This window comes from Carettochelys insculpta, chromosome 11 (assembly GCF_033958435.1).
Source record: "Carettochelys insculpta isolate YL-2023 chromosome 11, ASM3395843v1, whole genome shotgun sequence".
NCBI classification, from domain to species: domain Eukaryota; kingdom Metazoa; phylum Chordata; order Testudines; family Carettochelyidae; genus Carettochelys; species Carettochelys insculpta.
This window is the reverse complement of record NC_134147.1, coordinates 31688433-32265148: the sequence shown is the minus strand read 5'-3', so window position 1 is coordinate 32265148 and position 576716 is coordinate 31688433. Positions and strand designations below refer to the sequence as shown.

The window sequence follows — 576716 nt, the reverse complement described above, 5'->3', positions numbered from 1 at the left end:
CAGTATGGGTTGGATTAAAACGTTCCTTGGGTCCCTCTAAAGTTTCTTCTTACTCCTTCATCCTAGAGGAGAACAGCCTCCATAGGGCACTACTTCTCCTCCCATGAATATGGGTGGATCTAGGTTTCTGAACCCCAAAGGTATTTACCAGCACATCTGAGCCAACCAGATGTAGATCTGACCCACGTTACTTTTACCTGCAACCAGACTGTTACTGAAGCTACTCCTGGGGCAGTGTAATGACATGGGCCGCGCCTACACGTGCACGCTACTTCGAAGTAGCGGTGCCAACTTCGAAATAGTGCCCGTCATGGCTACATGTGTTGGGTGCTATTTCGAAGTTGAAATCGACGTTAGGCGGCGAGATGTCGAAGTCGCTAACCCCATGAGGGGATGGGAATAGCGCCCTACTTCGAAGTTGAACGTCGAAGTAGGGCATGTGTAGCCGATCCGCGTCCCGCAACATCGAAATAGCAGGGTCCGCCATGGCGGCCATCAGCTGAGGGGTTGAGAGACGCTCTCTCTCCAGCCCCTGCGGGGCTCTATGGTTATCGTGTGCAGCAGCCCTTAGCCCAGGGCTTCTGGCTGCTGCTGCGGCAGCTGGGGATCCATGCTGCATGCACAGGGTCGGCAACTAGTTGTCGGCTCTGTGGATCTTGTGTTGTTTAGTGCAACTGTGTCTGGGAGGGGCCCTTTAAGGGAGCGGCTTGCTGTTGAGTCTGCCCTGTGACCCTGTCTGCAGCTGTGCCTGGCACCCTTATTTCGATGTGTGCTACTTTGGTGTGTAGACGTTCCCTCGCAGCGCCTATTTCGATGTGGTGCTGCCCAACGTCGAAGTTGAACGTCGACATTGCCAGCCCTGGAGGACGTGTAGACGTTATTCATCAAAATAAGCTATTTTGATGTCACTACATCAAAATAAGCTATTTCGATGTAGCGTGCACGTGTAGACGTAGCCATGGTGTGGCTCTCACACTGGGCTGGCAGCAGAGCCATGTGCTAGGTCCACATACAGTGGGTGCCCAGATTCTATGGTGATGAGGACCATACAAGAGAGGTAAATCAATGCAAAGAACCAGAGTCTGATGCTGGGTACGCCCCAGGATAATGGAGTCAGTGCTCCATATAATGGTCAAGATTTACACCAACATACCAGCACTTAGAATCTGGCCCCAAAAACACGCCTGGGGGTCTTTCAGAACACTGCAACGGCCAGAGCTGTAATTAATGGAAGGAACAGCTCAAGGAGAAAAAGGCATTTAAAAATAATTAAGTGACCAAATGACTAATGTTACCTACAGGCCAATAAAAGGCAATGGGCTAATCACAGAGCTGATGGGCTGAGGTCTCCCTCGTACAAAAGCCAAGAGCATTTACATAAAGCTCACTGGTGATCAGCTGATGGTCTGGAATGAGACGATGCATCAAGGGGACCAGATGGGGGCAGACACAAAGAATATATTAAAGAGGATTCCGCAAAAGGTAAACGTAAATCAAACAAATAAAAGCCAAGGCCCCCTCTAGCTGACAAGGCTAGAAAAAGACTGTGTCAAAGGGCAAATTGCTCCATAATTATTTCCTCAAGGGTTTCTTAGGTCTGACTGCAAAGCAGCTGGTGCTGGCCACATCTGTGGACAATATACCGTACTAGATGGAAATCCTCCCCATGTTCCTCCCAGTAGGGCAATTCCTCTGCTCTTAACACCTCGTGACTCATTCTGCAAGGGTGCCCCACAAACCAACTGCAAGACAGACTCCTTGTCCTGAGTAGCTTACTCTCAACATATACAAGAAATGAAGGATGGGAGGAGAAACAGGCACAGAGCCAGGCTGTGATTTGCCTAAGGTCATACAGCAAGACAGCAGCAAAGCCAGGAACAGAACACAGGGATTTGCGCTCTAGTCTAGTGTTTTAGCCTTGAGGGACTTTGAAGCCTCCTCTGAGAGTAGTAATACAGGAGACCATCAGAATGGAATGCCCCTCATTAAATCCATCTGCCACCCTAGGTGAGCACCTGGATTGCAAGTTTCTCCCTTAATTCATGCTGTTTTAGTACTTTCCTGGCTGGGGATTGTGGCAGCACCTCTGGGCCTGCTCACACAATAATTATCTTACACAGTGGAATTTCTGCTGCCTGGCCCTGTCTCAGAGCTCCTCTGTTCTCATTGGGGGGGATTTAAGCCTGTTAAATCCCTACCTATATGGGTTCCACCTCTTCTGTATGTCATTGATAGCCCCATTTGAGCCATAGCAGTTGGTGGGGCAGGGCGGTAACTGCATTCAATTCAGCAAACAGGGAAAGTTCAGACATGAAAATAAAATAGAAATCTCTGTAGCACAGCCACGATCGGCAAACAAGGCTCCTGTCAGCGGCGAGTGCCAGGAGCTCGGAATGATTTCCTTCCTCTGCGTGCTCAACTCCTGCTCCTCCACTGCTCTCACAGAGCTTCCACTCTGGGCTGAAACACAGCCTGTTTATTTCTGGTATGATTGGAGGGAGGGGGTAGGGCTCATATTTCATAATCAGTCTCTTTGCCCTTCACATTCTTCCCTGCTCAATAATGACATTCTCTAACCTTCTCCCCATCCCCAGCCTGCTCTGTGGTTTGGATTGGCTGGAAGGTTGCACAGCATGAGGACAGGAGTCCACACGCACAGGGAGCCAAATTCAGGGTCACGAAATGTACTGCAGCTCTTTTCCAGCACTCTTAATATGTCCCTTGCCCTCTTAGCAGGCCAGTGCTTCAGCTTGGGGATACTGATGGCCTCCTTACTCAGAAAGGATGGCGTGCAGGTGAGGTGATGTGCAGCCCCGAGTGTCAGGTCTATCCTCACCACGCTACAACTCACAGCTGCTGTTGTGCATACCTAGCATACCCCTGCAGTGTACGTCATGGATCCTCTGCCAGTGAAATCTGGTGGCATGGAGTTCATCTGACTCTACAATGCCCCCGGTGTAGGGGAGATAAAGGAGTCACCCTGTACCAAGCAGAGAGCTCCCCACTGCTAAAGGAATTGTCTGTTGCTAGTCATCTGTAGCCAGATCAGGCCGGCAAAAAGTATTGAATACATCAAGGAATTCTGATCCCACTCCAACCCAGCTAGAAGCAGGTCCCCGCAGGCTCATCACACAACAGTTACAGCAAATCCCAGGCTTTTTGGAGGCCCTAAAAGTTTCAGATGGTTTAAATCAACATCCAAGTGTTTGTGTGCTTATTACCAGAACTCATATGTACTTCCAGACATGTGAGCTTTGCTCATCACTAAGTCTTGGCATTAAAGGGAAAAAGTTTATTTCCCCCTTTTGCACTTCTCGGGTCGTAGCAAAAACCCATCAGGAAGATGATGCAAAGGTTCCAATTCTCAGAGTCAGCCAAGATCTACTTGGCACAGGCTCCTAAGTTCAGTGAAGGTGGTTTTATCTCAACCTTTGCAGTAGCTCAGCCCTAGGATCAGATCCAGATCGGTAGCCGTGGACTGCCAGAGCACAAAGATACTTTTGAGATTCTCACAGCTTGAAGATAACAGAGATTGTGCATGGTCTGTAATTTACTGAGGAATAAGTCACATTCAGGCCAGGGACTTCTGTTGTTAGACTCTCAGATGGGCATTATTCCTGTCTGCACAACAGTGATTTTGCCTTTTCATCTGGGCATACTCCCTGGCCAGGATCTATAATGGGTGAGTGGTACCACCAAGAGATTCCCACCACTCCCATTGACTGCTGTACTTAGCTGACTATTTAAGGTGACTTCATGGTTTCTTGGCAGTGCCACGGAGTCATTAAACTACTTCAGAGAATTCCATCCCATATGTCTGGCTGGTGGGTATTGTCCACATGCTCACGGTCTATCTGATCACTATGTTTGGGGGCCAGGAAAGAATTTTCCCCCAGATAATTTGGCAGAGTCCCTGAGGGGTCTCGCCTTCTTTGGCAGCATAAGACACAGGTCACTCGCAGGTTTAATTAGTGTAAATGGCAGATTCTCTGTAACATGAAGTCATTATATCTTGATTTGAAGATTTTGGTAACTCAGCCAGAAATTAGGGAGTCTATCACTAGAGTGGGTGGTGAGGTTCTGTGGCCTGCAATACACAAGAGTTCAGACTAGATGATCACAGTGGTCCCTTCTGTCTATGAGTCACAGTGGACTACATACAGAAACTGACTAGGAACTGAGGACAATGTTTTCTCTTCTCCACTTCTAGGAAAGGAGTCAATTAATTAGTTTTATTTCAGTAGCACAGACTTGTATACTGAGGGGAAGTTTATTTAAGCAAGGTGAGTCTTTCCTTTATCTCTTGTTCTAATACAGGTTACACCCCTCTGGTCTGGCTCCATCAGGACCTGAGTGGTCCTGACCCAGGGATTTTTGCCAGGGTAGGTTAATGCTTCCCTGCTGGTTGCCAGCCCCGCTCCTGGGCTTCCCTCCCAGCTTCCTGCGCCCCAGCCCTGGCTCCCTGACACCCCAGCCACTGCCAGCTTACCACAGCCCTGGCTCCCCACAGTCCCAGGTCCTGTTGATCACAGCTTCCCTTAGCCCCAGCTGTGGCTTCTGTTTCCTTGGCTCCCGGTGATCTAGCCACTGCCATCTTACCAGAGACCCAGCTTTCCCCATCCCCAGCGTCTAGCAGCTTCCAGCAGCCCTGGTTCCCTGTGGCCTCAGCCACTGGCAGCTTCCCATGGTCCCAGCTTCCTCTGGCCACAGCCCCAGCTTCCTCTGGCCACAGCCCCAGCCACTGCCGTCTTGCCCTGACCACAGCTCCCACTCTTCCAGCCACCAGCTTCCTGGCCCTAGCCAGGGCTCCTGCCACCACAGGACTCTCAGCTGGCCCCTGTTCCTGGCCACCAGGGCTCTCTAGTCCAGAGAGTCCCAGGTTTCAGAGGTTCAACCTGCAGCAAACGCTGCACTGTGCTTCAGATCAGAAGATGGAAAAGACCCATCAAGTGACCCAGTCAATGCAGGATGCCTTCCTCTAGCATGTTCAGTGTTTTGTTAGCCCAGTTTTAATAGCCCCAAGTAATGGGGCTTCCATCACTCTGCTTGGGGCTGCCACATACCCCACAACAGGAACATGAACCCAGGAACCAATCCCTGAAACAAACACTGTTGCCAATTCTATCCATAAATCTTACCTAGTGGCACCATCATAGGACCTAATCACATCAGTTATGCCACCAAAGGCTCCCTCACCTGCAATAGTGAGATATATGCCATCATATGCCAGCAGTGCCCCTCTGCTAGGTACATTGGACAAACTGGACTGTCTCGATACAACAGAATACACAGACACAAATCAGGCATCAAGAATGGTAACATACAAGAACCAGTGGGAGAAGATTGTAACTTCGCTGAACAGTTACAGACTCAAGCAAAAAAACCTCACCAAAACAGGCTGCAATATGAAACTGCTGAGCTTGAATTTATGTACATCCTTGACACCATCAGAACTGGTTGAATAGGGACTGGGAATGGCTCTCTCATTACAGTAAGTAATTTTCCACTTTAGGTATTCTCACCTTCTTATCCACATACACCCTGATTAAAATAGCTGATGTACCACTCCGGTCTTTATATCCCTACTATCGGTTTCCTTTTTTTTTTTTTTGTCATTTCATGCATCTGACGAAGTGAGTTGCAACTCACAAACACTTATGCCAATTTTTTAATCTTTACAGGTGCCCCGGGCTCCTTGTTTTTGCTGAAACAAACCAACATGGATTCACTCTTACCCTGTGAACAATCCAGACAGATTTGTAGAGACGCCAACACTTTACCCACCTGTGATGGGTCTTCAGAGAATTTTGTGGAATACTTGTTTGCTTCAGACTAGTTCCCAGTGAACAAGAATCCACCTTACAAGAAAACACCACCGCTGTTGCTGTTGATCCAGCACCTTTAGCAAGCAGTTGAATAATAACTAGAAAATGGGAGATGGTTTGCAGAGGATGAGGGTGGTATCTGTTCATGGCACTCTTCATGCTTTATAAGTCATCAGAAAACCCACCAGAGCAGCAATATGTAAGTAACTAGGTAGAGCATCACGAATAACAAGCAGTCCTGAGGCACCTTAGAGACTAATAAATTGATTAGGTCATGAACTTTCATCTGAAGAAATGGATCTTACCCAGGAAAGAAGCAAAGGTCTAGCACGTGTACGTATATTTAATAAGCATGGTTATCTGGAACCCAAATATGTCTGTGAGTGATTTCTTCATACTGCATAAAGAGCAAAAGACCCAATAAGCAGGAAATCACAGACATTTTTCCTATTTCCCTCCTCTTGTTTTATTTTATTTAAATTTTGTTTCAAAGAAAAATTCCCAGTCAACTCGAGCAGCCACTAAATGCAATCAAAAGGAACTCTCTTCATAACTGCCAACTGCTATAATAATTAATTTCACTGGGGGCATACAAAAGTTTTGAGTAAATGAAGATGTGAGGAAAATATGTAAACTGAGAGCATACAGAAAATTCATTTAACAGGATTTCTTCTTGGTCAGAGATTTAGTTGGCACATTGCACAGCAACTGAACAGCAGTCCTTCACCACGCAGCCAATAACCTTGACGCCAGTCTAAGAAAGAGAGACCCTCTAAAGTAGGGGGAAAGGTGCAAAGGAGAGGATCCTGTTACATGGTGTGCACATAGAACACATCTAGCTACTATTTCTGATGGTACTGAATCTGTTGGCAAGTTTACCATCCTAAATTGTAAATACAAAAAAAATACCATAAAATTAGAGGTGGGTGAGAACCAAACACTTCATTGTTAATGTTTGCTCAGTCCCATTTATTTCTGTGTACAGAAGAACAAATGGAATGTGATTTTGGTTCTTTGGTTAACATTAAAAGAGAGTTCAAGTTTGTGGGGAGGGTTTAAATTAGAGAGTGTGATACATGCATGAAAAGCAGACAAAGTTGCACCAGCTGATTCTGTTCTGCTAGAACATCAAAGTTATGCCACAAATGACAGAATATGAAATGTAATGCTGGTTTCATTAAAAATCAGATCAGTAAAAATGACTTGGGCACTTGTAGACAGAACTAGATTGTGAGCACTCTGAATTAATGATACAAAAGATTAGATACAGAAATTTACCAAGGAACAAATCACATTCACTCCTAAGACTGGCTACTGGATTCTGACATGGTCAGAGCAGGGAAGTGCCAGAGTCTGCACTCCCCCAAGAAGTAAAGGATGTCCAAGTGCTAATCTCTATGACATAAAAAGGCTCCTTCTAAAATTTCTAATTGTTTCTTTCTTTTATTTTCTTCTAGAAGACTTATCTGGCATCGCTCGGGCCCTTCAGGACAGGTGACTGGTAGTGTGGGAAGTGCAGTAGTCAGGGAATGTGAATGATGGAGCTCAGGGCAAGAGGCTGGAGGTGTGCCGGCAGGAGTCAGGGTGTGGATAAGGAGGAGCCCAGGGCTGGGGGGTGGTGGTGCAGGAATCAGGGCAGGGGACTGGGAGGAGAGGGAGCTCAGGGAACGAGGAGTGGAAGCTCAGGACAGGGTTAGAGGGGTGGCCACCAGCTTCTCCCAGGGGATGAACAGTGAGGACTGCACATGCCACCTGCTGGCTTGTCCCTGGGGTGGGGAGGGACTGTGCACCACGTCCTCCAGTTCTACCCTCAGCCGGGTCAGGGAGAGGGCATGCACCCTGCCTGCCAGCTTGTCCCCAGGAGAAGGGGGCTGTGCACTAGGCCTGACAGCTTATCTCTAGGGGTCTGGGTAAGGGAAGCTCAGGGCAGAGGTGGGGGAAGGAGAAGGGTTGTGCTGGGCAGCCCAGTGATGCTGAGGCTCCTCTCAGGGTGGCATTGGTTTTCTCTCCCCACCCTCAACTGGTCTGGCAGGGGCTTTTTCTCCCCCTCCCCCATCCAGCAAGGCTTTCTCCCACCTTCCTCATAACCCCCATTCCAGCATTGCAGCCAAGGGTTGGGGGGTCACTTACCCAGTCTGGTGACTGGCAAGATTGGAAGCCCCAGCCCTAGCTGGCTATTCTCTTGATTGTGCAACTGCCCCCAGTGGTCACTCTGCAGTATTGCTGTCCCCCATGCTTGCTGCTGCCCCCCAGTGGCCTCTGTGCAGTATTGTTCTGCCTCCTCTCAACCCCCTCCCTTTCCGTGTTATGGAAATCTATCAGATTCCAGGCACATCCCATCTTCCCAGCACAACCAAACCCTTCTTTTAAGTTAGGATAAGAGGCAGCTGCATACTAAATTTGGTGGCCCTGGCTCTTGCAGTTTAGGAGGAGTTCTTCAACAAATGGACTCACAGACGGACAGAGTCACACAGAGAAATGCATTCTAAAATATATAGAGAGATTATGAAAATAACAAAAATCCTTATCTTTCCTTCACGGCATCTCATGTCGCCGAATAACATTTAACTGTTAACAGACTGAGTCCAAGGTTATGTTTCATTGTGCTCTTTTCTGCCTAGGATCTCCCACCAAATTTTGTAACCAAATGCAATTCCTGTCCTGGAGCTGACACCCCAGTCCTGAAGTTCTAACTCAGGGAATCCTCCTACTGACCTCGAGAGAGACTCAATTTTTTTTAAATAGATTCTTAAGAACAGAATGTTGCCAGAATAAAATGGATTTTATGACTGACTTAGGCTCCTTCCAGCTTTAAAAATTCCCTGATTAAGTGGTAAACATTTTTAGAATCATAAAAAACTAAAATTTAATTCCATATTAATTGACTGCTGGATCTCAGATAGATGTTTTCTGATAACCATCTTGACTCCCAGCTTTGCAATCTGCATAGTACAAGAGGCTTGGAAAAGTTAGCACTTGAAATCAAGTTCCTTTACAAAGGGAACCATGATTCTGTATGTACTCCCTTTAATATATATGTGCAGAAGCAGAGGCTGCAACCCAAGACGTCAGAAAGGCAGATTATTTTATCTGGCTGGTTTTGCATGGGAAATTATTTTATCTTGGATTTTTTGCCTATCTTCTACGCTTCCTCTTTTTGCAGTGAATCTGCAAAAAGCTAAGCAGTCACATTGGAATATATGTACACACACTCAAATGTATATACCTTCCCATGAAAATAATTTATAGGGCTGAATGAAAAGCCATTCAAATTAGTGGACAAGCTCAGTGGACTTTCAATAAGACCCTGCAAAAAGAATAGCAAAGAGACAATCATCTAAATATGGACGCTAGAAGTCTATATAGCTACATGATCGTTATATCTCAAATAGTAGCTATTACTTCTTTTAGTATTTTTATTTGTATTACACAGCACTTAGGAGCCACAGTCAAAAACCTATTGGACAGCACCTAGCATAAACATATAACAAAAAGAATCCCTTCCCCAAAGTGCATAGATAGGAAGGATATCTATCTACCTCCCTGATACACTTGGCTTTACATCAACCAATATATCTAGTGTGAAGTATAAGTATGTAGGTGATAAAATGTATTGCATTTATGCTAAGTGCTACTTGGTAACATATGTAATACATGAAAGTCTGTGGTCCAAAATATTTCTTTTAAATTATCACATCTATTTACATTCTGTTGGCATTCAAGAAGTAGCGCTACACTGAGCTTAAGTATTTTTAAAAGATATGGGTTAAAAAAGTATTGGAAGCACAGGGTGAACCTCTCTTGTCCGGCACCCTTGGGACCAGAGTGGTGCTGGATGAGATATTTGGCTGGATCGCAGGAGGTAAATATTGTCTAGCAGCATTACCAACACTTGCACTGCTTATTGGGCTCTTAGAAAACATTTAGGGGTAAATTAGAGCTAAATAACAGCACAGAACACTGAGAGCCAGGACTGGTGGCTATAAACAAAGTTTATGGAACCACAGGAAACTTGGCCACATCCATGATAAGTGGTTGTCCAGCAGACTAAAATCATGCCAGAGTACAGATGCCGCTGGACAAGAGAGTGCCATATTAGAGAAGTTCAAAGTGTAATATTATGGGATCAGCTGACCCCCGCCTCCTCCGGTAGATGCAAACATTGCATAGAAAATATTCTTTGAATAGATCATTTTATTTCCATAAGTCTTAAAATCCTCATGCTTCACTGATTATAGCAAAAGACCAAATATCCCAGAAAGAAAATGTTTGTCTTTCTATCAGCTCACATACAGGGTGGTTATGGTAGGGTTGCTCATATTGGCTACGTCTACACTTCAGGGGTATGTTGACAGAAGTTACTGCCAGAAAAGATCTTCCATGAAAACCTCGGTCGACAGATCATGGCCACATCCAAAAGCAGATTGAAAGAGTAAGCCACCCTGTCAACAGAAAGTAGCCAGACTGCTTGGCCACTCTCTTAACAGAAGAGCCAACCGGAAGCTCAGCAAACAGGGCTGCCTATGAAACGAGAAGCCCTGTCTGTCAACAAAAGGGCCTGCAGAGTGTATACATGGCTCTTATGTTGACAGAAAACCATCAACAGGCATTATACCTGAATATAGAGAGGCACAACGCCGCCAGCAGATGTGCTGGGTTTTGTCAACAGTCTGTAGACACAGCACATTTTGCGTGTAGATGCTCTGCAGTTTTTCTGACAAAAGACTGGTTTTGCCGGAAAAACTCTCTTGGGTGGACGTAGCCATTGAGTATTCATGTTTGGTTGGGATAGTATGGATTTTATTTTGGAAAATATTTGGGAAAAGCCAGACAGGGAGGAATCACATTGGCTTGCAAACACATAAAAGAGGAAGAGCCCATTGGCTTGAAGATAAGAATAAGTGTTTCTCATTGAAAAGAAGTGGATAAGAAAGTTTCACATATCAAGTACTTTTTGAAAATTTATTTATTTTCTTAAGAAGGGACATTTTGGTTTAATTTTGAATGTCTGGAAGGGGGTAACTAGTGGCGTTCCCCAAGGGTCAGTCCTGGGACCAATCTTGTTCAACTTATTCGTCAATGATCTTGAGAAAGGGTAAGCAGTGAGGTGGCAAAGTTTGCAGATGACACCAAACTGTTCAGGATAGTCAAAACCAAAGCAGACTGTGAAGAACTTCAAAAACATCTCAGCAAACTGAGTGATTGGGCAGCAAAATGGCAAATGAAATTTAATGCGGATAAGTGTAAGGTAATGCACATTGGGAAAAATAACCCCAACTATACATACAATATGATGGGAGCAAATTTAGCTACAACAGATCAGGAAAGGGATGTTGGAATTATAGTGGATAGTTCTCTGAAAACATCCACGCAGTGTGCAGCAGCAGTCAGTAAAGCAAATAGGATGTTAGGAATAACTAAAAAAAGGGATCAAAAATAAGACAAAGAATATCTTACTTCCCCTATATAAAACTATGGTACGCCCACATCTCGAGTACTGTGTGCAGATGTGGTCTCCTCACCTGAAAAAAGATATATTGGCACTAGAAAAAGTTCAGAAAAGGGCAACTAAAATGATTAAGGGTTTGGAATGGGTCCCATTTGAGGAGAGGCTAGAGAGACTGGGACTTTTGAGTCTAGAAAAGAGGAGACTGAGGGGCGATATGATAGAGGTATATAAAATCATGAATGGTATGGAGAAAGTGAGTACAGAAAAGTTATTTACTTTGTCCCATAATACAAGAACTAGAGGACACCAAATGAAATTAATGGGTAGCAGGTTCAAAACTAATAAAAGGAAATTTTTCTTCACACAGCGCACAGTCAACCAGTGGAACTCCCTCTCAGAGAACGCTGTGAAGGCCAGGACTCTAACAGAGTTTTAAAAAGAGCTCAATAAATATTTGAAAGTTAGGCCCATAGATGGCTATTAACAAGGGGTAAGGTATGGTGCCTAGCCTTTTGTCAAAGGCAGGAGATGGATGGCAGGAGACAAATCGCTTGATCATTGTCTTCGGTTCACCTTCTCTGGGGCACCTGGCATTGGCTACTTTGGTCTGACCCAGTATGGCCGTTCTTATGAGATGTTCAGACTCCTTCATATCAGGTAAATATCGCTTTACATGGTTCAAAAGACTTCCTTCAAAGAAAATATGTTCCAATTGAAGTCTGAAGCATTAACCTTAACTCATGTGGCTTTGCCTCTTAACTATACCGTTGCAGAAGTCTCAGCCTCATCCACTAGCTTTCTACACGTGGAGCACTGGCCATAACTCTGCATTTTCTGGCATTAGGTCACTACCCAAGAGATACATTCTCCAAGCATTGCGTGGTTTTAGCCATCTGGCTACCATTAAAGTCAAGGGGAGGCATGCTGCTAAAAACTCCCACACAGCATGTTAAAATGCATGTCTGGGTTTCTACGTAAATGCCAGCAAATGCAGACCTAGGGACAAGATTCCTAGAGCCAGTACTTCAGCTGTTGTTGATCAGTAAAGTGCCTTGCCCGTCAGTGAACTTGCACTATGTTATAGCAAATGAGGACCTGGATCACTCCTCTGGATACCAGGTATTGCAGAAGCCTGAGGAGTAAAACCCGACCTTTTTAATCAGGTCAAGCTCCATTGGTTTCAATAGGAATACCTGGAAAAGGGTTTGAGGAATTAGCCCCGGCATGAAAAATGAGTGGTCGTTTGAAGAGCTCTATGCTGCTCAGGCCTGTGCGAGAACAAGATTTTACTTCTGCAAATAATTTCAGGATTTGGGGAGGAAAAAATGTCTTTCCAAATCAGAATGCAATCTCAAATCCCCATGTTTTTCACCAGCAGGAAAAGGAGAGAAAAAATGCCATTTGGAGGGAAATGAAAGGGAATTGTTTAGCTTCCCAGCTGCCTGCTTGGAGGGTGGGCAGACAAATGGCTCAGCTCCCCAGGCTCCACGGCAGTCCGTCTCACTCCGTGGCTGCCCATCTAGGGACCTGGGCCAAAGCCTACAGAAATCAATGAAAGAAATGTCCATTGGCATTCATCGTTGTTGGATCAGGCCATCTGTTTGCAAGCCCCTGCCATATTCTGTTGTGTTATCCAGCCTAACACCTATGAGCAACCCTACAATAACAAGCAGCCTGTGAACGTGATTGGGTGTGGTGGGGGCAATGATTTTGTGGGACATGAACAGATTTCAATTTCAGTCCCCCATGGGATCTTTAATGACATTACACTCTTTTCTTTTTACTCTGCTTTAATGTAACAATCAAATTTATTTCAGTTGCTCGCCATGTGCATTCATCAACAACAATAACAACCCAAATAAGTACAATGCCATATTGCCTGCCTTTGGACCTACCCTGAGATTAACCTGACCTGGGAACATACTCACATTTAGTCACACAAACAGTTTCCTATGGCCAATGGCTTCACGCACAAGGCTCCAGGCTGTGCTCGAATATGCAAACACAGGGCTGACTGCTTTATGGTTGGTTCATGCAGTGCTTGAGGTGAGCAGCAATGATTAGGTAATCTGAAACTGACTAAACGTTAGGCCTAAATAGCTTAATATGCATTGGCCATCATGATCATATACTACTATATATCTTTTAGAGCAATTCAGAGGTACACTACTCTGTCCCTCCAGGAAGTTTTTCTTTAGAAGGCAATTTCCATAGTACTCAAACAAGCTGAGGTGCATATGTGTTCATCAAGATACATCTGGTTCACTTTTCAGTGCTGATGGTACCAATATGTTAGTCAAAATAGTCCAGTTTATGGATGCACCATTTTATGACCTATACCACCAAACATGTATCAGTGGGGTGGCCTTGTTAGTCTATATCTGCAAAAACAATGAGGAGTCCTGTGGCACCTGTAAGACTAACACATTTATTTGGGCATAAGCTTTCATGGGCAAAAACCCACTTGCATGTGACAAAAGTGGGATTTTGCATAGGAGCAAATGTTCAAGTAAATGTGTTAGTTGTTGAGGTGTCACAGAACTCCTCATTGGTTTTACCACCAAACAGGTTACACTCTGTGTGTGCAAGTGCCCACGTGTGTGCTTTCTTACACGATGTACTGAATATACAGGCTCAAAAGAACCTTGCAAGCATCTGTCAGTTGAGTTCTCTGAAAGACTTTGCAATTTCTCCTAAATTCCGTAAATCGTTTTTCTTCTCCATGCAATTGACATACCGATATTGCACACCCTATTTGTCTTATCTTTGGCTAAATCGGTAATGGCTACTTTGCCCAGATGAAGGCTTCACTAACAGAAAATGCTGCATAATGTGGCAATCTTTAGTTTAATTAATGAGATCTGCAGAGACTACAAATCCCAGCATGCACTTCTCAGTCTAAACCATCTTCCCCCCCTTGCCAAGCCATCTTCCCCCTTTGCTATTACTGATGGGCTAATGTGTGACTGCAGCAAGCACTAAGCAATGGAAAAGGTCATTCAAATGAATGCTCTAGGTTGGAACATTTTTAGCAATAAAAGCATCAGTGGGCAAGAGATAGGATGATCATATTTCCCAAAAGGAAAAGGGAACACTGCATGAGCCCACCCACACCTTACCCCTCGCAGTGGGACAGCTCAAGCCCTGCCTGGCCTCCACACAAAGCAGGAGTCAAGGTAGCTTCTCACCCAAGCCCTGCTGGACCACCACATGAGCCCTGCCTCCCTCCCTCACACAGGGATGGCATTGCTAGTCCAACCCCATAGGTTCCTCTGCACCCCATACCCCAGTGATTTGAAAAAAGTGGGTATTTGTCTTGTTTGCTCTTGCCAACTCATCAAGAGCCAAGAGAAGAAATGCCCACTTTTGCCAAAAACAGTTGGAACAGCCAGGACAGGGCTTAAACAAGGGACTGTCCCAGCCGAAATGGGACATACAGTCACCCTAGCTAGCAACTTGTACACTGACCATAATAAGATAGTTAAGCAAGTCCCCGAAAAGGAACATGTATTACAGCAATCACAAATAGGAGAACAAAGGAACATCATGCAAAATAATCTTAAATTCTTCTACGTTAACAAAGCACAATAATTTTACATACTTGGCCTAAGATCTACTATAGCCTTCTTCAATCAAGTGTCTAAATGCATGCAATTTCCTGCTAAATGTCAAAGATTCTGCCTTGAATTTAATATTTAAAACTCTGCAGACATCTGGATGGTAGATAATGATAATATTTTTCAGCAGGAGATAACAGATAATTTAAAAAACTGGCACCGTGAGACAGTAAACCATAATTTTTTTATGTTCAAAGGTTCTTTCAAAGAGGTAATTATTTCTTAAATGGAGCAGTAGATAATTTTAGTTTGAAACTCATATACCTGGAAGGGATGCAATTACACAAGAACCTAAGATCTCTGTTAAGATCTGCTTGTGCTACCAACCACACAATAAGAAGAGCAAGAACCAAAGAGGTCCTCTTGCAAATCAGTTCTCTTTCTCTCTCTCTCTCTCTCGCTATCTGGACATTTTTCCTCTGTTTTTTTTTTTTTCACTTAATAGCCGCGTCTACACATGCCAGCTACTTCGAAGTAGCCGCGCCAACTTCGAAATAGCACCCGCCACGTCTACACGGGTTGACATCAACGTAAGGCGGGCACGTGTAGCCGAAGTCGAAGTAGGGCACGTGTAGCCAATCCACGTCCCGCAACATCAAAAGAGTGGGGTCCGCCATGGCGGCAATCAGCTGAGGGGTTGAGAGACGCTCTCTCCAGCCCCTGAGCTCTATGGTCGCTGCATGCAGCGGCCCCTTAAAGCTCCCCACCCCCTGCCTTCCTGTGCAGGAAGCTGAGAGCGCATGCAGGCAGCAGCATTGCCACGCAGCTAGCCTGCACGCCTCCCTGCAGTCCCAAGACACACCCCCCCGGCTGCGATGGCCACCCGCCAGCCCCCCAAGCGCCCCCAGGGCACCCCCCCCAAGGGGAGCCAGGGCTCCCAGACAGCCAGCCAGTCTGGGAAGAGGCAGCGGGGCCCCTCCTGGACGGAGGCCGAGATCCGGGACCTGCTGGGGCTCTGGAGCGAGGAGGAGGTGCTCCAGGTAATGGGGAGCAAGAGGCAGAACGTGGATGCATTTGCTTGGCTGGCCGAAGGCCTGGCCGCCCGGGGTCACCCTGCCCACACTCCTGACCATGTCAGGAGTAAGGTTAAGGAGCTGCGGCAGGGTTAAGCCCGGGCCCGGGATGCAGCCAGCCGATCTGGGGCCACCCCCACCACTTGCCCCTTTTACAGGGAGCTCAGGTCCATCCTGGGCCCCAGGTACACCTCCTCCCTGCCGGCCACTCTTGACTCCTCAGCTGATGAGCCCCAGCAGGCCCCAGAGGCAGAGTCCGCCTCGGAGGCAAGCCCCGCACCCCAGGGGCCCCCCACAGGAGCCCACCCCTGGGATGCCGGAGGAGGAGGAGGAGGGGGAATCCTCCTCCAGCGACGGGGGGCTCCACATAATCCTGCCGTCCCAGAGCTCCAGCAGGGCATCCGCCCAGAGGGTGTCCCCCGACCGTGGGAGCGGACTGTCAGGTATGTACCCCCCCGGGGTTGAGGGGCAGGGACAAGAGACATGACCAGGGCCCTCCACATGCCCAGATGACCATGGCCCCAAGGACAGCAGTGGCATGTCCCTCAGAAGAGTGCCTCAGCCCCTGCCCCCCCAGCAGGACAGTGCCATGCCCCATCCCTGGGGATGGGGGGAGCGGAACCTAGGGTCCCCCGGGGGGGCAGGTGTGGGACACCCATCAGCAGCAGCAGCAGCATCTCCCCGGGACAGGGATGGGGAACCAGCAGCAGAGGGGTGGGGGGACAAGGGCCACGGCTCAGGGGCCACACCCTAATGGCTGTCTCCACTCTTCTTCCCCCCGTGTTCTGCAGCTGCACCATCGGAGGGCCCGGAGAGCACCAGCAAGGTGTCAGTGGTCCCGGAGAGCCCACCGGGGCCATGGCTGCAGGCCAGCCCCTCGGCGGAGCACCAACCAGCCCCAGGGTGGGGCCGACAGCGGAGCCAGCACCATCCGAGGACGGCAACGGACCCCCAGCTGCTCGCGACCCTCCGGCGTCAGCTGGAGGTGTCAGAGCAGCGCCTGCAGGTGGACGAGCGGTGGCTGGAATTGCAAGAGTGGGCACTGGCCTGGCGCCAGGAGGCATGGGGGGCCTTTATGCGCATGTTCAAGTGCATAGTGGACTACATGGCCCCTCATGCCATGCCGCCCGCCACTCTGCCCACCCTGCCCGCCGCTCCACCCGCTCCTCCACCCACTGCTCCGACCGCCATGCCACCACTGTCCGCCACCCCGGGGCCTTCCACCAAGGGGGACCTAGGGCCTGCTGACACCTGCCGGCCATACCTGCCAGTTCGCCCGTCCCCCAGCCAGCCTTGGCCAGGGCTGAAGCCGAGGCGAGGGTCATGCCCGCCCACCCCGGGCACTGGACAGTAGAGGGGTGCGGGGCCCAGGACATGGCCCCGCCCTCCCCCTTTGTACATATCCCCCATCATATATTTGTTGTATATAGTTTGTGTTAGACCCCTGTTCTTCTATTGTACCTGCCCCCCCATGTAAATAGTTCCCCCCTTTTGTTCTTACTTACTCTCTCTCTCTCTCTCTCTCTCTCTCTCTCTCTCTCTCTCTCTCTCTCTCTCTCTCTCTCTATATATATATATATAGTTAGTTATTTAGTTAGTTAGTTAGTATTAATATAAGAGAATTCACTGCTTTTTTTTGGTTTCAAAAACAACAGCTCCATTTTTATTTGCAAGAAAAGTGGCGGGGCGTGCTCTTGGGTGCTCTGTGGTGTGGGCGTGGGGGCAGAGAGTATTGTGGAGGATAGGGGGTGCAGTGGGGGACCTGCCAGTGTTCACCCCGCGGCCTGGTCGAAATGGGCCCGCAGGGCCTCCCAGAACCAGATCCCCTCGGGGTCCACCTGGCGACTGGGGGCAGCGGGTGGCTGCATGTCAGCCCTGCCAGCCTCCACAGCCCAGCCCTGAAAGAATGCCTCCCCCTTGCTCTCGACCAGGTTGTGGAGTGCACTGCATGTGCCCACAATCTGGGGGATGTTGGTGGGGCCCGCATCAAGGCGGGTGAGGAGACACCTCCAATGCCCTTTGAGGCGGCCAAAAGTGCGCTCAACCACCTGGCGTGCATGGTTCAAGCACGTGTTGAAGCGCTCCTGGCTGGCTGACAGATGGCCTGCATAAGGGTGCATGAGCCAGGGCCGGAGGGGGTATGCCGCGTCTGCGACGACGCAGAGGGGCATAGTGGTGTCCCCCACAGGGATCTGCCACTGGGGGATGTAGGTCCCCGCCTCCAGCCGGCGGCACAGGCCCGAATTCCTGAACAGCCGGGCGTCGTGGGTGCTGCCAGGCCACCCAACATAAATGTCCAGGAAGCGGCCCCGGCTGTCCACCAGGGCCTGGAGGACCACCGAATGGTAGCCCTTCCTGTTCAGGAAGCGTCCTCCGCTGTGCTCCAGAGCACAGATGGGGATATGGGTCCCATCCAGAGCCCCAGAGCAATTTGGGAAGCCCAGGCTGGCAAGCCCCGCGATGGCGGCATCCGGGTCTCCAAGCCGCACGAGCCTGTGGAGGAGCAGGGCGTTGATGGCGCGGACAACCTGCAGAGGAAGGACATGGGAGAGCACCAGTGAGGGGTGTGCAGGGTGTGTCTGGCCCTCCCCCCCAGGGCTCCCTCCCCCCGCAGGGCTCCCCCCACCCCCCTGTGGGTCCTCTTACCTCCATGAGGACAGCCCCGACGGTGGCCTTGCCCATGCCAAACTGCTACCCCACGGATCTGTAGCTGTCTGGAGTGGCCAGCTTCCAGACAGCGATGCCGACCCATTTCTGGACACTGAGGGCACGCCGCATGGTGGTGTCCTGGTGCCTCAGTTCGGGGGTGAGCCACTAGCAGAGCTCCAGGAATGTCTGCCGGCTCATGCGAAAGTTCTGGAGCCAGCGCTCATTGTCCCACTCACCAAGCACCAGCCGCTCCCACCAGTCGGTGCTCGTGGGGTAGCTCCACAGCTGGCGGCGTGTGCGGCAAATGGGGGGCGGGAGCGGAGGACAGCAGGGTCTGTGGCTGCTTCCTCCTCCCCTGGGGGCAGCTCCTCCTCTGTGAATAAAAGATGGTCAGCTGCCTCTTGCATAGCATTGCATAGCTGCAGGGGCGGGTGTGTGGACCTCTGGCTGCTGCTGCTGCTGCTGCTGCTGGGGGTCCATACTGCTTCGACGAGGTGTGCGTGCCTGTGGCTCTGCAGACCGCGTGCTGTGCAGGCTGAGTGTGTCTGGGAGGGGCCCTTTAAGGGAGCGGCTAGCTGTTGCCCCAGAAGTGCTAGTCCGCCCTGTGACCCTGTCTGCAGCTGTTCCTGGCACCCTTATTTCGATGCGTGCCGCTTTGGCGTGTAGACGCTCCCCGGTAGCGCCTACTTCGATGTGGTGCTGCCCATCGTCAACGTTGAATGTCGACGGCACCAGCCCTGGAGGACGTGTAGATGCTATTCATCGAAATAGCTTATTTCGATGTCGCTACATCGAAATAAGCTATTTCGATGTAGCATACACGTGTAGACGTAGCTAATGAGTTTTTAGACTTGAATGCTGTAAATTACCGACATGTGTGCCTACAAGCATAATGCTTAGCTCTCCACACCCATGGATTCAAAGTCCATGTAACTTGAAAAGTCATTTACTTAGAAAAATCTTTTGGGCGAGAAATTAGTAAGTTTATGTATCTTTTCTACTACAGATAATAAAAGATCTTTTTCAGGGAAGGGAAAATGGCATTAGAAATTATGGTTGTTGCTAAGTGTCCCATTCCATACACTGAAAAGCCTGTATTTCCTCCTTATTTGAGCATCCTGGCAGATCTACTTCTAATATAGTTACAGAATCTCTAATTTGTTTTAATAACTATTTGGATTCATAAAAACACCACTCAGAAGCTATCAGAGAGGTAGCCATGTTAGTCTGTATCTTCAAAAACAAGAAGTCGTCCTGTGGCACCTTATAGACGAACAGATATTTTGGAGCATAAACTTTCATGGGCAAAGACCTGCTTCGTCAGAAGCTGTGGTGCTAGGCATGTGTCACAGTTACCACCTTTGTCACCACACTGGGTATCACACCAGTGCTCTTCTGAACTGAAGGCAGGAGTTACTGCAGGGCGAACTAAACCACTAGGCCTGCAGCAGATTGATAACTCTTACAGACTGCATTAGGAAAGCATCTGACAAAGGGGGTCTTTGCCCATGAAAGCTTATGCCCCAATATCTCTGTTAATCTGTAAGGTGCCACAGGACTTCTCGCTGTTTTTGCAAATGCAGACTAACATGGCTACCCCTCTGATTCTTAGATATTGGGCTCCACTAAGACACACTCACTAGGCTTCAATAGCCTTAGTAGACAGAAAGAAAACAAAACTGATTGCCCCCCAAGGTTCCAACACAAAACACTTCCTAAATATCCTTCCACAGTGAATTTCAGCATGTCTCTCTGTGAGAAGTAAATAGGCAGTCTTCCCCCCTTTACAGTACACTTTGTCTTCATAACTCATCTGTCTTGTAGCTGTTCCACAGCTCCCGCCGTTCCTGGGTCGTCTTATTTCACATTACAAAATAAGAAAATTTACTCTCTTTCATCTCTCCCATGTGAACTCTAAAGGGCTTGACCTCGGCCAGACACTTTAAACATTTATGTCTAAACCCTCTGCTTTTGAATGATTCCCTTTTGTGAAACACTTAGCAGCCCCACATGATATTTTTGATGTGGTTACTTCTCCCCTCAGAAATAATTCTGTCCTGTTCCTGTGAAACGACCAAAGTTTGATCTGGGTTTTATTTGTATTTTGGGGGACACAGGAGTGGGGTTGGTTATTTTTTGTTTTTTGGTTTGGTTTTTTTGGCTCTAAATCACTTGTTCTCAGATTCTTATTTACACAATTGCTCAACTGAAATCGACCTAATAATCCTGAAATGGGTCAGATTAGATTTAAAGATGTGCATGCTGCTGCACAATGCTTTGAGTTACAGCTGTTCAGCATTTCTCTTCACTTTGCAAAGCTGTATGTCCTGATCTCTCCTTACATACATTTTCATATACCTCGGTTGCGCTCTGTTTTAAAGCTGACCTTCATTTCACCAAGTTAGACTGGATTTCTAGGAAGAGGAAGAGGAAAAACATCTACTGCATATCCTGCCAAAGGGGATTGTTAGACCCAAAGAGACGTTTCATCCAGGCAATCTCAACAGATTTAAAAACACTGAAGTCTAGGACGCAAAGAAAATCTCAAAAATACAGCTCCTACTTCTGAGAAAGTTCTAAGCAAAAAACTTTTTGACACTAGGCAAGTGTTCCTCGTCCTACTCTGTGACTGAACTGACCTTGTCAACTCTGGCCCTCCTCTTGACTGGGACTTCCTCCTTTTCATGAGCCTATAAATTTATACCCTCCTCTGGAACCCCCACTCATGCATCTGATGAAGTGGGTCTTTGCCCACGAAAGTTTATGCTCCAAAATATCTGTTAGTCTATAAGGTGCCACGGGACTTCTTGTTGTTTTTGACGATACAGACTAACTAGCTACCCCTCTGATACTTGTCACTATACAGCAACACCTCTGAAGGAAAAAAGTCAAGTTCAGAGCTCAGTGCCTGACATTCATGTTCCATAGGTGCTGGCACTAGGGGAGGAGGGGCAGCTCTAGCACCCCCTGGCTTGAAATGGTTTCTGTTATCTACAGGGTTTCCAGTTGGGTTCAACAGCTCTCAGCACCCTGCTACAAAAATTGTTCCAGCATCCCTGTCATTCAAATCTAAGCTGGGTTTATTTAGCAAGATAATTAACTGGCTAAAGAGACTGGGCTGGATTCTCACTTATCCTCATTTTTCCAGTTGAAAATGTTGTCATGCTGCTCTCTCGCAGACAATGGATCTTATTGCTAAGGCCTGCTATCTCCACTGCGGACCTTCCATGCACTTTGCACTGTACCATTTCATAGACACATTTCCATAGACAAACAGTAACGGCATTACTTTGCAATCACATGCACCTTCCCAGTGGGTCTACAACCCCAGTCTGTCAACTTCACATCTTTGGTGTAAAACAGCTGTCAACGTACACAGCAGTTCTCTGCATGCTCACGTTCACTGGGATCACAGCCATGATTAAGTGGCCATATCTGGCAAATTCATCCAATTTACTTTTTTGAACTGTCCAACTGATTGTTATGGCTGGAAAAATATAATACAAAGTGTAGAACTTCTGATCTGAACACAAATGAGTATATTTGCCCCCATTAGGCACTGCACTGACTTCCTTTCTGGGCTAGCTGGCCCCTCCTGGATAGCCAGTCTCCAAGGCAGATCCTCAGTGGGTGTAAGTTGTCACGGCTACACTGTTGCTAGGTTTCTTCAACTATGCTAAGCAATGGTGGAGATAGTTCTCAGGTTAAACATCTACTGATGCCAGAGTTGTGTGAACAATTTTGAATAGTTTATTTGACAAACTGCAGTTTTGACCCAAAGCTTTTTCACAAATTCAGACTGCAGCAAACCAACTACTTTGAAGTTTCTTCCCAACTCGGGGTGTGAGCCACATAAACTGGCCTGGCCAGGTTCAAGCGTACTAGGCAGACAAAGAGGTTTGGTATCAGAGAGGTAGCTGTGCTAGTCTGTAGCTTTGAGAACAACAAGAAGTCTTGTGGCACCTTATAGACTAACAGATGCATCTGATGAAGTGGGTTTTTGCCCATGAAAGTTTATGCTCCAAGATATCTGGTAGTCTATAAGGTGCCACAAGACTTCTTGTTGTTCTCAAAGAGGTTTGGGTCTCACAAAATGTCTTTCCCGATGCCTGGGAAGAGAGAGAAACAATGGCTGGGGGAAAGCAGTTTGAACCCCTGATCCCTGACAGTGGGGGTGGACGAGCTCTCATGAAGCATTAGGTAAGACACACATGCATGTCGACTGTTTGCCATGTTAAAAACCCTTTGCTCTCATTCTGTTTTCTTCAATCTGTGAGATTAGCCACCACTTTGTTTTCTTCACACGTGGGTCATGGCTCCCAAAAGGAAGATTTGCAGGTTCAAACCTCAGCAGGCCTAGTGTGGAGTCTGTTGCTGCACAGAGCTCTGCCAACTCTGAGAAGGGTGCAGCTGTGGAGCCTGTCAGTGAGTACTAGTGTATGGTCAAAGGTGCTGCGAGCTCTGAGTCCGGATAATAGACATTAGATGATAATTTATGGTCATTAGCAGCGGGGTTGACAGTCTTGCTGGGCCTCTGGGCAAGTGGAGGGGAGGGGCTTCTCTGTGCACCTGGAAAGGACAAGGCATTGGGTGGAAGGGGCTGGGCCTGTCCTCAGCCCTGCCTAGATCTCAGCACACCCTCTCACCCCTGCCCTCAGCGCTGCCCAGAGTGTGCTGTGCAGAACATCGACAGCGATTTAAAGAGTCCAGAGATAGAAGCTCCAGGCCCTTTTATATTACCAGGCCCTAGTGAACTTGTCCTTCTCAGAGGTGCTAGAGGAACTCTCTCCAGGAATGAATAGGTCAGCCAGTTTCTATGCTCATGGATTCCTTGGTGGCTTGCAAGCAAAGCAGACACTGCCAGCTGGAGCTAATGGTGGTGGTAGGTTTTGTAATAAAAACACTGTCTTAGAAACATGAGTGGGGCCCACCAACAAATTTTACATTCTCCTTCACCCTTCCAGGACCACATGTGCAGCAGAGCTGGGGAGGAGGTGTGAGGGGGAATGGCACCATATCACGGGCAACTCAGGAAGCCCTAAACAGCCCAAACTAATTCATGACAATCTATGGCATGCTTTAGATTCTGCTGCTGGAGCAATCCTATGGGGACTGTTGTGCTGACACAGTATCAGCATTACCTCTTACCTGCCAGGCCCCACCCAGAGAGGGTTTGTGTGGTGTAAATCTGACCACAGCTCTTTCTCATCTGACAACTTCAATCCCAGGGAAAAACCCTCAGCAACACCATCTGCAGCAAACCAGCTGCTTTGAAGACTCTTTCCAACTCCTAGGGTGGGCCACATAAACTGGCCTGACCAGGTTCCAGAGGATCTAGGCAGACAAAGTAGTTTAGGTCTCACAAAATGTCTTTCCCAATGCCTGGGAAGACATAGGCACATTGTCTGAGAGAAAGCAGTTTAAGGTTCCATTGGCCCACTCCAGGGCCACACAGGAACACACAGTAAAGGCCAAGGATCACACTCCAGTTTTAGCATGTTAATGTTCCTGATACTTGGATACAGACTCATTAATTCACGTGCAAGCTAAATTGCTCTGATTCATTGCCCCTTAGGAAAAAAAAAACTGGCATACTAAATTTTAGTAAATATACCTCAGCTTTTACTTACCTGTGCTCATTAAGCACACGGCATGTAAGAGTCAGCCCCGGTGTCTCGTTTTAACTGTAGCTTTTCCTCGCACTCTAACACACCACATGTTTTGGTCATGCTTAAAATACTAATGCTGAATGTCTTAGATAGTTTTGCACTACATTTTAAGCCATTAGGCATGGGAGAAGGCAACAGCAAGAAATTTCAAGCTTTTGTAAGACTTCTGAAGCTACCACAGAGCTGGTCAGTTTGAGAAACCACCTAACACATGTAGATAAATAATTCCATAATAATTAAGACAACACCCCATAAGACCCCAAAGTGCTGTTAAACTCAGTGCTACATAGCTATGGGAGATGCAGCTCCCAGAAAGATCAGCCAAATTAAAGCACAATCTTCAACTCCAATAAAATATTTGGAGCTTTGACGTCCTTCATGGTCTGCAGGAATAAACATTCACCTTATGGAAAATCCCTTGTCACCAAAAATCCCACCAATCAAAATCCCCACTCACAGGTCAAGTCATTCTGAGAGCTATTCACATGGCATCCAGCAGTGGTTCTCCTCTGCTTGGGGCCTGAGATAACTGCTCTGCCGGGTCACACACTGACATGCTCTGAAGTGTAGTTCAGTGATTCAGCTCTGCTTGCACTAGCTGAGTGTTGAAATCAGCACTACTCCATCACTAACAGACCCATTCATCTTCCCCGTGGAGTCAGCTTCCATCACTGATCTAGTCCAGCCTCTGTGAAGTCCTCTCTGCTCTGTTGCTGGCCCAGTCAGGCCTCTTCATGGAATCACACTGTTTTACAGCTGGCCGGGTCTTGGAAAGAACTATGTCACTACTTCCACCTCCTTCCACAAAAGAATGAGAATCTCCACATTAGCAACTCCAGCACAAATCAGGTCTGTAGAACAGGCTACTTTATGATGCCCCTGTCCACACCCCACCATTTTTTTGGCTGGATCCAAACTACATTACCCACCTAAACACCATTGCTAGTCCACTCCTGATGATCCCTCATCCAAGATGTGTCCTGCCCAGTTCTTTTGCCCTTTCACTGGACAATACGAATTATCATCTACTTTACGCATCAACACATAAGCAAATACCAACCAAAACCACCCATCTCTGAAGGTGGAACTGTAAGTAAATAAGATGTAAATGAAGCTGGCAGAGTTTGGCTTTTTCCTTTCTCCATTCTTCAGCTTTTCTGGACATGGATCTTACAAAAACATGTAAGCAAACTGAGTGCTTATGAAAGTGGGAAACCATTTACCCTACTTTTAGTAAAGGCCAAGCTGTGCAAGCTTCATTCAAACTGTTTAGCCTTAATCTTGACCTACAATGATCCTGAGTCCAAGCAGCATAGAGATCCCAAATTCCTATTGTTTGGGAGTTTCATTTCCCCCTCCTGCTATCCACACTAATCTACAAACTCTGCTCACAGGAAGATCTAGTGGGAGAGAGTAAAATAAACAAATACCTTTTCACTCCTCTAACATCCCATAATAGTCCCTCTGGTGTCAAAGAACCTTGTTGGGAAAGGCATAATAATATCTGTTGGAGATCAGCCCTTCACACTAGTTAACGTCTCTCTCCTCTCCAGTGTTTTACAGTCACAGAAGCTCACCATATAACTGCTCCAATATTACCTTACAATATGGGATATAGACATTAATGCGTGCAGCAACTCACAAGCATTCAGCAAAGTGTAACGACTAATTCTGATGTTTAACAATACAAACACAAAGGTGAACCCTGCTGAGGCTAGCCACGTATGTGTCAGTGTTCAAACGACACACACCCACAGGGACTTTGGCATGAGCTGGCACTTGGTCTGCCAGAATCACACAGGGGTCAGGGTCTGGGAAGTAACAGAAAGCAACCCCAGAAATTCCATCACAGGACTGTTGGTGACAAATCCCTCATAGTTTGAAGCCAGCAGAACAGAAGTAAGGAGTTAGACTTTTTACAGTAAATGGACCATTTGAACTACTTTCTTCACAGGACTGCAGAATGGGAAGCTTCGTGCTTTATTTCACTGCATGACAGCAAACTGCGTGGCAGAAATCTCACCCTAGCCAAACAGCAAGCAAGGGAGATTTAGAGCATGGCTCCATCTACTAGCACTCTGGGTAACCCTGATAACCCCACAATGATCACTTTACTACATTCTTGAATTGTACCAACATCTGTTTTCAATGTCTTGGCTGATTATAGAGAAGAATGATTGCGCTACAATACATGACTGGGGATCAGTGATTGCCTAATCATTCCTGCCTCTGCCTCGGACCGTCTATGTCAGTTACTTAGGCCAAGATTTAGGAAGCTGGGTGCCTAAGCTTACACATCCAAATTCCTACTAAGATACTTCATTAAATGGTCTGATTTAATGAAAGCCAGATGCTCAGAACTTAAAATGGGGATAAAAATCTTTCCCAACATTCAAGGGCGTTGTGAGCTCTAATTCATGTCTGCAAAGAACTTTAAGAGCCATGTTTGGAAGGCTCAATAGAAATGCAAACCATTGCTATAGTTTCTTCCATTTAAAATACTGCATATTGTGTATGCTCATCGTGCCATAATGTTGGCTATAAATATTGGATTATCATAATTACATATGAGAGACATGTACTGCTATTGGTCTCCAGAGATTGTAAGCCAGTTCGCCACTGTCACCTCAATAGTCTAGAAGAAATTTTCTAGCTACTCTGCTTCAATTTTCCTACCTGTAAAACGGGGTCAATGATGTTGCATGGATTAATTAACACTGGTATATTGCTTCACTGATTAGCAGGTAGTAAGAGTGTTAAATATTCTTACAATTCCATTTATTCTATACACTTATCAGATCCATAACAGAAAAATGAAATATATTTATAAACAGTCTTTGGAAAATATGCGCATACCAACTTAGGAGCCACGCTGACTACAAGTTAATGCTGATCTCTGCACCATTTGTCTAGTCCCACAGGTGATAGAAGGCAGGTTCTAAGTCAATTGGACAAACAAAGGCTTCATATGCTGCAGTCTCAGGTAATATGTCCAGAGGCAGGAATCTAATAAAACCTGTAGGAGAAAAGAAGCCAGACAGGGTCAGAGATGTAGACTGGACATTGTGGAGGCATCCTTAGTAACCATCTGCAGAAATCTTCACTTTAAATTGAAACACTAGGGTGAGACCCGAGGTCATAAAATACACTCTTTCTCTTCATTCTATACAGTCAAATTTCCATGCCAATACGTACAGTGAGTGCCCAGGCTGTGAGTCAAGGACTTCTGCGAAGGAAAGCAATCCCACATGCCTGCTTGTGGAGCTTCTCTGGGCCTTCTACTTAGATTTCATCCTGCAATTCAGTACCACACCTCCTCTCATGGCAGATGCCACCCTCCTCCCACAGTGGATTCACCCCATCTCCCTGGTAAATAGTCTCAGACAGAGGTGGAAAAAGAACCCCCAAAGTTACTTCAGTAAAAGTGCAGCTACTTTCACTTCTGTATATTTGAGTACAATCAAGATGTGACATGTGCACGTGTGTGTGCTTTTACTCAAGTAGTTTTCAAGAGGGACACTCGTGACTTGCACTTAAGTACATTTCCTCCCCACCACACCACCACCAAAGCTGCTGCATTTTCACTCAGATAACTTTTAGGTACATTTTCCACTTCTGGTCTCAGAGGGGTAGCCATGTTAATCTGTTGCTTCAGAAAAAAAAAAGGAAGTCCTGTAGCACCTAAAAGACTAATAGTTTCATTTATTAGGCAATGAGCTTTCATGGGTAAGAGCCACTTCTTCAGATTTTGGAGCAAGAATGAGAAAACAGGGTGTGTATATACACATATATTATATGTATTTTTACACACACACACACACACACACACACACACACACACGCAGCATCCAATATATATATGGGAGGGGGAGAAAGAAGAAGGTGGGGGAAAAAAGAAAAGAAGCCAGGGGTGGAATCGCCTGTCATTAATAGGACGTCTGGAAAGACTAAATTAAGTAGGATGATAATGCAATCAGTGGCCGTCCCCCACCCTTGAAATCCCCCACTCTGCTGGAGGGGTGAACGAAGGAAAAAGAAAAAGACTGGAGAATGGGGAATCTCTGACCATGTCCCCTAAAGTCTTTTACTTTGCACTGAGCAAATCACGCTGCCCTCGCAGATGTTGAAGGAATCAGAGTTTTCTATCCCTCACTTGTTTATCCCTGCTACTGCTGTTTTGCTTTGCACAGGCCCAGAACAAGAAAGGAACATAATTAGCCATTCATTCCAAAATGCTGATATCTTCTGATAAAGTCTGTAACTAAATGAAAGCAAAGGTGCCAGGCAGTTTCACAGAGCTCAGGGTCTCTACATCTGCTGAGCAATGTGGCATACAGCCGGTCCAAAGCCAAAGCTGGAAGTGTCACACCATGCAGAAGGCCCAGTGTGCCACTCAGGCTAATGTTCAGAGCGATAAGGCTGATGTGATAAGATCCATTTAATTAACACATCACCCTCAAAGGAATTCTCTGTCCAGGGCATGACTGTTCTCAAGATTAGAAGAGTGTAGGGGAAAGCCAAGGATGGAGTTATCATGCAGTTCCAAAATAGAGGAATAGAGAGAAATTTAGTGTTGTCATGAGAGGTAAAGACAGAACATGCAGTAACCACATACCCAGCTGTTTTACACCCAATCTTGCAAAAAGCTCTGAAGTAACTTTTCCCACCCCAATCATACAGAATCTTTCCGCTTATTCAGTAAATGACAATCACTGTAAAGGGAAACGGAAAGTTGGTTTCATTATTGCTAAGAGTGTAGTTACCTATCAGAAATGTGCTATGTCAATATGAACAAATAAATGAAAAACCAGACACCAAAGTGAGATGCTTTACCTGATGGAATCCAGGAATGCCTGGTATGCAATCCACTGTTCTATTGTTATTGATTATTATATTCATGCTACCTTCCTTTGCTTCCTCTCCAGGGTTTTTGATTTTCTTATAGCCATGGGTTGCCAAATGGGTGGATGGGAGGTGGTGATTAGAGGTGGAAAAAATACCCCAAAAGTTACTTGAGTAAAAGTGCAGCTACTTTCAATTCTGGATACTTGAGTACAACCAAGTTGTGACATGTGTGTGTTTGTACTTCTTCTCAAGTAGTTTCCCAGAGGGACACCAGTGATTTGTATTTAAGTACTTACTGCCTCCCAAGCATTTGCATTTTTGCTCAAGTAAATTTTGGGTATTTTTTCCCACCTCTGGTGGTGATAACCTTCAAAATTCTGCAGTATAACAATCAGGAAAGAAACTCAAGTTTCATCAATACCTGCCCACAAAAATGCAGAAGAAACACATCACTTTTAATCTTGACAATATAATTCAAGACACACACCTAAGTGATTGCATTTTCTAACATTTCTCAGATTCTCCTGAAGCAATCTGACTCTACATGTATTATTTTCTTGTTTTATATTGATAGATTAGTCTGCAGTACAACCATGTTTGATGCAAAGACATTCTGGCTGATTAGCTTATGTACAAGTATCTTCAACACAGGACTTCTGGTTTTAAAGAATGCATCTAACCCCAAAAGACAATCTATATGGTTTTCATTTAAACCATGTAGAACTGCTACAGCTAATCTCTGGTGATTTTTACAGTCCTTTGAAAATGTAAACGTTGCTAGGCAACATTACTTATGCTGATTCATTAATTCATACCAGCCCAACACAATTCAATTTGGTTGCTTTCCTCTGTGCTTTTACAGCCTTCTTGCAATGGAGGTGGGAATTCCATTAATTCAAGTAAGTAGAGAAAGCAATTGCGTATGGCTCATTAGGATCTACTTTATTACTATGATTTTTTTCTACAGTGACTTAGATCCTATCAGACCTTGCCAAATGTACACCAGAAAGTGCAAGGTTGTTGCATTGCATAGCCTTTCTGAAGAGACTCCAGGCATTAGTGCAAGAAAGTATCAGAGCCTTAGCACCAGGTAGCACTAACACTGACACCTCTTGCACGTTCACTCCTCTATGGCTTGTCTACACTGTAGAATTTTTTTGTTTGTTTTTTTTTTTTTGCAGGATAACCCCTTTCTTCCAGAAAAACAAAACAAAAACAAAAAAACCTTGCATCCACACTGCAAAGCCTGTTATTGTGGAATAAGAGGACATTTAATGCAAAATAGTAACGCCACGAAAACGAACAACTTTGCTGACTCCATCCCCCCATTTCAATTTCGAAACTGACTGTGTGTACTAAGCAGAGGCAATTATGACTTACTTGACCTCCAGGGAGGCATCCCATCACTGCTCTTACTGCAAAATTGGGCTCTCTAGCATGAATGCTCAGTTTTGAAATGCTCTTGTAGTGGGAGCGTCAAAATAAGTTATTTCAGAAAAATCCTGCAATGTAGATATAGTCCTACTATTAAAAGCTCAGGGTGAAAATTCATCAGGTTGGGAGTGGCACACAGAGACCCACTGACTTATCTGTAGGCTCAACATGCAGATGAGCTGCTTAGCTTCCTTGAACCTATTGCTGTTATTAGCCAGAGATACCTTAGTGTCCCACCCTCAGCTCTAATTAATGTAGGGTAAGAGTCATGTGGTCCTTGCTCTCTGCTCAGTACTTGTGCTTATGCGAGCCATGCTCCGGGTCTGCACTCTGCAGAATCAAGTCCAGCAAATGTGCTGTATCACTACAGAAAATTTGTTTCTACCCTGCTCATTTTCAAGGCTCACTTAAGCAGAAATGACCTGCTCACACAGCAGTGCTAATGGGTTGCATTAAGCCAAACAGCTTTGCCATGAGTGGTGGCTATTTGCAAGCAATTAACCTGAGTCTGTGGGGTGGGGATCTGGTCCTGACTCACTGGTAGCTATTTCTAAGCTGACTCCCCGAAGAATTGGTAAATGAATCCAGTTGTGATTCTGAACATGCTTTGCCTTAGCAAAGAAGAGAAGCAAGAAATCAGCTTTCCATAAAAATCCCTGTAGGGCTAAGTGGAGGTATCCGTTATGGATGGACAGAATACAAATGTGGCTGCCTCCCCGAGGAGTAGTTTGCTATCAAAAGAAGCAGGCCAGCTGCTGTTCCAAAAAGTGAGGTCAATTAGGAATATCTCAGACCCACTGAGAGCATATCATAGAATGTGCGTCTACACTGGGGAAACCAGGGGTGTGTGTACTTAACTCAGGTTAGCCATACTTCATTAGTGGACTTGGGTTAACACAGCAGCAAAGGCCAGAGATTCAGCTTTTAGTTTGGGTTAGCAGCTTCAATTAAAGCCCACAGAGAAGCCTCGGTTTGAATTCACTGCACTGAAAGCTCACTTGCTGTATAGTCACAGATGTTTTAACTGTTTGCTTACAGACATTAGCCAACCCAAAGTAAGAACACGCCTCTTTTCTGCAGTGGGGTTTGCCCCTTAGGCAGGGGACACTTCAAGAGAGAAAACTGACAATAAGAATTTGAATGGCGAGCAAGCCCTTTGCCAACAGAAGTAGTCCCCAAGATTCCAGAGCTGCACTTAATGATTGTCGTCAGTATTTCTCTGAAAGAAGCTGAAGTGAGAAAGGCCCAGCCTAGAGATTCATCTGCAGCCTCACCCCAAGTTACAGCAGCAACAGTGTCTTCCTGCTAGCAAAACCTCTGAAATTTTTATCGCTTGGTAGAGTGCCTGGTCTTAACAACATAAAGATGACTCAGAAGATTGATTTTAGACAAGAGGAACCTGACACAAAGGTGAATGGAAATATCCAACTGGGAAAAAAAAGTTACAGATGTAAGGGGACCCCAACTGTTGTGTTTCCGAGCAACTGCTCCTGCAGGTGAATGGAGACATGCAGAGGTGTTGAGCTACAAAGCCTTCTCTTTCTAATAGGCTCTCTGTTTCCTTCCAAACAGTTTCTTTGCAGCCACATTTTTTTCACCTCCTTTCCTCCCCCATCTACCCACTTTGGTTCTTTTCAATAATGGAGTAGTCAGGTGATATGGGCATAGAGCTGAAAACTACAGGGCTCTTATCTGACACTCATATCAATAACTTTGCCCAAATCACTGAACTCTCGGTCTCAGTCTAAGATGTTTTATAGTACCTCACAAGGCACACAGATACTAAAAACGCTCAGCTATCACAAAAATATGAGAATTGGTATGGCACCTTAAAAGACTAGGGACAAATTTATACAGACATACATAGGTGGGAGTCTTACATTACTATGCTGACAACCAGTGCTAAAGAGGCTAATTCAATTAGGGGGAATGAGGCCTACTCCCAACAGATAAGAATGTGAGAAAACCATCGGGGCTCCCTCACTTGCACATCTACAAACATGATATATCCCATCATGGACCAGCAATGGCCCTTTGCCATATACATTGGCCAAATAGGATTGTCTCTGTACTAAAGACTAAATGGAAACAAATCAGACAGCAAGACAGATAACATTCAGAAACCAGCAGGAGAGCACTTCGACCTCCTGGACACTCAGTAACAGACTTTAAAGTTGCCATACTTAAGCAAAAAGCTTTGAAAACAGACTACAACCCGAAACTGCAAAGGTGGAATTCATGCATAAACTTGACACCATCAAAATGGGTCTGAATAGGAATGGGAAATGGATAGCTTTTCCCTCTTTTGGAATTCTCACTTTCTTATCCCTGCCAAACTGAAGCTTCTACTTCATGCATCTGACGAAGTGAGCTGTTGGCCACAAAAGTTTACACCCAAATAAATGTGTTAGTCTTTAAAGTGCCTCATTATTTTTGCTGAAACAAACTAACAAGGCTATCCCTCTGAAACTTGTTAGCTAACACAGAGCAAGAAGCTGTGTGGAACAGAACAGTATATTGAAAGAAAAATGGTTGCAAAATACTTGGAATATGCAGTTCATACGAGGTACTAATATTAGCAATAACCAATAACAAGGGCTAAAGAGCATCTCTAGCCCATACAAAATAAAGCCAAGGAGGTTGACAAAATGTAATTTATGTAGCTAGTCCAGATATCATCAATGTTTATCACTCCCACAGATTTTCATCTCCTACACATCTTAGTGATAGTTATAACAAATTGCCAGGCAACTAAGATGACAAATGTCACCGATTTGAGAGTTCTACTAATGAAGATGTTTCATGCAGCACACAGTAACTGTGAGATGAAAGGTTACATGTTCCATTTCAGTTCATTCATCCATCACACCATAAAGCAAACATTGCAACAGTTTATTCATCAATGTGTAAACCTGTATTGATGTAGGTGTCTTAATTCTGTATTACTGATGCTCTATTGGAACCACTCCTACCACTGATTAGCAGATGAGCCTGACAAATGAAGTGCTCTCTGAATCAGAAGGCTGTGGAATTTAATTAAAATTAGAGCTGAATTTGGAGCCAGTTCTGATAGCACTTTCCAGTGGTAACAGAAGATTAAATTAAATAACTATCATCTGAAGAATCAAACCCAAGACCAGCCTCTCTTTATCTACTGATAACTTTTTACATATTAAAGATGATCTCATTGATGGAAATCAGAACAGGGTAAAAATGTCTGGCATCTTTGCCTCGCAGGTAAAACCAGTCTTTACAGTAACTCTTTCTTATCTGGCAGCCCTGGGACTGGGAGGTTGTTGGATATTCAAATGATCTGGATAACAGACAGGTATACTTAGCAGTGCATAACATTAAAGAAAAAAAAGATTGGCTATTAAGAAATTATAAAAATGTATGCAGAGTACTTTATTTACAAATAACAGTAGTATTGTACACTGTAAACATACTGTATTTGCTTTATTTATTTGTATTTACTTTCACTACACTGTACTTACAGAAAACATAACTAAAATTTACTTATTGTAAAAATGCGGGTTATTTGCAGGTTTAGAATGATAGAATGCCAGATATGAAAGACTTTACTGTATATGGGATCTCAGCAGGACCTATACAGTTATTCAGACCTATATTCAACATGTTGGCCAGCCAATAGGTACAAGTTGCCCACATAACATAAATGCACAGATAAATAAATGTCTTCTGAGAAACATTCAAGCATTCCTACAATAATACAATGAAGTACAATTTCACTTTTGGTGCTTAGACCCAACACATTGTTATGAAACTGCACAGTTTGTTTAGACTACTACCGTTCAGAAACCATCTGTAGAAATCTTCCCAATTTTACAAGATATAATGGGGTTTGAGGTGTCCCCAAGCTCTGCACCCCATCTGAAGCCAGGAGTGACTCTCACTCAGCAGGTGGAACAGAAGGTTTATTAGGTGAGAGAGGCACAGCATGATACAGGCTTGTCAGTACAGCAACCAGAAGTAGTCAGTTCAATTCATGTTGGGGGAAAAGGAGACTCCAAGAGAAGAACCCCAGGCCTGGGATCCTGCATGCTTTGTTCCTCTCCCACCTCCAGACTAACTCTCCCTAACTGCCCAGGCTTCTAATTAAAAAACAGCCAGTCTCCACCCCTCTCTTTGTCTAGCTACTCCGAGAAGCAAAAGCGCTACCTGGCTGCCCATGTTACAAATGGACAGGCATGGTTGCCTAGGTTACACATGGACAAGGCTAGATCACAGCCCGCAGAAATTCTATACCCTATGTGAGGTACTCACACCCACAGATACACACCCCACTTTGTCACACAAGGCAAGAGCCAACGGGCTATTCTGGCCGGGGACTTAGCAGCACCATACGTCACAGTCTTCTTCTTGAGAAGAATTGATTTTGATTATGACTAGCAAAGAATGACATTTTTTTCCCTTTCTGGGACCCAATGTGTCCCCAGATGTGGTACCTAAAGGCTAGTCACAAGACAAGAGGGACTCAAATCCTTGTTGTACCTATAGTAAAGAAAAAGAACCAACATACTTAGCATGGATAATGAAACTTGGGAGTTTCACAAGAAACATGGTGCAGAAAGACCTCATCCAAAACAGGCAAGATGTGTTACTTGGCAGTGACCATAGAAACATGCTGCAACAATTTCTAACTTCTGCTAACAGGGGTTCATCCACCTTGTTTTTAGCACTAGAGGCATCACTCGTGGAGGGGCTAGGCCATAGGCAGCTAGCAACTGATCTGTTTCCCACGCTGCTGACCCCAATAGCGCTAAATTTGTGTTAGTACAGTGGGAACATTTTCCCTGGTGCTGATAAGGTTTTTGAGGTTGAGTATTTCAAGTATATTCAACACAGGCCATACTGTCTGCAACATCAACAAAAATAAACTTTGCTCCAGTCTTATGAAACCATGATGTGGGAATAATTAAAGCCCTTTTTGATGTTTTCCAAATATAATTTTTATTAATATAAATGCTTAGGCAAGATCAGATTCCAAGAACCAGATTACGATTCAAAAGGCTCTCTTAGCCTAAACATGTAGCAAAAACAAGCTGCTGTCACACCAACTTACCAGCTGTTTAAGTATCTCCAAACTGCTAGGTAGATCCCCTACCCGTAAAGCAATGCAAATCTTGATAATAAATATTATTCCCCTAAGAGTAGATAGGGTTTTCAGGGCATAACAGTCACAATTAGTGCCCTGACATACCTTAGTCTAACACTGGTTTTCCTTTTTTTTTTTTTTTTTTTTTAACATCTTCTGGGAGGTAAGGTTGATGCCCAGTGTATATCGAAATCCACTAATTGCAGGTTTGAATAATTTTCATGCTTATTCCAACGCTAACAAGTTTGTGTTCATATATTTATCTTAATGGCAGGTTCACAGGGAGTTTTAAAGGTCATTCCATCATTGTCAATGCCTATGTCCCTGGGCTAACTGAAAAAAAGAAGTGGAATTCACGGCACTTTTAATGAGGCACTTATGTATTCACATGGGGAGAGTCACCTACACTCTTAACAGCTCCCTTCTCATTCCTGTACAGGGTTATACTGCAATGGGAAAAAAATTACATAAGGGATTTTCCAATTGATAAACTTTATTGTGTTTCATTCAGCACCATAAATAAAGCTCCTTGTTGTCATCTGGGCAAAAGAGTAACAGAGGAGCCCATATAAGAAGAAGGTGAAAAATACAGAGCAGAGCAGGGAGTGCAGAAGAATGCATCTCTGCATTAAGGATAATATTGCTACATGCACACCAAATTACTCCTTGCCCAGTAGCAATGATAAGGGCAAAGACAGCAGCTAATAGCTAGGTGTTTATCTGCACACATAGGATCACAATTCAACCCATGTGCACTCAGATAGGCCCATTTACCAGCCACAATTCAACTTTTGATTTTTAACCTGAAGGTCTCAAGAGTAAAGGAGTGGACATGCAACAGGCTTCAGAATTATCGCTGCTCAGGATGAAGACGACACACAGCACTCAGTGCTGTTTGGACCACACACATGGATAGTGTTGTGCATGCCCCAGAGAACTGCAAGATGCAGGCCTCTGTCCAAGGCAACATGTTACAGTGCATGAAGCTGAGGACCTGCATTTAGTCCCCTCCTTGCACATCACCCACTCTTTGATCTTGGACAAGTGCTTATTTCCTCCGTTCTTTAGATGTCCCATCTAGAAAAAGAAATTGAGGGTTATGTGAGACCCCTTGAGCTGTGGCGATCATTCAACACAGAGCTGATCACACAGGCCTAAAATGCCCTCTACCTTTGTTTTCCATTGGACAAGGGAAAGGTGAGCATAGTGATGCTTTGTTGCCAAAAAAAAAAAATCAGAATGGAAAGAGATACAATGGAAGGGCAAGGAACTAAAAGGAGTTGATCTGGAACTTCACAATGGCACACCAGCTTTAGCAAGCCAGTTGTCTTGCTGGGAGCCCCACAGACAAATTTGATCACATATCCTGAGGTCACACTTTACAAAGTGAAATCTAAATGGGAATGATGACTGCTGGCCACACAGCTGATATTACACCCCCCACCACCACCACCACTATATTTCTTCACACAATTTTTAATTTCCCAGTATCCTGCTTACACAGATGTTGACATTTTCCTTAGGTGCAATTAAATTCTCCTGGGAAGAGCAAATCTACCATGCAGACAGCAATTTGGAGTTTTGAGGAACTGTTCAGCCTGGGCAGGTGAAACATTTTCCTTTAGCAGCAAAATTGCTTGCTTTAAGCTTCATCACTTTGCATGAAACAATAGGAGCTCTCCCAAACACAAGTACAGAGTTTTACTGTGTGATGTGGTATGCTGAACGCTGTTCCTGATTTTAACTTAAAGCCATACATTTTATTTGTTCTTTCCTCTCTCATTTGAATAAACAGGAAGGGAGGCACCAAACCACATTTTTTATGTTTAGAATAAAAAAATGAAGGGAAAGGATAGAACCTTCATGCTTTAAGCCAATCTCTGACTGGTAGAGATCAAGATGAGACCAACATGGGGTCAGATTTCACATCCAAGTCCAGCTTTAAAGTTAGGCCTGAGCAGACCTCTACCTGTAGCATGCAAATGAATGCAATGGGATGAGAAGTTAGACATAAGCTGAGTGCTTTCCCTGATGCTGACCTTTACAGTGGGAATCACAGTGCAAAGCCTGAAACTGGTAGTAAGTCATCTGCTCAGAGCAGCCTCTCTAGCAACAGCCAGGCCTCAGAGGTGGAGTGATCTGTAAAAAGACCCATGGAATTATGGTAAGCATCATTCCCACACAGGGGCTGACTGCAGAACGACATGAGTTGCAATAAGCAGGTTTCCTACATTTGTGACTCATAGGGCTGCACCGAGAGCAGGTGTTTTCTGCATTTCTGCTTCACTCTCCTTCACATTCATCACCAGCCAGGACTTAAGGTCAATGTGCATCTAGTGACTTCTCTGAAACATGAGTCAGATGAACCACAGACCCTTTTTCAAGGCAGTGCCAAGCCACCTCTATGGCTCTCCAGGCCACTGGATACAGAGATGGATACACCGTGGTCTCTGATAGCTTTGTCTTCCTCTTCATACTGGAGTAGCATTTTTTTAGCTCCATGTAGCAGGAGCTGTACAATGTCACCATGAGAGACAGGCACCATTGCAAGCAATCCAAACAGACAAAACAGAGAAAGGATGTGAGAAGAAAGATTTAGAGGGGCAAAAATACTTGTCCAAAGTCACACAGCAGGTCAGCAGCAGAGGCCAGAGATTCTTAATGAAAACTAGACAACTCTTTTCTTTGCAAAACCTGTTGTTTTTTTAAGACAAATGCAGAATTTTTGCTGGTTGACATAATTCACAAATTTAGTTCAATTTCAACTAATCATTTTGCTTGGGGAAAAAATTGTCAAAATGCACTGTCCTACTCCTGGCTTGACCTACGCCCTCCCACTTGGCTTCAAATTCAGGCATGCTACCTTGCCAGAGCTATGAAGAGGAGGAAAGTGAAGGATAGAGAGGGCCAAGCACAGGAGGCAGATCTTGATTTTTCTTAAGTCTACTCTGCAATGGTGGAGGTGGCTCTTTGCATATGCAGGCTGAGCAGACCAGACAAAGGAGTTGGGACTCAAAAGGCACTTGACTATTTTACAAACCTTAAAGTAAGCTATTAAAAACACATTTGATTAGTTATTTTGAAACTATGATCACACTGGGACTATGGGGTAAATTGGGCCTTGGAATTTGAACACCTTAGTCTGGAGTTGACTGGCCAGTGTTGAGAACCAGTGACAGCTCCTCCCACACCCAGACTGCACAGTTGCTGGGCTGGCACTTCTGATTGTTTTCCCTGCTTCTGAAATCAGAACAAATGTCAGCTTTAGGGCATAGTTCTGCAGACTGCAAAATCCCTCCCAGGAGATCCATAGGTCCCAAGAGCATGCTTGAGAATACTCAGAACTTTGCAGGATTAGGTTAACGAGCTGCAATACTTACTTAGGACCCAAGAGCAAAAATGTTTAGTCAATTTTATGAGCTGATTCCCACACTAATCCTTCTCTTTGGCTCTTCAGACTGCCAAGATGCCAGCCACATCCCAGACCAGAATAGCAAGCCCCAGGCTTAATGAGGCTCTGCTGTCAGCGTTCATGTTATGCTCGTTTCTTTATTCTAGCTGAACCATAACACAAGATGGAGAACATATCTGTGAAACCAAACTTTCTGGGGTTTTGATTGGTTTCATTCACAATGCATTAAAAAAATAAAGAGCCCAACAATGCTACTTGCGAGAACCATTCAGAGCCAGAAAACGAGGGAGAGGGGGCAAGGAGAAAAGGCAGATCTTAATTTTTTTTTTTTAATCAACTTTGCAATGGTCGAGGTGGCTATTTGCCAGCCCATGTGTACATTGGGCTCTTGTACATTCTGCAACCCTACATTGGTAATTCCAATTCATAGACGTGAATATGTATCACTCATGCAACATGCAAAGCTGGAGAGACACAGAAATGCCTGACAAAAGAATTATAACATACTTGGACCTGTGTTTAAATGTCTCTTCTCCATTTACCCAACATGTGTAACCAACTGAAAATTCAACAGGTAGCTTTTGCATGGGATCTGTACAGGTTTTTAATTATGTTAACTGTAACAATTTTGAAACCCAAGTTAAGGAAAAGTGACAGTCAGTGGTGCCGACAGCTGCCATGGGCCCACAGTGCTGGGCCTGCTCCAGATCCCTCACAGCTGAGCACAGCCAGAGCAGTGCTGCCATGACATTTCAAAGAGGCCCGAAGCACTGGATGCTACTGGTGCCAAAGTAGCACTGGCAGGAGCTCTGGGCCTGAAGGCAACTGCCCCACTGGTCAGAGGCCTGGTGACAGAGTCTGAAATGGAAAGAAATAATGAACCTAAGCAACCCTCACCTTCACCTACTGGTAATCAACATGGCCCCAATTAGGTCACCAGAGCTACCTGGACCCCAGCTGAGGAACTGCTCCATTGTCTTTTGAAAGAACTCCAATTACAAGGTCAATCTTCCCAACCCCAGTCCACAGTTAAAAGTTAGATTGACTTCAGGGCTGTGGAAAACAGTGTGTCCTGAGCACCATAGTTATGTCATCTTAATTTGTCCTTTAACCTAGCTGCCCCTTCTAAGAAAGGTGGATCAAACTACAGCAGGAAAAACCCATCTGTTGAGGTAGGAGGAGTACATGCTACCACAGCACAGGGGCAGCCCCAGACTTGTGCCTCTGCAGTACAGGCATGGCCTCAGATGCCTTCAGTTCTCAGACAATTTCATCCTACCTGCCCCCCTTTCAGTTTTAGATGACTTTCACCTGTCTGTTTGTTTGGTTTTCCACCCATTTTCATTTTGCTTCACTTGATTTGTGCCATTTACGTCTACAGTCTCATCTGTGTTGTCTTTTCCGACCCATGTTCCTCCTCTTGGAAGTAAACATTTGCTTACATTACACTCCCTATTGCTTCCCCTTGCAGTCAGTGATCTGTATTTCTGGATGAGATGCAAAAAGAAGTCCTGACCTGCTGTAGCTCTCTTTGAAGCTCCCACAGCAATTTATGCCAGCTTGAGTCATTCCATTCTACCAGTCTAAATTGTTTGTTGCTTTGCTCTTAGTTTTAAACTTCACTTCCCATCAAACTGTAGCATAACGATGATACAAGCTATTGAATTGCTGCCAATCTGCACCCAAGAAGTAGGAGCATTTCATTTGCTGGTGGAAGCAGTGAAGTCCAAAGGAGTTCTGCTACGCATGCAAGAGCCAAACTTGACCCTAGATTTGTAAAGCACTTTGGATGACAGGTTACATATAGAGCTAAGATTATTATTCAATCACTTTATTTTCCATTTCTTTACATTTTTTCAGGAGACAGACAGGCTGCCTCCAAGGCACATACCCTAGGCCTGCTATGAGGAATTCTAGTCTATGTCTGTAGACAGCCTACTGCAGTCAAAGTTTAATTTTTCTAACATCTGAGCTAAATAGACTTCACAGTGTCCCTTTCATATAGGGTAATACTTTATCAATTATTATTTTATAAGCCCAAAATGTGTGATTGGCCCATGCCATTAAATATGTCACAAGGCACTTTTTCTGGCAGACATGGCATGTTTACTCTTCTGTTAAGCCTCTCAAAGCCATTCAAAGCAGGCTTACTTCGATTTCCATAAAAGGAGATCTTCTAAAAACCAAAAACAGTCAGGCTTTTCAAACCAGACCAGCTGTTGTTGGGGGCTGTCACAGAGCGCATTCACCTCACACATATATCCTCTTGTCCAAAAGGTGCATGCCTGCAGGTTTTCCTCTCATGGTGCCCACTCTGGGCTGCCAAGCTTGAGAAGTAGGTCTTCGGTGACTCAGCACTCTGGCCAACTCGCACACAGGTCATGTACAAAACAAAACCCTTCCAAGGCAACCAGGCCTATGTCAAAGCCCTCAGTATCCTCCTGCACCCTATCCCTAAATGATCAATGGTTTAATAGTCCAACAGGGCCCATCACAGACCTTTCCAGTTGATGACATTGTTACAGTCCACCCTAGGCTCCATCTTTAGCTAGTATGTCCATCGCAGCCCATCACAGTGACATTAGTTTGCTTTGGTTCCTTCTCTGTGCAACACTGCCCCTTGAGTTACTTCCCCAGGGTCCTCAGTGACCCCAGCTAAGCCACACCCTGTGAACTCAGCTCACAGTCCCCAGCTCACCAGCTGAGTCAGGTCAGTTCAACCCCCTCCCATGGTGTATTAAAGTCCAACAGCCAGTTCCTTCCCTGGGCCTGTTTTAGTGCCCTTTCTCAGGGCTTAGCTAGTTCCCTACTAAGAGGGGACATTGGGTCACCTGCTATTTTGGGCCTTAGCACAGAGACCCTCCAAGAAGCAACCATGTGCCACATCCCTCTAAATAACTGCATTTTCCTGGGCTATTTCTATGCAGCCCTTATTGTCTTCTAGGCCCAGCAGCCAGCCAAGAGCATCTCTCTTGCTTCCCCAGTAATTATTTGCCTAGTCCTAGCAACCATTCAGGAGCCCCTTCTTTGTTTTCCACCGCCTCTGTCAGCAAAATTACCTGGCCCTGCAGTTCCTTTTATTTACGCCTGCTAAGCCCTGATTGGCTGCTTCCCATGTAACCTCATTCTGACTGGCTGGCTTCACACTAGGCAGCCACTCTAGGCAGCCTGGAGACTCTACTCTTCTGCTCTTTCTGGGTAAGGGGGAGTAGGATGATAAGACTTCCATGCAGGGAGCCTCTGGGTCTAAAACAACCCATCACACTGCCCCAGAATAACAGGATATTTATTTATTATTTAATAACAAGATATTTATTACTAGGGTGGCACAGATACTCTTGGGAACTTCTGTGCCTCTCTGAGTGCACATATTTAACGAGCTTTACGAATTTTTAATTTTTTGTGACGAAAAAAGCTTCTGCTGGAATGTTGCTGCAGTTCTGCCTTTTGCCCATCAAAGAGCACTAGAACAGACCAGCTGGTCCCAGCCAGTGACAGAAGAGAAAGAGACTGTAGAGCCTTCAGAGGGGGGCTGCTGCGGGGAGTCAGACAGGAGCTCAGAAGAGCTAGTGGGTTAGAACAGACTGGGGCAGCAGCTGAATGGAAGTGGAGGCATTGGGAAGGGAGATGCATGACCACATAAGGCAGAGACAAAGGGGGTGCAGAGGTACAGAGGGAAGAGGTGTGGCTGAGCAGGAGAACAGAGATACATGGGGATGGGGAAGGGTATGTGTAACTCGGATGGAGGGACACATATGGACAAGGGGTTCACAGACACAGACAAATGTTTCTGCGTGCCTGACTGAATGGGAGAGGTTAAGGATCAGCCAGGACATGCATGAAAAAAAATCCTAGCACTCCTTCCCTGCCACCACATCCCCTTCAAATCTGTTCCCTGCTTTTCCCACCCAAACCCAAAAATATCCACATTCACAGCCAGGCTCTTTCCTAGCAGTTATTTTACTCTCCCTCAGCTCCTCCTTTATGACTGACACCCCTGCAGCCTCTCATCTACTTCTGAGGGGTGTGGGAAATACAGCCATGTACTGTAGTTTAAATGAATTATTATTCAGAGTTATTTAATATGCCTAGAAAGGAATTTATTTATTAAAAAATATCTGAATTTTTTTCTGTTTTTATTGTTACAGACACAGCTGCTGACAGATATTTTGAACGAAAAGACCAAAAACAATTGAAACTGGCATGATTACAGTATGCTATATTGACAAAGAAAATATGAAGAATTTTACAGAATTTGAAAATCCTGTGCATAGATTACTAAAATATTTTGGTGCAGAACTCCCTCATAGAGTAGACAGGGGAAGGGAATATCACATTTAATATTCACTTTTCTGTTTAATAGATCACCATTGTATGCACTAGGACTGGCACTACAAAACAGAAACATTTATTCTGAAAAAGATCATTCATTTCTTTATTACTTCAGGAAATAAACTTTCCAATTTTTTCCAAAGTTAAATTAATGCAGATGTGGTTACTGAACAAACCGCTCATTTTAGTCATATTAAGTCAGATCATTAGCTGGTGTAAATCAGCATAGCTCCACTCATGTCAGTGGAGTGACTTTTGATCAAAGAAGAATCTGGCCTGTTCATCCACATTCAAGAGAAATGTTCATCTCTTACTACAGGTTGAACCTCTCTAATCAGGAACTCTCTCGAGTGGCAACATCCATGATCCAGCATGATTCTAGTTAGCTGGACAACCACCTATCATGGTTTCCAGTGGTCTCATAAAGTTAGTTTACAGCCACCAGTCCTGGCTCTCAGTGTTCTGCGCTGTTATTTAGCTGTAATTTACCCCTAAATGTCTTCTAAGAGCCCAGTAAGCAGCAGAAGTGCCAATAATGCTGAGCTCATCTAAATTGTATTTCACTAGTTTATTTGTAAGAAGGTCATGTGAGACTGAATCAAATGCTTTACTAACACCTAGGTATGCACATCTACCACTTCCCCTTTATCCACAAGGCTTGTTATCCTATCAAAGAAAGGTATTAGATTGGCTTGACATGATTCATTCTTTACAAATCCATTCATATTATCTTATTATCTACCAGCTGTTTGTAAATGGACTCCCTAATTACTCGCTCCATTATTTTTCCTAGCAGAGAAGTTAAGCTCAGGGGTCTATAGTTTTCTGGGCTGTACTTACTTCTCCTTTTATAGATGGGCACTATATTTGCTCTTTTCCAGTCTTCTGGAATCTGTCCCAACTTTCATGACTTTCAAACATGACATCTAATAGCCCAGATACCTCATCTATCAGCTTCTTGAGTATTTAGGATACATTTAATCAGGCACTGTTGACTTCAAGACATTTGGCTTTTCTAAGTAGTTTTTAACTTGTTCTGTTCCTATTTTAACTTTTGAACCTACCTCTTTTTCTCCAGCACTCACTACACTAGGTATCTAATCACCAAAACTTCTTGGTGAAAACCAAAGAAAAGACGTCACTACACACCTCCTCCATTTCCACATTTTCTGATGTTTTCCCCTCTAACAGTCCTACACTGTCCTTGTTTGCCTTCTTGCTTCTAATATATTTGTAAAATGTTTTCATGTAGCCGTTTAAATTTCTAGCTCATTTGAGCTTGTTCTGTGCCTTTGCATTACTAATTTTATCCCTATATACTTGTATTATTTGTTTACATTCATCCTTTTTAGTTTGACTAGGTTTCCCTACCTGTAGGAGTTCCTTTTGATTTTTAGGTCATTTAAGATCTCCTGGTTAAGCCAGGGTGGTCTCTCGCCATACTACCTCTCTCTTCTATTCAGTGGAATAGTTTGCTCTTGTACCCTTAATAATGTCTCCATGTGATTTGATAACAATTCACACCCATTTTGAACAGAAGAAACGACATATGTCATGAGGTGTCACAAATGTCATAAGGTGTACGACAAGCAAGAATCAGACCCAGTTTGATTAAATCCCTCCCATTAATGATAAATCTGGATGGTTTCCCCCATGTTAAAATTACCTACTTTTCACAACATACAAATGGTCTTCAAAAATTAAATGTCACAATGTCACCAGCTGGGAAAGACAGTGGGTTCCCTGCTGTCAGCCGATGCAGGACTGTGCTTTTAAAATGTTAAATTCATCTTGATTAACATTTCAGATTATGGATATATTTACACACATATAGTTATGGCATTTTCTTTAATGAGACTCAGGTTGAGTGGGTCTTAGTCCAATTCTCAATGGACAACTGTTCACATCTCAAACACCCCCACAGCTGATGTTAATTGGCATAGTCAGAGGTTAAAAACCTGCTATTAATATTTAAGCCTCATCATGACTCAATCCCCACTTATTTGCAGAGTTTGGTTTGTGCCTATGTCACCATGCCTACCTGAAATTCACACCATATGCCAGCTCAGCACAAGGTCTGTGCATCCCCAAAAGTCCCACGGATACTCTCAAAACGAAGCCGAAGTGGGGTATCCCTATTGCTCCTTCTCCTGAACAGATGTGAAAGCTGCATTGCTGGTTTATTTGGTTATTTCAAATCCCAACTTACAGCAAAATTATTTTGTCCTTATTACATTTTTCTTTCATTCTAGCTGTTCTGTTATGAGCTAGTACGAACACCACTAGCGTGGTCTACCCTATGAGGTGCTGCTTTAGCTATGCTATTTGCATAGCTGAAGTTGAGATACTTACTGCTACATCTTGCATGTGGTAAAGATGGTGAGGGCTGCTCTCCAGTTGATGCCAGCTATTCTTCTCATTTTGGTGGAATACCAGTGCCAATGGGAGCGAGCTTGGAGAGTGATTTATCGTGTCTACAACACATGCAATAGGTCAATGGTTGGTGGATTGATCACAGCAGTGTCAATCACCAGCTTAGTGTAGACATACCCTGAGATACATGCTAAAGGAGTTATACAGAATAAATCAAGGAAAATTCATCAGAATTCCAGCAGAGATGTTGCGAGACCAAAGTGTGTGCCAAGTTTAGCACATGCTTTTTTTAGTGTTCACAGAAGAAGCTATAAAATGCCTTACAGAAATTACAATGGCCTCAGGACAACCGTGTCATTTTGCTAATGCAGAGACAAAGCCAAATGTGGCATTTTTAAAGCAATGACAGAGGTCCTCTGCCAAGCCTTTCTTCCACAGATGCTTCCATTATGCTGAATGTCTGATACGTAATGAAATCATTTTGCTCCATGAATGCTAGCGGAGTGCAACAACTCCCACATTAGAATAGTTATTTCTATCACCATAGGGTATACAATTCTTATTTCTTTTATCACAGCATGTAGCATGATCATGGGGCAAGACTTCCTTGTGCTATGAGCTGTGTGAACAGATTGCAAGCTGCTGTGGGCAGTGAGTATCCTTCTGTTCTCACTGGAACAAAAATAACAACCAATAAGCACAGACAGGAAGGTGAATACAAAGAACCAGAAGAGACTATTGGTCCACATGCCAGGTTTTGGTCTCAGTATTCCAGAAGCCTGTCCTGTTTTTTGTGGGCTTCATTGCAAAGCAGGTACTTAAAGGGGGATAATGAGTTGGTTTTGTGGATGTTTACAGAGATGTTTTCCCAAGTGTGAGGAGCAGCCTGGGAGAATGCATAAAAATGCTTGCTTGAAAACTGAACAAGGGGGTGATGGAGGTCAGCACCATGTGCAGTCGGAGGTGATAGTTGACCGCTCACTAGCAAATGAGAGATGATAGGTGAGTTGAGGATCGCTGGGAAGAGCCTTGAAGGTGCAGACAAGTAGCTTATGCTGATGTGATAAAGAAGAGGCAGTGAAGGGATGCAAAGAGAATGGTGATAGGGTCAGAGCTATAGGCCAGAAAAATTACCACTGCAGCAGCTTTTTGACCGTGTATGAGTGGGCCAAGACAGCCTTGGTCAAGGCCAAATAGAAAATATTGATATAATTGGCCTGATGCAATCCAAGAGAAGCTAGTCTTATTGGGCCACTTTTAGAAAAGCTGAAAGTTCACCTTCCCCCATTAGCAAAGCCTTTTTCCTCATGAGAGGAGATCCAGATTTTGTCTTGGGGGGCATATGGGTGAGAAGGGGGTCCAACTTGAGTATCTGCTGGTGCTTTCTAGGAACTGAGCCGGAGGGAACTCTAAGATGAACTGGTGGAATAGAACATGGTGAGCCTGCAAATCTTGCAGTCCTTCCCTAGAAGAGCCTTCGTTAAAGTCAATAACCCAAATCCCAAGAGGTGCTGAGTCTTTTCAACTCATTTAAATGCAGTGTGAGGTGTGCAGCCCCTCTCAGGATTTGGCTGCTTGACTTTGTTGAAGACTGCTGCGAGTACAGACTGAAGGAGTTGGAATATGGATAGAATACGAGCATAGGTTCTAATTCCTTTCTCCTCCCACTGATTTGTAAGAGAATCCTTTGAGAAATGAATCCATCAAGAATAAACAGAAATACTACACTTAAGGACTGCAAAATCTGAATGAAAGTGTGCAGGAAAGTCATGCCTGCTCTTTTTCTGAGATAACCAGGAAATAACAAACAATGTCAATCAGTGACCTCGACCTCCAATACCTGTGGCAAGGTCTTCCAACGGTCCGAAGCAGAAGAGCTCCATTGACACCAATGGTTCAATGTCAATTTCTGCCAGCTGAAGATCTGGCTCATCAAATGCATTTTCTGCAGTGGAGCCAACATCTTCCACACGCCTCCAGGTCCAGCTCTGAGCACTCTGAGCACTTGCAAGTCACTCTCACCAGGCTCAAGGCCTTAAACTCAGACCCCACCAGGCAAAGAAAGGACCAACTAGTTTTCAGATAGTTTGTGTTCACATTTATTTGCAAATAAATTTAGTCTACCCAGCTGTTCAGCAGTTTCAGTTTGCAAGGGTGTATTGTGAACAGTCCCACCATCAGGAGCGGGGCGCAGGAGTGGCAGTTGCTCTAGGGCCCAGTGATTTGAAGGAGCCTGAGGATCCTGGCCACCACCACTGTTATTGTGGTGGTGATGGCTTGAGCACCAAGCCCTTTCAACTGTTGTCCCAGTGCTATGCTGTGTGCTCCATGCAGCTCTGAGGGTCTGGGATGGGGGTGGGGGCTGCTCCTTCTCGGATCACGGGCTGCTCCACACACACATCTCGCCCAGGGGCCTAGGAAGACCATTCAGCTCCCCTGGTTCCAACTGGATATGCTTGGTGCATTAAGAATTGGCAGGTGCCTTCAACCTGAGGTAGAGTGACTCAGTAGATGCATTCTTCCCAGTGCATGTAGGTTTGCAGGAAGGGTCTTCTACATTCCTGGACCTGGAACATTTGCAGCACATGCATTCTATCTCTCAGGAGTGCCTGGAACATTCACCATTAGTCACATAGGGAGAAAGGATTCCTGGGATGTAAATGCAATGGAAAATTAAAGAGGAGAAAGGATCGTACAAAAACCCTGTGCACTGAAAGCCAGTGCACACAAATATAACTTCCAAAAGGCAGACTTGAGTCTGGGACCTCTGGAACTTAATGCAGGAGCCACTACAGGTTGGGCTAGTCAGCGACAGCTATAGAGGAAACTCATTCTCTCTCTGTGTAAGTGCTCTAGGTGCCACTGCATGGGACAATGAGCCACACTCCTACGTGTGAGTTACACAAACACTAAACAAATTTGCATATACCATTTCCCGTGCCCCAGACTCTCCAGAATGTTGCTGGTTGGCTCTCTGTGAATCACGGAAAGGAAGTCAAACAGTCCTCAGCAAAACCTAATGAGACAGGAAATGCAATGTCAACATTTAAAAGATGCCTTTGTTACATACAGCAGGTTGAGGTCCAATGCCTGTTTTTAAATTGCATTAAGAAAGGACATGTTGATGATCCTTTGTGTTGTTTGCAACCATACACTGCATCTGGTCAACTCGAGTCTATCACGACTTCTGAGTCATACAGCCTTGTAGCTTGCTGCAGCACATGGCAGAGATATCTGCTCTGCTCCTTCTTTCTGCACTAGAAAATCTTTTCAATATGTAGAATTGAGTGCCAGGAATATTTTTCTCTATTTTCATCATTTAAGAGGTTTTGGTGGTTGTCTTGTTTGTTTTTTTAATATGGGAAGAAGCACATTTTTCCCAAGATTCCTTCTTTAAGGCTCAATTTCAATCTTCTTCAGACCCCAGGATGTCACTTAGGTATTAGAGAAGTGATCTATTTCAGAAGCTGGATTTGGGTAGCAGCATGAGGAGTTTAAACTATGGCCAAAACTCAAGAAGATGAAAATATAAAGTGGATATTTCTTTTTCCATTAAGAAATACCTTAGCAATTGTTCTATGAGGTGCAAAACAAGACACCGGTGTGACTATGAGCTCCACAAAAGTTAACTCTTTATGACCGCCATTACCATTTCAAGACAAGTTCATTGTAGACCCCATTTTCTCATTCCTTAGGCTGTCTCTGGGAGATGTTTTCCTGCAGTAGAAAGGGACTTTTCTGGTAGCTGGCATCATCCTCAGCTAGAGAAGTAACTTTAAAGCTTCAGCTGAGACCAGCTCTGTTTGCAGTAGCCAGAGAACTATGGAGGAGAATACAATCACATCTTGAGAAGGAGCAAGGAGGCATCCCAAAATTAAGAAGCTGTTGAAACCCCTCTTGCTCTCCACTCAGCCTGCATCACTGGTTCCCAGATGCAGTAAAGCGAGAAACAACCTATACCAAGGGGGCATGAAGACCCTCAGGAAAAGTAAATAAATCAAAAGCACAGAAACAATGGGCCTTGATAGATGCCCAGTGCCATCAGGTCCTATTGACAGCAGTAGAAGCTGAGGATGAACACTTCCAGGAACACGCCCAACAGATGCCAGTTTTTGTTGAGTCCCCAAATAGCAGAGGTTACAAACCCCAGGGTTCTGCACTGTGGTGGCAGCAGCACACAGGACAAAAGCCCACCAGTGGGTCGTTTGTCACTGACACCCTTCTTGAAAAGACTGATTTTTTTAAAGCTATTACACCAACGTAATAAACAACTGCTATTTATGACAATTTTGCTGATTGCCTTGGGAGATATGGAGGCTGCTGGCCTTGAAGCAGCGATGCCTTCACAGTCAGGAAAGGAAATGAGAAATCAGAGTGGGCGGGGATGATATTTAGCAGAGAGTCGTAATAAAAAATAATTGGCATTTCCACACAAAACTTCCCTTGGACCCATGTGTTCATCCCAGCTGAAGGAACTATAATGGCTCATGAAAACTTAAAGAGCTTGTTTTTATTTGATCAGATGTGCAATGCTAACACCAGCATGCTGGGCATGAGACAGAGAGTAATCTAAGGGCTGGAAGAGCACACTGCAAAGTAAGAAGAGTCCCAGAACTTGGAACGTACTGTTATACTTATCTACATGGGTGTTCACGCAGCCCTCCTCACTGCAGCACCTGTGTGCCAGTGCTGTTTCTCCTGGAATTTCTTTGCACATTGTACTGCTGTGAAACGGAGGATGGCCAGGGGATTCACAACCACCCCAAAGTCTGCAGGAGGAATAGACTCTGAGGACCTGCAGCTCAGAGATGCTGAGCACCTCCTGCACTTTTAAGTTCAGTTGGAACCATGTGTGTTCAATACCCCAAGAAATCAGGTCCCAGGGACCTGAATCGAAGCCAACCAAATTCAACAAAAGGTTCCCACTGATTTCACTGAATTTTGAGTCAAAGCTCAATGTGGGTCCTTGGATTGTTAAGTACCTGTTCACAGTGATGAGCCAAACAAATGGAACCTAGTAAGTGGGGGTGGGGGGAAGTTTCTGAAACAAAAAACTCTAGATTTAAGCAAAGTTGGAAGTTGTTCCTTCCTTCCCCAGTGCTACTCCACAGTGGTGCCATACCCTTCTTTCTCTTCTGAAGGCAGGCCTGGCCTGGCATAATGCACCCTAACACAGAGCACTGGGTGGGTCTATACACACCTCAGACACACAGGTCCTCCTCTTCTGCCACACAGTCCTGACTGAGGGAGAGAGATATCCCGGCCTCAGCGATTCCAATGCACTTGCCATAGCAGAGAGCTGCTGCCTCCCTCCTGCTAAGGTTGGGCTGACAGTTCTACCTAGCACCTAGCTCAGGCAAGACCTCACTCTGCCACAGTGACAGAGTTTTCCCTATTTAAAGGCATCATCAGTGGAAAGTCTGACACCTCACAGCCTTGTAGTAAGAGAAATCAGCAAGTTATGCCATTGGAGAGGGAGGGTTCCCAGCTTCCCAGTGTGAGCTTTGGGTCTCACTCTGGAATCCTGAGAAATGACATTTGACAGCCATGACATTTTAAAGTACGAAAGAGCTATTTTAAGTGATCTCAGTCTTTAATGTTTTCCTCTGAGTTTTATATGTTTTCCACTAGGGGCAACTAAGACCCCCTCAGGGTGTACAGTTAGAAAGATACTAAAATGGCCCTAGTATGATTCCAGTCTCTGAGGCTATCCTTCATGATTCACATGACATAATCAAGCACTCAGTTGGTTTGATTTGCAAAACTCATGACAATAAGGCTTTTTGTCACACCACCATACCATCACATAAGCTCTTGTATAGAATTGTAGAAAACTAGAACAGGAAGGAACCTGGAGAGGTCAGCAAGTCCAAACCCCTGCCCTCATGGCAGGGCCAAGCACCATTTACAGTATCCTTGTCAGGAGTTTGTCTAACCTGCTCATAAAAATCTCCAGTGATGGAGATTCCACCACCTCCCTAGGCAATTTATTCCAGTATTTAACCACCCTCATGGTTAGGAAATTTTTTCTACTGTCCATCCTAAACCTTCCTTGCTGCAATTTAAGCCCATAGCTTCTTGTCCTATCCTCAGAGGTTAAGGAGAATAATTTATCTCCCTCCCCCTTGTAACAACCCAATACACACATACACATTATGAATGAACAAAATAATATTTAGCTCTTTTTTAGAGCAATGCCACAGCTTCCTCCCTGCAATTTGACTGGTGCTTTTAAATCTTCTCTCCAGCTTACTTTCTGCAATCCTGTGGTATTGTTTTAGGCCAAGAGCTAACAAATGTTACATTGTTTCTACATCAGTCCTGCCTCTGGCATCTCATACGTCGTTTATTCTCTAACATGGTTTAATTCCTTTCACCTACAGAAGCTTATGCTTATTTGCAAATAAGGTATTTGTTCCACTGTAGAGTGGACATTTCCTGGAAGAGTCTCAATCTCTTCCTGGATTTGTTTATTTGGAGTTTCGTTAGGGAAGGACACGAGCTTTACACACTAACTATAATATAGACAGACAGATGTTAATGGATGCCATCAAGCACTAGTCTTCAATCCAAACAATCACAGGCCCAGTTAAGTTAGAGGGTGTGTGCTGAGCACACCTTCAGCCTCCTTGGAATCACTGAACTCCTTTATGTAACAGACAGAGTTACAGACAGTGGAAGTACTGCCTGACCCACATGGTAGATTAGAGTGAAGCTGTATGGATTGAGGGCTGCCAGGGACAGTAGATGCAGGGGGCAAGGAGAGTAGGTCTGCTACCTTTGTGTATTTAGAGGCAGAAAAGCCAGCAGGAAACATGGAGATGTGCTGAGAGGAGCTTTTGGGGAGGAGAACACACCGGAATGGTATAGCTGGGGGATTTCTGAGCAAGGAAGTGGACTGTTGCTGATTGGTTTTACTATGTTCTGGGAAACTGGACTTGTTGTGCATATTTTACAAATAAACCCCATTACACTGAGCAGTATAATGTGGATTCATATATTGTAAGGTCCCTTATCCTAACAAAAGCAACCCTGCACCCTCTCCGACACACACAGGTTGTACTGTATTTCTCACTGGCTAGAACACCAGCCAGGGTTAACACTTCCAGCCCCTCTGTACTGACAACACTGGGCAGAGAGTCCATAGCAGACATGTTCCAGACTGAGTGCTTGGGTCTCACCCACTTGTGATTTTGGTGGTCACATCTGAAGCTGCAATACCAATGTCCAGCTCCTGAAAGGCACCAAGTCACAAGTCCTACCCAGAGGCAGCACAAGACCCAAACTGCAGCCAGGGTTTCCTCGAATTTTTCCATCCATGGGCAGAATAAATTTTGTTTCATGCACCAAGTCAGGTGCAGATGTGCACCACCAGTAAAAACACTTGCTTCCCGCTGTGGGTGGCTGTGGGCACTCTGCTGATCAGCTGGGCAGCACCTGAATCTCTCCTGGACAGCCACCCAAGCACTCAGCTTCCAGGGACCACTCCCTACAACTACTCAGCTGTAGCAGCGACAGACGCAGGTCGTCACCTGGTGGGATTGAACCTGTAGCCTTAAGAGCAAAAGGCACGTGCCTCTACAGCTTGGGATCAAAGCCAGCTGACTCTCAGCTGAGGCCATCAAGCAGACGTCTATCTCCCTTGTCAGTGGCCTCAGTGCCTCTGGGTTACACCGTCATGAGACCCCCACCCACACTCCAGGCCTCTGCTCTGTCTGACTGACATTTGTGTTCCGAAGAGGAAAGGAGCCAATTCATCCCTAGCTTTGCAACCACTTGACTTCATTTTAATTTCCTGCAGTGGCAGTCTAGTCCATGAATACTGACAGAAAGCAGTAAAAGTTAACCGAACATGGCAAGACTTTGAATCTTCCACCTACACATACAGAATTAGACGAACTTGCGGCAGAGCACTTGAAAGAAATGTTAATGCAAATGCGCCCCCGATCTATTATCCAACCTCTTGAAAAGAAAAACTACTAGAGGAGCACACATATACCCTGGCAGATAGCAGATGAGTGAATTCATCCATTTTAAGCTGCCATCGATGTACACAAGAGCAAATTTAACTCAGAGAGAAGGTTATGCTTTCATACCTGCAAAAATCCATAAAATTTGGATGCATTATTTCTACCACAGTGGCAAAGAACTACGAATGTTGCGTACGTGTGCAGTTTGGCTTGGAAGATAACAAAATGCTGCCCACTTCTCCAATCACAAAATAATTGAATCTTGGCACAAGCTGCAAGCCTGAAAGGATCCAGATAAATAGATAGGACAGGATACAGATCTCACATAGATGGAGCTCTTGAACCAATGGAGTTAATGAGGAACAGCTGATCCAGCATGACTCCCCCTTCCACCAGCCTTTTACACTTATGTAGAGCTTTTTCATCCATCGATCTCAAAGCCCTGTACAGAAGAGTTTAGTATCACTCTCCCCATTTTGCAGAAAGGTGAAGTGACTTATCCAGGGTCATGAACAGACCCATGGGCAGACATGGAAGTAAGTTGGTATGGCCCAGTACACCACACAGGCAAGGTCTGGTATGCTGCAACAGCTATTTATAGCTGATACAGAATATCAGAAAGACACCCAACATCCCCCAGGCCCTCCCAGAGCTGCCTCTCCTCCAGCTCCCTCTGTACAGCACCAGCCTGCAGCAGAACAAGATGGGTGGGGATGTGTGGAGGCAGTACAGCAGGCAGAGCAGCTGCCAGAGTTCTGCTCCTGTCTCTGTGTGTTGCTGCCCCTCCCAGCAGGCAAAGGGACATAATCCCCAGCCCGGTCCTCTGCTGCCTGGGGCAGAGCAGAGAAATGGCCGGCAGCTCCTCCAGCTCTGTACCACCCACAGGCTCCTCTCTCCCTAGGTAACATGGGATGGGGAGGGGAGGAGAAGAGCATAGGTGCCTAAGCGGTGGGTGGGGGAGAATCATGTTGGGAGGGTCAAATGGGGAGGTCACGTACCCTCCATCCCCTTAGCTGGTGTGCCATCTCCCACTCCATGCCAGGAAGAAAACAACATTACAAGCCACGGAAGGAAGAGCTCTCTTGCAGCTCTGACTCACACTCTCTTCCCCTCCTTTGGTCTCCCTTCCTGTGCCTTCTGCACCAGCACCATCTGGGCTAATGAGCGAAGAGTCTTAACTCTCTCCAGCCCAGCCCAATTGATCAAGTGGCACTGCGCTCATAGGAAAGTGTGCTCTGGGACAACTCACTAGAACGGCAGTGCTAGCTCAGAGGCCACTGCTCAGTCCTCTGTCACTGCAAGATCAGAATTGGGTCCATTATAAGGTGGTTGAGTACCTGCAGCTCTCACTGAGTGGAGAACCAGAGCATTACTTTACATTTAAAAACTCTCAAATAAAACAATATAGGAAAGAAAAAGTCCTGGAATCAGAGGCATTTTTATTGGCAAACCTCTAGCTCCAGGGGCAAGGTCTGTATCTGACGATTCCTACCATTATTCTCTGATGCACTGTGATGCAGAATAGATTTTAACAGAAAATGGACAAATTATTAAGATCTGGACTTTTTTGATTACCATGAGGGCACATGGTATCATGCCAGCTTCAGGCACACTTTTGTGCCCATAGGCCTCAATCCTAGAAAGACATATTTTGTTTTATGCCATTGATTTGGGTGCCCAAGAAATATCTGGTGCAGAAACCTGAAGGCAGACACTAAAAAGATGGGATACTCCTGCTCAGAACTGGAAAAGACTGGCAGGAGAGGGAACACTGACCTATGCTCCAAGGTGTACTTACTACAACAACTACAGAAAGTCTTTGCAGAATTGGGCCCACATTCAGGAAAAAGGACTTTGAATATCTCACAATGTTGGATATAAAGACTTGTAAATGTGCAAAACATTTACTGCTTTTTTACATCCAGACTAATAATCTCCCAAAGCATTAGAGAACACTATCCACCCATTCCCCAGATGGCAGATCAGTGTAGAACTGGGCACACACCACATCCATGAGAAGGGTATACCTGACCAAAACCAACTCATTCTAAGATGCAAAAAAGGATTATTCAAACGGCAGTTTTCATTTCACTTCAGGAAGACTCAGCAGGATCTTGGAACTGTCCAAAAATTATGGTATTATAATTAGGTGCCTCTCAACATCTTGAATTTGTCCCATTAGGCCAAAAAGAATATAAGACTGCATTGGAAATGTTTTCAGTTCCAGCTTTTTTTTTTTTTTGAAAAGAGGGACTTAAAGGCACTGCTTGCGTATTCATTTTGGCAATGGATGAAACTGAAACAGTGCCACTCAGATAAACATCCAGAAATTTGGATGTTGTTTCCAAAATTCTTTGGCTTTAAGCAGGCGCAATTAGCATCTCTCTGCCTCTGTCTAGATTTCTAGGGTTTGCTGCTTTGAGACACATCTGAAATAGCCGAAGGCTTTCTCATGAGTTACGGGTATTTTATTTACTGTATCAATCTGCGCTACAAAGTGCAAGACGACATTTGAAAGACATTAATATGATTGGACTGTTTTGTTTGTCCCCAAACAAAGTTCCAGAATAAAGTCATTCTGCAGACATTAGCATTTCCACTGATGTAGTTCTCCCATTCCCATTTTACATAGGATATTTACATGTGATGTGTTTGTAATTGAAGATACTAATATATCACAAATACAAAGCGATAGAGCTGATTTGGGCAAAACCTATCAATCATTTTCTGTGAGTTTCCTTTCAGATTTCATTCACATATTCAATTACGTTCACTTGGGCTGCATCTACACTAGAGAGTTTTGTAGACAAAACTTGCAAAGCACATACATACCTAATGTATGTTGTAGACAGAAACTGTTGACAAAAAGGCTGTGTGTACACTCCGGGAGGCCCTTTTGTTGACAGAGAGGATCAAAAGATTGATCCATGTTTATGTGTAGACACAATCTGTCAACAGAAGTTTTGTCAGAACATCCCTTCCAACAGTAACTTCTGTAGACAGATGCTTCTAGTGTAGACGTAGCCTTGGGATATAAGTCATGTCTTATTGTGCTGACTTTCTGAGAATATGCAAGGATCCTGTTTGACTGAGATGACAACACATTATGCACTTCTGCCACCATAGAATGTTGTGAAGTAATGTAAAATAATATAAAAATGAAAAAAATTCAAAATGAATACTTCACGTAGAAACTTTTCCAATGTGGAAAAGAAAACATTTAGAAAATACTTTTTTTAATGGGAAATGTAGTCAAACTCTGACTCTTGCAAAAAATCTCAGGTTTGTCTAAGCAGCTACTTTCTCTCTCTCTCTCCCCCGCCACCCCTTTTCTAAGGAAAAGCGTTCTGACAAAACATTTCCAACCAGCTCTAATTGTGAATTGTTTGCTCAGTTCTCATCAGAAATCATACTGGGCATTTAATAATTACCTTTTGGTAAGCGCACTTTCAGCTACAAATGATCCCAGCAATTAAAGAGCAAGGTGGACTGCTACTGTAACAGCATGCTCCTCTCTACTATAATTTTCATGGGGACATTATTTTTAATGGCGTCCCCTTATTACTGCAGATGTCTCCATTATATTCAATACATGAGGCATCCTACTCCATTCATACCATCATAAAAAACACCATGGGAAATGAAATACATCCTTTTGTTTCTAGAGCTTTTGAACTGTGAAATGATTTCCAAACTGCTGCACTAGTCCTGTGGACCCATTGCTGATTATTTCATTGTGCGACAAGGAGCTGAGGGTATTAATGATTTTCAAATGCGTGTGCTTGGGATTTCCTGTGGCCCTTTGCCCCACAATTAGAATACAACACAATTTGTAATTGCCACTGAGAAACAGCTCCTCCATTTGTTCCAATGGAAAAGGTTAGCCAAGTGCTAATCTCCTCAACAGTACAGTGGGAGGATAACATACCTACCGTGGTACAAAAGCACCAGTGAGGAAATCAACCAGCACGTCTTTTGGGAGTCTGCACTAGGCCATTGTTAATGAAATAGCGCTTTGTCACCCACCAGCAGGAGAGACAGGAACAGACACATCAGGCTGATTTCATACAATATGTAGACAGAGTAGGAGCAAGGGGCACATTCCCCAACTCATTAAAGGCAGGGGTGAGGACCCTTTTTTGGGCCGGGGGCCACTGACCCACAGGAAAATCAGTCTGGGGCAGCATGCAAGTGAGAAGCAAAAAACATGCCCCTCACGGGTCCCCCAAATCAGGAGGAAAAAGTACCTTTCACAGATCTGGCCTGCGCTACCTTGAAGCTCCACCCCAAAGCTTAGGGGGACAAGGCCTAGATTTTGTAGGGCCCCCATAGGCTCAGGGGTGGGACCAAAATTAAGGGGTTCAGTGCACAGGAGGGAGCTGGGCAGGAAATAGGTTGCAACAGTTGGCTGGGGGTGGGGAGTCTGGGCAGGATGCAGGAGCAGGCTGGGGGTGCGGGACAGATCCAGAATGCAAGACATATGTTCCCCACCCCTGTTCTAAGGAACCATCTGCAGTATAGGTTGGCTTATTCCTTGAGGTCTGCCTCCTTTGTGTTCAGCTCTGACAGCTAGGCCCGCCCCACACTGGTGGAGATGAGACACACTGCTCCTGCAGCTCACAGTGCAGTGTGCCCACTAACAGCCTCCTTTCAGACTATGCATTACGGCCCGGACCCTTATGCCAGACTTCTTCTGCTTCTTACCACAAGGGCATGGGGGAACAACGGTCTCGATTCATTCTGGCCCGTTAACACTCTTGGGGCAATGTGTGCTCTGGAAAAGAATGGAGAGTTCCAGCCCTCACCGTTGCGAACATGGGGACTATGGCAGGCCTTTGCCATGGCTATGTAAAGGATCAGGGAGGCTTTTTCCAACCCCTGCTGCACACCCACCTGTGAACTTGGTAGAATCCGGACCTATGAGGAGGCAGAGCATGGGCACGACCTCTGCATGAGATATGTCCCCCTAACCTGCTAACAATCCCCCTTCTCCGCAAGCCATTTGCCAGGATCATCTGGCTCTGCTTGACTTAATCCCCTGCCATTGCAGGGGCCTCAGGCACTGGTGGACCTCAGTCCCTCCTCTTCTCTGCCCATGTCACATAGTAGTAGTCTAATTTCCTGTGGGCTGCAATACTGTGTTTTAATTTCAGCAGTTGGTGACAGCAGAATGGTGGTGGTAGGGGCCTGTGATATGCAGAAGGTTAGATGAGCTGATGTGGTAGTTCCTTCTGGCTTTAAACTCTGAGAAAGTTACAGTTCTGGGGCATTTTCACTCCAGCTTGAGTCACATGGTTGAACCTTTGGGACGAAGTCCTTATTCTCTTTTCTGCAAATTTACCCACAATGCAGGAAAAACCCTCACTCACTGGGAAAATGCTGTCACCATGCTGCAAATTAGGGAGCAGTCAAAATTAACACAGGGAACATTTCTAGATCATACTTATTCATGAATTCTTCTGCTTTCTACAACTTACCCACATTTAACTCTAACTAGCCTGAGGCCACTTTAGCTATTGGAATTTTTCTCCTGGAATATGACACTCTCCACACTTTACGTCTGCAATGGAATCCAGGTGGAAGGAGACAGCTGAACATAGCTAGGGCCTTATCTACACGGCCCTGGTCTTCAGCCCTGCTGCCAGCAGAGCTACACTAAGCAGGTTTCTGGAAATTTCAAATGGCTTCCTATTTGCATACTTGGATACCTAATTAGCATAGCTGTGCAAGAGTTCAGCCTCAGCAGAGGGTGGTGCTGGCAGTAAACATGCCGTGTGGACATGCCTTAAAAGTCCTGAGTCATCTTATATTGTCCTTTTTTATAACATAAATAAGGATCTTAAGTTCATGCCTGGTATAAGCCAATTGACTGCAGTAGACTTTCACCAGCCTAGCCTTGTATGAACTATCAAGACTCACATTCATATATACAGGAAACACAATATTGACCTTAATGTATTCCCCCGCTCTCCCCCCGCCCCCAAACGAACTGCTCCCCTGAATTTGTTTCCATGACTTACTCCCTTTGCAGACCTGGGAATTGTTACTGCATATCTCTACAACGATTTCAGTGGTGCAGTGGTCAGATCTCCACCCTCAGCTCCAGCCTTTGATCCTTTAAGCTGAATGAGTCACAATTTCAGAGGGGGGAACTTGTCAGTGGCAGTTTACAGTCTCGCTAATGTGTCCAGAGCACTCAGAAGAAATTGTGGCAACTGAAAGAGAAAAGAAATTACGATAGGCAGGAGCAGCACATGTAAAACAGCTATTCAGCTGTCAGCCCAGGAACATCTTAGAACACCCTCACAGAGATGTCCTGAGAGTTGGGACGCATAGACAGCTTTTTGTTTATTACAATTTATTCGGTGAGTAGAAATCCACCTGGCTAAACCAAGGGTGGGAATGTCACAAATACTCAGTTTTATCACCTCTACTCCCGCTAAAATTAGTAGGAATTTTATCATTGACTTCAGTGGGACTAGATGTAACTTGACACAAACAAATTGCTTCCCTTTAATCTTCCCACGCAGGTTTACAAAAATTCTAATAGTCCTTTTCCAAATTAAGTAACTAATTTCTCCTGAGAGTTTCTATACAAAGAACGTGTTTGGCACTGCTTGTATTAAATGTGAGCTTTTTTCTCAGACGTAGCTCAAAATATAGCTACTTCATCACTACTATAAAAATGAGTTATGAGGAGAAATAGGGTCCAGCACATAAAAATGAAAATTACTTTCACAAAAAAAAAAAAAAAAAAAAAAAAAAAAGGTCAGGCTAAATTAATCCCTGATTCATTTGCACTGAGTCACTCCAGTGATGAATTTTGGTCCAGCTCAATCACTATACATAATAGAAACAGTTCAAATGTCTCTGCAAGACTCTGTGGGGATGCTTTTGCCGGCCTATAGACCACTGAACATGAATTTCATGTCCTATTAGTACACTCAGATCATTTCAATTCCAGTTAGCGTGTACAGAACACGTGGAAGTAACCACAAGAATGTAATTGAAAATGTTGGTCAGCTCCTGTTGTATTCATTTTGATCAAACAAATAGGCCCAAAAACTCAAAGGGGTTAACATGACCCTGTACCTACCCAACATTAAGCAGTTTTAAACAAGGATCTCATCCTGCATAGTAGTATGGCAAATACCCCATTAAAATGCGTTTAGCCTTTTGTTAAAGATATAGAAAAGAAAGAAAACTATCAACACCTTTGACATATTTATGTAAGATTTTATTTTACCAGCACCCCTTCTCCTTGACTCATTAGCTGCAGAGAGTTGTTAAGAAGGAAACCACCCCTATTCGGCAATATTTTAGATGGTATCTAGGGTTACGATATTTGAACTTTCAAAAAAAAATGGACCCCCCCTGAGGAGTGTGTCTGCATCAGTATCTACCAACTCACATTGTATTCATGTGTTATGTACCTAGTACATTAATACAACATGAGTTGGTAGATACTGATTCACACATACTCCCTCTCAGGGCATCCTCTTTTTTTTGAAATTTCAAATATGGTAACCTAATGGTACCAAAGATGATTAAAAACCAGCCTTTTGGGGAACAGAGAGGTTAGCTGAGATGCGCCAGCACTGTAATTGCTACTGTTATTATTAATGTCTTGCCCCACTGCCTAACAGACAAACCAAAGAGAACATACGAGAGGAGTGAGAAAAGAATAGCAAAAGGAAGATGATACAGCTTCTGTCTCTGGTGTTGATGCTCACTGCTGGAAAAACACAGACACAACATGCCGCAATATCAGCTTCTCCAAAAAATGACAAACCTGTACCAGCATCAAACTATTTATTGCACTGCATTTAGTTGCCTCTTTCAGATCACAGGCTTACAGCAATGTTGCAAAACATACCCTCTTGACTGGGTAATCTGTCATCATTTTAAATAGAAGGCAAAGGGAAAGGAATGGGGAAAAGAAGAAATTAGGTAGAGAAGGAAAATGAAACACAGCGGGAGAAAGGAGTGACAAATTCACACATCCCCCTCAGAAGGTATTTGGGATTCAGCCAAAGGTGATCATGGTGAACATAGGTGCCGACACTGTTGGTGTTAAGGGATTGGAGCAACCCTGGGGAAGAATTGGTGGTGCTATGTTCCCACAGGCAGCCCCATATTTGTCCCCCCACACCCACTTGCTGGTGGACTCCCTGGATCAGTGTCTCCCCTCGTCCCTCAACATGTCTCACACTTACTGAGATCAGCTGTTTGGCAGCATTCTGGAGTTTGGTGTGGGGTGGAGGGAATGTTATGAATGCAATCCTTGAGAGATATCAATACACACCTTTTTTTTGTTTGGACTCTTTCAGCCTGTCTGCCTTTTGCACCTTTCCCAGATGACAGTTGCCAGTATATTGTGACATTCTATGAACTTTCACTCACTTCTTGAATTTTCTGAGCCCACATTTAGGGCAAATTTCCACACCTGATAATTACAACACTCCCTAGCCCAGAAAGTGCAGCTTTCAAATATCTTTAGATGATGCTCACAATTAGTTGGTAAATTGTGAAGTGAGTCAAATGACACAATCTGGCACGGTCCAAGGACAGAAAGGAACCTACCCAATATGACATTCTACTACCATAAGACTGTGCGTCAGTTAATTAACAAGGTTTCAAAAATTGTCCTAATATCTATTTATGTCACATACACCCATGTATCAGAAGAGCTAGTACCATCTGTTGTCTAGATAAGTACTTAAATTGCTCTCACTTTCAATAAGATGTTTAGGCATGTGTCTATTAGTCACCCTTGAAAACTTTTCAGAATTGCCTTAAATCTATACATACATATTTTAGAGTGTGTCTGTCTGTGAGTCCTTCTGTTAAACAACTCCTCCTAAACAGTAAGAACTAGGACCATCAAATTTGATACACAGTTCTCTCATCTTAACTTAAACCAAGGTCAGGACTTGGTTGTGCCAGGAAAAGCAGGAGTGTTGGGATTGAGATGATTTTCCATAACATGGAAAGGAAGGGGGCAGAGAGAGGAGGAATGTGAAAGGGAGGGGCACAGACGGGATTGACCTTGATACTGAGATGGCCACTAGAGACAGCCGTACCACCAAGATACTGGCCAGCAGGGCTGGGGTTCGGGCTCCACCATCTTACCCACCACCAGACAGAATAAGTAGCCTCTCTGCCTGAAAACCTTTCCCCCAAACACTTCAGCCTGCAGATGCTGTGGGATGTCGGGAGAGAGAGGAGGTCCTTGCCAGTCAGCGTAGGGAGTCAGGGTTGGGGAGAAAGATGGTCCCATCCAATGGGACCTCCTGACCTGAGTCTCTCCTCACCCCCCAAGCCCAAACCCTCCCAGATCCCCAGCATCCTGCCCTGCCCTCCCCCATCACCAAGTCTATGCCCCAGACTCCTTCACACACCCCCAACTCCAGCGCCTGGCCCTGAAGGACACAGGCTATGCTGGGTAAGTTTTCTAGTAGCTAAATAAATGTATCTCCATATTGCTGGTAGATAGGAATACCTCAGGGGATACTGCAAACTGGCAGGCAGCCTTACCTACATATCTAATTTAAAATCAGAATGATTTTAAAACTAAGCACTCTAGCTGACCACAATATTTTAGACAAAAAATATATTTATGAAAAAATATTGTTTTGTGGAAATGTGTCACTTTCATGGGAAGTTTCTGAGGCTCAGGGTCAACTCTGTGGTAAATTTGTACTGAAGAGAGAGAGATGAAACCAAATCTAAAACCACGCCTTTTTGATCTGAAAACAGAAATTTCACCACAATTCCATCGCATGAGAAGTCTGAGGACTTGTTTGTGAGGTTTTATTTCATTCCCTTTGTCAAACAAAACCAGATTTCTCCCTGCCGAAAGGAAGCACTGTGCAAATGGAGGCCCTGATTAGGCAATGCAATGCTGCGAGCACTGCTGCCTGCAGACTTCTCCAGAGTCCTGCTGATTTCAAGGGAACTTTTACAAATATTCCCAAACAAACGGGTCTTTATTTTTTAAAGAACTTCCAAAAGCACTCATTAAGACTCTAGACCTCTGAGGAAGGTCAAGAGTACTATGTAAGCATGTATCTGGTAGCAGAAACTGAGGTAATGAGAAGTTTAGTGACTCATCCAAGCTCAAGTAGCTAGGAAAGATCAACATTTTTCTTTTGAAACTTTGTTGCTAAGTAAAATTAGTATTTTGGATTAAACTAAAATTTTCATTTGAAAGAGGATTTTTTCCTCCAAAAATTGTGACTATGAATTGAAAAAAATGAATGTTTGAAAATGGAAATGTGTCAATACTGAACATGGGCCATTGTGCCTCTTGGAAGTTGCAGTTCAGGTGCCTCATGTCCCCATTTTCTTTTTATGGGCCAGATTCCACAACCAGATTCATCTCCCATGACGTACTGCAGGAACATGACTTCCCACAAGGAATGGACTCTTCTCACCAAGAAGCTAAAGGACAAAGGTGAATGATGGAAGACTCAGTCTGACTAGGGAGCCCAACTTACAGAGAAGAAAGAAGCATGAAGCACCTAACTACAACTCCCATGAAGCAACTGGTGGCATTTTAGAATCAAACAATATAATTTGGAGATGAGGACTTGGATTTTGATTTTTTACTGAAAACTTGACATTTCCCCATTGTGTGATGAGCTCTAGACATGGCTAGAAATACCTATAGGTGCTGGAACCACAGGTGTGGGGGCACTGCCACTTGAAGTGATGGTTTCCATTATATAAAGGATTTACTATTTGGTTCAATGGCTCTCAGTGCCCCCACCACAACAATTGTTCCAGCACCCCTGGAAATACCACATAGACATTTTAACTCCCAGTTTTTTGCGTTTACTACATAAAAAGCATTCTCTTGGCTAGTAATGGGATTTATTACCCAATGCATAAGCATAGTGTATGAAGAAGGTAAATTTAACAAACTAATGATGACACAAGAGGGATTTTGAAAAGCAATATTTGAAAAGAGCTGCTTCACTTGGATTCTAACATTTATGTCAACTGCTGAAACTGATCCAGCTATTCTGTAGTTTGCTCCAATTAAACACAAAACCTATTTACATTTTTAGGTGCTCAGACCAACATTCTCCAAGCATGCGGACAAAATATTAAAATTGTGATTAAAGAAAAGAAATCACAGCACTTGCTCATTTGCTAAGAGGTGCTTTCCCTAGAAGGCCCCATCATGCTGATAGTCCTTCAAAAACATAAAACCACCAGAAAGTTTGGAAAAAAATTGATGACACAATTTTATATCTGCTCTGGGCTCCACTGATTGTACACAGAGAGCCTAGAAGAACTTTAGGGACTGCAAACAGCTTTATCCCTTAAAATGAAGGGATTATATGATGTAAAGTTAATTTTCAGGCACAGGAGAGGTGCACATCTTTGAGGCCTGCATTCACAATAGTTGAGATAAATATGAATTACTCTTTATACTATCATAGCTAAAGCAATATTTTGACCATACTCCCTTTCAAAAAAATTACTAATTTCCTGTTTCTCCACCTAAATACTCTCAATCAGAAATAAACTGACTGGATGAGCAAAAAAGATAAAAAGAAAATGTTTTGATGTCTCTTTTAAGTGTGTTTTAGATGTCAAGACAGGTCCAGCCACATATTATTGTGTTGCTTTTTTAAAGTATGCCACATATGCTCATAATATTCTTTTGCATATATTGCCATTGAATGTGGCCCGGTCATTAGCTAAGGAAGCTGAGATATGTGATCAAATGTGGTCCATTATCAGGGCCTGATGGGGTAACACTGGTCAAACAATGTAATTCAAATTAACCTGCCCTCTTAAAATATTAGAGCCCAAACAACTAATGCAGCTCTGAATGCGGAAGGCAATATAATTAAAAGAACCATACATGTGAAACATCCAGACCTACTGCCATTACGCTCAATAAAAATATCTTAACCAAAACTATCTTAAAATAGATCGGGCCTGATCTGATGCCAGTGGATTCAGAATTGGGTCCTTAACCCAATTATTGCTATTTCTTTGTCAAATTTTAATATTCACAGAGAATGATCACGTAAGTAGATGGGGGGACCACTCCACATTTATGAAGTACTGATTGATTTTCTCTTAAAATAGAAATTTGACTAGCACACAACTGCTCCACAACATTCAAACTTAGATGTTATTAATTGAAATCACACCTAAAAATCAAAATTTTAAAAATGGTTACTTTACTTCTTTGATTGACTGTGCAAGCAATTCACTATTAACTCAGTAAATTCATCAGGTTGTAGTAGCCACATCTTCAAGAGCATATCTGTCCTTACAATGTATTTACTGACTGTACTTAGTTGTCATTTTTATTGATTTATTTCTATTGAGCTGTGACATTGCTATAGGTCTCAAAATTTGTGGTGCAATTATTCCCTTCATTGTGTCATCCTTATTAAACGTTTTATGAGCTGTGCTCTAACTTATCCCTATGGCCCTACCAAATTCACTGTCCCTTTTGGGCAATTCACTATTGTAGATTTTTAGAAATCGTAAATTTCATCTACTTAAATCTGAAATTTCACAATGTTGTAACTGTAGGGGTCTGACACAAAAAGAAGTTGCAGGGTGGACTCAATATTATTATAGGGATGTTTGTGGCACTGCTATCTTCATTTCCAGGGGCTGGTGCTGATTTGTGGAGTGTGAAGAGTAGTTTGTGCAGGTAAGGTTTGGTAGAGTGAGAAAGACCCAGACTGTGACAGGCAATGGCAAAAAAGGTTTAGGATGTTTGGAGGTCAGCCTGTGTGTTGGACAAGAATGACACAATCATCTGCCTGCTGCAGGTCAGTGATGCCAATTCTCGCTATTCTCATGGATTTTGTTTGGCAACATTGAAGATTGAGGGGCTGACAATCCATAAACTACTCAGTCTGGATTCTGTCAGGAAGGTGATCCCAAATGAGAATCAGGACTGGAGAAAGGTTAATGGAGCAGAGTCTTGGAGGAATGGCACAGCTCTGCTTGACACTGGTGCGAATGACGAATGGTTGGATCTCTGAACCATTGCACAAAATGGTGGCACTCATCCCCTCATGGAATTTTGTTCACTGGCACATTATTAACCACTCTAGATTTCAACATTTCATACTTTCAGCCACAGCAGTTGGCATTTAAGTTTTTGGATGGCAAATCTTTAGCACATGACCATTAGATTGATCCAGGCTGGAAACACAGAAGTTTAGATGTGATCCCCTTGGCCAGGAAAATGTTTCAACAAGTTCTTTCAGTAATAAAACTTTTTTTTTCTAGGACAATCCGTATGTTGGAACAGTATGGGGTGGGCAGTGATGTCCGTGAGGCTGGCTGGCATCTGCTCTAGGAACATATCTTCCAGTGTTCATGTCCGTCTTTGGATCTGTGCCAATCTACCAGCTGGAGGGGGGTGACAAGAGGTGGTCAAAGGGCCCATGGTTGCGCACACTGCAACAAAACCTCAGGGAAGGCCAGACACAATCATTTTACTGTAGAGGAGATCAGTTTCACAGCCCACAATGGAATTTCATAAAAGCTTCAGTGGCAAACAATAGGGATGTGATATGTACAAGGACAAACTTTGGCTATTAAGTGTCTTCTGTGCAGCAGGTACCACAAACCTTGTAAGGGGCCTGCTTGATTCGATTCACTTCGAGCCATGGTGAGGCACAGACTGCAGCTCCCTTTCAAGCCTGTGATTGCAGAAGCAGTTTCTGTAGCTGTGTGTGCTGCAGAAGGGCAGGGGGGAGCACCATGGTGGCTTTTGGGGTTATGGCAGTTACCATCACTGCATGCTTCCCCTCCCTGCTTTGCTGGGATAGTGAGAATTTCCCCTTCCCCAGGGATCTGGGGAAGGGAACGGGGTGCGGGGGCAGACATGGCAATACAACTTGTGCTATCGGGGCTGTGTGGCTCTCGAGCATGCCATGTGATTCTCCTCCCCACTCTGCTGGGACTGTGAAAGTTTACCTCCCCCCGGCCCAGCACAGCCCACAGATGGGCAAGACGTGGCAGAGCAGACTGTGCTTTCCTCTTCGGGGCTGTGTGCGTGGCTCTCATGGTCACCACATGCTTCGCCCCCCGCCAGTCACTTTGGCTGTGACAGTGAAAGTATCCCTTCCCCCAGGAGCCTGGGGAAGGGAAGGTGGTCGTCCAGGCACAGCAGAGCAGCTTGTGCTGCATAACGCTCTCTCCCCTGCTTCTGCTAGATTGCAATGTGAGATAGCAGCCTCCTCAGAATACCACACACAGATAAGGAATGGACGCTGACTGAATGCGGACAGAAGGCTGGTTGGTATGATGCACAGCTCTGTGCAGCAAGGACACCAGATTACTTACTGATGGCTTGGTGTGGAAAGGTGCCCTACTATGGAGTTGGGAGTAATGCAGGCCTCCCCTGAAATCTCGTCAGAAGGATTAAAGAATACCTAGCTGAGAACTCTATGGAGATGTGCAGGGAGGATTGCTGCTCCATCCCCAGCCATAAGTTGTTCCAGGGGGCCCGTGCTGTGTAGGTACAGAGGCTGCTGCAGATAACATCCAAAGTCCTTAACCCACTTGTAGCATGATTAAAAAAGAGAACTCACCAGAGGTGCCTTCCCCGTCATTAGGGCCTGGCTGCAAAATGTCCTGCGAGGAAGGGATGAAATCCAAAGTTAAAAAAAAGTTCCTGGCTCTCAATTCAATCAGCCACTCCATTCGCCTGCTGACCTTTGTCATTTGCCTTCTCTTCTTCACCCACCACGTCTTCCCTGCTGTTGCCAGAAGCTGCCTCTTGGGAGGAATGCCCAGACTGTTTGGGGACAGGGGTAGGGTTCCTCCCTAGAATCTCATGCAGCTACTTGTAGATAAGGCATGTTTGTGGCAATGACTCAGGACATCCATTTGCTTCCTCTGTTATGCCAGCCTGAGTTCCTTTATTTTCATGTGGAACTGCTGGGAGTCCCTGGTCTATGCTTTTTTATTTCCACCAAGCCCTGTGAAATCTTGGCACAGACATCTGCACTTCTTCTGTTGCTTCATAGTTCTGCCAGCACAGCTTCATCCCCTGCCACACAACAAGAAGGTCAAGGATTTCCTGCATGCTCTATGCTGGTACTTGTATCCAACCCTGAGAATTCATGGTCAGATATGCTGCTGAGGTTGCAATATGCACATATATCTATCTCAAAGAGCTGGAAGGGACCTTCAGAGGTCATGGAGTCCAGTCTCCTGCCCTCACAGCAGGACCTATCACCTTCCCTGACACATTTTTTTTCTGTCATCTGTTGACCTCCTCAAGGACTGAGCTAACAACCCTGGGTTTAGCATACCAGTGCTCAAACCGCTGAGCTATCCCTTCCCACTATGCTACCTGCTTCACTTGCCATGCTGGCCAAACACGAAATGAAGTTCTAACTTTCCCGGTTGTTTGTGGCACACCTGGGCTGTTTCTACACAGGCCACTTCCTTTGGAAGTGGCATGCTAATACACAGAGCAAAATATGCTAATGAGGCATGGATGCAAATTCCCCGTGCCTCATTAGCATAACATCACGTGATTTGGAGTCCGGAAGACCATTCTTCCAGACTCCAAAATGCTGTGTAGATGCGTGGCCCCGGGGGAGCTTCCGGAAGGAAGTCCTCCTTCCAGAGTCCCCTTCTTCCCAAAAATTTTTGGGAAGAAGGGGCCTCTGGAAGGAGGACTTCCTCTGGAATCCCACCCGGGGCCGCACTTCTACACGAAGTTTTGGAGTCCGGAAGAACGGTCTTCCAGACTCCAAATCACCTGACATTATGCTAATGAGGTGCAGGGAATTTGCGTCTTTCACTCCATGTATTAGCATGACACTTCCGAAGGAAGTGGCCTGTGTAGAAACGGCCCTGGAGAGCAGAGAAGCTGAAAGTGGTGGCCAGACTAGTTACATAGGGGCACTGTGGGACACCTCCAGGAGGGTGAAGAATGTCAAATTTGACAATGCTCCATCTGCACTACTCTAAAGTTGACTGTGCCAGGTCAAATTTGGCATCTCTCTTCTTGAAAAGCAGGAGTACCAAAATCAACCTGAGGAGCCCTCAAAGTCAGTGAAACAGACCTGTAGATTTATTGCTTAGAAAATCAGCCTAAGTCAGCTAATTTCAACCTAATCTCCAACTGTAACCAGGCTTAAGGGGCAGAATAGTTCTTGGTTCCATTAAGACTGTCTTACATAACTTTGTTCTGGTCTCATAGTAACATAGATTGTGATTGTAAAGAATTTAGTACATAACATTAGTGACAATACAACTATATCTGATACCTTAAGTAGCATCTTCACCTCAAATCTGTTAAGTAATTAACACACCACAAAACACTCCACAGCATTTCTAGCTGTGCATTTATAAGGGCAGCATTTGAAATATTTCTAAAGCAAGAGGAATGGGTTTATACAGCATCAACAAATACACAAACAACTGAGACTGTCACATTTAGCATACCAGTGGTTGGAAACACATTGCACGCACAACTCCAGACAAACTGCCAATATCCCAGTGGAAGGACTTTCCCACATTGCATGAGGAGTAATGCATTGTTCATGGGATACCAGGAACAGAGTCTTTTTCATACTTACCACAAATCCCTCATAAACAGATGATACTGACAGCATTCCAACACAACATGCAAAGGCAGCTTCAATGGAAAAAAGCTATTCAAACAAGGTACAGTTGCTTTATCCCCTTCTATAACAATTCCTTAGCATTAACAACTATTTATGGTTACCCAACAAAAGATAAGCAGCTAACAATGACAAGGTTATAGGTTGTTTCCTGGTGCTCACTACACCAGCTGATGTTTTAATAGGACTCAACTGACCATAATAGTTTCAAAAATATTAGCAAACACATAATACTAGAAACATGTTAGCTAATACAATCTTAAGCATTAGCTGTTTTCCTAGTCTAGCTATATTCCTAATCCTTAGCAAAAAACTCTTCATCATACAGAGTATTTAATTATTCATTTCATTTAAGAGGAAATCACTTTTGTGCACAGAACAGATGCTGTCCCTCTGTACTCTTTGAATGCTGCAGTATTTAACCACCAAAAACCACCACAGAGTTCCCACACAAGTCATTTCTTGAGAATGTTTTTGAGGAAGGATTCTCATATGTGATACAATATCTTCATCCAACATACCTTTCAAATGGGCATGAAGGAGATAGAGTTTAGATTTCTTGTATCTGAGCTGTGAACAAGCTAGGGATTTTTCCAATACATTAATTAAACCATCATGCTTTACTCAGTAAGGCTACATCTATACTGCAGTTAGATTCCCCACAGCTCATCCATGCCAGTTGACTTGGGCTTGCACTCTGTGGCTGTTAAATATACTGTAACCAGACTCGGCAACAGAAGGGAACAAAGGGAGTAACTGCTACAGAACCCAAAAGGGTACATGTCATGTGTGAGTCCAGATGGCAGATGACTTTGTAACATACTGCTTTTATTTCTGTGGTGAGGGTGGGGAGCATAAATGAAATACCGTGAAAGATGCCACACTAAAAAGCAGAGACAACATGACTGGGTTTATATGCTTCCATCTACACTGCCACAGCAATATCCTTCAGCCCTCACCTGGATGGGATACCACCAGGAGAGATGAAATAGTTTCCATGTCCAGTCAATACTTCTCTTCTACCTAGATTGTCAACAAGAATATGCACTGGGAGGAGCATAGATTTCACATATATAATCCAAGCCATCGGACAGGATGATTTTAGCTTTCTAAGAACCTGCGCCACATATCCCACTGACAATTCCCAAAGTCAAACAGTCCCTCTAATTCTATTTTTTGTTACCGTGTGTATGGTAACACCTCTTAGAAAGATCAGATGATCCTCCCAAGCCAAAAATTATCTTAGACTTGCCTAACTTTCTAAAAGTGAAGAGTGTGTGGCTCTCTTTCATTTCCACATCCATGGAAGGATTTAATTTGCAAGTTCTGGATAGAAAAACACGTGGATGGTGTTCACCAAAATTAAGCTATTCTAGGGAAAAACAGCAATCTAGTGTGTGTTTTATGAGTTTTCAGTACAAAACTAAAAAAAGCCAAGAAACAAAATTATTAATCGGGACAGTGCTGTTACACAAAACCCTTCAAGATTGTAGAGCGATAAGCAACAAAACAACAAAACTGGAAAGACATGGTTATAAAATTATGTTGATGGGAGCTCTGATGACAAGAGCAGAGCATCCCTATTGCAATGATTATGAATGTGCTGGGGAATATAATGAACTCCACCAAATCATATTGGGAAGCAGCCAATCCCTGGAATGGTCAAATCACACATCACTGCCCTGTAGGATATGCATACCTATATGATTCTTTATTGGTACTTTAGATGAGGCTGAGTATGAGGCAAAACAATGGCAAATACTTCAAGCCCTGTTTTCAGAGTTAAAAAATTGGGATTTTATCATCATGCTCTTCATGACAGTGTTTTAAATATGGGAGAGTAAGGCTGAAAATGGCAAATAAAGAGACATGGCACAAGTTAGATTCAGACACAGACAAACTGCTTTATCCTGCTGGTTTTCTTTCATGGTCCTTTTTGAGTGGCTAAGATGATGCAAAGACAAAAACTTCAGACCTTCGCAATGCTTGCTGAGGTTTGCTTCCCCTCACCCCCATGCCCTAGAAGTTAATGTCAAAGCTTATTGATGATCCTGTGTCTCACGTGTGACTGAATTTAATTGATTTAACATGGCATACTGTGGAAAGGTATGAATGCTTCAGTGGTAGGGAAGTTTCAGCATTGATCATGAATAATTCATTTTGACAAATAGAATTGTTAAAAGGAATGGAAAGTGAAATTTGAATTAAATTAACTGAAATTTAACTGTTTTTCACTGCAGGCAAAAGCTAAGATGATGATGCTCGAAAAAAATTACATTTTACAGGTCGCTGAGATATATTTGGCAGGTCTGACCAATATAGAGGCCAGTGGTGATTGTGTCACCCCTGAAAACGAGGAGACCCCTGCTTCCATTACCAAAGAATTATAGCATAGAAGAGTAATCAACAGAAACACTCCATTAGAGGATGCATTGTTGGATTTCCAAAAGCACAGCACTCTTATCTAACAGCTGCCACTAAATTCAATATTAACACTTCAATTGACTGTATTAGTCAATACAGCATTAGGAGAATGCTTAATGGTTTATTTGCTTTTTTTTTAATCCCAAACACTTTGGGGGGGAAAATGACCATAACAGACCAATTATTGAAAAAAAAATGGCCCACTGTATACTCTGGGTTGATGGGAAAAGAAATGGAGAGAACGTACTGACTCCTTCACTCATTGTTTCAGGGGTTGTTTCCACTATGGGGTGGATCAGTGCTGCCACAATTGATCTATTGGAGGTTGATTTAGCGAGCCTAGGAAAGACCCTTTAAATTGACTGTTGATCATTCTCTTGTCGACTCTGGTGCGCCAGCAGAATGATGGAAAAATGGAAGTTGACAAGAGATCCGTCGACCCCCTGATATACAGAATCCATTGTAATTAAATCTAAGCTATGTTGATTTATGCTACTAATTTAACTAATTGCAAAGCTTAGATTGGCCTGTCCTTGTAGTGTAGATCTGTCTTTATACTAGCTTGTCCCCCTCAGTGTTCTTTTACACAATAAAGGAACGCACGGATCCATTGCATCCCATATTAAACCATTCCGAATGATACAGAAAATAGACAAGAGACTGTTGCATTTACCAACAGGAGAGGATAAATGGCATCATACAACATTTACAGGTAATGTTATACAACACAATCGACAGTTAATCATACTGTAATTACTAGCTCTCAGAAAAAGAACACTGCAGACTGTATGGTAAAGATAAGTTTTATCATTTTGTTCTTTAAGTCAAGCATTTACCTGTATTTCAGTTTCAGTTGGGACTGGAAAGAGGATTCAGTAATAATGGATAGCTTCTATTTCATTGCTATATTGGGTAGACAAGATGGCTGAGGTAAAATCTTGAACCAACTTCTGTTGGTGAAAGAGCTCCTCCTCAGATCTCAGGTGGTTCAATAAAAGGTAAAAGGCAGGTACCTTACCTATTTTGTCTTTCTAATATAATGAGACCAACATGGCTACAATGTTACTGCAAACAACATTGTTGCTTTGGTCAGTTATATAACCAAACTGATCTACGGGGGCATGGTAGCCAAACCAAACTTAAGTGGAGCCAAGGAAGCTACTTTGTTACATGACTAAAAGATTATTATTATTTACTGCTCAAATTGATTTCTTCCACGATGTCCCAAAAGAATTTAAAACCACCTCTCAATGCCCCATGTGGCTACTTCATGTCTGTCCTCTGTCAGTGTTTTGTTCTGTGTAAATTCATTAATTATTAGCGGAGGTCACCAGAATGGGTGCAAACATATAAAAATACTCAAAATGTTAAAGGACTAGAAACACAACAGATGCAGGCAAGCAAGGGAAGTTAGCTACCCATACAATCTTACAAAAAAATAAATGAGCCTCATAACAGAAGCATTTTTATCTAATTTTATTACAAAGAGACATTGGCAGGCAGGCAGTATCACAATTTACAATAAAAGTAATCTGCCATGGAAACATAAATTGGAAAAACATATAAAAAGACTAACCAGCAGATTTCATCTTTTAATTATTTTATGTCTACCTTACCATATTGTTGGATTTGACTTTGCTCTAATTTAATTTTTTCTATTTTCCATCTTGTATGTAAAAGACATAAGGTAATTTTGATGTTCAAGAAACAGAGTGTACTGAATAGATCTCTGGAACACAAGCTTCAATTATTCACATGATTTTGCTAGAATATCCTGAATTTTGCCATGTATTTAGCTTTCACACAATACTAGGTTTAACACATTTCATGGTGACTGCATCCAAAACTGGCTGCAGGATATACAGAAATAACCAAGTGTATCAGTGATATCCACTGCAGAAGGACCATACATCATGAACAACTCCAACTCAACTCCATCAAGACATTCTGGTGTGCATCAAGATTTTTTTTTTTTTTGGTTTGCATCCTCATATGTTGAATTTTGCAAACACACAACTCTAAACACAAGTTGGCAATTCTAGAAACAATTGCCTATTGTGCCACTATTAACAAACTAAAGATAGGCACTACTTCAATTCATCTATAATTCTCATAACATTTCAGTGAAGTCAGAGCCTCATTAGCAGAACTAGTAACATTAACAATCAATGCAAAGGCCCAGATGTCGTTACTCAAGTACCATTAAAATTTAACCACAGAGATAGGTTTGAAAACATTGTTAAATATGTCATAGTACATTACATTTTTCTTGAGGCAGTTGTCCATGCCTAGCAATGGCGTAAAACAATGTATTTTTAACTACATATGTTACTAACCCCACCACACCGTAAATCTATAGCAATCAGAAGCAAGGACCCGGTACTGTAAACCCATTGGAGTGGGGGTGGGGGTGCATCCTCTGCTAATGTAAACTGTCAGACCTCCATTAAAGTCAAGAGACGTTACCTTATATTTTGTATCTTTCTTTACACAGTTGTGTAGGTTTTAAATCCTGCTTCTGTTAATTGTCACAACTAGCAATATAACTTAATAATATCTTGTCCCAAAGGGATTGTTTGAATTGACTAATGTAACATCCAATCTCTTATTTCTTATCTGTGCTATAACAGTTTACACTTGCTGCACACATGCCCATCAGACCAGGTACACTGCTTACTACCATGGGTTGAATGGGTTCTACTATTAGGTAGAAGCAGATGTAATCTCAGACCCTAAAACTGTAATGCATCATAAAAATACATATAAATTTCAATGATTGAAGTCCTTAAGTGCTCTTTGTACGTTGGAAAATAATAGGGAAACTGTTTGGAAACATTATAAAGCATACAGATGACTGCATAGATTTAGAAGTCAGATGACCATATTGCTAGTTCTTCTTCCGCTTACTCCTGGGAAGCACCTCACCACTTCCTGCTGTTTTGGGGCGACGTGATTTTCGTTTACCAACTTTCACATCTGGAAGGCTGCTGCAAAAGAAGAGAGAAAATGAAATGCATTTTGTAATCTGTTGTAAATGTAACTAAAAACTGAGTGTTTCTACTAAGAACTATAAGCACCTGTCACACATCCTTGCTCTGTATTCTTTGGGAGGATAAAACATAATGCTGCTTTAATTTATTTTATCTGCTTCTTACGCGTCAGTTCATAAAAGTAAAGTGGAAAATAAAGCTCTTGGTATCGGATTCCTCCTACAAATACCACCAATCCAAAAGAACAGTTGTCAATATAGATGATCTCTTCTGCATGTAAATTGGCAACTCTCAACCAGCCAGTGACTATAAACATTTATTACCATGGAGAAAACCACAAACTCTTAAAATGTGGAATAACTGTTCTTCAAAAACACTTCCATGAACTCCAGTGTGGTAAGCCTCTTTCCAATATCATGTTTCATGCAAAGTATCACTTCTCTTGGCTACACAGACACTCAACATAAAAGTAACAAGCTGGATTGTACAGAATTGAAGAGTAAACAGTAGCTCCTCTGTTTAAACCTTGAAAGAATACTTCCCTTGGTCTCTAAAAATTGTTCTCTAATTAGTAGCATATGGTGGCTTCTTTACCTCTCATAACTTTTCTTAACATAAGACGACATCAAAACTTTGGGATCACAGCCACCAAATGTGGTAAACCCCAATCTATGAGACTGAGGCTGTTTCTACACTCTCACTCTCCTGTCAGAGGTGGCATGGTAATGAAGCAATTCAAAGCAGACTCATGAGGCACTTGTGTGTATATTTGGCACCTCATTAGCATAATAACAGCCGTGTGAATTTCAAAGTACAGACTTTGAATTGCAGATTGACAATGTAGATGGGAGCAGCTTCAAAATAAGCACCCCACTTCGACATTCCCTTATGCCTATAAAACTAGATTGGAGAAAGGGAATGTCAAAGTGGGGTGCATATTTCAAAGTTCCCCCTACCTTCGCTGTCAATCTGCAATTCGAAGTCTGCACTTTGAAATTTGGGTGGCTGCCATTATGCTAATGAGGTACTGAATATGCACATTAGCACCTCACTAGCCTGCTTCAAATTGCCTCATTACAATGGAACCTCCGATAGGAGGGTGAGAGTGTAGAAGCAGCCTCTAGCACTTAGGTCCACTAAGCCTGAGAGAATTTGAACGTGACTCTATTATATGAGAGCCCAATACTTCCCAAAGCAAAACAAAAAAAAGACCATTTCATGAAAAGTAGCAATCGCACAGCTCCCTAGAGCTCTGACCCAAAAAAGGTACGGAAGTGTATGCCTAATCTGAAGTACATAGAACCCCATTGAAGTCAGTAGGCCAGTTCCTAAACTAGTGCAAATGGACATAGCTAATATTCAGCAGCTGAGGATCTGGCCCTCATGTTACAGTAAAATATGTGGGCTTAAATGCCAAATGGGACTGGTGTTAGAATGCTCAGTACCCTCCAGGATCAAGTCCTTACATTTGTGAATCACTTAGTGTCTTTTCCTCACTTTTCCTACCAATAAGGTGGAAATAATACTTCACAGAAGTGTTGCAAAAATTTATTAGTTCTATTTTAGGTATTTCCAAGGCTCTTCTCTCTATAATACCTTGTCTAAAAGGGGAGATTTGTGCACAGTAAGTTGAAGTCTGAATTAATGGCACATTAGCGCCTTCACACTCACTTCCCATATAAACACTCTTATTGCACTTTAAGAATGCCTGTAAGTGATTTAGCCTAGTACATGTCCAAACTGCAATAAGCTAATGTGCGCAAAGCCACTCACTGTGCAGTATAAGTGTCCACACAGGGAGTTAGTGAGAAGTAGCTAGTGCACACTAGACCCTGCAGAATTTTTCCTTGCATAGATAAGCCCTGAATAGTGTTATTATTTGAGTTATATATGGCAGGAAGAAAAATAAAACTTTGGAGGTTTGACAGACCAAAATAAATAAATATATATATCTTTAATTTAGTAATATAATTCTGAGGACAGTCTACTGTTTTCTATGTACATTTTATCAGTACCTTATCAAATTATTTTAACTTGCTTAACTGAGAAAATTAACCCTTTTAAACATGATTTCTATGGTCTTTATAACACAAGTACATCAATACCCAAGTTTATGCCATTTATTTTACACACTGACATATTTGCTTAACGTTAATTAATACTGTTAAAAAAGGTAGGAAAATATATTACAAGTCAAAAGATGCAACTATTATTAAATTATTACCTAGCCTCCTTCATATGTATGTGGCTGCTGTTATTCTTCCAATATTTGGTAACACCAAGAAAGTGCCTGATGGATGCGTTTCCAAGAAGCAATAAATATCTAATTTCAGCTGAGGCAGGGCCTTGTGAGGTAAAATAAGTCAGCTGACCTGGAAAACAGACTCCAGTTTAAGGTTTTAAAGAACTTTTCTAAACCATATCTGCATATGAGCTCTTCCTTCTGTGGAATTTTCCTTTGTAAACCCTGCTTAATTTATCTCATTCCATGTTAACAAAATTACTTTGTACTGCTGATTAAAAATGAACATCATGCTTCAGTCTTAGCACTATAATCTTTTTATTTGCAAGCCACAGAAAATGTTTACTGATGCTAACAGGCTAGAGATTTTTTTTTACTCTTTTTTTGGGGGGTGGGGGGGGGGGGATAAATAGTAGTTAAAATAAGGGAATTTAACATTTACTGAGAATCCAGCACTACAATGATACAGAAAGCATCTAAACGCAGCACATGAAAGTTACTTATTGTATAATTTAATCCATATATTTTTAAAGAAGTATTTAATAAAAGACAATATAAATATTGCTGTTCACTCATTCTTTTAGCAATACACGACATTTGGGAGTTTGGGGGAGGAAGAAAGAGAGGTGATGACATTGGTAACTAAACAATTTCTCCTCCAAAATGGGGGTTGGGGTGAGGTGGATGGGCATTTTCTCAGAACTGCAACCACTCATGTTCTCTTGGTAATGCTCAGGGTATGTCTACACTTACCAGGAGATCAACCCACTCAGGGTCGATCTTCTGGGGTTCGATTTCATGCACCTAGTGGAGACGTGCAAAATGGAGCTACCAGGGCTCAACAGTCGACCCCTGTACTCCTCATTGTAGCAAAGAGTAAGGGAGGCTAATGGGAGTTTCTTCCATCGACTTCCCTCTGTGAGAACAGCCAGATAAGTCAATCCTAAATACATCAATTCCAGCTATGCAATTGTCTAGCTGGTACTGTGTATCTAGGATCAACTTTCAGGTCTAGTGTAGATCTGGCCTCACTTCTTTTAGCATACCCAGGGCAACACACATTTTTATTGGTTTAAGTGACTACAGCCACTGATGGCTGATCTGCACTATTGGCTTAGGTATCGAGCTTTAGGTCAAATGTGTAATGAGGGCATCTACACTGCCACTGACATAAAGGTCTTTTGAAATCAACTCTTGTACTCCACCTCAAAGAGTGGAGTAAAGTCTAAGGTAATATTCCTGCCTCAAATTGAGGGTACCATATAGTGCAATTTAGAGTTGCTGGCCTCCAAGTTGTGATCTAGAGTGCTCTGTTGTGAATGCTCTGGAGAGTGCTTTGAAACATGATACTCTTCAGACAAGTGAGCAGGAAAAGTCCTGGGAAACTTTAGAATGTTGATTTCCCATTGGGGCAGCGTGGAGAGTTCACCAGCACACCCGAGCAAGGATGCCCAGGGTCACAAATGCCCCCAGCCTGGAATGTTCAAGAGACAGTGGATCTGCCTGCTGGAGTAAGGAGGAAGAGTTTGTGCAGGCAGAACTCTGAACCTGCAAAAGAAATCTTGATACCTATGCCAAAGCCACATAGGGCCTGGTGGATAAGGGCTATACCAAGGACACACAGCAAGGCCACATGAAAATAAAGGAGCTTAGATAAGCATACTACAGGGCAAGGCTGGTTCTGAGCCACAGACATGGGATCCTGATGACATGCACCCATAGTGACCTACAATAATACTTTCATCCCATGACGCACTGGGACCCTCGCCCAGAATTCCAATCTGTTGCAGGAAATGTGTAATATCTACCCCCAGTGCATCATTGCTAGAGTCAATGCAACCCCTGGCAGTAAGAATGTCCTTCATTGACCACTGACATCTTGTGGGGACTTGCAAAAACTGCGTAAGTTAATTCGGATGCTCAAAGTCGAATTAAGTTATATCGACCTAATTTTGTAGTGTTGATATGCCTTGAGTTTTGAAAATAAATGAGGAATGGGATCAGAGTGAGGAAATGATCAGCAGGAAACACCAAGATTTAGCATAGGTGTTCCAACTACATGACACAGCTGAATACACAATGGTGGGGGTGGTTGTGTGGGAGGAACCGAGTAATTTGGGCTTTCATTCCCAATTTAAACACCCACATGCACACACAGTCATTTTATTAGCTAGTAGTATTACAATATCAGAGTAAGAATAAATTGAAGCCCTTTTCCACAAAGAAAGATAGTTGCTTAGGAAGCTAGCAGGCAAAGTTACAGAGGGTATGTTGTTTAGACATCTGTAATTTGGGGATGTAACATTTAAAAGGCAGGCAGATTGGGAATTTGTACTTCATTTAATGACATACTGTCTCAACAGGAGGTAAGAATATTTTGTCAATGGATTTAAAAAATAAGATTCAGCGACTGTTTGTGCAAAAGGGAAAGGATACTACAGAAAGAACAGCAACACTGACTCCACCTAAGCACTCCCTGGACCAGCAAGCTGCAAACCTAAATTCTTCACGAATCTGACTTCTGCATGTGTGAAGGAAAGGGAGGGAATCGAAACAGTGGCTAGATTTCCCTCTTCCAGACTGCCCGAAATTCAGTCTGGCTTCTTTTGATCCCCAGCCCATGTTAGCAGAAGGGAACATATTAGCTGTAACCAGATTAAAAACAGTACATTTAAAAATTAACAAAATAGGATACACAGACACCCCACCTCCTTTGCTGTTACAGATCACAGTCCTGGCATCATTTAAATTCAGTGCAAGCAGCGTGAAATATCTCATTACTCTAACACACTGCTAAAGGCAGTTCCACATTGAACTGAAACACATAAGCCAACTTATGGAAGTATTCATAACAGATCTAGGTTGTTGCAGCTTCTTTATAATGTTGCCAAATTCCAAAATGTCATTTTTGAACATCAGCATCAGAGTTATTTTTCACTTTTTCATAAGACATAACATGCAGAAATGGTTTATTTTGTATCTATTAACTGGAATCTTACAAATTAACCAGTTTCAAAGAGCTCTCTGTACAAGTGACATACCTGCAAAGGGAAGGGATATAAAATTTCATGCTTCAAGCATTACCCAATCTCTAATTGCTGGGAGTTGGGAGGGTGGAGGAGAATTCTTTTAGGAGCATATTAACCAATAACTATCCAGGGTATGTGCCTTTCTCCACAGCAGTTACTACTAGCCACTGTCAGAGAAAATACTAAGCTGGATGGACACATGGGTCTGATTCTACGTGGCATATCATAACCACACTAGCATTTTCCCAGTCCTACCTCTGTTCTCATACAGGTAAGAGCTTATCTGACCTGCAATAATTTTAAGAACCTCTTTGCCATGGCTCATAACCTCCAGCAGTGGCATCTCCATCTATGGAAGCCCTCTCTCTACTGGAAAGATCATTCAGTGTTTACTTGTGCCTTTGGAGCAACACAAAGCTTTCCTAATGTCAGAGAAGACCTGGTTTATAGACTTAAATCCTTAATTTATCCACAGGCCAGGTACAGCATGAGCAATGGAAACACAAGATTCATCACCTTACAAAGCTCTTCACTCTCTTTTAGAGGAATCGTCTCTGCAATAGGATGGGGAAAGAGATTGCTGCCCATGGCCTAGGAAGGTGTGTCAGCAAGGATGTCTACTGATACTGCAGTTTTGGAATACAGCTGTCTCTCAAATCAGAAACTTAACTGTGGGTACTAGTTCATTTTACATAAGCCCCCATAGCGTGTTCAGACAACAGTGATGTCTGGTCCCTCTGGACCAGGGACAGATTCCATCCAGTGACTAGAGATTATAGAGTCTCTAGAGCCAAATACCAATGACCTGTATATTGATGTCCTTCCCTCTCAAAAATGGATTAGTATCAGAAGTGAGGCAACATAGTAGGTAATTATAAAATGGGAACACAATTAGTATTTCAAAATTAACACTGAGGATCAACAAGAAGCTATTTTGTCCATTTTCATTTTATACGGCTTAAGTCAACGTATCTTACTGTTTTAGATTTCACTGGCCCACATGGATGGAATCAAATAAATGAAAGCCCAAAAAGACCCAGAAGGTCATCTAGAGCAGGCTATTTCCAAACTTTGATTCAAGGACCATGGATGCTATGCAAAGTACATGGAGCTGGTTTCACACGCTTTTTTTTTTCAGATACTAATTATACGACATATGTTACATACTTTTGGAATATTACTTTTCCTGTAAACAAATGCCATAGTTGCCACAAGATGTTATTTGATTGTAAAGAAGAAGAAGGTGGACATGCTCTATGGAGAAGTTTAGGAACAATTCTCTTCCCAATGCAGGTTTGTTTCTTGAAGTACTTTTATGAGTACTGTGCTGGGTCTAGACTGAAGTTATTTCCTCAGCTGAGACAGACTGATAGAACTGGTGTGCAGTCTTTTTTGATATTTACCCTATTACTGCTATCAATACCCTGCTTTTGCACTATCCACAGTAATCCAAATAATTTTGTATCTACACTATTCACATGCTATTTTGAAATAAATTCAAAATAGCGGGTGCATTTTTTGAATTTTGTAAACCTCATTGTAAGAGAAAAGATGCCTATTTTGAAATCGCTTTTTCAAAATAGGCACTGTTAAGAACCAAATAGCACTATTTTGAAATAAGCCATAATGGCATCCAATGGCACTATTTTGAAACAGGCACTGTGTATCCAGACATGCTGTTTCAAAATGCATTCTTATGTGTAGCTGTGTTATTTTTAAACAAGCTATTTAGAGTAGCTACTCTGGAATGAATTATTTTTAAATAATGCCAATGTGTAGACATAGCCCTGTGGACCAATGCATCAATCTATAATGGATTTTGCCTTCCATAAATTTGGAAAGACTGGCTACCAATGCATCACATAAATTCAAGACATGCGATTCTCTGCTCTCATTCCTTTTGTTCTGTTTAATAGCAATTTGTGCTTAATTATTTATTTAAATATCCATGATATTGTAAATTATTCCCCACTAACTAGCCCTTCAGCTTAGTGTGAAAAGTAAAAGCCTGCTCCCTCTCTAGTGCTATCTCTTTCAAAAAACTCATTGGAAAACAATTTGTTTACTTGGCTTTAAAAACATTTTTGGAGTACTAAATTTATTTGCATTTGAATGAACATTACATACAATCCTGCCCCCTCTATCCATATATTTAAGCCAATTCAAAAATATTTTTCTAAAGCCATCCAAAGAGTAATTTCTTTCATCTTGTGCTACACTACTTATATACAATTTTGTTTATAAATAGCATACTTTAAAATTAACTTAATATTGCTTTTGCTGTCAGTGGCAACATTAAATTAATTATAAATTTATTTTGCAGAAAACCCCTTGGAGTATTTTGGCAAAACATTTGTAAAATATTAAACCACAAAATAAGGGTTCACAGTCAAATAAAGTTTTGTTCAAAATGTAGGGTTTAGAACAGAAAAATATTATTCAAAAAAGATTATATAAATCAGGGCCCCATACAAGTTCCTTTATTCAATTTTATTTAAGAAGCAAATATCTATTACAATATTTGCAATTCAAATATAGCAGAATTTAATTTATGCGTGAAAACCAGTGAAATTCCCTAGGAAAGAAACATTAACCAAGTTTATTTTTTTGTTCTGCAAACTATGTGGTGATCTTTATCAACTGACAAAGTAATGAAGCACTCAAACCAAAGTACTTCTGTATATATAGGCTACGTCTACACTGGCGAGTCTTTTTTGAAAAATCCTGTGGAGCATCTACACACAAAATGCATTCCTTCAATATTAAATTGGAAGAACGCAGAACTTCCTCCACCTGCTCTCTTCCTCTCCCAGTTGAGGAAGAGTACCTTTTTCTGAAAGAATCTTTCAGAAAAAAAAAATGTGTGTGGATGCCCATGAGACTTTTCAATCCCTGGCCCATTCTTTCGAAAGAGTGGAGGCTGTGTGGATGCCCTCTATTGAAAGAGTGGATTGATTTTTTCAATCTGTTTTTTGTGTATGGACACGTTCTATCAAAAGAAATTTTTTCAGATGAGATCTTGCAGAAGAACTTAGTATAGACATAGCCATACAGAAAGCAACAGCATGAGGCCTCAATTCAGGAAGTATACTTAATTTTACAAACATGACCATGTTTCAAAGAAGGGAAGCTCACACTTAACATGTGCAGGCATGTGACTTTCTGAATAAGAAACACTGAAACTTCACAATCACCACTGAACTGGAACAGGTGTGTGCTACACAAACTTTTTCCAGCTACTAATTGATTGAAAACAACCCAAGTCCCACTCAGCAAACATTCATTCACATGGCCTTTGCCTTCAGTGGGGCTGTTCATTTCAGTTAGCGTTTTGCAGGATTAGGACAAAAATATGGGGCTCTGGGATCTCAGCTTTTTTTTTTTTTTTTTTTTTTTTTGTGAAATAGCTGTGTGGCTAGATTATTACCACACAGTACAGTAGACCCCTGAGATACACACATTTCAGTTGCACAAATCTCGGACTAACGTGATTCTGAGTGCCGGGGAGCTGACGACTGGCTGCACACTGCCTGCCACTCAGGGGAGCTGGGAAACTGACCAGTGCAGCAGCGCTGTTCAGTTTTGCGACTCCTGCGAGTGGTGGGCAGCCAGGAGCCAGGCACCAGCTCCCAGCCACTCCCAGGAGTGGGAAAACACACCAACACTGCTGCGCTGGTCAGTTTGCTGGCTCCCCCAAGTGATGCAAAATTTACTTACACAGCATTGTGCAAGAATGCAACCTCCGCGGAAGTCGGGAGTCTACTATATTAAAAAATATACCATACCCTGGAAAGATGTACTAGAACTGTTAAAAATATTACAAGTCAGGCAGTAAGACATATGCATAGCTGTCTTGGAATATGCAACATTACTCACATGCTGGACGCTTAATTCAGCCACTGCAAAACATCTCATTTTTATAATGCTTAAATCAGGAAACAATTTAAAAAAAAATCAAATTACTTAAGAACCAACTATTCAGGAGTAATACTTGAAGTCAGACAGAAACTAGAATTTGAAACCAAAATTTTAGATTGTGATCCCTTGTACCAAATACCCAATGATGAACATTGCCCGTGGTCTGGCAGAGACAGAGCACAGTCACACTGACCCACAGTGAATACCATATTTACACAGATACATTTAAGGATGGAACAATTTTCTCTGTAACAACTTTTTATTATCAACCAGAATTTATAAATTGTAGACACATCCTTTAAATCATCACACTGCTTCACTGCCAGAGCAGAAATTAGATAATTTGCCAGTACTACAGAATTCATTAGTACAGAACATTTATATTATGCATGCCACAAAATGTGAAACGCAAGACTGATGAGATTTTAATGTATTTGAAATAAAAAATTCAGTGTAAATGAATATATTTATTACGTGGTACACATTAGTGCTCATGATGTCTTTAAAATGAACAGACATTGCAGAAACCCAAACATTTAATTCTATCGTGGCTTTTTATAAAAAAAAATCTTATTTTCTTCATATATTAACGATACTAATTAGCATTGAAAACTCTTTACTGCCTATTAAACGGATAGTGATGGTAACAGCACACATACTTAAACTGTGCTTGTGAAGAAATCCTTCCATTCACTTCAAACCAAAAAGTAGAAACATGAACTGAGCTCTTGCAGCATTTCACTATTCTCAACCAGCACTCAGAGGTGTTTTGGCATCTTACAATTTACTTAAAACCAGATTATTTTAATTCTGAAAGTCAAGACCAGTTTGACAAGGCACAGCATGTCTGCAAAATGAACTTGTTAGTTTATGCTCAATTTTTATCCTGTGGGCTACTAGCGATGGTCCAGTAGGTTAATGCACTAGCTTCTAACCCTCTGCCATCCTAGGTTCAAAGAGTTTAGCTATACGAATAATTTCACCAAGTTGAGAATGGCTCAATACACATTTATACTCGTTAGCAACCAGCACACAAATGACAGTTTTTGTAAGATCACATGTTCCAGTTCAGGAAAGCTTCCCCATTCGGGTCAGTAGCAACACACATGTGCACCCGAAGTCAATGGGAGCTGAGCAAAAGCTGCAGTGTTTTATACATATCTCATAGACCTGGAAGGGACTTCAAGAGGTCATCAAGTCCAGTTACCTGACCTCTCAACAGGGCCAGGCACCATCCCTGAGCAATTTTTTTTTCCCCTCAAATCTATTTGCCCCAGACCCTTAAACGGCCTGTTCAAGAACTGAACTCTCAATCCAGGATTTACAAGGCCAAAGCTCAAACCACGGAGCTACTCCTAAAGCAAGGCAAACGTAGGAGTAATGCAAAGTCCTGCTCCTGCAAAGACTTCCACATATGCTAACATTATGCACTGTGAGTAGTAACATTAAAAATCAATGAAATTATTCAGAGTACATAAAACAACACACATGCATAAATATTGGGTAGGATCACAGCCTAATTTGGTTATGAAGTAAACTGATTAAAAAAAAAGTGTGCAAGGTAAAACTTGAATGGATGCCTGTCCCCCACTTTCCTCAATACTAAAATTTATCATTTAAAAATTAAATCATATTCAAGGTCACTGAGTAAAAACAGATTTAAACATAAATAGCTGAGGCTGCTGAGCAAGTTTATAAGTAGTAGTTCATTCCAAGTATACATTTCCATTGCATTACTCTTTCCATTTGTGGTACGCTTGCCAAGGCTTCTAACAGTTATATGTTCATGAAATGACTCTAACATTGCCAGCATTAGAAGTTACTTACTCTACAGTTCACGGCAGTTCTGTGAAATGTGTTGTGTGCACAGATTCCACTGTTGGCACCCAAGTGCACCGCCCCCCACACAGACAAAAGGGCAGTTCCATTGTAATAGCAGTGTCCACTGGGGCAACTCTCAATCACATTTTCTGTAGCAGAGGAACTAAGGGACAGGGTATCGTCCACCGATGACCAGTTCCTTTGCCAATAAAAATCCCAGCCATAGGACTCTGAGAAGCATGGACAGAGGATAGGATGTGGAATCTGTGTAGATCACACATCTAGAACTACTATTAGTCTTGGCTAAGAAAGTATATTTCCTTCGAGTGACTGTCCACACAGGTTGTATTCCTTGTGATCAGCACGTAGTCCTTTTGAAAGCTGGGAGGCAAGTGAGTGACTATCTACTTGAAGTGTGATTACAGGAAAACCCCCTGAAATCTGTATCCACCCTGGAGGCATCTACCAAGGAGTAACAGAAAGTAAAGGTGTGGGCTGAAGCATAGGGAGAGTGAGCCCTAGCTGTACTGGTAAATCTTTATTAGCTAAAGTAACAGTCTGAGATCCATTTGGATCATCCGTGATTATACTTATTAACCCTCTCAGCAAATGCCCCAAAGATTGGGCATGCAGCTGTATGGTTTGGATCTAGCCAAATAAATCTCTAACAATATCTAGCATATGAAATTTCTCTTCATCTAGGGAAGAACAGTGTTTGAGAAAGAAATCGAAATGGTGAGTGTGCTGGCTGACGTGAAAGTCCTATTTCAGCATAGGCTGAGAGTTGGTTCTAAACCTGTGGGGGATTCTCCCATAGGTGACACACACATGGATAGTACACCCACCAGGAGATCTTGCATCTCCATTATCCTTCTAGCTGAGATGACCAGCACCAGCAAAGTGGATTTTTTTTTTGTTTTTTGTTTTTTTTTGACTGACAAGCAACAAAGAAAATTTGCAGCCCTGGGCTTAAGAGGCAGGGACATATCAAGGAATACTGTATGTGACAGGTCAGACCACAGAGATCCCCTGAGACTGTCACCAGATGTGCTGATCATACCACTGATACCTCCTAACTGCCCCCGAATCACCTCACCATGTCCTGTTGCACCAGAAGCTCGTCTCCTGCAGCAGAGACTCAGAGCTGGGGTCACAACCCACAACACAGTAACACAGACATTGAAACACCTCAGCACAGTTATAGGGACTTGACAGAACCCAGAAGCAAAGCCCTAAATAAGACCAAAACCCAAAATAAATCCATCTTAATCTGTATCAAAGTTCCACACAGAAAACGCTCATAAAATTCACCTTCCTTCTCAATGAAAGACAAATATGCACAGCTGTTTTCTCCCCCTAAGTAATAATTATTTATACTGGTTTTGAGATTTAAAAAAATGATTTCATTAAGGGTAAAAAATAGAATTTAAGTGATTGCAAGTAACAAGACACAGAATGAAGTGAATTACTAAACTAAAATAACCAAAACACATCAGCTACGATTAATACACTATAGCTGCGTCTACACTAGCCGACTATTTCGAAATAGCCGGCCCAACTTTGAAATAGCGTGCAGCGCGTGTGTGCTATTTCAAAGTTGAAATCAACATAAGGCAGCGAGACATCGAAATCGCTATCCCCATCAGAAGATGGGACTAGTGCCCTACTTTGACATCCAACGTCGAAATAGGGCATGTGTAGACAATCCGCATCCGGCTACGTCGAAATAGTGGGGTCCTCCATGGTGGCCATCAGCTGAGGGGTTGAGAGATGCTCTGTCCAGCCCCTGTGGGGTTCTACGATTGCCGCATGCAGCAGCCCTTAAAGCTCCACGCCCCGGGATTTCCTGTAGCAGGAAGCTGAAAGCGTGCAGGCAGCAACACAGACACGTTCACACCCTGCACACTCTCTAGATGCCCCAATCCACCACCCATGGCAGCCAGCCAGCCCCCGAGAACCCCCAGAACACACCCCCTGGGGGGACCCAGGGCTCCCAGCCATCCAGCCAGGGGGGAAGAGGCAGTGGGACCCCTCCTGGTCAGATGCCGAGATCCAGGACCTGCTGGGGCTTTGGGGCGAGGAGGAGGTGCTCCAAGTAATGGGGAGCAAGCAGCAGAATGCAGATGCATTTGCCCGGCTGGCCAAGGGCCTGTCCGCCCGGGGTCACCCTGTCCGCCCTCCTGACCATGTCAGGAGTAAAGTCAAGGAGCTGCGTCAGGGTTACGTCCGGGCCCGGGACATGGCCAGCCGGTCTGGGGCCGCCCCCACCGCTTGCCCCTTTTACAGGGAGCTCCAGGAGATCCTGATCCCCCAGTTCACCTCCTCCCCACCGGCCACCCTTGACACCTTGGCCAATGGGTCCCAGCCGGCCCCAGAGCCAGAGTCCCGTCCAGGATCCAACCCTGGACCCCAGGGACCCCCCAAGGAACCCACTCCTGGGACAGGGGAGGAGGAGGGCTCCAGTGACTGGGGGCTCCTGATTGACCTTCTCTCCCACAGCTCCAGCAGGGTGTCTGCCCTACAGGAGTCCCCCAGCCGTGGGAGCAGACCGTGAGGTATGTAACCCACGCACACACCCGTGGGTTAAGGGGCGGGGGCAAGGGAGACGACCAGGGCCCCCCACACATCCAGCTGACCCCGGACCACCCCGGCTCAGCCAGACCACGGCCCCAGGACAGCAGCAGCAGCATGGCCCCCAGAGCCCATCAGCACCTGCCCCTAGGACAGTGCCAGGCCCCATCCCTGGAGGTAGAGGGGGCAGAACCCCTGAACCAGATCACCCACAGAGGCATCACACCCGTCATCATCATCATCATGGGACAGGGGACGGGGACCCAGCAGTGGAGGGGTGGGGAGCGTGGGCCGCGGGTCAGGGCCCAGACTAATGGCTGTCATCATCTTCCCTGCTCTGTTCCACAGCCACACCATGTGAGGGCCACGACAGCGTGGGTGCCGCGTCCATTGCGCAGGACAGCCCACACAGGACAGCCCACCCAGGACGTCGCGCTGTTGCAGCCAGGTGACCGAGCAGGGACCAGCCCCAGGATGAGCCTGCCACCGCCAGAGCCAGCCGCGGGTGGTTGCCGACCCCCAGGTTCTTGCCACCATCCCGCGCCAGGTGGAGATGTCAGAGCGCTGCCTGCAAGTGGAGGAGCACCAGCTCCACTTGCAGGACAGAGTGCTGGCCTGGCATCAGGAGGCCTGGGAGTCCTTCATGTGGACCTTCGAGCAGATCGCCAGGACCCTGGAGTGGATCGCCGAGCAGATGCTGCCCCCGCTGCTCCAGCCGCTGTCACTCCCAGCCGCTCTCCACCTGCGCTGGAGCTCACCGAGGAGGAGGACCGTGGGGCTCAGGAGCTGGCCCGGCCATACCTGCCAGTCATCCCACCCCCCACGGTGCCTCTGGCCCAGGTGTGGGTTGCACCCCACCCCCCACTGGGCGCTGGACAGTAGGGAAGGGGGCCAAATACTGGGACACCCAGGCCCCCCTCCTTTGTACATAGTTCCCCCCTCGTTGTACATCATTATCATGTCCCACCCCGCTCCTGTTTAAAACTATTTATCATTTTTGTTGGTTTCAATAATGTTCGGGTTTATTTTTAAAACAAAAACGTCGTGTGCTCTCAGGGCGCAGTAGTGTAGGTGTGGGGCGCAGTGCGTGGCCCACCGGGATGGCCCTGCCAGCGCTTACCCCACAGCCTGGTCAAAATGGGCCCGCAGGCCCTCCCGGACCTGGATCCCCTAGTGGTCGGCTTGGCGGCTCGGGGCAGAGGCTGACTGGGGATAGGCCGTGCCAGCTTCCACAGCCCAGCTCTGCACAAAGGCCTCCCCCTTGCTCTCCACCAGGTTGTGGAGTGCGTAAAACATGCCCACAGCCTGGAGGATGTTGGGGAGCCTCGCATCCTGATGGGATGCACCTCCAGCGACCATTAAGGTGGCCAAATGTTTGCTCGAGCACCTGGCGTGCATGGCTCAGGCGGGTGTTGAACGACTCCTGGCTGGCACTGAGGTAGCCCGTGTAGGGGCACATAAGCAGGGGCTGGAAGGCGCAGGCCACATCCACCATGAGGCAGAGGGGCATGGTGGTGTCCCCCAGAGGGATCTCCCTCTGGGGGATGTAGATCCCCGTCTCCAGCTGGTGGCACAGACCCAAGCTCCTAAAAACGCAGACGTCATGGATGCTGCCAGGCCAACCAACATATATGTCCTGGAAGCAGCCCTGGCTGTCCACCATGGCCTGGAGGACCACCGAGCGGTAGCCCTTCCTGTTCACTAAGTGCCCTCCGCTGTGCTCCGTGGTGCGGATGGGGATGTGGGTCCCATCCAGTGATCCGAAGCAGTTAGGGAACCCTGTGCCGGCAAACCCCGCGATGGCCACATCCAGGTCCCTGAGCCGCACGAGCCTGTGGAGCAGCAGAGCGTGGACCACCTGCGGGGGGAGGACATGAGCACCCGTGAGGGGTGTGCAGGGTGTGCCTGCCCCCCCGAGCTGGGCCCCCAGGCTCCCCTCCCCGCCGCCTGGAGTTCCCCCTCCTCTGCCCCCCCCCCCCCCCCGCCGACCTCCTTACCTCCATGACAACAGCCCCAACGGTGGCCTTGCCCCCACCAAACTGCTGTCCTACAGATCAGTAGCTGTGTGGAGTGGCCAGCTTCCAGACAGCGATGCTGACCCATTTCTCGATAGTGAGAGCACGCTGCATAGGGGTGTCCTGGTGCCTCAGGGCAGGGGTGAGCCATTGGCAGAGCTCAAGGAACGTCTGCTGGCTCATCCGGAAATTCCGGAGCCAGTGATTGTTGTCCCACTCCTCTAGGACCAGGCACTCCCACCACTCTGTGCTGGTGGGGTACCTCCATAGCTGGCAGCGCGCCCAGGGCCCCATGATGGTCTGGGGCAGCTCCTTCATCCCCCGAGGAGGAGAGCTCATCTTCCAGGAGGTGTTGGGCGGCCTCCTGAGTGGCGCCGAGCAGGGTGGCCCCTGCCTCGGATACAGCCCTGAGGGCATCTGGCTGCTGCTGCAGCTAGGCGTCCATGCTGCATGCACAGGGTCTGCAACGTGTTTTCCACTCTGTGGACCTTGTGCTGTGGAAGCTGAGTGTGTCTGGGAGAGGCCCTTTAAGGGAGCGGCTTGCTGTAGCCCCAGAAGGGCTAGTCCGCCCTGTGACCCTGTCCGCAGGCTTTCCTAACCCCCTTATTCTGATTGGGGCTGCTTTTGTGTGTAGACGCTCCCCTGTGGGGCCCATTTCGATGTAGCGCTTTCTTACGTCAATGGTGAATGTTGACGGCACCAGCCCCGGAGGATGTGTGGACACTATGCGTCGAAATAGCTTATTTCGATATTGCTACTTTGAAATACGCTATTTTGACATAGCATCCCAGTGTGGACGTAACTTATGAGAAATTGTTATAGGTCATAATTTCTCACCCTAGTCCTTATTCCAAGTAAAATCCTTCAAGACAGATCTTATCTTTTCTCTGACATGTGTCTAACAGCTTCTCCTGTTGTCAAAATTCTTTTCTTCCCAGGTCCTTTCAAGTTTTCCCTTGAGGTAGAAAGCACTATGTGAAGCCATCTGAAGACTCGCATTGTTTGGTTCTCGTTCCTTAGAAAGAATTACCCCAGGCCAGGAACTCTTTGTTCAATTCCTCCCACCCACCAAGAGTACAAAATTCAAGATGGATGCCAGCACCAGGTAGCATGGTCACCTCTCTTTGTTGGACCAACCACAAACCAGGCTTACTGGAAAAAGAAGACATTCATAGATCATCATTGTGAGCACTGGGCCAAGTTCCTAGAGCTACGTATACATGGCCCCTCCCTTTCAGAAGGAGCATGCAAATGCAGCTGATCGGAAATGCAAGTGATGCAGAGATTTTTTTTCAGGAAGAAGGGTGCTTTCAAAAGGGAGGCTTCCTTTTGAAGGAACCCCATCCACACGGCTGCTTTGGCTTTCAGAAATGGCTCTTCCAAAAGCCAGATCATGTGGGAATATGCAAATGAGGTGCTTGATGTTTAAATCCACACCTTATTTGCACTTCTGATCAGTCATATTTGCATGCCCCTTCCAAAAGGGAGGAGCCATGTAGACGCAGCTTGGGGCAGATCATCCGGAAGATCATCTTTCAAAAGAGCGCACCCACACACATAAAAGCAGATGGAAAGATTGATCCACTCTTTCGACAAAGCGCGTCCACACAGCCCCCGCTATTTCGAAAGAACGGAACAGAGATAGAAAAATCCAGCACCACGAGGAATGCTTTTTTGAAAAAAGGGCCTGAAGAGCATCTACACATGCTTTTTTTCCCCCCCAAAAGAAGCTTTCGAAAGGAGGAGCTCTTCCCAATCTGGGAGCAGAAGAGGGCTTCCGGAAGAAGAGTCACATTTTTTTTATATCAAATCAAAAGGGTACATTTTGTGTGCAAACACGCCATGTGCTCTTTCGAAAAAGGGCCTGATTTTCTGAAAGAACTTGCTAGTGTACATGCAGCCTAGAAGACCTAGATTAACAAACAGGTTTTCACTTCATGTTTCTAACTTCACATACAAGAATGATATATGCACACAAACAGAATATACGCACTGAGCAGACTACAAGCTTTTCAATGAGAAATTACATGCCACGTTTTGCATGTCATATTTGACTTATGTATATTCATATTCAACATAAATCCACAAAAACACAGGGGCATATCATCACACTGCAAACACAAAATTAAACCGTGTACAACTGGACCCCGGAGTGAAATACTATAGCTTTGAGGATCAAAGCTATTTTCTCCGTGAAATGAAGAGGATGCTCCAGTTCACCATACTAGTACAGTAGTCTCCAGGGACCACATTTTCACACATAAGTTAAAGGCCTAGCAGGATTTCCAAAGCATATAAACAGGTAAAATGCTTAACTCCCATTGATTTAAACAGGGCATAGGCACCTAACCTGCTTATAAATACTTCTAAAAATCTCTCCAGGAACTTAAATGTACCTTTCAGCTCTTAAATATGTTTGCAAATCTGGCTCCAGGGCCCTGTTCAATAAACTGAGGAAGTTACAGTTTCCTAACACAGGCCTCTGGGAAGTATTTCTATATACTAGGTATAAATGAAATTGAAAGCTCCCAAAACAACCCCCTGGAAGCTGAGTGAATAGAGTCTTCTCTGACATTCTGAACATTATTTAAAATTACAGGAATATTGTTTCAGCATTTTTTTTAACCTACTATGGTTTTAGGGAACAGTGAAGATGATTACAGTTGAATGAACTTAGAGAAAAATACTTGAACGTTTACAGTTTGTTCTTTTGACCACACTATAGAGTTGTCTTCACTGGGATTTAATGGTGCATAATTAGAAAATGTTAGCTAACACACACTTTAAAAGTATAGTGTAGACAAGGCAGCATATGGCTGCCAACAGTAAGTGTTTAAAAATCATGAGTCATGTTATCTTTTAGTCTTTTAGTGTTTTAATCTTTATGGGTCGTATTTTTAAAGATTTCTCTGAAACCATGGATAGAAATTCAGTTTTCATTAAAAAAAGAAAAAGAAAAAGAGAAAGGTACATAATTACATAATGACAGAAAGCAGAATTTGGAAAAAATATATCAAATATCTTGAGAGTTAGCAACTATAGATTCTTACTTGTCATGCTGAAGCACAGGCTCCTCCAGAAGTCAAGCTGACCAGCTGCTACATTAGCTATAAAATAAGTGTTAGCTGACGTGATTTATCCACACCTTTACTGAAATCAAGGCAATCCTCGTATGTATAAGTCAGTTTCATAAGCCTTTGGCTCATGGATGGTATTTCCTGTCTCAAACACTAGTAGTTGGGTGACTAGCTATTTGTGAAAGAGCTGTGGGTTTTATAATAAACATATAAAATGTACCAGTATTAGGGCATGACAAAATATTTTCATGTATGGAGACATCACCAACTCAGGCCACGTTAGTTGTGACATACATTTTAAAATGTGAATGCATTTTTCTGATAGATTTTGTTTATGGCATGAAAATATCCCAGTGAGTTTTCATTTTGTACATTTATATGCATATTGTTTTATGAGTCCCACAAACTAAAGTAATTAATTGTGATGGCTTGAAATTATACAAAAATATAAAGACTTATTCTGTAGGGTATGAAAATATTATATAGAAAAACACAGTAAGTTTAAAAGTTTCTGTTCATGAACTGAAAGTTACATTTTTCTTTGCTAACAACAGTATTTTAGATTTATCTGTGAATAACAAGATACTGCTGTGTCTCAAGGAGACTGAAAAGGAAGCTTAACTAGTCCTTTTACAATAAACATACTATTATTCAGCTCCTGATCCCACTGTGTGTGCTCTGAATGAGCTAAAATTAATGGGGCTTCTGATCTGAGTGGTCAACCTATTCAGAAACACCTTGTATAATCAGGGCCCTAGATTTCACTTGCTAAAGATTCTTATTTTAAAACAGACTCAAGTACACCATATGTTCATTTTAATTATGATAATATGTTTGTTCACTTAGGCCCAGATCCACTATAGAACTATAGATAAACTGGTGTCACACTAATAAAATCATATCTCAAACAAGTGCACTTACACTTCTGCTAACAAATAACAATTTTAATATTTTAAAGAAGAAAATGAGGTAAAGAATCTATAGGGTTTTTAAAATATGTTTATTTGATTGACTACCTGATGGAGGAAGGGAAAGGAAAACAGAAAAAAAAAAAAACCACCCCAAAATCATAATCTCAGAGTACAGAGATGATCATCTCCATATCATAAGGAGTGAAGTCTACATATGCTAACACAGGCTATTAACAGAATCACGTAAAATAAATGGGCCCTTAAATATTAAACAATAGCCATTAAACAACAGCCTCATCGATACAGCAATACACATGACTGGTGCACCCTGATGGCATCAAAAATTGCCAGTTAAGCTATGATGTCATTGAGCAAATGTCTACTGAAACCTATTATGCTTTCAGAGCAGCAATGTCAGACCACACATGAATTAACTCTGCACCCATCAGTTTAACTGATTAAAAACAAACTAAGCTGAAACGGACATAATGAATTCAGCTAACGAGATTGTACATTGCTCAAGAAGCCAGTCCAAAACAAATCATTTGGGTACCAGAGTGGAAGAACAAGCAATGAGCAGTCGCTTTATGGGATTTTTATGGAGCAAGAGCCTTTAAGGAACCAAGAAGCAATTAGCAGCTGTAAGATAATAAAAACCTTTGAGAAGGGCATAGTAAGTGCACAAACTCAATACAATTGGAAAATACCAGATCCTGCACAGTGACCCAATTTTGATGGTCCTGACAATCTGTTATTAATCAAATGTATTATAGTACAAGGGTAATGAAAATGACTGTTTTAACTCACCAGTATCAAATTTGACACCTTAACACGTGGTTTCAACTGGGATGCGAATTTTCTAGCTCATTACACAGGCTATTTTGCATACTAGGCTTTATCTAATTCTTTACTTCCCTTCCCCCGCTCTTCTGCCCCTCTGCTCTCTGATTTGCCCACCTTGATAATATTTTTCTGATCTGTCAACCTTGATTACTATTTTTGGTTCTCTGTGCCTTAAATATTGAGTCTGTTCTGGTACGGGTATGATCTGAAGAAGTGGGCCTGTCCCACGAAAGCTCATCACCTAACAGATTACTTTGTTAGTCTTTAAAGTGCTACTGGGCTTCTTTTTTGTTTTGATAGTATATAGACTAGCACAGCTAGCTCTCTGTCAGTATTGATCAAAATCTATTGTGTATTTAACCAAACTAGAGATATACTCAGATGGCCTATTATGTAAAACTGGTTCCTTATACTACAGATTTTCTCTGCATGTCAGAATCATATCTGCCTATTCATGGTTGTTCCTCAGGCAATGAGTTGTAACACGGGTGATATAACACTAAAGTCAATGCGAATCTGCCCACAAACTCTGCATAGTAGGCATTAGCTCTACTGGGAAAATGTCGGTGTAGGAAGGTAAAGCTGGATTCACCATTGTTTCATAACTGCCTCCAACAAAATTTGACATTTATATTCTAACTGCAGGACCTTTACTCTTGGTAACAAATCATCCTGTTGCCATCAATAAAACTGTTAGTAGTGCTCTGGTTTGGCACTTTGACTTTCAAACTGTTGTGTCTGAACAAAGTTAATGTCACTGGAGAAGTTGGTAATATCACAACAACTTTAAGCTATTGGAAAGTAAAAGGTCTAGAATTCAATTAAAATCCCCAAATTACAGTCTCAACCATGGGTTATTATTTAGACCAGCCTCTGGAATCTCCACTACGTGCATCTGACAAAGTGGGTCTTTTCCCAGAAAAGCTTATGCTCCAAAAAATCTGTTAACCTATTAAGTGCCACAGGACTTCTTGTTGTTTTTGCAGATACAAACTAACATGGCTCTCCCTCTGATACTAGACTCAATTATGCTCTTTCTTGATCTGCCTCAGGAAGGAATAACCAGCGTAGATACCCGTGAACAGAAGGATATAGATTGCTATGTATCTTCTGATTTTTTAACTCAAAGGACCTTACCTGTTTTGAAATTTGTAACATATCTGTTACCCCTCCTACTATGTGTACTCCCAAACAGTACGAAAAACTATTGGCATGAAATAGTCAAAAGAAAGACTCTGGTTTTGCAGCAGCTACTCTTTGCCCTTTACCCTCAGACAAATTTGTCATAGCCACTAACCCTGAATATAAAAACAGGTTAAAAGGTACCAGAAACATGCCCTGAAGTGTGCCCGCAAGACTGGCCTGCGGTATACCATGGCAAAACCAAGGACACCACATTGAAAGCACTGTGCCATCCAGCTTCATGAGTTCAAACAAAAGAATCCTAGCTGATTGTTCCAACTCTGAGTGGACACAAAGGAGTGCATTAGAAAAAGTAAACTGTATAGTAGTATCCAAGCCTGATTTCCCATTATAGAAATATATTTCCCTCCTCCCACTTCCACCCATACCAAGTTAAATTACTGAGCTACCCTTTTACTAATCAACACAAAGCAGCCAGTTGACATTCACTACACAAGTTTTAGCATATCTTCATCATATCTATTCAGTCACAAAGGAAACCTTAATTGCCAACAATAAAAATCATTAGGGTGGAAAACAAAAAAAGCCCATTCATTAAAAGGTTAGAATATTGTTAAATGTTCTAAATCAGACTTGACAGAAAGAATGGCTATTTAGCTGAGGAATAATCATTTCTCTATTAAGACTTAAAAAATCATCCTGCTTCAAAGACTATAAAAATGAACATCAGCTGTCCCTAACAACATAAAAATGTATGAGCAGTAATATTTACTAGACTCTTTTTGCATATTTTTGACACATGCTGTTTAAAAGAAGACTATCAAGTTCAAAAACTTCTTTATTATACCATCATCCACCGTGGGCTCAGCGCCCGTTGGTGTCTGATGCCTCTCTTACTATTTCCTTCCATCTTTCCCTATCCAGTGCAGAGTGGCTTAGTTTCTATAGACTAGCTCTCCACCAATCTACTACATCATCTACCCATTCTCTGTGGGGTCTGCCTCTCCTATTTGAACCATCCATTATGCCAAATACTAGGGTCTTGATTTTTCATTCGTCGTTCATTCTGCATCTTTATTATACCCATCTAACAAATAAGGCAGACAAGGTTCCTAGACAGTTTCACTCTACAGATCCTCACATTCTAGCACAATACTGTAATGTTGGATTTGTAAATACTATGGCCTGGTCTACACTAGTGGACAGTGTTGACCTAAGGTACGCATCTTCAGCTACACAAATAGTGTAGCTGGAATCGATGTACTTTCCAATCAAGTTGTTCTAACTGCAGGGGTGTCAACGGGAAAAACTCTCCTGTTGATTCCCCTTACTTTTCTTGCTCCAATGGAGTCCTGGAATAGACAGAAGCATGATTATTGGTCAGTTTAGTGGGACTTAATTAGATTTGCTAAATCAGCTCCCGAGAAACCAATCTCCACAGCATCGACCTCCCCAGAAGCGTAGACGAGGCTAAAGTGGGTAACCATTATAGTTGGATACATATTACTTATTTTTTTTCTTATCATAAAACTTACATTTTGGGTCTGATCACAGAATCATAGAAATGTAGGATTGGAAGGGACCTAGAAAGATCCAAACTGAGGCAGGACTTCATTTTTACTAGAGCACCCTACCAAACCAGTTCTCAAAAAACTCCAGTGATGCAGAGTCTATGACATCCTTAGGTAACTTGTTCCACTGGTTAACTATCCTTACAGTTAGGAAGTTTTTCCTAACGTGCACAAACTTAAATCTTCCTTACTGCAATTTAAGACAATTACTTCTTGTCCTCAATGGTTAAGAACAATTTCCATACTCTTTATAACAATATTTTACGTAGTTGAAGATTATTATTGTGCTACCCCGTCAGCCTTCTCCACACTAAACATAGGTTTGGATGAGTTTGTTTAAAAAAAAAAAAAAAAAAAAAAGGCTTTATCCAACTCTTCTTTCTGGTTAGGTGGTCTATGATAAGACACATTGCATGACATCACTCTTTCCGGGGAGGAAAGTTTTGCTCCTTTTTATCCAGAGGATTTCCAACAGGTCTGCCTCCCACTTCTACTTCATCATATGAACATAAACACAATACTCCCTCAGTGCAAGCATATGTATCTCTGATATACAAGGTAAAACCTCCTCCTTTTTCCCCCCAGCCACTCCTTCCCAAACTAGTTGTACACTTCTATACCAATATTCCAGTCATGTCAATTATCCCACCATGTTTCTGTGATGTCAATTATATCATAATTGTGAATATTCACCTGTATTTCTTGTTGTTTTTCCCCATACATCTTGCATTAGTAAAAAGACATCTTAAGTGTTCATTAGGTTTCCCCTCAGAATTCCCTATAATTTCTCCTTTGTACCTATTGTGACTGTCCATTTTCCCTCCCAGACTCCTGTCTTTCACCCAAGTCCCTATGTTTTGGGCTTACCTGTGGGCTTTGGTCTTATCCTAGTTTAAAGCTTACTTCACTAGGTTACCCAGTCTATATCCAAAGGTACTCTTCTGCTTTCTTGAAGGGTATCACTTGAACAATTTTTTATCTTTCAAAGTTGACCTAAGTGCCTATGCTGCTTTAGAAAAAAGGTATCATTTATATAAAAGTTCAGAGTTAACTTTTATCTTTGTTTCATAGAGTAAAAAGCATTTTTCTATACTTATTTTCTTTTTAATACACTCTAGATACATGATGACAATATATTTCACAAATGTTGCCTTCTGTTTTATGAAGTGGCTAAACTATAGCCTAGTATATGGCTAAGAAACACTGATCAAAACTGTCTACTATGCCAGTTGTATCATATTACAAAGTGCCGTTGCCAGTTGAATCTATTTTTGTCCTAGCAGAATTGACTATTGTGGCAAAAATAATCACTCAAGTCACAGAATAAAGTTGAAATCTCTTTCTATATAAATATTATACTACATTTTACTATGAGAGCTTTACTGACTGACTCCTTTCAAAAGAACAGGCTGTTCACCACTGTGACAAACTGTACCCCTATGTTTACATCTTTTACAAGTCTGATAAATGCTATACAAACTATGCTTTGTGAGTTGTCATTTGAACACTCAATTTTTTGATTGATATTGTAAAATATGTATATTGCCTATAAATAGTCTACTGTGTGAGGTTACTAAGCCATATTCCAAATCTGGAGAACCAGGTAAACCAGTTCCTCAGAGACAAATGGCCAAGTGATCATCATCAAAAGGACTCTCGCCAGGGTAAGCGTGCCATATTTTGGCAGGATGAAGTGTGTGAGCAAGAAATGTACATTTTTGCAATGGAACAGGTAGAGGTTACTATGTAAGCAGACAGTTGCCAGCTGGAGATGATTCTCAAAGAGGAAGAAAAGATAAAAATGAGGAACAGAAGACAGAAACTACATTTCTCTCTTTATCACTACTCATGGCATCAACAATGTTTAAAGATAAAGGAAGCATCATTTAAATGGAGATTTGGTCCTGGTTGTAAAAATCCAGCCAGCCTGCCATGAGAGCATATGGTGAGAGAGCCCTTTTGCTTTAAATCCACTTCGCTAGTTAAGCCTAGTAAGTGTTTGCATTTTGCCTTTTATTTCTATGTAACGAATTCTGACTTTTATGCTTCCTTTCTTATAAAAGCTATCTTTCTGTACTTAATAAACTTGTTTTATTTTATCCAAATCAATCCAAACACATACTGAAGTGTTTGGAAGCCTCCATTTGAAGTAACAGGGTTTGTGCATTTCATTGTCTATTAATGAAATGATTGACTTTTTATGAGCTTGTACTGCACAAAAGGAAAGAGCAAGGTGGTAAAAAGTACACATCTGGGGACAAGTCTGGGACTGGGAATTTGCTGGTACTGTCTTCCACTACAGAACACTGCCAGAAAACGTGCAAAGAAGCTAATGGTTCCACTCCCTTAACTATTAGACCTCTCCTCAACCATCACCAACCATTGGCACTTGCTGGATCACTGTTTCAGTGATGCAAAAGGGAACCTATGACTGGGTATTTGCTGGTGTCACTCCAGAACAATTCAAGAGTCAGGGGGTGTAAGTACTCAGCTGAGAGTAATTCACATGCTAGAGAACGTGTGTGTGTGAGCAAAGCCACTGGTTGCTCTCACTGTGAAGCTGTATAATAGGCAAACCAGATTGTTGAATTGAGTTCAGCAGTCCAGATTGAGCCTTGGGGAATGTTACTAATGTCTTATTCACAAACATATAAAGTGAAGTTTTAAAACATACAGCCAAAATCTATGACCTACTCATCTATCATTTTACTTAGTATCCCTCCTCTTACAAATATTTATAGAAAAGTATGTGATAAAAATAGTCTGCAGTTGGCTTGACTGATTTTAAATAAACTCTGTTCCAGACACATGCCATTCTGGCAGTTTCTACTTGTGATTTTAGATAATAAACTCTCAGGGTAAGGCACTTGCTTGACACAGTTTAGCTATTGAAAAGCTCAGTGTTAACTTACCGAAGTGTAAATAATGTTCTATAATTAATCTGAACAATATTAAGCATAATCAAAGTTGCACTTGAGTTTCTGCTCCAGATCCTGGTACACCAATCAACTTGTCCACATGTTACTACAGCTTGGCTAAAACAAACCAATCAAATGTTTGACTACATTCTCCAGTTAAGAAAATTACTGAGAGTAAGAAATGATTTTTCCACAAACACATTGCTAATATTAATTTCCAACACTGCTGTGCAGAAATAACCTGCACAAAAGAACAAACTCTGCAAGTTTGAACTCTGTCTTTCACTAAAGAACATGGTCTGCAAATGCACCAAAACACTAATGGTTCCACTCACTTAACTATTAGATCTCTACTCAATCACCATCAATTGTTGGCACTTGCTGGATCACCATTTCAGTGATGCAAAAGGGAACAGAGGATTTTTATTGTTATATGCTGGGGAAACTAGCTGCATGTCACCACCTGGTAGTTTAAAAATGGTGGCCCTCCATCAATCACTCAGCGAACAAATGATGATGTTGGGGAAAATAAGAGTCCACTGGGGAAGGAATTTTAGCTGTCCTATTAATCTTTGCATGAAGCTCTCAAAATACACGCCCGTGATAGACTGGATAATACTCAACAATCAAGAATGGCTTAAGAAAGAAAAATAATCAATGCCTTGTTTCCACTAAGAAATAATTGTTTCCAACTACCAAAATATTTAATATTGAATATTTAAAATTTAACAATAGGCTTCAAATGTGGAAAGAGATGGGGAAAAAAAGCTATACTGTATCCATAAATAAGGTGCGACCTGGGCAAATTATGGACACAAAAAAATCTCCAGAATGTACACTGAAATATCCTCACATGGAAAGCATATATCAAATACAAGTAATTTGCTTGACAAAAAAAAATAGGACTGTGATTAAGCCCCACAGAAAAATGCTAAAAATAAATATACTATTTCCTGCGATATAAGGTGCTAGTGTTAGTCCATGAGCTAAAAATATGAAAAAAGGAAAAGGAATACACCTATCTAGTGGAAGAGAAATAATAAAAATGTGAAAAGGAATGAAAAATACAAATTACAGTTATCTGCTTTATTCAGGCATATACTACTACTTCACATGGTCACTGTGGAAGTAATGTGTTCTATGGTCTCAGAAGTGGTCTGGGAAGCAAAATATTGTCTGCATCTCACAGCCCTCAGTAAGCAGTTTGTGCTCTGGGCATACTACAGGCAACTAAGGGTTCCTTTGTTCCTCCACCAAGTGGAGCCACCCTGCAGCTGCTGATGCAGTAGAACCCTCTAGCACTGGGCATCGCCATTTTGCTTCATCATGCTCCCATTCAAGCCAATGGAAATTTTGCCATTCATTTCAGTGACAGTACCACCCAGGTCCATTGTGTCAAACTCTTAGCAGATTTTGTTTTGTTGATGTTATGAGATATTACGGACACTAAACCCATTGATAGAGATACATTTTCTAAAATCTGGAAACTACTTTTGAACTAAGTACATTTAGCTTATAACAGCTCCTACTTCATTAAGGATAATGAGTGAAATCTGCAGCCTAAGGAAATGCAAACATGTGTCCTGATGTGATTTTCTGGTTTGCTTTTATACATTTTATCTAATTGTATTATGCTGTCATTGAGCATAAAATATGTCTATGATGATTTCTCTTAAGAAACTGTAACCCATTAAGAAACATGAGCAGTGATGGTCAAATGTCATCCTTCAACATAACCATTTAGGACAAATCTAAAGACTTCTCCAATTTCCTTCCTTCATCTGATAGTCAGATCATCATGTTTGCCATTTGCAATAATCTCTCTGATGATTCATACGTGGAACCCAGAGATGTAGTCATGGACAAGCTGAACCTCTCTTGTCCAGCACCCGGGAGATCTGACCAGTTCCGGATCCAGAAAATCTGCTAAACCACAGGAGATCAACATTTTTATGTCACTGAGGCAAATAAATGGAACAGCACTTGCAAAGATGCTTGGTATTGTGTGACTGTACTGATACACCCACAATAACCCCATGCCTAGCCAAGGCTTATCAGGTCTCTTCATAACCAAGTGCTAGTTTTGCTCTACAACTTTACTACACTGGCACAAGAAAATCAGTAGATAAATCATAAAAACATGCTCCCTCTTAGCAGCATTACCAACACTTCCACGGCTTGTATGTGTCTTAGAAGACAGGTAATGGTAATTTACAGTAAACCTTCAATTTAATGGACTAATGTGGGATAGGGGGGTCAGTTAATGCTGAAAGTCCATTATATCCAAATGGTTATACTGTATGGTGATGCACTGACTTTCCCAGCCCATCACTCACTTCTGTCCTCTGCCCCCTCTTCCCTTCCTCTCTCCTGCCCCCATTCGTCCCCCTCACACCTCCATCTCCCCTTCCCAACTACCAGGTGAGGAGCTGAATGTCAGTCTGGCTCCTTTCACTTCCTGCAGCTCTCAGCGCTGCAGCTCCTCTAGCTCCCAGCTCCGATCTGCCCACGCAAAGGCACAGCATGGCTGCCCACAGCCTGCCAGCAGGCAGCAGCCTCCGACACCATGGCTGCTGCGCAGCACCACTGAAGGCAGTGGTGGCTGGACACCAACATTCTCCGCACAAAAGGGGCTGGGGGAAGGAGAGCTCCTGCACCCTGCCACAGCCCCCTCTCCCCTGGCTCCTCCAGGCCTGGTGGCCCCCACTGCTGCAATGGCCTCTCCAGCCCTGGCGGTCCCAGCCACTCCGGCAGTTCCTCCAGCCCTGGCAGCAGCTCTGGTAAGTATCCAACATTTATGGGGAGGGGAGGGGATGTGACTGACAGATAGCATCCTTTGTATCAGTGTCCGTTAAATCAAGGGTTTACTGTTTAGCCACGTACCAGCACAGAACATTGAGAGCCAGGACTGGTGGCCATAAACAAAATTTACAGGATTGTGGGAAACCTGGCCACACCCTAATAAGTGGACTACCAACTAACTAAAAATCACGTCAGATCACAGTTGTTGCTGAACTATAGAATGCTGGACAAGAGAGGTTCACATTGTAGTAAGTGTCAGTCCTCAATCCCTTTTATTAAGTGCACCAAGTGTAATTTGTTGATCTGAATGTGTCATTTCACAGAAATATTTCAAAGGTTATGGACCAGTTCTGCACAGGTTTGTGATGATGTGGAGGAAGGGTAGGTGTTCTCCCCTCATATGCCCCCCACCTCAAAAAAGGCAAATACGTAACACTATTTTCATGCTAATCAAAAAGCTAAAGAGAGAGACAGATAGTTTCCTATCAATCAATCAAGATGAAATACTTCACACACCTCTCCCCCGTCATTAACAAGATCTCAGAGAAACGGACATTCTCAATTTTGTAGCTTCTTAGCAGTATAAATCTGTCCCCGAGCCACGTTTGTTACTTTCTTAGCCTGACATTTTTAGGGAGGTGATTATATGTCCCAGATAAGTTTTTATGGATATTCCAATTTTCTAAAAAACAGATGTAAGATAAATAAATACATAGTTTGCCAACAGAAGGTGTAAGAAATCACAACAAATCACATTTCTATTGGGTTTGGAAAAAATGACAAAATATTTCATAATTTAGCCCCTGAAATTATTAGTTTCATCCCATTTTCAAGTGCATTGACAGACTAAAAAGGCACAATCTACCCTATCATCTTCAACCCCAATGATAAAATAAACTGCTAACCTAGTAAATGTCAAAAACAGGATCTTACATTTATGTTCAAATTACACTCAAAATAGCTGTAAATAAGTAAAGGGGAGCAGTAAGGCTGTGTCATTTCATGCTAGATAATGTTATGGTCCACGTGTTACAATTCATTTGAAGGAGTTTGCATCCCTTGTGTTGCCAACACTGCTTACGTATCATACAATGACACTCCCATATGTTGTTTCAGGAAGAAGGTTGTGAGGAAGGAGTCAAGTGGCCCATGCATGAGTATACCTGAAACATAAGGAGTTCTAACTCCTGTCTACTCTAAAGACAGCTACAGTTGCTTGCTTCCATTCTGGGTTAACATTCCAGACAATCAAAACAGCAGCAGAAAAAATCTTGAGGAAAATGTTATAATGCAGACTACAGAACTGGAAAATAGGTACAAATGAATATTTTATGCTGGTGCTGTCAGAAATTATGCTTATGAACATTCCTCTTCTAAACATCACCCATTTTTTTTTAACCACAAGATTATTATTTTATACTTTCCTACTGAATAATATTCTCACTTGTTTTCTGGCACCGTTACAGTCAAGACCTTGTCAGTGTATCCATTATCAAGTGTTATTATCCACTACAACACCATACTTCATCGATTAAATAATATACACACTTATGAGTTCCAAATATCATTTCAGTTATGGCTTACGAGGTTTATGAAGAGCTACCAGTCTAGTGAACACACGTGATTGGATTATTTCCCCAGTTAACTTTTCTAAGGACTTTGAAAATTCATTCACAATTAAATTTGATGTGATTCCTCTAATATCACCCTCTTATGCTCAAATATTGCAGCTGGCATGCTATTTAAACAAGGATTCCAGCACGTACACGAAGACCTTCCATACCAAATTTGTTGTGTACCCTGGGTATATCGGATTTTTCAGGAATACTAACTAGTACAATAATCTGATTTAAAAAAAAGTCTCAGTCCCACATGACAAACTGAAGCATTGTTGCAGAACCCTTCCCAATTTTGATTCCTATTTCCCCTTCTGAGGATTTTAGAACTTTACAGCGGTTAGGGCAAAAATTGGGACACTGAACACCTGAATTCTATTTTTAGCTCTGCCACTTTTGTGTGATCTTGGGAAAACCATCCATTACTCTGCACTTTTTTCCCTTTCCACCTGCTGTGTTTCCTATTAATTTACACTATAAGCTTTTGGAGCATGGACTATTTCTTATTACATGTTTATACAATGCCTAGTACAATTAAGCCTCACCTCAGCTGCACCCACTAGACATTACTGTAACACAAATAACAAAATTGATTTTCTGTTTTAAAAAAATGCTTTTAAACGCAGAGAAGAGGACTTCTCACTCCACACAGAAGAAATTCAGAATGAATATTGTGTAATCCAAAGTGTGCTTGCTTTGTAAAGTTTGTGATGCCAGGTCTTCAAGCATTTCCAATGCCACCGTAGCAGCCTTAATTTCAAGTTTTTTCTTACTTGTTCATTTGAACCATGTCTTTTTATTCATACAGAGCAACTAATTAAATGACCTAGACTTGTCTCAGCCAATTACCTCAGTCATCCATTACTGTACTCACTTCTCTGATGACTCTGAAAACATCTCAACTTCTTGCAGATCTCTCAAAATATCTGAACTGGAGCTGAAAGGATAACGTAAAACAACATTTAGATTATATAAACCTTCCTCAACAATTATCTAAAACTGGATTTACAATAATAAATTAATTCTCATGGAACTTATTTGATTCTCAATATGGTTGCTAGCTGATCCTATGCTACAGCATAGGTCACTGAGGCTGAAGGAAGACACACTAGCTCACCATAGTGAGAATACAGTATGCTCTGGCCACCTCCCCTTCCCACTCCAGACCTGTGTTTGAGCAAGGAAAAGAAAAATCAGCCATGGTGGTGGAATTCTCAGTTGGCTTGATCCAGCTGCTTTTGTGCCTCTTTGCACAAATCAAAGAGAATGGGAGGAGGGCATATTAGAATAAAGTTGTCATTTAGGGGAGCATGAATAAAACAAAAACTCAGTTTTTTTATGTGAGCATCATGTTGGAGGTGGTTGGATATAAAGAGATTGTGTCCAGTTTGTTTTTCAAAAGGTAAACATTTTCCTGTCCATTTTTCTGTCAAATCTTTGATAACAGAATATCAAAATGTAAATTTATTTACAAAATCTGTCACCTCTGTTGAAGAATCACAAATTAAATTTAATTATCCAGATATTAAATTGTCATATTCCAAACAAACCACTGTACTGCAGTTTTGGCATTATTGTACTTCTTGTTCACCTGTCACCAGTGTTTTTAAAAAAAAAGGGAGAGAGAGAGAGAGAGAGAGAGAGAGAGAAGCAAAGCCAGTACTCAGATGGCTTCTCCACTCTCCATTCTACAGCCAATCCCAAGATTGGGGCTACCGAGGGGCCAGTACTCAGTACCAGCAAGTACTGGCAAAAAGCAATGCCTCTCACAATCATTTCACAGGGATTTTGCAAGCGTAGGCAACTTGTTTATGTTATGGTGAATAAACTCTTGTAGCACTAACATCATATAACATCATTAGAGAGAAATGCTTTTTTTTTAATTATTTCTATGTAGTAGATCGAAAACACTGAAAATGTAGGAGTATCTTAAGCACAAATAAAAAAAAAAATGAATTACAAATTCAAATTACAGTTTAAGTACATCCTGGTCACTGTTGGAGCATTGCCATACGTCTTTTGTTAAGAATCAAAAATTTTATTCCTTAATGTCTCCCATTCCACCTGAATCATTCTTCCACCCACCAAATAATTCCTTCCTTCTCAACATTCATATTGCCACTGCATCTGTTCCTTCTAGCCTAAAAAATAATCTACTTTCTATTTCCTCCTTCCTGCCAACTGCTGCTCCAATCTCTCCTCTTACTCTGTTTTCACCCCTCTCCAGTGCACTTTCATGATAACACAAAGATAGTATTTAAGCATTTTTGACAGTTGAAAAACTGAACATCTCAAATGCATTTGGGAACAGAATTAGAATTCAATGACTTATGCCTAAGGTCAATCAAAAAGTTAATTATTCTACAAAGGAAATATGATTGGTCTCTGGGGACGAATATAAATTTGATTTACACAGCAGATACACAAATGGTCTCATATTATACAGTAAAACCTCAAAATGCGCAATTTCAAGTTGCATTTAACTTGCACTAACACAACTCAAAATCTCGCTCCCCCTGGCCCTGGTTCAGCACCTTCCCGCCACCCTCCCCAGCCCCACTCACCACGTGCATTTGGCTCTGGCTCAGCACAACCCCACACATGGCTCAAACTCAACCCCTTTGGCCCTGCTTCAAACCCCCACACATGGCTCCCATTTCATTCTCTTATCCTGGTTCAAACCCCCTGCAGCCTGGCTCACCACCCCAGCAGGGCTCTGGCTCACCACCCCATGCATGGCTCTGCCTTGACCACACTGCCCCTCCCCACCCTGCGTGCAGCTCCAGTTCAACTCCATCCTCCACTCCCCTGCAGCCCTAACCCACCGCATGCTTAGCCCACCTGCCCCCGCTCCACAGCCCCAACCCCAACACTTACCATTCTGCTGCTTCCCCAGCTGCAGAACATGCATTTTGCCAGGGAAAAGGCCACCCCCTTACTTACACAAAATTCAGGTTATGCAAGGGTGCGTGGGAATGGAACCCTTGCATAAATTGAGGGTATATTATATTGTCACCACCTCATTGGAATCTACTATCCCAAAGGTTTCTACATACACAACAATACGTGGAAGAGCATCCAAAAAACTTTACAGCAAAAGAGATAAACATTAAAAATATCTGTTGTTATCTTTTCCACTGGATTTGGTCCTCTAAGCTTATCAAAAGCTCAATACACGTATCTTTGTGATCAGAATCTCTGAAATTGGCAACAGAACACAGTAGATAAGTCTGTTTAACAGTAGTACTGACACACCAAGAACTGACTCTTTATTAGAGATGTGTATGTGTGCTACTGCTTTCACTTGCTTGGTTTGCTCTCAGCAATGAAACCAGTTACAAAAGTGAGTTTGGATGCAGTGAGAAAGTTTGCTGTAATTGGCTTTTACACAGATCTTAATTTCATTTGATTTTTTTAAGTACAGCTTTTACTTTTATATATCTATATCTATCTATAGACACAGATATACACATATAGAGAAAGCACATTAAATAAAGAATAAGTCTCATTAAATTTTGCTACACTCAAGGACAAAACTTATAACTAGGGTGTGTAAACATTATAACTACAAAACTATTTCTATTTTGCTCTGTTTTCATGCGATTCCAACTTTCCAAAATATTCCTTTCAGGGACTGAACACTGACAAGTAGCAATTTCTTCTACAAAGGCTGATCTCAGGCTCTTTCACCATGTTGTAACTGAGGAAAGCATGCTTATCTCACTCTGAAATAAAAGCCTTCTGAACATAATTTCACAGACAGAGTTACAGTAAAACTAGCTCAGTTTGAGTGTCCTCACTGATGACTAAGGTTAAGTTTTGTGTCACAATTATTTTGAGTAAAAGTCACCGCTAGACTGAGGGCAAGAAACAAAAACTCACAGAAGGCCACAATTTGTCTAACTTTTATTACAAATAATGTAGGGGGAAGGAGCTGAGAGAGGGCAATGGAAGCTTGAAGTCCACAGAGGGATACCATCCCAAGCCCTGCTTTAGCTCTCTGGCACCCACTGTCCATGGCACCCAAGAGCTCCAGAGCCCCCGGCTGACATCTCCATACCTGCTGCTCTGGGTCTGGAGCTAAAATGGAAAATGTCATGGTGGTCTCTGAAAGCCAGAAAATGTATCATGTCCATGACCTCCATGACAACTCTTATCCTTACTGAAGACTCATGAGGGTGCTTGGCTTGAAACAATACTGGAGGTCACATCCATCCTAGCTGGAATGTAGATGAGTCACTACTGCTCACTGATCATGGGCAAATTTAGAAAAGATAGACAGAACATTTTATAAGGTTCTAAACTGCCTATCTACTACATCAGCATCAGCGCTTGATGACCATGAACAACATTCAATTAAAGACCAACTCTCAATTCCATCAAACATCTCTGAAGTATGAAAAGCTTTTAAGCAAATGTCAGAACAATTATACAGAGAATCCAGACGGTATTCCTGTGACAATATTCAGAATTGGGATCACGAGCCAATCACAAAGTTCTTTGGCTTCTAACTTTAGATTTTGGTAACAGGAGGCTAACGCAGAGGAACTTCAAGATGCCAATATTATTCAAAATTTATTTAAATGTATTTAAAAATAATAAGGCTATTAAATGTCTTGTGCAAAGCACTGTGACATCTGGTTATTTGTCACTGCAGGAAAAAATACCCAAGTAATGCTAAACTTGCTAACTGCTCAATTAGCAGAAGCAATCCTGGCTGAAATCCAACATGGCTTCTGTTCCAGACTTAGGACTTAAGTAACAGTCTTTGCACCTCAACAAATTTAGGCAAAGGTGTCATGAGCAGAATCAAGATCTATACACAGTTTTTGTTGACCTTATTAAAAACTTAAGTCTGTAAATCAAGATGTCCTGTGGACATTCCTCTGCACATCTGAATGCCTCAGTAAGACTGTGTCTACACATGCCTCTCCCTTTCAGAAGGGATATGTTAATGAGGCGCTGACATGCATATTCAGTGCTTTGTTAGCACAATGGCAGCCAGTCACGCTTCAAAAGTGCTGCTTTCGAAACACAGACTGGGTGTATAGACAAATTGAAAATAAGGGAATTTCGAAGTGTGGGGTTTATTTCAAAGCACCTGCATCTATATAGCCAGTCCGCGTTTCGAAAGCAGCGCTTTTGAAGTGCAACTGGCTGCCACTAGGCTAATAAGGTGCTGGATATGCATGTCAGTGCCTCATTAACCTGTTGGAAGTGCCCAACTAACCTGCCCCTTCTGAAAGAGAGAGGCATGTGCAGACATGGTCAAAGTTTGCCAACATGATTAAATATTTTCATTTTGGAATTCAGATTCATGTCCTTGACTGGGGGTGATTCTCAGTTCCCTGTTGTACACAAATGAAGTAAAGCAAGTTTGTGTTCTTCTGATTTCATTAGCATCATGTTTGCCCATGTTCTAATAGATGCCTTCAGAGACACTGAGTGGACATATGCGGTACTGTCTGAATGGAGGTGTCCTGAATCTGCATCTCTTGTGTGTAAAAGATAGAAAGGCATGAAGAGAGTTATTTGTAAATTATTCTTCACTGATGATTGCTCACTGGCTACGTATGTGCAGCAAAACATTTTGGCTTAACTATCAGCCCAAAAATGACAGAAGTCATGGTCCAGCTTCAACTAGGAAGTAATGCAACTACATCCATTGATGATCACAGACAAATGTTGCTACCTAGGTAGTGTTATTTCATATAATATAATGACTACCCCACCTCATTTCATAATGCTGCAATCAGACACACCTTCAGAAAACTTCAGCATGGTGTTTAAAACAAACATTGATGTTGTCTTGCTGTCATCAAACCATGCTCCACTACAGGGGAGATACATGGACTATTTCTTAATGCCATGTAAAACACTTGGATTAATTGCATGCACACACACAACGTCTATGGAAATCAGTAGGTATTAAATGGCAAGATTTGGTTCCAAAACACCTGAGATATGAAGCATCATAAGCAATATATCTTTTATAGTGAGAGTTGAGCTGAGAGGGTGTTGTACTGCAGCCTTTAGGTTCAACAATAAAATACCAAAGACTGTCTGCTGTGTAGAATTGCAGACTGGAACTTGTTGTAAAGTCATGCTAAGGAAACAATACAAAGACACTTTAAAAATCAACGTTCAACCTTGCAATATTGGCCTCCACACTAAACACTTCTTGTTCACAGATTGCTGTAATCAAAAAGAGATGTGCAAGCCATAAAACTAAAAGCAATCAACAGTTATCTAAAATTGTTTTGCCTGTGGCACGTGTAGACAGGATTGCAGGTCCAAAACTGGTCTTTCGTCTAATTTCAGGACAGACAATAAGTGACTTTAGTTCATCTGTCCAACTTGACATGAGACTCCATTATATCATTACTTTTTAACTTGACTGTCCCTTTGCCCATTTCGTTTGGAGGTTAGTAGAAACTGTTGCTGGCTGGTAAACTTCATGTTTTCTAAATAAAAAGGGGCATCCTACACCCCCTAATTCTGCTCATTAATTTGGCAGACAAAATATCCATCTTGGGAAAGTACTTCAGCACATGCTTAATTGTTTTGCTAAATATGTTCAACAGAGCCTTGCCTTGAATCATAAGAAGTTAATGCCAAGTCACCAAGTGACTTCAATGGGATTTGGATGAGGTTTTAGTACTAGGGATCAGAAGCTCAGAAGTTTACATTAGCCCTGATGCACTGACTCCAATGAAACTAAAACTGATTTATACCAGTGAGTTTAAATCCTTCTTTTATTATTGGACCCCTACAAATTTTTAACGAAGGTATAGACCACTTCGGAAATCTTAGATGTACTATTGGGATCCTGGATTGAACACTGCTGATTTAAAACATCTGAGAATCGGTCTCTGTAAGAATCTTCTCTCACTTCAGTGAGAATTTCAAATTAAGTTGTCATATTTCATTAGACACTATAGCAGCTTAGACTGCTGGTTTAGCCACTCCAGCAAACACCAGCTATAATCTCTGGTAACACACAAGTGTAACTCCTGTCACCATTAATGGATGCCTCCTTCACCTCAAGAGATTTTACAGAGTAGTTTACTTGTTTGTTTGTTTTTAAGACAAAGATAGAAAAGTATTCACCTTAAAACCATGCTTTAAAAAGGGATGGAAAATTTTAACTTTTACAGCTGATTCACTGATTTAATTACCATCTCCTAAGGTTTTTTTTTTTTGGCTGTGTCTATACAGGGACAAATCTTTGAAATAGGCATATTTTGAAGATTACTAATGAGGTGCTGAATTGAATATTCAGCATCTCATTAGCATTAGGACACTTCCGGCCGCGGTGCTTCGAAAGCCCCTTTCGAAATCACCTTATTCCGATCGGACCTTATTTTGAAAAGGACCCCCATGTAGCCACGCCGAGCCACGCGCTTTCGAAAGCGGGGCTTTCAAAGCGCCACGGCCGGAAGTGTCCTAATGCTAACGAGGCACTGAATATTCAATTCAGCGCCTCATTAGTAATCTTCAAAATAGCCATTAGCACGGCTATTTCGAAGATTTGTGCCCATGTAAACACACCCTTTGAGTCCTCCTAATTTGGAAGTACTTGTAGAAAATATGGCTTTGGTTCAGAAAGTTAAGGAATAGACCACAACTACTAATACAGAGCACAGCGATTCATGAAAACTATACAGATGATTTCATTTAATGTTGCTGTAAGAATTTTCCTTTAAAAAGTCTACTATTTTGTTCAACTAGCATGTTAGATTTTGTTCATTTGCATGGCTTTACCAATTGATGAATAACACCTAACATGTTTGGATTACTATCTTACTCCACAATTAGGTACTTTATTAAAAATCTTCAGACTTGACAAGTGGCCTTCACTCTCATTTCCTCAATTAAAACCATTTGTATGCATCTGTAAAATAGTATCAAGCAGATCAGTACTAGGTAAAGTCATAATGTACTAATTTCAATCACTGATACACTAACCCCATGGCCACAGATAAATTTATAAAAAAAAAAAAAAAAAAAAAAAAAAAAAAGGACTGGTGTTAATCTGTTACTTAAATGTGTGTTTCTAGGACTGTCACAAAACAGAGATGATGAACTTACCTAGAGTACAATACTCACCAAAAAAGGCAAAAACCATAACTTTTCTTAATATTTAACTGTCTTTTTCTCAAAACAATCTCTCTTGCTTTATTCCTCTCCTATAAATATGTAACATGTAGGTTTGACTTTTAAATGTACCGCACATGCTAGAGGTCATCTTTGACTATGGCTAGAAGATATTCTATTATCAAAAAAATGTAACAAAATCAGGATCTTGCAAAAATATCCAATGTTATTTAAAGCAAAGTTCTAAATTATTCTTTTTTCTTAAAGCCCTGTTCAATTTACTCATATCTGATTACATATTAACACTGTGGTTTCAAGAACCAGATAGGATACTTTAATTTCATGCTAATCACATCACCATCTTATTACATTCCACCAAACATCATCTTGCACCAAAGGACCTTAAGGTATAAAGAATCTTCCCTACAATCTTCCTTCAAATGTGATTGAGTTGTTTTTTTTAATTCACATCAAGCATGAATGAATAGTAAAAAGAGACATAAATCATGGTGTTTCACAGTTCTGCAAAAATCAATACCTTGAATTTACATAAGTATTGATAAAAAATACCAGACTGTTAAATCAAACGTAATGCATGAATTCTGGTAAATAAGACTTCCAATGTCAATAGCAATTTTTACTTTAACAAGAAACCTCTGGGGCAGCTAGTTAAGCCTGCAAAACAGCAAACAAAGAGCTGACTAAAAGAGGGTTACAAGAAGGGAGAAAACTTGTTGTCCTTGGCCTCTAAGGATAAGACCAGGAGCAATGGGCTTAAACTGTAGCAAGGGAGGTTTAAGTTGGACATTACGAAAAACTTTAAAACTTCCTAACTGTTAGGGTGGTTAAACTCTGGAATAAATTGCCCAGGGAGGTTGTGGAATCTCCATCACTGGAGATATTTAAGAGCAGGTTAGACAGACATCCACCGGGGATGGCCTAGAGAGTGCTTGGTCCTGCTGTGAGGGCAGGGGACTGTACTCGATGACCTCCCAAGGTCCCTTCCAGTTCTAGTGTTCTATGATTCTATGACTATATTAAAAAGAAATGCCTGTTTTCCCCAACATGAATCAAGGTGCTCCCTCCCCATATTTACTACAGGAAACACCCTGAGCACTGCAAACACTGAAGCTACACATATGTTAATACTTAGTTGGGGCGAGACCATCCATAGCCTAGATGCAGCTGAGCAGGGAAGAATGTTCTTATTCTTCCGCTGTGCAGCTTGATGAAGGCTGCATATACTGCTGTTCTGGATGTCGGGAAGAGAGAAGGCAATAAGTATCCAAAGCTCCCTACTGTTAGCAGGTAGGCAAAGCAAACCGCAAGTGTTGCACCCCATAAAGGGAGCCAGGATGGAAAAGTGACACTTACTTCTTGGTGCTCCTCCCAAGGTGACACTGCTAGGTACTAGTTCATAATCAGGCCTGAGTTTATATGCTCATTTACTTTATGTCCACCAGCATAAGGAGGGAGCAAAAGACAGCAGTGCAAACTGAGAAACAGATCCAGACACTGACCTAAGAAGGACTGGCGCAAAAAGCAGTCTCCTGAGGTTCAAGAACTCCGTAGTTCAGGCCTAAAAACAAAGATAGGCTGTAAACACAGCTGCAGCGTCAAACTCCTCAAGGGGCATAAAAAACAGACTGATGTGGGGTTAGTACTCATATTTCTGTTTTAGATTATCCCTCAGAGTAACTGAGAGGAAACACAAGGGCAAACGGAGCCCAACTGAGATGGATCTTCTTGCATCTTTGGCTGCTATGTTTTTCCAAAGAGATCCTCCTTGCTAGGTCAGGGAAGGTGGAAGAGTTGTTTTAAATCACCAAAACTTCTGATGTGTGTTTCCTTGCAAGGGAAAGGGTTGTTCCGTACAATCATTGTGATTCTCCCAGAAAAACATATCGGGTAGGCTTTTCAAAGTGTAGTTTGGTGAGCGGAACACACTGGTGGCAATGGGCTGTCGCCTTGCACATATCTGCAGTTGTTTACGTACTTCACTTAAACCTTCCTTGTTTTGTTAGCATCAGTCTCACGCCATGTCTGATGAAAAGAAAAATTACAAAATGTGGTACTAATTGTCATGTCTGAATTTGTGTGTATTGCAGTTTAATATATGACCTGGCCAAACTTTTAAAGATCTTTAAGAACAACTGCAGTATCTGGGTATTAAGGTTCATAATTTAAAGTAGCAAGCTAACCTGAATTAAAAAAAAACAACCAAAAACTAAAACAAAAACAAACAGGGAATACCCCCAAAGCAGGAAAGATGAAGAAAAGCTCTCAAACATTCCGAAAAAACACAGTTCTTTGGAGTCCCTAGTCACTCCGCAACAACTCAACATGGAGCTGGATCAAAGAGTAAACCACAGACAACTACTAAACATTTGTTTTTCAAAAGAAGGTCCAGATAATTGCAGAGGATACCTCATGCTGTTTACATCTGTGAGATTATGGGTACAATTCAAGAACTCATGGATATTTTTTATTCTGTTTTTGCACTTCAGGGAGCGATTTTAGTCTCCATAAAAAGCAGGGACAAAAACACTATCTTTGTCTTGGCATATATTCTGCTAGACTGGGATTATAAAATACATTCAGATTATTAGTAACACCAGCTCTAATATCCTTTACAAGACTTTTTTTTACAGCAAATACTGAAGTTTATACATTTAAAGTATAGTATATACAACTTCAAATGTGCTGAAGAGTTCTGGGGAAGAGCTTCAGAAAAACTGAGGAATTGTCTCTTACTTCTCCCATACTCCAGAAAGGATCATCTCACAACAAGGAATCTACACATATCCCCAAATCCACTGGAAAGTGCCTTTATGAAGCAAGCTGGACATTCCACCAGCGAAGTCTCAACTGAATCATGGAATAGACAAAGCGCACAGCCTGAGAAAACCTACTTCAATACATGAAAAAAAATTCTTTTGACTGCAAAACCCAAGCTGTCACCTACAACCCCCCATGCAGGAACCCATTTCGGACATCACTAAATTACTGCAACACATACCCAATGGGGACCACACTCTACAAGAAATCTTCTCAGAATCCCCTCTTCTAGCCCTCACACCACCTTCATCATCAGGTGCAAAGTCCCCACATACCAGTGCCTACCAACTCAAAGCAACATCCAACCATGCCAGAAAAGCAGATGTGAAACCGGCTAACATACCTCTGCTGCTAACTAACAAATACACTCCACACCATGTCTTTCAAAATTAACAGTCCTACACGTCTATCACAACATGTGGTGCACCTGATCCAATCCATTAAATTCCCCAACACCACCACCACATGATACCAAACAATCCAAATGCTCTGCAATGACCTCTCACAGAAAAATCATATAGTACAAAAAAACCACATGTGTAGGCAAACACTTTTCACTATACAGTCACTCCATATCTGACCTCTCAGTCCTTGTCCTCAAAGGAAACCTACACAACACTTCAAATTCACTACCAATACACTAAAAATCAAGATCTTAATAAAGACATTTGATTTATGTTTTATTACAACATCTGTAACCCACCAAAGCCCCCTTTTTTGTCCTATGATTGGAGAGGTGTTTTTTTTGTGGGGAGGACCTGAGAATGTGGGAAGGCACAAGCCTGCCCACAAATAGAAGATCCCCCCCATAAGGGGGAGTCCACTAAAACAGGGCCCCCAAATAAATTTGGGGGACAACTAAAAAGAAAAAAGGGATGGGCATGGAGGTCAGAGGGCCAAAACGAAGAAGCTGGATGGGGGCACCGAGCAGAGCACCTCAGACAGCGCCCACTGCTCCCTGAAGACGTTGAGAGAGCCAGTTGACACTGCTCAGAGTAACTCTGCCCTGATGCATGAAGGGAGCAAGGAACGGGAGTATGTCCCACAGTCGCAGTCGCCCCAGTCAGACAGCCTCCTTTCCCCGGTCCTGTAAAGGGACACCTTGGCCATAGCCAGGAAGAGGCTGATGAGGAGGTGCTGCAACTTTGTGGGACCACGGATGGGGTGTGAAAGGATCAGGAAGTGTGGGGAAAAGTGCAGCCAGAAGCTCGACAGGAGGCACTGGAGGAGCTGGAAGAGGGGCCATAACCTGGCTCACTCAAGGTAGATGTGCACCAGGGTCTTGCTCATGCCACAAAAGGAACAAGTTGTGGGGAATGGGGTGAATCACACCAAGTACACGCCTGTGCTCACTGCACCATGGAGTATCCTCCAGCTGATGTCCCCGATGGCCGGTGGGACCAAGGCTGAATACAGGCTGGCTCTCCAGAGCTTCCCACTCTCTAATGCTGGCACAAAAGGTCATGCCACTTAGTGTCTGGGCAGGACACGAGGGTGAGGAAATGGAGCATGTGAAGCACGAGAGTGTACAGGTGACGTCTTGGCACAGTTTGGAAGGGGACTGGCTACAATGCATGCAGCCAGCTCAGGTGATGAGGGTGAGGTGGCAGGAAAGGCACACAGGGCTGGGGGCCTAGAGAGAGCTCCGACGTGCTGGGGTACACCCTCTAGCAGGACCTGGCTGAGGTAGACTGGAGCAATGGGCGATAAAGCAGCCCTCACCGCCTACAGTACATGCTGGTACTGCAGAGGGTGGAGACCCCCATTGCAGAGGTATTAATGGGCAACTTCACATATTCTAAGGGACCATTCAACGTTATCTACTTACGGTAAACAATTTGTTCCACTTTGTATTTAGCTATAATAATGGGAATATGTTTCCCAGAGCTGAAGAAGTTGGTCCAGTAAAAGATATTACCTCACTTACCCTGTTTCGGTTTAAAACCTAAGGCAGAAAGAGAAATACAAAAAATGGTTTGGCAGGACAAAAAACAAAAATGTCTTGAAATATCATGTATTAAACCATTTTATGCCCAATTTCAACTTACCTTTTATACACTTTTCATACCAACCCTGGAAAATGCCTCAAACTTTACATTTGAGGAACAAGAAACACATAAATGGGTAAAACAATTTTGTACGGCACTTTCAGAAATAAAGTGTGCAGATCTGAAGAAGTGGGTCTGCCCCACAAAATCTCATCATCTAATAAATTATTTTGTTAGCCTTTAAAGTGCTACATAACTGCTTTTTTGTTTCAAGAAAAAGAGTGAAAAACAATGTAGAAAAGATTCCTGTTATTTAAATACTTACACTGTGATGCTTGTACAGTTTATTTTATTTTAATATATTCTGTTAAAATAGCACAGTAAAAGCAGATTAATTTGTTTTCACTACACAATGACGTAAAACTAGAGAAAGTACCCACTCTATAAACAGACCACGTTAATAAATCTGTCTGCAAACGGACTTACAGATAGTAGCCAATGCACTTTAAAAAGTTGTCTGTAACTGGTGTTCTCATTACTAAACATATTGTCAAGCATACAAGTACAATGAAATTAAACACAGGCAACAGTTTGCATTCAACTCTACAGCTATTTTCCTTATGTGCGTGGGTGGGTAGATGGATGGATGCACACAAAATTAAATTACTCAAGCTTTCATGACATCACAGCCATTTAAACTGGTGAGTTTCCTCTATTTTCATTATCTTCAACCACTAACTATATGTGGTGTGTTATAGAAGCTGAAGAGGTTTTAATTTTCAAATGACTACTTATCTGTAAATCATCTCTATGATGTTAGAAAGCATAAAAAGATGCCATAGGGATAATTATCAGAATGTATAAGAGGAAATAATAAGAACTGATATGATGTATCTTAAAATTAAATTAGATTAAAAATGACAGTAAATACCATCATCCTGAGTTTTAATAGGACTGTGTAGTTAATATCTCCTCTATTAATCTGCACATACTAATTTTCTTAGATTAAGATACATCACCACTATTTTCCATTACACTCTCAAGCTAAATTACGATTCCATTTTCAATTTTTTAAAAGTAAAAAAGCACAATAAAATATACATTCTTCAAGAGCAGCACTCGAATCGCTCTGTGTTCAGTTATCCAAACAGGCCATTTGAATTTCCCTAAACAGAACTCAACAGAAGTTGAACAGAGTGAACAGAAGGCAGAACAGTTCACTTGAGAGGCAAGAGTGTTCGCAACCTATTCATTCCTAGCCATCTGTTTATGGATTAAATGTTTGGTATTTAAATGATAGGCATACAGAAGTCTTTATACTTTACTCTGAGCTACAATGATCTTTCTAATCAGTAATACAAATCATACCTGCATAAATTATTGACAAATAGTTTTACATAAGCATCATGCTTATGGATTAACAAAAGCTTCTTAAGACAGTGAAAGAAACATCTGTTCCTCAACCATTGTGCAAATTCACATTGCGGAAGTGTTTTAAAAAATGCTAAATTCCCCCCTACCTTCTGCAAAAAAATTCTTCTGTATATTTCATTCTCTCATGTGTTTGTGTTTATAACTATTAAGGTTGTCAAGTGATTAAAAATTAATCACTGCATTGTTAAACAAGAACAGAATACCATTTATTTAAATATTTTGGGATATTGTCTACATTTTCAAATACACTGATTTCAATTACAATATAGGATACAAAGTAATCACTTTTATTCTTGATTACAAATACTTGCATTGTAATAAACAAAATGAGTGAATTGAAAAATACAGTTGAAGTACATAGAGAACTCTCTTTATCACGAAAGTCGAACTTACAAATCTAAAATGATGTACAAAAAATAAGCGCATTCAAAAATAGAACAATGTAAAACTTTAGAGCAGGGTCTCAAACTCAATTTACCTTAGGGTCAGTGCCAGTCTTCAAATCCTCTTAGTGGCCCAGTGGGCACCCCTCTCTGGCAGGGCTCCAGGGAGTCTCCTCGCATTTTCCCTGTTCCATGCGTCCCCCAGCCGTTCCTGCTGCCCCTAGGTGATTTAACGCCCCCACCCCCAGGAGAAGGCGGAACAGCACCTTTATCCATAACAAAGCAGGGTTAGAGTGGCTGCTAGCTCTGTGACACTCCCAGCACATCACTTGGGTCAAGGAGGAGTACGTGCAAACCATAGGATGGTTTGGTACGGCTGCCCCAGCCCCATGCCTCAGGATGGCCCATGGCAGCCACTCCAGTTGTCTTAAGAATGGGATGGTCGCTCACACCCAGGTTAGACTGAGGGGCTCTGGGTGGGCTGGGGCCAGAAGCAGGGGTCAGACACCTCTGCACTCACAGTGGCAGCAGGAGCTGTGGAGTAGCAGAGCTACACAATAGCCTGCTCCGCTCTGCTGTCACCTCCCAATCTTGGGGGAGGGGACTTGAGGGAAAGAGTGCAATGGGGGAGAAGGCGGAGCAGTGGTGGGAAGGACCTTGACTTGGGGGAAGGGTACAAACACACCCCAGGGCTCCAAGGACTCATGTGCCAACAGCCCTGTGAGGGCCAGACTGAGGAAATGCTCGGGCCACAGATGGCACCCTCGGCCATATGTTTGAGACCCCGCTTTAGAATCTAGTCCACTCAGTGCTACTTGTTGTTCAGCCAGTCACTCCTTCATTTACATTTGCAGGGGATAATGCTGCCTGCTTCTTGTTCACAATGCACCTGTGAAAGTGAGAATAATTTCTGATGTGGGGACAATTTATACCTCCAGATTAGTGGAACTGCTACGGGCACCCGCATGGCCCCACAATATGCTAACATATTTATAGATGACCTGGAACAATGATTCCTCAGCTCTTGTCCCCTATTATCCCTCCTCTACTTATGATACATCAATGACATCTTTATGATTTGGACGCATGGTATAGAGACTCTAGAAGAATTCCACAGAGACTTTAACAATCTGCACCCCACCATCGATTTATGCCTCGACTACTCCACACAAGAGATACATTTCCTGGACACTATAGTATGAATCAATGATGGCCTGATCAGTACCGCATCCTACCGGATACCCACTGACCTACATACTTCTAGCTTCCATCCTGCACACACAACTGGATCCATTGTTTACAATCAAACCCTTAGGTACAATCGCATTTGCTCTGATCCTACTGACAGAGACAGAAAACTACAAGATCTTTACCAAATATTCATAAATCTGAATTACCCACGAGGAGAAATAAAAAAAACAAATTGACAGGGCCAGACGGATACCCAAAAATCAGCTACTCCAAGATAGGCCCCGAAAAGCCAAAAGCAGAACACCACTGGTATTACCTACAGCCCCCAACTCAAACCACTGCAACACGTTATTAAAGACCTACAACCTTTCCTTAATAAAGATGCCACAATCCAGAAGGCCCTAGGTGACAGGCCTGTTCCCTCCTACAGACAACCTCCCAACCTTATGAGGATTCTCACCAAAAACCCCAGACTATACCACAAAAATACCGGTCCTGGAACTTTTCCTTGCAACAACCCCCATTGCCAACTTTGTCCACATATCTATTCTGGAGATACCATCACTGGACCTAACCAGGTTATTCACAGAATCATGGGCACATTATCATGTTCCTCAACTAACATCATATATGCCATCATGTGCCAACAATGCCCAGATGCTCTGTATATTGGACAGACTTCAAACTCTCTCAGACAAAGAATTAACGGGCATAAGACAGACATAAAAACACTCCTGATTCACAAAACTGTCAGCGAGCACTTTATTGGAGTAGGACATTCTGTTAATGACCTGAAAGTCTGTGTTTTAAGGAAAAGGAACTGTAACAGCCATTTGGAAAGAGAGGCTGTTGAACTCTCATTTATATTCAAATTCAATACATTAACACTTGGTTTGAACCGGGATGGCAATTATCTGGCTCATGGTAAGGACTCTTTTACATACTTTGCTTTATCTAATTCTTGACTCCCCCTGCTCTCCCCTACCCCCCGCTTCTGCCCCTCTGCTCACTGATTTGCTCATCTTGATAATATTTTTCTGATTTGTCAACCTTGATTACTATTTTTGGTTCTCTGTGCCTTAAGTATTGAGTCTGTTCTGGTATAGCTATGACCCGAAGAAGTGGGTCTGTCCCACAAAAGCTCATCACCTAATAAACTATGTTGTTAGTCTTTAAAGTGTTACTGGACTCCTTTTTGTTTTCACAATAAAGAGATTGCACTAGAGAACTTGTATGAGGTGAATTGGAAAATGCTATTTCTGTTATCATTTTTACAGTGCAAATATTTGTTAAAGGCCATGTCTAGATTGCAGGCTTCGGTCAGCAGCTCGGAGGTCTCCTGACAGAAGTCTGCCACTCCAGGAGCCTTCTGCCTCCATCCTGGTTATCCTCATTCCATGAGGAAGAAGGGATGCGTCAGAAGAGGGAATTTCATGACATTTGACCCCATGTAAATGGGCCAAATGTCAGGAAAGTCTCTCCCAACAGAACCGTCAGCATGAGATAAGCAAATGTATTCCATAATTTGCATATCTTTTGACGACAGAGCTCTTCAATCTAGACATAACCAAAAAAATGTAGTGAGCACTGTACATTTTGTATTCTGTGATGTAAATGAAAGCAATGTATTTAAAATTTAGAACAAAATCCAACAATATTTAATAAATTTCAGTTGGTATTCTCTTATTTAACAGCGCAATTAAAAGTGTGATTGATTTTTGGGGTTAACTGTGTGAGCTAACTGTGATTAGCCAACAGCCCTAACAATTATTTTGACTGTGTCTCCAAAAAACAAATCAAAAGAAGTGAACACCACAAAGTTCAAATGGAAAAGTGCTGATTGCACATATGTATGCAAGCATATAGGCTACAGCCCAATATCATGTGCATATAGTTACACTAAACTAATTCAAAATATTAAAAAGATATGCTGTCATAGCTGGGCTGGCCCTATAAGAGGTGTTGGTCTCAGCTCCACCTATGACAGACCAAATACCACTGCACTTTTCTACAACCTGATCAGCTTGTGATCAGGTGGCTCAGCACAATCACACTCACCCAAGGAAAAGCTGTGTGATTTCCACGAAAGGGCTAGAAGAACTTAGTGGGAGAGGATGGCTGCAGAAGGGAGCCTAACTATCACTGCCCCAGAAATGGGCTTCTGTGACAAGCCCTGGAAAGCACTAAATTCCAGGAGAACAGCCTAGAGATGACTAGACTGGGGGAAAAAGATGGTAGGGAAAAAGCCCAGTAAGGTCAGAACTTGGAGATGGCAAGGTAGGCCAGAATGGGAAGAAGACCCATTTGTTTCATGCTTTTTGAACTAAACACCGCTACTTGACAGGTTCACCCTGAGAGAAGGTAGGCCTGTTGCAAAATATTGTTGGACTAGGTGGGAAACACAGGCAGAGCCATTGCCACAGGAAACACAAGGGGGTGCAAAGTGGATACACTTCCTGATAGTCAAGGCTTCTTTCAATAAATCCTGTAAGACTTTCCCAGTTCAGGTTTGCATGTGGGTATGCATGTGCACACGTGCTTTGTCAGAGCACCTACTCCATTCACATTTCAAGCACAGATGGCAATTTAAACTGGATATTCAACAACCTACCTATATACATACTAGTCGATTAATATGAACTCTTTTTAATAGTGCCACATCACGTAGGTTGCCTCAATGGCTACTGCAGGACTACTTGTGAAGTAAAGTAGTCCTCAGCCTGGCTAAAGGTGACAAAAACTGGACCTATGCAATTAGAGCAAAAAGATAGCAAAATAAACTTATAACTGAACTTAAAATAATTACTATGTCAACTTGGCAGGCGGGCCAAAACTTTTTGAAAGACTAAAGTACCTGTATACTAGGTACTAAGTAAAGTATAGCTAGACAATAATCAAAATTTACCCAAAGAGCATACGGCATAATAGCCCCCTACACATCGACAAAAGACAAACACAACAAACTATCTCCCAACTCTAAAATTTTGGCTACTACAAATTTCACAATTCCTTATTTTCAGTGTGTCTTTTAATTAAATACAGTTGGGAAGAATGGATAGGTTTAATTTTCATTTTTTGCTGTTGTCTGTACATTTAAGCAGTGAACAAGAACAAAGCAGCCACATTCCCAATTAAAGCATAAAACTATACATAAAACGTAAACAGGAAGGTAACTTCTCTGACAGCAAGATCCTATAATTCATACATAAAAACAAAGTCCATATTGACAGGGAAGGCTGTGGGAAAGAGGCCTAATACCTAGGGCATATCTTAACACCAAATTCGCAACAGAACAGAAATTTAATGGTTCAGACAGTTAGTGATCCTTTACATGCTATTCCTTACAGTTGAGGAAAGTCTTCTCATTTTGAAAGCATTAAAATTCCTGATGCGCTGAGGATGTTAAGGCCAAACAGCTTGAAATCAATAAAACAAAACAGATGAGAAGTAGGCCCTATTTTTCCACTCATTAGCCTGATATCCCCTCTACAGTCTACTTGGTGGAACTCAAAGAGCAAGTAGAAGTCCTGGGGCAGCTATGGTAGCAGTAGTGTTCAGGGCAGGAATCCCCCTTTGAGATGTACACTTGTAAAACTTGACCCTGGAACTGAACTTCATGGGGTTGGACCGCCACCAAGCCCTGTGAACAGGCTTCCAATTTGCAAACTACACAAACTGAACCTCTGGTGTTCATGCTGCTACATGTTTACTAAAAACCCTTTGTTAACTAAGAGTTGGTCACATGGCTCTAAATTATACTGGGCTGCAGGTTTGAAACACAGGGCTCCAGGAAAGAAAGAGACATGCAGCCAAAACAACACACACAAAAATGTGAATAAAGCAGGGCTGATTCCAACTGCATGAAGTCCAGTGAAGGCACGAGAAAAGCTGGTAAGAGGACAAACATGAGGGGGCGTTATTTGTAGGTCATAAGAGGTTCATAGGAAATAAGAGGTTCATATTGGCAGATGAAATGGGAGGAGGGACTACCCCTCAAGACAGTGCCAATAGTAACAAAACCATTGACAAGGACAAGAAACAAAAGACAAATGGTACAATTAAAGGTATAATATATGCAGCTTGTCTATCGAGCATGTTTTCTTTACAGTTATGCTGTTTCTTTAAAAAGAGAACACACCTCATATGCTTAACATATACATATCCATGTGCTATGAAAAGTAATAGCTACTCACTTCCTCATGAATGGTGAAGCCAGTTTCTCTTTTCTCTTCCATTATCTAAGGCTGTTACCTCATTTATTATTTTGAACTTTGAACAGCTTCTTTTAAATTTAAAAAGGAAGGTGATTTACTTAAACTGCAGGTTTTTATTTCTTCTGAATACAGAATAAGCTTAGAGCAGTGTGATGTTTTAATCAGACCAGGAAACTGGCAGGTAAGAGTCCTGAATTCTTTTTCTACTGCCAGGAACTTGCAGCAGAACTTGAGGCAAATCATTTAGTCGCTACACTTCATCTTCTTTACGTGTAATGTACTATTAGAGCAATTTGCTGAATATTAGTATTATGTGGTCTTACCGAATCGCTATTTCATTAATCGCTATATAACCATCTAACCCCAGTTCCTAAGATTTGGTTTTGCTTTTCTCTTAATGTTTGTCACATCCAGAGCGGTGATACTCAGACTGAAGCTCAAGAACTTCAAGTGGCTGATTAATGTGTCTCCTGCAGCTATTTGCAGCACATCATATTAAAACACTGTGTGATTTAATTATTAGCCAGTCACAGGCTGCTTGGTCAGTCATGCTGCTGTTCAAATTATATCTGTAAAGTCATTGTTTAATTTCATAGAATCAAAGGACTAGAAGGAACATCGGGAAGTCATTACGTCCAGTCCACTACACTCATGGCAGGACCAAGCACTTTCTAGACCAGGGTCAGGCAAAATACCGCTTGAGGGCCACATCTGGCCCATCAAGCGTCCCAGCCTGCCCCTGCCCCTCTCCCCCTCCCCCATCCCTGCTCAGGAAAGCAGCTTCAGAGCCCTGTTTATTTCTGAACAGTTGTGAGATTGGCCAGGGGTGGCACAGAAGGTTCATGTGCTGCCCCCCATTATTAGCACGATCCCATTGGCTGGGTTCTTGCCAATGTGAGCTTCCTGTTTGAAACTCTCCTACCTCTCCCCTCCAGCTCACAGCGATTCACTGAGCACAAGGCCAGGATGGCAGGGTGTCTGCCTAGGAAACATGCTGGGCTGATGACCAGAAGCTACCCAGGTAAGTCTCCAGACCAGAGCCTGCATCTGGCATCCCAGCCCCGCCATTCCTGCCCCCCTACTCCACATAAACCAAACCCTCTGCCTCTCCTCCTAAATCAATACCCCCTTCTCAGACCCCCTGCCCCAGGTAAAACCCCACGTGTCAAAGCCCAAATCCTTGCACCTCCTCCTGCGCTCCAGTCCCCTGACCCAAATCACAACCCCAACCCCTGCACCGCAGTCCCAGGCCCCAGGTCACAATCACTTCCTGCACCCAAACTCCCTCCCCAGACTCCTATCCCCACACCCTAATCCCTAACCCCAAACTCCCTTCTGCACCCAAACCCTGTCCCAGACCCTGCACCACCTTCATTGATATCATGGAAGAGTGCAGGTCTTGACCACTTCCCAGATTCTTGGAATGCCCCACCCCCCCACTTCAAAAATTACTGCCCAACCCTGACACATTTGTCTAACCTGATCTTGAAAATCTCCAATGATGGAGATTCCACAAACTCTCCAGTCAATAATATTTAAAAATACCAAATGAAACAATGAATTCACATTAACACAGCTCTTTTGGGTAATAATGGTTGCTAATTTAGCTCTTGAACCACTGAGATCTGAGTATCACTGCCTCAGAGTCTTGAAAAGTAGCATAATTTTATTATCAGATTTTTATAACAGAAACCCTATATCCACCAATATTTCATTCTCCTCTCCTGGGAAACATGTACTATTGCTATCATCTCTCTGATGTTTTTCTTTTTAAATAGCAAGGCAAAGAATTTAACTCCCCTTACATGAATTTACATGTTTGACTCTATGTTCTTTTCCATCATTAAATTGGTCATCATCCCTTGGAAGATCTACCACCTCTATAGCCCCCACTACATTGTTCATTAAGTAAGTGAATGTCTCACTGCCTAAGAGGTTAAGAAACAATCTTGCTTTTATTCTCCATATTTGTGTTGAGGATTTTTGTTTTGTTTTTAGTTGTGTTGTATAAATTTGCTAACTCTCCAAATGTACCAGATATTTTACATCACTGAACTAGTTTTTTCAAAACCTCTATTGTCCAGCTGCACCATAAAACCCCTCTGATATTTCTCAATGACAGTAATAAGGGAAAACAGCACGGTCTTGCAAAGGTTAGGAACTGTGTGGCCTAATTCTCAGCTTCTATTGACTGCACTGGGATTTGAGAGCATACAGCACCACTGGAAGCCATGCCTGCTGAATTTATTGCCAGCGCTTCCAGAGAAAACTACTAATACAAGTCACAAACTCTCAGACCTTATCTGTAAAACAAAGATATTTCCCTACTTAACAGGGAGGGAAAATTATTGTTTGCATGATACTTTGAGATACTCAGATAAATGGTGCAGTGCAAAGTTGCATTTAAAATGTTTGCTATACATTAAAATTAAATTGCTAATGTAAATATTTCCTTTAAGGGCATGTCTTCACTTACAACAGCAGCCTGGACAGACAGTTTATTGCAGTTTATAAATGATTGCTGAACATACATTCCCAGTTAAATCTAGAAGGTCACAGACATATCCAAAACTAATCAGGAAAACATACAGTTCTGACACTGGAATGGATGACAGATTAATTGTTAGACAGCAAACATCCCAAACAGGCAATAAATATATCAAACAATGGAGAGAAGTGGTCAATAAAACCGGTTTTACCTGAGCTAAGTAATTCATTGCCCATAAAAACACAACCAAGTTTCTTCTCAAAAATATATCATTACTAGAAGATTTACCCAGTCCTCCTCAAGTCCTTAACTCAACATTTTGTTTTTCTTCATTTTAATTGCTGGTCGGGGTGGCCCTGGGGAAAGAGGAATTCAGTATGCAGACTGCCGTGCGGGGAGAGGACAACCCCAGACCTCTCTTACTGCAGTTGTTTGGGACTAGGTGGGAAGTGCCTGTCCATGGCTGCAGCAGCAGGCTGAGCTGGGGGAGGGGTGCATGCCCCCTGAGCAGAGGACAGACACAAAGAAAAACAAACACTCTGATGAAGATAATAGATAGTTGTCCCTTTCTCCACCCCTGCTGGCCCAGTGGAGTTACAGCTATCCTAGTCCCCACCGCTGGACCCTTGCTGCCCCTGTGGTCATTCTGCAGTATAATTATCCCTCCAACCAGACTCCCCTCACACACACTTCCCATTTTATAGAAACAATGGCATTCTAGGCACATCCCATTGTCCTAGCACAACCAAACCTGACCTTGCTTTAAGTTATAAGAGGAAGCTGCATACCAAATCTGGTGGTCCTAGCTTTTACCGTTTAGAAGTTCTTAAACAAGTTCGTAAACAGACACAGTTTCTAAAATATATAGTAGACTGGAAAACACACTAATTTGTAACATTACTTCCAATTAAGTCCCCAACTTCATGGTACCAAAAAAAAAAAAAAAAAAAAAAAAAAAAAGATCATTGCTAACAAGCTGAAATAAAAACACAGACAAAGGCAGGATTTGGCTGCTATCACAAGGCTTCCTACCTTTGTTGTCAGGGCTATCATGAGTTACACTGTGAAGGAAAAATAGAAAATACAAATTGTTATGCCACCAACCTTCTTGTTGATCCTGATGATTCAGACAATGCAGGAGAAAGCGATTCGGAGGATGCAGCTGAATTATAGGATTTGCTTGTGTCAGAACCAGGTGTTTCTATTTTGAGTACCTGGTCTGTTACAGAGATCTGATCTGTGCATTTTTTTTTAATAATCTGTTCTCCTGGCAGAAATAATACAAGACAGAAATAACAGAGTTTAATGCCTTGTAGATCGTTCCATTTCCATTATATGTTTTTTTGTTCCTGTTTGTTATTCTCTAGCTTGGAAAAGGCAAATTTGAAAAAAAAAAATCATTTCAAACATATTTCCTTGCATCCCTTGACTGCCCGTGCAAGACTTCTATATCACAGTTTCAGTAAACTGCTTCATTTCTTTCCCCACCATAATTAACATCCACCTTGAACCAGAGATAACAGCAGCAACATATGTCCAACACCTACTTTAAAAAAAGAGTGGGAGAAACTACAAAGGGTATGTAAGTGCACTTGTTTCCAATTACAGGAATTGACACTACATTTTAAAAATCAGCAGATACTCAAAATTTGGCAGTTCTGTTTCCTCGTGCCCAGTATGAATTCACTTTATGGCATAACAGTTTAACAACTTGGAAGTTTGAAAGCTCAAGGTAATTCGATTGCTATAAATAAAACTAAGCCAATGATTTGCTATGCCTGTGGAAAAAACAGAAATGTCAATCCATTTACTTTTTTTTTTTTAAGTTAAGAAAGCATGTGTATGAAATATTTTTCTAAAACTATTGTGGCATTTTTATATTTGATACAGTTTTATCAGTTGTCATACACACTGACCTCTACTCTACCCAGGGGTGCTTGATCCACCACGCCTCACCCTCACCAGCTGCCTCTCCACAGCAGTCCCTTCCCTGCCTCTTCTCACCTGCTTCCCCACACCTCCTCCTCAGGCCCTGTCTTCCCTTCTCACGTGTGCTTCATCCTCACTCCTCTCCCACCCTACCAGAGCATCTCAAAGCCACAAAACAGCTGTTTTGCAGTAGAGAGAGGAACTGGGAGGGAGGGGAAGGAATATATAAGTGGGAACGCCAGCAGGTAACAGGTGCTGAGACAAGGGAAAGGTTGCTGACCCCTGACCTACGTGAACAGTGAGCATTTAACATTGTTTAACTGGGGCCTTTGGGATACACGTGCATGCATACTTTCTTAGGGAAAGGATTATTTTTATTTTCAGATGTGTTAAACATTACTCACCTGCATCTGCTGCCTGTTCTTCAGCAGTGAGTGATTCTCTCTCTTGGAAACTCTCTATTTTCCTTTTACCAGTTTTTTTCCATCGGTTATTTATCTGATCCACTAAAAACTGAAATTCACTTTTATGTTTATTCCCTGAAACACAAAATTATGCCCTTTATGAAAACAAATTGCTTGAAGAAATGGCAGAATCACGAGTGCGCAAGGGAAGAGTGAATAGAAACACAAATGAACAATGAAAACATTTCTCAATCAAAAAACCACCAACTGATTCAATGTCATAAACTTTTAATTGTTCTATTTAAAGGCACAATTATGAAAAGTACTCACTGAAGTCAGTAGGAGTTTTGCCATTAAGTTCAGAGGCTCCAGCATTTCACTCACTCGCTACTTAAATTTGTTTTTTGATCAAGTTGGTAAAAACCCCAGAAACCACATAAGGTTTTGTATTCAAAATAATTTCCACTATTTATTCTGGTTAGTTCAGGCAGTTATTTTACATCGCTGATTACTAGGTATAGAATTACATGATACATTTTTTTAAAAGGTCAAAAATTGAAATAAGAGACTCATGCATGCATAGGACAAGAGAACACGCAAAAAGAAATGTTACTAAACCCACTGGCACTTTGCTAAAAAGCATTTTAAACTTTGTTCAAACTGATGTGCAATAGAACAGAAACATCTGTTCATTCAAAAGCCAGGATAAGTGTGCAAGCACACTGGAATTAAGTAATGTTTTTTTTTCCCTGATACCATCGTCTGCCAATTTAAAAAAAGCTTCTGAATAATATAGTTATTTTTGCAGTAACGTTAGACAATGCTGTTAAAGAATTCTAGCTTCCCTGGGATTTTATGGAGTTCTTGTTGTGCGTGAAGGTCTAGATAGTTCAGTGAATTGATTATTAAGTGGGATAGCAAGCTTCTGAACTCTGTAACTTGTCCTAATATATACCGAGACAATATTTAATTAAAATCGTAACTGATCTGTTCAGAGGTCTATGCAGAAGATTCTACAGAGAGATTTCAGTCCATTATTACACAATGGAAAAACTATCTAGATTACATAAGAATAACCATATTAGGTCAGACCTAAGGTCCATCTAGTTCAGTATCCTGTCTTCGAACAGTGACCAATGACAGACGCCCCAGAGGGAGTGAACAGAACAGGTAATCATCAAGTGATCACTCTCCTGCCATCCATCTCCAGACAGAGGCTAGGGAGACCATTTCTACCTATTCTGGCTAACAGCCATTGATTGAACTAATCTCCATGACTTTATCTATTGAATTATTATTTATTTCAGACAACCACTATGGCTAGCACTATCTGACAGAAAAAAAGAATGGTCATGCAGACTGGATTGCCTCTCTTACTCATAGCTGTGGTCTCTTCTACTTCCAGAGGTATTTGCACTGCTGCTGCTCTACCTGTTCTATGCATAGAAAATTGAGTCCTCAGGATGTTCTTAAACTGTATGTTACAGGGGACTGTTCAAACTTAGCAGAGAGAGATGTAACCAGCCAACTCTCAGTGAATCACTGCTAATCCAAACCACAACTGGGAAACCTCTGTTTTTCTTGTTGGAAAAAAAAAATGTTAAGGCATTCTCTGCAACTAGGAAAGGCGAAAAAACACCCAGAAGAAAACTTAAGGCCACACGTCACTGATGTTTTTTCACTGCAGATGTTCACAGAGCTTTCAGAACCACCTTCTCTATACACACAGTCATGGCTTCCTGTTAACTGGAATACTGATGAAGCTCCACTAATCTTTTTGGAATTTTGTATTTACTAACTTCTCACCTCACCTTCCGCAACCTCACACGAGTGGGGACTGCCACAATAAATTACAAGCCAACCCAGAACTAACATCAATATGTCTGCAAAATAAAGTGCTAGTTTTGAATTGCCTATCTCCTCTTTCTGAATGAAAGCGTGAATTTGGAAAGACAGACATAAGGGCTACGTCTACACTAGCACACTACCTCGAAGTAGCCTATTTCAAAGTAAGAACATCGAAATAGGCTACTTCAACGCGTATCGTCTGAGTCCTCCGGGGCTGCTGCCGTCGACGTTCAACGTCGAAGTGGTGATGGGGAACGTCGAAAGGAGCCGCCCCAGAAGGAAATGCAGAGCATCCACACACACAAGCACTCCCCCATCAAAATAAGGGGCCAGCAAAGCCTGCAGATGGGGTCACAGGCTGGACTAGCCCTTCTGGGGCAAGAGCAAGACGCTCCCTTAAAGGGCCCCTCCCAAATACACTCGGCCTGCACAGCACGAGGTCCACAGAGCTGACAACTGAGTGCAGACCCTGTGCACACAGCATGGACCCCCCAGCTGCAGCAGCAGCCAGAAGCCCTGGGCTAAGGGCTGCTGCACGCAGCGACCAAAGAGCACTGCAGGGGCTGGACAGAACGTTGAATGTCGAAGTAGGGCGCTACTCCCATCTGAAGATGGGAATTGCGATTTCGACGTCTTGCCACCTAACATCGATTTCAATGTCAAAATAGCGCACGGCACGTGTAAACGCGATGCGTGCCATTTCGACATTGTGCCAGCTACTTCGAAATAGCTGGCTAGTGTAGACGCACCCAGGTAGTTTTGCAAAAAAAAAAATGCTAAGTGTCCCAAGGAACAGATGTCTAGTTTGCTTGTGTTTATAATGCACTGAAATTCATTAAAGTAAAATATTTTATATTGTACACAGACACTAACACCGTTAAGGTTGCCAAGTATTAAAAATTAACGAAATGCTAGAATGCCCATGCAGCCTTAATTCAACTCCCCTGAAAATGTGGCCTTTATGTTATATAAAAGGAATCACTGATTGTGCTTAAGGAAGCAATATTCTATTCTCAGCTGTTTCAGTACCAACACACCCTACCCATCACTGTCTTATCTGGATGCCTTTCTTGCCAAGCTCCAGCCTTCCATTTCAACTTTTAGACTCAAAGGAAACAAAGATTTTATGAGGAAAGTTTGCACAATTTTCCTTACCTTCCCTCTAACTTAATATGTTTCAAAAGGGGTAGTGAAATAGATCTCTACATACTATGTAACACAAAAGCCCAGTCAACAGCCTATAGATACAGTCTATACAGCAATGTTAAATATACTGAGCATAGAATGATATTCTTCATTCTAATGCGACTCACAGTTGTAATTCAAAATCCATGTACTCTGTTTTTGAGTAACTTTGCCAAATGGATTTTATGTGCAACAGATCTTTTGTCAAATAGAAGCATATTTTTAATAAATATTACTGCAGAGATTTAAATTTTACAACTACATCTGCTATTTTATGTTTAAAGGAAAAAGATCTTTCTGTTCCAAAATGTTAAATTTTTCACTGCAGAAATTTTTAATACACATCTGTGTATTTTATTTATGATACCTCAATGATTCAGAACTTTCCTAATCACTGCCCAATGCTGCTCTTTAGTTATGTACTCATTGCATTTTCAATTACTTAGCACGTTTATGAACAACTTATGGTATTCAGTCAAAGCAATGCTTCTTATATATGGATATTCAAAATTCTCTTATTAAAAGGCTGGTAAAATGAGAAGTTTGCACAGACAAAAGATCACGTAGATTACAAACTACCTATGCAGGGAGAGGAGAGAACTTACCGTTTATTCTAAAAAATGACATTCATAAGAGATTTGACTGTAATAAGCAGTGGTAAGTAAAGCCATGAAAATGTCTTGGTATCTGTAGTATGCTTTGAATTAATTCTATTGCAACTTAAAGGCAGGGTTAGGCTACCAATTTTGTCCTGCTGAAAACCCCCAAATTCTAGATCTGACTTGAAAATATTCTTTTTTTGACTTTCAGAATAATTAATATTTAGGACTAGCTAACCTGGTGGAAGAAGTAGCTTATTTTTTAAATTTCAATACAATAATGAAGATCTGTTTTCCGTAACACAAAAAAAAAAATCTGTGTTCTCTACAGCTCTACATAAATATACCCAAAGAGCCCATCCACAGAGATTTCAAGGTAGCCAAATCACCAACAAAATAGAGCATGAACAGATGTACAAGTTACATGACTTGATGACTATCCCAAAATCAAAAACCAAAATATTTTTCTGTGCTTCATTTACCAGAGGGAACTCTGAGAAACAATGTTGCTCTTCTGTCACTACTTATTGTAACAGAAGACTGGTGGTAACACAGGTTGTATGATCTGTAAGTGAACCATTACTCAGAATAGTAGTATATCTAAATATATTTACACCTTAGAGAGTTTGCCTGTCCATCCCTTTGTTCAAGAATTCCTCATAAACAGTAAGAGCTAGGACTCTCAAATTTAGGACTCTCATGCAGCAGCTTCTTATCATAACTTAAAGCAAAGTAAGGGTTTGGTTGCACCAGAAAATGATATTTGCCTGGAATGTGATTGTTTCTCTTAAAATGGAAAAGGAGAGCTCTTGTAGGAAGGACAGTTATACTGTATAATGACCACAGAGAGGCAGCAAGGAACCAAAGATGGGGACAGCTGTAACCCCATTGGAGAAACAAGGGACAGTAGTGGAGTAAGAGACAGCTCTCTACTAAATATTTCAGAGAATTTGTCTATCTCCCCACCTGGGTGACATGCAGCCCTTCCCCAGCCATGGCCGCTGCAACTGCTGCAACCATGGAGAGGCGTTTCGTACTTGGACCCATACTGCTGAGGTGAGAGAGAGCTGGGGGTTTGTGTCTCCCCGGAGCAGCCTGCATACTGAACCTCTCGTCCCAATCCCCAGAGCAACGATGTAAATGAAGGAAAGAAAACAAATATTTGAGAGAAGGATCCAAGCAGTGCCAGGTGAATCCTTTAGTAAACAAATAAAATAAACGGAGGTTTGATTCATTTTTTTTCATCTAGAGACAAATAGTCTTAGAAGTGCCTCGTATGACCCATACAACAAGCTCCTTCCACCTGACTTCTTCAACATTACTTTTCTTACCAAAGATTCCTCCTCTACATCTTGCATCAAAACTTGTCATAGGCATTCCATCTCTTCACACACCACTGGGGTGGATGAGCTGACGAATTTAGACAAATAAAACTATCTAATGTAATGATGCTGTATATTCAGTGTTCTTTAAAACATCACGTGTATTTAAATAAAAATACATTTATTTAAACTACTAGAAGTCTTATCCAGTATTGCCTGGGTCCGTCAGGGCAAGGTACTGTTGGTGTGGGGGCTGCAAAAGTCAGGGCAGGGCAGGGCAGGAGGCCGAGGGCGTGGCACAGTGAAGGTTGGGTGGGGGGGTGAGGAGGTGGATGTCCTATCCAGCAGGGCTCCCCCTCCAAACACCCCTCACTTGCCTTTTCTCCCTCTCCAGCCTCCCCACAGCCAGCAGAGGTAGGGAGGGAGGGCTTGGGACACTGGGGCTACCTACCCAGTCTACTGTCAGGCAAAATGACAGAGCCCCCGCCCTGCTATGCACTGTCTTGGTGGTGCTGCTGCCCTCAGTGGCCACTCTCAATATCACGCCCTTTCTGTCTGTGCCCCTCCCTTTTGAGTCCTTCCCTCACTGGCCCCTCTCCTTCCATGTCTGGGAAAATGGCACCATTTCTGGCCCGTCCCATTTTCCTGGCACAACCAAATCCTGACCTTGCTCTAAGTCAGAGTAAGAGCAAGCTAGATACCAAATTTGGTGGTCCTACTTCTTATGGTTTAGGAGGAGTTCTTGAACAGACAGACTCACAGACACACACAGGCAGATTTTCAGACACATAAACTTTAAACATATATATCTAAATGAATTCAAACTCTGCAATACTGACTTGACCTAGGTAATCCTAACTGACTTCTTCTCTACAGAAGAAAAAAAGGGAATGCACCATTTTTAATTCCCTTTATCTTGTACATTTGACACTATTTCTTTTGCTGCAGCTGGCAGAAAAAAAGCACCCCATCAACAATTATATTAATCAAAAAGTTAGCATATAAAAAGCCTGAATTAAACCAATAAATATTGGTTAAGGTTTCTCCTGACTCTCTGCATTTTTCCACTTCTGTCAGTATTCTTTTAGTTTATGGTACAGCTACAGAGCTTTTAAATCAAACAAGTGATGTCCTGGAAAACAAAGCACATCCAGCACATAGTATAAAACACTGCTGTGCAGTCTCTGAAACTACACCGTGCACATGTTTAAGAATGATGTGTGTTTTGGTAATACAACTGCAAATGCAATTACACAAGTTTTTTTTTTAAAAAATACCCACATGACATCAATCACTAAACTTCTCTCTTAAGATCACCACAAGGCAAACAAAAAGATTGACAACAAAAAGGTATAGTAGAAAACAAACTTTATTGTACAAATCAAAGAAAAAAATGGAGCCTGATCCTGTAAAGAGCTGAGCACCCTCCAAGCTCCAAATTCAATTTTAAAAAGGTCCTATCCTTCTGTCATTGAATTCAGTGAGAACAGCAGCACTTACAATATATTACAGGAAAGAAAGAATTGTTACTTACCCAGTAATTGTGGATCTTTGAGATATTGTGGATCCTTTTGTAGGTGTACATTCATCACATGTGCACGAGCCGAGACTCTTCTGAATAGTAGTGAAGTGACCAGTGTGGCCACAGAGCTTACCCTATGTGTCTTCATGCTCTTGTGTAAGGCTGCATCTACACAGCATTCCTCTTTTGGAGGTGGCATACAAATGAGGGAAATTGAAAATGAAAATGAAGCCCTGGTTTGCAAATCTCGTGCTTCATTTGCATAATCTCGCATAATCGTGTTTCCAAAAGAGACTTTTTGGGGGGCGGGGGGGAGGCAGCAATGTAGCCAGGGTTCCTTTGGGGAGGGGCATTTTTGAAAGAGCCCTTCCTCCTCATTCATTTCAGGACCTCCTTCATTTGCATTCCTCCTCCGAAAGGGGAATGGTGTGTAGACATGGCCTAAGGGAATAAAGGGCAGAGTAAGTGCAACTCTCCTTCAGTCCTCTCATGACCTGAAGTTCATGTTAGCTGCTTGACATCCTTAAGTGGGAACAGAAGATACACTATGGAACTCACACAGACATCTTGATGAACCACTGTTGGGGTATGATGAGTAACTGTTCTCTCTTCTTTGAGAATGGGTGAGTATGGATTCTACCGAGACCAATAAGCAGTAATGTCTTTGAGATGGTGGGGAAAAAGGAGTAACAGCAGCAATCAATTAGAGATGAGTAGCACCCTTTCAAATCTGGCATAGGACCTAGTAGCCAAGTCCAGGGCATAACGTCTCACTAATATGAGCACATTCCTCCATGTAGCAGCCTTTAGATGTCAGCACCTTCAAAGACAAGCTCAGGATATTATTTGGGCTGTAGTTGAGACAGTCTTGATAGTTATTGGTGTGGAGGGCAGCACATCTGCCAGCTGAAAGCATAGTGAAGTACACTGAATTATCGAGCCTAGACTTTGGAAAGGCTAGCTGGACCTACAAACTGCAAATCTTTCGGACTGTCCCCACATCTGAGACCCCAGTGTATGGCAACAGATTTGTTTACATGGAACTGAGAAATCACCTTAAGAATAACTTTCATACCAGCTTGTCTTCATGGTACACAGGCTCAAAGAAAGGCACCATCAAAAGTTCAGCAGGATGATGCTGAGATCCCATGCCAGAGTGTGTTTGGCAGCCAGTGGATATGTACACACCAAGCCCTTATGGAGTTGGATATTGCTACATGAAAGGTGACAAACAGCAACAGTGTCAAAGTATGATTGCCAATTCTACCACAGATTTTAACTGAACTGAGAATACAGCGTGCTTCAACCACAAATCCAGACTTTTCAGTATCACTGTCTATAACAGGTGTAGGCAAATAGGAGCATCTTTTCCATTTGAAGAAGGGAGTCTTTCTTATGAATGGTTTTCAATCTGACATTATGAAGGAGCAGAGAAGCTTCTTGCATGGTGTTCAGCCATCCAGCATCCAGACTAGCAATTGTAGCATCATTCTACAGCATCTTTAGGTCTGACGATGACATTGAAACTTCAGTTGCCAACAGTTCCAAAGCACGATTCAGGGGTTTCAAGAGCATTCTGAGCAGCCCTATCAGCTAGAAAGTCTTGGCTGTTGGGAGACACAGAAATGTCTTTGACCTTATCTATTGATTTGACAGTCATTCTGGTATCAGTAGAATTGGCAGGAAGGCATAAAAACAGACAAATGCTGGACAGCATTCAGTAGTGACCAGGTGGGATTGGTGGCAATTTCTTAACTTAGGAAAGCCAAACTGTTTCTCAACCCAAGGGATGCAGGGCCACCAGGACCATACTGCATAGGCAGTATAAATTCCATAGCTCAATCGCCTCTTCACTGGGCAGGGGAAGGAGGGTTACCCCCATTCTTGATCCACTTTCACTGATTGATTCTTCATTCTTTTTGCTGATGTATGATCTGACAGCACCTGTTAGCGCACAGGACTGGAAGGAACACCATGCACACCAGTATGATGGATATCAGTTCTAGGACATCTACGTGTAATCTTCAGTCATCTAGGAACCATGTTACTCGTACCTTCAGTAGAGCTCCCAAGATGACCAAACTCTCACCGCACCCTGCCCCCCACCAAGCCTGCTCCAGACTCATCTACCACTAGTGCTCTAAAATGGGAGTGGGTTTTGAGTGTTCTCCCTTTCTGGCCACTGCTGAGGTATAACCACCAGCTCAATGCCCTGAGGACAACAGCCAGAATTACGACTCTCTTGCTCAGCTTATGCCTAGTGGGGAAATACACGGATCTGAGCCAAAGTTCTAAGTGACTCAGGTGAAGTCTGTCAAGCATCACAGATGTACCACAGATTCATGGCCTAATAATGTAGGCATGTCCACAACATCATAACAGGACATTACTAAACAGGGTGATGGCATAACATTAGCTGAGACAAACCTGCCCTGAGGTAGATACATGCTCACTATTGTGGTCTCTACCTTGACTCCACTGCTCTTTGCAAGCTCTGCATTTGTGTGGCTGCTCAGGAGAGATTCCAATGCCACCCAGATGATTAGCGGAGAACCCACAGCTAGGTTTTGTGTTTCTCCTGGTGGTGTACATCTGTACATCATTTGGTGCACATAAAATTTATCCTGCACATGGACAGAATGATTAGAGAAAATATTGCCTGACTTCTGTCATCGAGAACGGAAAGAAAGATCATTTCTCATATTTCATCAGGAGACCCTGTTGGGTAAACAGAATGTAGTGCCACAATTTCAGAGTTAATGGTATCTTTGATTCCCACTCTCGGTTTTTTTTGAAAGTCCGCACTTCAGATTTGAACCTTCCCCTCTGCCATCTCTCTTGGAGCAGACACTCATGTTTCTCTCCCTTCACACTGTGGATTTAGGTTTGCAGTCTCTCTGCATCTCACAGTTCTTCCCACTTGGTGCGATTAGGGTCCAGCACTTGCAGTGAACTCTTTCTCCAGTGGGCACAACAGTGTATACCAGTTACCAACTTTCATAAAGCAAACTGCATTTAATTCTTAACACAAAAGCATTACAGAGAAAACAAACATAATAAAAATTTATATGCATACTAAAAGCTTACCACAGCTAACTCAAATCCTGGTATTCTGGACCCCAAAACTGGGGTTTCTTCTCCCCTTGGTTATATATTCATGTCAGTTTTTAGGTCAGGTATGTTTTGAGACTTGTCCTCAATATCCCATGAGCCTGGGTTCAAAAACACCATTTCAATGGCTGCTGGATCAGTCTCTTAAAGAGCTACGATTAGCAGTCGGCATTAGGAAAGTATGCCTTTTAGAGACGATTCCTCTTAACAAAAATCTGAATTTCTGTTTCCCTGAATTGCACTAGTAGAGATTTTTGCACAGAAGCAGAAATATTCATGAATTGCGGCTTTTGACTTAAATGAACCTGCTTAAGAACTAAAACCTGAAAATCTATGTATGTAGAGTTTTAAATAAATACACCTGAAATAAACTGTTAAAATAAAAGAGAAGGATTGCCTAAAAATACATACCCAAATTCAGCCTTCACATAAGCGGTTACAACATTACAAACATAATCAGAATTGTATCTAGTAAATACAGAGTTGTATTAATATAGGGACTACTTTGGTATTGAGGCATTGGATGAAAGATACGAAGCAATAGGAAATGTGGCCACATTTCAGTTCTAAAATAATCATTAAATATAACCAAGACAAACTACTACTTCATTGCTACTCCACATTTAAAATAGGAGACATTAAAATGTTATGTCCCTGAAAAATACCAAAAATTATATTGATGGGATATGACTTACGATTGTTTAAATCTTCAAGCAGAATTGAAATCACTGGGGTAAATGGAAAAGGAAAAAAAAAATCTAAGAACAAGGGAGATAAACTCAAGAGCTACAGCTAGCAAATGCTCTTAGTTTTACTTATATGTCACGGTGAAGAGTAACATAAATCAATATATTTACTGCAACTTCTGCAGCAAGTTATTTTAAAGCAGATTGCAAGTCCAGCAATCAAGATGGAAGGATGCATCCCAAACAGCGCTGAGTTCCTAATCCCTTCTCTCAGAAGATGCTTAGAACTTTGCAGGATTGAACCACAAAAGGAATAAAATGCACATTATCTAATAAATTTGTATCTGGCATGCAAACCTCTCTTTTTTTGATTGCAAAGTCCAGTAAGTAATCAGACTTGTAAATAGAACTGAACATTTCCTTTCTGCAAGGACAGATTCATAGATTTTGAGGCCAGGAAGGACCATGGTGATCATTTACTGTAAGTTCCTCTGTAACAGAGAGGCCACAGAATTTTCCCCCCAAAATTCAAAGAACATTTCCTTTAGGCAAAATGTTCAAGCTTGAATTAAAAATGGCCAGTGATGGAGAATCCACTAGGATCCTTGGTAAATGTTTCCAATGGTTAGTTACCCTCACTGTTAAAAAAATTAACTTGATTTAGGTGCCAAGGTATCAAAGAAAAGATTTGCAAAATCTTCCTCAACACATCAACTGCTGCTGGGGACATATGATCTAATTACTCCTGAATGAATCCTCCATTTCTGAAGTAGGTTATTGGGAATGTAGTAGTGAGACAGAGTCCTTCAACCTTGGGAATCCTTGAGCCCTATCAGCTTGGGTTGAAGCCTGGGTCTGGCACAGAAAATGTACTGGATGTGTTATCCTCCTACATAAGGGAGGAAGATCATGCTGTGCCTACCTAAGACATATAGCCAGTGACCCCTGTAAGTTGAGTACTTGGGAAGCTGCCCAGGAGAAATTCAGGTGCCACCTAGATGATTGGCAGAGTGCCCACAGCTACCCAAGCCAGCAGTATTTGTTTCTATTGGCGGAGCACATCTGCACTTGCCTTGGTGTCCATAACAAAATTTATTCTGTACATGGATGAGAGTTAGAGGGAACATTGGCCTCCCCCCACACTGAGTGCCTCAAAATACTGAATATACATTATTGCCTCACACCACCCCTATAAACACAGAGAAATATTACTGTATTTTTTCACAGATGGGGAAGTGAGGCACAGCAAACATATTTTGCTATTTTTATGCATGCCTACAACAAACCAGAAGATTTTAAAACACAAAATGCATAAGTTGTATTACTTACGATAATCGCTATGAAGCTGATCTATTTCCTTTTCTGTCTGGTCCTTTGTAAATGTCATACTCTGCAAAGACATACAACATTTTTATTTGAAGAAGAAAGTGAAGATATAGTCCCATGTTAAAACCACGAGCTTTAATGTCAGAAGATGAAAGAAACTTACCTTTGAACCAGAAGAAATATTATTCCTTTTTACCCCCTACTCTTTAGACACAAAAACAATCAGTATTGCTCTCTCGTAAGGACTATGTCAACCCTGTATGGGAGAAGATCATTTCTCCAACTCTCTCCCACCATCTCTAATCAGCTCTACCTGTTAACATTTAATATGTACCTGGGCTGTTTAAAATGTGACCCTTTGTTCTACTTCAATAAGGGCAACAAGAGAATGCCAAGGAGACTAAAAAGAACAAAAAAGAAACACCCCCTTAAGGCCTCCCTCCAGTCTTCTGATTGGTTCAGGGCCAGGTCAATATCTTTATCTCAATTTATAAAAAGCCCTGGGAATCTTTATAAATGGTCAAATGTGAGTGGTTTGATCACAGTGACATCAGTATGACACAAACTAGAATTTCCCTTAACTATAAGGGGTATGACATTTTAACTGTAAGTTATGTAACACCAGTTGTTTAAAATACACATGCCCAAATACCTTAAATATGCTACTGCTGGTTAATTTAAATTTAAAGAAATGTAGCATCTTGGCACTCCCCGCCCCCACCTCCACCCCACAAGCCATCTTGCCATTTAAAGAGCACTCCTGTTAGAAGTACTAATAACAGCATGATTCCCTCTTCCTTCAGAGAAGTACTGAGTCAGGTAGGATTCAGCCCCAAATATAAATGGTTTTCCAATCAGATATTTTAGCAGACTGAAAGAAACCAACAATTTCTTCAATGAAGAAATATGTAAAAATGCTTCATGTCCCACTCCACAATTCTTTTAGTACAGAGAAATAACAAACTTACGTTTTCACCAGCTTTATTAAATTCAAGTTGAGTCCGAGTTTTCTCATTGTTTTCAAGCTCTTTCACTATTTCAGCAACTGTTGATATCAACAAGTATTATAAATGACAGAACCACAATACGGCAATTAAGATAAAAAACTAAACAGCAATGGAAAGCAATGTTCTTCAGGTTATATGACATTCAGGACTAAATGCATTAGGACACGCTGTCTGAAATCCAGATTTGAATCACAAATGAAAACTAAATGTTTTATCCCAGTCATCTAGTGTCCATTTGCTAGAACTGCAAAACCATAATGTGCAACAGTTCAACAGCATTGGTCATCTGGGTACAAAACTCAGGAAGAGAACACAAGGTCAAGAGCGTGAGGTCTTGGCACAGATACCTTGAGGAAAGTTACACAGTGCCTGCTTTCAGATGGCTCCTAGCCAGTTCCAGGACATTAATCTCTTATTTCTTCTGGTATTAAACAAATCTATTCTATATTTGAGAGTGTCTGTGAGTGTGTTTGTTCAAGAATCAAGAGATGTGGCTAGGATGGGATTGCTTCTTATGAAACTGAAAGGGAGGGATCTGCTATAATATGTCCATGGGGGAGAGCAAGGAGCCTGAGAGGGGGACCAGGACAGCCATAACCCCCTTTGAAATGCAGGGGAAAGGGGTGAAGAAGGCGACAGCTATCCACTATATACCTGAACTTCTGACAAACCATACAGAAAAGAGACAGAACTAGCACACAGGTGAAAGGGGCTTGACAGGAGCGCCTCCCCCTTCCATCTTGGACTGCCTCAGCCCCAAGCCTCCCATCCCCAGGCACACTTTAGGGAAGGCAGGGTAAAGGGACTGAAGTTCTTCCTCACCCAGTTTGTACAGGGACATAGCAGGCTGTTCCTCTTCATCAGTAAGCAATGGGAAAGTGCACAGTTTGCTGCATTCCTCAATTCTGTCTGAGGAGCACAGGGGGGCAGATGAAACTGCACCTTCCACAGCCACAGTGTACGCACCCCGCCCCGGGCCATGCCTGCTGAAGCTGCAGCAACCATGAAGAGGCACTTCTCACCTGGCCCCAAGCTGCTGCAGTGAGTGTGCTGAGGTCGTCCTCTCTTCATGGGACGGCCTGCAGACTGAACCCTTCATCCTCACCCTCACCCCAAAGCAATGTTTACATGAAGAAAAGCAAAAGTTACTTGAATTAAGAACCTGAGCAGCACCAGGTAAATCTTCCAATAAATAAATAAATACACAGAGAGAGACAGACTGATAGACGTATTACTTTTTCATTGGCAGTTGCTCCAGCATATTAGAATTTTATGCTCTATAGATGTATTTGTGGAAGTCTGCACTTCGTAGCACATATTTAAATGAAAGAAATTAAATTATGAAATATGCTCTTTGTATGCCTTTTAGGACTACTTTCCAAATGGAAAAGAAAACTAACTGTGGTGTCGGTCCAAAATCCATTATCCACAGGGAGATCACATATTATTTCTGTACAAATTCAATAAAACACATCTACTTATAACAATCAGACACAGTTGGGTTTACAAGCCATGCAATACTTTATTTTGCCATTTAAATTACTAATTTCTCTCTATACCTACATATATCTGCAAGGCCACCAGTAAATATGCATGTATACGAATATTTTCATGAGAATTAAATGTTTGGCATTTGGACAGAGAATAAAGAGAAAAAATTGGACAGAACCAAATTTAAGTCAAAATCCAGGAATTTGGCACACATTGTCTTTCAGTAATTCAGCTACGCTTACTTCACAATGGTTCCAGAACCACTACTATAGGTGAGAATGAATTAATCTTTCCACTACAAATCCTAGGATTTAATATTCCAGCTTTATAAGAACCACACTCAGTCCAAACTTGACAAAGGTAGTAATGCCTCGTTTATGGACTGCTACCTCAAGTGCACAGTAATCATTTCAATACTATTGGCAACGTACACAGATAAAGACTTTGTGGTACTTCACTACACTCTGGCTACCTCTGCACATGCCCCTCCCTTTCGGAAGGGGCATGTAAATGAAGTGGGTCAAAAATGTTAATGAGGCACCAGTATGAATATTCAGCACCTCATTTGCATAAGGATGGCCATCAGGAGCATCAGAAGTGCTGCTTTCAAACCGCAAACTAGCTGTGTAGACCCAATTTTGAAAGCACTCTTCTTCCCAATTTTTTCCTCCAAAATCAGGGTTTCCTTTCCAAGGAACCCCATCTACACAGCTAGTTTGCAATTTGAAAACAGCACTTTCGATGCTCTGGGTGGCTGCCAGTATGCATATGAGGCACTGAGTGTTCGTATCAGTGCCTCATTAGCATTTTCAACCCACTTTATTTACATGCCCTTTCTGAAAGGGAGGGGCATGTGTAGACGTAGCCTCTGTGAAAAATCACCCTCAGAATAGTGAAATGCCCAAAACCTTGGAACTGTAATACAGAAACTGTATTACAACACCTACTTCAGGGGGTTTTGTGCAAACACGCTACTGAAGCCTTACGAGAATTTGGTTGCTTATGTTGTTCTTGTCACAACAAACCCTGCAGCAGTAAAGATCCCACTCCCATTAACTTTTTCTTTCCACTCCTGTGCTCCTGCTTGCACTTTCTGAATTCACTGTCTAAACCTTAAGCAGCTGCACCCTTCCCCTACTTACCACATTTCCAGTCAGTTCATTACAAAATATTTTTAATCTTTTTTTTTAAATAATGTGAGCAAAATACAGTAAATACAACTGTCCTCTGAAGAGTTATACTAATTCCCAATACTAACACGAGGCAATTAAATTGTAAATTGGCAGTTTTAATCCTAATTTAAGGGCAAACCTCAAATACCTTAAAGAGGGAGCTGCTCCTGAGCCTTCATAATTAAATGAAGGTATCTGTAATCCAAGTCAATTTTAAACTTAGCTGTAGGAACACAGGCCTTGAATACTGGGTGGGGCACTGCCAGCTGTGCAACGCTCACAACTGGAGCCCCTCCACTTGCACTTGCTGTTGTCTGGGGCTCAGAGTAGCAGGGCCAGGCTGGAATGGTGAAGTTGACAAGAATGCCAATATCACTGCTTGTCGGCTTCCTGCTGTGAGACGTACGCCTCAGGGAATTCAGCGCACACAAAATTTCAATTTTGTTCAGTGAAGAAAATTCACAGAGTGAGACTTTTTAAAATTCTGCAAATTTTGTCAGATCAATAAATGTGGAGGCTGCAGCAGGGCAGTGGGATGCACATGCGCTGACCACACAGAGGTGGAAGATTACCCGGAGCCCTGTCACAACTCCCCAGGACACGGACTTGGGAGTGAGGCTGCACCCAGCCCTGACTCAGCCCATGGTCCAGACCTGATCGGCCAGTTAGCCCTCCTCCAATTTTTCCACTGTAGACCCAGAAGTGTCTGCAGTGGAAGTGACTAAAAAGAGCAAAATGTGGACTATATATACACACACATCGGTGAATATGCCTAATTTCATCTACAAAACTGACACGTGCCTACAAAAGGGATAATCAGAGTCAGTAAATCATAACCGTTCCAGCAACATCTTACATACGCCAGCTTGCATAAAGCACATCTCAATTATGTCATATTCATATGAAACATTTTCATAAAGCATATGGAATATTTCATCACACCCACCACAGCAGTATCTTCATAAAGCCCCAGGGCAGGCACATGACCTGACATAAGTTCTTTGCCCAAAACTCCTTTTATCCTCTGGTGCCAGGAGGGCAGCGGGCTCCTCCCCTTTTGCTACTTCTTAGGCAGCGGCAAGGGGGAAAAGGGCAGCAGGCAGAGCCCAGTGCCACCCATGACCTTAACATCACGTCAAGTCACTGGCTATGAGGTCCAAGTGGGAGGGCCACAATGCAGGACAAAGGACAGCCATCTCGAGAAGAGCCCTCAAGTATCTAACCTACTCCTTGTTGGTTCTAAGGCATAAGCTTTTACAGATTCTACATTCGTTCTTTCTATGGGACTCCTCCAAGTACTTCAAACAGATATTAGTGGGATCAAGGGGGTGACAAATAGGCATCACCCTGCCAAGTATGGTTTGAAGCTGAATTGAAGAGGGGGGAAATGGAGCTTGCCCCACTCTGGGAAAAGTACCAGCCGAGACTGACTACCAAACTAACCTAACTCTTAATAACTAAGTACCCACTAACTATATACAACCCATCACAAATTTTATTTGTAAAGAGCCACTAACACTCTTGAAGTAAAAGATAAGTCACGCTAACCAGTAAGAAGGAACTGAGAGGGCGTAAGGTTGACAGTGCCTAATATAGCACTGACAGCACAAGATCACAGCACTCAAAGGGGCACCACGCTCAACCCTATGGATGCTGCTAAGGCTAAAATCTTCACAAACTATGCATGTGGGTGCATACACCTAGAATGGAATCAACATAAGCGAGTATCCACATAGTATTCTTTCAGATGCATTTCAATATTGTCTTTTAAATAAAAAAATCTTTGCATGCTGGAAGTATATTACACAAGCAATAATATATAATATATATATTTAAATAAAGCGCCATCATTCTGTTGTGGATTTATGGCAAACAGATTAAGGATCTTCACCTTCATGTTTGTTCTACATACAAACCAATTTATAACTTGTTTTCTTTAAGGAATGACTACCTCTTTACTGCTTACAGCCTAGTCCTCTCTCCTAAGCACACTGTTGTACACTGAGAACCTCTTCCTCAACAGCAACATATAGATGATTTTTCCTTGATTTATTTTTCCCCACTTACCTTTCTGTTTGTTTGCTTTAAATGACTGTCTTGAACTCTTTAGGGTTTGTTTACACGAACAATTAATCTAAAGCAGGCTAGGTGAGAATATACCACACTTTACCTTGTTACTACCTATCTTTGTGGCCCCAACTGAGTGCATTAACAGTTTCTGGACTAGATCAAAGTGTGTTAACCCATGGTTGTTGCATCTCAGCAGGGTCCATAAGCACAGTTAGTCTGGAGCAAACTAATGCCACAAACTAATTGTTCATACAGACAAAAAAAAATTAGGGCTTGTCTCCACTACAGCCAGAATCAAGACTGTGGTGACTTACGTACTGGGGGTTAATTTAGTGAGTCTAGTGAAGTTTTGCTAAACAGATCACTGATAGCTTGGATGCCAATGGCAGTACTCCACTAGAATGAGATGAGTAAAGGAAATTGATAGAAGGGTTTCTCCAGTCAACCCAGCATGGTATGAACTCCCAGGTAAGTAAATCTGTTATGTTGACTCAAGTTGCACTACTAATATAACTCAAATTGCCTGTTTCAGATCAACTTGAACTTATAGTGTAGACCTGCTCTTAGTTTTTGTGGGCACTTTCTTTAGCATTCATTATTATCATTCACAAATTATTTTCTTCCTTGTGAAATATGCTCTCTCATTCCCTAGACTCTGCTTCTCTAGCAAACAGCTGATAATTTGATCCAGTATGCTGAGAATCAGGTTAGCTATTTTTATTTTAATGTACATCTTCTTCCTGAGTATTTAAATTCTTCTCCCAGTATGTGTACTAAAGAAAAACTAATGACTTGAAAGGTGCCTATAGCACTGTGGGATTCCAAGATTTTTAGCGCACTTAATTTTTTTTCCCCCTTAAACTATCTGCCAGCACTGCAAACTTATCTTAGAATTTAAAGTCAAGCCATTTTCTTTCTGGCTCACACGCATTAACCAATAAAACACTCTTTCATGATGCTCAAGCCAGACTAAAATCCAGTTCACTCTCCAGTAGTTTTATTGGTTATGATGCACAAGCAGAAGTAAAAGGTAGGAGGAATTCATTTCTCAGACAAACAAACAGAGGTGATTTGAAATACACACAGGGAGCAGAGCTATTAAGAAAAAATGCAGCATGCATCTGAGAATAAGTCTTCTGACCATAACGATACTTTTAATATTTTCATGTTGGTTTACAAAAGATATATTTGAATTTTATTTGCGAGAATTGGTGAAGGGAAAATGTTTTTGACAGAAGGAGCATAATTCTCTATGTATTTATAGATTTCACTGGTCTCCTATCTTTGCCCACAGTTGCTAAGTGCTTCATTTTACAAAACACCTCAACCATGCTGATTCATGGCTTACACCAGGATACAATCAGAGCAACTACACTGAAGTTAATGAATACCCCAACACTGAGAGGAGAATCAGATCCTACTTGTTCTACAATCATCAGTGTATTTTTTGTGTTTAGCCTGAAAAATACACATGAAAATAGAAAGCTTTGCTATAAACTGTATAGTCCTAAACTATCAGCAAGACAAGACACCATGTCATTAGCTACTAGAAACTGCCATGTACGTTCATGGGGACATGTAAACAGTCATATCAGACACATTAAGTTGTATTCTTTGGCTTAATAATTTTGTCTCCTTTACATGCTCAACAGTTTATCCCATAACCTTGTTTCTACACTAAGACATAAAAAGGCTTAATGGTTTTACCCCTACTTGTTTTTCTAATTATTTCTGGTTTTCTGCCTGGTGTCCCCATCAGAACATGTCAAATTTCTGTGACTGACCATAGCTCACCGTGACTTCAGAGGGAACTGTAACCCACTCCCGCCATTGCTGAATTTGGTCTTCAAATTAAAGCTAGTTTAAACTACACTGACAGTCATAAATCACTTCCAAAAGCCAGCAATAAAGTAGCACCTCTTCCATGTAAACCACTACAGTGATTAAAACAGCTGCCAACATCATTCACCTCTCTAACCATATAAATCTGTTTTCAATCAGTGTGCTGGCTTCCGTTTCTAATTCCACAGCATATTCAAGCTTCTCACTTCCAGAAATTTTATCTCCAACTCCTTGTCTTTAACTCTCCCTACCCCACCTATGTTTCTCTCCAATCTTCTTTATCCATTCCCTTCTTCCAGGCAACCCATTCACCTTGGAACAGCCTCCCTACTGTGCATTACCTTTTCCTCTCCTACTAAAAAGCACCTCAAAATCCAACAGAATCATACTGTATCACGAGTATTACCCCAATTATGTTGCTTCAGAGCACTATGTTGCATCCATTGCTAACTTCAGATGCAAGGAAGCTTTCAAGGCTTACTTTTGTGCTTAGTTATGGTTATTTTAGCTACTAGAAATTGCCATGTACATTCATGGGGACATGTAAACAGTCATATCAGACACATTAAGTTGTATTCTTTGGCTTAATAATTTTGTCTCCTTTACATGCCCAATAGTTTATCCCATAACCTTGTTGCTACACTAAGACAGAAAAAGGCATAATGGTTTTACCCCTACTTGTTTTATCGAATTATTTCTGGTTTTCTGCCTGGTATCCCCATCAGAATATCAGACCTAAGCAATCTGGGCTCATGCACAAATGTAACAAACATATTGTTGCAAAGAATCTTACATCAGTATCCATTCTGGTGCCCACCATATGTCTGCACGAGATCATAGGCTGAAGTTCAACATTTTTCTCCAGATATTTAGGTGGTATGGGAAACTTATTAAAAGGCAGACATCTCTAATAGATAAAATTATAAATTAGCCATGAGTCATTTCTCACCCATAGTTATGGGCCAATCTTAACAGATTAGCTTAAAACAAGCTTTAATTCAATGAAGGACATGATGCTTAGGCTTTACCTACCCCTACCACAACCACCCAGATGACTTCTCAGAAAGCAATGTAGTAAACTCTTGGTGCTCACAACCTCCCCTGATTTTCATTCCAAACCCCAAAGGCTGAAAGCCCATGCTTTAGGATAATGTTATTTTTCTCTCTGGGAATAGGATACCAGCAATTTTTTGCTTCCTGTTTTCCTAAATATGGGGCAAGCAACTGTATTTCATTTTCACATGAAGGATGGATGATCTGGCGATTACAGCACAGAACAATCATGGGACATGGGCTCCACTCCTGGCTCTGCTACAGAGTACCTATGTGATTTTGTGGAAACCAAAGAGTAACTTTATTAAAATATGCTTTTTTAGGCCATTGAAATTATTCATGACTAGGACACAAACCTGATGAACAGTTTCAGGACTAAAAAGCCAGTCACAGGGCAGCTGGGGGTAGGGGTGCCACAGCCTCCCTTCTAGACTTTAGATTATAAACTCTTCAGAGCTGGAACTACCTTTTTGTTCTATGTTTGTAGCACTCACAGCATACTGGATTATAGGCATTACAGTAATACAAATGATATTCGATTGGGGGGAGGGATAGCTCAGTGGTTTGAGCATTGGCCTGCCAAACCCAGGGTTGTGCATTCAACCCTTGAGGAGGCCATTTAAGGGTCTGGGGCAAATACACTAAAAAAAAAATCTGTCAGGGATAGTGCTTAGTCCCGCCAAAAGGGCAGGGGACTTGACTTGACTTGACCATCTGAGGTCCCCTCCAGTTCTATGAGATGTGTATCTCCATATATATCTTAAGTAGGCTGAATTGTAGAAATATAATAAAAACAGATTAAATGCATGATGTCTGATTTATGGTTAAGTTACCTTACTTTTTCAGACAAGAAGGGCCTATAAAAAGTTGGTAAGGAAAAAGACTTAAGAACTAATTTTTTAAAAACTAAAGAAAGATTATTTCTGACAATTATCTTTGGGGCTCGAATTCTTTTCATACCATTGTGCCAAATGTGTTATACGTAAGAGACATAATTGCCTCCCTCTAACTTACATACACTACTCAGAAACAACAGGGGACAGTCACGTTGTCTATAAAGCCAGAAGAAACCCAAGGGTGCCAACATGCCCTTGTAGAGATTGGGAGGCCAGGCTGTATTTCAGTCATGTCTCAGGCTATGTGTAGATTGCAGGCTTCTGTCAGGAGCCTGGAGATCTCCCAACAGAAGTCTGAAGCTCCGGGAGCCTTCTGCCTACATCCCAGTAATCCTTCTCCTGTGAGGAAGAAGGGATGTGTCAGCAGAGGGGTTTTTCCCCCAACATCTGTCCCCATGTAGATGGGCCAAACGTTAGGAAAGCCTCTCCCGACAGAACTGTCAGCAGGAGATACGCAAATACGTTGCACAGTTTGCATACCTTTGCTGACAAATCTCAATCTAGACATAGCCTCAGTGATGGCACTATATGAAGAGAATGCAATGCACTCCAGACACAAGCAATGGTTTGATGCTTAAAGAATATTTACAAATTAATTTAATTAGATGTAAGAATTAATGCCATTGGACAATAAAGCAAAGGAAACTGTTTAGCAAGATCTATGGTTACAGTTAATTATGTTGCAGAAAAGTCACATATCTGTATTGATGGAAGAAGTATCCTTAGCAATGCACTTTCTTACTTATTAAATTTCATACTTTCTGCATTTTCTCCTCTGTAAGTCTAAACTTGAGGCTAAGACAAAAATATACACAGACCACCACACTGAATGGGACGAAGAAAAATTCAAAACAGAAATAATTATTAATCCTTTTCCCTGGCGTTCTTAAGATCCTCTGATATTTCTTAGCTGGCTAGTGATGACGCAGAGTTTCATCTGGAAACATCCTCCCTTCATTATTCACATGTAGTACTAGTAGCATTTTGGAATTTATTGGGCAAAGTAGGAGTGTCAGAGAATTTTATCAGAGTGGAAAAGAAGGAGAGTTGTTTTGGTTTTTATTTAATAAAGTTAAATTACAAATTGTTTGTGCTGGATGCTCTCCTAGTATGTCTCAACTAATTTTGCCCTCATAGCTTCATAGTTCATATTTGATATGATTAATGCACATTCTTTTAATCCCCACATTCTCCCACAAGGCCCCAAACTGTCTTGCTCTTACTCTGAGAGTTAATTCAGTTTCCCACATGATCAAGAGGAAGATTATTTCATGAAATATATTAGGAACTCTAGAAGGAAACATTATACCTTTGCCATCCTACCTGATTTGGGATTTAAAGAATCACACTGAGCATTATGCATATGCACAAATTCTTGATGTCTTTTAACGAGCTGCTGCCTGGTTCCTTGGATAGATAGACCACGTTCTTTTAGTTTCTTCTTCAAATCACGGTCAGAAAGTAAGTTGTAAACAACTTTAGGTAGGGATTTCCTTTTGTGACCAGAACTGCAGGAGAGAAACAAAAAATGTAAAACGAAGAAATTCTGTCATGTAGCAGGAAAACAATCAATGACTTATCTATAAAGTGCTTTGAGATCTTTCTGGATGAAAAGCACTATAAAATTGTGACGCTTATAACAATTATGTGACACCCCCCTCCCCACACACATACACGCATGCTGAAGTCTACTGCTAGGGTGTAATGTAGTATCTACAGCAATATTCCTATGAAGTTGGAATACCATATCCATCTAAAGCTGGGGTGGAGGGGTATTAAATATAGAGAATGCAATTGATCTAGTTTAAATTTCCTCAGGAAACACCTCCATCTTGTATAAGAAGCTGTAATGAGTAAAGACTTCAAATTCATATCATCTGCTACTCAGAGACCCAGGTTCAGCATGGACTCAGAGGGAAGTACACCATCACCTGAATTAACAACAACTTTCCGGAAGTGTCCATCCATATACTGGCTGTTTCATCTGAACAGCTCATGAGATTTTAAAAGATCATAACCCCTAGATTTATGCTAGCACACTTTCCAGTTTTCCAAAAGAAATACCCCAAGAAGGAACCATCAAATAACTATGCTGAAAGCAAATTTGTAAATGCCACCTGATAATTTTCGTAATATAATTTAACAGTGCTCTCAATGAATCACCTCCTACAAAGGGTACCACTTCCTGATGTTGCCTAGTGTAAAATAAGAAATGAACACTTCCATTCTGCTGCCGCACAGGGGCTTAATTACAGGAAATAATAGAAAATAGCTCAGTTTAACATTTAGCTCTTTGAATAAGCCTAACATTCTCGTTGCACAATCTTAGAGATAGGGAATGCCATAAAAGTGCACATGTGTGTTCCAGTCACCTTGCTGGTGGAATTTGTACCTGAGCTGATTAGACTTGAGTAGTAATTCATACTAGTTCCTAATTAACCTTCAATTTAAATAATCTATGCTAGTCATACAAGAAGAGAGGCCCTAACAGTTACTGATGGAGGTGGTTTTCTTTTCAGCAGCAGACCACAACTCCCCTGCAGAAATTTAACTATGGCCTCCTTTATCAGACATAAAGGAATAGCTGTCTACCTCTAGAATAAAAGATAGCTTACTTTGCATATGAAAAGTGTACTTTCCAAGTAATTTTAGCTCATAACACTGAAAATAAATTTAAAATCACTACAAAACAGGTTTCCATGATAATCCTAATTCATTTACTTTAATCTCTTACAACCACTGCAAAACACCTGGCAAAAAGGTCTATTGCCTCACAATTACTTTTAAGAAAAGAGGGCTTAAGACGGTATTGAGAACAAACTTTCCATTAAATTACATCTTTTCAAACCTCAGAAAAAGTTTAATACCTATTTTAATATATATGCTCCAAAATTTAGATTTGAGAGGACTGAGAAGAAAGGTGGGGCCAAAAAGACGACTACATGATAACCCTGCTATTTCACTGCAGTGCTGCGTCTCTACTGATGCGCTGGGGGCTCAGTCCTCAATAGCATTCTTATGGTTACCTATAATTATTAATCTCCTGTACATAATTTACAACTAAATAACAAGGCTCACTGAAATATTAGTCACTTCTTAGAGCATTCTATATGCCATTAATTTAAAACCAAGAAGAAACTAAGCAAATTCCTCAGAGGGGAACTAAAACATATGAAGTGTTACAGAAATCGAAAGCATTATTTCAAGAAAATAAAAATATTTTCCAAGTCACACTTAATTCCACAGTAACTAATCCCTCATCACAATATTTTCTTGGATACTCTTTTAAACTCTAAGAAGTCTAGATGAAAATAAATCAAATTATACAAAGAAGTGTAAATTCTTTATATTCTAAAGGGAGCATGCGTTTCAACCATGCACTCATCATGAGCACTTAACATCTGCAACTAATAAAAAATTAACTAAGGGTCAAAAACCTGTCAAAATAATAAGATATTAGTGCCTGTTTGGAGATACACAGTATACTCCTGTGGCAATAAGACTGATTAAAACCGTTTGTCATCAAGGGGACAATGACAACGGATGCACGAACACACATAAGCTATTGTCTTAAACACCATAAAAGTTCTTTATTTACAATCCTGTATTTAACAAACAAATGAAAATTTAGCCCCTTTTCTCATTTGCCAAAGAAGGCATGAGAAAACAGTGAGAGTAATCTCACTGCGCAGGAAAACAGTGCACAGGGCTTTCAATTCAATTCCAAAATTTTAAAGCCTTTATTCACTTGTGAACACTTCAGCTTCTAGATTTTGTTGTAGTAAGCAGCAGAATGCAGAACATAAATTTCAACCTGCACTGAATAAAGCAGACATTTTATTATTTTCAGTTTTGGCACAACAGTGTGTGTCAGGGACCCAAGGTTCAATTCTGGGCCACCAAAGTCTCAGAAATAGTGCTCAGAAACTGGAAGAAAAGGAAGCATTTGTTTCTTGCACAAACAACTTGCCTCTGGCAAAAACAAGGCACTGGTTGACATAGCCTCTAGAAGATGCCTTACCTAGCATTGCAAGGCTATCACAGAAAGAAGAAGATTAGGGAGGAGTTAGAGGACACTGAAAATAAAATTAGAATGCCAAAGGTGTATGCAGCAGAATTTCTGCATAGCACAATGTTCTGTAGCAGTGGACAGTTAATAATCCTACTAAATTTAGGTAACTGACAACAGTGAAGGATAAGACTTCCCACACTGTTGATATGAATAGAGCAAAAGTGGTACGTTATTAGCAGCGTACCTGTAACAGAACAATGGCCCTAGGATACATGCATAAAGGTAAGCATGTGCACAAGTCTTTGAGGTATCAGGGCCTCAAAAAAGCCAGGTGCACCAATTGTACATTCTACTTTTTAACCTGAGCACTAAAAAAACACGGCTCTACAAGCTCATCTGAACCAGGTGAAGAGATTAATTTTATTAAACTTGTTATCCCTGGTCAGAAGCAGAACTTCAAAGAAGAAAATTTGAAAGGCCCCTCCTCATCCACTGGGATGGCGGGGGAGGGGGCGGGGGAGAGAACTCATCTAAATAGAATTTCAGAACTACAAAAACACTAACATACATGACAACACTGAACACAAAAACCTACACAATTTAAACAAAATGCCCTATCTTCATAAAACTTTGACGCAATTACAAGAAATAAGATTGGTAGTGAATGATCTTTTTGAGAGAAGAAAATCATCATTATTATTTACATAGTAACTTTGACATCCACAGCACATAACAGAGAAGCCAGACAACAGTTCATTATTATATATTATATTATATCTCACTACAACAGTTGAAGCAACTGGCCCAATTCACATATAAGTTCTTTGATTTTGGTTTCCTACCTTCTGAGACTGTCCTTCTTCTCATCTCTTGTCAAACAACTATCTAGATGTCTGTTTATATATTGCTCTGGAATAGACACTTCACATACAGGACAATCCACTGAAAATAAAAAAAGGGGAACAATGTGGTTTTAGTCAGTTTTTAGTCTTACAAATACAGAATTTATTTTCATTTTGTCCTTTAATGAGGACAATAAGGTAAAACAAGGATGTGAAAATTAAGAAGATTCCACTGTCTTCTTTAGCAGATCACAATTATTCTGAACATTGAAAATAATATTTTGTACTTTTAGCACTACAGAGGAAAGATACCTACACCATGGTGAAGTATAATATTTTTCTGGACAGAGTATCAATAGAATTGCTAACTAAGATGCAACTTCAGATAAACAACATACCTATATGCAGTTAATCTTCAACTGCATTATAACTACATATTCAATACACTCCTCTAGGGTCAGGCTGAGCAAGGATGTGAGAGCCAGAAAGAACGTAATGGTGAGACAGCTAATATCTTAAGGAAAGCAAACACTTGTAACTAAGTAAGTTTGCTATGCAATCCTAATGTGCCTTTTAAAATATACTTTGTTTTTAATAAGTGTTTTCTTGGAGCTGAACTACATTTTATCACTTGGCACTGGTCCAAGTCCCTCCCATCAAGCATCAACCTGATTAAACAACAACAACCAATATCATTCAGTACCCTCAAAGGGTATGTCTTCACTGCAGTTAGACACCTGTGGCTGATCTGTGCCAACTGGCGTGGACTTAAGGGATTCAGGCTAATGGCCTATTTAATTGTGATACAGATGTTTGGGCTCACCTCACAAGGCCCTAGAGCCTAGGATCGTATCCAATCCTGGACAGCTACACTGCAGTCAAGCACCCTTAGCCCAAACCCCGCAAACCCAAGACAGTTGGCATGAGCCAGCCATGGGTTTTTACCTGCAGCAGAGGCAAACCCAAAGCTGTCACAATAATGCAGTCCTCTGGACGAAGCACAACCCTCTTAAACATAGCACAAGGTAAACAAATTTGTACCTTTCATCTCAAAACAATCCAGAAAGATTAATTTTACATCTACACCCATTGAGGCAGGCAGCATATATCTAATATTGGAGACAAATAGGATAGAACATTTTGGCTCATACAACAAATTGAAGCATGGAATGAGAACGACAACATAATCAACTCACCTTTTGTCACCACTTTCATCATAGATGTAGAAGGCTTCTCATGATTCTTCATGCCCTTGCCACTTGTGGTTCCCATCCCTTTACTAATCACTCCATGAGTCTCTGAAGAACTACATCTATTATCTCTCTCTTGTTCACTGTTGCAATCTTTACATTCCATCTCAGCAGCAAAAGATGTCCTTTCCAGGGTCTGAGCACTTTCCTTTATCAGGAAATTGTCTATATATTGTTTGTGTTGTTTTAAACCTGAACCAACCCTGGAACCTGCTCCATGACCTCTGCCAGTAGAAGAGTTGGTATAATTTGTTGAAGGAGAAACTGATGGTGAATCCAAGACCAATTCGAACAATTGTTGCCTAGAAATACCCAAAAGGTAAACATATTTTTAGATAAACATATTATTGTGTCTTTTAAAAACCTTTCCTCTACCCTTCTTTAGAAAAAAGAAGTTGGGGAGGTTACCAGGGAAAGTTTCCTTCAACTGTAGTTTCCATTCTTTGTCATTATCCTGCTTGTTAATAAAACACGGCTTAAGAAATGCAAGTCCCCATGTAAAGTAGGAAGTGCTCTCACTCAGAGGTTCTAATGAATTCTTTACAAATAAGAAATGTCCAGCACAGAGAAGCTACTAAACATTAATCAAGTGCAACCACTGTGCTAAGCTTCCTAAATGTACAGATGGAGACAGTGCCCCTGTGGATGCTAAGAACCCCATGAAGCTAAAGCACAGTGAAAACATTTAAATGAAAACTGCTACAAAGAACCCTGGGGAAGACTTTCCTTGCTACTATAGGCCTTTTATGCTACTGAACAATCCCACATTTCAGTTACGCCTCCAGAGCTAGCCTGGGTAAACTGCTTCCTGGACCACATTTGCACAAGGCATCTTATATTGCCCAGTGAAGCGACTGCACCTCAAATCCCAGCACAAGAGTCAGGGACATTAGGAATGTGTTTGCAATACATGGGACTGCTAGAATTCTAGGTGACCCTGTGTCTATAGGAAGTGGTAAACTGGCTATGGAAATCCCTAGGGCTTTCTTACATTATATCAGAGGTCTTGTTGACCCCTTCCACTGTCTGGGAATTACTTGTTTTTGTGCTGCATGTTTTAGTCAGGTAACATAAAAATTATACCCCCTAAAGGCACCAGGGAAACTAACAGGAATGAGGTCAATTTCATTCTGTTCAAGTTTGGGAAAGCTTTGAATTGTAACAGAGGCAAGCATTTGTGCTACTTTTAGACAATAACTCATCAGTAAAGGCTATGAATAGTGAACACTGGCACATATCTTTTCCATACCTGAAAAGTGAAGGAAGACAACATATGCTGCATATATACCTCTAGCCCCCCTACAGAAACACACACACACCTTCTAGGCTGCCAAAAAACTGGGAAGTGGTGGGAATGGTGAAGAGAGATGGAATCATCATTCTTCTCCAGAAGAATCATAGAACACTAGGACTGGAAGGGACCTCAAGAGGCCATCGAGTCCAGCCCCCTGCCCCAATGGCAGGACCAAGTACTATTTAAACCATTCCTGATAGACATCTATCTAACCTGTTCTTAAATATCTCCAGCGATGGAGATTCCACAACCTCCCTTGGCAATTTATTCCACTGTTTGACCACCCTGACAGTTAGGAACTTTTTCCTAATGTCCAACCTAAACCTCCCTTGCTGTACTTTAAGCCCGTTGCCTCTTGTTCTATCCTCAGAGGCCAAGAACAAGTTCTCTCCTTTTGACTCCCTTTTAGATACCTGAAAATCGCTATCATTATCTCCCCTCAATATTCTCTTTTCCAAACTAAATAAGCCCAATTCTTTCAACCTTACAAAAGCTTCTAATTTAGCAGATGTCTCATCTCTGAAGACGGATGCAAAACACTGAGCTCCCCACACCCATACCACCCACTCTGGAGTCCAGGAGCAGCCCCCCGGCCTCCCCCCAAGTAAGAATCCCAGAGTCCTTCTCTTCTCCAACACCTAGGTGAAGGAAGGGAACTGTTGGCTTCTCTTTGGAATGTGGTCTGTGGAAAATTGGTTTCTAACCTTCAACCACTGTATTGGTTGCTCTAAAACAGTGGCTCCCAACCTTTTCACTAGTCCTGACTCCCAAAACATTTGCAGACCCCCTTCAATGCCAATTCCAGCTGCTACGTACACTTCATTAAATGAAAAAGGAAATCACAATATAGGTTTTCAAACAGCCATTAAAAACATTATTGAATATATTTAAAAATAATAGTTGATTGTAACTTTGAAATTTATTTAAAATTTATTTTGTATGACCATTTTTATTTATATTATTTTTTTCACAGATCCCCTACTATACTCTCGCAGACCCTCGAGGAACTGCAGACCGCAAGTGGAGACCAACTGGTCTAGAACAGCGTTTCAACTTTATTTTTTTTAAATAAAGTACCCCTTTTTATTAAAAAAAATTATAAGTACCCCCAGACTTCTCTTGTGTACCCCTAAGAATATGTGTACCAATGGTTGAGAAACATAGTCCTAAGGTAACAGATATTTTTGAGGTGGCTGAGTAACGAGGGAAAAAATATGTAATGGAATAGGTAAAGAACACAAGGCAGAAAAGACTAAACAGAGAAAAGGCCACTAGAGAAAATAGAGATGCACGATAATCTATTATGAAAACAAAGCAGGAAAATAGTGTTACATCCAAAAAGAAAAAGCCTTTTGGTTTGGATTGGGCAACTAGCAATAGTCATATCAAAGTAAACAACATACAACTGTTTCACTCCTTTGAATGGAAGGGAACAGAGATACCAGGTATTTTTCTTACCCTCAGTTGAAGTAGCAGTATCACTATTTTCAAAATACAGATATAAGCCCATGGGTACTGCATTCTGCATCTGTGTCTCAAGAAACAACCAGGGATCATCTCAAACACAATGTCATCGCACCATATGTACTAGCAGCAGTTGTTTCTCTGTATTTATCCTCTGCATAACCTGAGGATTGCTACTCCTTGGTACTGATTATGACTGTACACTCAACAGAAAGACCCCATTAAAGCAAAAATATGCCCAATTCAAGACATCCTTACACTAGACTGACTAGGTTAGTCTGTTTTATTATTTATTTAAGGTGAGGAGTTGTGCATTCAGAGACAGCATCTGCACAAAATCCTTTAGTTGGTTGGGATTTTTTTTAATCCATACTTCTGCCATCGGATGAACCTGCAATCATACTAGTTAATGACTCAACATTAAATGCAAGGATCACAATTACAATCACATTGAAGCTGATGTACCATTGGCACAATTGTAATAATTACTTACTTAAGAGACATACAGAGAACCCACAGCTCTCATTCTCATTTTTCTGCATTACAAAAATCAAATTTACACCTGTAAAATGACATTTACAATAGTCCCAGGGCATGATGAAATTGTACAGCACAAACAAGAGAAGCAACAGCAATTAAGTGTACAACAACAAATGTACTGCTGCCTCCTGTCAAATGTGGACTAAGTTTCTAATGGTTAAAGAGCTGTTATTCCATGACAGATGTACAATTACAAAAAACTCTAGCTACTGTTGTCAGAGGATTAAAAGAAGGAAAATTAAGAGCTTGCCATTTCAGAACATAAAAGAGTGAAATTCACCTGAAAGCAAAGTCTTTCTGACATAATTATGCTCCCTATTAAAATCTTATATGAGATTAACTTTATCCTAAAAGATCAGAAAACTTAGAGAGTATATCCATTTATACTTTAACTATCAACAAAAATACACTATAATTGGTATACGGGAGAGCAAGACAAGTGCAGGTATGCAGTATTCTTCAAAGTAAGTGTAACTGCTGAAATTTTAGAAGATCTGTCACATCCTGCCTCAAAGCTACAAAGAACAAACTACTATTCATAAATATTTAGACACAATCACTAAGAAGAGTTATATCAGTGTGTCTTGACAATGGCATCTTTTGGGGAGGTGGGTGGAGTGCAGGAGAAAGAGAAGATGGTCATGGCAATACGTTTGTCTTACTATCATAAAATGAACATTTTTCAAAATCGACCATAAATATGTATTCACAGTCACTAAAACAATCTTTTCAAATTATTATTTTATACAGAAATCAAGTAGATACCGTTCCCTCCACTGCACCAAACTAAACTATGTGCTGTTCAGATAACATAAAATCAGAAAAGACAATCATTTGGTTTTCTACTACAGATCAGCTCTCACATGTTATTTCTGATAATAAAAAACTTCATACATTCTTACAAATAAAATATGTAAAAGTTTACCCAGTGGTCCATAACTCAATTTTTTTAAATTATGAGGCTGAATCTACTCCTATCTTTTCAGCTTATTCTCCCATATTTCCTCATCAAAAATGTGGTTTATTTATCAAAATTTTTTTCTTTCTTTACAGTTGGCAGAGATCCACAATTCATGTGTATATGTACTAAACTCACTCTTCTGAGCACCTTATCTACTCACCAAAGTTTAGGTTGATAAGTATAAGAAAAAGAATAAAATCTCTTTCCAGGGAAACATCATCATGCCTGACTACAGCTTGTACTGTCTCACCAATATTATAACCTTTTCTGGGAAGGTATCATCTTGTATCTCTAAACAGTGGCTAGAACAGTAGGGTCATGATCCTACGTAAGTACAACTAAGAAATAATAATGTACAGAGAACTATCCTGTACACAGCTTTTGTAACTCCAGCTCTAATACTAAAAATGAAAGCAATGCCAGGGACAATGACTTGGTGGCGAGTGGGGCGCACATTATTTCTGAAAAGTAAACACAGATACCTAGTTTCACTATCAATAAAATGGAATAAACATTCTACATTAACTATAAAACATCTGAAAGAACCAAATATTTTCTTTTAAAAAAAAACAGAAAAAGATGTTTTATACAAACTCTTTTGCTCCACTAAAATACTAATAACTATACCACAAATTACATGGGATAAAAACAATCTATCCTTCAAAATTAACTTGTAAAATTTGCACATAATTACATCGATCACACAACTAAAGTCTGAACAATGATCATTTATATTCTGAGTGTTTTCACTCATGTTAAGTTAGATAATCAGGATTCCAAACAGACTTTCTAAAGACATAGGGTAATCACACTTTGAACTACACACAATAAAAGAACTTTACACCTTCAAAATTCATACTTCCATGCTCTGATTACTATATTGTAACTTGTCCACTAAGAGACAAACAGATGAGGTCAGTCTACACCCATTTTGTAGAAGATTCACAATATTACTAAACTGCAGAAAGAAGACAAAAGTCACATAATGGCATTTTCTGAGTCCACTGTTTATTTGACAGCATACCGCAGCTGTGGTGACATCTAGTGGCTATACTGTGTGTGATGAACCAAATAACATCCCCAACACAATGCCAAAATCCAGTGAAAGGTCATAAGTATGTTTGATTGTTAATATAATACATAATACGATCCCATTTACCTAACCAACACTACTTGAAGCTTTCTTTATTATTAACTGCTACCACCTCGTCTTTCCACCTACTGAATCCCAGTTATCCCAATTACATGGGACTGCTATAAGTGTATGGCATGGTATTTATATCCAACTTACACAAATTTTCTTCACAGCATACATCTATATAAAACATTTACAGCATCTTCAAATGACAGTTATTTATATCTGGGAAAAGGTTGTATTTCCTCCACTGAAACCCTCTGGTTTACATGTAGTCTTGACTAGAAAACATGAGTGGAGGTTGTCTCTTTATCACATACATAAAGAACAATCACCATCTTCAGTTCAGACCAAATAAATTTTCTGTTTTTTGTGATATGCAAATCGACAGATCATCTTCACCCAAATGACTACTATTATTGAGTCAGGGCTTATCTTCTCTGTCTTGCTAGCTCAATATATAACATGTTTTACCCCAGACCAATTGTGGTCCACATACAAAAATCTCCTGGAGTTCAAGCTGACTGGCCCATCAGGAGGCATGGGTTGGACCTCCAATGCAGCTTATACTCCCACTAATAATGGACTAGGGATGCAGCAGCGGCATTATTAACACATCAACTATTAATCAAATTAACCTACATGGCTTGTGTGCTGTTTCTCAGTTGGCTGCTTTCTCAAGGTACATAAACCCAAGTGGAGTAACCTGACTGTATTAACCTGACCTAACTGTTATAGTGAAGATAAGCTCTAAGGCAGATGAGTTCTTTTTAATACCTCCACCCCAGGTTATTATTTTTGATTATTTAGAAACCACTGTTTTATGACCAATGATGCAGCCCAGCACTAGTAACACATGACAGCATTGACAGCAGTCTATTCCACCCTAAAGGCCTGTTTGAGGGAAATATTTGCATCTGTGACCCATAGAAAAATGCATTTGTTTAACCTGAACCTAAAAAGGCTGGAGCACGTGGGCTCTAACTGAAATCAATACAAGCTGCAGGTGCTTGGCGCATTTAAAAGTCAGGAACTTGAGAGGGCTTTTGTTTTGGTTTGATTTGGGTTTTTGGCAGGGGGCCCCACAGGTAGGAAAGGGATGACAGAGAATAGAAAACGGAAAGGGTGTCCTGCACACACCCCTCAAGGCAGAAACTGGCCATATTTATCAAAAAATGGAGCTAAGAGTTGCACACAACCCACACGCAGATAGTATTTCCACTGGAGTCACCTTCAGCTGCAAAGGAACTGCCATGTCATTCCATAAATGACTGACCACTGCAGATATGTTTGGCTACGTCTACACTAGCCAAAAACTTCGAAATGGCCATGCAAATGGCCATTTCGAAGTTTACTAATGAAGCTCTGAATACATATTCAGCGCCTGATTAGCATGCGGGCAGCCACGGCACTTCGAAATTGACGCAGCTGGCCGCCATATGGCTCGTCCAGACAGGGCTCCTTTTCTAAAGGACCCCGGCTACCTCGAAGTCCCTTATTCCCCATCTACTCAATTTTGAAGTGCCGCGGCCACCCGCATGCTAACGAGGCACTAAATATGTATTTCAGCGCTTCATTAGTAAACTTCGAAATGGCCATTTGCATGGCCATTTCAAAGTTTTGGGCTAGGGTAGACACAGCCTTTGTTTTTGTAACTGCTGTCATCTCATAGGCAATCCCCGAACTCCTGCATGCAATTTCAGCATCACCTACAGCTGATTAAGAGATTACTTTCAGAATTTTAAGCCCAGTCTCAAAACATATATGTGTAAACTGTGCATCCCACTGACACACTCATTCTCTTTCGTGCTTGACAGTAACACACAGGAGACTGGTAACCCTGAGGCAAACAGGTGGTTTCTGCTCTTGCGTGCATCCACAGAGAGCTTTTTTGGGCAAACATCATACACAGGAACACCACATTAAATTTAAGCAATACTCTCCACTAATAGAAAAGATTTTTGACTTAAGAACTCCAATGCCCTCAGGTGGCACAGTCATACCCTACTCAGAAGGCCTCCAAGGCTCACATTTTGTTTTCCCTCTGATGAACAGCCCTTTCCACAGGTAGCATTCAAAACGTGCACAGCCTAATGACACTGCTCTTTATACATCAGGACAGAGTCAACCAGTCCCCACCCCCTTGAAGCTATATGTACATCCCTTTTAAGACTGCCAGCTAATTCCAGAAACCCAAACACCCTTGCCCCATCCCCCCTATTCCCCTCCAACCCTGCCCCTTTCACTGAAAGGCCCAAAAAGGCAGATCTATTGTTTGGACAGATGTATTATATTAAGTTCATGTTTTATTTGTTACAGGACACTAGAGCTGGCAGCAAGTCAGAAAGGATATGGATTTTTTCCTGATTCCTTCTTTCCCCTCTTCCCATCCTTTGGAACCAGCTCCATGGTTTTTGTTCACTATAGTTATTGAAATTTTACATACAGAATTAGGGTAGCACATTAGCACAGCTGCAATGGGTCCATTAGAGGTCCACTCCTGAAGCTCAAATGCAAATCCATAGTGCACAACCACAGAAATGCACCTGTCCAGATGCCTATATAATTAAATCTGTAGAAACTGATTCCCATACCTATATGCAAATACACACATGTACACATCTAGTATGCACTGACACATCTACTTCCACATTATTATTACAATTGTTGGTTAGTACCTAGAGACCCCAACTAAGATCAGGGCTTCAGGGTGACAGTTGCTGGACACACACATAGAAAGAAAGCCTGCAACAAAGAAAATAATAGGCAAGAGGTGGGCAATAATTTTGATGGGGGGACATTCCAAGAATACAGTAACTGGTCAAGGCTCACGCTTTTCCATGATATTAATGGAGGAAGTACAATTCTGTGATGGATGTTGTGTGCAGTGGAGAGTTCTGGGTAAGGGACTGGGGTACAGGGAAGGATGTGGGGTCCAAAATCAGCTACCTGCAGTTAATGCTGTTCCCCTGCTTTCCAGCCACTGTATTTCCACAACGAGGCTACTCTCCTTTAGGCCACTGTCTATTCTAAGAACTGAAAGTGCTTGTCTTCACTTCCAAGTTAATTGGAGTTATAAATCTAGTGTTATTCTTAATTCAAGTCCCATCCATGAACAAAACCCATTAACTCATGGTGCTGGTGCTTTTCACTTGAATTGGCTGGACCACATGGCAGGATTGGTTTGAACTTGAGTAAGCACAACCTGTCAGCTGCTAACATGACCACTCTGTAGTATAAACACAAGCGAAAGACACTTCAGAGCTACTAATCTCCAATACATTTCTACAGTACTTCCTCCCCTCTCATCATGTGTACCCAGAAAGGACCAACAAGTTCTCCCATAATTCAGTATGAAGAGTTCATTGAGCAGTTCAGCTTCCTGAGGCTCTACAAATCATGATACGTATTCTAAGAAGTCTTAGAACCACACAAGTGAATACAAAATGGGCCTGTCATATCTCCCCCTACCCACTCTCCTCTCACTCAACGTACTGCTGAATGCTTCTGCACACACTTTTAAAAACATAAGGCTGCCAAACTTCAGATTAAAAAAAGAGAATTGTAAATTTACAAGAGTCTCAAAATAGGGTCTTACAAAAGAGTTTAGAAGTCATCAACTATGCCTATCCTGTGCCCGCACAATAGAAAGAAGATAAAGACTGAGCACCAATTAATCATAAAACTGGAAAATAATGGAAAACAATAAACTCACCCATTTAATGAATGTGATGTATTTCTATTGTAGAGATTTGCAAACAAAAATATTGCTGAAGGCTTGTCTACACTACGCGTTAATACGCACTATAGGAATGTAAACTTGAGTGTGTCCTAGCATGACAAACACTCATGGCACATATGGATCCTGCTGGCAAGAATTAGAAGTTTTCTGTGCACACTGATATGTTCTAGTTTCACATTAGTATTTACACTCTCTGGAGTGGACTAAACCATCACATAGACAAGCCCTTATATAGTCTTCCAAACATAACTTCAGTACAAAATTTAATATTTGCACTCATTAAATGCTTTTGAGAGCATCTTTCAAATTTGGCTTAAAATATTTGATGATGCATACTCCTCTTCTATGCCTCAAGAAACTTCCTGCACCCTGACAGTCACCCAGAAAAACAGTCATCTACGAAAGTGATTTGGGGAATTCACAGAAACCACAAAGGTCAGTAAGAAACAGTATTCAGTATTGATACATTACAAACACTCCTTTCTCCTCCATGAAAGGGTTTTTCAAGTCTATTTTATATGCTTCCCAAGCTGTTAGAGGACACTACTGTTTTAGGTCGATTGATACAGCTCTATGTTGAGAAATTTCAAATCACTATTGACTCTCTGAACTGTAAGATTTATATTGACTCATTAAAGCAGTCAAAAAAGGTTTAAGAGACATTATAATAATGGATCCAAGTCAGCACTGCTTGTTCCCTGCATAATTAAATGCTAACCAAAAACAAACTTCCATTTGTCACTAGAGAGAAAGAGCAAAATAATATTTTGGAAATATTTTAAATATAAATTTTAAATATTTTTAAAATTTATTATATCTAATTGTAGCCCTATAGAACATTAGTTTTCCAATACATATCACCTCTTTCTCAGGAGACGCACACAATGAACAAGAAATCCTGGCATTATTTTTGCAGCAAAATTTCTCATTGACCTTAAAGCAAAAGGTCAGCTTTAAAACAAAAAAAAAAAATACAGCCATGTTTACTTCCCATAACTAAGTATAATTAAGAAGAGGTGCAAAGAATAAAAACAACCAATATCTTACTCCTTAGTCTGTCCATTTCTCTTTCTTTAGCACAAACAATCTGACACAGAAAGGCATATGCACCCACACCATGGTAAATTCTATACCAATGTGTTCTTTCGCTGTTCCCTTTAGTCAGGCCTACAAAATAAATCCCTAAGGCAAATCAAGAGCAAAGCAGGAAAGAAGATGACGACATCCAAGTGAAGGTACAATATTCCTGCCAATCTATTTAGTAATTAGCAAAATATTTTTTATTTCAGTTAAAAATGGTTTTCAGTGTCTGTCATAAAAAAAGCAAAGTATTTAATAGGAAATTTGGGGACTTTTTTTGAAATCTCACACAAAACCAGTATTTTTCTATATGACTTTTTAAAATCAAACATGTGGAACTGTACTGAAATCATGATTTAACTCCCTCTTTCTATTACAAAATTAGTGTTGTGTCAGTTAAACAAAAACATATTATTCGCCCAGACACAAGTTATAAAAGTGTGGGGGGGGGGTGTTAATCTATGGTTAAAAAGTATTGTTCAAGTAAACTGATTTAAATTATGGGTCACAATGGTGTATGTTCTCTTTTCCCATCCTCACCATGTCACAATAATTACACTGATTCTAGAAGTAGACTTTCCAGGTCTTGTCTGGCTCACAAATTCTCCCACAAGAATGAGTGAAAGAAATAAAATTTAAATTCAGTGAGGTTTTTTCTGTGCCTTCATAAGGGATCATCCCTAATGCACACTGGAACTTCATTAAGTCCCCTAAGTACATAAAGCAGCTGCTGCCAGAACACATGGCAATCTAGGTTTTCAGAGTCCATTTTATTCTTCTCTTATCACTGCTGACTTTCTTTCCTCCTATTATTGTCTCAGGCATCTAACAAACAGCTCTCTTGTGGTTTCCATTACAGCATCTCTGCTACAGAAAGAGTTTCTTTCTGCTCAGGAACACATCCGTTTCCACAGAACATCAACAGTATCACTCAAGTCTGTAAAAAAAATATTTTGGAGAAATTTCCTTTCACCTAGGAATGGGACTTCCCTGAGCTGGTTCCAGAATACAAGTCCTTTTGAGTCTGTATCACTACTACCAACTATCTTTCAGCACTTTTGTAGAGGGCTCCACTACCAAATACAAAGTGCCTAGTCAAATGCCTATTGAAATCCATGCAAAGGCTCCCTTAGACTTCAATGGGCATTGGGCTAGACAATAAGTACGAAGACTACAAGCACAAAAAGGTGTAAGTAAATGTACCTTTATTTGCATTTGCACTGATGCACCACAATAAAGTGGAACAGATTCCAGCAGCTAGTATCTTTTACAAAGATTATCCCACAGTCCGGAATTAATTTTTTCAAGTGTTTGTTGATAAACTGTGAGCAAGTTCTCAAAATGGCCACGTGCCTCAAGTCAGAATACCTAATGTGGTCAATTTGGCAGGACAGAATGAAACTATGTAACTTGTAGGCTATGTCTACACTTGCACACTACATCGAAATAGCTTATTTTATTATGTAGCGACATCGAAATAGTCTATTTGGATGAATAACGTCTACACGTCCTCCAGGGCTGGCAACGTCGATGTTCAACTTCGACGTTGGGCAGCACCACATCGAAATAGGCGCTGTGAGGGAATGTCTACACGCCAAAGTAGCACACATCGAAATAAGGGTGCCAGGAACAGCTGCAGACGGGGTCACAGGGCAGACTCAAAAGCAAGCCGCTCCCTTAAAGGGACCCCCCCAGACACAGTTGCACTAAACAACACAAGATCCACACAGCTGACAACTGGTTGCAGACCCTGTGCATGCAGCATGGATCCCCAGCTGCAGCAGCAGCAGCAGCCAGAAGCCCTGGGCTAAGGGCTGCTGCACACGGTGACCATAGAGCCCCGCAGGGGCTGGAGAGAGAGCGTCTCTCAACCCCTCAGCTGATGGCCGCCATGGCAGACCCTGCTATTTCGATGTTGCAGGACGTGGATCGTCTACACGTGCCCTACTTTGACATTCAACTTCGAAGTAGGGCGCTATCGCATCCCCTCATGAGGTTAGTGACTTCAACGTCTCGCCGCCTAACGTCGATTTCAACTTCGAAATAGCGCCCAACACGTGTAGCCGTGACGGGCACTATTTCGAAGTAGCGTGCACGTTTAGACGCGGCTGTAAAAACAGAAGAGCAAAACACACTTTCTTCACCACCTCAATCTTATTTATTTTAAGGATAGATTATGCATACAGCTATGACAATGATGGGCTCCTTACAAAAACTTGTAACACTATATCTTTTGCCAAGGTGAGTTTCCACTGACCCCATCTACAATTAAGTGTGCAAAAAGCACATTACAATCCGGCCCTTTCTTTCCTAAAATTAGTCCATCCTTGTGGCATCTGTATGACAAATTAAACATTAATCTGCCCACATACACTTATTAATTGATTAATCTACTATTTGAGATACAGATGTGAAAATTTTCAATAGTTCATTGTATTTGGTTGCATTATGACATATGGGCTTGGGTTTCTAACTCAAAGCACATATACACTACTGCATGTAACCTGGGCTAAAGGAGTAAAGTGACTTGTACATCTCTGACCATGGAAGCATATGTAATATTTGTAATATTCTGTTGTACCTTGCAGAACTGAAGTTTTTTACCAGCTCATCTAATACCCGATTATTTTTCAGGTCAGGTTCTGTGACAGCCTACGAAAGAACAGAAATAGACAGACAGTATTCAAGCAAACACAATTTATGTTTCAGATGTGTGCTTCATACACCGCCCTACTACAACCACCACCCCTCAAAAGTGTAATGTCAAAAAAGTTACATAAAAACGAAGTACAGATACCTTCTACTGAAAACCATCTAAGATCCTTGGGTAAGCAAACCCCAAACATGTGAGGGAATAGCCAGAAGTACAGGTTGAACCTCTTTAGTCCAGGACCCGCAGGATCTGACCAACATCAAATGAGAGAATTTGCCAAACCACAACAGCATTACCAACACTTCTACTGCTTTCTGGCCTCTTAGAAGACATTTAGGGGTAAATTACAACTAAACAACAGCACAGAAAATTGAGATCCAGGACTGGTGGCTGGAAACTAACTTTGTGGGACCATGGGAAACTTGTCCACACCATGGTAAGTGGTCATCTGGCTAACTAAAATCATGCCAGATTACTGGCATGGACAAGAGAGTTCAAGACTAAAGAGGTTTAACCTGTGAAGATAAATATGACACTTTGTTCTAAGACCAACCCCGTTAACATTAATCTCCAACAATACTTGATTGCACCCTAACTCCGATCATTTTGAAAGAATAATGTTAGCTTCTAAGGATGTGATGAGACCATTAAATAAGTAGTAAACAAAGAACGATGTTCTATTTTAATTTTAGTCCTGTATTACCATAACAGAACTTCCTTTGCTCTTTCATCGATCAATGGGACTTTTAAGAAGGCAGGAGGACAGATACAAAATTTGAAGTCCAGAAATATATACCAAGAGATCTGTACTGTGTAACTGTTAAAACACTGACAGTATGGTACAAACGGACGTTTCTGAATTCTGGCCTGGAATGGAATCTAGTCTAATTCATGCTTTAGGAATATGCAATGAAAATTACCTATATTTTGTGAGGACTTCTGAAATACTGTTCATTGTGTTCAAGCAGCCTATTATTTCAATACATCCAGTAAAACCCAACTGGCTTAAAGTCAAATGCTATCTTAAAGCCTAAGATGAATGGTCTTCTGTGCACTTTATTAAGGAGAAGACTTTCAGATAAGGTGTTAATAATGAAAAAAAAAAGTTCTACACGAACTGCAGGGATATTTAGTGGCCCTCACAGCAGTTTTCAGGAGAGAAGGATTTATGACAGAAACCATGGCCAACAATTCCCATCCCTCTGCTGTATAGTATAGTGCCAGCCTTCACCCCAGAAGTGGGCGCATTGCACATCTAACATGTTGTATGGAATTCATTTTCCAATGTAAGTGTCAAATAGATTAAACTACTTATGCTACACAATAGACACAGAGGACCACACAATCTGCCCTATGCAAAGAGTCCCAGCAGCACTGACAGGACTAAATTGCAACTATAATGCTGAAAATCCTCTCACATAAGTACACTCACAAGTGAATTTTGTTATTTGTAAAGCTATACATTCCATCCCTAGCCATCCACATGTGACATGCACAATTCAATTTAAAGTAGGGGTTGGGGAAAAAGGAAAGACTCAATTAAAACCATTTTTATTGGACCTAGATTTGGTAAAAGCTTATTTTTACTAATACTAGATTCTGGATCAAAAGCAGCCTGACAGTGTTCCATTAGAAGATCAGTGATGTGAATCAAACGCTAGAAAAGAATTAAATGGACCTTTGTGGAGTAAATGCAACATTTTCAAACTTGAGTGCCTAGAAATAAGTGCCTAAATCTGTATTAAGCCACCTATTTAGGTGCCTAAGATTGTAATGACTTCAATGGGAGCTGTGAAGAATCAGCACCTCTGGAAAAAAAATGTCATTAACTTATTTATGGCAGCTATAGACTTCTGGTGTTCAGCTTGAGGACAGCAAGTTGGAAAATACCAGGAGAGGTGAACAATGTAAGCAGCAGTCCGGTACATCTTACCATCACCTGACTACATCCAAAGAGAAAAAGGTCTTAACACTAACAATTTGCCCAAAACAACACACAAGAGAAAAAACAAAACCACTTACCACACAACACGTTGGACACTGAGTTTTGTAAGACAGAAATTTGCGTATACAAAGGGAACAATCTGGAAAAACAAAATCCCAAAATGTTACATCCCATACAGTGTATGAAGTTCAGCTTGGATGAATACACACTGTTTAGTAACTATATTCTTTAGATCTAGCAAAATATGAACTAAAGTAATTATAGAAATAGGTAAAAACAAATATTCACATAAATTCTATTCTATGTTAATGGCATTTTTATTAGCATGTTTCAGCACTTGATCTCAGTCTTTGAATCCATTTTAAAAAAACACATTTAGCAAACATATTCCAATGCAGCTGCAGCTACTGTTGTTTAAGTAACATGGTTCACTAGGCTAACATTCAAGTTTGAAATAACTATTTTTCCTAGAACTACAAAGTTCAAATCCCAGCAAGATCAATTAAGGCCATGTCTACACTAGCACTTTTGTGGACAAAAGTTATGTCACTTATGGGCCGTGTCTACACTAGCCCCAAACTTCGAAATGGCCATTTACATGGCCATTTCGAAGTTTACTAATGAAGCGCTGAAATGCATATTCAGCGCTTCATTAGCATGCGGGCGGCCGCGGCGCTTTGAAATTGCTGCGGCTGGTCCCGACGGGGCTCCTTTTCAAAAGGACCCCGCCTACTTCAAAGTCCCCCTATTCCCATGAGCAGATTAAACTATTCTACATGAGCAGATGGGAATAAGGGGACTTCGAAGTAGGTGGGTCCTTTCGAAAAGGAGCCCTGTCGGGACAAGCCGCATCAATTTCGAAGCGCCACAGCCGCCCGCATGCTAATGAAGCGCTGAATATGCATTTCAGCGCTTCGTTAGTAAACTTCGAAATGGCCATTTGAATGGCCATTTCGAAGTTTGGGGCTAGTGTAGACGTAGCCATGGTGTGAAAAAACACAACTTTGATCAATATAAATTACACTGACAGAAGCACCAGTGTGGACTGCCCTATGTTAGCCAGATGCTCTCCTGCTATAGCCACTCATTGCAGACTATGGGAGAGCTCTCTCCCATCAGCATAGACAAACTACATGGGAGACCTTACAGCAGCTCAGCTAGCCCCGTAAGGCTTTGTTTACAAAGGTAAAAACAATTCCATGGAATTTTGGATAAAATCTTAAAAATTCAAGTCCTGCTCGCACAACAATGGGTGCATGAAACTTTTGGAACTATGAGGAGTTTCCCTGGCCCAAAACATCTTTCCACATGTTGGAGTACGCTGCATCACCAGGCTATCCTAAAGGTGACTGTATTCCCTATAAATACTTTATTACGTGACATGGGATATTTAAGTAAAGTGTAATCACCACTATCAGGAGGATATACTATCCACCAGACTTCTGCCTGAATGTTTATTCAGCATCAAAAATAACTTGAAATAGCTGTAACTACTCATTTATGAGCTTGCACGCTAATTAATATTGACTAGGGGCACATTATTTGAATACATTTTGATGCTTACCAGTATAACTGATGCTCATTTTGCTAGCTTCCCACAGTTTCTGCATTTATACATAAAGTGCTGGCAAATAATCAAAGAATATTGAGTTAGCCAAACACGCTCCTTATACTCTTACTAGCAGAGGGATCCAGCATCGCTCAGCTCTGTAACTGATGTAACGTTTTTGAAAATTAATAAAAAATGTACTCTTTTTTTCAATGATAGTATTTTTAAAAAATAAAGGCTGGAGTGAGAGCTCCAAGGTGAGGAGGGACAGGGTATGTGGAGGAGGGCAGAGAATTGGTAGGATTGCAGAAGGCAGGTGGGAGGTGCAGAAGTTGGGGGGATTTACTGGAGTCACCTGTGCAGTGAGGGTGATGTTGTTACAGCAGCAGCAGCTCCTCCCAGGGGACCAGGGGAGCACTCCCCATCCAAAAAACTCCTCCGGGGAGGGAGGGAACCAGGGCTGCATGATTTTCAGGTGGGAACTGAGGCTCTGCAGACCAACCACAGCCTCTAGCTGCTTTCCCTAGCTGGCAGCACCTGGGTGGGGCAGCATTCTGTGGTCAGCCGCCAGCCTGCTGTTACATCCCAGGCCTGCAACTTCTCTGGGCCCGGGGGTGGAGGGGTGTCTTTGCTTGGGGGTAGTGGCCGCCTCATTCTGTAGCCTCCAGGCTCTCCGGGGGGGAGAGGGGGAAGCAGGCTCCATAGGGCTGCCCCCTACAAAGGCACCCCTGTGGCCTACAGGCTGTCAGGGTGGGGAGCCTGGCCCCAGCGGCAGTCCTGCCATTCTGCAGCCTACAGTCTGTCAGGGAGGAGCTAAGCTCCAAGGGGCTGCACCCCTCTAGTGGCCTCCCATTGTGTGCAGGCTGCCAGAGGGGGGCCAGATGCTGGGGGCTGCTACCCCTCCATCAGCCTCCCCACCACGGCCTGCAGGCTGTCTGTGTGGGGACAAACTCTGGGGGTTGTCCTCAGCCTCCAGTGCCCCCTCCCATGGCCTGAAAGCTGTATGGGAGTTGCCCCCCTCCAGCTGGTCATCCCCAGTTTGTAGGCTATCAGAGGGTGGGGGGGCAGACTCCCCCCTCCAGCTGCTTTCCATGGCTGCTGGCTGGTAGGTGGGGGCAGGCTTCTGTGGGGTATTCCCCTCCAGCTGCCCCCTGACAGCCAGCAGGTTGTCGGGGGGGACAGGCTCTGGGAACTACTTCCCGTCTCCAGCTGTCTCCTCCCTCCAGCAGACTCCTCCACAGCCTGCAGGCTGTCTGGGTGGGGTGAGGTTCTGGGGGCTGCCCCCCTACTCCAGTAGCCCCCTCTGTGGCCTGTAGGCTCTCCACAGGGGGGCAGGCTCTGAGTTTGGGGTGGGGAGGGGTATTTACTGGACCTTTGTGGCAGGCAGCATGGAAGAATCCCAGCCATACTGGCTTCTCTCTTGCTGCTGCAGCCACCCTCAGTGGCCACTCTCAGTATCCTGTCCCTCCTATCTCTCCCCCCTCCCTTTCCATGTTGTAGGATTTCAAGTGTTCCCCACTTTCCAGGGAAAACTGAACCTTGATCTTGGTATAAGTTAGGATAAGAGGCAGCTGCATACCAAATTTTGTGGTCATAGCCCTAACAGTTTAAGAGGAGTTCTTGAACAAACACAGCACCAGAAAGACACACAACTAAGTCTCAGAAAAACTTGACATATTAAAAAAAATCTCATTTAACATTTACAACAGCTAATCCATTCGAGTAGTCAATTAAGTTTACACGATAAGCTATATATGGCTGTATCATTCCTCTATGGACATCTGTGTAACAAGAGAGACTCTTTAATTGCATTAATATGATTCAACATAATTGATCTGCACTGCCAGCCTTAAACAACCAATAACTTTCAGCAAGTGGTAGGGCTGATTTATGTTTGCAAACATCCTTATTCACAGCCAGAGTAGCTGAAACGCAGCCAAGGAAAAAATGGAGAAACTTCTGGTCCTGACTGCATGTGCACAAGAGGATAAACTGTTGCATTACAGTTCATTTATATTTCCAGCAACACAGTAAATATACATGTGTGAATCTAACACATGAATTATGGCACTGAACTGCACTACCAAATCACGTCTACACACGTGCAGACATGCAGAATTGGACAAGAGGCTTCCATACAACTGACATATAGGAGACTCTTGAGTTAAGTAGACACGTACAAAGCATTGTTAGCCAACCAATACCATCAAGTTGAAATTAGTATCCACAAGCACTGATAGAACAAAGAAGAATAAAGTAAATGTGGAACAAGAACATTAAAACTTCTGTAATAAACAGGCTGCTTGATTTCACTAACACTTTGCACCAAAAAAGCCAATTGCTTTTTTTTCCAAAGTGCTGTGCAAACATTAATTAATAGGGACGTAGGTCACACAACCAATGCACGGGAACCAAATTAAATAATACAACTAGAAATAGGGAAAAAGGCTGCAAACAGGAAAATCTGAATTATATAAAATGTGGTAACAAACGATCTGCCTTCAACTCAGTAGACAACTGCAACTACAAATAAGAAACACTGATGTGACATTGGCTATGTCTACACCAGCCCCCCACCTTTCGAAAGGGGGATGCTAATGAGACACTTTGGCAGATGCTAATGAGGCGCTGCCATGAATATGTAGCACCTCATTACCATAATGGACCCATGGTATTTCAAAAGTGCCACTTTCGAATCGGGCGCCACCCTTGTTGATGGGAGCTTTCTGAAAGGACCCCCCAGTCTTCGAAAGCCCCGTATTCCTAAAGCCAAATAGGAATATACTCCCATAGAGCATGGCTACAGAATCAAATTCTGTAACTGCTCAATGTAACCACTGAGCCCAAGTGGCAGGTGTTTTATATAATCTTTACCAACCTAGCACATTAGTCACAGGACAGCAGGCATAGGTTTGCCGTAAAAATCAAAGGAAGTAAAAAAGTTCATCTGCATGCAACAAACCCTATGAGTATGTCTAACTAGCAATGTAAGGCCACAGTTAGTGGGACTTGAGTCAGCTCAGCCATGTTAGGGAATTCTGGGTTTGTACATCTGCACTGCATTTTAACTATATATCAATAATTTTCTGACATATGCTAAACCTAGAGCTCTAGAGTCCACATCTCAGTGCACAGACCCACAACACCCCTATTTTTCCCCACCAGTGTTTCCTCTAATTTTTCTCACTCCTGAGCAGAATGATTTTCTCACGGGCACCAATCTGGAAATGACGTGAAATACATCACTTTCATATTACTGGGCATAACAAACTTTGTGAGCCAGGGAGAAGAGGTCATAGTATGAGAAGGGGGCACAGGTGTAGGGCAGAGGGTTGTAATGCATAAGAACAGCTTTGCTGGGTCAGACCAAAGGTCCATCCAGGCCAGTACCCTGTCTGCGGACAGCAGCCAATCCCAGGTACCCCAGAGGGAGTGAACTGAACAGGTAACAATCTCTCTCCTGCCATCCATCTCCAGTCTCTGACAAACAGAGGCCAGGGACACCATTCCTTACTCATCCTGATGAATAGTCATTAATGGACCTAACCTCCTTGATTGTATGTAGCTCTTTTTTTAAACCCTGTTATAATCCTAGCCTTTGCAGCCTTCTCTGGCAAAGTGTTCCACAGGTTGATTGTGCACTGCGTGAAGAACTTTTATTTGCTTTAAACCTGCTGCCCATTAATGTCATTTGGTGTCCCCTAGTTCTTTTATTATGGGAAAAAGTTAAATATTTTTCTTTGTTCACCTTCTCCACACCACTCATTATTTTATAGATGTCTACCATATCCCCCCTTAATCTCCCCTTTTTTAAGCTGAGAAGTCCTAGTCTCCTTAACCTCTCTTCATATGGGACTCATTCCAAACCCTTAATCGTTTTAGTTGCCCTTTTCTGAACCTTTTCTAATGGCAATATGTCTTTTTTGGACTAGGTATATGAAAGGATGTTAGAGTTCCCCCTAGGAGTACAGGCTATGGGTGGAGCCAAGTTCAGGAAAGGTCTGAGGTAAAGGAGGGTGCTCTGGGGCTACAGCAAGGAAAGAGAACTTAGCCAGCTCTCTTGCGCTGCAGCAGCACCTGGGCCTTTGGGGGGGGGGGGTTTGGGGGCAGCACATCTCTCCACCACAGAAGTTCTGGGGCCAGCCCTCCCCAGCTGTAGCAATGTGGGGATGGACAAGATCAGGACTGGCCAAGATGCCCAGTCCACCCCAGCAAGACCAGGGCAGAGCAAGTGCCTAAGGAGATAACATAAGGGATGAGAGTCAGTCACTAGTGAGGGATACATAGACAGACCCGTGAAAATACTGCTGTACTTACAATTATGCGAACACTGTGGTATGATCATCGCAATATCAAAGTAATCAAAGCATATTCCACATCGCAATAAATCATCTACTGCCTGAAATGGGAAAAATAAAAAGTAAGGTCATTCTAAGGCATCATAAAGATCTCTTCATATGACTACACATAGGATATAGAAAATATTAATATGCTTTCAGCCTCATGTTCTTGTCCCATCATTTCCTAAACTCCACAAATGAAAAACAAATTCATCCGTAAAGATGCGAGAGATTTTTAACAGTTTTACATCAAGAGCTGTTACGCTAAAAGCCAATATAAATGCAACATGTCAACATGCTGGTCAGTAGCCGCTTACTGAACACAAATTCAATAAAAAGTTTTAATTGAGAACAACTTCCAAAACCATTTCTAGTGTGCATATTTAATCCTCAGCACCTGTGCTAGAGCTCAAAGGTCTAAAGGGGACAGCAAGCGAGGGAAGGTCAATTCGTAGAGCCCTACATGGATACAAAATTTGTATCTGTATTCTCATCAGTACCTGCAAAAATCAGCCCCAGATATCTGCACTGACAACAATGGATGCAAATATCCATGGCTATAAAGATGCAAAATTTGTATCTGCATCCACATTCACAGACGTGGATACCCATGGTTATAAAGGGGTATCTGCAGATTTTCTAGTAATTCAGTATTATCTGATAAAGTCTCCCCATCCAGCTACATCCCTAGGAAAAGTTAAGGGCAACTCCATTTAAAATCAAGGGGCCTGCTCTGCCATTGAAAAGTTTTTGAGAACAGAAAAAATAATTTCCAATATAAAGCCAGCAATCATCCGCTGATGGTTTACATAGCTCCTTGGTCATTCTTGGGAGCCTCTCTGAATCAAAATGCCAGTTCTAACACTTGGTCAGTTATGCAGAACCACTCTTTTATGAATCTCACCCCTACCTATGAGCACCGTTGATCCTAACTCTATTACCACCACCTCCCAATAAGCATCTGTTCACACAGGTGCATTCCCCAGCTCTCACTGTGCAGCACGCCCCGGAGAGCAGAGGCATCCACTCAGCTGTCACTGTGCAGCCCTCTCTCAGGCCCCACGCTCTACCCCCATCTCACTGTGCAGTCCTCCCTTAGTCCCAGGCTCTGGGTCTCTCAGGGGCCAGGGTCCCCCGAACTTTCACTCTGCAGCCTCGGCCAGGCCCTCCCCGCCCCAGCTGTCACTGCGCAGCCCGCACGCCCTCGCGCACAGCTGGGATCCGCGGCTCCAGCGAGCTCCCGCGGCCCATCCCCGGGGACAGCGACGGAGCTCGCGGCTGCCCCGACGAGCCTGCCTCCGCCTTACTTTGAGCAGGGAGAGGTTCTGCGGCCAGCACGGCTCGGCCAGCGCCATGGTGCCCGCCCCAGGCAGCGCCGGCCCCGAATCACCCGCGCTTGGCTCCCGACAGTCGCCGGCGCGCTGACACTTCCGCCTCCGCCCCGGAGGTTGCTGGGAGATGTAGTCTGGGCCGTGGCTGGGACAGGCCGGGATGGGGCCATGTGTTGTCGGGGAGCGGGATTCCTGCTGCCCTACTTACCGCCCCCCAGATACTGTGCCAGGCCTGTGTTTAAAATACAGGGGTCAGCAGGTCCAGTGGGACCCTCCTCTTGTCTCCATACGGGTGTGTGGTGGGATCCCCACCCTTTGCAATGAATCCAGCATCATGTTCCACTGCTGTGAACCCAAACATGCAGGAATCAGCCACCCCCACCTTCCACATCATGAGACTGGCATAAATATCACAAAGTACTACTTTAAAAAAATAAGTTTGGGCTGTTTTTAGATGCCTCCAAGCCTCGTGTTTTTCATCTTTTCTGGCTCCTAGGATTGTGAGGAACTAATTTAAAAAAGAAACAAGTGGAGAGCTACGCCTAACCAGATGATTCCAGGAGCAAAGGCTTCAAGAAAAATGCCAAATAGTGCAAGACCAGAAATAGAGCAGTAAGCACAAGCACTAGTGTAACCTGCCAAGCATGCTACAAGGCCACTAGTTTCCCCATGATTTTACCCAAGGAGAAGTAAGTGGAAATCAGTGTATCAGAGGGGTAGCTGTGTTAGTCTGGATCTGTAGCAGCAACGAAGGGTCCTGTGGCACCTTATAGACTAACAGAAAAGTTTAGAGCATGAGCTTTCGTGAGCATCTGAAGAAGTGAGTTTACTCACGAAAGCTCATGCTCTAAACTTTTCTGTTAGTCTATAAGGTGCCACAGGACCCTTCGTTGCTGCTGGAAATCAGTGGTGACTTTTGGAGTCACAAAAATACAAGACTAGAAGTAGGGTTGCCAACCCTCAGGGATTACCATGATGTCTGCAGGAATTAAAGATTAATCTTAAAGATAATGTTATGTAACAAGATCTTCAGAATTCATCCAAAATTGAAAACCCTAAGAAGAGACAACCAGATCGCCTAGTGTGACCTTCTGGACACCAACATGAGCCATGCATTAAACTGAAATTAGACAAAGTATTATAGGAGACTATACTATTATATCCCACAGCCAGAAAATAGGAGGGGCTATGGTGCCCCAGCGCCCAAAGGCAACCATAATGGCAGGGGAACAATTCAAACTCACATGCTGCAGAGAAAGGCAAAAATCCCAACAGTCACTGCCAGTCTGACCTGAGGGAAAATTCCTTTTCCACCCCATTTACTGCAATAAGTTAGAGCCTGGGAATGTGAGCAAGAGCCACCTGCAAAGTATTAAAGAGAGAGACTGCTCATTGCCACCTCAGAGTCCTGGTCTTCTCCCTCCAATGTCCCATCTCCAGGCATCCCTGCTGTGTTGGAGAAAGGGGACAAAAACCAACAAATAAATAAATAAATAAACTGAGAGCTCAGTTACCAAACTGATAAAAATCCATATACATACCTAGATAGATTTAGATGTGAGGATTTAATTGACCCATAAGATTTTCAGTTGGATCCTTCTATAAACATTGGATCTAATGTGGTATTTAATTATATATTGCTGGAAAACATTTTTAAGGCAATTAAGTAACTTAGTAAAAAAGGAATTTTATCTAGCACGAAAGGATAAAGTCTGAGATTGTGTTTATTTTTGTGTAGATTTTTTATGTTTGTTTTCCCTTTGCTTTCTGTTTCATCTTTGACTCTATGGGTTTTTTTTCCTATTAAGTAAACTTATTTGCTTATTTTCACTGCAAAATGTGTGGGGACTGTAAACTGTTATCTGGAGGGCTAGTTTCATATTCTCAGGCATCATGAACAAGAGGGGAAAGGTCAGCGTGTCTGATAGTTAAGAACTTAGGGAGGATATATTTGTGGGGAGTCAGGACTGGAAGGGCTGTTGGTATCATCCTGCAAAGATTCAATTGGCTGGTGAACCCAGGGTGAGACTTTACGCTTGGAGGTTGGCAACGTGTCTGAGATCTCAGCCATAGCCATGCAGCATTAAGCTACCCAAAAGTTACTGAGCTTTTGACCAGAAGCTCTGGTCTCCCTGAAGCAAAGCACAGAGTTTGGGTTACCTCCCGCTTGCAGAGCAACACAGACTTGGAGCCAGCTCAGTTCTGGGGCTATGTCTAGATCAGACCGATTTGTAGACAGACGCTTTTGTCGGAAGATATTTTGTGACAAAACTTCTCTCGACAGATCACTGCAGAGTGAATCGCTTTTTCGATCTGCTCTGTTGACAGAGGAGAGGCCACCATCTGGATGCTCTCCCAACAAAACGGCCACCCGGAACCACAGCAGACAGGGTCGCAGGTCAGCATTTCCTTTTGGGAGCTCTGGTGAGATGCACCCTTAGACACCCCCCAGGCAGGCAGGGAGTCCTGCCACGGCTGGAAACAGGCTAGCCACAAGGGTGATGGCTTGACCCCTGCCGTACCAAGGAGCGCAGCACCCGGCACGCAGGCATGCCCACCGGCAAGAGGCAACATCCACTCCCACAGACAGTGCTGCGAGCCATGGGTGTGTGTGCGCGTACCAGGGAGGGCCAGGCTCCTCCCAGTTCACCCACCATCCAAGGGGGAACCCTTCTGTGGGTGGACACCCCCACTTGGCCAGTAGCCCCTCAAGCAGGGGGCAGGGAGCTGCTACGGTCAGCCCAGTCCCGGAGGCGCTGTGGAGTCCCCATGCAGCAGGGTCTGCTGTGCAGGCCACACCTGGCTCTGCCCCTGGGACATACCAGGAGCGTGCTTCAAGTCAGAACTGGGCCTATAGCTTCTGGGAGGTTTTTCAGAGTTCTTTGTTTTCAGATTTTTTCACTTGTATCCTTTCAGGGTGGGTGAGGCAGTTTCAAATGTTAGCTGAAGACAAAGACCTGATTGCTTTCCATTCCATAAGGTTTTCCCCCAGGATGGGAATTATTTGTTCAGTCTCCTCATCTCCATTGAAAAAAAATATAAGATTCGAGAAGGATGCCAGTAGTGGGTAGCACGATCACTTGTCCTTCTAAGACCAGCCATAGTTGGGGCTTACAGGAAAAGCACATTTAGAATTACAGCCAGATTCACAATTCCTGTTTCTTACTTCGCGTACAAGAATGATACGTGCACGAAAATAGATTATACAGATTCAGATGATTGTAACCTTAAAATTATATGTAATGTAACTTGTTCTGCATGCAAATTCATATTCCTAAGCCAATTTTCATAAAGCATGGGTGGCCGTGACAACCTTCATTTGTAAAATCTCTGAATCCTCCTCTGTCCATGGGGGTGAGTGTGTCAAGAGGTCAGAGCAGGAATCTGGGGCACAGATACCTGGAGCTATTGTCAGTTCTGCCAACAACTTGAGTAATTCACAGTCTTTTGGGGCCTTGCTTTACCCACCTAAAAAAAGGTGAACTACACAATAGAGAGTTTAATGTTTGTAAAGTACTTTGAGATTAGCCAGTAGAAGATGCAACTGTAGTGTGCAAGCATAATTAGTCATTCTCTTCTTCCTCTTCTTTCATTTACATATTACCTTTGTCCTACATATTTTAGTAATAATTCTAAGTTTAACAATGTTAAACCTTTTCTCCTCTATTTCCAGTACCATTTTCATGCTAGGCAAGTATGGAGTACAATAAATGTAATCTACAAGAGAAAGCTGTGGCTGAGTGTAAGGCACTTATGTATTCTAATATTTTATCTCAGTCATGGACTCTCATTTTTGACCTGGACCAAGTAATTTAATATGTGCCTACTTGTAAAACTGTGATGATAATACTTACCCATCTATTCCTTAAGGACATTGTGAGGGTTCATTAGTTAATGGTTAAACTAAAAATGAGGTTTGGTTTGGGTACAGTTTGAATGGAAGCTACTCATATAGGGTCACACTAGTTTTCGTTCAAACTACATCTGAAGAACATTATAAATCATCTTGTACTTGCTGGAGATCCACAGAAGGCAGTGGTTCCTGCACATTCCCCTGTAATAGTATCACAAAAGTGAAAATTTTAGTGAGTGTCCCATCGTTTTAGAATCTGACCTTGCAGCTGTATGGATAAAATGTTATTTTTGTGCTTCACTGCAATAACTTTTACAGGCCATTTGACTCCATCCAGCTGCCTGGTCTTAATCATTGTGCTATTAAATCTACAAGCATTAACACTGTTGTCCGGGTTTTACAATAACTTGCTATAATTAAATTTGTACTAGAACAGTGCATTGCTCACATAAAGATGTCATTTATTTACACAGGATTTAGTCTAAAACAAAACAGTGTCCCACTATTTGACTAGTCATGTCCACAGCTTTAAATAAGTACAGTAAAGTAAATCTGTACAGTGTTCAGCAGCTGCTGTCCACTTCACCTGGTTATGCTTTTACTTGAAAACTGCCCAGATTCCCATTATTCTCATCTTCGCACAAGCTTTTAAAAAAGTGATATATAAGTTCATGGAGAGTAGGTCTTTTAATGGCTATTACCCAGGATTGGTAGGGATAGTGTCCCTAGCTTCTGCGTGCCAGAAGATGGGAATCAAAGACTGGGGATGGATCACTTGAGGATTACCTGCTTCGTTCACTCCCTCTGGCGCACCTGCCATTGGGCACAGTCAGAAGACAGGATACTGAGCAAAATGGACCTTTGGTGAGACCCAGTTATGGCCATTCTTATGTTATTTACAGTAAAGTCACTTTAGGTGATTTCCTTCCTGTTCCACAGTGAGATGATTTCTGATAAAATGAAAAAGTCAAGCTTTGTATACCAATAGTGAAATACTTATTTAAGAAAGTTTGTGACCTCTCTTATGCAGGAAGGCAGATTAGATTATTATTGTAATGGTCCCTTCTCACCTTAGAATGTATCATTCTGTGAACTTACATAGCTGAGAAGACACTAATTATTTACAGAGATTCAGAGATCTGTAGTGAGACCCTACAGGATAATTTTCATGGCAATCAAACTGCCCTCTATTAACATTTTCAAAAATGGTTTCCACCACGTAATATTTTCTCTTTCTTCTTCAGCTGTGACAAACTTGTTTCAATTTCTTACAACTTGTTTTTTAAGCTCTCTATTCTTTGGCTCTCTCTCCCACCTGGTGACTATCTTCCTCCTATATCATGCAACCTATGACATAAACCATTGGTTTGTAATTAGATGACACCATCCAAGAATGACACAATGGTTCCATTGCCATGGGAGTACATCTGCATCTCTCTTTGATATGATAATCAGAGGGCAGACAGCAAGGTCCAAATTCTTCTTGAGACTCCTGCAGCTCTTGCCATATAAACTGTTGTTGAGCAGGACTGACTGCCAAATATTTCCATGTTTAAAGCACCAGGCCAAACACACAATGTTCTTCTAAAACTATGACCATGTCAAAACAATCTCTTCATAGTAGATTTCAAAGAGCATCCATCTTCTTAGGCAGTTTGACCAAATTATCCCCACAGGCCTCACAGTATAATAACGTCACAGGGGATGATTCTTCATTCTGGCCTCACTACTTTGTTCCAAAATTTTACAGCTCAGTACTACTTGACAAAAAGAGACTCCTGCTAGCAAAGGGAGTGGTTTACCCTGGACAATCTTCTTCTGCCACTTAGTTCTGATATTCATATCTTCATCAAAGTTATTAGCAAGCCAGGGCACTCTTAGGGCAGACAGTTGAAATGCTCAGGAGATCATCTTACCAAAATGCAGTGTGTATAATTACAACAACAAAACAACATAAGTCTTGTGATACCTCATAGACTAAGATATTCTGGACCATAAGCTTTCGTGGGCAAAGACCCCCCCAATGCAAAGATGCATGAAGTTAGCATGTGGTTTGTGGATCAAGAATACCCATAAAATTGCTTGTAAGTCCCTGTTTCATAGTCAGATTTCTTGTCTGTCAGTTTCCTCTAGCAAGGTGTAGCAAGCATGCTACAAAGAGTCATCTGGACCACTCAGTGAGTAGATCCCACACCAGCACTGGGTGGCAAGGCCACTTATAAATATGGCATTCCCCATTTCCGACTGGTGTGGCAATGAGAAGTTGTTGAGGTCACCCAGAGGGTGAACGCACACTTCTGGAGAGTGGGAGGCCAGAAGGAGAGCAGGGAGCTTGCTATTGCTGCATGAAGCTGTTGGGGCACAGGAAGAACTCAGCTCAAGAAGCTGGTTGTTCTCAGCCATGAAGGAAATGCCACCAACACTCCAGAAGGATGCTCACAATACATCAGTCATTAACCTGTACAGAGAGAGAGCGAGGCTTGGAGGCAGCGCCTGTATTGCTACAGGCTGGAGATGTTGGGTGGCTGACCCACACACAGGCACAGAGAAGACATTCTCAGAAGGGCCAGTGGTAGTGAAGTGCTACACAAAACCCTGGGTGCCCCCAAGGGACACAGACATGCACCCGCGCACACACACACTAGGAGCCCCTACAGCCCAGCATCCTGTAGGAGAACCCAAGTGAATCTGGCCCATTGTCTGGTCCCAGCCCATCTCCCCTTTCCCTCCCTCCCTTGGTTTTCTGTTCTGGCAGCTGTAGGTGATAGGGCTGCCTTCAGACATGGAGGAATTTCACAGCTTTACACTATTGCGGGGGAATCTGCTGACAAAAGGATCTGAGCCTGGTCCGCTCTGCAGCTCGTTAGCTGTGAAAGTGCTTCCACACCTAACCAAGGCCCTACTTTGTTCCCATTGCCAGCTTTCCCAGTCAGCAGGTCTGCCAGTGCGACAGGGCGCTGTGCAGAAATGCAGCAGAACCAGCCCTCTGCCTCATCACCTCCATTTCGGTAAATAAAGGAGGGTGGCTGGAAAGGGCTTGCCCTAACTGGGGAATGAGAGCAAACTGCCAGCCCAATTAGCCCAGACAAGGATATCAGTGCCAGGATAGGGAAAGCAACAGCTGCATTTAAGACTCTTTGTCCCATACGGAGATCACAAATAATATTTGCGAAGATGAAACTGCAGCTTTTCAATACGAATGTGAAGCATGTGCTCGTGTACGGAAGCGAGACCTGGAGTACTAAAGTCTTCAAATCCCAAGCTACAGACATTGATAAACAGATTCCTGAGGTACATCTTTTGCATCAAATGGCAAGACTTTGTCGCCAATAAGGAGCTTTAGAACAGAGGAGGACAACAACCACTTGATGTTCAAATCCAGAGAAGAAAGTGGGGATGGCTAGGCCTCACTCACAGAAAACCATCATCCAGCATAGTCTCTCAAGTTCTCACATGAAACCCGTGAGGAAAACACAAAAGAGGAAGACCTCAGACAATGTGGAGAAGATCTACTGAGACTGAAGGACAACAACTGGATATTCCTGGAGTCAGCTAGAAGTTTTGTCCTGAGACAGAGTGAAGTGGAGGAAACTTGTAGATGACCTACGCTCCACTAGGAGTACAAGAGTTTAAGTAAGTAAATAAGTACGAGAGGCAGGGAAGAAGGAACCTGAGATGGAGGTGAGAGAAGACAAGCAAGGAGCAAGTCCTTCCTGCCTGGATTCAGACACAAGGACTCTAGAGCTGCATACGTGTAAGGCAGGAAGGTAGTGGGAGTACAACTGCAAAATAAAAGCCCCAGTTGTTCCTGCACTCCAAGTGATTTCATCTGAGCTTAGGTAGGGCAGGTGCTAGGAGAGCCACCTGTGCTCTCTTACCACTCCCAAGTGGCAATTTACGGAGCAGCAGTGAGGAGAGTGTGCGTGGTGACAATCAAGGAGTTGCTGTTAAACACAGGATTATGACTGTTTACAGTGCATAGTGCCAAACCCCGTTGCAGATACATGAGCAAAGGTGTACCTTTGGCTCATGTGGCATGGCTTGGGAGAAACACTTCAAAATTGCTTGGGGATTCAGGAGGCCAAGGCAGGTAAGAACTACAGTAATGGATCACCCTGATAGATAAGATATGTGGGGATGGGTATCAGGCCTGCAACCACTCCTTGAGATATAGGGGTAAGGGGGAGAAAGAAAAGCAAGCAAGGCCCTTCAAGATCGTCAAACAGTTTCCTAAAACTTTACATTGTACAGCACACTTTCATATCCAGCATTCTATTATCCAGAACTCTCAAATAATCATCGTTTTAACCATGAGTAGATGTTAGTTACTTTTTCCATAAGTACAGTATAATGAAAGTAAATACAAATAAATATAGCAAATACAGTATCAGTTTACAGTGTACAGTACTACTGTTGGTAAATAAAGTACTCTGCACATGTTTGTTTGTTTCTTAATATCTAATCTTGTTTTTCTTTAGTGTTGTGCATTGCTAGGTATACCTATCTATTATCCAGAATATTTGAATATCTGGCAACATCCTGGTCCTGGGGCTGCTGGATATGAAAGAGTTTACTGTAAAAACATGTTTTCAGTCAATTATAACTTTGCCAAACTAATGGTTGAGACTGAAATTTTCCCCAGTTGGTGTCTGCATCAGGTTGAATTTTTTTTGAAAGTTTTAGCAAAAACAATGGATGAGCCATGTCCATGACCAGAAAAATACACTGTTGACCCATGTTAATTTTTAAACAATTATGCAACCAGAATTGGCCTTATAGTGATTGGTATTTACAAAGGCTCTTTGGCATCTTCACCCTCTGGCATAATAATCTTTTAAATCATTTCATGGAAACTGTAGAGAGGCCAGGAGCTGCCCATGTACTTACCCCTTGGAGTGGTTATTGTGCATTTTCCATCCTCCCTTTCATGGCGGTGAGATCCCACTTGTGTATTACATCCCTGTACCAATTAGAGAAGCTATTCAACTGGAAAAGCAATACTAAGAATAGTAATATTAGGAAAGTACTAATATGTTCCATAGTTTTTACTATGATTTATCAGCTGGAAACAGGAAGGGGGCATTAAGATTGTGACCAACCAACTCTCCGTGGACATTAGTGGTCCATATACCATAGACTGAGAACTACTATGTGATGGGTTCGATCACAGTGGTTCCCTTGGGACTATCATCTGATGTGCTCATTGTACGACTGAGCCCATCCTACCTACCCTCCACGATTAATTACTATCCTGTCCTGCTGGGCCAGAAGCTCTGGTCTCACCCAGCCAACGCACAGAATTGGAGTAACAGCCTTCCCACAGAATAACACAGACAGTAAGCTCAGCTATGGGAGAACTCAGCTGTAGGGCTTTGACAGCACCCAGGAACACAGACCCAAAGAAGGACCAAACACCCAAGTAAATTCATCTTGCTGCATATAAAAGTTTTATACGATGGAGGCTCATATGGTTAGTCCTCTTTATCAATGAAATAGATACAGACAGTGATTACCACTCCCCCCCACGTAACATTATTTACATTGGTCTGGTAATAAACAAATTTATTAAATATTAAAAGTAGGATTTAAGTGATTACAAGCAAAAGCAGACAGATCAAAGGAAGACTATGTCTACACTAGACATAGCCGTTGATTGGCTGATATACCATTTTTATGGCAATTGCGTAGCTAAAATCAACTTTCCAGACTTTGACTTCTGTGGTGGTCTTCATGGAAGAAGCTCAATGGGACCTTCCTTAATCCTTGCAGCTCACAAAGAGTTACAAGGCTGACGTTGACCCCGGAAAACACTGTTTTGGACATATGCAAAACAGCACCCCCAGAAGATCAACCCTCAGTGGATCGATCTTCCAATGTAATGCAGACCTAGCCTGAGTTACTAAGTCAAAACAAATAAAACAAGCCAATTAAACCTAACAGACTAAGAGAATTTTTTTTTAGTATATTCCTCACCCTCATCCTTATGTCAGGTAAAATGCTTGAAGACAAAGTTGATTTTTCCCTACCTGGGTCTACAGCGTTTTAGAGTTCCTTAGAGTGCTTTGTTCTCAGGTTTCTTCATGTGTATATTCTTAGGGTGGAGAGGCAATTTCAAAAGTCAGCTGAAGACAAAAGACTGATTGCTTTGCATTCCTTAAATAGCCTTTCCTCACAGTGGGAATCCTTTGTTTTGTCTCCCCACCCCCCATGAAAAAGTATTACATTCAAGATGGATTCCAGCACCAGGTGGAATGGTCACATCTTTCTAGGACCAACAACAACTTGGGCATAAAGGAATAACAAATCCATTTACAGATCACTGTCTTGAACACTGAGCCATTAAGTTTCCTCAAGTACCATTAATGTTTTTCACTAGAAGACTTAGATTAATAAAACAGGTTTACACTTCACATTTCTAACTTCACGTACAAGAATGACGTGCAGAAATAGCATATACACATTATGCGGATCATAAAGCTATAAATGATATGTTGCATGATATATTTTGCCTAAAGTATCTTTCAGTTCTGCATATTCATAAGAAAACACTCAGAAAGCATGCCAGGGAGTGACTCCCTGCTTTCTATAATGAGATGCAGTTCATGTTTTTATGTAGAGTCTTGCATGGACACAAATATAGACCCACAGATGTGGATATACACAGACTGAAATTGGTGACATCATCTTCAGGTAGACTTTTTTATCCACACAGGGTTCTATTTTTCTGTGCCTCATGTCAGTTAAATGAGTAAAAATACCGGAGAAAAGGGCGTAAGAAATTAGGAAAGAACATGACAAACCAGGGCGATGTCTGACTTCCATGCCAGGTTTTTGTATGCCCCTTAAAGTGCCCTGTGCTGTGTCAGCATCACGACAGCACCTATCACTTCCTTTTGCTAATGATTTCGTTTGCTTAATTTGTGTGTTGCAGATTGGAATGGAAATCCTGCAGACAAGGCAGCAGAGACCTTGACTGTCATGAATAGCTACGCAGAGGAGAAACAGGGAGTGCAAGAAATAAATCCATCACCCTGCTTATGAATTGCCTTTGGTGACAGATATATCCCTGTTATGCATAATCCCAGACAAGGGACACTATGATTTGCCTGGGTATAGCTCTGTGCCCCCAAGGGGTTTATCTGACAGATTGATTTGTTATTTCAGACCAAACAAGAGAACTGGTAATTTTCTTAGAGCCCAGTCTTTGAAATATTATCTTTTAAAATACAAAGAAGATTTTTAGCCATTAGTTTTTGGGGACTCAGTTATGCAAGTCTCCCAGTGCAGTGTGATCCATGGAAGACTGAAAGAACTGGGCTTGTTTAGACTAGAAAAGGAAAGACAGACAGGACATGATAGCAGTTTTCAGGTACCTTAAAGAGGGTTACAAGGTGGAGGAAGAAAAGCTGTTCTCCTTGGCCTCTGAGGATAGGGCAAGGAGCAATGGACTTAAACTGCAGCAAAGGAGGTGCACTGAACCCTTGTAGGATAAAGGCCCATAGAGCACTTCCCATTTCTCCATGACCTTATCAGTGAGTCACTAGAATGAGACAAGCATGACTAACCCAGACCTAGGCCAATCAGTTCCTATATCTATGTAGATTTTGATAAAGTATTTGGTGCGGTCCAACCTGTGACATTATTCATTCCCCGGAGAAGACAGGGATTAATACAAGAACTGAAAGATGAGTGAGGAACTAATTATAGGGGAGACTACATCAAGTCATGCTGAAAAGTTAACTCTCAGGCTAGAGTGAGGTTACTAGAGCAGTTCATCCAAGTTTGGTCATGGATCCAATCTTATTTAACATTTTCACTAGAGAACTTGGCACAAAAAGTGGAAGGTGCTAATAAAGTGGCAGATGACACACTCTTGGGAAGTATTGTCAATACAGAGGAAGACTGGAAATCACACGAGAAAAATGGATGACCTTGGAAATCAAAGTGGTAAAAATGGGTTGAAATGTATAGTAAAAGTGCAAGATCATGCACTGAAGAACTCATAAAAAGAATTTTTGCTATAAGTGGAGGACATAGCATTTGGAAACAGCAAAGGAAGAGAAAGATTTCTTCAAGCACCAGTTGACTATGAGCTGCCAATGTGATGTGGGAAGAAAAATAACTATTGCAATTCTGGGATGCCTCTGGCATATTTCCAATAGAGATAGGGAAGTGTTATTGCCACCATATATGACACTGGTGACACCTCATCTGAATATTGTGTGAAATTCTGGTCTCCCATGGTTAAGAAAGATAAATTCAAATTGGAATATGTGCAGAGAAGGGCTGCTAGGATGATCAGAGCAATAGAAAACTGACCTTGAAACAGAAGACTTAAGGAGTTAAGCCTCACAAAATGAAGTATGGCGGGAGATATGATTACTTTCTGTCAATACATCAGAGAAAGAAATAGCAGCTTGGGAGAAGAGATATTTATGTTAAGGCTAACATTGTCACAAAAAGAAATGGCTATCCACTGCCCATCAGTAAGGTTAGGCTTGACATACAATGAAGATCTCTAACCCACAGAGGATTAAGTTATGAAACAGCCTCCCAAAAGGAGCAGTGGGAGCAAAAAACCTAACTTGTTGGAAGACTGAGCTTGATAGGTTTATGCAAGAGATGGTATAATAAAGTTGCCGACAGTGGCCTATGGCTGACCCACAACTGCGCTGCTATTAGCAAATATCTCCAGTTACCAGAGACAACATGACTGGGTGGGCTCTCAACTACTACACAGAAGCTTTCCTAGAGATGTGGCTGGTAGGTCTCACTCACATGCTAACTCACTGCCTTATTTGGGGTCAGGAAAGAATTTCCCCCAAAGTCAGATTGGCAGAGCCCCTGGGGGAAGGGAAGGGTTCTCCTTCCTCTGCCATGTGGGGCAAGTGTTATTTGCCAGTTTGATCGCCCGTAAATGGTGGATTCTCTGTTTCTTGTAATCTATAAATGAAAATGGGAGAACTTCAATAACTCAGCCAGCGTAACCTGCACTGGAGAATTTTGTAGACAAAACTTGTGGAGCATCTACACACAAAGGCTAAGTCTACGCTAGAAGCATCTGTTGACAGAAGTTCCTGTTGACAGGGTAATCTCAACAGAACATCTGTCAACAGATTGCATCTGTCGAGGCTTTGTCAAAAGAACGCTTTAAGAGTGTAGCCGCTCCCTGAGTTATGTCTACAGAAGGCCCCTTCTGTCGACACAACTCTCCAGTGTAGACCTAGCCAAAATGTATTTTGTAGATAAAAACTGTTGATTAAAAAAATCTCTGTAGATGCTCTGGGAATCCCTTTTGTCCATAGAGTGGATCAAAAGATCAATCCACTTTTATGTGTAGCCAGGATTTGTTGACAGAAGTTTTGTTGCAACATGTCTTCTGACACTAACTTCTGTAGCCAAATGCTTCTAGTGTAGATGTAGCCTCAGTGTTTACAGGCCTACTAGAGGAGTGGGTTGGTTATCTGGCCTGCAATGTCCAAGGTCAGATTAGATGATCCCTTCAAGCCCTTGAAGTCTATAAACCTAGGACCGTGCAGCTACCAAAATGTCTCTTAAATATGAAAGCAAAGGTTTTGGTTGAGTCAGTATCCAGGATTTATATGCTGCACTGTTCTTTCTAGCAGAGTTCTGTAAGCAATTTATATTGTAAACTGTAAAAATCAATAAATATAACCTGATTGTCACTCACAGAATCCCAAGGAAACATTGAGCTTGAATACAAATGCCTCGTTTCACACCAACTGCTGTAGGTATATGAGTGTATTTTGAAACACTGAATGGAATAATTATACTGTAGTACCATACTCCATTGGTAACATGTAATCTTCCAGAGGCATCTGCAGCATTACCAACAGACACCACCACACTGAAAGGCAAAAAAGTGATTGATTTTGCTACATAGGTCTGATTGTCATGTATTTCTCAGATAAGTAGGTTTCTCAGATAAGTAGGACAAAAGGGGAATAGGAAGTCATGGCAAAACAATTTCCAATTCATTATTAGCAACTTTTTAAAAAAAACTCTAGAAGACAAGAGTTACAATTCAGAAAATTGAACTGGGATTACAGATTAAAATTCACTGTGGGATCTGTGAGGATATGTGTTCTGTTTCTTTAAATCTCAACCAAGCAGCCAGACAAGAAGGATTTGAGGAAGATTCTAGACAGAAACACTACAGTGAAGCAAAAGAAAGAGCAGCTTTAGGGCTGAGACTGTTTTTCTCATTCTAATAAATCATTTTTCGGTGTTGGACAAAAGCAATGCATTAGGCTCTATTCTGCCAGCCTGGGACTACTTGCAGAGATTGAATAAGGCATGAATAAATGCAGCAAAAACAAGCCTTCTGTGATATTTTTACAATTATAACATGACAGTATTTAATAGCTCACATCTTCCATTAGGGACTAAATTTTGCTTTACAAGATACTTCACTTTCGTAGTGAATTGCTATGATCCTATGACACAGATAGCTGCTATATGTCTACATCCACTTTCCACAGCTTGTTCTTCACAGGGAGTTTTAGGAGTCAAAAAGGGCCTCAGCCGGTTTTTGTTATTTTTGAGACAGAAGGTGTTGTAAGCAGCATGACTGTGAAGTATACTTTCATCCTTCATTTCCTTTCCAGACTTACTGTGAGACACGGTCCTAAATGCCAAGTTAGAGAAATAAGTTCATAACTCAGACCAACTTAACAAAAAAACGATTATTCCTAGTTTCCATTCAGAGCCTCTGAAGAAAAATAAGGCACTGAGCAGTTTTAACATTTCTGCCTCAATGAATTTTCACAGCAGCAGAATTATTGCTCTTTGGATACCTGCCTGTCTCTGTTTCACCAAGCAGATTTTGTCAATCTCCCTGCAGTTCTGAGTGCCAGTCAGCCACAGCTCATGGTATCTGGCTGAATTTACAGCACTATTTTGCATGCGCACGACCCCAACCAAAGCAGTAGGGTTGCCAGGGTATACTCCATGACCCATTTTTGATCCATGGAGTTTGGTTTGCCAGATATAATAAGAAGAGGCTTCACTTTCCACTGACCCATTCAATTATTTCATGTTTTTAGTTGAGCTCAGCATGGAAGAAGGGTGTGCTTACATTAGAATAAAAGATCCTCCTAAACAGAAACACTCCTCTTAATAAAAGTCTCCAGCAAATAAACAAGTGCCACTTTTAAATTAATTTATGCAGCTAAGGCAAAGGAAAATCTATTTCAATGAAAATTTGTGGTTCTTTATCCTTCACAAACACAAAATAACTTGCACTTATATATATATATAACATGCACTTATATATATAAAATCAGTGTTTTTTTGTGCTGGTACTTTTTTGTGCCAGTATCGAGTACCAGCATCTTAGCAGCCCCAGCCATGGGACTTTGGCTGTGGGAGAGGAATAGGTGAGCTGGCTGAGTACAGGCTTCTTTTTTTTTCCAACAAAAAAGCAGTGTGTGTGTAATACTTAATTGTGTTAACGTGGTTGATATAAATATTATTGCTCATTTAAAGTACGTTATGAAAAGAGTGTGCCTTCCTTTTAACTTTATATGCTGCATGTTTTATAAGAGTTAAACATTGTAAACAAAATATTCAACTTAATTAAAATACTTTAAGGGTCAAAGAAAACCTACAATAGTTTTGTTTTCTTTTGCAAATGCCTGTGTGATTTCTAAAGCAAAAAGCAACAAGGAAAATTCAGCACATATAAATACTAAACTCCAATCACTGAAATCCTGTTCAAAAGTTCTGTTTAACTGTAGTATAAAATAAATATTCTAAGAAAGTAAAAATAAAATTATCTGAATAATTTCAAATACAAAAATAAAATGTCCTAACTTAAAAATAGGTTAAAATAATTTAAAATTAGTTAATTAAATGATTGCACAAAAAGTTGTTTGCCAGTGTTACTAAATTTTACTAATCTGCAGTTACCTAAAAGCTGTGCCTACTAAAATTGGGTAAAATGTTATTAAACACCATTAAAAAAAATTTCTAAAATAAATATGTACTTTAAAATACATAGTACTGCCAAATGGGGGGCAACTACATCAAAAAAACCCTGATTAGAATTAGTGCAACAGCTAACCTGCTTAAAATTAGCGTGTTATTCTAAAAGCAAGCTAACATACAAATGCTGTTAAAAACAAACAATTATTTCAACAAAAAGCAGCAAAATTACTGCATCCATTGAATAAGGAAAACCAAAAACCCATTGAGGTCTGTGAATTTTATGTAATATACATAATGTCATAACTGCTTTTCAAAATAGAATATTAAGTCAAAGTGTTTTAATAATGTCATGTGTAGCATGTGAAAGTACAAGCTATATGAAGTAAAAACACTCTTCAGTAATATAAAGCAAAAGCTTTCCCTTTATCACCACACAAACAACCAGTTAATACAAAAAGTAGCACTAGCTGGTGCGAAGTAATAAAAGTAAAACAGGTCCAATGCCATAACATAACACCACAGCAGCCCATACGGCTTGCTTGTCCTCCTCAAATACTGTTGCAAAACCATGCAAAATCTGACAAGTCCCAGACTTGTGCTGCTGCTTGTGCATGAAGTACATTTACATGTAGGTGTACTATCTTACAAAAGTTGCCAATACCTGGGTGCATTCGGATGAAAGAGTCTCCAAATTACACAACGCAGTTAAAACGCTAAAACCCTGATAAAATACAAACTGCCTGTGCTAGTAATGACAAGTATTGCACCTTAGTGAAAAAAGACCACTGCTACTACGAACTCGGGGAATGTTATTTCAATTGCCGCATGTTCTGTTTCATGCCTCAATCTCCTTTAGTAATAAATTAAAGTATGCATATATTGTACCAATTTTAATAACATAATTAAAATAAAAGCAACAACAAAAACAGTTATAATGTAACACTTGCATCCCCTGATTCATGCTTTAAGCCTAAGATTTATAACTAGAAGATTTACCCACTGTTGTTTGGGTCCTTAATTAACTGTTGTCTTTTGGGAAAAAAAATGAAAATGTATGTGTTTCATTTGGATCATTTGCTCTGGGGTGAAGCTGGGGATGAGGGGTTCAGTCTGTGGGCTGCCCCAGGGACAGAGGACAAACCCAGCCCTTCGTCTCTGCAGCATCTTGGGGCCAGGTGAGAAGCACCTAGCCCCGGCTGCTGCAGGTCCAGCAGGCACCGCCGGGGAGGGGTGCATGTCCCCCACCAAGGGCAGGTCCAGGATGGTCTGCACCCTACACTCCCCAGCTCAAGTGAAAAATGCAGCAGTCTGTGCACTTTCCCCTGGCTCCCTGATGAAGGGAAACAGTCAGGAACTTCTCTGTATGAATTAAGGGAGGGGATCTTCAGCGCCCTCTGCCCCCTCCCCCACCTCTCTAAAGGGCACCTGGGAACTGGGAGGCTTGGGGCTGGGGCAGTCCTAGACAGGGCAGGGGAGAGGAAGGGGCTGGGGAAAAGGGGCAGCAGACCGTGATTCCTGTTCACTGTACAATGGATGGGGAATGGAAATAGTCTGCTGGGTAAACTGCTATTTATTCTTCAATCAATATGACACTACCATGAGCCCTGTAATTGATCTGATGTCAGCTCAATGGTGTAGACAAACTATTGAGTAATAGATCAGGACAAAAAGGTCAGTTCACCTTTGTACTGCCATCTGACTGCAGGAAATGCTTGGAGTTCCGTCACCCCTCCCACCCAGAGGAGGACAGCCCCGACAGCGCAGCACCCCCTATGGGAGTGACTTGAATTGACACCGACTCATCACCACCATTTCTCTGAGTACACTGGGAGGCTCCAACCCAAATGCTGGCCAGACAGGGCCCAAAGAAAAAGGATCACAGCCCTGAGAGGAGACTAGCAGAATGCCCAGAGCCTGATCCCATCCTTGGTGCCTCGGCACTGAGGTCTGGCACTGCATCTCAATATGCGCCAGATCTGGTTTTTCATTTCTGCCAGTATGTGTGTCCTTCCTGGACCCCAGGCAAGGTGGAAAGAGAATCAGGGATGTAAGAGGAGGGGCTCTATCTTGTTGGGATGGTCCTGACCAATGAAGCTGACATTCTCACCGTGAGGGAACCACACGGAGAGGAAGTATCCCAGTCTCCATAGGTGGTTTTTGAGCGTTTGTGTGGGGCAGAGAAGGAATGGTGTGAATGGGTAGCAGTTGGGGATGGGACCCCCACAAAGGTTGTGCAGATGAGTACCTCCCCCTCCATTAGAATATTAAACAATCCACCTGAAATCACATGGGAAATGGGGATGTTTCATCCCCAGTGAACAGATCCAGGCATGGTGGGATTAGGCCATGCAATCAAACCGGGGGCTTGAGGACAGATCTTGGAGTTGGTGGTTGTTTTCTCTGCCCAAGCAGAGTAAAAAATAGGAGCATCCCAGTGCCCAAACCCTTTAGAAGCACTCCTTGTTGTGTCCAGACCCTTCTCCACTGAACACCCACAGCACTACCAGGCCTACCGTCCCCAAAGAAAGAGTGCACCCCATATGTCTGATCAATCTCAGGACCAGCTCCCTGACAGCACCAGAGCACTGAGTTAGGCTGAGAGTGAAAAGAATCCTGAGTTTTATTACCAAAGTTTAAGATTAAAGAGACGATGAGCAAGGATCATGGAAACAGAACGGTTACCTGAACCTTTCCCCCTCTCACATCCAGAAGGTCAGCACATGGACTGGCAGCTGTTCCCAGGAACAGCATGGAGCCCTTCCACTGAGGTGTGCATGCTCTTTGAGGACAGAGACAGCTTCCATTCTCTCTGTTCAGTACCTAACAAGCCATGGCCTGGTCCTCTGGCAGGACTGCAACATTAGTAAGTGCACTGGCTGTAATTCAGCCTCATTCTGGTTTGTGCTGTGTTGTCTAGCCAGACTCACAGCATGTCTAGACCAACCAGTAGGAAAAAGGCCCGATCCCCAGCTGCATTTACACCTATATTATAAACTCTGCAGAGCAGGGATCACTCCCTGGAAACGAGGGCACTGTAGAGGTCAGTGACGTAGGAAAGCAGGAGCAGGCATGATCTGACCATCACCAGCTTCTTAATGCAGCAGCTTCGTGCTCCAGCCTCAGGTTGAAAGCAAATGAGCAAGCAGGGGCTCAGGGCTGGCAGTGCTGCTGGTGCTCAGGACCCAACTTTGATGGGAGAAGGCACTTTCCAGTTCTAAAGGCAGAAAATTGACCCGAGTGTCAGTTGTCATGGTCACTGAAAAGTCTCTTCAACCTCACTCTATTCTCCACTTGGAGCACAAGGGTTTAAGTCAAGCATCACAAAGTCACACACAGCCTGAGCTTGTGATGGGTGTCCCCATCTCAAAGGGTCATAGAAAGGAGGGCTGGCTCATTCTTCTCATTTTATAGCTGGCCCAGGGATGGCAAATGACAACCAAATCACTCAGCAAGCCAGTTCAGGAAGAGAACTCGCATCTCCTGAGGGCTTATCCTGTGCCCCTCCCACTAAGCCATTTCCAGCGCTCAAGATGTTTCCATGAAATCTTTAAATGAATAAATTACACCAGACTGCTTCAAGTATCTGAGCTTCACCCGCAGCCTGCCACACTGCTGCATTTGGCTAGTCCATGGACACTAAGACATGACACTGACTAGAAACAAAGCATGAAACTGACTAATCCACTCTTACCTTCCAGGAAGAGATGAATGCAAAGAGCAAACAAATGACAGCAGGAAAAAGAGTTTTTAAAAATCACCAGTTTTTGAAAACTATCTGGTGTGTTAGTAAGGCAGTGAATGAATTAATAACGTTTGGGGTACTTCCTCCCCAACTCTGTCTCACTATATGCATCTGAAAGACTGTTGTCCAGCTGTTCTTTCTGGGAGCAGAAAGATGTTGACATGTATAATGGGTCTTCTGATTACACTTGGTAACATACCCTTGTGTCATCTTGGCAAGCTGCTTATCCCATCTATATCTCAGTTTCCTCCTCTATATTAAGGGACTTATGTGCGTCACAGGAGTATTGTGAAGCTTTATTCATTTATGACTACAAATATAACAATTATTTTACCTACTTGTTACAATAATACCTTTTAGTTATGATTACAGTAGACCCCCAAAATGCACAATTTTGAGCTGCACTTAACTCACACTAATGTGCAGCATTCCACTGGAGAAAAAAGCTGCCCTCGACTTAGGTGAATTAATTATGCAAGGATGCGTGCGACGCAACTCTCGCATGACTCGAGGGACTACTGCATATGTGAATCTGTAGCATTCGACCAAGAACAAGTAGGGTGAGATGATATATTTTATTGATTCCACATTAATATGGATTTTCCTTCCCCTCCAATAGGAGATGATCATCCAAGGAGAAAGTAATGAGAAATAAGTAGATGAAAATGTTGGATAAATCCCTGGAGGCTGTTGCTGGGATCCCTTAAACCTGATGGAAATGTGAAATCTGTGTGATTGGAACATCAAGAATCCATATTAACAGGCTGAACTCCCAAAGAATTCAATCACTTTGCCTGTGTCAGAAATACAGGGCCAGGCTTTATCAAAGATTCTTTTAACTACACTGAGCCTTTCCTTTGAAAGCCAAAGTAGATTAAAGATGCAATGATAAATTTGCCTTCTTTTAGTATTGATAGAACTAGAATGGGCAATGTGTTCTGCCTGACCTAATCTAGCTAGCCTCAGAAAATCAAGGGAGGGAAGCAGATGTCTGTGATAGGATTCTGAAAGGGTCATGACTGAGACAAATCAGCAAGTTGACTTCAGGGCCCAATTCTGTTTCCTCTGAAGTTTCTCCATTAACTTCAATGGCAGTAGGATCAGCCCATCGGACAAGTAGACTTCTTGGCCACAACATACCCTTCTTTAAACGAGCTATTCAAATCAATGTGCTTATGATAAGGTCACGTTCATTGCTGAAAACTACAGTGTTGCTATTTGGGATTTTTTTATGTGAAAACAGAAAGTTGAAGCCTTGCTAATGGACAGCCTGAGGTAAAGTCTGAATTTATTGTAGAGCAAAATTAAATGACAGCACTGCACTTTTGATTGTTCCATGAGCTCATATGGATTCCAGCAACTTTCTCTTTCACTGCCTCTTCAACCTGTCCCCTGCTTGAAATATGTCACCAGCCTCTTTGAATCTTACCATTAGCTCCCAGCCTTGTATTGCATCAAATTCAAGCACCTCATCTATCAACATCTACACAGCCTTGCATTTCTGCTCTTACTTTGTACAATGGAACGCTAATTTGTTTTATACTATTCAGCCACTAGTTGGCACAGAGTATAATGTACCTCAGGTTTTCCAAATTCCCCACATCCCCACACCCGCAGACCACTTGAAAATTGAAGATCCTGATGAACCACTTATATGCATGCTTTCTGAGTTTAAGCTCATGAAGGATTTCTGTTGTAAGCAAAGCTGGTTGCCTACCATATTTGCTTTTCTTATTGCGCATCGGAATGGTTTGTTCCTATGCCTTCAGTAAGACCTCTTTAAAATACTGTTAGTTTTCCAGAACTCCTTTCCCCTTCATATTAGCTTCCCAGGGATCCTGCCCATCAGTTCTCTCAGGGGGTCGAAGTCTACACTTCTGAAATCAAGGGTCTGTATTTTACTGCTCACATTTCTTCCTTTCGTCAGAATCCTTAAATCTACCATCTCATGATCGCTGCAGCCCACGTTGCCACTCACTTCTATTTCTCCTACTATTTCTTCCTTGCTTGTGAGCAGCAGGTCAAGCTGCATACAGCCCCTGGTCAGTTCCTTCAGGAAGTTAACCTCAACGTTCTCCAAAAACTTCCTGGATTGTCTGTGTGCTGCTGTATTGGTCTCCCAACAAATGTCTAGGTGTTTAAAGTCTCCCATGAGAACCAGAGCCTGTGATTTGGAAGCTTCTCTTAGTTGTCTGAAGAAATCCTTGTCTACCTCATCTCCCTGATCTGGTGGCCTACAGCAGACACCAACCACAACATCATTTCTGTTGCTTCCGCTTCTAAGCTTAACACAAAGACACTTAACTGGCTTTTCTTCCTCCATCTACTGAAGTTCTGAGCTCTCTCACATAAATCACAACTCCTCCTCTTTTTCTTCTCTGCCTGTCCTTCCTGAACAGTTTATACCCTTCCGTTACAGTGCTCCAGTTATGTGAGTCATCCCACCAAGTCTCCATTATTCCAATCACCTCCTACCTCTTTGACTGTGCCAGGACCTCTAATTCCTCCCATTTGTTTCCCAGGCTTCTTGCATTTGTGTACAAACACCTTAGATACAAACACCTCTTGCCACAGTTCAGTACAGGCAGCAATGAAAGCAGCTGCTGCTCTCTGGACAGAGAAAGGGCAACTACATCCTGCTCCCATCTCCATCTTACCCCAGAAGCCCCTTTTCAATTGCAGTGGCCTGTAATGCGTGGCCTCTGAGAAGTCTATTGTGGAGGAAGGGCCATTCTGCACACTCTGAAAGCCAGGCAGGATGGCCTTCAGGGAGAGAGCCAATCCACTGGATCCCAAAGCCATTAGAGGTAGGAAGAGGTGTGAGGGGAGGAAGGCAGGTGTTGAGGGAAAGCAGACAGACTACCTGGGGGGTGGGGAGGAGAGCTGTGGGTGGGTGGATGTGTGTGTCCATCCAAATCAGGAACGTTGCTCAGTGCTAATGAACACAATGATCATTGAACACCAGGTTAAGTCAAAATGGCTTAAGGTTCCTTTGAAAAGGTCATGCTAAACTAACAGACATTACAGAAAACTGGCATGTCTAGCTCTAGAATCTCAACACACTTTGCCAATGCTGGCAAAGCTTTACAACATCCCTTATTAGCCACACTTGGTGAAACTGAGTCTTCATCATTCTGTCCTTCCGAGAAAAACATCTGGTCCAAGCAGGCTCTGCCCCAATGGGCCCTCTGCCTGCTTTAGCACATCTGCTCCACCCCAGGGCAATGAGGTACTCATGCTGCACAATTTCTGTACAAGTTCTGAATTTCAGGGTACAGTATTTGGGTTTGGGGTTTTGCTTGGTCCTACTGGAAAGGTAAGGGGCTATATGCAAAACCTGTGATTCCCACATTCAAAGTTGTGATTGATTCCCAGCCATGTCATTTGCAGTATGTGCCCCAAGCAGAGGTGGAAAAAGTACCCAAAAGGTTACTTGAGTAAAAGTGTAGCTGCTTTCACTTCTGGATACTTGAGTACAAAAAAGATGTGATGTGTGTGCATGTACATTTGCTCAAGTAGTTTTCCAGAGGGATGCCAGTGATGCGTACTTAAGTACATTCTCCCCAAAGAAGCTGTACTTTTTACTCAAGTAACTTTTGGGGTACTTTTTCTACCTCTGGTCTCAGGACACGTTTACGCTGTAGGCAGAGTGCATGATTGCAGCATGTGTAGACACACCTGACCTAGGTTTAAACCAGCTAGCACAGGTACCAAAGCATCAAAGCTGCAGCAGCCCAGGCTGTACAAGCCTGATTGGACAAGAATTCAGGCCTCATTCTGCCATGACTTCATGGCTATCGGTATGTGAGCTAGCTAAATTAAATCACCAGGAAATCTCCAGACAGATTATGCAGTAGGAAATCCTGTTTAATCTGGGCCTTCTTTAGGTAATAGGAGACTTCCATTCCTCCTCTATTGCACTCTTATGAGCCCATGTTTTACCCCAGGTGTACCCAACCAGTTAGAGACTAAAAACCAAAATAGCTGTGGACAGAGTGCAAACAGCCACCAGATGGATAGATAGATGGTTCAATGCCCTCGCCCTCCCCTAGAGCCAGGCACCCTCAGCCCCTCAACCCATTCTAAGCCAATGTCTGGGTCTCACTGGAGCTGCCACAGGCACATGCTTCTCCCTCTAGGCATTGGGGCGCATGGGGAGAGCAGTGGTAAGCAGTCCAGACATGCAGCTCCAAGAAGGAGCTGCATTCCATTGAACAGAGCCATGGGTTGGCCACGCCTGTTTCATACCCTATGCCAGACACAAATGCAATGGATTAAGGATTAAGTAAAACTGACGGCAGTTTTCCCAGTTTTTTGGGTAAAACAGGTCCTTACCATTAGAATAACATTTTTACACGTTTTTAAAAAGATAATGACTATTTTTGCCAAGCAGACAGACGGAGCTGCTTGAGCAAGGTAGCCATGAAATTGGGTGCCGACACCAGCACCTGATAAACTACACTTCAATCATGCTGATGAAGTAAGTCTTCAGACACATAATTTGGTCTATTTGTTCGGGCGCTGTGTGGTAAGACATCATTTTCTCACACACCCTGCTGGCAACTCGGAGATTAGGCACCTTATTTATTTTCCATGTCAAGGCTTTTCGTCTTGGCAGAGAGAAGCTCCCATCTGAGTTTCAGTCCCAAAAGATTTGTGATGGTGGAGATATTAAATCTCTGCAGAGATAATAATAGGAGAGTCATCTCATCCTTCACAACCTGTGACACTGCCACAAGGACTGTCACTCTTCTTCCCTTCCCACCACATTGGTACTGAGCTGGGAACATTGCCACTCTTACTGTTGTTCCACATTGCAGTCTTAGGCTTGGTCTACACTAGGGAACAAAGTCAATCCCAGATACACAATTCTAGCTATGCCATTATTGTAAGTAGAATCAATGTTTCAGGATTGACTTTGTTCTTTTGTGTAGATTGGGCCCTTCTGGCTGGCACCAACATCCCTCACTTCACGTAACAGCATGGAGTACCAGGATTGACAGCTAAGCCCAAAGAGATCAGTTTTGCTGCATCTTCACAGACATGGCAAAATCAAACTCCATGGGCTCAATTGTGGCATGTCAAACATGCAGTAAGTATAGACATATCCTCAGTGCTGATGGGATGCAATGGTTTCCTTTGAAGTGGGCACATTAGGGGCTTCAACCAGCAATGGAGCATCCCTCAAGTACACAAACACCATGCAAGGCCAAAATTTCTCAAAGTGGCAAGTGGTTTTGGGAGCCTAAAACCTAACTTGAGACACCATGAGAGAGCTGAGTGCCTGGTTTATGAAACTCAGACTTCTTCAAAGTTTTTTAGGTTGGAAATACAAAAATAAGGCATCCAAAATTTCTGAAAATATTGGCCCAACTAGTTACCTCAGCTCCAAGAGATCCGGCCCTAGTTGGTCTGCAGGAGAAGGAAGGTGTCAGGAAGCTAGACAAGGGTTTTAGCTTGGGACACGTGAAAGGGTAGGGAAGTGAGGAGGGGAAATGGGCCGCCTTTCTCCCTCTTTCAGAATGAAAATCCTGGGACACATTTCAGTAGAAGGGCAGGGTGTGAAGAAACTATTAATTACCATATGACCCTGTCACTGTTTATTCCTGAAGCTTTCTTTTTCCTCACTCTCAGTAATATAGATCTCAGCTTCTAATGTCCCCTGTATGCCTTATTCACACCCTCCTTCTCAAACACCACCAATTTATTCCCAGGCTTATCCTCCAAAATCATCCCCGTCCATACATGTCCCCAGTCCCCTTACCCTGGAACCTGCTCAGCTAAACCATCTTCTCAGTGCTTAGAACTCCCCAGGCTCCCTCACCTCATTCATTCCAACCCAGCCCGCTCCTGCCCAGAAACCTTCTCCCCTCCAAACTCAACCTTCCACCCCTTTTCTCTCCCTTAGGTTCAGAAATTTCCACCTCCCAGGCCAAGAACCTTCCTCCCACAGCATCACACAGCTCAGCCTTCTTCCCACCCAACCTTCTCACTAGTTCAAAACCACTCCCAGTTCCACTTGGTTTTTCAGACGCACAACCTCTCCATCCCCTCACCCCAGACTCTGTGTACAAGCAAAAGCAAAAAGATGGCCCAGACCCAAAAAGCTCACCATCTGGGACAAGAGACAACAGATGGATAGATAAGAGTACAAGGAAACAATGAGATAACAGTGACCAAAATTACAGTTCTCTGCACACCAACAGTCTATCCATTGTTATGGCTTGTGGGTTTGGATATGTTTTTAAAAAATATCATAGTGATGGATATGTATCAGAAAGGTAGCTGAGTTAGTCTGTATCTTCAGAAAACAACAAGAAGTCCTGTGGCACCTTACAGACTAACAGATATTTTGGAGCATAAGCTTTCATGGGCAAAGACCTGCTTCATCAGTGATGGGGACTTTTAAAGAGGGAGTGGAAAGAGGACAATAAGTTGACTTTGGAGACATTTATGAGGCACTCTTCTCACTCAGGAAGGGCATCATGGGGGAAAACATAAAAGTGCCTCATTAATTAACAAGTGGGTGATGAAGACAAGCATCACTGGCAGAGCTGGATACTCCATCCCCACCTCTAGGCTTAAAATTATCCTTATCCTCTGACCCCATTACTGCACCTGAAGGACCAAGATCAGAGGTAGCCAAGAGCCTATGGCTGCAGACAGAAGTGATCAGATGCTAGGTGACCCACATATTGCCCAAAGACTTCATCTGTGAGCCTCTATCAGACCTTTAATGCTTGTTCTCCACTTGCTTCTTTTGCTACTTGCAGCTCATGTGCTACCAGGACTCCTAAGGGGATCAGAGCAATTTTACGCATGCAAGTGAGTGACACTATATGGGTATGGCCAACTGCACAACTATACAAAGAAATAGATGCTCCTGTACTCTGGTTTGTTTGCTCCGCCCTTGAAGAGCTACTCATGGTCGGGGGTTTGATACGTTTGTCACTCTCCGTTTTTGACCCTTGACCTTGCCTGCATCCTTTTGTTGTTATTCTCCATTTTAAACTTAGTGGCAGATTGCTGCCCAGAGCAATGCCACACATATACGTGCAGTTGTTCTCCTTGAGGCCTAACTGAACAAAACAGATGTTTTCCTCTCACCAAGGGACCTCCCAACAGGTACAAAGAATGAAGCATGGCAGTATTTCCTACCCCTGGTAGCTGAATATTACAAAATGTTTTGGCACATCATTAGGAACCACAAAATGAAAACAACTGTGACCCTCCAAAACAATGAAAGAGTTTCACTCACAACGGTCTCCAAGTGATAAGCAAACAAACCTCCACACACCCGCCAAAGTATGGTTTTGCTGATCTGTATAATCACTTTCTCTCTGATAAGGAATATTTTCTGACAGATTTAGTGAATGTCATACTGTACAACCTGCTACCCCAGCAACTAAAGCTATCAACCAAACTTCCTTTTCAACATCTGGTTTCTGTTCAGCTCACTTATTAGAAGATGCTACATTATTAAAATAAGCTTGGGCTTTTGAGGACCTCACTATCCCAAACAACCTCATAAGGTACCTACATTTTCCTCACTGACAGCAAGATTAAATGAGGAGGAAATTCACACCACCCAGCCTGATCCACTCTTCTGCAGTGGGAGCAGACAAACCTGACCTGATCCCTTTCTCAAGCATTTTAGGGGCCCCTTATTAGGCCAGTCCACTGGAGCACGCAATAAAATTTACCTGTATGTCATCAGACCAAATCTCTGCCTTCTAAAGAAACTTCATACTGCTTTATTCATTAAATTATCCTTTATGTGGTATATTATTAACTTCATTTTAATGAAGAGAGTGAAGCCTGCAGCTGTTTTGGAGTTAAAATACGACAATGCAAAGGCAACAACGGTTTTCATAGCATTCAGGTCAATTCAGATGATGGCACTTATCAGCCATAAAAAATGACATTCTTTTTGAAAGAGGAAAATTAGCAAAATGGTACCTTCCTGTTCAAACCCTGGATTTATCTTTCATGTCTTTGTTTAATCCACTTTAACAGCTACATTAACGCTGCTGTGAGCAAGGATACTTTAGACACAGTGGGCAATGAAAGTGCTTTGAAAAGTACAGAAGGTCAAATACAAGGGCACACAAAACCGTGCTGGATCCACGGTCATTCTCTCCTGCATTTGAAAGATGGTCTTGTATTTTATGGCCAGAATGAAGAGTTTGGAGATCTGCTTTGGCACTAAGTCACTATGTTGCCAGGAGCAATTCACACAAGGCAACATTTTCAAAAGTGCCTAAGTGCTTAAGGAGCCTACATCCCACTGACATTCAATCAGACAGGCTCCCAAGGCCCACCTCAAAGGTATTTAGGCACCTAAACTCCATTTAAATCAATACCTTTGAAGATCTGGACTCTAAGTCAGGCGTGAGCAATAAGCAGCCTGTTGGCCAGACGTGGCCTGGCTGACCTTTGAAAATGGGACTTGGGCTACTTGCCCACTTCCAGAGTGTTGTTTGGCTTAATTAATTAACTTTTATAGATTGCTTTAAGAGCTGGACATGGAAGATGCTGTATAAGTGCAAAGCATTATTAAAAGGTGAGGAAAAGTATTTAAAAGTGTTTTCTCCTAAGTGTGATTCTTGTTGGCCAAAAGCCCTTTGGTATAATGAAAATTTCCTTCCTCTGCTATTATTTTCTTGAGGTGTACCGGTCTGATGTGTAGCAGTGCACAGAATGTAATACAATCAATTTTCAGGTCTGTAATTTCAACAGGAAAATGCTAATAACCTTTCATCTTTAAGAATGTTTAGAGCTCCTTTTGCTGAAAAATGAGTTCAAACATTTTACACCTGAGGCTGCCCTGGGATACCACTGAATATAAATTATTTATTTTACAGCTCACCCTGTAGTACTAGATCTCTGTGCCAAAGGTTCATGAATTTCCAGCAGTTTCACACAAAAATATTGCCTGGAAAATGCAAAGAAAATCCACATTTAAAACATATATACTCTAGTGATTTTAGGCCAATATAAACCAATGGAAAATCATACTGTTCTCTACACGGCAGTATGGAAACTTCATATTGAAAATGGGCTGGAGTTAACATCTAAAAGACCTTTTCAGAAACTGCCAGGAACAATATTTAATTTTTCTCTGTAACTGTAGTAAATGAAACAGACACTGGAGGGGAAACCACATTATGCATTTCATAACAAACAAATGCAGCTCTACTTGGATCTAATCAAATATCAGCAAGCTGGTAGCTCTCAGATGAAAGACTGTCTAGACAACAGTAGACTAATACACCACCTTTGTACTTGAAAAGGCAGGAGTTCAAATCCTAGTCATTTGACCACAATAAAAATGTCTTTGCTGATTTTGGTCTGACTCTTTGGTAGGTGTTGTTATGGAACTGTCACTTGAGCACAAATGGCTGCTTCCTAAGGCCTGCTTTTAATCTTATTAGTAACTCATCTTAAATCACCAAAATTATAAAGCTTACACTCAAGCTAAGAAAATTACATAGCAAAACCTGTGGTTAAGGTTGCAGAATTGTTTCTCTTCTAATGGAACATTTCTAATTGCTTGTGTCTTTCTCCATCATTTTTCCTTTCAGGACAAAATATTGAGTTTATTTGCAGCCAGCAATTTGTTTTATTTTGTTTTGTTCAGGTTGAGTAATTTTGCAAAGGGAAAAATGCAGATGTAGAAAAACAGTCATGGACTCCAACCCTCTATCCATACCCCAAAGATGAGAGAATGATTGCTCATGCTACTAGTTTAGCTTGTCTGTTCTCCATCTTTTGGGGGCTTCACTTTTCAGTGTGAACTTTGCTTCCATGTCTCCATATGGAAATGATTATTTGAGGCTTAAGCTGGCATGGTACCTAGATGCTTCCAGCTGAAGGCAGATCCCACTGTGCTTGGTTCTGTACAAACAAATGGTCCCTGCCTTAAAGAGTTTAAAATCTTGAAAGACAAATAACATATGAAAGAGGTGATGACAGAAAAAATAAATCAAATAGACATACATTTATTTTATGCACTTTCCCCCCAAATTATAGATAGATAAAAACAGTCAACTTTCCCCAATTGCTCCTGCATCCAGCCCTCATTAATCTGCTCATTTCTAATAGGCAGAAATGTGTTTAGAGTAATAAATTGTAGTCAGGTTTTGTGCAGTGGAATATCAGGGGAGAAAGCAGTAAGTCATGACTGGGGTGTGACTGCCCAAACTATGAAAAGCAGCTGAACTAGGATTACCGTATTTGACCTTTCAAAAGAGGATGCCCCAGAGAGGGAGTGTATCTGTATCTACCAATTCACCTTATATTAATGTACGATATATGCTATACACATTAATACAATGAGAGGTGGTAGATACTGATACAGATACACTCCCTCTCATGGATGTCTTCTTTTTATATGGTTGAGGAACATGAGAATGTGCCCGTGATTCTGTGAATAACCTGGGTAGGTTATTCACAAACCTGTTAGCCAGTATTTTAATGGAGTGGGCCATTCTGTTAATGACTTAAGAGTTTGCGAGTTACTAAAGAGGAATTTTCACAAAACTCTTCAAAGAGAGGCTTCTGAACTCTCTTTTGTATTCAAATTCGACACAGTAACACATGGTTTGAACCAAGATTGGAATTTTCTGGGTCACTATAGGGGCTCGTTTGCATACTTGGCTTAATCTAATTCTTGTGCCCCCCCCAACGCTCTGATTTGCTCACCTTGATATTTTTTTTTCCGATTTGTCCACCTTGATTACTGTTTTTCATTCTATGTGTCTTAAATATTGAGTCTGTTCTAGTATGGCTATGGTCTGAAGAAGTGGGTATGTCCCACAAAAGCTCACCTAATAAATTATTTTGTTAGTCTTTCAAGTGCTACTTGACTGCTTTTTTTCTGAGGTCTATGAATCACTTTTGAAAGTCCCTAACCTTATTTTAACCAGAAGCAACATCTTTTTAATTAAACTAACAACATTCCCTTTCCATACCAGCAGCCTTTGCTTATGCTTGGGCAACAGCTGATTGCATGGCTATCACCTTGCTTCTATCTTACAGCAAAAGCATTGCTACCTGTCTGCACAGTTTCTATACTTCATTCTAAGAGAGACCGCCTATTTTAGCTTTCAGCACTGAATAATATATAGATTGCAGAATTACTGCATGCTCCCCTGTCACCAAGCTACATTTAATCAATACTCGCAACTCTGGACTACTTGCCCTGGTAGTTGCTTATTCTGGCATCAGTTTTGCTGCACCAGAATGTATTTGGAGCCAATTGTTTAGCATAAATAGCTAATGTATATTTGAAGAGGCAATTCAAGGTAAAGGGGCCTATTAACACCCCTTCAGTCATAGTGGGGAAAAATGGGGAGCAGGAAAACCAGTTTCTGTGGTAAATAACCTGTTCCAACTTGTGTTGAGCCGTGACACTCTGACTACTCTCCCCAGCTCTAACAAAGAGCTTTGTGCAAGCTCTAAAAATCGCAACATGTCCTGGGACTGACAATGTGCCATGACAGAAAAGTGCAATTTAATGTTGAACTGATTCAAATGGAAATATTTTGTTTCAGTTTTACAATGAGAAAAATTAAAACATTTCTGAGAACAGCTATGACAGCACTGAATATTGCATATTATGCCATATGCATTTCTGGGATAGCCAGTAAGCTCAGAGGTGAAACCTTAGACCCATTAATATCAATAGAAAAAATTCCCAGTAAATTCAGTGGAGCCTAGATTTCACCCTGCGGGAGGATTATATCTCAACAATAATCTGAACAAGGGGTATGTTATTTTAAAAAGTTAATTACACGTGGGCCTGGTTTTTTCACACATTAAATGCCAGCATAATGCAGTTATTTGCTGCTTGTCGTCTCTGATGCCTTTGATTTGCCGTTCAAAATGCTAATTATTTGGACTGTCTCTTTTTATGAGAGATAAGATTAGACTCCACAAAGCCTGGTGCTAGGTAGGATCATGTTATGGGCATATCAGCCAACAAGGCTTAGTCTGGAGGCTCGGGACTGTGCTAGGGCCTCACTAAGTCCAGGCTGTGGTGCAGGGTGGGGCAACAAACAATAGCAATTCAAAAAGGCCAGGCTTGCTTGCAAGGGCCAACAAACCCTGGTGTGTGCCTAGAACAGTGAGAAGGGAATACTGCCACCCACTGCTTAGGAGTGGCAGTGGGGACACAGTTCCGCCCACTCCACCGCACTCCAGCCTAGGGCCCTATCAGTGGCAGAGCAGGCTGCTGTTGGAGTCAGCAGGAATCCAAACCGCTGCATGCTGACCCAGCCGTCCCCGAGCCACCTCCAGACTCCCCCTCTGGCTCATACCTCATGGGGCCACAGCTCAGGGTCCTCCATGCCTGGGTAGTGGGGGGTTCCATTCTGGCTCACAGCTCCTCTTCAGTCAGGCCCTGACCAAAATATGTCAGGGATATATTAACAAGAGTGTTGCAAACAAGACATGAGAAGTATGCCACAGGACCCTTCATTGCAAGACGTAAGAAGTAATTCTTCTGCTCTACTCTGTGCTGGTTAGGCCTCAGTTGGAGTACTGTGTCCAGTCTGGGGCACCACATTTCAAGAAAGATGTGGAGAAATTGGAGAAGGTCCAGAGAAGAGCAACAAGAATGGTTAAAGGTCTAGAGAACATGAGCTATGAGGAAGACTGAAAGAATTGGGCTTGTTTAGTTTAGAAAAGAGGAGACAAAGAGGACATGACCGTGGTTTACAAATACCTAAAACAGTTACTAGAAGGAGGGGAAAAATTGTTCTCCTTGGCCTCTGAGGAAAGGACAAGAAACAATGGGCTTAAACTGCAGCAAGGGAGGTTTAGGTTGGACATTAGGAAAAACTTCCTGTCAGTGTGGTTAAACATTGGAATAAATTGCCTAGGGGAGTTGTGGAATCTCTATCAATAGAGATATTTAAGAGCAGGTTAGACAGACATCTCTTGGGGGTGATCTAGATAGTATTTAGTCCTGCCCAATAATAAAGATCCTTAACTGGTAACAGAGAGGTAGCCATGTTAGTCTGTATTCTAACAAAACAAGCAAGCAGTCATGTAGCACTTTAAAGACAAACAAAATAATTTATTATGTGATGACCTTTTGTGGGGCAGACCCACTTCTTCAGATCTGGAAATAGTGCTGAACCGGAAATGGCATGATGGTTTTATAACACAGAGATCCAAAAAAATGAAAGTAAAAACTGACAATTCAGATACATAGGACAGAAGGCGGGGGTGCGAAGGGTGGGGAGGAGAGGAGTAAATTACTAATTAAGTGTCCTTCCTGAGATCATTGTGAATATCAAGATGGGGAAGCAGTCTTTGTAATGTGTGAGGTAATTGCTCTCTCTATTATCTCTATCTCTATATTGAATTTGAACATAAACTGCAGTTCACATTTCCCTTTGTAGTCTGCTGCTGAAGTCACTTTGCTGTAAGATGCATATTCTCAGGTCTTTAACAGCATGGTGCACTCCACTGAAATGCTCACTGGTAGGTTTATGTGTATTCAGATTCCTAATGTCTGCTTTGTGTTCATTCATTCTTTGGCAAAGTGCTTATCCAGTTGGTCCAACATACATAGCAGGGGGGCATTGCTGGCACATGGTGGCATATATAACATTAGTAGAGGTACAGAATGAGCCCCTAATCCTGTAATTAAAATAGTTAGGTCCAATGATGGTGTCTCCAGAATAAATATGTGGGCAAAGCTGGCAATGGGTTTAACTAAAAAGCCTTAATTGGCTTGAACATAGGGCATCTTCAGACAGGTATCCAAACCACATTCAATAAGGTTTAATACATGTTCAATGCAAAATGAACAGGGAACCTAGTAGACAGCAAACAAGAGGCACTGAACACTGTAGGCCTGTAGCAACGTGGCATGTGATTACACTCTGGAAGGGAAGAGATGGCTGCCTTCCCTCCTCCAGTTTCGATGAGATTCTATTTGCAGTATTAAAAGGACTGGACATGCTTGTCCAGCAACATGATACATATTTGCTCCACTCACATCTCTGAAGTGTTTAGGCAAGAGACTCAGGCCAGCTTCTCAGCTGCTATAAATCAACATATCTCCATTGACTCCAGTGGAGGTTCTTACACCAGGCACTGACATGTCATTCTATGTCATTCTTGGAATACGAGATGCAGTATTGTATAAGTGTGGGAGCTGGAAACTTGAAGCAGGAAGGTCCACTGACTTCCTGAGAAACCTCAGATGAGTCATGTCAATTTTGTCCCGCAATTTTGTCCTGCATGTAGCAAACAGAAATAAAGCCTACCTTTGTACAAATCCTAGACAGCCACTGGAGAAAAGCAAGATTAAAACATTTTTATTTCTTTTAAGCTTTGAAATGAAATACACGCTAACCTCTAGTCACAATTTTTTCTCCCTGGAAATGGATTATGGAATTAAGACAAAAGGTTAAGTCATCTGGAAACAATTTTTTTTTTAAAAAAAGGCAACATTTCGAATTTTATCCATGCAGATTATTTGACCATAGTAGCATTTTAAAAGCCTACTTTTTATGGATCAACATGTTATAAGGCATTGGTTCTTTTGCCATTTACCCAACTGAGTCAGAAATCGCTCCCTTCTAACTGCATTATAAAACAGTTACAGGCAAGACATCCTGAGCCCGAGCACACAGAACAATAATTTGTTTCTCAGCATTGGCACTTAATTATTCATACATTCCCAACAAGTCTGTGTTCCCTACCTAGGACAATCAGAGAGGTGGCATAGTATTATCAGCTTTCATTACTTTTTCTATACAGGTAAGAGAGGGAAAGCGAAAAAGCCCACATTACTTACAGGATGCAAATGAAACTGCTACTTCCCATTAGACATAACATAAACCAACAACCCGCCCCAGTGCTAAATGGAAAAGCCAAGAAATTAATGCAAATACAAAGTGCATCAAAGGAAAAGCAAAGTGGAGTTAAAGTAATGCCGAGATTAAACTACAGGTGCCTACAGAAGGAGCATGTCGTTCAGGCTGTCTCCACTACACATTAGGCATAGCATGCCCTCTGTTCATGTACACACACATTCACGCTAGCTCTCATCCATTTAGCACCAGTAGCAGCAGCAGCAGCAGCAGGACGGCTGAGTCATTGCAAGTACACACTCATCGGTTCCAGGCAGGTTTGTACCTGACACAGCTCTCAGCCTTGCACCACTGCTACAACCCATGTTCCCTCAGTTACACTACAATTTATACCCCTCCTAGTTCTCATCAAGTGAGTACAAGTGTATTTACGTGAGCAGGGGAAGCTTGAGATGTGGACAGCTTGAGATGATGACCTAGGCTCAGAAAGTGTTCTACCTAGAAAGCAGATTGGTTTCTGGGTACATTTCCCCTTCTCTTTTTGACCAGAGGCACAGCTGTTTGGAAAACAGTTTCGTTTCGTGCAAATCTTTCAATAACTACAGATCATTTGTCAACAGCCAAATAAATCCTACTCAGCCAAAAGGCCTTTTGAAGCCAGTGGGAGTTCTGAGTGTGTGAGGTGTAGAAGATCTAGCCCTAGCTGAAGTTATGGCCAGAGTTATTTGACACGTCTGGTATCTGGCACCGGTTCAGTCTCAGCTGCTTTTAAACACACTTCTCAAAATGAGAACAGCTTTGTTAGATTTTCGTTTTGAGCTGTTGATGTTCCAGAAAAACTGGAAGTCCATCTCTTTTGCCAGCGGACAGAACTACCCATATGTCAAGGGCAGAACTCTGCAGTTTGCTTTAGGATTGATTTCAGCTTCTGGGAAAAAAATCACATAGAGTGGATCTTCTGAATCTCTGGGTAGTTAAGTTTAAGGGTATGACTTCACTATGCGGCAGATTGGCCTGGTCAGGCCCACATTATTTACAATTACTTACTGCCAATGTCCTGAAGTGGCAGGGTCTTTGGGGGTGACTGCTGCATCCCTACCCCAGAATCTCTTAAATGACACCCCTGCCTAAGAAGGAGCTTGTGATGATCTCTAGAGGTTTGAGGTCCAATAGCACTATTACTAGGTGGCCATGGGTGTACTGGTAGAATTGTTCGACTCCCAGTGCCACAGCCAGAGGCTCTTTTTCTACATGGGGCATCCCTGTCCAGTCTGACAAGGCACTTGCTGGCCTAAGTGACCAGTTGCTCCAGCAAAAGAGTTCCCCCAATTGTTTCTCCATTGCATCACACTGGAGTTTCAGCATCTCTCCTGGCTGAGGGCAGCTCAAGACAGGGACACCCAATATTATTTGCACCAGTGTCTCAAATGCTTGTTGTGAGGCACCTGCCCAATCCCTTCAATATCCTGCCCTGTGAACTGATGTCTGGGTTCCATTACTGCATCCAGGAGTGGGAAAAACACAGACAGTACACGTCACTCGTATGAAGTGCTGTACCCTGTTCACATCCACAGGCGCTAGTGTGTCTCAGACTGACGTGACCAGGTTGGGGTCTGCTTTAACTCTTCCTAATGTGAGCAGATGGCCAGCATGTGTCACCTCATGCTGGCTGAGTCATATTTTCTGGGATGAGTTTTGTGTTCATGATCCTGCCCTGCTGTAGAAAAGCTAATCATTTTCTGTCATGGTCTCGGTCAACTTCTGAGCTGTTCCTTTTCCCCACAATGTGGATATCACTGGCAGGTTTTTTTTTTACCCTCGTGCTTGGATGTGTATTCTCTGGAACATCTCCAATCGTCAGGATATGTCCATAGGCATGTGCAGCCACTGGTAGGGACCAAACGTGGTGCAGAAGTTGTCAGCATGCTGAACTCCATCCAGTCTCAAGTGCCAACACCTGTTTCTCAAATCGCAGACTGTAAAGAGTCTGGCTCTGGCAAGTTCCGGCAAGGTGTGAGCAACTGTGGATAGCCCAGTTCAGTGGCATTTTCTTAGGCTCTAGCCAGAGTTCCCAGTAAGCAGAGCACTTGGGCAGCCACCCAGGAGAGATTCAGGGACCATCCAAATGATCAGCAGAGTGCCCACAGCTGCCCACAGCTGGTAGCTTGTATTTCTATTGGTGGTGCACATTGGCACTTATCTTGGTGCACAAAAATTTATTCCACCCATGGATGGAAAAAATTAGAGAGAACACCTGTCTGTGCTGTTCAAAATATGGATGATGGCTTCTTTCCCATCAACTCAGAGGGCTTTATCCTCTCTCTGGTGGCTTCTGCTGCACATCCAATCTCTGAATATCTGTCTAATGAGAATTACCTTCCCAAAGCAGCTGCTTTCAAGGGTCACAGACTGTTCAGTACTGAATTAGAGAATCTGACAAGTCTCCAGAATTGGATTTAGCAGATGGGCTATAACATGGAGGTATATTGCTTGCCCTTTGGGTTGGTCTGTAGTTAAAAGCCTGTATCATTCAACAGCGACAGATCTTCCAGGAGCATGGTGCAGCCTGGGGCAGCTGACGATCAAAGTGCTGCAGATGTCTCTGCCTTATTCCCCCAGAAAAGTAAAGTAACACTTTCCTGCTGTTGTCATCCTCCTGCCAGGCCAGGTCTATCTTAAGCTCAACATGCACGGTCCGCTGCTGGGCTCAGTTTCTGTTTGCAGACTCCAGGGCTCCTGGGGGCTTCAGAATACATCTCCTGGTTCATTGCCATCTGCTAGACTGCAGATAACTCATTGCCACATGTTCCCTTACCAACGAGTGCAGCTCGTTGAACAAGTGACTCTTTTAAACCTCGTGAACTGCTCCGTCCATGTGGCTGAGCTGCATCCTGCTTAACTTCACATTTCCTGTTCCGCTCATGTACCATCAACAACAGTCCGAAAAGGGAGCACTGGTCTTGTGACTCCAGCTCCACCCGTTGTAATACAGATATTACTTATCTTCCTCCTGGCATGGTTGTGGAGCTTATTTAACTACATTAGACAAGCACATTGGAATCCTGATGGAATATGGTAATATAAATTATAACATATCACCCTGAATAATAAACTCTTGTCTATCTTGTTCAGAACTCTCCCTACCCATAAGCCAAGGTCCTCGATGAATGCCAAGAATTGTGCAGCATTAGTTCAAGAGTGAGGACAAAAGCGGTGATCTCCTAGTGTAACTAAGAGCCACCTTCAGGCTGTTCTAAATTACACCAGCTGCCAACAGCTGCAATAGAGCAACATAGCACCTGGTGATCACTGAATTGTACGGAAAATTTCAGTCACATCCACTTTGCAGAGTGGGATGGTACCTAAGTCACTACCGCATCTGGGACTCCCTTTATGCCAGTGGTGGGGGAGAAATATGGCAGGACAGAACAATATGGAAAAGTTTCCATGAGTCAACTTCAGATGTTTATATAAAAGACCAGCTGTTCTTTAGGCCTGGAACTGACGAAGTTCCCCCAGAAGAGGTCTCCATATTTTTTGAATTACAATACAGCTGCAGCTTATTAACATGAACTGTAATATTGACACTTTGGCAGACTTGAGATCCAGTTCTGGGCTGTCCATCCAGGAGGAACAGCGCATGAGGCACAGCCAGGAAGGGTGGAGTGGATAGATGGATGGATAGACTTAAATGTGGTTTTGCACTGCGTTTACACCCTCTAGGTTGCTGTCGGCACTGCCCCAAAATGGCTCCTGGAGGAGTCCCAGCTCTACTTACAGCATCCCATTCTGTGTTGTGCGCTGACCAGAATCCCAGTAGTTCCACGAGCTACAACTTCCCGCACATCTTCCCTTCCTTCCTTCCATCCACTCCCCCAGACCTTTCAAGGAAATCAACACTGGGTCACCCTGGCAGCCCCTGGATGTTCCTGCCCTGGCACAGTGGCTACTGCCAGACACTGTCACCTTTTTAACAATTCTTATTCGTCTCCCCCAAGTAACATATAGAGGCTGGGGAAGAGGGACGGAATCTGTCTGCTGGAGTATTTTGGTCAGAATCTCTAAAGCGGTGGGTTAGAGCCTAGCGTGGGTCATGGGCTTGGGGACCTTTGGGTCTGACTAAAGCTGGGTCGTGACCCACACTTTGAAAACCACTGAGGAGTCCCTACTTGTTCTGACCTGGAAGCAGCCACCAAATCAGACTCCTAGGCAGGGGGACCACAGGCTCTGTGCTCTGCCCCCTCCCCGAGCACCAGTTTTGCACTCCAGCCAATGGGAGCTGGGTGTCATACCTGAGGACAAGAGCTGCACAGAGCTGCTCCTGGAACTCTGCCTAGGAGGAGGATCTGCTGATGGCCACTTCTGGGGCACACCATGGTCTGACGGGAAGCCGGCATCTGCACCCTTGCTGTGCCACAGACCAGGAGGTACCAGAAGTATGTCCAAATCCCACCACTGTGCCCCAATCCTCTGCTCCAGGCCTGACCCTGCAAAAAAACCCAGAGCCCCTTCCTACACTCCAAAGCCTCTTCCCTAGCCCTCACTCAGAGTCCAGACCCACTCCAGCACCCCCACCCCTGCTCTAACCCAGAGCCCCCTCCAGTGCCCTGAACCCCTCATTCCCAACCTCACTACACAGCCCTCTCCCACACACACCCCAAACCTCTGTCACAGCTCCCTCCCCAAATCCCTCATCCCCAGCTCCACTGGGTCAAGGACATCCACAATTTTCCTCCACTGGGTCACCAGGAAAAGCATTTGAAAACCACTTCTCCAAAGCCTATGCTCTTTGGTTGACTCCCTTTTACTCATCTATATTGGCATGGAAATGGTTCCCTGTCCATTTTGTTTTGTTCACTTTTCTGCACACTGTAATTTGAAGAGAACAATTACCTTAAATGACAAAACTCAAAATATATGTAGCCTTCATGCTTTGTAAACTTTTAGCATAACTTAATACCCTTTGTGGGTAGATGGGTATCTCCTAGCAATCTGACACTTTGTTTTTGGAATTTGAAAATAAATTGCACATTGATTAGTTTTCTTGTCTCAATTTGTTGTATATTTTAATCTTCTTGTGAGGCACTAAGTGAAAGCTGCTTTTAATTACGTGCTGTCCAGCATTAATTTAAATGCTGAAAATGAAGCTGCTTTTGGATCCAAGACATAGGACTTCCAGACTAGAGAACTGCAACAGGACCTATGTAAAAGGCCACGTGTGTATTAGTCACTGAACCATTTAGTTACTTAGAAGCTTCCTAGTGATCATGAAATAGGAAACCACCCATTCGAGAAGGGAAACTTTATCCTTTGTGAATGGGTGGTTAAATGCAAGTTTCCTCTCCTAGCTATTAGAAGTTGAAGGCTGTGTCATAGCTGACTAGAAAAGTTAATTTCCCCTATATTTTATAGCCTCTCAGATTTGATCCATTGTTCTAACGTTGGGTTCTAACAGTGGCTGTTGGAAAAGGTCACTAAGTATTAATGATTTCCGCACTGTTGTTTGGATTTGCTCGAATTTTATTCAAGACCACACCCTGGACAAGATGAATGTCCATCAAAGGCACAGATACAGTCTGCACTTAACAAAATGATCAGTGGATCCCCCCTCTTCTTGTTCAAGTCCAGCTGCATCACTCCAATGAGTCATGAAAATGGACAGAAGTTACTAAAGGTTGAACGTCTCTAATCCAGCAACCTCGGGACCTGACCGATGCCCAATAAGAGAATTTGCCAAACCACAGGAGGTCATTACCAACTTTTCCACTGCTTACTGGGCTCTTAGAAGACTTTTAGGGGTAAATTAGAGCTAAATAACAACACAGAACACTAACAAAACAAAGCAGCATAAATGTAGCACTCCCACGCCCTTCCTTTAATCCTACTGGATTTGTCAGTTTTTATTGCAATTTTTTTTTGGTCCTCTGTACTTATAAATGTCAATCTGTACTGGAAATGAAATTGATCTGAAGAAGTGGGTCTGTCCCACAAACGCTCGTCACCAAATACATCATTTTGGTAGTTTTTCAGGTGCTACATTTCTGCTGCTTTGTTTTGTTGGAGTCCAGACTAACACTGCTGCCTCCCTGCTACTATTCAGCCGAGAACACTGAGAGCCACGTCTGGTGACTATAAACAAACTTTATGGGACCACAGGAAGCTTGACCACACCCATGATAAGTGGTCATCCAGCTAACTAAAATCATGCTGGATTACAGATGTTGCCAAATGAGAGAGTTCCAGACTAGAGAGGTTCAACCTATGTAACAAAGTGGTCACCAAAGTGACACAAACAAAGTGGCACATGAGGATCCTCACCCTGACTCATGAGGCATGTGAATGCATAGGAATCTCAGCTTCCAACTGCAAAAAACAAGAAGGGAGTTTCTAACCCTCTTGGTTGCAGAGCAAAGTTTGGCAATGGCACCCAAAGGGCTCAAACACCAAAAGGCAAATAAAATTTGGGGAGTTCTTTTTAAGCTTACAACTTTAAGACAATCTCCTGATTCTTAAAGGCTTCAGCTAGGCTACAGTTGAACTAGTATGGAACCTTCCCCCTCTCAATGTTCATTGGCAGTTGAAAACACTAACAATGTCAGGAACCACTTACAAAAGGGACAGATAATCAGACAGTAAACAAGATATTGCCATGGTATAAATCTATGATCTGCCCACACAGAAAATATCAACGTGCAGTACTGGAGACCCCATCTCATATTAGAATTAGAAAAGATACCAGGAAGGAAAACAAAAGTGATTGGGGGCATGGAACAGATTCCATTGAGCAAGAGAGTAAAAAGCCTGGGTCCATTCAATTTACAAAAGTTGAACTAAGGTGTGGCCTCTCACAGCATCTACAAAAATCATGAATGGTGTCGAGAAAGTGAATACCAATTGTTATTTACCCTGCCAGTAACACAAGAATTAGGAGATCATCCAATGAAACTAATAGGCAGAAGGTTTAAAACTAACATGAGGAAATACTTCATATAATTCACAGCCAGCCTGTGGAACTCGTTGTCCTGGGATGCTGTGAACGCCAAAAATATAACTGGGTTTTTAAAAGAATGAGGTAAGTTAAGGGAGGATTGATCCGTTGATGGCTATTAGCCAAAAGAGTCAGAGATGCAAACCCATGTGGTGGATGTCTCAAACCACCAACTGCCACAAGCTGCGCCTGGACAACAGGGAATGGATCACACAAAACTGCCCTGTTCTGTTCATTCCATGTGACATGTCCAGACCTGTTCGCTGTCAGAAGACAGGACACTGGGCTAAATGGACCTCTGGACTTACCTTTCTTCTAATTCCACTTACACACCAGACACACACAGCTGGACTTAGGAACTATATAGTACAGTAAACCCTTGATTTTACAAACCCTGATTTAGTGGGGTTCGGGAACGATGGACCCACCCCCCCATGGCCTTACCGCTGCAGAGCTGCCACAGCCTGGAGCAGCTGCTGCCTCTTTTCCCAGAGCCACCATGTGCTCCTCCCACCAGGGTGGGTCACGTACGCAGGCAGACGTCGTTTGGTGGGAGCAGTGCGTGGCAGCTCCAGTGGTGGCATTGGTGGCTTTTCCAGGGGGTGGTGGTAGCTCTTGCTGCTGTGCATGGCAGGGCTTTTGCTGCTGCAGCAGGATCCCCAACCATGGTGGGGCTCCAGCGGCTCCTCCTGTAGTGATCCGTAGCTGGCATTTCGGAGGGGGGAGGACTGAGGGAGCCTGGCGGCGGGGTGGGTTGCAGTAAACCCTCTGATTTAATGGACGTCCAGGTTTAATGGACAGCCCTCTCCCCATTAGTCTCTTAAATCAAGGGTTCACTGTAATATAAATCTCAGACCACAGAAGCCAGGGAGCCCCACCCAGGCCGCAGACCACTTTCTGGCCAGCCAACACCCGACCAGCGCTGCTACCCTAGGCACTAGATTGTGACACCAGTCTATCATCATGGAGAAATAGTGGGGCCAAATTTGAGTAAGAGGTGATGCAACCTAATGCTGCACAGATTTGGCCCGGCAGCCTCTCTGTCATAATGTGGTCAAATCTGAGAGAGAAGGGGTATGACCTAGTTTCTGGCCTGAACACCAGGTCATGATATTGTTCACTCCTGGGCTGCTGCTGGCTGTGAGATCATTGTCTTTAAAAAGTTGTTAAATTATATAATCACTGATAATGCAAGTTCCTGATTTAGCAGAGGTAAACAGCAGAGGGAGCACTAGTTAACTATCAACGGCTATTCCTAGCACACTGCTGAGATGTATTTTAGATTAATGGTGATGCTTTTAAGAGAAGAAAAGCAAATGATTAATTGTCTTACTAGCCTACGCTCCTTAGAAAATAAAAGTTATTTGTACTGACAAACGGAGAATCTCAGAAATGTCAATCTTCTAAGAAAGAATTATAGTCAAGAAAATATTTTTCAGTGTCCCTTTCAAGAGTTGCTCAGTACCAATTAGCATACATCAGTGAAGGGCTTTTGTCTGTTTTCTAATTAACTATTTTAAACTATTTATCATTCATGAAGGTGAAGAAAGTGCTTGGATAATTAGGATCTGGATTCAGAGACCTCTCTAGAAAATAGTTTTAGAAGGCAAGACATTGTGAGATGAGATGTGTACTGGAAGTCAGGGAAGGAGTTAGGCTTTTGGACATCTAGAACGGGGAGAGTAATTCAGCCTCTCTCTCCCTCAATATCTTCATCTATATTTAGCTCATAAGTGCCTTGAGATTCTTAAATGAAATCTCCAACATCTACTATATATTTGAGTGTTTGTCTGTCTGTCTGTTTGATTCAGAACTCCTCCTAAATGGTAAGAGCTAAGACCACCAAATTTGGTATGCAGCTTCCTCTAATCACAACTTAAAGCAACATAAGGGTTTGGCTGTGCCAGGAAAATGGGCTGTGCCCAGAATGGGATTGATTCTTGTAAAACCAAGCAGGACTCTGCTACAGCCTGCATATTAAGCAGCAGGCAGACAGGCAGGTGAAAGGGGCTGGCTGGGGTGAGCCTCACCCCCAACATCCAGGACTGCCCCAGCTCTGTGCTTCCTACACTCCCCTTACCCCAGGCACCCTTTAGAGTGAGCAGGGAGGTTGAATCTTCCCCCTCCAGATTTGTGTTGGGATGTTGCCTGCTGTTCTCCCCTTTGGCACTGTCAGGGAACAAGGGGGAAAGTGCACATTTTGCTGCATTCCTGTCCCTCTGGCTGGGATGGGCAGAGGGCAGATGAGCTGGGCAGTCTGTTCTCGCTTCCTGACAGGGACTGGAAAGGAACAGCAAGCAGCTTCACCTCCCCTGCCCTCCCCAGGCACCCTCCTACACATACAACTCCCTGCGCTTCTTTTTCTCCTTAATTTTTGAAAATGTACAATCATTTAAATAAAGCATGTACGTTTTCATTTTATTTTATTATAATAAAATAATAATAATAGAGTTGAGGACCTGAGCAATGCTGTATACATCTGCTAGTTACAAATAAAACAAAACATAACGGTCCATTTTCAAAGGGATTCTTCTGAGTTAATCAGTGATATTTTTTAGGCTATGAATTAAAAACCAACAGCTTCTAGCATGAAAGAACACTTCAAAATTATTCATTAGAACAGTGATTTACACATGCAATTGTTGAACGCTAAAAACCAAGAGTTAGTTCTGAACAGTACTGAAGACAAAACAAGCAGAATGAGGAACACATATCCAATATCCCTTATGTGCTAAAGAGCTAATATTAACATGTTTATTCAAGAAAGTTCAAATAAGAGTTAGATTCTCAGTGCAAATACTGATGAATATTAAAACATGATTTTAATTACAATTTATTTAGCTTGGCTCAGTGGTATTTTAAGAAAATATCACACGTCCTTGTCATGCCTCTTGCTGAAATACCAATTCTGCAAGGTGCTGAACCTTTGCAACTCCTACTACAGTCAGATAGCTGTCCACCCAGGCACTCACTCGCTCAGGCACCTGAGGAGAACTGCCTAACTATTCATGCCTGTGCCTTCCCAGGACTTCAAGGTAGAAGCAGAGGAGCTATATGATAGAAGATATCAGGAAATGGTTTTTGTTTTTGTTCTCATGAAAAATTAACAAAACAAAAAATTAACAAAAAGGGGGAATGTTGTTTCTGTCAACACTTTTCTTCAAAAGTTTGTGGGTTTCCAGACAAAAACCAAAGAAATTTTTTCCAAAATTGTTCAGTTTTTAGTTTCTGAAAAGCCAAAAACTTTTGGCCTCAGGTGTTTTGTTGAAAATGGACATTTCCCACCAAAATTACATTTTTGACAGAAACAAACAAAAAGCCATTCTTTTAAAAATCAAACATATTTTCAATACATTTTGACCACCTTTAGTTTGTATCCAACTTCTCTGGGGAGTTGATATATCTTCCCTGAATAAACCTACATTTCCTCAAAGACAACACGCTCCTCAAGGATTGCCCATGCATTTGTGTGTCTGAGATGTGCTGTCCGGTAGACTGTATGCTTCTCAGGGTAGGGCCTGTACCTTATACTGGGTAAAATGTAACACTCTATTCATAACAGAGTTTTATAAGCAGGCAGAAGATAAGTCAAACACAAAGCAAATTACAAAAGATCAGAGTTTTCGACAGTTTAGAAGAAGCTTAGTCTAGAAGGGGAGAGGTGGGAAAGTAACTTTGAAGAGGTGGAACAAAATGGGCCAAGTAATATGTGGACAGAGAAAGCCAAAATCACTAGTACAATATATAAATTCAGCATCAAGTTATGTACAGGAGTGAGTTCGCCCTGTGGGTCTGCTGGCACAGATCAGGCAAACCTGGTTGCTGAAAAGTTCCTCTAAAGAAGGGGTTAGCAACCCCTGGCACAGGTGCCAAGAGCAAGACACAAGCCAATTTTCATCAGCACACAAGGCAGGAGCTCAGCCCTGCCCCTCCTTTCTCATGCAGCCGAGAGCTTGCTCAAAGCCATGCCGCCTGTGGATTAACACATGGCCAGCTAATACTACCCACTACCACCTAAACTAAGACACAGAACTTTACTGTTTATTCATTAAGCTGTTGTAAGTAGGACTATTAGTGGACTTCAAAAAGCATCACTGGCACTTGGACCAGACACAGAGGTCAAAAGGTCAAATTTTGGCACTCCGCCTCAGAAAGTTTGCTGACCCTTAATCTAAAGGGTGGGGCAGCAACATTCACGGTTCTTGGAACCTGTCAGCCCACAAACTGTCTGAGAGAAGGTCAGTGCTTCTCCGTAGGCCAAATGCCCACCTGCACCTCACGAGACTTGCTCAGTATGAGAAGCAGGACAGGCCTCAGAAGACTGGTCTGGCTGCTAGAGCCATGAAAGAAAGGGAGATGTGATGCTTTAAAAACAGTTACTCATATCTGAGGCCTCAGTCAGTTTCCAGTTAAACTTCTAATGAGAGGAGAGTAAATATCAACAGAGACTTGTGAAAGTGCATTGTCTACACAACAAACTAAGGGCCTAATCCAGCAAGCATCCAAGCACCTTACAGGATCGAGTAAGTGAAAATAACCTACTCTGTCTATTTCAAGTCACCAGCAACGTATGCTTTATCTTTCCATGGCATCATCACCTTGACCTTATCTTCATCTCACTACACCGTGTTCGACGTGTATTCTTTTCCACTCCAGACTTGGCTGTAAAATAAACATCTCAGTTGTTTAGAAATATGGAAACCCTTGATCTTCACAGTCTCCAAAAAAATCAGACCTCTTGCATGAGGAGAGTGACCTGAAGTTTCTTTTTTATCCATGAGAGGATGTTTCATGAACAATTTGGGCTTTCAAGCAAGACTATGTCTATGTCTATGTCCAGGAGCATTATTTCAAAATAAGCTATTCCAGAAGACATTTTCTGAAATAGCTAATTTTTAAAATAATGCTGCTACACACAAAATGCATTTTGAAATAGCCCTCAGCTATTGCAAAATAGACTGGCTACACACAATAGAGCCTAGTTTGAAATAGTGCCTTTGGACGCACTAAGGCTTATTTTGAAATAGGCTCTATTCCCTGTCACACAGCCCCTAGATCAAAATAGCAATTTTGAAACAGGTAAACCCCATTCCACAAGGAATAGCACCTATTTTGATACAAGCCAACTGCTATTTTGAAATAGCAGTTGCATTGTGTAGACTAGCAATGTTATTTCAAAATAATGGCTGTTATTTCAAAATAACTTTGCTGTGTAGGCATACCCTATGAATTTTTTAATTTGAATGAGCTGGAAATAACACATTTAAAAATAACGTAGCACCATGTGAACTTATAACAGTGCCTGTAAAGAGTTAAAATATACAGTAACAACATCTCTTACAACAACATCAGTCACAACCCCCCCACCTCATCCCCCACCCCAAGTCATGCATCTGATGAAGCAGGTCTTTTCCCATGAAAGCTTATGCTCCAAAATATCTGTTAGTCTATAAGGTGCCACAGAATTCCTTGTTGTTAACATCTGTTCTCTCCCCCTTGCTCTAACTCTAAGCAAGCTCCTCCCAGCCACTAGAGAACACTAGTCAAATGTACTTCAAGAACATTAAGTACTGTTTAGATACACAAGTAATATCTATGACTGCAATTTTCTGTTAGTCAAGCATGCTGATCATCACTGAATGCCTTGTGGCAACTGAGCTTTTAGTTATTCACCTGCTGTGGTTTCAGGTTTGTAATCTCTTTAAAATACTACATTCTCCAGATGGAAAGATGAGACACAACACAATTAGTAAATTACTTTGCACTTACGTGAATGTAGCACGTTTAGATCTGATCTCCTACAATTGTGCAAGCATCTTTATGGCCACTGCACTTTTGTAGCTAAGTACCATTAGGCTCATTTTACAGATGATGAAACTGAGGTACTGAGAGAAGAACTGATTTGCCCAAGGTTACAGAACAAGTCAGTGGCAGAATGCAAACTAAAAGCTAGGCATTTCTAAATTTTAGTAATTGTTATGTTTACATGTTATGTGATTTGGGGTATTTTTCTCTGTGTTTCAGGTTTTCCATGTCTAAAACATGGTCAATAATATTTTCTGACCTCACAAGAGTATGGGGTGATTAACAGCTTTAAAAATGTAGCAAACACACAAATAGCATTAAAACAATAGCAGAATCAGGAACAGGATACAAGCATCAGTCCCTTACATTGATCTGTAGCATAACACTCCCTGAGATATAATAAATAAGTGCCAGAACCATAAGGCTAATTAGTAGTCCAATTCCTTCAATGGGTATCTATCCTTAAGAGTTCCATTGTGTATCAACCTAACACACGGGTGGCCTATGGGTTAGGGAGTACAAGCCATGGATAGAGTGCAAAGAGCCATGCAGTATATATTCATTTATCTACCGATAGAGAAAAATAAATATATGTTATGTGGTTCAATACCCTCCCCCAGAGCCAGGCACCCCCAGCCTCACTCCAACTAAGTGCCCTCCCACTCCTCCAGAGGGAGGCGAGGCACTCCCAGTCACCCCCACCCCACACACACATGCTCTACTTTATGCCGGTGACTCACTGGAGCGGCTGTCGCCACCACTGCAGCTGCCGCCATGCACAGCTCCCACCAAGCACTGAGCTGCATGCGCAGAGCAGCAGACAGCACTCCCAGTGCACAGGTCTGAGGAGGAGCCACATTTAATGGCTCAAAGAGCCACATGCAGCTCGAAAACAAACAGGTTGGCCACCCCTGACCTAATACTTTACACAATGTTGTTATTATTTTTTCCAGAGATTTTTATTCCAGTTGATAGAGTTTTGTTTGGATTGCATCAAGCAGAATACAGACACCAGCCTGTGCAACACAAGAGATGACTGAAACATTGCACATAGTTTTAGCAGACTCGTGCGCTGAATCTCTCAGTTTTCAGGAACAAAACTTTGGGGGGCACATGAGACTTGTGTTGTCCATTAGATATTTTGAACAGGACTATAAGCTCTTTAGTAGCTTTACACTCAGAGAGACAGCCCCTCCCTACTCGCCTGTTCATCTGCTGGATACCAGGACGAGCAGCAGCTTTGGCCCCAGCCATTAATTCTTTCACACGAAATCCCAGCTGGCTTTTAAAAAGCAAAGGGAACTGGCTATTCCCAGATGCCTTTCAGGATCATTCGTTCCCTCCCATAGTCTGGTGCCAATGTTGTCTGTTACTCAAGTAACCACTATCAACAAACATAGTTAGCAGTACACCAGTGAAACAAGCCCAGTCTCAGAGGCAGCAGTAAATAGCCCCAAGCAGGTGCTTTCCATTAGCTATGAAATGGGGGGAGGTCTTAAATCCAAAGTTAAAATGACTAGACAGACAGACCTTGTTGCATAACCTTTTAAAAATCATTTTAAAGGAAAATAAAATAAGCAACATGCTATGTGGTCTTCCCCAGTTTTACACTTGGGCCTGAAATCTGGAGATTTTCACTTACTTATGTCCTTTTTTTTAAAGCTACAGGGGCAAAGGTGGATCAAAGACCTTAACTGATTCTCCCACAGACTCTCTACTGTGTGTGAGCCTCCATGTGTTCCAGTTGTGCTTACTGTAAAATGGGGGGTGAATGATAGTGCTCTGTCACTTCTGAGGAGCACCTTAACCCATGAATGAATTCCAATGAGTGAGACTAGAGGCATCATCAATCATATAATACTTGGATCTTAAACATTGCTTTTCATCTATACAGTCATGTTATTAAGAGGGACCATTATCCCCATTTTACAGAGGGGAAAACTGAGGAATGAGGTAGTGAAATGATTTGCCCAAGGTCTCCTAGTAAATCATCAGTAGATCATAACTGAATCTTAAGTCTCCTTAGCCACAGGCCAGTGAACTGTTTACTAGACTACATGCCTTCCCTTTATAGCTCCTAACATTCTCAACCTTATGGTAGCCTCCCACATGCATCATTTGCAGCTCATGTATTGGTTACACTGACAGAAGACTCACGTAATTCCTACATTGCAGCTAGATGTTAACTTATACAGTAGCTTTCTTAACAAGGTTAAAATGATGTACAAATTTTATTTGGGAACCCTCCTTCAGCCAGCTCTGAAATGCAGCCATCTCTGGGTTGAAATGAAGCAACCGTTTAAACAGCTCACAAGAACCCAGCTGTTTAGAACAGAAAGTGAAGACATATCCTGTCTTTTTGAAACAACCACTTTAGAAGATTGGCTAACTAATTTAACCATTGGATTTATAGTCTGCTGGGGCCCTTGCAGCACCCAGAGATCATGGGAACAGTGGTAGTTTCAAGTCACCTCACCAACCTCAGCTTCAGTAAAACAAAGTTATGGATACAAAAATAACAGAACTGTTAAATTTTGCCCAATATTCTGCACAATGTTTCTTGCTGTTTCTCTTTGAGCAATTTTGACCGCTGACTCACCTTTTCAAGGAAATGGCTATTTGCACATAGAGCGCCTATGCAAATTCAAATGCTGAACTCTGGTTTTTTAAGCCAATGGATTGATTTTTCCCTTTGGAAAAGAAGCCAATTTTCAAGCCCAAAAATTAATGCCAAGTGGGCAATATTTTGTAATGGAAAAAGGCCCATTTTTGTGTTCACAGTTAAATGTAAAGAGGTCGCATTCTGAGCAGCCCAGGTTCTTTCGTGGTGGATAATTTACACATGTCTAGGTATGAACACATTCTGACTGAAAAAGTCATTATTCATATGTGGAAAATGGCCAGTCATCATCCCACAACCAGAGTGGCTGGCACACACTTTCTGATGTTTGTAACATGTTATAATTAATAAACCACTCTGCTGGAGTTTGGCTAGATTTTGCATGAAGGGAAAATATTAGTAAAAGAAATATGCTTTTTTGTTGGGACCATTAGTCATTATGCTGGCTATCTATTCTAAATTAATGCCTTTTCATTTCACAGATTTCTTGGAAATCATATTTCTCTTTCCTAACCATGCCTGATGACATTTTGTTTTCCTCACATAAACACGAAGAAGAAACAGCATTCTCAATACTTGGGCTCCATTTCATGAAAAGCTGGTCTCAGTAAAAGCATTCCAGAAAGTGTTTGTGCTTGGCTGGCACTAGATTGCCATAATTTGAACCCTGCAGCTAAGTAATAGTAGATAGTTGAAAGTCAGCGGGTAAAGATTAGAAACTTGAAATGTGTGTCTGTCCTATACTTAAGAGTATTTTAATGAGAAGCAGAGAATTGTCCCACGTAGCACTACAACTTCCAGAAAACACTGAGCTTTGTCAGATTAATATATCACTACGAGATTTATGGTTTTTTATGAAGTTTCCTTCCATTGTTAATATCTACAATTGAAAACACTGTTTCTGAGTAGGAGTTAGTAATTACAAACAAACCCTGCACTATAAAACAAATTATCAGTAGCCTACTGCCAAAATGGTGCTGATCTTCCAGTCATTCTAGAATTATGACTGTCTGGCTTATACTTCTGAAACTTCATTTGTAGCACAGAATTTTTCAAAATGTTATGTTCCCTTCAGCAAAATTCTAGCTGCAGAAAGGAAAATGTAGGACAGAGTATACAAATTGTATCAAATGGAGAAAGAAATGATGAAGTTAGCAGTGGAAAAAAGCATTTTATTGAAAACAGACTTATACTTCCATCATGATTTTTCCTGGAGGATAGGAAACATCTGATGGGCCCATTTCGTGTCACAAGAGAGGTCTGACAATTAAAAAGCCTGTACATAGATTGAATTTTTATTAGTATGCTGTCAGCAAGCCATGCGTTTCCTGTCCATTTTTATAGCTTTGCTAACGTGAAAAGTTTAAAAATAATCTTCAAAATTTAGAGAGTAACAATGCATTTCATCAGTGCATCCTGATGAAGATTACATAAAACAAATAGGACTATATGACATTTACCTTATAGATCACAAAAGATTACCAGTAAAACTGAAAATGTGTACCTCTGTCTTCTGGGGGTTTGTTTGTTTTGGTTTTTGTCTTTTTCCCTCCCAGCCTCCTTTCTCACAATAATATTTTTGACTGAATCCCAAACTTAGTCTTGCTTTCCAATAGCCATAAACAATAAACCACTGTCCTCTGTTTCCTGCTGATCTAAAATTCCCTTTTATTCCTTGTTCTCCTTAATACTACCACAGCCTTCTACATGAGCTTAAATTGCAGGAAGGAAGGTTTAGAGTGGACATTAGGAAAAATCTCCTAACTGTCCAGGTGGTTAAGTACCAGAATAAATTGCCTCTGGTGGTTGTAGAATCTCCATCATTGGAGAGATTTACGAATACATTGGATAAATATCGAATGGGAATTATACAGATAGTGGTTGGTCCTGCTGTAAGCGTAGGGGACTGGACTTGATGACCTTTTAAGGTCCCTTCCAATTCTGGTATTTTATGATTCTATGATGGAGAGCCTCCATGGTTATGGATGTGTCTCTGATCCACTCCTGCCTATCATATGTTTCTCCTTTGCACCAATTACCATTTTATCACATGTGTAGTAGGACTTAGTGCTAGGAGCCCTCACTCTTTCCTCTCTCCTTCTGATAATACATCTCCAGCCAAACAAGAAACCCTAATGATGCATAAGAGGTTCATGCCATTCGCTGTCTGAAGTTTGGTCTACTCTTAAAAGTTACTGGCCTCAGAGGGAGTCTTACCCACAAAAGCTCATGACCTAGTAAATTTGTTAGCCTTTAAGGCTATATCTGCACTATGGTAGAAAGTCTTGACACACATGGCAAAATTGAGCTCTGGATGCTCAATCTTCCCAAATCAATTATCCAGAAAGTATAGATTCACCCCAGGGTGCAACATGACTACTTGCTACTACTTGTTATTATTAAGTCAGGCCAACATAGCCACATCAGTCCGGAGTGTGAAAAACCACTCCCTCCTAGGCAAGTTGATCTTACCTCCAGTGCAGACACAGCTAAGCTGATGGAAGAATGCTTCAGTCAATGTAGCTAACTTTCATCTGAAGAGGTGATCTGCCTGTCCTGATGGGGCGGAAAGAACTCTTCCATTGGTGTAAGATGTGTCTACATAATGAGGTTAGAGGCCAGCAGTGCTAGTAAGGCCTCCGTAATGCAGACATAGCCTTAGCTGAAGAAGAGAACTTCAGAAACCTGGGAAACCCTAGACCATCTCTACAGTATGGGGAAAAAAGCAACACACCTATGGGGCTGTTGCTATGCTGGCATAACCCTATCGCGTAGCCGCAGTAGACAACAACAGAAGGGGTCTTTCCATCCATGTAAGAATGCCACCTCTCTGCACAATAGTGAAGCGAGCAGATGCCTTCTTCTGCTGACACAGCTGCATATGCATCAGTAGGTCGATCAGCACAGCCCTTGGGGGTGTGGATTTTTCACACCCCTGCATGCCCTATTTATGCCAACCTAAATTTTATGCATAAATGAGGCTCCAGACAGTTTGATGATTTATAAACAAAAACAAAAGTGCTTTTTTCCTGCTATTGACTCAAAGCACCACAAGGGAAATGCATATGTCAGCTCCTAGGTAAAAGAGTAAAAATATTCTCAGACACCTGTGATACAATTGTCTCAGATAAATTATTGAAATGAAATGGGAAACTGAAGCAACAATGAACATGCAGCTTCCTGGCTGCTCACATTATCTCTTGTCATAGGTTTTAGTGGGAGTGGTTTAGGAGGGAAGTGATACTCAAGGTGAGTAAGGTTATTGGAATCTGGCCCTCAGTTGAATTTTGTAATGCTTTTGTCTCTTCACAAAGGCTCCGTATTGTAATTCTAACATTTTCATCTATGATACTCAACCTTTCCAGTTCCCTTTGAATGTCCCCACCTAAAAATATTACATGTATTGATTTCACAATGCAGCAGTTGAGGAATTAGCCTGTACCTTTTGCTAAACAACTAGGATAAGAACTGTATAGAATTCCACTCCACACAATAATTCAAAACAAGGTAGAAGTGCATCTGATTTTTGGCTATTAACACCGCAAAACCCAAAAAATGCAGATATGGTTAGCCAACAGTCATGTAATTCAATCAGTCCCCAAGCTCTGGTGCTGACAAGAGTGATTCATGATGAGTAGAAGAAATAGATAAGGGAAAAAGGTTTGTTCACTGGTACGAGGATTTAAGAAACTTACAGATCTAACGCCAAAAAAGGGAGAATGAGACCATAGATAAGGCACTGGACTGGAACTCAGAAGATCTTGGTTTCTAGTCCCAGCTCTGCCGCAAATATCCTGTGTGACTTTGCTCAAGTTATTTAATTTTTCTGTGCCTTTGCTTCTCATCTGTAAAACTGAGCTAAATGATATTTGGCCATATCATCAAGTTGCTGCAAAAAGACACTTAGTAACGTGGTGTGAGCCAAAGAAAAGGCCAAATGGAAATAAAATTTATTCATTCTTAGGTCTATGGAAATATTGTGCCACAGCCACTTTGGAAAAAGAACTCTGGCCTTTGTACTTGTCTCCCCAGCCCCAGCCTTCCCTCATAGCCCATGCTTGTGGGATTCCAATGGTACACTGGGCTGGAGAGATGAAGGATTCGCTGAAAGGATGCTGAAGCCAAGCAGGAACTTAATATCATCGCCCTCCTTTGCTGACTTCCTCTCCAATATCATCTTGGGGTCACTGAGCTGCTTGCTCTCTCCTGTGTGTTTTCTGTTTCCAGCATACATGTCAACCTATCCCATGTTCCTAGCACATTTTGGAATCTGAATATTCAAGAATCTGACAATCTCTGCAAAAACCATGCTCCTGGAGTTGCTGCACCCTGCTGAAGAACAGATATAGGTAGTGGCTGCACATTGATTCTGCACACAGTTCCCTTTAAATGATCTGAATAGTGGTGTGGGGGAACCCAGGTTAGGCAACATTTCTAAAACAATGAAATCAGTTACTCACCAGTTCACTCCTTTAGCCAATGGAGTGCTGTGAAGCATCTAAATGAAGTTTTCCCACAGCTGATACTATATTTAGATCCATCGCTGCTGAGAAATAGAGTACGTGGAGCAAATCCAGTTCTTGCTCTTAGCTTTTTTCATATATTCTTTACCGTCAGAGTAGATTTTTGCCCTTGGATTGAATTTCACTTGCAAAAGTCTCCCAGAGAGCATTTGACTGTATCTGTGCTTAGATGCCAGGCTTTTGTAAGCTGTATATCTATCATATCTATTCATTTATTATGTGCCATGGATACCTATTCATTTATTATAGGTCAATCTGGCTTTAAAACAGGGCTTGTATTATTGAGGAAGAGATGGGGCTGTGCTCCAAAGGGGCCCCCGGAGGAATTCTTGGTAAGTCAGTCACCTTTCTCCCTGGTACACTGTGCATAACTCCTGCAGCCTATGAAATTGTACACCATGTGCTCTTCCCTGGCACTGGCTTACGTCCATGGCAGGACCATGACCACACTCCCCTTCTACCTCCTCCCTTCTACTGCCCTGGTTGGGGGATGAGTCCCTTGTGCTCTCCCCCATTCTGCACACCCATCCATCTCCAGCCACAGCCTGGTAAAACAAACCATTTGTGAGCACACTTCGTATTAGGGATCCATTTATAAACAATTCCTCATGGGCCAATAAATGATTAATCAAAAATTAACCAATTGCTAAAGATTATTAGAGAAACCAACAGGATGCGTAGAAAAACTACCTAGAATACCTCCCACCAATGGGCTTGTAACTATTTAGGACAGTGGTTCCCAACCTGGGGGGGTCCATGAGGGTATGGCAGGGGATCTGTGGAAAAAAAAAGAAAAGATAAATAAGAATTGCTAGAATTGGCTTTGAGGGGGGTCCACGAACAGTTTTGGAACATGGTTGGAGGTCTGCGCTAGTGAAAAGGTTGGGAACCACTGATCTAGGACACGTACTATTCATGTCATCTTCATGTTTATAATGTCATTAATTAAGTCTTTATAAATTATATATAAGTGAAACTTTATATTAAAGTATAACTCAATGGGCATTATTCCCACAGGAACTCACAACTTTTGTGTACAGTATCTTAAGAGGAATGCGCCCTCAGAGGCCTATTAAGCTTGATTAAATGATCACTGGAAATGCTCACATAAAACCTCTCTGTTTGGTCCTGCCTGTCTTATGTTTCCAGCAGTAGCAGTGGTTAATAATGGTTTGTTTACCCTCAGCAAGCCATGTAACTACACTTGAATCCTCAGATGTAGGGTCAGTCATGTGAGCTGTACACCTGCCATCGCTGAATCAGAAAATCAGCTGGAAGCGACAGTGACTGAAACATGTGGTGGCTCATCTGAGAGATTGGGAAGACTGGCATGCATACATCAGTCTAGTGCTCCACACATTACATCACCTTCCATTTAAAGTCCAGGGACAATAGAGTCCTAACCAATATTTTTAAAGCTCTTCTGATAATAAGTGAATATGAAACCCAGATTCAAACTCACCAGGGACAGATTGGTAGCCAGTAGATGTGGAACTGGGCTTCTGAAAGAGACCGGCTGATCTTGGGTCTGGACACTGTTAGAACACAGTCCTGCTAAGCGACACTGCTAAGATAAACGTGCAGAGATTCTCCCCAGTAATGCTCTCTTTCGGGCAACCATCAGGACTTCACCACCATAAATCAGAGGCTTCCCTAGGGGAAGGAAGGAAAAGGTAATTGATATTTCTTGTTCTTTCTAAGGCCTCCTGGATTTGGTAGGTGTAGTATTAAAAACGAGATTCATTACAACGTATGATTCTGTCATGATACAAAGTTTTGCAAAGTCACCTCAACCTAAACTGGCAAAGATTCATACTGGTAACTCAGTAAACTTGTCTCTCCACTGGAGTTTACATTTCTAGATTGTTGTGGCCAATAGGTTCCATGGTCACTAGTTAGACTCCTTGAACTCTTCAGTGTAATCTGAATTATTTATAGTACTCAAATCCCATTTGTCCTCATCCACCTGTAAATCAGCCTTTCCAGGAGCCCTTGCCTTTTCATAATCAGCTGTAAATTATTCGTAAGTTAGGAATAACTGTAGTATGATTCAAGAATGCAGAAATATCCATGTGGGAATCTGAACCTATAACTCCCCCAGAAGTATTCAGTGTTGCATTTGCCTCTGTTGTGTGTGTTTGAGTTCTGTTGACGTGTGCACTTCCATAAAACTCAGCAGACACAAGCATGGCTGCTTGTGATCACCCCTTACCCTGACATCAAAGTGCTCCTTTTTATGACTCACTTAAGATTTCTGTCACCTAAATAGATAGGAAATTTGCAATATTCTGTTTCATTCTCAAATACTTAACCCAGGCTGATGGCTCAGTCTTTTTTTGTGTAAAACTCTTTGGATACCTCTGAGTCTCACTGATGTTTTACTGTTGCAAAGCATCTTTTCTTTGCTGGCATTTCACCCCCACATTCACTAGTCTTTCACTTCTATAGAAATAAAGAGGTGGGTTTTACATAAGCTTTAGCACATCCTGTATTTTAAAATCCTGCTGATTTTAACAGGAGCTGGTGCCTAAATACATTTGAGGATCTGAGACATAATTTGTAGTAAATAATTTGCGTGCATGATCTGGGCCATAACATTTAGATTTATTCTTTAGCAGTGATGTGCAAGTTTTGTCACCAAAGAATTATTGATCTGCGAGTACTTCCAAATATTCGTTATCTTCTCCAATAGACTGGGAAGGAGTTAGTAGAAACATTCTGTGGCCGGAGCTAGTCAGTGGTCTCCAGCTTCTCTTGACCATCACACACCTGGCAGTGGTGGGCTCTGCTGCACCTCTTCTCTATTCTTTTTGTATGTCATGAGTTGCCCTCTCCTGTGTGTGTAACAACCTTCCTTCCATCCTTATTGATCCAGCTGCACTGCATGTTGGCATTGCTTTATCTAATGTCCTACAGCTGTCCATTGCAATAGCAATAACAATCTCTCTGGCTATGTCTATACTACTGTGATCGGTCAACAGAAGTCACTGTTGGAAGAGATCTTCCAATACAACATCTGTTAACAGAGTGTGGCCCCACACAAAAGTGGATTGACAAAGTGATCCGCTCTGTTGGCAGAGAGCAGACTGACTACTTGGTCCTCTCTCAACAGAGCGGCCAACTGGAAGCACAGCAAACAGAGTTGCCCGGTGAGCCGGAAGCCCCCTCTGTAGATAGAGGTCCCTGCCCAACCCCGGAGCATCCATATGGCTTTTTTGTTGCGAGATTGTCAAGGAAGGCATCCTGCCTCATGGGGGAAAGGCAGAACTCTGTCAACGAATTCTGTGTAGACACTCCGCAAGTTTTGTCAATAGACGCAGGGTCTGTGAGCCAATTGTAGGACTAGGAAAAACCTAAATTCGTGGTTACTCCTGACCCGTAACAGAATTTTAAAAAATACTGGGAGAGGGAGGGGGAAATCAGAGTCCACTTCCTTTTTGATAATCTCCTTCTCTCCTTTTGTTATCTAGATACAAGCTCCAGAATTTCCTTCTGTACGAAGACTATTATGTCTGATATATGGAATGTTTCTTCCTTCCACAGGTGCCAACTCTTTCAAGCTCTGGCCAGTTCCCCATACACCCAATTCCCATTCAAGTCAGCAAGAAAAGTCAGGTTATTCAGACTCAGCTCTTTACAGCAATTGGACTCAAATGTCAATATAAAGATGCGTCAGGGCATAAGATGATCTTGAACTTGGGTCCAGAAACAACAAGGAACCCTGGAGCACCTTAAAGACAAACACAAATCGGTTCATTTCTAAGATGCCAAAGAACTCCTTGTTTTTGCAGGTACAGACCAGCATGGCTACTTCGCTGATACTTGTGTCCAGCAGTACCTTGCCAACCTACCATAAGCACTCAGGTAGAGATGTAGCCGGTACTTAAGGATTGCTATTATTGTCCTTACTAATGTTTTCTCATTGTTTGAATCATAATAAACTCTTGGCCTCAAAGCTATCAAGTGGAAATGAATCCAATAAACAATGTTTATTGTGGTAAAACTATTTCCCTTACTCCTTAACGGCCACAGGTGATTAGGCAGTAAGTTCAGCCTTTTATGTTAGAGATTGCATCACTAACAATATTGCACCTCTTAGCACCATACGGGCTTAATAGTGACTTGGAGGAGAAAGTGCACTTAGTAAAAATCATGAGCACTACTTCCTATCATGCCCAAGCACTCCTTAGAACTGCCTTTCCAGGACCTGACCCAGATGAACCCTGCTTTATGAGTGAGTTTTAAGAGTATCACAGTTCAAGATGGCATTGCTTAATCTCCAGGAGAAACTACTTTTGCAACGGTCAGGCAAAATTCCAAAGCTGTCACTGAAATCCTTCCATTAGGAAAGGCAAAAAGAGCCCATATTTTAAATCTAAAAGCATGAAGTAAGAATGTTTAATTTCTTACAGAAATAGCATTTCATATGGGGAAGTGGTATCTTACCTCTCATTTTGCTGTGATTATCTTATGTGTATTGCAATCACCGGGTTTGGCTACAAGTTCTGTCAATAGATCTTCTCCCAAGATTTTTCCTAATAAACCAGCCCACTCTTAAAATGTGAAATGTCATAAACTAATCAGAGAATTGTAACAGAGAGGTAGCCGTGTTAGTCTGTACTCCAACAAAACAAAGCAGCAGAAATGTAGCACTTTAAAGATCTGAAGAAGTGGGTCAGTCCCACAAAAACTCATCACCAAATAAATCATTCTGTTAATCTTTAAAGTGCCACATTTCTGCTGCTTTGTTTTCATCAGAGAATTGTTTACCAGCTACCGGGTTCCATTTACAACAAGCTGGTGAGTGTATTGCCATTGAGGTTTGATACAGTTCCAAGTTTTTTTGTGCACTTCATATAGCATTGAACAAAACCAGATGGAGGGCTTTTATTTGTATGCAAATCCTGCTCTAACTGATAATCTCAATAAGCTCCATTGTCATGTGAGCATAGTATCATTATTGGTTTAATATAAATGTTTTTCTTTTCTTTCTTCCCCATTTTTGCATATGACTGTCTCTCCCCCCCCCCCCCCGCCCCCCGTGCGAGAAACAAATAGCATAAACAAAGGAAGTGAAAAGACTAAGCAGGTGTTCAAAGCAGGGTATTTGTCTGAGACAGCCCCTTAGGTAGTAAAGTGATGGGTAATTTTGTCACAGAACCGTGTGAAGAGCTTGGCAGCTTTAATCACAGGTATTACTAACTAGAGAACCAACTTTCCCCCACAGGCCTGAGTATTTCTGTCTGTCGCTGTCACTACAAGGTATTGAACACTCAAGGGCTTTTGTCTGAAAGAGAGCAACCTCCTCATCAGTCACCACTGGTTTTGGCCAGATCCAAAGTTCAACTAATGCATTTCTAAGGAAGCAATCAAACTTGGCCTCCACCCCTAATCTCAGCCGAGCTTGGTTTAGAATGAACCACTCATGTCCTCTGGCCTGGGTCAAATGAGTAGTTTTAGTCTGGTTCCCAGGGACCTGCATCAACAGCATCCTTTGGCAACAGTCTCAGGAATGAAAGGGCCATGCAAACTGAATCACCAATCAGGTCTTGAGATTATAGCCGGGACCCACAGGTGAGGTCCCTGCGAGTGGCTCACTATTGCTATTGTTTGTGCCATGCCGTTTCCAGCAGGAAAGGGCCTCAGCCTTCAGGGTTGCCAAGCCAGTACCTCTCATCAACACTGCCATTTCCCTGCGCTGCAACTTTACAGCTCAGGGGTGTGAAAACACACACCCCCAGTGCAGGAAGTAACAGCGCTCTTAAGTGCCAGTGTAAATAGGCTCGCAGTGTGATTAGCGACCACTTTTGTGGAGGTAGTTTACACAGTGCGCTAGGAGAGCTCCCTCTCAGAGGTCACGTCATAGCCACACTTTCACTTTAAAGTGCGTCCTAACTATGCTTTAATTTTAGACAGGTAAACAAAGCCCATGTGGCTGTGGGAGGCTTTTACAGTAACGAGCTGCTTGTGGTATTTTTAAAAAATGTTCATTCCTCACCAAAAACCCCATCCCGGGTGCATCTACGCTAGCCAACCACTTCGAAGTAGCTGGCACAACGTTGAAATAGCACGCACCACGTCTACACACGCTGTGTGTTATTTCGACGTTGAAATAAATGTTAGGCGGCAAAACATCAAAATCACTATTCCTATCCGAAGATGGGAATAGCACCCTACTTCGACATTCAACGTCGAAGTAGAGCGTGTGTAGATGATCTGCGTCCCACTACATCGAAATAGTGGGGTCCTCCATGGCGGCCATCAGCTGAGGGGTTGAGACACACTCTGTCCAGCCCCTGCAGGGCTCTATGGTCACCACGTGCAGCAGCCCTTAGCCCAGGGCTTCTGGCTGCTGCTGCTGCAGCTGAGGGTCCATGCTGTGTGCACGGGGTCTGCAACCGGTTGTCGGCTCTGTGGACCTCATGCTGTGCAGGCCGAGTGTGTCTGGGAGGGGCCCTTTAAGGGAGCAGCTTGCTCTTGCCCCAGAAGGGCTAGTCCTGCTTGTGACCCCGTCCACAGTCTTTGCTGGCCCTTTATTTCGATAGGGAGAGCTTGTGTGCGTGGACGCTCCGCATTTCCTTCTGGGGCGGCTCCTTTCGATGTTCCCCGTCGCTACTTCAACGTTGAACGTCAACAGCACCAGCCCTGGAGAGTGTGTAGACGATACGCATCAAAGTAGCTTATTTCAATGTTCTTACTTTGAAATAGGCTACTTCAACATAGTGTGCTAGTGTAGACATAGCCCCCATGTTTAGCCATCCACTCTTGTTTACACATGAAGATGAGGTGCCACAGCTACTTACCTCATGGGCTCCATGAGTATCACAGCAGTGGCTGGCAGCTTTGTGGATAGCGGAGATTTAGGTATATGCTATTTGAAGATCTCACTGACATCAAAGCCCTTTTTCCCTTAGGGTTTACATTGTGCTTAATGTCAGAGGAAGAATTTTCTAAATGCACCTTTCCTTGGGTTCTGCTCTATTGTATGTAAACAGAGAATAAAGGTCGTTGCTAAAACAATCAATGAAAAAGATTAGTCAGGTCCTGCCCATTGTCGGAGATATGATCCTAGAAAGAGATGACTCGGAATAAAATCCCGGCTCTGATTATCCCCAAGCATCAGAGCTGTTTGAAACCTCAACCCATCACCAGAGCGAACATCTGTAAGTGATTTCTGTATGTACTGAATAATGAGCTGGATTTAACCTGCAGGTTCCAAACTCTCCTGAACTGAGTACATTTGAAATCTTGGGATTTTTGCAGCTTGGACCCCATTTCCAATGCTTATGGTGATAGGCTGATGTTCTGCTCCTATATTAGGAAACCCTGTATTCCTATAAAGAGATAAGACTTGTATTCACTAGCTCACACTGGGCGAAATTCAGTCCTTGGTGAGTGGGTATAATTGCCATTTAGTCCCTTGCATCTGTAGGCATTGAGTCCAATTCAGTACAGCAAAGCATGAAAAGAAATGATTAAATTGGAAGACCTTGCAATTATCTGGAATATGAGTTGAATTAAGGATGAAGCGGCAGCCTACTTTCACAATTTCTTGCCATTTGTCTCAATTAGAATTCTAGGGTCAAATGTTAGCCCTGGATACATGCACACAAGTTCCAATCAAGTTAATGGGCACCATACAGGTGTAACCAAGAGAAGAATTTGGCCCTTATTTTAAATAAGTTTAATAATTAGACAGTGTATAAATACTGTCAGTTCAGATCTGATTTTCAACCTAACCTAACAGGCAGAGTGTCAGCAAGTTTTTCCAAACAAACCAAGGAGTCAGATCTCTGGCAGACCAACGCACTGCGTTCATTTGCTCTGTTAGAACAGATTGGACAGCCATATACATACACACAACTTGGGAAAGTGCTTTTTGAGATGATGTGAGAATAGTTTTGCCATCAGCCACATATTAATATATTTCTTCTGGCAAACCAAATGATCTTTCTTGTCTCTGCTTTTTTTTGATACTTTTTCAGTTTCTGCGTTCACAGCTTCTAATGGCTTGTGTTTTATTTTTACTTCCTTGTATATTCACAAGAGCCTCTGCTGCCTTTTACCTGTTTAATCTGAACCTGGATGAATTTCAAATGTGGCTTAGTTAAAGATCTTGATTAGAAAGTTTCAGGTGTGTTTTGCTGAAAGTATTTCACATTCTTGCCAAGACAGGTTTTCTTTGGGAACTACTTTATTATTTCAAGGCTGAAATTCATGCCTGTACAAAGGACCCGCACATGATTTTATACACCTCTTCACCCTAACAGCATAATCCCAAACCTGACAATATGGCTATGACCACCCAACCATGCCTCTTCTACCACACACGCTGGAAACCACAGCCTCTGCTAAGAATTCACATCAATGCTGCACTGTTCTTTTCATAAGGACAGAGCAATGTGTATGTTCCTCCACTCTTAACCACACAATATTATTTCCAAAACATGACTGCAATGGTCTTCTCTGGCCTGAAGATAGAAACACCAAGCTGCCCCAGATGACAGATTTTCCACAGTAGCAAGGCAACATTTAAGGAAAGTAACACTTCTGAAGTTATTGGCATTGCAACGGAGAGCACTCCATCAATAGTGTGAACAAAGTTGGGCATGGTTTTACTTATCACCCATCTGAATGATTGTGAAGAAAGGTTAATTGAGGGCATTATCAAAATCTCATTAGATCATGCAAACTAAGCAGGGCTTCTGGGCACCTATAGGGCTTGGAAGTGTCATATCTGCATGAGGTGCAAAACATAAGCCCCAACCTTTTTTCATTCATTCAGATCCCATGAACTTTTTGGCTGTCTGACTTGGTGCTCTGCCCAAATTCCCACTCTCTACCAAACTCAATTCCCTCTTATTTTTGACTGCTATTGCTATTCTTTGCTTCCTGCCCTAAACTGTTGTGTAACATTCCTGCATTATTAAACAGCTGCCACGTTTTACAGTGGAAGTAAGTGAACTTCAGTAGTAGGTGAAAACAATTCTTAAATCTATGGGGTTTCTAAAAGGGTCTTTCATGTGTCATGGGGTTGATCTAGATGAAAGGCACTATCTAAAACAGGGGCAGCATTCTGGCCTAAGAGCCACATTAGGGTTCAGAAACTGTATGGAGGATTGGGTAAGAAAGGCTAGAGAAGACTGTGGCTGCATCTACACTAGCAAGTTATTTCTAAAGATTTTTCGAAAGAAGTGGACTCTTTCAGAAGATCCAAGGGCGTCTACACACAAAAGTGTTCTTTCAAAAGTAAATCAAAAGAATGAGGCGCTTCTTTCAAAAGCGCCCTTCCGCTCCCGTTTCAGGAAGAGCACCTTCTTTCTAAAGAAAATGTGTGTAGATGCTCCACAGGGCCCTTCTTTTGAAGGAGCAGTCCTCATGGCACCTCAATCCCTGGCCCGTTCTTCCGAAAGAGCGAGGGCTGTGGGGACATGCTCTTTAAAATAAGTTCTTTCGGCAGAGATCTTCCTGAAGGGCTTCTTTCAAAAGATCTCTGTAGCACAGATGTTGACTGTGCCTCCCTAAACATCAAGGCTTCACCTGGACCCCACCTTCTATCTGTCCCTCAACTGCCCCCCAGACTTTCCACCGCCATCAAACTCCCCTGCTCCGTCTTTCAGCACCTCCTTCCTCCTTTTCAACCTCTCTCCAGACTGTCCACCTCTACCCAGCCCCTGTGCCCCTTCACCTAACTGCCCCTAGAACCCTTTGCTTCCTATCCAACCCCACCCCCTGCCCCAGCAACACCCTCTGAGGACCACACCCAACCATGCCATCTGCAGCACTGGGGCTGGTGACCCTACAGATGTATCACCCAGCTGAAGCTGCAGCTGCACCACTCAGGTGCTGGGGCAGCTGAAGTTGCAGAGGGTGGAGAACAGCAGGGGAGGACTCAGAAGGAGCTAGGCAGAAGGGTCTGGTGGGCCAGATGTGACCCATGGGCAGTGGTTTGCCCCCCTCTAATCTAAATCAGAGCCACCAAAAGGGGGAAGGTGCAAAAGGGGGCAAATGTCCTGAGGTCTGGCAATTCCAAAGGGCCCAGCTCTCCTGGCAGCTGCTACCCCTTCTGCCTACGGCCTGACCCCTTCCAAGAGCATGGAGCTGTGCCCCCAGACTTGCTCAGGGGGCTAGCAATTCTGTCAGCTCTCCTGATCTAAATGCAAGCTGTTTTATCACAGTAAGTAACGGTGCTGTAGTTTATGTGAAATGCGTTTGCCACGGAATTTCTTCCATCGTTTTTTAAAATTATGATTATTAATGTGTTTTTAAAAATCTTTTGTTCTATAAAAACAAAAAAAACTTTTTTTTTCTTTTATGGGCCTGTCTTTTATCTGGAAGAATCATTTCCATATACCCATCTTCCTTAAGTCTCATTGACTACCATCGCATCCAGGGATGAAAATAAAGCTGAAAAACTGGGAGTCCTTTGACACCAGCAACTGTTTCTGATATTTCTTGCTCTTAATATTAATGCCTAATTTACTCAACCTTCCTTGAGCAACTGAGATCCAGGGACAGATGCATTCAGTCCAGAAACAATGCAATGGCATGACTTCAGTCTTAGATTTTGAACCTCTTTGCAGCATGTGGGAGTTAGATTTGTTTGTTTAAGCAACCTGGAGTACAACAGGCTATATCACAATTCTGTCTTGTTAATATGATTAAAAACCAATTCAGAGTTTTAAAAGCCTACTTTTCTAGCAAAGAGCACAGAAGAGGACTGAGTTGAGACAGTCCTTTGGCCAGTTCAACTAACTGTGCAGCTTTACGGTTTGAAGAATGAAGTGTTGCTGCCAGCAGCAGTAGAATTGCAGCATTTGTGGTTGATTTAATTAGTTTCTGTTTGTACAGCACTTTGAAACCATACACACTAAGTACAAAGCACTGCTCTTGGTCATGGCAATCACTCGGCACCCTGGAGAAACTAGCATTTTGACCCAAATGCAACCTCCCAAATGCCAGCAAACTCAGAAATGTAGATTTTTTTTCCTGTTCATTCAATAGATTCTGTAACAAGAATAAGAAGAATAAAAATGCAGAAAGCCCCATTTTACATAAATAATCCAGCATAGAATAAACATGGAATTTTAGAGCTAACATTAGAAAGTGTAGTATCCCAGTGAGTCAACACAGATTGAATTGCAGGCTTTTAGTTTCAAAGCTCACCCTTCTAGCTTGAACTAAAAGGGCTAAAGTCAGGTGAAGCAGGCTGTTATCCTATTTAGATCAGTCCTAGGCTATGTCTAGATTGTTGAGAACTGTTGGCAAAAGATACACAAATTGTGCTACATATTTGCGTATCTTTTGCTGATAGTTCTGTCAGGAGAGGCTTTTCCAACATTTGGCCTGTCCCCTCTGTCAAGACATCCCTTCCTCCTTGTGGAATGAGTTGTACGGGGATGTCAATGGAATGTTCCTGACCAGCAGATCGCTGCTGACATATCTGCAGTCTGGATGGGTGCTCTGTTGACAAAACTTCTGTTGACAGAAGCCTACATTCTAGACATAGCCCTAGAGCAGGGAGATGTAACAGACTCTGACGCTGTCAGGTTATGTCTACACTAGAGGGTTTTATTAACAAAACTCATGGAGTGTCTACACACAAAATTTTGAACCTCTCTGCAGCATATGGGAGTTAGATTTTTTCCACCACCAGTGTTCTGCCTCTCCATGATGAGGAATAATGCCTTTGTCAACAGTTTGTGTTGAAGAAAAAGCCATGTGGATGCTCCAGAGGCCCCTCTGTTGACAGATAGGGCTTTCAGTTCACCAGGCAGCCCTGTTTGCTGAGCTTCTGATTGGCCATTTTGTTGAGAGAGTGGCTGGGCAGTTGGGCCACTCTCTGTCGACAGAGTGGATTGCTCTTTCACTCTGCTTTTGTGTGTGGTCATGACCTGTCGACAGAAGTTTTGCTGGAAGATCTCTTCCAACAGTAACTCCTGTTGACAGATCTCAGTAGTATAGACGTAGCCTTACAGTTCCACGCACTCCTCCAACAGCTCAAGCAGTTCTGCAGAGGCTGCTGCTGTTCCTCCTCCCCTTCCACCCAGCTGGGGCAACAGTGCTGCACTGACATGCTTCTTGCCGCCCCCTTCCACCCCAGCAGCTCCAACAGTCTGGATCCAGCCCCAGCTTGCCTGATGCAGCCCGCAAGGCTCAGAGCTCCATACATCCGACCCCACCATGGCCTGGATGCTATAGATGGGACCCCCAAGCCCCAGGATGCAGATGCAGGCAAGCCACAGTTAGGAGTCGGACCACGGGCCGGGGATTTCCCATACCTGATTATATCAACTTACCTGAATATTTGTCTCATTTTCCAACAGGCTATATAAAGAGCATCAGTGAAGTCAATACAAAGTGGGCCAGACAGAGCAATATGTAACTCCTGTTCTGTCAGGTCAGGGGTCAGACACCCCCAGCATGGTTGCCAAGAGTGGCACACAAGCAGATTTGCATTGGTATGCAAGGCAGCAGTTCAGCCCCGCCACTCTTCCCCCATGTAGCCGGGAGCGTGCTCAAAGCCATGCTGCCTGTGGATTAACAAAATACAAGCTAATGCTACCAACCAACCCCTAAACAGTAAAGCTCTGCATCTTACTGTATTTATTAATGAAGCTGTTGTAAGTAGGACTACTAGTGACTTTCAAAAGTATCACTGGCACTCAGACCACACACAGCGGTCAAAAGATTAAATTTCTGCACTCCACCTCGGAAAGGCTGCTGACCCCTGCATTAAGAGTAAGCTCGTCCGAGAGGGCTGCATCAGCTCCTCAAATGACTTTTCTTTCTCTAGTTCTCAACTTCTTCTCTGTTATTCTTTCACCTCTCTCTTTCAATTTCCTCTCTTCTTAATCATTCTCGCTCTTGTGCAAGTGGTCCAGGGAGAACCACTATTTTTCACACCCAAAGAAAAGATTGCCAGAGTTCAGCTATCACTAGCACCTGATCTCTTCAAACACTGGAAGAAAATTAACTAAACGTCAACAGTATGGACTGCCCAATCGTGGCAAAAAGTCAAGATGCTAAAAAGTAAACAAGTAAATAATGGGCTTAAAAGAAGACATCAGGCACCAATATCCACATGAACAAGAAAATAGCTCCAGATCATACAAGATTTCAGTGTTAGGTGCCTGTTCTTTGAATCATTCCCTCTTAGTTTCCAAAAAGGAAACTAACAATATTGTTATTTTCCAGGAACTTGCAAACACCCAGAACTGAAAAAAATAAAATCCCTGTAATTTGAAGAATTAGAATTTAGAATCAGCAACAAATTTAGGGAAAGCTGTGTTGCCTCAGTTTACAAGGGCTTTGATCTCTTTAAATATGGTCAGTCTCTCACCAAACTCCCAGATGTTTCCTTCTCTCTTAGCTGAATGAAACTGCCATTCATGGTCATGGAACTACATATCAAATTTTCATACATTGATAAAGGCTTTATCTTTACATCAGCTTTATTTAACTGTAATACAGTTGGTAGAGGAAGAGAACGCTGGAGAGCAGTACTGCATTTCTGAAGCAGTTCTTCAAATAAGTACATCTTTATTGTTGTTAAGCTGATTAGATGACTCATTGTCCAAGTCAAATAAAGTACTACTTTAAAGCAGATGCAGGTCTGGTGTGAAAAGGTTTATTAAAAAGAAAACAATATTTAGGACAGATCAACTTGCCAGATATGATGATTCCATCCCAGCAGCTGCTGATATAATATGAGCCATGTCTACACGTGCACGCTACTTCGAAGTAGCGGCACTAACTTTGAAATAGCGCCCATCACGGCTACATGTGTTGGGCGCTATTTCGATGTTAACATCAACGTTAGGTGGCGAGACGTCGAAGCCGCTAACCCCATGAGGGGATAGGAATAGCGCCCTACTTCGATGTTTAACGTTGAAGTAGGGACCGTGTAGTCGTTGCGCGTCCTGCAACATTGAAATTGCGGGGTCCTCCATGGCATCCATCAGCTGGGGGGTTGAGAGACACTCTCTCCAGCCCCTCAGCTCAATGGTGGCCACGTGGAGCGGCCCCTTAAAGGTTCCCTCCCCCTCTCTTTCTGTGCAGGAAGCTGAGAGAGCGTGCAGGCGGCAGCCCAGACATGCGGCCAGCCTGCATGCTCTTGAGCAGCCCCAAGAACCCCCAACCGACCTCATGGCCGCACAGCAGCCCCCCCAGCGCTCCCAGGGGACCCCCCCCAAGGGGAGCCAGGGCAGCCAGGGCAGCAAGCAGCAGCGGGGCCCCTCCTGGACGGAGGCCGAGCTTCAAGACCTGCTGGGGCTCTGGAGCAAGGAGGAGGTGCTCCAGGTAATGGGGAGCAAGAGGTGGAATGCGGATGCATTCGCTCGACTGGCCGAGGGCCTGGCCACCCGGGGTCACCCTGCCCGCACTCCGGACCATGTCCGGAGTAAAGTGAAAGAGCTGCAGCAGGGTTACGCCCGGGCCCAGGATGCAGCTGGCCGATCTGGGGCTGCCCTTGTCACTTGCCCCCTTTACAGGGAGCTCAGGGACATCCTGGGCCCCCGGGCACACCTCCTCCCCTCCAGCCACTCTTGACACCTCGGCTGAGGAGCCCCAGCAGGCCCCGGAGCTGGAGTCCGCCCCAGAGGTAAGACCCGAACCCCGGGGGCCCCCCCTGGAGCCCACCCCCAGGGCATCGCAGCAGGAGGAGGAGGAGGAGGGGGACTCCTCCTCCGCTGAGACGGGGCTGCACATCCTCCTGCCCTCCCGGAGCAGCAGCCGGGTGTCCGCCCCCCGGGTGTCCCCGGACTGTGGGAGTGGACCTACAGGTATGTACCCCCCCGGTCTACACCCCCGGGGTTGAGGGGCGGGGGGTAATAGATATGTGGCCAGGGCCCTCCACATGCCCAGATGGCCATGGCCCCAAGGACAGCAGTGCCATGTCCCTCACAGGAGGGCATCAGCTCCTTCCCCACCCCCAGCACGACAGTGCCATGCCCCATCCCCGGGGCAGGGGGGAGCGGAAGCTCTAGGGTCCCCCGGGAGGAGGGGGTGGGACACCCCGCAGCAGCAGCAGCAGCATGTGATGGAGTGGGGGGAGTGCAAATGCGAGACTCGGGCTAGATATGAGCAGCAAGCTGAATAGTTCCCAGGGGCAAAGGATGATCCTGGGGCTAAAACTGGCAGGTGACAGCCCTGCCCTGAACAAAGAGGGGGGAGGAGCCGAGCTGGCTTTGAATCGGGGAGGGGGGCGCAGGTAGAGGCTAGGGGAAGGGAGAGCTGGAAGGCAGCCAGCCTGAGGAGAGGGAAAGCTACACCCCAGAGGGGCACCCCTTGGGGTCTTCTCCCCAGGACGGGTTGGAAGGACTGTCTCTGACTGCTGTACTGTCACTCCTGGGAGAAACTGGGCATCTGTGGCCTAAGAAACCTCTCCTGTCAGACCCTGCTGAGTGAAGTGAGAGTCACTCCTGCCGGGGGACGGGGTGCAGTGCAGGGGGACCCGTGAACCCCATCACAGCAGCATCTCCCGGGGACGGGGACGGGGAACCTGCAGCACAGGGGTTGGGGGACAAGGGCCACGGCTCGGGGCCCACACTAACACCTGTCTCCACTCTTCTTCCCCCGCTCCTGTGTTCCACAGCTGCACCATTGGAAGGACCGGAGAGCGCCGGCGAGGCATCAGTGGTCCTGGAATCCCCTCTGCAGCCATCGCTCCAGGCCAGCCCCTCGGCGGAGGACCGACTGGCCCCACGGTGGGCAAGACGGCGGACCCAGCAACACCACACAGGAGCAACAGACCTCCAGCTGCTGGCCATCCATCGCCAGCAGCTGGAGGTCGCAGAGCAGCGTCTGTGGGTGGAGCAACGCCGCCTCCACCTCCAGGAGCGGGCGCTGGCCTGGCGCCAAGAGGCATGGGGGGCCTACATGGAGACATTCAATCAGCTAGCGGACTACCTGGCCCCCCATGCCACGCCGGCCGCCACTGCGCCCGCCCTGAGTGCTCCACCCGCCGTGTCACCCGCTGCTCCGCTCATCGCCGTGCCGTCCCCCCGCCACCGAGGGCCAGACCACCGAGGGACACCTGGGGCCAGCTGAGACTCGCCGGACGTATCTTCCGGTCCGCCCGGCCTCCAGCCAGCCCCGGACAGGGCTGTGGCCGAGGCAGGGCTCCCAGCCGCCCACCCCCAGTGCCAGACTATAAGGGCGTGGGGCCCAGGACATGGCCGCCACCCCTTGTATATAGTTGGACTTATGTATTTGTGCCCGCCGTTTCCCAGTCCCACCCCCCATGTAAATAGTTCTCCCCGTCCTTGCAATCCCTGGTTTTCTGTTTTTTGTTACATGTAAATATATGGAAACTTTTTTATTATTCACTTATTTTATGGTTTAGTTAGTAGGTCTTGTACATAGTTTTGTCGTTATTAGTTCAAAAAGCAGTTAAAAAAAGAAAACCAGTTTCATTTTACCAACGAGTGAGTGCTTTTATTTGTCCAGGAGAAGTGTGGGGGGGGTGCTGTTGGGTGCTCCGTGGAGTGGGCGTAGGGGCAGGGAGTGTTGTGGAGGAAGTGGGGGTGCGCAGTGGGGGACCTGGCAGAGTTCACCCCGCGGCCTCCTCGAAGTGGGCCCACAGGGCCTCCCGGACCTGGGTCCCTTCGGGGTCCACCTGGCGACTGGGGGCAGTGGGTGGCTGCACGTCGCCCCTGCTGGCTTCCACAGCCCAGCCCTGAAAAAAGACCTCCCCCTTGCTCTCCACCAAATTGTGCAGGGCGCAGCAGGCACCCACAATCTGGGGGATGTTGTTGGGGCCCGCATCCAGGCAGGTCAGGAGACATCTCCAGCGCCCTATGAGGCGGCCAAATGAGCGCTCCACCACCTGGCGCACGTGGTTCAGGCGCTGGTTGAAGCGCTCCTGGCTGGCAGAGAGATGGCCCGTGTACAGGTGCATGAGCCAGGGCCAGAGAGGGTATGCCGCATCGGCGATGACGCAGAGGGGCATGGTGGTGTCCCCCACAGGGATCTCCCGCTGGGCGATGTAGGTCCCCGCCTCCAGCCGGCGGCACAGGCCCGAGTTCCGGAAAACCCGGGTGTCGTGGGTGCTGCCAGGCCAGCCCACATAAACGTCCTGGAAACGGCCCCGGCTGTCCACCAAGGCCTGGAGGACCACTGAGTGGTAGCCCTTGTGGTTGATGTACCGTCCTCCACTGTGTTGCGGGGCGCGGATGGGGATGTGAGTCCCATCCAGAGCGCCGAAGCAATTAGGGAAGCCCAGGGTGGCAAAGCCCGCGATGGTGGCATCTGGGTCCCCCAGCCTCGCGAGCCTGTGGAGGAGCAGGGCATTGATGACACGCACAACCTGCAGGGAAAGCACATGGGAGAGCACCAATGAGGGGGGAGCAGGGTGTGCGTGGCCCAGCCCTGCCCTGCCCTGCCCGGGCCCCCCTGCCCTCTCCCCCCGCCCCCCGTGGGTCCTCTTACCTCCATGAGGACAGCCCCGACGGTGGCCTTGCCGACTCCAAACTGCTGTCCCACGGATCGGTAGCTGTCTGGAGTGGCCAGCTTCCAGACAGAGATGCCGACCCATTTCTCCACTGGGAGGGCACGCCGCATGGCAGTGTCCTGGTGCCTGAGTGCGCGGGTGAGCCACTGGCACAGCTCCATAAATGTCTGCCGGCTCATCCTGAAGTTCCTGAGCCAGCGGTCGTCGTCCCACTCCTCAAGCACCAGCCGCTCCCACCAGTCAGTGCTGGTGGGGTAGCTCCACAGGCGGCGGCATGTGAGGCGGGGGGGCGGGGTCAGGGTGCTGCAGGGTTGGGGGTTGAGTCCTGCTCCCCTGGGGGCCGTTCCTCCTCTGGTGTGGCAAGGAGGTGCTCAGCTGCCTCCCGCATGGCATGGATCAGGGCGAGCCCTACTCCTACAGGGAGGGCTGGGTGGACCTCTGGCTGCTGCTGCTGCTGCTACTGCTGCTGCTGCTGCTGGGGGTCCATGACTGCGTCGCCCGAGGTCTGCGTGCCTATGGCTCTTCAGACCGCATGCTGTGCAGGCTGAGTGTGTCTGGGAGGGACCCTTTAAGGGAGCGGCTAGCTGTTGCCCTGGAAGCGCTAGTCCGCCCTGTGACCCTGTCTGCAGCTGTGCCTGGCACCCCTATTTCGATGTGTGCTACTTTGGCATGTAGACGTTCCCTCGCTGCGCCTATTTCGATGTGGTGCTGCGCAACGTCAATGTTGAACATCGACGTTGCCAGCCCTGGAGGACGTGTAGACGTTATTCATCGAAATAGCTTATTTCGATGTCTCCACATCAAAATAGGCTACTTCGAAGTAGGCTTCACGTGTAGACGTAGCTATGGTGTCTTAGGACCCAGTCCTCACACTAGTAGGGCTTTTGCTTTTGTTACACCAATGGCCTTCTTGATGACCAAATGCTGGTTTTTGGTATAGCTGCCATAAAAACTCTATTTCCTCCAGTACATGAAAGTATTCTCAAAGTCATCTGCAGTAATAGCATGCAAGATGCAGGAACATACCAGCTGGTCCATATATCCTTCTGGCATAGAAAAGAGTTTAACGCTGATTTGGTTAGATGATTAATTACATATTGGGCCCAATCTGGTTTGCTTTATTTCCATGATAATCCCATTGGCTATGTCTACAGTATGTCTACAGTAGACACGGCCATTGTGACTTTGGCAAAAAATGGGCTACAGTAGGTTTAGACGCATGAGCAAGGTGAACAGTCTTGGGACCATTACCTTGACAATAAATGCCATTATTTCAGACTCTGACTACATTAATGTTGTAAGTAAATAGAATGGAGTGTATTAAGCCAATTCTATACTATGGGGAAAAGATACACAACTCAAACTGCGGGATTTGCATAGCTAAATTGATTTTTCCTATTGTCCCACAGCGGGAAGTTGATGGGAGAAACTCTCTCATTGACTTTTCTTACTCCTCATAACTGCAAGGAGTATCAGGGTCAACAGGAGAACCCTGATGGTTTGATTTAGCGTGGCCCCACTAGGCATGCTAAATCAAACCCCAGAAGATCAACCGCCATCATATTGATCTTCTGGTAAGTGTATATGTACCCTTAATAAGGGTACATGTAACTGGTTAAAGAAACAATTGCATAAGGAGGAGGGAAAGGTTGAATGCTCACGTGTCTTTGGAAAAGACAACATTAAATTTAGAGATCATTCCGAGGTGTGTTAGAGGTAACCATATCCCAAGGCCCTGGGGTATTTCATGGCTTCTGTCAAGTAAGATCACAACAAGAGCAACCTGGAGCACTCACTGTTACATGGAACCTTCTGGCCTCTCCTGGACCTTGGAACATTCTGTCCTTTCTTGCAGGGAGATAAATTAGGAGTCACTGTAGGGCTTCAGAATCAGCTACAGAATAGCTTAATTCCCTTTCCTATGCATCTTCCCAGCATGGTTACTAGAAGGCTGGGTTGGGGCCTCACTGCCTAGCTAGCCCAAGGATGTCAACGCTATAAATCAAAGGAGCTTTGCTTCAAAATCTGTCCCAGTGAGGTGAACTTTGCAGAAACACACTCCACTGGTAAACAGTGCCTAGCTGTTTTTGAGGACAGCAGATTATGAAATGGGTTGCTATCAAATAAGTAAAAGCATAATCCTGTTAATGAAGCCTGCAAGGTAATGGATACTTTGAATAAAGCAGAGTTTGTCCCCAAAGGAGCTATAACCAATATTATTGTTGTTATTACAAGAAATACCCTTGAATCTTGGTCACCAAGAGGAGGAAAGTCATAAATCAAATGCTTTGATTTATCCTTTTTCTTTTCTTTTTTCTTTTAAGATAACTCTCACTCCAGTACATCCCTGCCAACAATGCTATCCTATGTCCTCCTATCCATTTTCATTTGAAGATAATGACAGCTTTACTTGAAGGTTCTCTTCCCTCACATTACTGCGTGGTATAGTTGGTGAGTTAATTAACTGAAGCAGCACCCCCAGTCCATAGGGAGGGAAGGACTAGTTTGAAAAACATTGTAATGTGTTTTATAAGAACATAAGAACAGCCATACTGGGTCAGACCAAAGGTCCATCTAGCCCAGTATCCTGTCTTCCGACAGAGGCCAATGCCTGATGACCCAGAGAGAGTGAACAGAACAGGTAATCACAAAAGTGATCCCTCTTCTGACATCCATTTCCAACCTCTGACAGACAGAGCCTAGGGACACCATTCCTGCCCATCCTGGCTAACAGCCATTGATGGACCTAACTTCCAGGAATTTATCTAGTTCCTTTTTGCTCTCTGTTAAAACCTCAGTCTTCACAACCTCCTCTGGCAAGGACTTGCACAGGCCTGCTATGCACTGTGTGAGGAAAACCTTCCTTTTGTTAGTTTTAAACCTTTATTTTCATTTGGTGACCTCTAATTCTGAATTGCCGCATTTGGGTTTGGAGACTTGAATGACCCTCTGACCATGCAAGGCGCTCTCAGCAGAAAGCGTGTTTGGCTCTGGTTGGATTCCATGGCAAAATAGCAAATTATCTGAAAAAACATTTAGTAAATTCAATGAGCTGCCATTTTGCATTTTCGAGATTGCTTATTTGCCTCAAGCTGTCAGCACCAGGGGTCACACTGTAGACACAGCCAGTGAGTTGTGGCCGATTGTATCTCGTTTTGATAAAAGTTTGTCACCATGTAAATTGTGCCACATCTTGAATTCATCTCTAAGCTTTTCAGGGCAGGAACAGTGTCTTTGTAACTGCTTCTGTGAGGAAACTCATGTTCTTTCGGGAAGCAGAAAAATAATAAATATAGGTTGAATATAGTCCAGCACTCTCTTGTCCAGCAACAGCCATAATCCAGCATGATTTTAGTTATCCAGATGACCACTTATGGGTGTGGCCAAATTTCCCATGATCCCATAAAGTTTGTTTACAGCCACCAGTCCTGACTCTCAGGCTACGTCTACATGAGCCAAAAACTTCGAAATGGCCATTTCGAAGTTTACTAATGAAGCGCTGAAACAGATATTCAGCACCTCATTAGCATGTGGGCAGCCACGGCACTTCAAAATTGACGTGGCTCGCCACCCTGCGGCTCGTCCAGACAGGGCTCCTTTTTGAAAGGACCCCAGCTACTTCCAAGTCCCCTTATTCCCATCTGCTCATAGCCATGCATGGCCATTTCGAAGTTTTTGGCTAGTGTAGACATGGCCTCGGTGTTCTGCACTGTTAGAAGACAACTGGGGTTAAATTAAAGCAAACTAATCTAATGTTCCTCACTCTCAGACTAACAGCTTTTGAACTCCCTAAATCCACCTTTAGGAGAAAACAGTAACATAAAACAATTTTGTGGTATTAACCATAACAACATATTCAGTCTAAAGGGTTGCCTTTAATATGTTGCATTTTTAACATGTCAAACTGATTAATGAAAAATGTTATTTGAAAAGTAATACCTTTTAAACCTATTTTAGGTTTGTAATAATCAATAGACATTAATTACATAAATTAGAAACAGTCAAGGGAAACTCACATCAAATCCATATTTCAAAACCGAAACAAAAGTATTATCACCGCCTGGTGCATAAAAGCCAATATCCAGAAAACAAATTGATATACATGTTTCCGTATTTAATACTGAAGCTGTTCCATCGAGATCACCTGGATGGTCCACAAAGAGCGAAAAAGCCATGTACAGAAGTAACTGATGTTTAACAAACCATTCGGATTATCAGACGTGTCTGTGGGTAACTTGGACTCAAACTCACATCTTGGCTGGTCCTAAAACATCTAGGCCATAATCCTGTAATTGGCTGTATACGGATGGCTCCTGTGTCCATACAGAGTCCCCGTGAAGTCAAACTAAACTCCCTCCCACGTGCATGGTCCCATCCATGAAAAGCCAGTTGTAGAATCAGGGCTTTATTCATGTCGTCTCCCATTGCACTCTACAAAGAATTACCTTCCGAGGGACAAAGAAGAACCATAAACAAACAGGAAACAGCAATTTGTAGAAAAGCACAGTACAAGGTGGAATTAGCAGTCACCAAGTGGAGCACCTATCTAGCCAAATGGTATTATCACACACTGTCACCCTAAACCCCACTCCTGTACTGCCCTTCTACCATCAGTCTGTTAAAACTTGATTCTTTGCTGGTCAAAAAAAGGTGGAATTAGTAGAAGATCTATGTGGAATTTATTTGAGCGTGAATGAAAATTTATAGATTTTTGGACATTAAGAACAAACATCTCAGCCATATGACTTTATTTTCAGTTCATGAATGTTAATGAAAGATAAAAAATAAAAAGGGACAGGAAAGAAACTGCCTGGGGAATTTTGGATGTTGCAATAGAATTAACTCCCGAGTAAGAATTTGTCCAGAAAAACTTGGCTATTCCTTTGGAACATGTTAGGGAGAACTTTAGTGAGTATGAGTGGTCAGGATTTTAGTTTTACAGCTCTCCTAAAATACTGCACCAAACCATAGTATAGGCATGGCACCCTGCCTCATGCTGGGGCATTGCGAGTGTAGCAGAAACTCAGTGTGGGAAGTGCCCCCTACTGAATCACTAATGTCCATCCCTGGCTGCAGCGATAGTCTGCAATAGTTTGGATCAAAGTAACCATGCCCTGCTCCATTCCTGGTCTGTCCTAGCCAGCAAGCACTAAATGAAAGTGACAATGCAATCTTAGGGATCCAGTCATATGTTTCCAGTGAAGACTGATGTACATTTTAAGAACCTGTGACTTTTTTCAAATTGCCACATCCATTAGTTTCTTTTTCATGTTCTTCAAGCCGCCAATGTTTTATTGCTGACATTAAAGGTCATTCTAATAGCTTCAGGCTTGCTGGCTCAGAGTCACATGGGAATGGCTCTGATTTCTACTGACAAGTGTTTTGACTCAGAAGTGGGCACCAAGGCAGCGTCTGGGAATCCCGATCAGCATATTGAGCCCCTCAGACTCTGAGGGGTTTCAGAGAGAGCCAGGCTTGTGGTCATACCAGGCATGGAGTCGCACAGAAGAGATCATGTGACCTCAGGCCCTCAGAGAGGCATCCAGCAGATGCAAGGGGTAGAACACCTGGGCAGGGAGACAGACAGTGGGTGCAGAGTGAATTCCGCATTACCAGTGTCCTCCGTTGTGTCAGCAAGGGAACAGGCACACTGCAGCTGCCTTGACTAGCAAAAAAGGGAGGGCTGTTTGAAGCAAGTGACTCAACAAACCACACAAGGTAAGGTTAAGATTATGCAACAGAAGGCACAGAATATGTGACATGTGACACTGGGCCATCCCCCAGCTAACCAGCCACTGTTGGCAGCAAGGGTTCTGCAGCTATCCAGCCACCATCTTTGGTAGGGCTGCACCTACCCTGCAGCCTCTTAGTCACTGCAAGTGTAACTGCCCACAGGCAGACTCAAACCTGGGAGCTCTGAAGCTTAGTGCGGGCACCTCAACAGCTTGAGCTAAAGGCCAACTGGCTCTCAGCATAGGGCTGTAGAGGACACATTCTCTCTCTGTGAGGTCATCTAGGTACCACTCCATGGAACAGTTAATCACACCTAAGTGTGTGAATTACACAAGCAGCTGCCCCACAGCTCCCAGCCACAGCAACCAGGGAACTGCTCAACAACCATGGGAGCGGGGCCTGCTGCAGCTCCCCAGCCTCCACCACAGGCAGGGACCCCCACGCACAGCTCCCATCCCCAGATGGAGACACCTCCCAGCCACTGGGCAATAGGGTCCCTTACAGCTCCCAAGCACTGCTGGGGGCAAGGTGGGGGGTTGGACCCTCCTCACTTTATCTGGGATGTTTTTAATAAGAGTCAGGAGTGGGTTACAGCTTCTGTGGTTTTTTATTTATTGCCCATGACCTGTCCGACTTTTACTACAGCCTAAACTACAGCTAAGGAGGAGCTTTCCTGTCATCCCTCCAACATTCCCTGTCTCCATCAACGGGTCCCCCTGTTTTCCTTCACGACAAAGGCAATGGTTAAGGTGATAAGTAAAACTAGCTTAGACCCTAATCAGAGAGGGGGTCCTGTGGGGAGGAAGGGTAATCCTGTCTGTTCCTAGGGAAAGTGGAGAACCGATCCAGTTTCACTTCAACAGCAGCCTGAAGGAGGAAGGGAAGGGAAGAGAAGGAGGATTGTGCATACACCAGTGGCACTGGAACTGTTTTTAGGGGGGCAGTGCTGAGCTGAGTCCACACCCATTCATCCCCCTCACTGCCACAGACTAGGGTCACATATAGGGTTGCCAACTCTCCTGGACCAGATGCCATTGCTGCAAATGGCATCTGGAATGTCTGGTCCAGGAGAGTTGGCAACCTTAGACAACCACAGCTCCCTCTCTGATTCATTTCATTTGGTGACCCTAGTTTGTGTGTTATGGGCAAGAGAAGTAACTTTTACATATTGACTTTGTCCACATCAGTCATGATTTTATAGACCTTAATTATATCTCCCTTTAGCTGTCGCTTTTCCAAGCTGAAAAATCCCAGTCTTACTAACCTCTCAGATAGCAGCCATTCCACACCCCTAATCATTTCTGTTGCCATTTTCTCAACCTTTTCCAATTCCAATATATCTTCTTTGAGATGAGGTAACCACATATGCACCCGGTATTCAAAACGCATACCATGGATTTATAAACATCAATAAGATATTTTCTGTCTTCTAATTCAGCCATTTCTTAATCATGCCCAACATTCTGTTTTGCTTTTCAGACTGCTGCACAGTGAGTGGATGTTTTCACAGAACTATCCACAATGACTCCAAGATCTTTCCTAACCTGTGTGGTGTCATGGACATGGAAGCAACACTTATGAATAAACAGTTTCACTGGATGGGTCATGTTATGACAATAGAAGATACATCGTTACCAAAGATGGTATTCTCTGGCCAGCTTGCTAATGGAAAGTGCTCTATTGGCAGTTAGTGTAAGCGCTACAAAGACATCTTAAGGGGCCAACATAAAGTCATGAGGACAAGTATCATGAAAGTTTATGCTCCAAAATATCTGTTAGTCTATAAGGTGCCACAAGACTTCTTGTTGTTCATAAAGTCATGAGGTATATCTCACAGTGATCCAGAAATTCTAGTTCAGGACAGATTGTCCTGGCAGTAAACCATTGGACAGGCTCTCAACTGCTTCAAGAGAGTCATCACATCCAGTCACTACAGGAAAAATCATAGGATCCAGAAAAAACGTACAATGCCCGCATTTGGCAGGGTTTTATGTGATGTTTGTAATCAGCTCTGCTAATCAAGGACTTGTTTACTTGCTCACCAGTGGTGTTGTAGAAGATGAGGTCCATTGATCGACTGCTCGGTTCACACATACTGAGTAGTTTTGTATCATTTGCAAATTTTGCCATCTCATTGATTACCCCTTTTTCTAGATCATTCATGAATATGTTAAATCAGATTGGTTCCAGTACAGATCCCCAGGGGACACCAATAATTACCTCTCTACATTCTGCAAACTGACTATTCATTCCTGCCCATTGTGTCCTATCTTTTAACCAGTTACCAGTCCATAAGAGACCTTCCCTCCAATCCCATGGCAGCTTGCCTTGCTTAAGAGCCTTTGGTGAAGGAGCTTGGTTTCTGAAAATCTAAGCACACTATGTCCACTGGATTCCCCTTGTTCACAACCTTGTGGACCCGCTCAAGAATTTCTAGTAGATAGGCGAGGCATGATTTCCCTTTACAAAAGCCATGTTGACTCTACCCTGACAAATTATGTTCACCTATGTGTCTGATGATTCTGTTCTTTACTATAGTTTCAGCCAGCTTGCCTGCTACTGAAATCAGATTTATCAGCCTGTAACTGCCAGGATAATCTCTGGAGCCCTTTTTAAAAATTGGCATCACATTAGCTATCCTCCAGTCATTTTTATACAAAAGCTGATTTAAAGTATAGGTTACAAATCAGAGTAGTAATTCTGCAATTTCACATTTGAGCTCCTTCATAACTCTCAGGTGAGTGCCATCTATTCCCCCATCCCACCCCAAGGGAATCATCCAGTCTCCTGTGAGGCTAGCAGCAGGCTGGCATCCAGGTCCAGGGACTGTCTGCTGGGTCCAGGTGGTGCACACTACCCTGCACAGGGCTCCACACACCACAAGCTTTCTCCCAAGCAAGCCATGCGATGTTCACAGCACACCCTTTCTGTGCCTGTCTCCCACCCCTGGGGTGTATGACGTGCAGGGTGTTCACCAGAAGGGTCCTTGCCCAGCTCCAAGGACACCCAGGAGGTGAGCTGGCTGGTGGGGATCGGGTCCAGGATGATGGTCAGGGTGCTGCTGATCTCCAAGGCTGTGTCAGCCTCTAGCTGTGGTGGGGGTTGGGGCTCACAGGCCTGCTCCTCCTCCTGCTGGCGCTCTAGCTGTGATGGGTGGGGGATCCTCCAGTGCTATGTTGATGGTGCAGGCTGGAGGTGATGTGTTCCCCTCCCTCCTCCATGCAGGATGTCATGGAGCTTGATGTAATAAGGGAAGGTGGCAGGTCATGCCATATAGCATCAGGCAGCATCCCATGCCTGGTTGTAGCCCTGGCTAAGCTCCTTCACCTTTGCGCAGACCTGCTCCATGGTTCAGGGCTGGCCCCATTCTTCCAGGGTGGTGGCCATTTGGGCATACAGGGGACATTCCACTGCTTGGCTTTGGTGACCTGCAGTATCTCCTCCTCTTCCCACAGGTCCAAGAGGACCTGGACCTTGTCCCGGGTGCAGGAGGTGACTCCTGGGACCCCCCTGGCTGGTCTCTCAAGGGCCCAAGTGGGTCATGGAGTGCCTGCTGCTTGGCCATCTGGGAGGCTTCCAGCTCCAGTGTAGCTGTGAGGGTGTGGGGGATTGCAGCCTGTAGCCCTGCTGCTTCCACACGCTCAGCTTCCTGCCATAGGGTTTCCCAAGCTCCATGTGGCTTTAAGAGGGACCAGTGGCAGGAACCATAGATTGCTGATTGCTGTGGATTGGGTGTCCCTTGGGGCACCTGTGCAGCACTCTGTAGGCCTTTTCCGTTGACAGAAGGCTACCTGGAACATCCAGACCTGCCTTTTGTGAACAGATCTCTGTTCAGAGGCTTTCTTCCCATGGGGAGTGGGGTGTGGATGTTGACAAAAGTGCTGTGCTCTGTCAACTTACTGTTGACAGAAAACGCTTGGGAGTCTGGACACTTCCCAGGTTCTATTGACAAAACCCTCTAGTGAAGGCATAGCCATGGGTTCTAAGATTAGCTGCAAAAAGCAGGCAGCTAAGGTGTCAAGAAACTTTGCCTCTGCATCTCATCCAGTTAACATGGGGATAGCTGAAATCCCCCATTGTCATTGTGGCTGGTTTTTGTTTTTTTGTTTTTTTTTTTTGTTTTTTTTTTTTAATGTTTATAGCCTTTCAAATCTCCCCGAGCATTATACAATCACTATCATCCCCCTGGTCAAGGTGGCCAATAATACATCCCTACTGCTATATTCTTATTATTCGAGCATGGAATTACCATCTATAGAGATTGTATGGTACAGTTTGGTTCATTTAAGATTTGTACTTTCATTTGATTCTACGTTTTATTTCACATATAATGCCATTCTCCCACCAGCACAACCTGTTCTGTCTTTCCCATAGATTTTGTACCTTGCTATTGGTGTGTCCAATTGATTATCCTCATTCCATCAAACTTCTGTGATGTCTATTATATCCATACCCTTATGCAATACCAGGCACTCTAGGTCACCCATCATATTATTTAGACTTCTACTATTTATATATAAGCACTTTTTAAAAAAAGCTTGTCACTTTTTAGCTGTCTGCCATTACCAGCTCTACCTGGTTCCTAAGAATATCCCATTCTTCAATTTGGAAGATGCTGTAGCAGTTCAGAATAAATATCCCATGCTAATGAGAGCCCATACTTTACAATCACATCTCCAACGGCAAACTTGAAAGAAAACCAGGAAAACAGAGGTATAATTTTGATGCTTTTTAAGTGCATGGGTCAGTATGGGCTCATACCTGCTCTCAAAGAGGCCCATGACAGCAATCTCATTGATTTAGTAGATTTTAAAAGGCCAAAAGGGATCATTTTGATCTAGTCGGACCTCCTGCATAACACAGACAGGAAGTAAATTCAAGCTGTAAATAGGAAACATAAGACAACAGAGTAAAGATGAGAAATGCCTGTCAGGGATTTTACAGACAGGCTAGGTCCTGCTTCATCAAGGTAAGGGGAGAGCAATGGAATAAGGTGACCTCTCAGATTCCCTATCAGACCAATTTTGCTAAGATTCTCTCATGGCACGTAAGCCATTTTGTGAAATCCACTCGTAATTTAAGTAATTGCTATCAACAGCAACAAACTATGTTTCTTGAAGGATGAGTGGGCAAACTGTTGTGTGTTTAACTCACAGAAATGGGTATTAAATGATTTAGATTCATCCTGTTCTCATCCTCGGCCTGAATATATAATTTTGCATCTGAAAAATGGAACTAATAATATTGACTTAACTTAAAAGGGAGGTTAAATATGTTTGTGTTTATGAAATTCACAGGCACCATAGTAATAAGGCTCAGAAGATAGAAAGAAAGTCAGATTTGTGGCTGAAACAGATGGAAGCCAATTGCTATAATCGTGTACTCAGATTAATGAATAGAAGACTAAGAATGCAGATGCTCTAGAAGATGAAAGAGAGATTTTTTTTTCATAAGTTCACATAGCACAACACAGTGCAATTTGAGACCAATAACGAAAATAAGACAAGCGAGTGGTGCCACAGGTCCCATCAAAACTGCGGGAAATTATGCAAGCTTTCTTGATTAAATGAATTCAGGGAACACTCAGACTCACAGACAGGAGAGGTAAGACGCATGTTGAAATTTACTGCTTCTCAGGGAAAGCTAATTAGTAGCTTTCTTTTAGGATCAGTCTGTATAAGTGCTCATGGTTGCCCCAACTTTTTACAGTGCTCTGTTAGCTAAGCTTGACTGCTTTTGCCTGGCCACCATATTATCTTTTCTCTCACACTGTGATGCCGTTAAATGAGAGATGACCGAAGCCAGTCATAAGTGATTAGAAATCATTTGGGTGCTGGTAACAATGAATGCTATCTTATTTTACATGGTGCATTTCCACACAAAGAACAGGACCCATATCTTCACTCTAAAGTGACTTATTTTACATTAAGGAACACGACAAGACCAAAGGCTCCATGAAAAAGTAGGCAAGTGAGCCTCATCTGTAACAGGATGACAACAAAATGGCTCCTCTTCTCAGCACACAGAAAACAAGAGGCACTGCAGTTCCATCACTACAGACCGCACAGATGACAAAGGCAATCACCCTGTTTTGTAGGATGTCAACTTCCTAATCAACAAAACTGAACACCATTTCCCTGCCCGCTACCCTGCCCATCCTGCGAGGCCCTGCCCCTGCCTGCGCCTTCTCCCCAAGCCCCGCTCCACTGCATTCCCCCCTCCTGATGCTCACCCTCCCTATGCTCACTCACTCCCTCGTTTTCATTGGACTGGCTTGGGGACTGGGATGTGAGCTCTGGGGTGGGGCCAGGGATGAGAGGGTTGGGGTGCACCGGGGGCTGTTTGGTGTATGGGAGGAAGCATAAATCTGACTCAGGAGGGATGTGGGGAGGGCAGAGGGTACAGGATGGGGCAGGGGGTTAGGATGGGAGGGTGTAAGAGCTCTAGCTGAGAGTGCAGACTCTGAAGCGGGGTTGGGGGCAAGGGGGTTGGGTGCAGGAGGGTGCCCCAGGCTGGGACTGAGTGAGTTGGAAGGCAGGAGGGGGATCGGGACTGTGGCAGGGGGCTGGAGCATGGGGAAAGGGAGGGGGTTACAGCTGAGGGTGCAGACGGTGGGTGGGGCAGGGGATGAGGGGTTGGGTGCAGGAGGTTGCTGTGGGCTGGAATTGAGGGATTTGGAACCAGGGCTGAGGCACAGCTGCAGTCTCCGGGATTCAGGCTCTGGGCAGCGCTTATCAAGAGCAGCTCCAGAAAGCAGCTGCATGCCCCAGGCGTGGTTCCCAGCCAATGGGAGCCACAGATCTGGCACCTGGGGTGTCAGCAGCATGCGGAGCCCCCTGGCTGCCCCTCGTGTAGGAGCCAGAGGGGGCACGTTCTGCTGCTTCCAGAAGCCACACACAGCCATAGGAGGCAGTGAGCCTGCCTTAGTCCTGACATGCCACTGACCAGACTTGTAAGGGCCCGGTCTGTGCTGCCTGGAGCCGCTAAGGTCCCTTTCCAACTGGCATTCTGGTGGAAAACCAGACACCTGGAAACCCCATCATGTTGTCCTCATGTGTGAGCTAGCAAGAGAGGATATTCATAGCAAAACACACAAATGGCCACCATCCGCCCCGGTTCAGTTTTAGCATCTTTCCATCCGGTAGGGTAGAAGACCAATGAATTACAAAGTGCATTTACCGAGGAAAGCTGCTACGTGGCTGACAGTCAGCATTTGGAAGGCCACAATTTAGTGCCCAGTTTTGACCTGCTAGTCTTTCCCATTAATAAAGGTCACACAAAATATGGTGAGATGTACAAAGTAAGACGACACACCTAAAAGAACCAACCTGCTGCCCACAGCACGAAGACGTGTTCAGAGGTGAAAAGGAAAAGCATATTAAAGAGTTCAGCATCTACCAATCGGTAACAGCCAACTAAGCTCAGAAACCACCTTTACTTGAATGTGATGTGACCAAAAACACCAGCTGTAGTAACAATGACACATCTCACCCACAAGCTGGATGTGGCAATCATGTAAAACCAGGATGAGGAGCCTAAGGCCTGCCAGGCAGGCAAGCCCTGCAGCTTGCCTTGATCTGGCCTGCGGGTGTTGGCGCTTCCCCCAGTCCCTGCAATGAGGTGAGCCAGGGCTGGTGTTCCAGTCATGAAGTAAGTCTCTGTCCCTTGGTGCTGTGTGGCTAGAACACCAGCAACGGCTCTCAACTGTGGGGTGGGGGAGTCCCAAGCCTTATGGGCCAGATCAAGGCGACCCACAGGCCTCATCCAGCCTGTGAGTGCTGGCTAGCAGGAGGAGGAAGCAGCTCAGCGTGGTAGTGCAGAGAAGCTCTTTCCCACTCGCGTGCAGGCTCCACCCCGATTGCCCCCACTAGCCAGGAACCACAGCCATTGGGAGCAGCAGAAGGTGGTTCCTATGAGTGTAAGGCAACACAGCACCAACTGTACCCTTGGGAAGTGCACCAGATAGGCAACCCAATCCCCCACCTCTCCTGTCTAGACTGCCCACTTCCAGCCCACTCTCCCACTCAGACCCTACAGCCGCCAGCCCATTCCCGCACCCTACCTGCTGCTCAGACCCCGCCCCTCCCACCCATTCCCACACCCTGTCTCCTGCTCAGACCCCGCCCCCCACAGCCAATTCCCACACCCTGCCCCCAACCAAGACCCTGCATGTTCAGCCTAATCCTCAGAACCCCGTCTTCCACACTCTGAACTCCTCAGTTTGGCCCCATACTGGGGGGCCCACAGAATCTACTAGCCCTGGGACCCCTGAAAATCCAGCCTGGGGGGAGGGAAGCCCTGAGTCCCCTACACACAGACACACACCATGGAGCTGGGAAGTGAGGGAAATGTCTTTTTCTGCATCTCAGTTGGGGGCCAGATCAGCAAGTGGCTTTTATTTTTTGCTCATTACTTGTGTATAGACCTGGACTGATTTTTCTGTGGATCAGCAGATCCCAACCCAACCCAACAAGTTTCCCCATCCCTGCCATAAAAGTGATCTCCATTGAGGAAACCCCTTTTACAACTACGTCTGTGCTTTGTTTTCTCAGTAACTCCAGCCTATTTGTCAGCTCCTTCTACAGTCAAGCAGATTAGGCGAGCCCTTTAGAAATGGACCTGTGCAATGTAAAGTAAGCATAGGGTAGACTTGGCCTCAGTTAACAAAACACTTGCTTTGATATAACTACATCACCCAAAGGTGTGAAAAAATCCATATCCCCAAGCAACATGGTTATACCAACCTAACCCCGTGTAGACAGCTTCTTCCATAACATAGCTGCCACCTCTTATTAAGCTGTTGGAAGAGCTCTCATCCACCTGCTTAGAGCACCTTCACCAGAAGTGCTACAGTGCAACTGCATTCATGCACATTGGTAGCATAGCCTGGCCCTGATTCAGTGGGGTTCATAGCTCTTCCTCCTGAAAGACGACATCAGTTGTGTTTAAAAAACATTCTGTTTCATTACTCTGATCAGTAGATTTTCAAATCAAGAGAAGGAAGTGGGGATGACTAGGCCACACTCTCAGAAAACCATCATCTAGCATAGTCCAACTAGGTCTCACATGGAACCCACAAGGAAAATGCACAAGAGGAAGACTTCAGACAATACAGAGAAGATCTACTGAGACTGAACAACCAGGGTACTCCTGGAGTCATCTAGAAGTTTCGTCTAGGAGGATGAAGTGGAGGAGACTGGTAGGCGAGCTATGCTCCACTTGGGAGTACAAGGGTTTAAGTCAAGTTAAGTCTGTAGTTTTCCCATCTTTACTGATTTTAGCAAGAAATACATGTGCTGAATTACCATATGCTGTTGAGCATCTTCAAGTCCCAGTACCATCAAATTAACATTCACAGGCACATGCGCCATGTGCTTTACTATTCTGGATGGTTGATTTTAATTCAGGCTCTGTCTACACTACATCATTTACAGAAACCTTTCTGCACCGATACCACTCCACTACTGTCATGCTTCCGGTGAGGACATTCTAAGGCTATACCACTGGGGAAGAGCTCTCCTTTCAGATTGATAACTTCCTCCTCTGTGAGAGGTGATAACTGCAGCATTAGGAGAAGCCCTCCTGCCACCACAGCAGTCTTCAAGGGCACATGGGTCACTATAACTAATGTCACTCACGGATGTGGATCAAAGTTGTACCGAAAGTAACTTGCAGTGTAGACGTAGCCTCTGTGCACATCCATTGCCTGTGAACATTTGGTAACTGAGCTGCATAGGTTGACTGTACATTAACCTGAAAGTTGCTAATGGCTGCCACCAGGAGAGTCGTGGATCTAAAGATTATCACAGACAATATTTAGGCCAATTACTGTGCCAAGCACTGTCTCTCATGCTCAGCAAGAGGGCCTGTCACATCCTTGGAGGTGGTAAAAACAGCTTCACATAATACAAAAAAGCAGTAAAGTAGCACTTTAAAGAGTAACAAAATAATTTATTAGGTGAGCTTTTGTGCAAGGGCACCAGCCAAAAACTGCAGGCCATTGGCAGGCCAGAGATTTCCTTGGTTGCAACTGCAGAAACTAGTGTATTGGGTGGATGCAGAAGGAGTTGCAGGTGTGACCCTGAAAGAAAGGAGAAGCGCAGAGCTTTTTAGGCACAGAGGTCACTGGGATCGTAGATTTGGACTTTTCAGAGCAAGAAAACTGCCATATGTTTCTTTTATGCTCCAGTAGACAAGACTTTGTGCACCTGTTTTTAAATAAACAAGATTTTGCCAAGAATATACCTGACATGTACCTCTGATTTCTCATCCTAACAGACACAGCCATGCAAAGCTTTGACTTTTGACTAACCACTCAGGCTGCAGGGGAAACCTGAGGTCAGATAAAAACAATATTGTTTTGGTTAGCTAGCCACAATACTGCTTCTGAGCCCTGAGTGGACAGGGCTGCAATTTTTTTCTGGCATGAAAATTCCTACATATGTAAATTTAAGATTAGTTTGTCATGAATACTCTCACATGGAACTCACTCATATTTTCCACTGACACTCCTTTTGGTAACGGAAATCACAGGACAGAAACAATGACAATGTGCCCCTTCCTCCTTTGTGCTCACTAACATTTAGGAGAATTATACAGGAGGAGAATTAAAGAAAAATCACAGAATAGTTCCCCCTACAGTCCTGTTTGCTTGGCTGGAAAGATGCCATAGCCACTCAGTCCTGCCTGGCATTTGTAGAGTATCACTCATTTAAAGATATCATCACACATTCCCTTATGCCTAAACATTGTTAAAACATTCTTTGAACAGGCTGGTATGGGAAAAGAGTTGCCCCAGACCTTTTCTACACTAATTGACAAAGACGCTCTGAAGTATTTGTGGGGTAACACCACACAATCACCATATGTCATTTATGTTTGTATAGCACTTTCCATCTCTGGATCTTAGAATGAACACCACTGAGGAATTTAGCCTGAACACATTCCAGGGAGGAAGTGTGATTACTTGCATTTTGCAGTTATGGGCAACAGAAGTAGAGAGCAAATAAGGGGAAAGTCTCACTGTCTTTAGTGGTTTAAGCTGAAAGAGACTTGCTGAAGATCACATGAGAGAAGTTTGACTCAGTCCTATTCCTTGTCCAGGACAGCATTGGGTATGTGTGTGTTCTCCCTAGTTTTACCCTCACTGCAGATGGAAGGACAAGTCATACCTCATCTGTATTTGTCACTTCCACCTGAGCTGTTTTATCCCGAGAAAGTCGTTCCTTAAAAATAAAAACATTACTCCTCAAAGAAATAAAATAAATGTTTTAAATAAATCAATAAAAATTACCTTCAGAACCAATATTGTCTAAACTGGGAGGTCTACCATAAACCAAAGATGATACAGCCTCTGCTTCAGTTAAATGCTACATTTATTCCTGTTCATCTGGGCAGAACGCATTCCATCCCTGGCTCATTTTCACTTACCCACTTAATAGCAACATGGTCACCACAAGCCTCTGAATAATATAATATTTCAGGGAAGCTGATACCTATGTATTTTGCAGTGGACTGGGCTGCTTCAGCTGGCATGAGCCAATTTAAAAACGAAGAATGCTCTACTCAGATTTCTTCCATTTACAAATTACCATCAACATTGCCCTGACAAATAACACATTTCAGGGCCATGGGGAACAAAGTATCTGAAAATTTGGTCTGAAATAAGTGTCATATTTATGAGAGTTAGAATCCAGTGTGGGAAAAAATATTTTCTCTTTGGAAATAATGCATGTTACTGGCACTGCCAATCCCATGACACTGTTCAAACAGAAATGATCTCTTGGACAAATCAAGACCTGGGGCACAGATCCCCCTAGCTTGAGCCATTGGGGTTTGGACTAGTGTTTGCCCAGGCCTGCTAACAAGGGAGGGGGCCCCTGGCATTTCAAAAGGGTGCGGAGCTCTGGCCACTACTGTTGCTACTTCAGCAGTGGCCGAGCTCCACACCCCTTTGAAACACCATGGCAGTGCAGCTGCGCCACTCCTCATGGCTCTGAGGAAAGATGGGGACTAGCAAACAGTGGGCAGGGCTTAGTGCACTTAGCTCTGCCCCTTTCACCCTTGGTCCCGTCCCTTCTGGGGCACAGAGCTGGGCCTCCCTCCCACCTTTTCCCAGGCCCATGGTGGCTGTCACCCCTGCTGCCCTTGTCTCAATTTAAACACAAATACTTTCTCCTGGTTTTCTCTGAAACCATGTCCCTTGAACCTGGGTTAATGAGAGCCTATAGGAAAAAACTTCAGACTGTTCAAGGCAGCAGGGGCAAGTGAAGACAAAAATCCTGATAACACCTATTCTCTTCCAGGGACTTAGACACCTGAGAAAAAATATTGAAAACCACATGGAAGTATCCAAAGCCATGTGTTTTTCCCTTGCGTAATTACACTTTGTCTTACATTTCAGATAAGCCTTATGTGGTCACGGCTACTTTCTTAGCCCAGTGTTGGGGCCTCTAAAGGTTTACACTGAGCTGTCCAAAGCAAGACTGCAGTAATCTTGTGTTCAGGGCTTTTGCTCTTTACAAGTTTCACAATACTGTATTAGCATCTGTTCACCTCTGTGGAATTTGGAAAGACAGAAGCTGTAGACAAGGGCACCATTTTGGGAGGGCAGGAGCCATGCATACCAGGACACTGCTTGCTCGTCTTCCCATGCCGCCCCCTTAGGGAGGAAGAGGAACGTATACGGCTTGTGTACATGCCTCTCACTCCTGGCTGGTGAGAGGTGGGGGCAGATGAGTAATCCACACTTTCTCCACACTCCCCAATAGTCAGGAGACCAGAATGAAGAGCAAGGAGCACCCCAGTACACACAGCTGCTTCCCCCTGACCTCCTGAAATGGTGCCCGTGGCCATAAAGAAAATAAATGTCAGGGACTTAGCGAAAAGTGACCAATTCTTTAACAAAGCAAGCTTAGTACATCAGTGTTCATTTTGGCTAGACTTTAGCTCAGCGCCTAGCTTCTGTATTTCAACTGGGCTCATATAAAATGGTTCAGCTTCTTTTCTAGCTTTGGAATAACTGAGTGAATTCTTGGAAATGTCAGGTCCTGTGTTAGCTACTTAATTACTCTACAAGAACTTCCCCTGTTAGAACAAGAAAAGCTGTCAAGTAGCACTTTAAAGACTAACAAAATAATTTCTTAGGTGAGCTTTCATGGGACAGACCCACTTCTTCAGACCATAGCCATTCCAGAACAGACTCAATATTTAAGGCATAGAGAACCAAAAATAGTAATCAAGGTTGACAAATTGGAAACAAAATTATCAAGGTGAGCAAATCAGAGAGTGCGGGGGGGGAAGGTCTGTTAGGTCTCAGTTCAGACAAATAGGCCCTGTCTTATTTAAACTCTGATATAGCTACTTTCTGTCTCTCTATAGATCACCATCACAGGCAGGCTGTTCTTTGTAGCAGCTTGTAGTTTCTCTCAGACTCCCAGTGAGGGGAAAAGCAGGGCACAGAGAAAAATGATTATTCCTTCTGGAGAAATTACATATTCCTGGAAACTAAGCAACTACTGCTGTAGTTCAGGATTTGACAGAAAGCTAGCACCGAACAAGACATAAATCAGTCACTTCTCCATCCACACAAGTTTAACACTTCCACTAGACCACAAAGGCCTTGCCCTCACAAGGAAAATGGTGCGGTATTAAGTACTGTTAGCTAACAAAAGGTAAAATCCTACTGAAGACAAAGCAGTTTATAGTTTTCACAGGAGTTGGTAGATGAAGTTGAAGGCTGCGAGGGAACTTACAGGTTTACTATGACCTGCAAAGATGACATGTGAAGTCTATAACCTGATTTGTCTTCACTCACTTTTCCTTTGGGGAGACAATCACAATTCTTGTGCAAGTCACAGTGTTATATGTGCCCTTATGGGAATATCTTCACTAGGAAAAAGGTGTCTTCTCAACTCAAATCAGCTTGTGACAGGGAGAGATGCTTGTCCTCTTCCACAGATCTTTCTCCTGCAACAGATGGACTTAAAAGGCCTTTCCAAATCACTCTTAACACCACAGAAAACCAAGCAGTCCTGGGTTTCCTGTTGGCCTTTTTCTTCCCTCTCTAGGAGAAGTAGATGTGGGTGGCAAACTGGTCTGCAGTGATCACGATGTGGTAGATTTCAGAATCCTGACAAAAGGAAGAAACAGCATGAAAATATACACACTGGACTTCAGAAGAACAGACTTTAAATCCCTCAGAGAGCTGATGGGATGCTACCAAGAAGTGGAGAGGAGCCAGGAGAACTGGCAGTATTTTAAAGAAGCCTTATTGAAGGCACAGGAACAAGCCATTCTAGTGCATAGTAAGAAAAGCAAATATGGAAGGTAAACAGCTTAGCTTAGCTATGAAATCTTAAACACAAAAAGGAAGCTTATAATAAGTGGAAACTTGGACAGATGACTAAGGAGGAGTATAAATATATTGACTGAGAATACAGGGGAGTAATCAGGAAGGCAAAAGCACAATTGGAATTGCAGCTGGCAAGGAATGTGAAGGGCAGCAAGAATGGTTTCTACAGGCATGTTAACAACAAGAAGGTTATCAGGGAGGCATGTGGCCCTTACTGGATGAGGGAGGTAACCTATAGACAAATGATGTGGGAAAAGCTGAAGTACTCAATACTTTTTTAATCTGTCACCACAGACAAGGTCAGCTCTAGGTAATGCAGTATGGGAAGGAGGTGGGCAGCCCTCAGTGGGTAAAGAACAGTTTAAGAACAATTTAGAAAAGCTAGATGCACATAAATCAATGGGTCTGGATTTAATGCATCCAAGCATACTGAGGGAGTTGGCAAGTGTCATTGCAGAGCCTTTGGTTATCATCTTTGAAAATTCTTGGAAATCAGGAAAGGTCTCAAATGACTGGAAAAAGGCAAATATAGAGCCCATCTTTGAAAAAAGGAAAAAAGGACAATCCAGGGAACTATAGACCAGTCACTCTTACCTCAGTCCCTGGAAAAATCATGGAGAGGATCCACAAGGAATCCATTTTGAGGCACTTGGAAGAGGGGAAAGTGATCAGGAGTAGTCAACATGAATTCACCAAGGGCAAGTTATGCCTGATAAATCTGATTAGCTTCTACGATGAGGTAACTGGCTCTCTGGACATGGAGAAGTCAATGGATGTTATCTACCTGGACTTTAGCACAGTTTTTGATAGTTTCCTACGGTATTCTTGCCCACAAGTTCAGATAGTATAGCTTGGATAAATGGATTGTAAGGTGGCTAGAAAGCTGGCTAGATTGCTGGGCCCAATGGGTAACAATCAACAGCTCAATGTCTGGTTGGCAGTCAGTTTTGGGTGCAGTGGCCCAAGAATCAGTTCTAGGGTCAGTATTGTTCAACATCTTTATTAATGACATGGATGAGGGGATAGATTGCACCCTCAGCAAATTTGCAGATGACACTAAGCTAAGGGGAGGAGTAGGTACAATGGAGGATAAGGATATGTTCCAGAGTGACCTGCACAAATTGGAGGATTGGCTCACAAGAAATCTAATGAGGTTCAAAAAGGACAAGTACAGAGTCCTGCACTTGGACGGAATCCCAAGCATTGTTACAGGCTGGGGACCAACTGGCTACGTAGCAGTGCAGCAGAAAAGGACCTCGGGATTACAGTGAATGAGAAGCTGGATATGAGTCAACAGTGTGCCCTTGTAGCCAAGAAGAGTAATGGCATATTGGGGTCCATTAGGAATAGCTTTTCCAGCAGACCTAGAGAAGTTATTATTCCACATTGTTCAGCACTGGCGAGGCCACATCTGAAGTACTGCATTCAGTTCTGGACCACCGCCTGCCAGTATAGAAAAGATGTGGATGAACTGGAGAAGGTACAGCAGAGGGCAACCAAAATGTTTAGGAGGCTGGAGCACATGACCTATGAGAAGAGGCTGAGAGATTTGGGCTTATTTAATTTGCAGAAGAGAAGAATGAGGGGTAATTTGATAGCAGCCTTCAACTTCCTGAGGCTCTAAAGGGAATGGAAAGAGGCTGTTCTCAATAGTGACAGATGGCAGAACAAGGAGAAATGGTCCCAAGTTACAGTGGGGGAAATCTAGGTTGGCTGTTAGGAAAAACTATTTCACTAGGAGGGTGGTGAAGCACTGGAATGGGCAACCTAAAGAGGCGGTGGAATCCCTAGAGGTTTTTAAGTCCAGGCTTGCTAAAGTCCTGGCTGGGATGATTTAGTTAAAGTTGGTCTTGCTTTGGGCAGCGGGCTGGACTCAATGACCTCTTGAGTGCTCTTCCAGCCCTAGGATTCTATGATTCTCCACACTGTTGTTGATCCAATCTGATCTGACCCAATCCGATCTGGCCCAATCCACCTGCATTTTGCAGAAAGCAGTGTTCTAGTCATGCTGAGTGAGACTTCTTGCTGCCGATGGGGTCATCCAGGTCAGGAATTTGAAAATGAAGCAGGCATGGACAGCTGGCACATTCTGCACCCCCAACATCATCTTTCAAGAAAGCAGTAATTTTAACACACAGCCCTCCAACACAGGGCTGTATTATCAGAAACTGTAAATTGCTTCTGATTTCACAGGTAGGAGAGGAAATTTCAGGGTTAATATTTAAATCAAAGGTTCAAGTGTTTTGCTTTTTAACCTGCCCACATGCAAATGAGAGCTTGGTTGGTACAACAATTACCTGGCCTATGTATTCTAGTCAGGTAACTGCATACACATGCTGAAACACACAGCCCTGGCCATGTGCATTCATGGTTTTCTAATTTACACATTGAATAGTGGCATCTGCAGGCAGGCTGTTTAGAAACTCAGGTTCCTTTACTATGGCACAGTCAAAATTCTTCACATTGCTAACTCCACAGTAGCTCTGTGAAAATCCATGCAGATAGAGTCTGGTCATCGTTCCAAAGGACCCAGACCAGACGCTAACAGTTGTCTGGTTTCAGAAAAATCAGCACTATTGTTAAGTTGTCAGGAAATGTACTTGGTAAAATGACAAAAATATAATAAACAGCTTTTTGGAGGGCAGAACCCTATAAGCTAACGATTACAGCAGGTGACTGAGAGCAAGAACTCTGTGTTTCTCCTGGCATCACCACTATCTCATGCAGAGATTTCACATAAATCTATTAACTTCCCTATGCCTCAGTGGGCCGCCCCGTAAAATACATTGCTGCAGTGGTATTATAGGGCTGATTTGTAAAACAGTTTCAGGTTCTTAGCCGACAGCTGAGTTAACCCTTCAACCCAAAAACTCCATATTTTTTCCTGGTTCATTTTTGTGTTTTGTGGCATGCTGCCTCTTGAACCTGGCTTGTGTCTCCCCTGCAGGCTGGGCAGAACAAAGCTTTGCTAAGTGTCTAACAATTACCCGTGTTAAGCATTTGTAACTCCTGCACAACTAGTACTTAGGCATCTAGTGGGAAGACTTATCAGTGGTAAAGCAAGGGGAGATCCAGACTCAATGATGAACAGAGCTAAGGCAGGTAAAAGAGAGGTATAAGGCAGAGAGGTAGCAGAGAAATCCCAGGCGCAGCCTGCTGCTGGGCTCAAATCCAAAACCCCCTTTAATTCACCTCTGATAAGAATAACAACACACGAAGGTGCCAGGATGTTGCAGTTCATCTTGAATCAGAGGATGCAAGGCTAGTTATTCAACATGATGACTGAAGTGATGCAGAGACTCGCTGAACATTTGATTTGTATGCCCATCTCCACTGAGGAATTCATCCCCACATTCTCTCCCTCCTGCCCTTATCATGACTTACACATGTTGCCTTTGTTCTTCAGAAAAGATGAGTGCTCTTGGCAGAAAGGGGAGATATGTTGCATTGATGAGCATCTAAAACTGTGAAATAAATATTGATGAATTCTCTTTTACATGCTGGCAGACAAAGCACAATTTAAGTTATGTAAATTGCATCAATCTTTCTGTCCATTGACTTGAATAAAGAAACTCAAGTGTACATGTAAATGCAAACTAGCACACCTTGCATTTGCACACAGATTGATACTGCTCTCAAAAATGCAGGAACCTCAGCTAGAGGGGGCCTGGCAAAGAGAGACTAATTCATAGGTCAGTGTAAAAGACAAATATCTATCTTCAACCTCATGGCTGATATTGAATCAGGTACTGTAAGCTCCGTCTTAACTGGCATTCTATCAACTGCAACTCTCAACCTTAAGTAAGCTTTAGTTACATTTTCCATAAGTACAGTAAAGGGAAAGTAAATACAAATAAATACAGCAAATACAGTATATGTTTACAGTGTACAATACTACCGTTGCTGGTAAATAAAGTACTCTGCATACATTCTTGCTTGTTTCTTAATATCTAATCTTGTTTTTCTTTAGTGTTATGCATTGCTAAGTATACCTCTCTCTTATCCAGAATATGTGAATATCTGGCAACCTCCCAGTCCTGGGGCTGCTGGATATGAAAGAGTTTACCATAGCAGAATGAATGAAGACACTGCAACATCTGGATATGACATTCCTGCATGTAAACCCAGCATGTGAAAGTACTGCAGTCGTCCATTGTGTGTGTTCATCCACTGCTAGCAGAAAACCAAATACCATTACATAGCTAGAAAGAACATTAGGCCCTGAGAGGCAAGGCTGCAGGCTTGCAACACTGCAAATCAGAATGGGAAGAGAGCACAGGGAGCTCATCTCCCATTAAAATAGAATGACTGTTGGGCAGCTGCTCTTGGTTTTAAGTGCCCCTGATATATGTTTTGTTTTTATGACTGGCAAAGCTTGGACAAGAGATAATTAGTAGTTTGCTGAAATCAGAAAAATTGATAAGCATCCAGGTGTTACTATGGGGACCCTTTAGGAGCTGGATGGGGAAGGGCCCCCCAGTGGCTGGCTGCTGATTCTTCAAAACTCTCTCTCAAACTTTGGTAAATATAAAGTTTTGGGATGCTCTGAACTCACTGCTCCAGCCCATCTGAGTACACATGTATGCATGCACATCTGAGACCTATTAAAGAGTAGGTTCAGGTAAAAGCTTGCTGGTTTGTATTACTTGTTTATCAGAGGAGTTGTGTGGAGAGAGACAGTTAAATTACCACTGCTTTGGGTTCTGAAAATCCTGGATACCACCACCAGGGACCTGTACAGAGTTGTAGATGGTATTAAGGATTCAAACCCAGGGTTCGTCCTTTCCCAGGGCAATTTCAAGGGGGCGGGGGGGAAAAAAACAAAAAAAACATCAGAACAATCCACACATGCACTGTCCAGCACTTCTAATCCAAATTGCTACTTCACATAGTCTTACTTCTGGATGAGACTCCTATTTCATCCCTCTCACCGTCTGACCCTGCTCATTGTCTCTCTTCACCTCAGAACATCTTCAGTCCTCATTCTCCCTTTTTATGCTGGTGTAAACTGGGAGTAACCCCACTGATTTCAATATGCTACGCTGGTGTGAGAAGTAAAGCAGTTCCCAGTAACAATTTTCCGATCTCAGGTGAAGAGACCTAAGTTCTCCTTTCCCACAGCTATAGAGAAATTATTTTTTTCTCGGCTATTAATATTCAACTCTACAAGCATTTGAAGGATTGGTCTGTACAAGAGATGAACACGTAGGATAGCTCAGCTAGCGGAATTCACCCTCAGGCTTCCAAAGCAAACAGAAGAGGGTGAAAATTACTTGGACCAGTCTTATGCAATGAGGACAATACAAATCAGTATCACCCTAACGTCATGCAGTTTATTTCACAGTAGAGTGTTCTGGGCTAAAGCTCCAGCATTATTTAGAGAGGCAGTGTACCTGTCACAAAAGTTTGCAAATAGACCTTATGTGTGGTGCATGCACTGGGATTTTCCCACATCAACACTGTTTTTTCATAACAAGATATTTTCATTAGCAGAATTTAAATTAGGTTTTGTTTATGGTTCTACCACTAACTGTGTGGCTTTAGGCAAGTCAGTTAACCACTCTGTGCTTCAGTCTCCAATGCTAGTGAGCTCTTTGGGCCAAATATAGTTATTTACCATATGTCTGTACAGTGCTTAGCATAATGAAGAGCCTAAGTGCTGTTATAGTCTACTGCAGGTAATACCCATCTACAGAAAACTGTTTCATACCCAGCATTCTATCATCCAGAACTTTCAAATAACCAGCATTTAAACCATAAGTAAATTTTAGTTACATTTTTCATTGGTACAATATAGTGAAAGCAAATACAAATAAATACAGCAACTACAACATAAGTTTACAGGGTAGAATACTACTGTTGTTGGTAAGTAAAGTACTCTGCATACATCTTTGTTTCTTAATATCTAATCTTGCTTTCCTTTAGTGTTACGCATTGCTAGGAATACCTCTCTATTATCCAGAATATTTCAATATCCAGCAACCTCTCATATCTGGCAGCCCCGGCACTGGAAGAGTTTACTGTGTCTAAGTCACAGGCTTGATTCATATTTCTGAAGTGCTTTGAGAGTCTCCGCTAAAATCTGGTGCATCTTTAGTCATGCAAAATTGCCATCAATTTCAATCCAAAGCAATGACTAAAGGGTCTGGTCTTAGAAAAGCAAAGTACAGGTGCAGCCTCTGTAATCTGCACTTCCCTAGTCTATCAACACCACTTGTCTGGCATCGTTGGTGACACCATAGAAGCACTCACAGGGACAAAACAGCAGGCTCAGGCCAGGAGCATAGCTGGACTAGGAGGCTGGGCTGGCCTTGACCTCCCCTGGGCCATCAAATTCTCTGGTTTGGGACTGGTCAGATCCCAGGGGTGCCAGACCAGGAAGGTTCAACTTGTATTCTTCACTACTGGTCTCCTTCTGGTGACTTCACTGGATTCACGTTTTGAAACATGATCTAAAACTATAGTCAGGTTTTCCAGGGATAAGCTTCTACACAAATATAACCACAGATGAGACTTTCTAGCACTCAGTGCTTCACAGGTGTATCAGCTCAAGAACATCTTTTCATTCAATCAACAAACCAGCAACACAGCTGTAGCATTGTACTGGAATTTGCTTTCTCTGCTAGATGGCATCAAGAGAACTGTCAGAATTCAAATGAGGATGAAGTTAAAAACCACACCTGCTCGTTATACCACTTACACTTAGGTTAATTATGATGGAAAAATATCTCAGCCACTGTACAACAATCAAGTGACTTGCAGAGTTCTACATGAAGCCAGAAAATGAGTTCTCAGGTCCTTCTTCATTTATTATAACCTGTTAATGTTTACCAGACTCTGTACAGAGTAGTTTCTTCTAGACAGGCTCCAATACCACCCTCAGCATTGCGGTCTCTGGTCATCTTCCTGTAATGCATCAACAATGTGACTAATATATAGATACATATACATATCTCATAGAACTGGCAGGGACCTCAAGAGGTCACGGATTCCAGTCCCCCACCTTCACAGAAGGACCAAGCACCATCCCTGACAGATTGTTTAAAAAAAAAATCTATTTGCCCCAGACCCCTAAATGGCCTCCTCAAAAACTGTACTCACAACCCTGGGTTTACAAGGCCAATATCTTTCCTATGTGGTTCATTCTCTCTCTCTCTCTCTCTCTCTTTCAGACTGTTCTCTGGCAAAGTGTGTGGACACTGTGCCATTTTGTTTCTGGTGTGGTTGTTTTAAAATATACAGACTGCTCTGTGTTTACATTAGGAGATGACAGGGTGGAGAAGTGCAACTTGCAGCAGGAAGGTTTGCAATTTTCCCTAGTTTCAGAGTTGGTTCCAACATATCTAACAAGCCTCTGTGAAAGTCCTGTCTTCTCTCCAGATGGTAGAAAGCTGCATCATACTCAGACTATGTTCTCACACTTATCTATTCAATCACTTTAATAAGTAATGCCTTGTATGCCCTTTCCTGGCTGTGGGGAAGTATTTCAGGATTTGCAAATAATGAACATTGTATTTTATTATGTACTTATACGCTATTTCTACTTTGTGAATGTATTTATGTATTTCATTACAAGTTCTTATTTTACATAAAAATAAAGTTTGTAAGTTCTATTGTGCCAGGGGTGCAAAATTTATGGGGAGGGTCTTCAACCCAGACTTTTGGATATGCTGAACCAGGGCCCTGAGAGGCTTAAGATAAAGGCCTGAGCATCCCTGGGCCAGACCTTCAGTGGATGTAAGTCTGAACAGTTCCACTGGATCTGGCCTGGTATTTTAAAGTTCTGTTATCCATTGTCTTGATACATTTCCAGCATTCCAGAGAGATATTTGCATTTTTGCTCTTCTCTATTTTATTTAGCATTACTTTCCATATTTTCATTGTCTTCCCTGTAAGGATTTTTATCTTGATACTGTATTTAGTTTACATTCCCACTTTGACAGAACTGCAGCTGTTCCCCCAACCTTCCCCAAAACACAAATTTCCACAAATGGGCAGCTCGCATTTCTTTTTTCTTTCTTTTCTGCAACAGAAATGAAAGTCAACATTCACGGGAGACAGTAAAAATTATTTATTAAAGAAGAAAAAAGGTTAATCAGATTAAAATAGAAGGACAATTCCGCAAAAGGCATTGGAGCAGTGCCATGTTTTTGTCTGGAAAAATCTGTTTTCCTTTGGGAAAGATAAGCAATGTTAACTCCTTAGCACTAGTGACTTTCTATTGTCCATAACAACTATGACTCCTTCCAGGGAAAAAAATCAAATATGAAAAATGGTATGAAATTAACAGTAAAGCAAAAAACCTAATAGCATGCAGTCCCTTATCCCCTGCCATATCTCTTAGCACCTCTCTCAACACAATCACAAATTCAGGGGGGCAAAAATAGAGTCACTAGCCAATTATAAATACTGTTCCTGACCTTGGACTCTTATCTTTACCAATCTTTAAAATAATCAGCGATAACACTAATCTAACCTTCAGATGGGGCTCCAGGGGATGAAAAGAGACATTCTTTTCAAATAATCAAGTATCAACAGAGTCTGGTTTACACAGAGATGGGGCTGGTGTGTTTACCTCCTCCCATGCTGGGTAGAGCTTGAATGAGCTAGAACATGCCCCATTGTTTTCCATTTTCTGAAGAAAATAATATGGTGAAATCAGAGAAAAAAAATCCCTGGGGTTATTGTATTGTACTAGGATGTGATCCAGGTCACCAACATGCAAACTTCCTTTTTCCAAACTTAGAATCACAGGGCTGGAAGGGACCTCAAGAGGTCATCGAGTCCAGCCCCCTGCCCGAAGCAGGATCAACCCCAACTAAGTCATCCCAGATATGACTATGTCAAGCCAGGGCTTAAAAACCTCAAGGGATGGAGATTCCACCACCTCTCTCGGCAATGCATTCCAGTGCTTCACCACCTGCCTGGTGAAGTAGTTGTTCTTAATATCCAACCTACTCCTCTCCTTCTGTAACTTCAGACCATTACTCCTTGTTCTCCTATCTGTCACGACTGAGAACAGCTTCTCTCCATGCCTTTTAGAGCTCCCCTTCAGGAAGTTGAAAGCTGCTATTAAATCACCCCTCAGCTACTCACTTAACTATTTTTAAAGGGTTCAGTCCTTAAGCAATGCCAGCAAAGCTACTTTATAAAATTCTGTAGGGCAAGGTGGTGATTGTAGACCTAGTCTGACCCTGGGCCACACACAGGAGGCCTGCACGGTGTCTCTGCATTGCAACACCCCTGGATTCTGATAATGGAACCTATATAGCCAGCATCAAGAGGATCACTCAGCTTAGGATCATGGTTCATACCACAAAAACGCTCCAGGATGTCTTCCCAGGGCTTGTCTTTATTAACTTAGAAGACAATATCCAAATCAAAACAAAGCTATCAAGACCATCTCACTGCCTCTCAGGGGCCTGGCTGAGCCTGTGTCTTGGGGGCTCTACATACTTTATAGTTCTTCTTACAGGGCTTTGCCCTCCTCCCAAACTGATGCGGCCTCTCAGGCAGCTCCTGCGTTCTCTTATACTTTCTTCAGCACAGGTGCAGACAGCCTCATAACCAACCCAAAGTGTCTCTTCTCTGCTCCCTTGCCTAAGAGGCAGGAACCCTTTTATGCAATTTCCCATAGCACACATGTCTAGAGATAGCCATGTGACCAACACAACTGCCAGCTGCAAAGGGCCTATAGACACCAGATCCCCCAGCCAGGCTTAGTGAATCATAGAATCCTAGGGGTGGAAGGGACCTTTGAAGGTCATCCAGTCTAGCTCCCTGCCTGAAGTAGGATCAGCCCCCACTAAATCATCCCATCCAGCACTTTGTCAAGCCAGGATTTAAAATCCTCTAGGGATGGAGATTAGACCAGTGGTAACTCTCAGGGAAAATTCTCTTTTCAATGGCAATCACTGTATCATTAGTATTAATCCTCTTTCACTTTGCCATTTCTCGTTTTGAAAGGCGAGTAATAGACCAAAATACTACAATTTCCTTGTGCTGGTTTCTTCTGAATATTTGCTTATACCAGCCCATCCCGCATGATCATTATGCTGTAATATCTTCTCCTAGGAAAAGGAAAAATACAATAACATTTGTCATACTTATTTTGGCCTTCCTAGCCTCAACATCAATCCTAGCATGCATGAACAATGATGCAGTTGGTAGGCACAGGGGATCAAACAAAGGTAAGAGCGGCTAAAACTCCTGCACTCACTATACCTTCAGGCCCATGATGCAACAGAAAGAGCTCTACACAGAAGTCAGGTGATCCCTGCACTGGCTCTGGTTTCCCTGGGCAGGGATGGCTTGTGGCTCTGTCTGAGAGAGGGCAGAGTGGGCCCATTGATTTTACTACCCCCATGGCCCAGAATTCCTGTCAGTGGGGCCCGCATGTGTTAGATATTAACAGCATGATGTACATGTAACACAGCACACACCTGATCTTGAATCTGTCCTTATTTTAGAAACAGGTGTGAATGCTTTATCAACCTCTTTTATTTTACCTTACGAGGGCCTCATACATCAGATGTTCTTAATTCAATGTCACTATTTTGAAGTAGGATCAAAATGTTATTGTGAGAAAAGGTACCAAATGTATACCCTAAGCAACACTTGGAATTACAGACTTAATGTGAACCAAAATTTCCAAAGGTTCATTGGAAAGGATAAGGGATATAAATTGTCTTGAATCTATGCATAACTGAGCCACTAGGTATGCAAAAACTTATGAAGTTATTCACTTCCCTGTACACAAAATACTCCATACTTCATTTCTTTACACCTATTATAGCATCTTCCTCTGAAGCACCTCCATTTTAGCCACTGCCAGGCTAATCTAGAATGAATCTAGATAAAATGGACCAGTTTACATTACTGATATGATCGATCAATAAAAAAAGTTGAAAGAAAGAAGGACACCCATCAAAATTAAAGATTAAAAAAATTCTGTACCTTAATCGGGCAGCTAGAAAATCTCCTTCATCCAAAGGAAATGTTTCCATAGAGAAATTGCTCTTGATGTAAGTTTTATAGAGCTCTATATAGATTATTAAGCAATGGGAGGGACTTTGCTTTTGAAAGTCCATACACAACAAGTTTCAATAAACTTGTGTTTGTTGCCATCTACTGGCAAAAGAGAGAGAGAGATGCTAGACAAAAAAATTAACAAAAGTTTCTAGTCTCGTGTTGGATAGAGAAAACATGATCTCAATGTAAACTCTCGTCACTGAAGAACTGCAAGGGGGAAAAGGGGGAAGCTATTGCTTATTTTTAAAATTTCCTTTTGAGGGACCTGACTCAGAATATTTGAATCCTTGAGGTTGGCAGAGCTGTATTCCTATTGCACTGGTTTGGATAAAGGAGGCCAGCAGCAGACTCTGTCGAGTTATCTCAAAGAAACTTTACTATGCTTGTGCAGGGAGGCGTTCCATTCCCTGAGCCTTTCTACCAGTGAGCTGTGAGGCAGGGTCCTGGCTGACCCCCTGGTAAAGTGGATGGTGGAAGATAAGCCACTTCTCAGTGCTTCTTCTGCATATAGCCCCCTCAAAAATCACGGCCACTTTCAGTTCTACTCACTGGGGCTATCGCAAGGGCTTCTGGGACATGTCATTCATTCTCATGTGAGTGCAGCTAAACGAGTTTGTTGCTAGGGCTTTCCTTTCATACTGGGTGCACCTAAACACCAAATGGTCTGTAAAAGAACTCAGCATTTTAGGTATTTTTACTCTCATGATGTGTAAGCCAATGTCATTCTTATTGTGTTCTTCATTCATGACTTTTGAATGCTTGGAGTTGGAAAGTGGGTTTCTATTAGTTGCTGTTGTTTATGAGGAAATTTTCTAATGTAGGGCAGGCCAAAAACATGTAATCAGCTCTAATGACTTATTTGACTTAAACCCTTGTACTCTGAGTGGAGCATAGGTCATCTACAAGTCTCTTCCATTTCACTCTGTGTCAAGACAAAACTTCTCCCTGACTCCAGGAGTACGCCTGTTGTTGTCCTTCAATCTCAGCAGATCTTCTCCACATTGTCTGAGGTATTGCCCTTTTGCATTTACCTTGCAGGTTCTATGCGAGAGCTTAACGAACTATGCTGGATGATGCTTTTCTGAGAGCGTGGCCTAGCCATCTCCACTTTCTTCTCTTGATTTGAGCATCAAGTGGTTCTTGTCCTGCTCTGTTCCAAAGCTCCTGATTTGTGACCAAGTCTTGCCATTTGATGTGAAAGATGTACCTCAGGCATCTGTTTATGAATGTCTGTAGCTTGTGATTTGAAGACTTTTTAGTATGCCAGGTTCCTCATCCTTACAAGAGCACATTCTTCGCATCTGTGTTGAAGAACCCCAATTTCGTCTTCACAGATATTATTTGTGAACTCCATATGGGAAGGAAAGTCTTAAATGCCGCTGTTGTTTTCCATATCATGGCACTGATATCCTTGTCTATTCTTCCATCTCTGCCCATAATACTCCCCAAGTTAAGTGAACTGCTCCACTTCTTCGAGGCCATCCTCACCCAGTGAGATGGTGGTATTGTTGGCCTGGTCGATGCTCATTGTCTTTCCCTTGTTAATGCTCAGTCCAGCCCTAATCATGAATACCAATTGTATGTGAAAGGTGGTCCTTAAATGTTGATATTACCAAGGGGTTTTACTATCTTGGTGTTAGAAAATTCATCACATTAACCCCAATAATCTTACTAACCTAGTCAACCTTGCTGCTTCATTGTGCATACGTCAGGGGAATCGGGGGAGAGAATTGTCAAGGACTTTTCCTGTCCTAATGACTAGCTGCCTTTGTGAAAAGAAGGCGGCCAATCACCTCATACCACTTATAGGATCATTTATTCTCCATTCATTGCCTCCATGTGCTACTAGAATACAAATAATTAATAATGTATAAGATGTGATCAGTCTTAGCTTAGCCAGGCTGATTACGTGGTTTCATCATAAAACTCTTGACCCCTTCCACAACAGATGTTGGTTCTCTGTTAGGGAAATTAGTATGTGAGGTAACCATGACTACTGAGATTTCCCTTTGGGCCCTAGAGGTTCTCCACAAAAAGCCACATAAAAATAATTGTAAACAATCCCTAGTCTCTGTGGACTTCACTGCTGACACTTCACTACACACTAAGGTGACAGCACTTTACAGCAAAAGAGCACAGAACCTGCTGTATCAAAAGCAGAGAGCCCTAGTACTTGAGGATGATAGGACTCTCTCTTTGCCATGAGTAATGTACATCACAGGCCCTGCAACTATTTCTGATTCTCTCCAGTTGAGAGCAGCAAGAGATATATGTACACACTAGCAAGTTCTGTACCACATAATGGAATTTAAGTCTGTCCCACATATTACCTGCTGTTTTGGTATACGGAGTTCACTACAATCACAGTAAAGTTACGGCTTTCCAGTTAAATAAGTGTTTGGCCAAGACACTCTGTAAAATAGGAACATAAGGACTGAGAGAAGATATTTCCATCGCCCACCATACCGTTTCTGTTTTATACTACAGCAGTGGTTCCCATTGTGATGTCCCCAAGCCCTTCGGTGTTTGCTATGAATTATATGGGGAATGGCCATCCCTTGAGCCAAAGCCAGGCCATGATGGTACAGTGTTCTGGAATTCTGGCCATATGGAAGACAGTGTTATGTTCTCAAAATAGTGGCCTCCATCCAACATGACCTCTTTACTATCCAGGAGAGGTCATGCCAATGGATATATTTCAGTAATATTGAGAATGAAAGAGGTTCGGGACCTACAGTCAGATTCCAAGGGGCCTGAATCTGTTCCCACTAAAATGGTGGAAACAATTAACTATTGTATGTACTTGTCAATTATCCCCTTTGTTTATAAGCCCCAAGACAGATAGGTAAACACGGTAAAACAGTAAGACAATTTCAGAAGCCAACCCCATATTTCAGAGGCTGGCAAACTTTGGCTCCCAGCCCACCAGGGTGAGCTGCTGTGCACATGGATGTTTTGTTTACTTGGAGCTTCCACAGGCACAGAGACCTGCGATACCCAGTGACTGCTATTTGCCATTCCTGACCAACAGGAGCAGCGGGAAGCAGAAGCCATCACATCGCTGGGCCCATGCCACTTCTCACAGCTCTCAGTAGCTGGGACTGGCATATTGAAGCCACTGGGAGCTGAGAGGCTCCGTGTTTGAGAGCACTCCAGGTACACAAAACATCCTGGCACGCCAGCAGCTTATCATGATGGGCTGGGAGACCAAAGCTTGCTAATCCCTGGTGTAGATCATGGAAGAGGAAAGGTCAATTCTGGACTCACTTCATTACAAAAAAGTGTGCTAGAATTTTATTTTTACTTTTATATTTATTATAATTGAGAGAAAAGTAGTATTAATATAAATGAAATCTATGGATATTGACAATATGATTTTTCTCAGTTCCTGTCCATGTAAATAAGTCACTTAAAAACTATGTGCTTCCCCAAAGTTCAGTTTTCCTTGTACTACCTGTTTGTTTTTCCTCATATTGGTCTATTCATGGACTAGATTGTACTTACTGGGATTTTTATAGGGTGCACTTATATTGATTATAAAATAAATTTATTGATGTCAATATTGCAGCCATTTAAAATTTCAAAAGGCTTTATTTAGTAGACTAGATTGGCTTGAAATGAATACTGAAAGAGTGGTGCTAGATTTCACAAGACAATCAGAAAAATGCAACGAACAATACACCAATAAAAACTCGCACAGTAATTTGATCTCTTCATGCATGTCAACCACTGGACCTCGTATGTCTTGAGTCAATCTGAAAATAAATGCACAGAAGTGAAGAAATCTGAAATAAAATGTAAATAGCCTTTTATGGCCACAGACATTGCAATCAACAGGGCTGTTTCAAAATAAACAAAGAATAGTAACTTTAGAGTAATAAAGCAGGTAACAGTCCCATAAAGTCCTACAAAATTTATAGCTAAATGATTTTCTATGATTTTCTTATTACTGTTTAAAATAAACAGTGAAATCAAAGGAAACCAGTCTGTTTATAACACAAGGGTTAAACTTAAAGTTGCTGAATGTGCAGGAGCAAACAATAATTGTGCTGCTGCTCTCAACTTCTGTATCAATGAGAAGTAAGTAAGATAATGGTGAAAAAATAAAACACTAGAAGACATGCGAAGAAGCAAGGCAAAATGTCCAAGGAGAGGCACTTCATTTCCTGAGCTAGAGAAAGATTTCAATGATTGGAATGGTTAAATGTTGACAAAACAGGTGCCTCATCACTAGAACTGGCATTCGTCTGCATGCTCTGCAAATGTCAAAAGACGACAAACACAAGTCATTAAAGCCATCAATATTTGCTGCATCAAAGGGTTTAGTGTACTAGCTTCAAGGACCATCACAGTCTGTCTTCATCAGCGAACAAAAATAGCACAAAACTGCCAAGCGATCAGGAAGAAAAAAATTTAATCTTTCCAGGGGTTTATTGTAAAACAACAAAAGGAATGTGCATTTCAGCTCTCACAAATCGGAAATGTGGGTGAAACACTGGTGACGTTTGTTCTCCGGAGCAACAGAATCATAGTTGGTGTTGGTGAAGAAGCAGTTTTAATTAGAATCACTGGCCATGAAAATGATCCAATTTATAGTGGTATGATCATGTTTGGCCAATGGATCAGTTACCTCTGCTTATTTTTGAAAGAAAAACCTAGCCAAAAGTTTAAAATTTCCTGCTGAGATCATCATATACATGCATAAAAAAGAATGGATAGATGCAAGAAAGAGGGACTATTGAATGGCTGGAAAAAGAGTAGAATAACAGACCAGGAACACATCTCAAGAAACCTGCTTTGCTTGTTGGGGACATGTTCAGGGCACCACAAGGCAGATGAAGTGAAACATGTGGCCAAAACAATGAAGACTATTTTGGCTGTAATACCTGAAGGCTTAACTTCTGTTCTAGAGCCTCTTGCTAGCTGCCTGAACAAATGCTTTAAAGACAAGCAATGCAAAATGTCATCTGACTGGATATGCTCAGGCATGGCAAAGTTGACAAAGGCAGGAATCCTATGAAGCCCGAAACAAAACGGGTCATCCAGCTGGTCAAGGATACACAGGAGTCCATTCCCTCAGAAATGACAGAAAAGTCATTTTGGAAATGCTGTAACAACGCACTTGAGTGGTCAGAAGATGATGCCATATTTGATGATGACACAGTGGAGGCTGCTGCTGCTAAGGAAGATGAGTTTGAAGAAGACATTGCTGACATCTACGATGACAATGGAGGAGCAGCCGTGATGGAAGACAAGTTTAACGAACTGTCTGGTGAAGTGGAGACCACTTCAAACTGTGAAGGTTTTTATGAATTTGTAAATAAGTGCATTACAATGATACTGGCTGCAATTTTGAGAGTACATGAATACATATAACAACAACAATAGATATTTCATTTCTCTGCATTAGAATAATTCTAGTAAAATGTTTACATGTTTCTTGGACTCCAACTTTTTAAAATACAATGGGGTCGGCAAACTTGCGCTCCTGACCAATCAGGGTAGGCCACTGGTGCACCAGGGTGTTTTGTGCACCTGGAATGTCCACTGGTAGGGAGCTCTTCAGCTCCCAGTGGCTGCAGTTCATCATTCCTGACCAACGGGAGCTGCAGGAAGTTCAGCCTGAACCACTTTCAGCAGCTCCCATTGGCTGGGAATGGTGAACCACAGCCACCAGGAACTGAGGGACTCCCAGCCTGCAAACTTTCCAGGTACATAAAATGTCCTGGTGCACCACTGGCTTACCTCGACAGGCCAGGAGCCACAGCTTGCTGTGGCATCTACTATGGCAATGCAGACCCATTGAGAAGCTGACTCTCACTTTTTGATACTTGATTTTTTCCCCAAAAGAATTGGGCTTATGAACAAGTATATACAATGGATCCCCAACTCTCACTGTATCCCAAGTTGAAAATCAAACACTGGAGGCAGTTGGAGTGTTTGTCGGTTCCGACGTGTTTCATTTTGAAATCCATTCAGGGTCTACAAGACTCTGCAGTAAAACAACAACATGAGGCTCCATCCCTGCAACGGGAGTCATGGGACAAGACAGCACATTGCATAAAACTACTATAGATGCACAGTATAAACTTTGGAAAATAGGTCTCAGGCCAATGGCCTCAGGCTCAGCAGAAAAGGGAAGCAGCCCACCACGCATGAATGATGGATACAAAGTCTAGTCTGTGCATTCTTTGCCTCCCTGGCTAGACAGTTCTTAGTAGTTAGGTTAATAGGTCAGAGACTCAGACTGCTGGACTCACCCCAAGACAGAAACCTCCATGCAGCTCACCCAGCCACTTGTTTCTCCAGACCAGGCCTACTACCTCTCATGCCCCTTCATAATACCTTGTGGCCTACTCACAGCCCCTTCCCAGAAACACATTCCACTCCAGAAAGGACAAGAGGGTTCAGTTTGCAGAAGGCGTAACAGTTAAGTACTTTCTGTGGTATTATTTGTAACCTGCAATTGTAACAGACTCCCATGAGATGGCAGCATTTCACCATCAGTTGATTTACTGCACAAGCCACACGCATTATGCCACTTTGCAATTGCTGCTAGCAATAGGGCACTTTCCTTTGTAATGTAACCAGCAGATTTAAGATGCACAAAGACCATTTGTGCCAAGATTGTGACTATTGGGAATTAAATGAGCAGAAGATATTCAGCCCTAGGTATTTGGACTGATAGTACAACTACATTGCTGCAAAAGGTGTACTGAAGCAGAACACAGTACAGTTCCATAAATAAGTGCTTCTCTCTGACAAGGGTATTGCGAAGCCCAATTTAATTGTATACACAACAGCTTTTCTCCAATTTAACTGGATATTGATATCAGAAGTTTGAGAAATAAGCTGTGCGCCATTCCTGAAGCGAAGCCATAGGAAAGCAAAAAATTCCACTCTTCTTAAAATTAAACCTCAGTATCATGGTATTAGTACAATAGCATTAAGGTATGCAAATTAGATGATGAAATTGACCCAGAAATTCAAAAAGCCATAGCAAGAATACAACTCCAGGGAGTGTTTTGTGAATGGACTTTCCATAATCTGTCTGTTCACCAATAAATGTAATTTATATATGCAGGTTGAACCTCTCTAATCCAGCACACTCTCGTCTGGCAACATCCATAATCTAGCATGATTTTACTTAGCTGGACAACCACTTATCCTGGGTGTGGCCAAGTTTCCCGTGGCCCCATAAAGTTTGTTTCCAGCCACCAGTCCTGGCTCTCAGTGTTCTGTGTTGTTATTTAGCTGTAATTTACCAGTAAATGTCGTCTAAGAGACAAGCAAGCAGTGGAAGTGTTGGTAATGTGCTAGACAATATTGACCTCCCATGGTCCAGCAAATTCTCTTGTCCAGCACCAATTGGGTTCCAAGAGTGCCAGATTAGAGACATTCAACTTGTGTACATACATCAGCTCTCTAGTTGGACAGTTGGGATCTTTTCAACTTCCTGAGGTTTTCCTCTGTCTCTGCCTGTTAGTGATTGCTGCCAAGGGGTCTAGCTTTGTGTGAAAGAGTCAGCATGGCAGGCAGAGTTAGCAAAGTGGACATCAGTCAGAAAGAGTTACACTAAGAACTGAATCACAAATATACCATTGTAGATGGGATAATAATTTGCATTTGTCCTTTAAACTCCACTCTCTTTAGAGTCATGCTTCAGTAGGGACAAAGAGCTCAAGAACAGGACAATTCACGGGTTATGGAAATGTTTTCTAGATTGTAGCTTCATTTATAATGTCAGGAAGCAAAACCCCGACGGCAAACACCTGGCTGGCACACTTGCCGTTAAGCACAGTTCTACTAACACTACTTACAGTAAACTCTTGTGTACCCAGTATGTCATCAGCCGGAACTCTCAGATACCTGGCGTCATGCCAGCAAACCCTGAGCCATGATGTGGCTTCCCCTCCTCTTTTTTCTTTTTTTTTTTTTTCCAGATAGTCTGCTGTGCAAGCCCCACAGGCCGAGTGGGTTTATTGGCAGGGATGTAACCATTACAGAGGCAGCAGGTAGCTCTCTGCTTGGAGCTGCCAGGCAAGTTGTCCTGCACCATGTCTGCTCCTCCCAGTGCCAGCTGGGGCAATCCCAGGTTCCTGGTATCCCGGTGGGGGGTTGGGTGCAGGCAGCGGTCAGGGGCTTCTCACATCATGCGGTGATCTGTGAGCACTGCACCCCCGCACAGCGATCCGCCAGCTATGATTCCTGGGCAGCAACCATGCACAGCAAGCCATGAGCCCCGTGCCACAAGCCACAGTCTGCAAGCCCTGTGCCACGATCTGTGAGCCCTGCAAGGGTCTCCTGTTGTCCTCACCAAAAGGTCAATGGGGCAGCAGTTGAGCCCAGTGTGGGGGTGGGAGGAGGTGAACACTCTCACTGGGCGGGGCGGGGAGGGCAACTGACACCTGCCTGTGCATCCCCCAAGCTACTGTCAATTAACCGTAATATTTGCATATCCGGCAACCTCACAGTCCTGGGGTTGCCAGATACAAAAGAGTTTACTGTATTACAAAGCAACTCCCACGCTGAATTGCTCAGTGTGCTACACAAACATATGTCTCGAGCCAGGTTTTGTGTCAACACATAAATCCAGCCATATCTCTAGAGCCACAGCACAGCCAACACTTCCAGGGTACCATGCAACTTAACTCGTGTGTGCTAAGCTGTGTTAAAACACTGAATAAATTATTTTCAGAACAGTAAATGTTGCTAGTGCAAACCTCAAAACAAGAGAGCTGAGGGCTCCATTTAAGTTCTAAAACCTTCTGAGTGAATTTGGAAGCACATTTGTATAAACTAGACCCATTTAATGACTTCCTGGAGACTTGTGCCATGGTCACAGCTTTTTAATCCATGCTGGCTTCCATAAATTCTTCCTAGTTTAATATCAGAAAGGTAGCTGTGTTAGTCTGTGTCAGCAAAACAACAAGAAGTCCTGTGGCATCTTATAGACTAACAGCTATTTGGAGTATAAGCTTTCATGGGCAAAGACCAGCTTCATCAGATGCATTTTTTTGTCTTTGCCCGCAAAAGCTTTTGCTCCAAATATCTTAGTCTACAAGGTGCCACAGGACTCTTGTTGTTTTTCCAAGTTTAATATCATTCACCCCATTTGCCAGGTCTCCAGATGGGCCCCAGTTCTTATCAAGCCAAACTTCCATTGTACTCAATGTCAATTCCATGCATGACAGCTACTTAGTTGAAGCAGTAATTCTGCAGCAGCTGAGAGAACAGAATCAGGCAACACTGCTGGAGTATTCATAAAATTAATAACATACCTCCTCTCTCCCCACCAAAGCACCTGGGTGGGTACACAACCAACATCAACGCTGGCAGAATAAGGAACTGTTTCTATTGCATGGAAAGACAAAATATAAAAAGACACAGCAAGACTCAGACCCCAAAGTGAGCTGCATGGCTTAGGGATGTGTGTTGTTAGCAGGGCGCAGCGGGTGTGTGTACATCACTGACCTATGAACATGCCCAGGGGTTGACAGAGGTTATTTGAAAAATAAAAAACTCAGCGGTTCTCAACCACGCCAGATGACTGTACCCCTCTCGGGAGTCAGACCCATGATCCAGACCCCAACTTCCACCTCTTTTGAAAACTGCTTGGTTATAAAATCAGACATTAAAACCCCCAGTGTCACAGCACACGCTTAGGAAGCGGTTTCAGACTTACTCTCACCATACAATTAGGAAATAAATTGGATTTGGAATATAAATATCATACTTACATTTCCGTGTGATGCTTGAGCCAATATTTCCCTGGTGAGCCTCATCAGTAGCCTAAGCCCTGCTGCCCAAAGCTGAAGCATGTAGCTTACCCTCAGGAGACTCCCTGTGGTGTGGCACCCCAGGCAATTGCCCTGGGGATCACCACCCCCCAGGCCAGCCCTGAACTTACAACCCTCCTAAAACCTTCCTATTACCCCATCGGGGTCACAGCCATCAGGTAGAGAAGCACTGATCTAAATGGTTCACATGTGCTCCCTGGAACCTTTCCCTGGTGGAGAACCTCTGGCTTAGAACAGAACTCTGCTGCTGCTGCACACAAGGCACATGCAGTAGGGTTTCCACTGCAGGGGCTCCTCGGTTTTTAACTGCATCACACTGCAACTTATGGCCATCCACAACACTAAGAAAACCACAGAAAATGGGACCAAGTCCAGATAATGCAACAAAACTGATCAAAAGCAAACTTAGAAAACGGCCTATGAGGAAATACTAATAAAACCAGGGTTAGTCTTGAGAGGAGAAAACTAGGGGAGGGAAGGAGCCCTAAGAACAGTCTTATGTTACCAGCTGCATGTCTGACTAGGGAGAAAGAGCCAATTAACCTTGTGGCAGGCACCACCTGGGGTGCAGTCAGGGCTCATGAGCTTTAATTGCAAATAAAGCCCAGCTGGTAGGAGCAACGGCCTAAGGGAGCAAGTCAGGGTGTTTGCACCAGAAAGGGAGATGTAGTAGAGGAGGAAAGGGGGAAACTAAGGGAGAATAGAAGCCAGGCCCCTGGGGAAGGCTGACAGAGATGAAGCTGAATCAGCCCAGGGAGATGGCATGAAGTGTGGGACAGTGCATGGTGGTTGCTGGGAGGGGTGATGTGTTCTTCTTAATGGGGTAGGTGGGGGGTGCATGAGGTCCCACCCCTCTGTGGCCCCTCCCCTGTATAGGCAAACCAGAAGCTGGGAACCCTCTTCTCCCACCCTACCTGGAGTTAGAAGTCCAGAGAGCAGCCCCAGACCCTTTGTCTCCCACACCACTGGGCTGGTGGAGGTCTTTGTCTCTTACCCAGAATAGCAGCCAGGGCATTGTCAGAGCTGCATGGGTAGCTGTGGGTCCCTCAGCTACCCTGGGGGTAGGCCTGGGGCTGTGTTCTCTGCCCCCCAACATCACTGGGAACAGGAGTATTTGCTGTTCTCCACAGCAGCCTGTGTTCCCCAGGCCTCTCTCCAGCTTCCAGCTGAGGTGGGGGTGGGATCTTGAGAGGAAAAGGACAGAGAGAAAGAAGGACAGGCCTGGATGAAAATTAGACAGGACAGACCCTTTTGTATGGCTCCTCACCTCTGCCCCTTTTCCAGCATTCCTAGTTGCTGGGCCTAGTACGTGAGCTGGATCCCAGAGTACTGGCCAGGCCAAGTTCCCTTACAAAATACAGTGGATGCAGCACAGAGTGGGCAGTGAAGCAAGAGACTGCCTGGGGCAGACATCCAATGGGGCTTTGATAACCTGGAAAGGGAGGCTGTAGCCATCTGCTGACATGGCAATGCCCCGGAGAAGAAGCACCATGAGTGAACGAGAATGAGTGACCTGAGTACCAAGAGTCAAACTACAGGTTGAGAAACCAAAGCAGGAAATATCAGCCCGGTTGTGAACCAAGTCCCACAGGTGGCCCCAAGGAGGCTCCACACTGGTGAGTAACAAACCCACATGATAGGTTCTTCATAACAGCCTATCAGTTGTTCTCCATGTCCATTAGAGGTAGGACAAAGAGTAATTGGCTTAATCTGCAGAAAAGGGAGAGGGGCTTAGGTTAGATCTGGGAAACCTTCTACCTATAAGGGTAGTTAAGTATTGGATAGGCTTCCAAAGGGTGTGTGGTGTTCCCATCGCTGCAGGCTGATAGCAGGTTAAACTAACCTGTCAAATGGTCTAGTTGGCCTATGAGGAAGGGTGGAAGGCCCTAACTTATTTCTGTGAATGGTTTTAGACCCTTCAAGGGAGGAGGCCAATGGCTGTGGTTGTGCCACAGCCTCTCCCCAGGTGAAATGCTCCTGAATCTTCCCAGAGAATTGCCATTCACTTGGTGTAGGGTGGGGAATGAGACTGCTAATTTGCAAATCACAATGAAAGGCTCAAGCCAGGGACCACAAAATGGCCTGGAACCAAAATTTAAATGTTGTTTTGGAAACCTTAGCATGAAACATCTGGCTCTTTAACACACCCTCGCTGAACTTCCTGTTCTTAGCTTTGGTACCATTAGTGTAACATCTTGCATCTGAGCAATCTTTGAGGGTGGCAGAAATTTAAGGAGAGATGAATTTGGCTCTATGTTTGGCGTGCCATGGATATACAGGTTCAAATCCCCACTCTTCCTCCTGCAGGGTACTAGGCAGTTAACTGGATAAGCAGTCTTTGCAGTTTCATCAGTTTTTCTCACTTTCATCTGCATTTTCCTGGCATCCCAACTCTTAACAGATGCCATCTGCAAAGTCAGCTTCTTCCAGGTATTTGTTCTGGTTCCAGTAGGTTTCTCGAGGAGCTATTGGAAATAAAACAAGCAAACACAAGGAAATTCCAAGTCATCTCAGAGTTCTCATTTTACTTGGGTGATGCACTAGAACCAATAATGAAATGTGAAGAACAAAATACCTGGCGCATATACAAAGTCTTCATCCTTTGCTCTCAAGTGTTTCACAGAGAAGGATAAGTAAATAGCCCCATTTTACAGGGAGAAAATGAAAGCATTGAGAGGTGAAGAAAGTTACCTGAGATCACCCAACAGGTGCCTGGAATTGATACCGTGTCCTTTCATTCTTCATTTTCAGCCTTATTTACTGGGCCCCACTCAGACGTAAAGCCACTCAGGTTACCATATGCCATGGAATTGCTAATAGTGACCACCATTTGATTAGTGGCCCCTGCACATAGGAGATCTTGCTTACTAAAGCCTTGGCTTGCGTTCCCCCTGCTCTTATGCACAGAGCCCAGCAGCAGGGGCCTCCGAAAGGAAGGGTCTCACCCCCAGAACATCCCATCCGTTTCTTAATCTGCCTTGACTCCTCTCTGCCTTCATTTCCCATAGCTGGTGCTCAATCAGCTGTCAAGTGCTTTGAGCCACCCTGCAGCTGGGGACTGAAAGCAACAGCTCTGCAGCCTTCTCAAGTTTGGAGGCTGGAATCTCTATTCAGTTCCTCCATCTCAGGTCTCTGCATGTGGTGGGAGGAAAAAGGTGTCCATTTCCGCTTTGGCTTTTAATACAGTAAACCCTCAATTTAACCAAGTGGTGGGGGAAGGCGGTGTCCGTTAAACCAGAATGCCTGTTAAATACCCGGGTTTACTGCCCACCCATCCCTGCCAGGCTCCCCAAGCCCCAGTCCCCTCCTCCCTCTCCCCCCAAAAAAACAAACAAAACAAAACAAAAACCAGCCACTCACCAGAGCTGCCACTGCTGGAAGAGCCGTTGGAACCACTGTGCCACATGCAGCTGGAGGGGCCACCACCAGAGCCACCACGTGCTCCTCCCACCAGGGTGAGGCATGTACACAAGTGCCAGTCCGCCCATGTATGCTCCCACCACTGGCGGGAGGAGCACGTGGTGGCTCCAGCAGAGGAGGTGGCAGCTCCTCCAGGCTGTGGCATTGGTAAGTCTCAACTTTTTGAGGGGTGGAGTTGAGGGGGGATGATCTTATGGACCCTGGGAACCGAAGGGGGACGTCCGTTCTTCCCAAGTCTGCAGGACTGTCTTTGCTGCACTCCTAACATTAGGCTTGCAAATAACGGCAGGTGAAAAAGCACAAATGCCCAACTGCCTGACCTATAGTGCAACCAGTGTAAGAGGTCTGTGTGCCCTTATCTTGCAAACCTCAGGCACCAAAGAGGAGCAAAGGCTGCAGAAACAAGGGGAAGCCTAATCCTTTCAGTCACTGACTGATCTTGCTCTCCCCAAGCGCAAGGGAAGCTTAAAATGACAGAGAAAGACAAGGGTGCCTGACTGAAAACACATCCAGCCGTGCTGCGGTGCTGGAGATACATTTGCTGCCCTTCCTGCCTACTTGGCTGCAGCTCATTTTGACCAACATCTGAGCAAGCTGGAAGCGCTGAAGAGGCAAACAATGGAATTTTAAATCCCATTAGCATATAAGGGGTTTGGCCCCTTACCGCAGGCTGTACAGGCAATTGGAGCCAGTTCGCAAACTGACAACAGACATGAACATGAGCGCTCACACTGTAAGATGTCCCCCTATGCTCATGTGGCTCTAACAGCCACTTAAATGGCTTAAGTTAGTCAGTGAACAGCAAGTAACTAGCCAATCCCACAAATGTTTAGCCCCTGGTTAGAATCTGCAGCTTTTACAAGCTGTAGAATGGGCTTTTACTTCGTATCTTTTTGCTTTAATTATTTTTTTAAATAAATCTCCAGTCTAATTTGCACCAGGGGGGGGTTTGTGGTTTTTTGTTCTTTGTTTTTGTTTCTTTTTGCAGGGGGAGCGGGGGTGCACTTTCTTTTAAGCCCATTTTGATGCTTGCTCGTGAGTCATGCATTGCAAACATTCTGCACTCTTGGATCCTGAGGACTGTACCTTTCTAAGCAGGATGACAGTGTGGCTGTAACTAACATGTACTGTGAATTTCTGAGAGATAATGTTGCCTTGAGCTCCACCAGGACTGTCAAGTCACAGCAAATGAGAAACAGCATCTTTGTTCTGATTAGTCGCTGGCAATGAGCGCCACTGGCAGGTCATTTTTCTGACTGCTCAATCTAGCTTGAAATATAATGGGTCACATGCATAGTAACATTGGATAGTATAGGGTGCATGAGCCAGCTGGGCACTGTACAGCAGGAGAGGGCTGTCTGTGCAGCTTCCTCAATGAGGAATGCTCTTTATAATCACGGATTTCCATTGCTTATCTACCACAAGGGGTATGGCAGATCGTTGTTCAGTCACAAGCTACTGGGTTCAGAAACTGGCACCTGAGTAGAGCAAGTGGTCCGTGACCCACCAAATCTAAAAGCTACAAGTCAAAGACCGGGACCTAGAAATTATACAGCGGAAGCCATCATCTGCCTCTTCCAGGGGCCCAGCGAAGCTGTTACCCCCACTGCCAGGATGTGTCTTAATCATTTCTTGGCTCCTGTAGGTGCATCTGGCACTGGTGCATCTCAGTCAATCCTGTTCTCTGCCTAGTCTAGTTTCCGCAGGGCTGTAACACTTTGGGCTAATTTAGTGCAGAGGTGCTGGGCAGTGTCAGTAGCCTGTGATATACAGGAGGTCCAACTAGATAATCTGGTGGTCCTTTCGGATCTTGAACTCTGATTTCCTCTTCAGGCACCAGGATTTTCCAAGGAGACATACCAGAAAGGAAGACGTCAATAGCCCACGCTGCAAAAACAAACCCTCCGCAGGGTAATGAAGTACAGTTCTGCGAAGACTGAGGACCCAAGAGCGTTAATACTCCTCTGTGGCTCATTGTTGCTCATCTGCTTAAGATGAGCAGGGAAACCTTTTTTGTGAGGAGGAGAGAAGAGAGAGAACTAGCTGCAGGGGAAACGGCTCTGATGGTGCAGGCGCTAGGCAGGGAGCAGGGGAGGTGCAAGCAGCAGGAGAGATGCACCCTGGGGGTGTACCTGCTGGACAATCAGCAGGGGGGCGCAAAGAGTGATTAATCACAAGGCAGGGAGGAAGGTGCAGCTAGTTGTTTGTGGCAGAGCTAGCACCACTGGGACATGGTAGCTGCCTGTGCATTACATGAGAGCAGAGGGCAGTGGAATGATGGTGCCCTCGAGAGGTCATTCTGAGCTGCACGCACGCCCCACGGAGAGCACAGGACAGCCAGCTTGTGGCGAGGCAACTGTGGCTTAGGTGAGACCAGGGCTGCCACCTGCAGAAAGGTATTTTTATGCACAGTACAGGAAACAATTACTGATACCCCAACTTTTTTTACAGACGCATTCTTATGTAACACAGAGGTGGCTCAAAAGGACGAAAAGGAACACTGTTTGCTGGCTTTATTCGTAGATCCCTTTCATATACCGGCCCGCTGCTGTAGCTGTACTGACCTAACCCTCAGGGTAGATGCAGCTTGGTTAACAGAAAAATGCTTCTACTTCTTACTGCCCCTGACTGGGAGGCGGTCTTTCAGTGACAGACAAGCCCTGCTCGTGCTGTAGGTGGCAGCTACACTCTGGGGTTGGGCTGCCATTGCTCCTGGTGTAGACACGGCCTAACTCAGGCTTTTGGAGGTCATATGCAACAAGATGGGTAAGTTTAACCTTAAGATGTTGATGTAAATCAAGGTTAGTGTTTGTCTATAGCAGGGAACATACAGGATAATGATGCCAGCGTAACTCTGTCAATTGCTTTGACACACTCAGTGGTCAGCTTGCAGTGCAAAGTAGAAGGGCATGAAGTGAAACAAAGGAGTGCCCCCCCCCCCACTTGCTAAGGGCAGGAACTGACGAGATATATCATATGCTGTCTCTTAGGGCACTCGGTGGTTGAAGGGCAGTAGGCGCAGTCACATCAGGGTGCTATGGTTCTCCTACTGTAATAATTTACACATGGAATTGTTTTTCTAAAGAGAAAAGTCTGTTCAAGTGCTTCCTGCTGCAGCAGGTCTCTGCATGTCACGAGAAATACTAATCTGTGCATGCTTCTCGGTGGCCTTGAGCAAATCACTTAACTGCTCTGTTCTAGTCCCTGGCCCATCATTTGTGTCTTGGCGTTGGAGATTACGAGCTCTTTAGGGCACGGCCTAACTCTACAGCACTTAGCGCAGAAGTTTTAATCACCTGGGTGGCCTCTTAGGATTAGTGTAATATAAAATGCAGTGGTGGGGAACCTGTGGCCCGCAGACCCCCTGGCTACTCCCCTCCCCCACATGCCTATCATGCACTTGGGCATAGGAGCCCCACACTTCCTATTCTTCCGTCTCCCTCCTGGCACTTTCAAAGGAGCCAAGAATCATCTGATTCGTGCAACTGTCCCCACTCCGCTCCCTCTGTCCCAGAGCTGGGATGCCACAAAGAGCAGCTGTGAACCACAGAGGTGAAGGACGGCCACTTGTGCAGCCTGCTCACCATTCATGGTTGCTCATCCCTGATCAAAGGGCACTAACCAAACTCCTTTGTTGGCAGTTTTTCCAGGGTCCAAGAGCTAATGGGCCTGAAGCTGAATTACAGTCTCCCCACTAGACAGGAGTCCCACTAAGTCTGGGTTTCTAAACTAATGTAGTTACATTAGTGCTACTTATGTAAGCAGCAGCAGAATTTTCAAAAGGACCAAAGTGGCATAGGCAGCTAAGTCCCATTCTCAACAGACACACAGGGCCAAGTTTTCTTCAAGTATTTAGAGTCTTAAAGTGACAAATAGGTGACCAGTGAGCTACAAACATACCTAATTCTCACTGGTTTGATTAGGAGCTAGGCACCTCAACAGTTCTGAAAATCCCACTAGGGATCCCCTGCATCTTTAGGTATCTAAATGCCTTTGCAAATCTATGCCTGTGACACTTCTGAAAATTTTACCTTGGTCTGTTTTGAGATCTGGCATATTTATATAGTGCCCTCCAGTAGCACACTGTTCTCCAGACAGCTTTCAAGAGCAAAACGCAGCAGGACTCTTGTCCACCTGGCTTGTGTGCTCAGGACAGGAGGCTAAATCGCAGAAGATGAGGGAGGGAGGGAGACAGAAGTCTGGACTTTTTTTTTTTTAATTTTTAACATGGACAAATATTCTTGACAAGTTAGGGGTGAAAAGAAATCCACTGAAATATGAGCAGAGATGTTCTTTACAAATGCTTTCAGTGACTCAGCCCGTCCATAGCTGGTCCAGTGAGCACTTCCCACTCAAGGAGTGTTGAAGCAGCCAACTCCTCCTGCCTCTTAGATTCCCAAATGATTTCTCCTATTGAACCTCAGGCTGCAACAAAACTTGGGAAACATTCAGATCCAAATTCCAGCTTTGTGGATGAGGCCCAAAGCAAGACTAAATGTGATGTGGCCCTGCTAAGCACTTGCCCAGGTGTAGAAGGCCTTGAAACACAGGCCTAAAACACTCCCAAGTTACTATGGTTTTGTCTTCATGTTGCATGCATCTTGAAGAAAACACCACAAAGTGTATCAGGACTCAGAAGGACCAAGTTCCTAATCTTTCAAGACCTAGTTAGCAAAAACATACTGGACAAACCAACTGTAAGTAGTGAAGATATGTCTGAGTGAACATAAAAGATGTGTATAAACCAATAGGCTGGAATGGGGAGATCTAAAGAGAATCCTAGCAGGGGTGTTGAACTTCAGCCACGGGCCAGTCTAATCTGGGAAATCTGGAAAGGGTTTTAACCAGGTGATAAGATTTACAAGTTATCAATAAAACCAATTTAGTAAGCGCATGAACTGCTCAGGAGAACCAGGTCATTTATGTTTGATATGAACAAATATTAAATGCAATTTTAGAAGTACACACAATGGCTTAGTCAGGGCAGATCCACAGCAGGTGTAAACCAGCAGAGCTCCGTTCACATCAGTGGATCTAGGCCAGTTTACACACCTGCTGAGATTCTGATATAAATGTTTCTTCTCTTGGAATCTTACCCCACAGCCAAAAGGAGGTGGCTTCTCCTCTTTCTACAGCTAGTCTTGCCGATAAAAATCCTCCTTTAAACATTTTAGGCCTCAATCCCTGCTATCCATAGAATTAGATTGGGAGCGATAGGGACTTTTGATTTTAAATGCAAGAAGAAATTTGTTACCCCGTGTGCTGACTGGGACATTTTCACCACCTGTGCCTGTACTGATGATGGGCTAGTCACCAGTCGTTCACTGTGAATTAAATATTACCTGTGTCCAGCATCAAACTATGTGTGCACAACAATGCATTTTGATAGATTCCTGGCCAACTTTGTGCTACTGTAGCTATGGTATGCTGTCAGTGCAAGCACCTGGTATAAACATTGGACACTGCCTTTGCTCAGTAGGCTCCCAAGTTCACTTAGCCAGCTGGGTTCATCTCTGCTACCAAACACAGCAAAGTGGCAGTAGTTTTAGTCTTCCCCTCTCTTTGCAACATGAAAAATTCAATCCAGCATCCTCATTTCTTTTGCAGCCACAGAGATAAAAACCCTTCTTCAGTATTCTCAGCCCATGAGCTCAGCTCACTCACCGTGGTATTCAGGTTCAGCATAGCACAATTTTCCTGAAGACAGAGGGTGGGCTAACATTCTTTCTGAACCATATGGCTAACTCAAGAGCAATACTCTAAAGCAGTCTTTCTTAAGCTTTTTGAGACCACAGAACACCAAATAATATTTTTATGCAGAACACCTATGAAAATTTTCTTTAAAAAATTGTCAGACCAAAAAACAAAAAAACCCAGCAACATATACAGCAAAAACAAAATGCAGTAATTTGATCGAATGTCATAGCAATGAAGAAGTAACTCTGTATTTGGTTTTGACAATAGAAAAAAAAATAAACCATTAGTGTGTTTTTCCAAATGCTTGTGGCACACCTGCTAGTTGCTCATGGAACACAGTTTAAGAAACACGGCTCTAAAGAACATTCTCCTTAATGCAATAATGAATACATATTAATATACACCACACCCATTAAAATTCATAACAAGACTGTACTTTCTGCACTTTTCAATCCCTTGTCAAGGCTTACTTTTGCTATAAAAAAACTTCTCAGCAGCTGTGTGGTGAGTGGGGGTGTAAGAGCAAAAATGGGAAAACAAGGCAAAGTATCTTTGCACATAAAAGTTGTCTTTATTTTTGTGTTTGTCCTCTCACCTTTAAGTCAGTTGTCTTCACAGATTTCAAACTCTTTGCCCCACTTGCGTTTTGCATGGCATGCAGATTTGTGGGCAAATCACAAGAGGCCATGCAGGAATGGAGGCAGGAGACCTGGGTTCTAGTCTCAACTGAGAAACTGACCTGGTAAGTGACCATGAGCAAATCACTTCACCTCTCTCTGTTCCATTTCCTTTCATGGACAGAAGTCATTGGATACTATAGTAACAACCTTTTTCATTTCTACTAATAAATGCCTACAAAGGCACGTACGCCCAGAGGATGGCCATTTCTCCACGTGGAGTGTTCAGTGTTTATATTCCAGCATGTTTGAAAGCATGACTAATATTTCTGAGAAAAGTTAAGTAGTTTTATTCAACAGGATGAGTCCACATCCAACCAGTGGCTTGATCTACATGGCATCATCAGCATACATGACAGAGGATCCAATCAGACATTCTAACCAAATCATACGTTACAGAGACAATATCCATAGGAGGGACAACAATAATTATACAAGGCAGTTTCCTAAGGTTTTCTGGCATGAACAAAAAACAGCCACTCAGAAGCAGATCAGAATCAGGAGGTCTACTGACATACCATGAAAATTGCAATACTGCTAGTAAATAGTACAGTCCCGGATTTACAAAAAAGGATCTATCAGGTATACTTCAGTCTAAGGAAGAAAAGTGCACTGTCATTATCATTAAAGGGACTGACACAATTACAATGGTCGCTTAGGTCTGTACAGAACTAATATCAGCGTGGGTGCAATTGCTTTAAACTCAGCACCGTTAAATGCATCATTAGGTCAACAGAAAGACTGCTTCACTGAGCCACTGGGGAGACAGGCCAACAGACAGCTACGCGCATGGCGCCCTACTCCTGGGAGTTAGCAGAAGTAGCGTCAGTACAGCTAAAGCAGTTTATATTTGGGAGAGGCAAAAACTCAGAGCCACGGAGGGATCTGAATCAAGACTTTTGAATTTGCTCTGCACAGCAGAGCATCAACTTTCCCTTAAAGAGTGCCCTTTTCTTCACCACCACTGGCCCATCTTGGAGACTTGGGCTCTCTGTTGATCTCTCCGTATTATAACCAAATGGTTGAAACTTCATTACTTGGAACAGTTTTCATTTGAAACAAGAGAAAAGATCCCACTGAAGGGACATTTTCAACTGATGCTTTCACCAGTTCGTAGTCTATAAATTTCACAGTACCCTTAAGTGAACAGAGTTGAGATCAAATTGAAGGCTACAGTCTACTGAGAGGTTCAAACCATCAAGATGAAGTTACTCAAAACATATGAGTAAGTTCCAGTTATGATGCTTCTATAGCACAGTGCAAGTGGTTTAATTTTGTGCTGACTTGAACTGCAGAAAAATATTTTTAAATCTACAGTAGTTGCCCCAAACTGCAATTTAACTATAATATTTAATAGGCCCTTTTAAAAATGTAATAAAAGGTCTTTTTTTTTAAGACTTGAAAAGCAGTACACCCACAGCACACCATTACTATACACAAGGCTGGCAACAGACTCTGCTGGACCCTGGGCAATGGGTGGTGGCAGGGGCTTGGCTCTGGGGCCTCTAGAAAGGGAGGGACCTTGGCCTAAAGCTAGGAGTGTCCAGCCCTCAACGCCACCCAAACTGTGATGTACCTTCCCCATGCAGCCCTCAGCACCACCCAGACCATACCAGCCCTCCCCCAGCCAGCCCTCAATGCCACATAGGACTGTACCACCTGGGGCTCTGGCAGCAATTCGTAAAGGGTCTAGGTCCTTTTAAATCACCAGGGCCAATGCAACTGCCCCTTTTGGCCTGCTACCCCCGGCAGTGGCCCTGACTGTACATAAGAAATCATGATCTGTATATAGCTCCAAGTACATTAATTCCAAACATTTGTTCCGGTGCTCAAAAGGCACTTAAAGATAAGAAAACCATAGCATTAAAAAAAACAAGGCAAAAATAAAAGGCAATAATTTAATGTAAAAGACACTGGAGTTTGTACCATATCTTTCAGAGGGGGTAAAATAACTGAAGACAGTTTTGCTATTAAGTCATTGTTGAAAATATAAAGTAAGACTACCAAAGTGAGTGTTCTCCAGGAACTAATTGGAAAAACTTACTGGCAAGGAGTACACAACAATTGTGCCAAATGGGGGCTTTCCCGCTCTTCCTAAAAGCACATTTGTTGATTCATTACCAGAACAGACTGACAGACCGTTTGAACATCTGCTGCCCATAATGACAAAGGCAATGACCGCAGGGTTAGGAAACAGGAAAAAATCATGAAGAAAAATAATCATCAGTATGAACTAATTGTGGCAATTTACAAATGTCGATGTTAATAGACGAGTACGTAAACACCATTTCCTCTTGTAATACTATATTGAGGAACAATAGAATCACTACATACAGTACTGTCCCCCCCGCCCCACTGTACACTGAAAGGTTAGGTTTGTGTTTTTATTTTATTATTTTTTACATTGAGCTATCTACTAAGTGCAAAGATTTGGTGAGTGGCATTGGCTTTCATCTAGTTTTAACCTATTTTCTTTTTACAGTTTACATTTTAACAGTTACTTTCCAGCATTTAAGCAAGTATAGCAATATATAAACAGACTAGAACAGGCAAGAGACAGTTAAGAGGATATGTGGAAGTGAAACATGCTTGTCCACTGGACACAGAATAAGAACAAACACCTAATCAGTTCCATTGGATTTGTGTTAAGATTCCTCTATATCCAGTCAAGTAAATGTAAATGTTTCCTTGCACAAACTGTAGGGCTTCCCTTTGTTTTATGCACACGGATACATTATGGATTGGATTCCCAAATGAGAGATATTAACATGATAAGATTCGAAGGACTAGATCACCCCAATGGTCTTTTCCATTTATACATTCTCTGACAGAAATATTGGATTGTTCCCCTAGAGATGTAAAATAGTTTGTGTTGGGTGGTAGCTCTGAGGTGACTGATAGAAAAGCAAAAGAACTTTAAAAACAGGTCATGGGATGTTGAAAGAAGCTGAATGTTAATCTTAACTCCCAAGAAGGCAGCAAAGTATATTCACCTTTTTGCTCAATGACAGCTTCTGCAGCCAAAATTAGATTAAGGAAAAGGAATTAAGGTATGAAAAATGCTATTACAGCATCTGTATGGAGTTTGAGTGAGGCTCATCAGGACCTGTTTCACATTCAGATGACAAACAAGTATATGCTAATAGCCAAAATTAAACCACAGGTCAACTATATGAAAAGCTGGCCAAGAAGTAATACAAAAATGAGAAAAAGAAACATGACATGTCTTGAAGTCAGAGAAGAGTTATCAGACAAAGTACCATGCAACTTCTAGTTCTTCCTGCACTTTTTCTAGGTTAAATGTTTAGAGGAAAAGTAAAATATAACTTCTTTTGCATAAACTCAAACTCCTGTTTTATATAGTACAGTATAGAAAGTGCAAAATATCACCTCATCAGATCCATTATGTGTCTGACATGGTCAAATATGGCTCATGCTTTTCATGCAAGAAGACAATCTGAATCAAGACCCTCGCACACTGCTATGCAACTCTAAATAAAGGAATGTGATCTTTCAAAGCCTCCTTGCCTGTTTAGTCCCATTTTGTTACGATGTCATCAGTTAATTAAAGGTCAGGAGAGAATGGGAAATGGAACTTTTCAATACTTTATAAGTTAGCCTATCTACTTTTTACCACAGGTTTCTCACTGGTCCTTGTTTTGAAACCTTCAAGACAAACTAAGCTCTGTGATTTCTTTTTGTACATATCTAACACTGGAGTAGTTATTTATACACCTTATCCCTCTATATGTGAGCAAAAGAAATAAAATGTTTCATTTGGCTGTATTGTATTCTGTACAAGCTACTAGCTAGGTAACAGCCGCAAGATTCAGAGGTGAAACAAATTTTAGGACTGAATGCAAAGAAAAAGAAACCCACCCAGTTTGATGAGAAAGGTCACTAGATGCATTCCAATCTCTTCTCTGTAGGCCAAGTTGAGCAAAAAACAGCATGTCTTCTCTTTTTTAAAAAAAATACTAGCTCCTGCAGAATAGAAGTTCCAGGGTTGGTTTTGTATTGCTCGATGCACAGTTGCTCCACACACGCACGCGCACACAAGTATTCCCAAAAAAAAATTAAAATCAACCAAACAACTCTAGAGAGGAAATTTCAGGGCAAGTTTCTGAGGTAAATCTACTAAGAAAAATTGTTGAATTTGTACACTTTATATATACTTCTACACCAACTGTATATTCTCCAGTGACAATACGCATCTTATTCTGCCATACAGTTTTACTGCAATCTTGACAAAATGTTTCTGCATGGATGTATGTAGCTATAATGGAATCATTAGGCTTCAGGACTGTTTACTGGTTTCCCTAGTGACATTTTCTTCAGAGCATAATTCTTCTCTTTTTGCCTTTAGAAGGATGAGTGTTGGCAGGGTTGGGATTTTCATCCAAAATATCCAGAGACTGTCTTTTTTTCACCCCTCAACTAAGAATCCCAGGCTGCAGAGCTACATGGTGCCAGATTTATCTGAGGAGCTATTGGGGAAAATCTTCTCTGTGGGCGTCACAGCTGGACTGCCCATTCCTGAACTGCTACTGCTGCTCGATCGGTGTTGAACAACCGGCCTGACAGGTCTCATGGGTGGAGGCCTAAGCTGAGCCCCAGCAAGCCGGGCTGAGAGGGCTGGTTTAAAAGTAGTCATCATTTCAGTTGTGCTGCTGCTGCTGCGTCTCATGGCAGCGTCAGGGTCTCGGATCATGATGGTGTGAAGAGGGCTGGCAGGTTCTGAATTCACAGAGCCCCCCTGAGGATTCTTCATTGGCTCCAGGGTGTCAAGGACAACATCAGGTGCCTGCTTTACAGTGTTCTGTCTCTCGAGCTCGCGCAGCTCATTCAGAGCAGTACTCATGGTCTTCTCAATGTCCTGCCAACACAATAAGCAAAATTGTGAACAGCATCCCTCCACTTTAGCATCACTTGGGCTTTCCTGCACTTACCCCTCCCATCAAGTGGAGCTCCATCCCATCTCAGCGTCAGTGCAGTGGTTTTCTGCTTCACCACATCATATGCCCTTAAGTAATCCTGAGAACTGCTGAGCTTCTGCAACTGCACTGACGCAAGGGGCTGTTGCTCACAACCTCCCACGAGCTGGCCTCATGAGAAGGAGCTGGCGCTGAGAGATGTAAAACCCAGGTCCTGACCCCAGGTAGGCACCACACATCTTTGAAATCCTGCACCTTTCATCGTAACAAAATCAAGGGAGTTGACAGACTTGCCGGGCCTGGGGCTAGTGGGAAGGGCCAGCTCCACACTCTCAGAAGGAATGGGGCCTCAGGCAGAGGAGCAGGACCAGAGCAGCTATGCCTCATCACTGCACCCCACCCCCATGCTCTCCAGTGCTATCCAGAGCACGCCACTCCGGCTCTGGAGCACATCGCACAGCACTCCACCAACAATTTACATGGCCCAAGGCTCCAGAGGTGCCAGATGCCCTGGGCCTCTTTGTACCACCGGGCCTTGGGGCAATTGCCTCCTTTGCCCTGCTCTCCCCTCGTCAGTAGGCTTAAATACAACGTAAAGTAGCCCTCAGAACTGAGCTAACTTCCACCTGGGGGAATTATTTTTTGTCTACCTCCTCTGTACAGTTTGTCTGATACAACATTCTTCATTTTCTGATCCAAGTTATCATGCAAGATCACTATCAGCCATGGTAGGGCCCAGCAAGGTTTTGTTATACATAACAGGTTTACAAAATTAGTTATATTTTCACATGGCCAGATCCTAAGCTGGTGTAAATTGACACTGCTCCCTTGACTTTGGTAGAATTACTGATTTATACCAACAACGGGGCCTGTGGCACCTTTGAGATACAAGATTTATTACGGCATAAGCTTTTGTGGAGAAACCCCACTTCCATCTGATGAAGTAGATTGTACCATGAAAGCGTATGGCCTAATAACTCTGTTAGTCTCAAAGGTTCTACAGGACCCCTCCTTGTTTTTATGCGTCGAGACTAACAAGGCTACCTGCTGTGATTTGTACCAGTTGAGGATAAGGCCCATTACTTTAAAAAAGACCAAGAAAGCCATTTTGTATTTTGTTTTGTCCATAATTGTGATCTATCCCTCTCAACAGTGTTTGCAACTTAGATACCACCTCAGTTCCCTATAAGGTATTCAGGTACATAGCGATGTGGCACCTCGCCCTACCCCAGGTGTTGCTGCTGTGAGGAGAGAGGGGGAGTTCCCTCTTCCCACCACAGCCCCAGGGCAGCCTGCACCCCCAAACTCTTCATTCTTGTTCCCAACCCCAGCCACAGCCTGTACCCCCAGCTGGAACCAGTAGCCCCTGCATCCCCAACCTTCTGCCCCAGTTCTGAGCCCTTCCCACACCCAGAACTGCTCATTGCTGGCCTCAGCCCTGAGCTTGGAACCCAGCTGGGGCCCTCACTGCCACACGCCCCAACCCTCTGCCCCCTCCCAAACTCCTTGGCCTGCTCTCGCCACTCATCACCTTCTTAACGGTGTGCATAACAAAATACATACTGCACATTCATTGGAAAAATTAATGGTAACAGAGGTAGCACAAGGTGGACCCCAGAGCGTTTACATGAAAGTCTCTGCTCTTCACTTCACCTCAATAGCCAGCTGCAGCCTCTCTCTTACCAGTCACTCACCGCTGGCATTTCTTCTCGCTTTGTGGGTAATGGGCTCAGGCAGGAAACTGCCAGTTCTCATGGGGGTGAGTTGTGGCTCACCAAACAAAGAGCTCTCCCTGGCATACGTGCGATAATAATGTTTTACATGGGTCACTGCTTTGAATGGGGAACCGGGCCAGCTGCGTGGAATACAGAGTTGCTTTTTCTTTAAGAAAACAGCACGTTTGGAACAATGGTATTTACAACAAATGCAATATTGAAAAAAAATACGGTGTGTACTTTTAAAAATCAAGCAGACCCATGATTTAGGCTTGCTGTGGCAACAGTGTCATAGGAACAATAAGCAACAAAGGAACAACACGCCAGCACCAGGCAACAGCTCCCACAGAACAGACTGAGGTGTGAAAAGCTCAGGAAGCACTACATCAAAACGAAACAGCTACACAAAACCTCTGGGCAACCACCAGCCTGCACAGAGGGAGGATGCAGAGTCCAGAGTCAGCCCCCCTACCCCTGCCCTTCACTACTACTGTCTGGCCAACCATTCTGATAGGGGCTGCCCGCCGTGTCAACTTCCTCTAAGCCTAAGGCACAATGGGATGGATCAATCACTGCACGGTGCACCAGCGCTGACATCTATGTTCAGCAGAGAAACTCCAGTTTCTGTATTCGCAGCGGAGAATGTGAGGTTTTTGCTACCTACTTTCACATGAGACAATAGCTACATGCAGTGGGCTGGTACTTTGATGAGAGAAACCCATTAAAAATGAAGAATATTTCAAGTTGTGTTGCGAGTAATTTAGGAAACAGTATTGAACCAATACTGAACCTGCCGCATAATATACTGCCGGGGTACTCTGCAGCTGCAGAGAACATTTTTTGGATTAGTCATGAAATCTGAGATCCTAACCACATGTTGCTATTAACAAATGTAACATACGTTTTCCAGAACTGGAGATGTTAGCTCGGAGTATCGTGACCAAACTCCTATTGGGATACTTAAATTCTCTTTAAATACCCCCACAAGTTCCAAATGGAGACAGTATTCCTGTTCAGTTCCTGTCCTGCCCAGTCCATGAACACCCCCACATTTCATCCCACAGGTGATTGCATTACAGGGGTGGGTGAAGAGATCCCTCTAGATGACCACAAAGAGCTCTGAGGTGAAAGGCACTCTGCACAGTATCCAGTTTCCACCATGCACAATGCCCTCTTACCTCTGCAAGTGCTTCTGCTTCCAGAGATTTCTGATCACCAAGACTACTGTGCCGAGTAGACCCACTAGTCGATCTCAGCGGGTGGCCATCTGTCAAGCCCTTCCTGTCTGGGTAATTGATGCTGCCGGCACTGCCAAATGTGGCCATTCTGCGCTTCTCAGGGCTCTCAATCCTGCCTCGATTGAGTGGTATTTTGTGGGGGCTGCTAGGACATGCTGCTGCTCGTGGTGGGGTATCTATGCCAGGGCCCATCCCTCTTGGGGGACTATGGGTGTCCGCTCCACTCCGACGACGAGGGATGGCTGCTCCATCAGATCTCAACCTCACTCTGCAAAGAATTAATTGAAAGGCAATTAAATGTGATCATCATCTGGCATTTCAGAATGCATGCCATGAAATCCCCTTTATATGAGTTCTGAAAGCTCATATCAAGTCAGAACCCAGATCTTTTCAAAATCTGAACCACCCCAGCTGGCTGGGTTTTTGCATGGTGAGAATGCCAATAAATGTCAACCATAATATTATGGGGGCTGTTGGAATGGATGGATCTATTGGGCTCCCTTCTGATTTAAATATGGCTTAACTGCTACAAGTTGTTCTCTGGTTCTTACTGATTCATGACATTCTAATTTTCCTGCCCTAAATGGTGTGTCACAGTCTATTTCTCTTTCACAGCATCAGACCACCTTAGCTTTTATACAGAAGTTAATCAATTGCCCTACCGGCCCATCACTCCTCCAAAACCATAGTCTGGAATGTGATCTGTCGGAGACTGGATGTCATTCTTTGATGAGGCTTTATCATCCAGCAAGGGTCCACTGCTTGCCTCGCTGTCTGCCTTCTGACTCAGGCTGTCGGAGAATGCATCATCCCTATGAAAAATGAAACTTGATCAGGCAGGTGGAGAATGGAGAGCCTCAAACAGGAAGAAAAGAGAATATGGCCTCTTCGCATTTTCATACCTTGGAAATCCTAATCCAGCGACTCCAAGCAGGGGAAAATAACATTCATTAGCCCCCAACAAGGAGCAAGTGAGGTCTAGTGGAAGGAAGCTGGAAGTCAGAACTCTTGAGTTCTAGTCTTGGCACTGTCACTGATATATTGAGTCATCTGGACCATGTCCCTATAAGTGGCCCCAGCTGAAATTTTAGCCTGAGCACCCCCAAATAAATCCAAAATTCACAGTGAGCTGAATCAAACTCAAGATTCAAACTACCCTGAAGTTAGGGAAAGTTTGACTCTAAGCTCCAGGGCCATCTCTGCCAACCTCTCCAGGGTTCGGTTTCCATGTTTATAATGCAATCCTAGGTACCTTACCTATCACAGGAGCATGGTGAGACACAATGAATGAGTGTATGTAAGGGGTGCTGAGACCCTTGGACTTCAGGTCACCTAGATGCAGTGTGAGCCTAAGAGATGAGCCAATAGTAGAGTGCCAATTAACACCTGCCAAGGAGCTAACAGTGAGTCTGGACTGCTCAATTCTGTTCTTTTATGGCACTGTTTTTCAAATCTCTTGGGGCTTCACTAATTATTTAGGAATCTTGAACAAGAAGCAGCATCTGAGCCAGTAAGAGCAGAAAGGTCCAGGTGACCACTTAGAAAACCAACCAGGAGACAAAAAAACAAATAGCACATGACTGGATTCGGTTATCAGCCACCCCATGAAAGGCACAAATATCTTCACACCGATAACTTATGACACTGAGGAGCAGAACTGGGGAGTGCGCAGGGAGTCTAACGGCTATGGTAGGCAGGAGAGCTTGCCTGTATTGTTGGCTCAGCTCTTTCACATATATATATATTCAACAGCACTGTGCTGAAAGAGACATTCAGTGGATTAATAATTGCCACTAAAGCAAAGAACAAAGGTCAGAAAAGAAAAGTTATTTCTTAAAACAAATCAAAGGTTTAAAAAGGCTTTTAAAAAGTTGCCAAGTAATTTAGGCACCTCAGCCCCATTTTCAGAAGTGACTTGGGCACTCAGGAGAAGAGTGTTGATGTTCAGTGAGACTTTGGCTTCCAAATGCCTGAGCCACTTTACAAATGGGACTGTGGTGTTTTTGAAAATTTGCATAAACTCTCAACCCAAATTAAGAGGAGAAAAAAATCACTCCAGTGCATTCAGGGAGTGAAGTTTATATAACAGGCATGGATTAATGGTTAGAGCCTGGGACCCATAGCCAGGAATTCCTGAGATCTAGTTCTGGCTCCAACACTAGACCCCTCTGCCTCAATTTCATCAGCTGCATGAGACTGACAGCCACTTACCTCCACCCAAGGGCTTTGGAGTCATTAGTCAATGTCTCTGCAGAGTTTTGAAAGTGAGCAGAGCTACCAACGTAGTTATTCATGGCAACTTTCAATTCAAACCCCATTTTCTAAAGAACTCAGTCAAGATTCAATGCCTGAGACCAACAATTTCTGAAACAGGAGCCTCTCATTACCTACTACGTTAGCTCAGATTTTCAAATGAGCATGAAGAAGTCAGGTGCCCAAGTGCCACTGAAATTCAATGAGGCCTTTAACTCCCTTAGATTCCTTTGGAAATAGCAGCCTTACATCCATATTTTAGGCCCTTAAATAAGTGGACAAAGTTTCAAGTGTGAGCAGAACTAGTGGCTCCTGCTGAAGTCAGACAGACTTTGTTTCTTTCACAAAGAGCTTAAATGCCAGCTTTTGGAAACCAGCGCTGTGCAGCCAGCCCACAAGCTCGCAGGGGAGTGCACAGCACTTCTGAAAAACAAGGCCAGGAATTTAAAGTCACCGAAGCCTAACTTTAGACACTTAATTTTGACATTCCCAGCCCCTCTTTAAAGAGGCCACTTACATGTCTTGCACAACTATGTACTGATGGGGTATGAGGCCATCCACGCCATTATGGCGCCCTTCCCACCAGTCCTCCGATGCCCGATGGTACAAGAGGAGTGAGGCTCCTTTCTTAAAGGAGAGCTCACGCAGGGAGCGGCCAATGTAGTCAAACTTCGCTATTGCTTCAATCTGTTCCACTTCTGGAAAAAAGAGAGAAAGAACAAAGTAAATATGGGCGTTCTCTTCTCAGCAATCACCAGGGTATGCTGAGCCCTGTCTGATGCCTCTCACCCATGAGACACTGAGAACTCTCTCCATGCTCCCTGACAACATTTTCTACTATGGATAATGCATCCTTCTTGAGTTGCTAAATTCTCATTTGTTTCCCAGGCTTGCAAGGGAAGACAAAGAAGAGCTACAAAGCAAATGGGGCGTAGGTAAAATTTCATTGCATGGAAGTGATGGTCCCAGCTGTGCCACCGCATTTATTCATTGCTCCCCTTATTTATTCAATCATTTCCTTTGGGTGAGGATTTTTGTTCTTCTTAGGTGGGGGCACTGTAAATTTCACTCATCCTGTGATCAAATCACCACTTGGTGACTGCTTCAGATTAAATATCAGCCCTTTTCCTTTATTCTAGAGGCAGTTTGGTCTGAATTATTAATGGAGAGTAAATACTCTCTGGGGATTCCCATCAGGAGGGTGAACTCAAAATCTGGGCTAGGCCAATACCCACCATCCATCATCACATCACTCCTCTAGAGCAGTATTTCTTAAACTATGTTCCGTGGAAGACTGGTGTTCCATGAACAACTCGCAGCGTGTCATGAGCGTCTGACCCATTTTTGATCTCAGACACTGATGGTATATATTTTCTGTTGTTAAAACCAGACACAATGTTACTTCTTCATTGCTGTTAAATGACTTCTTAAATTAGTTCATTTTGTTTTTGCTGTATATGTTGTGGTTTGGGTTTTATTTATTTGTTTATTTACTTGGTCTGACAACAATTTTTTGAAGAATGTTTTCATAATTTCTGCATAAAAAATATTGTTTGGTGTTCTGTGGTCCTAAAAAGTTTTGGACACACTGCCCTTGATTCCCCCTGCACTCTGCCACACCCTACCCCTTCCAATCTTAGCGCCACCATTCATCAGTTATTTAAGAATCAGAATCTCCAGGCCACACTTTCGAAAGAGCTTAGCTGCTATCACAGTGCCAAATTTAAGCAGCCAGATTTCCAAAATGTGCATCTTTTGGCGCACTGGCTGCTTCTGAAAATTGGGCCCAGAGTTTCACAGTGGGAGGGGCTGGGTGCTGACCACTTTTGAACAGCTGGTTCCAACTGTGGAGGCTGGGCACTTAAATGTCAGACCAGTACCCCTCTCCTGAGGAACTGTTTTGTCAAGAGCAAGGCAGAGGCCATGTCTCCCTCAGGGCTGTGATCATGATAGACTGCACAGTGCATTACTTAAAGGTGTTTATTGGATTAAGAGTAAATCAAATGTTTGGATTTCGGCAGCAGTGTCTCACCAGTCTGCCCACTATCAAGGCCATCAGTGGGTGCCAGCAAGAGAACAGTTGATATGGCTTGATGTTCTTAGACACCGGCCTCTAGTTTTAAGCCCTCCCAGCAGCGTAGAAAAATGGGGCCAATCAGGGCAGCAGCAAAGCTAAAGAGGGCAAATTAGCCTGGATCTTTCAGATCTGTCCCATTGTCATTTAAATACAGAAACTTCCTGCGTTCCATCTGCCGCTTCTTTGTATTGCAAGCTCAGCACCTGGTGGTAATCAGAATCTGACCTACCCTTCTGCTTAGCAATAAAGTATGAATGAGATGGGAAGTGGTAGGCAGGGGGAATCTGCAAGATACTGACAAAATCCCTGATATTCTCTCTCTGGTGATGCAGTACACCATTGTTTGAGATGTTCCTTTGTGCTAGATCAGTCAGTCTAAGATACATATTTTTCCTCCGTACAAATGATGTGACATTTGGGATTACTGCTGGGGGGGAAGGGGCAGATCAATGAAGAAAGCTCACTGGAGAAATATAATAGGAGAGGCTATCAGAGGAGCTTTCAGAGCCCTGATAAAATATTGAGCTTCTCAGCAGGGTGTGTTCATGGGAGCAGAGGGAGAGACAGAGTATGTAAATTCGTAAAATAAAGCCACTCTTCTTCTCCATGCTTGCATCACAGTTAATCACCCGGAAACTCCAATCAGAACTATTAATGTGACCATCCAAGCATAAAATTGGCTAAATGGAAGTTTGCTCTCCTTCACCTTTGAGTCACGTTAGCTCCAGTTTGTTGCTAACACTGAAAAACGCAGAGTGCCTTTTTCGTTACTGACCCATTTTCAATCATCTGAATTGTCATCTCCTTCCCACCCCTTGTGCCATCTTTTTACAGACCATCAATTAGGGTCACTTATGCCATTTCCACATCAAGCATCAGAAAGGCACTGGGAGTTTTTTACAGCAGTAGAAAAAAATCAATGAAAAGAATGGCAATAAAGAAAGTAGAGAACAAGTAATGCAAGGTGGTGCATCATGCAGATTTTAAAGTGCACTTTCATGAGGCAAAATAACTTAATTAAAAAGGCAGCTTCAATACTAGGTTTATCATCTCTCAATAATCCCAAGAGAAATGTGTTTTGTTTACAATTACTGTTTTTTCTACAGACAGGCTGCAGATGCAATCCGGATATGGAAAGCAAAACTGGGCTCTTTCTGGGTTTGTGCATCACAACTAGAAACAGAGGGGACTGCCCATCATTGTGACCTAACATTATCCTTACAATGATCAGCGTAGCTTGCAGAGATTTTACTGAGGGCATGACTAGGCCCTGCATGTGGACTTTTGTTAAAAAAAACTGTTCCAGAAAAGAATCCAACACCTCCCACCACAGCTGCCTCCACTCCCGGGGTCTGAAAGGAGTCAGACGAAGTTCAGATTTATTTGTGTCACTAAAGCAAGCAGACCTGAATGTGAATAAACAGACGGAGCAGCTCTCTCAACTAAGAATGGCCCTATTTTGGCTAAGGTTTCTGTTCAGTGCAGGGCAGCAGAGCGGGTGTGACCCACAGCCCACTGACATCAATTGAAAGACTCTCCTTGGTTCCAACAGGCTTTACATTAGCTCCTTTAAATTCACGACTCTTCAGCTGTGTCTACACGTGCACGCTACTTCGAAGTAGCGGCACTAACTTCGAAATAGCGCCCGTCGCGGCTACACGCGTCGGGCGCTATTTCGAAGTTAACTTCGACGTTAGGCTGCGAGACATCGAAGTCGCTAACCTCATGAGGGGATCGGAATAGCGCCCTACTTCGACGTTCAACGTCGAAGTAGGGACCGTGTAGACGATCCACGTCCCGCAACGTCGAAATTGTGGGGTCCTCCATGGCAGCCATCAGCTGGGGGGTTGAGAGACGCTGCCTCTCCAGCCTGTGCGGGGCTCTATGGTCACCATGTGCAGCAGCCCTTAGCCCAGGGCTTCTGGCTGCTGCTGCTGCAGCGGGGGATTCATGCTGCATGCACAGGGTCTGCAACTCGTTGTCGGCTCTGTGTATCTTGTGCTGTTTAGTGCAAGTGTGTCTGGGAGGGGCCCTTTAAGGGACCGGCTGGCTGTTGAGTCCGCCCTGTGACCCTGTCTGCAGCTGTGCCTGGCACCCTTATTTCGATGTGTGCTACTGTGGCGTGTAGACGTTCCCTCGCTGCACCTATTTCGATGTGGTGCTGCGCAATGTCGATGTTGAACATCGACGTTGCCAGCCCTGGAGGACGTGTAGATGTTATTCATCGAAATAGCCTATTTCGATGTTGCCACATCGAAATAGTCTACTTCGATGTAGGCTTCACGTGTAGACGTAGCCAGTATGTGGTATGCACAAGAACATGGAGGTGAATGTTAAGCAGGTCCCACATACAGCAGGCCTTATGCTGGACTTGGTCATTTTCACCCAGCAAATCCCTGATGCTCTTTCCCCCAGAACTCACGCAGCCATCAGGTGCTGAATGTATTGTAAACAGGGGGCCAAAAGCCATCTTGATCACCTCCAAATTAAAAAGAAGCTGCTCACTGTTGGGATTAGTGGAACTATTAGGAGCAGTGCTGAATGCATTATTTTAAAGCTCTCACAGTACCATGGAAGGAGACTGAAATGTAGCCTGTGGCCTCCAACCTCCCTCCACCGCCAGTCTGTGCTGATTAGATCCCTCTAAAGGAGCGTGTTCATTAACATGCACATGTACTGCAACATCATCCCACCTAAAACAGCCATATGGTAGCCCAGGCTCATTTGATTAGGAGCAAAATGCACATTGCCTTGCTTCATGCCTGTTCCCCGGCTCTTCCTACACAGACGCAATTTTCTGCTGTTGATGTCTACACTCACCATCATCACTTGTGTGTGGCTCTGTGCCGTTGTCATGGTCCACTTCATCAATGGTTCCCGGCTCACTGTGGGGGCTGTCACTAACAGGGAACAGGTGAAAAAAAAAAGATAAAAATGTGGTTTAAAAAAGAATTAGATTTTGCTGGTAGATGATGCAGTTGTGACAAGTTCTAGTTTACCATAAATGCAAATACAGGTTTCTTAAAAACAAAAACAAGTGTTGTCCTGCAGATTTGGTAATGCCTTGCCGCACTGACTTAAGGCTGAGGACTGGAAAGGGAAAATGAACTGTCCTACCAAAGCTGAAGGAAATGTAAAACATAACCCAGCTGTGGAACTGCAGAAAAGCACAGCCGATTGTCAAATTCTCTTTGACTAATCTCAGGTATTACAGTAGAATACAGGTGACAGGTGACAGGACTCTAAAGGTCAGTGCCCCCGCCCCACCCTCACCCTGCTCCGCTCATTCCCCCCCTCTTCATTTGCCCATGCCCCTCCCCACCCACCTCTTCCCACAGAAGTGCCATGTCACTTCCAGTGGGTGCGGAGCAGTCCCCCTCCCAGTCGAGGAGTAGCGCTTTCAGGCTGTACAGCTGCAGGGGAGTGGCAGGATGGCCCCTGTGCTCATCAGAAGCAGCGTGGTGTTCACGGTGAGTGTGGGGTGGGGTGAGGACACAGAGGAGCATGTCTGACACAGAGGAGCACTGATCACTTATACAAACCATTTTCTCCACAAGGGTGTGCAAAGCAACACTGATGAAGAACAAGTTGATATTCCAAAGCTGTCCCTGAACTAAAACTCACTCTGCAGTGGTGTGAAGGACAAGAAGAAAGTGCTGCAGTGCACTAGACCACAACTTATGCATTGCACCAAGTGTTCTATTTCATACACTTCGTGATTCTCCTAATTCCTCAGTCTCCAGTGAGTGGCCAAACAGGGGTCCTACTGCATTTATAACAAAGCAGGATGAAGCAGAAAAGGAGAGAGCCAGATCGACAGCTTAGGTAAATCAATGTACTTCCAGTGAAATCAGACAATTGTAGCAATTTACATCAAACTTACACCAGCTGAGACTCAGATCCATGATGTTTATAACAGGACGAAGGAACTGACAAAACTGAATGGGGCATATCCCAGGGCTGTAAGGCCTGAGTGTTCAGCCAAAATGTCTCTCTGTCCTAATCTCAAACAACTGCTTTTATAAGCCATTCCCCTCAATGTACATGAACTGAAGTTAACCCCTTGCTCTTCAGGCACTAGCTAATAGCCCAGGATTGTCAAACACTCACTCTTGGCTTACCACAGAAAAAAATAAAGCTAGTGAGAGAAGTTTGGCCCAGTTTGGAACACTCAAGTTACTTATTTCAATCACCCACTCCTTACCAATACTCTTCTCCTCCAGTCATGCATTTCTCATACACAGGTCCTTCCAGCTCTCTGTGGCTGGGGAAGATGCCCTCATGATTTATGATGATGGTTTTGATGACCTCATTTACATGGGCTTGGCAGGACACTGGATCCTGCCCATCTGGAATGTGCATCAAAGTAGGTCCAAAGCAGATGGCCAGGTTGTAGGGATCCATCATGTTCTCATCGCTGTACTGTGACAAGCTGTAAACACAGGCAACCCACAGGTAAAGTTCAGAGACATCTAATAAAGGCTCCAAGTACTAGTACTACAGAGAATTCATGCAGCTAAGCCTAGGAAAGATGTTAAGCTAGAGCAGATCCCAAACATGACGACAGAAGCGCTGTCAGCATTTGACTTGACAAGAAGAGGGAAGGCTGTGGGAAGGAGGGGGACTAGTGGCTCAGCTAAATAAGAAACAGATAAACAGACTCACTGATTGAGGAAAGCAAAGAGGTATCTCATGACAACAATGACGGCTCGCGGCAGAGTAGTGATGATTTGCTTTATCTGGTGCACTCTTTCTGCAGGGTTCTCCATTTCTGGAACACAAGAATACACAGGAGTCTTTTATGGTCAGGCACTTGCCTGAAGGGTTTTAGTGGCTAAATAACACAGTAAAACATGGACTTTTATCCAGATCTAGTAGTCTGAGACATGAGGTAGGGTGGAAATTGTTTCCAGACAGATCTGATTTATGATTAGATACTAACAGCAAACACTGAAATGTGCCTATCAAAATTGTGCAACTCTGTGTGTACAGATGTCCATTTATGCCTGTCAGTGTGGAATCTGCATGGAGAAATTCAAAGCATACATAAAATTTGCATCCAACTGAAACTTAACCTATTTCCATAGCTATATATTTAGTACTAGTATTTATATATTTGAACAGCTACTGCATTTCTCACAGGATAGAGTCAATACTGGGACTTGAAAATAGAGCTGTTTTCCAGCTTTCCAATCCTACTTCAGTTTTTGTTTTCTTTACTGCTTTATGGGCCTAGTCCTGGGGTCCTTACTAAAGGCTGGTCTACACTAAAAAATTAAACTGGCGTATCTGCATCATCCGTGGGCAGTATATGGGGATATTCACATCCCCAAATGCTGTAGTTAAACTGAACTACCGCCCATTGGAGGCAGCCCTAGATCTATATTAGAATTCTTCTGTTGACCTACCTACCACCTCCTGCGGAAGTGGATTATCTGTGGCAGCTTGAGAACAAATCCCAACAGCATAGGTGGGGTCTACACTAAAGAGCTGCAGTAGTACTGCTGTAGCATTTCAAGCACAGACAAGACCTGAATCTTCCACTCAGTCCTTATGCTGGTTTTACTCACATCAAACTTCCATCAACCTCAAATAAGAGTTTTGCTGGAGTATGCTGACTCAGGACTTCTCTTTCGGTGAACAAAGCCTGTATTAGAAGATGACCTATTTCTTAATCAAGTGTGACTTCAGGGATGTAATGTGGGCACAATTTTGGGAACATGGATGAACACACTGGTTCACATGAGCCAAGCTAGTCTCTGAACCTTCTCTGCAGCTACAGCATTTTTCCACAGCCCAGCCACAGAACTAGATGGATTCTGAGAAGAGTCTTTACTCAAGGGGACAGTTCACTTAGCTTATCCCGTCCTGCCGCCCACCCCATTATTTTTTAATTGGGTGTGCCTGCTCCCCCAAGTACTGTCTGAAATATTACAAGAAAAGTGACTTCTAGGATGTATCTTATCCAAACAAAAAATAAACACCAAAGATTTTGTGAGAACGGACACTCTTCAGAAATTTGCTGTCCCGCGGGTCTTTGCCCACGAACACGTATGCTCCAGAATATCTGTGAGTCTATAAGGTGCCACAGGACTTCTTGTTGTTCTTGAAGATACAGACTAACACAGCTACATCTCTGATACAAAGAGAGATTCCTGCTCAAGGGATACACCTTTCACAACCTCCAAGCTCAGGTCAACAGGCTCGGGTTAGCAGCATTTGCACAAGCCGTCTGAAAATAGCCCAAGCCGCAACGTCTACACAGCTAATTTTAGCACAGTAGTGCAAGCTCCATGAGCTTGAGTCTGTTGATTCAAGCTGAAATGCTCCTTGCTGCAGACTCTGTAGATGTGCCCTAAGTGAACTACCTGATGTTTGGGTGTTTATCCGAATGATGAACCTTGCTGAAATTTGCTTATCGCTCTGAAACACAAAGGCTGCACGCAGCCAGTAAGTATTTTTTTTCCCAAATACTTTTCAGCGACTATTGGCCATATTTCAAAAATGGAAATTCTGCAGAAAACATTTTGATTTTCTCAAGTTTTCCAGTCTTTGAAGAAAAGATTGTTTTATCCTTGGTTATCATTTGCTAGGGTCAGTTTTCATTGTTTCAGTTTGGTTTTGCTTAACTTAAAATCACCTCCAGCCTTAAATAATAATAAAAAAGTCTAAAATTTTTTAATCCAAAGGTGGTGATATCTGTGTGAAAATCCAATGGAACAAAACTGTTGGTAAATTTCAAAATGTTTACTTATAAAAATATTTTGACTAGCTGTAACAGAGGCTTTAATTGATTTACTTGTAACTGCATCACTTTATAACGGGAGCACTCCAGTGAGCTGTGAACCTCTAGAATAAGAATTCCTTTTCTGTTCATTTCTTTGGCATGTGCATTTGAGAAAGGTTTCCATGTATATTCCCAGCTCCCATTCAGCAAAAGTGACAGGCAGCTTCTCACTTGTTAAGGAAGGAAGATTTTCTCGTATCACAAACAGCGAGTTATATGGCACTGCAACCATCTGGGATATTCAAAGGCCCTGTAACATGTGCAACCCCACCTGCTGCAGAAAGTCACTCAGAATAGTTAAGTGTGAGCCAAGGGAAATCAAGCAAGCTTTCTGTTTTACAGCAGTAGAGAGTCTAAAGAGACTTCTCATCAGAGTCAACCTTTCTGCCTTACTCAGCTTGTGAACTGGAGCAGTAAGAACAAGGCTTCATCATTTTACAGCATGTTGGTTTTGAGTGGTTTTCAAATGTAGGGGTTCTATGAGTGGCCTGCGAGACATTTTGTTTACCATTGCCCCTGTGTAGCAGTGCCAGATTCCGCTGGTTTCCATCCATATAGTGTTTTCCTTCCAGTATTACTAAAATGGCACACACATAAAGCAAATGCACAGGAAGTTAGGTGTGTGCTGATTGCACACAACATTGACCGAGATCTGTGTGCTCCGCCTGCATCCAACTGAAGTGCCGGTATTGTAGGTAAGCAAGTGCAGTTAGCAAACTACCCTAGCCTGGGAGACCATCTTTTGGCCCACTAAGATGGAGGGTCACTCTTGCAGCCAACTTACTAGCCTAGGTTGCCAATCACCGACATAAGTAGTCACTTTGACTCCAGTGGGAATATTCATGTGCCTAATGTTAAGCATGTACTTCCCTACCTTTCTGAACTGGGACCTTCAGCCAGATCCAGTGCTCATTCGCTGCCAGCACTTCAGTGGGGGCTGGATCAAGCTTTTTACATCTTGCCTACAACTGTTTTTCTTAGAGGCAGCCTGTGTCCACAACAAGTACTGAAGAACTGTGTAAAATTCAGCACTTTCCATGTTGTGCAACAGTTAGGGAAAATTGCTTTTGTTGTGTGCAATGCTTTCACACATGCAGTCTCTGCCTCACAGACTTTGCTTTAGGCAACACTTTTACAGAAACAGGCATTTTATAAAAAAAAAAAAAAAAAAAAAAAGAGATGGCAAGGAATTTCCTAAGACTTCCAACACAAGCCTACATTGCTGGGAAAATGTGCATATTTTTATAGAAACAGGCCAATTTGAACGACACCCATCCGAAAACATAATCTATTTCTTCTCTGAGGGGAGATGATCAACATAAACAGTAAAGGCCTCAATCAAACTCTGCACTTAACAATGTCCTATTAGAACTACTCACATACTTTGACTGGTGCTTTTTTAGAATAGGGCTAAAGTCAATATATTCTGGATATTTATTTTTGCAAAATAAAACTAAGAGTAAGCATTATAAGCAGAAATGATTACAAAAAGCTGCCCGTCATTTCTAAAACTGCAGACTAATCCCACCAGTTTCCTTTTTTCCCACAAGGGCACTAAGAGCTTCCATTACTTGGCAATACAGATCAACTGCAGCCAGAAGGTATTGAGAGTAATATAATTCAGTCTGGGGAGAGATTTTTTTATACCTAGGTCCAGCAGTTTGAGAACAGCAGGCCAGACTGTTTAGAAAAGATTAAGAATCAATCTGAATCTATGCCCTGGAATTCAAATGCAAACCTTGTGAGGTTCAGAGTGTCTGAAAAAATCCCACCCACACTGTTCACATCCCTGAGCACTTCCCAGATTTGTTTGGGATAGGAAATGCACATGGTGAAACACCAGGAGAAAGACTGGTCTTGTGAGATTGTTCTCTCTGAGTTCAATTTTGCAGACTGAAGAGGTTCAGATGAGGTTTTGATGCTTATCTAACTCTGCTTCTCTGATTAGTGGAGGACACGGTCTTACAGCTGCAAAAAGTCAGAGGAACCTACCTGTGTCTAATTGTTGGTACTTACTTATAGTTGATATCAAATCTTGAAACCTTTCCTTAGGAAAGAGTGGGTTTTCCAGTCCTCGGAAATACAGCTTTAAGACCCCAGCAACTGAATTAATATCACGTTCATTTTGATCATCAGCGAGAGGGTCTTCACCTGAATACAAAAAAGATTTAATTCCCGTAATCTTTCCTACCTGAATTAGGCAGCAAGCACCAGTCAGCTGGAAAACCAAAAGCTCTGCATTGATAAAAAAGCAACATATGGAAAAGTAACCCTATTAAGTTTTCTAGCACATCATGGCTACATCTACACTAGCCAAAAACTTCAAAATGGCCATTTGCATGGCCATTTCGAGGTTTACTAATGAAGCACTGAAATACATATTCAGCACCTCATTAGAATGCGGGTGGCCACAGCACTTCAAAATTGACGCGGCTCACAGCCGCGCCGCTCGTCCAGATGGGGCTCCTTTTCGAAAGGACCCCAGCTACTTCGAAATCCCCTTATTCCTATGAGCAGATAGGAATAAGGAGACTTCAAAGTAGCCGGGGTCCTTTCGAAAAGGAGTCCTGTCTGGACGAGCCACGTGGCAGCGAGCTGCGTCAATTTCGAAGTGCCATGGCCGCCCTCATTCTAATGAGGCGCTGAATGTGTATTTCAGTGCTTCATTAGTAAACTTCAAAATGGCCATTTGCATGGCCATTTCAAAGTTTTTGGCTAGTGTAGACACAGCCTACCAAACGTCTCAACAGGATATTTTGCTAAGCGGCATCCTGATGAAACATGCTTTAGCCCAACCTCCAGCAATCGGTGGGATGGGGCTAACTGTCACAGTGAGGGCTCTCAAACTCTCCTGAAGGTTAGCAGCCTTATTTGGTTCTTTTTCACTTTTCAAACCAATGCATCCTTTGCACTCCAGGCAGAATGACACGCTGGTATGAGACAGATTCAAAAGATGGAACCTGCTGGATGATGCAGTCATGTCCCAGTTCACCTATTTTACACTGAAATCAATTAAGTAGTATTGGCCAACTGAGCAAATGCATTGCATGTTAAGTCTGGAGGCGGAAATTTTCAAACCTGCCTAAGGGATTTGGATGCCTAGTTCATATTAAAGTGAATGGTAATAGGACATCCAAGCCCCCCTAGTTGGCTTGGAAAACCCCATCTTATGATCACAACCACCAAATCAAAGTATGTATGAAGTAATGGATTTTATACCCACAATGTCCATTATGGCCATTTAATATGATCTCCTGTATGACACAAGCCATAAAATTTCACCCAGAGAATTTTTTATATAAATATAAGTCCCAGTCCAGCAATCCTTGCATATCTGTGTGTTTTGCCAGGCTGAGCCTCATTGATATTACTTTTTAATAAACATCACCTGGAAGTCACGTTAACATTTATTTCCTGTATTATCAGTTAAGATATGTCTTTGTGAAATTTGTCGGTCTTTTCCCTGTATATAAGTATGACAAAGGATAACAATTGTGCACAATTTTAAAATGGCCCATCAAGGATAGAGGGACAAGAAGAGGTCTTTATTATCCCTGTTTTCTATTATCTAGGAAATGGTACACTGTCTAAATGCTGCTAGCGTGTGATTTTCTAATGCCCTTAGGGGAAGTGTTAGATGTCTTAAAATACACCTTTTTGGCAGATCCACAAGTTACTCACGAACCTCTTTCAAATGAATTCTTGATGTCATTGACTTCAACCTGAGATCCAGGAACTCTAAAAATGCCCTGTTGCTGAAGACCTGGAAAGGGAAAAAGAGAGGTTTAATGCCAGTGTGTTGGAACCAACATCAAAATTTGTTATTTCAGTTGTTTTCGTCTGCTGTTTTGCTGGACTCTGTGGGGGTTAATACGCCAAATGACACGGACCCTAATAAAGGACAATCCCTGGGGAAAGTAAAAGCAGATAGGTTCTTCCATTCTCCCCAAATAAGCAACATAAATAGAGTCAGAATCAATTCTGAGACTCCAGAAACCTACACTTTGCCTGTAGAAAGTAACACAGCCAAAATCTGTATTTTCTACACTGAGCAACATGCAGCATTATAGAGACTTGGCCATTAAGAGCTGATGTTACACCTTCCTGGCCTGGCTTGTCAAAATCTCACACAGAAAATAGCTCCAGAGGCTCCCCTCACCTACAACTGTCCTAGCAACACAAACACTTGCAATGAAAAAATAAAAAAATCTCAAGCGGGGGCAAGTGCCATCTGAAAGAGGAAAGGCAACATTGACAGGTAAAGGGCAGCCCAGAGCCAGTGTGCAGTGACTTATGCAGACTGCCCTGCTTCTGACTTGAAACATGCCAGGGAGAGGATCCCTGGAGGAGCCTTAACTGGCTTTTGTTTTTCCTGCTAAGCAAACTGATGTGCTCTGCACAGGCTACATCAGTGTGTTTCTGCAAGAAAGGAAGGGGAAAGGGATCACCATGCTCAGATTTTATTTCTGCTTTTGCATTCTCTATTCCAAGCCCTGTAGATCAAATACTGCAGTGAGCTTCCATAGGATTAGGATATGAATGAATAATTTAATCTCAAGTAAACCTGTATAGCACCCATATATTTATCACTTATATCATAACTCATATCCACATGGTTAGTCAAAGCAGCTGGCTCCTCTATTATCTTTCATTATTAATGGCAAACACTATTTCTTTTATACAACAGCTTCCATTGTAGCTATGAGCAAAGGAAGAATTAGCTTACCATATAAATTGATATACCGGATACAGCTTTCAACTACAAGTGGGATAGCCTGTCCTGAATCCTTAAAAATAAATAAATAAATAAATAAATAATTCAAGAAAGAATTACAAGCATTTTAGGTTGTTGACAACAACATACTGGAAGCTTATTCAAGTAAAGTTTGTAAAAAACTCAGGTTTGAAGATCAGTGCCATTGAGTTTAGTAAGAGAATAAGCAAGAAAAGGAGGTGCTAAAAAAATGAAGCCATCAAACAGTGCTTAATACACTTATGGGAGGTCAATTATTCATGGAAAAGGCCTCTATTCATGTGTGGAAAAAGCGAATTCTTCTTCTCTGGTTGGCAGAAAACAAAACACAAGGGACAAATGCAACTGGATCACAGCTATTCCATTTCAAAGTCATAATTACAAGCCAGATCAAGATGTGCATTATATCTGTCTGATGAAATAGACTCATGGTTACAGAATTTAAAGAATATTTTGATTGAAAAAAAAGAGCCATTGTCACAGAAGCTATAAAAATAATGTGTGAAATGCATTATGGACTAAAATAGGGGGTCTCACGCTAGAATGAATTTTGGCTTTTGTTCTCATATTTAAGCTACTTTCTCACATGGCCTCTAATAAATTGAGGGAAGTCTGCAGGTTGGTTGGACTGTGGCAATGGACAATTTTACAGTAGGGATGCAAATGCAGCCCTCATATTGATTTAGTTTGGTTTCAGAAAGGAGGCCCTCTAGTAAATACCTGGTTCCTTGTTCGAGCATTTCTTCTTCCTCTGATAACATAAAAAAGCAGCAGAGCAGGGGAAAAAGAAGAGATTAAGCAAGAATAAGATCAGTTAAAGTAAGCATATCTTCCGGAGGCCATGAAAGCTCAAATGCAATGGCAGCTTAGAAAGATCCAGTTCAGGCCCCCAACTATCCCTCACCCTCACCCCCAAAACCTGCACAGTATGCAGAGTCTGAGCCTCAGTGATTGACAAGAACTCAGAAGCCTCTTGCCAGAATTGTGCCATTCTTCCTCCTTCTACTTTTCTGCTACTGAACTGCTCAGTCCCTCCCATCACTCTATACAAAGTGACTTGTATTTTTACCCACATGCCACAGATGTTCAGTAGGAAATGGGGTGCCTGAACTTCTCACAAAGAAGGGAAGGGTGAATTCCTGGGAACAGGAAACTCTTATGCTCAGGGCATGCATTACTCACCAAGGCTACGTCTACACATGCCCCAAACTTCGTAATGGCCACGCAAATGGCCATTTCGAAGTTTACTAATGAAGTGCTGAAATGCATATTCAGCGCTTCATTAGCATGCGGGCGGCCATGGCACTTCGAAATTGACGCTCCTTGCCGCCGCGCGTCTCGACCAGACAGGACTCCTTTTCAAAAGGATGCCACCTACTTCGAAGTCCCCTTATTCCCATGAGCTGATGGGAATAAGGGGACTTCGAAGTAGGCGGGGTCCTTTCGAAAAGGAGCCCCGTCTGGACAAGACGCGCGGCGGCAATCCGCAGCAATTTCGAAGTGCTGCTGCCGCCCGCATGCTAATGAAGCGCTGAATATGCATTTCAGCACTTCATTAGTAAACTTCGAAATGGCCATTTGCATGGCCATTTCGAAGTTTGGGGCACGTGTAGACATGGCCTAAGTGTCCTGGGTTAGCTGTGAACTTCCATAATGGTCCACTCCTGGAGGTTTCATACAGACTTATTTGGTACCAGCCTTTGCTGGGCACAAGATTCAGGGTTTGATGGACTTTGGGTCTGATTCCTAGAATTCTAAATGTGAACAATGGTTTCCCACAGGACTGTTCTCATTATGCAGGACTCTAGTCCTCTCATAAAGGTTTCCATTGTAGCTAATTACTCCAGAACAATATTTAACAGGCTGAACTTTAATCAATATTTCCCTTTTAAAAATCAATTTAAAAATGGAAAAATCACAAGTATTAAGAATCTGTATGTCTGGACTGTATATTATTTGTGGCAATGTGTTTACCCATTTAAAAACACACTGTCTTTAGGTTTACGGCTGCACTAAAATAGCATAATAGCATAATCTAAAACAGGGATGGAAAAGGCCCATTAGTTTGTCTAATCCAGTCTTTCTCAGTGCTGTTCACAATATTTTCTTTCATGTTCTTTGCAGGCTTGTTTGAAACATATCCAGCAAAGGCACTCTCATCCCTTCTGAATGTATAGCATGATTAGATTTTGGAGTATCAGTACTTAAGAAGTTAGATTAACCCTTGGGGAATACAGGGGAAAGACTTTGAAGGCCTCTTCATAAATCGGTATTATTATTAGTAGTAGTATACTCTGCAGTATATTGGGATTGAATGGATCAAGTGAGTTATATGCATAATAAAGGGCCACATTCTGCTCCTAAATTCACTGGTATCAACCAACTTAATATGGATTGCTACCACTGTAATTTAAAAATATAATTTGATTCAAAAAAGTTATTGAAGATGTGCACTGTGCATTGCCAGAGCAAGTGAAATCTTTCCAAAGAGTGTCACAGGCTACTGAGAGAAAGCTACTAGGGCTGTTTGAGAAGCTGTTAGCTCCCGTAATGGGAATGGTACAAAAGGGAAATGCTAACACTCGCCTCCTATGTATTATGGTTTTTATTTTATTCTGTCCCCAGGCAAAAGCATTTAAGCAGATGATGGAAGTTAAGCACCAACTTAAGTGCTTTGCTGAATAATGATGGGCTGCTGACTCAGTATCTATGGGGACATAAGCACATTACTTCTACTGAATTTTCTTTCATTTTGCAGCCTATGTTAGAATAAAAGTGTACTCCTTACAAGGGGAAGCTCATCAGCTTTATAACAACACAAAAGCCAGTGCTGGATCTGACTGCAGGGCATCAGCACCTATTCAAGTTGGCCCTGACTCTAACTGACAGGTTTGTCTGGGGGCGGGGGGGCTGTTGGTGGTGGGGGAAGCCTGTTAAGAAAAGCATACAATATAGAATCCGTCACCTCTACACAGAACTTCAGCAGAAAGCTGCTTTACTAACATTCCCTAGAAGGGGGAGACAATTGGTGAGAGTTCATTCATCTTTATCTCCTCCTGTAGCCATGAAAACAGAAGCAGAAATGTTCTGATTTCTTTTTAAAGTTTCTAATCAGAACTTCCTCAGGGAATCCTCCTTGAATGCCAGTATTTTCTTGTGAGGTTGCTTCACCTCCACTCAACAGTGCTCTTTCTTTAAAAAAAAAAAAAAAGTCTAGATGTCCAATTGTTTATGGGAGAAGCTGTCTTTTATGCTATCTTTTCTTCCCCAGACCAAAAGGACCCCATCGTGGAACAGTGGGATCTTTGGGGATTTTCTTTTTTTTTTTTTGCTACTTTATCTTCTGCATGCCTTTTTCTGTGACAGGTGGGAGTGATGCTATTTATTTTCAGAGTGTTCATATAGCAGCAACTTAGAAAGCCAAGACAGCTATGCCTGTTGTGATAAGATATGGCACATTGCAATTAACCTGCTGACAGGCAAGAATGACATGGTGACTCCATACTGTTCCACACGGGTCATTGCTATTATCTCATTCCTCCCAGTTGGCGTGGACAGTAGCATGACAAGTAATGTAACGAATGCACCATGGGTGAGAACAGATATGAATGGAAATCTTCACTGAGGCAGAGAGCATACTAGCCATGTTAACAGTGTGCACAGAGGATAGGAAGGACCAGGTCCAAAAGAGGAAATGAGTTAGCAGTTAGAAGAGAAAAACCACCATTACATTCATAGCGTTCATAGACTCTCACTGTCAGCCAGCAAGTACCTTAATGAACGTTTCCATATTGCCGTTAAAGAGTTTATGATTATACACTGAGAGAGGCCTAGGTCTCCTCATTTTCTGTGGTTTAGGGGGAAGACATGGGGGCCTGGGAGAAATGGAACAAAAGAAATCAAAACACCAACATAAATACATTGACAGGGAAAGATCTCAAAGAGCATGGCGGAGGAGGCGGGTAGCCTCTGTGAGGACTAGTGCATTGGCTCCAAACACATGCTGTACCTTCTCCCCTAGATGGACTCTTCCTACCAAGTTTGATGCTGCATCCCCGCTTCCTGAGAGTTATTTAAATCTAGTCACTAAGAACACTACCCATCATGCCAGCACTATGTGGGAATCCAGTCAGGGTTGGTCCTGCTTTGGGCACCTCCTAGGGTCTCTTCCAGCGTTAGGATTCTATGACTCTTTGATACTCTCCATGTCCTGGGCCAGGGCTCAACTTAACACTTCACATGGGTTTTCTAGAGAAGAGACACTCTTGATTATTTTGAAGACCTAGGTAAGAATTTGGAGTGGGCAAGGTTGTCCCAGGGGGCCAGCGGGGGCAACCTCCCCCCAGTGCCCCAGGCACAGGGCTCAAGGCAACCACCCAACTCTGCAGGCTTCACCCCCTGCCCTGCCCTCTTACCATCTTCCCCCAGGAAACAGGGCCAGAGATTACTTGGGGACAAGGATGGCGGAAGCAGCTAGGGTCACCTGCCCCTTCCCCCGGCCACTCAACACACAGGCAGCAGGAAACAGAGGGTTGCTCTGCTTCCCACTGCTGCCGAGAAGCGAGGCACAACAGAGTGGAGCAGGCTGCTAGTCCTGCCGCCTGCATGGGGAGTAGTAGCGGGGAAAGAAAGAGACCCCTGCTGCCTCTGCCACCTGACCCTCGGCTCCAGGTATAGGATGGTTGGGGCAGCTGCTACAGGGTCCAGGGAACTCACCCCACTTCGTCCTATGGATGGGATGGCTCTGTGAGGGGGAGATCCTTGTGAATGTTGACAGACTTTGGATATATGGTTTAGGCCCCAATCAGGTGATGTGTTCCAGGCACTGTGACTTCCTGTGCACATGCACAGCTCCAGGGAAGCCTGTATGGGCACGAGTGAGCCTTTCTGCAGGCACCTCATTGCAAAATCTGGGCCTTACACTGTAAGCTGTTGGAGGCCAGGGCCGTGTCTTCCCACTATGCTGTAAGTCACCTAACGCCTTGTCAGTTCTACGCAATTTATTAAAAAGAATGCATCTTTACAACAGGAACAGCTAACAATGACACACTGGCAGCTCAGAGCCCGCCATGATCTCCCAAAGTGGTCCAGCACTGTCATGATTTGATTACCAGCTAAGTACTGTAGCTACAACTAGACAGATCTAACAGGATGCTGCTACAGCACAGCCCTGACTAGCTACTGGTGGTCCTTCGTAAGACACGCCACTCAGGAAATAAAAAGCTGCACACTTCAGTGACCAGTGTTCCTGCAAATCTTTTCCATCCAAATGCAAAATAAATTTTATGTATGTTGAGGCATGTGCAAATGTGAACCACCAGTACTAACAAAAACCTAGCTGTGGGTGCTCTTGTAATCCACTGAGCAGCATTTGACTCTCTATGGAGGGAACACACAAGAGCACAGCTTACTGAGAACACCGCTGGTGACTGGCCAGGACTTTAATGAATGATGGACCAGGAGCAATCTTCTTCCCCAGCCACACAGATTCTGTCACATCCATGTCGGAAAAAATTGCTGCTTAATATTTCTGGTCTAATCTCTTACCTGTAACACACTCCAAGTTTGTTCCTCACTCTCCAAGGCCACATATCACAGTCTCTGGCTGGTATTTGTGCAAAACAGCAGGGCTGACATTTTTACAAAAGAAAAGGCCAGTGTTGGCCCTTTGCTCGGATTTTAACATTTTCCTACCATTTATGCCAGTCCCTCACACTGCCCTCCAGAGAGAACTCTCAGAGCAGCTGAAAAGTACAATATCCATTCATTGGCAGACCCCAAATACGCCAGTGCTAGCCAGCAGAAAATATTTGGGGCAAAACTGTTGATTCCCAAAGAGATCTCATCCTAGAGATGGGAACTCAACAATTAGGAGGAAAGTGGTGGTACCTCCAAAGCATCTGCAACAAACTTATTTTTTTAGGTTGCAGTTACAAGTATCCATAGGGTCCTGGTCTGGACTGGTGAATACAGGCCCAAAATTTTAAGATAACCATAAGGAAAAAAAATGAAGGTCAAAGTTCCCAGGTTTTGTCATTTTGTTTCCTTCTAAATTCAATGTAGATTTTAAATTTTAAAAAGTTAGGACAGCTCACAGCCACCACAAGCCACCCTGCAGAGGCCAGCACTCTGCTACAATGTAGCAGTAAGAAGCTGACATGCCCAACCCAGTCCATGCTCAACCCTACGACAACAAACCAGGCTGAGCATGCAGTGGTAGAAAAAATGGGTAAATAAACAGTATTTAGGGCTCTATATTTGTGGCCATGAATTCCCTTATTTCAAATCTCTATTGGGTTTTTCTAAACAGTGAGATTTTTAAAAAATAAATAAAGTAGCATGAGTCCACAATGGCCAAGGGAAGGGAGGATGTGACAGACAGCAGGGAAGTGTCAGGGCATCCTAAGGGAGAGGGATGTAAAGGAGAAAGCAAAAGTTAAGCAACTATAGGGCACAATTCTGATCCCACTCTTACTATTATTGCTGGAATCACAGTGGTGCTTACAGGCCCCAACAGAAAGCAGTGCCCTTTAATCCAGGCACTGTACAAAGAAACTAAGAGACAGATCCTGGCTTGAAAGCCGTCTAGCCAACAATAGATAAAGGGTGAGAGAAAGAAACAGTGGCACATGAAAGTGACTCACCCAAGTCACCCAGCAGAGACAACTTACAACAGGTCTCAGGTTTCCTGAGTCCCAGGCAAGCGTCCCATCCATGGACCATGCTGCCTGTTACACCAGGGCAAATGCAATTAGGGACAACTCCATTAAGACAATACAATTACACAGAAGCAGAACTGGGCCCACTGCTTTTAGAGCTGGAATGGCTGGCAAGTTGCACTAGCATCTGCCCCATGAGCTGCTGGTGTTGAGAGCAGATTTTCACAGGGGAGAGCTCCTTCAGCCAAATCTGACCTTACCAGGGACATCCCTGGATATGAAGCACGTGAAAGCACAGAAAATTAGCCAGCTAGTTCTTACGGACATTATTCAGACTGTGGCTCTATCTTTCAAAATTCAAGTCTACAGAACTCAAAAATCTAGACCTTGAAGGAGAAAAATGACATTCAGGCCTAGTGTCACGATTCCCCTTTGCCTTCACCCCCACTGGGACACATGCTACAGGCATTTGTTCTGTAACACATCACAGCAAGACACTGTAATGAGCCTGGCTAAAATCAGGGCAAGGAGCCTTTCTGCACAAGTTCTCAGAGTGCTGAGCTAGACAGACAAGAACAATTTGCTAACAGCTACAAATGCTGAATGTGACAGTCGTGATCCATTGACACATAAATCAGGTGCCTTTAATTAAAAGAAACAATTTGACTCCAGGCATTTTTGCTGCTTGTAGCCATTTCTTCCTCTGACAATTCAGGAGCAGAACTTGCTACAGGGCAGCACTGAGCCCATGCAATCCAATTCTCGGCTAGAAGGCAGTGTGACACAAACCAAAGAGACTGAGGATCTTTGCTGCCCTATAATTTCATCTAGCTGGGAGAGGCCCAGAAGGAAAAAGATTGTGGCATTCCAGCTGCATTTTGTCAAAGGGCATTCTGACAGTGCTTTGAGGAGGGGGAGATTTTTCTGGTGTGTTTTTATGATGCACTAGTAACTTCAGGGACACAAATCACAAATGCAGCAGAAGGCGGTGTTGTCATTCCTCACTTATGAGTCTTTGTTACTCATGTCACTGATTAATCTGGCCAGTGATACTGCCACTGTCGCTTCTGCTTTGGACAAGGAAGTTTCTGAAGAGCAAAGTCTAGGCAGTTTTTTGTCTCCTTTCAGTTACTCTGGTGTCCAGTTACTCTCGTGTCCCATCATCAGCCCTTACCAAAGCACCTTTCCATCCAAAGCATCAGAAAGAGTCTTGCAGACTGTACTGCCACCACTGACACGCAAGCCTATCTGGGAAGGAACATAGCATCATTGGAGATGATAGTAATAGGCTCTCTGCAATCAGCTAATTCTGGCTCCATCTAGGACCAGTGCTCAGTGGCTCCAGGGCTAGCTGGTAGCCTGGGAAGAACCTGGAAGCAAGATTCATGAAGAATCAGCTATTCCCACGCCCTGCAACAAGTGTGAGAGCAGGTGCCTCTCACTTTCATTGGCTCTTGGGAGATCACAGATTGGGAGGTTGAGCCTTGTGTCTCTTACCCAGCAGGGCAAACCCACATAACCCTGAGGTAAGGATTCCTCAAGTTAACAGAGCTCCCATTCCCCTCCATGGGTTATTACTGCCTATGGGAGAAAGGAATCTGTGTTCTCATGTGATTGGCTCCAGCCCCCTCTGTTTAGAATCTTGGTCAGTTCTCAGCCTTTCTGACATTCTATGACACATTTACTACAGCAGTATGCCTCCATTTCCAGCCAACTGGAAAGGAAAAGGGCAGCCCAAATGCCTTGCTGAAGAGAGAATGCTATGGAGCTGTTTTCCTGTCTGGAAAGCAGTCACAGCAGCCAGCATGTTTCAGCATTTATAAGATCAAATATTTTTGCTGGCATTGCAAACTTCATGAGAACCTGAAAGAGGGCTCTAAAGAGACAATGAGGTTTCTACAAGCTGTGAAGAGGGGTTCGTCAGCTCTGCTGATCCACACCCTATTGTTCTAAATCCTACAAACTCATAGCACCCTTCTCTAGCTAAGCTGAAGGGCTTTGTACTAAGATTCTGAAAAGGCTTCTCCCTCCTGCATCTGCTCTCAGCCCCATGAACACTTCATTTGGATGGGAAGTTGTGGGAAGCATGAGCACTGTCCATCACGCTGTTTAAAAGGCTGGATGTGGAGTGGTCGCCAAAGCAACATCCGGGATTCCAGGCAGCATCTCCTGCCCTTGCTTGAACAGTTGGCAGGCCAGGAAGGTTGGCACTCATGCGTTGCACAGTTCTTAGACCAGCTATGAACACAGCACAACTTCAGCTAGGTTTATCGAGACTCTGCAATGCACTGTGCTGACAGAGCACTTCCAGAGATAGTCAGCTGGAAATTACACTGCAGCAAAAATAAGGGCCTGTTTGTCATCATTCTAATTAATCCTCTTAGACAATGCAGCACAGGAGCACACAGCTGATCTTGGGAGCTCCATTTCAGCGGCTCCTGTCTCACAGCATATCCCAGCACAGGGCAGCTGGAGGCTACACCTACATTTTAAACCCAGAGTGCTGTGTCAATAAACAACAAATCAAATCAAATCATCTTTTTCCTGGATCTCATTTACTTGGGAAAAGGGACCCAGCCCCTCCCCATGTGGGTAAAGCAGATAAAACCCTTCTTACCTGGTTGTACCACATTCAGCTCTTTCACCTAGAAAGAAAAATTCCATATGAATGTCCATCATGTTTTAGCATCAGTGCCACAGACATGGGTAGTTTTTGCACAAACATGCACACACAGGGTCTGTTAGCTGTCAGTTAGTTGCTTGTGACAGGTGAGAAACTGAATATGCCTGAAGATTATGGAATATTTTTAGCTTATCACTGTTACTCCACTAACAACTCTACCGCTGAAAGAAGTTTTACAAGGCAAGAGCCCTAACAGGTGAGTGACAAATCCCCTCATCGTAACAGTTCACTTGCTGGATTGAGCCCAGAGATAGTATTGTGTTTTCAACCAGGTGGTCAGTTGGTGTAAATCAGTGCAGCTCCATTGTTGTCAATGCAGCTATACCAATTTATGCCAGCCGAGAATCTCACCCTCATGTCTCATTCATTACACCAATCCTAGGAAAGGAGTATTGTGATAAGGACGGTTGCCCCTAGGGAGCAAGCCGAGATTATCCACCTGCCTCATGGAGGGCCACTAATAGCATCTTAATACAGTGGCATATTGAGTAGCTCAGCTTTTCCTAAGAGATAAAAGGCTGCCTAATCATATTCAGGCAGACTCTACTCTGACTGTCAATATTCTTCTGCCTTCATGTATTTATAGTGCTCGAGTTTTATATAAACGGCAGCATGACACTGATAAGATCTATTCATTTTTAAAAGTTTGTGTCAATCCACAGATAAACTTGTAAACTAATTTCACATGCCATTTGTGTCTTTTCGTGAAGGCCTGGAAAGCTGATTTCGTCTTTATTTTGTAAGGAAAAATTCGGGTATGCCTCCCTGCTTCCTGCATTCCCTCAACATAAACAGGGATCAGGCCTCAGCTGAGTCTGCACTGCCATCTACATTCTGTCCTGAGTGATCTTGTTCAATCACCATCCCTCCACCTGCAATAGCCACCATCTTGGCCATCAAGCCACCTGTGCTTGCAATGCAGACCTCCAGAGCTAACAGCATAAGCTGCTACAGCTTGAGCTAAAAAGCCAAGCCTCTGTAGCTGCAGATATAACAGACTCATATCCCCAACAGACTGGAGGCAGAGGGGAACCAGTAACACATGCTCACCAGTGGGTCACGCTTGGATCTCACAAAACTCTCTTTACTCACCTGAACCTCTCCTGTACCGTGCAGACTCACGTGACTTACTCTAGATATGTCTGAAACTCAACATAGCGTAAGAGCCCTCCTGTCTACCTCTCTTCTGCTTGACAGCTGGCTATCTTGCCATCAACTCCCAGACCTGCCAGTCACCTCTATGGCATTTTTGAGTCCATGCACTCCTATGCCCTCAGCAGAAAAGCTGTTGATAAATCCCACTAGATTTCCCCTAAGACATCATATCCCATGATAGTGTGACGTTAAAGTGGCACAATTAAAATTAAGGAATGTCAGGAAATGCAAAAGTTAAGGTCATTTCCAACTTTTCAGTAAAACAGTGTTTTGAAAGTTCCATATTTCCTTCAGATAAAAATCAGGTCATGCTGAAATGTGCCATTTTAAACATCCAATATGAGATGGCCACTGAGTGGAATTTTTTGTAGAAAGTCTAAATGAAATGCTTGCCATTTTCACATGAAATTTTGTGTCACATCTCTGGCTGTTTTTACAAAGCATTTAGGAACCAAAAATTAGATTTAAATGGACTTTTTGTAACCTTAGCTAGACTTCTCTCTCCTAAACAATGCCATCGTTTTCCTAGTAAAGGGAATAATGATTAGCAATGCACGGTCAAGAGGCCAATCATTTTACACACCGATTTAACGATACCATCTTAGCACTATCATCAAGGAGACAGCTCATGTTTTTGCATTAAGATGTAATCTCTGGGAACAGCCCAGCTGGGTCAGATTTCTACTAAACCTTTGCTCCATCTACCCCTCCCTCATCCAAAATATCAAAGACTGAATTTGGAAACAGCTGCTGGGAGCTCTGCCTGGCCATGTGTAGTGATTGACTAAATCTGATGAGATCCATACCCAAGTTAATTTGAAATATGGGACTATCCCAATAAGGATGTGAAACAGACTGCTATTGTTCTGTTACTGCAGCGCATTAGTAGGTTATCCAAGCTATTCACAGGGTACTGAAAATTGTGGGAAATTAAAGTATTTTAACAGAGCTCTACAAGTCCACTGTGACAGTTTTCTTATGTTAAAATTTTATTCTTTTGATGCATTTGTGTTCCATGAACATGCTGCATACAATAAATCACAGGGGCTAAGGGAAAAGTAGGTTCTAAGGCTAAATAAATTTGGAAGACAAAATATGATTGACATAAAAGACAAAAACTATTTTTTTGTTATTTTAAGATAAGCAGTATTGTAGTACTAAAATGAAACTGGCAACAGAAGACTCTTTAAGACTCTCTTATTGTTAAAGCACTGCTTTCCTTTTAGAACAACTAACTAGAGCAATAAAGTACCTCAGTGTTCTGCAAACTGGTACCATAAAGTTTGTTTACAGCCACCAGTCCTGGCTCTCAGTATTCTGTGCTTTTAATTAGCTCTAACTTACCCCTAAATTTCTTCTAAGAGCCCAGTAAGCAGGGAAGTGTTAGTAATGCTGCTAGACAATACTGACTTTGGCACATTCTCTGGTTCAGCACTGGTCAGGTCTTGAGGGTGCCAGACTAGAGAGGTTCAGCCTGTAGCATAGCAGTAGTTCTGGGCTGCATAAGCAGGAATAATGCAGTCTAACATTTCCATTTTGAATTCATAGTGTCCTCTTAATCACAAATAAAGGTGATCTGGGAAAGAATATGTGTGTGCATCTTCTATTAAGCATAACAGAAGCAGCTAACTGTACAGCTCAGCATTCACCCAGGGAAAAGAAAGTGGCAGATGAGGCTCGAAAAGTTCAAGGTCTGGTTTGAAATCTTGATGCAAGATTTCTTTCTGGACCTTACCCTACAACTCACCTTCTCCAAGGGTCTGCTTCAGTAAGTCATGTTTAGCCTGGAGCTTGGTGATAAGGTTACTGCCATTCAAATACTCTTTAAATTTCTGGAAAAAAACACAAACACACAAATAGGAGATGGGAAAGGATTCTTGGTGAAAAGTTTTTCTAATTGTTACACATTTTTGCCCGGGGAATTGCTGGAAGGGGAGTCAGCAGGAGAGTCTCCTATGCGCTAATAAACTGGCCTTCAGTTACATATACAAAATTAAACTAAGGATGGGTTAAAATTTGCTCTCTCTCTTTTCCCTACTCAAGCAGCAATCCTTTTGATCCTTTTGACCTAGAATTCTTTGTATTGTGCCATATGCTTGACGTCAGGGCTTTGAAACATCAGGAACCCCAAAGAAAACAGTCCAAAGAAAGCCTTCCTTGTCAGGATTCTGGGAATGCTCCCAATAAGCAATGAGCTTTTCCTTTCAGAGACAGAGCTCCGCCTTTGTGCAGACAGCGATAAGGAAGGGAGAATTCCCAGTGCATGAGATCTTCCTGACTCTGGAGATCAGATACTTATGCTAAGCTGCTTATTCCATGTATAACCTTCCCATTTTATTTAGAGACTGCCTCATATCCAATAATGCCTTGGGGGCCAATAACTTTATACATGTCAAGAATGGGGGAGAAAAGGACAGAAAATAAAAGAGAGAAAGAGAGAGAGAGACGATGTTTGCAAAATGCCTTTCAAAAAACTCCTTACAAATAAAATTGCAATAACTCTCTGAATTGGACCCATAAAATAATAGGTACAGAGAAACTGTAAGACCTACTGCACACATGAATGTACAACTGGACGCTACAAACCATGTCATGTTACCCACCATGTTCAATAACGTGCTTTGTTGTGACCGTGGGACATTTCTCTTGAACTCATCTCTTAGAACATTTGAAATAGAAATAATAATGAGCCTGTTCTGCAGGCACTGGGATCTGCACAGTGGAAAAGTAGGCAGATCAGAATGAACACGACCTCCATATGCAGCTTACAGAGCTCACTGCAGAAAGACTTTACAACCCCAGGTTAGGGTTATCTTCCTACAGCCATCTTTCCATGTTGGAGATGGCCCTTCAGTTTGTCCCAGGGCAGGTGCTAGGCTGCAACTCTTGGGCAAGAACAATACCGAAGTCCAAGAGTTAAAGCAGAGGCATGGGCTCCTCACATGGATGGCCTTGGCCTCCTATTATCTCCCCAAGAAGCATGTGGATCCCCTGCAAACCCACGAAGAGGCATTTTCTAAGTGAGCAGAGGGACTGAATCCCATAATCTGCACAGAACAACTAGGAGAGAAATCTGAAAGTGGAGATTTAGCCACACCTGTACGTTTTTGCTGATGACAGCTAGGCTGGACTGATAGTTCTGCAGAGTGATGCCTCTGGGAACTGGACAGAGATCACCAAGTTTGTTTTACATGGGCCCTTCTGCGGTAACAAAAGACTGGGTGGGTTTCAAATCAGCAGACTGGAGCAGAAAGCTCTAGTGCCCACTACTGAGTCTCCCAGCTCAAGTCTCCTTTCATAGCCAGCTTTTTCAAGCTGTTGCTTTTTTAAAGCTGTTGCTATAGGACTTCTTGCCTTTTTGAAGTAATACAAGGACCTCTGGTTGTTCCCCATGTATATCCCTACGGCCGAGATGCACACATTTCAATTTCAAATAAAATGCAAGACAAATATATAAACAAACCAAACTGGCTCTTGCCGTTCACTGACAAGCATTTTAAATGGGATACAACCCAACCAATTAATGCTGCAATGCCTATATCTATTGCATGAGACGAGACTCACTGTAAAATAGAACATTTCAGTTTCCTGTTGGTTGGATCTCCTTTTGGCAATGTTTATTTTACTCATGTAGGTCTCTGAGGCAGCTGATTTGACTGACTCAGTGGAGCGACTGTGCTGGAAGGCATCTGAAACATCAAAATCTTCCACTGTCAGCATGTCCTGCAAGGTCTGCATAGTAGCATCCAGAGTTTTTCGTACCTGCAGGAATAAGGAGCACAAGTAGCTATGAAACAAAATGGGAGAATGACATATTTTGGTGGCAGTAACTGGCCTCCATGAAGCTCTTATGCATTGGGCTTGGTCCAAGGTCCACTGAAGCCAGTAGGTGTCTTCAGCAAAGCCACCGGAAGCCTCAGCATTGCCCAAGATTCCAACCCAAACATTGCACTTGTCTGAAAGCTCTAGCACAGAATGTTCAGGGTCATGTGGCACAGACTGTAAAGTCATTAGCACAGTCCACTGGAATAAAGATCAAAGTCAGTTATTGCCCTCACCTCTTCATTCTCTATCTTGAGAGTGGCAAGTCTGGACTGCAGCTGGTGGTATCGCATGAGCAACTCTGTCTGCACAGGCTGTTGGGCACTCACCTGACATACCTGAGGCAGTAACAAAACCAGAGACAGGAGATTGGATCATTCACAGGACAAATTAGAAATAATTTAAGCAATTAGATTATTCCCCTCACCCACTCCAAGCATGTCAGGTTGTCTGGTTGGGTACCTCAACCCATCTCTAACTAGGAATGCCTGTACCTGGGCCTAAGCAAAGCATTTATCACATAGCAACCAAAAAAAGATAACACAAAGGAGGATTTAAATGGTGGCAGTGTGAGTTCAAGTTGGGTTGATAGGTGGGGGTCAGGTAGATTATACACTTTCTAAAGAGCTTGTAAAATACCTGAGCAATAAACTAATAAAAAAGTGGATCAAAAACAGCCCAATAGCCTATTAAGAAAGAAGCAAGAACAGAAGCAAAGTGGCAACAGGATGAGAAAAGAGGTTAAAGATCACAGGCAAGGGTGAGAGGAAACTAGGATTGCACAGGCTATGACAAACTGCTGAACCTGTCTTCTGTAAGTCCAGTACCTCATCCCCCATGTGAGGCTGGAATTCAAACTTCAGCGGAGGGCAGAAGACCTGGTTGCACATGTCCATGACTGTATGCTTGTCACTCCGTGCGTCCAGGTTGTCCACCGCGTTTTCAATGATGTCCAGGCCCTCATGGCGTGAGGTTTCTAGGTTATATTCGGCAGACAGGTATGTCCTGAATGTTCGAGCTAGGCTGGCATGGAATCCCAGATCACAACACTGAGGGAGGGGGAAAATTATTGAAAAAAGGTCAAGTTCATAAACTGAGTAAGATGAGTAAAGAATTCTTACATTTACAACCCCTTCACCCCAATGGGTTCCGGAGCACTTTACCAACCACGTATGTACGGGCACAGGAATCATTTTATCAGCCAATGAAATGTAGCCACTTCTGGAGTGAAACACATCAGCTGTTTAATAACATACTTCAACAACACACCAAGCAGCAGGATGAGAAACACACTGTGCACACTCAAAGTTCTGGAGGAATTAAAGGGAATACTACCAATTACCCTCACTGGACAGTGGCAATTTAGAGAAGGTGGCACAAATTCCAGCTCAAGACAACATACCCTTTAGTTCTGAATGAGCCAGTGTACTAAATATAGAGTAGCCAGGGCAGGGCAAACAGTGGTCAGTGCTAGCTTGCAAGTACCTGGGGCCTCAGACCACAATATTCTTGAGCTGGCTGCTCCTCCTGCCACTCACACAGCCAGAGCTGTGTTCAATTTTTAGCACACTGGCTTTCTCAAAGCTAGCTCAGTTATGGTTCCCTCTAGCTGAGAGTCACACCACTCAACTGCTGGGTAGACATATGTAAGTCTTGCCAAGAGTGACGTGGCTTAGCTGTAGGGCAGCACCTCCAAAAGTCACAGTACCATGTATAGCTATGCTGGGATACTGAGGAAACCTGCCAGCTAGAGCATTGCGTGGATAAAAAATTTGTATCTGCATCTGCAAAAACGAGACGTGGATATAAAGCCAACATCCACAAATTTGCAGGGTTCTGGACACAAAATTTGTATCTGCATCTATAGCCATAAAAATGAGCCACAGATATCTGCATCCACACCCATGGATGTTGATCCCCAGATATAAAGTGTATATCTGTGAATATGCCAATTCTACACACTGCTGGCATACCCTGCAATTTCCTGGGCAAAATTTTGATCAGGCCCAACTCTGCTAATGTATCAACTTTGACAGGATTGTAATGAGGAAGGAAAAGGTCATGAGTTTCCAAGATAGGTACCCTTTCTTTACTGACAGTGCCTCACTCATTTCTCCTCAGTTTACTGCTCCTTGTAAGCACAGGAATGTATTCATCAAAATTGACTAGCAGAGACAGACGTTGAAGTAAGCTGGCATTCAAACATTCCCCATGATCAAACTTCTTCATCACATCAACGAATATGGTTCCATTAACCCGCTCTCTATTACTCAGGATGGAACAGTTTCTCATGCATAAGTGATCATTCCTCCTTGGAGAAAATGATACAACTAAAAGCTTATTGCTGTAAAAAATTTTAAAAAACCCATTTTCAATATAATTGAGTCTTATTTGTGTGACGTATCAATAGTATTGGATTTGTTGCTAAGGGTCAGTCACCAGCTAGTGAAAATGACTTTTATGGTCTCTCCACAATCCCTAAAGAGAATTTTGGTTATGCTGCAAAACCACTATGTAATTCTGACTTGGTTGGCAGCCTCTACTTTCAAAGGGACCATACTTTGAGAGTCACATATATTGTGGATCTGGGCAAAAGTGCACAGGCAAAGATGGGGAATGAAAGGACAGTCACGTTTTGGATCTCAACCAAAAAAGCCTGTATATCTGTGTGCAGAGAGAGAAAGGCAGACTGGAAATGGTGGGACTGCTGTACACGAGCACTGAGTTGCATTAGCAGAGCTGTGAGGCGAACGACAGCCAGAGGATGTCTCAGCTCTGATGGAGAACAAGACTCAAACAGAAGGTATTGTGGGTAAAGGTTAAGGTGCTTGAGCAGAACTCTTTGGAGACACAAGATTGGGACAAAAGAGAGGCAGGAGTTCAGGATAAAGGGGAAATGAAACAGCTGTACTGGGGAGCTGATGTTACTCCACGCTTCATACCATGTGGGGAACTTCACATTCATATATCCCCAATATATGCACACTGTAGTATGACTAAAATAACCTTCTGCCATCCATGCTATAGAAAAGAGAACAAAGAATCTCTGACCTGGGGATCCAGAGTTGGGAGCATCTTTTGTTATGAACTTCTCCAAACTTATGACTGCTACTGAATTATCCTTACCAAGTTATATAAAAGTTGTCACAATACAATTTACATTACAAACTACACTTGCAGAGATTAAGAAGTTTTACTGACATATAAATAAAATAGCAGCAAACAAAGTCTATCTCAGTTCTAGCTGTAACTGAAAATAGCTAGAGAGGTAGTGGATCTATCAAGACAATTTATGTGCCTGATATAAATAAACCATTTCTAAAAATTTGCAGTGGATTAAACCCATTCCTTAAAAATATTTCAACGTTTCTTCTATTGCATTTTCAAACTGGTTACCAGCATGGTCCAGAATAAGATCGTTAATATTAAACAACCACTCACTTATCACTAGTCTTGAGATCAAGTCAATAAGGACTAAAGCTGCGCAACATTGTCTTGTCATATAGTAAATGCACCAAAAAATTATTCTGCAAATAGTTGTGCCTGGAAGACTGACTTGGAAAAGTAATCAGTAGACATTTCAACGTTTTCCATGTTTTCAAATGTTGCCATTTCATTTTGAAATATTGTTGTGAATCAACATTTGAAGTTTTTCATTCAATTCAAACTAAATTTTTCCACAGTAACAGAGAAGTAGCCATGTTACTCTGGACTCCAACAAAACAAAACAGCAGAATGTAACACTTTAAAGACTAACAAAATGATTTATTCAGTGATGAGCTTTCATGGGACAGACCCACTTCTTCAGATCAAGTGGGCCTGTCCCACGAAAGCTCATCACTGAATAAATCATTTTGTTAGCCTTTAAAGTGCTAAATTTTTCCAGTTATTTGTTTAGTTGAGATATATCCAAAAATCAGTTCTGGTTTGAAACAAAACCAAAGTTTTCTATTTAACTTTTCATTTCAGCCACCAATCTCCCTTCCCACCCCCACCACCCACAAATGGTTATTCACTCAACTCTAGTCAGGACTGAGATTCTGTAGTTTGATAGCTATGAAAATAACCTGTGTGAAACGGAGCTGGTGGTCTGAGTTCTTGTTCTTCAAGCTCATCATAAAATCTGCCATCTTAAGAGGATGATATTAATGTCAGCTATGCTGTGCCAGTGAGTAACTTGTGTTATTTCTTCACTACAAAAGTTGTGTGAGGTTCCTAACACATGCATACGGAGACAGCTCTTCACCAAGGAGTTTACATTCTACGCCTACGATCCAGCAATTTCATTACCTGACTTCAATGGGATTTTATGTGGGCACAAGGGTTGTTGGCCCATGAGGATCCAACCATAGAATCAGTACCTAATTTAAAGATAAATTGGCCAGACTCAGTCCCAGCGTAAGTGTTGAAACAAAATACCACAATAATCAGCATAGCCCAGAAACTGAGATTAAGATAGTCAAAAAGAATTTCTCCTGGTTAGTCAAATAAAAATTAATCCAAAATTAACTGTTCTGTGGATACACAGAGGACTGCAGTTCCCAGAACTGCTGTCACGGCATCACCTTTCTGAGCAATACACTGAAGGGGGAAAAAAAAATAAAAGAATTAAGTCACGTTAAAAAATACCCACAGAATTCTACATCAAAATGTTACCATTGCTAAACTTAAAGTGAAATGTTAAAACTCAGTTATACTGTACTGCCACAAGCAACTCCAGCCAAAGACAGCATCTCGTCCTATCTGCTGATGTGAGGAGACATCCCTCAGTTCAGATTAAGTCACACAGAGATGTTTTTATGTTACTGTGTGCTAAAAATGGGAATGATAGTACAACGGGCTGACTCCTGCTCACAAATGTGAGTGTACTCAGACTGCTCTGACCCAGGCTTGCCACACATGCAGGAGACAGTTTGGAGCATGAATGATAATACGATCATATACACCCTCTACCCTGACCCGGTTTAACTTAAAGTAGTCAGACTGCCAGCAGCCTGCCATGTCGACACTTCTTTGAAGACCCCATCAGCAGAATTCAAGATTTCCTCAAAATAAGCTTCTAGCTTTACAGCTGAAGAAAAAAATATGATGGCAAACTGATGTACTGAGCCCTCCTGAGTCTGCAGACAGGTGCAAACACTGATGTCTAGTAATGGCAATGCAAAATGTTGTTAACTCCATCACTGTTTGTAGAACAAACTTCCAGCTACTCTAGAACTGTGAGTAGAAGTTGAGTACAGCATTAATTTACCCACTGCTTTTCAGATTCCATGACATCAATGTCCTTCTCAGATATTCAAGCGTATGACTGAACACTCAGTTACAGGAACTATCACCTACAGAAGGACACCCTTTGGAGACTAATGCAATTTCATTTGGCCACGGAACCCTTTGAAATTTGAAAGAAATGTGTGGAACCCCATTCCTAGGCTCTACCCTCCTTCGACCTCCAAACCTGCCTCCCTTCTCCAGGCTTTACCCACCCCAGCCATCAAACCTGACCCCCACCCCATCCACAGGCTTTAACCTCCCATCCCAAAAACCTGCCCCCTCATCCCCAGGTTTAACCCCTCTCAGCCCCAAACTCAACCCCCAATCCCTAGGATTAACTTGCTTCAGCCCCGAACCTGCCCACAGGACTAATCCATCTGTGGTGCTGAGTTTACTGGAAGAAGACTTAAGCCAGCGCCAAATGCTTCTGAAAACCTCACAATTCAGATGCACCTCGTAGTTCTCTATAGTGCTGTTTCACCTCATTTTTAATGCTGAATTCATGTTGAACTCAGCAGTCACTGTAATGCCAATAACTCTGCTGCTACTGACAACTAAGGCAGCCGCCTTACTAACAACATTTTTACAGCTCTTTCTGTTTCTGATGATTAGCACCATGCCTGATGCTTCACACTCTGAGGCTCAGAAAAGAAAGAAAAAAAAAACCTTCAAAGAGACACAAAGAAAAAAGACTTCGGATTCCTTCTCCCGCATCAGAACAAATGGCATTTCTAGCTCCACTCTTCTCTTTGACAAAAAGCAAATCAGAACCACAAATATTAACAATTCTTCGCACATCTGAAGTGCTTTTTGCCTGAGGGATTCAAACTTTTAATATAATAATGAAGTAAGCTTCACAACACCCTGGTAAGGTAGGAAAATATCAGCCTTCTTAAACAGGTAAACCAAGGTATGGGAGGTTAAGTGACTTGGTCAAGGTCAAAGAGTAAACCACAAATAGATGTGGGAACACAGCTATCAAGTCCCAATTCCCAGACCCCACCCAACTCTAACCATTGCCCCTTTCCTATAAATAAAGCTTCATAGAAATTAAAATTAACCAAGAACTGTCCTACTGTTTCACTAGAAGGGACAATCCTGCATTCAGCTGAGAAGTAGGTACGTGACCAAACAGTTCCTCCCAGCTCTAAATCCCATGGTTCTGTGATGAACTCTCTTGCCCTTGTGTACTTCAAAATGCTACACACATAACCCAAGTTTTCAGAAGATCATGGAGCAGATTTTCAAGTACTTTGCTCATGCGGCTGAGGCCAAAGTGTGTAACGAGCTCAGCTCCAACTTCTGTTTATGGCCCCAATTACCACAGTATTTAAGCACCTCAGTATCTACTTATCCTGGCAACATCCTTGAAAGGTAGGGAATGCTATTATCCCCATTTCACAGAGGGGAACTGAGGCACAGAGAAATTAAGGGCCTGTCTAGGTTGCACTGCAGCACAGACAATGGAAGTATCAACTGCAGAGCACGCCAAAAGGTTGTAATCAGAGGGTTAGTTTGCCGAAAACAAAGGAAGCTAGAGCATGCTGGTAGCCAGCAAATAATATAGTAGAAGGGACTGAAGAGATATTGGTGTTGCTGTCATGGTTGCTTTCTCAGAAAAGAAGTGAGGAAGCATGGTAAACAAAACAGTCATCCCTCACTGATTAAAATTTTTCCCCATCACTAGCTATTTGCAGAGAGCCACCAGCTATCATGGTATTTCGATGCGGATACTACTACTTACCATATATGCAAATCTTTATACTTTTCAAAGAGATGGAGAAACGCTACCCTCTCAAACTCGTAGTGTTTCCACCAATTAGCCCAATATTTTCAGCTATAGTATTCAGCCAAGGTACTTCTAAGGGACATGTCACTTTGACACGCAGCACTTATAAGAAAACCTTAGGCAGAAAAGTTAAGCAACTCTCTCATACACCATAACTCTGCTGGCAACACCAGGATTAAATTTATGTTTTAGTGTTTGCCCACTGCATGTCAGTTCGCTAGATTAATCTGCCTTTAAATCAAGATAAACCTTTGTGAGCCACGTTAGTAACGTGAAGGCAAAATAACTCCTCCAGGTACTTGCAAAGGTGATGTTTTCAGAGAGCAAAAATATCCATAAATTAGCGGTGTCCAATAGGAATTCAAAGATCACCACACTTGGGGTTGTTGTCCTTCCATATTTGCCACATTCTCCCCTCCCCCTGCTCTAAATAGGTGTTCTCCCCCTCCCCTATGGCCAGGCTCCCCCAGCCTCCCACCCTTCCCAGCTCTAAATAAATGCCCTCCCCCCAGAGCCAGGCACTCCAGCCAGCACAAATAAATGTCCTTCCCCTCCCCCAGAGGGAGGCACCCCAGCCCCACATTCTAAATGAATGTTGGTGGCTCACCAGAGCCACTGCCAATGGAGCAGCCAGAACCTCAAGGGCCCACTGGGACTGCCGGAGCCACTGAAGCCCACTGGGGCCACAAGGACATGCTGGGGATGCCAGAGCAGTCAAAGCCACTGAGGTGTCTGGAGCCACTGTACCCACTGCTGCCACGTGCTTGTCAGGGAGCATGTGCAGAGCGGGTGGACGGCACTCCCAACATGCGACTCTAGGAGGACCCGCATTTAGAGGCGCCAAGAGCCGCATGTGGCTCCATAGCCAGAATCACCACACCACGGTGTCCTGTTCATCACGTATGGTGAGTGGCAAACATACTGGACACTGAGGCTGTAAATGGTTCTGCTCTTTCACCTGCGTAAGAATAAGCAGATTCTTCAGAGTGCTACGAACAGCTGTTGTAATTTAATTATAATGGGCTCAGTCCCAAAGTCTATCCCAGTCCTACAGATTTTTACCAGTTCTCCATTTTCAATAATTTCTCTCCTACTGGACTGATCTTTTGAAGTGTGCTCCATGTGCATTAACAAACAGCCACCTCCCTGCCCAGAGTCCAGTTTCAATGGCCTCTTGCCAGCTAGCCTGCCAGGACATGGAAACCCTTTGGGGCCCAAACAACTTCACCACACAGTGCCACTGCTGCAAGAGGGGCACGTCATGCTGTCTGACTGTGACACAGCATCAGGGTATCTCAGTCTAGACAGATCAATGGTATAAGGCAAAGGCCTTCAACTGCCAAACAAAACCGAGAAGTTGGTGACCTTATCTAAGCAGGGGAGCATTCTCGGGTGCTCTCTGCCAAGTGGTTGGGTATATTAGCTTCAGCCATCATTACAGACAGTCAGGATGGCTTTTCATTTGCCCTGTAAGAGGGTGGCTGCCCATGGTGAGGCAGTTCAGCGTAAAGCATCTCTTGATACAGCCAAGGTGCACTCTACAGTCCTATACACTTTGGGATTCCCAAGAGGACTGCCCGTATTTCTGACTCACATCACAAGCATCCCTATTACTTTCATGGAATATTTACTTGGTTGTAACATGTTAACTGGGAACTCAAGGAGCAGGCCCAACGTCAAGGAAAGGCAACAGGGGCTATTGCACAGGGGTCCGGTGTTACTATAGTAGCAGTGGTGGCAGCTGGGAGCTCCAGGCCCATTTGAATGCCTTGGGAACATCACTCCACTGCTCCATGCAGGTTCTGAAGGCAGGTGGTGGGGTCCAGCACCATGCTCTGGGCAGCACTAAGGGCTGATTACCCTTGGCCCCACCTCTTTTGACTCCTCCCCTCCTGGGGTTGTAGAACCAGCTCCCAACCCCCGCACTGCGCACACACCCCTTGTCCCCAGGCCTGTGGTGGCTGTTGGCCCTGCTGTCGAGGAATTTTCTGACTTAGAGCTAAGAAACAGAACGCCTGGGTTGTGATGCAAGCTACTGCACACACAGAACACTAAGCTTATCTCCTTTACTTCCAGAGCTCAGTGTGTAACGTTTTCACACCAGACTTGGAACCTGACCATAACACCTTCTAAAAAGTCATTGAGATTGAGGCGGTGGATGCCAACTAATTCCAGTGTTCTCTTTCCTACAGGAACCACTGAGCCCATCAAATTCAGTATTATGCCTGAGGCAGTAGCCAATAACTGGTATTTCAAAGGAAATGTTAAAAATCACCTACAGCTTCCAACCACACGTGCAGTACTCTGCAGCAGGGAATAGAGAAAGAGGGATCTTTCCTGAGCCCTGTAGCAATCAAACAAACGCTTCAGGGCACGAATTGAATACATTTATCTTACATAACAACAAGTATTACTGGCCTTAAAACCACCCAGTCCTTTTAAAAACCCAGCTACAGTTAATTATGTGGTGGTCTCTGGAGCAGTTTTTCTCTGGGGGTGGGGGATTTTTAATTAGATTTCATTCTTTTTCCCAAAAATCTCTGCACCAGTTTCCAATATATGCGGGTTTCTTAGCTCTTACTTTTTTTTTTTCCTTAGGCTGATTTATTGGTGGATTATTTCTTGAATAGGGCTAGTGAATTTGGGGCTATCCTTTCAAATCTGCCTTTTGGGGGATGGACTATAAGTTGTCAAGAAGGGAAATGTTTTGTTCTGAGGGAAACTACAGCACTCTTCATATAAAGATAACAAGGGCTGTCAAGCAAAATCTCTCCCTCATCATCTTCATACAATGATTTACTTACTCCATGGTATAGCTGACCCAGTGCACGCAAAAAGAATTAACGAATAGGATCAGTGCATGAACTTTCCAAGCCAGGAAAAAATCATTTACAAGCTGCAAACTCTGGCAAAGAAAATACGTTCAGTTTGACCACATTATTAAACAACTGTTGGCAAAAGGGAAGAGATCTGTATTTGTTTTATTTCTAACTAAATTCATTAATATGTTCTGGCCACAGCCCAAAACCATCTTCTTTCATTGACAATGGGACATAAAAGTACTTTGACACTTCAATAGTGATTACTGTTAATTTGTCAGTGGTGCAAGGTATCCCCTATCAATGTTCACAGCCCCATAGTGATCCTGAGCAAGTGACAGCCCCTCTCTATGCATCAGTCTCCCCATCTGTATAATGAGGAAAATAATACTGATTTCCTTTGTATAGTGCCTAGAACTCTGCTGATAAAAAGTGCTACAGAAAGAAGCTAGGTGAAATTATCAGTAGACTTCTGCAAATCCTTGGATATCTGCTTTATAGCCATGGGTATCTGCATTCACAGATATGGATGCAGATATCCACAGCTCATTTTTGCAGATATGAATGCAGATACAAATTTTCTATCCATGCAGAGCTCCTATTGTCAGCTACAGCACCAACCTCCAAACTGACTTGATCAGAACTTCTCACAGCAAAATGCTGTAGTTCATCACAGCACAACGGTGCACCTCACCATGTAGACGGAAAAAGCTGAGCAGAATATTTAAAATAGACACCATTTCTCCTTCAAAAGATCTGAAATCACAAAATTTCTAAGGAATTGCCCCATTTCACATGATTTTCTTTATCATTTGACTAAATTTAATATAAAATTCCTTTTTCTGTAAGTAGAAACTGGAGTAGTCAAGCACCACTTACATGTATCTAAACGACTTATGTGAGACCTAGGTGGTACACAGGCCTTTTGCTGGCCCTTCATACAGGGACAAATTCCACAACCTCTGAATGTTACAAACATTAAAAAGAGGCTCTTGATTGAAAATTTAGATCTGTGAATTCTGAGAAAACTGGAGAAAGAGAAAATGGTGCCATAGAAGGTACTGGATTAAGCACGGGGCTGGAGCTCAGTTTTATTTAAAGCTCCTATATTGGATTCTGCTCTCAGTAACATCAAATAAGTTCATGTAACTGGCCCCACCTCCATCTGTCTACCTGTCTGTCTATGGGTTTTATACTGCTGCCCATCACCATGCTATGGCAGCATTTTCCACATAAAATCAGCAGTGGACTTCATGGAATATCTGGCACATCCCCCTTTTGGAGTTAAAACTGCTTAGAGTAAGGTTTTTCTGGTTACTAAAGGTTTGGGAATAGAGGAAGCAGTTCATATAGTGAACACTGCTTTTGGTACAAAGGCTCTCGCAACTAGGTTTAATTAATGCAATGAATGAGGAAAGTACAGATTTGAACAACTGGTCGTAATTGGGCTTTTGATATTTTAATAATGAAACTAGAACATCTGAAATGTAGTTAAACTTTGAAGTAGGGCACTACTCCATTCACAGGACTGGAGTAAGGACTTCCAAGTTGGGCTCTCTACTTTGAAGTTCACTTTGAAGTAAGGAAAGTGTGTGTAGATGCTCTGCATGCTACTTCAAAGTAGCAGCTTACTTCGAAGTAAGTTTGCAGTGTAGACACAGCCATAGTGTAGCATGGGGATGTTATGTAATGCCAAACTAAACAGCTCCATCCACACCACTGTATCCAATTCAAATGCTAAACTATTCTATGTTGCCAAATCAAACCTTCATAAAAGTGGTTTCCAGATGAACCTATTACAAAAAGTACTTATCAGGAAAACACACTGAGTCCAGTATTTCCCAAAGCTTTCGAAAGAAGAGGCCACCTTCAGGAAAACCATGTATTGTATAAATTTGTACATCTTCGGAATCCCCATTCCCTCTTCCTCTTCTTTGCACTTCACTGGGGCTTACCTCATACAGTGGGAAATGTTTTGGTAGATATTCATAACATATGCTTCTTTTCCTTTTTAATAGCATAATGGGTAACTATGTTGACATTTAAGCCTCATCTACACTAGCTGGCTATTTCAAAATAGCTGGCCCAACTTTGACATAGCGCATGGTGCATCTACACGCACCGTGCGCTATTTTGAAGTTGAAATCGACATAAGGTGGCGAGACGTTGAAATTGCTATCCCCATCAGAAGATGGGAATAGTGCCCTACTTCAACATCCAACTTCGAAGTAAGGCATGTGTAGACGATCTGCGTCCCACTATGTAGGAATAGTGGGGTCCTCCATGGTGGCCATCAGCTGGGGGGTTGAGAGACGCTCTGTCCAGCCCCTGTGGGGCTCTATGGTGACTGCATGCAGCAGCCCTTAAAGCGCCAAGCCCCTGGATTTTCCTGTGGCAAGAAGCTCAAAGCTTGCAGGCAGCAGCACAGACACGTGCATAGCCTGCATGCCCTCCAGACGCCCTGAACCCCCACCCAGCACCCATGGCAGCCAGCCAGCCCCCTGAGCGCCCCCAGGGCACACCCCCCGGGGGACCCAGGGCTCCCAGTCGTCCAACTGGGGGGCGGAGGGGGAGAGGCGGCAGGGCCCCTCCTGGTCGGACACCAAGATCCAGGAAATGCTGTGGCTTGCAGACCATGCAGATGCGTTCGCTCGGCTAGCTGACAGTCTGGCCGCCCGGGGTCACCCTGTCTGCACTCCTGACCACGTGAGAAGTAAAGTCAAGGAGCTGTGGCAGGGTTACGCCCAGACCCAGGACACAGCCAGCTGGTCTGGGGCTGCCCCTGCCACTTGCCCCTTTTACAGGGTGCTCAGGGAGATCCTGGGCCCCCAGTGCACCTCTGTCCCCCTGGACACCCTTGACACTTCGGACGACGAGCCCCAGCAGGCCCCGGAGCTGGAGTCCAGCCCGGAGGCCAGCTCTGCACCCCAGGGACCCCCAGAGGAGCCCATCCTGGGACAGCAGAGGAGGAGGGGGGCTCCAGTGTCAGGGGGCTCCTCATCGACCTCCCCTCCTGCAGCTCCAGCAGGGTGCCCGCACGACGGGTGTCCCCCGACCATGGGAGCGGAGCGTCAGGTATGTACCCCAGGTTCACGCCCTCAGGTTAAGGGGCGGGGGCAAGGGACACGACCAGGGCCCCCACACACACGCCCAGCTGACCCCAGCCCACCACGGCCCAGCCAGACCATGGTCCCAGGACAGCAGTGGCACGGCCCCCAGAGCCCATCAGCACCTGCCCCCAGGACCGTGTTACCACCATCCCTGGCGGTGGGGGGGAGAAGAACCGCTGAAGGGGGTCAGCCCCGGGGGGACACCACACCCATCATCATCCTGGGAGACAGGGGACAGAGACCCAGCAGCAGAAGGGTGGGGGGGCGTGGCCCACGTCAGGGCCCAGACTAACGGCTGTCTTTGTTCCTCCCTGCTCTTTTCTGCAGCCGCACCATCTGAGGGCCACAACAGCACAGGCATCGCGTCCGTCATGCCAGACAGCCCAAACAGGACATCGCACTGTGGCAGCCAAGGAATGGAGCAGGGACTGGCCCCAGGATGAGCCCGCCACCGCTGGAGCCAGTCACGGGCAGCCGCTGACCCCCAGCTCCTCGCCACTCTCCGGTGGCAGGTGGAGGTGTCAGAGCACCGCCTGCAAGTGGAGAAGTGCCAGCTCTACTTGCAGGAGCGAGCGCTGGCCTGGCGCCAGGAGGCCTGGGGGTCCTTCATGAGGACCTTCGAGTGGATCGTTGAGAGGATGCTGACCCCCACTGCTCCGGCCGCCATCTCTCCCAGCCACCGTCCATCTGCTCTGGAGCCTGCCAAGGAGGAGGATCACACACCTCAGGAGCCAACCCGGCCATACCTGTCAGTCCTCCTGGCCCCCACCCAGCCTCAACAGAGCCTCCAGCCCAGGCATGGGTTGCACCCCGGACTCTGGGCACTGGACAGTAGGGGGAAGGGGACAAGGACTGGGCTACCCAGGCCCCCCCTTTGTACACAGTCCAACCCCAAAAACAGTTGTCCTCCCACTCCCCTTTAGTAGCTGTCCTCCCCCAATGTACATAGTTCCCCATTCCTCTTTGAAAATATTCATCATTTTGTTGGGTTTCAATAATGCTCAGTTTATTTAAAACAATAAGAAATGTGTGTTGTGTGCCCTCAGGGTGCAGTAGTGTTGGCGTGGGGGCAGTGTAGTGTGTTGTAGGTGGTTGGGGGGGCAGTGGGTGGCCCACCAGGCTGGCCCTGCCGGTGCTCACCCCACAGCCTGGTCGAAATGGGCCCGCAGGGCCTCCTGGACCCTGATCTCCTTGTGGTCAGCTTGGCGACTCGGGGTGGCAGCTGGCTGGTGGTAGGCCGTGCCAATCTCCACAACCCAGCCCTGTACAAAGGCCTCCCCCTTGCTCTCCACCAGGTTGTGGAGTGTGCAGCACGTGCCCACAACCTGGGGATGTTGAGGAGCCCTGCGTCCAAGCAGGTGAGGAGGCACCTCCAGCAGCCGTTGAGGCAGCTGAAAGTCCGCTCGATCACCTGGCACACATGGTTGAGGCGAGTGTTGAACCACTCCTGGCTGGTGCCAAGGTGGCCCCTGTAGGGGTGCATGAGCCAGGGCTGGCAGAGGTAAGCCACATCCACCACAAGGCAGAGGGGCACGGTGGTGTTCCCCAGAGGCATCTCCCTTTGGGGATGTAGGTCCCTGCCTCCAGCCAGCGGCACAGGCCTGAGTTCCTAAAAACATGGGCATCGTGGGTGCTGCCAGGCCAGCCAACATATATGTCCTGGAAGTGGCCCTGGCTGTCCACCATGGCCTGGAGGACCACTGAGTGGTAGCCCTTCCTGTTCACAAAGTGTTCTCCGCTGTGCTCTGGGGCGCAGATGGAGATGTGGGTCCCGTCCAGTGCCCCGAAGCAGTTGGGGAATCCCATGCCGGCAAACCCTGCAATGGCTGCATCCAAGTCCCCGAGCCGCACGAGCCTGTGGAGCAGCAGAGCGTTCAGTGCACAGACCACCTGCAAAGGAAGGGCATGAGCACCCGTGAGGGTGTGCAGGATGTGCCTGGCCCCGCCCACGAGCTACCCCCCGGGCTCCGCCCCCATCCCGGGCTCTCCCTTCCCCCAGGCCCCCCCTCCCCCGGTTAACCCACCCCCAGGGGTCCCCTCCCAGGCCTCCTTACCTCCATGATGACAGCCCCGATGGTGGCCTTGCCCACACCAAACTGCTGTCCTATGGATCGGTAGCTGTCTGGAGTGGCCAGCTTCCAGATAGCAATGCTGACCCGTTTCTCAACAGTGATGGCACGCTGCATAGGGGTGTCCTGGTGCCTCAGGGCAGGGGCGAGCCACTGGCAGAGCTCGAGGAATGTCTGCTGGCTCATCCGGAAATTCCAGAGCCAGTGGTCATCATCCCCCTCCTCCAGGACCAGGCGCTCCCACCACTCTGTGCTGGTGGCGTACCTCCATAGTTGGCGGCACAATCGGTGCACAATGGTCTGGGGTGGCTTCTTCATCCCCCGAGGAGGAGAACTCTTCTTCCAGGAGGTGTTGGGAAGCCTCCTCTGCGGCACCGAGCAGGGCAGCCCCTGCCTCAGATACAGCCCTGAGGGCTTCTGGCTGCTGCTGCTGCTGCAGCTGGGGGTCCATGCTGCGTGCATGGGGTCTGCAACCGGTTGTCAGCTCTGCGGACCTTGTGCTGTGCAGGCCAAGTGTGTCTGGGAGGGGCCCTTTAAGGGAGCGGCTTGCTGTTGCCCCGGAAGGGCTAGTCCGTCCTGTGACCCTGTCCGCAGGCTTTCCTAGCCCCCTTTTTCTGATCAGGGCTGCTTTTGTGTGTAAACTCTCGCGTGCTACATATCAACATAGCACTTCCCTACGTCATCGCACCAGCCCTGGAGGATGCGTGGACGCTACGCGTTGAAATAGCTTATTTCGATTTTGCTACATCGAAATAAGCTATTTCAACATAGCACCCCAGTGTAGACGTAGCTTTAGAGTTTCATCATTAGCACCCAAGTTGGTGCCCACTGAAATAAATGAGCATGTCATACTTCAGGGCTATTGTTTCAGGCTCTCTACAAACTCTGGCATCTGGCTGCTTTGGTTACATACAGGTCATGTTTTGAAGGTTATAGAGAGACTAGCATTTTTTCTTCAAAACGAGTTAGGAATCTGGTGAACCACTGCCACGCCCCACAGCTGGTCCTTCACAACAGCTCATTACAGGATTTGTACCTTACTGTTCAAGTCTTATCATTCCAAATGAATACTCACAGCTGGACAGCCCTGCAGTGCATGTATTTCCTCAGTACATTGCTCTCTAAATGGCATTCAGTGACTGGAATGGAGAGGAAGGCTTCTCTCATGTACCACCTGACAAAGGAGAGGTATTTCTTTTTTCTTCCTCCTCTCCCATCCCCAAGTGTTGGAAGAAGTGACTGGACCAGGTGCTGAGATGGCGAGTGGCTCTGCAGACTGGCCTCCTCAGCAGGAATCTGAATACGGACACAGCAGGCTGAAAAGTAAAGGCTATCAAGAACTGCACTGAGTCTTTTGAGAGAGTCTAATTCCCCGTGATAGACGTTGTTTATTCTTTTATTGCTATGCCATAGACTTAATGTGAAACTCCCTGAAGCAATGAGATCTCTTTGTTGGACACATGCAGTATATCACGCTGAAGTGAAGGCACCTGCAACTCGGAGACGGTTGCTTTTGAGTTACAGAATAGGCTACATGCAACAGTTCTCTTAAATCTGCACTTTGCATAAGCACCCATGGCCAGTCATGCCTGGTTCTCAAACTGCCATCATGATGTCTGTCATTTGGCATCCTGCTACAGACCAGCAATCTAACTGGGGTACTGAGACTCAGAGGAGCTGAAGAGCCTTTTATAAGAGAAATAAAATGCTGGTGCCAAACATCAATCACTTCCTTTAAATAAAGAAAAATAAAAGGAGAAAAAAGACACATGGATCCAATTCTGATCTCAGTAAATCTGAGTAATTCTTGATATACTGTGGGTAACGGAGGTCAGAACCTGGACCACTGTGACTTGTGTCTCTTCCCTTTTCTCATCATTTGTACGGTTATGTCTCTTCCTGGAAGCAGTGACTTATTTGTGCAATTTCTGGGAAGAGGGGAAAACCAGGAAGAACACTTGAAGCTGAGGGCAGAGGTATAACAAGAGCCGTGTCTACACGTGCACGCTACTTCGAAGTAGCGGCACTAACCTCGAAATAGCGCCCGTCATGGCTACACGCTACATGCTATTTCGAAGTTAACTTCGACATTAGGCGGCAAGACGTCGAAGTCGCTAACCCCATGAGGGGATAGGAATAGCGCCCTATGGTCACCGTGGGCAGCATCCCTTAGCCCAGGGCTTCTGGCTGCTTCTGCGGCAGCTGGGGATCCATGCTGCAGGCACAGGGTCTGCAACCAGTTGTCAGCTCTGTGTATTTTGTGTTGTTTAGTGCAACTGTGTCTGGGAGGGGCCCTTTAAGGGAGCGGCTTGCTGTTGAGTCCGCCCTGTGACCCTGTCTGCAGCTGTGCCTGGCACCCTTATTTCGATGTGTGCTACTTTGGCATGTAGACGTTCCCTCGCAGCGCCTATTTCGATGTGGTGCCGCGCAACGTCGAAGTTGAACATCGACGTTGCCAGCCCTGGAGGACATGTAGACGTTACTCTTCGATGTTGCTACATCAAAATAAGCTATTTCGATGTAGGCTTCACGTGTAGACGTAGCCACGGGGTCATAGTATTTGGAAATAACAATGTCAACTGCAGAAAAATAGAGGGATTAAGGGGCAAATATGCTCTCTGATGAGCTCAGCTTGTGAAAATTGGGGCCTCTCCATTAAAGTCAATGGAGCCAGACTGATTAAACCAGCTGAGGATCAGCCATTTGGGAGATAACATCCCTATACAAACATGGGCAAAATGAAGCCCAGCGAGATAAAGAGACCTGGCCTCTGACTTTGTAGGCACCTTTAGGCTCTGTCAATTATCAGTGGAGTGGGAAATGACAGCAATTTTGGCTCTAAATACATAGGCTGAGTGCCTAAATAAAAATGAGCTGATTTGCTGGGGACAATGGCACCTGTGAACCCAAGGTCCATTTTATTTAGAAGCCTTTATATGGATGTAAGCACACCAACTATGTTTATAAATTTGTGGCCTGTGTCAAACTTCCTGTTTCAGGACATCACATGGCAGTTAGTCTAATAGTTGGCTGCATGCAGGTCTTCTCTGTGTGGTTGGTGAATGCAATTAATTTGGGTTGTAATACTGTGGCCCCAAAAAATGAAAGGCTACCCATAAAGCTGTGGCTGACTTGCTGAGAGTCACAGAATGAACTGGTTACAAATCTAAGAATAAAACCAGGAGTCCTGTCCATCTTCCACTGGAGCTACTAGGTCTAAACCCATCCTTAAGGAGGGAACTTCTCTGATAACAGGCCCAAGCCTCAGCAACAGCTCTTCATAGTACTTCATCCATACACTGTTTTTATACTTTTGTCACAGCCAAGGAAAGACAAAGTATTTCTGTTCATGTGCTCCAATTAAAGGGTCTTTTGTGTGATTTTCCGGTTTGTGCTGTCTTGACATATCTGCAACACCCAACATTTTGCTTTGATGGAAACAAATCACTTTGCTTGAGGACTTTTAGCACTATAACTTTGACTGGCGCCTCTGTTTTCCTGCTTGACTGTGTGATAAATGGCAATGCCATCAGCTAAGTTTTCTAGGGCCCATACAACTTAGCAATGGAGTGCAACAGTAAATTGGCTGATGTACTCGTTTTTCTGAACGGCAGGTCATAAAGAATACTGGCCCTTTATCTATCTTTCTAGCTGTATGTCTTAGATATGGGGTTTAAGCAGGATGCAGAGGAGATTCAGAAAGGATATACACACTTCTATTTCCATATAGTAATACCTACTGAGTCCTATAACATCTTTCATCTGAATAGTGCTATCCCCATTTTGCCCATCAGAGATTAATTCAAGTCACATAACGAATCAGTAAAAGATCTAAGAAAACAACCCAGGAGTCCTAAAATTCAGGCATGCTTCTTTCAAGGAAATTCCACAACACTCTTTAAATCAATGTCTAACATGACTTCCCCAATGTTGCAAACCCCTGCCCATCAGGGAGAAAAGCCCATCTGATGCCAAACCAGAGACAGATGAGTGTGCTAATTCATGACTTCTCTGATCAAGTTTTACCTTCCATGCTACAATCCAGTGCCCGAGAAGAATGCTACTTTCTCCACAAATAGTTGAGACACAGGATCTCACCAAAGTGGAGATGGCTCTCCAGCAGTTATTAGAACTGTTACTCTGCTTTGCAGTTGACAGCATGAAAAATGTAAAGACTAGGTCTAATAGACTGGCATTTGCCCATCCAAGGTGTGTGGGATTCTGGGTTGGTTTTTTTTTTCTTTTTAATGCTGCTAAATTCCAGCTCCAGGGATCTGATGCTTCAGACATGAGTACAAGTTATAAAATGCTAAATGGCAATTTGTGCTGGAGATGAACTGCCTGCAGCAGCCCTTCTGTAGCCTTACTGGGTTCCAGAGAGAAAACCTTTTACATCATTAATCATCACTTTTGGTGATTCTGGGTGGAACAGCTGAATGAATAATCATAACTGCAATACATCAAGCCTAAGTCCTTTGAAGACAGTCACTCTACTCTTAGGCCCTTTGCTTAGATTCAGTTCTCACTTGAACATGGTATTCTTCCTCCCTTCAGGCAAATTTCACTCCTGCTGAGAAGCCAGGCCCAAAGGCTATGCACCACTCAAGCTTCAGTATGCCCTTCAAATTAGGGTGCATGGGCTTTGTTCTGGCTCTCTGCATCAGGTCAATTTCACTTTTCTTACACATCACAGTTGTGCAGCCCAGCCTCATGCTATTAAACAACAGCTGGGTTCTACCCAAGAACCGTAAGTGGCTACATTAAATGGTGGATGAACTGATTCCTGTATGTACACATATATGTGTATATATTCTATAGTGTGTGTGTGTGTGTGTGTGTGTGTGTGTGTGTGTATATTTGTGCGTGTGTGCACTTTACCAACTATAAATCAAAGTAACAATAGAAATCCAGATGATACAGAACTAAAACTGTAACGTTAACTTTCCATCTAAAACACACAGCACCAAGTTTTTACTTGCATTAGTTACACACATGGAGTTGGAAAGCCCTGATGTTTCTAGTACTGAACAAGTCATGAGAATATCTCTTTTTTCAGTGCCCTTAATGTGTGGTGCAGTGTACGGGATCCCTTTATTCTGGGATGTACTGAAATCTCCCCTCCAGTGCTCCTGCAAAAAACACTGGATTTATACAGCAACGAAGGGTCCTGTGGCACCTTACAGACTAACAGAAAAGTTTTGAGCATGAGCTTTTGTGAGCACAGACTCACTTCATCAGACGCTGGTCTTGGAAATCTGCAGGGCCAGGTATAAATAAGCCAGAGCAAGGGTGGGGATAACAAGGTTAGCTCAGTCAGCAAGTGTGAGGCTTACTACCAGCAGTTGATCTGGATGTTTGAAGACCAATGAAGGGGAAGCTGCTTTATACAAAAGCCTGTTCAAATACTCTTCTCCCAGAGGATTTAAAATTAGGGCACCCAAGAAAAACTCATATATCTTAACAATACTTTGCCAAAAAAACCCTATCAGAATATATAATTAGCAGTATACAGTTGTACAGAATCAAAGATACTTTACTTAAAGCTCCCTGAAGGGATTCCTGGAGTGAGAACGCAAAGCCATCTGCTGACTCCAATGGAAGTGTCAGCAAGGAAATAAATTTGGGAGGAACAACATAAAACAGCTATCACTAAACTGGAATTCAGCAACTCTCCAGGAAAACAAAAGTCACTCTCATTAAAACAAAAATACAGGCACTCAAAGGGCAAGTCAGTAAGGCAGCTTCATATCCTCCTGTTTTTGTTTCCACTTGCAAGCGATTTTTTTGTTTGTTTTGTTTTTAATATGAATAAACAGAGCAAAGATGAAAAAGAGACTCAAAAATTATATCCAGTAACATCTCTATCAAACTAATATCTTGAAATTCCTGTGAGTCTTACTTCAAACCTCCCTTTTTAATTACTAACTAGACTAATAACTATGATCTGGATATTTATTAGAAGAGATTTACATGGCAATTTTTTAAAAATAATGCATTTTAAAGACATTTAAAAACCAGGACCAGACCATAACAAAACAAAACGCTCAACACACACAGATCAGCATCATTTTTATATGACCATTGTGGCAACTTAAGCAAGTTAAAACTGAATACCAGGAAGAAATTCCTTATGGCAAGATCTATGAAGTTGTGGAAGTCAACCTCAGGGAAATACATCAAAGAAAGTGATAGAAGCTCCATGTTTTGAATCACTTAAAAGTACACAGTATGAAGCATTAGCTAAAACGCAAAGTCTGATCCTGGAGCTACTACTGGGCTTGTGTCCCTGAATAATGACCACAATGGAGCTATTCAACTGTAAGCACCAGGACTCTGATTCAGGAGAGCACCCCTGCTCAGGAAGGACTTCAGCATATGCTTAACTCCCAAGAAGGTTAATGAGATTTAAGCAGAAAAGCTCTTGAGTATGTGAATTCGAGTTGGGCCAGGATCAGAACCATAAAGGGGCCCGATGCTCGACCAGTAGGGCAGGGACACGCCACCCAAACCTGCTCCCACTGAAACTGATGGAAACTGTGCTGTGAGTTAGTCAGGACAATTACATTTTCCCACGTCTACCTTCCATAGCAAGGAACCATTCGAGATTCCTAATTTTCAAGAAGCTTCTCTTTTATCCATTTTAAATAGGGATTCATAGATATGCCAGACAGGACCACTCTGACTATCTACTCTGCAACACAGGATGAAGAAACTCACCAATCTCAGTATCAGTCCAGATACTCATTTCAGTTTCATATAAACGTTTGCCCAATTTTACACTTCAGCATTTTATAAGTGAGGCTCAACCATGTCATGTTACTGCATTAGGGGTAAAATTCACACTTCTCAAATGGTCTATGTAAGTGAGACCCTGAACATAAAGTAAACTCCTTATTAAAGAGCTTATGTGATGTGCAATACCTTTTCCAGACCCTCAGTACTGAGGTGAATTCCATCCTAAGCTTATACGCCTCCATATATCAAGGGTGATAGTGCATTTTAGCCTTTTCAAAAGAGGTCACCACTTCAGGCTGTAGGAAAATGCCAATCCAGACACAAATATTTCTTTGGAGATTTCTACCAAAACCATAATCGTGGTACACGGAAGCCAAAATCTTAAGATTCTTGTGGAAATAAGTAAAAGATGCCAAAAGCGCTAAAATAAAATGAGCATTGTAGACTTATCTTAGAGATGGGTATGAGCACTAAAATTTCAGATCTGGCCCCCATTCCAGAAGCCTATATTTGGCTTGTTTGCATGTTGGAGTGATTTGGGCCCTGCTCTCATTTATATGTATTGATAGCATAGGCCTTGAGACAGACTTTACTGGGCCCTGGGGAAGATGTGGTGGAGGGGAATTTGGGCTCTAGGAGGATACAGTAGGGGCAGAGCCTTGAATAGAAGGTGGGGCTGGGGCTAGTCTTCCCCATAGAGCCCTTGGCACCACCCAGAGGGTGCTGCATAGGGCTTTGGTGGTGATTTAAAGGCCCCCGGGCTCTGGCCACTCCTGGTTCTGCTGCCACAGTAGCAGCACTGAGAGCCTGAAGGCCTGGGCCCTTTAAAAATCAACAGGCTGTGGGACAGCTGCCCCCTCAACTCCCCTCCGTCATCAGTAGCCCAGATTGATTGTTACAAAAAAAAAAAAAAAAAAAGCAAGCTATAATTTTGCCAGCTGTTGCATAGGGAAGTTTAAATGTTGAGCAAAAATGAACCAATGACTTTGCTTTCAGGAGTTCTCCATGAAACGTAATAAAGACCAGTTCCCATACAATCACTACTGGGGCTCTGTCACTGCCTTTGTATAATATGGGGAAAACACTGAAAAAACCCACCAAAACCCGTAATGTTTGCAAAGACCCCTAGGTTAGCCAGAGTTCAAAATAATAACCAACTGCCCTTCATTAGTACCGCGCACCAGGGCGAGATGCAGGGTCAGTGTCTGGAACTCAGCAGCTTTCTGATCATCAGGAAGAGGGGTGGAAGCATTCACAGAGAAGGATCACTTACATCAATGAGGTCAGAAACGTCGTGGATGTAGTATTTACTGACGGCTGCATTTGTGGCTGCCAGATTCAGCAGATAATCATTCCTGGCTTTCGTGCACTTCAGCTTATTTTCAGAATATTTGGCCTGCCTCTGCAAAAGCAAAAGAGAATGTAAAAGCAGAAGAGAATTATGAAGGAGGTTCACATTTCCTCTCACTACAAGTCCTCCATGGTGCAAAATAGCACCCTTTTAGTAGGATGCAGCAGAGACCTTTGCCAGTGCAAGGGATTCCATCTAATCATAACTCATATACTTCACACAACAGCAAGTGCATTCAAGTTGAATGTACCTAACACAGTTAGAGCACAGTTATCAACCTGTTTCTGTCCATTTGTGGAAGAGTTGGCATCTGTCAAGGTTAGAGGGCTAAATTCTACTCCCAGTTACACCGAGGTATAAATCTGAGTAATTCCAGATACACATCTGCATCTGACTGTGGAAACTGGCCCAAAGGCTCAAGTTACAAAATTCAGAAGGAAATCCAAAAATCAAACCTCCTAAAAGTTCAGGATATTTGTTCAGGATGGTCTCTAATTAAGAGGTTAAAGAAGAACGCCTAACCCTTGCAGTGAGCTATCTCCTGTTTAGGATTCCAGTGCAACATACACAGCTGGGTAAACACACATTAATTGTTCCAGCCTAAGGAGGTTATTTTTCATTCTCTCAAAAAAAAATCAGAAAAGGTACCTGAATGCAAATACAAGTTGAACCTCTCTAATCTGACCAGTGGCAAACTAGAGAACTTGCTGAACCAGAGGAGGTCAGTATTGTCTAGCAGAATTTTCACTACTTCTACTGCTTATAGGGTTCTTAGAAAACATTTAGAGCTACATAACAGCACAGAACACTAAAATCATGCTGGACCATGGATGTTGCTGGACCAGAGAGTGCCAAACTAGAAACATTTAACCTGTACTTGGCGTTTCTGTAAATCTGCAGAATGCAAGGTTTTGAGGCAGCCTGGAGAAGAAAAAGCTACCGAGTTTTGATACCAGTAAGGACACTGTTTTAATTCAGAGTCCCCGTCAGCTTGCAGACTAGTGGAAAGAGATAGAGAAAAGCAGTTCTTTGTACCAGAGCCTCTTCCTTCAAGACTCTGATCTAACGAATCCTGGAACATCTACTCTTCATTGTAACAAGGATAGATTTGTGTGATGAAAAACAAAACACTGAAATATAGTCTGCAAGTTGAACACAACTCCCCCTGCATGGTATCCTCTGTGCCTAGATGACAAAACATTATCAGGCCAGACTAGATTTACTGCTATGCTCCCTCCCACAGAAGCAGACAAAGTCTTCCAGATCCTAGATTGTGTGTGTGATCAAAATATCAGTCAGACCCATAGACTGAATAGTTACTGTATAAACATTTCATTGCAATTGTTTGTGCTGGCTCCCTCAGCCTTCTGCGTTGTGTTTGTTTTCAAAGCCATTTTATTTTTTGGAGGCCTTTACAGCTGCCCTTTTCAACTCTCCCCCTCCACATGGAGCCACAAGACAATATTTAATGGTTGGCCACATCAGTCCCTACCTATGTTATTTCAACCCCTCTGTGAATATGCTGCCTGATGTTCCCCAGGCTCCATTTTTTGCTAAAAGATGGCAGCCTGATTTTGAATCAAACCCTTGCCACCAACAGATTTTGGCACACCTCCATTACTAATGGGCAGTGAAGAGATATTTTTATAGCTTCCCCAAATTGTGCTTCGTTAAACTGCACACCAGCATCAAACTAGCAGGAGACTTCCTCTCTGATCCCTTCAAAGGCTGCAAAAAGGGTTGCAAGACAATGATGAATGCTGGAGTCAAAACCCTGCACAGAGAGATTTTTGTCTGCACGCCTAGCCCAGTACACACACAGCCAGCATCCACTGCTGCATCCACCATCAGCCAAGCCGTCAGCCACGCAGGAGGCTTGTTATTTCTCCTACCCACCTTCTCCTTCATCTTCTCAATCTTCTTGACGGAGCTCCGGCGCTGAGGCCTGTCCTCATGCCGCAGCAGGTTCACACTTATGTCTCCAGACTTGTTGAACTGCTTTTCCTCCTGCTTCTCTGCTTCCTTTAGTTTGCTCTCAGCACTGATACTTTCTGCATGGTACATGTGGTAAGTCTTCATCACCTGGAGAGACAGAAGCTAGTGAGTCTCCTACACTTAAAGCATTAGTCCTCGTGCATGAGGCAGGCTGGCGAGCCCTACAAATCATGGGCCGGATTCTCAGCTATGCCAGGGTTGTTTGATGCCACCCCTTAGAGGGGGCTGGGCTCAGCCACTGAAGTTAACCCTTACAAAGAACATCTCTACAGCCAGGACACAGCTGGCGTAAGGGCTCAACATCGCTGACCCTAGCCCCTAGTACTGCATGGCCAGAATGCACTGCACTCCAGCTGTTCTGCTTTCCAGAGCCATAGACGAACAGAGCAGTAACTTACAGCAGCTCTGAGCTAGGGGCAGGTAGGCCCTTGCATGGCTCCAGAACATGGGGAGCACAAAGGTAGCTGGACACCAGGTTGGCCCCAACCCCTTCTTGGCCCCAGCCTCAGGAAACAAGAAAATGAGAACCAGGCTCAAATTCTCTAGCCAGAGAAAGAGCAGCTGCTTTGGCAGAGGCAAGCCCGCCCCACCACCACCCTGCCAACATGCCTCATCTTGGCCTTGGAAGGATGCTGCTTCAGTGCCCAGTCCAACTAGTACCTTAGCTCATGCCAAATACAATGGTGGACTTGACAACAGGGATGCGCCGCCCCCCCCGCCCCCATTAGGAATGGGAGCTGCTCAAGTCACATGGTTTTTCTGTGTCCCAAGGAAAACACAGATGCCTCACTACTTCACTTTTACAACTAAAAGATCAAGGGGCCCCATGTGACCATTTTAATAGCATTGGCAAGAAAAACACATCTGCTCTTCCCTCACTTCATAGCTTCAGTCACAGTGTTCCCTCTCCTCAGCTCTCTCCAGGACTTGGGCATTTTATTTCACATTACCTTGACATGGCTAGAGATACTGGATGCGCCTCTGCAGAGCTGCATCATGTTAGCTCTTTGGACACTGTTGTCCGCGGGACTGTGAAATATGTCTAATCACTAAGGGCCAGATTCTGGCTTTTATGTTGCTGCCCTGTGTAGGGGGCCATGTGGAGATACAATGGGGAAGATCATGCCTCATGCCAGCACAATCTCTTCTTTTCTATGTGGGTGTGTGCTTTACACCAGCTGTTAGAACTGGCTGCTTCCCCCTGTGGCTCTACCCCTTTTGTCTTCACTTGTTTTTGGGTGGGCTGCTCTTTAGGCAGAAAAGGGGTTGGGGCCCCCATGCTGGCCCCAGAGTGCACAGACAGACAGACAGAGAAAGAGACCCAGGCTGATGCCACTTCCAAAGGGTTTAAGATTTTTTCTAACACCCTCCTTCAAGGGAGTTATTCAGGCCCAATCTGATCTGTTAGGCCCTCAGGCACGGAGGACGACATTTACCGCTGTGAGCAAGCAGGTAGCAATAGAACTGTAGTTACAAACACCAAACTCGCGCTGCCATGCTGGTGGCTTTGAGAAGTAAGGTTTTAAAACGGGACTTGAAGGAGCTCCAAGCGCCTCCTAACACAAGGATGGAGAACAGACAACAGCCCCCAGGTGCCATGAGCCCTTTCTGCACCTCAGACCCAATGCTGCAACAGAGCCACTCTCTCCAAACTGAGCTCTCAGCCTTTAAAGCACCATCACTGCAGTATGATGACAGCATTAAAATACAGGATGCAACTAAACTATCAGGGAAGAGATTAACAAGGGCTCAGTTCTGGAAGATGTGACATCTCACAACCATTTTCATGGAATGGGGCATTCTGTCAATGACCTCAAGGTATGTGTGTTACTGAAGAGAAATTATTGCTCCGTTTTAGAAAGAGAAGTGGACGAACTGACATTTATATTCAAATTCGAAACATTAACACATTGTTTAAATTGTGATGGGAACTTTCTGAGTCACTATAGGGGCTCGTCTGCATACTTGACTCAATCTAATTCTTGATCTTCCCCCCCCACCCCTCCACTCTCTGATTTGCTCACCTTGATTATCTTTTTCTGATTTGTCCTCCTTGCTTACTGTTTTTGGTTCTCTGTGTCTCAAATATTGAGTCTGTTCTGGTCTGGCTATGGTCTGAAGAAGTGGGTCTGTCCCACGAAAGCTCACCTAATAAACTATTTTGCTAGTCTTTAAAGTGCTACTTGACTGCTTTTTGTTTTGATAGTGTATAGACTAGCACGGCTTACTCTCTGTTACTATCCATCATCTTCAGTGGAACTTGGGCTTTGGCTGCACTGCATTTGGGAGCTTGCCTCTTAACCTGAGCCCACAAACATGCGCTAATGGGGCAGACACTAGTACGTTAAAAATAGCCACATAGATATTGCTTTGCCAGTGTGGCTTGGGCTCTTGCACCCAGCCCCACCTAACCCCACGGAAGCTCCAGTTCAAGCTATAATGTCTACCTGACAACTTTTAGTGTGCTCATGCAAGTCTCTGGACTCAGGCTGCGAGGCTCGCTCTCAACTGCTGTCAGAAAAGCAATCAGCACTTAACTGGATCACAGCTGACATGGGGAGACATTTGTATCAGTAACATTCCTTAAACAGTCCCCTGACTCAGAATGTTCGTGTCCATATTTGAGAGACAGCCCAAGGACACCAGTATGCAAGGGCTATCAGCATATGCAAGTCCAAAGTTAAGGAGCACCCCTCATAAATCAAATGAGCTAGAGAGAGGCGTGCCAGGCTGAACTAGAAGAAGCAGAGGTGACAAGGGGATGGGTTTGTGAAGAGTTTGTAAATTGCAGCTGGAAGATCATTCTGCATTCAATTCTACAGGCTGGTTAAAATAAACTTTTCATAGTCAATTACATTCTATAAGATTTCTGCTGTAAGGCAAGAACCAGTGAACGAATCTGTAACATGGAAACAAGAGTTGTGTTTTTGCAGACAAGCTCTTTTTTTTTTTTTCCTAAATTGTGTAAGCACATTCCTGGTAGAGATGGCCACCCCTCAGCCCTCCCCAAATCATCAGACGTGGCCCTCTCTTCACAGCTACATTCATCGCTGTGTCCCACCCAGTCCCTTTCACCTCTATAGAGTAACTTGGGTAGACTCCCGGTTTTAAATCCTAAGTCCACTGAGTTCAATGGCAAGACTATAACTGACTCCAAGGATTTGAACATCACTCAGTGTATCTACCTCACAGGAAATGCTCTTCATGGCAAAGATACTGGCCACAATTTTTATTAATGATTTGGGGAGCAGATTCTGGACATAAACAGCCTGGTTTTCAGAAAATCAGAAAGCCATCTCAAGCTGGGCACCTAAAATCATTAGGCCCTTTGAAATCTTGGTCTTTGATCCCACACTAAATTTCTGCCTTTTTGATGGTGTCCCAATTTTTTGGGCACTTATGCCAGCGTTTCCCTACGGTTCTTGTCAGACTGAGGAGTATTTTAGCTCCCCCTTCTTTTAATCAGCCCAAGCCAACACAGTGCCAGATCTTCATCTGTTATAAATTAGTGCAGCACCACTGACATCAACGGAGCTGGGACGACTTAATCCAGTTTAAGAAATGGCCCAGGGCTGTCAAGCTGATCTACTAAACTTTTCGTGGTAAGCATTTCTTAGCATTCTTTGAATAAGGAAGTAGAGTGAGAGGAAAGAACCAGAAGGGAGAGGATGACTGAATGTAACTCACTAGCCCTTGTCTGAGGTTGGAGAGCCCTTTATAACTGTCTGACTCAAGGATGGGGATGGAAAGAGCAATAGTTAGGAGATACTGAACTACAGCATGATATTGTTGCAGAATAGAACAGAGAGTTTATTGCCACCCCATCCTTCCCCGCTTTAGGCAGTGGTAAAGAAAATAAACTTACAAGGACTTTCTTTATGAGCCACTGATTTTCCAGAGACCAATAACTCCATATCCCTGGCTAAAAATGAAGTGGAGGGACAGCTCTGGCCTAAAGCACACCTTGTTATATAACTGGTTCTTCAGATGGCTGCTGGAATCCAAACCGAACCCTTTGGGACATGTGCTGGATTTCATCTTTCTGGCCTCTGAGATCCACCATGGCTTTGGGCTTTGCTTTTGATGGTCCCTAGCAGCACACTTCTGTGAGACTGCAGAGTAAACATGGCATTTGCTTTTCATTAGCACTGTACTGTTCTAGCTTCCAAATGGGACAGACATAACAGAGCATATTTTACTGTCCTACAACACATTAAGTGGGTCTTTGCTCACTTAAGTTTATGCTACAAAATATCTGTTAGTCTATAAGGTGCTTGTTGTTTTTGTATAACATATTGGAAACTGAATGGAGGCTATAGATCAAGGCAGGTGGTGTGCCAGAGACTGGGCCTCTCTACCCATGCAAAATGACTGATGGTCCTCTAGAGGTGCTCCAGGACACTCAGGCTCTAGAAGGAATAGGGGTGATAACCACTCCATGCCATTGTCTCCATCCCACTCCACCTCACAAGAATCCTCTGAGGATCTTTACAACAAACCACTGATGGCCTCTTACCTTATATTGGCTCTTCTATAGCAGTATGTAGCATCCCCCACCACCACTGGGAACTTGGGGCAACAACTATCATTACTTACGGTAATAAGTATGGTACTTCTGTGCAGCTGCTGGCAGGGCTCTAGCTTCAGAGCTGGACACCTGGTCAACAGATGCCACTTTCTGGCTGCCCACCTTTGAAAGCAGCACAGAAGTAAGGGTGGCAGTACCATGACAGCCCCTCCCAAAAAAAAACTGATGATCCCACCCCCCACACACACCCACCTCTCTCTTTTGGGTCAGGACCACCAATCTGAGAAACGTCAGCCTCCCTCTTGAAATCCCTATAGTATAGGGTGAAAGTACACAAAAGACCAGATTCCATGATGGGGAGGCCAGATTTCACCATCCATGACATGTTTTTCAATGCCATGAATTTATTATGGCCGCACCTATAGCTTTCTTTTCCCATTGCAGCCATACTAGACAAAACAATCAGGCTCCATGCATCTATGATCTCACAATCTCCTTGACCCATAGACAGCATTAAACTTCATAAATGGCAATTTGGCCCAAGGTAATTATTAAAAACAAAATAAATCAGCTTCCATACTCTCATTAATAATTCCTCTTTTCTCCGTAATAGCTACACACACCTTTTCAAACAAGTCTTTTCTCCAACCCAGAGCCCTTTTTATAATCTCCATCCAAGATAAGACCAACTCTTTGAAATGCACATTCTATAATGTGAAAGGATAACAATTTTTCATGTGGGCAGAAAGACAAGCGGGGGTGGGGGGAGTGAAGAGCTTTTGTTTGAACACAAAACAAGTCGAGTAATTATTAATACCTGCTGGCAATTAGATCCTTCTGACTCAATTTAAAGCAAATATAGTTCAACCAAAAGGATGTCCTCTGAACTGAATTGTCATATGAGCAAAAGGTTCCTTTAAAAATGTCAGTTGATTGCCAATAGTGGCACTAAAATATTTCCTAAAGTGTCAAGGCTGACTCTCCAAATGCAGTAGGGGGCCCACAAGAATCCTTAATACCACCTTGCCTCTACAGGCTTCTACTTAAGTTTCCCAAGGTCACAGATTCCCTGACGCTTGCAGGTAGCTGCCACCACCCAAGTGAGAAAGCCCTTCTTTAAAACCTGGCAGACACACTTTTACCGTCCCTTAGAAGACAGCCTGAAAACAAAGAGGAAGAAATTAAGCTGCAATGTGATAGATAACTGACCTTTTAGTCTTAGGCATGAATATACATAGACCCTTTTCTAGGACACAGGAATGAAATCATTGCCTTAAAAACAGGTGATGTATTAAGAAAACAAAAGATATATGTGACAAAGCATACTTGGTTGCTAGGTGTTACAGAGCAACTAAAAAGGGTAGATTAAAGCACAGAGAATTACTTCCTTGGGATTCAGTTTAAAAGTTAAAGTGTACAGGAGGGTACATCAGCCAGCCTGAGAAGTCCCACACCAAACCCAAAACAAAAAGTAACCTGATCATGTGTGACTAAATATTTCCTTCCTACTTACATATCCGTATGCCCAGATTTCTTTGATAGCTGGATAATTACTGAATTCTTTAAGCCTGCTCAGCCTTAAATATCTCTGTCTCTCCCTCCTCTAACCACACAAAAGAAAGACCCCTCAGCAGGTAACTGCTTCAATTCAAACATCCCGCTCTCTCCCCCCACTGGCTCACTTGGCCACTTGCCAACAGAGAACCCACTCTCTCTGCATTTAACCCTTTAAAGACATTCATTCATGACATAAGCTTTGGGGAAAATTATGATCCTGAGATTCAGCTACGGGTGCGGGAGTCGGCAGAACTCCCACTTCCTCGGTAAGCTCAGCATTTCACCTCAGCTCTCGCTTCCTAGCTCTGCCACTGACTTGTTGCATGACCCTGGGCAAATCCCAGATTCCCTGTGCCAATTCCACAACTTGAGTCATGCACACTGCTGTCTATGAGCTCTGGCTGAATTTGAACAAAGCTGAGCCAAGTTATGTAGCTTTCATTCAAAGACAAGAAACTGTCATTGCTTCGAAGGGGAGCAAAGAAAAAATCAGTTAAGTTGCCAGGAGTGTGCATTCAGAAAAATCAAAAGCAGAATAAAAATGAAATTTGCACAAGTCCCAATGAAGAAAACACAGCATCTTCCACAGCTGTGGCTATCAAACAAGAACCTAAAGTGTTTTGCTTGGAAGAGGAGGTTTGACTGAAACATAAGATCTTCTTCCCAGCCAAGCGTAAACACAGCCGCTAAATGAGCTTCAAATCTCTTATCAAAGTTCCCCAGAAATGTGCTGTCTCTGTGGTTTATAATTTAAGATTGGAAAGAGGAATGAATGGAGGTTTGTGTCCTATTTCTGCCCTGTCCTGTGTCATTTCACAAAGCCCATAACTTTCCACATGTATTTGCAACTGCAGCTTCCCTAAAGAAAATCACAAACCACAAACCAGACAGACATCTACCACAATGAGGAAGTAAGGTTTGTTGAGCTTTCATACAACCCCTCCTCTGCCCCAATCCTGCTTCTTTTTGCTGAAAACACAGAGGAACAGATACATGGCTACACTTTGGGCTGTATCTGGCTACAACAAGAGAGAAGGTTCCCAGGCATTTCTTGAGATCCAAAATGCACTAGTGTAGTTGGAAGGACTACAGTGAAACCCTGGCCCAGTTGGTATTGTAAATAGCAGGCTCTGGTTCTCAGGTTGTGAAGTATTCACAGGGCCTAGGTACAGCCATGCCCACACAGCAACTTGCAGCATAATTATTTGTTATTTATGTTTGAGCTTCTGTACCTACCATGGTGCTTAAGTCTGGGCCTGGGCCTATGAACACAATCATCATCTAGAATCTATTGACATTAATGGACTGGCTCAGGCCTCATGTTTGTTGGGCAAGAAAAGATATTTTCCTTTTAAATCAGACTATGAGAGAACACCATAGAACATAACTTACTTCCACCACAGTCTAGTCACGTTACACCATTTTCAATGTCCTCTTTCCTAAATTACTATAATCATTGTGGCTAAAAGAAGGCCTCCCTTCCCCACGTTTTACCTGAAGTGCATAGAGCAGGGGCAGGAAGCATTTATGGGGTTGGGGGCCACTGACCTACAGGAAAAAAAACAAAACTAAACCAAAACAAACAAAAAACAAATCACACCTCTATTTTTGGCCCCACCGCAGAGCCTCAGAAGGGCTACGGATGGTAGATTTTGTGGGCCTCCCTAGGCTTTGAAGTAGGGCCAAATAGAAAGGTTACTCACCGTAGTAATGGTGGTTCTTCGAGATGTGTCCCCGTGGGTGCTCCACATTAGGTGTCGGGCTCGCCCGGCGCCGCAGATCGGATCTTCCAAGCAGTTTCTGCCGGACCGCGCATGCGCTGCGCATGCGCCGCTCCCTTGCGCGCTCCTGGCCACGTGCGCGATCCGGTCCCCGCCAGTACCTTGACCAACCGCCTCGGATGCTCCTGCAAAACACTAAACAGAGATCCGAAGCGGGGAGGATGGGCGGGAAGTGGAGCACCCACAGGGACACATCTCGAAGAACCACCGTTACTACGGTGAGTAACCTTTCTTCCTTCTTCGAGTGTCCCCGTGGGTGCTCCACATTAGGTGACTACCCAGCAGTAACCCAAGATAGGAGGTGGGTAATCGGATTACGTGCAGCTTGTCCCCGAGAGGACCGCTGTCGAGAGACGGGTATCCTCTTGGAATACCCTGTGAAGGGTGTAATGTTTGGCGAAGGTGTCACAGGATGACCAGGTCACCGCTCTGCAAATGTCTTTTAGCGCAACGCCCTTGAAAAAGGCTGTTGATGCCACCACCGCCCTAGTGGAATGAGCCCTGGGCGTGACCAGTAAAGGAGTCTTTTTGAGTTCGTAGCACATTTTTATGCAGGATACGATGTGCTTCGAGATTCTCTGCGAAGAGAGACCTTCTCCTTTTGATTTGGGAGCGATAGAGACTAGGAGTCTATCCGTTTTCCGGAAGGACTTGGTCCTGTCTATATAGAAGGCTCGCGCCCTCCTCACGTCCAGGAGGTGTAGGCGCGCCTCTTTGTTAGAGTTATGAGGCTTTGGATAAAACGAGGGTAAAACGATAGGTTCGTTAATATGAAACTCAGAAGAAACTTTAGGAACAAAGGCTGGATGCAGCCGTATGGTTACCGCCTCCTTGGAAAAAACAGTGCAGGGTGGCGTTGCCATAACTGCCGCAAGCTCGCTCACCCTGCGAGCTGATGTGATTGCGAGAAGAAAGGTCGTCTTTATCGTAAGGAGGCGGAGGGAAACCGTGGCCAAAGGCTTGAACAGTGGTCCCGTTAGCGCATTAAGCACCAGGTCCAAGTTCCACAAAGATGGAAGCGGTTTCCGAGGGGGGTATAGATTTACCAACCCTTTGAGGAACCTGGTAACCATGGGATGGGCGAACACCGTGTGCCCTTCCTCTTCGTGCCTGAACACCGAAATGGCGGCAAGGTGGACCTTTAACGAGGATAGTGAGAGTCCTCCTCTCTTGAGGTCCAGTAAATACTCTAATATTACAGGTATAGGCACCGAAAGGGGGGCTAGCTGTTTGGTAGAACACCATGCCATGAAGCGAGTCCATTTCTGCTTGTAGGTCTTCCTGGTGGAAGTCCTCCTGCTACTTTCTAGGACTTTTTGCACTTCCTCCGTACACGTGCTCTCTAGGGAGCTGAGCCATGGATTAACCACGCTTGTAGTCGCAGGCCTTGGGGGTGCGGATGCACTATGGACCCCTGGGCTTGCATGAGCAGATCCGGCGCCACTGGAAGGGGCATCGGTGGCCGGTCCGACATGCGCAGGACTAGGGGGAACCATTGCTGTCGATCCCACGTTGGGACTATCAGGATCATTCGGGCTCCTTCCCTCCTGGCTTTCTGCAAGACTTTGTGGATGAGCACTGTGGGAGGGAAAGCGTAAAGCAGGGGGCCCCTCCAGGAGATCGCGAATGCGTCCCCCAGGGACCCCCGTCCCAGTCCTGCCCTGGAGCAGAATCGTGGGCACTTCTTGTTGCGTTGAGTAGCAAACAGGTCTATCTGGGGAAAACCCCATGCGTGAAAAATCAGTCGTAGCAGATCGGGATGGATCTGCCACTCATGAGTGAGTGCGAATCGCCTGCTCAGCTGGTCTGCCTTCACATTGTGAGCGCCTGGTAAGTACGAGGCTTTCAAGGTTATATTGTTGGCGATGCACCAGTTCCACAACCGGACTGCTTCCGCACATAGGGCACGGGACCGAGCTCCTCCTTGCCGATTTATATAAAACATGGTGGAGGTATTGTCTGTACTGATCCCGACTACTTTGCCTTGTATATGGTCTCGAAAGTGTCTGCAGGCGTTGAACACTGCTCTGAGCTCCAGTATATTTATGTGCAGTGACTGCTCCGTGGAGGACCACAGTCCTTGCGTCCCCTCTTCGCCCATGTGTGCTCCCCGCCCTATGAGGGAGGCATCTGTAGTAAGAAAAACCGATATTTGTGGTTGGTGGAAGGGTACCCCTGTTAGCAAGTTCTTGGGGTTTACCCACCATTGCAGGGATTTGCGCACCTCTGTTGTGGGCGACACCACCCTGTGAACGGTGTGTGGTGCCGGTTTGTATACGCTCGCCAGCCAGTGTTGCATGCTGCGCATGTATAACCTGGCGTTCTGTACTATGAACGTCGCCGCTGCCATGTGGCCCCGCAGCTGTAAGCACGTCAGAACTGGCACCGTAGGACTGAAGGTGATGACTTGCACGAGGGAGCCGATGGCCCGAAAACGTGTCTCTGGTAGATACACTCTCGCTGTAATAGAATTTATGCGTGCCCCTATGAACTCTATGTCCTGTGTGGGGTTTATCTTTGATTTTGCCAGATTGATAACCAGGCCGAGCGAAGAGAACGTGCCTGCTGTGACGCGTATCATGCGTAGTACCTCCTCCTTCGAGGCCCCTTTGAGTAGGCAGTCGTCCAGATACGGGAATATAAATACCCCCTGTCTGTGCAGGTAGGCTGACACCACTGCCAAGGTCTTGGTGAAGACTCTGGGGGCCGAGGAGAGGCCAAACAGTAGGACCTTGTATTGAAAATGTTCTTTGCCTACCATGAACCGGAGGAATCATCGGTGAGCCGGATGGATAGTTATGTGAAAATACGCGTCTTGTAAGTCGAGGGCTGCGAACCAGTCTCCATCGTCTAGTGCCGTAAGGATGGAGGCGATTGTGATCATCCGAAAGCATTGCTTGCGCAAGTACCGGTTGAGGCCTCGAAGATCTAAGATGGGCCTCCAGCCTCCTGTCTTTTTCTCCGTGAGGAAGTACCTCGAGTAGAACCCTTTCCCTTGCAGTTGCTCCGGCACTCTTTCCACTGCCCCTATGAGCATAAGATGGTCTACCTCCTGCTTGAGCCTCACTACATGGGAGGCCTCCTGGAGGTGGGGCCTGGGTGGAGGTCGTGGCGGTGGGAGCGACTGGAAGGGGATGGCGTACCCCGTGGCTATGATCTCCAGCACCCATTTGTCTGTGGCGATCCTTTGCCGCTGGTCGTAGAATGGTCGGAGGCGATGGTGGAATAACCGCTTCGGATGACCTTGTGCGATGGTAGTGATGGCGCAGCCCTGGATCTGTGTGTCAAACTTGTGGCCTTTGGCCCTGCCCCAAGGACGCACGGCTCTGTTGGGAACGTCGCCTGGGAGTTCTGTACTGCTGGTGCTGTTGATGTCGCCCTTGCTCGTAACCCCTGTGGTACTGGGGACGCTGTGGCTGGTACTGGTACCGTCTTTGTTGAGGGTAGTACTTTTTCTTTCTGTATGGAGGGGTGTAAATCCCCAGGGTCCTAAGTGTGGCTCTTGAATCTTTACTGGAATGAAGGACCGAGTCAGTTGAGTCAGCAAACAGCTTCTGCGAGTCGAAGGGAAGATCGACGATCTTTGCCTGCAGATCCCTTGGTATACCCGAAGTCTGGAGCCAGGACTCCCTTTGCATCACCACTGCCGTAGCTGTGGAGCGTGCTGCTGTGTCCGCAACATCCAGGACGATCTGAACTCCCGTCCTCGAGGCCGCGTAGCCTTCTTGCACGATGGCCTTGAGCACCAGTTTCTTGTCCTCTGGAAGCGAGTCCATGAGGGAGGTTAACCTAGTGTAGTTGTCGAAATTGTGGTTCGCTAGATGCGCTGCGTAATTTGCCATTCACAACAGTAGAGTGGAGGAGGAGTAGACCTTTCTGCCGAACAGCTCTAGCTTCTTGGCATCTTTGTCTGTTCCCCCTGTCTTGAATTGAGATGTTTTTGATCTTTTTTGCGACGACTCTACCACCAAGGAATTTGATTGTGGGTGGCTGAACAGGAACTCCATGCCCTTCGCCGGCACGAAGTATTTCTTATCCGCTCTCTTGTGGACAGGCGGAATAGTCGCAGGGGTCTGCCATATCATAGTGGCGGACTCCAAGATTGCTTCGTCAAGCAGTATTGCTATTTTGGAGGAGGCCAGAGGTCTCAGATTTTTGAGGAGCTTATGGTGTTTCTCTTGCACCTCTGCTGTCTGGATGCCTTGCGTGAAGGCCACCCTTTTAAACAGCTCTTGAAACTGTTTGAGATCGTCCGGAGGATGGACGTCCCCCGGGGCCGTAGCCTCGTCCGGGGAGGAGAGCAAGGAACCACTAGGATACGCCTCTCTGGACCCTTCCGGTTCCTGTTGGTGATGGTACATCCGCTCACTGGAAGCTTGCAAGGGAAAAGCTCAGGGTTCCATAACCAGTTCCCCCTGAGATACTTGAGTCTCTGTCCCCGTTCGCGATTGCCCTCGGGGACACGGGACCGTCTGTGGGGATCTTTCCCTGGTAGACTGCTGGTGGTGTCTATGCCCCGCGTGATAGGGACGACCATGGCAGCATGGGCACTGTTCTTGGGAAGGTGACCTGGACCACTCCCTTGGTGCACACCCTCTGCGTCGGGGGGAGCGAGATCGTCGAGAGACCTGGGACACTGGAGAGAGCGATTTGTGATAGTACTCCAACAGCTCAAACCCCAAGAAGGGTGAGGGTGGTCCCAGCCAGGGCGAGGCTGGTTGTAAAATTGGAGACGGGGGCTCCGGGTAGGCTAGGGGGGACCCCTGCCTTCTAGTTGGAGTCTGCAGCATGAGCGGAGGGCTGAGAGAAAGCAACTCTGCAGCCCTGTCTGGAGAGGGGCTGCGGTGCCTTGTTTTCTGTGCAGCCTTCCCCCTCCCTTGAGGGGGTGGCTCCACCCTCTGACGTGCAGGGGATCTCAGCCCCGTCCGCGCCGCGCTCAGCACGCTCATGGGCGGTGCTGCCCGGGCAGTGTCCTCCGGTGCCTGCAGGCTGCGTGCCTGAGCGCTGTGCACCACCGGTTCCCCGGGGGTCGGTGCCGCTGCCTGCGGTGCCGCCGGTACCGGCGCTTGTTTAGCCGCCGCCCTGCCTGCGGTGCAGGGCGGCTGTTTGATCATCGGAGGCTGAGCCGCCTCCACGTGGCTCTCCGTGCCGCCGCCGATCAGCTGTTGCTGCGGCTGGGGGCTGCGCACTCCTCCCGTCCCGCTCGCTGTTGCTGTCGGCAAGGATCGGGTTGGGGAGACTTTCCTCTGTTTTTGCGCTGATGGGGTGAGGGAGGCAGCTTTCCTTTTATGGGCCCCAGAGGGTCCCTCCTGCTGCGGCCGCTCCGGCACGTCTGGCTGGAGGGCCTTGTCGAATAGCAGCATTTTAAGCCGCATCTCCCTGTCCTTCCTTGCTCTGGCTGTTAATTTTGCACAGAAGGAGCATTTCTGCGTGACATGGGACTCCCCAAGGTACCTTATGCAGTGACTGTGCCCATCAGATGCCGGCATTGCCTCTCGGCAAGACTCACATTTCTTGAATCCTGAAGAGGACATTGTTGGTGAGTCTTTTAGTTGTTAATGGGGTACTTAGCACCTTCTCTGTGCTGTTTTCCCCCTCTCCGATAGCCTGCCGCGGCAGGAGGGCTAATGGCCGTAGGCTCCTGGCCTCCGGTGCTCCGCTTGTTACTAGGACTGGACTGAATGCCGTCCCGCTTTTCGTTTCTTGGGGGGTTTTTTTGTTTTTTTTTTTTGAAAATAACAACTGGCTAACTTAACAATAGCCTAAGAACTTTAAAACTTTAAAGAAAACAGTTAAAACCATTGAATACGCTAACTTGGCCGTAGCCTAGTCGGATTCCGTCTGCAGCCGACGGCGGTTAAGAGGAACTGGCGGGGACCGGATCGCGCACGTGGCCAGGAGCGCGCAAGGGAGCGGCGCGCACTGGCGCATGCGCGGTCTGGCAGAAACTGCTTGGAAGATCCGATCTGCGGTGCCAGGCGAGCTCGACACCTAATGTGGAGCACCCACGGGGACACTCAAAGAAAAAAGGAGGGTTTTGGTGATGGAAGGGGCTGCCAGGAAGCAGGCTTGGGCTGTGATATCTGGGTGGGAGGGAAGATGCAGGAGTGACCTAGAGAATCTAGGGGGGTGATAGGGTGCAGAAGCAGGCTGTGAGTAGGGAGTCTGGGCGGGAGTGGGGTGCAGGAGTGGGCTGGGAGATGGGAGGGCCTAAAAGGGTGGTAGGATGCAGCCAGGCTGGGGGTGGGCAAGCTGGGTGGGATTGGGGTGGCCCACTGGACCCCAGAAGTGGCCGTGGACCCCCATCTGCCCCTTCCCCCCCCCACACCTCTTGCACAGTGAGGCACCAGAGCCCCTTCCTACCCATACCTCCCAGCACTTTTGGAGGAGCCCTTAACCACCTGAATCAGGCTCTGTCCCCACTTCACCCCTCCCTCTCACAGCTGGAACAGCACAAATCAGCTGTTTGAAGTGACCTAGCTTGTGGGGGGTTAGAGGAAGAGCGGGGACAGAGAATGAATCAGGCAATTTGTGGTGTTCCAAAAGTGCTGGGAGGAAGGAAGAGAAGCAGATAAGTGCAGGGCTCTGGTGCCCCAGTGTGGCTACGTCTACACGTGAAGCCAACATCGAAATAGCTTATTTCGATGTAGCAACATCGAAATAGGCTATTTCGATGAGTAACGTCTACACGTCCTCCAGGGCTGGCAACGTCGATGTTCAACTTCGACGTTGCGTGGCACCACATCGAAATAGGCGCTGCGAGGGAACGTCTACACGCCAAAGTAGCACACATCGAAATAAGGGTGCCAGGCACAGCTGCAGACAAGGTCACAGGGCGGACTCAACAGCAAGCCGCTCCCTTAAAGGGCCCCTCCCAGACACAGTTGCACTAAACAACACAAGATACACAGAGCCGACAACTGGTTGCAGACCCTGTGCCTGCAGCATGGATCCCCAGCTGCCGCAGCAGCAGCCAGAAGCCCTGGGCTAAGGGCTGCTGCCCACGGTGACCATAGAGCCCCGCACGGGCTGGAGAGAGAGCATCTCTCAACCCCCCAGCTGATGGCCGCCATGGAGGACCCAGCAATTTCGACGTTGCGGGACGCGGATCGTCTACACGGTCCCTACTTCGACGTTCAACGTCGAAGTAGGGCGCTATTCCGATCCCCTCATGAGGTTAGCGACTTCGACGTCTCACCACCTAACGTCGAAGTTAACTTCGAAATAGCGCCCGACGCGTGTAGCCGCGACGGGCGCTATTTCGAAGTTAGTGCCGCTACTTCGAAGTAGCGTGCACGTGTAGACACAGCTTGTGTGGGGAGGGGCCATGGCGCTGCAGATGGAACCCTGGTGGGCCATGGGCTGCTGTGATCCACTGACATGAAAGAGGGCCATTCATGCAGCCCACCCACTGTTCGTGGTTGCCCATCCCTGATCTAGTAGCTTGCAGCATGGCTCTACCAAAGCCAACATTGTCCTGGGCCTTCTGGACAAGCACATAATGGGAAGCAAACATACGAACAGAGGACCAGGTAGGTGCCCTGCAGATGTCCTGGATCAGCATTTGAACTAGGAAAACTGCCAAAGAGGCTTACGCCCTGTTTGAGTGGATCATTACAATCTCCGGAGGTTGCGCCTTTGTCCAATCATAGTGTCAGCGAATGTAGGCGTTGGCAGTGATCCAAGAATAAATTCCTTGGGCAGATGCTAGATGACTTTTCATTCGGTTGGTCACCATGAAATAAATCTATAGTATCAACTTTTGGAACAGCTTGGTCCTTTCAATATAGGTTAGCGCCCTGCTGATGTCCAGGGAATGCAATCTATGCTCCTTCTTCGACTTAGCAGTGTTGCAAAGAAGCAGGCAAGTAAATGTCCTTGCTCATATGAAACTGTGAGACCACCCAGAGAGCTGGGTGTGGCCACAGCTGGACTGTGTAAAATACCATACAGGATGTCTCTGTGGTTAAGTGCCCTAAACTTAGAGACTCAGTGGGCAGTTGTTATTGCAACCAGGAATGCAACCTTCCAGGAAGGGAGGAGAGAGCAGGGAACCAGAGGTTCAAAGTGGGGTCCCATGAGCCATGACAGCTCAAGATTCAGGTCCCATGGCAGAGCAGAGTATCTGATGTGTGACAAGAGGCACGTGAAGTCCGTGAGGAACCTGACAGACACATCCTGAGTGAAAACCGACCTACTCTTCAGTGGCAGATGGAAGGTCAAGACAGTGGCCAGATGGACCCTGACAGATGAAAGGGACAGGCCTTGGAGCAGAGATGCAGAAGGTTGTCAAGGATTTACTGCAGCAAAGCCTACTTGGGCCAAATGCCTTTATCTAAAGTCCAACAAGCAAACTGCTTCATATGGTCAGGCCAGCCCTTCTGATGGAGGGCTTTCTGCTGCCCAACAAGACCTACTGGACATCGACCAAGCATTGCTGCTCCTCCACATTTAACCATGAGGTAGCCAAGCCATCATATGCAGTGCCTGCAGATTTGGATGCAAAAAACAGACATGGTTGAGGGACAGCAGATCTTGCCTGAGTGACAGGGTAATGCAGTAGCCACTGAGAAGTACAGCAGCATCCCAAACCAATGCCGGTATGGTCAAGCTAACGTTATAAGGATCAACTTCACGCTGCCTTGCTTGATCTTCAGGAAAACTCTGAATTAGCGGCACTGGGGGAAGATGTACAACAGAACCCCATAGCTTCTATCTGCTGAATTGAACAGAAAATATCCCAGTTCCTGTTCTGCTTTTTATGAAGCTGACCACGTCCACACGGAGGCACCACTCTTAGAGAGATGAGAAGGTTTTGCTGAACTGATCTGCCAACACCGTTGTGACCCCCGGAGGTGTGCAGCCATGAGATAGAATTTGTGTTTCACTCAGGAATTCTAGAGTCTGAGGGATTCCTGGCAAAAGACATGATCTGGCACTGCCTTGCTTGTTGATATATGACATAGCACCTGGACCACTGTGCATTTTGTGACATAGGAACACTTACCAGTGCAGACAACAGCTCTGAGCTCCCTGATGTTGATGTGCAGAGAGTAATCATGACTCGACGAATGACCATGCATTCTGAGATTGCCCAGTTAGGCTTCACAACCCAGGTCTGAGCCACCAGAAATGAGGGTGATTGATGGAGAATAAACCACAAAGGGAACACTCTCCTACACTGATGCAGGATTCTGCCACCATGTGAATAGCAACAGTACATGGCCTGGGACCCTGACTATAAGGTCCATGCTGTGTCACATGGGGACATAGACCATCTCAGACTTCTGCAAGAGTGGCTGGCATTGCAGCTGCATGTGCCAGGCCTTGTAAATGCAGACCACTTTGTGGCCCTACAACTGCAGGCATGTGTGAGCAGTGGTAAGAGAATGGACACACGTGCACGAGATCAGGTCCTCCCTGGTTTGAAACTAAGCCCTGGGGAGGCAGGCTCTGTCCTCAACAGAATTGAGGATTACTCCAATGTACTCTGTGCATTGCACTAGAATTTAGGTTGAATTTTTCTCATGTATTAGCCATCCCAGATTACAACAGGTGAAGCAAACCAGGTCAAGATGACATCGCTCCTAACCCCCTGACTGACCCTTTATTAATCAATGGGCAAGGTACAGATAAATTTGTACTTCTCAGTGCCTCAGATAAGCAACCACTGGCGCTATGCACTTTGTAAACATTATCAGGGCTGATGAGAGACCAAAGGGAAGAGCCAGGAATTGAAAATGGTGCTCCTTGAAGTCATTGCAGGGGCTGCTTTTTTGCAAAGGGTCTGCCACCACTTCATCCAGGGGCCAAAAGGATGACTGCATTGCATGTGGTGGGGCAGCTTCCCATGGCTTGTCTGGCCGTAAGTTTTTAGAGCAGTGAGGCCTGCCATTTGGGTCATGTGTCAAATTCGACACCATGATCAGATTCTAGAACTGGTTTTGCCAGCGCAGTTTATCCAGTGTGGCCTGGGAAGAATAGTGGAAATATGGAACAGGCATAACAGAAACACCCCATGGATTCCAGGACTGCCAATGAGCAGGCCACCTGTCCCTAGCTCCATGCCACTGCCACAGGAGCCAGGCCAGTCTCACAGGCTGGTGGCAATTAGCCTTTCATAGGTGAGAGGCTCAATTCTACTTCTGACTCAGAACAAGGTCCTTCCAGTGACCAGGATGGCACTGTAGATGCCTGAGTCTGCCAAGTGACCCTTGTCGGGGCCTGAAGACTATACTGTGGAGCCACAGACCAGTGCCACAACAGGGAGGAATCTTGCACCAGCTGGTGGGGATCAATGCCAAGGAGACCACCTAGGCAATGGTGAGCTGCACCATGGAGATCTCTGGTGGGAGGCCCGACGGTATGCGGATACAGGGACTGGCAGCATGACTCAAGTGTCCGAACCCTTGAAGGTGAAGATCTTGGCATAAAGAACCTGGGTCTTCTAACCAAGGCGACAGTGCCTTGAATGGAAGTGACTTGAGCATGCATGCAAAGACAAATATGTTCCTTGTCCAGTTTGCACTGCCTCTGAAAATCTTCTAAGACAGCACAAAAGAATCATCATTTATTCTTTCCAAACTGATGAAGTCTGTAACACTGAAATCACTGCCTCAGTAAGTTCGCTGGGCAAAAAGCCCTCATTATCGCTCACCTCATATCAGTTAATGCACCTAGGAATGAACTGGACTTGAAAATTCCCAAATGGAAAAGAACAGCTATTTATTTTAAGAGCTCTCTTAATTCCCGATGGTGTCTACCTATAGCAACCCAGTCTGCAATCCTCCCACCTCTTCTGGCCAGCATTCGCAACAGTCATGTTGTCCCTGTCTTAAACTATTGTGTCAGAAAGAAAAGCTGCCACAGCTGTGTCCCTGGGATCTCTTTGCAAATAAGTTAATTAGCTACAAAGGAAGGCGGAAAATATGTTGTAATGTTCATTAGTTATTTAACACCACAAGTTGTGTTTTGCAATATTAATATTCTGTTCCAGATAAAGGTCACAGACAAAATTACTAGTCATAAATGGTACTGCCTGCAGCCTTCAGCTAGAGCGCTTTATGTTTCTAAGTAGTTCTTCATTAAGGCTCCAATTCAGCCAAGCACTTAAAACATATGTTAAGCACTTTGCTGAACAAAGAAGGAGTTTAAGCACAGGTTTACATGCTCTGCTGAATGAGGGCCAAAGGCCACAATTCTACTCTGACTGGAGTCAATAACACAACTATTACTGAGGTCAAAGGTGAGGGATCAGGCCCAAGAAAAGGAGATAAATTCCAGCTTAGATGAAAGGTATCTGACCTGTTCAGAACAAAAAGCAGTCAAGTAGCACTTTAAAGACTAGCAAAATGGTTTATTAAGTGAGCTTTTGTGGGACAGACCCACTTCTTCAGACCATAGCCAGACCAGAACAGACTCAATATTTAAGGCACAGAGAACCAAAAACAGTAAGCAAGGAGGACAAATCAGAAAAAGATAATCAAGGTGAGCAAATCAGAGAGTGGAGGGGTGGGGGGGAAGGTCAAGAATTAGATTGAGCCAAGTAAACATCTGAGCTGGCTTTTATATTCAAATTCGGCACATTAACACATGGTTTAAATCGTGATGGGAACTTTCTGAGTCACTATAGGGGCTTGTCTGCATACTTGGCTCAATCTAATTCTTGACCTTCCCCCCCACCCCTCCACTCTCTGATTTGCTCACCTTGATTATCTTTTTCTGATTTGTCCTCCTTGCTTACTGTTTTTGGTTCTCTGTGCCTTAAATATTGAGTCTGTTCTGGTCTGGCTATGGTCTGAAGAAGTGGGTCTGTTCCATGAAAGCTCACCTAATAAACCATTTTGCTAGTCTTTAAAGTGCTACTTGACTGCTTTTTGTTTTGATAGTGTATAGACTAGCACGGCTTCCTCTTTGCTACTGTCCTGTTCAGAGTTGGTGCTGTCACACTATTGTTATTTTAAGAACATATTAACTGCCCTGTTGGAGCAGACCAAAAAAAGTCCATGCAGGCTAGCATCCTGTCTGACAAGAGCCAAAGCCAAATGATACAGAGATAGAGTTAGCCACCTACACCACATGTAATTTCAGAAAGAAATTTCCTAAGTGCAGATGCCAGCCAGCTTTACAAGGGCTGAGAGACCTTATGATTTTTATCCTAATTTAATACAGCTCTGGAGGTCATTCTAATTCTTAGCACATATGTAATCTGTTTTAAAAAAATATTTTTTTCAATATCTTGCAACAGTGAATTCCTCGGGTTAATTATACATGATGGTTCTTCTGCAATTTTCTGAATTTTGCCTTTAATTGGGTACTCTTATTTATGTACTATGTGAAACAAACATTGTCACGTGCAAAACAATTAATTACATTGTGCCTACAGAAAACCTTACTTCTATGAAACAAACAAACCGAAACTTCGCTTTGGGGCTATTTACACGGACCGACATTTTGGCTGATGTTCCCTAAACAAGAATGCAAGAGAATAATATATTTATACATGAACTTCACATTAGCTTGTGATGAAGTTCTGAAGGATTAATTACACAAATGGAAAGTAAAATGACAAACTCTGTTCTAATTCACACTTTATTACTTTGGTCCAAGACTGTGGAGAGCCTCTTATTTTAGCTTTTGATTTTGACGTAACATGTCAATTTTGTTATTTTTACAGAGTTACTTTAAGTAGATAGAGCACTCCCTCCAAAATACAGGTTGCTCCACAGCAGAGCCAGGATATGTCCACTCCATCTGGAGGAGACAGAATGTCACTAACTCTGATCGACCTAACACACTAAAAACAGAAAGATGACCGCTGCGTGGGGGGCCTCGCTGCCCAGAGTACAGTAGAGATCCCAGGTATGGATTCAGGGCCACTAGCCCCTCCCAGCACTCTGATCACCGCAGCTACACTTTTACTTTTAGCATGGTGACTCCATGAGAGCTAGCATGGGTGCATCCCCTCCAGCTGGAATGGACACCTTCCAGCACTAGAGATATACATACCCTAAGAGTAAATGCACATGGGCTGACTTTGGAGATGTTAATGTGTAAATGGATAACTGGTGACCCTCACCCAAAATGGATGAGCCTTACCAGTTACAGTTAACCAGTGGTGTGGTTGGAGAAGCCCCCATGCAGTCCCGGAGTTGCTCCAGCCCCATGTGGCCCACTGTGGCCAGGGGGCTCTCCAGCAAGGCTGGAACAGCCTGTCTGCAGTGAGCCCAGGTGCACTGTGGAGGGAGGCTCTCCTGCTTTGCAGCAGGATTTGCCACTCCAGCCCAGCCAGGCTGGAGCAGCTTCCCAACCAACCCACCCCCCATTAATCAGTTAACTAATTAAACAAATTTTTACATCCTGAGTTGACATCAAAATAAGGAAAGGTGTGAATTAAAATGGATTTAGCTACCTTGGCTCCAGTTTGTGGGTAGCAAAACCCTGAGGTGAAAGTTAAACAGTGCAAAACTTTCCACATGCTTTACAAAATCTCCATCATGGTTCTAGCCAGGCCAGAAGCACATGTGGAGTGCTCACAACTTTTACCTTTTATCTGTCATACCTGAAAAACTAGCAGGAAAATCAATCCACCTGATGAACGTTAGTCCCATAAAGATGTACAATACTGTAATGTTGATGTGCTACACAGTGCAAGATGTGCTAGTTCCATGTGACCGATAATGTTAACAACTAGTAGCTGGCCAACAGAGGATAAATTACTATTACTGCCAACGAAGACAGACCGCCATTAGCATAAGTGTGAGAAGACTGATTTTGAGTTAATAGTTCCAAATTTATTCCCATTTCTACACAATAGCGACTTAGCTGTCAGATACTGTTTAAGCATATGTGCAGTCCCTTGATTCATTATGAAACATTACTAAGGCCTGAGAATCCCACAACATCTTTTCAATCATGGATATGGTGGCACACCACAGAGCAACACTGCCAAGCTGAATCATCCTACAAGCAAAATAAGCTACACGTTTTAAATGATTGCCCAAGGGATGATACAAAGCAACTGCTTAACCAAAATAATACATTTTGTACTCTGTATATTTGGAGTGATAGAAGAATGAAGAAACTAGCCATTTACAGGTAAAGATTTTAGCAGAAATTTCAAAGGAAGAAGTCCACGTTCTATTATATAGGCCAGTTTATCAAAATGATGGAACGTAATTATCCATTTTTCTGTAGAAATAAACCTGCTGTGGAGCAATTTATGTCCTGGGAATGGACACAGTTGAGGGACTTGGCTAGATTGGCTGAGTTTTCCTAAGCAAGGCAGATATCCTTTTGCTTCCTAGAATACCTCCTCGACCCTTAAACCCAAAAAGAAACGAAAATCAAACTCCTGATGGCCAAGGCTCAGGAGCAATACAAGGACTTTTACTGCCTTTCTCATGAAAGCCTACTTCAAGAGTAGAGGCTCAGCAAACAGGGTCATTGTTTCACTTAGCGTGAGGAGGTCTGTGAGAAAACCAGCATTGTTGAATTAGGCATGAAAAACAGAACTTACAGGAGAGAAGTGATACTGATTTACCTGCTTATGGCAAGATTAAGCTTCTCTCAACTATGTGACATGGGTGGGCAGGCAGCGGAATTCACATAAAAGAGCCAGATACAACTATAGTTAAATCGTGCCAATGTCAATGCAGAGTGACACCACTGAGTCACCAGAACCTGACTGAAATTGTAGTCACAGATGACATCTAAAAGTGATTACAGGAAACAGGACTAAAAGCAGCACCAGGAAAGCCGCAGTAGATCTTACAGCAATGGGTAAAGATCATATTGTAGCTAACCCAAAGCAGCCTGAGGGGCCTCTACTCCACTTCACTGCAAGAACCAAATCACGTAATCCATAGTGTAGTCTAAAAACCTACAGATTTAAATGATCTGCACTGTAGGACAAGGACAGCTGGTATGTTTTCTCCGCCCTTGTCCTACCTAATTAAAAATATCAAGTATTTCCAACAAATAAAAAACTCTAAAAAGGCAGCAACTGTAACAGGGAGCTTTCAGAAGTACCTATGATGTTTCACTCTATATATGACCAGTTATATTGACTATGTTCCTGAACACAGTAATCCTCACTCTGCAGCTTAAATAAGGGTAAGAAGAACATGTAACTTACCGTGTACAGCTCATTGGTGACCTTCAAGAGTTCTTCATGCATCTGTAGACCAATTTCTTTACTCTGGGGCAAAAAAAAACATTGAAAGGTAAATTGAGATTCTGTTATGTTCACAGCATTTACTTTTTCTTTCTGCACACTTTGGGGTGGGGAGAAATAAATGAACAAGTTGTGCAATGTTGCATAGTTACTGGACTTAATACTAAGTGATTTTTCAGCCCTGCTCATTGTCAGGCAATATCTGGATGCTTTGTGCTGTCCTGTTGGCAGACCCTGCTTGTGAGACCAGCACTGCTGGCCACCAGAGGATTGCCTAGGATAGGTGAATCTTTCACAGGGGAGCCAAACAGCCTCTGTGGGTCCCTCGGCAAAGTGGGGGAGGGCCGTGGCATGCGTGCGCACGCACACACACACACACACCCCGTTAGTGCTTCCAGAGCACCACAAAGGGCCTGAGGCTCTGGCTGCCACTAGCAGCAGCTTTGGAGCCCTTTGAAGCACTGTGCCCTAGGGCAACTGCCCCTTTTGTGTCTCCCTCTACCCCTCCCCCATTGGCAGGCCTACTCTTTCAATGTCATAGAAGTTCCCATGCCACCTCACTCTTGCAGTGGGGTTTCAGCCATGACAGGAAGCATGGCCTAGCTGATCCCCAGACCTAGCCTATACTGGAACCTGGGGGCTAAGAGCAGGTGGTGTACATTAATCCAACTTTGAGGTTGCTCTTGGTTATGCAGTGGGATCACCATGGCACACAGCCAGCCCAGGATTAGGGGAAAACAAAAGGCACTTTGTCTCATGCTCCGTCTTGAGCTGGGCCGCATGTACCTGAGCCACAGCCAAGGATACAGGCCTTCAACTTCAAACATTCACTTGTCAGTTCTTTCTCCCTCCTGCAGCTGGGGAACTCTGCTCTCTGAGGGGAACACCAATGAACAACTCCTTCTACCACCACAGTGCACATTTATTCAGGCTCTTTCATCAGGGCAGCGTTTGGTCAAATGCTCAGTGTTCTGCCGCTTGTCTGGGCAGGTAGCACAGAAGCCATGTATCCATCATAACGACAACATGGGCAAAATGTAGCAAGCCTCTGATAGGCATGTTGGACTCCACTGAGATGTGCTGAAGTACCCATGAACCTTCAGTGTAAAATAAAGGGATTATGCGATGACAGCATCCCTTCTTGATAACATGGCACACATTAACCCTTGCTGGGTATGTTTGGTAATTGTTCTCATCCCTATATTCATTATTATGCATTAGTAACAAGCAGCAGAACCACAATCACACCTAAAGGTTTCAAGTGTGACTGGGTTTCTGCTATTCCAGTACTGTATGGCTACGTCTACACTAGCATTCCTCTAACCAAATAGGAAAAAGGGGATTTCGAAATGTGCGGGGTCCTTTTGAAAATGATCCCATGTAGACGAGCCGTGCATGATCAAAAGTGGGACTTACCAAGTACTGCGTCCGCCATTATGCTAATGAGGCGCTGCATATTCATCCCCCTTTCGAAGGGGGGGTGCTAGTGTAGACACAGCCTATATGTTGCATAGCAAAAGATATACCCTGCCTTGAAAAACTCACAAATTGTATCACAGATGCAACATAATCAGTGCTGGATGCGGGGGAAGGGAGGATGATGAATAGAAGGTTGGGGCTCAGATACTGTGGTAATGAGCACAAGAGATAAGATGTCAGAGACAGGAAATAGATTAATGTTAAATATTACAAACAAGCAGTTAAAATTGGGGTGGGCGCTGACTCTTAAGACTCGCTGACAATGGGCATAATGGAAGAAGAAGGGAGTTTGGGGGATGGGAGGGGTTAAATGAGGCGGGGTGGTGGTTTGGAAGATCAGAACCATGAGGGTGGTTCACACTGGAGTGATGCCAAAAATCTGGGGTAGGAGAGTTCATCTGTTTTGTTGAGCTTTTTTTAAACCACACTAAAGGCCTGAAACATTGTGTAATGAGATGCATTTGTTCCCAACCCCTTCATCACTTGTATCCAAGTGAATCCTGCTAATCCATAGCAGATGTATTCACACCCATCCCACAGAGAACAAAACACAGCAACTGAGCCATGCTGCTGCTGCTCTCTAGCTGCATTTTTCACATTACTCTCGCGCTTGCAGGGTTTTTCCCTTTCCCTTTCTCAGTTTACAGAGGAGTGGATAGATTTTGGCAGTGTAACAGGTTCCTGGCAATGCCTTTTTAAAAATATAGTCTGCCCCTCTCCCCATGTGTCTTCTGTTGCTTCTATTGCTTCTTAGGCAGGATTTTCCATCCTTTGCTCTACTCTAGCACCAACCATATGTGTCAAATTTAACTGCATTATACACACACACACAATCAAAACAAAAAGCAGTCAAGTAGCACTTTAAAGACTAGCAAAACCACACACACAAAATTAAGTTACCCTAAGGTGTGGGGAATGCCCCGGGGGCTTTATTTACAACACTTCTACACATCTTTTCCAATGTCCTTCCTAATTCAGAAACTGAAATACCACCACCAAGTAGGCTGCCAATCCACGGGACTCTGTTTCTTACATTTATAACTTTTAAAATCAAAACATAGATGTTTTCTGCTTTTACTGCACCTAGAATGTCAGCACAAAATCAATCAAGATTTTTATTTCCATTTTTTAAATAAATCCTAAATTAAAATCCATAAATGTAGATGTGAACAACACTGTATGTGCATGTTGCACTCTCAATTACTGATCTTCTCATTCCAGGTTTACATTTGCCTCTTACCACCGATGCCTATACAGCTCAATGAAAAAAAATCTCGTAAGGTCTCTGACTCTGCAAAGTTCTGTGCAGCCTCAGCTCCCTCTGTGTTCAGTGAGTGCTGAGGGCATTCCCGCTCCAGCAGGAGGCACTCCGCATCTCACAGAGTCAGGGCTTTGGTGCAATTTCTTCGCATTGGAATCCAGAGCCACGAAAAGGCATTTATAAGTAATACAATTTGGCTAATAGCTCATTCCACTCAACACTGAATGCTGTGGGTCTATCATTTTTCTTGTTGCTCTTCTTGCTCATCATAGAGGTTCTGTCCAGAGTTAGGGGACAGGAAAGTAGAAGGACAGCTGGGTCAACTGAATAACTGCAATGGTGTTTTGTACCTTTATGTTCATTTGGCACTTTTCATCCTGAAGCAACCCCAAATTTACCTTAACTATTTATCTATGATCTAAACTAATACAAATGTATCACTTAACCCACCACACAAACGCAGCCAACTCTTGGGAGAAGCACAGTAGAGGCTTAGCAAAATATTGCAATACTGCATACTGAAGAATCCTCCATACATTTGGAAGTACATTGAGAATTGAGACTAGAACCATGTAATTTCCAATATGGCAATTTCACCTGGCTACCAAGGATAACTGCTGTAAAAATCACTATCACATCATTAATGAGATCAAATGGTCAGGAAAGATAGCATGCCTAGCAGCAAAGAACTCCCAAACATGCAAGGTTTTTGCTTCAGCACCAATGGCATTGTGCAACCTGCAGAGTCACAAACACCATGTGCTGGTTGGGGTACCTTTGATAGGTGGCTTGGGAAATCCCTCTTTCAACTAACGATCCTGCTTGGCATGCAGAAGCCAACAGGATTGCACCTAGTCTTGGAATATCTGTCATAGCCCCTCAGCCCTTCCTTCATTTCACTTTGGATGGGCCAAGGTCTGTCTTGAGCATCAGTCAAAATACTCATTACACTACAAAAGTAAGCACCTCATTGACACATAGGCCTCTGTTTCCACTGCAGCACTGGCAACACTTTAGAAAGCTTAGGGAGGATAGTCCATTGTTAACTTAAAATTTCATGGGAATTTTTCCTATTCTCCCATGGTGCTGAAATCATGATATCGACATTTTCTTTTTATTTTGCCAGGCAAGGAGACGTAGATTTTAATCACAATTTAGCCTCTGAGCTCCCAAAACATGAATACTGCATTTCACAGGAGAAAGCATTTCTTGGGTATCTGCTAATCATTCATCCTTGGCTGCAAATCAAGTCAAAACCTACTTAAAAATCCAGCGGCTGGATGTTACTGCACAAGTGCATCCATTGCTTTCCTGTTTCCCTTGTAATTAACACCCAAAATCTCTCTGTGAACCGGTTTTGGCCTTGGCACATTCATTATAATTTGAAGGCAGGTTTAAAATAAGCATAGACACCCCCTCCCAACTACTAAGGAGTTAGTTTTCAAGTTCCTCAGACAACTCACTGTATTTTTGTGCATGCAGTTAACCTGAGCAACATTTTACGAGCCTGCTGGTTGGACAGCTTTACCTAAGGAAACCCACATCAGACAAGAGACCTGTAATTAAAGCTGCATAGGTAAACCACACACATCCAAAGTTTAAGCGTAGGTTTCTAAAAGTTAGTCTTGAGTACACAGGCTGAAGCAGAGGAGATAGCCAATGAACAGTCTGCAATTTAACTCAATATTTCAGATAAGAATAAAATGCAATTCTCAAGAGAGAACAGGAACTTGCTGTGCTTTGGTTTTATGGGTGTCTGAACTTGGAAACCTTAAACAGACTGGATTTTCAGAAGGAGCTAAGTATCTCTTGCCTTCTGAAAATCAAGTTTGTTTAAGGTGTTTTAAGTTAGGCAGTGAAAATACCTAGCTGTTCTTGAAAACCTTAGCACTAGTTTTTCACTAATATAGAGTTAACAAAGTTTGGTTTTACTCTCAGCTAAAACCCAGACACCAAGTATTTCAACTACTTGGTCTTTCCCAGTGATAGACCTAACCCAAAATTCAAGCTCCAAATACTACAAGTTTGGAGGAGTTGAGATGACGATCTTTTGCAGTTATCTTTTATCTTTACTATCTTTAGCAGCTGCTGAGCCACAACCCCTGAACCAAACCCCTTCCAAACTAAATGGGGATGGGTGGTCTTGTGGTTACGACGCTGAAACAAGCCACTCAGTTTCTGGATTCAGCTCTTGCTTCTGCCTCTGACTTCCTCTGTGACTGCGGGCAAGTCAGCCAGGCCATAATTTTCAAACCTGGGAACCTAAAATTAGGCTCTTGAATGCAGCTAAATATATATGTCCTGTTTTTCCGAAATGCTGCTGACCTGCAAATTCCACTGAAGATAATAAAGCTGCAGTTCTGCAGCACGTTTAAAAATTGGCTCAGCTACCAATACTTTATCTGCACTTGCCAGATTCTGGATGTTTCTGTGAACCAGAGTCATCTCTAGCCCTTGAGACTGCTCTAATTTGAACTGTGCTGTCAAGTCCCCTAGATACCTAATAGGCTCCTTTCCCTCCAACATCCACAAACCTACTCCTAGTGCATATAGATTATGCTGTTTGCTGGCTCTACACTGTCTGGAAAGCCCTGGTGGTTGGGGTAAAGGGTCAGGATCTTAAAGACCATGGCTCTCTGGTTCACAGTGCTAGAGCCTTTCCCAGTTGCAGCTAGGCAAGAAGCCAAAGGACACTCAAATCACTTTAGAGTTCACTCTCTCTCTCTTCTAAACACCAGAAAAATGGCACATAGATATTTATGAGGAGATGAAGTCAAAATGTCAGGCACCACGTTCCAATTTGCCAGCACGATCTGAAAAAATCTAACCTTTAAATTGGCTGCCTGATTTATGCCTTCCATTCATATTAGAAAGCAGTTAGAGAGAGAGAGAGAAAGTGCAAGAGCACAAGATAGGTTCTGTTTAGCATCCCTTGTTAAAATCACTGCTGTTGTAAGAGGGGGGAAAGGAAAATAAAAGCACAGCAAGTGGCAGCACAGATCCCATAACACAGAGAGTGAGTGTTTAAAAAAAAAACAAAGTAACTTCCTTATTTGCAGACATCACATCCTCATTAGGTTTCTGCCCAGAACTTTGCAGTACACAACATAACTGAATTCACTTCACCGTCAGGGCAAGTAATTACATCTCAGCTCAGGGAATAACATAGTACTATTATTTCCAACACAGCTATGTGAGTGTGTCTGTTACATATTTTTCCTGCACTCTGTCTTAACAAAACAAAACAGCAGGTTTATTTCCTGGGTAGGAGGAACAGAACCTCTTCTGTGGTTCTGCACCTGTAGCGCTTTTTCCCCCGCATACAAGAGCAACCATCATTGGCATCTATCGAAACAATGTGCTCAGGTTAAAGTGGGGACAACGATTTGTACGGACAGGAGATCAGATTGGATGATCTTCAGTAACAGTTTTTGGAAGGCAATAAATTCAGAGACTATCAGTAATACTAATAATGGCCCAGATCAATGGTTCCCAATCTGGGGTCTGCAAGGGTATTGCAGAGGATCCGTGGAAAATAAAAGATAAATAAAAATGATCATAGAAAATAGAATTGACTTTGATGAGGGTCCACAAATGGTTTGGAGGGAGGTAACTGGTGGCCTGCAGTAGCAAAAAGGTCGGGCCCAGATCGTCTCTTATGTTAAACAAGCTTGAGTAGAAGCCTAGAAAAATGGGATGATTCCCTTAGCAGTGCCTCCTCTCTCTGTTTACCTCAAAGTTGGGGTTCAGCTCCCTCATGGATTAGGAGGGGAGCTCATCTCTACATATGCAGATAAGCAAGAAGCCAGGGATGGCCAAACAGAGGTCCCTTGTTTCTACAATGCCTTAAGGATATCTGACGACCCACCCATACACCTGCCTCTGCAGAGTTTCCCCTTTAGGCCATTTCCCTTTGGGGTGACCCTGAACCACTGTCCACAGGGAACACATTTAAAGGACAATCTGACTTTGGACTGCTTGGGAGGAGGAGATGAGGGAAAAAAAACCCACACCCTCCACCCAAGCACCTCAAGAAAGACTCCAGTGAACCCAGCGGAAGGAGGGATGCTGCCATGGAGATTCCATGCTTCTCAAATAGGGACGCTCACAGTTCATAGCTTGTCTCGGAGCCAAGTGGGTGTTTGGCTTGATGGCTCTTACCTAACAAAAATGTGTTTTATACATGAATGAGCTGACTGTTGCATCTCATACAGCAGAGGTAAACATTACTGCCTTCATATGAGTGGCTGGGAAGCTGATGTAGAGAGGATAACAGACCTCACCTTATCACTGATGGCCATTCTCAGAATCAGGGTAAGAATTCAGGAGTGCCTGGCTCCTCTGCCCTTAAACCTCCTGATACTGCCTATACCTCCCACAGATTAGTAAAATGAACCAAGCAGATTAGAGTCCTTCAAACACTGGCTCATTTCTAGAGCCACAGATAGCCCTCCATTCCAAAAGGTGATGAAATGTTCAGAAAACACTTCCCCTCTGCCATCTGTTTTTCCATTTCCCCCTGCATGTCCTCCAGCTTCCGTCATGAACCAGATGCACTGAAATACAGTGAGATAGGTATTTCTCACCGCATTTTCAGCTTCAGTCAAAAAAGGAAGAAACAGAAGCCTCATAAGAAAGAATCCAGCTCAGGTTTGCAACTCCTAAACTGAAGGTTCAGGTTAAGGCACATTTGGAAACTGTAGAATAGCCTCCTAATGACAATCAACTCAAACTTATACTTTTGGGCATAAACCCTCATCAGCCAGGGGATGGACTGCCTGATCCAAAAGGTTTATTTCATCTCTAATTCTTACTTTATTACCTGAACCAAAACCTTTTGAAAAGCCACCCATCAATAAAACCTGTTTTTGTATAGTCAGACCCCAAAGTCATGTACACACTGAAACGCAGCCACTTCTGTCTGGGTAGGAAAACAGCAGCCTCTGAGCTTTTAAAAGGATCACAGGATAAAAAGATAAAATGAAAGAGTTCCTTTTTATGGTTTGGTTTTAATCTAACATTGCCCATGCTTGCAAATGCTTCTTGTACAGGGAAAGATTTTAGTTATTAGAAACACCACCAGTGGCACAAGTAATAGAAAAATAAAATCATGTCTCACAATTAGAGACGCGAAAATGGAAATAATCACACAGGATACTTTTGAAATGGCTGACACACGTTGCACATCACCGTCCTAGCAGTGGCACTCACTGGGATATGTGTATTGTATGTATTCAGTGTTTCTGTTTGGACTCAGTGTTCAGCATCAGAGCTGGCTGGAAAATAAAATATTCCTGACATGAGAAAATTCAACTCTGGGGAAAGGAAAATTGTCTGGATTGGGAGGAATAAAATAAATAGCAGGATACAATTCTGAAAAATCCTATTTAGGGATGATTTATTGTCTGATTCCCAGGTTACCTGGGGAGTTGGGGACCCAGCTGCTGGACTTGCAGCCAGGGGCTGCTGAGGAACTGGAATCCCCAAGGGTGCTGATTCTGGAACAGCCAACCACTGTGCTGGGGATCCTCAAAGCCCTGTTAGCTCCAGTGACTGCCACACAGCTGTGATCTGAGGGTCCAGGGCTCCCAAGCTCTTGGTTTCCCCTCTGCTTGCAGGGCAGGCTGCCAAGGACGCAAGTAGCTCCGCTGTCTGGAAATCAGGCAGAACTTGCCTGACTTCCATCTGACTTTTGGGAATGCGTGATTTTGGGAATGCGATTTCGATACATCAGTTGTTTCCAATGGGAAAATTTTCCTTTGTGAAAATTTCAACCAGCTGTGGTCAGCAGGCAACGGGCTGGACCGTAAGCCACTCTACCACTGTGCTTTGGAGACCTGATAGATTTCACCTCCTGAAAACACATCCACTAGAGAGCAATTGCCCTTTGTCATTGTAACTTTAACAGACAATTGCAACAAGAAAAGCAATATCATTACCGGGTCTTTTCATAAAGATCTCAAGACACATTTAATGTCCCTCTGGGCTTTTCCTTCACCATAAAATAGTCATCAGTACAACACTACCCAGCCATAGCATAACTAATGAAAGGCCTTTGGCTTGGGTATTAATATTGCAGTAAACTATTGTGAAGATTATAACCAGGGCCATGGCTGTGGATTACCAGGCCCACAGGAGAAAGGCAAAGCGGCCATAGGTGCGAGAAAGTCACCTGATATGGGTCTCAGCTCAAATGGGTAGCTAGCAGGCTCTGTAAGGATTGTGGAAGGAGGTTCAACCCAGATTCTAATGCACTGCTGAGTGAAGGAGGACAAAGTTCGCCTACTTCCAGCGGGGGGCAGGGGAAAGGGAGGTAAAATATAGCTCCTGGGCCAAGTCCAGACCAACAAATATTTGGATCCAGCACACCATGACACCCCAGGCTGCTAACATCCAACAGGCCCAGCAGGGCTCTCATGGCTCACAATGGACTTTATTTACAGATGAAGAGTAATTCTCTCTACCTGGTAATGCTCCAAGAAAATCTCTACATGCCTGTTGGGGGCAGGGGAGCAGCAGGTCTCCACACACTGCCCCTACCCCCAGCACCATCCTCACAGCTCACAATGGCCAATGGGAGCTGTGCTGGCAGTGCTTGAGAACACAGGCAGCATGTGGCACCCCACTGTTCCTCTCCCCGCAAGAGGATGCAGAGACACACTTGTCCCAGCAGCTCTCAGCTTTGAGCAGGCCACCTGCCTAAGCACCCAGCTGTGCCACTGGCTAGGAGCCACGTAGGGTAAATGTCTCCTGGCAAGAGCGACACCTGGCACCCCCTCCTTCCTGCATCCAAACCTCCCCCTGCACCCCAGGCTCCTGCCAAAGCAGACTCCTAAACCCACACTCTGCCCCACGGACCCCACACCCTCTCTATTAACACCAGAGAAAGGTGCAGCCCATGACAACTTACCAAATTATTGCCCGACCCTGAATTAATTACTGCAATAAAATTCAAATACAGGGGGTGGGTTATAGTTGGGTGAAATCTGTGCCACCTATTACAGAGAGGAGACATACTGATTAGCCCTTTTCGAACATCCATAATGGGATTACAGCTTTCCTTTGCAAAGCAAGCGCATGGCAGCCATTTTATACCATCCCAAATGACTGTACCATGTTGAGACCTGATGCAAGTGTCACAATATAATGATTCAATGTCATCTGAAGCCAATGAACAGGGGATGGCAAGTGGATGGAGGAAGAGAAGTAATGGTGCTTCCACCACAAGATAGCTCACAATGGACTTTATTTACAGATGAAGAGTAATTCTCTCTACCTGGTAATGCTCCAAGGAAATCAACGCTCCATTAAAAACTCTTTTATTGTACAGTAATGGCCCAAAGTACTATATTACAGGTAATATTGCAAAGGTCGCCTCATACCTTCTATATTTGAACTCTTCTTTTCAATGGAAAATAACTGGCAACCTTTTACTGTTTGGGCTCAAATGTGCGATGCTTGAGATTTGCCTCAAATTGAGTTTCTCGGGAAAGCTTGAGCAAACAGACTGCAGCCATTTCCAAAAAGTTAGGGAAAAATAATAATTAGCACTATAGATAGGTGAGATATTTTACAGGGATCTAGGAAAACTGAGGATTACCACCAGAAGTTTATTAGGCATAGGAAGATTCTTTACTCTCCCCCCCGCTTCCACACACACGCTTTTCTGGTCTTTACTCGTCCCTCAACACTTCAATTTTGGTCTCTCCTTTTTGAAGCTGGTTGGTTAATTTTCTTTAAACCTTTCCTCATTTTCTTTTTTACTTTTGCTTTAAATTTCTTTACTCTTTTCCCATTTTCCTTTTTCTTTGAAAGCTATAGTGCCAGGACATTATAGTAGAATGCTAATGGGATTTCTGCTTATTGGGGCCTTTTTTAGAATAATAATGGCTTGCAAAGAAATGTGACTTCTCGTTTCGATGACAAAAGGATTTTCATAGTAATTTCTGTGCTTTCCCTCAAAACATGTCAAGCCAAATATAAACTAATATACCTTGCTGACATACAACTTCTGTAGTTCCATTAATTTAATGGAAATATGTTGACTTCCACCAACTTAAAATTTTAAACTCATTGGTTTACCTTGGCTCTCACTAAAATGCCCAATGGCAAGGGAAGTTCAGATCCCAGCTGCAGAAAAGCTCATTATTTTCCGCTGCTTCAAGCCTCATCAAAAGCCAAGATGCTTGGAATCATCCTTGTCCCTGAAGCGCAAAACAAACTGATTTATATAACCAACACAGTCTCCCAGCTCCCCAAGGAGAGCAGCGTGCACCTGGGTTTTTTTCCAGGTTCGTAATTCCCGGTAAGGAGGAAAAGAAACAAAACCCATCACATACGCAAACAGAAAGGAGAATTGGGAAAGGGAATTTCAAAGCAGTTTCTCTTCACCATTCAAGGCTAATAAATCTGCCAGTGCTTTCAGTCAGAGGAAGATTTCCAAGTGTAGAGAACAGGAGAGAGAAAAGCCTGACAGAATTACACAGATTTTTAATGTTACCAAGAACAACAGTGCTAGCTACTGCATGGCAATGCACTGAGAGGCCATCGACCAGAATTAAAGAGTCACATCTTCAGAGGAACGATGGAGCCTCACTGGAGCCATCCAAATTACCCTTCTCCCTGACAACATCATGGCAAGAAAAAAAGGTTAGAATGAAACTGGCTCCACGGTAGAGTAGGAAAACAGGCTGTGCCATAAATATAAGAAAGTGAGCTATTAAACTTCTCCAGAAGACTCCAGAGTTCAGAGACATGCAGTGAAATCAGATACCATCATCAGAGGAAGTGACAAAAAGAAGCATCATAGGAGCACAGTAGGGAGAGATGAAAGAGGCTTCTAAGACCAAGCCAATCCCAAGGCAGGGGCAGGATATAATCCCCTGATAAAGGTTGTATTTGATATGAAAACTGACTCTGCACCACCCTACCCATGAACCTTTATTAAATTATTTTTACTAGGAAAACACAAAGCAGTTCAGATAAAGTAAAAATTAACCTAAATCTTAGCCCCAAATTGAGAATCCAAACCTTCTCAGAGATTTTACTTCCCTTTCCCCCATAGTCATTGTGAGCTTTTATGCCAAGTTGGCAGTGAAAATGGGCCTTTTGTGGCACTCTGAAATCTTGCCTACTCCAACATTTTAAATGCCAGCTTAGTCCATGCAAAGATATCATTTCCCTCTGGCATGGATTAGCCAGTGGGCTGCCCCTTGGGCCAGCCATGCAGAAACCTATCTGCCATTGGAAGGATAAAGAACTTCAGTAGAGAACATTCAAACAGCAGCACAATCTACTGGCTGATGATCAAGATGGGAGCTAAACTGATGTCAGTGTGAGGTGAAGGAACTCAGCACCTTTCAGAACCTTTGTTTACAAATTAGCACTGTGCTGATCAAATGCAACTCAATTATGCATGTCCTGATAGCTCTCCAGTTATGCATCTCTCGCTTTACTGCAATAGTTTATGTTTACATAATGAGAATTCAATATACATTTGCAATGGGAGAAGGTCACAAATCCTTCTCGGTCCTCTATTCACTGACAGAATGTCACAATCCATTAATAAATCCTGCACTGGGGGAATTCAGAGCGACATCTTGAAAACAAATGTTACTCTAATTTACCATCAAAGAGCAATCTACAGCAAAACCTAAACAGCTGAAGAACAACTAAGGATGCCTTTAACCCTTCTGGTGCTGGCCTATTTGCATGATGCTGATCTATTAATATAGCCTATGACATGCTCTCCCCAGATTAAAGAGTGGAAGTTCCTTCGGTTGAGACATTTAAAATCACATTGCACCCAATACTGGGAAATACAGTCTAGGGAACAATCTTTTGTGGGTCACAGGGCTAGATTGGATGATCTAATAGATATTTTAGATTTCTCATTTTTTACATGCTCCAATTCATATTATCTGTGCCTGAACTACCTCATCAAAACACTGACAAAAGTGAAGACCCACAACAACTCAGTTCTGAAGCTTTTGTCTGGAATGGTACACAGCGAGTTAAAATGTAAAGCTTATTCTCTAAATTGTCAGCCTCTCAATATACTTTAATGGCAAATGATGACAAACAATAACCCTTTTCAGTGATTTAGCTTGTCATTACTTCTAGGGACATGTGAGTCCTACTGCGATTTAAACCTCAAGGGACAAATGCAAGAGAAATCGCAACCCCACAAGTCAACTGTGCATCCTCCTCCTGATTAAAAGCAGGTGCTGGCTTTGACAGGCTGCAGATGGAGTCACTGCTACTTTAATTCTGTCAGAAAAAGGACTGGAAAGTGGGAAATGGAGCAACAATTCCTACACAAAATAAGAATTGTACTTCTGAGTTAAAAACTGTAACATTGCCTGGCCAACAAAATATTTTAGCACCTTGGCCTAGAAAGAGATTGGAATTTTAAACCTTAGGCCCTCATCTAGTCACCATTCAAACACAGACGTTTGTTACTGGGGTTTAAAATGAGGTATGCCATCCGAAGATGCACACTGGAAATAACTTGGAGGAACAGAAATATTTGGAAGTAAAATGCAAACAGTTTCTTTTGAGTCCTCCTTAAGTCTGAATTGGGTAAAAACCTGGATCCTTGAATTCAAGCCCTTTTACATAGCAAGGAAGTTATGGGGCAGAAAAGAAGGATGTTCAATTTTAGGCCATGAGAACCAAACTTGCCCTTATGGTTTCAGTTCTAGGTCAGATCCAGAATCAGAAGTGTTACAGTTTATACCCCAAGGTGGATGAAATATCATATAAATGGCCTGATTTAATGAGATTTTTGGTCCAGGACAGGAGAAGTTTAATTATAATTGCTCATCCCACCAGATTTCTCCCACGCCGGATGCCAGAACGTTCACAAAATCATTATTTGATCCAATGAAATTACTGTTGGGCTGAAATCTCCCAACTCCAGCTTGACGTTTTGAAAATGTCATGTCCAGCTGTCTAAACCTGAATCCTAACCTTCATGCCATAACCAGCCTGAAACCTCAAACCCAGCCTAAGCCAAATAGGGATTAGAGCAATGCCAGCCCAGTACAATAACTCTTAAGTTAAAAGTGAGAGGAGACTTTAGGAGCAAGGAACTGATCCTTTTCACACACAAGCAATTAGCCAGCCACACAGTGGTGAAAAGAAGATACTACACTTGCGCTCCAATCAGAAGCTCCACAAAAGGCTGTCAAACAAGAGCAGCATGCATTTGTACCTGGGACTGGTTCAATGGATGCACTGAAGAAAGTTTTGACCTGGAATCTAGAAAAAACTGGGGAGTCTCAATTCCAAGATTCCTCCATTTCTCAGACACTTTCCACAAACAAGAGACATAGCCCATCACTCGACTTCTTGGCAGAACTCCCATTTACTTCAATAAACCTGAAATTTCACTGTAGGTTTCTTTAATTCCCACAAAAGCAAGACATATTACATTGCACAAGTCCACAATATTTCCAGTATACTTTAAGAGCTTGGCATTTTTCATCTAAGAAATTCAGATCACATCATCACAGCAAGTTTTAATAGCCCCACTTCAGAGCTGAACTCACTCCCAAAATATGTTCACTGGAAGCATGTTCAAACTGTCACTCTCCTAGTGGATCTCTACTCTGCGCACAATCTCATTGGAAGTTAGTTTTTTCAGAGTAACACAAGGACAACTCCCTAACAAAAACTACCCTTTGCTTTGCTTACCTTCTTAAAGAGCCTGATGACATCTTCACTGATCTGTGAGAGGCGGACAATGACATTGTTCATGAAGATGTCATTCAGGGTAGCATGGTCTCTACTCTCGCGCCGAGTCTGGGTCAAAACCAGATACCAGCAATTCACCGGGGAAAGAAGGTGTTGATCCTTCCTGGGGAAACATGAACAATTCAAAAAGGCATTTAATACACAAGTGGATACCAACAATGATATTGACATAGTCATATTTCACTGAGTAAATCTGCTACTATCCCTTCTGCCTAACAAAACAGTTCTGAACTCCACCATGTCATCTTCACTACAGCCATGGCAGTGTTTGATTAACTACTTGATTTCCATTCATAGCATGTGTTCTGGATTCAAGCTGTTCTGGCTGTGCACAGCTGATTAGAAATGTGAAGTCTCAGAACAAATATCCATAAAGGTGTTACTTCACTGGATGCATTTATTATACCCAGAGATAAATGAATGTGAAGCCTCAGCTGTGTAGATCTGTTGAAGGGATAGTTGTTCATTACATCTCATGTTACCAGCATCCACAGGCTCCTCAGGTCTGTGGCTGCACACTGCATAGGAACACAAAATGTAACAGTGAGAAGCAGAAGTTCCCAAATCCTAGAACCCGGACAAGGGCAGCTCCAGAGAACCACTGCTTTTTAAAAGAGAGAAAATCCCAAATAAAAGTAGAGCGTGAGACCAAGGCTATGGCTACACGACATCCCCCTTTCGGAGGAGGAATGCAAATGAAGGAGATTGAAAATGCAAATGAAGTGCTGATTTACAAATATTGTGCTTCATTTGCATAATCTTGCACAATCGCATTTCCAGAAGTGACTTTTTCAAAAGTAAAAAACAGCTGTGTAAATGGGAGTTCCTTTGGATAAAAAACCCCATTATCAAAATAACCCTTCTTCCTATTTTATTTCAGTAAGAAGGGTTCTTTCGAAAATGAGATTTTTTTTCCCTGAAGGAACCCCGTCTACACAGCTGGTTTTGCTTTCAGAAAAGTCTCTTCAAGAAATGCAATTGTGCAAAATTTACAAATCTCATGCTTCATTTGCATAATCAGTGCTTCATAGGCATTTTCAATTTCCCTCATTTGCATTCCTCCTCTAAAGGGGAATGTAATGTAGATGCTGCTCAGCAATTTCAAAAAGCATCCAGAGCGGTCAACACCCAACACACAAGATGTGCATCTGAAAATCAAATTCAAAATATAATGCTGGAATGCCAGCTTGTACGCTTTTTAGGAACACTCTTGCATTGGTGGAGAGGTAGCCTTTAGTCTGGGTTTGTGGCATACTGGCATGTCATTTTGATGTTTCACCAATCAACTACACAACACATTTTTTAAACATTGAGACTAATAAAATTTGGGAGTTGCTGAACTTTTCTCTCACATTAAGTTCTTATTCTCTTCTCATGTACACACTTTTAGATGACTGAAATACATCTACCAAGTATGCTCCCCATTTGGCCACATGACAGGGCAGGGCAGCGTCTGGGGATTTAAAGGATCAGGGAGAATCAGAGCTGGAGATCCCTAAAAGAACACAGAGAAGACAGAAGAGGGGTTTGCCCACTGACACCCCCAAACCAGAGGACTGAATGCAGAACAGCAGAGCAACTTGCCTTCTGATTTCCCAGTTAAGAACTGGAGCTTAGAGCTGAAATGGTTTGTTAGGACTTTTGTTAACAGGGAACTGAATTTTGAGCATAGCCCAGCTAGAGGTCTGAGCAACACAACCCCTAGAAAACTCTGAAAACCCAGGGGGGAGGAGGAAATCTAGGCTTCGTAAGCCACAGTCCCCTAGCAGCAGGAGGCAATGGAAGGCACACCCTTGTGACAAGAACCTTTTGTTTTTGCATGGAAATATTTCTAGAAGGGGGCTTCTATCATATTTTTACATCACAGACCTCATTACTTTTATTAATTATGTGCCTTACAGGAGCACTACATGGCCCCAAGCTTCACAGTGGTAGGCACTCTACAAATAAACATAAAAAGTTAACATTTAGAAGCAGGACTGATGCTTGAAGTATTGTGTCAGTATCCAGGACACCACTGCCAAGTCTCATGATTTCAATGCAAGTCCCACAATAAGCATCATTTTTCTTAAGGCCCCAGCTCTTGGATGCAGGTAATTCTGTGAGAATCTCAGTTTTCCTTAATATTCCAGCCACCATGGTTATGGAGAAAAGCCTGACAAGGTGTCCAGGGTACACCCAGAAGACAAACAGCAAGACAGAAAGAACCCCAACACTGGTGTAAACTAACCTCTTAATTTGGAAGCAAACCTTATGTGTATGGGAAGGTCCAACTGAGGATTTTTAAATGCTTGGCATGGACAATATTGCTAAAGGCCAATAAGGATTCTGGACCATGAATCTATATATTTAAAAAAAAAGTAATTCAGGAAAGAGGCTGTTGATTCAAATATCTTCCCCAACATAGGAACTCCAACCCTGCCTAATATATATAGTTAAGTATCTCCACAAGCTGAGCAATTCAGATTTTCTAAGCTTCCCACTCAGAGCTTTATCCTTATTTACTATCCCCCCAGTTGCCCCCAGACAATAAAAGAGAAGCATTATCCATGGACTGCAGTTCTTCTGATCAGCAACACCAGTGACAAGGTTATGCTTAGATGTACAGAGACATCTTTACCTATAATCTGTTTTATGCAGCCAGCAATTTCTTCCCTTTCCCTCCTCCAGTGAGCATCTACTGAGACAGAAACCCAAGTCCATCCCAAAGATCAGACTGGTCCTTATGTTAATCTGTGCATTAGATTTGCAGTACTTTGTAATAGTCATCCCATACTTTTCAAGGTCAAGTACCTCTTATTCAGTCCATGCCCCTTCGGCGGGAATGGAGTCAGGCCAGATGCCAAAGCCAGGGTAGCCAGCAAAATCCTGACCAGTGGCTGACGCTGGGGCCACAAGTGGGAGCCATGGCTGGAAAAGAACCAGAGTAGAGCTGGTACTGGAGTGGGGCTCTCTCCTCACTCCATAGGGGTTGGCCTAGGCCCCACCACATCAGGGGCATACCCTTGAGTTTAGGAACCACTGCTGTAATGATATTAATGCCTTTAGAAATGTGTGCCTACGGCTGTGTCTACACGTGCCCCAAACTTCGAAATGGCCATTTGCATGGCCATTTCGAAGTTTACTAATGAAGCGCTGAAATGCATATTCAGCGCTTCATTAGCATGCGGGCGGCAGCGGCGCTTCGAAATTGACGAGCCTTGCCGCCGCGCGTCGCGTCCAGACGGGGCTCCTTTTCGAAAGGACGCCACCTTCTTCGAAGTCCCCTTATTCCCATGAGCTCATGGGAATAAGGGGACTTCGAAGTAGGCAGGGCCCTTTCGAAAAGGAGCCCCGTCTGGACGCGCCGCGCGGCGGCAAGGCTCGTCAATTTCGAAGCGCCGCTGCCGCCCGCATGCTAATGAAGCGCTGAATATGCATTTCAGCGCTTCATTAGTAAACTTCGAAATGGCCATTTGCATGGCCATTTCGAAGTTTGGGGCACGTGTAGACACAGCCTACAAGGGGAGAATTACACATCAGTAACACGATGCAACCTCTATACAGCAAAATGTGCAAGTCATAGCAGTTTGCCTGATATAGCAATAAAGCCAAATGTATGTCATCTATGTTCATGACCAACACATCACAGCATGAGAATTCTGATAATGGCCCCTCAGAGTCTTATGCTGAACTTATGCCTGCCTAGTCTGGTATCCCTAACTGTCTAGGAAGCAGACACCAGTCAGTTTGCTGAGAGGGTTTCTAACTACACACATTTGGCATTCAACTCTTTTCCCCCCACGCACCAACCTGGCATAATTTCAGTCGGCCAATGAGGCAGACTTATAATTTCTGTGTCTAAATTTGCGAAACCTCATGCTCCACTTAGCTATTAACAAAGTGATGAATAATGGCAATTTTAACAGCAAGTTTGTGCCAAAAATAGAGGGCGTGGGGGAAATTCCAGCAATATAGTGTCCGCTATACAATTCATTGCTTTTCACATAAACATGTGGTACTTTAAAAAGCTAGTTTAGATGTGATCCCAAAGTGCTTCATAAACATCAGTTAGTTCAAACAATCCCTTTGTGAGGTGGGAAAGGATTATTCCTTCCATTTTAGAGACTGATAACTTGAGGCACAGAAGTCCCATGTCCAAGCCTTCAATTGCCAGGGCTTGTCTGTGCTTACTGTAGGATCAGTGGTGCAGCGATCGATTTCCTGGGGGTCTATATAGTGAGTCTAGTGAAGATTGACTCAATTGACTGCTGATTGCTTTCTCATCGACTGCAATACTCCACCAGTATGAGAAGCATTAGGAAAGTCTAGAGGACATTTGTCCCATCGATGCCTGTAGTACAGACCTTGTGGTAACTTGTCCTAAGGTATGTCGACTCCAGCTATGGTATCACATAGCTGGAGTTGCATAAATTAGGCTGACTTTGTCACACAGTGCAGACTTGCCCTCAGACTGCTCAGAAAAGTACACCACTTCAAAGGAAAAGAGACCCAAGTAATCCAGCCACAGACTGCGATATCTTTATCTATTTCTCCTACATTTGACTAAAAGCCAGTGTAACTCTCCGGTACAGGGACGAGCAAAATCAGCCCACCAAGTCTTCGATAGGATCCATTACCTGCCCTGCCAGGACTCCAAGGCAGGCTCTCTGCCCGCCGCAGTCTCAGGCTGCTCAAAATGTCTGGCAGATTCCTCTAATTACTTCTAGGTACTGCATGCTCTTTACACTACACTGCGCTCTGATCTTCTTTTCCAGTCACCCAATATTACTGTGGTGGCACCAACTGTTTTTGTTTTCACAGTGATATTGCTAGAGATGGATAGTACATGCTCTAGCCTGCTCTTCTGGACTTCCATGGTCACAATTCATGAATTTTGTCATAGTAGTAAGCTGAGCATCCTAGACCACTTGCTTGCCAAATCTCCTGTCAGTAGTGGCAATAGCCTCCCATAATTCTTCACAATCTGTTCATTTCACCTTGCAAAGGAAAGAAGTCCCACTGATGTGCTGGAAAAGGATGCCAAGGGAAAAGATCAAGCACATTATATCCCTCAAGTTGACAAGGAAGGAAGATCCTTCCATACTTGTGATTTAAGCAGTTTCACTGGAAAAAATATTATAAGTCTAGTTTTATTTTGTCCCTGGAAAAGCAAAGCTGAAAGGTCCATGCAGTAGCCACATTATTTGCTGTCCAACTTCACCCAAAATGACACACTGCAAATGATGTTCTGAGAGGAAAATGAAGATGGAAATTCATCCCAAGATGTTCACACTCTTTCAGGTTTCATTCCAACGTAGGCTTCATAGCAGCCCCAACTGTAGTAGCTGTAGGGATGGCATATAGGATCAAAGCATGACCTGAGCAATCTGGTTATGCTTCCAACACCAAACCCATTTCTCAGGCAGAACAAGCTCTCTACTGAACACTAGTGGAGAGAAGCTGCTACTGATATCCATTGTGGGAAGAGTCGCTAAACTTTCACCTCTAGATTGCTGGTCTTCCGGAAGTACAGTACACTGACTGTACTGGCACCCAGCCTTACCCCCTACAGATTCCCTTGGATTGATTCCAGCTTGGGGTTCCACTTGCATTTTTCAAAGAGTGGAATTAAAACCTTTTACCTAATCTGGCTGGCAAAACTGCCATCCCCATCACTATTTGGCAGCAGACTTCTATGTCTCAGAACACTGATGGAAACTGGCAAGGCTCAAATTCTCACCGATTATTTCCTGGAGCCCCCAGGCTCAGGGCTTCATCCCTGTGAAGCATGCTGGGGTGCCTGCAGGTTTGAAAATATTTACTGGACTCTGTTGAATTTAAGCCCCAGAAACAGGACTCCGTCTCCATCAGACAACAGAAAGATGATGGATTAGTAGACTGCAAAGTGGTATTTAAAAAGCTGCTCTGGTCCTCCTTTGTAGCTCCCTTCCTCTAATTCCAGTTAAAAGGGGATTTTTCAGCTCTGATTTTGAAGACATTTTTTTTTACATGGAAAAAGGGAAAAAAATGCCATTGAAAGAACAAAAACAGAGAGTAGGTTTAACCTTTTCCCCAACCTGTTCCCATCTTAGTCCTGCAGTTACAGTTACACAGGCAATTGGCACCCTCCAGCTGCACTTGCTTGGAACTTACTAATAATTAGACTTCACAGTATGTTCCAGGGCTTGCTCAGTCCATCTGCCAGATGCTACTCCTGCCTCCATCTGGCTGCCAAAACTAATGAACCCGCAATGAACTACTTTAAACTGCAGTAACAACTGAGATCACCCGTCTCCGAAGGATTCACAGCCATTCCATGTACACATGGGATGAAGGTTTACTTTGTGCTATATTTTTGTGATGCTCTGCTCCAGTTTCTAAAAACTTTGGTTTCCACCCTTCCTTTGGGCTCTCAAAGTCTCTGCAACCAGTTTTATTTCTTTCCAGTAAGGACACCAAGCAATGTAATATTCACCATATAGGATCAGACATTTCAATGAAGTCCAGCATCCTGCCCAAATCTGATGCTTCAGAAAAAGACTGGGCATAGGCAGAATAAAAGACTGTCATTCCAGGCAAACTGTGGAATGCTATATGTGAAAGAGTCATTTTCTTTTTTATTTCACTTATTTGAATTACGCCTATTGCTGTTCCCGTTTTCATTTCAGAAAAGATCCCATAGGTCATGCAGACACCTGGAATTTTGTTTTTACTACAAATCAGAACTAAAAATTCAATTTTCGTCATCTACAACCACATGGAAGTGCATTACATTTTCATTATAATATAAAATATAATCCATATTAAATACCATACATAAATGTAAATCATTTAATACAAGTCAAAAGGAAATTAAAGAAAACAAGTTTCTTTTTCAAAACAACAAAATCAAGACAATTCATTTGGAAATGTTCCCATTAAAAATTCCTTGGTATCAACAAATTCACATGAAACATCAATTTTGACAAGACTGCATTTTCCAGGGAAAAAACGGTCCTGTCACAAATTTTGAACAACCTCTACTGGACACTCGTTCTTTCTCCTTGGAGAAGAAATCTGCTGCACAGCTGTTTGGGACAACCCCCTGCAGAGTTACACGGGGCATGGCTCTTGTGCTCTTTGAGAGGCAGTTTACCGTCCTGATTGAAGCACATCAACAACAGGACAGAATTAGCTCCAATCACAAGATCGCAGGACCGTAAATCTGGTGTGACCTCTAGCCATTTCTTCAAAACACATAATGGTTTGTGGTAACAAACTATTTCAGCTCAGGATAGTGACTGGAATTAAACACTATGGATTGTAACAGCTCTGTGAATGGACGAAGTAGGGAGAAATGAGAAATCAAATGCTATCAGAGACAGGAAGATTGAAAGTGACATGATGGATAAAAATCCAGAGATACAGATTAAACCCAGCCCTGCTATCTGTGGGCACAAAAGTTAATGAAGGTTACTAGTCCATGGTACTGCAGACCGTTATTTTATTGAGCCTTCTTACAGCAGGGCTGGGTTTGGCCTTTTGTCCACAATTGTTCCAGTCTTATTTGAGCATCCCAAAGAGAAAACTCCATTGGCAGCTGGCTTTTGGGATGTGTCTGAGAGCTAAGAGGGACCTTATAATCTAGTGCCTAGGGCTTGTTTGTGATGAAAGAATCATTAAATGTATTAGATCATTAAATATACTAATATTCACCATGGTAATATAAAAAGACACTCCTTCAAGACAAAAAAAATGGCTTTATCTACCATATAACACCAATCCCCTAGCGTCCTGTCATTGTTTAGTGATCATGTGCTTACACCTCAAGAATGAGTTCTCAGGGTTGAAGTTCAGTCTCAAAAGTCAACTCAAGTCAGTTCAGCCAAGCAGTGCGGTCTCGTGACCAGACACATCTGTTCCTCTCAAAAGCTCTCCCTTCCTCTCCACAGCCACCTTCCCTCCAGCTCCACATGCCTTACATAAGAACATAAGAATGGCCATACTGGGTCAGACCAAAGGTCCATCCAGCCCAGCATCCCATCTGCCGACAGTGGCCAATGCCAGGTGCCCCAGAGAAGGAGAACAGAAGACAATGATCAAGTGATTTATCTCCTGCCATCCATCTCCTGCCCTTGTTATGAAGGCTAGGGCACCATACTTTATCCCTGGCTAATAGCCATTTATGGACCTAACCTGCAAAAATTTATCAAGCTCTTTTTTAAACCCTAATAGAGTCCTGGCCTTCACAGCCTCCTCGGGCAAGGAGTTCCACAGGTTGACTGTGCGCTGTGTGAAGAAAAATTTCCTTTTATTAGTTCTGAACTTACTACCCGTCAATTTCATTTGGTGTCCCCTAGTTCTTGTATTATGGGAAAAGGTAAATAATTTTTCTATATTCACTTTCTCCACACCATTCATGATTTTATATACCTCTATCATATCGCCCCTCAATCGCCTCTTTTCCAAACTGAAAAGTCCCAGTCTCTCTAGCCTCTCCCCATTGGGACCCTTTCCAAGCCCCTAATCATCTTAGTCGCCCTTTTCTGAACCTTTTCTAATGCCAATATATCTTTTTTGAGGTGAGGAGACCACATCTGCACGCAGTACTCAAGATGTGGGCGTACCATAGTTTTATATAGGGGAAGTATGATATCTTTTGTCTTATTATCGATCCCTTTTTTAATAATTCCTAACATCCTATTTGCTTTACTAACTGCCGCTGCACACTGCGTGGATGTCTTCAGAGAACTATCCACTATAACTCCAAGATCCCTTTCCTGATCTGTCGTAGCTAAATTTGACCCCATCATGTAGTACGTGTAATTTGGGTTATTATTTCCAACATGCATTACCTTACACTTACCCACATTAAATTTCATTTGCCATTTTGCTGCCCAATCACTCAGTTTGCTGAGATCTTTTTGTAGTTCTTCACAATCCCTTTTGGTTTTGACTATCCTGAACAACTTGGTGTCATCTGCAAACTTTGCCACCTCACTGCTTACCTCATTTTCTAGATCATTGATGAACAAGTTGAACAGGATCGGTCCCAGGACTGAGCCCTGGGGAACACCACTAGTTACCCTCCTCCATTTTGAAAATTTACCATTTATTCCCACCCTTTGTTTTCTGTCTTTTAACCAGTTCCCGATCCATGAAAGGACCTTTCCTCCTATCCCATGACCACCTAATTTACATAAAAGCCTTTGGTGTGGGACCGTGTCAAAGGCTTTCTGGAAATCTAGGTATATTATGTCCACTGGGTGCCCCTTGTCCGCATGTTTATTAACCCCTTCAAAGAATTCTAATAGATTAGTTAGACACGACTTCCCTCTGCAGAAACCATGCTGACTTTTGCCCAACAATTCGTGCTCTTCTATGTGCCTTGCAATTTTACTCTTTACTAGTGTTTCTACTAATTTGCCTGGTACTGATGTTAAACTTATCAGTCTATAATTGCCAGGATCTCCTCTAGAGCCTTTTTTAAATATTGGTGTTATATTGGCCGTCTTCCAGTCATTTGGTACCAAAGTGGACTTAAAGGATAGGTTACAAACCACTGTTAATAACTTCACAATTTCACATCTAGCTTAATGCTTTTGCTCCAGCCTATTACACTCCAGCATTTGTGTCTGATTACGTATTTAAACCCCAATCATCTTCCTTCCCTTCCCCATTCAAAAAGAAAATAGCATAGAAGCTTCTGTGGAGATTGCTCACTGATCAGCCTACACACGGGGCCATAGTTAAGAGATCCGACACAGATTTACTCCACCTTGTCAGACTCCAAGACCACCTCACGTGGACAATAACATAATTTCTATTAAGGATATTTTAGATACAGGCAGATTTTAGAGCTGGGTCAAACACTAAATGCAAATGATTGTGTCACCTATTGTGTTTAAGGGCGGAAGACTGGTTCTTGCTCATCGAAACTACCCTGCAGAGCAGCTCAGAGACCTGGGCTTGCCTCCTGTATTCTTAATTGGGGGACAGTCTCAGGGGTGTATACATGCATATGTATAACTGAGGCCACTGATTGTATCACTGATGCACCATTAGTCTCCAACGACTTGATCAGCAAAATGCTGATTATTACTAGGCTCTTTACAGAGGCAAATAACTACCACCACTGACATGGCTTGAATTTTACAGGGCATCATTCCAGCATACGCAATGCAACGCCCATGCTCCATGTGGGCAAATGAATAGCTTCCCCAAGGCTCCAGTTAGGACACCAGCCAGCAGTAGATGCACATACAACAACCCACCATTGCTTCCAGCTCACAGAGCATATGCACATTGTTGAACCCACTGATCACACACTGCGCCTGCTAGGGCAGGTATCCTTGATAGAGGACACAGCAATGTCTTGAAAGCCACCAATGGAATCTTACAACTACTGAATGGTAACTCAATCTACGCCATGTGCATAAAATAATGAAACCCTGAATGCCACAGTCAGAGTAAGTAGATTAAACAGGGTTTAGTAATACAGAGTAAATAGGATTTACTAACTTAGCAGCAAAAGCAACAACTTCTCGGCTACAGTGGAAGAAGTGTGACCCTGGTGAAGAGAGGCACTGTACAGGGCTAGAAATTAAACAGGTAGAGCTCCATGTGTCTATGCAGAGAGCTGAAGTTCCTTGGCCTATGAACAGAATGACACTGGCAATATCTTGGGAAGAAGATGTACTTGCAAATAAAAATACTTCACAGCTGAGGCTGTCAGACAGAGACAGAGACAAACAGTGGAGACAAAGGTAAGGAATTTCAACTGCAGAGCTGCACTGGAAGTACACATCATTAATATCCTTCTCTCACGCTGCAGACATTTATATGCAGTTCACTCAGAGTTCAGAACCTGGGAGGCACACATTTGAAAGTGGCATACACTAGACAGGATCGCTCATGTTCTGCCAAGCAAGGCATCCAAGCTCAGACAGGCAGCCAGAGTGAGCTAATCATCATAAAGAGCACAGAAAATATTGCTGGAGGGAAACCAGAGAACAACTCAAGAGATATGCATATGTGGGGCACTCTCTTTTGCGGTGCATATCCAGAGATGTTCAGCTAAACTGAATTTGCTGAGTCAATGAAAAAAAGAAAAAAGTTACAGAGTCTCATTTTACAGGGAGTCATTCTTTCAACCTCAATCACATTTTTAAGATGGAGCCTTGGAATGACTGTACAGGCCAATCAATAACATTACAAATTAAATATCTTCACCCAAATGAAAGTCTCCCCAGATTCGAAAATTCTACCTGAAGTAGGGGGATTTTTTGTTTGTTTTTTGCAATCAAGAGTTAGAATGTGAGCTGACAATTCATGAGCTGCTTTTAGTGCCTGATCATCTAGCCCAGGGTCTGCAGCCTGCTGCTCCAGAGCTGCATGTGGTTCTTTAAGGGTTTCTTTGAGGCACCTGAAATTATAATTGCAAAGTAAAAAAAACCAAACCTCTCCTGATTGCTTTTGATCAACAGTGAATGCCTAAAAGCCCAAAATTAAACAGCTGATATCTAAACAGAAAATAATATCTATCTCAAAACACTGGATAAAGTATGTAAAGTTTGTGAATGTCCTGCAGTAAATATGTATCGCGTCACAAATCATTGGGTGCGTATGGTTCTTGAAATAAGGATTATAAAAAGTATGGTTTGACGTTATTTATTAAGGGCCATCTTGTATTCACATGCACTGCAGTCTTGAATTACTGAGTATTTTAATGAATTGGTGAAAAATGGCTGTTCTTGCTATTTTGGTTGCCAACCCCTGTGATCCAGCCTGACCCCAGGTATAACAGGCCTTAACTTTCACCAAATAATTCCTGTTGCACTGAATCCATATCTTCTGGTTCAGTTAAAACATTTTTAGAAAGACATCTGCTATTAATTTGAAAAAGACTTCAAGTGAAGTCGAATCCATCACATCCCTCATTAAGGCATTCCACTGGCTAGTTACCTCTATTCTAAATATATACCCTATATCCAAGATGAATTTGCCCAGCTTCACCACTCTGTGTGGGCATTCATGCATGTGTGTAATGTAAAAATACGCTTTTAAAAATACAAATACTTTAATTAGCTCAATTTTCAGAAGTTGCCTCCAATTTACAGTCTACATATATCTCTCAACGCAATTTAAAGCGCTTTAATCTCTAAGGACTTGACTACATATACAAATCAGGTCCTATAAAATGTTCCTGCCATTATTTACATTAATCAAAGAGAAGACACAGACAGTGGAAGCTGAATTTATGCTCTTTTGAAAAAAAATAAAGGTTCACATACTTAATGATATTGTTTAGAGAAACAAGTTTAAAGAGGCTAATGGAGGCAGCTAGTTCAGTGTGACTATACAATAACTGTCTGCAAAGCATGGTTTTTGATTTCATTCTTTATGACCCTTCCACAGTTAAACCAGAAAACAATGCCACTGTAGCATTAGCACTATTATTTTTAGTCAACATTTGGATTTTGCAGCCAAAGCTAGTTGCTGATGTGGGCTCTGGAGCATCTACAAACTCAGCAAGTTTTCACCTACTTGAACTGGTGTTCTCTGGAGCTGCGGATCTTGGAAGAAAATCGTTCTGCCAGCTTCTCCAGACTCCTGGAGTACTCTAGCTCAATCTCAGCCTTTCTCCGGAAGAATTCTTGCAGGTCCTGCAGGAGCTGCAGCCGAGTTTCTGATTGCTGTTCCAGGCATTTGAACTGTTCTGCCAACTGGGTACGGATTTCTGAACACACACACAAAAGAGAAGAAAGAAAAGTATTACACAAGACAAATTCAATTGAACCTACAGAAAAAGTGTATTTCCTTAGTTTGTCCCAAGCCTCACAGTTCTTACCTTTCCTATACTAAAGTAAAACTCCCATTAAAGAGCTCAACGTCCAATCCAAAGCCCGCTGAAGTTATGGGGAATCTTTCCACAGACTTTCACTGGCAATGGATTGAGCCCTAATTTCAGCATTTGACTGATCAGTCTCCTACGGAACTTTATTCCTTTTAAAAAAATACAAGTGTGGCAAGTACAGGCTGAATCGCTTTAATACAGAACTCTCTGGAAACATCCATGGTCTGAAATGATTTTAGCTAGCCAGATGTTTACTTATCATGGGTGTGGCCACGTTTCTCATGGTCCTATGAAGTCCTCGCTCTCAGTGTTCTGTGCTGTTATTTACCTTTAATTTACCCCAAATGTCTTCTAAGAACCCAGTAAGAAGTGGAAGTGTTGGTAATGCTGCTAGACAATATTGACCTTCTGTGGTTTGGCAAACTCTCTGGTTCAGTACAAGTCAGTAACAGTCATGACCCGAGGGTGAAGGACTAGAGAGAGGTTCAAACTGTATATGAGTGGCTGATGTGAAAAGTCATCCAACTGTCTTAGATAACTAGAAGACTGTACCCCTATTTGTGTAACATTCCTAGTACTTTCATATACTTACTATAGGAAATAACACTGATACCTACTGACAAATGTTGACTTCTTAACTACTACACTCAGAGGCCAAAAACAGTGATGTTTCCCTTCAAAGTCCTTATTTTTGTTCATTAACTTAATGAGGCCATTTGCATTTCACATGAATTGTACATCGTGTTTCAGATGAGAAGGAAGAGAAGGTACAGAAAAACCCTTTCAGACCCTCCAAATATGAGCTGATAGAGCCCCTGTGAAAATGGTTAGTTTAATGACGCTTTGGAGGGATGTGTCATGTGAGTCTTCAGGACCCAAGTGACTGATACACAATGTGTTAAACAGAAATGCAGTTGGAAGGGAGTGTACATGTGTGTGAGCACGTGTGGGGAACAGGTGTGAGATCTCACACTTAATCACCATGGTATTTTAGCACCTACTATTTCTTATATGAATTATACTTTAAGAATTAGATAAACCTGTGCTTTCATCTTGACACTGCTCTCATTCTATCTGTAGCTGAGTCATATTAAGTAACGTATCCTCCTCAGGAAACCAGAGCAATCTGTGAAGCCTGTTCTACATGCTGTATCTCCTTTTTATGTGCTGCAGAACTACTGTTTCCTTTTACCTTTTTCCTTTTGACAAGACTTTTATCTTACGCCATGAAAGATCAATTGCATTCTTCCAACTTTCATTTCTTAGCCTCTTACATAATGTGACCAAACAAGACTGATTCTTGGAAGCTTAACAAAACTAATTGGCATAAGGGAAATATGAACAAATCTATGTCATCCTTTTCCCTCTCAGTGAAAGACAAACAGGAGAGCATCTGTGGCATGGGGTGTGGGTCTGAGGAAAATGAACCTTCTCAATTGCTCCCAAAAGGTTTGAAAGGCTTATTGCCCAGGGTTTTTATTTCTCATTCTCTAAAAGGGTGAAAAGTCTCGGAAGACTGTGAGCAAGAAGTGGATGTTCTCTCTTTCAGAGACTGCAATTTAAAATTTGGCATGCTGCCCGCTTGGAGGGGAGCGCCCTTAAAGGAGAAAATAGAGAGAGAGCTGGAGGGGGAAGGAGGAAAGAAAGCTGGGGTGTGGGAAAGAAAGAAAGGCTGGATAGTATGAAAAGGTCTAAAAAGTGGCAACAATCAGAAGGCGCAGCAGCACAGACTTCTAAAGGAGGAGGCTGCACAATGGAAGCACCTAACGAAGGCGGTTAGATTCAGAAACTACGGGTGAAAATATTTCATGAGATTAGCAACTGCTTCTGGTCTTGTGAGGGTCAAGACTGTTTCCTAGAGGTGTGTCTACATTGAAACAGGGAGTGGGCCTCCCAGCCCAGGCTTACGGACATTTGCTAGTTCTGCCCAAGTATGGGTGGTGGCAAAGGCTCTCCACCCAACTACAAGCCTGCCTAACCCAGGCTGGCAGTTTGCTTCCAGCTCCACAGACAAACCATAACAGACCATATCGGTGACAGGTGACACACACACTGCTTTTCTTCTTTTCCACTAGAATCATAGAACACTAGGACTGGTAGGGACCTCGAGAGGCCATCGAGTCCAGCCCCCTGCCCCAATGGCAGGACCAAGTACCATCTAAACCATCCCTGATAGACATCTATCTAACCTGGTCTTAAATATCTCCAGCGATGGAGATTCCACAACCTCCCTAGGCAATTTATTCCACTGCTTGACCGCCCTGACAGTTAGTAACTTTTTCCTAATGTCCAACCTAAACCTCCCTTGCTGCAGTTTAAGCCCATTGCCTCTTGTTCTATCCTCAGAGGCCAAGAAGAACAAGTTCTCTCCTTCCTCCTTATGACTCCCTTTTAGATACCTGAAAACTGCTATCATGTCTCCCCTCAATCTTCTCTTTTCCAATCTAACCAAGCCCTATATACCCTGGATTCTAACTGTCTTCTTCAATCTGAAAATCTGAAGAAGTGGGTCTTACTCATGAAAGCTCATTACCTAATAAATAAATTTGTTAGTCTTTAAGCCACTACAGGACTGCTTGTTTTTGTGACGCTACAGACTAACACAGCTACTCCTCTAAGACTATAGACAACTGGGTGTATTGTAGGCAAGTATGCCCGTGGATGGGGCCAGATGGATACTTTGGCTGGTAGGTACATGTGCAGATTTCTAATTTGTATGTGTTCATGCCAGGTATTCACAAAGACGCCTGCAGGTGCATAAACCTATCAAGCCCTGCATTTCGCCAGTGGAGAGGGTGTGAAGAAATATCCTACATGATGCAGGAAGACTGCCCAGAGCAACTTTAGCTAAACCATCTGCACAAATTTTAAAAATGCTGATGACATATTTGTAATACATAATGTATTTGTACTGAGATTTGCGTACTGAGATTTATTTTTAGCTGCCTGCATCCAAGTTGAATAGGCTGAGTCTGCATATTGTCTATTGCAAAAAGCTAATAAACTCTGCCATGAAGCATCTTGGGTTCCATGCCCGTCCCAAGTCTGGATAAAGGAGGAGGGTTGGTCTGACGAGTGTCGATGCACTAATCATGAAACAACAATATGAATGAAATTTGATGCCAGTATGGGTAACTGATAAAATATGCCAGCTCAGACGGCTATCCATTGGACTCTTTTATCTAGGTCTACCTCTGTGCCTGAATTCCTAACCTTTTCTGCAAGTGCTGCTCTGTACATATTCTCAATTTCTTCCTCACCTAGCCTTGCCATGTCTCTTCTTTTCTTAAACTATGTTGTATACTTTTTCTTGAGTTTCACCTTGATGTTTGTGATCACTAGACTGTGGTCCAAGACTAAGCTTAGGAACAAAGCTGAGCATCTTGAAAACCTGTGTATTCAGCAGCATGTTGTACGGATGTGAGACAGGTGATAATGAAAGAGTTGAAGAGAAGGGTACTGGCATTCAACAGGAGTTGTTATAGAAAGCTCCTGAGAATAGGATGTTTGCAGAAGTTACAGCTATTTGGGTATATCTGCAGACTGAATAACGAACAAAAAATCAAGACCCTGGTATTCCGCATAATGGACAGTTTGAATAGAAGAGGTAGACCCCACAGAGCCTGGGTAGATGATATAGTAGATTGGTGTGGAGCTAATCTACAGAAACTAAGCCACTCTGCACTGGACGGGGAAAGATGGAAGGAAATAGTGGCTACGTCTACACGTGCAGCCAACATCGAAATAGCTTATTTCGATGTTGCGACATTGAAATAGTCTATTTCGATGAATAACGTCTACACGTCCTCCAGGGCCGGCAACGTCGATGTTCAACTTCGACGTTGCTCAGCCCAACATCGAAATAGGCGCAGCGAGGGAACGTCTACACGTCAAAGTAGCACACATCGAAATAGGGATGCCAGGCACAGCTGCAGACAGGGTCACAGGGCGGACTCAACAGCCAGCCGCTCCCTTAAAGGGCCCCTCCCAGACACAGTTGCACTAAACAACACAAGATACACAGAGCTGACAACTGGTTGCAGACCCTGTGCCTGCAGCACAGATCCCCAGCTGCCGCAGAAGCAGCCAGAAGCCCTGGGCTAAGGGCTGCTGCCCACGGTGACCATAGAGCCCCGCACGGGCTGGAGAGAGAGCATCTCTCAACCCCCCAGCTGATGGCCGCCATGGAGGACCCGGCAATTTCGACGTTGCGGGACGCGGATCGTCTACACGGTCCCTACTTCGACGTTGAACGTCGAAGTAGGGCGCTATTCCTATCTCCTCATGAGGTTAGCAACTTCGACGTCTCACCGCCTAACGTCGAAGTTAACTTCGAAATAGCGCCCGACGCGTGTAGACGCGACGGGCGCTATTTCGAAGTTGGTGCCGCTACTTCGAAGTAGCATGCACGTGTAGACGCAGCTAGTAAGGGAGGCACTGGACACCAACAGGCACTGAGCCCACATTTGTTGTTGATGATGAGGATGATGGTGGTGATGATGATGATAGCCAAATACAGCATTAAGGCTATATCCTCCACATCCTATGTACTGAGCTGGAATACTTATCTCCCTATGTCATCATTCTAGGGTATCAGCAGTGACAAAAGGACACACCTCAAAGTAAGGGACAGCATTGCAGGAGCATCTTAGGGAAAGGCATTATGATTCAGGGATCTATAATTCCATCTTTGTTCCTCTATTGGTCTACAGGATACAATAAATTGCTGCTTGTGTAATAAAGGCAAAAGTGACCTCCACCACCCACTCAAAGCCCTTCCCTCTGATATATTAGCTAAGTTCTCCTCTTACTCCAGAGGGCTAAAAATTTACAAACCAACCTTTTTTCAGTGGCTCAACTCTGCAGCCCAGTGCATTTGGGGATGGTGCCAAGGATTCACACATCTCCCATTATCCCCAGATCACCTGCTTCTTCTTTTTCGTTATGCCCCTGAGCATTCTTGCAGGCTGAAGGGTGACTCAACCATCAGTCTGTAAACTAAATCAGGCAGCACAACTGTACTAACATGAGTGCTGATTCTGATTGTCTCTGGGTGATACTGCAGTGTAAACAACACCCAGCTCACTACAGAGCTACGTACTCTTAATGCTAGTAAGAAATATGTGGGTTTATAAAAAAAAAAGTTGTAGCTCAGAGCCTGAGCTGATATCTAATCGATATACTGCAAATAAAATATGGTTTAGGCTGATTTATACCAGCAGAGGATCTGGTTCAATTTCTTCTTGCACATTTACTCTTTTGAAGTCACTGAAGTTGCCTCTACAATACCAGGCATCAACTTGTCCCAGGCATCAGTAACATAGGCCACATTACATTTCATCATGACAACACCCCAAGGTGCACGGATATCAAAAGTCTCAGCCTATGCACTATGCTAAGCAAATCTGAATACACACACAAGGAGTAGAAGTGAAATTTTTCATTATTGGAAAAAGTGCTGCATTAAGGCTCATTGAACTAACTGGACTGAAATTTCATTTCAACAGCACATTTTGCAGGCTTCATTATCAAGAAAGTGGCCTATTGGCAAGGCAGTGAAGGAAGATCAATATTTTGGGATGCTTATGTAGTTCAAATACTTCGGTACGTAAAAGTTTGGGCTTTTTGTTCTACCCAAGCACAGAAAGTGGTAGGAGTTTCCAGAAAAAGTACATATTGGTAGAAATAAGAGGAACTAAAATGTAAATTTTTAGCTTCCCCTATGCCTGCCTGGAAGGCTCTTGTCAATTTCACTTTCTCTGGTCCATCAGACCTCAAACAAGGCCAGCAAGAGCCCTTCGTAGGCAGCTAGGGAGCTGTCATTTCAATTTTGCCAGTGAAGAAAATCAAAAGTTTTTAGCAAAAGTGTTTAATTTTTTGTGAAAAGGAATTGAAAGTTCTTCTAATTAAAAATATCCAACCAGTTCCAGAAAATTTAATTTCTCAAGAGCCGGAGCATTCTTAGCAAGGCCATCATCAACTTAAACACAAAGGAGAGACTAAATAATACAAGGAGACCTTTGTGATTGGCAGTGGGGATTTTTTTCTCTTTTTTTAATATTCGTTCTTGGTGTCTAGGGAGACCTAATAGAAAGTACGAAAAATAAGGTTGGGGGACAGATGGGAATAGGGAAAAAAATAATAGGGAATAAAAGAAAAAAGCCCCAAATACTGGGACCATTACTACAAAATGAGGACAAATGGTCACCCTACTGGCGTCCCCATGTCACAAAAACTTTGAGTACCTCTTGCAAAAGTTTCAGCACCCTCTCCTTCCACTGACAGAAGTTGAAGGTACTCACTATCCTGCCATTTCCTGCAGGACACAGCCAAAATGTGGCTGTTGGTGCTTTGCTAATGGGGTCCCTCCAGACCGGCAGCAATAACCGCACTTTCTAGATGTACTGGGTCCAGAATGTATTACATTTAAATGTTACAGACTGAATGACATGAACACCACAGCCTAAACTCAAAAGGACATAAACAGACTTGTCTTTGAAAAGTTGCTACTTGGGAGCATCAGTCTGAAGGGCAGACTAGGCTTTTCCCCTGGTTCCTTCTGCAAGGTCAGCAAGATAGATCACTCTTGACTACAACAGTCACAGCAATCTAAAAATACCGTCCAAACATACAGCATGAAATCAGCATATCGGGGAAAAGAATTTCAATGACCCATACCCAAGTAATATAAGAATATCATTTCAACATCCCAAATAACAGAAGAGTGAACCCAAAAGCATGCACCCGTATGTATATATTTGTGTTTGTCTGCTAGTCTTCAATCTTTTTCAAATGTCATGAAGTCATAGTTCTTTGTAAGGCTGAACAAAAGCCTATCTTAATCCTATTAGGACAAGATGATCAAGGTTCGGTTCTGGGTCCTGTTCTGTTCAACATATTTATCAATGACCTGGATGAGGGGTTGGATTGCACACTCAGCAAGTTTGCGGATGACGCTAAGCTAGGGGGAGAGGTAGATATGCTGGAGGGTAGGGATAGGGTCCAGACTGACTTAGATAACCTGGAAGACTGGGCTGCAAGAAACCTGATGAGGTTCAATAAGGGCAAATGCAGAGTCCTGCACTTGGGCCGGAAGAATCCCAAGCATTGTTACAGGCTGGGGTCCGAATGGCTCAGTAGTAGTTTTGCAGAAAAGGACCTGGGCGTTGTAGTGGATGAGAAGCTGGACGTGAGTCAACAGTGTGCCGTTGTAGCCAAGAAAGCTAATGGCATATTAGGTTGCATCAAGAGGAGCATTGCCAAGAGATCCAAAGAAGTGATTATTCCTCTTTATTCAGCTTTGGTGAGGCCACATCTGGAGTACTGTGTCCAGTTCTGGGCCCCCATTAACAGGAAGGATGTGGATACACTGGAGAGGGTCCAGTGGAGGGTGACCGAAATAATTAGGGGGCTGGAGCATATGACTCATGAAGAAAGGTTGAGGGAATTGGGACTGTTTAGTCTGCAGAAGAGAAAACTGAGGGGGGACTTGATAACAGCCTTCAACTTATGGAAGGGAGGCTGCAAAGAGCCTGAAGAGAGGCTGTTCACAGTGGTCATGGATGGCAGAACACGGAACAATGGTCTCAAGTTGTGGTTGGAAAGGTCCAGGTTGAACATTAGGAAAATCTTTTTCACTAGGAGGGTGGTGAAACATTGGAATGGTCTACACAGGGAAGTAGTGGAGTCTCCATCCCTGGAGGTGTTTAAGTCTCGCCTCGACAAAGCCCTGGCGGGGCTGATCTGATGGGTTTGGTCTTGCTTAGAGCAGGGGGCTGGACTCGATGGCCTTTTTTAGGTCTCTTCCAGCTCTACTGTTCTATGATTCTATGAACAGCTATTTTGCACTATGCCACTAGCACTGAATGCATCTCAATCTATCAGGCTTTGTCGTACACCACTTACCAAACTCAAGCTAAGAGAGCTTTTTGCCACCACTTCTGCTTCAGGTGCAAAGCCCAGTGTTACCAGGGCCTTTCTGTTTATCAGAAGACAGCTGATAAATGTTTCATAGAAAACTTGACTTGTGTTTAGTGGCGGACACAGTAAAAAGCTTTGAAAAAAAATCAATATCCATATGCAATGTAAGGAACTATGGCTGGACCTTAGATATGTCTGAAACAGATCAGACAGAGAACCATTTCTGGCCAAAACAGGACACATGGCCACCCTAAAAGTCCTCTTTTTAAATCCTGACCCAGGCATTCCAACTTTTTGGGGAAATCTGGACTTTTCTCCCATTTGCTTTTGCTAGCTTACCATTTTCACCAAAAAAGTGGGTACACCTCCTTAAAGGAATATTTGAGGTTATTAAGTAGCTGGTATTTGTCCAGCCTGGCCACATTTCTATGCATTTGCCGATTGTCCAGAAAATAATTTTACCTACTAGGGTCTTTTACACAGATCTAAAGAGTTGCATTGTCATCACACTGCACTAGGATATCTAGGGTCAAAGTTGCTTGTTGGTGTTACTGGTTGGTATTGTTCCTCTACGACTGATTACTGGTTTCTGCTGGAGTTGTGCATTTGACATGAACATGGTCACCAGTTTCAAGGCCTGGCAGTTCACTTTCAGAATAGACACCAATGAGTTCATATGCTCTGGCATCTTTTTTATTGGATTTGGCAACTGTCCTCATGTCTGTCCATTAGGAAAACAGGTGCTTCCAGAAATGGAAAAGTAGTTCTGAACTGCCTTCCCTTCAGCAGTTGTGTTGCACTATAACAAGTAGCCATTACTGGTGTTGATCTGTAACCCAGAAGAGTGAAGATCTTCTAGGTGCGGTACAGTTCTCTCAGCCTCTCTATCTGCTTGGTAGGCAATAATGAGGGCTGCTATAAATATGATCAAAATCATATTTCATTTGGAATTATTTAAATTCCGCTGTAGTGAACTGTGGTCATTTATCCATTATATGAATCAAATTCCGAGCTGCTTAGATATGACAAACAGCTGCAAACTGTCCAAATTTCATGCATTTATTACATTGTGTGCCTATGGCTAGATATGCATTATTTCTTGGGGTATGATTTTTTCCCCACACCTTATGCATTTGTGTTAGAATTTGTCTCTTTTTAGCCTGTGAGTTCTTTCACCTTGCCTCCCGGGGTTTTGATAATGACTTTTTAATACTCAAAAATCTGTTTTTAGCTTCTAAGCCAGTTTCAGCTTTTGCTAGTTATTCCTGCCTTTTGTTCTGCTGTTTGATTCTGACTGTTTTAACATCTTTATACTGTGTCTAGGGTTAACCTTCCCTTCAGTTGGAGCTGCTGTGAAATGCTTTCAATCTTTTAACCCAATAATCAGCCTGTCTCTGTGATTCTGTGGAACTCAAAACATGAAATATCCATTTTCAGCCAATGTATACAGAACTCTTACAAAATATGCAATATTTTCTTTGAAAATTTCTTAAATTCTTCTGTTGGAATGTTGGAAACATGCTCTTGCATGAACCACATTTCTGAGTAATTAAGTATACATCAAAAATAGTCATCTTTGTGACTGTCTTCAATACATTCAAAGGATTTAAGCTCTGCTAGATCCTCCATAGCGTAAGATGAAGACAACTCCTGTAAATCTCCAGTTTCTTTGTGGAGCATGGTAGCAAAGCAAAATCATTTTTTTGATCCTCTCCACTCTGAAGGTTTATCTAAGCTGAAATTCTCTGGAGCACTGAAAAGTGGCATGCCGGTGAAATCCTGCAACCTTTTTTGATTTTTTTCCTGTTGTTTTCAGCTTCTATTGCAAGTTTCTTTCTTTTTCTGTTTGTCTACTACTGATTCCATGTCATGTTCCTCTGTGCCATATATGGACTGGCTACAGAGCTTGTGCAGGTGTGTTCATCAGGAGATCCTTTAATACTTTGCCAAGTACAGCTGAGGTTTGTTTAAGTCAGGTATTTTACATAGTGCCACCTATTGACTAAATATTATAATAGCTTAGAATTCCGTTACAAACACTATCAACTGGGATCATCAGGACAAAATCTAGGCAATTAGTCCCCTCAACTGAAAGATGTAAGTAGTGAGAAACTTAAGTCCTTCCTGTTTTATTCTTTCTGCCCTACAAGATCTAAGGCAAATATCATACAGAAAGTGGCAGGGGACTTAAGATTAGATATACTTTTTATTTTATTATTTTAGTGTTATCAGAACTATTTGTTTCTCCACATCTTGCTCATCAGCACACTTTAAACCCAATGGTCTCCAGCACTAAAGTCAAGTACCACTAGAGCTGAAGGCATCAATCTTTTAGCTGGTGGCAGCAGCAGTCTCATGTCCTGTATGCATATGCACCAGCCATGTGAGATGTGACATACACTGCACATACTTTTTTTAAAAATGTAAGCTTGGATAGGTAGAATTTGCTGAGGACATCACCAATGGCAAATATAAAAAGAGTTTTCTATGTGCAAGAACAGCAGAAGGTACAATAAAACATTGGATGTAGGTGATCAGTAAGAAAACAACTCCTAAGTGAAAGCACAAAATCATTTCACTCAGAATGGAAATTCTCATTTGAAAATGCCTGTGTAGGATCCTGAACAGATATTATTAAAGAAGAATACTGCAAAGAAAAATCAGCAATTCAAAAAAGACTCCCAAAACGCTGTGTGCTATCGAGATACAAACTTCCTGTTCACAGCTCTATGGACAATTTTCAAGTCATTAAAATCCTTGAGAGTCCCAGTAAAACATCTAAGAGAAAGCTAAAATGGCCATTAAAATACCCAGAAAGAGAGTTTGGTATTTTTTCAATAATACTCTTTAGATTGCAAAGATCTCAAAAAATGTGAACTTTCTTTGCAGCTTTTACAGTTCACCTGCCAGGCACTTAAGAATGTGCAGGAAGAAGAAAACCTGCAGAAATCTCATTATCGGCTGACATAATGACAACAATAATGGAACTGGAGGCTACAGACTGAGCCAAGTTCACCGAAAAGCAAAAGATCCTAGAAAACAATGAACACACTGAAAAAAAGAAAAGTAAAGTACCTTATGTAGGCTCCTTCTTGCGCAGAACAGAAGAGCACACTTATTAATGCAGTCCTATCACTTGTACTGGAAACCATTCTAAGTTGCTGGCTCATATGTGTTACAGGACTGGAGATTTCTTGTGTAGCAGTAAATGGTGTAACTTTAAATGGTTTTCTTAAAAGAACTTCCATTCTGGCCCACTCGTTATGCTATGTCCTCTTCATAGCACCATTCTTTGGAGGACAAGTTCAATCCATTGTAGGCTTTTGTACAAAAGTAGGCAGCCACAAATTTTAGATTCCTGCTTCTATTTTGTTTTAAAAAATGCTTACTCCAAAAAAAATGTCCCCCACACCCACTTCTAGTACCCAACATACCCAACTACCAGCCAGCCACTCGAGCAGACTCTTCCCAAGAGTACCCAACCTGATAACAGGACTCACTGTGTGCATATCTTGCATATTACCACAACCAAGACTGGAAACTAATGGTGAAAAAATAAACAAAATGCTGATTGAAAATGAGATTTCAGAACACTATCAAAGAGTTTTGGTCATAATGCAAACAAGCAACTCTTTTCTGCCTTGTTTTTCATAATGGAGGATTCCAGAGCATTGAACAAATCTCTACATGGACTTTCAGGTCAGAAAGAACCATCATGATCATCTGGTCTGACCTCTTGCACATTGCACAGGCCACAGACACTCATCCACTCACTCCAGTAATAGGCTCCTAACCTCAGGCTGGGTTAGTGAAGTCCTCAAATCTTGGTTTAAAGCAGTGTGCCCAAAACTTTTCAGGGTCACAGTCCCCCACCCACCCAGGGATCCAGGGCCATGGTTGTGGAACAGAAGAATGAGAAGGGAGGATGCATACAGGGATAAGAGGACTGGAGTTGGGGCCAAAGCTGAGGGCAGGGCTAAAAGTGGCCTGTGGCAGAGGCTGGGGGAAGCAGCTTGAGAGGGCAAGGCAGTTGCTGACCCACTGTAGAGGCCAGCAGCCGGGGCCACAGTTGGAAGCTGAGGCTGGGGGCAGGGTGAGCCAGGCACCATGCACACAGCTAGGGGCACAGCTGAAGTAGTGCTGGGATTGGAGCTGGACTAGCTCCTTTTCTGAGCCCTGTCATGCTCACCCCAAACATTCCTCCATGCCTCCTAGTAGTTTAGAGATTTCAAGTTACAGAAAATTCGATATTTACACTTGTTTCAACCTGCAAATGACCCGTGCCCCAGGCTGCAAAGGAAGGCAAAAAACCACCACGGTCTCTGTCAATCTGACACAGGTGGAATTACTTCTTAACTTCAAATCTGGCAATCGGTCGGTCTTGAAACGTGGGCAAAACCCACCAGGCAGATACCTGGGAAAGAATCACCTGTAAAACTCCGAGCCCTGCCCTCAAGGTGTCCCATCTTGGGGTGCTGGGGATTTTGCTACTGATCAGCTACATACCATTGCTGGCAGACCCCTCATATAATTCCTTCCACATGCTTATAATGATCAGTCTCAAAACCAGTTAAATTTTTCACTCCCATTGTGCCTTATGAAAGACTGTTCCAGAAAGTCACCTCTCTAATGGTTAGAAATGCTGAGCCTCGTTTCAGTGAGAAGGGACCCCCTGTTAATTCACCACTTCCTCCAACCTCTGGGGTTCTTCTCCTTGGAGGCCTCCTAGCCAAATGATGACAAGACCAAAGCCTTATAAATTAGTGCAATCTGACAAAATCATAGCCTGAAAGAGCACACATTCCTTAGATACAACACTTCTGGCATGTTATTGTGCCCCAATTCTATCCACCTGCTTTTGAAGCCAAGCATTTTGTATATTATACATTTTCAAGGATTAATAAGGACATTCACTAGAGCAGAGGGTGGCAGAGACAAATTGCCCTGGAATAAAGTTCCCTCCAAAAGCACCACTGATGTCTTTGCAAAGGTACAAAAAAAACAGTGTCATAAAATGTTTTTTTCCGAGTCCTTGCATTCCCCTTCTGACAATAGTTTCCTTCCCACACAAGGCCAGTGGTGATTTCATTACATCCCATATGGATTTTGCGTTCCCATTACTGCTGATGCTAACAGACTAGGTTCTCCGCACAGATCCCTCCTTTGCTGAGCAAACTCAGTAGATTATTTTCATATAATGTCCTTCCAGGATGCCCTAACACAGTGGACTACAATGCAAGGTGGCTGCTGCAACAGTCCTCAGCAACAACAGTGCCTCTTCATAGGAATGGGTTTGATGCTGGAGCTCCCATCTGCTCTTTCTCTCACCTTTTCTTCTTTCTAGGGAGGTTTGGGCAGCTGTAATTTATCTGAGCTTTCAATATGCAGAATTTCCCCTTAATCCTTGCAGAACTCTTTCACTGCCATCCAGACTAACAGAGAAAAGGGCCCCATGTTTGTGACATCACTACCTGTTACTATCCCCCACAGAGTAAGTAGGCTTTACAGAGTAGGCTTGACAGGTAGCCATTGGCCTGTGTTGGAAGTGGTGTAGTGCTATCAAATCCCCACTTTACCTCCCAGATGCCTGTTGTTTCACTGGCAAAGCATGAAGCTGAATGCATGCACTTTAATGAAGTGGCATTTTAATAGAGGCTGTGTGCTGCTCCAGAGGTGAGGAGTGGGCAGGGGGAGGATTATGAGGGTCAAGTGCTCCCCTAGACTGGCCTGCTGGGGAAAAGGAGAGAGAGGGGCTCTGTCCTCCCCTCCCTGCACCTTTCCCCCTACACATGCAGCTGCTCTCCCCAGCCATTTGGCGGGAAGTGGGATGGACGCACTTCTGAGTGGGATGCAACCACAGCCTGCTCCCTGCCTGGGCTTGAGAGAGCCCTCCAGCATGCTTAGCCCTGACCTCCCTACACACAAAGCACTCTTCAGGGGCAGCTGGGATCTCTAGGTCCCTTTGAACTGCCATGTGGAGCAGTTCACAGGGACTGGTTAAGAGCCTTGTGCCTCTCTGACACTCTGTCAACTTGCGAGGGGGCTTGAGGGCTGACTCCCTTCAGCTCCACCCTTCTGCCCTCAGCTCCACCCCTTCTGGAGGTAAGGAGCTAGACCTCCTCACACCTTGCCCTGGCGTCCAGCACAGATGTCAGCCCCACTGCCCACCCCCAACCTGAAATGATGTCCCTACTCAGCTCCATCCAACTACACAGAGGCAAAAGATCAGTATCACAGCCAACTAACTGTGACCCAAAAGGCACTCAGCTGTGAGCAGCCACATAATTAGTGGGCACAACCAGCAACCCCTAGAGTTGCTGAAGATTTTGAATGGGAAAAAGTTTACTGGAAAAAATAAAACTGACGGTTAGAGGCCCCTGTAATGCAGAAGACAGAGGCGGTAAATACGGGACAGAAGGGACATAATTTAATGCTCCAAACATTTCTGCATGTCACTCATTCACATCATTGCAGAGCTTTCATTGTTCCTTTCTTGCTGCCATAGCTACTTTCCTGCTGCCTTAACCACTTACCCTTCTTTCAATCAAAAATGAGCTAGTTGCTCTTAAGTAGCCTTTTCAAATAACAAAAGGCTCCAGCCAAGCCAAGAAGGCTTCTTCGCTCAGTGCCTGCTGCCTAGGGAACCTGCAGGCAAGTTCAGGAGGGCACACGTTCTTCCTTGCACTCACACACTGCAGCCAGATGTCCTTGTGATGGAATAACAGGCATTTGCTGCTGGAGATGCTCGTCCTGATTTCCCAATTTCCTCCCTCTCCAATTTAGCCTTCTTCCTGCTTTCTAATAACCTGCTGCTCCACTTAGAGCACAAAAAGGCCAGATCCTGAACTTGGGCAAATCAACATTCCTTCCTGGAAGTCAGTGGGATTCTTCCAAACTACACCTCAGGCAGATCTGGCCTGGTAGTCTGCAAAGATTAAGAAAACAAAGCCACACCATTAGCAGCATTGTTTTATGGCCATCTGTTTCATCAACTCTGTCTGCTACTGATGTATTAAATAGTAATAAAAGGCTTATTGGTCAAATACCAATTATAGTCATGACGCTACACAAATACAAGGCAGTTCCTGCCTCCAAAATCAGGAAGACTGAGATGAAAAGACAAGAAAAACCCAAAGGAAGGAGTCCCATCAAACAATGTATTTGTCTCTCATAATTGAATAGACTGAACTGATTTTTGGGTGCTGGGTTTGTTTCCCTCATGAAAGAAATGGACCTTAAGAAAAAGCTTGAAAAAGGGGCAAAACAACACACAGGAAACTGGGAGGGATTTCCATTCAAAGATCTACCTGGAAAGTTCAAGTAGAGAGATTCAGAAACTGTAGTGAAAAGCTCGCAAGAAAAGGCTCTGAACTAGCAGTTCTCAAACTGCATTGCACTGAGACTCCTTCTTACAACAAAACCCCACCTGACCCACCACCCCAGGTGGCACCAAACCTCAAGCCCCAGCACCTAGGGGAGAGGGGGAGCAGAAGTCCATGAGTTTCAGCCACAGGCAGGGGGCTTATAACCGGACCCTGCTGCCCAGGGCTAAAGCCAAAGTCTGAGCCTGCTGTGGCTTCAAACCCAGGCAGTGCAGCTCTGGCTTCAGCTCCAGGCCAGGACCTCAGGGAAGTCTGGCGATCCCAGATCACCACTGGCAATCCCATTAAAACGAGGTCCTGACCCACGGTTTGGGAACCCCTACTAAACAACTCAACTGTCAGCAGCAGATGTGTCACAAAATCACCATCCTTAGCACATTTGCTCTTGGCTCTCAGACCCATTGTGCAACACCAGCATACCACATTTCAATGGGACATCACAGCATACCCCCAGCACCAAAGGGCATTCAAGTTACCCAAATGTACCAGAAACATCCACAGCAACAGAAAAACAACTAAAACAGGAAAGCCAAGAGTTAATTGGCTTTCTAGCTGCCAACCAAAGGAAAGTGCTATCCTTTTGCAATGCAGCCTCTGAGACACATTTCAGACATCATCACCAGCCATTTTTCTCTCCAGAAAAGAATCCCATGTGTACCAGCAAAGAGTATGTTACTGCAAATACACTTGGAAGGGATGTAACACACCTCACATCTTCTCAGTGTCTCTATTATTTGAGCAATGCAACTTTCCCTACAAGAGGCAGAAAACTAGAAACTAGGAATCCCCCAACAGTATGTATCTTGAAAGTTGTCACTTATAGGCTGTGCGGCAGTGCAGTATTTTCCAAGGTCACAGTGAGGTAGGAGGGTTTGGTTTTGTCCATTAGGAAGAGGCAGCCACAGCCTAAAATTAAGATCCAGATCTGGGTTTAGATTGCCACCTGCTCACACCAATACTTCCTTTGCCCAAAATGTCAGAAAGGGTTATTCCAGTTAAGTGAAACTTTCATCATTGGCCAAACCGTGGGGACCACCTTACTCCCTCCAGTTCAAGAGAGCCCCATAATTCTTATTCAAAAGTTTAAGAGGTGGTGAAGCACATAATGAAACATTATTAGGTCAGGAGGGAATGGCTTCCACAACCCAATGTGCCACATAAACACCAGAGCACAAACAATTGACCAGGTTTGGATAAGGAAAGTCAACATCATTGTTCAGATTTATTGAACCGTATTCAGGGGAGAACTTCTTTGAACGTCTGAACTTTTTGTGGTTCACCCACTATAGGTATTTTGGAATGCCCACAGAGTGCTAGACACTTGATTCCCCAGCTCCTGGCCCCAAGAACTTCCAATTTGCTATTGTTAATAAAAGTCCCCACCTCTGACTTCTAGCAAACATTTACCATTGTAAATGTTACCATAAATGGCACAGATCTATGAAGACACCTCCTTAGACACAGAAGTGCTGTTGTTATAATTTGAAATTTAAAGCAACATTAACACTCTTGGACCACCAAAAACTACTGTATCAGGCTTGGCAGGCACTTGCCAAAACCAGAAAGCAAAAAACAAAAAGTTGATCTGGTCAAGTTTTTGGCTCTATTTGGTTAAAATTCCTATACAATTCAACACGACTAGTTTTATCATTAAGGCATGCTACAGACCCAACTGGAGAAAAACAAAATCAGCAATTCTGCAAGCAAACAAGACAAAACTCTCTCTCCTTCATGTTTCCTTCAACTACATTAGAGAATAGGCTTTATAGATTTGCTGGCCTTCCCAATACACAAAACCAAACAAATCAGCCAAAGTACTTTCCTCCATAAGCAGTTTTGTTATTACTTTAAATGCAGAGGCAGAAAAGGCAGAGGCAATTATTCCTCAGTATTTTTTCCTGACATGGCAGGAACAACATGGGATGACAGGCAGGAAAAGGACTTCCCTGGCAAACAGATGCAGACAAACAACATTTAAGATCTATTATAGTACTGGTGCAATATGTCCTGAAAGTTTCTAGAACGGACAACTCTCTGATAGTGGGAGAAATGGCTTGTTCAAGGGCATCTTAATGGAGAGTCTTTCACTGCTCCACCATCACTAGAAATCCAAGACTGGGATGCTTTGAAAGCAGACAGGGGCAACGTGTCCGGGATGCACAAGGAATCACCCCGCATATTTTTTCCTGCACTCACCAGCAGCCCCACCAGGTGACTGAGTAACAAAATGGCAGATGAAATTTACATGTTGATAAATGCACAGTAATGCAGATTGAAAAACTTAAGTCCAACTATACATGTAGCATGACAGGGTCTAAATTAGGGGTCATCACCCAAGAGCGAGATCTTGGATTCATTGTTGACAGTTCTCTGGGAACATCCACTCAGGGTGCAGCAGCAAGACAAAAACCAAAACACTGTTGGAAACCATTAAGAAAATATATTGCCTCTATATAAATCCCTGGTATGCCCAAATCTTGAGTACCGTGTAAAAATATGGTCACTTAATCTCAAAAAAAAGGTGTATTGGAATTGGAAGACATTCAGAAAAGGGGAACAAAATGATTAGGGTCGACACAGAACAGCTGCCACAGGAGGAGAGATTGATAAAACTGGGCCTTTCAGTTGTCTAGTGGTGAGGGGATATGATAGAAGTCTAGACAACTATAACTGGTGTGAAGAAAGTACAGTAAACTCTTCCATATCCACCAACCCTGGGACCAGGAGGTTGCCAGATATTCAAATATGCTGGTTAACAGAGGACAGCTGGGGAGGCAGAGGCAGGGCTCAGGAGAGGCCCAGGCAGTCAGGAGATACAAAACCACAGGATCCCCGGCCAGGGCCATGGGAACCATCCAGGACTGAGGGAACTCCAGCAGTGACAGAGCTCAGGGAACCCCGGCAGCCCCGGAGCTGGGAGTTACTTCCATGCTCAGTTATGCTCTCAGAACGGAAAGTGGCATGTTTGTGACTGTTATTTGAGAGTTCCAGCTGAACGAATACCGGATAAAAGAGAGTAAATAAGGAAAAGTTATTTACTCCTTCTCATAACACAAGAAGTACCGACCACCAAATGAAACTACTAGGCAGCAGGCTTAAAACAAACAAAAGGAAGTATTTCTTTGCACAACACACAATTGACCTGTGGCACTCTTTCCCAGAGGATGTTGTGAAGGCCAAGACTTCAGCAGAGTTCAAAAAAGAACTAGATAAATTCCTGGAAAATAGATCCATCAGTGGCTATTAGCTAGGATGGGCAGGGATGATGTCCTTAGCCACTTCTTGTCAGGGGTGACAAACTTAATGACTACCTGTTCAGTGCATTCCCTCTGGGGCACCTGGCACTGGACAATGTTAGACGACAGGATTGTGGACTAGATGGACCTTTGGTCTGACACTGTAGGGCCATTCTTATGTTCTCTGCTGATCTGGTGGGTAGCACCAAAGAAGCTGAGGCCCAAAAGAATATGAAAAATGGACTAACTTAGACATGGATCCCCCAAGTCCAGGCCATTTGGCAGTGAGAAGATGTGGTAAAAGCTTGTACTATAGCCTCCATTTTGAGAGAACTTCAGTCCCATGGGGCTTCAGTTACTGATCACCAACAGTGAATTGTTAAAAACATTAAATGAAAAATATCTAAAGTTGGAAACCCAGAGTCCTGCCTTTCAAATGCACTGCAGCCCTGAGAAGCAGTGCTATCTCACGCTATTTGAAACACTACAAGGCCTTCCTGTCATCAGTGAAGGTCTTAATTTAAGGTTAGCTAGAGAAAAAGAAAGTGGTTCTTGAGTTGTGGGAAAAATGCTAAGAATGGGTGGCTAGAGAACTGAGAGGGTGGAGCAGATTCCATGGTGACTTCAATGAGAACTAAAGCAGGTTTGTGGCTTCATGTCCCATCAAAAGGGTATCTGTTGTTCCCATTCCATCTCTTTTTCTGGGGAGAACAGAGAGAATGCAAGCCATTGACTTATAAAGGAATAAAGCGTCAAGGATTGGCTAGGGACAGCACAGGACTGACCCAAAGAATGTAGCATCCATGTAATAATACAGATGAGCACAGCTCTTGTAACTGAAGGGACAGACACAAGAGAATGAAAATGCTCCCACTAATAGGAAACCAACAGAGACAGAGAATGACTAACAAGCCATGCTAACACTATGGCATAGATGCCCTTGTCCTTTTTACAACCAGCATTTTATTTTCCATAGTTTCAACTCTTCAGATTCCCCAACCCTGAAACTTTCAGAACTGAAAATTCATGCACTACAGCCCAACTATTATCATCAAAACCCAATACAACAAAAATCTTGATTAACCAAAAATCAGCTATATCCCTTCCCAAGAAAGAGAAAAACTAGGTTCCTGAGACTTCTGAGCCCAAAAAAGGAGCCTGTCCCCCCAGAACAGGGCTTTAGGAGAGTAACTGGGCCCAAGATTCCCAATCCCTATTAGGATCTCATGCCCGAAGTGCAGAGTTGGAAAAGCATCAACTCTAATCCCCTGAAATCTCTCTATACCTGTCTGTACCCCTGGAAAAGCAATGATGGATAAGCCAAAGAATTTATCTACGTTAATCTTTGGACATCTGGTAATGCCTTATGCATTGTTTCTAAAGCAAATGTTTCAGCTATATTGATTATTCTGCAGGATGTCAATGCCAGCTACTTGGCACACATGACTTACGATGGCATTATCAGTCTGCAAAGCCCAATATTGAGGAGCAACTCGACAAATAAGCAGTCAGTATGCACTAACGGGCAAACCTACAATAACAAAGTCAAACTTGTTCCACCAGTATGCAATAATAAAGTGATAAATGCATTTTCTGAAGCTGGTAAAGAGACTGGAAATGTATTTTACATTCAAGCTTCTAAGGATTCATAAATGAATCTTGGCATTTTAAATTGATTTTTAAAAAGGTTTGAACAATAACTCGAGGCCCTTTTTCAAACATGGTGAATCAGCAGGAGTCAAATAATCATTAATGCCCAAAAATAATATAGCTGAACTATTGCTTATTATGTTTCAAACATAAAAATCAGAACACGCTATAAATTATACACCGTAGACTTGTAGCACAGCAGTAAGATAGCACTCTGGATAACCACTGAAAGCTAAACATGGAAAGCAATCCCATTCATTACTGCCTTTTATAACATTAAGTTCCTCCTATAGTGCAACAAGATGATTTACAGTCACTTAGAATACATTTTCTATTAAGATAATGAGCTTTGGGATGTGAGCTGCTGAAGGCGGTGGCAGATGCCAGCTGAGAGAAATCTGTTGCACAGAGCAGCAAAAAGATTTCAGGGAAAAAATATCTGATAGGGAGATGGAGAGCCTGATTTTCAGAAGCACTGTGCACCTGCAGCTTCCACTGATATTAACTGGCAATGGGTGGTTTCAGCATTTCTAAAAATCAGTCCCTTAGAACCTAACTCCTCTCAGAAATGTGATGGTTACAACAGAGCCCTATTTTCCACTATATAAGGTCCAATCTTAACTGCAAGTTAACCCTAAAACACATCTTAAATTCCATGCTCACTGCAGCTTTTAGGTTACACAGAGCACTAGTTCAGAGTGGCACATTTAGTTAATTGTCCAGAATCCGGATCTTCAGCTTGAAGCTCTGGAGGCTGGGCAACTGAGATGAATGCTGCATGAGAAGAGGATTTCTAGAGATGTTCAGGGCTTCCTGTCACTACCTGGACTGAAAACATAAGCACTAAGATGTGCAAGAGGAAAAAAAAACTGGGGGCTAAGAGGAGTTACTTCAACTTTTTCAGGCTTGCTTCAAAATTATGGCAACAGTTCCGGGTTAGATCTTATTTCATTCAAGGCAAATTTATTAGCCTGATTCTCTAGCCAAGACAGCTTCAACAGACATTGGGAACTACAGAGGCAGAAAGAGATTACCCACTTTGAAACAATGTCTCTGCTATAACTTTGGTAAAGTACTTCATCACCAAAGACAAACCTCCTCAGGACAAATCATGGCTGGTATTTACATTAAAAGTAACATAACATGATGGAAATGTCGGGGAAAAATAGCAAGCTCAGCTCAAAACATATCATGAGTCATCCAGCTCTGTCACCACATGCAAATATCTTGCAAGCTTCTTACCTCAAATGCTAATAATGATATCCAAATTGAACAATAGATTTATTTATATAGTATGAGCCTCTTAATTGGCACCAACCATACTGAAAACAAACATGTGCTCATGAAGCCATAGTGCTAATTAGCAGAAGGTTCTTAGGAATTCACCATGCGGAACTGGACTATAATCTGTAGTTTATCATCATTATAATCAAGAAATTGCTTTAATAAACCTTAAGAACATGTTCACCTGAAACAACGAAAATAAGTTTCGGAAACATTGATTTGTCTCGCAAGCCAAAAAATAAAGGATTATCTTCAGTTATTACACTTAACCATTATGCTGTTCCCATCCTATCATACCATAGGAATGATGGCACCCACCCTGCCATGACCACAATGTGAAACTCACTTGCTCAGTACAAACTTAAAAGTAATCAATAAATCCATAAAATTATTTATCTAAGAAAGTATTTCATAACACAAAGGGATGAAGAGCAGAGTCAGTTTGGAAACCCCTTTTATTTTTCAATTTCTTTGTGAAACAGCGTTCCCAAATATTTCTAAACTGAGGTTAGATGCAGACATTTTGGGTTGCTTGGTTTATTTCTGAGGAAGGCAACAGGATAGTTGGGGGTGGGGGAGGAGAAGAAAATCTGGCTTACTCCTGGAACCTACCTTAACCATAATGATGCAACATAAAGCAACTGTAACATATCCAATTGCTTTCTGGATTGAGTATTCAGGAAGAACAGCAATCCATTCATTCCTATAGTATCTGCAATAAATTTTAGCACTGACTAAACTACTAGACATACGAGGACAAACTAGACATTGACAAGTATTTGGATTGGTCCCTGAATTCCCCAAAGTTCAGCATTGTTCCAGATTTTAATTGGGTCCACTAGGCATAGGGGGCCAGAATATAAGTTTAAATCCAATTCCAGAATAACCCCAAAGTTCAGATGCAGTGTTCTGCTCCAGCACATTCTCTTAGAGAAAAACACAAAAAAACCCCACAACTTCAGTGCTGTTACCCCAGATAACAAAGACGGCCCTCCTGATACGTCACGAAGACCAGCACTTGCAGGCATTTTATTCTGGCCCACTGCAATGAAGCATTTAACATGCCCTTGTGAGGAATCACTCCAGAGGAGGGCAGAGGCTTGCAGCATGGAGGAAATCTGCACAGTCACTGCTTATGCTGTACCTGTACTGCATATAAATAAAACTTCAGTCTCCATGACTGCCAACCCAGCAACCTCCAACTGCAGGAGACTTTAAAAAAAAATCGTTGCTACTGATGATGCGTTGACAAGTTCACTTGCCTCAGAATCAGACAAAATACTCCATCTTCTCTGGCTTCCCACTTAGGCTCACTACTTGTTTTCTTTTCACTTTCCCTCTGTAGTTTCTATATATGCTATAGGAAAACGGATAATAGTTAATACTACAAGTGAATTCAATTGCAAACCACACCCCTATGGCTTGAAATCCACAGGAGGAAACGGTAGCTGCCTCACCTGTGTGAGACAGAGGCTCTAAATCTGCCCACAAGCAACCTGCAGAAGATGGGGCCCCTCTCTGTATGGAGAGCTGGCTAAATGCACTTTTTCCTCTATACCACGCTCATGACAAGTTAGAAATCACAGAACTGCTTAGATACAAAAAGTATTAAATGCCAAATCTAACAGATCTTATTTAAGCAACATCTCTAACAGGTTATGCCTGAGCAAGGAGCCCAGAACGAGGCCTGTAAGGAAACAGTTTTGCACCAAAATGTATGTGTTAACTGTGTGGGTCAGAGGAGAAGCTTATAACATGCTTATGAAGTAAAACCAAATCAAAGAGAAACTGAGAACAGTATTTAAACCCCTATGCAATCTTTTTTTCTGTTCAGAGAATATTCTGCTTTAATACTGAACAGAAAAAAATATGAACTGAAATGTGAAAGACAGTGGCCAAATAAAGGATAGTGGGTATAAAGAGAAGGCACTTGTCTTCAAATAACACAGCACTAGTCAGGCCAATGGCATTACTGTATAGCAAAACTTGATTCCTATTTTTGTTGAACTCTCCACCAAAAAAAATCTACAATAGAGGACTTTATGGGTATGTCTGCACAGTAATTAATCACTCACAGCTGGCCCAAGGCAGCTAACTTGCGGTCACAGACCTGGAGAACTGCAGCACAGAAATTTGGAATCAGGCCAGAACCCAGGACCCGTCCCCCTTGCGGGGACCCAGAGCTCAGGCTCCTGTCCAACTCAGAATATCTACACTACCATTTTACAGCCCCATGAGTCAGTCAGCTGACACAGACAGCCCCATATATTTAGGTGTGTCTACGCTGCAGTTAATGTGCCCACACTCCCTTGCACTACCAGCCTGGAACTAGGCCTCATCAGACAAACTAACATCCCCCAATCTTCCTACCCAAGCAGGATGAAACCCAATCCTTTCAGTCGCTATTTTACTGTTAGTTGGTTTCTCCTCCCCTGACCTTTCCTCATGGCAGCACCACACAATACACAGCTCCGTGAGAAGGGCCCAGCCTCTGAATGAGGCAGCTGTTGCAAACATACACAGACAAAAGAAGGGGTTTCTCTAGCAACGGGGATGAGATGAAAGCCTTCAGACACCTCCTCCTTCCTCAGGTTTCCTTTCAATGCAGTGGCATTCACACAGCTCCCATGGAGAATCGGACACAGAAGTACCCAGGAATGTGTCGGGGGGAGAATGAATCAATGGAGTGTGTGCCTTGCTTCTCCAATTTCCTGCCCTTTTCAATTCCTCTGCATGCAGATAACCTGGCAGCTCCAATTTGGAATGTCTCTCTTCTAGTCTAACTTCTCCTCCCCCAAATCCCAACATGAGAATCTTCCCTGGGATGTTCAAAGATGAAAAGATTGAAAAGAGGAAAGGCCAAGAGTTATGTCCTCCACCCTCACTCCCCACTTCTTTCTCCTCCACATTGGTGCACACCAGATTTCAGAGCTGTGTTGTACAAGACTCACCACTATTTTCAGTCCAGCCTTCTCATCTCCAGCTGTACCAGACTCCTCACAACTCCTGGATGGTAACTACACCGGCCAGGCACCGCTAACAGGCTGGTGATCACACATAATCTCAGCACTGCCCTCTGGATGGGCAGAACAATCGGGCTGAAAATCCGCAGGGGGTGGATGCTGTCTGATTTCCACAGGGAAGAGACACCTTTCTTCAACTTGCCTTGCTTAGCCCTCACTTCAGACGAGTCAAGAGTTGTTTTCCCCCAGTATCCAGAGGGTATTTGCACACAAAAAATGGGTTTAGGCTGCAAACACATCAGGGTAAGGTGATGTTTTTACTCTCTGTTGGTACAGAACCCAACACCATGGAACCCCAAGCCTGAACTGGGAGCTCCGTGCACTACAGCAGCACACAGAACAGTGGAATGGACCTGAGAGCATCTCTTTCAATGGAACTCATCAGTTAGGGGCAGACTAGGCTTTGCAGGCTCTGGCTGCACGGGCGGCAAAGTGAAACCACTCTGCTTTACAGTGAGCTCTGACAAGGGTGCATGCTGCAGTATCCCTGGGGGTCAAAAGCCTGCTCCCTATGCACAATCTGGCTCCTTGTCATGTGGGCAAACTCTCTGCTGCCAGGCCCTGCTGATGAAAATCTCATGCAACCAGCCCCTTTCTACTGTACCAGCCACCACCATCTCTCCTGCCTTTATAGGTGCTGAGCTAGGGGTGCTAGCTAAAGTGGTTTCCATGATATCCAGAGTTTACAATTTGGTTCAATGGCTTTCTGCACCCCCACCATGTAAATTATTCTAGCACCCCGCCTTCCTCAGCAAGACTTTGGGCCTCTCCTTTAGCATATAAGATGTCTCTAGGAAGGCATGTTGCAAGGAGTCAGAAGCAATGTTGGAGTGAAGGTGAGGTCAGCTGCAGGGAGGAGGAAAGGTCACTATCTGTCACCTGCTTGGAAAACCTTGGTGTATACTGGTCAGATCCTGGGGTGCAAGGACTGGGTTTGTGAACACCTCCAGTTACAGGTTCAGTCTTGGCAGAGCTTTTCTCAGAGCTCTACACCTCTCTGCTACTTGAGACTTCACTGAATAGAACTGAATCCCGATAGCACCTCCTACTGGAGCTCACGCTTCACCAAACACCAGCCCAGCATTTCAGCTCACACATCTTCAAATGGAATCTCAGCAGGAGTACAGAATGAGGTCACTACCACTGCCAAAGAGATGGAAACTTGAGAGCTAGTCCCTGGTTTCTCACCCGCTGCTAAGTACCAGCTGCTTGATACTTCTCTAAAGCAATTCATTTTGGGATGAAAAAAATCACCCTTGAAGAGGGCCACTCAGAAATGAACAGACCCTTTGTGATTATGGGAAGCTGCTTTTGTCCGTATGGGCTGAGCCTCATAACTGAAACTTTAACTCCCCCTTATTCAGCCAACAGAGCAAGTCATACAGCCCTGGCATGTAAGAAAATGGTCAGGTGTCTCTCCCAATTCAACCTGTAAGAAAAGGCTGGAGGGACGAGACAGGGTTTAAGGAGAATGTGAGAATGGGAGCCAAGACCAGGTAATCCCTCACACCGCTATCTAGAGGGACACTGCAGTAAATTCTGCCATGATCAATTTCAATGGTAGGTTAATAGTCACAGATTTGCTGCACAGTCCCTCAAGGGTTGCTGCAGTTAAACTGTGAGAGATCAGAATTCATAAATACTAAATTTCCAGCTGGTGCTCTGATTACTGAATATTTTTTCCTTTCTTCTTTTCCTACAGCTAAGATGGCTATGTTGTTTTCAAACAAGCACAGCAATGGACATAAATACTCAAGACTGCTGGTACCCATATGAGAATGAAAGATTCAGAGACCTGCACAAGCAATAATGTTTACTGCTTTTGGTGACAAACATGGAAGACTTGGGGGAGCTTTAAAATAAATTTAGTGTGTGTGAAGTAGCTGGATTGCCAGCCCTGCAGACTGAAGACTTCCTATTTATCTTCAAAATAGGTAGACCCAGGGCAGTTGTGCAGGTTTCCTTTAACATATGTCTTGGGTTTACCCACTCTGAAGATGAGTTACTAGTTCTGTTCTTACTTCACATATGTCACTGGCACCTTGCATTAAAAGAATAAGGAAGGAAATCTGCCTCCTATCGCAAAATAAGCAGTATATCTCCAGGGTCAAGAGAGTGAGAGGTTTGTTTGGGCCTCTTTGCTGACCTTTTACATCTTTGTTTCCTCAGTGGCTTTCAGCTGGCGATCAACCCACTCCCCCATGCAGTGCTGTTCCTAGTTACTAGTCTTACTGCTTTGTCTCTCCCTTTTCAAATAGTTGGTGCCACCTCACTCCAAAGTTTACTTTGAAATCTGTCTAAGGCACTGTTGGCCTGTATTCCAAATTATGGTTCCAACAGGCCTCTGAAAACAAACAAAAACCAGTTCCCTCAGGCAACACCGTTGTGAACTCAGCCCAGGAAGGCTACATCTACACTACAGAGTTATTTCAAAATAATAGTGGTCATTTCAAAATAACTTTGCTAGCGTCTAGATGATGCATGCGCTATTTCAAAATTACATCAAAAGATCAGCTGCATTATTTTGAAATTGGTAACCCTTGATGCAGGAGGAATAATGCCTATTTTGAAACTGCTATTTCAAAATAGGCGCTATTGAGACACAGAATAGCTCTATTTCAAAATAAGCCACAATGGGTTCAAATGCCACTATTTCAAAATAGCAATGTGTCCATAAATGCTATTTTGATATAGCTGGGTGCTACTTCAAAAACACATTTTGTACGTAGTTGTGTTATTTCAAAACAGAGGTCTCCAAATATCTTATTTTGGACCTGGGCTGCAGTGTAGCTGTAGCCAAAGGCTACGTCTACACGTGAAACCTACATCGAAGTAGCTTATTTCGATGTAGCAACATCAAAATAGGCTATTTCGATGAGTAACGTCTACACGTCCTCCAGGGCTGGCAACGTCGATGTTCAACTTCGACGTTGCGCAGCACCACATGGAAATAGGCGCTGCAAGGGAACGTCTACACGCCAAAGTAGCACACATTGAAATAAGGGTGCCAGGCACAGCTGCAGACAGGGTCACAGGGCGGACTCAACAGCAAGCCGCTCCCTTAAAGGGCCCCTCCCAGACACAGTTGCACTAAACAACACAAGATACACAGAGCCGACAACTGGTTGCAGACCTTGTGCCTGCAGCATGGATCCCCAGCTGCAGCAGCAGCAGCCAGAAGCCCTGGCCTAAGGGATGCTGCCCATGGTGACCATAGAGCCCCGCAGGGGCTGGAGAGAGAGCGTCTCTCAACCCCTCAGCTGATGGCCGCCATGGCGGACCCCACTATTTCGAAGTTGCGGGACGTGCAATGACTACACGGTCCCTACTTCGATGTTGAACGTCGAAGTAGGGCGCTATCCCCATCTCCTGATGAGGATAGCGACTTCGACGTCTCGCCGCCTAACGTCGAAGTTAACTTCGAAATAGCGCCCGACGCGTGTAGCCATGACGGGTGCTATTTCGAAGTTAGTGCCGCTACTTCGAAGTAGTGTGCACGTGTAGACACGGCTAAAGAGTGCTATACCTGCCCTATATGTTTATACTGGGTATGTGAGCTAAGTCAGAGGTTTGCAACCTGCAACTCTTTAAGGACTTCTTTGTGACTCTTGACACTATAATTGCAAAGTAAAAACGAAAACCCTCCTGAGTATTTTCAATAAATGGTGAACATCCTGCAGTAAACCTGTATTGTATTACAAATCATTGTGTACATGCTGTTCTTGAATAGGGGTTGCAAAAAGTATGGTTTGATGTTATTTATTAAGAACCATCTCGTATTCACGTGCTTTGCAGCTCTTGAATTACTGAGGTTTTTTACTGAATTTTTAAAAAATGGCTCTTCTTACTATTTTGATTGCCAACTGCAAGATAGGTCTTTGGGGGAAAGCAAGAATATTAAGATAAGCATAATGTGTATATGTATACACAAGAGATGCCTGTCTCCTTGAGGCCTACCATGTTGCTCAACACCACTTTACCCAGCAAGTTAAAGAGCCAAAGCTATAGAGACCATGCATTCTGAATTTAAAAAATCCCCACCTGGGTTCTGAAGTATGAGAAACACTCGAGATCCTGGATCTCCTGATATCCCATCTGGTATAACCAGAAACAATGCCTGAAAGCGAAGGCACTGAAGAAACAATTTTCAGCTAAGAAAAACAAATAACCTTCTTTCCTTATTTAGACAGGGCATCATTACCCATCCCTCCAACTAGAGGCAAGAGATTTGGCTCAGACTAACAAACAAACAAACAAACAAACAAACAAACAAACAAAAGGCCAACCCAAATCTTGTGTCTAAACTTAGAAACCAAAATCTTCCTGAGCTCTGTGAAAATATTTTGGGTAACTTTTGTTTCTTCTCCCCAGCCTCTTCTCATTCATTTCTTTACCTCCTAGTTTCAACAAAATTTAACTCAGAGAATCTGGAGAGAAGGCCTCTTTTCTAGCCCTGATTACAAAACCAAAGAAAGTTAAATGAGAAGCCACATTTTTAGCTTCTTATCACTACTAAGCCTTCATGGTTCTTAAATCACTTCTGGGCTGTCAGGCAGGTTCTCAGTTTGTCAGTACTTCAAACAGAACTGAAATGGAAATTAATTATACTGCAGCCTTCTCTGAGCCAATTTTTATCTCCTGAAAATCCTTTTGCCTTTTTTTCCCAGTTTACTGTTCATAAAAGTACAGTGACAGGATCAAGCCACAGACAGGGTGTGGAGAAGCCTTACAGCAACTCCCCTGAGGGCAAAAACCTCACAGTTACATGGTTTGGAAATGCAGGTCAGTAACTCAGAAGAACAGGGTTTAAATAATTATCAGCTTCATTTCACTGCTAACCCAGATTCTTTGGAAAACCCAGCCATTCCTCTCTGCTTATTTATCCTTTTTCTCTATGCAGATGTGGATCCCTGTAATGCTGCTCCTTTTTAGAGCAGATGTCAGTTTCTATTTAATTCATAATTTCTGTCCTATCAGTATCCTAACGTAATGGTCTAAATATAGAAGCTTATGACAGTGTTTCTGCACTGTTTGGGACATAGCTGAGGAACACAGTCAAAATTTTTACTATAAAGATGTTAGCCAAAACCATTTTAGAATCTGTAGCCTGGTAGCTCCTCTCAAACAGTGAAGAAGTACATCTGACCATCTCAGAAGAGATGCCAACCTGGCCATCCTTCTTTAACATTGTATTATCTTGTCCACTTCTAAAGCTTGGGCTCCACAGGAGAATATGGTTCACAGGTTGTGAAGCAGATTTGAATCTCCATGACTGCAGAGCAAATCCAAGTTACATCTGATCTGGATTTACAACTGGCACTGAGACCAAAATCTAGCCCATAATCTGACATGTTTCCCTTCTCACACAAGCAGTAAGAATTTCAGACCTCCAAGAATCTAAAGTATAGGTGACAGAGAGCTCCAGTTCTAGGACTCAAACATTTACAACTGAGCTCCTGTTTAGTGCACTTCCTCTCATCATGCAGCACTCCATTCAGCTCCTGTTTAGTTCTTTACACCATTTTAAAAGGGTCTGTTACAAAAGACGAAAGGAGAAAAAACCCTCCACTTCACTTCCTTTCAAAATTAATTACAATCTCAACAGTGAGACACAATGTAAGCAAAGTGGCTACATTTGGGCTCATTAAATCATAGGACAGTTTTGGAACAATGGGTGTTCAAAATCGTCTGCAGCCATACAGTCCATTTCATAATCCCACTGTTGCATTACTAGAACAACCAAATAACCCAGACAGCTCTGGCAGTAGCAGCAACTTCCACAGCCTAAGGGAGAGGAATCTTAAACCTCTGCAGATTCCTTCCCTTCCCCCACCCTTTGCTGCTCCAGTAATTCATCAGCTGGACAGAAGTCTATTGCACTCTGCAGTTTACTTTGGCAACAACTCAACTGTAATAGTCTAACTATCACTCTCCGTTTATTTTTCTCCCTTCTTCCCTCTCTCCAGTTACCTACACACTTTCTTTCCAATGAGCCTCCACTGAGACCTAGCTAATGTGCTGAAATAAATCAGTCAAAACTACTGTCTGCTACCTGTATTTGCAGCATCACGCAAGGGTCGCACACTCTCATTCATATCTGCATTTTGGCATAGGTAGGCATATGTCAGACATGCAATGAGATGTGACATTTTCTATTTCTTATCAGACATGTCTTTTTGTTCTTCCATCAGGACTCACCCATTTTATTAAGATCATGGCATACCTATCTTGGGAGTTTACAGATATAGTGTGGATATAAATGGAATTCAAAATGGGTTGATCAAAATGTTTTATAGCAAGGCCTTACCCCCGCCCCCAACATATTCGCCAGAGTGTGGACTCTGGTTTATTCTCCATAGTGTGGACTTTGGCTTCAAACTCCATAGGTGCAGAATCTTGTGATTAGGGGCAGGGGTCTTTGCCAATATACAAAATTGGCAACATGAGCAGCAGCATCTCCATAAGAACAGTCATGCTGGGTTACACCAAAAGTCCAGCTAACCCAGTAACTTGTCTGACACTGGCAAACACTAGGTGCCCCAGAGCAGGGATTTGTAACCCCGGAGGCACTGACACCACTGACAAGGAAAAGTGACTGACAAGTTGGCCTTTAGCTCACATGGTGGAGCACAGATCTTTAGCCCCTAAGGCTGCATGTTCAGTCCCTACTGCTGATGACCTGAGTGTCTCAGCCTTACAGAACAGGTAATTCATCAAGTGATCTGTTGCCCATCCCACACTATTGACAAACTGATGCTAGGGACACCATCTCTATCAAGCTAACAGTCACCGATGGGCTCAACTATCTTCCATGACCTTATCTAGTTCTTTCTGAACCCTGCTACAGTCTTGGCCTTCACAACATCCTCTAGCAAGGAGTCCCTAAGGTTGACTGAACTGTGTGAAGAAATGCTTGTTTTTCTTTGTTTTAAAACTTCTGCCTATTAATTTCATTTGGTGACCCCTACTTTTTGTGTTGTGGGAAGTAGTAAGTAATACTTCCTTAATTACTTTTTCTCCATGCCAGTCATGATTTTATAGACTTCTCTTGGCCCCACAACTTAGTCTCTTTTCCAATATGATATGTCCTAATCTTATTTCTCTCTCCTTATACAGAAGACTTTATTTTTTTCCTTTCCATTATGTATCTTTATTCGTCCCAATAGCCAAAGCTTTGCACCTTTATAATTAGCTTCCAAACAAAAAGACTCAGTGATATGTCCCAAGTGTTATTGCTGCAGATATGGAAGATACAACCTTTTGTCATGCAACACGAAATGCGAGGGTAACCTCTGGTAGCTATGGTATGAGATAGGACATAACAGTCACCAACTGCTCAAAGAGAATTAGAGAATAAGCTCCTACCAAGATGTTCCTCCACTCATTACATTGCTTCGCTCTTCCTCAGGAAACTGAAGTACCAAGAAGCCTACAAGATCAATTCAACTACACAGTGACTTGCAAAAGGGCCAGGAATAAATAGAGGACCATTAGTGCATAGCTATTTACTTTCCTGTTAGTTTGGTGCATTAAAATGGATGAAATTTCTATCATTTTGCAGGTTTTCAGTGTGAAAACAGCCATTTTACTGAAACTTCATTATGTTTTACTTTTCTGAGTTGGGGAATAATGGGGTCTTAAGTGACAAAAATGTCTTCATGAGAGCTGATTGCAAAAAATATCAAAATATTTGTCCTCTTTTAAGCCTGAAAATTTTGTATTCCTATACTTGGTCAACACCAGGACTTTTTTAATGAAAACTTATTCTTTGTTCCCTCCCTCCCATTACACTCAAAATTTTGATGACTTTTTCATCAGTATTTTTAGACCAACATCTGCACAGAATTCACGGCACCACAGATTTCTTTGCTTCCCCTGCAGAAAAATTACTTCTGACATAGAATTAAAGGGAAGTCCGTCCTTTCCAGGGCAGGCAAATCATTCTGGGCATCCAGAGTAACCAGCAGAGACATAAAATCACTGACAGGGGAAGATGCAGTAGTACATGTGAGAGACATTCTGTGCTTACGGCACACTTTGCATGGAGGAGCAGGGTGTTGGGGTGTGCCTGAGGATGTAGGTGTCGGGTAGGCTGCCTATTCAGTGAATTGTTCCCATTGTTCTTAGTGAATTCCCCCAGTGTGTTACAGAAGTAACATTTTAAAGCACCTTTACGTTGCCAGATTTTTGTAAAAGAGGCTTGTTGTAGAGGACAGTATGGCCTCATAAAGGCTCCCGGTACGTTAATGATTAGAACTGGTCTAAGTTTTCAGACTGAAAAAACTTCTATGGAAATGCAGACCACTAACTGTTTGTTACTGATCTTCCTGCAGACAGTTAGTAGTCAATATAAAATTGTGGGTCTGAGTTCCCAGCACTCACTTGTTCTTTGGTTGCCTATGATACAACACTGAGCATAAAGCTGCATATATCTGTTGACTAATAACTAGAAGTAAAGGGTCAATACTGGCTACATAACTATTAAACAGAGGGGGTCTGGGGATTTCCTCCAATGCTCCCAATCCCATTCTCCATTCATTGTTCTGTAGTTTAAATAAAACTGAAACTGGCATAATTACACTGCATTAAGAAATAAAAATGCAGAATTTTAAATATTGTGTGCAACATTTTAATTTTTGATGCAGAATTCCCCCAGGAGTAAAGGTGAGATTTTCAAAAGCACTCAGCAGAATCCACACTAGGCATAAGCAAACTAAGCAATTGCTTGGAGCCCATAGCAGTTCAAGGGGGTCCCTTGATTATACTTTACTATGAGTGCGTCTACACTAGCCGGCTACTTTGAAGTAGCTGGCACAACGTCAAAATAGCACGCGTCGCATCTACACGCGCCGTGTGCTATTTTGATGTTGAAATCAAGATTAGGCAGCGAGACGTCGAAATCGCTATTCCCATCCGAAGATGGGAATAGCGCCCTACTTCGATGTTGAACGTCCAAGTAGGGCATGTGTAGACGACCCGCGTCCCGCTACTTCGAAATAGCGGGGTCCGCCATGGCGGCCATCAGCTGTTAGGCGGAGACGTGCTGTCCAGCCCCTGCGGGGCTCTATGATCTCTGCGCCCAGCAGTTCTTAAAGCTGCACGGACCCAGAAACCCTGTAGGAGGAAGCTGACACCATGCAGACAGCAGCCGTGCCACGAGGTGCCCCTGCACAGGCCTGACAGAGACCATGGCAGTAAGCCAGCCCCCCAAGCGCCCCCAGAGCTCCCCCCCAGGGCCATCCCATGGCTCCCAGGCTTCCAGCCAGCAGGGTAGGAAGCGGGGCCCCTCCTGGACTGACTCTGAGCTTCGTGACCTGCTGGGGCTCTGGGGTGAGAAGGAGGAGGTGCTGCACATCATGGGGAGCAAGCAGTGGAACACGTAGGTGTTTGCCCGGCTGGCTGAGGGCCTGGCTGCCCGGGGTCACCCTGCCCGCACTCCCGACCATGTCAGGAGTAAGGTCAAGGAGTTGTGGCAGGGTTACGCCCGGGCCGGGGAATCAGCCAGCCAGTCTGGGGCTGCCCCCGCCGCTTGCCCCTATTACCGGGAGCTCTGGGCTATCCTGGGCCCCTGAGGCACCTCCTCCCCACCAGCCACCCTTGACATCACGGCTGACAAGCCCCAGCAGGCGTCGGAGCCAGGGTCGGGTCCGGAGGCCAGCCCTGCACCCCGAGGGCTAGAGCCGGGACCCTCCACCCCGGTCACGGAGTGGTCCAGTGAGGAGGGGGAGCTCGTGCTGGACATCCCAGCCTGCAATTCCAGCCGGGCATCTGCTAGATGGGCCCCTCCTGACCCTGGCAGTGGACCGTCGGGTATGTACTCCACAGGGGACAGACTGCCAGAGCATGGGGAGGGGGCACCACTTGACAGGGGGCCCCCCACATCCCCACAAGACCCCAACCTGCCATGGCCTGGGCAGACCATGGCCCAGGGACGGTGCCACAGCCACCAGTGCCCAGCAGCACCTCCACCCATGGACAGTGCCGTGCCCCACCCCTGGTGGGAGGTGAGAGGGGCAGACCACTGGAAGGGGCCACCTACACGATCACTGCATGTAACAGTGGAGGATGGGAGGGGACCAGAGGCCCTTGGGGGGATGGGAGGTGGGCCACGGGTCAGGGCTGGGTACTCACAGCCTACCTCCCCCTTTCCCCCTATTTCTGCAGCTGCCCGAGACCCTCCGGACAACCAACACCCAGCGTCACCGCCAGCACTGGGATGGGCCCGCCCCCGCCGGGGCCAGAGGTGCACCATTCAGGACTCTGAGGTGGCTGCTGTCCTCCAGTGCCAGGCGGACATCATGGAGCGGAGACTTCAATTTGAGGAGCGGGAGGCCACCTGGCGCCGGGAGGCCTGGAGGGATTTTATGGCCACCTTAACCGGGTGGCCGCCGCATTTGAGGAGCTGGTGGCCCGGCTGCCCACCCCCGATGTCCTCCGTGCTGCCCTCCCTGCTACCCCGCCTGATATCCCACCTGCCACCCTGTCCACCAGCTCCACAGGGCAGGAGCCCACTGGGGCCGATGACCAGGCCGAGGACCCACCTCGGCCATACCCCCCTGTCCTCCCGGCCCCCAGCTGGCCTCACCAGGGACCCCAGCTCAGGGGGGGACCGGCCACCCGAACACGGCGGGGATCGCACCCTTCCACCCCCGCCCTGGAATGATCGGCCGATGTGTGGCCTGCCCACATCTCCCCTGTGTACATAGTTGTCCCCGCCCTATATATAGTTATTTATAGTTGACCCCCCTGTATATAGTTTATTATAGATGTCCCCACCTGTATATAGTTATTTTCAATGATGCTGTTTTATGGTTTATATGCACAACAGAGGCGAAATTTTTGTTTATTTCAATAATGACAGTTTTATTTTTCAAAAAACCCGTGTTCCCTGTACTTTTGGTGAGGGTGGGGTGTGGGTGCTGGGGCGGGGTGCAGGGATGGCCTGGGTGGCACTCACTAGGCCCCCTGGTCAAAGTACTCCCGCAGGGCCTCCCAGACCCGGACCCAGTCCTGGTGGGCCTGGCAGCTAGGGACAGCGGCTGGCTGGGGGTAGGCTGTTCCAGCCTCCAGTGCCCAGCCCTGCACGAAGGCCTCCCCCTTTGCTTTCCACCAGGTTGTAGAGTGTGCAGCAGGCACCCACAACCTGGGGGATGTTTTGGAGGCCCAGGTCTAGACGTGCCAGGAGGCAATGCCACCGGCCCTTCAGGTGCCCAAAGGCCCGTGCAACCCCTTGGTGGGCATGGTTGAGTCGGGCGTTGTAGCGCTCCTGGCTAGCATTGATGTGGCCTGTATAGGGCTGCATAAGCCAGGGCTGGAGAGGGTAAGCCGCATCCCCCACAAGGCAGAGGGATCTCCCTCTGGGGGATGTAGGTCCTCGCCTCCAGTCGGCAGCATAGTCCCGAATTCCGGAAAACGCGAGCGTCATGCGTGCAGCCAGGCCAGCCCATGTATTTGTCCTGGAAGCGGCCATGGCTCTCCACCATGGCCTGCAGAACCACAGAGTGGTAGCCCTTCCTGTAGATATAGCGCCCACCACTGTGGTTTGGGGCGCGGATGGGGATGTGGGTCCCATTGAGGGCTCCAAAGCAGATGGGGAATCCCATGGCAGCGAATCCCTCGACGGCCGTGTCCAGGTCCCCAACTCAAATGACCGTCTTCAGCAGCAGGGCATTGAGTGCATGCACCACCTGTGGGGAGGGAACATGGGTGCCTGTGAGGGTATGCAGAGTGTGACCCCTCACCCAGGCCTCCCTCCCCAGGCTCCCCTCCCCAGTGGGTTCAGACCCAGGCCTCCTTACCTCCATCAGGACAGCCCCAACTGTGGCCTTGCCAACGCCAAACTGCTGGCCCACGGAGCGGTAGCTGTCTGGAGTGGCCAGCTTCCAGACAGCTATTGTGACCCTCTCCTCCACGGCGAGGGTGCGCCGCATCCGGGTGTCGTGGTGCCTGAGTGCGGGGGTGACCCAGTGGCAGAGCTCCATGAAGGTCTGCCAGCTCATGCAGAAGTTCCGCAGCCACTGATCATCATTCCATTCCCCCATAACCAGGTGCTCCCACCACTCAGTGCTGGAGGGGTAGCTCCAGAGCCGGCGGGGTGGAGAAGGAGGGCCCGATGGTCCGGGGTGTCTCCTTGTGCCCTTGGGGAGGGTTCCCATTCCAGAAGCTGCTGGGCGGCTGCCCAGGCAGCATCCAGCAGGGCACCTGCTCTGCGGGAAGCGGCTTGGAGGACTTCCAGCTGCTGCTGGACATCCATGTCTGCGGGCTCGAGGTCTGCGAGGCTTGTATCACCAACGCAGGGCTCATGAAGTGCAGGCTGGGTGTGTCTGGGAGGGGCCCTTTAAGGGAGTGGCTTGCAGCCGCCCCGGAAGGGCTAGTCTGCTCTGTGACCCTGTCCACGGGCTTTCTTGGCCCCTTATTTTGAAAGAGGGTGCTTGTGTATGGACGCTCTGCATTTCCTTCCGGGGTGGCTCCTTTCAACGTTCCCATTACTTCTTCGACACTCAACGTCGACGGCATCAGCCCTGGAGGACGTGTAGACAATAAGCGTCGAAGTAGCCTATTTCAATGTTCTTACTTTGAAATAGGCTACTTCGACGTAGTGTCCTAGTGTAGACATAGCCTATGTGTTGTGTAGGGGAGACACCAAAAATATTCCTGCTTAAGGCCCTCAGTGGGCAAGCACCACTTCTCGTACTCAATGATGACCTAAATTTGCTCCTAGTACAACCAAGTCAAGGCCCTTCTGAAAATCCTGTCCATGATCAATAACATTCCTAGCTATAACAACAGTGAGTCCTGTAGCACGTTAGAAACTCACGGATGTACTAGGGCATAAGCTTCCATGGATAAACCCACCTCATTGGATGGAATGGAATAGAAACAAAAAGGCAGGTATATATGTAGTCTCTAAGGTGCTACAGAACTCCTCATTGTTTTTACAGACACAGGCTAACATGGCTACCCCTCTGAGACCCTCCTAGCTACGTACCTCATTATAGAGTCTTGGTGCTTTGATTGCAGGTCCATCCAGTAAATTGGGCCTGTTTTTTTTTTTTATATTCACAAATAACTCGACATTAACCCTTTATTATAACAAAAGAACCACATACTTTTTGTGCTTGTGTGGCACCTTCTATCAGAGCATCTCAGCAGACCACACAGATGAATTAAGCTTCAAAATACCCTCTGAACTGAGGCAAGGAGACCAAGTGTCTTATCCGATGTGATGTGAGAAGACTAGTCAGTAGCAGAAACAGATTAGAATCTGGAGTCTTGCCTTCTAATTTCCCATTAAGATTCACTTCACTTTCAGCCCCCTACAGATACACAAAGTACATCCAACATAATAGCACCCAAGTAAGGTGAAAGCATGTCCTGCACCTTTGAGCACCCTCAAATTACACTACATTTGGTGGCCTCCCAAAATGCACGCTGCTGTTAGGAGTTAAGTCTTTTATCATTGGAACTGCACTGCTTCAAAGGGAATAGAGCCAGGAGTGTGTTAGAATGGCAAGTGTCTGCACTTTCTTTTCCATCTTATGGAATTACTCCAGGAACAAGGCTTTGGCTGAGCCCACTGTGGAGGCTGCCAATGTCAGCGGGTCCTGGAAAATCATCATAATTTCCTTGTTTTGAAGATGTCAAAGAACATCAGATCTAGCCTACAACAGTTTCTCACAGACAAACAGAGGATTTCAAATTAGAGGAAGAAGGGAGTCCTCCAGTGAGAAACACTTTTATAAAATATCTACTTAACAAAATGACAACATCCACATCTGTTTTTCAGCCATGGAGACTGCATTACTGATGGTAAAGGACAATGCAAATGAGCTGGAGCAGGATAATTCTGCACCACCAGGGTCTGCTTAAAGTAAAGCAAGCAAAGAAAGCAAAAGGAAAAGTGTTTAAGCTGAAAATTTTCCTTGCAATCATGGGTTCATCTTGCAAAGTCAACTGTGAACCATACTTGCAGAGATCAAGATTCAGTTCATGAACTTTGCCCTTCCCCTGCCATACATATAGTACTTTGAGGGCACTCTGTGCCAAAAATATTAACATTTTGTCAAGTTTTATTTGTCAATAAATAAATGCAGAGGCTCCTACAAGGCAGTGGAGAGCACAGGCCAGAGGCTACACAAAAGTGAGAGATCACCATGTAGCTCCTCCAGCTCCCATACCTTTAATTGGCAAATCTAATCCAGAGAAGAATCCAGGTGCTTACCTAAGGAGCATGAAGAAGGTAGAGATTGGTTGTTGGCTCTAGATGGCATCAGATCTGGTGGTCTCTCTATCTTCCCCTTCTAGGCAGGGAAGATCTTTAAAAAAACCAGGTGTGTAATTTCAGCCTCCTGAATGGCTCCAGAAGGTTGTTTACCAAGCCAGTAAAAATACACACATAAATTCTACCTCCTGCATCCCAAGAAAACTGGTAAAACAGGACTGAAAGTCTCAGCAGAGTTCATCATCATCTACAGGGGCTTATACTAGAAAAGCTTTTCATAAGATATTGTTTAGAAGGCTCTGCTTGTATGAGCTTACCACTGATCTTACCAGTCTAACAGCTGGAGATGCTGCCAATGGAGCAGGACAGTTCTGGTTCAAGTGTCAGAGACATCATCATAAGACAGCTTTAAGTTAAGTAAACCTGAAGGCAGTGCTCAGTCACTTTTGGCTACAAAGGGCATGAAGAAAATACTGACAATAATGTAGCTACATAGGTAATAACTGTGGGCAGAATTTGGCCCATTGTGTTTGCTTTCCTTAGGATAGTGTGAATCTGTATAAAGCACCAAGACACAGCGACATCTAAAGAAGAGAGAGCGCCTGAAGAACGTTGCCAGGTTTTGCGTAAGTCAGTGCATGATGAGACAGGGGCAGAGGGCAGAGACCGTCAGATGCTATGGTTCTTTGCTGAGTATTCATTATACCTTGTGGTGTGCTCATTGATCTCTCTTAGAGAGATGAACTAACACGAGCCTTTTAGACAGGATAATAATTAAGTTTTGTATCATTGTTTTAAATTAGATTATATGATATTTTAAGTATTTAATTCAAGCTCCTAAAATATTATGGCTGGAGAGGCTTTTGCATCATCAGTGATCTGCAACCCATCCTGGACAACAATCCTTCACTCTCACAGACCTTGGGAGGCAGGTCTGTCCTTGCCTACAGACAGCCTGCCAACCTTAAACAAATTCTCACCAGCAACTATAGATCACAACACAGTAACTCTAAACCTGGAACCAATCCCTACAACAAATCTCGCTGCCAACTCTGTTCACATATCTACACCAGCGATATCATCACAGCATCTAACATCGACCATACCATCAGGGGCTCTTTCACCTCCACATCTATTAATATAATATATGCCATCATGTGCTAGCAATGTCCCACTGCAATTCACACTGGCCAAACTGGACAGTCTCTACATAAAAGAATAAATGGACATAAATCAGAGATCAGGAAAGGTAACATACAAAAAACCTGCAGGAGAACACTCCAATCTCCCTGGACTGAAGATTTAAAAGTAGCAGTCCTACAACAAAAATATTTCAAAAATAAAATGGAGAGAGAAATCTCTGAGCTGCAATTCATTTGCAAATTTGACTCCATAAACCAAGGATTAAACAAAAACTGGGAGTGGCTGGCCCATTACAAAAGCAGTTTCTCTGCTCTTGATGTTTACACGTCCACATTAGTATCTGGCAATGGGCCCCCTGACTGATTTGACTTGTTTTCTCCTCTCTTGATGTATACTACTGATAATAGGCCATTTCCACCCTGACTGAATAGACCTTGTCAGCTCTGACCCTCCCCTTTACTGAGACCCACCTCTTTAAATCCTCCTCTGAGCCCTCCCCCGCCAAATGCATCTGATGAAGCAGGTCTTTGCCCATGAAAGGTTATGCTCCAAAATATCTGTTAGTCTTTAAGGTACCACAGGACTTCTCCTTGTTTGTGAATATCAAGACCAATAGCTTGATGAAGAGTTGGTGGGTCACACCCCTATTAGTGCAGAGATGGCCACATTTCATAAGGTACAAATGACCCCCTTGTCGTCAGTCTGAGCACGGGTGCTAAAGATTGAATAGGTCTGAAAACTGAGCATCCCTTTGATGTAGCCCTTTGGGAAACGAGGTGGAGAGAGACACTGGTGGAGCCAGTGAAATCCTGCAATCATTAGAAGTGACCTGAACAAAGCACTTCAGAACATGCTGAGGGAAAATTTCTCCACTAAGAAGAGATGGAATGGAGGTCCTTATAGTGCTCTTCTGGTTATCAGTCATATTACATTAAAAATAGTTTGCAAAATCACTTAACTATACAGATGGCTGTGTTAATTTCACGTGGACTTTTGTTGATTCTAGGTTCATCTTGTAATCCCAGCCAAAATACTAATTGGCAGAGCAGTAGGGTGGTCCTGTTGACAGACCCCCAGTTTATGTCTGGAGGTATCCAGACTTACACATGATGAAAATGGTTTAACCAGATAGTGAGATTAATGAGCATTTCAAATGATGCACGACCTCCAGTTTTCCTACCCGTCTCAAAAAAACCCTGCAGTCTGTTTCCAGCAGGCACTTCAAAGCTCAGACACAATTTGATGATGACAGGAAGAAGGTCAGTTTAGCTTCCTCCAGAACAGTAAAAAAGAACCAGTATGCTGGTCCAATGTCATCTCAAAACCAAATGTTCTATAGATAAAGACTGACAACAAATATGATGGTATGTTGCAATATGGATGTAAAAGGTTAACTGGTTACCAGTTATCCAGTAAGCTTTAGGCTTACTGAGTCACCAGATACCTGGACCCTGTTCAAACCCTGGTGGATGGCCCATAGCAGCAGTATGGCCAATGGGACCCAGGACATGGCTGGCCAGCCTGCAGCAGCCCACAGCCGGCCAGTTTGGAGCAAAACCCTGCCAGGGGTGGGCTGGCTGGAGCAGTCAGCCCCAGCTGTGCCTGGCAGGCGAGACCCCTGTTCCACAGAGGTAGCAGGACGCTAGCTGCAGCTGCTCAGCACCGCCTGCCAATGGGTAACCAATATAATTTGAATACTTTAATTAGTTAACTGTTTTAACAGATATTTACATCCCTACCTTGCAATAATGTTAAATATAAAGAAAAACTCACACACACACATACACATGACAAGCATTGAGCTTTCACTTTCTAACACAGATAAGTAACATATCAGACAGGAGAATTCAGACCAAATAAAACAGACCAAGGCAATCCCTCCTCAACTGCAGTTTCTCCTCTGTTTTAGAGGCACAACAAAACAAAAACATTGTGGCTTTTCAATATGAATTTCATTATCATGGAACATGTTGTTATGGGAGATATTGTGGTTTTCCTTTTTTGAGACCTAGGACAAAGCCAAGCCAGCTTCTGGGAGAAATCCCTAACTGTTCCCTGTGATTAACAGTTCCATATTAGAACAAGGAGAGCTTAACATGCTAAAAAGAAAGACTTGGAAAGATCCTAGACAACAGTTCTCAAACTTCAGCAACTCAATGACCTCTCTTTCAATTTAAAGTTCTCCGAGGCACCATCCTCTACTTGGGCCCTCCTTCCACCTCCCCCCCACCAACTCACACTAACGCCTTCCCTATCACTTGATGCCCTCCACCCTTGCTCACTTGCACCAGGCTGAGGCAGGAGGCTGAGAGACTGATGGCTCTGGCTGGAGGTTTGGGCTCTGTGATGGGGGAGGGGGTTCAGGATCCTAGTAGTACATACTGTGGTTCCTAGAAGTGGGCATCAGGTCCCTGAGGCCCCTACTGGGCTGGTGGGAAGTTCTACATACTGCCCTTGTACACATGGGTAGTTTCTGGACAACAGGAACTACAGAGCAGGCACTCGGGCAGGGGCGGCACGCAGTGCCTCCCTAGCCACTCATCAACCTAGAGGCCACACCGATATCGCGGACATTTCCAGAAGCCACACAGAGCCAAGCCATGTAGGGAACCTGTCTCAAACCCAGGAAGATAGGGAGTTGATCAGCAAAGCCTTCATGGGCCCCCAAGGGTCTGCAGACCACAGTTGGAGAAATGCTGATCTAGATAATATTTCTCACAATATACAGTAAACTCTTTCATATCCAGCATTCTATCATCTGGAACCTATCAAATTACCAGCATTTTAACCATAAGTAATTTTTAGTTATGTTTTCCGTAAGTACAGTATTGTGAAAGTAAATACAAATAAATACAGCAAACAGAGTATCAGTTTACAGTGTACAATACTGCTGTTGTTGGTAAATAAATTACTCTGCACACATTTTTGTTTGTTTCTTAATATCTCATCTTGGTTTTCTTTAGTGTTATGCATTGCTAGCTACACCTCTCTTATGCAGAATATTTGAATATCCAGCAACCTTCCAGTCCTGGAGCTGCCGGATATGAAAGAGTTTACTATAGAAACAATTTGTAACCTCTCCCATCTGCCAACATCCATAATCCAGCATGTTTTTTGTTAGCTGGATGACCACTTATCATGGGTGTGGTCAAATTTCCCATGGACCCATGAAGTTTGTTTCCAGCCACCAGTCCTGGCTCTCAGTGCTGTGTGTGCTGTTATTTAGCTATAATTTACCCCTAAATGTCTTCTAAGAACCCCGTAAGCATTGGAAGTGTTGGTAATGCTGCTAGACAATATTGACTTCGCATGGTCTGGCAAATTCTCTCATTCAGCACCAATCAAAGCTGAGACTCAGTGACTAGACGTGCAGAGTCGGCAAGGATTAGAACCCTAGTGTCCCAGTTACTAGCTGTAGTCCTTTGGAAGGTATGTTAGCTATCTGCATGGTCTAGTGGCTAATACAAGGTCAACAGACTTCAGAGCTAGCAAACTTGGGAATGGAACTTGCATTTGCTCATTATAAGCCTGATCAGTAGAAAGCCTCCCCCTGGTATTCAAACAAATTTTGGGTCAAACCCTATGTAACCTGGAAAAAAACATTTCTTTGGGTCTATCTACCCCTCTACAGAATGTGGTCATTTCAGGAGTACCATGTGTTCATAAAGCATTTTGAGATCTTCAGATGAAAGGTTTGATAGGAGCATTATTTAAAAAACAGCACAGCTTGGTGGGCTATGGGTGGGGTTTTGCAAGAAGTATGCAGTTGCTGTTGCCCAGAGTTTTAGTTAGTTTTAAGTTCTGTACCATTGTTTTTAAATTAGCTTATATGACATTTTAAGTATTTAATTCAAGCACCTAAAATATTATGGCTACTGAAATGCTTACTAATAAATCATGGAAAACCTCCCAAAGCATCCACTCTTTGTTATTAGTACCACAGCAGCACCAACTGAAAACAGAGCTCAGTAAGCTCTACAGGGGATGTACAAACTGATGACGATCCAAACAGACATTCCATAGATGGGAAACATAGCTGGTATGTTACGTCTAAAGTCAGTGGCAATGATGACCACAGCTATCTGGTCTCCTAAGGCACAATCCAGAGTTTCTATCTACTGGGATTCACTGACTCCAATTTACAAACATTTCTGTTGACACGTCACAGAAGAGCTCTGCTTCTTCTCTTGTGGATATTTTTGTTTGTTTTTTGTAACTGAGGACAAATGCCAGAAACCAAAAAAAGTTATCTACATCTTCCACCTGTGATATCACGATCAGATGCCATGGTTATAAATATGCTTTCAAAAAAGAGAAGTATGATGGCAGGTAGCAAAAAAAAGTGACCACAGGTCCCTATTTTAAAGGGACAGTCCCGGTATTTGGGTCTTTTTCCTTACTTAGTTGCCTATTGCCTGCCACCCCGATCCCAATTTTTCACACTTGCCATCTGGCCACCCTCCTGGGGGCTAAAATGAGCAGAAGGAAATTATTTCTCATGAAGTCAACAGTCCAGTCTCCATATAAACATTCTCAGGAAGAAGAGAAAAGACAAGGGAAGGAAAAAACACCCTAAAGTTACAAGCAGAATTGTTCTTTAAGCTAATATATTGAAAATTTTTCCATGGGGTGTAAGTGGAGCTGAGTTTTTAAATATGAACCCCTAATGAAATTCAGTGCTTTGATCATTACACTGTTTTCTCAAGAAGTTGGCAAGGTATCCAGCATTATTGGAGAAGAAGAAAAAAAAAAAGGGAAAAAATTAGGCAGAGCTTAGTCATTTCAAACCTCTCCATCTAATAACTTAAAAGGAACTTCTGTGATCTACAGCCATAAGTAAAGGAGCTAGTTCCATATCCTTCAGAAAGATATACAGAAAGGCAGGCAACAATCTGATGTGAAGATAAGGCAAAGTCATACATTTCAGATCTTTCCCAAATATCAAAACACACAGCACTAGAAGTCACAGTTCAGTCGACCAACTGATACAACCCTAGATATTGGTGATTCCAGTTGTGCTATGGGAAAGATGTAATTTTCTTTTCTAAACTGAAACTTACTGTTATTCAGAGGAAAACACTTTCAGATTTGGTAGCTCTTGGTCACCCATGAAGTTGAGGTGTATGGGCTACTTTGGACTTGAATGTCCCCAAAGTCTGGGAGTGTTTAAATCTAGAGTTTCTCAAGTTTGATATCTTTAATTAGCAGACTATGTTATCGTAAGAGTACTGCAGTCCACACACATGGAAAACAAAATATCCTACACAAAGTGGGAGATGGGAAAATATAAACAGATAGAAAGGAATTCTTGAAAAGTCAAAGGCTACAGAAAAATAAAAAAGCCAGCAGGGTGAAGCTGGGAAAAGAAAAAAAAGTAGGTATCTGGGGCATGAACACACTCCTATTTAGATATACAAAAATCTCACCTATATTCACTCACATGGTTATATCATCTCCACTAAAGATATTTCCACCATGCACAGAATCTCATATTTAAAAGAATAATAATACTTAGCTTGTCTATTGAGATGATCTAAAGATGCTTTGCAAAGGAGAATAAACTATTGTTATACTTACTTTACATATGGAGTAACTGAAGCACAGAGATGTTAAAACCACTTGTCCAAAATTATACCATGAGTCAGTGGAAAAACCAAAAAGACTAGAAAATCAGAATGACCTGACTCCCATTTCAGAGCCTTATCCACTGGACTACTCACATTTCATATGGATTCAGCCACATATGCAGAAAACAACTTTTTCAGTTGCAATTTGCATCTTTGATCACTACAAGGTCTTTTACTGAGATTTTCTAAACTTCCTAAGGGATTTGGATGCTGAAATGTAATTAATTTCAATGGAAACTGGGCCTCAATCTTCTAGGGAATTTGCAGGATTTGAACTTTGACTGGAGTAAAACCATATAAGGGTGCTAATCAGCTGAGTTATGAACTTGACCATTTGCTGCCTTGACCCTGATACTGAACCCCTTCCCAATGGCCCTAGCAGAGGTGGAATGGCTGTCAAGGAGCAGATTAAAAGCCTTCTAATCTGCGGGCCAGAGTGCTGCAAAGCAGGAGTACGAGGAGTGCAGAGCAGGAGGCCGGGATCTAGATCCCCTGATTCCAAAGAGGCTGGATCCATTGGCCATGCCCAATATCAGAACTATCAGCTTTACACTTCCAGAACTAATCATCCTCAGAAGCCAAATTTCAACTGTCCGTTTGGAAAACACTGTCTTTCTTTCACAGCAGATTTGCTTTTGTTCTAAAAAGACCTCTTCTTCATATCCAGCCTCTTGTTAATTGCACTTCATCCTGAAGTTTTGGGCATGATATAGAAAGACCATCCTCTTGATGCCTCAAAGCAGAGGTCAAGACTCTTTTAACCAAACAAAATAGTTTTCCCATGGGAGGGGCATTTCTTAACAATAATGAATGTGTAAGTTCACCAGAAATGACTCAGGAGTTTGCAATAAAACTCTGGCACAAGAAGTGAGCCTAAAAAGACAACCTGTAATGTAGTCAGCGTGTGAGTATGTGTATATGCACACGCAGGCTTGCAACTGTGAAAAGAAGAAAAAGCCAAGACATCTGATTCCTACTGAACGGGACTGGAGATTTGCCTGCAGGTTTTCAAAGAGGTGATGAGCAATGAAATTTTAGTGCTGCTGCAAATTGTTGGCTGCCATGCTGAAAATGAATAGTGCATGAGAGGTCAAAATAATAGCCCCACCTGACATTGTAAATGGAGATTCCTCTAGTAGCACACAGGCAACGTAGATTCAAGTGCAAGTCTAGACAGAGAAAGCATGTCACAGATTGAGCATGCTTATTTGCTAGAAATTAGGGGAAAGTAAAGCAGTAACAGTCAAGTGCCTCATTGTTAATAGGCTATTGAATTATATCCACAGAAGATGCGAGTTTCTCCCCTGCCAAAAAGCAGAAATTTGCATGAGATATAGAGGAGCGTGGTGATGATGACTAAATGCCAGAAAATAAACTGGATGTAAGAACCAATGCCCAAAATACAGGAAGAAGCTGAGTAGTGACAACCAATATTGCTGAAGATTGAGAAGAGGAAATTAAACCAAAATTAGGACATCACAGTGACATGGAAAATACAATCCCAACTTTTGTTAATTAGTGAATTGCAGCCTGTAATGTTTGGCATAAGGAAATGGATATTAGCACACTTAACAACACAAAGCGTATACCCTCCCTCACCAACCTTTCTAAGGAGGGTCTCTCGTGTTTTAATTTTAATTGCACAATTAATATTTCCAAGTCACCAGACTCTCAGTTCACACTGCAAAAAACAAACTTCTGGGTAAATTCATCCTTGTACAAGATTTAGTGTTGATGACACAAGATGAAACCAGAGTCACTCTACTGACTTCAGAGTTATGCCACATTTACAGAGGGGCTCATCAGATTGAAATCTGGATCACTGGTTTCAAGCAGGAGAGCATTTTGACCAGCATATTTATATGTATATACTACTCCTTACATTTCTGTTAGGATATGCACATCTGTTTAATGTAAAGACGAAGAATACAAGCAGTAAAGAACTAACTAAAAAGCAAAACCAACATCCAAACAAAAAAAATAAGGAAAATACATGGAATCTATTCATTGGCTCTAATGAAAATGATACACTGGGTAGTACATGAGGTGATGTGGCCAACAAGTGCAAGGTCAGTCTTGGGATGAATTCAAGCAGACCCAAGTCCAGAGATCTTATTGGCCAACAAAAATATCTGCAGAAACAGTGAAGAACCTGTTTTCACAAAGCGATATATTCACTAGAGAATTCAAACTTTTTATGCTATTTACAAACTGAATTAAGTTCAGCTTTCCCAGATCCTACTCTTAGACAACTCAGACTGCTTAGGGGTCAGCACAGTTTCTCATTTTATATCATCCTCTCCCAGCAAAACAAACAAGAGAAATGGATTTTTTCCTCTTGCTTGGTTCAGAAAAGGGGATTTGTGTGTGTGAGCCCATCATTCTGTCACTAGCTATTTATTCAGGTCTGAATCAATGATATTTTGAAAACATGGCTAACCCTGATCTTCAGACTGTGGCTCACCACATTTGTTGCTCCTGGGGCTAACCAGTGTTTTGGTGGGGCTAATCAGTGTTTTGGTGGGGCTAACTTTAGGCACTACATAACTTCATTGCTTCTACATTTGCTTCATTAGGAAGACAGCCAAAAATCGTATTCCTTCTGAAGGGGAGGGGAGAGAAGAGTATACACAGGAGCATCTTATGGGTAGAAACTGTTTCATTTAACACTAGTCTCACCTGTAGGGCTTTAGCAAAGGTCCCTGGCACTGTCTGCAGTCAAAAAAGCAGAGCATTCAAATCCAAGTGTTACGCAAATTAAAAGCTAGTAGAGACCTGCTGGCTCTCCTTTGCAAACTCCCTGCGCACTGAAGGACTCTTCCCAACATAATGTTCTTCATTCCCATTTTAAGGACTTGAATGCTACACAAAGAATGGTTTAGCTGTGACTGGCCTGGTCCACGGCAGTAGCATGGTCACTTTCCCTCTGCTTGAAGAGCAGAGTTCTGATGGCTTGAGACTCTCCCCTCAGTGAAGATGTGAGAACAGTTAACCGACGTGTGTGTGTGTGTGAGAGAGAGTGAGTGAGAGATAGAGAGAGACTACAAATGTGAGAGAACACATGACATCAACTGGAGAGGTAGTTTAAAACTAGCTGGAAGAGGCTCCACCAGGATGTAGCCAAATATTCAAGAGGCAGGAAGCTAGCCACCACCCCCACCACAAGAAAACTAGCACTCCTTCTCTTTCCTTCCTCCATTCCTACTCAACAACAGCTATTTAAAATGTAGGCCACATAAAAGGGATGACCTGAGAGACAGCTCTGTCACTCCGCCTCAGAAAGACACATGCTCTCTCTCTCTCTCCCATTAGCCCCTCCTATATAGCCACTAAATAACTGCTGGATTGCTATCCACACTCAGAAATCCTGACCTAACCCCCCTCTAGATCATGAAGTAAAAAAAATACATATATGTAGTGAATGTTGGGTAAGGTTCATTTTTACTTGCCTTCAGTTTCTGAACTATTACAGTGCACTTGGGCTACATTTACAAACTTCTGTGTAACCACAAAGGCAAGAATCATCTTTTAAAGTGAAAGCTGAAGCGCTCACATGATCATATAACTCTCAGAACTGAGGTTTTGAGGAAAATGTAGCACAAAACTTGCAACAAAAATCACTACAGTTGGCAAACAATGGCTCTGACTGAACTACCACATTGTCTTCTGGGAGGGCAACTGGAATCCCTCAAAACCACTACAGACATATCGTGAATAAGTAATAATAATGTCCCTCTATCAGCCACTGGGGGGTGACAACGATACACTTCATATCAGCAATTTTGAAAATCACTTAATCTGGAATACTATGAGCTCCCCACCTTCACCTCCCATTTCTTGCCACTCTCTATAGCCACAGAAATTAATCTTCTCTGTGAGTCAGTAAGTTCAACTGTACAGAGGAAACTGAAATAGTAATTTGGCAAACCTCACTGCTGTACACTATAGAGTAAAAGATGGGGGGAGAAGCATTTCCTCCCTTAATACAGTCTATATGGCTACGTCTACACGTGAAGCCAACATCGAAATAGCTTATTTCGATGTAGCAACATCGAAATAGGCTATTTCGATGAATAACGTCTACACGTCCTCCAGGGCTGGCAACGTCGATGTTCAACTTCGACGTTGCGCGGCACCACATCGAAATAGGCGCTGCGAGGGTACGTCTACACGCCAAAGTAGCACACATCGAAATAAAGGTGCCAGGCACAGCTGCAGACAGGGTCACAGGGCGGACTCAACAGCAAGCCGCTCCCTTAAAGGGCCCCTCCCAGACACAGTTGCACTAAACAACACAAGATACACAGAGCTGACAACTGGTTGCAGACCCTGTGCATGCAGCATGGATCCCCAGCTGCCGCAGCAGCAGCCAGAAGCCCCGGGCTAAGAGCTGCTGCCCACGGTGACCATAGAGCCCCGCAGGGGCTGGAGAGAGAGCATCTCTCAACCCCCCAGCTGATGGCCGCCATGGAGGACCCGGCAATTTCGACGTTGCGGGATGCGGATCGTCTACACGGTCCCTACTTCGACGTTCAACGTCGAAGTAGGACGCTATTCCGATCCCCTCATGAGGTTAGCGACTTCGACGTCTCGCCGCCTAACGTCGAAGTTAACTTCGAAATAGCGCCCGACGCATGTAGCCGCGACGGGCGCTATTTCGAAGTTAGTGCCGCTACTTCGAAGTAGCGTGCACATGTAGACACAGCTTATGTCACTTAACAAAATAACCCTTGACAGCTATCCCATATCACACACAACGGTCGAAGTGCTCATCATTGTAGTCATTTAAAACTGAACAGCACAAAACATTTCAGACAGAAGAGAATCATCAAAGTAGAAAATGGAGGCAGAACGCTCAGGATTTTGTAGTCAGGAAAGTAATATAAAAGAAAGATGAACAGCAGACACATGATTCCAGATGGGGCACAGCTAGTTACCTAAGCTTCTTTCAAGAATCAACTCACAAGTGGGTTGTGCAACCCCATAACTATGCAGCACCATTGCCAAAAAAAAAAAAGGCAAAATGTCAAGAAAGATAGCAAATGTCCTTTGTGAGGCTCTAGCAGGTAAGCCTGGTTGGGTCCAGTGCCAGGTAATACACTTTAAAAGGAATCATTTACATTTTTCTATTTCTTAGACTGTTAAAGGGTTCTCTCTTCTACCTTAACTACTTTCAAAGAAATGAACACAAAGAGAGTTACATAAAGTTCAACACCATCACTCAAACAGACCTCAAAAGCTTAATTTGCTGGGCCCCAGACAGAGATACCTGCAGGAAAACTAGGGAGCAATTAAGCTAAAACCACTTTTAGTCAATGAGTGCAGCAAAGGTTCATACAAAATGTGCTGTTTCAAGTGTACCCATGTGATCGTAAGTCCTCAGGCCATATTTAGGAGATGAAGATGTGAGTTTGGAAGAGAGCTGGATACTGTTAGAAAGGCTCACATGAGACATTACAAATGCCTTCCATGCAGAATCAAGAAACATTCTGGGGATTGAAGGAGGAAGAGATCTAAAGTGACCAAAGGGCCTCTTTCTCCCCTACCTTGTACCTCAAGTAGTTTCCTACACCTGTGCAGTGTGAATATAAAGTGGGTTTACACTAAGATTTTCTCTTTAGGCTTCAAAATTCCATGGAATTTCAGTGAGAACTGGATACCAAACTTTGGAATGTCCTTGAAACCACGGCAAGAGCAGAACTATGCAGGTGTAAGCAACAAGTGCAGGCGCCAGACAGCCACAATCAGAATGCTGACAATCCCAGAGCCTAAAATGTATTCTCTATAGAAAGGCTACAGGACAAACAGTTCCCGCTTCATCCCAAAGTCCTTCAAACTCAATATGAGGAGACCAACCTGTATTACAGAGGTTATACTCCTTGTCCTCTCTATTGTCATTGTAAACTAAAAATTCAGTTGCAGGGGAGCTTTCTGTGATGTACATGTATCCATTGAGACCCATGAACTCATTTCAAACAGACTATTATTCTGCTCGCAGATATAGCAACAGTGACTTTTGGTCTCTAGTAGAAATGAGTCCAAACAAGAATAGTAGATCTCAATATGCCTGAATTTAAAGGGAAGGTTTCAGAACCAAAACTCTTAAGCCAAACCCAAATTTGGCATCTGGCCTCTATCAGTGTCTTTCATCTCTAGTTACTACTGATCTAGAACCAAATTCACAGATTGATGACCTAGTAGTGATCACATTACCAGTTCTTTGAGCAAGGTTGTCCCTCTACCAGCTTAACTTCTAGTTTTGTGTCTCATACATGCAGTAGATACTTCTCTTTTAACTTTGCCCAACAGCATACTAACTGAAATTCCCATAAAAGATATTTAGCCCACCATGGCAAATCAGCTGTCTAATGAAGGGAATGAACCATTTCAATGTTTGGGTTTCAAAGAAAAAAAAAAACTCTCAAGCTCTAAAGGGAGAATAAAGTCTTGAGATATGAACTGTCCTGTACAAAAACAGTAATAAGACCCATATGCTCAATTCAGTTGAATAAAGGAAGACATGTTTATTTTTTTCAATCATAAGAAAACATGAACAATCGGGCATGTTTGGTACTAGAAGTATCACGATTCTTGCAGGTAACTGGGGAAATCTAAGAAATATGAAATAGTTACTGTTCCTGGAAGCTCAAGTCAGAGATTATCCAGTTTTTAATTCTGAACTTAGATGCCAGTATCTTCCCACCGACTCCTCCACTGCATAACAACGAACCAACTACAGTCAAAATGGTGATATCTAGAGGACATCTTGCTCTGAAAAGTAACTCCCACTAGCCACTGGATGATTCAGTCCAGAGACTCACATGTGGGGAAAGCACTGTTGGGCCCACAGTTTCACCAAGAGACAGAATGGGACCAGTCATTGTTTTCTATGGCAATCCCTTCATAGTCCTAAGGAATGAAGCCATGAACCACACAGGCTCCTGGGGCTGTCAGTGGTTTCTTTCCATCAGCTGCTCTCTTCAAACCCAGCACAAACAGGAGGAGATAAGCAGTGAAAAGATGTGGAGAATTTATTCATCCCATAAGATCCATTTGTTCACTCACCCCCAACAAGAATCACTTGGCACAACCAACCCGGAAGAGAACATTCAAAGGCAGAAACAAAACAGCTGGTAAAATAAATGAGAATTCACTAGTTTCACTTTTTCCATCTTTTAAAACAAAATGTGGGTCCAGGTGTGAGAGTGTCCTAGGACTGTTAGTGAAAGCACCACCAGGAATCCTCCCTCTTCAGAAACACACAGGACTTCCTGTTCTGTAACTAATTGCCTCTGCCAAGAAAGAAACATGGATGGCACAATCACATGGAGTTAGTTGCTCATGATTTCGTAAAAAAGGAAGCCTGATAGCTGCAGAAGATGAAGATTGCAACTACTGTGAAAATACTATCTAGCCAATGCCTAAGCACTGCAGGACTTCATTTATTATTGATATTGTCTGATCCTCATGCAGTAGTAGCCTCAGTTACCCAAAATGATTTTAAGCGCTTTGCAAAACTATGCAGTCTCTATTAGTAGGTTACAATCATTCTCCCTCTCTCTCCTCTGTACAGACAGAGGGACAAGTTGATAGGGAAGAATAGTTACAGCTGCAATGGAGAATTTTAGTTGTGCCACACTATGTAGACACTATGCAGTAAGATGTCCGCTTTCATAATTCCCTAGAAGTCAGTGTAATTATGCCAGGGAAGATCTTGTTCCTCTATTACATAACAGTTCAGGACTGGAACTAAAATGAAGACCATGTGTAAATGATATTACAACAACAACATCAGGACAGAGATGTCCAAATTAGGGCCTGAACATGACCCGAGGCAAACAAGCTTATTACTGCAAAATCTCAACCCTGCCACAGCACGACCATTCACTGACAAAGCATATTCTATCTTAGTAACAGTAAGTTACTCTGCAGTGTGAAGCACACAAGGTATCAAGAGCCCTAGAAGGAATGAAGCAAGATGAGTTGCTGTTTGCTCTAACATTCCCTCTATTTTCTACCAGGCATACTCAGCCGATATCCAATATCAGCTTTCCCAAAACACACAAGCATTATTTATGAGTGGGGGCATGGGAAATTATTCTTATTCACTCTGTGATAGACTGATGTCAACGTTAAATAGGCCCATGCAGACACTGTCCCACAGAAACTGTCATTTAAGGACTAAGGACAGAGTTAGCCTCAGGAAAAACATGGCACCATGACAAAGCTTTTTATAGTCCTGCTTCTTGCAGAACAAGTAGCAAAGGCCTGTCATCAATTCTGGGGAAAGTATGAGATCCAAGTCTCCAACTTCTAGACACACTTTAAAATCCCCCACAAGTAACTGGCAAATCTTGGATTGTGATCCATGTTGAGGCCTTGTGTACCACACGTAGAATTTCTGTCAGGATGCAGCTGTCCTAATTAGTTTTAAGCAAGCGAAATAGCTGTACGCAAATCCTTTAGAAAGCATTAAGAAACAGGGTGGCTAATGTTTTAAATGGTTTAAGCACTTAAAGAGGGCTGATTTAGAAAAAAAAATGGCAGCACAAACAGGAGGAGATAAGCAGTCAAAAGACGTGGAGAATCACTTCGCAAATTAGTTTGGACCAATCAAGTATCAAACCCAAGCACTGGTGGAGGATACAGTGGGTTAGTACTTATCCCAGAGCTGTTTATGCTATAGCCCAGGGTGACTGAGCTCATGGAGGAAACATCTGAACCATTAGAAAACGGATGAAGGTAATGGAAAAGAAAGATGTTCATCACCCTGGACTAGACTGCAGTCTTGCTGAAGCGAGAAAGAGGACACCAAAGCCAATGCAAACTACTCATTGAGAACAGGACCAACACGGCTTTTAGGTCTCAGATTTCACTGGGGCTATTTAAAAAGGGCTCTTCTGTCTCCTCTTCAAATATTGCATGTGCCCACACAACTATGGGAAGGAGAAACACAATCTGTGTCACCGAGTGTGGAACATAGCAGGCCCTATTTTTCAGAGAATGTCAAGTCTACAGCACATAGGACCAAACCTTATGCTGGGGAATGGACTTCCCCCCATGTGGGGAGCAGGGAGGTGGGACTGGATATCCAGGGGGATGGAAAAATAAAACATTTGTGTCTATTAATTTTTCCTCTGTCTTGTTTTGTGATTCAACCACGCAGATACAAAAAAGGAGCAATGAGTTCACTGGCAACTGTTAATGCGGTAAGGCCTAGATGGTACTCTCTTTTTAATATGTATGTTGTTGTGTTTAATATTTAAGAAGAAGAACAAAAGGAAACCACAAAAGCAGATGCTTTTCTCCCTTACCCCTTCCCCCGACAAATCTGATATTCTGGCTGTCCTTATGAGCTACAAACTTTGTGGATTGCAACAGTTCCAAAAGGCATATCTGCTCACTCCTACTAGTGTGAAAAACAAACCATGTTCAGTTCAGGGGCACTATCTTTCTGTTATGATTGGAAAGAGAAAAGCCTTTTACACAATGAGTGCTCTAAAATGACGTTACTTATGCTCAGTGTTTTAGTGGCCACTAAAATCCAAAAGAGAATTTATTTATACTTAGAGAGAAAAGAGCTATTTGAGAATATGAGTCATGCCCTGAGTCACTAAAATGGAATCAAGCAAAAGCCTATTAAGTGGTTCATTCAAACACCTTACATTCTTTAATCCTGATGTGGTGTTTGCAGTTTATTAAAAAGAACAGGGGCTTCAGAAGGAGGTTAGTAGCGTAACCCGCATGCATCCTCACAAACAAAAATTACTGGGCTCAATATGAAGGGTAAGGAGTAACATTCTTCTTCTGGAGTTAAACAAGGAGAGTCAGACTAGAGGCTCCAATGTTGCCCTCTGGTCTTAAAATCTATGAATCTGTCAATCTACGAATCCACCCATGTACATAGGGCCTCCCACACTAAATTGGCTGTGGCCACACTTGGCCAAAACTTCAAAATGGCCATGCAAATGGCCATTTCAAAGATTACTAATGAAGTGCTGAATTGAATATTCAGCGCTTCATTAGCATTAGGACGCTTCCAGCCGCGGCACTTCGAAAGCGCCGCCTTCAAAAGCGTACAGCTCGGCGCGGCTACACTGGGGTCCTTTTCAAAAGGACCCTGCTCCTTTCGAAATCCCCTTATTCCTCTCAGAGGAGGGGAATAAGGGGATTTTGAAAGGAACGGGATCCTTTCGAAAATGATCCTCGTGTAGCTGCACCGAGCCGCGCGCTTTCAAAGTGCTGCGTCCGGAAGCATCCCAATGCTAATGAAGCACTGAATATTCAATTCAGCACTTCATTAGTAATCTTCTAAATGGCCGTTTGCATGGCCATTTTGAAGTTTTGGCCAAGTGTGGCCACAGCCATAGTCTTCTACCTTACAACTTCAAGTCCTACCTATAGCTAATATTGAAACAGAATTAACACCTCCAGATAGTTCCACCAAGCCTCTCAATGCACATCACAAGAGCTAGTGATATAAGTTTCAAAACACTCCTGTCAGGGAAGAAAGTGTCATTATGCCCATTTTACGAGGGGTAAACTAGAGAAGAGAGATTAGGTGACTTGAAAAAAATTCAGGAATAAGGGCCCGGTGACAGAGGGGCTTTTTGCCGGCAGAGGCACATCTACAGAGCCTCTTTACTGCCGGCACCCCCTTCTGCCGAGAGCAAGCTCTCGCATGTCTATGCTAATGAGCCATGGGATCATGCTAATGCGTAGCCATTTGCAATTTCGAGGCTGCTCATTAGCATGGAGCTGCCAGGAGAGCCACTCTGTGTAGACTCAGCCCAGGTGTTGTCCAGGCCATGAAAGATGTTGCACCACTAAATCTTAGGCTCTCAGAGTTGCAACTAATGCTGTACTCCATTCTCTGCCATTCATGACCAGAAGAGGAAGTTACAAGTATTCATTTGTGTAGCACTTTGAGAACCAAAGATGGTGGGCTCTACAGAAACACAGAACATTATTATTAGTAATTATTAAATATGAACAAAAAAAACTGACCCACAAATTCAAATCCATTCACATTTGGCACAGTAGGGGGAGAGGACAGGTTGCTGACACTTTAGTTCTAGGTCAGATTCAGAAGCAAATGAGGACTATAATCTGGTTCTAGATGAAATGCAGCTGAAACCACTTAGGACCAAATCCTTTCATGAGGTCCAGCATAGCTCCCCTGTCTTCAAGGCCAATTTACATCATTTGATGATCTGGCCCAAGAGATTTAGCTAGCCATTATCACGATTCTTGGATGCTTAAAAAGTACCACAGGAAGCTGGCCTGCAACGCCTCATTCTGTAGGTTTTCAGAAAATAACTGAGTTGTGCATAGAGCCTGCACGTCATATGCTTACAATGGCTACAGCCGGTCTGGCAGCATACAAGCTGCTTTTATTCTGAGGGGCAAAGGGTTAGTAAATTTAAAGAAAAGCAATTACCAACATTAAACCAAAACAGTGAGAAAAACAGACACAGAGAAAAAACTGCAACATAATAAAAACAATAAAACAACGGCTGCATAATAAAAACAATAAAACAACGGCTGGAACAATAGCATTATGTTGATGTGAAGATCCAATTACAGAGGTTGAGCCAATGACAATAGATTACACATCAGGGAGATTAAAAGCAGGAAAAGTAAACATGAAATCCATGTCAGAGGAAAGGCTGCAAAAGATGGTGCAGAAGAAAGGATGGGTATGGTAGCTTGTGACAGTGAATTTTTCAGCTCTCTCATTAGCCCTTGGAGAATGTTGACCTATTCCAGATTTTCAGACAAAAGAATGTTTAGCAAATTATTTAGTATCCTATAATCATTTACCACTCTACTGCACCCCCCTTGCGCACACACAGCCATTCATACTGTAGGTGGAGCTGATACAACCACCACCATGTATGCTTGCCCAATGCAAGAGAGAACGAATTTGCAAACATGTAATCAACCCCTATGTGTATGTATTTATAGAATAAACACTGCCTGGAAAATACGAAGTAAACTGCACATGAAGGTATATATTTCTATATTATGATGAATTTGGTATATTTGAAAAAATAAAGATTAAATATAATAAAAAGATCATTGCTTGTCACAAACTCAGAATCACCTGACTCCCATTTCAGAGCCTTGTCCACTGGACTACTCACATTTCATATGGATTCAGCCACATATGCAGAAAACAACCTTTTCTGTTGCAACTCGCTTCTTTGACCACTGCAAGCTCTTTTACTGAGATTTTCTAAACTTCCTAAGGGATTTGGATGCTGAAATGTCATTAATTTCAATGGAAACTGGACCTCTAATTTTGAGCACAAGGATAGTTACATTTTCTCCCGCAGCTTCAAAAAAGTCATGACATTTAAAATCTTCAACTGCCGGTGCCTTGTGAAGGCTCATAAGGGGACACATGCATTTCTGACCTAACACATTGCACTGAGCTCTGCTGGTGCATGAAGCTGGAATTCTGAGTTCCCACATGTGTGTGCAAGAGACACACAACAACGAAAATGGATTGCAAGAATGGATGAAGGCAAAATAGATGCCAACAAATAAAATGTGAAGGTGGTGTAAGGCTCATCATCTTACACAGTTTTCTCCACAAAAGGATAAGACTAAAACAACTCCAGTGTGAAATGGCTGACATGATTGCATCAAAAGACTCAGGTCTACTAACAAATCAGAAGTGAAGGTAACAGGTACTCCTGTCTGGCAAGAGTTAACTCAAATGATCTGGAAACAAACCCTAAACAGAGACATGAGCAAAGGGAAGGATAAAGAGGGTGCTGAGTAACCCACTTCAGAAAATTATATCCCCAAACCAAAATGGCCTGTGCAAGGGATTATTGTACTTCATCTGAAGCATGCCATAATCACTACATATTCGCTGCTTTTCATGTCTGGTTGGTTAATTATCTCCATTATCCATTTTCCAGACTTCCAAAACTAAATACACTGACAGGAAACGTAACATACTGACAGTTCTGTTACACTGTCTTGATCAGCAATTGTCCTTTACGTTTTCCTGCATACTCTCCAAAAGAGAATATACTGCAGAATCAATGGATTTTCTCCAGCAAAACTCCTCAGGGGAAATCATCCTGATGCTAGTGAAGTGATCAAGGTACCATTACACGGGACAGTTAACCACACATAGGTGTGTGGGTTACACCAGCGCTGTGCATAGCTACCTCCTCCCCTTTCATCTGGAGAAAAGAACACTATGTCAGGAACAGAAGGTAGGATTGAAAAATACCAGTCACCTTCTTTCTATAAAAGAACTTTGTCTCCACATAGACAAGAGGCACATGCTTCTGAGTTCAGCCTAGCATGGAAACTAGAGAAGAAAAGCAGAAAGCAGTAAGAAAAGCAAACATGGTTAGGCAACCAGCTTGGCTTAACAGGGGAATCTTTGGCAAGCTCAAAATCAAAAAGCATGTGCATAAGAAGTAGAAACTTGGACATATGACTAAGCAGGGGTATGAATATATGGCTGCAGAATGGGCGAGTAATCAGGAAAGTGAAAGCACAATTGGAACTGCAGCTAGCAAGGAACGTGAAGGGTAACAAGAAGGGTTTCTACAGGCGTGTTAACAATAGGAGGGTGATCGGAGAGGGTGTGAGACTGTTAATGGATGAGGGAGGTAACCTAGTGACAGATGATGCAGAAAAAGCTAAAATTATTCAATGCTTTTTTTGCCTCTGTCTTCACGGACAAGATCAGTTCACAACCTACAGCACTAGGCAATGCAGTATGGGAAGGAGGTGGGCAGCCCACAGTGGGGAAAGAACAGGTTAAGAGCTACGTAGAAAATCTAGTGGTACACCAATCCATGGGTCTGGATTTAATGCACCCAAGGGTACTGAGGGAATTGGCAGATTTCATTGCAGAGCCTTTGGCCATTATCTTTGAAAACTCATGGAGATCAGGAGAAATCCCAGATGACTGGAAACAGGCAAATGTAAAGCACATCTTAAAAAAAGGAAAGAAGGACAATCCACAGAACTAAAGACTGCTCAGCCTTACCTCAGTCCCCAGAAAAATCATGGAGGGGATCCTCAAGGAATCCCTTTTGGAGCACTTGGAAGAGGGGAAAGTGATCAAGAGTAGTCAACATGGATTCACCAAGAGCAAGTCACGCCTGACCAATCTGATTAGCTTCTATGATGAGGTAACTGCCTTTGCAGACATGGGGAAGTCAATGGATGTTATACACCTTGACTTTAGCAAAGCTTTTGATACAGTCTCTCACACCATTCTTGCCCAGGAAGTGTGGATTGGACACATGGACTGTAAGATGGATAGAAAGCTGGCTTGATGGATGGGCCCAATGGGTAGTGGTCAATGGCTCAATGTCTGGCTGGAGGTCGGTTTCAAGTGGAGTGTGCCAAGGATCGGTTCTACAGCCAGTATTGTTCAACACCTTTATTAGTGACCTGGATGAGGGGATGGATTGCACCCTTAGAAAATTTGCAGATGACACTAAGCTAGGGGGACAGGTAGATACATTGGATTGCAGGGATAGGGTTCAGAGTGACCTAGACAAATTGGAGGATTGAGACAAAAGATATCTCATGAGGTTCAACAAGTAGAAGTAAAGAGTCCTGAACTTGGGATGGAAGAATCCCAAGCACTGTTACGGGCTGGGGACCAACTGGCTAAGTAGCAGTGCAGCAGAAAAGGACCTGAGGATTACAGTGGATGAGAGGCTGGATATGAGTCAACAGTGTGCCTTTGTAGCCAAGAAGGCTAATGGCATACTGGCGTGCATTAGGAGACACATTTCCAACAAATCTAAACAAGTTATTATTCCCCTCTACTCAGCACTGGTGAGGTCAGATCTGGACTATTGCATCCAGTTCTGGAACCTCCAGTATAGAATGGATGTGGACGCATTAGAGAGGGTCCAGTGGAGGGCAATGAAAATGATTAAAGGGCTGGAGCACATGACCTATGAGGAGAAGCTGAGAGATCTGGGATTATTTAGTTTACAGAACAGAAAACTGAGGAACGATTTGATAGCAGCGTTCAGCTCCCTGAAAGGGGGCTCTAAAGAGGATGGAGAGAGACTGTTCTCAGTGGTGACAGATGGCAGAACAAGGAGCAATGGTCTGAAGTTACTGAGGGAGAGCTGTAGGTTGGATGTTAGGAAAAACTATTTCACCAGGAGAGTGGTGAAGCACTGGAATGCATTGCAGAGAGATGTGGAGGAATCTCCATCCCTAGAGGTTTTTAAGTCCTGGCTTGACATAAGCATGGCTGGGATGATTTAGTTGGTGTTGATCCTGCTTTAGGCAGGGGGCTGGACTAGATGACCTCCTGAGGTCTCTTTCAGCCCTAAAATTCTATGATTCTATGGTAATTTTACTTCTCATAGTTTTTCTGAAATAGGAACAAACTTGATCTCAGCACCGCTTCTCAAGCTGGTACTAGCATATTTATAAAACTATCTTCCAGCTATCTGAATAAGAACGCTCTCTGGCAAAGGGTAATAGAAATAGAATGTGAATTCAGCTTGGACCTGGGTCCCCAAGTATTCAGATTCAGGTTATATCTACAGAGCTCATCACTGAAGTTACATCCACAGTCATTAAGATTTCAATTGAATTGATCCTAAAAAATTCTGCTCTTTGCCTCTTCCAGGTTGAACTTCCAACACTTAGGGTCATGTGAAGAATCAGAGACGTGAATTGTGGTTATAGTTTTGGCCTCTCTCTTGTTCCAGTGGACTCCACAGCACAGCCAAATTGACCAAATACAACCCATAGAGCTCCAAAAGACAGCCTCTCACACAGAAGTTCAGCCATTCACATCTATGGAGGCCAAAAGATGACAGATTGAGACTATCAGATAATTTGGATGAAGACAAAGAACTGTCTACTCTACAGGGACCTGTAGTACTCTGCAAGTGACACCAAAATATTAAATTTTAGGCTGGTCACAATTGGTCCAATATAGTGGTCCTCCTCAGGCAAATCAACCCTCAACTGCGCCACATGTAGGTGCCCCTCTCTTTCACATGTTGGTTTGTTGTTCTTATTTGGTTTCATGAATGACTGTTTTACGTGAAAAAAACCCTGTTAGAATTTTTAGGTTTCCATTTCCTCATATGTTACAGCAGGGAACATGGTATAAACCATTTGGAATGTAAAGAATGCATGACAGAGAGTGCAACAGGTGTGAAGAGATGGTCTCAGAAGAGCTTTTCATGTCACTAAGCACCTGAACCAAATTCTTAACCATTTCGTTCTGAAGCAGTCATCTGCTACAGAAACAGACCATATCCCAGGCTGCAATTAAGTTAACATGAGGCTCTTTAGGCTCATTTGATTGTGCAGCTGCTATCCACCCAATAGGTAGTCTCTCTCTCTCTCTCTCTCTCTGGTTCAGTTATATAAAGTTGACACTGCCCTCTGCCATGAAATGATTTCCTTCTTTCTTTTTTAAGGAAAGCAATAAAATGTAAAGCACACAACTGCCCAAGGGGTCGTGTATTATTAGTGAATACCAAGCCAGATAGTTAATAGGGGAAAACAAAAAACAAAATAGGCTGAAAATCTGAAGAAGTGGGTCTTACCCATGTAGACAGGTTAAATCTCTCTAATCCAGCACTCTCTGGTCCAGCAACTGGCATGATTTTAGTTAGCTGGATGTACATTTATCCTGGGTGTGGCCAAATTTCCTGTGGTCCCATCAAGTCTGTTTATAGCCAGCAGTCCTGGTTCTCAGTGTTCTGTGCTATTAATTAGCTCTACTTTACCTCTAAATGTCTTCTAGGAGCCTGCAATAAGCAGTGGAAATGTTGGTAATGATGATTTTGGCTTCCCACAGTCTGGCAAATTCTCTGGTTCAACACTGATCAGGTCCAGAGGGTGCTGGACTAGAGAGGTTCAACCTGTAGAGCTATTCAAAAATCACAACAAGTCCATTTTGAGAGATGCAGTGTGCCCTCACAGCCTACTCACCTCACAGTGAGCTACTGGTGCTCAGCCCAGTACATCTCAGGACCAGGCCTGCAATTGGCCCAACTGGACTAAATTTGATATAAAAGATGAAAAGCAGTAAACAAAATTTTCATTGTCATATTCTCTCTCTCTCTCTCTCTCTCTCACACACACACACACACCCCTTTCCCCAAGTTTTCTACAGCATTCCTAATGAAAATTACTGCAACTTTAACTTAAGGTTGTTGTCCTTCATTAAAAAGATATTTCTGTTGGAAATGGAATGAACTGGAACATACACAGTGTTCATACCATTATGTGTGACAGCATTGCCAATTAAAATTAAGACCTATGGAAGTTCTTCTGTTTACTCACACAGAAAAGGAGACATTCGCACACTTGGATTACTTATTTATTTCCAACTAAGAGGCTTGCACTGCTTAATGCTTTTCAAATCTCCTCACTTGTCCTCCAGCTTCACCTAAGTACTCAGATTAATGACGCAGTTAGAAAGCTGCACTTTCCAGCAAATATGCTTGGATTTAGTAAAAACACTCCTGGAACAATATTTCCTAGATGGCTGCAATGCCTTGAAAGACACTTGTGCCTGATCATCCTTAAGAGCACAAACCAAATGGACTTATTTACTAACAATGCTCACTGGGAGCAAGATGGAAAGGAACCTGCATACTACACACAATCTACACTGATTCATAAGAAAAACATTCACATGCCTCCTGTCTCTACCTTTCTGTTCCACAATGTGTCACCAGCATGTTCATAAACGCTACGTCAAGTCTTGTTCTTGAGCTCAAAACTGCACACTTTCTGACATTTAAATCAATGGCAAATATCTCCTTGCCCAGTAAATAAATCCAGATCCCCCACCCAGAGAAGCTTACAGTCTAAGGGCCCAGACCTGGAAATAACTTATCACTGCAACTTCCGCTGATGACAGAGAGGCACTTGGCATCTTACCAGCCCATGGGTAAAACTGAGACAGTTAGGAGCCCAAATCCCATTGACTAAAAATGGTTGGAAAACAAACTCAAAACAAAAACATTCTGTGAGTAGACAGACAGTCCATTTCGGTGAAATTCCCATGGAAATCTGGCTAGTTTCCTGGCAGTTCACCTGCCCAACTCTTCAATAGCCTGGCTGGGCTGCCCCCAATAAGCTTGAAATCTGGAACACTGAGGCCCCACACTCTGAGTTCCTTACTTTCCAGGGTGCTACCCTCGGAAGTGTAGGAAGCATTTTTAAAAGGCCAAAACAAAGCTTATTTTGAATGAGTTGTTGGAATTCCCATTCAGCAGGAACTAAATTTTTGTTCCCATTCTAAACAATCTTTTTTATTGAATTTCAAAAGTTCCCATGCAGTGAGAACTCCAGTTTCTGGCCAGCTCTACCACTGGCTTTCACTGAGGCTTAGATACCTAAGTACCTTTTCAAAGTGTGGATCAGGCATGTCTGACAACATTACCCCAAACCTTTAGTTAAGATGAGAACAAAAGAAGGAGGCCACAACACATATACGGGCCAGGAAGGCATAGGAAAAGTTCAAGGACAGTGTGATTATGAATAGATTTGACAGAATTTTTATATATTATATTGAGTATGTTTAAGCATGTTTTCAAGTTTTAGAAATTTAAGTTTTCACAGTTGCAGGAAATTAGGGGAAGTCAGGCAGTTTATCTCCAAAATATACAGAGCAAAAAAAACCTTAAATCAAATTTCAATAATTTTTCAAGCAGTATTTTTTGTTCTTTGCTATATATAACTTTCACTTATTGTTGATTTAAAAACACATTTTCCGTGGTTTGCATGTACACAGTTTAGTCAATACTTATCTACCATTCCCAATAAAAATCCCATCCTTCTAAGGCTAATTATTATTTGAAACACAGACAGACAGACAATCATGCTGATGCTGATGCTCATCTTGCTGATGCTGATCTATTATAAAACAAAACAATAGAAATTGTGACTGACCAAACAGAGAGCAAGTTGGAATGAAGTGAGTTATATACTTATGGCCCTACCAAATTCACAGCCATGTAAAACACATCATGGACCAGGAAAACTGGTGTCCTCCTGTGAAATCCAGCCTTTTTTGTGCCCATTTACCCTATGCTATACAGATTTCACAGGGGAGATCAGCATTCCTCAAATTGGGGGTCCTGACCCAAAAGGGAATTGCAGGGGAATCACACGGTTATTTAAGAAGATCACCTCATTGCCACCCTTAGTCCTGTGCTGCTTTCAGAACTGGACAAATCAAGAGCAGTGGTTGTAATGTTGGGAAGGTGCCCAGCTCTGAAGGCAGCACCCCACCATCAGCAGTGCAGAAGTAAGGGTGGCACTAGCATGCCCATATCGCCCTTACTTCTGTACTGCTGCTTTCAGCACTGGGCAACTGGAGAGTGGCAGCTGCTTACTAAGTTCCCAGCTCTGCAGACTGCAGTGCAGAAATAAGAGTGGCAACACCATAATATGCCGTCCTTATTTCTGTGCTGCTGCTGGTGGTAGCTGTGCCTTCCAAGTGGGACTCCCAGCCTGCAACCACCACTTTCAACTGCCCAGCTCTGAAGGCAGCGTTGCCACGAACAGTGAGGATGTGAATTGCAAATGGTCCATGATGCATTTTGCATGGCTGAATTTGCACATGTAATTAAAGCTAGATGCCTAACTGACATACATCAGCACATATGAGTGCTTTGAGCACACAGTCTTGGATAGATAGCATTCCTTGCTGAAAAAAATGTGTTTGGTGATTGGGGAGGGTGCAAATTTAGAAATTGCTTTGGAAAAAAATTACACTAGATAATCTCAATCCCTTTAGATGTTGCATGTGTATTAATTGTGTATTTGTATGAAGTGTGTGTGTGTTTCTATTGTCATGACAAAGGTGTATAATTTAGGACCAAATTACAACCTAGTATAAGCAGGTGCAACTTCACAAGTCTGTAGACTTCTGCAACTGGTCAGCCTCTAGTTTGGTAGTACAGGCTTCCTTGTTGAGACCTGTCTATTTAGCTAAACTTGTAGTAATACTAAGTAAGTTAGTACACATCAAATCTACTTGTGTGGTGACTCATTCCTGTGGCAGGCTGCCTCCTTTCATACTTTGGTAACGTTTGATATAATCCCACTTATTAATAGTCTTTGTTAGTTTGGGGTTGAGCCTTTAGCACCTTCCTTTTGTTCAGGTGCCTGTTGAATGCAAGTCAGTTAGAAATCTCACTTTAAGGGTGCAAATCCAGGATCTGGGCTGAAAAAGATGCTGCATATAATTAATGACTTTTTAAGGCAATAAGAGTTTGACTTGCCAAAAACTGTTCAGTACCTCAAGCTCCACATTGTACCCAAGAGTAGCACATGTCCATCACCTCTAGAGTCAGGCCTTTGGTTATCTGATTGCATTCAAGTTAGCCAGAATTACAGTGATTTATCTCAGGGGACTTTGTCACTTCCGTTTATTCTTACCAGGCTTGAATATCATTCAGTGAAGAAGAGAGGAATTGCCAAGAACGATTCAACTTCTTAAAGTATTGCTTTAAAAATAAAACCCACCCCTTTTGTCTACAGTAGACTATGATACTTTGAAACTGTAAAATACAACAGAATCTGAATTTCATGATTGCCTATGAAAACTTCAGCGCAATTATAGTTCAGCATTACTGGACTGACTTCTTAACCCCTAAATTCTTTCATATCAAATGGAATATCATTTACTGTTTATTTGTATAGTGGCTAGATCATTGGGGCTTACTCTGAACATTAAGTACTACAGCAAAACAAAGTTTACAAACACATGACTTTCATGCCTTAGGTGCCTAGGTCAAGGAATTAGAGAAGTTCCATAAAACAAATTCAGAGCACCATATAAACATTCCAGTTCTTGCCTTGAGTCTGAACAGTTGCAGGGGGAAAGCCCCTGCATATAAAAGTAGGGCTGCAATTTGGTACTGGAACAGATGCCCTTCCATTTCCAATCTGCCATCTCTCCTTTTAGTTGGCCTATTTTTCAGGTTGTGTAGTTGGGCTATTTATCTAAAGTAAGGCAGAACAAAACAATCCCAGGATTTTTCATGTTCATTGCAACTGCCTTGTTCTGATGGTTTGTTGCCTGAAAACATACTCAGACACATGCAACCGCACGGGTCATAAGGGATTGCAACACCTGCAAATCTGTGGAGAATCTCTTCTCTTGTATACGGTCTGCATCTTCTGAAACTCCTCTTTGAAGCAGATGACTAATTAGTCCTGATTTTGTCTCTCATCAGATAAACCCAGGATGCAAACTGCACAGATGTCAAGAGAATCTGCGACGAGCAGACCACCATTTCAAATTCATACATTCAGCTAGGGAGAATAAGGCAGGAGAGATAAAGATCTAACAGATCTGCCGCTCCCTCACCAACCAAAGGTGGTCATGGGTGGCCGCCCACCCACTTCTAACAGCAGAAAATGCAGAAATCTCAAGGAACCAGCCAATCTGATGTGGGAAAGAGAGGGAATGCCTACCCCATGCCAAAACTGACAGGCAGTTTAACCTCTTGCATGTCTAGAAAAGCTCCAGTTTTACATATCTATTCCTTGTAGTAACCAATAACTGCCAATTCTTTTCTTACACCTTAGAATAAGGATTACTCTGCAGTACCACTTGAGGCAGAACATTAAAAATGCTTAGTCACATCAGCGAGCATTTTGCAGAACACACAATATAGGGAAATGCCCAACATGGGCTGAAGTCCAACATGCCAGCTTTATGTTTAATGGGTGACAGAAAGAAGAGGGAAGATACTGATTTTGGTGACTGGCTCTGCTCCAAAAAGCCATATTAACTTTAGCACAAAGAAGCAACAGCTGACTGGGAAAGACCATTATGTCACTATTTGATTGTTCCATCCAATGACTGAAATCCTTCCCATTGACCTCAGTAGAGCCACAGGGGGTAGCCATGTTGGTATGTAACTTTAAAATCAACAAGCAGTCCTGTAGCACCTTAGAGTAGGTCTACATGGCACAGATATTTCAAAACAGCTGTTATTTCAAAATAACTATCCTAGAGTATACACAATGCAACCTTTATTTCAAAATAATTTTGAAATAGCAGTTGGCTTATTTCAAAATTGACAAACCTCATTCTACAAGGAGTAGTTTCAATTTGGAAATAGCTATTTCAAAATAGCAGATGTTAAGACAGGGAACAGAGCCTATTTCGAAATAACTCAGTGTTCAATGGGTCTAGTGCCTATTTGGCTATGTGTTTGGATGATGTATTTTGAAATACCTAAGTGGTATTTCAAAGGCCATTCAGAGTCTTTCGCACTCTGAATCATGTGACCACATGCTAATGAGGCACTGGAAATTTACATCCATGCCTCATTAGCATTTTCCAGGATGTTTACTAGCATGCCTTTTTCAGAACAAGTGGCATGTGCAGAAATGGCCAAAATGCATTTTGTGCATACTAGTGTTATTTCAAAATAAGCTATTTCAGAATAGCTATTCTGGAATAAGGATGCTGTGTTGACATACCCTTTGGCCATGTCTACATGAGCAGCTTTTCCCAGCAGCACTGTTCGTTTTTGTGTTTATTTTTTTCAGAAAAACCTGCAGAGCATCTACATGCAAAATGTGCTTTCTCTACAAAACCCAGCACATCCACTGGCAGTGTTATACCGTTCCCCATTCAGGTATAGTGCCTCTCTTGACAGTGTTCTGTTGACAAAACAGCCATGTAGACACTCTGGGACCCTTTCGTCAACAGACAGGGCTTCCAGTTCACCGGGCAGCCCTGTTTGCAGAGCTTCTGGTCAGCCGTTCTGTCAAGAGAGGGCGAGGCACTCTGGCTGCTCTCTGTCGACAGAGCAGATTGCTCTTTTGATCCGCTTTTGTGTGTAGACTCAATCTGTCAACAATGGTCCTTCCGGGAAATCTCTTCTGACAATGACGTCTGTCGACAGAGGTGTCCCATGTAGACATGGCCCTAAGTGGAGCCAGAATTTTCATCCAATATTTCTAATAGCTGATGGAGAAGGGAATACTAGGAACAGCTGAACACAAATAAAGAGGCCACGTGGTGATTATTTTAAATACTTATATTACTTAATGCCTAAAATGAAAAGAAGCAAAAAAAAAATCTGAGGCTGAAGGGAAGAGGTGGAAACCCCATGGATTGGGACATTTAAAAATAGATTGGGCAAAACACTAGGATGCCTATTGTCAGTGAAAGACAGCACTGGCTGAGGGGTGAATGGACTCCTATCTTTAGTCTCTATGATTTATTAATAAGGTAGGTTAAGATTTAGTCACTACTATTTTTTGTCCATGACTTTTATTAAAATAGAGGGAGATATAACCAGGAGAAACAACTGAAGCCTCAACTCCTGCCACAACTACTGGCCTGACCATGACCTTCAAGACTAAATTATACCTTCATTTAAAAAGAATAGGGCTGTAGATTTCTAGCCCTAGGAGAGGAAAGAGAATGAATGCACCAATAAGCTTGCTCTATGTACACACACCTTATCTATTCAACCAGATAATCTTTAATGAGGACCACTATCAAATGCTATTTTTCTTTTATTTCTCTAGTTGCAACTTAAGGCACTCACAATTTTCCAGAGCACCACCAGCTTACAGCAGTCCATGATTCCGCCTTCCAAAATCCTTTCCACCAGCTGTCTTTGCTTAGCTTCCTGTTGTTAGCATGTGGTCAGCTCCACCCAAATGCTGTGTTCATTACCATTCAAACTGAGGAGCCCAACGTGCTTTATAAACACAGGTTAAACCTGTCTGACCAGAACACTCATCCAGCAACATCCGTCATTTGGCCTGATTTTAGGTAGCCAGATGTCCCTTTATCATGGCTGTGGCCAAGTTTCCTGTGGTCCCCTAAAGTTTGTTTACAGCCACCAGTCCTGGCTCTCAGTGTTCTGTGCTGTTATTTAGCTGTAATTTTCCCCTAAATGTCTAAGAACCCAGTAAGCAGTGAAAGTGTTGGTAATGCTGCTCGTAAATATTGACCTGCCATGGTTCAGCAAATTCTCTCATTTAGCACCAGTCGGGTCCTTAGGGTGCTTGACTAGAGAAGTTCAACCTGTAGTTAAGGCTCACAGCTTCCCTCCGAGGCAAGTGTTCTTGTCTCCACTTTACAAGTGGAACTGTTGAGGCACAGAGGCCTTAACTTTCAAATAATTAACATGCAGATGCCATCACAAAAAGCAGACACACAGAGTGGAACACAGTCTTTCCGACGACAGCATGCACAAATCAGATACAGTACTTTCAGGTGCAATCCTTATCGTAGTCACAGCAACAGCACATAGAGACCAGCTGCACAAATGGACGGACTTCTTTCATGCTTTGCTTATACCCACATATTTCATGTTGTTTAAAAGTTTTAAACATGATGCAGAAAATGACTTTTGCATGGTCAAAGGGAAATTCTGCAGCAGGCACTGGAAGGAACCTCAAATCTCCTGATCCCCAGTTCTGTGCTCTAAGTACAAGACTAGCATGCTAATGTGACTACATCAGGCTAGCCTGCCTTGCCTATGCCATTTTCTGGCATGCATTACAGGAAACCCTCGATTTAACAGACTAATAGAGGCTTAGGGGTGTCTGTTAATGCTGAAAGTCCATTATATCCAAATGGTTATGCTGTATGATGACGCACTGACTTTCCCAGCCCATCACTCACTCCTGTCCTCTGACTCCCTCTTTCCTTCCCCCCTCTCCTTCCCCTCACACCTCCATCTCCCTCTCCCAATTACCAGGTGAGGACCTGAATGCCAGCCTGGTTCCTTCCACCTCCTGCAGCTCTCAGCGTGGCAGCTCCTCCGGCCCCCAGCTCCAACCTACCCACACAAAGGTAGAGCATGGTCACCCCCAGCCTGCCATCGGGTAGCAGCCTCTAACACCGTGGCTTCTGCTCAGTGCCTTTGCAGGCAATGGTATCTGGGTGCCAACATGCCCTCTGCGCACAAGGATGGGGAAGGAGAACTCTTGCACCCCGCCACAGTCTCCCTCTCCCCATCCCCTCTGACCACGGTGGCCTGAGCTGCTGCAGTGGCCCCTCCAGATCCTGCAACCCCAGCCGCTCTGGCAGCTCCTCCAGCCCCCACAGCAGCTCTGGTGAGTCTCCAGCATTTACTTAGGGAGTGAGCGGGGACGGGCCTGGCAAACTGCGTCCATTATATCAGGGTCTGTTAGATCGCTGGTTTACTGTACTATGAACGAATATAAGCCAAATACTGAATGATGTATCAGAGACTTACAAGGAAACAAGAGAACAATAAAAGGAAAAAAACTCAACTGAAATGGATCATGAAGCATTAGGCACCTCCATCCGATGGCAAGTTTCTATTAATGAGGTTTAAGTACAGGAGGAGAAAAGGGGGAGGATGCATATATCTGCATATGCACAGGTTAAAACTCCCTTGTCCAGCAACATCCCTTGTCCAGCAGGACGATGGATGTTGCTGGAGGAGAGAGCAACTGGACCAGAGAGCTCCAGCTGTGCCTGGTGGCAGGGAGCCCTGTTGGCAGCCCCGGGGCAGGGAGCCAGGTCTGGGAGTCCCCCTGCTGGGAGCCTGGCTGGGGTTGGGGAACCTCACTGTGGGGAGCCCAACCCCAGTCAGGAGACCAGCCAGGAGTCCTGCTGGTGGTGGTGGGGCGGGGAAGCTGGGGAGAGCGGGGCTGTGGCACAGCCCTGTCATCAGCCCCACAACTGCAGGGACCCTGGCTGCCCCACGGGTGGGAAGTGGAGCTCCACCGTCACCATAGCCACAAGAATCCCTGATGAGGGGAGCCTGGCAGCCCTATAGGAATAGCCCCTGCTCCCCTCCAGGCAGCCAGCCTGACCTCTCATCCAGCAAATCCAGGTCCCAAGGGTGCAGGGCAAGGGAGGTACAACCTGAACTATCTATGCTTTCCAGGGCTTAGTAACCAAACCTAGAGGGTAGGCCTTCCAAAAGTATTAGTTAACAACCACCACTGCCATCCTAATCTCAGCAAGAACTCAGAGACCTATCGCTATTTGGGCTCAGTGTTCTGCCTGCTTTAACTTATTCTTACAAAACCATTTCTGCTTACATAATGCGCCTTCCCCCATCTCCAGCAGGAAATATGAGCTGTCCCCTAAGGCAGTCTCTGACTTCTGTAAGGACAGCTGCAAAATGTATCACAATTCTATCGTTCCTCATCCACAGCCTCCAACACTTCCTGTTCTCATTTTTACAGGGGACCAGTTAAGCTCCTTTGTGTTCTTTTTTGCTGCAAATACAGCTGGAAAAGTTTTGTTGAAATATTTCCAATTATCCAGAGTTCAATATGCCACCTTGGTTTTCTGCTCTACTTTCATTTCATGCATCTTCCAGTCCTCGCCCTTCATGTTTCTACTTTGTTTTCAAACCTCAGGCTTTTCACAGACCTATTTATCCTTTTCTGGCTTGTCTGGCTGTAGTGTCTGCACCACAACAGACTACTAGCCACTTCAGAGGTGATGGGAGCACTTTTCACCAAGTATCTAGGGCCAACACCCTCAGAGGTGTTTAGGCAGCTAGCTCTCTTGCAAACCAATCAGAATGTGGTTTGTATGTACCTTTGAGATTCTGGTCTTAGTACACTTCTGGCAGTGAAGCAAAATACATATGACCATCCTGCAACCCTCACTCACGTGAGTAGCCCCACTGACTATTTATATGAGAAGCACAAAGTTGCAGAATCAACCGCCCTTAAGCTGCACGTCCTTATTCTATTTTGTTTTAAGCCAGGAGGGATTTCTGGCTTTTCCACTCTTTTGCAACAACCCTCAGTGTTCAGTATTCTCCTCTGAATTCTCTTCAGGCAAGCCTGATTTCCTAATACAAGCTCTTCCCTTGCTTGCTGTTGTGAGCAGCGCTGCCCTGATGAGTGAATCAGAGCTAATTAGCCATCTCCCACGTATTCCAGTGTAGAGCGCTCTCCCACATCAGCCTCATTTAGCATTATCCATTCATCGAGAACAATCAGTTCAGAGATCCAAATTCTGTTGTTTCTTCACATTCGACTCACAACTGCCACAGGCCTACAACAGGGGTGGGCAACCCATGGCTCTTTGAGCCATTAACCACAACTCCTCCTTGCAGCTGTGCACCAAGAGCTCCGTCTGCCGCTCTGGGCATGCACCTTTGCACTTGGTGGGAGAAGCATGTGGTGGCAGCGGCAGTGGCAGCTCCGTTGAGTTGCGAACATCAAGTTGCGGGGAGGGTGGGGAGGCCTGACTCTGCAGGAGGGGAGACCGTTGAGCCTTGTATTATATATTTTTATAGACAGACTGACAGATATACAAAAATAAATACATAATATGTGGCTCTCTGACCTCTATCTGGGGGGAAGGGATAGCTCAGTGGTTTGAGCATTGACCTGCTAAACCCAGGGTTGTGAACTCAGTCCCTGAGGGGGCCACTTAGGGATCTGAGGCAAATAGATTAATCTTAAAAAAAAAAAAAAAAAAACGCTTGGTGCTGCCAAGAGGGCAGGGGACTAGACTCAATGACCTCACCAGGTCCCTTCCAGCTCTATGAGATGTGTATCTCCATATATTTATCCGTGGCTCTTAGACCCTTACTGGTTAACCATCCTATCCTACAAGAGCCTCTACAATTCAGCAGTGACTTGTAAACCTGTCACCTTCCTTAACAGCTGTTTATTTGTCTTTCCAGCCAATAGGTGAGGTCCCTGATGAATGCTGAGGTAACATGGCTATAAATGAGGGCTCACGCTGGCTCCCTCTCAGGACATGCCTACATTGCTACAGAAGCTGGGCTTACCAGCTGGAGCAGACACATGCACACTACATCTGCTCAAAAGAACCTCCCTGCAAATGGCAATGTAGACAGCTGGAAGTACAGGCCAGGAACTCAGACTTGCTGTCTTAGTGCAAATCCACCCAGACCCACCAAGTACATTTTTGGGTGAATTGCCCAAGACATCACCCATTTAATCCCACCAACCATGACTATACTGCTACCAGGAGCACACATCTTGAGCTCCATGGTAAACTGGGAAGCAAGCTCTGAGCCGCAGTACAGGCATATCCTCAGGTAAGACAGCCTCAGCATTTAGATTCTGTATTTAAATGACTATAAATAGAAATGTGTCATAGAATTGTGTGTTTTAAATATCTATTCAAACCTGGGGTTCATTCTTACTGTTCAGAACTTTCCCCTGCATTGTTAGAATCCCATACACAACAATATCATCATATTATTACATCGGAACCAGCTAGTGAAAGGGACCAGGCTGGGCAAAGGGTAAGTGAAAGTTATTTTCTCACAATTTCATCGCTCTAATACATTGTTATAGGTGTGGAAAATACTTAACTCTATGATTTACATGCTGGTAATCCCTGTTACTGCCAGTTCTGGGCCTTTCTTATCCGAAATGGAGTTTCTGCATACCTTCTCAAAATGCCCTGGTGGTCTCTAGTGCCATCCAAAAATCACCAGATCAATGGCTTTAATCCATGCTACATCAATCACAATATTTACAGCTCTTCCCTCTGCTGATTCAGCATTTTCCCTCACCTATTTAAAAACCCATGTTCCTGGTTCAACCCCATTGCTGCTTCTAATGCCATCTTTATCATTCAGACATGTGACACTAATTAAGCACCTCCTTGCAGTGTAGGCTTCCAGCATTTGTCTGGGACAGAGATCTGCAACCTGCAGCTCTGGAGCCGCACGTCGCTCCTTAAGGCTTTCTTTGTGGCTCCCAATGCTATAATTGCAAAGTAAAAAAACCAAAAACAAAACAAAAAAGCCTTCCGGATTATTTTCAACAAACAGTGAATGTTTAAAAGCCCAACAAAGAACAACTCATATCTAAATAGCAAACAATATGTGATCTTGAAACATTGGATAAGTCCTCCTTTAATATGTGCAGTGCATTGTGGGATATGGTACTGTACCTGTGTTTTGATCGTGCTGCTAATAAAGCCTAGAGTTTGAAAAGGAAAAGGAAGCTTGTGGCATTCCTGCTGTGAAGGGCAAAACGCATTTTAAGAAAGAAAACTTAAATTAAACATGAAGTAAAATTGGCATAATTAAAGTAGGTTCCAGAGTGAAAGTCAGCAAGATAGTGGTACAAACACACACATGTAAAGTGTGTGAACATGCTGCAGTAAGCATGTGTCACATTACAAATCACTGAGTGTGCTGCTCGTATAACAGTGGCTGCAAAAAAGTACGGTTTGACATTGTGACGTAGTGGGGGATATGTGTGTATGTGTGTGGCTCACAGAGGGTGTGGGGCTCCTGCTGAGGGTGACCTAGGTGAACAGGTGACACATCTGGACTGCAGACAAGGGGGAGGTGGAGCCTGAGGGTTTTGAATTGGAACTGGGACTTGGAAAGCAGTTAAGTCTGGGCTGGGAGAGAGAGAGACAAAGGAGGGGGCAAGGCCCCAGCTCCAAGGGCCCCTCAGGGCCTCCTCTCCCCAACATGAATTGGAATGACTGTCCTTGCCTAAGAATGACTGCCTCTGTACTGACTCATCTGTACAATGCTGTGCCCTGTTGTCTAATAAATCCACTGTACTCCTGCTGACTGAGAGTCACACCTGCCTACAGATGGGATGCAGAGCTTAGGGACCCCTGAATCCCATGACAGACATCTCATATTCACATGCATTGTAACTCTTGAATTATTGAGTTTTTTACTGAATTTGAAAACAATGGCTCTTCTTTTCTACATTAATCATCCATGTTTTTATTACACCTAAATCCTCAGACTGAGACTAATTGGCCAACATCACCCCAGATCTTCTGTGTGAATGTTTTCACTTCTATCAACAGGTAGAAACCTCCTCAAAGACTACATTTCAAAACTCTTCTCTCTCAGTTGAACTCTGAGCTCCTTTTCTCATCTTTCTGATTGCCCTTCTTTAGCATTTATTCCGGTAAACTGAGACACAACAGGGTTAGTTCCAGTTCTCGCAACAAACTTGCCAACTCTTCCAGTGCTATCTTTAGCCTTTGTCTTTGTGAGACTAACCATTTTCACACTGCCTGAGCACCTCTTATCCTCCAGGTCCTTCAGATCACCACTATTTTCCTGATCTGCTCCATGAACTTTCCTCACTTAATTCCATAAACATGTTGCCTGAATGGCATCCAAAATCTGAAACCCAATGAATATCATTACTGTATACTAGAGACCAAGAAATGCCTAAACCAAAGCGCTAAATCTCAGCATTACTGAATTTGGGGGACACTGAAAATACAAACCCATTTGGGAATTTTCCAAATGGTTCCCATGACCGTCTTTCTAAGGCGCAAGCCAAAACCCTGGATCCAAACAAACTAAAATGTTAAATATGTGAACTCCTATTTTGGCCACTTCAGCCTCTCCCTTCTGAATTTGCAGCTCTGTGTAACATCCCCTACACAGGCTGCTTTAGAACTACCTACCCATACAGATGTAGGCCCATGGATGGGATGTAAATTGCCAGCTGAGGGGAAAACTAGGAGACAGATCATGATGGAACCATACCTGGCTGTTTAGAGAGGCACAGACTATGGTTCTTGCTGCCCATCCCTGTGTCTATTTGAAGTTCAGGTCAACATCTATGTCAGAGATAATTTTGCTTTAGTACACAAACTAGGGAAATTTCCTCCCTACCTCTGTTCCCTGGCACAAAACAATTCATAAATTTCCAACCCAAGGAACATATTCTCCTCTCTCTACCCCATTCTTCTCCTGAAGTTTGTATGACTGTTCAGTAAATATATTACAAAACTTCATGACCTCGGTCTGCTACTTTGAGACCTTTGTGTGGCTAACAATTTTCCACCAATCCTCCCCTAAGCTCCTGTGGAAGTATTCCATAAATAAATTGCAGCTGCCTACATCTCAAGCACCATTCATCCTCGCTGTGAGCTGAGATCCCTTGATGTCAAAAGCAAGTGGATATTTCTGATGCTAAAAAGCATCCTCAGATTAGTGTCTGGCAAGAGCAGCCTTCCAAAGTCTGCAGAGTGGAGAGTGAGTTCTGTCTGGTCATAACACGTCTTCAGGCCACCTTTCCCCACAATGTTCATCAGTAGAGTAATGTGCAAAATTAAGAACCCCAGTCTGCATTTATTTCCAGAATTCAGCCCTGAATGCAACCTTGTTCCTAATGTCATGGAATCACTGGGATGCTAGAATGGAAATCCTGATTCTAAATAAGCCTGGAGTCTAAGACCCCCAATATAAAAAAGAAGTTTTGATACACTCAGATTTGGGCATCAATCAGGCAGTAGATCAGGATAGACAGTGACAGATGGCTAAAAGTATCATAGATTTCCTATTTGACAGCAGCCATCTACTCTTTCAAAGTACACTGACCTTTGAAACTTGTTTAGAAATGTAGGACAGGAAGGGCTCTTGATAAGTCAACTAATCCAGACTCCAGCACGCAGGAAGTACTAAGTGTTATCTACACCATTCCTGACAAGGGTTTGTCTAACCTATTATTAAAAACCTCCAACAATGGAGATTCCACAACCTAGCCTTGGTAATTTGTTCAAGTGCTTAACTAAGCTCCTAGTTAGGATGTTATTCCTAATGTCTAACCTAAATCTCCCTTCCTGCAATTCCACATCTGTCCTCTGCGGATAGTGTAAACACTCGATAAAAACCTTTTATATATCCTAAGACTTTTGTCCCACTGTCTTCTCCTCTCCTGACTAAACAAACAATTTTTTCAGTCTTTCCTCTTAGGTCACGTTTGAGAACTCATTATTTTTGTTGCTCTTCTCTGGACTTTCTCCAATTTGTCCATATCATTCTCAAACACTGATGCTCAGAACTAGACACAAGACTCCATTCAGATCTTATCAGTGTTGAATAGAATGGAAGTTACTTCTTATGTTAATACTGCCTGAAATGATATGTTGTTTGGCAAAAGTTAATACTCATATTTTAGTTTGTGAATCACTAACACTTCCAGATCTTTTTCCACATCACTCCTTCCCATGCAATCATTTCCCATTTTGTATTTGTCAAACTGATTATTCCTTCCTAGATGGAGTATTTTGCACTTCTCCTTATTAAATTTCATCCTATTGATTTCAGGCCATTTCTCCAGTTGGGGCAGTTTGAATTTTCTCTCACATCAGGCACTTTATATTATGGTTCTATCTATCTCCATGCTGTTGCCGCCTAGTAAAACCCACAAACGTTTTGCATATAGGCCCCACAAAGGGAGTGATCTCTTCTCATATAATTGAAGGTAGAGGTGAGACTATCAATGGCAGCTGGAGCCGGTCACATTCTGCCACATGCTGTCAATCTCTAGCACACTTCATGTAATGAGAGGCTGACATCTCAGCTCCTATTCTGCATATTTAAACAGGAATGGTGACAATACCTGAAATCAGTTTTAATTAGCAAGAGTTTTTATTATGATGGCCCTGGCTTTTTGTGGTACACAAGGTTGTCCGCAAGTTAAGCCAGGTGATAAGTGTTCGATGGCTCTGCCTTATCTGTTTTTTACTCATGCTTTATTCTGATCCTGTTTCCAACTCAGATGCATAACTGCTTTCTCTGCTGTGTCTTTGTCAATCAGTGGCTTGAGGAAAACAAGTGGTGGTGTGTGGTTTCTTGGTATTTTCTGGTGCCACAAATTTCTGTCAATACCCTCCATATAAGAAATGGGTCCTCACCTACGGATACCATGGAAATCTAAAGGAAAGACCACAGAGGACTCCCTGCTAGTCTTGTTCTCATATGGACAGTGATACACTTCTGTAGCAGGCTGGAAAGTACACTAGGCTGTGACTAACTACAATGCCTTTGGTCCTGCACTAGTCGCAAAAGACCACTTCTAGACTCAAGGGCCAGTGACGAGTTTTAAAAGCCATATGTCTCCTATATCAGTGAGAAAGATGGGATGCCCTTAACTCCAAAGAAAGTTAGGGGAAGGCTTAGAGTGTGCACAGATTGCAGGAACAGGCCTCTGTCTTTAAGTGAGGAATGTCAAGTGATATGATATCTGGAAACCTCACCACAGTGATGACCATGTAATACTATTCTACTTCAATTCCACCCTGAGATCAGTAGTTGCTAGTTAGAAGATGGCTGGTTAGAAATCTGATTCTTCATTTCCTACGAAAGCGGTTTGATTATCCAGCTTCCAGAGATACCATAAAGCCTCAGACTCTGATCTAGTGGTTTGCAAGCGATCAGAGGCTAATTAGGGATGTTAATGGTTAATTGGTAGGGGCTGGTGGGTAGCCCCCCACCAGCCCAACACAGGCAGGCAGTTGCTCCAGTCCCCATCCACAGCAGCCTGGGGGGAAGGGCAAGTGGACAGGTCATGGGCAGGGGCTGCTCTGGCATACTCCCCAGCCCCAGCAGGCTGGAGAACCCTGGGTCCCTGGTGTGATGTGGGCAGGGATGCTCCAGGAAGGCTCTCCCCAGGCTCCCACCCATTCTTTAATTGGTTAACAGGTTAAACCTACCATTAAACTGGTTAACCAGTTAAAAGGGATTTCACTTCCCTAATGCTAATATAATGGGTTTAGAGAAGGCAATGTGTTCACATCAGGCATAGTAACTCCCCTTCCAGTACCTCAGTTCACTTTGCTGCTGTGATATAAAGCAGAGTAGAGTCTTTTCAGTGCTCAGATACAAATATATTACACAGAGCTAGATTTCTGGGATGAACGGCACAGTCTCTAAAAGAAAAACTTTTCTAAATCTTAATTATGTGGATACATATGCTTATTTGTAGCTCTTGAAACAAATATGAATAAAATCAACAACTCTTTTAAAGACAACGCCTCCTGGGGGATTCTGAAGTGCCTGTACTTATCACCATCCCAAACTGAAATGTAAAATACAACTACGACCACACACTTTGCTAGGAGGATTTACCATCTCACTCTCTGCAAAATGGTGTCTAAGCCCAGCACACAAGCTCCGTCAAGTCTGGGAACAAGTAGCTGTTGCATGACCTCCTTCAATTTCCCTTTAAGTGTCTTCAAGGACAGTCTGCAATTTGCAGAACTGCCACAATTTTAGACCTCCTCTCCAGTGGGGTGAGGGAGCCTGCAATAGAAATGGCAGGACTATTAACACATTCCTCACAGAACACCTTTCTGGTCTTTGCACTGTTTCACCACAGAGTACTTCACACTGGCTCCCACTCCTATTTATAAATTCCCTCACTCAAGTTCCCGTTGGTTGTACTCTCTACTTGCCCACAGCAGAAGTCAACCCAGTATCTTCCAACAGGTACTGAGCATGCCTAGTACCTTCCACACTTCTTTCAATTCTAGACGCTTCCAGTGCATTGAGCATCAGAACATAAGAATGGTCATACTGTGCCAGACCTAAGGTCCATCCAGCCCTACTATCCTGTCTGCCAACATGGCCAACGCCAGGTGCCCCAGAGGGAGTGAACTGAACAGGTAATGATCAAGCAATCTCTCCTGCCATTCATCTCCAGCCTCTGACAGAGGCTAGTGACACCACTCCTTACCCATCCTGGCTAATAGCCATTAATGGACCTAACATCGATGAATTTATTTAGCCCTTTTTTCAACCCTGTTATAGTCCTAGCCTTCACAGCCTCCTCAGGCAAGGAGTTCCACAGGTGGACTGTGCGCTGTGTAAAGAACTTCCTTTTAATTGTTTTAAACCTGTTGCCCATTAATTTCATTTGAGCTATGTCTACACTCGCATTCCTCTTTCAAAAAGGCATGCAAATGAGGGAAATAAAAATGCAAATGATGCACTGATTTACATATCAAAAGAAAAGCCGTGTAGACATGGCTCTTTCAAAAGTAATCCTTCTTCATAGAAAAAAATAGTAGGGAGAAGGGTTCTTTCGAAGATGGGGATTACTTTCAAAAGAGCCACGTCTACACTGCTTTTCTTCTTTTAAAAGAAGCTCTTTTGAAAAAATATGCAAATGAGGCACCAGACATGTAAATCCATGCCTCATTTGCATTTCCAGTTGCCCTCATTTGCATGCCTCTTTCAAAAGAGAAATGCCAGTGTAGACATAGCCTTGGTGTCCTCTAGTTCTGATATTATGGGAACCAAGTACATAATTTTTCCTTGTTCATTTTGACCTCAACTCATAATTTTATACATCTCTATCATATCCCCCCTTAGCTTCCTCTTTTCTAAGATGAAAAGTCCTGGTCTCTTTAATCTATCTTTATATGGGACCCATTCCAGCCCCTTATCATTTTAGTTTCCCTCTTCTGAACCTTTTCTAATGCCAATATATCTTCTTTGAAATGAGGACACCACATCTGTATGCAGTATTCAAGATGTGGGAGTACCATAGTTTTATATAAGGGCAATAAGATGTTTTTCATCTTGTTCTCATCCCTTTTTTAATGATTCCTGACACCCTGTTAGGCTTCTTGACTGTCGCTGTACACTTTGTGGATGTTTTCAGAGAACTATCCATGATCACTCCAAGATCACCTGGCCCAGTTTACAGGCACAGAGAACTCCCCCAAAGCAAATATTAGAATTAAGTATCCTTGACAGTGGTTCTTTCATGGTTCACACCTCTAAACGCTGCAATACAAGACAGTGGGTTACACCAAACTTAAGGCAGAACTGAAGCAATAAGATAGTAAGATAGTAATCAGAATGAGGTCACTGTAAGGTTCCGTAACTCATAACCTGCCACGGATGTGAACACTTTGGTGAGCCAGCATACAGGCTTGCAAGACCTGAAACTTCTCTAAGCACTCATCCTAGACCAGAACGAAAAAGTTAATCTCTGATTCCATATGTGAATAGGGATAAGGGAAGACTAGAAATAAGCTTGACACCTGATAAATTCCACACAGGATTAGTCCCCTACCAAATTCATGATCCATTTTGGTCAATTTCATGGTCACTGGATTTTAAAATCATAACATTTGTGATTTCAGCTCTTTAAATCTGAAATTTCATAGTGGTGTATTTGTATGGCTCCTGACCCAAAAAGCAGTATGGGGATCAGCAGGTGGGGAGGAGGAGAGTGAGGAGGGAGAAGAGCCCACAACATTAATGCAGGGAGGACTGCAGCACTGCTACCCTCACTTCTACACTGCTGCTGGCAGTGGCACTGCCTTCAGAGCTGGGCAACTGGAGATCAAAGCTGGGCTCCCAGCCAGCACCTGGCAAAGACAAGGGTGCCACCAGCATCAGCACAAAAGCCAGGATGGCACGGTATCATACTGCCACCCTTACTTCTGTGCTACTAACTGAGGACTTGCCGTCCACCATCCACTCTGAAGGCAAGTGTGTGGAAGCCTGGGTGGCATAGTATTGTACCCTTCTGCACTGCTACTGGGGGGAGGGGTGCTGCCTTCAGAGCTGGGCACACAGCCAACAGCTGCCGCTTTCCAGCTGCCCAGCTCTGAAGCCACATGGAAGTCAGTATGGCAGTACTATGACCCCTCTAAAATAATCTTCCTCTGCAGCTCCCGTTTGGTTCAGGACCCACAATTTGAGAAATGCTGATCGGATTCACTAAAATCTATGTAGTACAGGGTAAAAGTACACAAAAGACCAAATTTCACAGTCCATGAAACATTGTCTGTGGGCATGAATTTGGAATGGCCCTACACAGGGTGAATCAGCAGCTGATACACAAAGCACCTCAACAGAAATTACTAAAATAGGAGAGACAGCATTCCATGACATCTTGGTGCTCCTTTCTTATACGTGAAATTTCAAAATACTTTGCAAAACATGAACTGATGAACACACAGGTGCTGACCTGCCCTCTAGATGGGGGCGTGTTTGACCCCAACACTGCCCCACGCCACCCCCATGCCGCAAAACCTCCACCCTGCCCTCAGCTCTCTGCCACCATCCCCTTCCACCCTGGGACAGCCCCACCATGGCTTACAAATATGAATATGAATAACTCAAAGATCCTTTATGTGAAATACCTCAGGTAACCTATCAATTTAATGTTACAATCTGCTGAATCTGTGTATCCTCTTTTTGTGCATGTATGTGAAGTTAGAAATATGAAGTGTGAATCTGTTTATAGTTCTGCATGTGTTAATGAGGGCCATTACTGGTGCTCAGGAAACTTTAATGACTTCTTGATCAGACTGATGACCTTTGAATATCCTTGTTTACCCTGTAAGCCCAAACAGTGGTTGGTCCCAGAAAGACAGGTGGCTCCATTTTGAAACTGGTATTCTTCCATGGGAAGAGAGAATGCCAAACAAAGGATTCCCACCTTGGGGGAAAGTCTGTGTAAGCAATGGGAAGCAATCAGTCCTTTTGTCTTTAGCTGGCCTTAGAAACTACCTAGCATAAAAGGATACAAAGAACTCTAAACTAGCTGTAGACCCAAGTGAGAATAAAGAAACAACTCTGATTTGAAATTCTTTTACCAGAGATGATGACAACTGTTTAGGATAAGAATTTGCATGTAACAAGTTTTTTAGTGGATTAGAATTAGCTATGCATTTTCTGTTCATTTTAACCTGGTAACTTACCTCGTTCTGACTGTTTACACTTGCAACCACTTATATCCTACTTTTTGTAGACAATAAAAACTCTTGTTTATTATCAGGTCCAGTGTCAATAACTAACCTGGGGGAAGCAACCACTCCATCAATCTTTCACTGACAAAGGGGACAAACCTTATGAGCTCTCTCCACGTAAAACTTTTACAGAGTAAGTCAGATTTGTTGCGGGGGGTGGGGGTTGGTCCCATTTGGGGACTAGCTTCCTGGCTGCTGAGCCCTTAGAATAGAGTTGTCCAGAAGCTGCAGGTTTTCAGTGTCTCCATTGCTCTGCAGGGGGAGGGATGGAAAAGAGAAGTTACTCACCTGTAGTAACGATGGTTCTTCGAGATGTGTCCCCGTGGGTGCTCCACAATAGGTGTCAGACTCGCCCAGCGCCGCAGATCGGAAATCTTCCAGCAGTTTCTCCTGGATCGTGCATGCGCCGGCGCGCGCCGCCCCCCTGCGCGCCCCCAGCCACGTGCACGATCCGGTCCCCGCCAGTTCCTTGACCAACCGACTCGGATGCTCCTGAAAAACACTAGACAGAGATCCGAAGCAGGGAGGATGGGTGGGTGGTGGAGCACCCACGGGGACACATCTCGAAGAACCATCGTTACTACAGGTGAGTAACTTCTCTTTCTTCTTCGAGTGGTCCCCATGGGTGCTCCACAATAGGTGACTACCCAGCAGTAACCCAAGTAAGGAGGTGGGTAATTGGTTTATGTGCAGCTTGCCCCCGAGAGGACTGCTGTCAACAGACGGGTATCCTCTCAGAATACCTGAGGCAGGGCATAATGCTTGGCGAAGGTGTCATAGGATGACCAGGTCGCCGCTCTACAGATGTCTGTTAACGCGATGCCCTTGAAGAAGGCTGTTGACGCTGCCACTGCCCTGGTGGAGTGAGCCCTGGGCAGGGCCAGCAAAGGAGTCTTTCGAAGTTCGAAGCACATTTTTATACATGACACAATGTGCTTTGAGATTCTCCGGGAAGAGAGACCTTCTCCTTTTGACCCGGGAGCAAGAGAGACTAGAAGCCTGTCCGTTTTCCGGAAGGACTTAGTTCTGTCTGTGTAGAAGGCCAACGCCCTCCTCACATCTAGGAGATGCAGGCGTGCCTCCTTGCCGGAACTGTGAGGCTTCGGGTAAAACAAGGGTCAAACTATTGGCTCGTTAAGATTGGACTCCGAAGAGACTTTTGGAACAAAGGCTGGGCGCAGCCTTAAGGTTACCGCCTCCTTTGAGAATACCATGCAGTGCGGCGTTGCCATCACTGCCGCGAGCTCACTCACCCTGCAGGCTGACGTAGTTGCAAGGAGGAAGGTTGTTTTTATCATAAGGAGACGTATGGGAACTGTGGCTAATGGTTCAAAAGGTGGACCCAATAGCGTGCTGAGCACCAAGTCCAAATTCCATGACAGTGGAAGCGGTTTCCAAGGGAGGGTACAGGTTTACCAGCCCCTTCAAGAACCTTGTGACGATGGGATGGGTGAATACCATGGGCCCTTCCTCTGTATGCCGAAAGGATGATATAGCGGCGATGTGGACCTTTAGCGAGGATAGAGAAAGCCCGCCTCTCTTGAGGTCCAATAAGTATTCTAGTATTACAGGTATAGGAACGTCAAGGGGAGCTAACTGCTTGGCGGAACACCAGGCTGTGAATCGAGTCCATTTCTGCTTGTAAGTCCTCCTGGTGGAGGTCCGTCGGCTACATTCCAGGACTTGTTGTGCTCCCTCCGTACATGTGCTCTTTAAGGAGCTGAGCCATGGATTAGCCATGCTTGTAGCTGCAGACCCTGAGGGTGCGGGTGCACTATGGACCCTTGAGCCCGTGTGAGTAAGTCCGGCGCCACCGGTAGAGGGAGCGGTGGGTGGTCCGACATGCGCAGAAGCAAGGGAAACCATTGCTGCCGATCCCAAGCGGGACTATGAGTATCATGCGAGCTCTCTCCCTTCTGGCTTTGTGCAAGACCTTGCGGATAAGCGCTGCAGGGGAAATGCATAAAGTAGGGAGCCCTTCCATGAAAATATGAATGCGTCCCACAGGGACCCCCGCCCCACTCCTGCCCTGGAGCAGTACTGGGGACACTTTTTTTTTTTTTTTTGTACTGGGTGGCAAACAGATCGATCTGGGGAAAACCCCCATGTACGAAAAATGCACTGTAGCAGATCGGAGCGGATCTGCCATTCGTGCGTGATTGCGAAGCGCCTGCTCAGCTGATCTGCATTCACGTTGTGAGCGCCCGGCAAGTACGAGGCTTTCAACGTTATGTTGTTGGGGATGCACCGATTCCACAATTGGAGTGCTTCCGCACAGAGGGCACGGGATCGGGCTCCTCGTCGATTGATGTAGAAACATAGTGGAGGTACTGTCGGTATTGAATCCTGACTACTTTGCCATGTAGGTAATCTCGAAAATGTTTGCAGGCGTTGAACACTGCTCTGAGCTCCAGTAGGGATATGTGCAGTGTCTGTTCCGCAGGGGACCATAGCCCTTGCATTACCTTGTCGCCGATGTGCGCTCCCCATCCCATGTGGGAGGCGTCAGTAGTAAGAAAAATAGAAATTTGTGGTTGGTGAAAAGGCACCCCCACTAGCAGATTCTCGGGGTTTTCCCACGACACCAGGGATCTGCGCACCTCTGTTGTGGGCGACACCACCCTGTGGACAGCGTGGGATGCCGGTTTGTAAACACTTGCCAGCCAATGCTACAGGCTTGACATGTGCAACCTGGCATTCTGTACCACAAATGTCGCTGCCGCCATGTGGCCCAGCAGCCATAGGCACATTAAGACCGGCACCGTGGGGCTGTATGTAATGACTTGCACCAGCGAACTGATTGCGCAGAAGCGGGCGTCGGGTAGGTACACCCTTGCTGTGATAGAGTTTATGAGTGCCCCTATGAACTCTATATGTTGTGTGGGTTTGGACTTTGACTTTGCGAGGTTGATGACTAGGCCCAGCGAAGAAACGTGTCTGCTGTGACGCATATCATGCGTGAGACCTCTGCCTTCGAGGTCCCTTTTAGCAGGCAGTCGCCCAGATATGGGAAAAATAAACACCCCCTGTCTGTGCAGGCAGGCTGACACCACTGCCAGGGTTTTGGTAAAGACTCTGGGGGCCGAGGAGAGGCCAAACGGAAGAACCCTGTGCTGGAAGCACTCCTGGCCGACCATGAACCGGAGGAAGCATCTGTGTGCCGGGTGGATTGTTATATGAAAGTAAGCATCTCGTAAATCGAGTGCTGCAACCCAGTCTCCATCGTCCAGTGCCGTGAGTATCAAGACAACTGTGATCATCCGAAACCGTTGCTTGCGCAAGTAACAGTTGAGGCCCCGAAGATCTAAGATGGGCCTCCAGTGTCCTGTTTTCTTCCCTGGTAGGAAGTAGCGTGAATAAAAACCTTCCCCTGGAATTATTCTGGCACTCTTTCCACTGCCCTTATGAACATAAGGTGAGTCACCTTCTGCTTGAGCCTCGCCTCATGGGCAGTGTCCCTGAGGTGAGGCCTGGTGGGAGGCTTCGTCGGTGGAAGCGACTGGGAGGGGATCACATAACCTGTGGCTATAATCTCCAGCACCCATATGTCTGTGGTGATCTTTTACCATTGGGAGTGGAACGGTCTGAGGCGATGATGGAACATGAGATGAGAGTGGCATTGAGCAAGGGTATTGATAGTGCAGCCCCCGACATACCCATCAAACTTGTTGCCTTTGGGCCTGACCCGAGGGCGTATGGCTTTGTTGAGAACGTCACCTAGGAGTTCTGTACTGTTGCTGCTATTGATAGCACCCTTGGCCGTAGCCCCGTTGATATTGAGCACGCTGTGGTTGTAAGCGTAGCGTCTTTGCTGAGGATAAAATTTTTCCCTCCTGTATGGGGGAGTATAAATGCCCGAGGTTCTAAGTGTAGCTCTCGAATCCTTACTGGACTGAGGGACCGAGTCGGTTGAGTCTGCAAACAGCTTTTGTGTATCAAAGGGAAGGTCCACGATCTTCGCCTGTAGGTCCCTCAAGATACCCAACGTCTGGGGCCAGGATTCTCTACGCATGACCACTGCTGTAGCCATTGAACGTGCCGCCGTGTCCGCCACGTCCAGGGCAATCTGGACTCCTGTCCGCAATGCTGCGTAGCCCTCTTGAACAATCGCCTTTAACACCGGCTTTTTATCTTCCAGAAGTGGATCCATGAGGGGAGTAAGCCCGGAGTAATTATCAAAATTATGGTTTGCTAGGTGTGCCTATAATTTGCCATTCTTAATAGCAGGATAGGAGAGGAATATACCTTCCTGCCAAACAGCTCTAGCTTCTTAGCATCTTTGTCCGATCCCCCGATTTGTACTGAGAAGCCTTTGACCTCTGCTGGGACGACCTGGCCACCAAAGAATTTGGTTGTGGGTGACTGAAGAGGAACTCCATGCCCTTTGCCGGGACAAAGTATTTCTTATCCGCTCTCTTGTTCGTAGGTGGAACAGAGGCCGGAGTCTGCCATACAGTAGTGGCTGACTCCAGAATGGCTTCGTCCAGCGGAATAGCAATTTTGGATGAAGCCAGGGGTCTCAAATTTTTCAGGAGTTTGTGATGTTTCTCCTGCACCTCTGCCATTTGAATGTCTTGCGTGAAAGCCACCCTTTTAAACAGCTCCTGAAACTGTTTATGGTCATCCGGGGGAGAGACATCCCCGGGGGCCATGGCCTCATCTGGGGAGGATGAGGAGGAACCACTAAGGTAAACCTCCCTCGAACCCTCGGGTTCCTGTGGTCGATGATACACTTGCTCGCTGGAGGATTGTGAAGGAAAGTCTCGGGGTTCTAAAATTAACTCCCCTTGAGACAACTGTGTTTCCATCCCCGATCGGGAGTGCCCACGGGGGTACTGAGCAGCCGGGGGGCGGGGACCTGCCCCTGGGTGTAGGCCTGTGGTTTGTCTGTGTCCAGCATGATAAGGACGACCATGGCAGCATGGGCAAGGGTCCGGGGATGGAGACCTGGACCACTCACGGGGTGTGTACCCCCGATGTCTGGGAGAGTGAGACCTCCGCGACGACACAGATAGAGGTGAAACTGGCTTGTGATAGTACTCCAGGGGATCCAATCCCAGAAATGGTGAAGGTGGCCCAAGCCATGGTGACATTGGTTGGAGAAACGGAGAAGGAGGGGTTGGTTTTTTTTGGTTTTTTTTTTTTTTGTTTGTTTCTTTTTTCCGGATGGGCTGGTGGAGACGCAAGCCTTTGGTGCGGCATGTGTATCACAGGGGGAGGGCTTGGTGCTAACAGCAGCGCAGCCCTGTCCAGAGATGGACTGCGGTGCTGGGTTTTTGATGTTGCCTTGCCCCTCTGCTGCGGGGCCGGCACCGCCCCCTCCCATACCGGGGATCTCGGCCCCGCTGTCAGTGCCGCGCTCAGCCCCGTCAGCTGCGGTGCTGCGCAGGTATCCCCCTCCGGTGCCTGCAGGCTCCATGCCTGGCGCCCCTGCACTGCTGGTGCCGCGGGGGTCTGTGCCGCCTGTGGCGATGCCACCGGTTCCGGCGCTTGCCTGGCTGACGCTCTAAGCACCGCGCGTGCCGGCTGTTGTATAACCAGAGGCTCAGCCTCTGCCACGTGCACTGCCGCGCTGCCGCTTGCCTGAGTATGCGGCTGATGGCTGTGTGCTCCGCTCGTCCTGCTCGCTGCAAACGCACGGCAAGGATCGAGCCAGGGAGAGTTTCCTCCGTTTCTGCACTGAGGGGGTCAGAGAAAAACTACCCTCCTCTTATGCAACCCAGAGGGCCCTTCTGGGTGAGGCTTCTCTGGCAAGTCCGGCTGGAGAGCCTTATCAACAAGAGCATTTTACGCCTCATCGCTCTGTCCTTCCTAGCCCTGGCTGTGAGCTTAGCACAGTGAGAATGCGTCTGGGTAGCCTGTAATTCCCCCAGGCATCGGATGCCTTCGCTATGCCCCATGGAGGCCGGCATAACTTCACAGCATGACTCCCGCTTTGTAAAACCTGAAGAGGCCATTGCAGTGAGTCCTTTATTGTTAATAGGGTACTTAGCACTTCATCCGTGCCTTTCCACCCCCAATAGTGATCACCGGCCTGCGGCAGCGGGCAACCTAAATGGCCTTCACGTCTGCTCTTCTCTTCTCCGCTCCTCTCTTTTTCCTTTTTTTTTTTTTTTGCTGATATTCTCTTTGTCTTTGCTTTCTTTTTTTTTTTTTGTTTAATAACCGAAAACAACAAATTACACATGGAAAAAACCACTAAGTAATCTGACTCTGGCCTTAGCCTAAGTGGATTCTGTCTGCTGCCGATGGCGGTTGAGAAGGAACTGGTGGGGACCGGATCGTGCATGCAGCCGGGGGCGCGCAGGGAGGCGGCGCGCGCTGGCGCATGCGCGATCCAGGAGAAACTGCTGGAAGATTTCTGATCTGCGGCGCCGGGCGAGCCCGACACCTATTGTGGAGCACCCATGGGGACCACTCGAAGAAGAACCCCAACTCTGAGCCTTTGTGTGAGGGAGACCAGAGGATCTGTCCCAGCAGGACAGGGTGGTGGGGAAGCCCAGAAAGCAAGAATGCAGGTGTCTGTTGCACCATCTGCACACTAGCAAACAATCCCAAGTAGACTTCTGTGATCACACTCTATCACACAGCCTTTCCCCCAGCCCCACCCTGTTCCCTGAGTGCCACATCCCTACTCATCCCCTTCCCTCCTGGAGTGTCCTGCAATAGGCTGAAGATGCTGAGAGAGAGAGAGAGAGAGGTGGAAGCGGGAGCTCATCATTAAAGCTGCTGATAGCCAAGAAGCATGGGGGAGGGAGGGGAGCTTGACTGCCACTGGGTACAGAGCACCTGCTAATTTTCCCCAGGGATGTTCCAGCCCCAAAGCACCCCTGGCATTGGTGCCTTCAGAAGCAGATTCAACACCTCTGTGAGGGAAGTGGAGATTACTCTACCCATTCTGGAGATGGAAAAAAAACAGGCCCTCCGAAGACCCCAGGGTTCTTTTGAGGATGAGGACTGAAAAAAAAATTGACTCCTTACCACAAAGGAAAACAGCACACCTTCAAAAGGTGAGCCTGGAAGCCTAAACTCATAACTTCACTAGACTTTAAAAATCACAGACTGACTAGATACACGGGACTTATTACAACATCCTAAAACTCACTAAATCCCACTCCCACCTCTGCCTTCCCCTCTCCCCATATTTTAAGTGACCAGTCAAAGAATCTACTTATGCTAAACAATATGTTCCACCTGTTCCTCCAGATACGACACTCTAAGGACCTTTCCCAGAAGAAGAGCTCTTTGTAGGCTCAAAAGTTTGTCTATTTCACAAACAGAAGTTGGTCCAATAAAAGATAATCCTCACACCCTTTGTGTCTCTACGTTATTTAAACAGTTTAAAATTTATAGCATTTTTAGAGTTGTGAATTACTTCATGAAACTGAGTTCTCTCCTCCCATTCAATTTTGAAGTTTTTTCTTTTAACTATTAGGTGCTGTACCAACAAAACCGGAACACGTGCCCGGATCGCACTTCACATGCATGTACAGTTCTGTGCATGTTCTGAAGCCTTCATTAGTGGTAGGAATGCTAGAAGGAAGGGAGTAACCATTCAGTAGTAATCTGACTTTTTAAAAAAAATCCACAGTGGGTGAATAAGCAGCACATTTCCTGCTATAAAACACAGCTTCAGAGGGCTCTCTTTCAACTTCCTATTTGCATTTGACAGAAGAAAGATACAGTACTGCACAATTAAACTTAGGGGGATTATTTATTTAGTAGCTAGGGATCAATCTGGAATATTTTACAGCATATTAATGATGTGCAGCACAGCACAATGAATTCAAGCAACATATCCACTCTGTATCTACTGACACATCATATTATCAGATACTAATCAAAATAATAGTGAAATGAACGATTATCTGCATGTAAAATGTCTAACCAACTCATTCATAGTCATTTGATGCTACGATCATTTTCACTTACCAGAATCTCATCACCTTAGAAAAACTAACCAGGGAACAATCTGGTCGGACTTGGGTGTTTACATTAGGTAAGAGAGCCATTTCTCTTTTCAAATACAGTAAAAAGTTGATGTGTTTTCTGTCAATGGCCAAAGTTAGCCAATATTTTCAGATGTGATTGTCTTTGTACATTAACCTCAACTCACTGAACATTGATAGAAATCTTTCAAAAAGACAACTCGCAACTCATGCAAAAAATTGACTGCATTATCTGACTGGGTTTAGCACATAGGCACTTGGTTTCTTAAATGTACTGTATATTTGAACACTATTGAGTGTGTCTTTTCTTCCCTTCAGATGTGTGCATAGCCACCGCTACATCAAAATTGTACTGAAACTCCTTTATTGCTCACTATGTTCTTTGACTTAATCATAAAAGCTTTTCTGATTCCATCTCTGCCCTCTTCCTAGATTATTCATGCAGTATGTGTGCGTTCTGCATCTTTTTTCCTTTCATGTCTTTGCATTTGCCTTTCAAATCATCAGCTGCCCCCTGCAATCCACTTCAGCTCAGCTCAACATTAGTATATATTAATTTAGGAGACTATATGGTTCGTGTGAATATACAGTGATTTACCATTTTGTTGAACATTCAGTTCCAGCACAGACTGGTAGTAACAGTTTTAAGTTATCTGGTGTCCTGGGTCAGTGGCTTTGGGTGATCACAATCCAGTTGCTAGTGCACAGATGTCTGTATCACATGCAATAATTAACACACTTTTTGGCAGTCTCAGAATCCAGGGATTGTATGGACCATAGAAACTTCACCATAGTTTGTCCCTCCAGATTCCAGAGGAAGCGGCAGAAGTTGACCTGGTATCTTACATTATTCATTACTTGAGTGTATCCCTGTGGAGTCAAGGCAACATATCAGCCTCCTCCTAGTGCTTGCCAAGATGGTCATAAATCAATCCAACAGGAGGAAGTTCAACAGGGGCCTTACTTGTCTCATCATATGTCTGGGGTATGACTCCTACTGAGTCGCTGGATTCCTTTGTAGAATAGTGGATGCAATCCAGACATTTCTGCTTGGTGTTCCCATCCAGGTCCCTCATTTTAAACCCATCAGCTGTGACACAGTTCCAACATGACTGCATTTATACATCTATGTATATACATTGTCCCTTCAGGTCACCCACTCCCACCCACTTTCCGACACCCAGCCATCACATCTCTTGGGTAGTGCCCTCATCTCTGCCCCTCCGGACAAGGATTTTTGGGGACACAGCTCCCTGATTTATACAGTGATATTCCTTACAAGCCTGAAAACTAGCACCTGTGCTTTGCTTTCTCTCTGGTGGCTACAAATAGTACACTGTCAGGACTTATTGCACAGCTGCTTCTAAGCAAAAGAGTTCATACTCACCCTTTTATAGCCAACCTCTTTCTTTAGGGCAGAAAACTCAACTTGAAACGTTATGTGTGCACCACTCCTGGGGGCACTACTACTCTAGAGTGAAACACCTGCCCGCCATACTGTTTTAGTTCTTTTAGAAGTCGCAAAAACCCTATCCACTGGAGTAGACCATGGTCACGCATAAACCACTCAAATTTTATACAGAGGCCTCCCAAATTACTTCATGGGTTTGCAATGTCAGACTGGTCTCTTCCTCCTCCCCACCCCCACCCCCCGAAAATGAATTTAAAAAGAAAATAATAAATCTAGCTTTCAAGTTTCATTTGGTTCCTGCTTCAAACTAGCCACGCATCTTTCCAAGATCAAGAGACAAGAGCAGTGGAAGAGTGAGGGTTATTTCTTAATTCCAGGGGCTCTGAGATAAATAAGGTAATTCAGAACTTAAGCATATTTGCCCAAGAATGTACAGCCAGCTTTTTAATGGTCATTTCATTGCTCCTCTTTTCAAACCTGCAAGATAGCATTTCTTTTCCTTATTTTTAGAAGATACATAACTAAGATGAGCATCATTAAAGGGCACTAAGACAGGAATACATTTGACTGATGGGCTTGAGTGTCGACCATCAAATTGAGTTCAAGCAATTAGAGCTTTGGCCAAAAAAAGAAAAAAAGTCTGGTGGTTAATTCTACATGGTTTGCTGCACAAAAGTGTATTATATTTTTTTGTGCTGTATCTTGATTCACTTTGAGATATGATTGCTCACTACTCCCCTTGATGGCTTTTCAAAAGCAACCTAAATGAATGGGAATTGGTAAAGGGTAATTATCTCTATGAATAATTAGCACATACAAATAAATGAAAATAGGACAAAATGCTAAGTTTGACTAGCCTAATAGATCTTGTTCTTGTCAGGCTCTCTATGAAGAGGGCATCTGCAGTACATTGACAAAGGAATCAGGGACCATGTGCAGTGTCTGGAGCTAATTATCATGAGGGTGGTAAGAGTTGGGCCTTGCCTTTCTTTAAGGTACATCGTTGGCATGGACAAAGAACGGCTCTTTTACAGTCTGCACACGGCCATGAAAAATAGAACTTTTTAAAGTATGTAATGAAATAATAAGGTCCCAATCCTGCAGCCGTTCTGTGATTAATCCTTACTGACCCTAGCAGCCTCTGCAGAAAACAGTAAAATTAGTCATGCAAGTAAGGGTTACTTACACTCTTGAGTAAAATGTAAAAGATGAAGCCCAGGCATGAGGGAAGGGGAATTCTGTGAAGGGAAACTGGTAACTTTCTTTTCACAGTATTCACCTTTGTGCCATCCCTCCCATCTTTTGGTATTTTTCCCATTAACATTTGCAGACTGAGTTCCCCAAATACAAACAGCTCATTCTTTTATACCCAACACATCCTGGCGACGGGAGTCACTTCATGATTCTAGAAGAGAAAAAGGGTTTTGCAGGACATACAGCTCTGGTAAAAATACAACACATGGGAAAAAAAAGTTCTTCTTTTTAGTTCTACCCACATACCCATGGGAATGTCATCTTAAAACATGACCACTCCCAACTTTTCTGAGGGCTACCCTGTGGCTTCAGGGATAGCTCTGTCAGCCCAAGTGATGATATTACAGAAGCAGAGCTCTGTGTAAACTTCAGTAAAAGTCATTACCTCACCCACCTTGTACCTTTAATATTCTGGAATCAACATGGCTACAGCAACACAACATACAAGGGGTGACATGTAAAACACACATTGAGACACAATGGGACATCACATCCTTACTTTTAAGTACCAGCAACCAAGATCTAGATAGCTGACTAAGGCTATGGCTATCCTACAGAGGTGTTTCGAAAAGATATTTTGAAATATCTTATTTTGAAATAACACAGCTATGCACAAAACGCATTTCAAAATAGCACCCAGCTATTTTAAAATGGCATTTCCAGACACACAACACTATTTCAAAATAGTGCCATTGGACACATTACAGTTTGTTTTGAATTAGCATTATTCCGTTTCTTAATAGCACCTATTTCAAAAAAGGTGTTACTCCTTCTACAATGAGGTTTACCATTTTTGAAATAAGAAACTTCATTCAAATTTATTTCAAAATAGCACATGCATAGTTTAGATGCTAGCAAAGTTATTTCAAAATAACAGAAGTTATTTCAAAATAACACTATAGTATAGACAAGCCCTAAGAGGTGGAAGGTGGGTTCTTACATCTTCATGGATATGTACACCAAGAGACAGTATAGCCCCAAATATGAAACTCCCTCCTGCTAAACGCTAAAGTACAAATATAACATACACACCATTCCAATTATCAACTGGATTACACTGCAGATGAAGAAGAGTATATGGCCATAAGTAAGCATTTGCCTTATAATTTCCATTAGGTTTTATGGCACTTAATAGCATCAAAAGCACTGTTTAGAGGGACCTGCAGCACATTAATTGTATTAAATGGAACATGATAAAAGAAAACATTTAAGTACCTTCTTAGCAATAAAGGGAAACTCAGCAAATAATAAGATAGTCATCCAAACCACAGTTCTGGAGATACTGCTGGAAAAAAATTAAACCCCCACAAGAACAGCATTTGCTACCTCTTCTGAACCACGATAGATATCCTGGCATCAGAACCGAGAAAACATTAGTGCATTATGTGATGTATATTTTAGATTGATCTATGAGCCACATGTTATTTTATTAATATTCTTTTACATGTTTAGCATATAATGGATCTAAGAGGAGAATGCTTTCTTCTACAAGACGATTATAATTGCTGTCTGTGTATGTATGAGAGAGAGTGCGAGAAAGAAAGAATGCTGAGGAAAAAAAATGCCAGTCCAATTTAAGTTCAATTCGTATTTGAATAGAACCCTGTTCATGGCTGAATGATCCCATAGCTTAGTTTCTCACACTCACACAAACCTACATCAAGATCAGAAATAAAGTAAGCCCCAGGACTTCCCTTACTTCTGGAGCCCTCATGTTTCCATACAGTCTCCCTTAAGTGTTAGCAAAAAATTTTGTCCACCACAAGGCCTTCAGTGTCAGCTGCCACCCCTAAGAACAGAATCTTGGGCTGCAGAACTGCTTTTGCCAATGTATCTTTAACTCATCATGATAAATAGTGACAGAGAGATAGCGTTCATCATGATAAAGGTCCAAGGCAGTATGGGCCAGCCACAAAGTAGCCCAGAAAGTCATTTAACCTGCTTTCTTTGATAATGAATGAAAAGTTTGCCCTTATGTCTTCCAGAGTGGAGGGATTATTTTACAGCTGTCTAAAAAGCATGTTTTTTCTTAAGAGACAGGCAGGACATTAGGCACCCACACAGCAGACTTGTGACAGAGATTCCTCTATTCCTCTTGTAATAGGAATGCCTAAACAAAAACATAAGTTATGAGCTAAGGGCCACTGAAGTCAGTGGGAGTCTGTCCATTGAACTTCAATGAACATTGGATCAGGTCTCCATGATGTAACTTTGGCCTGTCTCAAATGGATTCACTGAGCAGGGAAGGAACAGGAGAAGCATGTAGGGAGCATCTTCTTCCACCTGCATGGAAGCCAGTACGCTCGTCCCTTGCTGTATAAGCACAATTGGTTCCCAACTTTCTGCTTGTAGGCAAAAACTAGTAACAGGGACACTAAATTCCCATTAAAATACATGTAAAAGTCTCGGATTCATTCCACATGCTTGTAACTCAAGGAAGGAGTGGCAGCACATGGCACTATTTTTGAAAGGTAAGTGGAGAGGGTTAAAACCTGATGGTGGGCTGGGTCTGCGGGGCGTTAAGGCTGCAGCAGGGTGGGTGCATTGGGAGGGTGGGGTGTTAAGGCTGCAGTGGGTTGGGTCTGTGGGTCAGGCGGGGGCATTAAGGCTGCAGCAGGTTGGGTCTGTGGAGCTGGTGGGGGGTTCAGGCTGTAGTGGGTTGGATCTGCAGGGCCGGCGGGAGGTCAGGCTGCAGCGAGTTGGGTCTGCAGGGCTGGTGGGAGGTTCAGGCTGCAGCAGGTTGGATGTGCAGGGTTGGTGGGATTTCAGGCTGTGGCGGGTTGGGTCTGTGGGGTGGGAGGTAAGGCTCATATTAGCTGTGGGGGGTTCATTCGTCTAGAGAACAAAGGTAGATTTATGTGTCTCTCGTTTAGTGAGTACTTGTAAGTAAAGTACTCATTTAATGAGGGACGAGTGTATATCTGTTCAGCAGCAGGTCAGGATACACACATTACAGGCATCAGGACAGGGTTCAGCTAATGCCTCCCAGTGGTGGTGTTTCCCTACAGTCAGCAGTAGACATTAGACGAGCAGGCAGGGCATACCGCACCTTTTCAGAGAAACAGCAGCAAATGCTATAGTGCCTGCTTCAGGACGTTCAGGTAGTACGACAAGGCATCTTAGCTGTAGAGCTAGTTTTTATATAGGCACAGCCAGCTCCCAGGGTGGAAGTTGTTCTGTTTTGACAGCGAAACTAGGGTGGGAGCAACTCCACAACTTCCCCATAACATGGCTCTTACAAGCTACGTCTACACGTGAATGCTACATCGAAATAGCTTATTTCAATGTAGCGACATCGAAATAAGCTATTTCGATGAATAGCGTCTACACATCCTCCAGGGCTGGTGCCGTCGACGTTGGGCAGCACCACATTGAAGTAGGCACTGCAAGGGAGCATCTACATGCCAAAGTGGCCCACATCGAAATAAGGGTGCCAGGAACAGCTGCAGACAGGGTCACAGGGCAGACTAGCACTTCCGGGGCAACAGCTAGCCGCTCCCTTAAAGGGCCCCTCCCAGACACACTCAGGCTGCACAGCACACGGTCTGCAGAGCCACAGGCACGCACACCTCGGCGAAGCAGTTATGGACCCCCAGCAGCAGCAGGAGCAGCAGCAGCCAGAGGTCCACCCAGCCACCCCGGCAGGAGCAGTGCTCGCCCTGCTCAATGTCATGCAGGAGGCAACTCATCACCTTTTATTCGTGGTAGAGGAGCTGCCCCCAGGGGAGGAGGAAGCAACCCCAAACCCTGCTGTCCTCCAACCCGCCCCCCCGCCGTCGGCTGTGTGAGCTACCCCACGAGCACCGACTGGTGGAAGCGGCTGGTGCTCGGCGAGTGGGACGACGACCGCTGGCTCCAGAACTTTCGCATGAGCCGGCAGACATTTCTGGAGCTCTGCCAGTGGCTCAACCTGCACTTAGGCACCAGGACACCGCCATGCGGCGTGCCCTCAGCGTGGAGAAACGGGTCGGCATCGCTGTCTGGAAGATGGCCACTCCAGACAGCTACCGATCCGTGGGGCAGCAGTTTGGCATTGGCAAGGCCACCATCGGGGCTGTCCTCATGGAAGTAAGAGGACCCACGGGGAGGGGGAGGCAGCCCTGGGGGGGGAGAGGAGCCCTTGGGGGGGAGGGCCAGACACACCCTGCACACCCCTCACTGGTGCTCTCCCATGTCCTTCCCCTGCAGGTCGTCCGCACCATCAACGCCCTGCTCCTCCACAGACTCGTGAGGCTTGGGGACCCGAATGCCGCAATCACGGGGTTTGCCAGCCTGGGCTTCCCAAATTGCTTCGGGGCTCTGGATGGGACCCATATCCCCATCCGAGCTCCGGAGCACAGTGGAGGACGCTTCCTGAACAGGAAGGGCTACCATTCGGTGGTCCTCCAGGCCTTGGTGGACAGCCGGGGCCGCTTCCTGGACATTTATGTCGGCTGGCCTGGCAGCACCCACGACGCCCAGGTGTTCAGGAATTCGGGCCTGTGCCGCCGGCTGGAGGCAGGGACCTACATCCCCCAGCGGGAGATCCCTGTGGGGGACACCACCATGCCCCTCTACATCATCGCAGACGCGGCGTACCCCCTTCGGCCCTGACTCATGCACCCTTACACGGGCCATCTCTCAGCCAGCCAGGAGCGCGTCAACACGCGCCTGAACCATGCGCCAGGTGGTTGAGCGCACTTTTGGCCGCCTCAAAGGGCGCTGGAGGTGTCTCCTCACCCGCCTTGATGCGGGCCCCACCAACATCCCCCAGACTGTGGGCGCGTGCAGCGCACTCCACAACCTGGTTGAGAGCAAGGGGAAGGCATTCTTTCAGGGCTGGGCTGTGGAGGCTCGCAGGGCTGACGTGCAGCCACCCGCTGCCCCCCGTCGCCAGGTGGGCCCCGAGGGGACCCAGGTCCGGGAGGCCCTGCGGGCCCATTTTGACCAGGCCGCGGGGTGAACGCTGGCAGGCCCCGCACTGCACCCCCCCAATCCTCCACAACACTCCCTGCCCCTACGCCCACACCACAGAGCACCCAAAAGCACACCCCCCCGCACTTTTCTTGCAAATAAAAATAGACCTGTTGTTCTTGAAACCACAAAACGGTGAATTCTCTTATTATTACTATATATATATATATGATAAACAGTGGAACACAAGGAAGGGGAGAACTATTTAAACGGGGGGGCAGGTATCATAAAAGAACAGGGGTCTAATACAAACTATATACACAATAATGGGGATAGGTACAAAGAGGGGGGGCCACATCCTGGGCCCCGCACCCCCTACTGTCCAGCGCTTGGGGTTGGCGGGCGCGACCCTCGCCTTGGCCTCAGCCCTGGCCGAGGGTGGCTGGGGGCCGGGCGAACCGGCAGATATGGCCGGCGGGTGTCAGCAGGCCCCAGGTCCCCCTCGGCGGAAGGCCCCGGGATGGCGGACGGTGGTCGGAGGGCGAGTGGAGCAGCAGGTGGAGCGGGCAGGGCACGCAGAGCGGCGCGGCATGGGGGGCCAGGTAGTCTGCTATGCGCTCAAAAGTGCGCATACAGGTCACCCATGCCTCCTGGCGCCAGGCCAGCGCCCACTCCTGCAGTTGCAGGCGCCACTCGTCCACCTGCAGCCGCCGCTCCGACACCTCCGGCTGCCGCCGGAGGGTGGCGAGCAGCTGGGGGTCCGTCGCCATCCTCTGGTGGTGGTGGCTCTGCCATCGTCCCCACCCTGGGGCTGGTTGGTGCTCCGCCGAGGGGCTGGCCTGCAGCGATGGCCCTGGTGAGCTGTCTGGGACCACTGACACCTCGCCGGCGCTCTCCGGGCCCTCCGATGGTGCAGCTGCGGAACACAGAGGGGGAAGAAGAGTGGAGACAGCCATTAGGGTGTGGCCCCCGAGCCGTGGCCCTTGTCCCCCCACCCCTCTGCTGCTGGTTCCCCATCCCCATCCCCAGCAGATGCTGCTGCTGCTGCTGGGTGTCCCACCCCCTCCCCCCCGGGGGACCCTAGGTTCCACTCCCCCAATCCCCAGGAATGGGGCATGGCACTGTCCTGCTGGGGGGGCAGGGGCTGATGCACTCTTCTGAGGGACATGCCACTGCTGTCCTTGGGGCCATGGTCATCTGGGCATGTGGAGGGACCTGGTCATGTCTCTTGTCCCCGCCCCTCAACCCCAGGGGTGTGCACCGGGGGGGTACATACCTGACGGTCCGCTCCCACGGTCGGGGGACATCCTCAGGGCGGACGCCCTGCTGGAGCTCCGGGACAGCAGGAGTATTTGGAGCCCCCCGTCGCTGGAGGAGGATCCCCCCTCCTCCTCCTCCGGCATCCCAGGGGTGGGCTCCTGGGGGGGCCCCTGGGTGCAGGGCTTGCCTCCGGGGCGGACTCCACCTCTGGGGGCTGCTGGGGCTCGTCGGCCGAGGTGTCAAGAGTGGCCGGCAGGGAGGAGGTGTGCTGGGGGCCCAGGATGGACCTGAGCTCCCTGTAAAAGGGGCAAGTGGAGGGGGTGGCCCCAAATCGGCTGGCCGCATCCCGGGCCCGGGCGTAACCCTGCCGCAGCTCCTTAACCTTACTCCTGATGTGGTCAGGAGTGTGGGCAGGGTGACCCCGGGCAGCCAGGCCCTCGGCCAGCCGAGCGAACGCATCCGCATTCCGTCTCTTGCTCCCCATTACCTGGAACACCTCCTCCTCGCTCCAGAGCCCCAGCAGGTCCCAGATCTCGGCCTCCGTCCAGGAGGAGCCCCGCTGCCTCTTCCAGTTGGGGGGGGTGCCCTGGGGGCGCTTGGGGGGCTGGCGGGCGGCCATCGCAGCGGGGGGGTGGCCTGGGGCTGTACAGATGCGTGCAGGCTGGTCGCGTGGCAATGCTGCCGCCTGCACGCTCTCTCAGCTTCCTGCACAGGAAGGCAGGGGGCGGGGAGCTTTAAGGGGCCGCTGCACGCGGTGACCATAGAGCTCAGGGGCTGGAGAGAGCGTCTCTCAACCCCTCAACTGATGGCCACCATGGCGGACCCCGCTCTTTCGATGTTGCGGGACGCAGATCGGCTACACGTGCCCTACTTCGACGTTCAAAGTCGAAGTAGGGCGCTATTCCCATCTTCTGATGGGATAGCGACTTCGACGTCTCACCACCTTACATCGATTTCAACTTCAAAATAGCGCCCGCCACGTCTACACGTGGCGGGCGCTATTTCGAAGTTGGCGCGGCTACTTCGAAATAGCCGGCACGTGTAGATGCGGCTACAGTGAATAAGGAAGATATTGGATCAGGACCAGAAATGCATTCTAAAGAAAAATCTTAGCGTGGAGTAAAAAATGGGAGATCAGACAGCCCTACTCCCCTTAACTAAACCCAGGAGGTCAATTTCTTATTTCTGTCTCAGGCACTTCATGCAATTTTAGAAGCGCCACCAGTGCAAATTAAAGCCAAGTTTGGTCCCTAATCCAACACTTGGGCTATTTAGAGGGAGAAATCCCAAGTGAAACGGAACTTTTAACCTTTGAACACAATTTGACTCCAGAAAAATGAATGTGTATTCCATAGTAGATTTTCACTTTCTTGTTTGTCTGCTTCCTCATTCTGCACTCTCCCTTTGGCCCAGGCCTATCCTTTGAGTCATTGGTTTCTGTTTATTATGAAATTTCAAGTTGCAGAGGCCATGCAATATTTCACACAGGGCACATAAAGCAAAACAGACAGTGTAATTAATGGCCACAACTGTAAATAATATGATAAATGCACACACTGATAAGCTGAGGCATTCCTGTTTTTCCCATTTGTGTACCGCAATGAATGATGCATTCGAAACATATCACCCATCACCCATCACAATGAAACCCACTCATCACGCACTGAGTAAGAATTTAAACTTCCCTTTTTTATTCAACAAGGCAATGAGTGCAGCAGGCAATTTACAGCATCCTTCAGTATTTTTATTTTTAAACCATTTACTAGTGTTTTTAATCTAAACAACAACATAGGACAGCTACTCCGCTGACTAAACCATGCAAACATCGACACTAATGTGTTTTGCAAAAGTAGTACAATGGATTTTGCTGGCATCCACACCGTCTCTGTCTCTGGCATAAGTCTAATTGCATGTCTGCAGAAATTGCAGTTCTTTAGTTTTTGGTGCCCTCATGACTTCACATTATAATAATTCACATGACAAATCCATCCACTGAAAGGAAATCAGTTAGTTTGCCAGTGTTTGGAAACATATGAGGTAATGGGCAGAGGAATAAAGACTGGGTGAGCAGTTTTGAAATAAAAGAGATATCAACTCATCTAGGCCTGGCAAGATTCAATCTCACTGGAGCCAACCTGTGTTTATCTTGTCAGCTAGCCAAGCTATTAACCCAGTACAATACTGTTCTTGTGTCTGACCAACTATACTAAATTGGTGACAGTTTTACCGTGAATCTTCCAATGAAACAAAATGGGACACCAACAACACAAACTGTATTGATGAGAGAACATGAAACAAAGAGCCAAAAATCCAAGAGTACCCAGTTTTGGTAACAGGGTACATATAGTCTGTTGTACATGGGGTCTCATTCCACACTCACCATGGTACCTGAGTGCTGTGCAACTACAAATTCTGTGCTTGCTTGGCTAAAAAGTGTGTGCTACACTGCTCCTCTTTATGATTGTACCAGCAAATGAGCTCCTTAGAAAGCTGCAAATAAAACAGATATTTGCAAACACATCTTCAGATATTTTTAGTGAAAAAAATATAAATGTCTCCAAAAAGTCACATTTTGCATCTTAGAAAAAGTGTAGATAAAAACCCCTTATTCCTATATTAATGCAGCACAAAAAAAATTGCTCAAGTTTTTTTCCTCTGCTTTCATTTTGATGGCCTTGTGTTCATTCCCTTTTTGGGTAAATCACATCCCATGGCCTTAAGGGAACTAATTAAGTAACATACTCTGAAGCAGTGGAATACAGCAGGCTAGGGACAGATAAACCAAGGGAGAATAAATCCATGAAAGAAAATATTGGAAACCTTTTAAAAAATATTTTAAAAAGAATACTATAAAGTAGTTTTAGGGCAAATATTTGATTTGTTTTCTTGCTTGCTTGCTTAAAACAAATTCCAACAAAGCCTAGTTGGAAAAGAAATATATAGTCATTTTTATGTTATTTTTGTGAACAAGGGAAGGGATTACATTTAAACATTTTCCTGAAGTTGTCTCATTGTTTCCTTGTATTCTCTCATTTGTCTTAGTCCTTCTCTCTCTCAGACACTTAACGCTCTTTGTGGCAGGGATCTTGTTCAGAGCCTAGCACAATAGGTTCCTGGTCCAGACTGGGGCTTCTTGGTGTTACAATAATAACTCCTAATAAAAATAACACCATACTGTATCCTACCCGGACCTATTTCAAAGCCTCCAAAATCAGTGGAAAACAGACTCCCAACGGCCACTGAAACGAAAGGACCAGGTTTCTATTGCATTTCAACCAAAAGTGGAACTGACTAAAAACAAAATAGTAATTGTCCAGTCTCTTTCATTCCCGTTTAGAGAATGAGACAAGTAAACAATCAAAAGCTCTTATTGCTAATTACAAGTAAAGGTAGAATTTTAATAGATCAGTTGTTTCTTGGTTGTGTTAAGTATTGAAATGTTTTATATGAAAAAGTCTATGAAACTGAATCTTCTCCCACACAAATTATGCCCAGTTATTTATCTTCTGTTATATAATATCCTATGTGAATGACATTTATTATTTTAATTACTCTTTTTGAAAGGAAAAACTGTTGTGGATGTATGTTCCAAACTTAAAAAACAGAAGCAACTGTTAGAAACAGGAATAACTCCTAATTCTAAAATATAGGACTTCAATCTTACTTCTAGTAGCTCAATACAATGCATTTTCCTCCTAGTTTAAAACAAATGGCAAACACCCAAGAAAACACTAATTTCTAGGGGTGCAGTGATTTAAACCAAAACAAGGTAATCAATCATTGCGAAATGGATGGAAGCCCAGATTTCATGGCTTTTGATGGGTTTTCCTTAATCTTAATTAGCCCCAATGATAAATATCCCCCTTTAGTCTCATTGTTATTTTGTAATGGGGAAGAAATGCAAAATAAGTTATTATCCTACAGCTGGGAACATTCAGGTTAGTTTACATCTGAAGGTTTCTGCAAGCCTGAGTTACTAAATGGATTAAAAAATAGCTAACTTATAAGTCTCTGTTGTGAGACAGAGTGGCCTTCCGCGGCACTGGAAAGCAAAAAAGCACTATACTTCCCTTTCATGGGTGGGGCTAAGCCTGCCCTGCCCCCTCGCCAGAAGTACTAGTGCAGTTCAGGAAGTATAAAAGGAAGGCTCTGCAGCTCAGTAGGCATAGCGCCAATGTAGGAGGCTGACACCTCTGGTAGCACCTGAAAAACAAGTCTGCCTAGCCACATCCTGCTGGAAGAGACAGACCCAAAAAGAGGAATTGCTGGGACTACCCTGAGCTGTATATCCCAAGGACCAGTGGTTGCTGGAGGTACCAAACCCTGAGGAGATAGGAAGCCATTGGGACAGCTAATGTCTGTCCAGTTACAGGGCTGACTATGTCTAAGTCAACATGTTGAAGCTGGATTCCTGTGGACCCACTGGCAGACTACTCTGCCAGTTGTCTGAGTCTGAGTTGGGATGCAGTGGAGTATGCTAGGTCTGCAACCCCTTGTCACCCTAATCTTCAAGTGGTGCACTTTCCATCTTAGGCTGGGAGGCCTGTGCTCTGGGAACAACTTACCAGCACCCTAGACTGCCTGATGGGTGCTCAACCCTTGTACAGCCCTTGTTCATGCCCTACACTGTGGGGGTACTCACCTGCACCTGACTCCTGAGACTGTGCGTGTTTGCTGGCTGCCTGAGCCTGCAAGCCCAGACTAATGCCTGCTCCCTTCTCTGCCCCACCCAAAGGGCTAGAGCTTATTAACTCATGAATCTCCCGGATGTCTGGGCTGGGAGGCTTTGGCTGTTACCAGCACAGCCCTGCCTAGCAGCTCTAGACTGTTAATTGCTGACCCCAACTGTGGAATTGAAAGCTAAAGATTATACCAAGTGCTGCCCCACCCAGGAGCAGTGAAAGGGGCCCCTGGCTACAGTTGTGTGTCTGCTTCCGTCAGACAGACCCAGAGCTCTATCCTGCTTACTGCTCAGCCCCACCATGGTGACATGAGGCTGAGGACCCAATATAATGAGGCACAATGGCCTTCCTCCTCACTGGAGAGCAAAGGACCATGAGTCTCGAAGTGTAACTGCAAAACAAGAATCATCACCAAGCAAGTGTAGTTCTGGTGGGGGGAGGGGGGAGTCCCACAGGGATCCATTTTGGTCCTACAATATTTATCAGTAACCTAGAAGAAAGCAAAGTCACTGATAAAGTTTGCAAAATGACATATAAATTGGAGAAGTGGTGAATAATAAAGACAGGTGATTGACAGAAAGCAACCTAGTTTGCTTGGTAAATTGGGCAAAAGCAAACAGGACAGTCAACTGTCCAACTCTGTGAACTCAAAGACTTTGGCCCCACCCCTTTGTAGGGGCTGCACCCTCATCCTTTCCCTTCCCTGAGGCTCGCTCCATCCTCTCTGCCTCAGTAGCTTGCTCCCCCTCACCCTCACTTACTTTCACCAGGCTGGGGCAGGGAGTTGAGATGCAAGAAGGTGTGTGGGGGTGTGTGGATTCAGGTTCTAGACTGGGGTAGGGGATTGAGGTGTTGGAGAAGGGCAGCACGTATTACAGGCAGTGCAGCTCCCTAAAGGTATGTTGTTCTGGAAGCAGCTTCTCGTAGACAGGGGAGCCAGGGGATCTTGGTGCAGCACTACCTGCAGTCAGACTAGATCATCATAGCAATCCCTTCTGACCTTGTATTTTATTAATTATAGACAAGCCAAGATCAGTTTCTACACTGTTGTTTTCCCAATTATAAATAGCTAGACAAGTTTGTTAGCATCCGCCACACCTGCCTTTCTTGCTCTTTGAGCTGTGAGTTTTTGTTAGCTTGCAAATGATGTATAATTTCATTGTCTTATTATAAAGAGTGTCACTTGCTTCAAATATATTTTAGACAGCTCCAAATCCTTGTATTTCTCAGAAATACATACTGCTAGGTTAGAACAATAAAAACTGAACTTATTGTAGTGTATTTATAACAATATAAAATTTATAATAGTTGATCCAAGTTGATATGATGCTAAGTGTCTGATCTAAACTACAAGCCAAGAAATTCACTGCTATTGTTACAGCAAAACATCCTTCACAGATGTCCAAATTCTGAATAACTGCTTAGGGCAACCTTGTTCATGTTCCTTTTTGAGAGTTTTTGGTCAAATGAAAGATATTTTGCCTCACCTATCTGAGGAATGGCTTGTCTTGCTATTCTCTGGATGAGGCACTGGAATGAGCCTGTGAAAATCTGGGTTCAGTTCCTGGCACTGCCACCGATTTCCCATGTAATTAAGTCACTTACGGCCAGATTTTCAGATAATTCCAGGCCAACTCTAAACGGAGCTAACAGAACTCCTTACCAAATTTTCACAAGCTCTGAATAACTATAATTGAGGTCACAGAGTTCCAGGTGCTCAGGCCCTTAATTTCCATGTTTTAATTCCCCATATGTAAGAATAACACATCTCTGCTGCACTAGGGTGTTGTATGCCTGAGCATATCAGAGGGGTTCAGTTACTGTGGTGATGAGAAAAATACAAGCTGCCATAAATATCAAATGTTCATATGCCAAGAGCAGTATTAGCTGTTCTCCTCCTAGTGTATACATTTTCATTCATTTGATCTGAAAGCAAAAATAAGATCATGCAACTTAGGTGACCTCTTGAATACCTGGAGTAAACAGTAGTTAAATGTACTGGTTACCATAAGTGTTTTGGCATTGTTTGAACAATAACATATAAATTTGTACCATAAAACACAAAATAAGGGGAAAAAAAAAACACCAAAGAAAGCTTCCTAGGTAAATCTCAAGCAGAAATGAGGCCAAACGTGTCATAAATTATTCAGTGACTCACTTGGCCACCTTCCATTATATACTAAAATCCATCCACACTTACTGAAATTTTGTGTCTTTAGGCCCTAATCTGCCTATGGACTTTAATAACACATTTTTTGATTTTAAAATCTTTGTGGATAATACACACAGCAGACAAAGAATAGGGGTTTTTTTAGGGTAATGTTTCCAACAACTTTGTTCAGTTTTGAACTGCTGGCCTGCGGGTGAAATTAGTAACAATTCATAATCTCTATGGCCTTTAAAAAAAAAAAAAAAAGGTTGAATACTAATACACTAATGGAAAACTTTGGAAACAATTTTAGTTTGAGAAAATGTTGCCCACAGATTGAGATGGTGTAGTGGGGCCTCCAGCCCCACACCTCTTCTGAGGCTTTTCCCGCTGTCCTCAGGCCTCCGTAGCCTAGTCAGTGTATGCAGGCCCAGTGGCTTAGGAACTGCTCCCCCTTCCTCAGGGTCACAAGGATGGCAGTAGGGGAGCTTGGGCCCTCCCTCTCCACCTAGCTCTAGCCCAGGGCCCTGTTGGTGGTAGGTGTGTCTCCCCAACCAACAGCTCGGGGGGGATCCCTACCACAACACGCTGAGCTCCCGGGTTACCCCCGGTTCCCTGCCCTGGGCTCCTTCCTACCCCATTCCAGGTGTAATGAATTGTCCCAGCTCTGGCTGAATTTCCTTGAGCTGCTGCTGCTGGCAGCCCCACCTTCAGCAGGTGTTGCTCACAAGCTGCAGAAGGAGCTCCTTCTTCCCTGGTGGCCAGCCCCAACTGGCCTCTATACTGGGGCTGCAGCAGGGCCATGGGACAGGGGCCTTTTACACCCAGCAAGCCAGCTCCCCCCGCCCCAGCTAGTACGGGGTTAATACACCCCACCACAAATGGATTTGAAGCTGTAACAGAGGAACTGATTTTTTTTTCCATCCTTCACATTGACCGAGAATACTCTCGAGCAAACGTGAGCTTTGTTCCTTAGAAGTTCACTTGCTTCTATTGCCTGTTCCTAACATGATATTTCTACCTGTGGCTTCAAGGTGAGAAAACAGTACTACCTCAGCTATCTGAGACTCCACATATAACTAGGATATGAACCAAACCTTCCCTTCAAAATCTTTTGAAACAATTGAAAACCAGTGTTGGGCATTTGCGTGTACAGAGTCATCAAAAGAAAAAAGGAAGCAGAAAGCAGTTCAAGAAGTGGCGGAATGAGTTCTGAATCCAATTCCTCCCCAACAAACCCATATTTTTATGCTCTCTCTCTCTCTCTCTCTCTCTCTCTCACACACACACACACACACACACACTTTTTTAAGCCAGCTACTAATACATTTCAGCAATCCATCTGAAGCCATAAAGTAAACTGGGGTAACTGTCTCTAATGACAATTGCTGACCCAGGGGAATGACTCTGTGGTACGGATGGATTAATAAATTGTATCATACAGCATCTATCTGATTGTACTGCTGAGAAACTTCACTAGTGAGATAAAGTCAAAATTCTAAACATGTTGGTTACTCTCCGCTACTTTATGAGTTTATTATTCAATGCCTGTATTCCTTATGCCCACAAAACACACAGCATGTAGCAAGCAGCTCTCAAAGGGTATATGTATGTTTCCAGCTGATAACTCCTGAATAACTAATTAGCTATGTCTACACGTGAATGCTACATCGAAATAGCTTATTTCAATGTAGCGACATCGAAATAAGCTATTTCGATGAATAACATCTACACTTCCTCCAGGGCTGGTGCCGTCGACGTTGGGCAGCACCACATCGAAGTAGGCACTGCAGGGGAGCGTCTACATGCCAAAGCGGCCCACATCGAAATAAGGGTGCCAGGAACAGCTGCAGACAGGGTCACAGGGCAGACTAGCACTTCCGGGGCAACAGCTAGCCGCTCCCTTAAAGGGCCCCTCCCAGACACATTCAGGCTGCACATCACGCGGTCTGCAGAGCCACAGGCACGCACACCTCGGCGAAGCAGTTGGACCCCCAGCAGCAGCAGCAGCCAGAGGTCCACACAGCTGCCCCTGCAGGAGCAGTGCTCGCCCTGATCAATGCCATGCAGGAGGCAGCTCATCACCTTCTAGTTACAGAAGAAGAAGAGGAGCTGCCCCCAGGGGAGGAAGAAGCAGCCCCGGACCCTGCTGTCCTCTGACCCCCCACCTGCCACACACGCCGCCGGCTGTGGAGCTACCCCACAAGCACCGACTGGTGGGAACGGCTGGTGCTCGGCGAGTGGGACAACGACCGCTGGCTCCAGAACTTTTGCATGAGCCAGCAGACATTCCTGGAGCTCTGCCAGTGGCTCACCCCCGCACCGAGGCACCAGGACACCTTCATGTGGAGTGCCCTCAGCGTCGAGAAACGGGTCGGCATCGCTGTCTGGAAGCTGGCCACTCCAGACAGCTACCCATCTGTGGGACAGCAGTTTGGTGTGGGCAAGGCCACCATCGGGGCTGTCCTCATGGAGGTAAGAGGACCCAAAGGGAGGGGAAGACCTGGGGGTGGAGGGGAGGCCTGGGGGGGGAGGGAGCCCTTGTGGGGGGGGAAGCCAGACACACCCTGCACACCCCTCACTGGTGCTCTCCCATGTCCTTCCCCTGCAGGTCGTCCGCACCATCAACGCCCTGCTCCTCCACAGGCTCGTGCGGCTTGGGGACCCGGATGCCGCCATCGCGGGGTTTGCCAGGCTGGGCTTCCCAAATTGCTTCGGGGCTCTGGATGGGACCCATATCCCCATCCGAGCTCCGGAGCACAGTGGAGGACGCTTCCTGAACAGGAAGGGCTACCATTCGGTGGTCCTCCAGGCCTTGGTGGACAGCCGGGGCCGCTTCCTGGACATTTATGTCGGCTGGCCTGGCAGCACCCACGACACCCAGGTGTTCAGGAATTCGGGCCTGTGCTGCCGGCTGGAGGCAGGGACCTACATCCCCCAGCGGGAGACACCACCATGCCCCTCTGCGTCGTCGCAGACGCGGCGTACCCCCTTCGGCCCTGGCTCATGCACCCTTACACAGGCCATCTCTCAGCCAGCCAGGAGCACTTCAACACGCGCCTCAACCATGCGCGCCAGGTGGTTGAGCGCACTTTTGGCCGCCTCAAAGGGCGCTGGAGGTGTCTCCTCACCCACCCGGATGCAGGCCCCACCAACATCCCCCAGATTGTGGGCACATGCAGAGTACTCCACAACCTGGTCGAGAGCAAGGGGGAGGCCTTCTTTCAGGCCTGGGCTGTGGAGGCTGGCAGGGCTGATGTGCAGCCACCTGCTGCCCCCAGTCGCCAGGTGGACCCCGAGGGGATCCGGGTCTGGGAGGCCCTGCGGGCCCATTTCGACCAGGCCGCGGGGTGAACACTGGCAGGCCCACCACTGCACGCCCCCCCATCCTCCACAACACTCCCTGCCATCACGCCCACACCACAGAGCACCCAAGAGCACATTCCCCCACTTTTCTTGCCAATTAAAATAGACCTGTTGCTTTTCAAATCAAAAAACAGTGAATTCTCTTAATATTAATACATATATATAATAAATAGTGGAACAAAAGGGGGGAACTATTTACATGAGGGGGGCAGGTATCATAAAAGAACAGGGGTCTAACACAACCTATATACAAAATAATGGGGATATGTACAAAGAGGGAGGGGGGCCACGTCCTGGGCCCCGCACCCCCTACTGTCCAGCGCTTGGGGTTGGCGGGCGCGACCCTCGCCTTGGCCTCAGCCCTGGCCGAGGGTGGCTGGGGGCCGGGCGAACCGGCAGATACGGCCAGTGGGTGTCAGCAGGCCCCAGGTCCCCCTCGGCGGAAGGCCCCGGGGTGGCAGACGGCGGTGGGACGGCGGGTGGAGCAGCTAGTGGAGCGACGTTGAACGTCGAAGTAGGGCACGTGTAGACGATCTGCGTCCTGCAACATCGAAAGAGCGGGGTCCACCATGGTGGCCATCAACTGAGGGGTTGAGAGACGCTCTCTCCAGCCCCTGAGCTCTATGGTCGCTGAGTGCAGCGGCCCCTTAAAGCTCCCCGCCCCCTGCCTTCCTGTGCAGGAAGCTGAGAGCGTGTGCAGACAGCAGCAGTAACACGTGGCCAGCCTGCACACCTCCCTGCAGCCCCAAGACACCCCCCTGCTGCAATGGCCGCCCGCCAGCCCCCCAACTATTTCAAAGTTGGCACGGCTACTTCGAAGTAGCCGGCACGTGTAGACGCGGCTACTAGTAGCTATGACTGTTCATCCAATATTATTGTGGAACTGCCAGGCAATCTACAACCATATAGATATATTTTCTAATAAGATGGATCAGTTCTGTCAGGTTCTAATTGGTTTTAGAACAAGCAGCCTCCAAGATGGCCAACAATTAAGAGGCTAACAGGGACCTCACTATGTAGAGCTCTTACTGCATTTTATAAAGGAGGTCAACAGTGGGGAAGGAGTGTTACCAAGGATACACAATGAACCATCATGCATTCTCAGGTGGACGTAACAAGGTCCCAGGATGGCTCCACATCATCCAATTAGTAATCGCTTCTCATCAGCCACCCTATTTGCACATATGCCTTTCTGGTTTGTTCTCTGAAACCAGCTAAATACTGTACTTCTGTCTCTAGCACCCAAGGAGGAGGAAAAAAAAAAAACAGCCCAGCACATTAATAACTCATTTTCTCCCTGTCTATCTTCTTCTTACTACCCATTCATTTGTGATCTTGTCATAGGCATTCCATAAATAAAATAAAGTCAGATAATATTGTTCGGAATTCACATTAGACACACTAAGAGCTGGTCTACACTGAAAACTTGCATTCACATAGCTAAATCTCCCAGGATTTCACACCCCCAAGAGACATACTTAAGGCACCCCAACCTGCTCTGCCAACAACACTAGGTCAACAGAAGGCTTTTTCTGTCACCCTAGCTGCTGTTTCTTGTCAATGTGTCGACAAAACTCAGCACTGTCACCGGGAGTGTTCTGCCTCTCCACCATGATAACACCGCTGTGGACAGATTCTGTTGGTGAAAGTCATGTGGACACTCTGGGGGGGCCATCTCTTGATGGACAAGGCATCCAGAACAATGAACAGCCCTGTCTGTGAGCTTCCGGGTGCCTGTTTTGTTAAGAGAGAGGCCAGGCAGTCCGGCCACTCTGTCAACAGAGTGGAGCATGCTTCCAATTGGCTAAGTTATTTTCTGGCTTTGTGACCTGCAAAATTATCCCCTTTTCTTCCTCATCCCGGGAAAGAGACAAACCATCTGTTACACATTTCTCTTATGTCTGACAAAAATACCATCTTGTTACTACATTATCTGCACATATTTCTGGCACTGGTGGTCTTGGTTAGTAACTAAACATGCTGACTTTTCCAAGACAATTCTGCTTCCTACAAAGTTGCAGCAACAAAAACATACAAAAATTAGTGTGATGATCAGAGGGAAATGCACATCATGAGTGTGTTTTCTCCTCCTTTCTTTAGTCACTCTAAATCTGGAATTTACCTCTTACATGGAAAAAGACTATTCTTATTCTGGGCAACTGAACCCAGAGTGGCGAACCTACAGCCTGCAGGCAAGGTCTGCCCCATGGCTTGCCTTGATCCAACCCATGGGCCTCAGGGCTTGCCCTCCCCACCTGCTCCACACAGGGGTCACCATGGCTGGGCACTGACACCGTCTGGCTTGCACTGCTGACAGGGGGTGGGGGAGGAGGAAAGTCACAAGCCCCACATGCCTCACGTGCTTGGTCCAGGCGAGCAGTGGCCAGATCCAGCTTGCAGACCCTTCCTGGCAAGGGAGACGCTACAGGGAAGCAGGCCGTGCAGGCACCACCTATCATTGCTCCCATTGGCCAAATCATAACCAATGAGAGAGGCAGGGGCCATTTCCCTGAAGCATGCAGAGCCGTGTGGAGCCATGTTTCCCCCTGCCCTCAAGCTGTGCCAGGTAGGCACCAGTGTCCCCTACCCTCCAAGCTCTACCCCCACACCTCATTCCCTGCAGCCCTCCCACCCAGACCCCACACCCCCAAGCCTCTTCTGCACAGACTGCCTACCCCTACCATCCTCCAGCACCCCGCTTCCAGAACCCAGGCACACACCCTGCTCCTGCACCCAACCTCCCACCCCCAATCCACTCCTGCGCCCTCCCTCACTCCCAGGCCTGCACCCACATCCTGTTTCTGCATCCTATTTCCTATCCAGACTCTGCACCCTGAGCCCACTCCTGCACCCCATGTCCTGACCAGACCCCACATCCTCAGACCACTCCTATACTCCCTCCTTACCCAGCCCGCTCTTGCGTCCTACCTCCTACCCAGATACCACATCCCCACCCTAGCCCACTCTCCAGCATCCCCCTCCTGTGCACTGGACCTCTTATTTTGGTCTCACCCCAGAGCTATGGGGAGCCCCACAAATGCTACAAGCTCCAGTTTCCCTAGACTCTGGGTTGGAGTGTGAGGGTAGTCAGGTGAATGTCTTATTTCTGCTTCTCAGCTGGAGGCCACATCTATGAGGGTGGGTGGTTTTGCTTCTCCCCTGCATGTGGCTCCCAAGTGACTTTTCTGTGGGTCAGTGGCCCCCAACCCAAAAAAGCTTCCCCACCCCTGAAAAACTACCAGTACTCAAGACAAGAGCAATGACTACATAAGTACTCCTCTTGTTATGGTTTCATTTGCAAGAGTTTATAGTGTGATATTTTCACTTACATTATGTTTGCATAATTGTGTCTCTAGGAATTTTACTAAGAGCAGGTCAAGAACACAGGATCACTGCTCGGGAAAATGGCTTTTTAAAAAAATGTGAATCACTCCAAATATTACTAGACATGGAGGCTTGAAAAAAAACAAAGAGTGCTTTTGAGAGCCTTCCAAATGAGAGCATGTTTTTCATTTCACCCAATGCATTATTTGGTCAAACTGATTCTTGTGGTTTCTTTCATAGCTATTTTGTTTTCAGTTTTGGAAATTACTCATGGAAGCCATGTGTCAGGATTTTTAACTCAGACTCTGGAGAAGCAGCAAAATATAATTATAACAAACATAATCCTGTGCACACAGAACGTCTGACCTTGCATCCTATCCACCCAATTCAACAGAAGAATGACCATCTATTTTATATCAGCAAGTTCGTGCCCCATTAAAGTCGCTACTTTTCATCCAAGGACCTGAGAGTTCTTTATATGTATTGATTACCTCTGCCAGGCTGGTGAAATTATCCCCATTTTTCTGTGTGCACCTACAGAATATCCACCGAAGATAGTAGAAGGCAAATTAAAGAGGAGGTGGTAAAAGTAGTAGGGCCCCACTCTGCAAACTCTCCATATGCACTACGTTTAGCCATTCTAACAGAGTTCCTCACACACAGGACTTGTGAGACCAGGCCCTCTAAATGTAAGACCTGTATACTCAGCCACTGTAATCTAAACATGTATGCATCTTTGTATGCACATTTCAGGTCACTTATATTGCATCTGCAACCAAAAACAGACGCAACAAGCCCCTCCTCCCCACTGCTCTCTCTCACTCCCCCTTCATGCTTTCATATCTAATTTACAGGCTTAACTAATTTTTTCTTTTTGCTAATCAATATTTGGTGGCAATAAAGAAAGTCCCACCCCTATGACAGACAGCTCTGCTCCCCATAGGTGTGAAATGATCTGTTGTCCATGGCAACTCATCCCCATTCAAACACCACCAGCTGTCCTGAACTGTCAGTAGTTCTGTATAGAGACAAGGCAGGAGAAGTAGTATATTTTACTGGTTCAGCTTTTGTAGGGGAGAGAGACAGAGACATATTTTTAAGCTTATACAGATCTCTTCTTTAGCCCGACATATCACGTCTGTAGCAATCTAGACTAACCCAGTCATTGTGGCTCCAACACCACATAACCTTGGCTTCCTGTCTCTCCATCCACCCGAAACAATCTCACAATCTAAACTGAGCAATAGAGGCCACAGTTGTTTTGGACAAACAGGTGGGCAGAGCACAAGATAGGAGTGGAGATATTAGAAAGAGTGTAATAGAAAATTGTTGTGTGGTGACTGCTGCTTAACCCTGGAGAGGGGTTTGCAGGCTTCATGGCATGAGTGGATTTTTAGGATGACGACGACGCAGTGGATGACAATATCCAATTTCTATGGCTAATCTACAAGATCAGCCAAGCAAGCCACTGGTGCACAGGGATGAAGGAAACTTTTGTGGTGAAAGTGAGGGATGGGAGGAGTCAAGAGACCTGGATTCTATTCCTAGTTCCGCTGATTTCTGATGTAATTAAGCCCTAGCCTGCACAACAAAATTACTTTGGTACAACGACATCCCTCCGTGAATATCCACACCCAAATGTGAATGTCCACACCAGAGTGACATAGTATTCCAACCCAAGCGCTGGTGTAGACAGCCCTGTGTCAATGGGAGACTTTCTCCGACCAGCATAGCTACCACCTAGTGCAGAGGTAGAATTTTTAAGGAGCTCTCTCCTATCAGTTTAAAGCATCTTCAAACACACTATAACAGCATATCTTCACTGTTGCCATTGCACCAATGCAAATTTCTAGTGTAAACCTGTCCTAAGTCATTTCATCTCTCTGGACCCCAGTTTCCCCAGATGTGGAAATGGGGTAATAGTGTTTCTGAAGGGAGTTGTTAAGCTTAAATTGTTAGTATTCTAAAAATATTTTGCAATTCTATATGTAACGCCAACAGACCCAGGTTGCTGGCACCAGGGATAGAACCTGCAAGCAGAGGGTCTAAACCCCTGCACTCTACCATGTGAGCTGAAGGCCAGCTGGCTCTCAGCTGAGGCTGTAGAGCAGACACTTTACTCACCCCAGATGAAGTCTCAGTGCCTCTGGGTACTACATGCTTCTCTGGGCTGAGGAAACACACCCCGAGCTTCTGAGATCTTCCAGCAGTTCTTCCCAGCCAATGCACCAGTTGCAATGCCAACAGACCCAGGCTGCTAGCACCAGGGATAGAACCTGCAAGCATAGAGTCTAAAGCCCAGCACTCTACCACATGAGCTAAAGGCCAGCTGGCTTCCAGCCAAGGCTGTAGAGCAGAGACTTTACTCACCCCAGATGAGGTCTCAGTGCCTCTGGGTACTACATATACATTTTCCATCAACACACCTTCAAAGGGTTATTTAACCTAGTTTTCGCTCTACAGCAGAGATGTAGTGGTTTAGACAAAAGAAAAAATTAGCACATCTAGCCAGCTTTTCAATGCTATGCCTGGGGGAAGGGGAGGGAATATAATTGGAAAATTCCTTTGTCACGTCTAGTCAAAATCATCTTATGGCCTGAAACATAAAATTTGGTCATGGCATAATCACAGCCAACAAGACAGTGGAGCTGAACACAACACTGCTTCAAAATTATCTTACCTTGAGCTCATTGGCCATTTCCTAAATAATCATTAATCATCTCTCTGGAGCTTTTGCAAACATGAAAGCTTTAAACTACTTGGCCAACAATGAGTTCATGACCGCTTAACACTTCAGAAGGGAGTTTTCTATAATTTCAATATCTGATTAAATTATGGTCTCAGCCCTGAGTTAAGTTTCCACAGAGTGAAAAACAGTCATTTGAATGCAAGCTTCTCCCCAGAGTTAGCTCATTTAATCCCTAAATCATTATTTACTGAACTGTACTTTGTAACAAAGATGGTCTTTTTATGTTGGTACAGTGTTTAACATAAGGAGCCCCAGTCCACGACTGGGGCCCCTCACTCTACTCATAAAACAACTTTTTCAACCTTGTCAGGACAAAAAATATGAGATGTGGAAGATCTTAGCTTTTTTATTTATAGAACTTTGAGATATGTTCCATGGTTGTCTGTAACAACACGTGGATTTTGTACCACTAACTGTGCCAGGTTTCTCATGCAGCAAGGGCTAAATTCTGTTTCCATTGCAGACAAAAGACAATATTCCCACCAACTTCAAAGGAGACCACAATGGTGGCCATCTCTGAAACCTAAAGGTCCATTCCTGTTGCTATACAGAGTCATCCTTGATCAAGCAATGTATTTGAAAGAAGCATAATGATCTTTTTTTTTCTCTAATAACAGAGAGGTAGCCATGTTAGCCTGTATTCCAACAAAACAAAGCAGCAGAAACGTAGTGCTTTAAAGACTAACAAAATGCTTTATTCAGTGCTGAGCTTTCATTGGACAGACCCACTTCATCACAGCAGGTGTGTAGTCACGGACACTTCGAAGTGCCTGCGCCACTTCAAAGTTCCTTTACTTCTCGTTTACGAATCAAAAAGTAGGCTCTCTCTCCATCATGGGACACGTATTACAATTATCTGTAGGTCTTCTGACACCCTTTTCTCTTGCTGATTAATGTTGATAAATACTTGGGTAAGATGGTGACTTGTACATATAAAATGAGAGGCCAAAAATTCCCCAGCATTGTGCTGGAGAGTTGCAGTATTACTGAAGGTACCATGTTTAAGGTGAACTGTTTAACCAAGGCCCTGACTGCTTCTGGTAATGAAAGGTCCATAGCACTTTCATGTGGGTAAGCAGGTCAGCCTCATCATAATGCATAAATTCCAACTGGGGAATTATATTTTTACCAGGTAAATTACTCTTGTAGTTTTATTTAAGTAAAATATTCTTCACTTCCTGAGATAGATTACTGTGTAGGGTTGGAAAGTGCTGTTAAACAGCTAGAACTCTCCAGCCCAGAAGCAGCTACATTTCAAGAGACATGGGCAGCAGGACACCAGCACACATCTGAGGTCAGATTTTCAAAAGATGGCTTGCAAAATCAGGTAGTTGGAACTCATAATACTGTAAACTGAACTCAAATTTTCACCCACAATGCAGCAAATGAAAGAAAAGGAACCCCACTTAAATCTGGGCTGTCAGTGAGACCCATAGTTTGCAAAGCACTTTGGAATCCTTAAGAAGGTAATAAATGAGATATTGCTACAACTAATATTCCTTAGATTCCCTTGGTTTACTCATTTCCTTCCTTGTTTGATGGTAGGATTATGCCAATAAAATATATATGGGGTTCAAATGGGAAGGGGGACATATCACAATAATGCGTAGTAAGGAATAACTCCTCTTCTTCAAAGTGAATGATTTTGCTGGTGGCTAAACTAAAGCACTTCAGGATTAAATCACAATTCAGGACTTTACAGTCAGTCAGCCAGACTGTAAGCAAAGGGAAATTACTGTATGCCATATTTACTAGAGTCCACAGTTTGCAACATGAATCCAACATGTAACAACTTCTTTCTGTAGCTCTGAACTGAAGCCATGTGTTACTTATTTCAACTGCTCAGTCATTGGCCACATGTCAGGAATATAAATGCCTCTGAAAAGGCTTAGTAAATGCATTTTGGGAGGTGACTGCTGTTGCTGCTGTGGGTGGTAGTTTTAACAAACAGCTACTGAGACAAAGCCGAATTCAGGCAAGAAGGTGAGGGGGAACCAACAGCACTTCCCTCCACCCCCACCTTTTCCCCTTTCAACAGGCCAAACAAGCAGGACAGTAACTTCTGCTCTTGATAAATGCTGAAAACGTGCACATAGCACTTACAATATTATACCTTGCAGGGGCTGATAAATATCGGTTCAATTCCACATAGTAAAAGTACTTGGTGTTGGACTCTTACAGGCCCTAAAAATTCTCCACTTGGACCTAGGACTAGCAACAGCCTGGGGAAAAATGTTACAAGTGGAATTTATTTAAAAGATTGGTGAATGGTGCCCACTGCCTCACCACCCTTGCACCTGGCAGCAATTAGAGGCAGCAAGAAAACTGGATAGGCAAACACTGAAATAGCACCATGCTGGAACACTCACTTCCCTGACAATGAAAGGTCCTGTCGAGATGCTGTTTCTTGGGGCTGCCAAATCCTTATTCCTGGGGACCAGTGGCAGGAACAGTTTCCAGCCCCACGATTCGGCTTCTGCAGAGGACCACCGCTACCAGTGCTATAGAGCTAGGCACCAGGAACCCACCACTGATGACAGCTGCAGCAAGAGGGTATATACAGGGAATGTTGAGGTGTTGAGCTTTTGGACAGCTGAAGTCTAGGCCAGGGGTGTGCAAAGTGGTGGGGGCGTGCAACACGATTGGGTCTCAGGCTCATCCATCTCATTAAAAATGCTGAAATATGTCACTGCTTTTACGTCTGTGTATTCACATTTATATACCTATTGATAACATTTTATAGGCTACATATTTTCTTACATGTGCCAAATTCTTTGTTTGTTTGTTTTTTTTTCATATGAACATTGACGGAAATTTCCGTCAGTTTGGATTACATTAGACAGATGGGGGAGCCCTGCTAACGGCAGGGATGGAAAGTGGGACCCGATGTAAAAAGTTGTCTCACCCCTGGTCTAGGCTATTTTGGCTGGATTGATCATAGCTGACACCTTGACCTGTGCTCCAGCTAATCAAGAAGGAAGCACAGGGCAATGGGATCCATTCACAGAAACTGTATTGGCTTGAGGAGAAGCTGCTCCATTCCACTCCATGAAACTTCAGCTTTTTTCCTAGCAGCAGCCCCAAGGAGAGCACATTACAGCCAAAAATGTGCAAAAGAGGTGGGTCAGTGTCAAGAGAGAGGGTTCAAATCAGAGTTGCAGCCTAAAGTAGAACTGGCAACATTTGCTAGAGCCTCTGCCTCAGAATCTAGGGTCATTGGAGGAGCCAAACTCTGGTCAGATAAGGAGCCTGGTACTGCAGGGAGGGGAAGGCAGAATCTGAAATACAGTAGCTTCCTTCTCCAGACCAAACATCAGAGGGGGAAATCAGGTTGTTTCCCTGGTATCACAAGCAGTAACCTGCATTTCTTGGACCAGGATCCAAGTAGCTCCCAGTGAAATTTAACAGAGGGGAAGAATTGAACCAGCTGTGTTTTAGGGCAGCTCAGAGCCTCACGGAGATCAACGCATGCTTAACACACAGAGCTGAGGAACATGGACTTGGGGATCTTTCATTGCTCTAACAGCTCAATGCAGAAGGAAGGGCCGAGAAGGAGAGACGGCGGCATCCTTTTTATCTAAAGTGCAGGCACTGCCTCAGGGACATCAGATGGAGAAGTAGCTGCTTCGATCTTAACCAGAATACTTCCATATGACCTCAAGGGATTCAACTATAGTTCTGTTCTAATGCTGCCTCTGCCATTACTCTGGCTGCTCAAGTTACACTAATGGGCTTTGAATTTGGTGGCATTCCATTTTAAACCTCTGCAGAGCTTTGGTTTCTTTTGCCTTCAGCAGGGGGTGAAGAACGTCACCACCTCAAATGTGGTGCACATAAAGCCAATCGGTACAAAAGCACTGCAAGACACAGGGAGAAGCAGCACAGGCTGAGGCATGGGACTGGGAGTCTGGAGAGCTGGTTTCTATTTGCAGCTCCATAACAGACTCAGTGCGAACCTCCAGGCATGCCACATGGCCTCTCTTTGTGCCTCAGTTCCTCCATCTAACAAAATTAAGGTAATACTTCCTTACCTTACAGCATTATGAGAAGGTGAGTTCAATAGTATTGTAAATATGTCTGGAGAGCCACAAATAGAAAAAACTAAAGGAATGCATAGTGGAGGCTGGATACATGTTTTACAGACAGCAATTTTTTCCCCACAAATAAATCACAACCTTCTGGAGATGAGGTAAAGCAGACACCCTGGCACTGAGCAACTCCCAGTGCAGTGCTCTGAAAAAATCAGGCTTCTTAGCCAGAAACCTAAATATGGTTTTAGGAGACTACTGGCTCCCATTTTGACACCTCAGCCATAATGGCTTAGCAACATTTACTTGTCACTGTCTGTACTATAACATGATAGTGACCAGGCTGTGTTATTATCTTCTTTCAATCACCCCTGTGAGGACACAGCCAACCTTTTACAACTCTGCTACAGTCATGGCTGAACCATGGCTTGATCCCATCACACGGGCAAACTGAACTGAGGAGAGCATTATCCTGGCCATAACACTGGCTCAATAAGAGCTGCTACACAGGGGAGCCTTTAAACCAGGGGTAGGGAACTGTTTTTCTAGAAGAGGCCACTTATCCCCAAGGGGAAAAAAACTCAATCACAGGCCACATACAGGCTCACGGGGGGAAGGAGAATCTGCAGCAGCTCGGTACTTCCTCCTGCAGCAGGCCAAGCCAGCACACCCAGCTACAGCCCCACACAGGGCTTCAGTGGCTCCAAATGGTGCCAGAAATGAGGGGTCGGGGTGCAGGACGGGTGTCTGGAAATTTGGATGCAGGACAGGGTTCCAACCAGGGTCAGAGGGATGCAGGTTCTGGGAGAGAGTTTGAGAGCAGGGGGGTGGGGAAGGAATTCTGAGGTGCGGGCTCTAGCTGGGCAGTGCTTACCTGGGCAGGCTTCTGAAACATTTGCTGCAGGTGAGATGAAATTAAGCACCTCAGGCTAGCCTACCACGCACTTTTCAACCCTTTTTCACTTGTGGACCCCAAGATTTGAATGGAAGTGCAGACCCCTTTAAAAATCTACACTGTCTGCGTGCAGACCTTCGGGGTCTCTAGATCCCAGGTTGAAAACTACTGGGTCTACAAGATAACTGAATGACATGGTTTTCACACACTCCATGCCCATGTGCAAACAAGACTCTATTGGCAACAATGGAAATGTGCACAGCTTTATTCCCAGAGTCTAGTCTCCCACCGATACCCACAAGCTCCATTTCCATTTGTTTCAGTTGGTGCACAGTATCAGCTGCACTGTCCATCTCCTACCAACTGTCCAATGAAGGAAGCCAGCTCTGAGGCTATTTCACTGGATGTCCATTTACCCACTGTCCTGGAGATAAGCACAAATGGCTTCTGATCAGAACCTGTTTCCAAGAACTTGCTGATTTAGTTGAACTATCCTGGCCTTCACGCACAAGTGTCCTGGAGGTTAGCTGAACAGGAAGCATCTATGATAGATTCAATTTGTTTCCATTAGGGAGCATCAATTAATCTTTATTATAATCACAGAAGTGCACCTCTGTCTCTCTCAGCTTCCCAAGCAATGCTTTGCTCCGCACACTCCATTCTTTCTGTGTCTAGGTTTTCCTCTCAAGCAAAACCCAGGTGCCTGAATCAAGTAATCACACCCAGATTTAAAAATTAATCATCCGGACACCAGGCGAATTAACTGAAAAAGGAGATTCTGTTTGTCCATTTTGATGTATGGGGGCCAGACCTTACAGCTTAGATGGGGTACACGAAGTCTCCTCTCACAACAGACTCAGGGCCTGAGTCTCAGCGGGAATGCATCAGCAAAGCTCTCTGTGTGTCACAAGATCCTGTGCTTCAAAATACCAGTTCAGCATTTGGACCTTAGATTTTACACCACCATTTTTAATGACAGACAGTTAAATCAGCGGAAATTGCATATTTGTATCCAAGAGCAGATTTTGAGCCAATAAATAAAATCATTCCCACCAGTCAATATGAGAGGGCAACCTGTCCTCCCGTCACATCAGAGAAGCCTCCTTTGGTTACATCCAGGCAGACAATTGTTGGCCACTTCCCATTTCACTATAGTTCACAAACTGGTTACAACTGCAGCAACAGTAAAGTCAAGTCTGGCAATAGGAAGATAGTATCCAGACACATCAACGTGCCAGGAACAAACACCAAACTTGCCTTCTGAGAAGGTGTTGGCCTTAGGATCCCATGCCATTTCTCAGATATGGCTGGTGACGCAGAGAATCTCTTTATATAGAAATTTTTTTGACATTTTCTCAGCAAAGTGCAACCAGTGGGGAGGCATTAGCTGCTATAATGCAAAATTTAAGAAATCCTGGCGTGAAGTTTTTCAATGAAAAATACCGTGAGGATGGCTTAGTTCTTGTCTGCCCTGGATTCTGCAGGCCCTCAACAGAAATCACTTCCATGTACCAATGCCACTAAAATGTTGGCTTAACACCCCCATTCACGTAGTAATTGGTAATAGCCCTCAGTGTACAAGAGATGAGCCCCAAGCCATTCCCACACAATAGACACACCAGGGAAAGATCTCCCATAGCCACAGATCATGGCAGATGTTCCTCAACTGTCAGCCAGACAGAAGAACAAGGGGATGAAAGAGCACTGTGGAGTCTCCACTTCTACAGTGACCAGTAGGGTTATGCTGACTTGTAGTTTGCCAGGGTTAGCAGAAGTCCCAGTTGCAGTTTCAAGCTAAAACAGTGCCATCACCAGGATGCCTAATTCCCTTGCAAGATTTATAACATTGAATCATCCACATTTGCATCTACATAATTACAAGTAGTTAGTTTTACCACGTTTAAAATAAACAAATCATGCGTTTGACAGTAATGACGATGAAGAGACATTTATTCATCTTTCTGGCCAGACAGACAAATTAAAATTTCATGTCTGAAAATGCCCATTTTAAACTGCATTGGAAGATCTCCTGTAGTGTACAAGAAGCTTTAACATGGCTTGAATAAATGTGCGCCTACAGCTTCATTGGCATTTATTTTTAATGCATCTATTCTTGCCTCCGAAAATCTGGGAAATGCAAATAAGAAAGCTTGCATCCTGAAATGGTATTCTTCAGGCTTGTTTGCTGGATATGGAATAGAACCTTCCTGGTACTGTTACAAAGCCCATCTCTCATATACTGGCAACTGAAAAAGAACGTAAGGCCTCAGCAGAATGAAAAAGTAAGGGCCTGAGACCCATTAACTGGCAGCAGAGAACACAATGAGAGAAAATAGCCTGGCAACAGTAATGAGTGTTCCAGAGAAATGGGAGAAAAAGGTCCTGACAACAGAAAGCGAGCATTATGGACGGCTGAAGGACAAAAGGCCAGACAAAAGACAAACTGAATTTATTTATTTATTTCTAAAATAAAAAAGCACCTATCCATAGCTCTACATGCTCCGACATCACAGATGATCACATATCATAAAACAGAGATTGCAAATCAACCTCTCCTCCTCCTTAGTGATACTCAGTGGGAATCAAACAAGCACAAACCAACACCCCATTTAGCCGAAGACCCTATTCTATTTTCTCTATACTCCCTTCCTCTCCAGAAGCTCAACAAAAGTCTGCTTATTTTGAACCAGCTGGGAGTAAATTCCATACTCAAGTGGCCCCAATGGGAGCACTGCAGGGAAAGCATGCAAACCCATCTCTTTTAAACAGATTGTCTGCATATTGTCTCTGTGGAGCATACAAAGTCAAGTGGTAACTCAGGTAGAAAAGTTCCAGGCCATTTAGATTTTTCAAGTCAAAATCAACCTCTTAAATCGTAGGCTGAAGCCAAGTGGCAAGCAGGGTTGGCCAGTGAGCACTATGTCATGTGTCTGCAACAACAACCCCCTCACCAAGATGGCTTTACCTGCCAGTTAGACCTAAGATGCAACTTCATTGCAGCGTCTAATCTCAAAGTGACAAAAATCTCAACAGTAGCAAGACCTGCATCTGAAGCCAAGAGGCCATCTGCACTTGACCGGAAAGGTTTGGAAGTGTGCCACCATAGCCATGACCACTGCTTTATTATTCAGCAGCAACTGTCTAACCAGACACACCTATTATGATTCTTGGCAATACACAGACGGCACATGCCATCAGTCATGGGGGACAATGTAATCTCTGCTGTAACTATGTCTTCTCCCAACCTAACAGCATCACATCCTTATATGTGGATTGAGTCATGCTCATCCCTGCTCCAATCTTCAGAGGACATTGGGTAAAGATGTGGACAGAGCTGAGCAGCATCAGCATTCTGAAAGCATTACAGAGCACGCTTCTTCATGCACAGAAAATCAGAGAGGTGAGACACCTCAAACAAGAGTGCCCTAAGGGTCCAAGAGCAATTGCCCCTTCACAACTGTCTTGGGCCCTTTAGTTATCAGGATCAGAGAAAGACAAGTCATGTATTATTATTCACTTTGTCCATGTTATCCAACTGTATAGATAAAACAGATGGAAAAGAGCTTTTAGGTCACCTAGTCCCAGCGTCCTGCATCAACCCCAGTAATAACACTACACCTAACATACCTATCTGTGCATTTATAGAACTACCTTATGTCTTCAAATTGTGGTACAAGTATTAACTAGTCTTCACAATCAGGCCTTTGCACCATGAGGTAAGTAAATATAAATATACCCATTCCTCAGAGATATTTGGAGTTGAAAAATTGCCCCTGCATTGAAACATTCCACACCACTTCAATGCCATTTCAGCCCTCAAATGGAACACAAATGATGCACATTCCTTATGTGACAAGTATCAGAGGGGTACCCGTGTTAGTCTGTATCCACAAAAGCAACGAGAAGTCCTGGGGCAGCTGTACAGACTAACAGATTATTTGGAACATAAGCTTTCATGGGCAAAGACCCACTTGGTTAGATGCATCTGAGGAAGTGGGTCTTTGCCCACAAAAGCTTATGCTCCGAATAATCTGTTAGTCTATACAGTGCCACAGGACTTCTCATTGTTATTCCTTGTGTGGATACTAAGCAGAGTTGATCTTCACTGCAAGTAAATGACCCAAGACCAAAGCTGAGACTCAGTCCATCAGACCACGCATTACCTAGTGCTCCAGCCTACTTTTTAAAGAGCACAAACAGTGGCACTTTAGTCTCTTGTAATCTCACAATTGGGAGGGAGAGGGGGGATACTACAACTCCCATTGGGGAGGAAGCCTATTTCAGAGCTTCACCACCCTGTAGTTAGAAAAACGATCTCCTCCCCCTCCCTTTAGCTGGCACTCAGATCTTTTAATCTTTCCAGCCAGTGCAATAATCACTGGTCCCTCTTCTTTGAGCTCTTGCCAGTTTGTTTACATCTTGCATCACTTCCACACTTATTCTGCACTTTTATGCTTTCAGTTCCTCTTCAACTAACTGCACATCATAGAAAGCTGGATTTTAGCCAACTCATTGAAATCAGTGGCAAAGTTCTCTAATAACCTCACTGAAAGTATGGTCTGGCTTTCACCTCCACTGTCTCTCGGACAGTTAAAACCAATGTTCCCTGTAAGCTGAGTGCTTGGGTGGCTTCCCAGGAGAGATTCAGGTGACATGCAGCTGATTAGCAGAGTGCCCACAGCCTCCCACAGCCGGCAGCATGTGTGTCTACTAGTGGTGCACATCCACACATGCCTTGTGCACATAACAAAATTTATTCTGCCCATGAATATTAAAAAAATAGAGGAAACACTGGTTAAATTCATTCCTTTTCCCCAGCCTCTCTCTCCTCTTTCAGCATCCAGGTGACTTTTTCCCTGGTAAGCATTTCCTATTTTTCTTCACTGAAGCTAGCTCTTCCCTAATTTACTGTGTTGTGATGTTTATATCACATTTTTCCCCAATAAGTCAATGTTAGTGTTTTAATCTTAGTCCTTCCTTCTTGTCTCAAGTAACAGGTGATGTGCATCTAGGCCACTAAGGTAACTGCTCTGTTAGCAGCAGCACACAGGCATATTAACTTCCACACAACATGCAGTAAGCTGCCTAGAACCCTGGGTTTAGCTGTGGAAAGTAAATTGTAATTCTTGAGATACCATATAAAAATCACATGGTGGTCTCCTCACCAAGGTTACATCTACAAAAGAGTTCTTCTGGAAGATCTCTTCCAAAAAAACTCTGTTCAAAAGAACACCTCCGTACACAAAAAAGTGGGTAGGGGAAAAAAAAAAAAATCAATCCGCTCTTTCAATAGAGAGCATCCACACAGCCCCCATTCTTTCAAAACAACAGGCTGGAAATCGAAAAATCTGGTGCCATGAAGACTGCTCTTTCGAAAAAAGGGCACCCAGGGCATCTATACTGATTTTTTATGAAAGAATATTTTGGGAAAAGGTGCTTTTCCTCCTCTGGGAGAGGAAGAGGGCGCCAGGAAAAGTGCTACATTCTTCCAATTTAATATCAAAAGAATACATTTTGTTTGTAGACGCTCCGTTGGATTTTTCAAAAGAGCTCCAGCATGACCCAAGAGAGCTTGTTGTTTCTACCCTAGTTATACGCATCTTGTTCATGGGTTGAAGCAGTAGGAAGCAGAGTCTCCCTCTTCCGGCCTCTGACACTTTGGATGAGAAAACTACCGCTTAAGATAGCTATGATTTCTTTCACCATTGTATCACAAGTTTCAGAAACTTCTTCTAATAATCTGATGCTAAGCATGCCATCAGCCACACACACCCCTGCATGGATCATGGGTCTTTTTCGTGGGGGGTTAGAATTTTAAACGTACCACTACAGCAAACTCCATCCCTCATCCCCTGGTAAAAATACTTCTCTGGAATCAATCTGTGACTTTTTTCTGTTCCCTCCCACTTTCTGAACTAGCCTTTTGGAACACTTTGTAGCCCTGCATTCAGATTTCAGGCCTCTTCTCCATAATGAGACTGCTTCTTCAATTTTCTCCTGTTATATACATATGCCAGCTGTTCCAGTGCCAACATTTTGTTTCCATTTGTCTCTTACTAGTTTTCTCCATTTTAGTCAACAAAAATGGACAACAAATGGCAAGATCTAGGATAGCCAAAAGGAAGAAGAGCAGGCCAGTTCTCTTCAGGCTTACATGCATGCAACCCATTGCCTGCAATGGGGGAGTACCAGTTTAGAGGAGAGCAGAATTTGATTAATAACCGCAAAGATTATGTCGGATATAAATGTGGCTGAGCCAAACACATGGATCTGAACACAACCAGACGTGGGGGAAGTTTGGATACAGATCTAAACATCCCAGAGGGGAAGGAAGAAGAGACAGAGAAAGCAGATGTTGTCAGGCTGCCATCGTGGCCTTGGTGAAGGAGCTTGTTTGCACCACAAATATACACTGATGATCAATTCACACATTACCACACTGTTTGCTGGACTCCAGAGCACCTCTCCCTTTTCTCTCTGTGTCAGAAGCACACGAAATTTACAGAACATTCCCTCCCTGGAAGGAGGACGTCAGGTTTCCCTATCGCAGGCCAATCTGTGTTCTACACAGTGGTGCTCAACATCTGGTGCTATAAACTACACCACCATTTGGATGCACGGTTATGAAACATGATCAAAGACAATTAAATAAGCATGCCTGCCCAGCCATAATTTTCCCTCTTAAATATTGGCTTTGTTTTAAATGTTCAGCCTTCTGAGCACTGCCATTCAAAGCAATTCACCATTCTTTTCATGGAAACACCACATTTAAGAGAAAAAGGCCAACTGGTTTTACTCCAGTAGTTCCCAGCCTTTTCCAGACTGGATCCTCTCTCCCACGGGACAGATTTTAGAAGCCAGAAAGAACTGTTCTGACCATCTGGGACAAGTCCTGTACACAATAAATTTTGCAGGAGTTCTGCCACCAACTTAAATAAAACCAGGATTATACCTCTGGTCTGACCATTTAGCAATGGGCAAAGGGCAGAATGGCCCCAATCTCCTGACACTGGGGAAGAGAGGAAGGAGAGGTCATGCCAAAGTCCCCCGCAAACCTGCACAGATTCCCATCAAGCCCCACGCAAGGGCTCAGGGCTGCAGCAGCTAGAGAGGCCCTCCCCAAGTCCCGTAGTTCCTGGGGATGGTGGCCTCTCTGCAACAGCCCTAGCACCATGCTGCCACTGTTAGTGCTAGGGAGGCCCTCTCCAACAGCCACAGAAGGGAGCCACCCAGAGAAGCCCAAGCTTCAATTCCCTGCTGTTGCTCAAGCCCCTGCCCCAGCTCTGAGCATCCTCCTGCATCCCAAAACCCTCATCCCCAGCCCAGAGCCTGTACCTCCTCCATACCAACCTGCCACCCAGAGTCCCTACCCAAACTCAGAGCCCACCCTCCTGCACCACAAACCCCTCATCCACAGCCCCACCCCAGAGCTTGCATCCCAAACCTTTATCCCAACCCTCAGCCCCTCAACCACAGCCCCACCCTAGTGCCACACCCCAGCTGAAGTCCTCACACTCCTGCACCCCACCTCTCTGACCCAGCCCTGACCATCTCTCAGAACCCCTTGGCCCCACCCCACCACATGAATTCTGTTATGTACACCAATATGAAGGTGATGTGTCACACATCAGCTCCACATTGGTACATGTAAGAAAATTCATTCCACTAAGGGGTGGGAAAAGTTAGAGGGAACACTCGACATCACCCACAACTTGAGAACATCCATCCTGCTGAGGTGGGGAAAGCCATCAGTGTAGAGGTTACTCTCTACAATATAATTTCTAGTGTTATGCCCAGTTTACAAAGGAGTTTTAAATGTCTCAACCTGGGAAGCTCACATCATTGCCCATGGAGACTGACGTGACGTACATGATGTAAACCCTTGTACTCCGAGTGGAGCATAAGTCATTTACAAGTCTCCTCCACTTCACCCTGTCTTGAGACAAAACTTCTAGCTCACTCCAGGAATACCCAGCTGTTGTCCTTCAATCTCAGCAGATCTTCTCCACATTGTCTGAGGTCTTCCTCGTTTGCATTTTCCTTGCAGGTTCCATGTGAGAGCTTGATGGACTATGCTGGATGATGGTTTTCTGAGCATGTGACCTTGCCATCCCCACTTTTCTCTCTTGATTTGAATGTCAAGTGGTTCACGCCCTGCTCTGTTCCAAAGCTCCTCATTTGTTACACAAAGTCTTGCCATTTAATGTGAAGGATGTACCTCAGGCATCTGTTTATGAATGTCTGTAGCTTATGATTTGAAGCTTTTTTTAGTATGTAGGTCTTGCATCCATATAAGAGCACACTCTTCACATACGTGTTGAAGATCCACAGTTTTGTCTTCACAGAATGAAAGTATAGAAGAAAAGGTCACAACACTAGACAAAACTGCCTCAGTGACTGCACTGAGCACTAACAAGGGACAAACCAAGATAAGGAGGATCAGCCAGTCCAACACCACCACCATCACACTGGGAGGGGATGACCTGGAAGATGTGGGGCAGCTCACCTACTTGGAGAGTGTTATGGGAAGATACGGAGGAACAGACAAGGACATCAGTGCCAGGATAGGGAAAGTAACAGCTGCATTCAAGACTCTTCGTCCCATATGGAGTTCACAAATAATATCTGTGAAGATGAAACTGCAGACCTTCAGTAGATGGAGACTACTCACCATTAAAAATCTGTTTCTGTTGGTACAAAATTCTGGCTCGGATTTGCTCAACCTAGGCCCAGTTTTACATAGAAGTAATTCCACTGATTTCAGAGGAGTCATGCCAGCAGAAACCCACAATGGGGCATAGGACAACCAGACCCAATGTGTACATTCCCCTTTTCTTAATTTCGTCGTTAGTGCTAGTCATGTGTCTTGGCATTATCCTTACCAAACCCCCTCTCTCCTCGCTGCAACCTTCAGCAATGCATAAATTAACATATATTCAGAGTGAAGGACAGACCAGGCAGTTGTTTCAGAAAACACTTTTCTGTAAATATAAAAAGGCACTGCGAGAATGGAATAACCTCAAGAAAATTATCCCAGCTCTCTAGGCAAAATGACCTTTCTTTCATTCGTTGTTGCTGCCACCCAGAAAAGTGGCCTGGTCCGAATCCTGATTTCTCTGAAGAAACAGAGAACCAAAGGATATATATTCCATGCACACAACCCAGTGATCCTACAGGTTCAACATTTCCATTTTGACAACAAACAATCATGGCAAATTAATATTTTGAACCTAGTCATACACCAAAAACAGGGTATGGAGATGTTCTTTCCAATAATTTTTCCATGAATAAGCTATTACCCAATCTCCAACCCTCTCACAACCTTACTGATGTCAACAGTGTAGGCCTAGAAACTGGGGCCACATTTGGCCCAATCCGTCTTCAAAACACTGTATAAGCATGGGTCAGTCTTTGGGAATAAAGCAAATCCCTTCCTCTTCACTAACACAGAGTGTTATCATGGGATACAAAAGTATTTCATCTGCTTAACTGCAGGGTGCAATAACATCAATTTGCCCAAATTATACAAGAGGAGAAAGGTAATTGGCACCAAGCAGTATATGTTGTGACTGTTACATCATTCTTCAAAGCCAGATACAAAAGGCTGAAATGCAAAGGAGTAAACAATGGCACAAAATCAACTGACAGCCCTCTCCTCAAAATCCTCCCATCTGGCACTGGTTTGAGCCATCCAAGCAGCAGTTTGATTTAAATGATGTATCCAGGAAGGGTGATATGGCTGAACTCAGGATGAAACAGACACAAGCTAACTGACCCTTAGAGAAAATAAATGAAGTTCATTTGCAGTAAGTGTTCAAAAGTCTTCCCTCACTGAGGCATTTCACATGGTTTTATATTTTAAATTCTAATATAGTGTGTGTAGAGATAGGTTCTCCTTTAGCCAGAAATTCAGACACAGTGAAATACTGAATTTCCGTATAACAAAAAAAACTTTGATAGGGTCATGGGAGCTGATTCCAATAAAATCTTACATCTATATCATCTGTTTCTATGGAAACACATTAATAATTTAAAATGGCAAGCACAAGAGTTTTTTGCTATCAACAAAAACAATCCAAGTTACAGATTATTATGATGATGGTACTACAAATAAAATTAAGGCGTTCCTGACAAAATTACAGGATATCCAAGAACAATTAATACAGAAGTGATGAGCTCCTGTATTAAAATCTTGTTTTTAATAATCAGAATGAAACCACACACACATTACTCATGTACAATTATACACACACCCAATAACCCTCTCTCCTTACACTATACTGGAGCCATTTATACTCTCGTAAGACTAGAAGATGCCAACTTTTCCATTATAAATCCAGATGTAATAAAAATTATCTCAGCGTCTGAAATCTGGCATTCAATAGTATCAACACAAGATTTTTTTTGTTACATTTTATCTGTAAAGTTTGGGAATAGATTTGTCTGCCTTAAAGGACTTGATCCTGCAAAACATTTACTCACAAATATTTTTATGTCCACAAGTATCACACTGAATAGAATAGAACTAACCATGGGTATAAAAATCACATGTAGGCAGGATCAGGGCCTACATTACCAGAATGCAAACAAATAGGATACACTTTATTTATTTACTTACAAAAATACACCAATAATACAATTTACCTTTTAACACCCCAAGCTTCAAAACATTTACACTTCTAGGCATGCAAAGAGCCCCCTTAAACTCAGGAGGAATACTCCCAGGCATAAATTTAAAATGCATTTAGTGTTTGCAGGATGCGGGGAGGGCGTTTCAATTATTAAAGTCGTGGTAAAGCTATGACTTGATATTTTTTTTAAATGAATGAAGATGACCACTCCATTTTAATGAGTGGCAGTTGCTCACTATTGACTTCTCATACAAAGTTTCCCAAGGATTTTTTTTTCTTTTAACAGTCCACAGAATTGGAACCTATCAGCAAATGGCAAGTGCATGCAAGCACAACCGGATGTAACAGCTTTTTGGGTTATCCTGTCAATAATCTGCAGGTTTTTAAAAAAAAAGACATATGTAGAAATTGATTCAGCATCCCCTATTAATTCCACACCAGGTAACACAATCTATACTATCAATAATCCATGTATTAAAAGCTTGCTCAGGTAATGAGTCTTAATTTCTGTATGAGAAGTATTTTTTAAAAAGAAAATACTTCTTTAAAAGAAGGGAAGAAAGACACTGTTACATTACTGCAGAACTACTGAATCAGGAATGAATACATTACACTGATGCCAGAAATTCCATGCGGATCCCACCCTTTTATTGCAGAGGTTTCACAGAAGAGGGTGTGTGCAACATATGTTCTATCACTATGCCTAGGCATAATTTTGTATGACCTAGGAGACAAGAATGGAGTGCCAGTCCTATACTTGGACCTCTTTGCTTTTAGCAGGAGTAAGATATACCCATTACTGCATGAAATATAGTATTCTTATACCTCAATATTTGTTACTATGACCAAACATGCTGAATTCCCATGGAAATGCTCAGTGTAGGAGGTATGCATGCTTGCCTACATGCTGCATACGAAATGTCAATTGCTCTATGTATACAACAAACAGATGGACACACACATGTTCACAGCCACAGAGGAAAGGACCTGGTATTATGTGAAGGAAGTGCCATTTATCAAAATGGCTTTAGAATGATTTATCACCATCAAGAAGAGGAAATACGGATCTTTCTAAAACTGACACTCCTCAAGCCAACCATACAGCTTTCATACAACTGCAATGCAGCTTTTACTACCCATAGTATAATCCACAGTCCAACCCGCTCCTTCTCTCCGTGCAGCCAAAAGCAGAAAATAAAACAACCCGGGCTTGGGCTGCTTATCCAGGATTTTCACAATAAGATTATTGATGCATAATAAAATTTGACAATGAGAAACTGAAGGGGAGGGAGTCAAAAGGTAAAGCGTTCACTAACCTTTTACTTGAGTTTCATATTCTGCTATGATCTCTTTGTCTTTCTTGAACTTAGTTTGAGATGACATCTTTTGAAAGATCTAAGAGATCCCACGATCCTCTCCTCTCTTTTAAAGTCCCCCGTCTGCTCCGCTGCACTGGATCACAGGGAGTCAATTTCGCAGCTTTTCCAACGTGTCTGTTTCACTTTGCTGTAACGACAAAAAACCCTCCTTCTCTCCTTTTGCGAAAAGAATTCCCTTCATTTGCAACAACCGAGGAGCTGCAGCACCAACACGGAAGCTTGGGAGCCTGCCCGGGTGGAAACAACGCTAAAAGGTGGGAGTGGAAGGGGAATCTCAGCTGCACCCAGATCTTCGGAGAGATTTAAAAATGCATCGCAATATAGAAACAGCCTAGCACAACAACACGCACAGGCAGGGGCTCCTCCTTCGCAGCATGCAGCCAAACCCAGCGCAATCAAGGAAAGCCCTGGCTTTGATCCAAGAAGGTCAGGTTGCAAAAAGGGCTCTCATGTCGCTGGCTCGCCCCCCACCCCTCAGCACGTCTGACTAAGCGGGAGGACTAAAGACCAGAGACAGGAGAAGTTTGCCTGCTGGTAATGCATCTGCTCAGTCCCCGGGCGCTTCAGCACAGCGCTGCTTCTGCTGCAGGCTTGAATTGAGCTCTCCTCACGTCACGCAGGCTGGCTCCTCCTCCCAGCTTTTATAGCCGCTGACACATTGGAGCCTGCAGGACAGCCCAACTCGCTGCAAGAGGCCAAGGCAGCCAGGGGCTCTGCGAGAAGGGGTCCAGCCGGACTCAGCTCTCGCGCTCCAAGCACTCTGCAGGGGGGAGGCAGGCAGCGGTCCTGGGAAACAGCCTCCTGTGCGCTCAGCCAGGCTCCTCTCGGCAATTAGATTCTGTTGCTGCAGAGAAGTGAAGGGCTGAGGAGAAGAGAGGAGGTTTGGGCCAAAGGAAATATGATGCGGTTCAACAAGAAGCATAGAGCCCTGCACCTGGGGCAGAAGAATCCCAGGCATTGTTATAGGCTGGGGACTGACTGGCTAAGCAGCAGTACAGCAGAAAGGGACCTACGGGTTATGCTGGATGAAAGGCTGGATATGAGTCAATGGTGTGCCCTCATAGCCAAGAAGGCTAACGGCATATTGGGGTGCATTAGGAGGAGCATTGTAAGCAGATCTAGAGAAGCTGTTGTTCCCCTCTATTCGGCACTGATGAGGCCACATCTGGAATAATGTGTCCAGTTTTGGGTCCCCCCCAAGTTTAGAAACAATGGGGATGTGCTGGAGCAGGTTCAGCAGAGGGCAACAAAAATTGTTAGGAAGCTAGAGCAAATGACCTACGAGGAGAGGCTGAGAGATTTGCACTTGTTTAGTTTGCAGAAAAGAAGACTGAGGGGTGATTTGATAGCAGCCTTCAACTTTCTGAAGGGAACTCTAAAGAGGATGGAGAGAAACTGTTCTCAATGGTGACGGACGGCAGAACAAGGAGCAATGGTTTGAAGTTAATGAAGAAGAGGTGTAGATTGGATATTAGGAAAAACTACTTCATCAAGCAGGTGGTGAAGCACTGGAATGTGTTGTCTAGCGAGGTGGTGGAATCTCCATCCCTAGAGGTTTTTAAGACCCCGCTTGACATAGCCATGGCTGGAATGACTTAGCTGAGGTTGATCCTGCTTGAAGCAGGGGGCTGGACTCTATGACTTCTTGAGGTCCCTTCCAGCCCTATGATTCTGTAAGAGAGGGCACAGAGAAAGCACAGCTTTATGTCTTGCTTGTGTTAGTCCCTCCTGTGTTTTTACCCCCAAATTTGCCTCATAAAAGGGTTTGGTGGTCGTTGTTGTTGCAAAAATCAATTGCAGTGCTTGAGAGCTACCAATTGTTGCGCAGCAGTTTGTTAGTTAAACTTGGTAGCACCCCTGGGAGTGAGCAGTAAGGTACCTGCCCCTTTTGGAGTTGGGGAAGGTGAGGCACAAAAAACCTAGAAATATCCCAAGGCACAGGCAGAACTTTACATCCTGGAGTCAATGAGGCTTCAAGCATAGGTGTAGTTTGGCTTATGTATTGGGGGAGCTCCAGCCAAGCCAATAGGGCTTCAGGTGGGAACCAGATTCCATACCTGAGGCCTGCCCGCTGGGGAGCAACACCCTGTATACCCCGCAAACGAGCACTTGGGTTTCAAGGGAGTGCAGGAGTTTGCTGAGGCTGCGAAGACTGCAGGATCAGGGACTCAGTACAGCCGCATCTGTGATCCGGCATCCCTGTGGAGCACACCTGGGGAAAAACTGGAGGCCCTCACACTCAGCAACGCCTTCCCTGCCCTTCCAGAACTTCTAGTGAGCTGCAAGTTCTGGGAGGGAGGCGGCGGAGGGGGTGGGGACAGGAGATGCTCGGGGAAGAGGCAGGTGGCTATGCAGCCTGGTGGCCAGGTGTGCAGCTCTAAAGCTGGTGAGGGGGACCAGGAGCACAGCTCAGCTGCCATAAGGCTCAGTGCACTCCTGGGACTGCACATGGACCCTGTCTCTCCCCGCAAGTGCCCATCCGCCTGCTCAGTCACTGGCAGCCTCTATGCTACTGACAGAACAGTGTCCCACAGCCCATGGCAGCAGAAGGGCTGGCACTGACTGAGCAAGATGGCTGAGGCTAGGAGCGCGGCCCTGCAGCCATCATAAGGGTACAGGAGTACAGCCTGGCTGCCACAGGACCCAGTACAGTCCCACGGGGCTGCACTCTACAGCCATCCTGCCTCTTTCCCTAATGACCTCACCCACCCTCCCGCCCATCCTGGCTTGGTCAAGGCTAGCCCCTCTGCTCCTCCTGAGGCACAGCCCAGCAGCCAATGACAACATAGGGGCCACCACTGACCTCCCCTGGTCTGGCAAATTCCCTGGGTCAGGACTGGTCAAGTCCCAAAGGTGCTGGACCAGGGAGGTTCACCTTGTAATTTGCAGAAGGTTAAACAGTGAGTAAGTAGCAGAGTTAAGAGTAAGACAAGGGATCCTCATCTTCTCATTCTTCTCAATAACCACACAAAACACTCCAGGCCTCCCACGTTTCCCCTCCAACCAGTGTTTCCTGTATGCTGAGTGCTTGGGCAGCCACGCAGGAGAGATTCAAATGCTTTCTAGGGATTCAAATGCTGCTCCCTAACCCTAGCAGAGCTCCCATAGTGCCCACAGTTAGCAGCGTGTGCTTCTACTTGTGGTGCACATCTGCACACACCTTAGTGCACATAACAAAATTTATTCCACACATGGGTGGAAAAAAATTAGTGAGCACATTGCTCTCAACCCCACAACAACTTAGACTGAAGTGTAATGATCTATACAATATCAGTCAGTGCATTTTTAATGTGTCTCTTCTTATAGGATCTGCTAATGTACACAAATAGATGTACAATTCCACCGTCCCACCCCCTGTATTGTGCACACAGACATTATATTGAATGTTCAAAACCCAAAGAGAGCAAAACAATAATGTTGCCCCCCTAAAAACCCATCCAAGCAAGGAAATTCATGGCTAGATGTAAAAGAGACCAGCATCAAAGGCTTAAACAGCTCTCCAAAAACAACAGTAAATAGCCATGGTCTTGTTCCTAAAAATTTTGTTGATTGTTCTTCCCTTAGTGGGCTTCTCTGACACACAGCACATTATTTTAATGTGGGTGTTTGATAACTTAATTGCTGGCTCTTACCGAGCATTTTGCCTGTTCATAATCTTTTGCAAATATTGATTAATTAATGCTTACAATACCCTGTGACACTGGTGAGTATTATTCTCCCCATATTACAAGTGAAGAATGGCAGTATTGCCAATCCCAAGCATTCAGAACTTTTAAACTGCTTTCCATATCATGACGTTTTAAACTAATAAGTTTTGGGTTCATTTGACCTGGGATGCCTGGGGCACCATCATTGAAAACACCAAGCATGCTGCAAAAAGAAGAGCAGATACTCCCAAAACTGGGGGCTAACACTGACTTTAAACTCACCAACCACTGACAAATTATTCTTCTAATCCCCTACGCTGATTATCAAGAAACTGAAAAAGATATCACACCATCAGTCCCCTTTCTTGCATTCCAATTCTCTGGCTCCCAATCAACACCTATGTCCAGTAGAGTGAGAGGTTATTTAAAAACCCTGCTCACATACACCAGCTGTTCTTCTGACCCGAAATTATCCAAAACACCACACTGCCAGCCAGTCCTTTAGAGTCTAAACTAAAGGATTATTATAATGAAAAGAATAAAAAACAAGAAGCGAGTTGTTAAATGATAAAGAACTCAGATATATAGAGAGACTTCAACGTATATCAGATTCTTAGCAGTATTGGTAAATTTGCTGGCTTGGAAGTACGTCTGGATTACAGTAAACCCTTGATTTTACAGACCCCAATTTAGCAGACTTCAGAGCAACAGACCCTCCGCATTGTTCCCAAAGTTCACTGGGGTCCATAAAATCCTAAATCCTCTCCCCCACACCAAAAAAGGGTGTGGCCCCTCCAGGAGCGCACAGCGGGCACCTCCAGTGGTGAGGCAGTTGCAGCCACACGCAGTGAGGCACGTTAGCCATGTGCAGTGGGCACCTCCAGCCACGCATGACAAGGCGTCCCCAGCTGCGCGGTGAGGCACCTCCAGCTACGCACAGCAGCAGGGTCCCAGACACGTAGGATCCGAGCCAGGGCAGGGTCCAGGGCTTGTGCAGCAGCATCTTTGGTGAGAGGCAGGGGATTTTTGGTTTTGGTTTTGTTGTTGTTTTTCTTGTTGTTGTTGTTTTGGTTTCGAGGGGTTGGGGGGGTTATTGAGGGGGGACTGGGGCTGAGAGAGGTTGGGAGGAGCAGTAAACACTCACATTTAATGGACTTTTGGGAATAATGGACACTCCTCCTCCCCCATTAGTCCATTAAATGGAGGGTTTACTGTACATCCACAGCTTGGATGGGTTATTCAGTCCTTTGTTCTGGGCTTCATTTGTAGAAAAGTTGTTCCAGAAGGAGGAATGAAGACAAAATGGAGATGGTGCAACTGTCTTTTATATTACTTTGTCCGAGGCTTTCCTTAGGATTTGTGAGGCCTACGCAGTATTATTAAACTAGCGCCCCTCTGTCCAAGGGCAGCCAAGGACAGAAGGATGAATATATTCTTAATGATGTAATTTTATAATCTTCAGCAACACACTAGTGACAATTTTTAAAGGAAATTTTAAACTAAGGTCCTGTAAGCTAACATAGTCAATTCAAATACTGACAGTATACACTTGGGGTTGGCAAATTCCTGTGAAATGGCTTCATTACCTCTTGAATGGCTCTTTCATAGGTTCAGTGTTCTGCTAAGAGGTCTGACAGGCTTTTTCCATTTTAAGTTAACTAGATCCTCTCTGGAGGAAGCAGAGCCACAAGGCATGGATAGAAAGAGAAGACTGGGTGGACATGAAGACCCAGTGATCCCCCAGATTTTCAGGTGCCCTCCGCAGTTGCATATTTTGCATATGGGCAAGGACGATCCTGCTTTTGCCATGTGGCTTATAACCCTGTGTCCCAAACCAACTGTGCAGCACACTGCATTGAAAAACTTCGGAGTTCCATCCCTAGGCATGCCCTTACATGTCTTGCTGACTCATCAGGTGTCTGCACCAGCTCTTTGAAAGGGTTCAGCATACAGCTGATAATCCTTGATGGGCCGTTGAATAGATTAGACAATGCTGATGCCAATATGTCTGGGGGTATCACCCAGAAACACAGCACAAGTTTTGAAATAGATATGCCATATGTATCTATAACTCACCGTACAAAGGTATTGCAAATACATAAACCAGATCATCACACCTGACAAATCAGAACATTTTCATAGAAACCTTACATGGTATATTTGGTAAAATTCCTTTCTATTACATAACACTGATATCAACAATATCATAAAGTATCTCCCATAAGCATCACAGTCTGTTTGTGTATCTTTGGGACTTTTTACTGTTTTGGTAATCATATTTTAAAGCTTTTCTCCACAGCAGTGCAGACTAAAAAAAACGCTGAAATGCTCAAATAATTAAATGACTCAGAGTGGCCACTTTATGAAAAAAAAACTTTACAAATATTGTGAAGCTCGTGATAAAATCAGATATTCTGCAATACAGGAATGAAAGTATCAATGTTACAAGTCTTACTCAAGTCCACAGAGGTATTCTTTGGTATTGTCTCTCAAGAACAGAACATCCAACTCATGCCGTAAATAAACTACAACAGACCCAATTCACTTTTCTCTTGCACCAATATGATTTCATTTACCTTTGTCGGTTTACAGTTGTGCAAGGGGAGAATCAGGCCCAATAGATTCACTGAGACACAACAATAAAAATGAGTCAAGTTAGCAAAGGGAAAAAAAGTTACAGGCAATGTCCAGCACCAGTTCACTCAAGTTCACATACTATTCAACTCTAGCTACAATAGCTTCCACCCACCATTTCTTCTGAACCCCATATCCAGAACATACCAGGTCTTAAAGGCACAGTGACAGTCACCAGAGCTCTGAAATATTTATATCATATATTTTTCACCATTGCAGTTAGAACTCAGGAGTTCCTGAGTTTCAGTTCAGCTCTGTCCCAAACTCACTGCCTTTCCTAGGCAGTCCTTTCCCTCTATCAACTGAAAATCATGATATGGCATCTCTAACCTAAATTACAGCTATGTCAATCTACAAAGCATTATCACAATTTCTGTTAATTCATCAATAACAGTTGTCCTTTGCCATATTGATTTGTGTCATTTGATGCAACAAGTGTAATTTGGAAAAATAAAGCTTTGAAATGTATGATGGAAGAGGATACGCTGGTCAAAACTGACACAGAAAGTAGGGTTTTACAAAAACAAACATCAGTAAACTGTTTCTGTGCTTTTTAAAAACAAGCCAATGAAAATAGTTATTTCTATGGCATTAAACATTCCCTTGCAGTGTTTCCAACTTAGACATTGTGCTGGGAGTTATGTCCATAAAGCAAAGCTCTCTATAAAGCTAAGTTGAATTCACAGCTTGATAAGCCAAAGCCAATAAAATGCAGAAATAAGTAAAGACATTTTACAGGTGTAGGCTGGGTCAGCTGGGTCACTGTATGAGTTGAAGGGTGTACTGTATAGAGTTCATTACAGGATCAGGGCATTAACTGTACAGGTGACTAGTAAGGAAATATACAGGAGAGAAAATATGTTGGCATGCAAAGGACTGGTCCTCCATCTATTGTTTCTTTTCCCACTGATTCAGTGCAAGATGACTTGGACTACATGCTATACTTGAACATGTTTAATTCCTATTTGATATTCAATGATATGGACCTATAAAAATGTTATGTTATGTTGGAGTTAACAGTTCCTTTTCAGGCTTTTTTCTGCTGATTTCCAGTCAAATAATATAGGTTGCAGAAAGCAAAAAAAAAAAAAGGAAAGACAGACCCCACATTCACTAGCACCACATTTCTAAAGCCATACATGCAAGTATTGGTGCTGGCGGAACTGTTTGTGACATCTGTGAAATACAGAGCTAGAGTGGGGAGGGACGATAAAATGACATAAAAATGTAGGGGTTTAAAAAGAGGTGGTTTATATGCGCATTCCCAACGGAACTCAAATTTTGATCTTCGCAGTTGAGCCCTATTTTGGATTATCGGTAGAGTACATTGAAGGAAAGTGTGATTAACTCAGATATTCTGCAAGCAGAAAAAGGGGCTAAACACTGAGTAAGAGCTACTCAGTGTAAGCTACTCAATTCATTGCAAGCTACTGAGACAACTCTAGTGGACAACATGGGAGAGATGAGATCTGAACAGTAATAAGAAGCACCAGAGTAGAGACAGATGGTGAATGAGAATGGGCTTTGGGCAGGGATGATTTTCTCTGAAGAGTAGGGAATTAGAGCCTGAAACTGTAAGAGGTTGAGCACCCACACTTCCCTCTGACTTCAGCCTTGCCAGACTGGGTCCTTTGCAAGGCAGAAAGGAAGTCTGTGAATAATTTCAGATAGCTGGAGTAGCAGCAGCTAGGGAACCACTGCCAACAAAGAGGAGGAACTGTAAGACGATAAAGATGGGGTGGTAGAGGGCAAAGTGATAATGACACAGAAGAGGGTATTGGTATGAATGGTCTCGAGGATGATATGATCACTTTTATGGCAGGTACAGAAGTGGACAGAAAGCCAGCTGAGGTCTCTGAGAATGGATGTGCTGTGGTGGTGAAGCTGTGTGTTCTGAGCAGTCAAGAGTTTGGAGAGAGGAGAGATTTGAGATGTCACCAAGCAGGGAATGGCAGCAATCAAGGAATCAAGTGACAGATGCGTCAATGAGTGATTCACCAGAGTGAGCACAAGGGAGCTGTTCTGTGACAGCAACAGCAGGCTGACTTGCAGAGCACAGCAGAGCACTTCCAGGTGCAAAGTAGAGCACAGGGTGGAGAGTCCTGCACAATTACAGGCAACAGAAGTGAAAGGAAGGTGTGAGATGAGAAGTGTTATGGAGCAACTAGACATACATTAAGTTAAACAAAGGAAGTCCTTGTGACATGCCTGTTTGGATGGAGCCAGAACTTCTTCCCAGAGAGAGCCAGGAGGCCAGGCTCTGGAGAGAGAATATAAAGGATGTGAACTGAGAGTTGGGTGCTATGAAGAGATTAATTCAGTTGGGAGGAGACAGAAGTAGAAGGAGAGAGAATATAAAGAATGGTGAATGAGAGAGTTGGGTGCTATGAAGAGATGAATTCAGTTGGGAGGAGACAGAAGTAGAAGGCAAGGGGATGAGAAATAGCTTTAGGTCTCTCCAAAGAGGCCCAAGTGCAACAAGCATCAAAGACAACAGGAAAACAATTAACAAGTTATGGGCAGATCAAAGGAGGGATCCAGAGACACCAACGAAGTGTTCAAGGTGACAGAGGATATAAGGAAAAGTAGAGTCATGGAACATATGAGGATTCACAGGCTACATCTTCACTATGCAATAAATTCAAATTTATTAATATTGGCTTAATAACACTGTGTTTTATAAATTTGAACTGGAGTATCATTACCTCCTTACAGGGTCCCCACAAAGTTCACTTATTGCTGCCATATTCAATTGCCAAACATCACCTGTTGCAGCAGTGCATTGTGGGAACCTATCCCACAGTTCCATCAGCCCCATAGTATTCTGTGTATTTTCGTTGGTGCAGTATGGGAAAAAATGCCCTGCAAATGGTTGTGGGTATGTGATGTCATCTTCCCACATTGCATTGTCCTCATTCCCCTCCTGTGAAAAGCAAATGGCCATTTTTTCCAGGAGGAAGGAAGAAAAAGTAGGGCATCAACAAAGAGTGCCAAATTAACTGATATTTCTTGTTCCCACAACTGAATTCCTTTTTATAACTGTAGCTGTACCTGAATTATTAAAGAGTTTACAAAAAGCAGCAGGTATCTGAGTCTTCTCAAGTGGCCCTCCACCCACAGTCCACCTCCCCTTGATTACATATGATCCCTGAAAATGACACAGGAACAATGCAAGAAAGAGTAGGATAATAAAGGTTTGTAAAAAAGAGATTTTGTGAGGCAGGGTTTTTGGCTTCCCAGTCCATTATACAGCTTCTGCGCCCTGGGATCACCCAGCCATCTGTATCTTCTCAGCTGGCCCTCCACCTGCCCTTCCCTGTGTTAAGGGGGCCAAAGCTTGAAGAAAGAGGATAGAAAAGGTTAGAAAATGATGTTGGGCTTCCCACTACACTACACTGAGTTGTCCAATATGTGGGGGGATGGAGCTCGCCAAATTTCAACAAACGGTGGTGCTCTGGTGGGGAGGCCGGCACCAATTGATTGTCAGGGTGCCAGACCCCCTCATCCCATAGGCAGGGCAGGTTGGTTGGAATGGACAGGATAATGAGCCAGTTGACATGATCCCCAAAAATCTTTTTGTGGTTTGCGGGTAGGCTTGGGGACCGTGGCTACAGAGCCAGTTGATATGGTCCACACAGCGGCTGCAAGCCCGCGAAAATCTTAGCTGCTGGGGGGGAACTTCCCCCTGGTGGCAGAAAGCCTGCCAAAATCTTAGCTGCCTGGGGAGACTTCCCCCCCAGCAGCAGCAAACACCTGAAAATATTTTTGTGAGGGTGAGGGGGCCAGTTAAAGTAGTCCCCCCAGTGGCAGTAAGCCCACAAAAATCTTTCTTGCCCTTGGAGCCCTCACTGTATGCAAGCCAGGACATGGTGCTGCCTGGCAGCATGGTCCACACTGAACAGCTGGCACATCCTTTTATTGGGTCAGGGGCTAGCCACATGATATGGTTGGGTGTGGGAAAGACCCCAACTGCATGGCATCTGTGGAGGAGGGAGGGGCGGGGGCCTGCACAAATGTAAACCACAGAAAAGAAGTGTCTTGGCCTTTCTTTTATGCACAAACCCCCCAACAGCCTAGCTGCCACATGATGCAGTAAGGCAGGGGCTGGTGCCAGCACAAAAAAAAATCACAGTGCTCAGCCTCCAGAACTAGAGACAGAGCCATGAACTCCATGTTGGGGCTATTTTGAATGGGTAGATGCACTCATAGCGCTGACAGCAAAAAAAGAAGTTTCTCAGCCTCTCATAAAAGCATGACCCTACAGACATGGGCTTCTTGGTGCCAAATTCAGTTCACAGGCTTCCTGTTACCTAACTCCTGTGCACCTGTGGAGCAGCGGAGATGGAAGCAGCCAGAGCAGAGCACCATGAGGCATTGTGGGATACATATGGGACACCTCTGGAGACCAATGAATTCAATTTTAAGACATGGCGCTTCCACACTGGCCTTCATTCAGACTTTTAAATTTGAATTTGATGCTACCTGTTTCGACAGTGTTATATCGATACTATTGCTCTCTAAATTGAGCTAATGAAATTTACAGTGAAGACAGTGACATCGTGATATCGAGCTAAATGCTGTAAATTTGACTATATCTTGTAGCGTAGATGTAGTCACAGTGAAGCACTAGCCATATACTTGGATGGGAGAGCTGAAAGAATGTGCCTACTCTAAATTGTACATTGCTGACTGTAAATATTCCAGGAAGTCCCTGGCAAGGAAGCAGGTTGTTCTTGCCTCTGCTTTGTCGTTTGCTAAAGATACTTCAACACACAATTTACCTTGTTCTGAGCAGTTCCAAGGCCTTCAGCAAACTGGAAAAAGCACCTGACTTCTTTCAATAAATTAACTATCATTTAGCACACATCAGCTGCGTCTACACGTGCACACTACTTCGAAGTAGCGGCACTAACTTCGAAATAGCGCCTGTTGCGGCTACACGCGTCGGGCGCTATTTCGAAGTTAACTTCGACGTTAGGCGGTGAGACGTCGAAGTCGCTAACCTCATGAGGGGATCGGAATAGCGCCCTACTTCGACGTTGAACGTCGAAGTAGGGACCGTGTAGACGATCCGCGTCCCGCAACGTCGAAATTGTGGGGTCCTCCATGGCAGCCATCAGCTGGGGGGTTGAGAGACGCTGTCTCTCCAGCCCGTGCGGGGCTCTATGGTCACCGTGTGCAGCAGCCCTTAGCCCAGGGCTTCTGGCTACTGCTGCTGCAGCAGGGGATTCATGCTGCATGCACAGGGTCTGCAACTCGTTGTCGGCTCTGTGTATCTTGTGCTGTTTAGTGCAAGTGTGTCTGGGAGGGGCCCTTTAAGGGAGTGGCTGGCTGTTGAGTCCGCCCTGTGACCCTGTCTGCAGCTGTGCCTGGCACCCTTATTTCGATGTGTGCTACAGTGGTGTGTAGACGTTCCCTCGCTGCGCCTATTTCGATGTGGTGCTGCGCAACGTCGATGTTGAACATCGACGTTGCCAGCCCTGGAGGACGTGTAGACATTATTCATCGAAATAGCCTATTTCGATGTCGCCACATCGAAATAGGCTACTTCGATGTAGGCTTCAGGTGTAGACGTAGCCATCATGTAGTAACAGGAATGCAGAAGCCAGACAAGAATGAGTCAAGAATACTGTGGAAATGGAGAAGGTTGGGGAGATTATTCCATTTCCAGTAATTTGCTTAGCAACTCCAAGCTCAAAATGGGACACTAATTGCTGAGGGTGCTTCCATAAAAGGGACTTTTTGATGACTAATGTGATAACAGTTGGCAGGGGGTAGAAATGGGGGATGATGGCAATAAATAAGGAGCTAGATGGTGGCTCATGGTGGTAAATGGAGCTAGAGCAAAGACCAATGGTTAAATAAACTAGCACAGATTGGGGACATAGAAAGAGGGTTATCTGTTGTTTTTGTTCTTTGTAGGGTGGACTCCTTCAGTAAGTGATTGCTGCAGACAGGCAAAAAAAAAAATCAGGGGTATGAGGGAGAAAGAAGATGGAACGGTAGAATTGATTCTACTGTGGGCAGATTCAGCTGTGGAGTAAAAAACTGTGGCAAGAGACTGTAGTTAAAGAAATGAGAAAACAGGAAGGACTGTCGCGACCATTGTGCTGGTCTTAATAAATCATCTGTTAAAACTTAAGGGACCAGGTGTAATGTGGCATGCTGGTACCTCCACAAGCTTGCAGTTCTGAACAGAGTAACACAAGGACAGAGTGACTTCAGGGCTCTGGGGGCATGGGTCAGGGAGTTTGGGGCGCAGGTGGTATTCTCTTTAATCCTGCCTGTCAGAGGTAGGGGCCCAGGCAGACAGGTGTATCCTGGAGGTGAATGCTTGGTTGCGTAGATGGTGTCGCCAGGAAGGCTTTGGTTTCTTTGACCATGGGATCCTTTTCCAGGAAGGACTGCTAGGCAGAGATGGCATTCACCTTTCGAGGAGGGGGAAGACCATATTTGGACACAGGCTGGCTAACCTAGTGAGGAGGGCTTTAAACTAGGTTCGACGGGGGCAGGGGAGCAAAGCCTGCAGGTAAGTGGAGAGCATGGATACCTGGGAGATGAATTTGAAATGGGAGGGAGTATGGGCTACACTGGGAGAGGAAAAAGAGGGCCAGGGCAAAACTGGGAGGCAAGACCAAATCAATGTCTGAGATGCCTATATACAAATGCAAGAAGTATGGGAAATAAACAAGAAGAATTGGAAGTACTAATAAATGAATACAACTATGATATCGTTGGCATCACAGAAACTTGGTGAGATAATACTCATGATTGGAATGTTGGTATTGAAGGGTACAGCCTGCTTAGGAAGGACAGACAGGGAAAGAAGGGAGGAGGTGTTGCCTTGTATATTAAAAATGTACACACTTGGACAGAGGTGGAGATGGATGTAGGAGATGGATGGGTTGAAAGTCTCTGGGTTAGACTTAGAGGAGTGAAAAACAAGGATGAGGTCCTACTAGGAGTCTACTACAGGCCCCCTAGCCAGGTGGAAGAGGTGGATGAGGCTTTCTTTAAACAGCTAACAAAATCATCCAGGGCCCAGAATTTGGTGGTGATGGGGGACTTCAACTATCCAGGTATATGTTGGGAAACTAATACAGCAGGGGATAGACTGTCCAATAAATTCTTGGATTGCATTGCAGACAACTTTTTATTCCAAAAGGTTGAAAAAGCTACCGGGGGAAAACTGTTCTAGATTTAATTTTAACAAATAGGGAGGAAATTATTGAGAATTTGAAAGTGGAAGGATGCTTGGGTGAAAGTGATCATGAAATCATAGAGTCCACAATTCTAAGGAAGGGTAGAAGGGAAAACAGTACAATAGAGATAATGGATTTCAGGAAGGCAGATTTTGGTAAACTCAGACAGCTGGTAGGTAAGGTCCCATGGGAAGCTAAATTGAGGAGAAAAACGGCTGAGGAGAGTTGGCAGTTTTTCAAAGGGACATTATTAAGGGCCCAAAAGCAAGCTATCCCGCTGCATAGGAAAGATAGAAAACATGGCAAAAGACTGCCTTGGCTTAACCAGGAGATCTTACATGATCTCAAACTAAAAAAGGAATCATATAAGAAATGGAAACTAGGACAAATTACAAAGGACGAATATAGGCAAACAACACGAGCATGCAGGAGCAAGATTAGAAAGGCTAAGGCACAAAATGAGCTCCAACTAGCTACAAGCGTAAAGGGAAACAAGAAGGCTTTTTACAAATACATTGGTAACAAGAGGAAGACCAAGGAGAGGGTAGGGCCATTGGTCAGTGATGAGGGAGAAACAGTAACAGGGAATTTGGAAATGGCAGAGATGTTTAATGATTTCTTTGTTTCGGTCTTCACTGAGAAATCTGAAGGAATACCTGACATAGAGAATGCTAGTGAAAAAGGGGTAGGTTTAGAAGCTGAAATAAGAAAAGAACAAATTAAAATTTACTTAGAAAAATTAGATGTCTGCAAATTACCAGGGCCTGATGAAATGCACCCTAGAATCCTCAAGGAGCTGATAGAAGAGGTACCTGAGCCTTTAGCAATCATTTCTGGAAAATCATGGGAGACGGGAGAGATTCCGGAGGACTGGAAAAGGGCAAATATAGTACCCATTTATAAAAAGGGGAACAAGAATAACCCAGGAAACTACAGGCCGGTCAGCTTAACTTCTGTGCCAGAAAAGATAACGGAGCAGGTCATTAAAGAAATCATCTGCAAGCAGTTGGAAGGTGGTAAGGTGATAGGGAACAGCCAGCATGGTTTTGTTAAAAACAGATCATGTCAAACCAATCTAATAGCTTTCTTTGATAGAATAATGAGCCTTGTGGATAAGGGAGAAGCAGTGGATGTGGTATACCTAGAATTCAGTAAAGCATTTGACACGGTCTCACATAACATACTTATCAATAAACTATGCAAATACAACTTAGATGGGGCTACTATAAGGTGGGTGAACAACTGGCTGGATAACCGTACCCAGAGGGTAGCTATTAACGGTTTTCAATCCTGCTGGAAAAGTATAACTAGTGGGGATTCGTAGGGGTCTGTTTTAGGACCGGTTCTGTTCAATATCTTCATTAACAATTTAGATATTGACATAGAAAGTACACTTATTAAGTTTGCAGATGATACCAAGCTGGGAGGGGTTGCAACTTCTTTGGAGGATAGGGTCATAATTCAAAATGATCTGGATAAACTGGAGAAATGGGCTGAGGTAAACAGGATGAAGTTTAATAAGGACAAATGCAAAGTGCTCCACTTAGGAAGGAACAATCAGTGTCACACATACAGAATGGGAAAGGACTGCCTAGGAACGAGTACAGAAGAAAGGGATCTAGGGGTTATAGTGGACCACAAGCTAAATATGAGTCAACAGTGTGATGCTGTTGCAAAAAAAGCAAACATGATTCTAGGATGCATCAACAGGTGTGTTGTGAACAAAACACGAGAAGTCATTCTCCCGCTCTACTCTGCGCTGGTTAGGCCTCAGCTGGAGTACTGTGTCCAGTTCTGGGCACTGCAGCTCAGGAAGGATGTGGAGAAATTGGAGAGGGTCCAGAGGAGAGCAGTGAGAATGATCAAAGGTCTAGAGAACATGACCTGTGAAGAAAGGCTGACAGAATTGGGCTTGTTTAGTTTGGAAAAGAGAAGATTGAGGGGAGACATGATAGCAGTTTTCAGGTATCTAAAAGGGTGTCATAAGGCAGAGGGAGGGAACTTGTTCTTCCTTGCCTCTGAGGCTAGAACAAGAGGCAATGGACTTAAATTGCAGCAGGGGAGGTTCAGGTTGGACATTAGGAAAAAGTTCCTAACTGTCAGGGTGATCAAACACTGGAACGAATTGCCAACGGAGGTGGTAGAATCTCCATCACTGGAGATATTTAAGAAGAGGTTAGATAGATGGCTTTCAGGGATGGTCTAGAAAATGCCTGGTCCTGCCATAAGGGCAGGGGGCTGGACTTGATGGCCTCTCAAGGTCCCTTCCAGTCCTACTTTTCTATGATTCTATGATAAGGCCCTGTATTCCAACTGAGAATGAGAATTCACAAAGTTCTCATGAGCTTTCCGCCCATTTCGTAAGGAGGGACTGATAGCTGGGAAAGCCCTGGTCTTGGTCACCCTAACACTTGGAACAGATGTCCAATGTGTGTAGGAAAAGCAAGAGGTCTATACAAACATTCAGTGCTTCTGGAGAGGAACAAATTTGAGCTTTCTGCATTCCAGTGCTCAGTGTGTAAAGTGCTTTAAACTTTTGCTAAGCAGTTACCAGACTGCTTAAGTTTCACATCTGAACTTTGCATGAAATTTAACTAGAAAGTTGAATGTCTAAGTCTTTCACTGATGCAAGGCAAGGGAACTGCTATCCCCAAGGTCTCCTTGAAGGAGCATTCAGCACAGACAGGGGCAACAGAAGTCAGCCCAATCATACCACTAGTAGATAGAGACCATATGGGAGCTAGGACAGAGGGAACTTACTGGACGTGAAACTGTCTTCCCATTTCCAACCAGAGCAATTGTTTGTTGGCAGGAAACTCCTGTCTGGGCCATGCAAGTGCAGAAGTAAAGAACCCAAAGAAATATATAGGGCCCATTCATGTCTGCTTCCAACAAAACACAATGCTCAAAGAAATACAATATTTTCCATGTTAGTATTCATTGTTATCATAGCCATGTTAGTCCCAGGATATTGGAGAGACAAGATTAGTGAGGTAATATCTTTTATTGGATCTAACGGCCGTTGGCAAGAGACACATGCTTTCAAGCTTACGCAGATGAAGAAAAGCTCTGTGTAAGCTTCCAAGCTTGTCTCCCTCACCAACAGAAGACTACCCAATAAAAGATATTACCACAGCCTCCTTAACTCAGAAAAATACCAGTTGGTTGTTGGGAATGTCTGCAGACCCTTCTCCATTGCTTCATGTGTTGCTCCTTTGTGCGATTTAGTCCAGGCATTTAGTTGAAGCTTCAGAAGCAACAGGGCGGAAGAGTACATTCCACTCTATACAAAAATTTAATTTCTGGCAGAATTATTCCAGTGAGAAAGCAACGCTAATAATGAGCACTGAGCAACTCATCCAACAAACCTTGCAGCTGTTTCCTATAGCTTGGACACCACACTGTGGAATCTGTGAGTGGCTCTGCCTGTGAATCGTTGCCTGCATCACGTTTTTTTGTTTTTAGGGGAAGTGCACAGAGTGGAAAACAAGAGCACTGAGAGGCTCCTGTTCGTGCATCAGCACAAAAGGATGAATTCAAGAATATCAGACATGCAAGATAGTTCTCAGTAGCGCACTACTGCTCACCAACCCACAGAAGCACCCAAATAAACTGAGGAGAGCACACTGCAAGGAGAAGAAAAGTATCTGTAACTCTCAGCTTGGGAGGCCAAGAAACCTTGTTATTATGGCACTGGGGAGAGCTGGGCTCAATACTTTGCTTTACAGGCTCCTTGTGCTGTTTTGTGACAGTCAGACTCTGTGAGTAAAATCCTGGCCTCGTTAAGTCAATGGCAAAACTCCCAGTGATGTCAGTGGAATCAGGAGCGCTTTCTTTATTCCTCAGTTGCCCTTCTGGACAAGTAGAATCTCCTTTCTCCCAGCCATTGTCTGGCTCATTGGTTTAGATTATAAACTTTTCATCACAAGGACTTTAACTGTGTGCATGTACAGCACCCAGCAGAGCAGAGTCCCAAACTCACTTGAGCCATCTAGATTCTACTGCAATACATATAACAATAATAATACTATGCTCTTTTAATTGGTAGATCTCAACGCACTTTACAAAGAAGAGCACTAGCAGTATCCCCATTTTACAGATGGGGAAACTGAGGCATAGATCAGTGACTTCTACACAGTCAGGTGTCAAGTCTATGGTAAAGTCAGGCATAGAGCCCAGGCCTTTCTGAATCCCAGGCTAGTGTTCTGGCCACTAGACCACACTGCCTCTCATTATTAAGTCCCCACATAATTGTGGAGATTTTTCTGAACCTGTATAGCGGTTCAAATAAATGAAACAGATATGTAGTTTCTTAAAGAAAGAAAGCCATTAAAAGTAATAATCAAAGGCTTCCAAAAAGCAGTAGTTATAAGTTTTCTCTCCCACAAAGTCCTTCATGGCTGACCTCATGCTACTAACAGAGCTGGGAGCACAAGGTGAAGGGATACAAAAAACAGTTTGAGTAAAAATAAATTAGGAACTCTGAAATATGTGTACCATAATGTTTCTGTAACATGTGGTATACTCTATATCAAATATATAATGGTGTGATGTGATATAGCCTTTTGGTCCTCATGTGGTATGACCTGCTTAATTCATCCATGGCTTTGGCATGAGTCAGCAACATGATCATCCAGGTCAAGCTGGTGAAACCTTCATAGCCCACCGTGTCTTTATGCATTCTCTTCATACATCCATTCTGAAATATGTGACTACATTATGCTTCTACTTTGAAACATCTGCCAAGACACCATAAGTGGTTGGACATATGGAGGCAAATGGAATTGTATGAATGTAAAAATAAAGAAAGAAAGCAAAAGTCAATCAGAGGACTCTGGAAGTTTTAGAAATTCCAGAGCAACAGTACAAGTAGATTAACTGATATTATTCCAATTGGGATTAAAAAACAACAAAGGCCCTTTTTAAACAGATTCTTCCCAATGGCATTCTTTACATTTCCTGAATATTAACAGATAGAAATATTCAGGTTCTAAAGGCAGCTGCTTTTCATTTCAACATTCATCAAGGTTGTGAAAATGAGTGTCAGATTCCCCAGCTAACAAGCTGTGTCACAGCCCAGATTTTGATTGCCTTGACAGATTAGTTCAAACATGTACAGTCCTCTCTCTGTGCAAAGCTAAATATCTGAAACCAGCCAGCATCTTCAACCATATATGTGATTACACTATAAAATCAGAATAAAAACAAAGTGAAGTCGAGGTTATATAATCTAGTTAAGATTGGCTGTTCTTCAGCAACACTAAAAATAAAAAGCAGCAATATCTGAAGAACTAATCTCTGCATGAATCAGTGATCTTGCCTAAATATATCCAAGTCAAAGATAGGTAGAGATTCCACAAAACAATAAAAAGGGGATGGGAGATGAGGAAGAGGATTACAATTCATGTCACATCCCATGGAGAATTTTCAATTGAGGGTGGAGTGGGAGAAAAACATTTAATTATAATAAATACTTAAAGCCTGAGGTATAGGGAAACCAACAGTAACTATGGCAACGTGGTCACTCCAGTAAGGCTAATACAGATTACTTCCAGGGCAGTAGCCTTGCTTGTGTTCAGGAAGCAGAGGTAATGTTTGCTCAAAGCAATTCCTAAATTAAGGAAAATTCCTTAGGCAGTAGCTGTCTTGGCACTCTTTGTTTATGACTTCAGACTGTAAGTATTTCATGATTTGCTTAACATAGATGCTATTGCCTCAGAATAGTATGCTGATGCTGTTTGCATGCATATAGATGCAAGCACACATGCCAGAGGCCAGGTCAACTCTCCAGTCATGCCAAATCCTGCACAGACTGGGCTTGGTAGGGCAAGCCCAGAGGAATGCTTGATTATAAAGTCAAGCCTCAACTGACACAGCTATTAAACTATTTGTGAAATCCCTTCACACCTTTCTACAAATATTAGCTGCTAGTAGCATTGCTGCTGGTTATCACTCTCAAGCTACGTCTACACATGAAGCCTACATTGAAATAGGCTATTTCGATGTGGAGACATCGAAATAGGCTATTTCGATGAATAACGTCTACACGTCCTCCAGGGCTGGCAACGTTGATGTTCAACATCGACGTCGCGCAGCACCACATCGAAATAGGCGCAGCGAGGGAACGTCTACATGCCAAAGTAGCACACATCGAAATAGGGGTGCCAGGCACAGCTGCAGACAGGGTCACAGGGCGGGCTACCGCTTCCAGGGCAACAGCTAGCCGCTCCCTTAAAGGGCCCCTCCCAGACACACACAGCCTGCACAGCACGCGGTCTGCAGAGCCATAGGCACGCACACCTTGAGCGACGCAGGCATGGACCCCCAGCAGCAGCAGTAGCAGCAGCAGCAGCCAGAGGTCCACCCAGCCACCCCTGCAGGAGCAGGGCTTGCCCTGCTCCATGCCATGCAGGAGGCAGCTGAGCACCTCCTTACCACACAGGAGGAGGAGCGGCCCGCAGGGGAGGAGGACTCAACCCCCAACCCTGCAACACCCCGACCCCCCCCCCGCCTCACACGCCACCAGCTGTGGAGCTACCCCACCAGCACCGACTGGTGGGAGCGGCTGGTGCTTGGGGAGTGGGACGACGACCGCTGGCTCAGGAACTTTAGGATGAGCCAGGAGACATTTATGGAGCTATGCCAGTGGCTCACCCCCGCACTCAGACACCAGGACACCGCCATGCGGCGTGCCCTCCCAGTGGAGAAATGGGTTGGCATCGCTGTCTGGATGCTGGCCACTCCAGACAGCTACCGATCCATGGGACAGCAGTTTGGCGTCAGCAAGACCACCATCGGGGCTGTCCTCATGGAGGTAAGAGGACCCCCGGGGGGAGGGGGGGGAGGCAGCCCTGGCAGGGCAGGGGGGCCCTGGCAGGGGAGGGGAGAGCAGGGGGGCCCAGGCAGGGCAGGGCAGGGCAGGGGGGCCCTGGCAGGGGAGGGCCACGCACACCCTGCTCACCCCTCATTGGTGCTCTCCCATGTGCTTCCCCTGCAGGTTGTGCGCGCCATCAACGCCATGCTCCTCCACAGGCTCGTGAGGCTGGGGGACCCTGATGCCACCATCGCGGGCTTTGCCACCCTGGGCTTCCCCAATTGCTTTGGAGCTCTGGATGGGACACACATCCCCATCCGCGCCCCGGTGCACAGTGGAGGACGCTACATAAACCGGAAGGGCTACCACTCGGTGGTCCTCCAGGCCTTAGTGGACAGCCGGGGCCGTTTCCAGGACATTTATGTGGGCTGGCCTGGCGGCACCCACGTCACCCAGGTTTTCCAGAACTCGGGCCTGTGCTGCCGGCTGGAGGCAGGGACCTACATCCCCCAGCGGGAGATCCCTGTTGGGGACACCACCATGCCCCTCTGCGTCATCACAGATATGGCATACCCCCTCCGGCCCTGGCTCATGCACCCGTACACGGGCCATCTCTCTGCCAGCCAGGAGCGCTTCAACCAGCGCCTGAACCACGCGCGCCAGATGGTGGAGCGCTCATTTGGCCACCTCAAAGGGCGCTGGAGATGTCTCCTCACCCGCCTGGATGCGGGCCCCACCAACATCCCCCAGATTGTGGGTGCGTGCAGCGCCCTGCGCAATCTGGTGGAGAGCAATGGGGAGGCCTTCTTTCAGGGCTGGGCTGTGGAGGCCGGCAGGGCCGATGTACAGCCACCTGCTGCCCCCAGTCACCAGGTGGACCCCGAAGGGACCCAGGTCCGGGAGGCCCTGCAGGCCCACTTCGATGAGGCCACGGGGTGAACGCTGGCAGGCCCCCCACTGCCTCCCCCATCCTCCACAACACTCCCTGCCCCTACGCCCACACCACAGAGCACCCAACAGCACACCCTCCCCCACACTTTTCCTGGACAAATAAAAGCAGACACTTGTTTGTGAAATCAAACTTGTTCACCTTGAACTCTGTTCTAACTAATACTAACTATATACAGGAACTTCTAACTAACTTAAATATGAAAAGTGTATGTATATATTAACAAAAAAAACAGGGATAACAAGGAAGGGGAGAACTATTTACATGTGGGGGGAAGGATCAGACTGGGCAAACGGGGGGGCACAAATAAATAAATACAAACTATATACAACGCAAAGAACAAAACAGTGGGGGGAATATATACACAAGGGGGGGGGCACGTCCTGGGCCCCACGCCCCTATAGTCCAGCACTGGGGGTGGGCGGCCGGGAGCCCGCCTCGGCCGCAGCCCTGTCCGGGGCTGGCTGGGGGCCGGGCGGACCGGCAGATACAGCCGGCGAGTGTCAGCTGGCCCCAGGTCTCCCTCGGCGGAACGGCCCTCGGTGGTGGGTGGCAGGGCAACAGCGGACGGCGCGGCAACGACAGGAGCAGCGGGTGGAGCAGTCAGGGCGGGCGCAGCAGCAGCCGGCGTGGCATGGGGGAGCCAGGTAGTCCGCTATGCGGTTAAAGGTCTCCATGTAGGCCCCCCATGCCTCTTGGCGCCAGGCCAGCGCCCGCTCCTGGAGGTGGAGGCGGTGTTGCTCCACCCGGAGCCGCTGCTCCGCGACCTCCACCTGCCGGCGGCGGAGGGCCAGCAGCTGGGGGTCCGTCGCCGTCGGGTGGTGGTGCTGGGTCCGCCATCTTGCCCGCCGTGGGGCCGGTCGGTCCTCCGCCAAGGGGCTGGCCTGGAGCGATGGCCGCGGAGGGGATTCCGGGACCACTGACGCCTCGCCGGCGCTCTCCAGTCCTTCCGATGGTGCAGCTGCGGAACACAGGAGGGGGGGAAGAAGAGTGGAGACAGGCGTTAGTGTGGGCCCCAAGCCATGGCCCTTGTCCTCCCACCCCTGTGCTGCATGTTCCCCATCCCCGGCCCCGGGAGATGCTGTTGTGATGGGGTTCAAGGGTCCCCCTGCACTGCACCCCGTCCCCCAGCAGGAGTGACTCTCACTTCACTCAGCAGGGTCTGACAGGAGAGGCTTCTTAGGCAACAGATGCCCAGTTTCTCCCAGAAGTGACAGTACAGCAGTCAGAGACAGTCCTTCCAACCCGTCCTGGGGAGAAGACCCCAAGGGGTGCCCCTCTGGGGTGTAGCTTTCCCCCTCCCCAGGCTGGCTGCCTTCCAGCTCTCCCTTCCCCTAGCCTCTACCTGCAGCCCCCGATTCAAACCCAGCTCAGCTCCTCCCTCCTCTTTGTTCAGGGCAGAGGTGTAACCTGCCAGTTGTAGCCCCAGGATCATCCTTAGCCACTGGGAGCTATTCAGCTTGTTGATCATATCTAGCCTGAGACTCGCATTTGCACTCCCCCCACTCCATCACATGCTGCTGCTGCTGTGGGGTATCCCACCCCCTCCTCCTGGGGGACCCTAGAGGTTCCGCTCCCCCCAGCCCCAGGGATGGGGCAGGGGCTGATGCACTCCTGTGAGGGACATGGCACTGCTGTCCTTGGGGCCATGGCCATCTGGGCATGTGGAGGGCCCTGGCCACATATCTATTACCCCCGCCCCTCAACCCCGGGGGTGTACACCGGGGGGGTACATACCTGTAGGTCCACTCCCACGGTCGGGGGACACCCAGGGGGCGGACGCCCGGCTGCTGCTCCTCGATGGCAGGAGGACATGCAGGCCGGTGTCGGTGGAGGAGGAGTCCCCCTCCTCCTCCTCCTGCTCCAGTGCCCCGGGGATGGGCTCCAGGGGGGGCCCCCGGGGTGCGGGGCTTACCTCTGGGGCGGACTCTGGCTCAGGGGCCTGCTGGGGCTCCTCAGCCGAGGTATCAAGAGTGGCTGGAGGGGAGGAGGAGGTGTGCCGGGGGCCCAGGATGTCCCTGAGCTCCCTGTAAAAGGGGCAAGTGACGGGGGTGGCCCCAGATCAGCTGGCCGCATCCCACGCCCAGGCGTAACCCCGCTGCAGCTCCTAGACTTTACTCCAGACATGGTCCGGAGTGCAGGCAGGGTGACCCCGCGCCTCTTGCTCCCCATTACCTGGAGCACCTCCTCCTTGCTCCAGAGCCCCAGCAGGTCCCGAAGTTCGGCCTCCGTCCAGGAGGGGCCCCGCTGTCGCTTGCCGCCCTGGCTGCCAGCCTGCACGCCCTGGCTCCCCTTGGGGGGGGGGTCCCCTGGGGGCACTGCCAGGCGGCCATTGCAGCTGGGGTGGCTGTCTGTGCTGGCCGAGGAACGTGCAGGCTGGCCGCGTGTCTGGGCTGCCGCCTGCACGTTCTCTCAGCTTCCTGCACAGGAAGGGAGGGGGCGGGGACCTTTAAGGGGCCGCTCCACGCGGCCACCATTGAGCTCAGGGGCTGGAGAGAGCTCTCAACCCCTCAGCTGATAGCCGCCATGGAGGACCCTGCAATTTCGAGGTTGCGGGACGCGCAACGACTACATGGTCCCTACTTCGACGTTGAACGTCAAAGTAGGGGGCTATTCCCATCCCCTCATGGGGTTAGTGGCTTCGATGTCTCACCGCCTAACGTCGATGTTAACATCAAAATAGCGCCCAACACATGTAGCCGTGACGGGCGCTATTTCGAAGTTAGTGCCGCTACTTCGAAGTAGCGTGCACGTGTAGAGACGGCTTCAGTCTCAGAATATGACAGTCCATAGTGTATGACCCCCAATTTTTTTTTGTCACTCTGTCTCCCCTAATAGTCTCTCAAGCTAGGAACTTCACTGTTCTAGTCTTTGACAGGCTTCGTTTCTCTCTGTCTTTGATATGCTTTCCAACCTTTGCCATCTATTTTGATATCACCTTTAGCCACTGTATGGCAGAGTTCTATTCCGGCTCCAGACAGGGAGTCAAGGTATCTGGGTTCTACCACTGTATTCTGCCTGTGTCAAGGAAAAAGAATCAGACCCTTAGTGATTCACCTTATGTCTGAGGTGAATCACTAAAAGCCTGATTCTGATTCCTTGACACAGGCAGAATACCGCTTGAGTTCAGTAGGGTCAAAAAGCATAGTAACGTGTTGCTCAGGGTCAGTAAGGGAATCAGAATCTAGCCCAAAGGGCTTGTCTACACTGGGAATTTTTGAACTACAAAATGTATTTGTACTGGTGAAACCCCTCCTTGAGACGTGCACCACTGTAAAAAGTAAGCTAGTCCAAGATATGTAATACAGAAGCTAGCTGCAGTGCACAATAACTTTATTGGTCCTACAAATTATGAACAACGTTACATATGCTTTTGTGCTAGTAGATGGCACAGTTTTAAATCTCTACACAGACACAGCTATATCGCTCTGCCTTTTTTATTCTGGCGCAGTACAATTGCAAGGATTTGTACTGATGAAGCTACATCAGTGCAGTTTCACTTGTGCACAACAATACAAAAAGCCTGTCTGGAAGCTCAGACACGTTCTCCGGGCTTTAGGTTTCCTATCTGCATCTGTAGATGATAATATCTGCCTGCCTCACAGGCATGTTGTGAGATTTAATTAAGCTTTCTTCAACTACTTAAGATGCTCAGATGAAATGCTGCACATAACTGCAAAGTGCTGCACTTGTAAAATTTCTCCTCACCCCATCCTCACCCGCCACCATTTCTGGAGGTATTGGAAACTGGGAGAATGAAGCTGAGAACCAATACAGAAAACAAAAAAAAAAAAAAAAAAAACAGACTAATTGTTCTTCTCTCCTCTCTGAGAGCAGTTGCAGCAGGACCTTGCAAATTCATCCACTAAAAAGCATGTCCAGACTAGGAATCTGCAGTAGTGGCTACAGTTTCAGAGTAGACCAGATCTTAGGATTCCCCCTCCCATTCTCCCAGTGAAATGATGGGAGCTTCCCTGTCCTTCTCCAGGAACTCTGAGCACTAGAGGAGAGGGAAAGGATGCACCCCTCTGAGCACAGCACTTGCTAACTAATTGGGAGATAATTGCTGTAGTATAAGGATTGGACACTGGACCACGCTTTCATAAGCATGGGAGAGAGCACCTTCAGAGGAGGGAAGAAAGAGGTTTTCCTTATGAGCACGTGTGAAGCAGCACTCCACTGAAACAACCTGAGATACTGAGCCCCCATCACTCTAATGCCTTCCCTAGAGTTAGGGCAACCATATATCCCTGTCCCAAATATGGGATAGGGAGAAAGGGAGGGGAGGGGCAGCTCTTCCTGGCTGCACCAAGCCCCAGAGAGCGCCTGCCCCAGCTCCAGGGAAACAGCAGACGTGGGTCCTTTCCACCTGGAGCCCCAAGACGGCGGAGGCCGTGGGCACTCCCAGCCCTCAGCCCGGGGGAAGCAGCAGCAGCAGCCGCCATGGGCGCTCCCACCCCTACCCCCAGCTCTGAGGGCCTAAATACAGGACTATTCATCCCTTTTAAAAAATAAGTTGGGATGCCTTTTAGCATCCCAAATACAGGACTGTCCCACCCAATATGGGACGGAAGGTCACCCTATCTAGAGTCAAACACTCTTATCTAACCTCGACTCAGTATGACCAGTGTTAGTAGCTTTGGGAGCTCTCGAACAAACCACTCTCTCACTTTGGTAGCCATTTTCAGCACCATGTCAATTCATGCCGCTCAGGGAAGATTTAAGCAGCAGGCTGCTGAAAAAGACTGTCAGAGTCAAAGACCCATCCACACTAGGGCTCCCAACACCACTCATGTCACTGGAGCAGAATCAATGAGTTAGCAACACTGGAGGTAGTTGGACATAATTTTCTAATGCAGCTATGATTAAAAGGAATCTGACAATGACCACGCTCACTACAAGTAGCTTCCACTATCTATTTTCCACTTAATTTGCAATCGTATCTTCCCACTGATGCACAGCTGGACCTAATCTTACTACAGACTCTTTGCAAAGGGGGCCTTTTTGCCTCATAAGCAAGCAGCTTGGCTGGAGGTGATTGGAACTTCAGACCTCAGACTTATACATTCCCTTGTGCTTTCTAGCAAGATGACCATAAGCAGAGCAATGTAGTGTCTTTTAAAACCATAAAGTTTCCCAAGATATTTCCATTTGGGAAGCATTCACCAGCCTGATCTTTCACTGTTATCACAACAGTCTCTCAGAACACCATAGTAATAGTGGATATAGAGCAGTCTCACTAGCTCCAGTAAGACAAGTCTTTACCCTAAAGGAGAAACTACAGGAGAATTTTCACTACTTGTTAGCAGTACAGGGTGAATGACACACAAATCAGCAGTTCCAATTCCTTCCAGTAGTTGACAGTGGTACACACATACTTTATTACCGTCTGTTAGAGGTCAGTGTCTACCGAGAACTTGGTATATTTATATGCAAGGCCAAGATTAGATTATAGGCAAAAATGGCTGTTGGTATTGTATATGCCGCAAAAGTGCTTCTGAGAAATATCATTTATTGTTTCCTGTCAAACAGCTGCTCTATTTTATTTTCCTGAGGCAGTTACGGAGACCAAGTTGTTAAACTCAGGGTCTAACTATTCAGATGAAACCTTATGTTTAAAAGTGGGGCTTGCTCTGCATAGCTTCTTCTCCATGAAAAATTATCCAAATTCCAATTGCATGGAGCTGGAGAAACCAAATAAATAATGAAAAGGTGATTAGAAGTACAGTTCTTTAGCATGGAAACACCCAAAATCAATTGCTTTCTCTGCTTCTAAGGCAAATAAGCAGAATGTAATAGCAACAACAGCTCTTAAGCAAGACAGAGAGAAAAACTGCTTCCCAAGGACTTTGGAAGTTACAGATGCTGGACATTTACCATCTGCATAGTAACATCAAAAGTTTTCCCTTGAAATCAAAGGAGCTACTTAAGTCCTATCCACAGAAGAGGTTGAAGTGATTACCTACTGTCCTGCACAACTCTGGAGACAGTGTCTCTGCCTCACAGTGTGGC

General features: G+C 44.1%; 2 protein-coding genes across 3 annotated transcripts; both read right to left on the bottom strand.

Annotated features, from left to right (window-relative positions):
• Positions 1-74230: 74230 nt before the first annotated feature.
• Positions 74231-180491, bottom strand: RAD18 (RAD18 E3 ubiquitin protein ligase). 2 transcript variants are annotated; one of them, XM_075005441.1, is made up of 14 exons: positions 180440-180491; positions 179110-179191; positions 173321-173382; positions 171227-171297; positions 158376-158731; positions 157180-157279; positions 153649-153833; positions 143763-143839; positions 142798-142858; positions 141478-141510; positions 131196-131330; positions 129967-130129; positions 107104-107166; positions 74231-75749 (listed from the first exon to the last, which is right to left on the bottom strand). In XM_075005441.1, exons 1-14 carry the CDS (start codon positions 180485-180487, stop codon positions 75650-75652), a joined length of 1536 nt encoding a protein of 511 aa, XP_074861542.1. In that variant the 5' UTR covers positions 180488-180491; the 3' UTR covers positions 74231-75649. The 2 variants fall into 2 exon arrangements, with proteins under 2 accessions (XP_074861542.1, XP_074861543.1); XM_075005442.1 differs by lacking the exon at positions 141478-141510.
• Positions 180492-303216: 122725 nt separating this feature from the next.
• Positions 303217-549960, bottom strand: SRGAP3 (SLIT-ROBO Rho GTPase activating protein 3). The gene is made up of 22 exons (XM_075005212.1): positions 549396-549960; positions 416198-416390; positions 403631-403793; positions 389155-389217; positions 366054-366239; positions 364080-364208; positions 341841-342062; positions 341250-341351; positions 340756-340953; positions 338939-339023; positions 335971-335998; positions 330467-330569; positions 326668-326728; positions 325627-325704; positions 323958-324092; positions 319820-319925; positions 319359-319586; positions 317975-318054; positions 313595-313775; positions 311487-311636; positions 310765-311092; positions 303217-307813 (listed from the first exon to the last, which is right to left on the bottom strand). The coding sequence occupies exons 1-22, from the start codon at positions 549460-549462 to the stop codon at positions 307397-307399; spliced, it is 3303 nt and encodes a 1100-aa protein (XP_074861313.1). The 5' UTR covers positions 549463-549960; the 3' UTR covers positions 303217-307396.
• Positions 549961-576716: the final 26756 nt, after the last annotated feature.

Bases quoted from the DNA above. Each gene is read 5' to 3' on its own strand.
- RAD18 (XM_075005441.1), bottom strand. From the start codon at position 180,487: ATGGCGCTGGCCGAGCCGTGCTGGCCGCAGAACCTCTCCCTGCTCAAA. The intron at 142,859-143,762 runs GTAAGTTTGTTA...ATGTCTTTGCAG, and splicing joins TTAATAAAGCTGGTGAAAAC to AGTATGACATTTACAAAGGA. The intron at 141,511-142,797 runs GTAAGTAATACA...CATTTACCCCAG, and splicing joins TCAGCTTCATAGCGATTATC to TGATTTCAATTCTGCTTGAA.
- SRGAP3 (XM_075005212.1), bottom strand. From the start codon at position 549,462: ATGTCATCTCAAACTAAGTTCAAGAAAGACAAAGAGATCATAGCAGAA. The intron at 342,063-364,079 runs GTAAGTGATCCT...CCCCTCCCTCAG, and splicing joins ACGTTTCTGACCTCATTGAT to TGTTGTGATCTGGGATTCCA. The intron at 335,999-338,938 runs GTGAGTTGTAGG...TTTTCTTTCTAG, and splicing joins GAAGCAGACCCTTGGAGAAG to GTGAAAGAGCTGAATGTGGT.